This window comes from Natator depressus, chromosome 5 (assembly GCF_965152275.1).
Source record: "Natator depressus isolate rNatDep1 chromosome 5, rNatDep2.hap1, whole genome shotgun sequence".
Taxonomy (NCBI): domain Eukaryota; kingdom Metazoa; phylum Chordata; order Testudines; family Cheloniidae; genus Natator; species Natator depressus.
Window position 1 is genome coordinate 51,849,260 of NC_134238.1, and position 448,929 is coordinate 52,298,188.

General features: G+C 41.2%; 3 protein-coding genes across 6 annotated transcripts; 1 reads left to right on the top strand and 2 right to left on the bottom strand.

Moving 5' to 3' along the window:
* Window positions 1-91,495: 91,495 nt before the first annotated feature.
* On the bottom strand, window positions 91,496-118,035 carry TMEM167A (transmembrane protein 167A). The gene is made up of 4 exons (XM_074952812.1): window positions 117,925-118,035; window positions 103,138-103,247; window positions 98,831-98,865; window positions 91,496-92,564 (listed from the first exon to the last, which is right to left on the bottom strand). The coding sequence occupies exons 1-4, from the start codon at window positions 117,925-117,927 to the stop codon at window positions 92,494-92,496; spliced, it is 219 nt and encodes a 72-aa protein (XP_074808913.1). The 5' UTR covers window positions 117,928-118,035; the 3' UTR covers window positions 91,496-92,493.
* Window positions 118,036-118,052: 17 nt separating this feature from the next.
* XRCC4 (X-ray repair cross complementing 4) lies at window positions 118,053-402,471 on the top strand. 3 transcript variants are annotated; one of them, XM_074952809.1, is made up of 8 exons: window positions 118,053-118,206; window positions 155,829-155,978; window positions 166,191-166,378; window positions 265,570-265,736; window positions 272,717-272,869; window positions 273,640-273,746; window positions 312,971-313,115; window positions 401,584-402,471. In XM_074952809.1, the coding sequence occupies exons 2-8, from the start codon at window positions 155,840-155,842 to the stop codon at window positions 401,690-401,692; spliced, it is 1,008 nt and encodes a 335-aa protein (XP_074808910.1). In that variant the 5' UTR covers window positions 118,053-118,206; window positions 155,829-155,839; the 3' UTR covers window positions 401,693-402,471. The 3 variants fall into 3 exon arrangements, with proteins under 3 accessions (XP_074808910.1, XP_074808912.1, XP_074808911.1); XM_074952811.1 differs by lacking the exon at window positions 118,053-118,206 and adding an exon at window positions 118,475-118,493; XM_074952810.1 differs by lacking the exon at window positions 118,053-118,206 and adding an exon at window positions 121,370-121,476.
* Window positions 121,988-137,719, bottom strand: LOC141988160 (zinc finger and SCAN domain-containing protein 29-like). 2 transcript variants are annotated; one of them, XR_012639677.1, is made up of 4 exons: window positions 137,131-137,719; window positions 128,799-128,863; window positions 125,332-125,407; window positions 121,988-124,475 (listed from the first exon to the last, which is right to left on the bottom strand). XR_012639677.1 is itself a non-coding variant. In XM_074953993.1 (3 exons), exons 1-3 carry the CDS (start codon window positions 137,531-137,533, stop codon window positions 125,405-125,407), a joined length of 471 nt encoding a protein of 156 aa, XP_074810094.1. In that variant the 5' UTR covers window positions 137,534-137,719; the 3' UTR covers window positions 124,961-125,404. The 2 variants fall into 2 exon arrangements, 1 of the variants encoding a protein (XP_074810094.1); XM_074953993.1 differs by lacking the exon at window positions 121,988-124,475 and having other exon boundaries at window positions 124,961-125,407.
* Window positions 402,472-448,929: the final 46,458 nt, after the last annotated feature.

Here is a 448,929-nt window from a genome sequence, read left to right on the forward strand (position 1 = left end):
ACTTCAATAAGACCAGGACTCAATCTCTGCTATGTGTTGCTGGACACAGAACTAAGTTGATCCAAAGAGTTTTGTAAAAAAAAATTAAGTGAACTGAATTTCAGTTTTTTAAACATCTATTTTTTAATCTTGTCCCACCTTTACCGATGGGATACTAAGCAGTTCATTATATCAGGACTTCTCAGATGGTGGGGCATAATTCAAAACTGGATTGCAAGGGGGTAATTGCTATCACTGAAGTTAACAGAATTTTTGCAGTTGACTTTAAGTGGGATCGGGATTTGACCCCTGAAGTGTGTAGAACTACTTTTGCCACCTTGCTCAGGCCCTCAACTCAAGAAGAACATTTATGTTCATTTCTCAGAACCAGGGCTGGATTAAGGCTGGGGCTTTAGGGGCTGCAGCCCAGGGCCCTGGCTCAAGGGGGGCCCAACAAAAATAAATCACAGGCAGCGATCTCCAACTATGGGCTACTAAAAGTCCCGCGGAGCAGCCTGCCTGCCTGCCTGCCATAGCCCCACGTAGCTCCCAGACGTGGCAGGCTGCTAGCATGTCTCTGCGGCCCCTGGCGGATGGGGGGGGGAAAGTGGCTCCGCATGCTGCCCCCGCCCCCAGCACCGTCCCCGCAGCTCCCATTGGCTGGTTCCAGGTTCCAGAGGCCACAGAGATGTGCTAGCAGCCAGCCGCTTCCCGGAGCAGTGTGGCACTGTGGCAGGCAGGCAGGCAGCCTGCCTGAGCCCTGCTGTGCTGCTGGCCAGGAACCACCCATGGCAAGTGCCTCCCGGCTGGAGGCTGCACCTCGCACCCCCATCTCCACCCCAGCCCCTTGCACCGAATCAGAGTCCCACTCCTGCACCCAAACTCCCTGCCAGACCCTGCATCTCCTCCTGCACCCCAATCCCTTGTCCCAGCCCCCTCCTGCATCAAACGTCTGCCCAGGAAAAAGATTTGTATACAGGGACTGCACACAATCTAATAGCCCCAGGCCCACAGGAGAGTTAATCCAGCCCTGCTCCGTACTACTTTGTATCAGTGGTGATGGGTTTATCAGATACAATTGTATGGGACAGTCTCCATAGTGAAAAAACTCAGGAGCAGATGAGCTTCCAAATAATAAGTCAAACAAATCAACTCAGATGTTAGGTAACCCCTTCATTCCAGAGTTCAAGAATAGGTACAGTGAAACCTACAAAGACTACATCCTCTAGCAAATTCCTCATCCTAAGCAATCTTTGCAGTTCTGCTCTGAAAGCTTATAATATAAAAAATGGCAGTGTGACTTCCCCATTTATTATCCTTCTGTGATTTGCATATTAAGTGTGTTCAATTTGCATGTAAAAAGCAGGTTTTTTCTGTTTGTGAGCCCTACAAACACAATCTGGATTTCAGAGTCAAGCTGGATTTTTTCTTTCCCATTCACCATCACTCAACAATAGGTGAAGTCCTGCAGACAATTCAGGCCATTGATTCATCAATACAACTCCTATGTCTTTAAAATATGTCACTGAAACTGACTGGAGCTTGGGGCTGAAGCATAGCACAGTGAAAGACTCCCATTGACTTCAGTAAGGTTTGGAACAAGTCCTTGATGAACATGTAATCTGTTGATGGTGCAAAAAAGAAAAGTTGTGGAATCCCGCTCAGTTTCCCTTAGCTGTGTGGTCTCCTGCAGAACTAATAGCAGTTACAAATAGTAACAAATATGTTTTGGCACTAAAGTAATCAGATATGACTCTGAATACACACAGGGGGCAGATTTGTTGAATAAGATGTCATTTTCCCAGACTCACTTGTCAGAGTAGAACCATACCTTAAAGTATCCCTGTAAAAATTTGTTGGATCTTTAGTTAAAGCCATTGCCTCCATTAGCAAAAAGGGCTTTCATTGGTCCCATTATTTTAACATTTAAGACAGGCTTCACTATATTTTCAGTCTATTCTGTTTGTGAAATTTAAGGAGTCTTCTCAGAGGTTTGCTGGATATTATCATTTACCACACTCAGAAGGCATCACAATCCCCAGGCCTGAGAAATGAAGGGAAGCCAGTCAAGCATGCTATTGTCAGAAGGGTTTTTAGCCAGATTTGTTATAGAGTCTTAATGGAATGTGTTGAAGATTTTGAGCTTAACTTTCAGTTTCCTTCTTTCCATTTTTAGCCATGCTGGATTAGGAGATGTAGTTCACAACAGAGAGCCTTGTATCTTTGTTCAATGGATACTGCATATTTGCCGCTACTGTTCTTTCATTTCAGCATCTGCTACAGAGCATTTTGATCAAGGAGATTTGAGCCGTGTACTAAATTCCCACTTATACCAATGGTATTTCTATGCTCAGATGAAGGATAATGGGTGAAAGCTTGGCCCCAGTGAAGTCAATTGGTGTTTTGCCATTGATTTCAGTGAGCCAGGAGTTCATTCAACATATTTACTGGATATTTATAATAGACTTTGAGTTTTTCTACTTTTTCCTTAGTAACCATTATATTTCCTTACCTAAAAAAACCCCCAATCTAATCCCCCCAACAAGTAAATCTATTTAGAAGATAAAAGTGGCAGTGAGACTATTTGTGACCCTCTGTGAAAGTATTACTTTAATGTAATAAGTAATAATTGTTACATTATTTAATATTATATAAATTACATTATTTAATAAGTATGAAAGTCCTACAGTATTTAATAGACCATAACAACCTTTCTATAGTTTTTTTCCTAATCAACCCATAGAATTTAGGGAATTTTAACCATGCCCATCAAATTCTATAAGTGGGTCAAAAGTAGAAAAGTTAGTATTTTTATAAGACTCTATAGATGTTCAGAGTAATATTTATAGAACCATATTGGTTTAATCCCTATGAAGTTCGACATGATTTTTCATAAGATATGAAAAATCTTCTAGCAGCACTGAAGTTAATATGGCCTGTTTACTTTGTAGAATTGGTCAAGGGGCTCAAGTACTCTGCCAAAGTTATTTACTCTAATCAGTGTCAGAGATTCTCACCTGTGGCCAAAAGGTCAATACCCAAAATCCTACTAGCATCAATCTCAGCTTTTTTAGTCTGTAATAGATATGGTACTGGAAGGGGTGAGGGCATGAGGACCTTCACATCAGAATTCATGGGGGCTGGCTTCCTTCATGCCACTGTACCTTCCCTCTCTGAGGTGACACCAGGTAACCTAACTGGCCTCCCAGACCTTCCTTAACTCTAGCAGGCTAGTGTGGGGTGTATACCCCATCTCAGATAGCTTTTCCTGCTTCCCAAGGTGTAAACAGATTCTTAATACAATAATCCTCCTCCACTTCTCCACTGCTCTGGTGCATCCATTTGCACCTGCTGAGAGAAGAAATAAGGAGAAGCTAAAGCTGGGGAGCTATGACTTGTTCTCTTGCCTTGCACAGCTGCTTTAAAAACACTCTGCTATTCCCTCCTCTATGCTTTAGGACTAGTTTACAGGCCAGAGACCCAGCTGATGTACCTCAGTGTAGCTTCACTGGGTCCTGTGTTTCTAATGACAGCTTCCTGTTATATTTAAACACGAATGAAAATAGCTTCCTGTTATATTTAAATAAGAATGAAAAATACCGTGTTGCCCTTTTTTGACCTGATAAGGTAGCCAAAAATGTGAGGTATAGTAGGTTATTCCAGACAGGAGGAGAAATTAGTGATAGGTATTTCTTTGATGCAGTTTTGTTTATTTACAAAGAATGTACAAAGTCCTGCATCTCTGAATAAAGAAGGAATCAAATAGCAGCAAAAAGCTTCATTTGCTCACAGCACCCAAGAGCAGTCTTTTCAGCCTGCAGCCCTGACCCAAACACCTCTCCACAGGTTACATCCATGATCATACACCATGCTTTCAGCAGCCCCTGCAGGTTGTCTGTATGTCTCCCTGGTCCTCTGTGTTCTGCCTTGGTGGAGTCGTATAACCCTTTTATCTTAGGTGAGGGCTTGTGATGAACTTATCCTTACTGTTATGCTACTTGAAGTGTGAGTTCACACCCATCGGTCTCAGTGAGGTTTTAACTCAGTCCATTGTAAGGTTTCACCCAGCTCATAACAATATCTTTAAAGATTCAAGTGTCATGTCATAAACCTATAGGCAGGGTTAGGCAAATTCTTCATTTCCAGAGAAACAAAATCTTTCCAGGCCAAAGGATCTATAGTGTACTCAGGAGAAAAAAGGATGGCATCTCCACAGGGATTTTGCAATGGGTTCAAATGCATCTCATGTTTAAGTAGCTGAATCATAAAAATTTGAATCAAACCCAGGGACAGACAGTTCTGCCAATGGCGCTTTATCTGAAACCCACAGAAGAATACTCTACATTTAGACGTCAAAAGGTTAAAAGACTAGCGAATAGTTAGCATGATATGTGGGGCTAATAGCCCCGCCTATTCTTGAAGTTGCCTGACACTCATTGTAACAGTCTGTTTTAAGTCGCTTATTACTCTGCCAAATTTTAACCATTCAAGTGGAAATTGTCCATGCCAGGTGTCTGCCTCAGGCTGATTTTTTATTATTATTTTAATTTATGGGTGTGCGGGGGGAGGATTTCAGCTTATACACGTTTGCTTTTTCCAAGAAAAAGACTAGGGAAAAAGATAGGTGTGGTGGTGGGGGTTTGCCCACTTTAAATTCTGCCAGCCTTTTCTTTCAAATCCTCTAGTGTTCCATGCTTTGGAGCAGGGACTTGATATTTGGCAGGGGATGGGAAATTGGCCTTTGTGTCAGGAATGTGCCCTTTGCTGTCCCCATGCAAAGCTGCCCAAATTTGGCAAAGGTGTAAACCTTTGAAAAATCAACATTTGTACATGTTCAGCAGAGACTTGCTAGTGCATCACAGGTGAATTCCTTGGAGATTCTATCTACACTAAGCATGCTCCAGCCTGGTGTTGAGCAGGACTTTCCTTGCCACTGCAGTTGTGAGCTTCTGCAGGCTGGGTCAGGGCTGACAACTGGAAGTGAAAGCAGGAAGCCTGTCTCTCAATGACCTGTCCCACTGCTGGGCACAGGCAGCATGGAGCAGGAGGCTGCCTGGTTCAAACGCAGAGGGGACAAGAACTGGAGTCAGGAATTGAGGGGACAGGTGGAGTAGGTTTGCACAGAGCCTGGAGGTGAAGATTGGAACTAGAGGCTGGTGAGGTGGTGAAGGGAAGCTGGGACTGGGAGTTGAGGAGACTGGGAGTGGCTGTAAAAGGAAAGGAGAACTGGAATCCAGGATAGAGGCTGGGAGAGGGAGTGAGGGAGGCGACTGGGACTGGCTTGCAAGGAGACTGGGACTGGGAGTCAGGGAATGAGGAAGTGGGAGGCAGTGAGTGGGAGAGGGAGATTGAGGGAGAATGAGGAGCTGGGGGTAGAAGCTGGGACAGGCTGGGGAAGTAAACTGGAAACAAGTGAGGCATGGGAAGGGAGGAGAGACAGGTTGGCCAAGGAGAAGGAATGCAGGGGGAGAACTGGGATTGGCTGAGACCTTGACACAGAGATGGAAGAGCACTGAGAGTGGACATGAGAATAGTGAAGGAGACTGGGAGTCAGTGAGGATGGGGAATGGGGGGCAGGCAACTGGAATCAGGGGGAGGGAGATAGATCGGCTGAGCTGGGAGTTGGTGAACTGGGCCTCACTGGGCAAAGAGTTTGGGGACAAGTGGGGAAAGAGCCTGGGATGGGGAGACTGGAGAGGTAAAGTTAGGATTTGCTGGGGAAGGAACCTGGGACTGACTAGGTAAAGAGAATGGATCTGGACAAGGAGCCTGGGGTAGGGAACAGACAGAACAGAGAAAGAGACAGGCTGGAGGGATAGGACAGAGGGCGTCAAGTTTAGGGGTAATGGGCAGAAGGATCTGTGCCCACTAGAATACATTCCTTTCCAGAGTCTGGAATGGAATCCTAAATTTGCTGTTATCACCATTCTAGGTTGTCAGCAAATAGCTGTGAAACCCACTGGCAAAGTGTTCTATGGAGAACTGGATTCTATCCCTGCCTCTGCCACAGAGTTCCTATGTGATAACAGGTATGTCACTTACACCAAACTTTTCACAGGTGTGATTAATGGTGTGTTCCTGGTTTTCTGGGTGCCTACTTGAGAACCTGAGGTCAGATTTGTGGGAGTGCTGAGCTCCCAGAGCTGCAATTAAATCAATGGGAACTGTGCTCTGATGCTATATAATAGTAAGAACTTTGAAAAATCCTAAGGCTCCCAAACTGAGCACCAATAATTATTGGATACTTTTGACTTTAATATCTCTGTGCCTCAGCTCTCCCTCTGTAAAATGGAGATAATAACCTCTCATCTCACAGAGATGTTGTGAAAATACATTTATTATTTGTGAAGAACTCAGTGATGGGCACCATAGAAAAGCCCATGAGGAAATTAATAATTCTGTCTGCAGATCAGGATTTTAATAGTGTGGGGCCACACATTGAACAAGAAGAAGACAAAATATTGAATTGCTGCTTATTAAGGGAGCACCATCCATCCTGTCCATTGAATGAGATTCTGTGGGACAAAATAGTATGTGACCATATAATGAAAGACTATATCACAATGTATACACACAAGGTGAGGGGAAAATTAAGGTTCCACAGGCATCCTTTATTGTGGTATTTTCTACCTTTTGAATGTTTGACTTTGCAACCTCAATAATGTTCTTTTTGTGTTTAATATGCTTGCTGAACTTTGCTTAAAATGTCCCCCATGACAACCTTTGCATCAGAATGCCATAATGCCTTTTTTAACCATTTTTAAAAGGTATATTTTGGCAAGTTTGTGAGTACTAATATGGAAAGTAAAAGGGGAGGGAAGCAGCTTATTTTGATGAACTATAGCCAGGAGCTGACAGGGTGGCAACATTCAGTCATGGCCTGATCATGAATGAAGTCTGAGCCATTTAGACTAGCATTTAAAATAAATATTAGGAGAGGAAGAGGGCAAGGCAATAATGGTGGAACGGGTCTTGTATAAACAACCTCCTCTATAACTATTTGTATTATTATTACATTTCATCTGAACAATAGATATAGTCCAGGTTTTTCCTGCATAAGAAACCAGATGGGTTTAAGGCAAAACATAAATCATGCTTATTTACTTCCACGGTGACAGTTTATAGTTAAACAATGCAATTTTGTTTTCCTTTCAAAGATTTATTTTAGTGGACAACTGTTACTGATTCACAGAAGCCATTCAGAGAGACAGATACATAGTCTAACTTCAGTGTAACAAGTCTGATTCCGCTCTGATATCATGCACAACAGTAATAATTCCATGGAAGTCAATGGCGCCCCATCAGCGTATGTAAGAGAAGAATCAGGCCCAATAAAGATACAGTATTAGTAGACATTATCCAAGAAGTTGTTCCTGAACTGAAACCTACTTTATCGGTCAGTGTCCCATCAAGGTAGATATAATCAGCCTAATATTTCACAGTATATTTAAGTATTGCTGCAAGTACTCATCTTTCTGCAGTCACTTACTGTATAGGATCCAAATCCCCCGATTCTACCCATTAAGCAGCAACTAAGATTCTTTGATTTAAAGAGAAAAAGATGATGACATATAATTGTGCTATTACCACCAAAAACATTTTAAGGTGAGACCTGATCCCTTGTGACTAGAATAAGCCTGACAAGCCTGTCAAATGATGATGTATCTTGTATTCTCGTCTTCCCTATAAGCACCCAACATTGTCAACAGCCGCAGAGGGGGAAAAGAGCATGAAAAAGATTTTCAAAGAACAAGAGATTAGCAGCAAAGATAACACCCTTAGCCTGCAAAGTGAGGATATCAATTTGGTCCTTCAGCTGCTCTAGGGAATTATTTAGCCTTCACAGGCATGTACTTTGTCCTAGGGGACGTGCCTTTTTCCTTAGATATTGCAGTGAGGGGCTGGTGCATGGTAGAGGGCGTGCATCCTTTCTTTAAATCACAGGGAACCCATTAACACTGGTTTAGGGATTAAGAACTAGCAGTTTATCAAACTGGCTGACTACCTATTCTTTCAACATCCAGGATATAGCCAGCTTGTTACTGTTGCAGTTCAAACAATCAGTTTGAACATCAGTTCAAACAATGAACAAGAGGAGAAAAATGACTTCTCAGCTTCATCTCCATGGTAATAGGCTGACATTTTTGCTTGTGCTCACACAGACTTTTGTCAGTTCAAGCCAAAGCCACTTTTAACATATGATTTCATAGTTCAAAAGCTTTACCAAGTCTAATTCATTCAGCCAAAAAAGAATAATCCACATTATTAGCTGGAGTAAACTAGAAGGAGCTTCCTAGTTGATGGGTCAACTAATATTCTTTATCTGGTTTGCAACTCCAGTTCAGACACTGTGAACCCAAAATAAAATGAATGGTTTTGGTGTTTTAAAAAAGGAGCAAAGTTCTGAGAAATTAGTGTGCAGTGTTTCAAAAGGTTTGCTGATCAAACTCACACAGGAAACTGCAAACATTCATTGTGCAATCTGGATTCAGCTTCAATTAGGCAAGCACTGGGATGGCCCTACTGAAGTCATTTCCAGAATGAGATGTCTCCAGGGGACCATAAATTCCATACTTTCCTAGGAAAGATGCTTTTATTCTAGGGCAAGAATTCTGCTGAGCACCTCCCATGGAGCTATAGATTGACTTAAAAAGCATAATGACTGCATTTCAGATAAGACAGTGATGAACTATGTGTCTCCAAAGAATGAGAAGGAAACTTTCTTTCCTTCTGTTGACATCAGAAACAAATCCTTAGCCCACAGGACATTTGAAAGTGGGTTTTCTGTTTTCAAAGGAGACAATACTCCCTATGTAACAAAATGCCTCTGGCTAGCTTATTTTGAACTTCCCTTTTATTTTCAGAGGTTTTTGTTAGAGGCAAGTTAATTTTTTTATTACTCAAATTTTAAGATAGTTGTAATATTTCACACAGCACTTAAAACCTTTGTGTTGACCCTATATATCATTTAAATGTGCAGTGGTTTGTGTATCCTTCTTACACAATAAAATAGCCCTGTCCTGCTGGCTTAGTTCCTGTTGTCACACAAATAATAGTTTGTTTAAGTGCAAGACCTACAAGATTTCTGGTAGGAAAATGTTCCATCAGAATTATATTTTCCCGTTAGGGTTTAGACCAACTGTTTCAGGAAGAGAAATAGCCCAAATATTACTGGAATCTAAATAAATATATAGTGAAGAAAACAATTCTGGTTTTACATCTTCTTACAAAATATATCTATATTCTCTAGTACCCTGAATCGTATATAGTCATTTCCACCTGTACAAAGTAGCTGCAAAATGCAACCAGATCAGAATGGTGATGTTTTAAACCCAACTAGGGTTGCCAATTTTGGTTGGACATATTCCTGGAGGTTTCATTACATGACATAATCTTTAATTAAAGATTAATCTTTAATTCCTGGAGGTCCAGGGCAATCCTGGAGGATTGGCAACTCTACTCTGCACTCGATTTGCAATGGTTTAAATGGCTATATATGGTGCAGAACAATTAATTTAAAGTTGTACAAGCAAAGCAAAACCTTTCAAAGACAATGTAAAATTAGAATATTATTGGTTTATTCTGCTTTGTTGGTAAAACTTTAACTTCTGACAGTTCTCTCTCTCCCCTCCTCAGCCCTCATTCTCTGAGTTAAATTACTCATTCTGTGTAGTATTTTACTCCATTATAAATTATTATTATTATTCACCATTTATATTGTGAGAACACCTAGGACAGGTTCCCAGTGTGTTAAGCACTATAAAACATATAGTGATACATACACTAATGGTCCTTTTGAAATACATAGTACTACTCACAGAGTGAAGGACTACTCAGTGTGAGTAAGAATGGCAACATCTGTCCCTCTAAATAATGATACCAATGCATTTACTGAAAGTCATTATTAAGATTTGTGTTTGGATGCTGGTCTGTAGAGAAATATTTATTTGAAGTATGAGGGGGAAAGCTTTTTAATCTTTTTAATTTGCATGTCCTCTCCATTTATAAGTCAAACCAAACAATGAAGGCAGGAAAATATTCTTTTAATGCTTTATCTACTGTCATAGTATAATTAATGAAAGGACCTGAAATGCAATCAAAACTCTTGCAGAAGGATTCACGATGGAAAATTGACAAAGGGTTTTGTAACCTAAAAATACTTATAAAACAATGGAATAGGCATCAGATCTTATTGGTTAGTAATGCTATAACTCTAGGAGTATTTGGCCTTAATTTTCCCTTAATCACACAGGCTGATAAAAGTTATAACACTCCCTTGTATGCTAGCCCTACTAAACTTTTATTGCTTCCTGTTCTCATGCAGTGAATTGTTTGGAGTCAAGGCTGGGTCTTCTCCTGATATTAATCTAGTTTAGAGCTTTTTGATGGTTATTAGATGTCACAGCTAGAATTTTTATTCTTTCTTTATTAATCTGAAGAGATTTCCTTTGTCTCTTTTTAAGGTTTGACTGTGGAATTTGTAGTTGCTCCTGACAGTAATGAAGGTTTGGGCCATCCAAATCACATTCCCTAGACGTTTGTTTTTCCCTGGCCCCGTTTTTCTTCTATTCTATCTGGTTGCCTGATTAATCACATTGAACAATGTTAGGGAGTTGCCTGATATTTCTTCTGGGCTGAGACTGTAACATGCTGAGCACCCTCCATGGGAGAGGAGGGTGCTATCAACACTTCCCAAGAGGCTCTGAATACCTTTGCAAGTTCAGGACCTCTAGAATTGTGGCAGCTGTGGAAACTTAAGGTAATAATGTCTTTCCTCCTGAAAAGCTCATTCCATTTCATTTGACATCGTGTTTCAAAGAGTTGAAGGTAGGCACAAAAGAGGTACGACTTTGTTTCCCGGTCAACATGCCAAGCTGCAGTAAAAAGGTCTAAAATTGTGCTTGCTTTTTTGCAGAGGGTTAGACTGTGATTTTGAATGGACTAAGACACAGATCTTCAAAGGTGTTTAGGCTCCTAACTTCCACTGAAAGCCTAAACACCTTCAAGGATCTGGGCCTAAGTACCTGCACAAGGGCATGAGGGGTGAGGCTAAGAAGCTCACTAAAACCTATGGGAGCTATGAGACCTTCAGTCCAAGAGCGTAGAAAAAAATGGGCGCTGCACACCCACTTATACCCCTTTTGGCCAGGTGGGTAGGGAGTGGACAAGGGAGAGGTAAGAAATGGGTAGAACCTAGGGTTCACTCCCTTAACTGCTGGCCAGCACATCTGAACCAATGTGTGAAAGTCATTATTTGCGGCTGGTTCATTCCAGAGCAAGGAGTAAGTAGGGGAGGAATTATGACTCAGAGGGTTGTCTCCCACGGTTACTCCTAGAATGGTGAAACTTATGCACCACCCCTTGCTTGACATCATCGTCTAGACCATCTAATGCAGCAGTCAAACCCTCCAAAGATTTTTCTTCATTTTCTTCTGGAATTTTCCCTATTGCCCTAAATGTTGTGCCAGTTTTTGCTGTGCATTGAACAGCACACCCACAGCAGATCGTGCAAGTACATTAAAAAACAAAATATGTTCCATCTGTTTATGCAGTAATGTTAATGAGATCGACAGTACAGGTTTCTTACTTTAATCCTTCTAATTTATTCTGTTTGTTTTTATATTTCAAGTGGCAGTAGCTTTGGGACTCGATAATTTGTAGTAGTCTACAAAGATCAGCAAATTTACAACAAATTGTTTTGCTGTGGTTCACGCAATTCAAGAATGCGCAGAATTAAACCTCTCTTAAATCACAATGCATTAAAGACACCCAACTTTAAAAGCCATGGGGCCCGATTCTGTCCCCACATACATACATGGGCCTCTGATTTAAATCAATGGGAGTGAGATGTGCTTTTGAAGGCAGAATTTAGCCAATAACTTTATATTGTTGTGCCTCTCATGTTGTCAGGGTTTCTCTTGCTGTAATAATTAGCCTTAATGTCACTGCTTAGATCTAGATTACTCTTATTTAGGACCTGATTTTGCTACCCTTATTTACAAGGACTACTATCTTAACTCTATGGGTAGTCCCATTGATTACTACACATGGGATTGCTTATTGACTTTCATTATACTACTTATAGGTCCAATTCTGCCACATTTATCTACACAGATTATTTTTGTTTATTTTTTTTCATATACTCCTTCAATAGAAAGGAGCATCTATCCTTTGTTATAGAGGCTCCATGACACATTTTAAAATTACAGTAATAAACATAGACTCCCTACTTCAACCAATAATGAACATTATACTAAACCAGTATCCAGAAAACTACTTAAAAGTCTTTACAATCTCTCAGGTTAATACACTACTGTGCTACCACAGAAGTAAATGGGATTCCGCCTGTAGTGAGGTATAAACTCAGCTTCAGTAAGGGTGACACAATCTAGCCAATGATAAAGTTTACAGTAAAACAGCATTACTCTCTTAAAGAAGCCAAAGATAATGTACCGAAAATCAAAGGGTCCAATGGTGTAAAGCGTTACTAATATGAGGGACTTCAGCAAAACTACTTCTAGACAGTGGTGAGCGGGAGCCGGTTCACACCGGTTCGCTAGAACTGGTTGTTAAATTTAGAAGCCCTATTAGAACCTGTTGTCCCGCGAGGGACAACCGGTTCTAAAAGGGCTTCTCAATTTAACAACCGGCCAATTTAACAACCTCCCTGGGCCTGAGCGCGAAGCCGCCGCCTGCTTCTCAGCCCTCCCAGGCTTCCCACGCGAACAGCTGATTCGCGGGAAGCCGTGGGGGGAGGGTGGAGAAGCAGAGCAGGGCAGCGCGTTCAGGGGAGGAGGTGGAGTGGAGGTGAGGTGAGCTGGGCCTGGCGCAGAGCTGCCGGTGGGTGCTCTGTACCCAGCAAATTTTCCCCATGGGTGCTCCAGCCCCGGAGCACCCACGGAGTCAGCACCTAAGGCACCACTTTTGATGTGGTCAGTGGGGGGAGCGGCCGCTCCCCCAGCTCCCCCCCAGCTACACTCCCCTGCCCCTAGGAGCCAGAGGGACCTGCCGGATGCTTCCTGGGAGCTGCCCCAGGTGAGCACTGCCGGGACTCCCCACCTCGCCCCCAAGCAGGTCCCTCTGTCTCTTAGGGGCGGGGTGGGCACCCACTATGGTGGCCCATGAGACCCTCCTGCCCAGTTCTGGGGGCAGTCAGGGGATAGGGGAGGGTGTTGGATGGGGTAGGGGTCGGGGGGCATCAAGGAACGTGGGGGGTTGGATGGGGCAGGAGTCCCCGGGGGGCAGGGGTGGGCCACGACCCCCTCGTGGGGTAAGGAGGGAACCGGTTAAGATTTTGTCAGCTCATCACTGCTTATATAGGACTTGAGCCAAGATATTGTGGAGAACCCTCCTATTCCATTGAAATCCACAGTGTTTGAAGCTCAGGACCGAGTCCTGTTGTGTGAGTGAGGCTGACTTACATGCATGCCACTTTTCAGGATCATGCTCTTATTCATTTTACCAGAAGAAACATATTGCAGGAGCACATATTAATAAACCTCTAAGCTTGCTAACGTCATAATATTAATGGACATAATTGCACAATCACTGCAAAACATTTTTATTTAAAAAGTGGGCAGAGGAGAGAACATTTGCATTGTGTTATTTTGAACAATATTATATTGATTAGGAATAAATTGGCCCCTTTCCTGGACTAAAGGTTATTTATTTTTTTCAAGCCCAGAAAACTGTTTTTCCTTCCAGCACAATTAGCTGCAGGTGGTGGTGCTAACAGCGCTTCAGAAACGCCTCCACAGAGACTTACTGCAAACAGAGTAAGCAGGAAATCTGTGTGCTGAAGAGCCATGTTCCATACAAGTCTTTAAAATATATTAGTTTTAAATTTTATATATGAAAGTGGGACTTTGTAACAATTTTTTCTTCTTGGTTGCAAAAAAATCAACAAAACACTTCCCAGATTGCTTAGTTCTAAAAAGCACACTAATTCTACTATGCAGGGATTTTTGCTTAGTTTAGAATGTCTATTGGCAAATGTCAGATCTCATGCTGTCATCAATAGGCAGGCTGTTGAAAATTAAATGGATTAGCCAAAGTCAGTTGATTTTCACCAATGGGGGATTTGATGTGCTTTCCCATTCGATTGTTAGCAGTCAGTACGAGGAGGCAGAGCTAGAGGGAAAAAAGGAGAAATGTGCAACAAGAGACTATGATCAAAAAGTGGAGGGAGAGGAAATTGCTGGTGGTCTCTAGAATTTGCTTTGAATCATGCTTAGCCCTGGGGGCAATAGTTCAACTGTTATGCCCTGGTGCTGAAGAGCAAATCAGCAGAATAGCAGGGAGCCACTTATTACTTTCAGGAATGTTTCTCAGTTATGCATGGAGGGGTAAGGACAGAGTGAGGAGAGTACCAGGTGGAGATTTAGGGAGCAGCCTGTATCAAAGGAAGTGAGGAGCCACGTCCGTTCCACCCCCATGGGGAGCACTGAGAGTCAGAACACTTCTCATGTCCTGGGCGCAGAGGCTTCTCAGAGCTTCTATCTAGGGTGCATGCATCTGACTAGCTCCTGTGTGCATGTGTATGCGGGTGTGTTTGGGAGTGGGGGGAAAATGGGGAAAGAGAGCCAGAGCTATGGCCCTATATTTCTCTTGTGGCACAGGTGCTGCATGCCCCTAGCTGAGTAGGGACTTCAGTTTTGCCTGACCCTTACGTGGGTCACTCCAGGTGGGCAATGGCTTCTTTCACCCTCCACCTCTGAGGGCGGGCCAGGATCACCATCCCGTTTGCTCCTGATTCAGTTATCTCTATTCTGCCAAAGTTTCTCATGTTGCCACCAGTGTGGATTTAATTAAGAAGACTTGAACAATGGCTATTTGTCTATAGGGATGTTTTCATATAAAGTTGCTGTTTAAAACACAAAGTGAATGTCATTAAACTATGCTACGTTTTTATAAAAATATTGCTATATGTGCATGAAGGCAAGGTGTGGTCATAAGGGGGAGAACATTTAAAACATGAAAAGGATCTGTTTCTGTTAAAGCAGGAAATTAACAGTATGATAACGTGACAGTTTATTTGTGCAACTTACTATATTCCCCCTGAATAGTGAAAACATTTGTGTTTTCATAAATATTTTCATGGTCAAAGAGGATAGACACTTCCACACCTTTTGCCAAAATGACATATAAGATGAGATGATCCAACACCATTTCTCTGGAAGTATATGGAATCATGGCAATTAATGGAGTTGCATTGCTGTAACTGTCAGCAGTCAGCCCTCTGCCTTCAGCACACATGAAGAACTGCCACGCAGTGAAAACAGACCAAGATTCTGGGCCCTCTTAAGCTCACTTTGGCTGGATTAGTCCTTTTGAGGTTGGCATTATTATCATGATCTAAAAGAGACAAGGAAACTGAGGCAGATGGTTAAGGCCCACATTTTAATATTTTGAGCGGAAAGTTAGGCACTTTAATCCATGTATTGGAAATTAACGAAATTGCCTAATCTTCAAAGATGCTGAGGACCTCCAGCTTCCATGGGACTGAGTCAAAGCCATTTATTTACACGGCTGAATATGAATTCTGAATATGACTAACTAAAAAAACTCAAGTCTGAAAGTGTTGACCTAACTGATTTGCCAAATGTGGTGAAGCCAGGTTAGAATACAGGAGGTCTTGGCTTCTATGTTCCATTCAGTAGACCAGTGGTTCTCAACCAGGGGTATATGTAACTCTGGGAGTACGCAGAGCTCTTCCAGCAGGTACATCAACTCATCCAGATATTTGCCTAGTTTTACAACAGGCTACATAAAAAGCACTAGTTAAGTCAGTAAATACTAAAATTTCATACAGACAATGACTTGTTTATACTGCTCTATATACTATACAGTGAAATGTTAGTACAATATTTATATTTCAGTTGATTTATTTTATAATTATAGGGTAAAAATTGAGAAAGTCAGCAATTTTTCACTAATAGTGTGCTGTGACACTTTTGTATTTTTATGGCTGATTTTTTTAAGCAAGTAGTGTTTAAGTGAGGTGTAACTTGAGGGTATGCAAGACAAATCTGACTCCTGAAAGGGGTACCGTAGTCTGGAAAGGTTGACAGGCACTTAAGTAGAACACATTGCTTTTTCAAGGATTCAGTTTGAAAACCGTTACACGCATGAGCATTTCTTCATCACATGAGCAGTGCCACTAACTTCAGTGAGACTTCTTTTGCATGTGTAAGGACTACCTACTTGAGTGTAGCCATACAATTTGAGTTCACTACAAAATCAAGTTCAAGTCCAATTCAGCCATCACTGATCATTAGCATAAGTGGCAGGACCAGTAATGCAAAATAGATCAGTTTAAGTTTGAATATTATAGCTGAAGGTTTTTTGCAGTTCATGTGTCTTTTGCAGGAAGCATTTAATAAGACACATTTGTTTGGCTATAAATGGTAACTAATTTTATAAGTGTTTAAAAAGTGTTTTTAACAATGTGTTATTTTAAGACATTCGAGAGGTCATTCTGCGATTAAAGAGTTTGTTTTGCTTACAGACTTCCACTTCAGTTGAATATTTGATAAAGAGAAGTGTGTATATAATAAAAGATACTGCTTATTTGATTCATCTATTTCCCTTATAAAGCTACAATTAAATAATACTGGTAGATCTGCATATAACCTTTCTATGATGATAAAATAAAATGCATTTTTTTATACATGCATTTCACACCAATCTTATACAATGCTGTTGGAGAGGCCACTTTCCTAGCAAGGTAAAACTCATTCACTGACCATCTTTACAGGTCAGGGAATGATGAAAACATTAATGAGCCCATGCTTCCCTTTACTTCCATAAATGGAGGGAAACCCGAACCCATACATCTGGGCTAGGGGTGTGTGGAAGGAGATTGGGAATGCCAGCCATACATCCTCCTTCCTCTGTGTTTTAGACTGTAGAAACATATTCTTGTAGAACCAGATCTGTGGATGGAGGGGTGTGATGTTGTCTGTTTAAGATATAATTATGCAAACCACTGTTGCTAACACTGCTATATAATTGCAGCAAATCTTATACAAAATATAACTCATGGCCAGAAAGGGTTAAACAGCTTGCAAGCTGAATGACCCAAAGCCAACCTTTAAAGTCATGTTAGAAAGGTATGTGAATGGTAATTGGGCCATTTATGGTAGATAGGCTAGAACTTTGAAATGCAAACCTATGTTGTTAGAAGTTAGAAGTGATTACAGTTGCATATGTGTATTCATAAATGTTAGGCATGGAAACAGACAGTTCCAGTCTGTCACTGTAGCTAATAATTCAGAGATCAAAAGGAAATATTAACATTTAGATTAATCTGGGGAGCAATAATGTCATTGTCTATATATCCCTTTAAAGTTTATGATAAACTGCATAATGGATTAATTGCCCTATGTTAATTTGTGTAACTAATTACTGGTGGTGTTTAGGAAACAGAAGGTTACATCAAAGGCCTATTGTTTACCCAGGACTGTATGGTCAAGCAAAACTGTATAAGAGATCCTTGGTCCTGATCCTGTCATCTCAGATCTGCTTAAGCTTCATCAGGGGAAGTTTGAGTCACAAGATGAGATCCCAGATAAGCTGGTAGAGCCTGATTATTATATTGGACATTGGACTATAACTTATGGACTAAATTCGAAAAGAACTCTTTACAACTACAAAGCTCACCATCTCTGCTATAAATCTGAACCTTAAGAATTGAACTCATGTCTGTATGTATATTGATCTTTTAACCATACTCTCTCTTCCTTTTAAATAAATTTTAGTCTAGTCAATAAGAATTGGCTGTAAGCATGTATTTGGGTAAGATCTGGAATATTTCATTAACCTGGGAAGTAATGTGTCTGATCTTTTGGGATTGGTAGAACCTTTTCTTTTATACAATGAAATAAGATTTTCATTAATAGTCATCATTCTTGACTTGGGTATCTGGATGGAGGCCTGAGGCTGGGTTACTGTAAGGGACCTATGTTTTGGACTTCTGAGTAACTAGTAAGGTATAACACAAGCTGCTTAGTGCTGGCTTGGTAAATCTAAGAATTGAAATATCCACTGGCTTTGAGGATTGTCTGCCCTATTCTTTGCAGTTCACCCTAACTGAGAAACCTCAGCTGGCTCCCCCTGGGCCTCCGGTCACAAGGGGGAAGAGAGTAAGAGCAGGAAAGAGTAGGGAGAAAGCTGCGAGCTCTGTGTTGCAGGCTCTTCTTACCAAACCTACAGGGCAAAGTGGCACAAGTAGAGATGGCCAAAGAAAGGGGAGTGTGAGTCACACAAAGATTAGGGGGGAAAAGGAAGATTTTCCATTTCATGTGAGATATTTCACAGAATCATTCAAAATGTGTTGTTTTGGTGGAAAAAAATCCTACTTTTTCTTATTTTTAGAACCCTTTTTTCTTTTTTCCAATGGAAAAAGGTAAGGGAGAACTTTAAAAAATGAGAGAAAGCAGAGGGTAAAACACTTTCTCTCACCTTTAATTATTCCCATGGGAAAATAATGGGGGAGGGGAGTTAAAAGTGGTATTTTCTCTACCATTTCAAAAAAATTAAATAAACTTGATTTTTTTAAAAACAAAATGTCATCATGAAAAAATTAGAAATTGTTATCAAACCCCCATTTCTGACCAAAAAAAGAAAAGCAAAATTTCAACCAGCTGTAGGCACAAGTTACTGCTGAACTAATCTAACCAAAGTACCTGTAGCAATTTGCCTAGGCTGTGTGCATCCTGGGGGCATCAGTCAGGAAAGTACTAAGCAATAGAATTTCTTTGGAGCCATGCTAACAAGTGTCTGTATCTTCAGAGAGCCATTAGGGCCAAGGAGCAGTGCAGAGCACAGAGCCTCTTTGCAGACAGCACTTCCCTGTTAGTAGATTCCCCACACAGCAGCCCAGACCATGGGTTATGGGGAATCCATACATTTGGGGGACCCTTTTTGTCATGAAAGGGGACAAACTCCTTCCATAAACGAAGAATGCACGAGAAATGCCACAATTTGAAACCTACTGAGTTTCCACCTCCCTCTAGGGAACATGGGACCCAAACACTCTTTCATCCTAACATTCCCTTTGGCAATCCTTCCCTGACTAGGTGCTTTGGGATTCCATAATTGGGAGAGGTACAGACCAGTGATTCAAAATATCCTTTTCTTAGATGAGGATTTTATAAAAAACAATGATGAAAATAGTCCACATTTCTCTATTGGCAGCTAAAACATGTTATGGAATATTTCAAAAAGTAAAATTACTGAGAATATTTGAAATGTGATTCCAATTAATTTTTTATCTTTCTCATAACTATGCTTGGGTTACTTTTAGAGTTGCACTATATATTAATAATAATAATAATACAAATTTAAGATTTTTGAAAATATTAGAGATTAATGCAACCCATGAATTTACCAAAGTTTACATCCATTTGCCTTATCTGAAGCAAAAATGATGTTTAGGTGTGGATCAATTCAGATAAGTAACCTGCATGGTATAGGATGAATAGGGTACTATCCCTCTAAATAATTTGTGAGCCGTCTAGTGGTGCTCACCATGTTCTGTGTTCTAGCAGTTTCCAGAGCAGCAGTGCGTGTACGTAGCTATGACTTGTATAATGTGTGTAGCTAGTAAACATGGTTATTTGGACCCAACTGTACCCACATAGTGTTTTCATACTGTCATTGTTGTGTAAAGGTCAAAAGACACAACATGTACCAAACAAATCCACTGTTCATTTCCTCACTTGCCCACTTTACCTTTCAAGATGTGGCACAGGGGCGAAGGTCATATAAATAACAATTCCAGTCTCTCTGCTGGGCTTTGTGTCTGCTTTGTTTTAAAGATGGCATAACTCTTCGGCTTGGAATTGTCCTCCAGAGTGTATGCTGCACCTCTGAGAAGACTAAGATCATGCAAGTTCCCTGCTTCCCCATTAGATTAGTGGTTCTACACAGAAAGCACTATCTAGTACCTGCTCATGCTTCCCAGAGTGCACCATGGACTTCTGGGGGAGCATCACAAACAGAAACTTCAGAGTAGCACCAAATTTTAAATAAAAGAGGAAAGAGGCCTAGAAAGGCAGGTGGGCTGCACCATCACATCATCAAAGGTACAAAACACTCAGTGAGAGAGCGAGAGGAAAATTAGGAGTGACCAATCAGTGCAGTGCCTGCTTCATAAAGCAACTCGGTAACAACATTTGATGAGTGACTGAGCCAACCAGTGCCCTGCTGGAGATGGTGGAGCCAGGGCACTATTTGGGGTGAGAGAAGTTCAAATGTCCAGTGCCAAGTTTACAATGGAGCCAGTGGCTCCATGGAGCCGGGCCCATGATCAGAAGGGGCCCTGGCCTACTCCACTTGCACTACGCCCCAAGACCCCGCTCCTCCTCCCGCCCACCACTTGCTCCTCTCAGCCTGCCTGCCAGCTGACCGAGGCCTCCTCTATGCCCCCTGGCCCCACCCCTCTGCTTCTCTCTGCCCCCTGGCAGGACCCCAGTGCACCTCTGGCTCCAGGCCTGTGCGGCCCCGCCTGTCTCCCTGGAGCTGAGCCGCCTGGGACTGGTGCAGAAACCTGGCCAGTCTCAGCCTAGGGGGCGGACAGTGTGGAGGGTTGGCTGGGCCCCTCCAGGCAAATGCATCTTGAGGGAGCCTGGCTGGGGCAGGCCTTGGCCTGGCTGATCGCACCTTCCTGAAGAGATAGAGCAATTCCCGGCCCTGGGACCAGCCCTGGCTGCGCTGCCAGCTCAGCCCAGCAGTCACAGTCACCTCCCAGCAGGGCTGGTGAGTGCATCCGGGAGGCAGGACATGGGGGAGCGGGTCTCTGAGAAGTTTGGGGGAGGAGGGTGCTGGTCTGTGAAGGGGGAGAAGATGTGTGTGTTGGGGCAATAGAGAGTGGGGATTCTGTGGGGGGGAGTTATGACGTGGCTGTGGGCAGGGGAGTGCTGGGCAGGGGTGGTGTTGTGCAGGGCGCTGTGCATTTCTGGGGGAGGTCTGGGGGGTGCTCGGCATAGTGGGTCTGGGGTCTCTGGTCATAAGGAGTTAGGGGAGGTGTTGGGCAGGGGGGTTCTATGGCGTGGCATGGGCCCGCCCCACGAAGGGGAGGGATATGCTGGCATCACAGGGCCACTGTGCATCTGGCAACTGCCGGTTTGTAAATAAGGCCCTTGCACTGGGCTGGGCGAAGCAGGGCCGCCCCTGCCATGCCATGCCCCTGGCTGGTCCCTTGGGCTGGGGACTGACCTCCTCGCGCCATGCTCCATTGCCTCAATGGGGGCCCACAAATATGTTTGGCACCAGATTCACAAAAGGTTAATCCATCCCTGCAAATGTCTATGCAAACTTCGGGATGCTTAGCAGAAACAAAGCCTCCATAATGTTTGGGTTTTGCCAGTCATGAGAAATTAGATGCACACTTTCCCTGAAGCCAGATTGTGCCCATGGATTGCATGTAAGTTATTGTATTAACCTTTCACCTCCCAAAACCTGAGTTCAATTTCTCCTGAATCCGTTCACAAGTAAAAATGCATGTGGGGGAGTCTCTAATCCTTGCATATTGTCTTCAGAAGCCACCAAGTAGATTGCCACAACTGGCAGCCTACCTGCTAAAAGGGACACTGAACTAGAAGGGGAGAGCATGTTGAAATTTAGGATTCAGAGATATTAGCAGAGGTATGTTGGGAAACCTACAAAGGGCTTGCCTGTACTATGCCTGAATCTAGCTAGTTCCTTCCTTTTGGTAAGTACAGATGGGTTGATACTGTGAAATTAGGGTATTGATCCAGATTTCAACTCCCCCAGAAGTACAGAGGTGTTCAGATTTAGTGTTTTCATTTGGCCTATTACAAAGATAGGGGCCATTTGAAAAAAAATGCAGATCAGGATCGGGGTTTGGATTTCAAACTGGTCCCAAAGTTAAGGAACATTTGAGCCTGGGGTTTTGGCTGGATCCCATCTTCATTAATAAGCATGAACTTCACTGTCAAATATATATATGTGTATATATGTATATGAAAAGCTATAGTCAAATGAGAAACAGATTTATGTTTTCAGTTCACATAAAATCCAAAGGATATGAGTGCAAGCCAGAAAATACTATCATATCATGTGAGAAAAATGTGTATTTCCAATTGAAGATAACATTGAGAAAGTCACTACACAGTGCCAAGGCTCTAATAATGTTCCTTCCTGCAGCATACTATTGAGAGTTTGCAACATATTAACTCTTCCCACTCCATGCCTCCATTCCGTGGATCAATGAGCCATTTGCAAGAAACAAGAATCCTTTGGTTCCACACAGAGCTCTTCTTTATGTCTGGGGAAGGAAATCAGCGTGTCTGAGCTAAGTGCAAGTTGGGACAGACTGTTAAGCACAAGGAGTAACATGTTGTAGGTAGTCATTTGAAATGAAGTGGGCAGTTGAGGGCTAGATCTAACAATTTTATGCTTAACAGTCTGTCCCAACTTGTATTTAGCTCAGACACTCTAATTTCCTTCCCCAGACCTGAAGAAGAGATTTGTGTAGCTCAAAAGCTTGTACGTTCCACCAACAGAAGCTGATGCTATAAAGAAAAGGAGTACTTGTGGCACCTTAGAGACTAACCAGTTTATTTGAGCATAAGCTTTCGTGAGCTTCTCTAAGGTGCCACAAGTACTCCTTTTCTTTTTGCGAATACAGACTAACACAGCTGTTACTCTGAAACCTGATGCTATAAAAGATATTACCTCACCTACCTTAGCTCTCTCAATTTACAAGAGAGTAATTCAGTGAATAGATGCTTGGATTAAAAAAACAAAACAAAAGCCACAGTTGTGTACATGCAAAAACTGGAGAAGAAACAAAGGGCCAACCAGCACAATGTGGGAGAAAATCACTGCAGTTCTCACAGGACCTCTGAGCTATACTCTTTGCAGTACTTCTAATGACTGAACATCAATATAACAGCCTTCATTTTTAAAACTGGTCCCCACTACAATCCCTCTGTGCTGCTCTGGCCACTGCCAGTGTAAAGATGATGGAAATATGGCTTAAAGAGTAGCCAGGGATTCCCCCTAAAACCACATAGCCAGCTGCCTGGCACTTATTCTTCCCCCTTCCACCCCCAGAGCATAGGCATATTTTGGGCATAGGTCAGGGATAGGAGATGGGATTGCTGGAACAGTTGGGTCCAACGGAATGACGATTAGGGGGCCTTTGAAGCAACCCTAAAACTGCTTGAACTTGCTCCTGGGCTGAATGAGTCCCCAACTGCCCCAAGACTCAGGGGTGGGGGAAGATGGCAAAAAGTTACCTATCCCCCACCCTCTCAAGTGCACCAAGCTCATTTCAAGCACACTGGATATGATTCTAATTTTCTATCTTTTTGCCTTTTCTTGGGGTAGGGACCATAGTATTTAAGCAGCCTCTTCTTCACCAACCCCATTATTCTGTCTTAATCTGTTCAGTACACACACATTTTCCATTTTTCCTCTGTATTCATTTTCCAGTTTGCCTTCATGCTGTCAGCTGCAGAGTGCTATTCCACTTACTTCAGCTCTTCCCTGCCTCAGTAACCAACCACAATCCATATGTGCAATGTCTTTGAAAGCAAAAAAAAAAAAAATGTCTATAAATCCCTAATTTTCCATCTAGACCCCTATATATCTTTTCCCGTTTTCTGGCAGGGGCTGTAATTTTCAAATCATTAGTTTCAGAGGTGCAGTACATTCGCTTCTGTCCTTATTCAATATCCTATCAACCTATTCTTCACTGTCAAATAGTATCTTAAACTATGCACCGACCACCAGATTGTCCAGTCTGCCAACTTCACTTTGTGCCTTTGAATGAGGCTGGAGATTGCCCCTGAAGTATTACCCTTGTGTAAGAGGAATTTCCATTGGTGTACTGGTGGCAGAGGTGGCTCCACCCCTTTGTTCACTGGAATCCCTTTCTTTGTTTAAGGAGGGAGTGGGATGTTAGGGCGGAGTGTGACGCTACTATGTTTGATTCTCCACTGGCGCAAGATTCCTCAAGAATCCTCAAGTTAAACTTCGTCCCTTGCTGCTTTAACTTATGCCAGAGCCTGGTGGCTGAGAATCAGGGAGTTGTGACCAGTTCCCTCTCATTCTCCCCACTACACTGTGCTCAAGTGGAAAGTCAAACCCAAAGTGTAATGTAAGGGCCATGGTTCATCTCATCTGAACTAGGGCATCCTCTGCTTTTACTCTTCCCTTCTTCACAATCCTCTCATTCCTAATGTGACCACATAAGATTTTAAGAAAGTTGTTCCTGTTTTTCTCTTCCACTAATATGGTCACAATGGGCTAAATTCATCCCTCATAGACTCATAGACTTTAAGGTCAGAAGGGACCATCATGATCATCTAGTCTGACCTCCAGCTCATTGCAGGCCACAGAACCTCACCCACCCACTCCTGAAATAGATCCATAATCTCTTGCTGAGTTACTGAAGTCCTCAAATCATGAATTAAATACTTCATGTTACAGAGAATCTACCATTTACACTAGTTGAAACTCCATCTAAGTGAGCTGGGTGAGGCAGCTTTTGGTGACAAAAGAGTGGAGGTGTACACATTGCAATGCTACTTTTGGCGACAAAACTCTTCAGTTTCAGCAACAAAATAAAACCACCTCGATGAGAGGCATAAAGCTTTTTGTGGCAAACTTAAAGCGACAAAGCATCAGTGTAAACGCTGCCGTTCATTATATCGCCATAACTGGCCTCCCCCAATATCCCAAAATGCCTGCCATGAGTGTTCTGCTCACTGTTTTGAACTTGGCTGCCCTGCAGGCATGCACCCTTCCCTTTCAAAGCTCCGAGAAGCTCTGACAGCTGAGTTTGCTGCTCTGCTCCACCACAAAGAACCAATCCTTAAGGTGGAATGTTTCTCTCTTCCGCACTCTGAACACAGAGGCAAGCAGGGGTGGATGTGTGTGTATGAGAGAGAGAGAGAGAGAGAGAGATTGCTGTGCTGTGCAGAGCCAGGGAGGGAGGTGAGGGCTGATGTTGGGGGCATCCCCCGCCTCAGGACCGGTTGCTTTAGCCAGCTGTCTGAACTTAGGGACAGCATCCTGACACTGTCACTCTCCCTCACAACATACAATCTGTCTCTCCCCCTCCCACACTCCCTGTCATACACTCTTCCCCCCTTCACCCCTACAATTCAGTTGAAAAGTGGCTGTCAATCTTGTAGGATGCCCCTGGAACAATGGGATTGAGAAACCTGCATCATATGACACTATATCTGCAGCATGAGGCATTGCAAACCCTTTCCAAAGCACCCTGGGCCAGCTGCACAGTGGGATAGCTACCCACAGTGCACTGCTCTCTGTGTCGATTCAAGAGCTGCTAGTGCTCTACTGACACAAGGAACATAGTGTAGACATGCAACAGCGGTTTAATTAAAATGCTTTACTTAAAGAGGCATAACTTTTGGTGTCAAAACTCTGCAGTGTAGACATGGCATTTGAAATGAATAAGGCTAATCAGCTTATTTATTCACCATTTCACTTTCCTGTCTTTCCTACATGAGGCTAGTGCTTTTGAAACATCAAAATGTAAGTTGGCAGAATGGGTGGGGAGGAGACCCCACTTGCGCTGGCCTAGGGTCCCACAACCCACTAATCTGCCTCTGAACAGAGGGGGGGAGGGGAAAGCAAATACAGTACAGTACTATGTTAAACGTAAACTACTAAAAAAAAGGGGGAGGAGAAAGCAGCATTTTTCTTCTGCGTAGTAAAGTTTCAAAGTTGTATTAAGTCAGGGTTCAGTTGTAAACTTTTGAAAGAACAACCATAATTCTAAGGTGTTCATAACTCTGAGGTTCTACTATATAAGAGTGTAAATGTGCTTTGTGTTCAGAGACACAAAACATTTTTAGATTCATGCCTCTGAGCTGGTGGCCTGTCAACAGCACGCAGTGAGCACTCAGATGTGACAGCTCTCTTAATTCTGCCCTGCCTCTGCTTGTAAAGAATGGACATGTCACAGAGAAACTATGTTCAGGTCCTGGCGTAAGAGGACAAACTACATCTGTTTGCAAATATCCCCTATTGTCCAGCTTAAGGAATACATTGGTGCAGTGCCAGAAAGGGCTGTGCATCCCACCCCACCTGCAAGCAGTCAATATGTGTTACATTTTTCATTATATAAAGAGCAACCACTAACTTTCAGCCAGAATGACCTTTATCTTTTATATTATGAGAACAAAGAAGGAATAACAAAAGTAGAGGCCTCATGAGAGAGTATACTTTGTGTGCATCTTCTCTGTGACAGTCTGCACTGTACTGGATACAAAGTGCCTGCTTGTATGGGGAGACAGTAGGGTCTTTAAGAATTTAAGGGTACTGTGCACAGAAAACAAAGGCAATAATATGTAGTTAAATATGCTGACTTGGATAAAACACGAATCATCCCCAAATCTCTGGCCAAAGTCCAAACCAATTTTTTTCTGTGGTTCAAAAGTTTGGTTCACTTGTTTATTTAAATGATTTTTTATTTCCGCACACCTCTGCACTTCCTGATTCTGGATGAGATCAGAGGCAAAGTGTCACAAAAAAGCTGTTCTCAGAGTTTATTTAGCAAAACCAGAAGCTGAAAGACTGCTATTGTTATATTCCAGCCCAAATATGCAAATGAAAAAACTTTGGATATTTGGGTTAATTTTGGCTAAGCGACCAAACTTTGGGTGCTTATCCAAGCTGAATTACCATACCTGCTCTGGTTTTCCTATTTCTAGGGGTAATGTGATCAAACAGATTGGGAAAAAACAGATTTAAATGATCTCAGACAGAAAGAAGGGGGGAAATCCAAGGATCTTGTCTGGACTGATTTCTGGAGTAGGGCTAGAGGCAGAAAGGAAATACACACCAGTGATACAGTAAACACATCTGGACCTAATCAAACTATCAAGGTGGAGAGGGCAAAATATTTAAACAAGAGTCTTTCACCAAAGATTACATGTTTGGCTGCTTTTTCAAACAATATGCTTGTTCCAAAGATCCTGTTATATTTTCAATTAGTTTAAAAGCTTTTCCATAGATTACTCATTTTGGCCTGGATTGTGGCTGCCTCTCACATGAGTGTGTGAAGGCAGAAGCCTTCCCTTATCTCTTGTACAACGCAGGTGAGAACCCACAGTCCCTGTACTTGCAATTGCAGTCCCTGCCCTTGGGGGAACATGACTGCTCCAAACACACTCCCTAGGGGCGGAGGGGAATAGCACACCATAAGGGGCTGGAGAGGTGTGGTCAGAAAGTGGATTTGTGGCCTTGCCACCCCCTTTGCACCCAGCACATTGCAGGGAGCAGGCTGGAACGTTACAAAGGATAAAACAGCCTGTGCACTTGCTCTGTACAACAGGTCAGTTAGGAAAGGGTTAACAACACTTCAGAATTAGCCCTGTCTCACCTATAGATTTGAAAGTGCCTTGCAGAAGGGGCTAAATAGCAGCAGCAGCATTTTACAGGTGGAGAAACGGAGCTAAAGCCAGGCTAAGTGATTTGCCCAAGGTTAAAGCCTGTCTGTGTCCAAAAAGGGACTAGAGCCCACGCCTCATGACTCCTGTTTCTATGCCTGACCTACTGAAGTAACTTGCCTCCCTTTTTCTGTAAATTTAAATATTTCTGCGCTTAGTTTTACATCATCGGCATAGCACATTCACAGCCTAATGCCTAAATCTGTTCTGAGGCAAAACTTCCAATTAACAGGATGAGAAGGTTTCTCTACTTTGTACAAGAAGGTAGCTGAGAGGACGAATAGTTTAAACACTGGCCTGGGACCAGGACACTTGGGATCAGTTCTTTTCTTTGCGACAGACTGCTTGTTTGACCCTGGATGGGTCACTTCATCTCGCTGAGCGTCAGTTCCCCATCTATAAAATGGGGATAATAATAGTATGCTACCTCACAGAGCTGTTGCCAGGATTAATATGTTAATGATTGTGAGACACTCAGAGGCTATGGTGACAGGGGCTACACGAGTGCAGGAATGCGGGAGCTCATAGAGCAAGAAATATTATTCACTAGGTAGTGTTGACTGGAAAAGAAATGAGAGGAGCAGAGAGACCTGCAGCGGTAAAACCTAAAGCAACAACGTATAAGAGTGAGACACAGTGCATAGGCTAGGAAATAATTTGTGTGTCCACCTTCTTGATCTTGTTGATGCTGACACCCATGGTGATTGAGTGCAGGTCTGCAAGAAAATCTGCCCACTGGCATGGAGGCCAAGCACAAACATCAAAGATGAGACAGAAGTAAATAAACAGAGTTCAACCATAGGAGGATAGAACGGGGAAGGGCTACATGCAGCCCAGAGGGTTTTTGAAACCAAAACAAAGTTGTAAAGGAAGAGATGTAACAGGAATGAATGAATGTGATCCCCAAGGGCCATCCTTACCCCCAATAAACCAGCAAAACAAACCACTGCTGGCACATTTGGGCTTGTGTGGTATCAGCTACAACATGCAACAAAACACAGCATTATCTTCCCACGCATCACAGAGCATAGCAAAGAAGTTAGTGATACAAACATATGCAGGAATACACAGAAGACAGGAGATGATGGGTTCCCTAAGGAGGAAAGTACAATGGCAAGGAAAAAAACGTGCCATTGCTGCTGCTTTTATTGGCCTAGATTGTTTGGGGGTTCAGGAAACACACGTTCTATTCCCAGCTCTGCCACTGACTGGCTGCATGACCTCCGAAAAGACACTTCACTTATTTGTTTCCCCTTCTAATCTATTTAGACTGTAAATTCCTTAGCACAGGGACTGCCTCACACGTGTGTTTGTACAGTACCAACATAAGGCCCCAGAGGTCTAGAACCCAGGGCCTGTCTACTAGGCAGCTGATACCTCCAGGCTGCTACTCAGCAGCAACTGTAACCACCCTGTGCTCCAGTTCCCGTGTGAACACAGATCATGTGACATTCCGCCTCAAGGGCATGACAGACAGCAGCCCCATAGCTTCTGATTGGCTTCCCTGACCTATATAAACCCAAGGGGGCATTCCAGGAAGTGCTCAGGTAACAGTGTAGATTTTCTGTATCTGCTGTGATTGCTCTTGAATTCCTGGCTTGATTTGGATTTTGCCTCCTAACTAGGACCCTGAAACTTGACTTGGACTCTGACCATTGGCATTGACCCTTGCCTGGACCTGACTATGAACTTCTCTGCTAATCCCAGTCTCAGGTTTGCCCCTGCTCTGACCCTTGACACTGACTGCCCTTGTTGGGATCCTGACAGCCTAGCACCATGGGGTACCAATCAGAGCTGCTACTGAAATAAATAATGATAATCTCTTCAGGGGGGTACTTTGTCTTCTTTCCTTAGTCATCTCTTTTTAACCTGTTCCTCCATTGATCAGCATATTGTGCTTTCCTTTTTCTCTTTCTTTTAGGAGATTAGAAATGCTCTTCTTCCCCTCCAGTCCCTTGGACTTCCTTTAACTGTTTGTGACTGTGAGGGAAGGGAAGTATTCTTCTCTTTACAGATAACTGAGGTATACGGATCAGTGATACAGAACAGGCAATTGTCATATTTTTAGCAAAATGTTTAGAAATATTCTCAAAGCTGCACAATGAAATGGCAGGGCATTTACTGACATATTCTGCTTTTGCAGAATATTTGTGCAGTTCTTTGCTTAATATGTCTGTCGTCATCTTCTTCTTACCTGGACCCCAATGTATAATTTATACATCATCTAAACAGACACAGGACAGGACAGGAAACAGAGCGGTGAAATGATGTGCTATTCTAGTGCTTTGCCCATTGGATCACGCTGCCTCTGTAGCACCGAATCCGATAGCACCTCAGAGGGGGCACAAAGATTGGTGGTTGGAATGTTGACTGACAGCCCTGCTGACCTTGTTGAACACAAAAGCTTTTAGTATATTACATAAGGGAAACAGTACAAATGTGACTGTTTGTTCTGATTTAAACTGGACACTTTTAACAGGGAGGTTAATTAGGCATTGGAATGATTGACCAAGGATTGTGCTCTAGGAATTATTTTGGAGGGAGTTCTATCTAGGGCCTGTTACACAGGAGGTCAGACTAGGTGATCACAATGGTCCCTTCTGGCCATGGAATCTATGAGGAATAAACAGTCCACTTTATTAAGTGACACTTTTAATCACCTGGGATGTTGGTGGCTCAGTAAATGGAACTTTTTCCTCTTGACAAGTACTGAATCTAGAGTTAGTCTTTGGGCTTCATGAACACTCATCCATGCTATGGGTTCCCCATTTAGAGGACCCTTAAAATGTTTATGCTAATCCTCTTGGCTTTCATTTAAAACATACTCTCTAGTCTTTTGTTGAAAGAATAACTGTAAATGTAAACTCATCCTGTAAAATCTTCAGGGCAGGGATTGTCTGTTTTTATAGCACCGATCACAGTGGATTCAGGCTTCTAGGGGCTACTATAATGCAAATATTAAAAGTGTAAAACTTGTCATGATGGTTTTTCTTATAATTCATGGGTTATTAATCTCCTCCAGGCACCCAGGACTGGCTTTGAGGCCTCCAAAGCTTACTGTTACAGGCCACCCACATATAAGGGGGACCCTTCCCCAAAGATTTCACTACTGTATGGGGCCATCTCAGATGTTACTGAAGCATGAAGGGCACTGAATCTCAGGGAAGCATCCACCTTGCTCTCTTCCCACCTAGAAATGGGATCCTGTAGGGCAAAAGATGCTATAGACCTGATTGCTTGGATCAGGTGAGATGATTAATTTGTGCCATCATCTGTCTTTACCATTGCTGTTCTCAACTTCACCCCACTCTTGTTTGTGTGTTTTTTCCACTGTTGCATCTTGTTTTAATCCTACATTGTGAGCAGGGACTCTTCTTGTTTTATACACTTGTCCCACTAACTTCAGTGATCGCAGGATCCAAACCTAACCACTTGTCAGCAGTAAAAGAGGAAAGTGGAAGTAGAGAGAATCCTGATAAGTGTAAAATACAAGCTGTGTGATTATTTTTTAATAGTTCAGGCATCACTTAGAGAACAGGAAGAATATTTTACACCAACTACTTATTGAGAAGAATACACAGACTGTCTAAGCTGTTAGACAATAGGAGAATATGAAGGAAATGTTGATTTCACTACTACATAGAAGGCATTTCAGACTCTATATTTCTATCATATAAAGAACATAAGAACAGCCATACTGGGTCAGACCAAAGGTCCATCTAGCCCAGTATCCTGTTTTCCAACAGTGGCCAATGCTAAGTGCCCAGAGGGAATTAATGGAACAGGTAATTTTCAAGTGATCCATCCCCTGTCACCAATTTTAACTCCATTGTAGTTTACAGTTTTTAACTACATTGAAGTTTAAACTCCATTATGGCTCTGTTACGTTTAACTCAAATGTACTGAACCGCCACAGGCAGAATACAAATGGCTGTTAAACAGACCATTATAGTAGTAGCTAGTCTCCTGTAGGTTCACACTTCTGTGTATTGTTAGGCTGACCTAACAATGACAATCAATTATTCATTCCATTCTTCTGGGAAACAGAATAGAGGTAACTTATGGTCACTGTAACTTTAGCTGTGTAGGGCAAAAATAACTTGTTTGCATTGATCAGAAGGGAAACTTGGAACCTTCAGAGTGAAGCCTAGATCTTTTAAGAGGTAAGTGTGTTTTGTTAAGCATTCAATCATCATCTTTTCCCTGGTATCTTTGTAGTTGAAAGAGCTAATCAGCAGTTGAAGCTCCATCCTCAGCATTCAGATCTGAAAGCAGGCCAGCAGCAACTCCCTTTTAGGAGAAAGTCTGTGTGAGTAATGACATTCCACTAGGCTTTTGTGAAAGTCTTCCCTTTTCCCCAGAAGCTATGAAGTAACAAATATATATTAGCATTGTGTGTGTGTGTTAACATTGCATTACCATCCATAAGATACAGTTTATTCAGTAGGTTAACTTCAACTTCTTTGTAGAGAAGACGTTAAGAATACACTTAAGAGAGTTAAGTGCTACCTTGGAATTAGCTCAGTGCCGGTATATGGAGCTGTGATTGCACAAGAAGTCTTCCCTTTGTGTACCTGCCCCAGGGCTAGTCACAACCAAAGTCCTCATGATCCATAGAGCTGATTCTGCAGAGCTGAGAATGTGGGACTCCCATTCATTTCTATGGGAAATGAGGGCACTCGGCACCTGTGAGCACAGTGATCTGGCCCTGTGAGCACAAGGACAGATGGAGGCTAGAGCTGTCAGCAGTACATCTTTCCCAAAGGGTAGGAAGAAAAGAGGAGAGCGTCATGATCTTGCCCATCACCTCCCTGCATACTAGCACAAGTAGCCTTCTCTGGGCAGAGTATGTGCTTCACCATTTCAAAAAGTGTATCAGGAGTCATCCTGGTCCATGCTCCTACATATGTTGTGCCTGTGTCAGACACACAGTCTCTAGGAGCTGCCCTAATCCCACAAAGGGCTGTGGTTTACAGCCATAATTTAACCCTACTGCAAATCCCCTTTTGGCCACCATAAGAATCCTTGCAATGTTACAGATATGAAATCTGCCTCAATATTTGGTAATAACCACGATGAGGTGCCGAAACATAGAAGCTGAAATGTCTGCGTTATTGTTTTATAGTTGAGTAGTCTTGCAGGACAATGTAACTTCAAAACAACATCTGGTATTGGATTGGGAAATTAGGACCAGATATGGCTCTTCATCTGCCAGATTGGTTCACATGATTTGATTGCCAAAAATTCAATTCCATTTGTGCTTGTTTGAATAAATTACAGATTAATCTCTATAGAGAGAGATCTATTTGTTATAACAAATACTTTTCTTTGTCTGAGGTGTGCAACCCATCCCTCAGTGTATTCTGTGAGAGACTCCATTTCCTATTCTAAACATGGCCTAAATGCTTATGTGGATTTCACAGTTAATCTCTTTTGCAGATATGCTTGGCTTTATACAGCTAACATTTACAGGACTCTCATCCAGGCTTCTTGTTCCTTTGTGTATTAACAGCTAGGAATGGGAGAGGAGACACAGATTGCTTTATAAGATGGTTTTGCAAATACTGTTGGGTCATGGGTTTACTGTCTCTAAGTATAAATGTTTCCTATTAACATTTCCTAAAGGAAAGAGAGAACAAATATGGGTCAATCTTTGCTACATTGCAACTTTAAAGTGGATATTAGCATACTTCATTATATTGGTTATTCTGAATTAAAGTATGGAGACTAAGGCTTCCTTCAATAAATCCAGTGCTGCTCTGTCACAGAGCTTTTCACTAGCTAGGCAAGATCAGTTGTGCATTGGAGGAAACTGATGTTTGGTGTGCTCATATGTGCTGAAGCATATACCCACATTGCCCTAGAGAGTGAATTAGAGGCAGATAGCAATTAGTACACCTACTCCCTAGTTATACCTGGAGCATTAGCCATGCCCAATTTAGGATTCAGGCTAGCTGGAGAGGAGCTTGGTGGCTGAATGAAGTATGCCTCAGCTGTAAGGAGTGCAGTACTAATAAAGGAATTCAAGACAGTCCTGTTGGGATCCAAGAAGTGGGTGGGTAGGTGGAAGGAAGCCAGCCCACTGCTAAAGGGTGAGGAGCCCCGGTGGGCCAGCCTCTATTCCACCTTAGTCCCGAGGCCCGCCGGGGATATCAGTTGGCGGCTCCTTCACGGGGCCGTGAGCACGGGCGTGTTCTTGGTGCGGTTCACCCCAATCCCGGACACCTGCCCCTTTTGCGGCGTGAGAGAAACCCTGGCGCACGTCTACCTGGAGTGCGCCAGGCTGCAGCCCCTATTCTGGCTCCTCACGAATATTTTGTTATGATTTTGGTTGCACTTTTCCCCTCACCTCCTTATCTATGCACTCCCTGTCCGTGGCACCACTAAGTCGCGGGACCTCCTGGTCAACCTCCTCCTGGCCCTGGCTAAAGTGGCCATCTATAAAACCAGGGTGAGGAGGTTGGCCGATGGAGTCTCCTGCGACTGTGGGGCCTATTTCCAATCCTCTGTCCGTTCACGCCTCCGGGCAGAGTTCCTCTGGGCGGCGTCCACTGACTCCCTTGACGCCTTTGAGGCGCAGTGGGCGCTGTCCGGGGTTCTCTGCTCGCTGTCCCCGTCAGGTTCCCTTCATTTAACCCTTTGACCGCACTCCTGTCCCTGTTGTTCATTATTTGTCCCCCGTAATTAATTGGTTTTCCAGGTCCTGTGGACCCCCTCTTAGGCTGGGGGGGGATCCTTTAGCAGCCTGCCCACTTCCTGGATCCCAATAAGGCTAAAGGACCTCCCCCCACAGCCAAAGGGAAGGATCCACAGGTCCAGGATTCCTAATAATAATGCAGGACAACTAAGGAGATAATGTGAATGACTTCAGGACAGTGGAAGGGAGGCAGAAAACCCAGGAGGAGAATTGGCCTGGGGATCTCCCTCTGAGAAAGGAACGCTGATAAAAGGCCAGGAGAGACTAGGAAGCAGAGGAGCTCACTCCACACCTGCTGATGAGCCTTGATTAAAAGAGCAAGACCTCACTGAGGTAACCTGGGGGTGGGCCTCCAAAGGAAAAAGACAGCCAGGAACTGGATAGAAGCTTTGGGAGGTGTTGTTTGGTACAAGAGCTGGAAAGAACTCTGCAGAGCTTGAGAAGGGGTGAAATGTCGATGGAGGAGGGAGCCCAGAGTACAGCTGAGGAAAAGGGCCTAAAGGCAGGCTGAGGTAGGAACTGGTCCAAGGAGGCAGCAAGAAGCCTGATGAAGTAGACCTTAAATGTTTGCTACAGGGTCCCTGGTCTGGAAGCCAGAGTAGAGGGAGGGCCTGGGCTCCTCTGCTTGGGCCTAGAGGCTGAAGATTTGGTCTAAGGTCATTGGATGACTGTTTGTGGGATTCTCCTTTCATCTTGAAGGGTTGAGACTGAACATGACATGGCCAGAGGGTGAGTTACAAAAGAAGTAAACTGCTGAATGGCTGGAGCAGCTGCCAACAGGGATGCCTGAAGAGGAGAGCCGGCCTATGTGTAAGGGGACTGTTGCCCCCTTACTAACATTCAGTGGGAGTGTTTTAGTTGCTAGCTTCCAGTACTCAAAGGGGAAGGGTCAATGGGGAATCAGGACCCTGAGACTGACAGTCCCCAGGAACAATGGGGAGAGGCCAATGTTCCAGGTCAGCCTGAATGACAGGGCGGGCAGGCTAACCAGGGAGTCAGGAGACAGGGAGGTCCTGTCCTCCGTGTGAGCTGGAATTGCCTGGGGCAGACAGAGTGGGGCCGAGCTAAGGAGAAAGCAGGGACCTGAGCTGAGCTGTGGAGCAGAGCTGTGCCAGATCCAGAGGGAGCAGACCCTATCCTGGGAGCAGAGCTGCAGCCCCAAAGCCAGAGGCACAGCCCAGAGAGAGCAGACTTGCCCTGGGAGCGGAGCTGCAGCAACCAGAGCCAGAGGGGCCAGAAAAGCAGCCCACGAAGCAGGTCAGGGCTGGTAGTAGAGTCACAGAAGCAGTCTGCAGAGCAGACCTGTCCTGGGAGCAGAGCTGCAGCAACCAGAGGCAGAGGGGCCAGAGAAGCAGCCCAGGGAGCTGGAGGCAGAGCAGCAGCCGTGCTGAGGTAGAGTGGAGCTGGAGCTAAGACAGAGTGGCGCTGGAGCTGGGGCTGGAGCAGTCGGGAGCCGGGTGTTGTGAGCAGCTGGGGAGAGGGAGGCGGGACCCTGGGCAGTGGGCCCAACACAGGGAGTTGCCTCAGCCAGGAGGCTCTGCAGGCCAGACTCTAAGGGGGATTGGTAACCCCGACAGGGCGGGGGGCAACACTGGGAAGAAGGGCCCTGCCACCTAGAGCCTGTGGCCACCACCAGAGCGAGTGTCCAACCCACAGCATCCCTGCAGCACAGCCAGAGCCTGAGAAGGAGGTCTGGGACTTACAAGGAACAGACTGAACTGCCCTGACATTCCAGAGACACTGTTTGTGATGTTCCCTGCCACAGAGTGGGTTGATGTGTTTCCTTTAACCTTCCCCATTTCCCCTTATTCTTTTTAAAATTAATTGTTGATTAAATAACTTGCATTTGCTTCAAATTGTATGTAATAATCAGTGGGTCAGAGAAGTGCCCAGTGCAGAGAGAGTACGCTGGAGTGGGGACACCCTAGCCCCTGTCCTAGGTGACCGCAGCAGGGTTGGGGGTCGAGCCCCCCAGGAATCCTGGGCCCAGCCTTGTTGGGGTTATGAGGATTCTGCCAGACAGGAGAGTGGAAGGGGAGTCCTTAAGGGCAGGGAGGCCACTGGGTAAAGGAAGTGGGAGCTAGGACTCGGATCCTTTCTCTAGCCCACTTCATTGGGGTAGTGCAGAAGCCAGGAAAGTTCCCCACAATAGCGGGACTATTCCCCCGCTTACATACGTTATGCCAAACCATGAGGAGAGGCATGCTGGCTGGTGAGTCACCCTTCGGTATACTATTATCATTACTGAATTATTTAACACTTGTAGGCTGTCAAGTGTTATAGGTACATGGAGCTTGTTGTGTCAAGACCTTGCTATGAGACAAGGGTAAAGAGTCACTTTCTTCTAATCCTGAACAAGGAAATGTTGTTAGCATAAGGAGATCATCACAGTATTATTCCTGAAGCTGCTCGGTCTCTCTGCTTCACTGGTTTTTCCTTGAACCTTTCCAAGACCCTTTTCTGCCTGGATCCTTATTATAGAGTAAATAAAAGAAGCAGTACATACATCCTTCCATGCTAGCATGCTGTTCCATCTCTCTGTCATTCAGAATAGTATTGTACTGTGAAATGCAGCCAAACTACAGAGAAATCTTCCTGATATGCCTAGTGAGAGCCATACAAAACCTTTCTACAGCCATAATTTTAAAAAGACAAGAATATGGTGTGGTTATTATTCCATTTGCAGATGTTGTGCTAACAAACATCCTCTTACACATGCATGCTTATATCTTCAGCTCTAAAAGATACATTAGCTTTCAAACCCTAATGAGCACCTTGGGGTTGATGAGACACAAGCCCTGGAGAGAGTTGTTTCCAATTCAGTGACCATTTGGACCTGTAAGAAAAGGAGGGCCAAATTCTCTCCAGGTGTCAACTTGCAGACACGATAGCATACTTGTATTCTGCAGATTTGTATACAGTGAACAGATAACCACACTATAGTCCTCCACTAAATAAGTGGAGTGGCAGTCCCATCAATGCTTAATCTAGTCCAGTAAACATAAGCATAGTGTTTTGCATGAACAGTTCAGCTATCATGGTAGCAGAACCAGACCAATATTACAAACACATAGTTTGTTCTTTTTTAAAAAGACTTTGCTTCACCCATGATCCCACCCCTTTGGTTTGCGCTCTGATCTTTTGTGTCACTGAGACTTAGTAAGACAAATGTTCATGAATAACTGAGTTCACTTTCTGAGTGGAAAGTGAATTCTCAATCTGTACTTGAATATTGAAAGTTTGAGCACTGATCCAATCAGAACGAACAATACCATGTGAGTTGTGACTAAGCACAATTAAGCAGATTGTTTCTTATATGAAACACCCATGCTCAAAGAGCTATTTCTAATCAATCCATACATTAAAAAATGGGGGAGGGGGGAAAACTTCACTGAAGAATTTCAAACAATAAATTACCTCTGAAAACTGAGGCATTGACAAATATTATGCATTTGAGTATTGCCATTGACTTCAGCAGGGCTAGGATTTCACCCTTTCTGAAGTTACGATTTGCACTTCATCCAAGGTGAGAAGGTCCAATCATGCCTGAATGTCCAGAATATCTGCTGGCCAAAAAGGTAGAAAACAGGTAATCAATGGCTACTGTTGTGGGCCTGAAAAGGTAGGCTAAATATTGCTGGCCGGCCACCAAATCTGGCAAAATTCTGTCTTTACACAAATGTGTACTATGTCTTAGAGTAGAATTTGTTCTGTAGGCAGTGGGGCTAAGTGATCCATCAGAATTCATGAATGTACATTTAAAATTGGATGTGAAGGGCACTTTGTTATAAACCAGTTAAGTAGTTTGTTCATGGCACAATAAGTTGAATTGGTTCAGCCAACATGAATCAGGTCCTTAGTTCACCACAAAGATGTGGATACTGTGACAAAGTTCCTCCTCTACCTTGGTGGGTCTTACGCTTATTGGTGGATTTGCTCGCCTCGGAGATTCATGGCAGCCCTCAGTTTGGCTGTTTTCATGAACCCACAGTCCAGGTCAACTCCTCCTGTGTCTGATCAGGAGTTGGGAGGTTTGCAGGGAACCCGGGCCCACCCTCTACTCCGAGTTCCAGCCCAGGGCCCTGTGGAATGCAGCTGTCTAGAGTGCCTCCTGGAACAGCTGTGTGTCAGCTACAACTCCCTGGGCTACTTCCCCATGGCCCTCCCAACACCTTCTTTATCCTCACCATAGGATCTTCCTCCTGGTGTCTGATAATGCTTGTACTCCTCAGTTCTCCAGCAGTCCGCGTTCTCACTCTCAGCTCCTAGTGCCTCTTGCTCCCAGCTCCTCACACATGCCCCACAAACTGAAGTGAGGTCCTTTTTAAACTCAGGTGCCCTGATTAGTCAGCCTTAATAGATTCTAGTAACTTCTTGATTGGCTGCAGGTATTCTAATCAGCCTGTCTGTCTTAATTGTTTCAAGAAAGTTCCTGATTGTTCTGGAACCTTCCCTGTTACCTTACCCAGGGAAAAGGGACCTACTCAACCTGGGGCTAATATATCTGCCTTCTGTCACTCTCCTGTAGTCCGTTCACATATCCGGGCAGAATTCCTCTGGGCAGCGTCCACTGACTCCCTTGATGCCTTTAAGGTGCAGTGGGCGCTGTCTGGGGTTCTCTGTTCAGTGTCACCGTCCAGTTCCCTTCATTTGACCCTTTGACCGCACTCCTGTCCCTGTTATTTCATTAGTTGTCCCCTGTATTTATTTGGTGTCCAGGTTCTGTGGATCCCCCTCTTTGGCTGGGGGGAGTCCTTTAACAGTGGGCAGGCTTTGCCCGGCCACTTCCCGGATCCCAATAGGATTACTCTCCTATAGCCATCTGGCCTGTCCCTGTCACAATAGCTATAATGATTGTGTTATTGTGATCACTACATAGCACTGAATGCACAGCAGCATGTTTCAATGCCTGGAAGTAAAAGTGATTCATGTGAGTGTGTGTGAGAGAGAGAGATTATGAATTAAATATCTGTTCATTATTCAGATGTATCACTTGGGATTAACTACTATACTGTGTGAACCTAATTCAGTGCTCCTTCTGAAACAAAATTTCCCATGGACTTAAATTCACTTGAATTTCTTGTACAAGGAGTGCTAGATCAGACCCAATGTAACAGAGAAATCTACACACACAAATAACTATGGGCCAGATTCAGGCACATTAATACCTTATTCCATGAGCAGATCCACTGTGGAGTAAGGTACTACTCTGGAGTTTGGGCAAGATTGTGATAGCCTTTCTTATGAAATATCTACCTCTTTACATTTAAAAAGTGACTTACTGAATTAATAACAATTAATTATTAGAAAAGTATTACTGATGAAGTGTATTTAGAAGACGAAGCAAAGGTGATAAACTTGTTAACTCTCAGGGGTCAAATGCTTTTCAGACCATTCATGTCAGAGGGACAGCTCTGTAACTTAGAAAAAGATCTGGAGTTGCTTATGTAGCTGTGAGCTTTCCTTGAGCTTGTCTAATTTCTTCAAAGGAGGTTAGTGAATTGACCAACCTCTTGAAGACGATACCTCATCTGATAGCTATCAAACATGTACCACCAAGTTTCCAAGCAGGGGTAGCTGTTGTGTCTGGAAAACCGCACATTTATCCACACAAATTAGGTAGTTAAGATCACAAGAGCCTGACTTACACAAGCAAATGATCAAATATAGGCATTATAAAAAGCACAAGTGTATGTGCATTTTCACGCGAGTAATCTTGGTTTGTTCATTTTAACATATAGTCCTAACTGTGAAATGAAAAGGCTTTTTACTTGTCAGGACTTGAGATCAGGTATGTCTCTTTCAATGGTTGATGAACAACATCAAAAACAGTTCAGGAAACTGCAGTCATTGCACTGCTTCAGGTGCATACAATGTTGGGCAACAGACTGAGACTCATAAGACATTAGTTCTTTGGCCAGCTCTGCTTCTGATTCCCCTTGACAGAGTGAAGTTTGGCCATAACGCTCTGTTTCTACCTCAACAATTGTATTATACCTTGTGTGTGTGTTAAGAAAGGAAAAATTGATATTGATAACAATTGTGCTATTCACTAGGGGCATGTCTATACTGTCCTGCAGTTTGGACTAAGGGGGTATGAAGAGCAGTGCTTGCCTGTAACTCCCCCATGCGGATACTACAGACATGAACTTACAGGTCCCAAGCTCACACTAGTGTAGTCCTCTTTGACTACTATTCACGGTTATTCACACCCCCTTAGTCCAAACTGTGGGGCAGTGTAGACATGCCCTTAGGCGTTTGAAAGGTCCAGGGCCTCCGTAGACTAAGGATCAATCAAAAAAAAAATCACTCTCCTGTAGCCAGCTGGCCCAACCCTGTCACAATACATAGATGGGGATTTAGTCATGTTAACTCTGTAGGCCATGAAAATCCCCTGCATTCATTGGGATTTCAGCATCTAGCTCCTCTTTGACTTGGATTTTAAGATGACAAAGTTAGAACCACTCAACATTTTTCTTTATTATCCACCTTAAAACACTCATCAATTTAAAGTGTGTGTTCCATTTTCACATCGACAAGGAAAAAAAATTAACACAGCATGGAAGGACAGGTTTATCTCTGCAATATTCACATAATTGGTTCAGGTATCACTTTGCCTCAACTTTCTTCCTTCTATCTCAGCAATTATCACAAAAATTCATTACTTACATAGTAGCAAGAAAGACATTTCTAAGCCATTTGAGCCAAAGGTTGCAGTTCCTATTAAAGCGAATCTCACATTGGCTTTCATGGGTGATATTCTCACCCCCTGCTCTGGCCATTTTACAGATAGAGAGGCTGGAGCTGCATAGAGGGGAGCTGAAGCCCTGGAGAATTCCCCTGGCATAGACAATGATGAGGCAGATGACCACAAGATGATCTTTGCATGTTCCCTTGCAAGTGCTGGTATACTGTGTCAGGAGCAGGGCAGGGGCAGTGGAACTTCCCAAAAGTGTGTGGTGGGGGGGCAGGGGTTCCCACCTTTTCTGCCCAAGGCCCCGCTCCCTTCCAAGCTGGAAGCCGGAGGGGGCTGAGAGCTGCGGACCTTCCATTTGTCCAAAGTGGAGGAGCTGAGAGCAGCCCCCTGCCTGTGTCCCTGCCCCATGGGCCCCAGCTGCCTGTGTGCTCTTACCTTGACCTGGCTCTGGTGGAGGTGGGTGCAGCCTGGCTATGGTAAGAATCACATGGGGAGCTGTGGACCCTCCACCTGCACTGGATGGGGGGCCATGGGGCAGGGACATGGGCTGGGGGCTGCTACGGGCCCCCCACACTGGCCAAGTGGAGGGGCCACTGCACGGCTCCCTGGCCAGACTCAGCCTAACTTTGATAACTCCCCAGGTCATCTTTGTTCCCATTTTTAAAGACAGGTATCTTTTTCCCTTCTCCAATCCTCTGGGATCTCACCTGTCCTCCATGAGTTCTCAAAGATAACGGCTAACAGTTCTGAGATTGCTTCAGGTAATTTAAGTACTCAAGAATGAATTTCATCAGGCCCTGCTGCCTTGAGTACATTCAACTTATCTATATGTTCTTTAACATCTTTTCCTGTCTTGGCTTGTGATCCTTCCCCCTTTTTGTTAACATTGTGATGAATATCTGATCACAGTTAATCTTTTCAGTGACAACTGGAGCAAAGTAGGCATTAACCACCTCAGCCTTCTTGATGTGTTAGCTCTCCTACCCACTAAGTAGAGGACCTACACTTTACATTAAGAGCAAGAGACAAAGAATTTATAGAATCCTCTCATAGCCTTTTATGTCCCTTGCTAGGTGTAACTTATGTTGCACCTTTCCCTTTCTGATTTTTTGTCCCTACATGCTTTTGGTATCCTTTTATATTCCTCCTTAGCAATTTGTGCATGTTTCCACTAATTTAGGATTCCATTTTGATTTTTCAGGTCATTAAATAGCTCCTGATGGACTCCTTTTGGCCTCTTACTAGTCTTCCTATCTTTCCTTTGCATTGGGATAGTTTGTAATTATGCCTTTTTAATACTGTCTCTCAAACTGCCAACTCTCGTGAACTCCTTTATACCTTAGATATTTTTCTTCCCATGAGACCTTATCTACCAGTTCTGAGTCTTAATCTACTTTTTTTAGTACATCTTCCTTTTTCTGCTGCTCTTATTTTTTCCCTTCCTTAGAATCATGAAAACTATCACTTCATAATTGCTTTAATCCAGAATGCCTTCTGCCTTCAACAGGAAGGAAGTGGTAGCAAAGCTAGTCAGAATGAAGTCTAAAATGGCTGTTCCTCTGGCTACTCCCTTCACTTTTTGAAACAAAATGTTCCCCAATACATTTCAAGAACCTACTGGACACTTGTTTGTCATCTAACTTTTCCAACAGATATCTGCATAGCTAAAGTCCCCCATTATTTCCAGATCTTGTGGTTTTTTGCATATTTCAGTTTTCTTTTAGGACATGTAGGTCATATGTTGAATACTGAATAGCCATAGTCTTAAACTCTAATATCTTCTGTATTGAGGAAAAAGAAGAGATTGGTAGATGCATTGTTACACTTGTAGAAACCCTGCCAGATATACAACAGTAGATGCCTCTAGGGAATCTTCTAATGGAAGCCTGAACACACAAGGTCTTATTCTATTCAGACTTGTGTACACATTTAGATGAAAAGTTGTCATGATTTTGTTAATTTATGTAAACTTTTTATTCAGCCAGCTGGATTTCTTTTGCTGTACGTTTATAATGCTTGCTGAGACAGTGGGCAAGGGCCAATAATGAGGAAGGTGGGGGGGGGGGGGGAGGGGAGGCTGGCCCAAATGAGCTATCTAGATAACTTGATCCCCACCCAACTACAGAATCCAAAGCTGCTGCATGATAGCACAAACACAGTAACCCCAAAAATGTATTTATATTTGTGAATCACTTTGAAAACTGATGGTCACTGTGAATGTATTTCTAAGCATTCACTTCAGTTTAGATATGATGCCCACACTATTCATGAGTCTCTTACTGCATAAGTGATCCAATTAACTTGGAGCCCAGGCACAGTGGGGAGAATCTTTTGCAGGGTCTGGGGAGATGGAAGGGATGGTGCTATGGAGGCACCCAAAATCCATTTCCATATGGAGAAGGGAAGATCCATGTATGTAGAATCTTTTCACTCCTGTGTATAATGGGGTTGGATGTGATCCGGACCTTAGAACCTAGAGTAGTCCAAATTATGCCTTCCAGAATATCTTATTTCATGTTCAGAAGGCCCCAACACATGTTAAGCAAAGACTTAAGGATTATTTATTGTTCAGAAGTCCCTCAGTCTTCTCTAGTTTTGACTAACCTAAATACATGTATTACTGCAAATATTGCCACCCCACTATTCTAGCACAGAGCATTTGGGATTCCCATTATTAACCTTTTGCTTTGTGCCTATTCCTCCTACTTTCTGTGTCTGAGCCAGTTTGATACATGACCGTTTTCTTTTTTTAACCTCTCACCCATTATTACTTAGGTTTGTTAATAGCCTCCTGTGATGTCCTTTTGAAAGTCCATATTGTCAGCTTGTTCTTCTAGGCACTATTTTGTAGGCACACTTCTACTAGAGAGAGTAAAGGGGCACTCATCCTCCCCAGAAGACATTCTGATTTGCTCCTATCACATCACTTGCATTGTGTGTATTTGCTGCTTTTTTAAAAAATAGCATTATCAATTTGATAGCTAGCAAAAAGTCAGTCTTTGCTGTACTTGTTCTCAGTTGTCTCTAATGCATGTAAGCTTGTCTGTTCCACATTTATAGGGTTTTACAATTTTTGCTGTTGTATCAAGGGACTGTGTGCACTTCAGTAAACCTAGATATGAATTCATGTAGTAGAGGTATCCTAACATTCCCCAGTATAGGCTCCACACTTGACAATCCTGTCTAAGGTATTAAACCTTAGGTTTATTTTGTGCTTTAAGAATGTTTCCCCTCATACGATTGACCAGACTGCCACAGTAATGATGCAACTGGCTGAAACCCTTACTGCAGGCCAGATGTTAAAGTGTAAATCAGCCATTTGGAAAACATTCAGTAAAGAATATGGTGCTAAGTGTTTCCATCAATACCGTATGGTAAATTACTAACAATGCTTAATAGATGACTAACAAAGCTGTGTCTCTGCTGAGAAAATAGAGTACTTCCTCATGGTTCACACCATTAACATTTGGGGTTATATTGTGTTTAATACAGGCCTCCCAACTTGAATATACTGCACGCAGCCTGTTAAACTCTTAGCATTCATAGCCACCTGAAGAGAGAACACTCCCTACCCTGATGTCTAAGATTGACTCAGGATTAGTGAGTAAAGAATTTAAGCCCATATTAATATGAAACTGTTACCAGACTTCAATGCTACTGTCTGCATAACTGGCTGTGCTTTCAGATTCCCTCTTACAGGGAGGGGCCAGTTTTGTATTTAGATATTTATTCTTAAGAAGATTTTTCTTAGCACAGTAGGTAACATCAGACTATAGACATGTTTGAACTTAGGATTCATTTTTTGATGTAGCCCTTTGGAACACTCAGACAGATTTATAGATGCAGCATGTCTGCACAATACCAACAGTTGCTTATAGAAACACACATTGCAATTTTGGAAAGACTATTAAAAAACACCTTTTATTTGTAAAGCACAAGTGCCAAAAAGACAGAAATGGCACTTATGAATCCCACTTCAGTAGACTAAAATACCTGAAGTGTATGTGTGGTGTGTGTGTTGGTCCAGTGATAGCATTTTTGTCTCTTAACCATAAGCTTGTTTTTTGTTCAAACTTCATTTTGGGGCTTGAATTTATACTTAGAACTGGATGAATGAGGGAGATGGGATGTGTGTGGAGAAAGTGCTTACAAACACTTTCCATTCCCTAGGTCTAAGTTATAACTGTGCCATAGAAGTCCTCCCAGATATGTAGACTCATATCCTGTATACTTTGGTTTCCTGTGACCCCACACTTCCTGCTAGGACAGAAACAAAGGAGCTCAGGACATGGCAGTCACAGGCTGCAGCTACAGAAAGTAGTAGGAAGCATAGGCGCTGATTCCGCATAGGCTGGAGCACCCACGGAGAAAAATTGGTGGGTGCTCTGTATCCACTGGCAGCTCCCCACTCCAGCTCACCTCGCCTCCGCCTCCCCCGTGAGTGTGCCATGTGCCCGCTTTTTCCCTGGAGCTCCCAGCTCTTGCGCCACAAAATAGCTGTTTTGCGTAGCGGGCAGCGGAGGGAGAATGTGGCATGCTCAGAAGAGGCAGGGCCAGGGCAGGGATTTGGGGAGGGATCCAATATGGGCGGGGAGGGGGCGGAGTTGGGGCGGGGACTTTAGGGGGAAGGGGTTGGAATGGGGGCAGGGCCAGGGCGGGAAAAGAGTGGAGTTGGGGCGAGGCTGGGGGGGCACAAGCACCCACCAGTGCTGGGGAAAGTTGGCGCCTATGGTAGGAAGCTTTGTTACCTCACTCTGTATATAGTTCCTGTTCATAAGAAAGGGTTTGTCTTGTCATGGTGTGATCATCAACAAGATATTATCGAGTACCAGCACTGGGGCACAGCAGAGTGAAAGATCCTGTGGAAGAGGTAACATTGCAATAGTGGCTACAGAGTGCAGTTGCACAGGCTAACTCTCCCCGAGATTAAGAGGAAACTGCTGACTGTGTCTGGAAAATTTTCAAACAGCAAATTGAACTGTGTATGAAAGCCCTAGGGGCAAACAGACTGAAAGATGAGCAAAAGATTGTTCTGCTTTTCCCAGTGGAGGGTAGAAGAAACCCTAGATGTCTACAGTGAATGCTGTACAGCTGGGGGTGGGGGAGAGAAGAGAGGTGGGAAAACTTTGCAAAAATGAAAATGTTTGAGGATCTCTTTCAAAAGATGATTAAGAGCAGAATATAGAATGAAGGGGGAACAGAGGGGTCTGTCTGTCATACTTAAAACAAGTCAGTCTTCTGAATACAGAATATTAAGACCCTCTCTCATAATGACCAGGTTACTAAGGGAGATTAGTATATGCCAATTGACTGACAAAAAGCCTAGAGAGGCACAGAATACATGACTGAGCACTATAGCTAAACCAGAAAGGGAAAAATTCATAGAAATTATTCTGACCAGGGCCAGAAACCAGGGGTGCCATGTGGGGGGGGTATGAGGGGGCTCCTGCCCCCCCCCCCAGTTTCATACAGGTGGTGTGCTTCCAGGTGGAGCTCTTAACTGCAGCACAGCATTAGTGTGGAATGGGAGTTCTGCAGTGGAGAGGTGCTGCTCCCAGCATGTGCCCCTGGGGCAGGGAGTCAGTATTTTGTTTACAAACAGAGGCAGGGTGATTAAGATAAGAAAGGGCTGGTAATTTCATTATGGATCTGGAAGTCAGATGAGCCTGTAAAACAGGAATCCCTGGGGTGTGGGGGGCATTGAGAGAATTCAGGGGACTCAGAAGAAATACAGCCAAGCCCTCTGAGCCAAGGTTACAGTCTGAAAAGAACAGACTTTAAAACCCAGGAAAGGGATAGTAATGGGATAGTGAAGTTCCCACTCTACCTGTGGTACTTACGGTGATGGTGCCACACACTATTAACTTATTTATCCTTACAGCCTCTCTGGGGTAGAGTGGTGCTGTTATATCCATTGTACAGATGGGGCACTGAAACTCTGGCCCTTAATCTCTCTGTCTCAAAGGTATTTAGGCACCTAGTGGGATTTTTCAAAAGTTCCTAGAAGGTTAGGTGCTTTGTAAACCCCACTCAGTGGTGCAAGTAGAAATCATTTCTTGCTGGTACTGCACTCATGGGAGAGACACAAAGGGGGGGCACATGACCCTCCATGTGACTGGTCCCTGCCCTATCACCTCCGACACTCCCCCTTTGTATATAGAAACATCAACATGCTTAACTACTCACTTTCCTCCCAAATATTTAGTATTCAGTCTGTTTATATGGAATATAGGAGTTGGGTGAAGAGCCATTTCAGCATATGTATGACTTATTAAAAGATAAATTTTAAGTAGAACTGTATCCTAAATTGCTTTATGGCATTGTACCCAAACATTTCATTGCAATGGGGGATTCAACTTCCTTTATAGGAACAGACTCCTGAGACTCTTACCAGTCCACAAAAGTGGTCCATAGTCATGCAAATAGTCCCATTATCTTCAGTGGGATTGATCAAATGATTAAGGGTTTACAGGATTAGGTTCCAAGTTTATAAATTGTTCTGGATGAAACTGACAATGCCTGAGCTGTCAGATCAGAAGGAGCTTCATTTGAATAAAGGTGGGCAGATTGTGATAAGTCTTAGCTGCGTTACTAAAATGAGGAACATATTTTCAGCAAAGTTCTTGGCAGATTCCTGAGGAAGCTTGTTTAAGGCTGTCAGTGTCCGGCATTATAATCTTCACGTACAGTTCTCTCACCCACAAAGCTGGAAAATGAGGCATTTGTTTTATTTGCTTTGCTGCTCCAGTTAACAAAATGCATGTTAGACTAGTTTGGCTGCAAAGAAGAATTCTATGTACACTGGGGACAGACAACACCTGATTCCCATCAGGCTGCAGAACTGGGCTGACATCAGAATCCAAACATCCTCTGGTCAGTGCAAGCAGAGGCATTCCTCTAGTGATTTGGACTTGAAGTGATGCAGTATGGATGTCATGGATAATTCAGACCACTGGGTATAAACAGAATCAAAAACAGTGTTTAAACACCTTCTGTCCCCCAGCTCCCCTCTTGAGGACTCCTGACCAAAGTAACAGCACAATACATATGCTAACAAACCTAAACAAAGCCTTTGTTTTGTTAGCATATGTATTGCGCTGTTAAAGCCATATAAAGAATGAATGCCCTCCCTAGCCATGTTCTGTTCCTTTAAAGACCAGAGCGCAGCCCCACCCGACCCTCTCTGGAGGGGGAGCTAGCCCCAAGTTTTTCCGGTACCCCATACCTGCTAAAAATTTCTTGCCGGTACTGCACACTGGAGGGTACTGCCTACTTGCACTCCTGACACAGCTAGGCATCTAGTGGGATCTTTGGGTGCCTAAAAACCTTTAAAACTCTGTCCCTAGGGCACTGGCCTGAGATCATGGAGATCTGGTTTTGGTTTTGCTCCCATCTATCAGTCTTTTTCCCCCTGGGGGAAGTAGAATCTAGGGCTTTCATTGCCACCGGACCAGCGTCTCTCTGCTGTATGCTGCTTAGGGTTGGGGAGAACCAAGACCAGTTCTGAGACTCCAGCAAGTAGGCTGAGGGGATTGGGAAGGATGTCATGGCTAACAGCATGAAAAGCAGGACAGAGGTCAGGAAGAATAGAGAGAATGAGTGTCAGATGAGAGGAGCCATCAGATTGAGGGAAGTGATTATTCCCCTCTCTTTGGCACTGGTGAGGACACATCTGGAGTATTGCTTCCAGTTTTGGGCCCTTCCACTACAGAAAGGATGTGGACAAATTGGAGAGAATCCAGCGGAGGGCAACGAAAATGCTTGGGCATATGAGTTCTGAGGAGAGGCTGAGGGAACTGGGCTTATTAGTCTGAAGAAGAGAAGTGAGGGGGGATTTAATAGCAGCCTTCAACTACCTGAAGGGGGTTCCAAAGAGGATGGAGCTTGGCTGTTCTCAATGGTGGCAGATGACAGAACAAGGAGCAATGGTCTCAATTTGCAGTGGGGGAGGTCTAGGTTGGATATTAGGAAACACTATTTTACTAGGAAGGTAGTGAAGCACTGGAATGGGTTACCTAGGGAGGTGGTGGAATCTCCATCCTTAGAGGTTTTTAAGGCCTGGCTTCACAAAGCCCGCTCTGGGATGATTTAGTTGGGGTTGGTCCTGCTTTGAGCAGGGGGTTGGACTAGGTGATCTCCTGAGGTCTCTTCCACCCCTAATCTTCTATGATTATATGAGATCACTTAACCCCAAAAGGGGGCAGGTTCTGCCCCAGCTTGGGTTGTAGAGCAATAGCTGCTGTGCAATTTTACATTTTGACCGAGAACCATTTTTGTTTTGTTTTTTTGTTCTGAGTTCAAGAAAAGGAAGGAATGAGTAACCGATGTTTATGCTCAAATTCTTAAGTTTTCACCTGTATCCAGGCCTATTCCAGAACAAAACAAATTGCATCCAAAGAGTCCATAAAGTCAACAATTATTGTCATGATTTGTATTATTCACTGGGCACAACCTGTGTGCTCAGCACTATTCAGAAAATGTAGTTCCTGAGTCAATGTATATAAGATGTGTAGCCCTAGATAAGATGGCTCAGATATTTAAGTACGAAGTATATAGTTATTGAGCACATGCTAATATATGAGAGTGGAGGTGCTAATGGCAATAGAAGTTTTATTTTATCAAGGACTAGGAGATTTAACCCTTCAGCTTTTTTTCCAAGAGGAAGAGCTGCCCAGAGCCCCTGCGCCTTTCTTTTTTCTGCCTGCAGTGGCCCTGATAGACATCAGAAGTCTAAAGCTGAGGGAAAAAATTGAAAATATGGAATTTTCTTGGTGTTTGGTTTTAACTATTCCCTCTAAGATCTGAACCACAGTCACTGTAGTCTTATATTTAAGACCTTTCAGGAAAGTAAATAGGCGTTAAACAGAAATGAAACTTTTGCAGTGTTGACAACTCTCATGATGATGATTTTCCTTAAAGCCCCAGCTCCTGGAGTCAAGTGGATATGATGATTTCAGCCTTTATTCTTAAAGAAAAATGATGTTTCTAGCCCTTGTGGCTGTGGTGAAAGCTTCAAAATGTGAGACCAGTGCACCGTAAAGGCTCAAAGCAGAAGGCAAATAAATCATGAGATTATGTAAAAAAATTTGGTGAGCCTGATTCATGACTTTTGAAAAATTTGGGGTTGGCAATGCTATGAAAGTGATTTGAAAGTGTCAGTTTCACTCCTGTTTTAAGGTCAGTGTCTAGTCTAACACCCTTAGAAGCCCAGGCAGCTGCAGTATAACTCTTGAATATAACTGAAACAATTAGAAAGTAATCTAGATTTTTCTACATCACACTTTTTTTGTTTTGTTTTGTCAGTTCACCAAGCTTGGAATAGATCATTTAACTTTTGGAAACATCCTACTAGGGCAAGGGCCCGTGAGTTTAAAGTAAGAATATACATTCATTTTAAACTTAACCAGTGTCCCTTAACTTGTGTCAAGTCACTTATCTGTGCCAAAAAAAAAAAAAAAAGCATAAACCCCACACTACAGTTTTCAGGTGCCTAAGTAGCCCTGGGGATCATGGTTAAGTCCCCCCCCCTCCACTCTCCTCTTCACCTCCCTTCCCCCCAAAAAAATCTGAAATGGTGCCTCTGTCAGAAATATAGAACACAGGAAACACCATCAACCATGAGGCAACCAACATGAGTACACAATGTGCAGCATTCTGGTAATTAGAAGCTATAATAAACCTACCTTTTATGCTAAACTGAGCACAGAAAGTAGGAAGGTTCGTGTAGTAAGCACACAAGGACTCATCACCTGAAGAGCTATTTTAAGCACAATGATGGAGGAGGCTGAAAACTCATAATTGGCTAATTAAAATGTACACAGATGGCACTTGTGAAACACAGACAGTGGGCCACAGGTAAATATAGTAACAAACTGAAATGTAAGGAGCACTTAAAGGTTGACAGATCAAGTGTCAGAGGCTAAGTCTATGCTACACACTGGCAGTGGTGGCATGTTAGGATATTTGTAGCTACACATTGCAGTGAAGAGCAGCCGCTGTCCTCACTAGGGTGAGTAGCTACAAGTGTCAGTGAAAGGCTCTGGAAGGAAAGAAACAGCAGGTAAAAGCTTCAGCTGTTACCTGATGTTGAGCCCTTTCACTGGGGACGAGGCAAGGCTCCAGTGGGGGGCGGGAGGAGGCAGCTGGGAAAGCTGACTGTCCCGGCAGAGGGGAAAGTCTGTAGGAGGTGGTGGAATCTTCAACCACTCCCCCCTACTCTGGGGAAGGGCTTCAGTAAAGGGGAGCTGCCCAAGCCTTTCCTTGCTGCCTTTCATAGAATCATAGAATATCGGGTTGGAAGGGACCTCAGGAGGTCATCTAGTCCAACCCCCTGCTCAAAACAGGACCAATCCCCAACTAAATCATCCCAGCCAGGGCTTTGTCAAGCCTGACCTTAAAAACTTCTAACGAAGGAGATTCCACCACCTCCCTAGGTAACGCATTCCAGTGCTTCACCACCCTCCTGGTGAAAAAGTTTTTCCTAATATCCAACCTAAACCTCCCCCATGGCAACTTGAGACCATTACTCCTCGTTCTCTCATCTGCTACCACTGAGAACAGTCTAGATCCATCCTCTTTGGAACCCCCTTTCAGGTAGTTGAAAGCAGCTATCAAATCCCCTCTCATTCTTCTCTTCCGCAGACTAAACAATCCCAGTTCCCTCAGCTTCTCCTCATAAGTCATGTATTCCAGTCCCTTCCTCATTTTTGTTGCCCTCTGCTGGACGTTTTCCAATTTTCCACGTCCCTCGATCTGCTGGCAATGCCCCTACTTGTACATCCCTTATACATGGCCTTCTTGGCAACAAGGGCACGCTGTTGACTCATATCCAGCTTCTTGTCCACTGTAACCCCTAGGTCCTTTTCTGCAGAACTGCTTCCTAGCCATTCGGTCCCTAGTCTGTAGCGGTGCATGGGATTCTTCCGTCCTAAGTGCAGGACTCTGCACTTGTCCTTGTTGAACCTCATCAGATTTCTTGTGGCCCAATCCTCTAATTTGTCTAGGTCTCTCTGTATCCTATACCTACCCTCAAGCATATCTACCTCTCCCCCCAGCTTAGTGTGATCTGCAAACTTGCTGAGGGTGCAATCCACGCCATCCTCCAGATCATTAATGAAGATATTGAACAAAACCGGCCTGAGGACCGACCCTTGGGGCACTCCACTTGATACTGGCTGCCAATTAGACATGGAGCCATTGATCACTACCTGTTGAGCCTGGTTCCTCTGCTAGAACCTTTCCATTCCACAGGGAAAGACTCCAGCAGGGCAGGAGTGGGACACTGAACTGCTAAAAATAGCAGGGAAGGTGGGGAGGCATGGTTTGGATGAGTATAGAGCATGCAGGGTATGTGCTCATATTATACCTACACCCTTCAGATGGGTCTTTACTTGCCTAAGCCATGCCTCTACTACACTGCTATTTATACGTGTGCTAGGGGGCTATATGCGTATGTACTCTGCATCCAACCAGAAGATGCATGCAGTGCAGATGTAGCTATAATGCGCGGACAATTAAGAGTTGGGAAAGCGTGCACTGACGCTTAAGTACAAAGGGAGATTGATAAAACAAGAGTTTGTAGTAGTGCGCAGCGGAAAGCAACCAGCCTTGGGGCATCATATGAAAATGTAGTCACTGGAAATGGGTGCTTCCTAATAACAGGCAAGATACCGTTAACAGAAGATGCAGAACCTGTGGTGCATGAAAAGTTCCATAAGCCTTAAACAAGCTAGAAGAAGAGCTGCAAAACATGACCTCAAATGGTATTACCTGGAGAACAGAAGAGTCAATAGACTGGATTCATGCCTTAGTAGTTACTCGGGGGAGGGGAGAGAAGACTACAACCGTATAAGAAGCTGAACAAAAACGTAAGAACGCTTCCATTTGCCACAAGGAGTGAACTCTTGTCTGAGACAGCAAGAGCCAGATTCTTCAGCAAACTAGATGCAGCAGCTAGATTTTGACGGATCCTCTTGGGCACTCAGTGCAGATCTTGGAGCCCTATCTGCCAAATGCTATTAGTGCCTTTTGAATGTTTGGCTCCAGAAGTATTACACTGTACAATGAGCCAGATGCCAGACGGTCTAACAGGTGTGAAAGCGTACATTGATACAACTTGGGCAACACGTCCACTGAACATCAAGAATGACTGAGGAGAGTATTGGAAATTGCAAGAGCTAATAACCTTGAACTGAACAAGGCCAAATGTCAAATTACGAACAATGGAAATAACAGTTTTATTAGAGAGACTGGCCCCCAAAGGAATCTTGCACAATGACTCAAAGATTCAGGGAATACTGAATATATCAAGACCTGAAGATAAAGGGAATTAAAAGGCTGCTAGACAGGTACGGACATACTGTCATCATTCAACATGACTCCACTGCTCACCCAACTCACCTAGGTGAGCACAAGGACACTGAATGGGCCTGGATGCCAGAGCATGAAAGAGTTCAATGATTTAAAGCATTTTGCTACATTTGCTCCAGACTGCAATATTTTGACTCCCAGCCTTGAAGAAGAGCTGGAAGTAGCACTATTTGGGCATCATGAACTGAGTGGTTGCCAGTTGCATATACATCTAGGGCTATGATAGCCACAGAAAAGATGTATGCACAAATTGAAAAAGACACATGGATGTTCATGACTAATGTTTTTCTCTATGGCTGTAGCTTCAAAGCAGAAACTGATCACAAATTACTGCTCCTAAAAAGGGATTTGGAGAAGCACCAGCAAGGACAAAGTCTGTATTCTGAAGAATATAGAAGTATGATGTGACCCTAGGGATCCAACCCCTCAAGAGCATATGCTCAATCTGTCCATATACAATGTGATCTGGAACAAGCAGAAAACATACCTGTGAACATAATTAGGGCTGTCCCACAATTAAACAAATTAAGCGTGTGATCAAACAATAGAATACCATTTAAATATTTTGGATGTTTTCTATATTATCAAATATTGATTTCAATTACAACAAAGAATACAAAGTATACAGTGCTCACTTTATATTTTTGATTACAAGTATTTGCACTGTAAAAAAACAAATAGTATTTTTCAGTTCACCTCATACAAGTACTGTAGTGCAATCTTTGTTGTGAAAGTGCAACTTAAAAATGTAGATTGTTTTTGTTTGAGTGCAGTTATGTAACAATGAAAAACTTCAGAGCCTGCAAGTCCACTCAGACCTACTTCTTGTTCAGCCAATCACTCAAACAAGTTTGTTTACATTTGCAGAGTTAATGCTGCCCACTTATTGTTTATAATGTCACCTGAAAGTGAGAACAGACGTTCTCATGGCACCCTTGCAAAATATTTACATGCCAGATGCGCTAAAGATTCATATGTCCCTTCATGCTTCAACCACCATTCCAGGAGACATGAGTCCATCCTGATGACAATCCAAAGTAGTGTGGACTGACACATGTTCACTTTCATTATCTGAGTCAGATGCCACTAGCAGAAGGTTGAATTTCTTTTTTGGTGGTTCAGGTTCTGTAGTTTCTGTCGCTCTAAGACTTCTGAAATCATGCTCCTCACCTCGTCCCTCTCAGATTTTGGAAGGCACTTCAGATTCTAAAACCTTGAGTCGAGTGCTGTAGCTATCTTTAGAAATCTCCCATTGGTACCTTCTTTGCATTTTGTCAAATCTGCAGTGAAAGTGTTCTTAAAATGAACATGTGCTGGATTATCATCCGAGACTGCTAAACATGAAATATATGGTAGAATGTAGATAAAACAGCAGGGAACATACAGTTCTCCCCCAAGGAGTTCAGTCACAAATTTAATTAATGCTTGTTTTTATATTAAAATAAATAAAAGCATCAGCATGGAAGCATGTCCTCTGGAATGGTGGCCAAAGCATGAATGTTTAGCATATCCGGCACGTAAATACTTTTTCAATGCCGGCTAAAAAAGTGCCATGGGAACATCTGTTCTCACTTTCAGGTGACATTGTAAATAAGAAGAGGGCAGCATTATCTCCTATAAATGTAAACACACTTGTTTGTCTTAGCCATTGGCTGAACAAGAAGTAAGACTGAGTGGACTTGTAGGGTCTGAAGTTTTTCATTGTTACATAACTTCACTCAAACAAAACAATCTACATTTTTAAATTGCACTTTCACAACAAAGATTGCACTACAGTACTTGAATGAGGTGAATTGAAAAAATATCATTTTTTGAAGTGCAAATATTTGTAATAAAAATACACTTTCATTTCAATTACAACACAGAACACAATATATATGAAAATGTAGAAAAACATCCAAAATATTTAATTTCAATTGGTATTGTTTAACAGTGTGATTAAAACTGATAAATCGCAAGTAATGTTTTAGTTAATCACAAGTTAACTGCAATTAATTGACAGCCCTAATGATGATGTCTTCAATCATCCCATATGTCTGCAGATACAGTACATGACAAATAGCTAATGCTGGAATCAGTATTACAAGCTATAAGTAAAGGAAGAGGAAAATTAGCACTTTCCATCTTCATGCTCCCACTAGAAAAATGAGCTTTCAGTGATTTCAGGAGTGCTCTTGCAGGGAACACTGATCCTGGTGAGGAAGGAAAATCTTCGAACAAATCCACAAAAGGCATCTGGGAATGATCAAATCAAAAAAGAAGATCTAGAGAAGCAGTATTCTGGACACATGAATTTGACTTCAAAGAAATTGTGAGCAGGTGTAGACTCGGACGTACAAAGAACTGAGAACAATTGCAAACACTTTAGAGGACAGGATTCAAAAATGACCTTGATAAATTGGAGTGTCTGAAATCAACATTATGAAATTAAATAGACACGCGCACAGTACAATGCCAAAGAAGAAAACAGTCAACGCAAAACAGGGAATAACTGGCTAGGCAGTAGAAGGGGGAAGGAGAGTGTTGCGGCTCACAAATGTGGTGCAGTTGCAAAAAGGCTAATCATTCTGGGGTGTACTAAGAAGTGTTGTATGTAGGACATGAGAAGCAATGGTACCACTCTACTCTGGACTGGTGAGGCCTCAGTTGGAGTAGAGTCCAGTTTTGGGCATCACACTTTACGAAACATACGGAAAAATTGGAGAGATTCCAAAGCAACAAAAAGACTGGAAAACCTGACCTTTGAGGAAACTGAGATAATTGCATGTTTACATTTGAGGGGGAACCCAATAAGTTTTCAAATATGTTAACTGCTGTTATGCAGAGGATGGTGATCAATTGTTCTCTAATCACTGAAAGTGATCTGCAAAAGAGAAGATATTGGTGAAAACTTTCCAACTATAAGGATTAGTTAAATACTGGAATAGGCTTCCATGGGAGGTTGTGGAATCCTTCTCACTAGAGGTTTTTAAAACAGGTTGCACAAATTCCTGTTAGGACCAAATGTACTCACACCATCCCTGCCTCCATGCAGAGAGTGGACTAGATAACATCTCGAGGTCCCTTCAAGCCCTACATTAGTGTTCCATGATGATGATTCCCAGCAGAAAGAACCATTGATACTGCAAGAACTGACAATTCCATGTGATGAAGTGGGAAATTTATATGTTCAGTCTTGGATGACAAATTATCTGGTTTATGATGAACTATTTTACCAGTCTTCCAGAAGTATTTACACTTGAAGATACCATAGCAGTAACAGTTGTGAAGCACATTTAAATCTTCATGAACAGTAATAAGCAACCATGGACTGCAGTTCAAGAACAGGGAATTCCTGGACTCTGCTAAAATATGATTTTCATCATGAGCCATCTAGTCCCAGATATCCTCAAACAAATGGATTAGCTGAATGTAGTATGTATGGTGAATAAATGCCCTAAAAAAAACAAAGGAGGCAAGAGAAGATCCATATTTAGCACTACTCAGCTGTAAAACTACACTTTTGCAATGTGGAAAGTCACTTCTACGACAGAAGTATAAATACTCAATTACCTGATATGGGACAAAGGATAACTAAGGAGTCTGATAGTGAGGAAAGGCCTGGAGAAGTACAATCCAGGCAAAGGTACATTGAGAGCAAGATCTCTTCCACAGTTAAACATTACCAGTGAGAATTTGGCAAGATGGGCATTTGCCAGTCAGAGCTACGATGATCAGAAAGTCACATTGTTCATTTTCAGCAATCACAGATAAAGGCCAAAATCTTACAAAGGAATCATCTGTATCTGCTCAAGAGCCGCAAGAACTTGGCTGAGACAAGTAAAGTGAACAGACCTACAAGTTTAAAACAAGTCCCACACTGAACCATCTCTTGCAGACAAAACCTTGCCTAAGGAAGGTTTGCAGTTCAGCAGAGTGGGAAGATTACTCAAGTGCCCTATGACTGACTGAGACACTTTAGGTTGCTTTAACACAATCTTAAAGGATTAAGTCAGTTATTGTGTTTGTTATACTTTTAGTTTAACTATGTTTTTTAGTTCTTTCAGGAAACTTATGGATCAAAAAAAGGGCTGACAGACTAAAAAATAAGTTTCATCTCCCTCCTCCCCGCCCCCAAAGTGTAGGAATGCCACACTTCTTGTGCATTCTAGATGCAGTCTCATGTCCTGTGACACACTTCCTACCAGGGAGAAGAAAGGAAGACACCCAGGACAAGGCAGTCAAAGGCCACAGCTGCAGTGTAGCTTTGTTACCTCCGTTTATGTATGTAGTTTGTTGATAATTAAGGGTTTACCGTGACACCAGTCGGTTTTTCATAAAGATGTAACCATGAAAGCAAGTGTTCTTGTAATAGCATCATGCTGTTTACTCCTAACTAGCACTCAAATGTTTAAGATGGATACCCCAATCATAGAAATGTAGGGCTGGAAGGTCCTTGAGGTCACTTAGTCCAGCCCCCCCATATTGAGGTAGGGCCCAGTATATCTCGACCAACCCCTACATTTGTTTGCTTAATGCATTTTTAACCTCCAGTGACCCAGGGATTCCACAAGCTCCCTTGGAAGCCTATTCTGGAATTAAGTACACTTATAGTTAGGAAGGGTTTTTTTGTTTTTGTTTTCCACCTAATATGTAACCTAAATCTGAGTAGTGTTTTGTTTTTTGGTTTTTTTAAACACACAAAGCCAATTAGTTGATGTCCACTGAGGGTAGGACAAAAAACAATTGATCAGTGTCTCTAACAGCCCGTAACATGTTTGAAGATTTCAAGTCCCCCCATCTTCTCTTTTCAAGACTAAATATCCCCTTCCTCCCCTCCCCTGTTTTTAAAAGTCTTTCCTCATACGTCAGATTGCTCTCCTTGGGACACTCTCCAGTTTGTTCACATCTTTCTTAAAATGTGGTGCCCAGACCTGGATACAGTATTCCATCTGAGGCCCCATTGGTGTTGAGCAGAGTGGGACTACCACCTCCCATGTCCCCATACAACTTTCTTCTTAATACCCACTGCAATATTAGCCTTTTTTTGTTAACGCATAACATTTTTAGCTCAATCAATTTGCAAGCCACTCTAACACCCCCCCCCCCATATCCTTTCATGCAGTACTGCTGCTTAGCCAGTTACAACCTATTGTGTCTGCATTTGATCTATTTCCCCTTCCCTTCCCCTACCCCCCTTCATGGGTGTAGTGCTTTGCACTTGTCCCTATTGAATTTCATTTTGTTAAATTGAAGAAATGATCGAAAGTTAACAAGGATTTTTCTCAACCCCATTTCCCAGTCCTTAATACTGACTCGTCATAGACCCTGGAAGGTCCCATTTGATATATCCTCCCAGTTTGACAGTGAGCAGTTGGTAACTACACCTTGAATACAGTTTTTCCACCAGCTGCACACTTAATTTAATGTAGTATATATTACTCTAGTTTGCTTATGATCATGGCAGGTCACCATTCTAGTGTGCAATTCTACTTCTAGTCTGTAGGGGCTTTAAGAAAGCATCTTCTCAAATATCTTCTCAATCAGTGGCAGATGCTAACTGGGCTTTCTTGTGAACCATGCTGAAGATTTCTATCTTGCCATAACTTAGTATTCACTTCTGAGGAATTGTCACAGATTGAAGTGTCACTAGAGGAGGTTTTGGAATTAATTGAGAAACTTAACAGTAATGAGTCACCAGGACAAGATGGCATTCACTCAACAGTTCTGAAAGAACTCAAATGTGAAATTGCAGAACTATTAACTATGGTTTGTAACCTGTCCTTTAAATCAGCTACCGTACCCAATGACTGGAAGATAGCTAATGTAACACCAATATTTAAGAAGGGCTCTAGCGGTGATCCTGGCAATTACAGAGTCAGTACTGGGCAAATTAGTTGAAACAATAGTAAAGAATAAAATTGTCAGACACAAAGAAGAACATAAATTGTCTGCAAAAGTCAACATGGCTTCTGTAAAGGGAGATCATGTCTTACTAATCTATTAGATTTCTTTGAGGGGGTCAACAAACATGTGGACAAGGAGGATCCAGTGGACATAGTGTACTTAGATTTCCAGAAAGCCTTTGACAAGGTCCCTCACCAAAGGCTCTTACGTAAATTAAGTTGTCATGGGATAAGAGGGAAGATCCTTTCATGGATTGATAACTGGTTAAAAGACAGGGAACAAAGGGTAGGAATAAATGGTAAATTTTCAGAATGGAGAGAGGTAACTAGTGATTATCCCCAAGGGTCAGTCCTAGGACCAGTCCTATTCAACTTATTCATAAATGATCTGGAGAAAGGGGTAAACAGTGAGGTGGCAAAGTTTGCAGATGATACTAAACTGCTCAAGATAGTTAAGACCAAAGCAGAAGAACTTCAAAAAGATCTCACAAAACTAAGTAACTGGGCAACAAAATGGCAAATGAAATTTAATGTGTATAAATGTAAAGTAATGCATATGGGGAAAAATAACCACGACTATACATACAATATGATGGGGGGCTAATTTAGCTACAACTAATCAGGAGGAAGATCTTGGAGTCATCATGGATAGTTCTCTGAAGACGTCCACGCAGTGTGCAGCGGCAGTCAAAAAAAAAGCAAACGGTATGTTAGGAATCATTAAAAAAGGGATAGAGAATAAGATGGAGAATATCTGATTGCCCTTATATAAATCCATGGTATGCCCACATCTTGAATACTGCGTACAGATGTGGTCCCCTCATCTCAAGAAAGATATACTGGCATTAGAAAAGGTTCAGAAAAGGGCAACTCAAATGATTAGGGGTTTGGAACGGGTCCTCTGTGAGGAGAGATTAAAGAGGCTAGGACTTTTCATCTTGGAAAAGAGGAGACTAAGGGGGGATATGATAGAGATATATAAAATCATGAGTGGCGTGGAGAAAGTGAATAAGGAAAAGTTATTTACTTGTTCCCATAATGTAAGAACTAGGGGCCACCAAATGAAATTAATGGGCAGCAGGTTTAAAACAAATAAAAGGAAGTAGTTCTTCACTCAGTGCACAGTCAACCTGTGGAACTCCTTGCCTGAGGAGGTTATGAAGGCTAGGACTATAACAGGGTTCAAAAGAGAACTGGATAAATTCATGGAGGTTAAGTCTATTAATGGCTATTAGCCAGGATGGGTAAGGAATGGTGTCCCTAGCCTCTGTTTGTCAGAGGGTGGAAATGGATGGCAGGAGAGAGATCACTTGATCATTACCTGTTAGGTTCACTCCCTCTGGGGCACCTGGCATTGGCCACTGTCAGTAGACAAGATACTGGGCTGGATGGACCTTTGGTCTGACCCAGTATGGCTGTTCTTATATTCACGTCTTCCCTTACATACTATTTGGAATTGTATGCTGTATATAGATGTAGAAATATCATGCAGGGAATAATATTACAAATGGGGTCCAAGAGAAACTCCTTCAAGAAATGTTAGTAGTAGAACTGGAAGAATTTGGGCAAGTCCATCAGATGAGCAAGCTTCCCCCCACCCCTTAAAAAAAACCAAAACAACCCCACTCATTTCACAACAAGAACCACAAAAGCTTAAATCATTCTAAATATGAAATGTTTGCAGCAGTCAGGCTTACACTGCAAACATTTGATCTTTCATGCTCCATGTCTCAGATGATTTCAGTGTTTGCTCCTATCTTTGGTTCTCAGTCTCATCGCTATACACACGAGTACAACATCAGGCTTGTCTTGTACACACCAAACTAATAAATAAAAAACTTTTTTTTTTCCTTCAGGAAGGGCATTATGGTAAACGGATACCAGTCTTGCTTTCTTCTAAGTCAGGAGTGTCTCACTGGAGTTATGCTGTGCTATAATCCACATACATGAGCTCAGAATCTGACCTGAGTTTCCATGGTAAAAATAGGCATTTGGACCTCAGCTGATTTCTGTACTTAAAATTTACCACCACTGCATCATGCAATTCTTATTCAGAATGGCAGCTTTCAGTTGAGAAACAATTGATTTTAGCCAATTCAGTAGTTGGAATTTCCTACCAGTTCCATGTTTCAATTGGGGTAGGGATTTGGATTCATTCTTTAATGAAAGGTCTCTTGTGCAAACTACTAACTAGGTGGGCTAGTCCTCGGCATTGGTCCATCATGGAGCAATGCACTGATTTATGCCACCTTGAGGAACTGATATCACTAGCAGTTATTCTGCTCTTTCCCCATTCTGTTCCTTAGAAAAAACCTGTCTAGCTCTGAATTTTAATAGGGATCAAAGATCAGTCCCTAATTTCCCCTCATGTCCCTATTAGTTGACTTCAGATATTCGCATCTATGAAAATTTTTTTAATGGCGTCGCAGGTTCCTGTAATCTCCTTGTATTAATATACACTAATGGCCTATAAGGGAGAATCAGTGCCTTCAGCTGCTGTTTGAGCTAATGGAAATGAGGTCTACTTGGCACTTTGCAGGACTGGGTTCCAAAAAGCCACCGTGGTAGAGGTTTTCAAAACCTGCTCAAGGATTGAGACACACAGCTCCCACTGAAATGAATAGCAGTTGTGCGGCTGAATCCACTAGTCCAGTTTTGTAAATCTCAACTAGTACTTACAATATAACAATTTTGACAAGCATGTTTATGCTGTACAGCGGTCTACAAAGTCCTGACCAACTCCCGAAGTGGTGTTCAAGTATGCTCTGAGCCCACTGGAAAGACAACTTTGAGGGTGGGATCTTCCCCTTTCTAGTCCTGTCCAGAATTTGGGAGCAAGCAAGGAACTTCCCAGCATACTACAAGGTTGGTTTGTTTATTTTAAAAATTAATCTATGCTTATATTACTAATATTCCCAATTGCATGTTAACTGTATCTTGAAAAATCACTAGTGTCCTAGACTTCAGCACCAGATGTCATACTTTCTTTACACTCAATACTGGGGACCACTCTGCCAACACCTGCTGGCCATTATATAACCTTCCTTGTGTTTAATCACATAAAAAGAGACAGAGGATTAATTACAGTGGTCAAGCTGGTGGTGACTACACCAGTTCAGACGGCGAATGCTTTTCATTAAAATTCCTTTTAACATGTTCATAACTCTGAAATATTCACCACTGTGGTTGAGATTTCCTGTCCTTGGTCAGTCTCTTTGCAAGGGAGAGTTCTTTTTGGAATGTTTTTGAGCAAAATTCCTTCAACTATTTGAGTTATGAGAGAGTGGGAAATATTTGTTCTTTAATGTATCCTCGTCCCATATATTTAGCTGTTTTTGACAGAGCCCTGCTAAAGTTTGGAAGTTGAAACTCAAGCTTTGGACATTCTCTACTGATGACTGGATTGAAAGAAAATTGGTTTTAATTTGAGAACTTTATAAGCATTTACTACTTGTATATTATGCATTCACACTAAATTTTTAGTCACTAGAGCCTGGCTCCACAAAAAGTACTTAAGCATCTAAGTCCTCGTTTTAGGAGCCACCACTTTCCATGAAACTACTGCTTGGCTACCACCTAGCCCTGTAGCCACCTAAACTCACTTATTGTCTAAATTTCCACTGTAAAAGTTCCCCAAATGCCTAATTTTCTGCAGCTGGGCATGCACACTGCTTTCTTACTCGGGGTGTAGATACCCCGAGTATCTCCTGCCTAAGCCCCAATGCAATCCACCCGGGGAAGATGCATCTAGTAGGTGGCTCTGAGCATACCTACCAGATTGAGTCCCATTCAAAATCTAGGAGGATGTGGTGGTAGTGGCACTATCCACCTTCTAATTTCCATCCCAGGGGTTAGCGCACTCACTGGAATGTGAGACTGGGGGTCAGGTCACCCCACTCCCTGATGTGGGGGAGAGGCTTTGAAAGGGGTCTGCTACATTTCTCCTATCAGGCAGAGAGGGAAATTGAACCTGGGTCTTCTATGTTCCAGACAAGCACTCTAATGACTGGGCTAAAACTTCTTAAAATGAGCATGGCCTCATCCTCATGCCATTTTGTGTGGAGTGAGGCAGGCGCTTAACTCTTTCTAACTTGTAAAGACTTAGGTGCCTGAGCCACTGGACTGCAGGAGAGAGGCTCCTAGTTGTGCATCACAAGCCGAGATAGGTGCCTGCCTGCTGCCTGGATTTAGCTTTCTATCTTTGTGAGATGGGTGGGACTTAAGACACACTGCTTTCCTCAACATCTCCCATTTGGTAGCATAGACAGCTTCCTGCCTAGTGTGCTGGCTTTAGTGGATGGCATTCTAAGGCACCTACCTCTCCCCATTCATCTTACAGGGAGTCTAGGGACCTAACTCAGGCTTTGTAGATCCCATTATTGTTCCAGTGGCTTCCTAAGTGCCTAAAAGTGGGGTCTTGCAATTCTCAGCATCAGAGCACTTAAATTCTTCTGTGGATCCAGGCCCAAGTGCCTGATTCTCTTTTGCCATTAACGTCAAAGGGAGCAGGGTCCCGACCCAAATCAGAAGGTGAACAGGTAAAGAAAGATATAGTATCTGACTTTCTTTGCCCGCTGTGTAAGGGGGCAGTGTAAAGGGACCATAAAGTGGGAATAAATTCCATTCCCACTCACATTAAGACCCCTTAAAGCCCCCTCCTCACTGCTTTGGGAGTACATGTAAATATGAATCAGGCCCATGCTACAGAGAAATGAAACTTGGGCATGTTCTCTTTTCAGAACTCACCAGAAGGCAACAGTTGTGCTTAGCTCAGCTGCTGCAGCATAACTAGAGCTGATCATAAATTTTCCAGTGGAACAGTTTTCTGTTGGAAAATGCTGATTTGGTGGAATTGAAACATTCTGCAGGAATGTGTCAATTCTGTCAAGTTTCAACAGGCTGGTAAGGGGCTCCCTAGGGTGCCCTGTTGGCAGACAGGTGGGCAGGCTGCCTGGTTCCCTGTCTCGCCAGGCAGCTGGCTCCCTGCTCAGAATCTTTTTTTTTAAAAAATTCCATCCTATGGAAAATTTTGCATTTGACTTTTTGTTCCAGTTCAGGACAAAACCATTTTGGAAATGCACCATTTCCATGGGACAAATATTCCAGTTCCCTTACAGCTTTAATCAGCACCTGCATTCTGTCAGGCCATGGCCAGCCTCCTGATACCTTGTTAACTCAAATGATTTCTGCTCTGAGTAAGGCCTTAAAGTGTCTAATGCAGCTGAAATTGATCTAAAGCTGGAAATCTGCTTTAGATACCTAAGATTTATAAAAGGCCTTGGAAAAATTAAATTTGACCAAAAAAATCCTTAAACACAAAGAGGTGGGGAGGACAATGAGGGTCCTGAATGGTAAGTGGGGAACAGTCCAAGAGAGACTTAAGCATCCTTAAGATTTCTTAAACTGCACACTGATATGGTTGGGTTCAATACAGAACGGAGTGAAATTTTATATAGCCTCTGATCAGAAAGTCATCCTAAATTATCATCGCGTCTACCCTTAAAATATCTAAATCTATAAAAGGTATACATGTGCAGAGACTGAAATGCATATCTGTAACTCATAGGCATGTAGGTGCTTTTGCAAATCCCACTATTAGCCTACAGTTCTAGCAGATGCTTGGGCACTGTGTGATACCCACCATACCAGGGACTGAATGAACCAGGGACCTCCAGAGCTAAAAGCATGAGCTGTTGCAACATAAGCTAAAAACCCCAAACTCCTCTAGCTATGGCTGTAACACACGCTCACCAGTGGGTTACATCTGCACTAGGGAATTTTAGAAAAGAATTCTCACTGATGCTGCCATTGAATTATTGACTGAGGGTAGCAACAGGGAGAGCTCAATATACACAACTCTAGCTGCTTCTGGCACTTAAAAATGCTAGTAAAGCTGTTGAGCAGCAGATTTAATTGACATGGTGGTAGAAATGGCTTTGGCCACAAGAACCTCATCTACACTAAGGCTCCCATTGGTGCGAATACCAGCTCAGCTGAATCTGAGGTAGCACTGGTGGGGATGTTTCCCTAAAATTCCATATAGCATAGACAGGGCCTGGGAGGCTTTAATTATGGTGTTGCAAATGGTGCTGAAAGCAACTATTTCTCATCTATGCTTACTGACACCATTTGTCAGCTATGGGTAATTTTTCCTGGTGTATGGAGTACTCTGATTTTGGCTGGGTGCTTCCCTTGGCTTGAACTCTTTTCAACTTTAATTATTACATTCAAAACCAGAGACAGGGAGGTCCCGTTGTCAATTTTCTTTAGGACTCTAAGCTCAGAGGGTCCGATTCTGTTGTCAGGTGAATTGGAAGTAATTCAACAAGTTAGTGGAGTTAACAGCAGTGTAAAACTGGTGTGAAATCAAACTCAGGCTTAGTGACCTGAGGTGAAATTCTTACCCGGTTGAAGTTAATGGGAGTTTTGCTATTGTCTTCAGTGGGGCCATGACTTCACCTCTAATCCAGACAAGGCTTCAGTGCTTTTGCATATCCTCACTTCAGCTTTGAGAAGTCTTTGACTTATTCCTGACTTGCTCCCCTAGGCAGTTTCCACTAGTCCAAATTTACAGGTATGTTCCATGATCGATACTGGCTTCTATTTCTAGGGATATTGATTTTAACCTATAAAGCTCTAAATGGTTTAGGCCCTATGTACCTCAGGCATGTTGTATGTGGTATTTTTGTACCATTTTCCAGATCTCCAGGTGGGTGTATTTTAAAGTAAATCAAAAAAGAAATAAAATTAAATATAATTGTATGTGCTCTCAACTTGCAGTTAATGGTGCAACAATGATTAAGCATACATCAGTCTCTGACAAAATTAAAATATAAACATTTGACTAGACTTTATTCAAACTGTCAGCTTAATTATGATAGTATGGGATTTTAAACTAGTGCTTGGATCTGGTTCTCTCAGAGCACTGTTTCTACATTCACATGCAGACAAACTTTCTTACAGCTTACATGTAAATATTACTGCAGTACATATCTATATACATGTGTTTTCTGTGAGACAGTTGAAAAGACTGTCTTGATTTTTCTGAGGTTGTGTTGGTGATCTGACACTGTTAAACAGTATTTTCTGTTGTTTTGGTATTCTGCTGGAAGTGATGAAAGCTTAAAAAGACAAATAGAAACTTCCTGCAATTTTAGAGTGTTTTAAGCACAAAAATATAAAAGGGAGGCACAATATTCCAAAAAGCCTAGGAGACAAAATACAAAAATATTAAAAGCCCATTTGGGTTTTATATGAAAAGCCAGTATTACCAAAGCTATTACAAACAGCAAAGATGATTCAGAAGGAAAGTTGGTACCACGTGAATTTTGATTAAAAACAAACCTAGAACATAAAATTAATACTGCATACATCAAATTGGACTAAACTGGCTAATTGATCTCAAGATATGATTGTAAATGGGGAATCATCATTGACTGGGTGTGTTTCCAGTAGCACCCTGCAAGGATTGGTTTTTAGCCCTATTGTCGTTAACATTTTTATCAATGACTTGGAAGAAAACAATCATAACCAAAATTGGGTAAGAGGTGAATAATGAAGAGGACAGGTCACTGATTCCGTGTGATCTGGATCCCTTGGTAAATTGGGCTCAAGTAAACACTATGCATTTTAATACGGCTAAAAGTAAATGTATAAATTTAGGAACAATGAATGTAGGCCATACTTACAGAATGGGTGACTCCATCCCCAGAAAGCAGTGACTCTGAAAAAGATTTGGGTGGGGGTAGGGGTGGTGGACAATCAGCTCAAATGTGAGCTTGCAATGTGATGCTGTGGCCAAAAGAGCTAATGTGATCCTCTGGGGTACATAAATAGGGGAATATCGAGTAGGAATAGTGGTAATAGTACCTCTGTATTTGGCACTGGTGTGATTTATTGCTGGAATACCATATCCAGTTCTGGTGCCCGTAATTCAGGAAGAGTGTTGATAAATTGGTGGGGTTCAGAGAGAGCAATGAGAATGATTAAAGAATTAGAAAACATGCCTTATGGTAGTAGGCTCAAAGAGCTCAATCCATTTAGCTTAACCAAGATCAAGTTACAGGGTAACTTGATTATAGCCTATAAATATCTATATGGGGAACAGATATCGGGGGTAGCCATGTTAGTCTGTATCCACAAAAACAACGAGTCCAGTGGCACCTTAAAGACTAACAGATTTATTTGGGCATAAACTTTTGTGGGTAAAAAACCCACTTCTTCAGATGCATGGGAAATTAATTTATAATATTTAATAATAGTCTTCAGTCTAGCAGAGAAAGGTATAACATGCTCCAATGACTGGAAGTTGAAGCAATGGAGGCAAGGTAGCTTCCATTCCTGCTGCTGCAGGACAGGGAGAAAGCAAGCCAAGATACCTTCATGTAAACGTGGATGAACAGTAGCTCTGGCTTTCTGCCCCTAACAATGCACAAAGTGATACTGGCAACCAGCTTGCTACCCTGTAAAGAGTTAAGAAAGATGGAAAACTGCATTCCATGAAGCGGTTGGAGGAGAATGGGTACATACTTCTGGGATTGAGGCGGCAGCCCCATGAAACATCAACTAAACTAGGATGGGAATTAGGAATATTGGTTAGCGTTTGCTAGAAAGGCCCTTCACTCATATTTTTTTTCCTCCCCCTCGCTTCATGGTTTTTATCATGGGAGAATTAAATAGTTGGGTGTTCCTCTACACCCTTCCCTCTGAGATGGGAAGCAGGGAGATACAGTCTATAAACTCAGGAGAAACCTTACCTAATCCTTGGCATAGCTGGCTGATTGTTTGTCTTCAGAGGGTGTCTTACTTTCTCCTGCAAGCAGCCCCTGATCAGGGATGGGCAAATATTTATCTCACTTTTTGATTTTTTTTTTGATCATTTGTTTTACCAAGAAGCAAAGATATTTGTGCATCTTAGAAGCAAATTTATTGTTGCAATTTTTCCCATCCCTAAGCATAAACAAAAGTCTCATTCTTTAACAGGAAAGATTTTCCCCTTTCATCTCCCTTTTCATGCCTGCTTAGAAATAAACATGATGACATTTTCTACCAGGTGTAATGGTGAGGAGAAATATTGTCCCCTTATTAGCTGGTGGCGGTTTCTTATGTTTCAGCCTGTACAAACACAGAACTGGTTAACCTCTGAAGAATTAATTGCTGTTGAATTTAATGTATTCTGGCACTTCACTCATCTGAGTCATTAGGAATGTAAAGGACTGGAGGAAGGAACGGCTTTCATTTACTGTTCTTGTCGTTTGTAATTATGCCATTTATTTCCCTAATGGCCTCCCAGTTTTCATGGAATCCTTCTTGAAGGCTGTTCGTAGGAAACAAAGGAGTAAGACAAACAAAAGTACATCCTTGGAAACTGAGGCCAATGTCTTTGCTGCAAGCAATTAGCACTAGCACAACAGCATTGATTTAATTAGTGAGTTCTTTGATAGGAATCATGTATCTTCATACTGTCAGAAAATAAGGCCATTTATTTATGTGTCTCAATATGGATTTAGGTGCCTAAGTTTAAGCACCCATCTCTGAAAAATCTTGGTCTCATTGTCTTGCTCAAGGGAACATAGGTCTGAGTTTCCTCTCACAGGTTGGGCAATAGAAGCTCCCATTTTAAGATCCAGAACTCCCAAGTTAGATCCTTGCTGTTAATGACCCACCCAGGGGTACAGGATTACCAGGGGGACAGAGCTACACTGAGTGGGTCTGGATTACACAGTCCCCTTGGCTGGGTAAGCTCCTCCTGAGCTTCATCCATTCACCCAGCTCAAATTCCCATTCAGGCCACCACTTGTTGAACTCTGCTGCCAACACCCCACCCAGGAGCAGGGATCTAAAAGCACGAGCCTGTACTGTTGAGTGAAGAAATCCAGGTATGTTAACCAAGGTTGCAGTAGGCTTATCAACTATATGTGACCCAGCCACCCATGGAGGCAGGGCAGAGCACCAGACTGAATGGGGGTGTGTTCAAGCAAAACAATACCTTAAATATAACCTGTCTAAAAATCATGGGTCCTTTTTTATTTGAAGGCCTTTTATACGTTATTTGGAAGGAGTGACACCATAGCCCAGCAGTTCTGCTCTGTGCCACTAGGCTCCTGCATCCTGCTCTTGACATGAGAAGACTTGCAACATTTTGGCCAGGTCCTCATTGCTCTTACAGACAGGATCGTTATTTCCAGATGAGGCTGAAACGCTCTTTGGTGTGTGAGATAAAATAAGAGGAAAATGGTGGGCCAAATCTAATGATAATTTAGCAAGTTCAGTAAAAATGCCGTGGATACCTGGATATACAAGTTGTTGTCCCCTTCATAAGGGGTCAGCAGGTTTATAGTCAAACACCTGAGAACAAAGAAATGCCAGGAAAATGGAACTGAGGGTGAAGAGATGGGTTCCCCCACCCTCCGAAAAATAGAAATAATGGGGTGTTGGTCTCACAGAACAGTCTGGTCTGTGTAAATGATTTCACTAAATAGAACAGCTAAGAACCTCAGCAGGTTTAAATCTGCCCATCTCTAACTTCAGTGGAGGAATTTACAGCAGCAGAGGATCTGGCCAAACAGCTGTGACTCAAAGGAAAACTACTTGAGTCTTGTACAGACTGATGATATATGACCAGTAATAAAACTTCAAATATCAAAAGTTGCTGCTAACTCCATTCTCACAAGAAGAGAACATGCTTCAGATACTTGCCACAAGATAGTCAAAAAATCTTAAAATGCAAACAAATAAAACTCCAGAGGATTAGGGACTCCAATTCTAATTACATTTGCATACAAAATGTTCCTGCCAACATTCTTGGCTGATAAAATTGTTTGTTTTTTTTCCCCACCCCCGGTGCAAGTTCCATGCTATTAAGGATTCAATGCATACATAAGTTCCTGTGTTAAGGATTCAATGCATACATAAGTTCCTGTGTGGAGCTATGATCTGTCTCTTTCATACACAGGAGCACAGGGCAATAAACCTGCCATTAAAACCATTGTAAATCACAAGAACAGTTTAAGATTAGTTAGCACTTTTGGAGAAAAATAAAGTATTCGATTGGGTATTCTTTTTATTGCACTTCCTTATGTGTGTTCTGTGGTAACATAGGACACATTTGTGAAAGGCAATTTTTAAGGACATAAATTTTTGCAAGAGAATCATCACTTTTTAAGGCTACCGACAATGAAAGTGGTTTCCCCCCCCCAAGTGTGTTTCAGGGATTTTTGTGTGGAAAGAATCTCCTTACTGAGGCAGTAATTCTGTTGAATCAGTTCACTAGTGACCAGTGCAAGTCATGTGTAAGTTCAGTGAGCCAAAGATACTACATTCAGGGTCAAGTCCTCAAAAATGTATGCATAAAATTGCTCTCAAACTAAAGGCATAAATGATTGATTTTTAACTTGTTTTGATTCATATATTCCTAAAAAATTGGAAATTAAATCAGTGTTGCTTTCTCCCACAAAAATCAATCATTTAAACACTTATTTTGAGTGAAGAAACTATTACTTAATAGAGAATTTAATAACAACACTATTAGACATTCAAAACAAGACACAGTAATTGTCCCAGTTAGATATGCATCCAGCCTGCCCAGGAATTCCCCAATGCCTGGTGGTGGCAGAGTAGAGTAAGTGGAGGACATGAATCCATCTATGGTAACTTTACATCATCCAAGGATGTTTGCCTTTCTGTGGGGACTCCCCAGGTGTCTTGTTGGGGCTACTCTGTACTCTTTGACCTGCCAGAGTTTGGCCCACAGTGTGTAAAGCATTTTAACATGATGTAACCCACAGGTTGGTTGTTAAGTAAACATAATAGCAACACATGAGATCTATAGGCCGAGACCTAAAACAACAGCTTAAGCAGTTAGCATAAGTGCAAGGCCTTATAGCCTGAGTAGAAGTGGTTGTTTAGTAAGTCGTCATAAGTAAGCAAACTAACAATGACCTTAAGTCATAAGATGGCATCAGACTTTATTTTGTAATAATCACAAGTGCTGGAATTAAAGAAAACTGCAGACAGGTAACCACAAGAAGGCAGTTTGTGCCAGTGCAATGTGTTTTTTGGAGGGGAAGATTAGCAGATGTCTAGCTGCAGGTAACCATCGTAATGTGATTGATGTATATGCGAATAAGCTTAACCTAATTAATATACTAACGTATAGGATAACATTATGAGGATGAGAAAGTTAAGATATGGCATAGGAGGGTGGCGCTATTCATATATATGCTTAAGGAGCATCAAGACCTACAAAACATCTGGCCTTGGATAAAGCTGCTGGAGTTCTTAGTCTACCTCCAGCATGTCGACGAGGATCTGTCTCAACCTTTCAAGCTCTTCTAAAGGAGAGGGTAAGTGTACATGTGTAATGGTGCAGGACATATAAACAGGGTTGTATTAGCTCACTTTACTTGTGTGGGGTGTTAGGACTAATCATGGTCATAATAAAACTTTTGCAATTAAAAAAAAAAAATCTTCCCAGAGTGTGTGTGGTGTTGTCATGGCTTAACCTGATTAAGGGGCTCCCAAAGCAATAATCCTGATAAAACTGGGCCTGATCTTGAGACAAGAACCTACCAAACTGCAGCGTGCTAAATGGGGAACGTTAAATCAGTCATATAATCCATGTACCACCAATAGCTCAGGCAACGATGTAAGGTGCCACGGTAAGGTAACTTATTACTAACCGTTAAGGTTATTTCCCTTTTTAAGGTTGCAAGGCTAAATGTCACAGAGCAGAAACATAGTTACCTGGTTTGTCTTAAACATGGGATGTTTAACACTTGTCATTTGCATGACTACCTGACCCAGCACCTGATATAAGAGGTACATCTTTCTTAGTGCACTTCTCTACCATTTTCCAATTTACCACTAATGATTGGCTTAGTATATATTTCTTCTAATATATCCATTGAGCTTCTTATTTCTCACTTTCAGCTACTGTGCTGAATGGTCTTTAGTCCAATGACCAGTAACTTATGCAAAAGCTAATACTAAAAATTTCATCTGAAATGCCCATGGCTGTTGGTGGTTAGCATTTTAGTACTAGTTGTTTATAGCCCAAATCATACCCCTTTTGTGTAAAGGTTGTGATAGGCTGACTCATAGGCTCATTTCTAACACAAATGAGGCTGCAGTGCTGCTTACTGTTAATTGCTGGTTAGGTTATCAGGGCTGTGCAAGACAAAAGGAAGGCACAGCTGCTGGTCTGAAGAGCTGACCATCACAATAATATTTTGCGTTTCTACAGGACCGTCCATCCCAGGAGGTCAAAGCACTTTCCAAACACTAATGAATCAAACCTCAGAACAACCATGTGAAGTAGGGAGCATTATTATCCCACTTTTACACATGGGGAAGTTGAGGAAGAGAGAGATTAAAGGCCAGATTTTTAAAAGAATTTAGGGCCTCCGGATGCCCTAGACTCAACTCCAATTTTAAAAATCCCACTAGGGCCCAGCTCCTCCAAGTTATTTAGGTGCCTAACCTATATTGAAAACAGTGGGATTTAAATACAAAAATAGCTGTCTGTACCTATTTGCATCTTTACAAACCTAAAGACTTCTGAAAATCTGGCCTTGGGAGACTTGTGCAAGGTCACAGCAGAGCAGGAAAAGAACACTGATATTCTGATTTCTGTTCTGTAATTTAGCCACAAGATCAAAATTACCACTCCCAGGTATGAGAGGAATATAGCCAGTGATTAGAGCACTAGTTTGGGAATCAGACAAGTGTGTCTTTATTCTTTGCCACAATGTGTTGTGTGACTTGGGGCAAATCATTCAACGTCTCTGTGCCTCAGCTTCCCAGTCTGTAAAACTGGGATAATACCTATTAAATAGGCATATTTTGAGGTTTACTGAATGTTTCTAAAGTGCTTTAGGATCCTGATAGGAAAGTAAGATCCTACTCAAATATGATATTAAGAATAACCTAATAGAAACTCTGCACTCATTTGCACAATTCAAATCAAATGTTGCAATGCGATTTCCAGAATTGGACTTGCTGGGATAAAATGGAAACAGCACAACAAGTCTGTTGTTAAACTACAGTACTATAAATGCTGAATCTTAGTTAAGCAAATACTGATCAGACGCTACTTACCATTACTCGAGGTCTAGAAATGCAGGTTACCACAAACACTGGCAAACCAAACTTTAATTGATGTCATCTGGCTCAGAAGCTGTTCACACAGATATATATTGGCCATTATTTCACTTAAACCAGAGGCTTAGGCTTATTTTATTGCTCTTTTGACCAGGAGATCGACAGTTGATGTCTGTTGCTGATTTGGTGACATTAGTCGACTGTCGACCTCCCAGTCAAAAGGGCAACAGAATAAGCCTGCTTTCTCAGGGCCAACGTACTAGGCAGATCAGTTCTGGGGTAAAGATCTGCCAACTGAATGTTGAAGCCTCTCACAGTTCAAGTGTGAAGTACTGGAGAAAATGCTGAAGACTAACATTGATGTCCCCGGAGACCCATGTCACAGACGAAGAAAAAGCCCTTTGCTACAAAATCAATGGCTAAAACCTCACAGCCAGCAATTACCACCCAAAACGTGGGCTGGCAGTTTACATAAAGCAGGAGATCAACAAATGTGGTTCTAGCTCCTATAGCTCACAAAGAAACAACTACAATCTCTGCGCATCAGCAAGCTAACCGTCATTAAAGTATACAAACCATCTGGTGCACAACGGCCTCAACAAGCTCTGCAGAACACACAAGATCCTGCTGTATTTATGGGAGACCAGTATTCCCCACACACAATGGGGCTATGCAGATGAAGAACTGAAACGCTTGGTATCAGCAAATAATATGCACCTCCTTTTTGATGTGAAACAGCATTTCACTTTCCATTCTGCAAGATGGGGCAGAGGATACTGCCCTGGCCTGACGTTCATCTGTAAGGATGATGCAGGTATCTGTGTGCCTGTATCACAAATCATCCTTGATGACTTCCCAAACAGCCAGCACTAACCAGTACTGATCCATATTGGCATTCAAATCCTAGTTCTCTACTCAAAACCAGCGCCATGCTAAAACTTCAGAAAAGCCTTCAACAGTCTCCCAAATGCCCCCAACAGTAAAGATTTTTGACTATTTTATTGCCCTTTTAATCAGCGCCACAAAGAAGAATATCCCCTAGGGACACAGGTCATTGTACACTCCTTGCTGGACTGCAGAGAGCCAAGAGCTCCTCCATAGATATGATGAGTGTAGAAACCCAGAAACTGGAAAAGCCTTCCTGGCATCACTGCAGCAAGGTGGAAATGGTAGCTTGAATGCATATAAGGTCTAATCTTTACACCTCGAGCAGATGTGCCTGAAACCTGCAAAGACACCTGGGGGCTGCAAATCCCACACATGCCACTAGTCACAAACAGAAGCCAATGCTATCACAGCTAAACTTTTGTGGGCATCAAAACAGCCAGTGGACAAATTGCAGACAAGTCCAGCATCAACTTCAGCAGGTGATGTCCACATGCACTCCAGTGTCCCAATGGTCTGGACCTTTCACAAGTAAGGAGACTGATGTAACCATGAAATTGGGAAAAGCAACAGGAAAAGATGATATCTATCCTGAGTTCCTATATAACTTTGTCCACTGGCGCACAAACGGATGATGCAGATTTTCACCAGCATCCTTAAGACTGGTGAAATCCCCCATGTTTGGAGAGAAGCCAAGATCATTGTACTTCTGAGCACACCAGGGCCAAAGCCTTATGGTAGCCCGCTATTCAAGTGGGAGATAACTAGAAGGATGATCTGCAGGTTTTAGTGGGTCTTCACTAGACCTGCTAAATAGACACCTGCTGCATCGATTGCAGCAGTGTCAATCTCCTCGGTAGTCAATTTGGACCTTTCGAGCATATATTAAGTTTTCAATCACATGATCATGTATTGTATTTTCCACAGGATCCTGCCTCATTCAGTGCACAGAATGGACCAGCTTTGGGGTGAATCAGGATTATGTAGTAAAGGAGACTGTTGTTTGTAGGACCCTGACTCAGTTGTTGCGGAAGTTGGAAGGTGTGTAGTGAATGAGGAAGGGGATGCAGGAAGAGAAAGCATGGACTCATGGCTAAGGCTACATCCACACTATGAGCTAGGGGTGTGTTCCCCAGCTTATGTTCACATATGCATGCTACCGCATGTATAAACAGTGGTATAGCCATGGTAGCAAGCATAGAAGCACAGCTGAGCCAGGCCAAGTACAAACCTGCCTGAAAGCTCAGGAGGGCTTCTGCTGCCACTACACTGCTAGTGCGAATATACATAAACGAGCAGGTATGTATTTTCACAGGTGGTTCTCTAATTGTGTATTCCTCACTTTCTGAGTACCCAGCTTGAGCCCCTCAGGTCTGATTTGCAGAAGTGCTGAGCACTCTCAGCTACAGCTGAAGTCAAAGGGAACAGTGCTTTAAACATAAAAAGTTCTATATAATGCCAATTACTCTGAAAAAAAATCAGGTCCTAGGTGTTTTGAATTGGGCTCCCAAATTAGTGGACTCTCTTGACCTTAATCCTTCTGTAGCTCATTTCCCATCTGTACAATGAGATAATATCACTCCCTCCCCTCGCAGGGGAGTTGTGAAAATAAATTCATTAATGTTTCTGAAAAATTAAGATACTACAGTGATGAGTACGATAGAGAATCCCACAAGGAAATTAATAATTGTGCAATCAGGAAAGGGCTTGAAGAGTGTGCAGTGAATAAGGCTGAGGACAACACATTGAACAATATAGGTAAAACAAACATTGAATAGTTACTCATCAAGTCAGTATAATCCATCCTGTGCACTGAATAAGGCAGGAAACCTGTGGAAAAGTAAAAGTAATTAAATAATGCATACACAAAAGGGGGCCAAATTAAGATTGCACAGGCAACCTTAATTCTGGCATTTCCTAATGTTTGAGTGTTTGACTTTATACATTTAATGTTCTTTTAACTTAATTTTTGTATGTAATATATTCAGATACTGAATGACACGGAGAATCTCCAGTGAGAATTTCCCCTTGTTTTGGGCAGTTCCAAGGTAGCTAATTAAACTGGTTTGATAGCCTCTTTGCATGATGAAACCTCACAAATGGCCCATAATAAGGGCCAGGAGCTAGCCAACACAATTTGCTTCTCATTTTGCTTGCTTTCTGACCGTTCCTCACACTGTTTTTCATTGGGTGTTTCCTCTCTGTCCCATTTCTGCTCCTTTTTTCAAACTCTCTGAGAGGAATGAACACCATTATTAATGTTCAATAATCTTCAATTGATTGAGTGGATTCAAAATAAGTTAGTCAGTGCCCAGGTAAGTATGAACTTGTTTCTGCAGGGATAGTTACAAAAAAAAAAAAAAAAAAAAAAAGCTCAAGTTAGGGAAGTCTCTAGTCTAATCAAACAAATAACGAAGTCAATCATTTGTGAGACAAGGACCACAGTAGGCATGCATTATACCTTCAGATGTTACTAGTTGATGGGGTTAAAACTAGGCTTAAAAGGCTCTTTGTATTCCTGCTTCTCCATCTGGAGTCTGAACCTAGAGACTGATAAAGGGCAGGTGCTGCTGTTGGGCTTGTTAAGACAGGCTGCTAGCTCAGCAAAGAGTTGATGAATGATCCTCCAAGAATAGTGAATTACTTGGTAATGGAATCAGGGAGTACCATGTTTCTATTCCGAGTACATAGGTCACAGCACTGGAACACTAGGCTGTATGTTACATTGTACATTATTATGACAGGAAAAGATGAGGTCTGTTTGTATACACTCAATGCAGAGCCTAACCAAGGCATACTAAATCAATAGAATACACTTGTCTGAGGCAGCACTTTTGTGGTGTGTGACCTGCTTTCCTTCTCAAATATATGTTCCAAGCGTGAGGCGAGTAGACTGAATGAGGTCAAGGAATAGCCTGTTTGGCTAAGATTTCTGTGAACACATATTGAATCATTCTACCAAGTTGCAAGGTTTGCAAACCAGCCAGGTCATTACCCCACCATATGAAGGGGAATAAACATGGAAAAGCAAGATGTGGATCACAGTGGTCATTACATGCTGGGGTAGGAAGCACCTGCACAAGTGTGGCAGTCTTGGATCCAAACGAGTAAGAGACATAGAAAAGAGACTAGGGGAGGTAGGGGAAAAACCTAAGGGCCTAAACTTTCATTTAATCATCCTCAGGTAATGCTATACTTTCTCTCCATCCTCTGCTGGTGCGCATTCTCCCCTGCCAGGGTTGGGCAGATGGTCAGCTCAGGTATTGGCAGTGTGTAGTTCTATATTTAATTGAAAGACTGCTGCATGTGAGTAATAGTAACTATTCTGGCGCTTGAGGATAGAGATTAGCTGCCAGGTGGCTTGCTGGAAGCACAATGCATTTCTGGTTGATACCTTTCCATCTGGGCTTACGCTAACCTCCACTTCCATAATCAAAAAAGACTGAAGAGGTCCCCGAATTATGTTGTTAGGCTTGTGAGGAGAGTCTCAAGCACATTTGGTCTTAAGCAGCTTCTAGCCATAGAAACTTAGTACAACATTCAACACGGTGGGATCAAGTGATCTATAGGGGTGTGATTTCTAAAATACACTAATGTGATGCACATTAATTGGACCATGTAGACCCTGCTGGTGAGGACTAGAAGTTCCCTAGTGTGCTTTAATGTAGTACTGTTTCAAACAGCGCTACATTAGAACACGCCAGCAGGGTCTTTACAAACCAATTAATGCACAAACACAGAGTGCTTTAGAATTTGCACACCCCCCCCATACAGCACATTACTCCACCATATAGAAGTGCCTTAAAATTGACAAGCCATGAGAATGAAATGGGGGAGAAAAGCAGCATAGAAATGAAAACAACAATGAACATCACAGTCAGCTCTCCTAAGAGCATAAGAATGACCATACTGCGTCAGACTAATGGTGCATCTAGCCCAGTATCATGTCTTTCAACAGCAGCCAGTGCCTGCTGCTTCAGAAGAAATTACCAGAATAAGGTAATCTTAAATGATCCATCCCCTGTCATCCCGTCCCAGCTTCTGGCAGTCGAAGGTTTAGGGACATCTGGAACATGAGGTTGCATTCCTGCCCATCTTGGCTAAAAGCCATTAGTGGACCTATCCTCCAAAAATTTGTCTAATTCTTTTTTAATCCAGTTATAATTTTGGCCTCCACAACATCCTCTGGCAATGGATTCCACAGGTTGACTGTGCATTGTGTGAGAAGAACTTCCTTATATTTGTGTTAAACCTGCTGCCTATTAATGCCTCAATTTCTGTTGTATTTACTCTCAATTTAAAGTGTGATAGCACCCAAAGGCCCCACTCAGGTTCAGACTCCCACTGTGCTTGGGCATTAAGCAAACACACAGGAAGAGTTTACTACCTAATTTGAAACAAGATGCAACAAAGGAGTGTGACAAGGAGCAGAAAGGAAGAGTTACTGAATAAGATCACATGGGTACAGAGGTTAACTGGGATAGCTCCAAATAATTCAAAAGCTTTTCCCTGCTGTTTTGTGAATAAATCAAATCTGTCTGTCCCAGATAACCATTCAGTCATCCATTACTGGTTAGCTTATTTCCTGCAGGTGCCATTTCACGAGTGGTTTTTAACAATGAGTTTGAGGAAATAGAGAGAGATGTGCCTCATACATCAGTTCAGTCAGAGCATTTCATGCATGGGAAAAAGCACAGAGATGTTTACTGGGGGAAGTAGGCAAATTGACATTCAAGTCTGGTATCATTGGTGGAGATGACTGGTGAGAGCGGCTGAGTATATGAGGGCACAGTTGTGAAAAGCCTTGAAAGTAAGGAGAAGTATTTGAGGTAGGGAAAAGCAAGAAACTAGTAGCAGGATTTGAAGAGGGGAACAATGTGGTTAGAGCAACAGGTCAGGCTATTGATTTGCGACAGATGCATTTTGAATGGATTGTGGGGGTTAGAATGGCATGGCTGTTGGGAAGCTGGAGAGAAGGAGGCGGCTATGTTAATCAAGATATGAAATGATGGGTCCCAAGGGCGGACCGAAGGAAAAGATCAGATTTTGGAAGAAGTGGCCGGATTTGGAAGGGAATTATAGAAAAGAGGATTTCTTGGAAATTCTTGGAAAAGAGGATTTACCCACAGGCACAAAGGTAGCTGTGCCCAGAGACCTTGCGCTTGTGTTTCTTTCCTCTCTTTTTCGGGGGGGTGGGGGGGGGAGACAGGCTGTATTACTTCCATGATTCACCCTAGGACAAAAGAGCAAGGTCTTTTCCCGAATTCAGGTCTAATGAACAATAATAGATTTAGGAAAATTTTTGATGGATTGGTCTCAGCACTGAGAGATTCAAGTTCTGTGTGAGGAAGAGTTTCAGGGAAGAGGGCGAAGAACAGCAGGAGACATAAGGATAGTGTTCAGTGTTTGTGAACCCTTGCTTAGATTCCATTGCAAAGATTGTCTGCATTTTGTGCTTTGTAAACCTCCACGTACATCACTGGTGTTAGCCAATGCTGATACGAATAATAATAGTTCTAAGCGCCATCTCAGCTATTGATATTTTGTCTGTAATAAGTTATGCATAGTTCAATACCAAAAATGGTACATTACTATAAAAGGAGATCTCCTCCTGCTCCCAAAAGTCCTACTAGTCTGAGTAAACTGAAGGGACTTCCTGTAGAACTCAGATCAGTGCATTCCCTTGGTCTACTTTACTAATTAAAAGGGTGGTGGGGAGGAAAAGCAGCATGTGGTCTTAATAGGAAGTAAAACCATTAAGAGAATCTGCCTTGTTAATGCACATGTCTAGCCTGACTTATTCAGGGCAGTGATACATATTTAAAATATGCTGGTGGTACTACATATTTAGAAGAGCATCTTGCCACTGCCTTTAAATGACTATTTATGTCCTTATAACTCCACCGGGGATGATGCTTGTGGTGTCCAAACACATTTATGATTTTACTGGACATTTCTTCAGCCCTGTTGCACCACTGGAAGGCTATTTATGTGTTTGTATGTGGGAAAGTCCAGCTGTGAAGACTTTAGAACGAAAAGGAATATTTCTACATTTGGGCCTGATTTGTTTTTTAAAAAAATCTTGTATTTTTAGAAACAGAAGGGTTTGGGGGTTTTGTTTTTTGGTATTTTTTTTAAAAATGCAATCGGACATTTGGTCATTAAAATCATATTCACTAACTCTTTCTTCAAGTGTTCTTTTAGATGAGCATCGTATATACTAGTAATTGTATATGCTGAAGAGCAAATCTCGGCATTTCACGTGTTGTAGGGATATGGTAGATACTATGCTGATTTGGTAGCATTTTCCACTCACTTTGCAGTGGTGGAAATGACAACAAAAGGTACAGAATAATGACAAATCAAGCACACTGAGTTTCAGTTTTAAATTAGCTGCTAGATCAAGCTAGAAGCCAGTGAAGTTGTCCTGCTGGATCTGAATTAGGCCCCAAACTATGAGCTACCCAGATATGGGGGAATTGACTGAAGTCAGCATTTAGCTTCAAGGTACACATAGTGACTTATATCTGAGAGAAGCTTTGCAGAGCAACAACTTACTCAGCTGGATTTGAGAGAGAGGAAATTCCCTTTCCACTCACCTGGTAGAACTACTGAGCCTCTGGCCTCCAAAACTCCCCTTGCAAGTATCAAATTAGAGCTCGGCAAAAGTTTTTGGACAAATATTTTTTGGGTGAATAATGAAGATTCTGTGACACCAAAACATGTAATGAATTTGTGTCAGTTTTTCCAGGGTTTTTTTTTTTTAAAGGGAAAAAACTTTGTTTCTAACTGACTTTTCACTTAAATTTCCTTTAATTTTACATTAAGAAATGGTGTATACTGAACTGTTTAGAGGAGATTAAAGCAACGGCTTGCTTCTTGGAGATTACATTCTTATACTATATAAATATATGTAAGAACCTAGTATAAAACTCACTCAAATTATTTTCAAACAGCCAAACATTATAGGCTACATTTTCAGTTCTTTTGCCTAGGTGTTCCTGCCATGCCCATAATCAGTATCTAAATTTTTACAAAAGCACAAGAGAAAAAAGTGCTTTTTCCTCATTTGATAAAGCACACACATTACAAATAATACTTAAGTCAAACACACAAACAGAACTGTATGAAACCTACTGCGTGTAGGTCTGTGGCAGAGTGAAGTCCTGCCCTGTTGACACAGATTCCGAGACCTTGGGTTGTTAAACACCCCAGTGCAATTTATTTAAATTTGCTCTTCCCACCGCCTTAATGAGCTATATACCATAGTTATTCAAGCTTCAGTTTCTCCTCAGTTCTCTGCTGAGGAGAGGGAAACGATCTCTCTACCCAGAGATCCTTCTCGGCTTTCGCTCTTCTAACCTGCATCTGCCTTTGCACTGCCTTCCTGTGCTGCCGGATACCTCCTGTGTTAATCGGCCAATTTGCTTGTCATTTGTACCCCTGCCCATTCTAATCCACTAATTAGGCCATGTCAGGTCCATCCTGGGGGGAATTAATTGCTGCTTAAATGACCAGGGTGCTGGCTCATCTGTTGGTTCCCAGCACTTTGTCACAAAGTCCATGAATTAAACGACTGACCATGCTGAAGTAAAAATGTAGTTTTCTGCCTTAACTAGACAAAGGCCAGGAAAATCAGATCTAAGGCTGAAACGCCTACCTTCACTGGAAATGTTTTGACCAGATAATGCAAAGGACTCCTTAAGTATACAATGCTGCAGGCTTCTATCAGACTTTCCTGGCTTTTGTTGTTTTGTTGCAACCATAATGTTTTAAAATATTATTAGGAAGATCAGTTACTTTTCTATTTCCAAAAAGGTTAAAGCACAAAGAAAAAGAAGCAGCCCATTTTCATTACTATGTCTTTTCGTGCTTTTATTGTGTCGGATCCTGCAATTGCAAAGCTCTAATTCACTTCAGTGGAACACCATCTGGTTGCCAGGAATTGCATGCTGCTCAGTCTCTGAAGTGCACTCTAAAGTGTATTCATTGCTTTAAGATCCAGCCACCTTATTTTTATTGTTAATGGGAGCTGTGGGGGAAGGCAGTGATCATCACACTGAAAAAATAACCGTAAAAGTCCTTGCCAAATTTTAAACAGGATTTTAATTGCTAAGGAGATTAGGGAAAAATATTCATCAGAGTTTAGCCTATAGCACATATTAACAACTGAGTTTTGAAATGCTAGCAAGAAGATTTTGAATAGAAACTCCAACAGAAGCATAACTCCACTAGAGTTTCTAGGGGATTTGCTGTAATTTGTTTTACAAGGAGTACTGCAGGTTGCTTCTATGTAGTGGACACATGTCATGCCAGGACAACATCTTGAAGTGGCAGCAGATTACATCCTCATTGTCAATCTCCACAGAGGATTTCCCATTCTGTAGCTTCCTCCTTGAAGAGCCAACCTAATGGACCACTATCTATTGACAAATCTAGTCTTTTGGCCAGTGTTATTACTCACACCTGAATTACCTTCAGACTTCATTTCTGAAGATGAAACAATCCAATTTTCATAATATTGGAGACTGTATCTGACACAAATGTGCTGTACAATAGTAATTAGAATTAAATACAGTACTGTACCTCACAGAACTTCAGTCTCCCTGAATTTACGCAATTTGTGAACTATTTGGAAAAGTAAATGCTTTACAGCATTACCAATAGAATAGTCGTTTCCTCTACCATACTGTAATTTCACCTCTTGGCTACAATATAACTGCATTTGCTCACACTCGTTCTAGTTAATAATGTAGTAAGTGCATTCACAAAACTGTAACTTTGTTTCAAGGCCAGAAATCTTGGAATCATTCTTGGTCACAAACTTGACATTTTCCTCCTGCATCTCCCTTGTCTGCATATTTGCTTATCAGTCTCTCCAGAACATTGTCAGACTAAATTCTTATCTTGACCCTGTCTGATGAAATTCTTCTTCATGCCTTAGTCAAGCTGGGAAATGAGTATTGCAATTTCCTCTTTCACAACCTTCCTAAATCACTACTTTGAATTTAAAGTGTAGCTATGCACAAAAGTTAATATTCGTATGTTTTGGATTTGGGGAAGGATGCAAAGACTTTTGCTTATCCAAAAAATGACATGTCATCTGTCAGGATTTTACCTATGAGATGAAATCTTTGCATGATATCACAAGTGTATTGCACCACTAAGCACTGAACTATAGAAACAGCATCATCATGTATCTAGTCCAGCTTCCAAACTGTGACACACTCACCTGTGTGCATTATGTGGAGCAGGGTAGTGGGCTTGTAGAAGAATAAATCTGGGTTTCAGTCTCGTTTGTCACAGAATTCCTCTGACACGCTGGTTGAATTACTTAACCTCTCGGTACCTCAGTTTTGCTATGTGCAAAATGCCTAAAAACAACACATGAGATTTAAGGCAGAGCTGGTGAATGAATCCAGATCTGAGTCTGTCTGGTGTCAACCACAAGATCACGTTTCCTACCTCGTTCCCTCTGCTCATGTAACACTTGACCCCTCTTCTCCCCTGAGTGTAGGTTTGTCATAGGTGGTGAGGAGCCTTCTCCTTTGCAGCATAAAATGCTAATCTGGAAGAATTTACCTGTATTTCTCTGTCTGCTTGATTCTCCATTTCAAACTCAGCTTAAAAACATTTCTCTCTCTTCCTAGACAATACTTCTTTCAAAAAGAAAACCCACAGCGTCTGAGAAAAATTAACTCTGCGACTCCATTATTCATAGGTGCTTTTGACAATTTTACCCTAAGTGATTTATGTTACCAAGTCCCGTTGACTCTTCCCAATGAAAATGAATGGGATTTAGGAGACTAGGGCCAGATTCACAAAGGTTGCAAGGCCTAACCCCTAGTGCGCTGTTGCCTAGTGGAATTCCCAGCCCCAAGTTAGGTGCCAAGGCTCCCCAATCATTGTAGGGGGAAAGATAAGTGCCTAAGAAACGGATTCTCAGAAGCCAGCAAGCAGTGCAGGGACTCACCTAAGTTAGTCAGGAGTGAAATGCAGAGTTTAGGGCCCATATTTACAAAGGCACTTAGGTATCTAACTCCCATTGATCTGGGAGTCAGGTGCCAAACGGATAGGCACTTCCCTCTGCATGAGACTCTGAGCATGAACCCCCTCCTAAGCTAGATGAGTTCTTCCTTGCAAAAAAAAAAGCAGGTAGAGACCCACCCCAGAATACCGAATAGCCTGGTGGTTAGGATGCTTGCTTGGATGTGGGAGACCTGGCCTCAAGTCCCAAACTTGGGTCTCCCAAATCTTAAGTGAGTGTCTGAGGCACTGGGTACACTGGGACTAATGGATCTCTCCCTCAACCCCTACGGTCTTTTATGCAGGGCCTAACCCTACAGGCATGCTGACAATTTGGGCAGGTCTACACGAGGGTTGACATCGACTTAACTACATCTCTCAGGAGTGTGGATTTTTTCACAACCCTGAGAGGGGTAGCTAAGCCAATATAATTTATCAGTGTAGACCAGCCCAAATTGTCAGCAGAGTCTCAGTTTGGCTTCATATCCTTAGCCAAGCTCAGACCGTGGGCTGTTTTACCATGAAGAAATAAAGTTGCCTTATTGCAATACGTTGCTCTTTTTATCCCAATTTAAATATGTATTTCATCACAAATGGACTTATTATGGTTGATGTAATGCAAACAAAATTGCCTAGTGCCTAAAAACAGCTTTCATTCTGCTGCCTGAATGAAATTAATCTCATGACCAGGTGAACTTCTTCCACTACAGATGTGGTCCTATCTCCTTCATTGCCACCACCTTTTTTGTCAAATAGTGCTACTTTTCTACTCACCTTCACAGAACAATACTATGCCCAAGCTCAGTCATCTAGCTGTCACCCTGGCCTTCACCTGCTGCACACGCCTCTGTCCCCACACAGTATTTTATTGACTTTTTCAAAGAGATTAACAAGACATGACATGACCTCCCACCTCGCCTGTCCTTCTACGCCTACTTTTACCAATATTGATGATTCTTGTCTGCTCTCCTCCTATTAGCTCCCTCCATCTACTCTAGTGAGACCAACCATTCCCTTATCTCCACTCTCAGCCCCTCTTCTTTGTGATTTCTTCCCTTCACAATATAAGCATATGCTGACCTGACTCCCCCCTTTAAAAAAAACAAGTCCATACTTTACCCCACCTGCCTCCTAAGCTACCATATCATCTTCCTTTCTCCCTTCACATCTAAGCATACATCACCTACAGCCATTGATTTAAGTTCCTCTTCTCTAATCCACTCCGGATTCCCTCTGGCAGGCTTTCATCATCTCCATTCTTCTAAACTTCTCACACAGATGTGTGACCTATTAATGGCCAAAATTCAGAGCTTCTCTTTCATCCTCATCTTCCCTGACTTTCCTACTGTTTTTAACGGTCTGTCATACCCTCTTTGAAATCTTGTCCTCCCTTGGTATTATTAACTCCAGCCTCTTCTGGTTCTCCTGACTGTCAGGGCATTGCTTTTTGCATTTCCTTCTGTGGGTCCACATATTTCCATCCTCCACTGAGTGACTCTCAGATCCTGTCCTTGCCTTACTCCTTTGTTCTCTACATCCTTTCTGTAGGTGATCTTATTGGCTATCCTGGCTTCACTTACTATCTTCATGCTAATTCCACACACATCTGCCTTTCCAGTCCTGACCTGTCTCCCTCTATCCAAACCTACATATCTCATCTTGTTTCTCTGACAGTTCCTGGATGCCTTGTTGCCAGCTTAAGTTTAATATAGCTAAAACTGAACTCGTGACCTTTCCTCCCAAACCTCTCCACTCCCCCCACTCTTCTTCCCTCTTCCCCGCCGCCCCCCCTCCCCCTACATTTTGCATGTTTCGGAACCACTGAATGTTTTCAATGGGGGGGGGGGGGGAGTTTTCAGTGTATGTACTGAAAACACGTGAATGCATCTGACTCTACACCAGGGGTTGGCAACCTATGGCACTCGTGCAAAAGACGGCACGTGAGCCAATTTTTAATGGCACGGTACTGTCTGCCGGGGTCCCCGGCAGACAGCAGCGTGCCACTAAAAATCCTGCCTGGCCTGGCCTGCTCTTTCTCCGCCCCCCTTCCACCGCTCTCTCCTTGCAGGGCAGGCAAGCTTCCCCCTCCCCCTGCCTCTTCCCCCAGCCTGCTAGGTTCCTGCCCCTCCTTCTCTCCCTCCCTGTGGCCGATCAGCTGACGGCCCTTGCTACGGAGCGGGAGAGGGAAAAGCGGAGCCGCAGTGCGCTCTTTGCTCCGGGGACCCGGGGGAAAGGGGTGGAATCGTCATATCCCCTCCAGCCCCCTGCCGTGAGCTGCTCAGGGAAGGGGGCTGGGAGCACCCCCACGACCCCAGTCCACACTCCCAGCCCTCTGCCCTGACTCCTGCACCCCCCTCACACACACACAGCCCTCTGCCCTGACCCCTGCACCCTCCCAAACATCCTAGCCCCGTGCCCTGACTCCGGCACCCCCCCCCAACCCCAGCCCTGACTCCGGCACCCTCCACAAATACCCAGCCCCCCCCCCAGCCCTGACTCCTGCACCCTACTCACACGCCCCCTGCCCTGACTCCTGCACCCCCACACATACCCAGCCCCCCCCACCCCATGCCCTGACTCTTGTACCCCCCGCATCCCCACCCTGAGCACCAAACGGGAGCTCCTGCACACACACACACACATATTCCCACCTGCACCCCTCACACCAAATGGGAGCTGCCCAGGTAAGCGCTCCACACCCAAACCTCCTGCCCCAACCCTGAGCCCCCTCCCTCATTCTAGCTCCTGGCCAGACAACTGCACCCCAACCCCCAGCCTGCTCCTTCACCCCCAGCCCTGTACTCAGCACACTCCCACACTCATCTCAGTGCAGAGAGAGGAAGAGAATGGCTAGGAACCAGGGAGAAGGTAGGTACCCACTCTATGTGGACAGGGCCAGGACCCCAGACAGGCAGCGGGGCCGAGCGGGGCCGGCAGCCGGGACCCTGGCTGGCAGGAGCCGGCGGACGGACCCTCAGACCGGCAGCGGGCTGAGCCGCTCAGCCCACTGCTGGTCTGGGGTCCCGGCCGCCAGCCCCGCTCAGCCTGCTGCCGGTCTGGATTTCTGGCTGCCGGCCCCTTGCCAGCCGGGGTCCTGGCTGCAGGCCCCGCTCAGCCTGCTGCTGGCCTAGGTGAATGGAACCCTGGGCCGGCGGTGTAAGATCAGCATTTTAATTTAATTTTAAATGAGGCTTCTTAAACATTTTGAAAGCCTTGTTTGCATATAATAGTTTAGTTATATAATATATAGACTTTTAGCGAGAGACCTTCTAGAAAACATTAAAATGTATTACTGGCACGTGAAACCTTAAATTAAAGTGAATAAATGAAGACTCGGCACACCACTTCTGAAAGGTTGCTGACCCCTGCTCTACACAGAGACTCTCCAACATGGTTACTTTAAGGCCAATTACCTGATGAAACAATTCAAAGCAGCCTTCGTTTGGCAGAGACAATTAGAACAAATACCAAAATGCTTTTTATTGGTTTGCAATCTCTGAGTAATTTCTAATCTGGACCTTTTCAGTGGACATTGTTTTCCTTTTTAAAAGCACCACAGTTAAAACAACCACAGTGTTTCTATCAGCAATAAGTATAAAAAGCATAGCCTGGTGTATGTCAGGAACAGACTGTTTCTCAGTGTCTTTCAATAGCCATGTGGCAACAGTAATTGTTCACCTGATATGGTAATAGAAGAAAAATTGGCATGCATCTTTAACAAGTATTGTCATTTTTGAAAAAAAGTTTGTTGTGACGAGTTGGGATGGTCACCGAAGCAAAGAAGAGCCATTAGCACCAGGTGACCAGCACTATCTGCCTCACAGATCATTTTGGATATTGCTAAAATAAACATTGCAAAGAATTTGAAAGCTGCATTAGGCCTTTCATTTAAAAAATAAATAAATAAATAAACTCTAATTTTGTTTCTGGTGCTTAGTCCCCCACAAGTGCTTTGGAAATAGCGCTCTGTGCACTGTCCTACCCATCAAATATAAGCGTCGATTAACAGTAAGAGGTTAACAATCCCATTGCAAAACAGAATACTGAGAAGAAAGTAGCTTCTAAAAAAAGCTATTATTTCTCTTTGGAAATCTGTAGCAAAACTAGTTTCTTGACAGGAATCTCTGGTGCATCCTAACTTACACCATTCCTCTCCTTCAGTCTTCCAAAATGAGGAGAAAATGTTCACATCTGCATCCCATGGTTGGACAGAGAATCAGAGGAAAGGCTCAGAAATGTGAGCCTTTACCATCAAATAACGTTTTGGTCTAAAAGGACACAAGATAGTGTTGACTGGTAATGGGATAGTCTTTCACCCTTAAGAGGCAACCACTAATTCAATTTAGCTCAGTAATGAACAGTAGGTTATCATCTAAGAGCACTTTGGTGGCCTATGTGAAATTTATTTGGTGGTTTTAATCCTGTTCCCAGTAGACAAGTCCCCATTTTACCTATATTGACACAAATGCTCTCATGACAGTCTCAGAGAGCTCGACTGAAGATGACATGGACTTGAAAAAAACATTTTTACCGACAAGGCAGTTAGTCTAGTTTAAAGAAGGCAGGGCATACACTACAATTTTCAGTGCTTCATCTGACCTACTGCTAAAGAGCACGAATCTCTTCAGGGTTCATTAATCTAGGGCTTTACAGAAGTGCTAATGTCACTTGTAAACAATGTTTTTGTTATGGGTTGAGCAAAATCACCACCTTTCATTTAAGATAGTTGTAAGAAGCCAGAGCTGGTCAAATCCTGTGCACTGAATGAAACAGGGGTCTTATAGGAAAAAAAATGGTTATGTGATCATGTAATTAAAGACTGTAGCACAATACACATGCACAAGAGGTCCAAATAAATGTTTACAGGCAACCTTAAGGCAAGCATTTCCTAACTCCAGTACTCACCACACACTCCAGCCAGGAGTTCTCTCTTTCAATCAGTGGATCACAGTGTCTTTGCCCAATTAGTCCCTGTTCTGCCCCCAAAATGCAGCTCATCAGATCAGTTTTCCCCCACCTGCTCATCTCCTCCCTCAGTAGTTCCCAGTCCTCCCGTTCCCTAGCTCCCAGTTGTGGTCTACTTGACTAGCCAATCTCAAGTTGCTCCCTCTGCCACCTCCATGCCAAAACACACCACTGTAAAAGAACATTTTCTGCTACCCTTGTTCTCTGAGAGAACTGAACTGTTTTGGCTGAAACTTTCCCCAGAAAATGAGCCTGCTAGAGCAAATTTCAACCTCAATTGTTAAAGACTGGCAAAGTTAAAAGGAGCTGGAAACAAGGTCTCACAGTGGGAAGAAATGGTCAACCTTGAGAATAGGTGGCACTATTCACTGCACAGCACAACAAACTGTGCTATGTGGATACCCTACTGGTTCTTAATATGTACATTGTTAGCAACTGGCTAGCCATTAATTCTATTTCTCTCGTTTTGTTGCAGAAGCAGGACTGCTCAGCCAACAGGCAGCTAGCATAGAAGCAATGTCCCAACAACAACTGATTTCACAAAAAGAAAAGGAGTACTTGTGGCACCTTAGAGACTAACAAATTTATTTGAGCATAAGCTTTTGTGAGCTACAGCTCACTTCATTGGAAATGCATCCGATGAAGTGAGCTGTAGCTCACGAAAGCTTATGCTCAAATAAATGTTAGTCTCTAAGGTGCCACAAGTACTCCTGTTCTTTTTGCGAATACAGACTAACACAGCTGCTACTCTGGAAACTGATTTCAGTGGTGCTTCCTATAAAACACCGGGGGAACCAATGTCAAGAATTCGCAGATGCATCTGCAGTGTGGATACAGATGGATGTAGGCATAGTTAATATGCAGAAGTATTTTGTACAGCAAGAATGTTACTTTATGCCTACAAATCTAATTAATTTATCAAACATTTTAAAATGAAGCAATACTATGCATAGTCCAAGGAAGTTTTTATTTTTGAATTTGTTGGCCTGTAACAACTGTTTTGAAAAGGGAAAATAAAAAGATTTTTCCAGAGAGCTCTTTTAAAGTATTAGTTGTTATGTTTCTGGATACTTGAGCATGAAAAAACAAACACTGGATTGCTTCACCATATGGTTAAACCTGTGGCTTGGAATAGTAGGAACTAATATGTTTAAATCGGTAGTTCCATAGATGAGGTGGGGCTGTACATGAATATTAAAAAAAAAAAATGGAATTCTGTAAATACAACTAAACGTGAATCTCTTAACGTAAGGAGACATGCAGTAGTTGCTTTATCAAATAATTCTTTGTTTGGGATGCATAATTTACATGTGACAAAGGCAACAATATGGTTTTTCTTTGTTTCTAAAAATCTTCTGGAAAAGGAAACCTGTAACCACGTAACTTTGAAAGTGCTTTTTGGAGCCCAGATTTAAACATAGGACCAAATCTTGGGGACCAGAGACAAAACACACACAGCACAGGTCAGGGCATGTGTGCGCATGCATGTGAAATGGTCACAAAGTTCACCTCTGTAATCTTCTGATCTTAGCTTGCTGCATACCGAACCAACTGCTTGGCATAAGTTAGAGCAAATGGCAGCCAAAAATGTGACCCATTCTCAACTGCTCAGTCTTACTTATATTTGTATTTTGGAGCTAGAAAAATGTATCTTAGTATTCAGAACTGCATGATAGCATCAGCTTGGCTATACCTATGGCCTGCTTCTATAACAGTTAATGGGTGTCAAATAGTCACTTCTTCTCTGAGATGTAAAACAATTTGCATTCAATGTAACTTAGGCATCTGTAGGAACTGAAAGGTATTTTTCTAACAAGAATCAGTGACTTCTGTACATCTTCCAGTTTGTTTTATTGCCACCTTGCTCATTCTGATTACACAGCTTAGCTTTTCAAAATGTCAATAGTGACAGTGACAACTCTCAGATGCAGGCAAAAATGTCATGAAGTATAAATATGCCTTTCAGGCACGCTATCAAAATAAGTTACTAGATAGTTTTTTAAAGACTAAATCTTTCATAAATTTGGAATAAACCCAAAATGCAAGCATTAATATGCAGCAGTTAATTTAATTACAGTAGCTTTTCTTATCCCTTAGAAGGGGGTGGGCAAACCTTTTGGCCTAAGGGCCACATCGAGGTTACGAAAGTGTATGGAGGGCCGGGTAGGGAAGGCTGTGCCTCCCCAAACAGTCTGGTCCCATCCCCTATCCGTCCCCTCCCACTTCCCGCCCCCTCAGAACCTCCAACCCATCCAACCCCCCCTCTTCCCTGACTGCCCCGACCCCTATCCACACCCGACAGGCCCCCCGGGACTCCCACGCCTATCCAACCCCCGTTCCCCATCCCGACAGCAGCCGCAACGCCCTGCCGGAGCCAGCTGCACTACCTGCATGGCAGCATGGCTACGGCGGAGGGGGGCTAGCCTCCTCAGTCAGGAGCTCAAGGCCTGGTCAGGACGGTCCACGGGCTGTAGTTTGCCCACCTCTGCTTTAGAACACTGGCACTTACAAGGCTGCTGAAACAGTTAAATGAATGGCTAGATTACATAAAATCTTCAGTTTAGAAAGAGTTGATGTACTAAACAGCTCATTAACAAATACTCAACTGTACAGTCATTAGAATTCCTTTGTGGTACAGTATTGAAAATATTTGGAGAACTTTACTTTCTAAAAATGTACATGTACAGTTTATACACCTACTGGTTTGAGCTTTGTGTATTCTAATCAGGTAGTTAGATGCAAAGCTACATGATTTGCAATGATTATGACCTTTAACTGTAGAAAGTTTCTTTTTAAATTTGGTAAGACCTGCATCGATTATTACTGCATATTTGTATAGGAATTTTTAAAAAAAAGTATTAAAAATTGCAGATGTCATTTAAACCAGAGGTATTATGATTAGTGTACATAAATGTGTGGGCCATGAAATACGCAGGAATTCATTAAATGAATTAATAGTGAACTGAATGCATTTCTGTAACCATACTCTATGATCATGTGGATTTTTTATTCCTATCAGGTCTTCCTGTTCTAAGAATGTCTTTTTAAACACACAGAAAAAGACCTCTCAAACTGATGTATATTTATTAACTTTGTTTTCAACTGCATGGCTTAAAAATAACCACTTTGAAATCCAATATACAATGCATGTCAATGACTTTTGCAGAATTTAACACATCAGTATCAATACTACTAAATTAACGGTTCGTAATCAAAATACAGGTCTTCAATTGCAGAATTACATTTTGTTAAACTGTACACCATGGTCCACTAACAAAAATAAAAAATAAAAAAGGAAACGCTTGCCAAAAGTATGGCCCATCCAACACACGCAACAAAGAGATAGAGGGGTTAGAATATGCTTTTTATCTTTTTTGCTGCCCAAAGTCCGTTAAGCCACTAGCTTGATAGCAAGATATTCTTGACATTCTTCAGTTGCTACTGTGCGAACAGAATGCTGAAAGCCATCACTATACAGCACACAGCTACATATGGACTCTTCCGTTCACCTGGTGGAAAGAATTAAAGTGAATTACTGACCAGATGTCACCACAGAAGCAGGCAGACATTATATCTAACTGGTTCTGGCTTAATAGAATATATTGATATATAATGTATGGTACAATGAGTACAATCCTGTTTAAATTAGTAAAACAGAAAATTATATTCAATAGTTGAAAGAATTGTAAGGATGTGAATGTAGCTACTTTAGGATGTTGAAGGAAGGAGGAAGAGAGGGTGGAGAAGGGGAAAATTATAAGTAAAAGATAGAGGCAGATTTGCTGCTGCATCCAAAGTCCACTTGGCAAAACAGAGAGGAGGTCAGCAAGAAGCCAGTTATGGTTCCCCAAATCTCTGCCTAGCTCTGTCCCAGCACAGTTTAGCTTAAAGCAGCTCCCTATAGCTGTTGAGCTGCTCTATAGCCGTTGAAACAGATGTAGCTCATCAGTGCTTGGCCATGCTCCCTCCCATTACACCCTCTACATCAGCGTTGCTCAACCTGTGGGTCGGGACCCAAAAATTGGGTCGCCAGAACGTTTCAAAGGGCCATGTGGCAGCTCCTGGTCCCACAGGGCTGGCTGGGCTCACCTCCCTGGTCCAGGCACTGCAACCTCTGGTGTCCCAGCACCATTCAGGTTTGGCCCAGTCGTCATGTTGCCAGGAATCTGGGTAGGCCAAATTTGAGTGAGTGGCACTGCAACCCCATGAGCCAGGTCACAACTCCACTCACACACATTTGGTCCAGTCAGGGGGGCAGGGCCAAAACTGAGCAGCGCTGCAAGCCTGAAGGTTGCAAGGCCCATAGCAGAGAGCCAAGCCCCGCCAGCCCCACAGCACAAGAACTGCAGGAGCTGCCACTGTGGGGTGAATGCCAGGCAGGACTCAAACTGCCCGTCTTGCCCCATGGGGCAGGATCTGACTGAAATCACCCCTAGGGCATGCTGTAACCAGAGCAGGCCGAGTGCGTCAGGGCTCGGGGCAGTGACACCAGGCAGCGTAGGACAGTGGGATTCAGGAAGGGAGCACCACCTACACACCCTGACTCACCTCAGCAGGCCGCCCAATCTGTCTGGGTTGGGGGGCTGCAACCAAAAAAAAGTGAGTGGAGCGACCCCATGTGCTCCCCTCGCCCATGCATTGCCTCTGGTAGGGGACGCAAATATGCTTTCTTGCCCCAGGTGCCAAAATTCCTAGTTACTGCTCTGCCCCAGGGCCTCCACCCACAGACTCTTTCCTGGGTTGTTGTAAACCCAGTAAACCACACAGCACACAACAAAAACACTAACCCAGGAACCTATCCTTGCAACAAAGCCTGTTGCCAACTGTGTTCACATATCTATTCAGGGGACATCATCATTGGACCTAATCACATCAGCCGCACTATCAGAGGCTCGTTCACCTGCACATCTATCAATGTGATATGCCATCATGTGCCAGCAATGCCCCTCTGCCATGTACTTTGGCCAAACTGGACAGTCTCTACATAAAAGAATAAATGAACACAAATCAGACGCAAGAGTTATAACATTCAAAAACCAGTCGGAGAACACTTCAATCTCTTTGGTCACTCGATTACAGACCTAAAAGTGGCAATTCTTCAACAAAAAAAACTTCAGAAACAGACTCCAGTGAGAGACTGCTGAATTGGAATTAATTTGCAAACTGGATACAATTAACTTAGGCTTGAATAAAGACTGGGAGTCAATGTGTCTTTACACAAAGTAAAGCTATTTCCTCACGTTTAACCTCCCCCCCGCCCCCACCGTTCCTCATATGTTCTTGTCAAGTGCTAGAAATGGCCCACAGTGATTATCACTACAAAAGTCCCCCCTCCCCCCCGCTGGTAATAGCTCACCTTACCTGATCACTCTTGTTACAGTGTGTATGGTAACACCCATTGTTTCATGTTCTCTGTGTATATAAAATCTCCCCACTGTATTTTCCACTACATGCATCCGATGAAGTGAGCTGTAGCTCACGAAAGCTTATGCTCAAATAAATTTGTTAGTCTCTAAGATGCCACAAGTACTCCTTTTCTTTTTGCAGATACAGACTAACACGGCTGCTACTCTGAAACCTGTCATTTTGGTAGAAGTGTTTGTGCATGTCTTCTAACATTTTATTTGATAAGAATAGTACATAAACATCTCCAAAGCCATTTTCCTACACTGAGTATGTCATGACGTCATATAAGAGGGGAGGGGGTGAACAGCAGAAATGCCAAGATGCAACCTACCATGTCAGGAAACATAATCCAAGGGAAGGAAATCAATCCAAACCAAACCACTCAGTGAACGTGCTGAAGTGTTTTATTAACCTATTTTTCTCAGACAAAAGAAATATAAAATCTTGCATGAGACCAAAAAACCAATGTCTGAGCCCACACTGTACATACAGATAGATGCACATCTGTGTCATAACCATTCTTTATCTTTCATGTGCTCTGGGGAGTGGTCCCACATCTTTAGTATGAAGGCATGAAACTCCTGATGGGTGATTGTGTTGATGAAGTGATCCCTATGCACAACATCAGGAGTCCCTTGCAGTTGGAGGCATAGTGTATGATAGGCTCTGCAGCTTTGGCACAAGAAAATAAATTCCTGGGTAGAATCAGAGAACTTTTCTTGGCACTGAAGATGAAGCTGTGTGCATGGAGGATATTCAATGTCTGAGACATGGCCCTGTGTGCTGCTGACTGCAATGGAGCTCTGATCCGGATGTCATCCAGGAAAGGAAACAGGTGAGTTGTGTGAAACCTGAGTCTGGATGTTATCACCACCAAACTCTTTGTTAAAAAAACCTGGGGGCCGTGTGAGGCCAAACAGGAATGTCTGAAACTGATAATGTTTCCTGCCACAGGCAAGCCTCAGAAGTCTGTGATTGCAGTCTGATGGGGATATAGAGATATGTGTCTACTAGATATACTGAAATGAAGAAGTCCTCCTGAGACAGGTATGTCTCAGTAGAGGTCAAGGTCTCCATCCAAAATTTAATTTTCTTCATCTACTTATTGAGCCTTTTGAGGTTGAGAATACTTCCTGATATCCCTCATGCACTTCTGTACAATGAAGGCAATGGAGTAGAACCTGGAGAAACTTTCTTTTGAGGGAACACTGACTATCTCTCCCATATCTGGAAGATGAGATATTTTGTTCTGGATCAGACTGTGTTTTAGGGGTTGTTGGAAATGGGTGACTGGATGAAGAATGGATGGGGTGGTGACTCAGCCTGAAGGAATATCCCTGGCTCACTATTTCCCTGACCCACTTGTCTGTGGTCAATGAAAACTATTTCTCTAGGAAATGGAAAATCCTGCCTCGCTTCAGCATTAGGCAGAAGCCTATGTGACCTTTGTCATAAAGTGTATTAGGGTGCCAGGTCCCTCTGGACTTTCCCTTTGGATCTCGATTCTACTGTTTTTCCTTGGGGAATCTGTTGTCCCTTTTCTGGTACCTCTAGAGGAAGAGGAGCGAAAAGAGCGGCTCTCTCTGAAGCACTGTCTATATTCTATTCTGAGAGTCCTTAGTGGGGAAGGGGGACACCGTTTGGATTTTGCTGTATTGTCAGCCAACACCTTATCCAGCTTTTTGCCAAAAAGGAAGAAGCCTGTAAACCTGGCCAACCACCAAGCCTACTTAGAACACGTATCTACCTTCCAGGGACACAGCCATAGGTGATGCCTGGCTACTGAGGTGAAAGTTGTGGCTTGGGCTAGGAACCTCACTGCACCTATTGAGGCATCAGCTACAAATGCTGTTGCTAGGGAAACTTTCTTTAAAGTGGAGCAAAAGTCAGGATGATCTCTCTCATTAAGGGCTTTGAGATCTTCCAGCCAGGAAATAGATACTCCTGCAAAAACAGCTAACTGCCAGGGAGGCTCAGAGGGTGGAGGAGGCGGCTTCAGAGCCCTTTTTTGAGAGTGGACTCCATCTTTCAATCCGTGGGTTCCTTAGGATAGGATTCCTCTTCTGAGGGGATAACCATATCCCTAGTGAGGGATGCTACAATGGCATCAACCTTCAGTGTCTCAGCAATAGAGCCCTTTGGTTCTTGAATATTATAGAGTCTGAGGTCACTTTTGTTTTCCCCAAACTTGCTCTTATTAGGCTTATTCATCGAAGGAAGACTGAAGAGGTATTGCAGCCTCAAGGGAGGAATTTACTGAGGCTTATCCTCAGTGGTCTGTTCAGGTATCAGACTCAGAAATCTCACCTTCGTCAAAGGAGAAGGAGAATTTTAACCTTTTACATTTTTTTTTTTAAAGCTTTTTAGCGCACATTGGGAGCGCAGACGCTCTGCTGTTACTTTGGTGAGGCCTTTGACAGCTTGGCTTCCATAGAGCCCTGGTGACCTCTCGAGAGGTCTGTCTCAAAATCCTCCCACACTGGGTCCCATTCCCACAGCAAGGGGGGAATTTGTTGTTAGAACCCTCCTGATCTGCTTGGGAGGGAGGGAGACTGATTAGAAGCTCTGCTTCTTTGTCAAGGGCACTCAAGATCCACTTTAAAACTTAAAGGGAGGGAAGGAACTGGCGGCCCCACAAACCTAACTTCTTTGTACTGCACGGGACTCTTAGGAGTTACCCCCTGAATTGAGTCGTCCAGATCCTCCTTGCTTTTGGAGCCTCTCCCTGCTCTGTGCTGGGGTTCCTAGTCCATTTTTGTTTCGTTGGAGTTGTGGATGCCCTGGTGGGTAGGAGACTCCACCTGTCTGCTGACTTGGAGCCCCACAACCTAATGGAGGTAAGGATGAAGGCTGGGTCCAGGCTGAGCACAACTCGCCATCTGCTGAGCATGGGAAAGCTGCCTCATATATAGAGCAATGCTTGGATTTGACCTGGTGATTTCTTGGCTGTTCTGCCATGCCTATCAGGCAAAGAAGAGCCTGCAGGTAGATGTTGCAGTGGAGGCTCAGGAAGGGTTATACCCCAACAGGTTAACCAACCCAGGAACGTCAAGGTGGGAGAACACTGCTCCCCATTGCCCAAAAAACAGGGCAGAGACATTAAAATAGGAGTAAGGGTGGGAGCAAAAAGAAATCACCACTGTCTGCTGCTGTGGAGGCAGAGAAACTGCAGCAAGTAGGAGCAAACTGGGTGTGGCCCGACTGAACAACACCAAGACACTGTTCCACCTCCATGAGCTGCAGAGAGAGGAGAGCAATCCAGAGGTTCAGAATTGTGGAAGACACTGGGCTGCAGAAAAATATTTCAACCAAATATTTTAATGATTCAAGTTTTGATTGCAAGTGTTCCACTGTGTTGAATTAGAAAAGAAAATTGTTTGCAGTCTCCGACACTGAGTTCCCTGATGTCAGTATCACAACTGACCCTTCATTTAGGCAAGATAGACAACACCAGCACTTTGTTTATAGTGAGAAATACGTCTTACCATTTAAATAACTAGACAAAGAAAAATGGGAACAATTAGTTTTCATTTAAGCTTGAGTGGCAACTAGCAAGAACTACACAAATAAGTATATGTTGGCTATATGCATATTGTACAATCTAAACTTTAGCATTTCATTTTTCTTTTAAACACTTTATTCACAGAAGAAAAGTATACCTGATTGTTCTTTACTTAGCACACCCACACAGAACTGCCACTGAGCTGTACCATTTCCCCCAAAGACATTTGAAATATAAAGTTAACCACAACTGGCATCATGGAAGGCTAAATTAATTATGACTTCAATTAAAGTGGAAATTTCCCTCTAGGTCATAAAAACAGCTGACCAAGCTCTTTATACTTGCCATTTGGCACCAATGGCTTTTCAAGAATAGCTGAAAAGAGTAGAGAAGCTAACCAAGAAGGGGAATGAAAAAGGTTATTTATGATGAAATAGAACTTTACTACATGAAAAATTCCAGGTCCCTTTATTATGAGAAATTACTGCCCAAAGCCAGACATTTACAGTTAGAATTTCTAATGGGCAATAACTCTTAACAATATAGGTAATTTTTGCACACATTTATTATAAATCAAAAGAAATAATATGTAATATAAGGAATTAATAAGGCCTAGTCCAAAGGATTTTGTAAATTTAACAATTAATAAGCACTCAGTAACAAGTCCACTTAGCACTAGAGAAACCTGCAATTACAAAACCAGTCCTGCAAAATCCCACAGGATCTCATACCATCCTGCATTTTTAAGCTGATATATGAGTATATATTTTTCATGTTTACATACAGCTATAATCACTGTAATAATATTGTACATTATGGAAAGAGTTTGAGCTAGCTATCAGAGCCAAGGAGAAAAAACACACTTACCAATCCTGGCACACTTCCAGAATATGCCCAATAATCTGTATAGATATATAAAAAGTTGTTAAAGTTCTACATTTAATATGATAATTTAAAAATAATTTAAGTGACATTTGATGCATGATTTACTATTTAAGTTTTTTTCTCCATAAGGAAACAGTGCATTAGAGCACTAACTTTTCACCTCTGAAGACTTCAAATGTTTAATTTGATCAACTCATCCTTTGCTTGCCCTCCCAAAACACCAACACAAATGGCAGTCTCTGCCAACAAAGTGCCAGGGTAGAAGCGGTGCTCTGCCAACCTGTTAGGGGAAACTTACACGGTATTTGCTCACATAACCATCTCCTAATGGTTTTTTGATATCTAATTGTTTTCACTATTTATGTTCTTTACTCTGCATTCCTCTCAGGTTAGGCAATAAAAGTAGAGAAAGTATCTTTCTGAGGTTCCTATGTAACAATGCTACACATTTTGTGTTGCAAACACAAGAGAGGAAAGTTTACATTTAAACAAATCAGTTTTCGTTGGAAATTAATCAATCATGGAAGCATTATTATTGGTGGTGTTTTCCAAAAACTTTTCTGAAAATCTAGATATGGGGCCAAATTTTACCTTGACAGGGTTCCTTTAAGTTAAGCCTTTTACAGGCTTTTCCTTTACTTCTTTACTGAACTGTGATTTAACAATATGTCCAGAGGCATGTTCAGAAGAGTGGCAGAGTATAGGTGACACACAATTTAAAAGCTTTGGCACCGCAAGTAAGATATCACTTAAAACTGATGACTTGAGGGGAAGAATGTACTGTATTCAATTGAAATGACAGAGCTGTTTGTTATTAAAAAGTTTGCAGATGAAAACAAATTGCTTCATTTTCAGAGGCTTAAAACTCCTGACGTGGGTGATAAATGGAATTTTTTCCATCCCATCATCCCAAATGATATCAGAAAGACCGTTGTACAGGAAGGATATAGCACATTTGGGACTACTCAAAATACTTCAGAGTAAGAAAAGGTTTTAAAAAGTTTGTTTTGCGGCGGTAGCTAGATACAGTTCAATACTATTTTGGCAAAGAGAAAAGCCAGCAGCAAATACAAGGGGCTTCTTAAAGGCTATGGGGGTATATTATATCACTTTGCTGTATCATCTCCCATCCATCAAAGATGAGATTGTATTTAAAGTAACAGACACTCAACATATGCAAATTTTCTTTCTTAGTACAGAAATGTAGCTAATAAATATTACTGTTGATCATTTCTAAAGAGTAGTGAACAGGAAATAGTATTACTTTGCTGGTCCTAATTTGGAGCAGGCATAATGAGGTACATACTTTTCTGTGGTAAGATGAAATATCTCTAGAATTCATTTTATCCAGTATGTCTAGATGTTCCCAACTAAGCATGGAATATTCTAGCACTAAGGGACAGGGGTTTTACAGTATATTAGTTCTTTGTAAATATCTAACTTTCAGGAAACTAAGTGTTGGCCTGGAAGCAATGACATTTCATTTTCTAGTACAAAGTATTCAATATTTTATATAACAAAAATAAAATGGCACTTCCAACATCTATGTAAATATAACCCTACAGATCAAATGCTTAAGTCATCCACTGTGACAGCACCCTTTGAAAACATTCCTGGGGTATAAAGACAGTTCTATTGTACTTGAGAGAGATTTTCTTCAAGAGTAAACATAGTAGCTCCAGATTAAAGGAAGTATTACATGCCAAAAACAGCACTAGAATTTTAATCAGTAAAATAAATATTCTAACTTTTTACTGTGTTCACCTCATTGACTATTGTCTTATCCTCCACTAGCAGAAACTCAGATAAAAAATAAAATCTTTCAGTAAATCTTCCTGTCTTCCCTTCTTTATTAATGTCAAGAAAAATCCCTCATCTCAATGGTAGTGGTATGATTTTCTTGTGTAAGGACAGATAAATGGAAAAGGCTAGTGCATCTTCTTATATAGACATTCAAGTACAAGTTAAAAGAAAACCCCAGTGTGATAAGAAAAGGACAGCTTGTGGCACCTTAGAGACTAACAAATTTATTTGAGCATAAGCTTTCGTGAGCTATAGCTCACTTCATCAGATGCATTGCAGAGTAAATCAAATACAATTCTCTTAGTAAAGAATTAGTTAAAAAATGGTCTGTTCTGAAAAGTAAATGTAGAAACAGCAGGATAATATATAGTTATTGTTCTCAAAGGCTTCCAGATCAAATTGGCTGTATTTTCAAGCAAAAAGATGGTATTTTTAAACGACAGCCCTACAAACTCAATATGGGATCTAAATATCAAGCTCTACTCTTCCTGGCTCAAACATAATTGATGAATGGGGTTGCACGTGTGTAAACGAGGACAGAATTTAGCCCAGCAATTGGTACCTCATTTACCATTCTGTTGAGAAGCAACCAGAACAGAATCCAGCTCATTTTCCCACAACGGTTGGCCCAGCAATATTAACAGAAATAAGTAATAAATACTAATATAAATACTGATATGACTTTGAGTACACAGATGGAGAAAATTTGTTGAATAGGTTAGTGCCCTTTTCAAACTGTCATTTTCCAGAATAGAACCAGACTTTAAGACTCAAAGTGGACAATACCATGTTGGCAGTCAAAGGAGGACAAAAACAGCAAAATCCAATTGTATGTTTGGAGAGTAGGAAATTTCTAAAGTTATTCTAAGCAATGTTCCCTCTAATTTTTTCCATCCTTGTGCAGAGTGAATTTTGTTATGTGCACCAATATCGAGGTAATGTGCGGATATGTGCCACCAGAAGAAACAAAAAACCTAGACATAATATATATATTTTTTAAAAGTTACCATAGGGATAATTACTCCAGCCAGGACAGGTTAGGCATTTTTGAACTCACTACTCAAAGAATTAAATTTAAGCATAAGAGAGAAATAAAATGATGAAATGCATAGACCAGCCAAAAAACAAAAATAACAGCACTTTGCAAGAATAAAACTACAGAGAATATAGGTGCATTGCAGGAAGTACCAAGAAGTAACAACAACACAAGTTTGTGTTGGAAGGGGTGTGTGTGTGTGTGACACACAGACTGTGTGTGCGCGTGAGACAGTATGTGTGCGCGTGCATGCAAGACAGAGACTGTGTGTGTGAGAGAGAGAGGGGGAGGGGCAGTGTGCGTGTGTGTGGGGGCTGCTGGGGAAGTGCATGAAAGACCATGCACTGTCTCTTTAAGCACAGCCACACTCACCAGTCTGAAGGCTCATTCAGAGTGCAGCGGCTGCCAGCGGCTCTAACTCCCAAGCCCTGTCCCCCCACCCCTGCTCTGCAGAGATGGGGCACATGGGTGGGGGAGGGGGACACCCTGACATCAGCACCCCTCCCCCTCTGCACAGCAGCAGGAGGGTCCTGGGAGCAGCTGGCCAAGGGCTCCAAGGCAGAGGGCAGGAGCAGCGCAGCCGAACAGCAACGGGGGAAGGGCACCTGAACATAAGTCGCCGGATGTGCGCGGCTCTACTAATCAAGTGCGTGACTCTTGTACAGCCATGCAGGTGCGCAGCTTAGAGGCAACACTGGTTCTAAGGCAAGTTCCTTATCGTTGAAAAATATTAAAATAGCATGATGAGACCACTCACTTCTATGGAGATAATGAGGCTTTGTTCGATATTTCTAAAAATATTTTGAAAATTCATTTTAATCAGAATTCCTAGTTAAATGTTTAACTATCTGTGGTACTATTTTCCTTCATACTTGTACCCTCAAAGACTTAATTTAATAGAACTATAATAAAAGGTTCTCCCCCTTTCTTTCCATCCCCACCTTAAAAACCATACAGACATAATACATACACATCTGTGAGAATAAATGGAAGTAGAAAAATTGGTAGATGACCAAATAAGTTTTTTTCTATATCGAATTTCTGAGAGTTGAAGTTAATAAGCACCTGTTCAGGCAGAAAGCTAAAAATCTACAGAATAGTTCTACCGGCAAGATTTGCTGGGGTTTGTTTTATATAATAAAAATCTCGACTATAAAATTCCATGGTCACTTGCAAATGCCATTTCATCCTCTTCATTTTAGGAGATACCCGTTTATGTCAGCAGCATTTTTAATTTTAAGATGAGAAAAATCTTCTGTAAGGATGAGCAAACTACAACACTGTTGACTTACATTCTGAAGTATGTAAAGATTATTTAAATGCCTAGTACCAAAATTTCAATCTCTCTTAAACATCTTGTGTGAAAACACAAATGATATACGCAGTTCATTACAAAGTGAGCAGACAATCTGTAAAACTTTTTTAGAAGCAACTAGACTTAATAACATACCCAGTTTTATTTTTGTCCAGTAAGCTGGGAGCCAAGGATCTGATATAAGCACAGGTACATATAAGCAGCAAGATTACTGTCAGTAGGCTCTGAAAGTTGAAGATCGCAGACTAAAAAAGAAAGTTAAAAAAAACCCAATTACACTTTTGCATTACAAGCCATTTCAAAGTCTCGCACTACCTCTTCTAAACACACACAGACACACACACACAAAACAGAGAGCAAGGAGACAATACTCATTTAAAAAATGGGTGCTCTTCTAAACAAGTCTGGTTCACTGGGATTGTATCAGCCATATGCAATGTACAATGCCTAAGTGATGTCAAGATTTTTAGTTCCTAACTCAGCATTTATTCACACTCATTTGGTATGGTGTGGGGGACGGGTATACTTTACTTTTTTGCTCCAACACCTGTTTCCAAGCTGATTCAGAGAAACCCCTAAATTGCATCCTCAGATTTAAAGAATACAGATACTGTCCTCTCTCAGCCAAAAAGTAAATGAAACTGATTTGCATCAGTAGGTGATGAAAGAGGGGAAAAAGACTGACAATTAAAGCAGTGATAGCCCCAGAATAAAAGACACAAATTATGTGGAGGGGCATCAAAATAGGGATTTGCCACTAAGAAAAACAGAACCATTCAGCCATTAAAATTTTCATGTATTATTTTATCAAGATCAGCAGTCTACCTACAAAAGATCTTCTGCAGAATAGATACAATTAATTTACATTAATCCAATCATTTAAAAAAACCCATAAAATAAACTAAAAGCATTACTCAGTTGTGGTCTTTTAAAGCCATATCAGTGTTAATCAGTTACCATTTTCAAATTATATTTTTCTCTGAAACTCAAAAGGTGGCGTTCATATAAACAACACGTCTCAAGGAATTCATTGTATAGTAAATATTGCACAAATAAGGCACAGTATTTTAATTAAGATACTGGGATGTAAACATCTAACACTTGGTCGGGATTTTAATTAACTGCCTAAAGGCCATAAGAACCCGGAATGATTCTTGAGAATCTGTTCTTGTCTCTGGGAAATATTTATTTTAAAACCATTTACTATAGGTTAAAAAAACAAACAATGAAATATAAAATTACCAAGTTTATTAGTCTGACTTACATTGATAAGACACAGCAAATTCATCTTGTGCACTTAATTTATGTTGTCTGGACATTGTGTTATCTATTCACAAACCAGAGACTGTGATTACCATTGCTGGCATGAGATATATAGCACCCTTTATGAAACTGCAGATGCTATGCAGGGAAAACAAACCTTCAGTTATGACTTTCTATATTTCCATTAGCAAGCACATTATCTATACTGATGCTAATTTGCTGTAAGTGCCAAGCCACTATGTTTCAATTAATAAAACACTAGCAACCTCTGTGGTGCATTTTTCTTTGTAGTGGGCTCACAGGAAGTTACATTTTCTAAAAAGACGTTAGTCAGCCTCTTGCTTGCGATTCATAGTGTCAGATTCAAATTATTTAACTTCTTTTTACAATGTGCAAATGTTTCACCTATCTGAGACTGTAGTTTTATTGCTTCCTACTTAATATTGCTCAGCTGGTATTTGGCTTAACTCAATAGCATATGCTGTTTCACTGAAGATAATTGTGGGAAGTATATTAGACAACTGCTAATTGCCTTATTTTCTTTATGCTCTAAATTCTTATTTATTCTCAACTCCAGAAAGGACAAAACAAGTAAAGAATTAAGTTTTTCCTTCCTTCTGGGGTTTTAGGTCCCTGAAAGATTGCTGTCTGAATACCTGTTTTTCCTCCTGTTGGACCCAGCAGGCTTCATTATAAAAGACTAGTTAATACTGTATCTGTAGGTACTCAACAGTTATTGAGACTGCAACATGAAGGCACACAATCTTCTAGCAGAGAACTGGATGGGATTCATTAAGATCTCATCAGTGCTACTATTAAAAAGGCCATAGGGGTCACGAACTGCCATGGCACTTTCTTTCCACTGCCACAAGTACTCCTGGGGTAATTCTGTGCCAAAAAATGATAAATTCTGCGCACAATATTTTAAAATTCTGTAACATATGGCATATCTTAATTTTCAAAATAACAATATACTCACACCAGTTTCAATTATTTTGGTAATTTATTTCAAAATACCTGTCAGCAAGTATGTCTGTAACAGTACAGACAGCAGAAAAGATTCAGGAAATGTTTTTTGACAAAGAGATTCCTTACAAGGCATATTAATACACAACTTTGAGTAATAATTCATTTAAACAACAATACAGAAAAGTATTTCCTGCACCTCTCAGAAGCAGTGCAAAGGATTTAGGGAGTAAGGGGTAAAGGAGGAGTTGAGGGAGAGGGAAGTAATTGCTGGGTGGGAGCCTGGGAGTGAACCTGGTGGGTTGTTGGGTATGGGCTGGAGGAGTACGGAAGAGAGGTTTTTTTGGCAGTGGAAGGATGGTTAGGGAGTTGAGGAGTCTCCCCATGCAGACCCTGGCTGACCCCAGCCTCTCTCGTTCAGTCAGGCACATCTGTCCCTGTCCCCATGTGTCTTTGCACCCTCTCCTCCATCGCCATGTTTCCATGCACCCCCACACCCATTCAGCCCCTGGTTCAAACCTGTCCTCCACTAGCTCCTGTGCCCCCACCCCAGTCTGTCCCCCACCACTAGCCCTTCTGAACCACTGTCTATGTGACCCCCAGCAACAACATGTAGCCTGTTCTATCCATCCCTCCCCCACATATCCCGTGTCTCCTCACCTGGCCCTGCAGGCAGGGCGCTGTGAGGAAGGCAGCCTCTTTCCCTCCCTCTCCCTGGCTGGCTGCTCCAACCTTGAGTTGGCTGCCCTCTCTTCTGGCGCCACATCAGTCCCTGGTGGGCGAAAATTGTAATTGCAATGCCTCCCCAGCAGAATGTATTATTCTGCAGGGGGAGAAAAATCTGCAGGGGACATGAATTCTGTGCATGAGCAGAACTCCCCCAGGAGTATACAAAGACATACATGTTCTACCGCTGCTCAATTCTCACCTCTACCTGGCTAAGGGAGAAAGAGATCAGGAATCAAACCCTTCTGAACTAAGTGAAATGAAAAAAATGTTCATATTGTACAATAGTGACTTAGCTAGAGAGCAAGGCAGGGGAGTTTTATGGTTACAAATGAAATGATTCAAAAAGAAGTCAATAAACTTTTATGATAATTTGTTGAGGTTTTAGGTATCATAAGTAGATATGGATTTGACAGTATCTATAAAATCTGTACAAAAATAACAAGAGGAAAAACTGTACCACACCCAAAAAAACTGACAGGGCTGAAACATGATTTAGAAGTTCAGAATGAAAACTATGTGGAGAAACACATTTTAAAAATGTAGAGTAGAAGAAATCTTGTCCAACAATTAATTTTTTTATTAAATTCTGAAACTTGACATTTTTGCCATTTATCATTTCCCCCAATCGTGATAAACAGTTAGTCCTTGCTACAGACTGTATTATTATTAAGGCTACCACAAATGAACACTAAAGCTAATCCTGACCCTGCAAGAGTAGAAGGACCAGGATTCAGCAGAAAGCAAAAATCTGAAAGCCAAGGCACAGCGCTGTGAGAGGTTACCTGTGATTCTCCACAGAATAGCTTTTTAGGTCAAGCTAGGTGCATCCTCAGGTACGTACTAATCATTCACATGTTTAGGGGAGAGATTCCAGCAGCGTGGCTCAGTTGACGCTCTACAGTTTGGAAGGAGGAATTCCTTCCTTCAGCCCCTGTGAAATCCCTATGCATCAAACCCGGGTATTCAGATTTGGTTCATTGTCCACAATTTATCCTAGTTTACATTTATATTGCTCATAGCATTTTAATTGCCAATAATCAATGAAGAGGTGCAGTAGCTCATATTGAGGCCTCAGCTGTGGAACTTTTAAATTGTTCCCCATGTTAATAGCTTAAAGCACTAATATGATTAAATACTACAAAAATTCCATTTTAAAAAAGGCTTTGAGTTATAAATACATACATGGCTTAAAATGACAAATACGTACATTTTAAAAACATTACTGTACAATTTTAAAAAGTCATAACTCTTCTTAAAAACTGGAAATGAAAATTCATCCCTGGAGTTTCAGGTTTCAGCTCTGAAGGAATTTTTATGGCTAAGTCAAACTAATAGAAAAGGGAATTTTAAATACAAGTGCTGACATTGGTATAATTAAAAGCTACTATAACAAAACACATATTACTTGGGATTCCTTTTCCAAATAACTTAACTATATATTTTTAATATTGCATTTATTACATATATGTTGGGATTACTAAATCTAATTGGCTGAATTGGGGTCATGTGACCTAAAATACTGCCCTACCTTTAAAACTTCACATGCTAGTAACTGGCTTATATAGGGTCACATGAGCCTGTGTTCTATTATAAAGGAAACTCAGAAGGGAAGAACTGGTGCTGTAACATTACTCCTAGGCCTTGTCTACAATGCAGGATTGAAGGCACAGTCCTAACTGATGGCGAGCCATGGATACAGCTGCATTGGTAGACAAGGAATTTGGTCTGGTAGAGCCTATCCTGATTTTAAACAAGGAAAAGCTCAACCAGTGCACACTGTGGCTTTCCTTGTCTGTGCTTGGGTTTTGTACATCTGTGGCTGGTAAGCATTTACAGGAATCGAAGCAAATTCACAATACAGAGAGGGCCCCAGTATCTATACTCTCTTGTACTACGCTAAATTATTCTTCTCTCCTTGTGATTGTCTCTAAATATTTGTGGACTGTTATCACATCATCTAGGGCAATGAAGCTGTTAATGCTTTAGGTGAAATTTGCAAGAGCAAGGGTTTTTCCAGTGGCTGGCCCGCAGCTGTAGAATGCTTTCCTTGGAAATCAAAATGACCAAATATCTTAACCTTTTATGAGCGACATGCAAGACAGCTGTCTTTGAAGTAATTTTCCCAAAACGATAGCCAGAAAAATGGCCTAGCATTACTTCCCTGAACATATCAAGTAATACAATAATAGTTAAGAAATCCATAGCATACCGCAGCATACCACACAAGGAAAACATACAGAAAGAAAATCTTTCTAACTGATTGCCTGCTTTAGGCAAATCTGTTTGCACTCAGGTGCCACACTACTGAGTGAGACATTAGAGATACTCAGATGAATATATACAATAGTTAAGATAAAATACATTGTAATTTAAAGGTTTCAAATATATTCATATCAGAGTCCGTATGTAAACACCATGGCAGCCAGCCCTGAGGACACTGGGGCACATCAAAACCCCAAGACAGAACAAGGGATCCTGATGCACCAGCTGCCTCAGCTGAACTAGAAAAAGCTCCCATTGGCCGGGAATGGCAAATCTCTGCCAATGGGAGCTGCAGGCAGCCGTGCAAATGTAAACAAACTGTCCGGTGGCCTGCCAGTAGATTACCCTGATGGGCTGCAGGTTGCCCACCATTGCACTAAAGGAAGGTGTACATCAAGATAGATAAGATGGTGTTATCTGCTGGGAGCCCCATCTACTCTAATGTTCCAATTATTGTTACCTCTGGTGAAGCTGAACCAGTTGCCTCCCAGATACCAAAACCTCCTAATTCCCTGACTTTTACAATGTAGTTGTGCATTATCAATACAAAATACTGTGGCATATAAAAAACTGAAAAGATGGAGATATTAAATTCAGATTTTTGCACTAGCAAAATAAACAACACGGGGGGTACTCTGTGGATGGAATTACTCAATCATATTTAATGAAAATCTAATTTTTATAAATTTTTTGGAAGTTGATGGAAAATTTCCACATGAATGCTGCAGAATCAGAGGATCTTATTGCAGAATTTAGATTCAGACCAGCTTAACATGGTACACCTTAGGCCTCAACACTAACACAGATGTTCTTTTGCTGTAACTTGCTGTGAATGCTTCTCCATTGTAAGCAGCACCCTAATGGGTAGAGTAACAATATTATTTCAAGAAAACGTTCAATGTTCACTCTTTGGAAGTAGGGGTGAAATCTGGCCCTACTGAAGTCAATGGGAATTATGTATTGACTTTTACTCTATGAGTTAAGGGGTCAGTCTCACAGTTTCGTCCTCTGTCAATGATAGGCCACTGCAGTGCCATCAAGCAAATTTTCCCCAAAATTACTATGACTTGTCAAACTACCAACAATTTGCTTAAACAGACATAACTACAAAAATGGATTGTTGCACAGAAATTTTATAAGACCATTTTTGTAATAAAAAGACAGTTAAAGCTTACGCTTAAATGACAAAGGGTACAAAGGAAACCTTACGTGTGTGTGTGTTGGATCACATGATATGATACTGTTATTTTATCTTGAGAAAAGCTAAAAGGGAAGAATGATGGTGATTGTTTGAACAAAACTGATAAATCCCAGTTTCTGTTTGAGTGATTAGACCTTATATTGGATGTTTTTCCTGGCCCATATTAGATATCTAATCAAACAGCAGCAGCAGTTAAAATGTACCCACATGGTCCTAAAAAAATCCACAGTAAAATGTGTGTGACTCAGAAGTACAATTTACAGTCTCAATCATATAAAAAGGTGAAATCAACCCACATAAAATTTTAATAAACAGAACCTTTGTGAAGGGGCTAAAAAGGATCCACATTATTCAGAGCTCTCCATTGGGAAGAGTGACTCTTTGAAAGGGGGGGAAAAAAGCAGTTAGTTTTAAAACTAACAGTAAACTTCCCATGTTTTACCCCTAAAACTCTAACAGGAAATTAATATATATAGAAACTATTCCCATTATGAGAATAATAAAAAAAAACCCTATTAAAATCACTGCTGGAAATAATGAATAAATATGTGCACCGAATTCTACATTTCTCTAATCTACTCTGAAATACATGTTGGAGGAACTTTTTTCCTTTCCCATACAGCAGTTTTTTCACAAAGATTAATAATAAATTACATTATATATATATTGTGCGAAATGACCCAAATATCAATAATATGAGGGGAATTCAATTCAACTAATTTCAAATTGATTTTTTCTCCACCTGAGCTCCCCCAAAGTTACATCAGTAAGGTCTATTTTCACATAATAATGCCTTGTTAGAGGTCATGTTACAGCTATGCAACAATGTCTCCAGCGGGACTATGGATCCAGCACATATTATAGCATGATCTTATTTTGCTAATTGATTTAAAATATTTATATTCATTGGGTATATGATATGCCTTCTGAGAAGGAACGGAGACTGATTGGACAGTATGATTTTTTGGGGAGCAGAAATTAATAAATTTGAAAACTAGTCTAAAGTTAACAATGTTCTGAATGCCCTTGCTTTTGGTGTATTTTACTCCCAAAGATAATTTTCCAAATTTGTTTAAAAATATAATTAATCTTTAACCATTTCTTTTTGAACGCCGAATGGAAAGCATGCTACTTCAGAACAGGAAAATAAGAATGGAGAAGGGATTAATATATTTCAAGTAGGGAAGTATTCAGAGAAAAGTCCTTTTCTAAGAAATTAGGGTCAATGGGTTAACATACAAACTTTGTATTCTGGTTACTTGTGTAAATTTTATGTGGTCATTTAGGGCAGGTCTACACTACGGGGCTAACTCGACCTAAGTTACGCAACTCCAGCTACGTGAATAACGTAGCTGGAGTCAACATACCTTAAATCGACCTATTGCAATGTCTACACCACGCTGGGTCTCTCCCGTCAACTTAGCTTATGCTTCTCACTCCGGTGAAGTACCGTAGTCAACGGGAGAGCGATCGACAGTCGATTTAGCGGGTCTTTACTAGACCCCAGTGGATCGATCGCTGAAGCATTGATCCACAGTAAGTGGAGACAAGCCATTAGTAAACCATTGTCCACACTAACGAACTAAACTATGCTAACACCTGTGTTGAAAAGAGGTTCAAGTTTGAAAGAAGTTTTTGAACACTACGGCAGCTAGCACACTTTGCTGCCGCATTGTGAATAAGGATTTTCTTTTAAAGAGCACTGTGCATTGTTCCTCTAACAAAGCTTGTAAATGTTTCACATGAGCATAAAAGTGGCCAGGACTGCTGAGCACTGGCGGAGATGTAAATGGACGGATGATTGTAATAAATGCTTTAATTTTCAAAGAACCTAACAAAAACTGGAGGAATAATATTGTCTATCAATACAATAATAAATACACAGCATGGGAAACAACTGATATGCTTACAGGCCAACTAAGAGCAATCTCTCTTTTGCACATCCTGTTTTAAAGCATAACTGCATGATTTTAAATCAATAAGACAATCTATAAAACTTGCCTTTGGTTGTAAAATACTTCAGTTTGTACTAAAAATATAGATAACTCCATGAGATTCTTAAGGTCACAAATCTGAAATATTATGCTTCACTTCAATTCTTTACCATCATGTTTATTCACTCACACATCAATTCTGGATATACGGTAGACACAGTCTCATAGCTCTTCTTTTAGTGCCAAGAGCTAGCAGATGTACAATATGTATTACACTTGCAAACAAGTAAAAATTCAGTAAAGAAAGCCTAATACCTCACTACGTTTTGTTAAGCAGCGCTTTTATTTTTCCATGTCTACATTCATCAATCTAACACATTCTGTTGCCAGACATATTAGTAAAATTTAAAGATACCTTTGGTACTACTCTGCATGTATTATATAACAAATACAATTTATTCTAATTTTTCTATGATTTTTTTCCTCATAAAATGTGAACTATTCCCAGGACTTTTTTTTTTTATTTTTTTTTTTTGAGGCTCGAACCAAAGATGATGTTCTTAGTAATAACGGATTAATAGTACTTGTTGGAACCAGTCATTAGGCCAGGGGATGTTCAGTCATTGCCACATAACTCTTCCGAAGCACTTAAATCTTGATCTGCAACTCCTTTGCTGTGTCTGTCCTGGGAATCTCATAAAAAGAAACTGCTAATTGTTTTGCAATATGAGCAGACAGAAGTTCTCCTTGGGAAAAGAAAGAGATATTACTCCATGATGAGTAATCTTGTCTTTCCTTTTTCTTGCAGCTCAGTAGGGCAATCCAGGTTGTTGTTATTATTTCTTTGTATTACTGCTGTTTATCAAGGGAGATTCTTGGATCCAGGACTCCTCAACAACAGAGGATGGTACACTTTTTATATTTTGAGCTACATAGGTTTGCAAGTTATATCGCTTCAAGTTTCTTCTCTCTACTCAAAATGTGTTACAGAAACTTCATGGATATGTGGCAGAATTAAGTTGTCCTGGAGTACAATTGATGTGAAAATAGCTTTAAGATATTCTTACCCTAATAAAGCATCCAAAATGGTTTGAGTGAAAGGTTGACTTGTGTATAATGGTAGAAAGTACTACAAGTTTTCAGGATGACTCTGTATGAAATAGCTAAAATTCTTAAAAAGGTCGAGATTAAAATGGCATTTACTCCCAGGGAATTATAAATGAAAAAATTAAAAATTCTGCATACAGTATTTTAAAATTCTGCAAAATTCAGCATATTTTATTTGTCAAAATACGGCAATATAATCATGCTGGTTTCAATTATTTCGGTAATTTATTTAAACTACAATACAATGGATAGAGAATGGGAGTGGGGAGCATTGGAGGAAATCCCCCAAACCCGCCTCCCCGTCTAATGTAGCTAGTATTGACCCTTTACTTCTAGTTATTAGTCGGCAAATATATGTACATACACTCAGTGTTACCTCATATGCAACCAAAGAACAAGTGAGGGCTGGGGACTCAAACTCACAATTTATATTGGCTACTGACCATCTCCAGAAACGTCAGTAGCACACAGTTCATGGAGGACATTTATATAGGAAATTTTTTCAGTCCAAAAATTTAGACCAGTTCTAATCACTAAAGCACCATAAGCATTTATAATGCCACAATGTCCTTTACAATAAGGCTCTTTTACACCACTCTGGCAATGTAAAGGAGCCTTAAAATTTTTACAACTGTTTTATACCCCCGGGGGAATTCACTATAAGAACAATAGGAATAATTCACTAAGCAGGCAGGCTACTACATTCTGTTCTGCCTGAGGGAACAGAGTCTGCTCTGCACCTACCTCCTCAGAAACACCCCAAAACCCTGCCCTTCCAGGCTGAACGTGCGGCAATAGCAAGCAAGAGGGACAGAGTTTCTCTTTCTCTCTCACACACGACTGACCAGCCCCCCCCTACTCCGCCCGGAGGTGATTTATGTCTCTACTGGCTGCTCGGGGCACCCAAACTGACCTGTCTGCACTGCCAGGGAGGGGTGCATGATCGCTCTTGTGGCTTCCCTTTGCTTCCCTGTTAGAAGTCATTTGTCTGCGGGGAAGCAAAGAAATCTGCGGGGGCCATGAATTCTGGTCCCGCGCAGTGATGCAAAATTCCCCCAGGAGTAGACATTGCTTGGTTATACTCTATATTTACCCACATGCTGACAAAGTTGAAAATCACTGTATTAACACTAGATATTTGATAAACTTGGCTCTCAAAGAAAAGGACTATGGTGAAAATTTTGCTATCTTGACAAATTTACAGTTGAGAACCAGGAATAGATCAGAGATTTGCTCCATAACTCAATAGCAAAGTACTCAATTCTTCTGGCTGTCTGCATTCCCCTGGAAGACAGTCATCTACAAGATTACATAATGCAGACCCAAACACAATTATTATATTCTACAACTAATCAGAAATTGAATAATGGTATAATGTATAATTTCTATTAACATGATGCTAAACTTTTGTTAAGTGTAAAGAGAACTACATAGGAAAACTTCACTATGGCAATAAATTTGGATAATGTAAAGAGATCTTTCTTCCATTTCACCAACACACAGCCTAACTATTAAGCCAAAAGTAATTTTAGGTGTGCTTCACATTTTTAAAAGGAACAAATGATTTACATTCCCCAAGAATTATGTTAAGAAACTTTCTATTTTAATAAATTAAGGATGAATAATATTTACCTTACATTATGGCATCTAGTTCTTCTTAAATATTAAAGACATTTCCTTTAACATGTGAAACATGAAAATAAATAAAATGTTCTTGTCAGGATGAACCATATTGGCCCAAGAAGTTATGAAAAAAACTGGTAAACATCTGATCCAGTGATTGTGTAAAACAGATAGCTCCAAAGAATTGTGTCAGTATTTTCCAAAACTACGGCTACTTTTGAATTCATCACAAGTTGCATAAATATTAAATATACCCCAATTTCAGAAATACACACCACTTTTATGACCGCAGGCAAATAATGATGACTTTCACACTTGCCACTGATTAAAACCTTCTCACCACATCCCTGGAGGAAGGGGGAACGTCCCAGAATTAAAGACTACAATGTACACCAAGTGCCACAGACAAAGCCTTGCCTATTCTGTGTTAAGGCCCTTGATTTTTAAACCAGAGTTGTGCACAATTCTGTGGCAAACTGGACGTTTTGCAGCAGCTTAAATTTTAAAAATGTGAGATATTTACTGAACATATGAAAATGAGTAAGTTCAGTATTTCCATGAAAACAAGTATGGAATTCCTTGGACTTGATCCTGCCTACATCCCCGCCTGATTTGCACAGCACCATCAGCACAAAGCAGATTCAACATCTGGTTAGGGATTCCCCTAGCATAAAGGAACTCCTATGAAGCACAGCTGGGGACATGGCCAAACTGTGCTGTGCTTTGACAATTCTTGGAATAGCCCTGTGGAACCACTGTACATGTGTGAAATTTAGAGCAGCCCTGAGGATCCAACAAAACAGGCTGAGTGCCAGAATAGCCTCTAGCAGCCCTGGGGATCGGGGAGCATAAAGATGTATCAAAATACCTGCATTATCCTGATCCCAAGAGCAGCAACAATCACCCTGGCACAGCTGAGAAGCTGGAGCCTTGTGTTATTTATTCTAAAACTGCATTGATTCTACACTGCATCCAAACTTAGAGGTTTTCAGTTTACAACAGTTTTTTGTATCGACAATATATGGCTGCAATGTAGAAGTTGTCAGGTAGAAGCACTGGGAAGATTTGGTGGTTTGGATTTTTAGCACCTAAGAGGCAGGTGAGACATCTGGCAATGGAATAGGATGCCCCTCTTCTTTCATGCCCCTGTTGTGAACAGGGTAGAAATTTGAAATTTTTTGGTGGGTTTGAACCCCAAGATTCCCACATCAGCAACTCAAGTCAGCAGCCATCCTGCGGCCCCCCACATCTACATTTATCACTGCAGCCAGTAACGATGATCAAGCACATTATCTGACTGCTTCTGCTAAAAAGTTAATGTTGGCATTTAAAAGGCAATCATTAATAAGACTTCAAAGTCAACAGTAATACTGAGATGGATGGGAGCAGTTCACACTTCACAGAACTACTGTTTAAAGATATCTGCAGTTTCAGGAAGACCATAAAATCACTCAAAATCATATTTGCAATGTCTTCCTCCACCCCCAATCACAAAAGTTAGAAACTTAATTTTTGGCTTTTACTAACATCTTAGTTTCTGGGCTGTACAGTTTTGTGGCAAAATTTGACAGAATTGTAGAATGTAAGTGGTTCTGACCATTCTACTCTCCCCAGTTCACACTAAGGGTATGTCTATACTGCACATTCCTTACAGCAATGGGTAATGTATGTGCGCTTCTCACCCCTGTAGCATGGGCATAAATAGCAGCGTAGACCATGAGGCATGGCTTCGGCGAGTAAACACACACCTGAACCTTTAATGTATGTACGGTACATGGCTCTCTATACACACAAGCAGTTGGAAAAGGCTGCAGCTCTGGGGAAAAGCTCCAGCACCTCCCTGCTATCCCGCAGCAGTTAAAGACAGGAGGAAGATAATGCTCATCACGCTAACATGAAACTTGGCCCATTTCTTCTAGCTCAACAGGATGATCTTCACAGATGAGCAACAGGCAATAGCATAGTTCTTCACAGTCATACTACCAGAGGTAAGCACCACAGAAGGGCCAGCTTCCTATTTAATAGTCCTAGGATCTGCCATGATGGAGCCTGATTTCCCGTTAAGAGTCTAGGGCTCCCGGTGATTTGCAGTTCTTATCACCTGCCTGAACTGCCCCCAATCCCTTTCCTTTGTTGTGAAGCATGAGGAAATCACATAAAGTAAGCCCCCCCAGTTTCCTTTAGGCTCCTTGGAACACCTAGCCCAACTTTTTCAGAGCAGTATGTTTCATTGGTCAGAACACTGTTTTTCTAGGTAGTTGCTCTATGCAGAACATGCCCTTACTTGGATTTCTATTGCTTTTTCAGAAAAATTTATCTCATGGTAGACAGAGACCCCCAGATTGTTCTCCAATTTTGCACTTAAAGAGCCAAATTTAACTAATTAAATGACTCCTTGATCAATGTGGTTATCTTAGTTTATGTTTTAGGCAGGAATTTTCAGTTTTTTTCCTACTATGATCCTACATTCTCAAATCCTTCAAAGTGCCATTGGAAAAGTCATAGAGACACCAAAGTTCTATAGCTCTCCCAGGCTTCTGGTGAAAAGGGAAAACTTTACTTATGCTCATCCTCCATAGTGTCCGTGTATTTTCAGAGACCATGCAACACATCAGGCAGATAACTGCTTTGTCTGACACTTTACTCACTCTGCCTACAAGACACAGCTCATCAGAAAGATCTGCCAAGGAATGCTTACACAAGCAACTACTAGTGGCTCTTTATACTGGGGTCATGATCCACAGGCTGGAAACCCTCTTTAGGTCTTTTACCCCCCCTTTTTAAAGCAGGATACAGGTTCTGTTGAACCATAAAGCAGGGCTGCGGACAGAAAGCGATACCTTATCACGGTCGGGAACTACAGCCTGACAAAAACTCACGAAGATGAGACTAGTCAACTTGTACTTCAGTAACTCAGAAGGCATCATAAGCATGAAGATTTATTTTGATGAATTACTTTCTTACGTAACTCACATTAACATCAAACACTTAAAAGCAAGGAAAGAAGTAAATACATCATTAATCTTACACTGTTCAAACATCTTATCCTTATCCAGCACAGAAATGAATATTTTATCAAACTGTAACAACCTTAACTCTGACCCCAAAATAAATACTAATATTTATACCCATATTCTCAAAATGTAAACACAAAAAATCCTTCTGAATAAGAAGTAATTAATAACACTTATTGATTAGCCTCATGTGTAAGTCCAATGATATATAATCATTCTTTTCTAACTACCCTCATTATTTTCAAGAAACATCAGTCACTGGTGTGTTATCAAGAATCAAACTGCCAGCTGCCAAATAGGAAAAGTGGGTTAAGTATATTTAGCCCTTTAAAGAAATAAAGCAAAGGTACAAATGTCAAAGACGCCAGGCCATGGGTCAGAGTTGAGGCTCTTGGGTGAGAACCACAGAATCTGACATACATCACGTGCTAGTTAAGGGGGCCAGGGACAGATTTCGCCCGTCCTTCCCCTGCTCCTGTCTGGGTTGCTGAATGACGTCACCGGCACGCTCTTAGCTAATTTTTCAAACCAAGCGTTGGCGACCGAACCGGGACAGGCTCGCGGGATGCTCCGCGCGTCGAACAGGGAGGGGTGAGGAGCAGCCGCCCCCCGCCTACAGCGCGGCCGCCCCGGCCACGAGACTGAGCCTCCAGCTCGGCTGCTGAAGTGGGAGGGGGCCCCGGGCAGGCGCCACAAGCCAGCGCGTCACTCGCAAAGACCGGCCGGCCGCGAGCTCCTGCGGTCGGAGCCCCACATAGCCTGGGGAGAGGGACAGGAAAGGAGAGGGGCTCAGCCGCGCGCGGACAGCACCCTCCATGCTTACCATAGCTCCCCGCTTCCAGCCACATCACACTTCCGGGAGCGAGGGGGCGGAGCCGGAAGGGACGGTGCTTAGCTTTCTCCTGGTTGGTCAGGGAAGTGCCGGTACGTGACTGATAGACATCATTGAAGCCACTGCGCGCGCTGATTGGAGGTGGCCGCCAGAGGGGGTGGGGCTAGGAGGTCACGACTGTGTCGGCGCTCGGCAGCTGACGGTTTTGATTGGCTGCAGCAAGGCCCCTCCTCTTCGGGACTCGGGAACGCGGAAGCGGGCTGTGGCAGTGAGGTAGGGAAGTGAGGCGCGCACGGGGCGGCAGGGGCTGGGTACTGTCCGCAGGAGCGGGACGGGGAGGCCGGGCAGGCGGCCCCGGGCCCTGCTGTTGGGCTGGCCAACGAGTTGCGGGTCGCGTCCTGCTCGGGTCGTAGCGCTGGCGGCGCCCCCCCGGGGCAGCGGAGAAACTGCGAAGCAACCGACTCGCTGCGTCCGCGCTGCCGCCTTGGTCTGGCGGGGCGGGGGCATATAACTGAAGGAGGGGAAGGGCAGGGCCTCCCAGGGGCTATCAGAGCTGTGGGGTAATGGGCACCTTTTCCTCCACCAGCGACGGGGGGATTTCTGGGGGTGGGAGCGGAGTGCCGGGGCTTTACCTCTCTGACCCCGCCTGAGCAGGGTCTAGGGGTAGCAGCGTGGGGGTAATTCCAGAAGCAATGCTTGGGTTGTGGGGCAGTGGCTGGGACGCTGTGCCTCACTCTAGCAGGCGTGTGTGTGGTAGCATTTCAAGCCCTGGTAGGATGTTTTTTTCTTCCTTATCCTCTAGACTGGTCCATCTATGCATCGGCATAGATCAGGGGTGTGAAATACAGTAACTCCTCGCTTAACGTTGTTTCCAGCTTACATCCCTGCTCAATTACAGAACATGGTCCATTTAAAGTTGTGCAATGCTTCGCTATAACGTTGTGTGCTGCATGCTTTGTCCACAGCTGGCAGCCCCCCATCAGCTCCCCTACACACACCCCCCACAGCGCCTCCTGCCCGCCTGCAGACCCCACAGATCAGCGCCTTCCCCCGCCTCCTGCCCACAGCAATCAGCTGGCTTGCAATGTTCAGGAGGGAAGGGGGGAGGAGCAAGGACTCCATGCACAAACCAACTGATTGCTGCGGGGAGGTGGGAGGGGGGAGGAGCAAGGACATAGCCTGCAGAGTAAAGGGGGGGGGGGGCTTGGAGGGAAGGGGTGGAGTGGGTGGGCCGAGGGTTGAGCCCCCCCCCCCCCCATGCTTGCAGAGTAAGGGAAGCTGCTGCTGCGCAACCTGCTTCTCCTAGCCTACAACACATTTAGCTTTCTTGCCTGCCTTATTGTCTCCAGTGCCAGTGGGCTGTGCCTGTGTGGGGTGAGGCAGGGGCACCTCCCAACTATAGTACTGTACTGTATGGCAAAAAAAATTTCCCTGGAACCTAACCCCAACCATTTACATTCATTCTTATGGGGAAATTGGATGTGCTTAACATCGTTTCACTTAAAGTCGCATTTTTCAGGAACATAACTACAATGTTAAGTGAGCAGTTACTGTGTCCACATCCTTGAATGACATTGCTATGCTGACCTAGCCCCTGGGGTAGACGATGCTAGGTTGATAGAATTCTTTTGCCTCTCTGGGAGATGGATTAACTACAGCAATGGGAGAACCCCTCCTGTCAGCATAAGTAGTCTCTACACTGAAGCGCCACAGTTGGTAGCCCTGCTCCGTTCATTGGCTCAGATGTCTGCTTTTACGTTAACGGTATGAGTGCACTTGGTGTACATGCATCAGACTTGGCCTCCTTTTGCCCTCTTAGGATAAAAGCTGCTGGGATGAAGAATGAATCTCTCCTTTTTATTGTCACTGAGTACCTGTAAATGAAGAGTTTTTCTTGCTGTTCAATGCTGGGCAAATTGTTTCTAAAGTTAACAAGCAAAGATTCATATATACAGATGCAGGTCTTTACTGGCAAATGATATTCCATTTAATTTAACAGCTGTAAACTACCATTGTAATGGAATATTTGTCATCTTTTTATCCTCATCTGTAAGAATATATATCACCAGCTCCCATTCTCTAAATAAATTATCTGCTTTTTTTTTCATACATGAGAGACCTATCCTAGAACATCTTGTTGTTGTTTCACTTCAAACTGAACAAGCTATAGATACAAAATCCAAGAACTGTAATTGGGAATCATGCGATTAAAACCCCACCTGTCTCTTTGAAAAAATAGGGGCAGCTCTAATACATTTTTTTGAGCGTTTCTTATTTAAAGGATGCATCTGATTTTCCCTTGACTTGTTTTCTAATTCATAGTAGAACTGCTTGGTATCCTGTAGTAGACAAGGGAACCTGTAAAGATTAAATTTATCATGCTTTGTGCCATGACCATGATACGGTACTTAAAATATTTTCTAGTATTTGTGAACCCTTGCATGGTTACTTCTTGTTGTGTGAAGTGCGTAAAGTGAAATAATTTCTTTATAACCGTGACTCAGAAATGGAGAACTTCAGTGCTGAGGTAACGTCATCTTCTACTTGTTTTATTTAGGGTATGTCTACACTTCCCACATTACAGTGTGGCCGGAGCTCTCCTGGCGATAAAAAATAAATTCCCTGAACGAGGGGTGGTAGCTTTATTGCCGGGAGCACAGCTCCCGGCAATAAAGCGCTGTCTATACTGGCACTTTTCAGTGCTAAAACTTTTGTCGTTTGGGGGGTGTTTTTTCACACCCCTGAACGACTAAAGTTTAAGTGCTGAAGATGGCATTGTAGACACAGCCTTAGTGAATTCATCAACAGTGGGACTTATAGTTTTATTGTAAAATGTGATAAAGCAAGGAATTGTTTTAATGAAGCACAAAAAAGAAGGATATTTTAACAACTGGTTTGGTTTTGCAGGTATATTTAGAATGATCCTCATTGTTCACTGCTGGAAGCACATGGCACAGCAGAGTAGACTTAGAAAGAAAAAAAGAGGTAGATTCATCGATCAGTCTCCCCTGCTCAGGTCTTACTGCGGCTCCTGTGTGATTGCTCATTTCGTTATCTTCCTTTCTTTTATGGAAATGCTACCTTGGTGGGGGTTTTTAAGTTTATGTGCCAGACTTGAGGTCAACTTGGAAATGCGTGAATAAAGATAATAATTGTGTGTGTCAGGGCTACAACACGTTTTCTCACAACTAACTATTAAAAGGCACGCATTAATTAAAACCTCTTAATTTTTTAATTGCTCAGTGTGCTGTTTTAGGTTGTTGGCTCCCTGAAATCATTACATGCATTAGGAAGCCTGTTAGATTATGAAATCCATAGTAACTCTTTCATCTGGCACCTGATTTTGAAGAGGGTCTACATCTACCTCCAGGGTCTTTGTAGTGGACAGGATTTAATTTGCTGCCTCACCATGAAACTGATGTGGTATTTGTTTTGTAAGCAGGTAGCTTTGATCCTCTGAGGAATTTCAGTAAGACAAGACTATATGTGTGAATGTCAATTTTGGTGGAAGAGCTTCATCATGAATATTCTATTTACATTAAGGTAACTGGATGTTGCTGTCACCACTGATCTGTTTTCTGAAAGTTTATTAAAGAACTGAACATCATTTTCCCACTTTCAAGTTTGCTGGTGCTTAAATAACTTTAAAAGCACCAGTTCAAGAATGATAGTCTTGATTTGGGGCCTCTCTTTTTTAAGGTTCATACTTCAAGTGCTGGACTTCCTAGTGGCGTCAGTCTAAAGATGGTGGGAGTCCTTATGCAATACAGAATCTTGTGACAGTGTTCTTCTATCACTGGAAAAAAAGGAAGAATAATTCCACCCCACCTGGATATCAGTTGATTTCCTGTGAAATGTTGCTTTAGGAAGTCAGAACATGGCAATATAATAAAGGATACACTTATAAAAACTTACTTCTGTAATAAATCTAGACAGTCTTCTATTCAAACCAAACATTTATGGGCCAGTGAAACAAACGTATTCAGCAGCTTTTACATTTAAACAAATAAGTTGCCCTTACAGTGCAATCTTTCCCCCCCCCCCCCCCCCCCCCAAAGAACAACTTGGCTTTCAGTGGCAATTCACTATAACCAAAATTGCAATGCATTGAAATGATTTGGAACTTTTTTCAACATCACTAAACACAGAATTTCACTTTTAAGAGATAATCACTACTGCATATAGCTTGGAGTCTATAGGAAAAGTAGAATATTGTCTTCAGTTTAATTGGAAATTGCAGAGGAAATGTAGGTTGTAAATACCTAAACTGGAATTTGACTAGAATATTAGGCTTAACATCTCTGCTCTTGTAGATAAAGTGCCATGGGATCATTAATAACCCTGGATGCTGAGGATTTCAGTAATATCTCATTTGAAAACTGGCATCTCCAACAGCACAGTGCCCCTTAGGTTGGTGCTATGGTATAGGTTCAGTGCAGATTTGAAGAGTGCCACTTATGGACTACCAACACCACATCCTGCAGTAGTTTTCCTCAAAGTTTTCCCATCCAAATATTCACTGTGTCTAGCTTAGGGTGGAGACATCTGGTGAGATTGCAGTCTTTGATCCAAATGCAGGCATAAAAGATACCAGTTGCCCGTTTGTTTTTTTTTTTTTAAAAGAGTGAAATAAACCAGTTTTAATGAGTAGTGTTTGGTTTCTGTTTTGTAATAACAAAAATAAGCAACAGAAGCTCTTCTGTTAGTTGTACTGTCAAATACAGCTGAAAGTGAAGGGCTTGTTCTGTGTTCCATTTGAATTGTTTAAGCGATAGAGCATATCAATGAATTTGCTGAAAAGTGTCTATAGAATAAGGTTTTAGGTTGCCGTAAAATGCACACACAATCCTGAGTAATGCGTGTCAAGTTGTACATGATGTAGTTTTTTTTAGCTCCTGGCATTTTCTTCTTCTTTCATAAAGGTTAACAGGATCTTGAGAGGGAGAAGAGCTCTTCTAGATTAATAGTAACTAAAATGAGACTCTAGTGAAAAATACCATGGTGTTTTGACATGACGGATACATGTGCATGTGCTCTAGAAAACGATTGCATATACATAAGGGCAGAACAATCATTTTGCATACTGATAAAGCAGTGCATCCTGAGACATGGTGTGGAACTCTGCAAGTTTTACATGAGCAAGTCTAAAGCTGGGAATAAGGGTGTGATTTATTTAAATCGGTTCATATTTTTATACCACATCCATCGCTAGTTTTTATTGCCTTAAAATAAGTCCTGAAATGCATAAAAAACGTGTTCATGTAGCTTGCCGCAATTTCAAATTATAATTATAAATCGATGAATAGAGTATAGGGGACAAAATTGATTCTGAGCCAGAAAAAACATACTTCTGCTATAGGAATACACATGGGGGTTGTGTAAGGCTAGTAGTGTGACTACACACCTGATTAGAACTGTTTTCTTCAGACAGTGTCACTCAGATTTATGACCAGGAGTCGTGTGTAACATTGATTTCCCCCTTCCTCCCTTAAACTGCTTATTTCGTAGAATGACAAGGTGGATGAGGTAATATCTTTTGTTGGACTAACTTCTGTTGGTGAGAGAGACAAGCTTACACAGAGCTCTTCTTCAGGTCTGAGAGACGTAATCAGTGTGTTCCACATTGTATTTAGCTGTGATAGATTGTTTAGCGTAAATAGTTGACACATTTCAAGAGACCATTCAAGGTGAAGTGTCATATTTTGTAGAATGACAGATCACAAGGCCCATGCAAATCAACACCCAGCGTCAGTAGCATGGTATTCTATGAATGACATAAATAGCTGGTGTACCTGTCTCAGGTAGGGTTTTGATGAGAATGTTAAAGGCACAATGGAGATTGTGATGGCTGGATGTGCTAGTGACCGTCAGCGGCCAGCAGGTGGGACCACACGTGGCATCATTTCTTCATGAGAGTTTAATAGTGAGGTCGCAACAGTTAAGGACATCACAGATAGTGTCAGAAGAGGGCAGCTGTGCTGAGGTCTGTCATAAGGTTTACTGCAAAAACAGCTAGGTGTTTCCTACCTAGCTTGGTCAACAAATGGTTGAATTCAGGACAGCTCGAAGAACAAAAATTTGCAATGACATATGGCAAGTACATTGTACGTTGATATACCATAAGAGAGAGATGCAGACAATAGCTATGCATTATTATCACAGCAGTGCAGCAATATGTATTGCAGTTTTGACTCTTGGGCACAATACAATACCTCAGCATATATAGGGGCACAGAACTATATGTCAAAGAATGTTGCAATGACATGTTTAATGGCTGTATGAATGACGCTGTTTGGAACAGCAGATGCCATATTCCTTACAACATTAGGTAGGCCTTTTCCCAATAGAAAATGCTATTCAAATATGTCTGAGACTTTCTAGCACATGTGCACACAGGTAGTAGCCAGATATGCTATAGATCAGTTTGTGCAGTTTCCAAAGGGATATGATATATAGTATATACGCTTCTAGTGCACCCCTTGTAGTATTTCGGTACCAGGCATAAAGTCTCAAAGGGCTGGATTTCTCAGCTGTTTAGGTGCCTAAAAATGAAGATAGGTGCCCAGTGAGATTCTGAAAATGTCACAGGTACCTGTGCTATCTTTAGATGTCTAAATACCTTGAAAAATCTGGCCTGAAGGCATTATATTGCTTCAGACCTCATAATATGAACAAAGCACCTAGACTGTTGGACATTGTTTAACAGAGGATTGTACAAGAGTGATGACTTATCTATCCTCTGTTTGTCAGAGGGTGGAGATGGATTTCAGGAGAGAGATCACTAGATCATTACCTGTTAGGTTCAGTCCCTCTGGGGTACCTGGCATTGGCCACTGTCGGTACACAGGATACTGGGCTGGATGGACCTTTGGTCTGACCCAGTATGGCCTTTCTTATGTTCTCTTAAATGAACAACCTTGACCATTGCATTTCATTTTGTTCCATTGTATCCACTACTGTGCTATATCTGTGTATCCATGATGTGAGCCTCACTGGATCATACATCATTCTGTCCGGATGCCTTCTCATAGCACACATGTGTTTCTGTGCCATTTGGATGTGACTGACTTTTGATGGTTTTATTTGCATCTGTTCTGGGTGGCAGATTCTAAGTAAGACATTAACTAAAATGTACTCCTTAACCTATATTTTGTGGGTATTGAACCTCATAAGCCTAATCTGTCAAACTAGTAAAGAAATTTCAATTTAAATTACTTTCCTTGAGGGATTTTTCTGGAATGTGGGAAATAGATGCCAGATCTTGCTATTGGCCAATGAGAGTTTTGCATGAATAAGGGGAACAAGATTTAGCCAGATTCAGGGATGTCCTACTTCTGGAAAGGTAGGTAAAATCAGCTAAATTTATGCACAAATTCTATCTTGAGCTGGTATGAATACCTCTGTGGGTAATAAGGTTCAGTTGACTTCCTCAGCTGTACATCTGGCAAAGAATGGACCATGGTAGTTGTAGTTACTAGGAAAAAGATAGAAGAATAAAATAAAGCACATAAATAAGGACTAATCATGCCCTAGACTATGTCCCACTACACAACTAGGTTAGAAGGCTATTTCTAAAATAGACAATAATGGTATCACAAGCCATATATTTAAACAGCTTCAGCATGCTCTTTGAAGTCCAGTGCATACCATCCCAAAGAGCATCATTCTAAAAGAAAAAAAAATAGAGTAAAGCAATTTAGCAGAAAGGCACATTACTTTTTGAAAACTCTGAATATTTTGTTACATTATCTTTCAAATTGTTTTTGCCTTTTAGGAAAAAGGTTAAAATTATCTGAAAAGGTAGAAAATTTTGCACTAAAAAAGTTCTGTTCTTTACTCTGATACTGACTTTTGTGGCCTTGTGCAAGTTACTTAGCTTCTCCCCACTCCCTACCCCATCCCCCAACTCTGCAATTGAGACAATATGTAGTTTTGTAAAGTGTTTTTTTGGGTTCCTTGGAGGAAAGGCCCTGTGTGTGCAAAGATTATTCCTAGAATTAAATGTTAAAGCTATTACTATGATATAGGCCTTTTTTCCTTCTGTCGTAAGTGAGATACTACTGGATTATTTGTGACAGCAAATTGATGTGAGTTTAGGAGACATTCAAAAGAGAATTATTAAAAAGTTACTGTCGTTTGCTAATATAACGCAATAGGTTTTAAGGAATATTAACTCAATATGAGGAGACAACTTCTGACTTACACAATAAAGTATTTTCATCAAATGAATAAGCAGAGACCACCAAGGTTACTCCCTTCAGAGACATCCTAGTAACCTTACAAAAGATTGTTTGATAAGAGGTACTGAGGGATTGAAAGTTTTGGGAATTATATCATTGGAATAATACAAACAATCCTACATCTGCTACACAGACTTGTAGATGAGTTTTCAATCTAGCACTGTGTGAATGGGTGTCCTCAAACAGACCAGATGGATAGATCAGAGATGGGAGGGAGGGGGAAGTCTGATCTTTAGCTGTAATTGGTTCACTCACACAATGACAGTGGGAATGATAACTTTGCATAAGGACAAAAATTTAGCCAAATCATTTGTTTATATCAGAAGAAAAAAATTAATGCACGAGTAAAGTGAGGCTGTCTATCCTATCACAAGTTGCATTTGTTTTTACAAATAAGGCAAATAATTATGAAAGGGATTGTTTGTTTATATGTCTACAAAAGGATCTTACAGGCCACTGTTTTCAATATAGTAACTGGACAGGATAGAGGGAGCACAGGGGTTTCTAAATGCAGTCAGCTGTGTTCAGCTTATGGAGGAAGTTTTTCAGTGAATCTTTCCTCAGGTTTTTGTATCTGGACAAATTAAAACAGTTTAGAAAGTTGCTAGAAGCAAATTGTATTGTGTGGATTTATATTAAATTTCACCACATGAAAATTAATCTTGAAATAAAAGTAATATATGGAGTATTACTTAAAATGCCCATGGATGCAATGAGGACTGTCTGGGCTGAAGTATTAATTTCAATGAGAGACATGGATGCACATCAGAGAGCAAAATTTGTCACTTGCTTCTCCTTTCTCCCTCCCCCCGACTCCCAATATCATCAACAGTTTTTTCACTGGCGTACCACTAGGATAGATGGCAAAGAGAATTCTTAAGACAGGAGACTCAGTTTTGGTAGCCTCTTGAACACACCTTTAGAGAGAACAAGAGAGCTTGTTTTCCCTTATCCTTAGTCAAGAAAATACATTTCTTCACACACAGGTAAAAAAATATATATTTTAAATTTAGGAAATACCTTTCTTAGATCTTGTCTACACTAAGGATTTCATTATCACCAACCCCAAGTATTATAAAAGCATGACCCAGACCTCCAAAATCATTTGATTGAATCATTTGATTCAAATCATCATTGATTTTTGAGCCTTTATGTTACACTTGAGTCATATCTTCCAGCTTTTCTCTGCAAACATGATGGCTAGAAACTTACTTTTTTTGGGTAAATGCAAACTGAGCTGCTCGTATAATCCGAGGACTCAAGGAGCTGCTGCTTTAAATACCATGAGACTAGTGATAAAGTCTTGACAACTGGCAATACTGGATTTTTTCCTAGGACTTTTCCACCATGGCTTACAACATACATTATTTTAGTTGGAGTTTTATCATGATTTCGTCTGCTTGATGCAAACCAAATAAAAGTTGATTTTTAGCTTTACATGAACGTGCTTAACAATGCAGTGGGCGATGCATAACACTAGAGAGCTATATAGTATTAATAACATTTGAAACTTCATGGTAGGGTAGTAACTGCAAACTAAACAGGAATTGATTGCACAGATTGAAAAATTGTTTTTTCTGCGTATGGTATATTTAGTGCTTAAGTGAGGAGTACACTGAAAATTAAGGACCCAGTCTTGAAAACACTGAGGCCTTGTCTAGGCTATGATTTAAGGTGTGACGTTAGCACGTTAGTTAACTAACCCAATAATGTCACACCTTATCCTAGCCTAGATGAAGCATTACATGGTCTTTGCCATGAATGTTCCCATTGAAGAGAATGACTCTGCTTGCTCAAGAATGGGCCCTAATACTGTTAAAAAGTGAAGATTGCTGAGAATAAAGCAATATAGGTGGTAGCAATTAAGCAGAATTTTTTAAAGGGATTATAGCATCTATGTGGTAATAGAGTCCCTGGTTCAGGTTTAAAATTAGTTTAGTTTCAAACATTCCATGGTTGGTCGCTATTTTGAATTATTTTACTTTCTTGATAAAATGCTTAGAAGGCCTGACCAGGTTCAGAGCTCTGCTGCATAGACTTTGTACAGATATACAGATATGTTCCCTGCCCTACAGAGTTTACCGTCCAAGGCTCCAGTTCTGCAGATGTTTAACTGCACGCAGTATGAGAAGTTCCGTTGAAAACAATGGGGCTATTCACAGTGTCTAAAGTTAAGCATATGCATAAGGTTTGCAGGATCAGGGCCTAAAATAACCTCTTGTGTTTACGTCTCAAATTACATAAGATAATATGTTTTTTCCCTCCCATAGTGCATGGCTGTGAGGGGAGTAGGAGTAGGTGTGTAACTACTATTTTTTAATTAAAATGCATGTTTTCACGTTAATAAAATTTTTCCAAGAACCTTCCAACCTCTCTCTTTCCTTGGGTAACTGGCAAAGTGTTCAAGAGCCAAAATACTTAAATCCTATACCAGAGTATTAACCATCTTGTTGTTTCCTATCTGTTGGTTTAACTCAACTCACTATCTTAAATGGCACACACACTCTCTTGTCTTCTTTAGATATCTTTATGTTGCTCGTGAGCCTTTTCAGGATGTCCTTGTAACACATTGACTTACCGAACTGGACTCTTAAAGTAGTTAACATTCAAAGGATTAGTACTTACTTTTTTTGCTTTTATGGGATAGACTTTCTGGTCTTTGAATAACCCAAGTGTCTCAGACGTCACCTCTAAACAAGACAGATTAACAGTTGTGTTATTACAAATTCATTAATTTAAAATCAGAAACACAGCTGAAGAATATTGAATGATCACCAAAGCTAGGTTAGTTACTTACTGACTTGTAACCCAAATGTAAACATAAAATCAATATTATAGAAGTTTATCCCTCTTCATACTTAATAGTATCATTAGTTGGAGCAGTGGAAAAATAGGCTACGTTGTCTTTCTGTAGTTTTATCTTTTTTACAGAATCTAAGCTTTCCTTCACTTTTTAAAAATAAAATAATAATTACTTGTTGTGGAAAGAGTCTTTTTACATGAGATTTTTGCTAGGTTAATATAATACAATGTAATGGAAAAAGTCTCTCCATAAAAACTGTAACAGCAGGAAAAGTACGAAGTAGATCACCTATTCAGTTCAGTCAGGTGTTAAAGTCTAGCTAATTCTATTTAAAGTCTAGCTAGGACCATTTAAATGTACAGCAGTCTGAGAAAATAAACCTGAGTAGAAGAATTTTAAAAAACCAAACACATCCTTCACTGCTGTTAGATCATACCCCATTCCATCTTTATTCTCTGTCTCTTGTCTTGCTTTCTCACCCTCCCCCAGACTTTTCTTTCTTCCATACATTCTCAGGTATGTCTGTACAACAAAGGTGTGATTGTAAACAGAAAGGCATACCTACACTGCTTTAAATCTATCCAGCACGGGTAATGAGTAATGAAGAGGCAGCGGCAGAGGGTTCTGCTCAGCTAGTAATCCTAATACAAGCCTGCCAGAGACCCTTGGTATGAACTTGGATTGCTAGCCTGTGCTGAAGTCATTAGCTAGATTAAAGATAGCATGGGTATACCTACCCACACTACAATCACACTTTTGTTTTATTGTATAGATATACCCACAGTCCTTTGTCTCATCTCCCCCCAGACTAAGGACTTGGCTACATTAGTTTTTGCACTAGCGTAGCTACACCGTGCAAACTCTAGTGTAGATTCACTGCTTCACAGTATTTAAAAGAGAAAAAAAAAACAACCACCAAAAAACTTACACCAGTCTGTCTAGATGACAAACATTGTTTTAAAACCAGGGTCAGCTGCACCATCGCAAGTCAATTTTTAGTGTGTACACTAAGGGTTTGCACCGGTGTAGCTATGCCAGTGCGCAAAACCCAATGCAGACAAGGCCTTACACACGGGCTTCCTTTTTTCCACCCTGTGCCTTGGCACAATTGAGTGCTTATTTCTGATGAGAGGAGATAAGAAGTGTTGTAATTTACTAGTGCCTCTGGTGACTCAGCAGTGGTAGCCTTGCAAGTTCTGTTTAAGGGCTTGCCTACGTAGAACTGTTCAGGCCACACTACTTCTGAAAGAGAACATTTACACAGGGTGTATGCTTTTAATTACTTGTTTTAATTTCACAGCTTTAGTTAGTTTCTCTTAACTCTCCTAAGTGTTGCTGTGTAGACGAGCCCTAAGAATAGGTATAGCAGTTACATCTTAGAGAAATCTGTATGGTTGGTTGTGGTGCAGTTATTTTTAGAAACCAATCCTGTATTAATAAATGCAGTTGACTGCATCAGTCAATCATCTGACTGCATCTTATCTACTGTCTATGGTTTATAATCATGCAAGAAACAAAGTCATTTCATGGTGTCAAAACATTACTGTGCTCAGGCTGGGTCACTGTACATCGTGGTGATGTAGTTGAACTGCTTGTAGGCTCATAACTTTCAGGACAGCCCAGAATCTGACTCCAATTGTATCTGATTATACGCAGGGTAGGGGCAGCTTTTGAAGTCTTATCTGGAGGTGGGATTAGGGTTGCCAGGCATCCAGTTTTTGACTGGAACGCCTGGTTGAAAAGGGACCCAGGTTGCTCTGGTCAGCACCACTGACCAGGCTGTTACAAGTCTGGTCGGCGGTGCAGCAGGGCTAAGGCAGTCTCCCTGCCTGTCCTGGCTCTGCGTAGCTCCCAGAAGCGGCTGTCACATCCCTGAGGCCTCTAGGCGCAGTGGCGATCAGGGAAGCTTCGGCTCCACAGCTCCGATTGGCCAGGAACTGCGGACACAGAGCTGCCTGGCCGCCCTTGCGCCTAGGAGACAGACATGTCGGCCACTTCTGGGAGTTGTGCAGAGCCAGGGCAGGCAGGGAGCCTGCATTAGCCCCGCTGTGACGCCGACTGGGAACCCCCTGAGGTAAGTGCTGCATGACTGGAGCCCGCACCCCGAACCCACTCCTGCACCCCAACCTCTGGCCCCAGGTTGGAACCCCCTCCTGCACCCTAACTCCCTCCCAGACCCCACACCCCAACCCTCTGCCCCAGCCCTGAGCTCCCTCCCTCACCCAGACTCCCTCCTGGACCCTGCAACCCCTCCCACATCCCAGCCCCCAGCACTGAGCCCCTTCCTGCACCCCAAACCTCTCATTCCTCTGCCCCACCCCAGAGCCTGCCCCCCCAACCGGCCCTCACTCCCTCCCAACCCCTGCCCCAGCTCTGAGCCCGTTCCCACACTCCGAACCTCTCAGCTCCAGCCTGGAGCCCTCTCCTGCACTGATTAACCTCTCATCCCCTACCCCACTCCAGAGCCTGCACCCCCAGCTGGAGCTCTCACCCCCTCCTGCACCCCAACCCCGGCCCCAGCCCAGTGAAAGTTTAGGGGTCAGGGGGAGAGCGAGTGAGTGGGGGGGGCCTCAGAGAAGGGGTGGAGCCTCGGGCAGGGGGTGGGGCAAGGATGTTTGGTTTTGCGCATAGAAAGTTGACAGCCGTAGGTGGGATCACCAGAAGGCCTTGCTGGTAGGGAAAGGGCTAGGACATAGCACCAGGCCTGTTGAAACTGTTCCCTTTAGACCCACGTGCACTCAGCACTGCAGCGTGCTGACAGCTTTACCGACTCAGGCCTTGTCTACACCACGGTTTTGTCAGCAAAATAGCGGAGATGTACACACTGCAATGCTACTTTTGTCGGCAAAATAAAACCACCTTGACAAGAGGCATAAAGCTTTTTGTGGCAAAGTTAAAACAACAAAGTGTCAGTGTAGATGCTGCTGTTCATTATGTCGCTATAACAGGCCTTCCCCAGTATCCCACAATGCCTGCTGTGACTGCTCTGCTCGCTGTTTTGAACTTTGCTGCCCTGCAGGCACAGGCATGTTACACAGGCATGCACCCCTCCCCTTTCAGAGCTCTTGGAAGTTCTGACAACTGAGTATGTCACTCCACTCTGGCAGCAAAATGCAAATCATTAAGGTGGAATCCTGTTTTCTGGCACTCAGGCTGCTGCTGCGAGGCGGGGACTGCTGTGATGTGCAGAGACAGGAAGGGAAGCGGGGGCTGATGTTGGGGTTGGTGGCCCTCTCAGCACCAGATTAACTTTTTGTGAGCCCAGTGGCAATCATATTTGTGGGCCCACATTGGAGAAGTAGGGCATGTGATGGGGGGCGGTCCGCAGAGCAAGGAGCCGGTTGGAGGCAATGAGGCAGATCGCAGGCCCAGCACAAGGGCACTGTTTACAAACCCACAACTGCTAGATGCACACTGGCCCGCCCAGCCCTGCACTACCAGCATGCCTCTTCCACACTGCCCCCTGTCCAGTGCCCTGCCCTTATGCCCAGCACACGCTCACTGAAAGATTTCCCACAGATCCCCATGCCCAGTGCCCCCAGACCTGCTTAGCCCAGCACCCCTGCCCAGAGACCCCTCCCGCTGACCTCCCACCACAACTGCACAGCACCCTGCACACCATACCCCCTGCCCAGCTCCCCAACCCACAGATCCCTTACTGTCCAGCACCTCCTTCACAGTCTCACCATCACAGCTGTACAGCGCCCCATATTTCTGAGGGAATTCTGCATCAAATTCTGTGCATAGTATTTTAAAATTCTGCTTGTGAGGGTTTGATAGGCCTGCTTAACAGGGGAGCCCCAGCTGCTGCCAAGGGGATCCACATGCTGGCCCCCGCTTCCCCCGTGCCCCCGCTTTCCCCATCCCATGTCCCTTCCCCATCCCATGTCCCTTCCCCACCACTCCATCTCCTCCCCATCCCAACCTCTTCCTTCCCCACTGCCTCTTTCCCCCTGCCTCTGCTTCCCCCATCCCCCTTCCCCATGCCTCTTTCCCACCACTCCATCTCCTCCCCAGGCTTGGGGGGCAAGGGGGAAACCACCCCCCAGCACGAGCTGATGGAGCAGGCTGGGGCTGGGTCGCCTGGTGATTGCAGGGCGGTCCCGATCCCGCACTCATGGGGTGGCGGGAATTGGAGTGACCCGGCCCCAGCCTGCTTTGCTCTGCTCCCCCAGCTCCTAGCCTTGGGACTGGGGGGCAACGGGGAACTGCCCCCCAGCAGTCACTGGCTGTGCGGAGCGGGCTGAGCCGGGCCACTCCACTTTGTACCGCCTGGTGAGTGTAGGGAGTGCCCGACCCCTCCTGCAGTCGCCTGGGACATTGCTCAGGGGAAGGGGTGCAGTGGGGGTGGGGATGGGGCGGAGCCTGGGTGGGAAGAAGCAGGGTGGGGGAGGAGCAGGGGCGGGGGCAGCTTTTCTGGCTGGTTCAGCCGGCCGGGGGATCGAGCTGGCCTTCTGACTCTGGGCCTGGCGCCATGGTAAACCTGGTACTGGGCCCTCCCTCCCCCTGCCTCAGGACTGGTTGCTTCCGACTGCTGTGTGAACTTAAAGAGACAGCATGCCGACACACTCACTCTTCCCCAACACCAACACTTCCCTAACACACACTGTCTCTCACATACACACTGCCCACCCCCCACATTCCCTGTCACACACACTCCCCCACACACTTCAGTGGAAAAGCAGCTGGCAATCTAGTAGGATGCCCATGGAATGATGGGACTGAGAAACCTGCATCATGTGACACTACCTGCTGCATGAGGCATTGCAAACCCTTCCCAAAGCACCCTGCAGCCAGTTGCACAGTGGAGTAGCTGCTAGTGTGGATGCGCTCTGCTGACACAAGGAGCACAGTGACAGGTTTCAGAGTAGCAGCTGTGTTAATCTGTATCCACAAAAAGAACAGGAGTACTTGTGGCACCTTAGAGACGAACACATTTATTTGAGCATAAGCTTTTGTGAGCTACAGCCCACTTCATTGGATGCATAGGATGGAACATATAGTAAGAAGATACATACATACATACATACATACAGAGAAGGTGGAAGTTGCCATACAAACTGTAAGAGGCTAATTAATTAAGATGAGCTATTATCAGCAGGAGAAAAAAACTTTTGTAGTGATAATCAAGATGGCCCATTTAGACAGCTGACAAGAAGGTGTGAGGATACTTAACATGGGGAAATAGATTCAATATGAGTAATGACCCAGCCACTCCCAGTCTCTATTCAGACCCAAGTTAATGGTATCTAGTTTGCATATTAATTCAAGCTCAGCAGTTTCTCCTTGGAGTCTGTTTTTGAAGCTTTTCTGTTGCAAAATTGCCACCCTTAAGTCTTTTACTGAGTGGCCAGAGAGGTTGAAGTGTTCTCCTACCGGTTTTTGAATGTTATGATTCCTGATGTCAGATTTGTGTCCATTTATTCTTTTGCATAGAGACTGTCCGGTTTGGCCAATGTACATGGCGGAGGGGCATTGCTGGCACATGATGGCATGTATCACATTGGTAGATGTGCAGGTGCATAGTGTGGACATGCAACAGCGGTTTAATTAAAGCAGTGACTGTATGTCAGCATAACTTTTGTCGACAAAACTCCGTAGTGTAGACAAGGCCTGAGTCAGCTAGTGTCAGCAGGGGTTTACAAAAACTGGGACAAAAAGCTTTTTGGTAATGTTGAATGCACTGCAAACATTTAACTAATGTCCAGGAAGAACGATATCTGCACTCTACTCTTCAAGGCTCAGTAAATATCCTTTCAGCGTCCAGTAGTATAAGGTTAGTGATATATTGAATAGTTCAGTTTTAGGGCAAAAATCACAGAAAAGTTAATTGAACTTTTTGCAGCTTTTCATTTTTCTTTATTCAGTACATACATAGTAAAAGCACATATAAAAGAACTGTGCACTAATGACTGCAAGGCCCTTTTCTAAATAAGTAATTTGCTAACAGTTAGATACTATAAACAGACACTGATAAGACTTTGCTTGACAAAACATACTTTACAGTAATATCCAATTAATTTAGTGATAGAGATGCATGCCATTTGGTTTTAGAAAGACTCTAAAATGCAAGTTAAGGAGGTGCTACTCTAACATGATTTTACTTGTATAATATATGAGGTCTCTAAAATGTTATGGAAAAGTGGCAAAATTCCCTTTTTTAAAAGAAAAATGCAAACTAACAAAAATCCCTCCCGATTTTCTCCCCTTTTTCTGCTCAATTTTCTATGCTATTATCTCTTTACTGGTCACATAATATACGTGAAAACAGTGACCTTGTCATTAAACAAACACTTTCAGAACTAGATGCCAGTGCTCAATATAATTGCCTTGTTTAGAGATTGGAAAGGATAAATTATTATAACTCATAGCTGTTAGAATATTGAAGCAATCTTGTGCTATGCTTTCCTAATGAGTACCTAGCCACCCTCTCTGTTCAAGCAAAATAGCAGTTTTCCTTTGATATGCCCCTGCTGTGTCTTTCATACAATTGTTGGACTGCAACTTTCTTTTCACTGCAGTGTAATCCAACATACCTTAATGCTTGTAAAGAAAAACTAATATTGAAGAGCCAACTTCCTTAAATACTACCCCTTGCTTGGTATCCAGTCTCTGGGGGGATTAAAAATTTCTTCTTCTTTTTTTTTTTTAAAAGCTTTGAAAGTGTCAGAAAAATTAATCAGCAAAACAGTGAGCTGACATTTACTGAAAAACAGTGAGTTGCATGCAGAGCTTTAACAAAGATTGAAAATTTATACAAATGTCTTATTTTTCCTGAAGACCCTCTTCTCTCCCCTCTTCATCTCCTCCCCTTCCCCCCTTTCCAGTGCGCACAATAAATAGACATCAAGTTGACCAGATCTGAGGTACCAGCAGTATGGCACAGGAACAGAGAGTCCCCTTTGGCTGTTTTAATTGATACTGCAGGGGCCTGATCCAACACCCACTGAAGTGAATGATATTATGGTATAAGGCCCCATTCCTGCCTGCTCTGTGTGCCACAAGGGCAGGCCCCTATACGTACACAGAGCCCCACTGAAATCAGTGCCCATTGCAGAATTGGGGCATTAATGCTCTATTGGACCCAAATCTTGATGATTAATGTATTAGGTGACAAATCAGACAAACTTCTGCCAGCTATGAGATTTTTAATTTCTTTATCATACGTAAGTCTATCATGTTTGTTGCCATTTTGCAAAGCACATGAATATCACAGCTAAAGTAAAGTTCTATACAAATAATTTTTCCGTGTAGGCTGTATAAAGCAAAATTAGTGATTAAATCAGTACGTTAAAGTAGCAAATACTTTTTATTGGAAAAATCAGTGGCAATCTCTTCCAGTTCCTAAAGGTAAAATGGAAAGAAAACTATAACAAAGCTGAGGGAGAGTGAGTGTGTGTGTGTGTGTGTGTAAAATACAGGTATGCTTTTCAAAGCAGATGCCTTAGGAAACGATTTAGTAAGATAAAACAGTCTAAAATCCAGGCTTATTTTATTTATTATTAGGGCTGTCAATTAATCACAGTTAATTCAAGCGATTAACTCGATTACAAAAATTAATTGCAGTTTTAATCGTGCTATTAATAGAATACCATTTATTTAAATATTCTTGGATGTTTTCTAAATTTTCAAAGGTATTGATTTCACTTGCAACACAGAATACAAAGTACAGCAGATTACTTGTTATACTTTTTGCGGTTCAAGGACTTGCATTGAAGACTTCCCCCATTTTCTTCTAGATGACCCTATGTGTCGCGATATCAGTCTCCTGAGGGTAACAGAGGTGGCAGTGGAGCAGATGTTGCAAGCGTCTGGGTACAGACCTGGTCCTTGTCTGTGTGCTGCAATGATGCCAGCAGAGTTAATACTGGAGTGGCATGGGAAAGTGTCCTACTGTGGTAGAAGAGATAAGGCAGCCCTTTCCAGAAAGCTTCTGCAAAGGATTGTAGAGTACCTCCATGAAAGCTTCCTAGAGATCTCCATGGAGGATTCCAGGGCCATCCCTGTGGAACAGTCTTTTTGGGAGAGCACCCTCTGCATAGCTGGAGTGGCCACAGGGAAGCAGATACCCACTATATCTCCTTTTTTGTTAAGATCATACATAAAAAATAATAGCATGTAACCCCTAAAGTTTGATTGGAAATGTGTACTCACCAGAGGTGCCTTTCCAAGTATCACACTTGGTCGCTATCTGGTCCTTTGAAGGGATGGGCTCCAGGGTTAAAAGCAGTTCTTGGCTGTTGGGGAGAATGGATCCTCCTCTTGCCTGCCTTCCATTCTCCTTCTCCTCCTCCTTTTCCGTGTCAACAATGTTCTCCTTGTTGTTGCCCAAGGTGGCCCGGGATTCCTGGGAGGTATCCATGCTGCCTTTTGGGTTAGTGGTGGGGTTGCCACCGAGAATCGCATGCAGCTCCTCGTAAAAGTGACATATCTGTGGGGCAGAACCGGAACAACCGTTTGCCTCCCTTGTCTTCTGGTATTCTTGCCAAAGCTCCTTTATTTTCATGTGGCACTGCTCAATGTCCCTGGTGTAGCCCTTCTCCCTCATGCCACGCATGATGTTGGCATAGATGTCAGTGTTTCTTCCGCTGGATCAGAGCTCTGCCTGCACAGACTCTCTTCCCTACTCAGCAATAAGATTCACCACCTCCTGTGTACTCCATGCTGGCGCGTGTTTGTGGCCTTGAGTCTCCATGATCAGCTGTGCTGGTGAGCTCTCCACGCTGATCAAACAGGAAATGAAAATTCCAAAGTTCACGGAGCTTTAGCAGGGGAGGAGCTGTTTCCTGTGTACCTGGCTGCTGTGCAGTGGAGTTGAAAGTGCTCTTCAGAGCAGTCAGAGTGGAGCACTGTGGGACACCCTACTGGAGGCCAATTCATTCGAATTACACAGTGCAGTGTCTACACTATCCCATTGTCGACCCGTGGATGTCGAATCAAGTGCTATGCCTCTTGCAGAGGTGGAGTACAGAAGCCAACTTTACAGACAACTTAGATCGACAGAAGGGACTCAGTAGTGTAGACATATTATTAGATGGACTTAACATGGCTTCCGTTGACCTAAGTTTGTAGTGTAGATGAGGCCTTAGGGTATGTCTACACTGCATTGCTAACCTACATCTGTGGGCCCTGGGCTTGTCGATGCAGTGTTTCCAAGCTTGTGCTTGAGAGTCCACACTGCATTGTAAACTCAGTTTTACTGTTGCTGGCCTCAGGTCTTTCAGCTGTGCTAATATTTCCATACTGCACTGCAGACCTTCTGACTTGGGTCTGCTGCTTGGACCCGAATCAAAGCAGGACTCATGCTCTGGCCCATCCTCTACCAGGCTGCTAGGATCTGAATCCTTAGTGTTTTCTGACCTGAGTCAGACTGAGTTGTGTGTCGTTGGAAGGGGGCTTGGGCTCAAACCTGAGTCAGAGCTTGGACTTAGTGTGCAGCGTAGATGTACCCTTTGAGTTCTAAGGTCCATTGAAAGTCAGGCTCTTTAGGTGCTTTTGCACATGTTATTCTTTGAAAAAGCTGGCGTCTCCTTAATTTGATGTCTGGCAGATGAAGAATGCCATTTGCAGTCAGCCAGCACCGTGCTTGACAATGGTATTAGAACCTAATAGATTCCACCAGATTTGGTACTTTTTCTCCTCCCCTCTTTTTATCTATTCTCTTCTTCCCCTTGCCTTTTCCAACCTCTAAATCTCTCCTCCCTTTCTGTCATGCTCTCCTGCTACCTCTTAGGGCTTATCACACATACTTAGTCTTGGAAAGATTAGATTTTAATTGGTAAATGTTGGTAAACATTGATTTCCACACACACACACATTGATGAAAAAATATTTCCAATGATAATTGAAGTTTACAGATAGACAAAGTAAGAAAAATGCTGTTTAGAACTTACTAGTTTTTGTGTAAGGATATTTACTTTGTATATTTTGACATTTGATGTTGACAGTTTGTGTTTTAAAAGTTATAAAGCTTTAACTTTTTGAATCTCAACATCTGCTGTCATTCAATAATTGTCTGACCCCAGAACTTTGCACAACTGTAAAAATTTAAATTGACAAAAAAAAAAGCTTAACAATAAACATTATTATCCATCAAAATCATATATAAAAAAAGAATTCTACCAAGCCTACACACAAGCACTTGATCAGGTCTGACGATAACATTTCATCCAGTAGAAAGCTGTGTTTGGGAAGCCAAATAAACACAGAAAAAACATAGCATACTATTAATACATAATTAGTACTGTTTAATTTTCCAAAGTCTGTTCAATTTTTTAATCTTTATAACACCTCTTTGGGCATGGGGAAATGGAGGAGTGTTCCAGTGCCATGGAGGGATTGTCAGAAATGTGACTAGATCTCAGGAATTCATGGCTTCAGCCCTTGCCTTTCTCAGTCTATGCTATATGCAGTCTTAATAGATCTGTATGACAGAGCTTCCCCTTTACTTTTCCTGTTAATACAATACAGCACTGTTTCCTTTTTTTTTTTTCTCAATTCCTAAAAATCATCCTTTCAGATTTTGTCTTTTTAGGGGTATTATAGGGGAATAATCACTCTTTTTAAGCTTGTAAGGCAGCCAAATTGTTCTCTAATGAAGTAACTGCTTTTGTTTTCCATCTGCAAAGATTTCAGTTGTATGAACTGACTTAATTTTACTCTCTTTCCAGGTAGTCAGAATTTACTTAATGTATTCTATTTCTGGGACAAACTTCCAGAATTTGTGTTTTGAGTGATACCCACAAGTGTACCAGTGCAGCTAGGCTGCTGTAAGATTGCTCATGTAGCCTCTCTAATCCGATGGAAGAGAGCTCTCCCATTGACATAATAAAACCACCTCCGCGGGCATCGGTAGCTATGTCCGTGGGAGAAGCTCTCCTGCTGACATAGTGCTGTGAACACTACCACTTATGCCAGCAAAATTTATGTTGCTTAGCGCAGTGTTTTTTTTCACACCCTTGAGCAACATAAATTTTGCCGAGATAAGGTAGTGTGGACATGGCCTTAGATTTGTATATAAATTTGTCTGGGCTAATTTAGGATACAGCAGCTGGCAATTGGGCAATCCGTCTAAAAATACCTTGTATTCATATTCCCTGTTCCTCACTCAGTCACCAGGGAAGAGCCATGGCCATTTAGCTGCTACTTGGGACCAGCTGGCTGGGCTCTGATCTAAGTACTCCTTTTCTATGTACTTTCTGTTCCTGTAGTGCCTTCCTGGCAGATATGTCTTTTTCCTCTGGAGAATGCAATCTGGGAAGAGTGCTTTAAAGGGCTTCTCTTTCTGGGAGTGTGGGAAGAAGGGCTTGTCTACATGGGAGTAATACCCTTATAATTACACCAATATAACTATAGTGGTTTAATTTCACCATGTGGACCCTTTCCGGAATAAGAATGTCTTTTTTGGTTTAGCTTGAGCTGCTTCCAAAATGTCTAAAGTAAATTCAAAAAACCACCCTCATATCCTGGAAGAAGTGTCCACAAGGAGAGTTATCCAAGTCTGACTAGTTCTTTAAATTCACACCCTGTCTTATGCTTGTATAACTTCTTTGTTTAGACAAGCCCTAAGAGGGGAATTGGGCAGATTCAGCCAATTGTTTGGCTCCCACCTATCTATCCAGCAGTATATGAGTGGGATGGACCTGATGCTTCAAAGCGAAGAGAGAAGCAGCAGGATGACCTTGCCTCCAGGCTGCAGGGATGATCAAAGCCTGGGTGGTAAAGTTCCCATTGGCTGGAGTGCTGGACTGGCTGTGGTTTGCACTGCTTCCCCCTATTTTATCTTCCCCTGGTGACTGCAGCATTCTGTTTCTGAAGAGAGAAGGTTGCTTTAGTTTTTTGCAATATCTGCTGTGATACAAAATGTCTGTATGCTGTCTACCTCAAGGGTGGGAAACACTGATCCTTTCTTAATAATGAGGAATAGGGTTGCTTGATCTTTCCACAGTACTTCTGCTGGCTGCAGGGGGAGGGGGGAATTGGCGTGCTCCCCTTTCCCTAAAGCATCTAAAAAGCTTCACATTCCACAGCTGGGTTAACTTCTGCTATCTTTCCCTCAGATTATGTCTGAGGGCTTGTCTACACTTACAGGACTGCAGTGGTGCAGATATGCCACTGTAGCGTTTAGTGAAGACACTACATATGCTGACAGGAGAGATTCTCCTGTCAGCAAGGGTACTCCACTTTCCGCCTCCCAAGAGGTGATAATTATGTCGATGGGAGAAGCCCTCCCATGGACATAGCGCGATGGTCAGGGATTTTCCACACCCCTGGGCGACATAGTTATACCGACATAAGTTTGTTGTGCAGACCAGGGCTGAGAAGGAGCTCTTTTGAGGCAGAGGAGGGGCTCCCTAGTAGCCCCTCAAAAGCCCTGGAAATATTTGTTTTAAATAGGCCCATTTTAGGCTGTAACTGATGTTGACTCTCCCTTGTTTACAGAATGTGGGTCAGTGTTATAGAAACACTTGTACAAAGATTGTGGGATGAGTATTCCAGATTTTCAAGAAGTTTTCTATTTTGTAATTGACTTCATCTGACTCTTAAACCCATGATCAATCCCACACCTCCCCCCACGTGACTAGGACCATTGCACAACACAGGCATGCTCTCGCTACTCCTACCCTAAGGAGAGGAGGAACAACAAAGAACCGTGGAGGCAATACAATCTTTATCAGGGTTACTGAACCCTTATTTAGGGGAAATTGCTGTTTAGAAAATTAGAAATCTGGTATAGGAAATTTTGCATATCATGTTAGCTCATGAAGTCTGATATTTTGGTTTTGGCTTATGCCTCATATTTCAAGGGAAGGTAAAAAAACAAAATACTTTACCTGGACAGTTGTGCAAAACTGTGTGTGTGTTTATGATCCCTCAGTGACCCATCTGATAATCAGCTGGTACTATCTAAGGCCATTGGCGGATTAGCCACTGGGCCAATGGGCACATGCCCATGGGCCCCGGTCAGTTGGGGGGGGGCCCCTGGAAAAATGGGCACCCCTGTGTCCCAACCTGCTCCACCCAAGTAGAAAATTGGAAATGGGGTCAGGGCATGGAGGCTTGCCCCTGCCCCTTCCTCCCTCTCCCCACCTGGTACTCCTGGGGGAAGTGGGGTCGGGGTGCGGGGGCTTGCTGCACTCCTGCCGGGGAGTGGGGGAACCCCCCGCACCCTGACCCTGTTCCCTGTCAGGAGTACTGGGGGGAGGGGGAAAGAAGGGCTAGTCCCCGTGCCCTGACCCCATTTTCCTGGCAGCAGCGTGGGAAGGGGGGGACGAAGGGGTGGGGAGGAGCCTCCCACTTGCTTTGGCCCAGGGCCCCACAAATCCCTAATCTGCCTCTGTCTAAAGCTTCAATCCTGCAGTTGCATCCAGGTAGGCAGACTCTTGGGCTTGCACAGAACACCATTAAAGTAATTCTGTAGATACAGATTAACTTGCAGAATCAAAGCCTTAGATGGTAGCAATCAAATCTTCTGCTAGGTTAGTAAATCATTCAGCCAACATTTTATCTCGTTTGACTCTTACTCCTTTTATTTGCAAGGGTGTTTTAAATTATTGACTAATCAAGAAACCCTTTGCTCTTTTAATATGGAACCGTGTAAAAATGAGGGACTGTTCAGTTTTGACTAAGTTCAGTATAATTTGAAATCTATCAGTCTATCAATTCTTTTAGTCTAAAGAATAAGGAATCTTGGCATTTAAAATCTCTTCTTTGGTTGTGAAAAGTATGTTTCAATTCCACTTGAAGGTCTGTAATTGGAGCTGAAGAGAGTTTCAAACAGAACCAATATCCTGCCTGAAAGCATGGAGGGCTTGTTTTGTGAGAGATGATACTTCAAGAATGCTCTACTCTTATTGACACTTATAGGCCTAGCCACTTTACATGAAGTAAGAATTTCCTCTTGCTTTAGGCTAATAATATCTTAAACTGTTTGCTAATGACATGGGGAAGTTTTGTAAATCAATTGAGATATTGTAATTACAGATTTTTTGTTATGCCTTTGTTCTGTTTCTCCATTTAAAACCTTATATTCTATTCATCACCTCTAGTTTAACATGGAAAAAATAAGCTTTGATTAAAAGCAGTAGAAATACTTGTGCTGCAAAATCTTAAAAACCCTTCTTTCTGTCAGAAGACCAGCATGACACAAATAAATGATTATTGTAAGCAATCGACATGCTTTTCTTTCCTGGTTTAAATGGCCAAAGAGTGTATTTATAAATGTATGTTATATTCCCTTTATTGTGGCTTCTCTTCCTCTCGTGGTAAACCACTCAGTAGAGTTTCTCACCTCCCCCCATTTCAGATCCAGGCTCTCATTTTCTACCATGGTCAAATTGAACTGTGACACCAGGGATCAAACTGAATTCAATAGCAGTGTGCTCTGTGTGCTAATCTTTTATTCTGAAATCACTTCAGATAGTGGCCTATTTTTCTTAACAAGAAAGCACTTAAGTTAATTGCTCTATTAGAAATGTACAGTAGCTCTTTCTAATCTGTAGGTAGCTTTCCATGCATAGCTGCTGCAGTTCGAAACACCTGCAGCAAAAACAATTTAGGGGAGTGAGGGAAGCCCCAGCTCTGCATAAATTAAAATAAAAAGCTCAAAGTTCAAAATGTTATCCGTGACACTGTTGTAGATAGCTGGAACAGACTTAAGAGAGTTGGCTTCTGCTCCATGCCCTACTGTTATCCAAAACATCATACAAAATTCTTTGTAAACTAATTTAAAAGGTGTCTTGTTTATTTAGAAGCAACTGTGTACAGTGTTTGTTCAGAAAGTAGACCCCAATCCAATTGCAAACCAGCCAACAGCTGATTTTTTTCCTTAGAAAGAAACATTGCCTAATATAGCTCATAGAAGCCAAACACCAAAGACACAAAGTGCTAAAGATAAACAGCTCAATCCTCAACTGTTCTGGCCTCAATAAAACTACTGATGTACAAATTTGGGGTGGGACTCAACTGTCCCCACCTGCAGGCTTGTCTCAGCTCCTTGGCTATTACATGGTGAGGTGCTGAGATGTAGTGTGACCTTCTGTGCCCTTAGGAACAAAACGCTGGCTTTCTTATAGCCCTAATCAATCAGTTCTTCTGAAGCTTTTCTTTCTAGCAATCACGGGAGAAAAAAGAAGACGAACTGTTCTCATTTTACCGAGCTAGTGAATTCAGAGAGACTACAGGGGCAATGTTATTGAATCTTTAAAGGCATTCCAAGATACTCCGTTCTGGTGTAATTATCTTATAGATGTTTATTATACTGCATAGTAAAGGGCTGATTTCAGTAACTTAAACTGAAGTGGCACGGTAAAACGGTATATTTTCATGAAACGATTTCTCAGAAGTGTCAATGGATAGTACACTATCAAGCTGTGAAGGTACAAAAGTTCACTGTTCAGCTGACCAGTGTGCCAGGAATATTAAGCATTTGAAACAGTATTATTATCTCTCTGTACATATGAAGAACTGAAAGGTGAAACTGGTTTTGACAGTTCAGTTCTCACTACACTGCGTCTTAAAAATTTTTAAACCATTGTCCCCAAAGTGTTTATTTCGGTATTAAAATATAGGTGACACATATAATTAAGAATTTTAAATAATAAATGAATAGCTAAGGCTTTGTTCTTACAAACACTTAAGCATTTGCTTACATTTGCTCATGTAAATAGTTTCATGGAAGTCACAGAAAGAGATCCTCAGCTGCTGCAAATCACTCTGCCCCACTGAAGTCGGTGGATTTACGATTATTTGCACTGGCTGAGTGTCTTGCCCTCCATGTGTAGAAATTGTGGTGGTATGTGTGATCTCATAATTGCTACAGACTCTTATTATGAGGTACAATTAGCATCTAAGTTAGTTATAACCAGAAATGAGTACCTTAGAATGCCTTTAAGGACTACTCATGTATCTAAAGGGACTACTTATGTCAGAGGTGGACAAACTATGGGCCATGTCCGGCCCATGGGACCCTCCTGCCTGGCCCCTGAGCTCCTGGCCCGGGAGGCTAGCCCCCGGCTCCTCCCCTGCTGTTCCCCCTCCCCCGTAGCTTCATCTCACTGTGCTGCTGGCACAATGCTCTGGGCAGCGGGGCTGCGAGCTCCTGGGGCAGCGCAGCTGCAGAGCTTGGCCTGACCCGGTGCTCTGTGCTGCGCGGGTGTGGCTGCCTCCAGCCGGGCGGTTTGGCTGTAGTGCCTCCAGCCGGGCGGTTTGGCTGTAGTGCCGCCAGCCACCAGTGCTCCAGGCAGCGTGGTAAGGGGGCAGGGGGGTTTGGATAGAGGACAGGGGAGTTCGTGGGGTGGTGAGGGGGCGGGGGTGTGGATAGAGGTCGGGGCAGTCAGAGGGTGAGGAACAGGGGGGTTGAATGGGGGCAGAGGTCCCGGGGAGGGGGCAGTCAGGAATGAGAGGAGGGGTTGGATCGGGTGGCAGGGGACAGTCAGGGGCGGGGGGCCTGGGGGCAGTAGGGTGACCAGATGTCCCAATATTTGGGGCTTTCTCTTATATAGGCACCTATTACCCCCCACTCCCTGTCCCTATTTTTCACACTTGCTATCTGGTCACCCTAGGGGGCAGTCAGGGGCCAGGGAGTGGTGGATGGGGCAGGATTCCCAGGGGGGCCATCAGGGGGCAAGAAGGAGGAGGGGGTTGGATAGGGGTCAGGGGCTGGGCCACGCCTGGCTGTTTGGGGAGGCACAGCTTCCCCTAACTGGCCCTCCATACAATTTTGGAAACCCGATGTTGCCCTCAGGCCAAAAAGTTTGTCCGCCCCTGACTTATATGCATAAAGTTAAAGACACGCGTAAGTGTTTGCAGGTTTGGGGCCTATAATGATTTTCTATTGTACAATGAAAAAGTAGCAAACTACAAAATAGTTTCAGAGTAACAGCCGTGTTAGTCTGTATTTGCAAAAAGAAACGGAGTACTTGTGGCACCTTAGAGACTAACCAATTTATTTGAGCATAAGCTTATGCTCAAATAAATTGGTTAGTCTCTAAGGTGCCACAAGTACTCCTTTTCTTTTTACAAAATAGTTTAGTTACAGTGGAGGGTTATGGCAGGAGTAACATGATTTTTTTTAAAGATACTTAAAGAGAGCCTGAGTCTGGCAGTTAATGGCTGAATCTTGTAATGGTTATTAACTTATATTGTTGAGTTAGATATTTGAAAAACACTTAGAAGATGGAAAAACACTAACAGCAATAAATAGAATGTTGTGAAGGAGAAGCAGGAGGATACTAAAAAAACATTTTAAGCAGAATAAAAGGGGAAAACGTCCTGATCCTGAAGAGATCCAGTAGATCTCGATATAGTCTCCAGGCAAAAAGTGGGTATCCCATCACTTGGGATACTTAAACAGAACCTGTCAAATTGAAAATCACATTTCCATCTGAACATTTTGAACCTATCATTGTTACAAGTAACCCTTACGATGATTGGATTTGTAATATTTTTTTCCTGTTCGTTTGTATGCATTGGACAGCCATCTTTGTTTTGTTGGTCATCAGCATCCTGCTGTGAGGGGTGCTCATATGAATCTCTTGTCTTCTCTTGTCTCTAAAAGAAAGTGTTTAACAGTAACAGTAGCAACAAATCTGAAAGTGCAACTGAAGAGACAGCAGGCAGGCATGTTTATAGAGAGAAAGGAAAGGGGCAAGACGGGGTGGGGCTAAGCGTGTTTTGGGTTTGTTGCTCACAGACACTTAAACACAGCTGGGAAGTAGAAAAACTTTAATTTTAAAATGATTTTTTTTTAAATAAAGGGTGCTTTAAAAAAGAATGCCCCTCCACCCAAATTTTTTTTTTTAAAAATCAGTACCCAAGATCTCTTCATGACTGGCAAAGGGATCTGTTGGGAAAGGAGCTGTGATTTTTTTTTTCTTTTGCTGGCTGAACTGAAAAATTGAGGTTTAAAAAAATCATTTTGAATTAAAAAAAAAAACATTTTGTTTAACCAAGAACAAAATGTTGGGTTTCTTAATTTTGATGTTTTTAAACTTTTTCTTTAAAAAAAATTGAAGTAAAATTCGAAACAAAAACTCATTTTAAAATGAAACACTTCTGTTTGAAAATGTCTAGATGAAATGTTCTGATTGTTTTGAGATTTTGTTTTGTTTTCAACTGAACAATTCAGCGAATTGGACACATGGTTTGGTTGATCTGAATGTCTTCTGACTGAATGATTTTAGCAAGATTAGTGCTAACCAAAGAATTAAAAAACAAAACAAAAAACCATTCTCCTATATTTGCTCCACTTATGGCAATGGAAGGTAACAATAATGGAAAAATTAGTGCACTGTGGCCCCAAGCCTACATTTCCATGCAGGTGCGGGGGATTTGACTACATGGAGATGATTGCAGGATCAAGGTCTATGTCAGCACAAAACAAGGGAAATCAATCAAACGTAGGAAATATGGTTGCCCTTTTTGTACTTTTGGAGCAAGCACAATGACTTGCAGTTAAATTGAAATATTTACAGCCTTTTTATTTTAATCAGTTAAAATAAGAATATCCTTGGGAGAATCTTCCCTTCTCAGAGCCCCAGCCCTCAGCAACATACCCTGCTTTCACACACTAATACCCATTGGGTAGAAGCTCTAGCAAGGACTTGGTAGGTACCTCCTTCAGATTAGAGGATGTAACAGATGTGTGAAGTGAGACCTAGGCTTGCTATGTGGAAGGATGTTAGGTGATGAGGTAATACAGTAAGGAGATTAGAGAGATTGGGGTTGAGATATTTTGTCTAGGAAGGGGGATTTTAATTTGTTTTTACACCAAGTAAAAAGGGGCTTTGCACTGTTTTAGGGTTGTCAAGGAGACAGTTCTGTGGCCCCGTGAGTATCAAGCTGATTCATAAGATTCAGGCAGTTAGGTACACAGCTGCAGACTTTTGAAGCTTCCTCTCCTTGAATTATTGGTTCCAGTAAATTACAGCTTTATAGGTCAGCTGAGGTAGTATACAATTGTCTGTGTGCTTGGCTCAAAGGAAAGGAAAGAGCAAGAAAGACAGACAGAATATTCTGGCAAACCTAGTTTTTGTCTGTTTTTCTCTTTATGGTTAGGATCATTGTTAGTAACTGGGTGATTAGATGTTGATAGTCATTCAGTATGTGCCATATATTCATGTTCTTTATCTGTTAATGTACAAAAATCAATCTAATTAATTCTCACTTTACTAATGTGCAAACCTAATAATTCTAACTAAATCATTGCAGTCGTTTTCCCACTTTGCAGCAAATCTGTAATAGACCAAATTACCTGCATTTTGCTCATATTAAGACTTAATTATTGTTACAAAATCTACCACAGTGCATTAGCTAGAGTACAATACATTGTATTGTTACTGGTATTCTATATGTGTAAAAAGAAGGGTGGGGGGAAAATATACTCTGCAATTCATCCTTGATTTCTTTTTTTTAATCTGCTCATAGGTCCCACTCATGCAATCAGCTCTGGGTGGGCAGTCCCTTGCTCTGGTAGTGGGGCTTCGTTTGGGCACACTTCTGCCCATGAGGAGCTCAGTGCAAGACTGGTGCTTTTGCTCCTTTGCAAAGTTAAGCAATCTACAATGGTAATCTTAGCTACATAGCGTATGGACTACTCTTTGCTATAAAATAAAGAGCCACAACATTTACTTTGATTTTTAACTCTGTAGTGGTGAATATACTACATAGCTCAAGCTTATTGGCCTTTGTGTGAAGGAATCAATCTTCTCAGAAATAGTGGCAAGGGTTTAAAGAGAATGGAAATTGGCCTTGATTTATATAGAGTCAAGAAATCTATGTTTTATCTATTTATTATTAATTGTATTTCAATAGTGCCTAGAGGCCCCAGCCAAGATCAGGGCTAGTCAAAGGCTGGGAAAAAAGTAGTAGTATTGTCCTCACTTTATTACAGATGGAGGACTCAGGCAAAGACACATTCAGTGACTTGCTCAAAGTCACCCAATGTAATTTGTGGCAGAATCAGAAGTTGTATCTGGATCTCCTAAATCCCAGTGTGGTTAATGAACCACTACACTGTCCCTCTTCCCCAAACCACCACTCTTCCTAACTGAACACTCTTATGTTGTTTGGTTTTTGTTTTGTTTTTTTTGAGGTAATATTTTGGCAGAGGGCAGATAAACACTGTGGTAGCTTCCTCATTATTTTGCAAATGTATCTCATTTTTTACGGCAGTAACAGATTCTCTTGACTAGTCTATAGCACAAATACCAAAATCCCATCAATGACTAAAGTCTGCCCACTGTTTTTTTTTTTTTTTTTTTCACTTGTGATCTGTGTGGATCTGCATAGGAAATCTCGTGGCTAAAAATGTTCATGATTAATTGTAAACCTTATCAATTGTCTTTGAATGCAAATTATTGTAAAAACTAATATGCTACATTTAGTTGCTCACTGTATTAGCATGCTGGAATTTTCAAAATGAAGAACTGTGAAATAGCAATTGGAGTGCTGAATGGGTAACCGTTTTCAATTTAAATATAAAATATGTTTACCATAAGAAGGCCAGAGCAATGAATGGGTACCATCAGTGGAACTATACTGGGGATTTACTTATACTGAACCACACAGATAGAAATGCGTGAAATTCAGATCTTTTATCGGCAGGTGTAACCCGTATGGAAATCTCTAGACTACATTAAATAATGATGTAAATGGTAGTGTAATAATCTGGTGTAAGAACATAAAACCAGCCATACTAGGTCGGACCAAAGATCCATCTAGCCCAGTATCCTGTCTTCCGAGAGTGGCCACTGGCAGGTGCACCAGACAGAATAGGCAATTACCAAGTGATCCATCCCCTGTTGCCCACTCCAGGCTCTGGCAAACGAGTAATGTTAAGGAAGACTCAGTAGAGAGAGCATTTATAACTCCTGGGACATGCAACAGGGGGAAAGGCACACTGCCTCATTAGGGACTTGAACTCTGGAACCTCTGATTAAAAGTCTGATGCTCTACCAACTGAGCTGGCCAGGCAGTCTATAAGTGACATCTTGGTGTCATTTAAGTCAGTGGAAGTTTTGCCATTGACTTTAGTTAGGCCACAATTTCAGCATATGTATTTCTATTGGGCTTATCTCTGTGGCGCACTGAGAGAAAGGGGGATGTAGAAGGAAAAATAAACGATGTCTGAGCTGCTGGGGAAGGGCAGAGGGTCTTCAATGGTTTATATCAGAGGGCACATTTTCCGCCCACACTTGTCTTCTGCAGTCAGAACTAACCACGTTTTACTGATCTGACTCTACCCAGATTATGTAATTTTCTTAGTAACACCACATTGTTTCAAGGTTTTTTCTTGGTAATCAGTCATATTGAATAAAGTGCCCAAACAGTTATTCAACTAGATTTTTCCTGAGGGCCATAGGACTTAAGATCAGAGTTCAGGCTATCTTTTCGTATAAAAAGCCACAGGCATGTCTATACTAGAAGTGCTTCACCAGTATAGTAATGCTGGTATGCAATACTGGCAGACGCTCCTAGTGAGGACACAACTATAATGTCAAAGGTGTGCTTTGTACTGGTGTAGTACAACCATCCGTAACTTAATAAGCTGTACTGGTAAAAGCATAGAGACTTCTGCAGACACAGCTATGTTAACCAGGGGTTACTCCTCTTCATGCTGCTGACCAACATAGCTCTGACAGCAGAAATCTGTGGTATGGACCTGGCCCCAGTCCCTAGCTTTGCTTCCATTATAAGGGCATGTCTACACATACAGCGTGTCTGGTAAAGACACTCTATGCTGACGGGAGAGAGCTCTCCTGTTGGCATAATAAAACGACCTTTGTGAGCGGCAGAAGCTATATTGGCGGGAGAAACTCTCTTGCTGACATAGCACTGTCCACACTGGCCCTTATGTCAGTGTAATTTATGTCACCGGGGGGTGGTTTATTCACCTAAATTCTGCTGGCATAAGCTGTAGTGTAGACATAGCCTAGGAAACTCCAAATTGAAAGGAATGCGTGCAGTGTTGATGGTTTTCACTGACCCGCATGTTTGCTTATGCAGCAACAATCAAAAATGCAAACAACAAAAGGTATCTATTAATGCATATTTCGATATGTTGCACAACTACTCTCTCCAGGTATTAACAATCAGCCTTTTAATTATTCTTTCATCATCAGAGAAAAGAAACAGCTCCTAAATTCCAAAGTCCTCTCAAAGGTACAGTGCCCTTTTAAATCTCTCTTTTTATCAAAGGTTTCAGAGTAACAGCCGTATTAGTCTGTATTCGCAAAAAGAAAAGGAGTACTTGTGGCACCTTAGAGACTAACCAATTTATTTGAGCATGAGCTTTCGTGAGCTACAGCTCACTTCATCGGATGCATCCGATGAAGTGAGCTGTAGCTCACGAAAGCTCATGCTCAAATAAATTGGTTAGTCTCTAAGGTGCCACAAGTACTCCTTTTCTTTTTATCAAGAATGCTTCCTGCCACTGGGTAAGATTTGCAGGTTTCTGGCTCACTCTAGGACAACCAGAAAAAGAAAAGGAAAAATCTGTGGCAGGCAAAAGTTGGGGGAAGGGAGGAATCCCATTCGTTCATATACACCCCACACACTGACCAGTATTTCCTGTCGCATGCTTTTTATTGCCCCCTATCTGGGCAGATATTGGATCACAAATATTTAAAACAAGAATTTCCCCCATAAACCAGTAATTTCAAGTGACTTGCTACAGACCTCAATGGCCCTACCTTTTTGTTTTTTGCTGCTTGGTGTGTGGGGGTGGTACAGTGTATTATAGGTTTTTGTACACTTTCAGGAGTGAAGTATTGATCTTTTAAAATCTGGAATGGAATATAAAAGAATCTGGTTTAGACTGATGAATTCAGCCGTGATTTATACTATCAGTTTTAAGTAACCTCTCTGCCCTCAACATTCTTTCAGTGTGAATTGAGCCTTGAGCTTCTGTGTACCTTTCACAATACAGCCATTTATAGTAATACAAGTAGTGGTAGTTTACAGCTGAAGACTGTAATGACCTCGTCATTGTTTGTTGAAGATGAAGAGAATTTATGGCATCTAGTGTGTATAAATTGCTTATTCCTCTCAACCTAGTCACAGTGTTGACATTTCTAGGCTATTTAGTAAGATGACCATATTTTCCCAAAGGGAAAACATAACACTGCATGGTGCCGGCCCATGGGTCCCCCCTCCTCTGTGCGAGCCCCACCTCCCTCTGCCCGCCTGCACACGGGGCCAGGCCAAGGCTCACCTCTTCGCCCTGCACACGGCGGTCACGGCCCAAGCCACTCTCCCTAGTCCTCCCTCCCACGCAGGGCAGGTGTTGCCACTTCCCCTCCCCCAGCATGTTCCTCCGCACCCCAGTAGGGACTGCACCTCCCCCCCCCTTTTTTTTGCAAAACTGGGCATTTCTCCCATTTTTCTCTTGCTAACTGATCATCGGTTGGCAAGAGAATATGGGACAAATGCCCAGTTTTGCGCAAAAAAAAAAAGTCGGGATGACCTGGACAAAAAGCTTAAAAAAGGGACTGTCCCGGCCAAAACAGGACCTATGGTCATCCTATTTATAAGTTCTGGTTTTGGATTTCTTTTTTTATTCCTCTATTTGCAAAAGCAGAGAAATACCTCTTTAGCTTGCTAAAGACACATGTTTACATTTTAAACTGAAGAAAATAAACTTAGCTCATTCTATGAGATATTCAAAAAAGATATTCACTTACCGGATATTCAAAAGTGTTGTCAGAAATTATAAACAATTCTAGGCTTTCAACCAAAATTCAACAAAGAATTCGTATCAGGTGCTATACAAAACATTTTTACAGTGTATTGTCTTATTGCTGTGTAGAGAAAATATAAACAACTGAAAATAATATTTAATTGATTTAGCTAAGTATCTGTGTATGTATCATAGTTTGATTAGCTCTTGGAACTTATTTGGTATTCAAATTAATGAGTTAAGGACTCTGAAGATCAACTACTCAGTCTTAGCAGGTGTGGAAAGGTAGGTTATTGGCAAAGTACGTTATTGGCAAGGGGATTGTTTTCTAGGTATTAATACTTGTTTATGCGCCAGTAATGAATCTAAGATTCCTGTGTTTCGTTTTTCTATGAACACTTTACGCTTGTTAGGACAAGGGAATGGCATTTCTAGCTGCTTTAAGACACATACTTGAACAAAGGTCACATACAGTGCAGGCAACTGGAGTTAAAACTACCTCCTACTTCCTGTCAGGTTGTCCTTCTGCAGAGTCAGAGTAGTGATTAAATCTCAGTTCAAACTTAGGTCTGAACCTCTGATCAAAGACTATATCCCACATCTTTTGTGGGGTTTCTAATGTAGAATACAGTCCCCTGGAGGACTAAGCTGCAATCAACCACAATAACTTCTTGTAACACCTAAAACTGAAAGCTTGATAGAGCATTTTAGCACATACAGAGTCCCTGGTGCAGCCATTCCGCATCCCGTGCAGACTGCTCCCATTACCTGCAGGTATAATTTGTGTTGTGGAGGTAGGCTCTACATCAGGGGTTCTCAACCTTTTTACCATTGTGGGCTGCATCCAATGCTATCTGTATGGCCCTGAGGATGTCATATGGGCTGCAGCTGTGTGATGATTGGACCGCAGGTTGAGAACCGCTGTGCTACATAGTGCCACTGACTTGTTACATGGCTCCATGGCTTTTGCTATGTTAATGAATGTCTATATAATCACAAAATCAGTAAGGCCTGAGTCTGGTCCCTTTGGTAGGAAACTTTCATCAGTTTTATGAAAGTATGTGTAGCAAGCCTAAATGCTATACTTAATGTACCAAGCAACTGAGAAATAGTAAAGACCTGTATTTCAACAATATATAAATAAATGTAAAATTTAAAAGGTCTCAAGTAAAGTGCAGACTACTAGATTGTTCTTGTTTTGGGCTGTAAAACCCACCACAGTATCATAAAGTCAGTTTCCTGAAGCTGCAGCTTCAGCCTCCAGTTTCATTTTTAAATTCCCTTTGCTGTTGCTGGTATCCACGGTGACTTCAGTTTTGCAGTGGAGCTTGATAGCATTCTTTTAAATGGCAATATTCCATCCAACAGCACACTGGCTCTTCAGTGATCGTATTCCAGATGATGTACATTTGGGTGACAGTGAATGTTCAGTTATTATATGGCAGTGGGGAATTGCCTATATATCTTAACACTGCATTTCCAGACTTTTTGACACTTGATGTTTTTTTCTTTTTATGGTCGGAAGATTTAAATGTTTTTGGTTGTATGTTGGTTGCAGTAAATCTTAGGATCCTTTCAACTTTAATTATTTTAAACAAGTTTTCTCTGTGGAAATTTCATAGGTTTTAAATATGAGGGGCCCTGAAAGTTGGCACAAAAAACTTTATTGGCTAGCTGCATCCATGTTTAGAAAACTTTGGTTTTAAAGTATAAGTGACCAAGATTTCATGGCTACCTTTGGCAGATTTTTCTGGCATCTAATGTAGGGTTGCCAACTTTCTACTTGCACAAAATTGAACACCCGTGCTCCACCCCTTCTCCGAGGCCCCTCACCCTGCTCACTCCATTCCCCACTCCCGCTGTCGCTCGCTCTCCCCACTCTCACTCACTTGCTCATTTTCACCGGGCTGACGCAGGGCTGGGATGCAAGAGTGGGTTATGGCTCCACTTGGGGGCGTGGGCTCCTGGGTGGGCCAGAAATGAGGAGTTCAGAGTGTGGGAGGGGGATCAGGGCTGGGGCACAAGGTTGGGGCATAGGGTGGGGGATTGAGGGTTCCGGCTGGGGGTGGTGGCTCTGGGGTGGGACTGGGGATGAGGGGTTTGGGTTGCAGGAGGGTGCTGTGGGCTGGGACTGAGGGGTTCGAAGGGCGGGAGGGGGATCAGGGCTGGGGCTGGGGCAAGCGGTTAGGGCCCAGGAGAGGGTCAGGAGTGCAGGCTCCGGGTAGCGCTTACCTCAAGCAGCTCCCAGAAGTGGCGGCATGTCCTGCTCTTGCTCCTATGCAGAGGTATGGCCACGTGGCTCTGCGCGCTGCCCCGTCGGCAGGTGCCGCCCCCGCAACTCCCATGGATGTGGTTCCCGGCCAATGGGAGTTGCGGGGGCGGTGCTTGGGGCTGGAGCAGCTTGCGGAGCCCCCAGGCTGCCTCTACACATAGGAGCCTAAGGGGGGACATGCTGGCTGCTTCCTGGGAGTCGCGCAGCGCAAAAGCTAGCAGGGTGCCTGCCAGCCCTGCTGCATGGACCACCAACCAGACAGTCAATGACCCAGTCAGTGGTGCTGACCGGAGTCACCAGGATCCTTTTCGACCAGGTATTCCGGTTGAAAACTGGACACGTGGTCACCATAATCTGTTGGGCTGTGCAAATGCAAGTGGCTTGTTTTGGGGTATGTTAGGCTAGTGCCTGGTGATAATGGACCTGAGGGGCCAAAGGGGCATAAGGGAGAAGTCTGGATCCAAAGAAAAGAACCTTTCCTGGTGAAGTGCCAAACTGAACTTGGGGTTGGTCTAGAGTTTTGTGGTTTTATTTTACTGGGAACAACCTGGACCAAAGAGAAATGGACCTGAGTCCTATTCTTGGAGGCACTTTCTAATCTTGTCTCCTTTGCTTTGGTTTCTTCTCCTTTAGCCCACTGCCACCCTTTTTACTGCTCCCTGTATGCTGTCTTCCATGTCCAAGCCTTCCCTGGCAACACAGACGCGAATCCAAAGCAAACACTCATCTGGAACCTCGTGTGCCCTTAAACTTTAAAGGCCAATTCCTCACCCCTGCTAAATTTCCTTTGTGCTATTCTGGTGCTGTAAGGTGGTCTTTAAGCTGCCCTCAATGGGCAACTGGGAATTCATCTGTTGTGAGATGGAATAAACACAAGATTACTTTCTTTTGTTTCCAAAACAGGTCACTAAAGAATGGAGAAAAAAGTGAGCAGGATTTATCCAGTTTCTGAGCCAAGCACAATATATTTTCTACAAGTCACTTGGGAAAAAGACCTAGGCACTGGCTTTATTATAACACTTAGCGATGGTCAGTCAGCATGGACTGGGACAGGTAATATTGAAAACAAAAGATGAAAAGATGTTTTTTTTTTAATTATACACTCTTTTCCATTGGCTTTTGAGCAGTGTTTCTTGACTTTTTCTGTGACCCCATGTTACATTAGAAGAAAGCTTCCTGATTACCCCTCCATCTAGCCAGGAAGGAAAGATGGTCATGGGACTTGTTCAAATCTATCTTTGAAATCCATGTAAAGACTCAACTGTCAAAACAAATACTAATTAATTTAACATATGGCTATGCAATAGTTGTATATATTTTTCACAGTAATATAATTTCCTGTGATTTTACCCCAGGACTCTGCAACTTCTCAATCTCTTTGAACAAATGTGACAAGCTAATTTCATCTGTGAATTATAAAGTTCATGAACTACCTGTGTTAGTCCTTCCAGATGATCTATTAAAGCTATTAGTTATTAAATGTAGTTGAATGCAGTAGTCACAATATATGTATAAGAGGGGAAAGGCGTAGGAAATGAATAAAATGTACATTATTGCTTTTCCTGGAGTTGATCTGTGAGGAAAAAAATAGCTTTGTGTTTGTTCTGCCCAGAAACCCAAATGAGAGGTGTCCGTTCCTTAAGAAGGGCATGCTACTCTCATTTATGCACAATGAGAGAAGAAAATATTGGTGTTTTCCTGAAGAACTGCACATCATTTAACTGATCAAGAGCATTTCTGTTAGCAGTAAACATGTCTTGGAGAGAGGCAGTGGGGGATGGGCAGGTGAAGAGCTCATAAAGGTGGATAGTATATCCCGGTAAAAGTGTTTCCTAACCCTTTGTCCTGATTCATGAGAACTGATACCCATGCCATTTTTTTCTAACTGATATTACTGCATTTGCTGCTGTTATTTATGTATAACTAAACTGTCAAAAGTGACTACTGGTTTTGGGGGCCTCAGTGTTTGGCTGACCACCTTGAAACACTTTGGACTGTATTTTTAGAAGTGCTGAGCACTCTCAGCTCTTATTCACTAAAGTTGGATTTGTGGATGCTCAACTTGTCTGACAATCACATCTAAGGTATCTCAAGTTGGGCTCCCAAAAACCAATGCACCAAAACTCAGTGGAAATCTATGAAAAATTTGGCTATACAAATTATGTGGTTAATCCTTTTGGAAATCTTATTAAGCTATTTAACTCGGTGATGTACTGTGGCAGTGAGTTTTGGCCAGTGTTTGTGTGTGTTCCATTTAGACTTTCTTTCCTTTTGTTTATGTTGTTCTTATTTGGCCTTTTTAATTCCATTGGGTGTCCATTTGGCTCTTCCATCATGAACAAGTTAATGCTCCTACTTAATTAGTCTTCTCCTTTAATACTATTTTTCTGACTCTTTTCTTCTTTTCAAACTAAATTATAATACTCTAGACATATGAAACCAGGCTTATTTTAATGTTTATCTTCATTTAATTAAATCCTCTGTTGAAATATGAAATGTTTCAAATATATTTTGAACATAATTAGAAGTTGTTGCACAGGTTAAAAAGGCAATATTTGCCAACATTGTTACCTGGCTACGCATACTGATTACATGTGAAAACTTTCTCTTTTCTGCAAGGGTGGCCAAAATATATCAATGTATTTTTGCTTTGTTTTGTTGTTGTTAATTAGGTATTTGGTGATTGTTTCAATATTTTTGGCTGCAGGCTTTTGAAATTTGTTTTATGTTAAGGGAGACTACCAACTTAAAGTCATGCTTGTATTTATGTTCACCTACTGTTGTTCTAAGTAAAACCTAGCATCCCTACAATAGAAAGAGAATATAGAAGAACATTTCTATCCCTTTGTTTTCAATTTAACTTTTTTCATCTGACAGACCTGTCGTATAGGCACTTCACAAAGGATGGGATCATGGACATCACTATGTCAAAAGAAGAAAAAAACACAGTCCAGCATCAGCACCAGAAAAACACGGGGGGGGGGGGGGAGGGGGAGTGGTCTTTGACCTCCTCTCCTAAGGCCAATCCAATTCATATTGACTCCTATTAACTTTCTAGTCCCTTCACTGAGTCGAAAGGGAGCTGAATTGAACTCCTTGTGCTGTTGTGTCAATTGGATGGGATTAGGTGGAACTACCTCTGTTACAACAGCAGCCTAGTTTTACAATCTGTTTGCCCTGAGGCTAGCTTTTTGCAATTAGTTTTCCTGGTTTGTTGTAGGAAAAAAAGTGGACAACAAGAAGAAATCCAGAAAACTTTATCTTGTTCATATTACAAGATCCACTGATTACACTAGAAAGAAAAGGAGTACTTGTGGCACCTTAGAGACTAACCAATTTATTTAAGCATAAATAAATTGGTTAGTCTCTAAGGTGCCACAAGTACTCCTTTTCTTTTTGTGAATACAGACTAACACGGCTGCTACTCTGAAACCTGATTACACTAGCTGAGCTTATCATCCCTTTGCTCTAGAATGAGTTGTTTTGTGTAGCTATGAATGTGGCTGTGTTATCCTTATTCCAGAGCTAAGTTGTTTGCTGAAGAAACAAGCAACAACACGCTTTGTTTTGTTTTAAACCTCTCAAGATTTCAGTGTTCTTTTGCTTCAGCAGTTGAGCTTGAAACTTCCCTTAACTAAATAGCACAGTTAAGTGCATGTGCACGATCTTTCTCTTTAAGTGCACAGCTAACAGCGTAAGATTTTTCTACTACATGTACTTAGTCCTTCATTTTCAGAAATTCATAACTGTTTTAAGACCATTTTTCAAAGTGAGTGAAGCATATTCAAGCTTTTCACATCTCAACTTTGAAGTTTCAGATTTCAGCTGTTTTGGAGCTATTTGCTTGAGGGAGAAAGCAGTGGTTAGGTTTTGTTTTGTTAAACAGTGGGAAATCCCTTCAGTTTCTCATGTTGTGGGATATTGTGCATGGCAAACCAGGTCAGGAAATGAATAAGAGTTGCTGAAGGATTGGTCTTTTCTAGTTCTTATGGATCTAGTATGATGATGAAAAGTGGTGGAAGCCTCACTGTTTAAGAAATGTAAAACCATAGAAAAACTTGACAAAAGTCCTACAAAATGTACTGTATGACCCGATATTGTATTGACTTTTGAAGGCGGACAAAAGGATCTATAGCAGTGGTTTTCAAACTAGGGGGTGGGCCTCCCAACTGCGAACTGTGTGTATTTTTTGTTTTTTTTAAAAAGAGCTCTGGTTGTGAGTCCTGGGTGTCTGGGGCTTGTTCAGAAAAATGTACATACCCATTGTTGGGGGGATGGGATAAAGGGGACAGCCGGAGCCCCGCACCCTGGGGCTAACAGCCAGAAAGCCCTGCTGCCCAGACTCTACATCTCTCACCCTCCCCAATCCACCACTGGGAGGCAGGGCCGGATTAATCTTTTGTGGGCCCAGCGCCAAACATATTTTTGGGCCCCTATAGGGGCAATGGAGCATGGCGTCGGGGGGTCAGTCCCAGGAGTGAGGGGCCTGCCAGGGGCAATGGCATGGCAGAGGCGGTCCCGCTCTGCCCAGCCCAGTGCGAGGGCACTATTTACAAACTGGCAGTTGCCAGATGCACAGTGGTCTGCCCCATGCTGCGCCACACATCCTCCAACACCGGAACACTGCCCCCCCAATTCCCTATGGCCAGAGCCCCCCCAGACCTGCTGTGCCCAGCCCCTTCCCCCCCCAGACCCTGCCACAAATGCACAGTCCCTGCATACCACCACCACTGCCCAGCGCTTCCATGCCCACAGCCCCACGACAACTGCCCAGTACCCCACACAGAACCCCCACTCCCTAGTGCCCCACCACACATCTTTCCCGGCCCCTCACAGCCCTGCACCCTCCTGCCCAGGCCCTCCAGAGACCCACTCCCCCAAGGTCTGCCACCCGGCCGCACTCAGCAGCCCTGCTGGGAGGCAACTGTCTACCGTGCTGAGCTGGCAGCACAGCCAGGGCTGGTCCCAGGGTGGGGAATTGCTCCGGCCCCTCGGGAGTGGTGCGATCAGCCAGGCCAGCACCTGCACCGGCCGGGCTCTCTCAGGACCCAGTTGCCTGGAGGGGCCCGGCCAAGCGTCCCACACTGCACCCCCCAAAAAACTGACTGAGCTGGCCAGGGTTCTGCACCAGTCCCGGGTGGCTCAGCTCCAGGGAGACAGGTGGGGCCCCTCAGGTGGCAGGAAGCAGAGACTGCCCGGAGCCGGAGGTACACTGGGGTCTAACCAGGAGGCAGCGAGAAGCCAGAGGGTGAGGTCAGGACGTGAAGAGGAGCCTTCAGCTGACTGGAGGGCAGGCCGAGAGGAGGAAGTGGTGGGCGGCGGGGGGAAGCCAGCGGGTTGGCGAGATCGCGGCACAGAGCAGGACAGGGCCCCTTCTGAGCATGGGCTCGGCTCCATGGCACCACTGGCGCCATTGTAAATCCGGCACTGCTGGGAGGCAGCGGCGGGACTCCAGCTGTCAGCCCTGGGTTGACAGGAGCAGCAGCAGCGCAGCAGTAAGGGTGGCAATGGGACGTTAAATCTGCTATGAAAAGTGGTATTGACAAATATTTCACATTGCCACCCTTACTGCTGCGCTGCTGCTGATACGGTGCTGCCTTCAGAGCTGGATGCCCACTACCAGCCGCTGCTCTGCACTCTGCCTTCGGAGCTAGGCAGTGGTATATGTATTTGGGGGCAGGCGGGGAATAAGCAACTACAGACACAAAAAAGACGGGCGCAATCAAATAAGTTTGAAAACCACTGATCTATAGAGACTTTCCATTTATAACTTATGTTTCTCTGAAAAAACTTGGATTTCCTGTTGCTTTTACAGCTCTGACATACAAGTCTAGCATGTTTGACATACGTACTCGAACACCTACAAAAAGAAAATCACCTTGATCCCTTTATTATAGCCCACAAATAATGATTTTATATTCTTGGTGATGACTTATTCTTCAATAATACGGTAACTTGTTTCCTCAATCTTCAAATCATTATTTTAAATAGCCACTTTAAAGTTGAAAACAAAATTTCTTTACCTATTTTTTTTCTTGCCCCTCTCTGCTTATCCTGCTTGTCTCTTGTGGCATCACTCCCCCTGAACACTCTGCCAATGGTGACAAGCACTCGGCTCCTGTTTTTGATGTACCCAGAGACATGTCCAGACCTTCTTCCATACTGTCTCTTGTCCATCCTGAACAAACATGTGAGGCCACTACCCTCTCCTCCTTTAAATTCGTCATCAAGACCCACTTCCACTGCAATATCTATAAGAAAGCAGCTAGCTAATAATGGCTAGGTTGTGGGCTGTTGCGTACAATTTAAAACTAAAAAACAATTTTGGATTGTAAATTTTATCCCTTTCCCCATATCCTTTGCTTGCCATTTGTATTTAATTTTGAGCTTCGTGGGGTGAAGACTGTATTGCGATATATCCCTGATCCTACAAAAATTTACACATGTGCTTCCTGTAATGCATGAGTCGTTCCATTGACTTCAGTAGCACTACTCACATGTGCAAAGTTAGTCATTGTAGGATTGGGCCTTAGTTTGTATAATGCCTAGCATATTGTGACTGCTACCTTAATATAAAACAGGATTTTGAAAAAATGTAGAACAGTTGAAAAAGAGGGTTATAACAGAATTTCATATATAAACTAACTGTAGCAGTTGCTACTATGAACATTAGAAATGGTGTTTACATCGTACAAAACCTTTTTTGGGAAAAAAGTAACTGTTAAAATGTTTCCTAGTTCCTAGTGACCTTATAATTATGTTCTCAATGTGGTTAAAACATGCCTTTAAAAAATCTGGAAAAAACACTTGCAATTCATTATCCGGGATGCAAAGCCATTTGTATGTATTTTGGTTCCTTTAGGTCTCCAATGGAACATGGAGGTGGGTGGTTTGCAGGCAAGACAGGACAGTATTGGAGGCATATCCAGTGTACTGCGTGGATCCACTGGACTATCGCTATGGGTACTGGGTTGCACTGGCTATGCCCACCTGTGCAGTTGCACCAATTTCTTCCCCTGAATTGGGAGAAGGATTTTGCCCCCCTTCTTTCCCAGCATGTTTGTTTCTGTCTGTCTGTCTCTGTCTCTCAAATGTACTCTGGCACACAAAGGACTTTTTTATTCTAACTTTGTATATGGCACTATGATGTGTCTTTTTCTGTACATTAATGTCTCTATCAATAGGTTGTAAAACAAACAAAAAAATTGAATTTTGTTGCTGTTGCAAAAAACATAGACCAAGTAAAACAAAAAAAATTGTGTTGCCAGAAGGTCTTATATGCTGAGGTACAAGTACAGATCTTGTCACTTTTACAGCAGTGTATATTATTTTAATTTAGCTCAGCTAAGAGGTTCAGTGAAAAACTTAGTCAACTTCATCATGTCTTATTAGCTGTTAATTGTGCTTTAATAGGCAACAGAACACAATATCCATCACAGGAATTTTGATTAATCAAATTTATTTTATTGTGCCTTAAAATCTGCAGGGATATTGAGCTCTATCCTGTTTCATTCTGTTTTCTTTCCTTTTTGCTTTTTTCATATCTAGAAAATCTAAGCTTGTCTTCCTTTTTCAATTCACCAAATCTGAATTAAAAAGTTTAACTTTTTATTTTACTCCCAGTTCTTTGCCATACATGCTTCACAGCATTGCTTTGCATATTTATAGACATACCTATAGTACTCACCATTGTAGTATCTGATTGTGTTTCCTGTAGTGCTGCAATGCTTATAAAATACTATAGTCTGCCCTTGTCCTTGACTGTAAGTAAAGATGGTGTATATAATATCTGTATGGAATTCTTTAAAGATACCATCACTTAAGGATTCTCAGTTTTGAGTCTTGTTTCTCCAGTGTAAGAGAGAAGGGATCTCCTGTCATGCTAAGGTGAGTAGTGTGATACCAGAAGACCCACATGGAGCTTTTTAAATGCCTCCACAAGCATTGTTTGGCTACCTTCTTATTTGTTTTACTTGAGACGAATTCCATCCCTGTTTATTTGGTAGCTATTTTATTTTATGAACCAGTCAAAGATAGACCAATGTCTCTGTAGCCCCTTGCTGTCAGGTTCATGTAGGGTGTAACACATTTGAAACACTTATTGGAAGACCCATGGTACTAAAGGATATTTAATATGATCCAGGATAGCCTGATGAAGGGTATTTTTGACCAATTGTATACCTGTGAGCTCAAGCTTCATAAAGAACAGATAACTTTTCCTTGTGCAGGGGACTTCAGCCGGTAAAGAGAGTTAGCTTCACGTTACAGGTGCAACCACCAGAGGGGATAAGGATGATGTGTTCCCTTTCCCTCTTCCCCACTACTTTTATGTCCCATTCAGTGCAGCTGTAGCACTAATACATTCTCAGTCCTGGTTCCCCATCCTTCCACTATTTTTGTGTGTCCCTCAGATTGCACCACAGATTTCGGCTTTAATGGCTGACCTGCCTTATACCAGATTTTACGAGCATAAAATGGTGCTATAGACTTATATTAGATGTTTTCCTAAAATGGTGGGAAAACTCCACCTTATTGAGACTACCATGATATCAACTATTCCCCATGCCCACATGATCGTCCCAGTGAGGTTCCTTCTATAAGCTTAGTGTTGAAAGGTCCTTGCGTTATTACTTGGACCTTACTAAAAGTTTAAAATTCTGTAATTCCTCAATTACGTTTTGTTCAGGACATACTGAGCAAAACAGAACCTAGGCAGTCCCTCCTCTGCTGTCTCTGAACTTTGATGTGTTTTATCTTTCTTTTCCTGTGTCCAAGCAGAATATACAAATTTACTCTGTTTAAACAGATAGTAGCTTCTGTAGGTCATGGAGTTAACCCATTACAATTCCAAAAGAAAGAAACACATTACTGTTATTAGTCATCTTGGGTTTAATTATTTTTTCAAAGCTTTTGCAAATATTTTTGCACCTGATTTTCAGTCAGAAATTGGTCATTCCTTTGTTTGTGCAAATATTCACGAACAAATGCATATGCATGCAAAAATGATTGATTTGCACATCTGGCAAATAGGTCCCTATCTAGCTTTTTTGTATGCAAATCACCGATTAGTGCATTCATACCTGTGCAAATGCATTACTACTTTCTGTCTGAAAACCTGATCCATTGTGTGATTTGTTTCAGAGTAACAGCCGTGTTAGTCTGTATTCGCAAAAGGAAAAGGAGTACTTGTGGCACCTTAGAGACTAACCAATTTATTTGAGCATGAGCTACAGCTCACTTCACGAAAGCTCATGCTCAGATAAATTGGTTAGTCTCTAAGGTGCCACAAGTACTCCTTTTCTTATTGTGTGATTTAAAATTTTTAAAAATGTATAGTGTCTACATATTTTCCATATTCTGTCAAAGTGCATGAATAGGTATAGTTACCACCTTTACAAGGGAGTGTGTGTGTGTGTGTGTCTGCATTTAAAAAAACCACAGAGAAAATACTGAAACTAGCTGTGAAGGATGTGATCTCATGTTTATCAGTGCTGATTAAAAAAAAGATGATGTGCAAAACTGCTTAAAAATAATTGTGGGAGAAGATATGTCTACCTCTGTGTGTTGCAAATAATTGCCCATTCACCCCCCTGTTATACATTTGGATGACTGATGATTTGACGAGTAGTGCTTCCATTGCAATACCAGATTACCTACGCTGTCAATAATATAAATAAGAGAAGAATGAGGCAATTACAACATGGTTTCCTTGCTTGGAAAGCTCTTCTGTTTTCATCTGCATGATCAGGATATGTATGCAAGTGTATCTCTTGAGGTGAAACAGTCGTCAAGACGAGATTTGTAAAAAGAAGAAATACAGCTAACTAAAGTACTATGTGAGACATTTTTCAGTTGGGAGTTCACTTCGCTGTTAAGAGCTTATTTCAGTCTGACACAAGGGTATGGCTCTTCTCTTCCCCCTCACTGTCTCAAATGTTGGGTAGTCCTTCAGTCCCAAATAGAGAAAAATGACTGTCTATCATGTTCTGCAGAAGATTGGTGCTGTAACTGGAAAGTGAAACACTTGTGAACCCAATAAAGAGCATAGAGCATTGATAGCCTATAGAATAAGGCTAGATCTGACCCAGGTGGAATACTTTTTAAAAAAGGTGTAGTGCATTTTTTTCTCTTCCATTTGAATCCTTATACATTCTCATACAATAGAGTACAGTGAAATCTGTCTCAACAATAGATCTTGCACTCCAATAAAAATTAGACTATTAGAACTCAAATCAGGCTATTAATATGTGATTAGTCTGCAAAACATTTTTGAATAGAATTTTATAAAATCTGAATTATTTTCATATGAACTGCAAAGAGGCTTGGATCCCACTATTACTGATGCTGAAGGGAGATGCTAACAAGTGAGAAATGGAAAACTAAGAGAAAACAGATGCATATTTTATGAGGACAGAGATGATGTGAATCATTTAAGGAAAGCTTTATTGTTTCTAAACAGCCACATACATAGATTTTGTTGCAAGAAAAATTCTGAATACCCGTAATAACTTCATGACAATTGGAGCAGAGGTCTGTGCATATTCCTTCTCTGCTGGCAGCAGGACTCTGGGGAGAGCTTCCCATTGTGGAGAGTCAGTTACACTCACATAGCAATGAGATTTATAATAATTATTTGCAATATTTTTAAAAACCCAAAACATTTGTGCCTGAAACCTCACACGAGGCGCATCATGTTCAATGCCTCCATAATCCTTTCTGTCACATTTTAGCATGGAATGAAATTGGGGATGGTTAAAGCTCAAGGGTGTGAGAGAATTCACTGTGGGAAGTGCTGGAGTCCAATATAGAGTCAACTGCAGCCTGCAATGGATTTTGAAGACAGAAGAGGGGAATAACCAGAGGCTAGGGTGGTCTTTAAACTTGGAGAAGGTAATAAGTAACTTGTGAGGGTAGGAAATAAGTGTAGTGAAGGCCACTATCTCTTAGGAGTTTGGAAGAAACCCCCCATGGAAAATTGTGAGATACAAGACAACATACAAAGTTATTCAGAGCTCTCTTTTGTTGTTGAGAAGTTAATCTGTCATTACTCTGGCTAAGCAAAAGTGTTGGGATAAAGTGGTAATAAACCACATTCAGAGATGTGTTTTAGTTTTAGTTAAGTTTAGTTTAGTTTTAGTTAAAAATAGTAATTTAGATTTACCTTTTTAAATAGTTTTTAATAACCTTCCTTTAATATTAGTATATATTTCCAGAATTAAAGTGTATTTTTTTTTAGACTTCTCCAATTTCCTCCTCCCTCCCCAGTGGCTGAAGCTGAGATTTCTAAGGAGGCCGATGACATGGAAATGGAAAGAGAGAAGTATGTTAAAGAACTGAGGAAAGCGCTGTTGGGAGCAGGCCCAGCCAATATGTACAACTTTGATGTTTCTAAAGATGAAGAAAATGTGGAAAGCTGTGATTTCTCATATGAAAAAAATCTGAAAGATGTTTCCGTAAGTATTTCTGTAACACTACATGTTGTAAAAAGTTATATCTGGTGCAATACATTTGAAAAAGGGCCTTTTGCTGAGCACATCCCTCAGTTTAATAAATTTCTCTTTTTAAAAACATGGCCAGTACTTTTTATAAGTTGTAACAAAAACCTTGAGTTAAATAGATATTGTCAACTCCAGTATGGCCCAAAATATTAAGATTTTGTAAAAATAAGTTTTCACAAAACTTACGAACAACAGAATTGTTTCCAGGACCTTTTAAAATTCTTTTTGGAAAAGGACTGGGGCCTTGAGGCTGATATGGTCGCCTCTCCCTTCTTGGAAGTCCCATTGGCTGCAATTTGAGTCTTGAGTATGTAACAGCTGTAGGATCAAAACCCTATTTTGTTAATTTGATTACTGTTTCCTTTGTGTGTTCCTTTAATAACTTGTTCTAAAAGTTTAGTAATTATATGTTTTCCATAAGCACAGGATCGGTTCAGATTGCTGTTGCAGTTTGGTCTCGTACTGAAACAATACGTTTGCTTTATTTATTTTCACATAAGGAGAGGTTGAGGATTACATTCTTTTTTCTGTGGCACCCACCCCTGTGGTAGTATGTGTTTGGAACTTATTGCTGTGTCTTAATATTGTAATTACTGTGAAATGTATATTTATATATCTTCCCTCTAAAAAGATTGTGTATGTACATCTGCTATACGGTAGAACTTCAGAGTTATGAACACCGGAGTTAAGAACTGACCAGTCAACCACACACCTCATTTGAAACCAGAAGTACGCAATCAGGCAGCAGCAGAGGAGGGAAAAAAAAGCAAATACTGTACAGTACTGTGTTAAATGTAAACTACTAAAAAAATAAAAAGAAATCAGCATATTTCTTCTGCATAGTAAAGTTTCAAAGCTGTTTGAAGTCAATGTTCGGTTGTGAATTTTTGAAAGAACATCCATAACATTTTGTTCAGAGTTACTAATATTTCAGAGTTACGAACAACCTCCATTCCCAAGGTGTTCGTAATTCAAAGGTTCTACTGTATATATTGAAATCTTTCTCATCATTTCCACTTTTGCGGAGATCAGTTCTTTGGTGTGTAATAAAAGTATTTCATAGTTCTTTAGTTAAATGTATTCCTTCCAGCAAAAGAGAGTAGTTTTGGCATGGCTGTTTTTATTTTAAAATATAGGTTCAATTAAAGGAAGTGATGAGTTCCAGTAATTATAATGCTACATAGTATGCTTTGTGTAAATCCACTGCTTCTAAAACGCCCACTCCCCATTATGTAATCAATCATCACCATTTGAGAAAAATCCAGTAAATTACTGAGAACAATTATAGGATTACTTTTATTAATTCAATGCAGTTTTACGATTTGATGAGTAGCAAAATCATTACAGAAACATGCCTAAACATTAAGATGTTTTTCCTTTGGTGCTTGGCTGTCAAATTTGCTTTATTTTCCTAGAGAAGTGTGGTAACGATTGCTTTGTTACACAAACTTGGAAAAAGGAGTTGGTACTTGCATCTTTTTTTCGCTATAAATTATGGTGGGATTTTCTTGGCTTAACTCCCATTGACTTCTGGGGGAACCAGAATTAAGCCAATGCTGAGTGCTTTGAAAGCCCTATCCTAAAGCATTAAATAGGAGCAAGATTACTCGGAGATTTTTTCATTAAATTGAAAATGCTGAAAAGCAGTCTTCAGCTAAACCCATCAGCTTCAACATACAGGCCAGAAATGTTTATTTTTTCCTTTGTTTTTGGAAGATGTGACTACACGGAGAGTATTACTTTAGCACAAATTAAAAACAACCATGCTAGTCATCTCACTTGTATGTCTTATGTACGAATATGAGTTACTAGACAGAATACAGTTTTTAAGTGGTATAAAATGGGTACTTAGGTACACAGGTACCTAGTTTGCTCATGCAAATACAAGTTTTGGTCACGCCTACATGTCTAACATACCTTGCGTACACTGGGAAAATTAGTACCTATTCTATCTACATTGAAGGTGCAGCCTTTCGGCAAGTAGTGTAAATACTATTGTAGACTGACAGGTTTCAGAGTAGCAGCCGTGTTAGTTTGTATCCTCAAAAAGAAAAGGAGTACTTGTGGCACCTTAGAGACTAACAAATTTATTGGAGCATAAGCTTTCATGAGCTACGCATCCGATGAAGTGAGCTGTAGCTCACGGAAGCTTATGTTCTAATAAATTTGTTAGTCTCTAAGGTGCCCCAAGTACTCCTTTTCTTTTTACTATTGTAGACGGGGCTCAGGTGCTCTTACCATTGTTTCATGAAAACTTGCTCAGAACTTGGATATATATTTTTCTAACATCAGTATAGCCCAAATGAAATCAATTGTGGGCACAAACAGGAAGAGTGACAACTTGGTTAAAATAGCAGTTAATTAAGGCACTAATAATATTGTTACAGTGTTTGTTTTACTTTTCTGCTTTCATTCTTTCATGCTGTGTGTTGCTTGTGACCACAGAGAGATGACTTTCTTTGTTTATACAGTAAGCAATAGAGGCATGGATGGTGCTCATCAGAATGAGGTGTTTTTCCAAGAATGCTTTTTTAATTATCAACATTCACTTTTATTATTTAACCCTTCCGTCTCTGTCATTACTCGGAAAAATCCATGCTCTTAAATTTTTGTGTGTATTTCTGATTATTGAAGTGTCTCCATTGACTTTCTTCAGAAATAGAATGACATTTTTGAATTAACAGGAGACGATGATGATAGTACCCTGATTGCTTTCTAATTGTTATTTTGCTTTATTGACCTAAGGGCTTGCCCACCCAGGGAAATTGGCCAGCAGAACTATAGAGTTATAATTGTACTGCTATAGCTATGTCAGTAGAACTACCCCTGTGGACGCCCTTGTGTAGAATTTAAGTGACTTTTTGGCATATCTTATTCCCTATTTTTTTCTGTGTAATATTATTTATTTGTATTACTGTAGCACCTTGGATCACTAGTCATTGACCCCACTGTGCTAGGTGCTGTACAACTACAGAACAAAAGACTCTCCCTTCCCCAAAGAGGTTGCAATCTAAATCAACAAGCCCTTAAGCCCCAATTCTGTAAAAATTTATTCACTTGACTAGCATTATGTACATGAGAAGTCTCATCGCATGCAGAATTGGGTCCTTAATGAACTGTCTTAATTATCATAAATAATATAAGCCACTCATTTGGGTCTTGTTCACCCCCCCCCACACACACACCCGTAAGGGACAGGGAAAACACACTTTCAATGGCAAAAGAACTGAATGTTGACTTTTAAAATGATGCAGGTGTATTTTCTAAAACTGTTGAACATATTCTGACTGCTTTAACTGTGAATTAAATGTTAGTTTCAGTACCAACACCATTTGGTTTCTAGTTGTTGGGGGTGGTTTCTGTTTGTGAATATTCATAGATTTAAAGGAGTTTGAAAACCTTAAAATGCTATTATTTGTTTTCAAGAGTTTCTGTGGTGTTCTGTTTGAAAGTTTGTACATTTGGTGCCCAGTGCTGTGCCCAGTGACATCAGGGGGAGTTTTGTTGTTGACTTCTGTGAGAGTAGCATAATGCCACTAGAGCAGAAAGAATGCATTCTCAAGTACTATTGGAGTGGTGGTTCAGAGTAGTGATTTAATAAAAAACCAAACTTGAAAGCATGTGGATTCTATAGCCAAAAGCAAAATTCAGATTCCTAAGAGTGTGTTCTGAAGTATTTTAATGGCAATATTTACCTTTTTGAATCTTACTAAGGAAACCCTGGTTAATATAATTAACTCAAATGTATCATATGCCAAAGCATGACTGGTGTAGAATGGTCCAGAGAAGTACATGCAGAAATAATGGGATCAACTTAAGAAAAGGAAAATATAGGCTCATTATCAGTAAACATTTTCTAATAGTGAAATCTGTTTGATTGTGGAAGTGTGTGTTTTGCCAAGGGAAATGGTGGTAACTGCATTCCTTGAGTCATTTAAAACTTGACTGGACAAAGCAATTGAAAATACACTGTAGTAAACAATCCTGCACTGGTAGTGGGGTACATTGGCTGACCTAATACGTGTTTTCCATATCAAAAGTCTGATTCTCTGGTTGCGTAGGTAGAACATCTTTGATATAAAAGTCGTCCAGAGAGCAGTGCATTGATCATTCTAAACTTTTCTAGGGAAGTAATATCCACATCCTAAAACCCCACTTAGAAGTCTGGAAAGTGGTGGAAAGGATAAAATAGGTTTTACAAGTCACTGCATGAAAATAGGATTGCCCTTCCCTTTTAGATGCCCTAGGTTGTTTGTTCAGGGCTCATGTTGCCTTTTGGTGTCTAGATGGAATGTTTGACAGTGGTAAATCTGACAGATGAGTCTCCACGTCTACAAAAAAAAAAATCAATCAGAATTGTAAACATCCTCTGGCCAAGGGGAAGTTAAAAACAAGCTGTTTTAGATCAGCTTGGTTTGCATTTTCTAACTGATAGGGAAGAATAATCCCACCTGGTCCTTGATTTGTATATGGGAGTAAACTTTAAATACATTCATTTCTGGACAGAGGTTAATTTTTAAAGCAATTAATTTGTCAGAAGATCATTAGAAATGTTACACTTTTCAACCTGTATTTTATCTTTTATGCCAAATCACTAAGGGTTCAATGACACTATTTAGGTACAGCCCTCCCTTGAAGACTGTGAGGGAGCCAAATCAACCCAGAGGGAGTGCAGGAAAGCATTCTGCTCCCATACAGTAAACCCAGTGTGACATCCCTTTCTGCGGTATGGCTTAGTCCCCTACTGCAGGCAACGTGGAGGGATTGGGGGCAGTGGGTTTGCCTTGACCCTGCCTCTTCATTGTAAGGTAGAAGGTTTCCTTAGTAGGGGCTGTGCCACTTATATCCTAAATTTTTATATGCAGGTGGGAAAGCTTCCAGTTGTCCCAAATATTTCATTTCTCAGTCTTCGGAAACACTTCTAATATAGACACATTCGTGTTACAATTTCATAGTAGCATGATGATGATTGAAAGCAGTTTTCTAAATAAGGAATATAATTTATTTAGACAAAAGGAAAAACTTTAAAAAGGTCTGTCATACGGAACTATTTCTGTGTTCTTTGTTGTTAGTCTTTTGAAACAGTGATCAAAGAAGATGTGTTTGTCTCAAAATATTGGAAATATTTGTCTTAGCTGCATCTCAGCCTGATAATTGTGCCAGTTAATTTAAATTTATACAATTTATTTTCTTTATGACAGGTGGCTTTGCCACAGGGTATTGAACACACTGCCCTTAGGAGCTGTTTTTAGGGTGGTAAGGGCAAAGGAGACTGTTAAGAGTCACATTAAAATAACAATACGTTTGGTATACAGTGGGACTTGTGTGTCAAGCCAGCTGCAATGCAAAATGGGCCACACACACAGAGCTCAGTAAGGAGCCATTGAGACTTGGCCAGCTAAACTGCTGCCACCTAAACAAACATCATCACAGAGTCAGTGATTTAGCGCTTGATCTAAGTAGGTGACCACTTGCAAGTAAATCTTTCCAAGTACTTTAGCTAGTAACTCCACATATGATAAATAATGGAATTCCTGCAAGATTCTCTTTTTGAAACTGGCAATTAAATTGACTAAATAGCCTTTGATAAACAACATTGGAGGGCTAGCAAACTTTTTCACAATAATGTGGTAGGTATTATATTTGTTCCTTGCTTATTAGGAAAATTAGTAAATAGGCAAGATGTTAGCCTAAGAAGTTCCAGCACTAGGTACAAAACTCCATTACTAATTGGGCTGATGAAAGAAATGCTATTATTTGTCTCTTTAGTTTTCCATGGCAACATTTCTACAGTGGGTTCTAAAATATAGTGCAGGGAATCTGAGATCATTGTAATTTCATTATGGTTAAAGTACCTTGACATATGTGCATGAAATATAACTTATCATAATGTGTTGAGTGAATTAAGCAGAATTGGTATGGTTCTAAAAGTTTCCCAAATGTTGAAGTCTTGGTCCAAGGTTTGAATAGGTGCTTAGCTCTAATGGTTGAAGATACATTGTTTGGGTAACAAAGGTCATTCAGAGTTCAGATAGTTTCCCAGGCAATTTAACTAATTAATTAAAAATGGAAAGGGAAAAGAAGAAATCTTGCACAAAGACAAGAAGATAAACTGGTAAGTCAGTGTAAAGGTAATTTAGTTTATATTACTCTTAACTACATACTTCTGAGTATAAGAGAACGTATCTGAATTATTTTTTCCAAGACATCTGGTTTAGGAATATTTTACTACTGTACTGTGCCTGAGACAAACATAGATGTTGCTTGCCTGCTGAAAGACTTCTGTGTAATACAGGATTCTTCCCTCCCCCCTCCGCTCCCCAACACTTACTTTATGAAGTTTAAAGTAGTCCTGTATGATGTGAATATAAGTGTAAGTCATCTTTCCAGACCTGAATCATAAAAGCTTTATTTTGGTTTGGTTTTGAAGTTTTAAGAGCCCTTTTTGCTGTATTTGAAGGCACACAAAAAACACAAAACTTATTATTTCACAGAGGGTGACATTTTCTTTTTTTAACTGTTGTCATGTAATATATTTTTGCTTTCATGAAGGAGATTTTAAATACCAATAAAATACGTTTTTGAAAAAGGTGAGGCTGCACGGCAAAAGGGAAAAGCATTTTATAAAAGGTTGGCATTAATAAATTCTCCTCCACCCACTCCCTACTTGTCATGACTGCTGCACTAGAGTGGAAAAAAAAATTCTGAACACTGATTACACCTGATATGCTCAAACTGTACAATATCTTTAGTGATTGTAATTTCTGGATAAGTCTTTCCATGGATGTGAAATGGATCTATTATTAGAAAAGCATAGCACTTTTAAATATACATTAAGAACAGTAAAATATATAAAACTCTCAAATCAGCATCATCTCCTGCCTGTGGTCCTTTTCTCACTGGTAATATTAATTGCCTGTGAGATTATTATTATTATTTTTATTTTATTTATTATTGCATTTCAGATTTTCCCATTTTGGAATATGTGCTGTGCATTCCTTTTTATAGAAATCAAGGTTTACTTTTACTTGTACTGCTGAGTTAGAATCACTTTCCTTTGAAGAGGCAAAACTTTAAATCACTGTCTATTGACAAGTCTTGGTTTCCCTAGAAAAAGATTGGAGACAGTAGATGTTCTGCAAAAGAGATTACTGAGTGGGTTTTTTTTAATTCTACCACAAAAATCTATTCCCATATCCTTCATAAGGAAGCATAACAGTCTAAACCTGCAGAACAGCAAGTATCTTATCTACGTTTCTCTTCTGCAAGGATTTCACAGCTCTAGGTATTTGTCTTCCTACCTCAGCAGATGCAGGAACCCCCTAAAGCTCAAAATAATAATGTGCTGCAAACTTTTGCTTTCACTAAAGTAAAGTCTGTACTAGTTTTAAATTCTCAGTTGACATGTTTTCGCTCTCTAAAAGTTTGATGAATGATTTTTTTTTAGGTTAATGCAATTTGTGGCAGTTATGCTATACTTGTATACCTGAAGCTTTCCTGAGATATTGTAGTGTTTTGACATTTACAAAAAAAACTTGCCTATCACCATGCCATATAATTTTAAAAGTAATTATAAAATACATGACTTGCATACCCAATTACTGTTGTGCATGTTCTGTGTAACTTAGTAAAAATATTGTTTTATATTTTGAATAATTCTGTGGTACACCTTTGCTTAAGACAAATTCCTTTAGATTTCATTTTAAAGATCTTGCACACTTAACAGACAGACGTTTAGTGATAACAGCGTTGTTCAGTTCTGTGAATTTTTGGAGTATCAAGCTTCTATGGTGCTTAAATAACAATAAAGGAGATAATGTAAATTAATGCTTCTACCAGAACATTGCCATGTTGTACACATTTCTATTTCTTTTTCTCTATAGAAATGTTATTTAATATATTTCTGTTAATAATTAGATAGATGGTGTGTTTAAAAAGATAAACAGGGATAGAAATATGTGCAACGTGGCCAAGTTAATGTTGTCGTAAGACCCTTACTTCTGTACTTCTAAAATAATAGAAGTAAGGGAGTTAGGATTGTTTCATAGAAATAAATCTTGTATAACTTGAATGAGGCGAAGGGTGAAGATTGGGTGAGATGCCATAATGGCAGTAGGAGGGATGGACCATGATGGACTGGCCCTCCTCAATGGAAACTGGCTCTGGGGACATGGACCGTCACTTTGCTGGCGGGGAAGGAGCCAGAGTTGGTGGAAGAAGTGGGGTGGTACCAACTAGATATAGTTGGCCTCACCTCCACACATAGCACTGGCTCTGGGAACAAACTTATCAATTGAGGGTGGTTTATTTCCTATTCAGGAGTGGCCCCGCATGAGAGGCCCTGGGTGGGTGTGGGGATACTAACAAGTGCCTGGCTGGGGGCTGCACAGTTGGGAGTTTGTCACAGCAGATGAGTGTTGCCTCAATGAGACTTCGGGCTTCAGAGAGGTAAACCCCAACTGTTGTTTGTGCCTATGCACCTAATAGCAGTTCAGAGTACTTGGCCTTTCTAGAGACGGCGGGATCAGTGCTCAATAGAGTGCCACTTACCGACTCTGTAATTCTACTGGGGAACTCCAATGCTCACATGGGGAATGATGGAGTTACCTGGAGGGGAGTGATTAAGAGGAAAGGCCTCCTTGGTCTGGACCATAGAGGTGAATTGTTTTTGAACTTCTGTGTTAGTCATGGAGTATCCATAACAAATACCATGTTCGAACACAAGGTTACTCATAAATGTACTTGGTACCAGAGCATCTTGAGCTGAAGGTCGATGACTGACTTCATAGTTGTCTCGTCAGACCTAAGGCCATATGTTCTGGACATTCAAGTTAAAAGAGTTGCCGAGCTGGCAACCGATCACCACTTAGTGGTGAGTTGGATCCAATGCACAGGATGCCAGGCAGATAGATATGGGAAGCCCAAACAATCAGTGTGAGTCACCTGGAAACCCTGTGTGTAAAGACTTCAATTCCCACCTCTAGAAGAACTTTTCTTGTGTTCTGGATGAGATCTTGGACATGGAGTGTGAGTGGACTATGTTCAGGGCCTCAATTGTTGAGACAGCCACGAAAAGCTGTGGCTTGAAGGCGGTTGGTGCCTGTCATGGTGGCAACTCTAGAACCCGCTGAAAAATTAATGAAATAACTAAGAGCTGGAAAAACACAGAAAAATATACTTGTTTAATGTTCAGTCTGGAGCTCAAGGCCTGCTAGAGAGAATGTGTTTATAATTTATTACTTTTTTAAAAAACCAGGGGTTCAAAATAAATGTTTAGTAGAGCTATAGACTAGTCAATAAGAACAGTAAAGCTGTACAATATATCTCAAAATAAAATTAGGATTGTCTTTAATTATTTGTAAAATGTGTATTGAAACAGATGAGAAAACAAGGCGTTAAATACAGACTTTGAGCTGTCTTCATTAGTTGCTACACAAGGAATGAAACTGCTAGCTTTGTAGTTAACTGTCAATTGTTTAGTTTATTATTTGCATTGGACTAGTATTTAGAAGCCCCATCTGGGAATTAGTGCCACTCATACACCCCGCACACAATGGAAAAACAGTCTCTGTCTCAAATAGTTTACAATCACAAAGTCCCCTATCCTTCAAAAACTTATTCATGTGCCAATTCTGTATTGACTTCAAGCATTGAATTCAATAGGATCATTCATGTGTAAAGTAAAACAGGTGCATAAGTCTTTGTCGGATTGGCAGCTTTAGGTGGCCTGTATATACCAGAATACTTCACTCTGTCTGACATATACGCTGGCCTATATATACCAGAAAATTTTTACTCTGCCTGGCATATACACAGTAGCATATAATACTAAAAAATGTTACACGTGTATTTGTAGGTTCAATTCTACTTCCAATGATGCCACAGGCAAAATTCTGTGACTTCAGTGGGAACAGGCCCAAAGATTGTAGAAATTATTTTTATACAATATTGTGGAAATTAATAAATATTATGTGATCATTATAGGTGGCACAGGTAACAATGTCTGTAGTGAAGGTTGCCCAGTGATTCCCATTATAAGACCCAGTTTTCAGTTGATTATTACTTTCCCAAACTTTAACCATTCAGGCTAAACATTTCCATGCTGGCTCTCTGCTTCAGACTAATTTTATGTATTTATATTTTAATGTTTCTGTACAAATGTTTCATTCATTTCTGAGAATGAGATTAGGGTAAAATAAGTTGTTTTGCCAATATTAACAAATTGGTTGTATTACTATTCTTTAGAAGCTTTAGTGACTCCATGTGTTGGAGCAGAGGCTTGAAATTTGGCAGGGGGTAACAATGATGTTATTTTCTTATTCACATGAAAGAAATTCCCCAAATTTGGCCAAGTTATAAACCTTTGTGAAAATCTCAGTTCATACATGTTTGGTAGACTTGGTAGTCTTGCAGTTTAATTCTTTGAAGATTCCATCAGCACTGAGCATACACCAACTAGTCACAGCTCCTACATTTAGACTAGGCCAGACTGTGCAAGCAGTGTCTCCAGAGAGGGATTGAGCATATGCCATTCTGGGTCTGCTGGGTCTGCAATGTTAACGTTTTTAATATATTTTTTCATGTAATAGGATATAAAAGTTGTACCATATATATGCACAAAGTGTAGACTTAAGGGCATAGATGCAATATATATTTGAATATTTTATGACTTGAGAGGTTAACCATGCATCCTTAATTTTCTGTTACTATAGAAATAGATTGTGTCACCCTTACCAAATAGGATCAAAATCAATAAGCAGTCCCACTGAAATCACATGATCACATACTGTTTAACTACTGCACTGTAGTATAGTTTCAAAAACAGTTTCTACAATCTCTGTATGCAATTGTCTAGTTTTTAAAAAGAGTAAATTTGGGGATACAAGGAAAAAATAGCTTCACTATCTAAGATTTAGAAATTTGTTGGCTTGCAAAAAACTTGCAAACAGCAAGTATAAATATTAAAAGCTGGAAATATCAACAAAACTTCCTGATATTACACTCCTGGTCAGCAGCATAGAGCTCCTCTTCTTTGAATCATAGGAGCTCATCAGCTTTGGAAAGTACATCATTTGTGAATGTGTCCAAGTGGGGTTCAGGTCCCCTTTTGTGCATTTTAGTGGGCTGCAGGACGGAGTAGCTATTTTTCATTCTTTAGGAGCTCCATAGCTTGAAAATGCATGTGCTGTGTTCCTGGGCACAGCAGTGAGAAAGGGAGTTTCTGTGGAGCTAGGAACACACTTTAAATTTACTAAAGTTGAAATTTGAAGAAATGGATTTTTTTAAAGTCTAATCAGATTTAAGGGTCCTGATTTTTCCATTTACATGATGGCACAGGGAGTGAGGCAGTGGAAAAATAAGGTCCCTTAAATTTGATTAGATGCACCAGTTTTCATTTACTGGCCCTGCACCATATGCCTGCACGCTCTGTGGCAAGGACTGGTGCTTGAAATTTGGATTTCTTTAGCCACTCTTTATGCTACAGCATGACACATAGTAACAACTGCCTTGGTTCTTACGTCTTTGTCTTTTTAGATGGATGGTTACCATCAAATTGGGAATAAAATGCTACATGTGATTATTTTTTAAAGCCCCAACTCCTGGAGTCTTGTTATGTGAGAAACTCTGCTTTCATTTAAAAAAAAAAGATACATTTCTAGACTTAATGTTGCAGGGCAAAGTTTGAAAATGTGAATCCTAAAGGCTCAAAAAACATAAGACAAATTTTAAACAAGCCCTAAATATATGACTTTTAAAAAATCTTATCTTGTTTAAAATAGTCCTCTTAAAACATCCTGATTTATGATTTTTTTTCAACATTTGAGGATGGCAAAACTGTAGTTGAGGAAATGGTAGCATTTTACACCCTCTTTCTGTGCATTTATTGAATGGTTACACAAGTTGGAAGACAGTGGAAAATCACCTTAGTGCCCTATGCATGCATATTTGTTGCTACTCACTTATAGCTAGATTGAGAGGAGACTCTGAGCACCGACTATAGGGTAGTGTTTATCTGTGCCACCCCAGGAACAACATATACATAGAATTGTGATTTCTTTTAAATTGGATATGGATTAAGTTACAGCAATCTAAGGGCTTCGATGAATGGTTCAGACTGTGGGGTCTAAATAGCAGTGTGGACCAAAGTGATGCACTGTAACTCCCCCGTGTGGATGCTGCAAGCACAAACCAAAAGGTTCCTAGTTTGTGTTAGTCTTCTTCAAAGCAGACTACATTATGTTAATGCAAACCACACATTTTTTAATTCGTGCCCACAGTGTCCATGCAGGGGAGTTACAGCACAGCACTTTGGTATGCTCTCCTATTTCCCCCCTCCTCTGGTCTGAACTTTGGGGCAGTATAGACATAGCCTCTGATTGCTTTATCCCTGAATGAAAGCATCCACATGGGGGGGTGGGAGGGTTAATTTATGTTAATTAATGCCACACCATTAACTAATTTGCCTTAATTTTCCTGAGTGTCCTCCTGTAGACAAGCTCTGAATCATGGCCAGGAAAAAAGTTTGTGGAGTGTCTAGTTTAGCATTCACAGCCTTGTTAGTTGATTTAGTTGGTAGTCAATTAACTCAAGTTACAACAATACCAAAAACTCTAGTCTGGAAAATGTCTTAGTGTCTAACCCTGGAATAGTTTGTAGACTTTTACTGAAATCCCTCAACCTATATTTGGGGGGAAATCCATGAGATAATCTAGCCTTTTGAAAATATAAATATTATTCTATGGCTCAGAACTGAAAATATTTAAGCCAGATAAAAATAATACTAAACACATTTAAAATAGAAATAAAAATATCCCGTGGACCAGTCTGAATCATTGAGTAATCTTGCATTGTAAGAAAATATTTTCTGAATGTTTCCTTTTTTAATTACCCATAGACGTCTGATTCTTTTTAAAGCTTTTCCTGCTTAGCAATTAAAGAAATGAATTGTTTTCATATCACGCTTTCCCAGACCCACTTAAGTAGTTGAAACAGTGTTACCTTGGCACCTGTTTGAAGGATTTGACATCTAAACATAAAGGCATTCACTGTTGTGTTTATTCCACTGACTTCAGTGTAAAATTTGAGTAATGTTGTGAATTGGCTAACAAAACAATTGTGAAATTTTCACAATTTGCCCAGCCCTGACAATAACATGCCTTTTATATATGTTTAATGTAACACATATACCTGAATTGGTATCAGTAATGACACATCTCTGACCATTCAGGATTGATTGATATAAATATATTCTTGAGTTTGTCCTGTTCAGTTTCAGGTGACTTCAGCAATGGGAATATTATTCCACAGTTTAACAGTTTTCATTGTAGTTAAATTTTTTGTTTGGTTCAGTTTCATCCTCTACTTTTATTTACGCTCCTTAGACAACCCAAACAATTCCTTTCCATTCTTGGTGTTTATATTTGTCTTGCTAGAATCCATTCTTTGGTGTGTGGATCAAAAGTCGTCCAGGGAATGACACAAATTCAGATAGTGTTCCTTAGTGGTAGTTTTTTGCATCTGGAATTCTGATTTAGCTGACAGATGTGAAACATACACATTCAGTCAGACAGTTCCTTAGTGACTTAACAGCAGTGTGTGCTAGACAGTCCAAATGTATTCCAACTAAAGTTGTCCTTAATTTATGCAAAATTATTCCCACCAGATGCTTTTTTCTGAAGGTATTCTATGAATTGTTTTGATAATACCTAGCTCGATAAAATGTTCTAAAACAAATGCAAGATGTATGAGAAGCAGGAGATCCATGGATTTGACTGTAAGAGAATACCAAGTTAGGTGAATGCTTGGTGTGACTGCAATGAACTCCTTACATACATTGTCAGATTTTAGACCCTATTGGTGTCCTTAGCCCATATTGCAAACATGTTAGTACTGACAACACTAATTTGGTTTTCTTTTTCTAATAAATTCTTCTGTCTATTTTTCTCATAAAGCTCTTGGAAATTCCACTACACTATGAAATTAGGTCGAATTTATAAAAGTCGATTTTTTAGGAAGCGATTTTATACAATTGATTGTGTGTGTCCCCACTAAGTGCGTTAAGTTGGCGGAGTGCTTCCACAGTACCGAGGCTAGCGTAGACTTTCGGAGCATTGCACTGTGGGTAGCTATCCCACAGCTCCCGCAGTCTCCGCCACTCATTGGAATTCTGGGTTGAGCTCCCAATGCCCGATGGGGCAAAAACATTGTCTCGGGTGGTTTTGGGTACATGCCGTCAGTCGCCTCTCCCTCCGTGAGAGCAACGGCAGACAATCTTTTCAAACCTTTTTTCCGTGCAGATGCCATACCATGGCAAGCATGCAGCCCGCTCAGCTCAGCCGGCGCTGTTGTGTTCTGGGTGCTGCCGGCAGCAGACGGTGCAGGAGGGCTGCAAACCATCATCATTGAACGACCGCTTCTGTTGCCACTCTGCTCTCCTGCAGACGCCATACCACGGCAAGCATGGAGCCCGCTCAGATCACCACGGCAGTTATGAGTACAGTAAACACCTTGCGCATTATCCTGCAGTATATGCAGCACCAGAACCTGCAAAAGCAGGTGAGGAGGCGACAGCAATGTGGTGACAAGAGTGATGAGGACATGGACGCAGACTTTTCTCAAAGCACAGGCCCTGGCAATTTGGACACCATGGTGGTAATGGGGCAGGTTCATGCCGTTGAATGCCGATTCTGGGCCTGGGAAACAAGCACAGACTTGTGGCACGGCATAGTGTTGCAGGTTTTGAATGATTCCCGGTGGCTGCGAAACTTTTGCATGCGTAAGGGCACTTTCATGGAACTTTCCCCTGCCCTGAAGCGCAAGAATACGAAGATGAGAGCAGCCCTCACGGTTCACAAGCAAGTGGCAATAGCCCTCTGGAAGCTTGCAACGCCAGACAGCTACCGGTCAGTTGGGAATCAATTTGGAGAAGCCAACACAATCACTAAGCTGCTCCTATCAAGGGTAGTGATTCTGGGAAATGTGCAGGTCATAGGGAATCCCATTGCAGCAAAGCCATCCACTAACGGGGAATGATAGACGGAACACATATCCCTATCTTGGGACCGGAGCACCAAGGCAGCCAGTACATAAACCGTAAGGGGTACTTTTCAATGGTGCTGCAAGCACTGGTGGATCACAAGGGACGTTTCACCAACATCAACGTGGGATGGCCAGGAAAGGTACATGACGCTTGCATCTTCAGCAACTCTGGTCTGTCTGAACGGCTGCAGCAAGGGACTTACTTTCCAGACCAGAAAATAACCGTTGGGGATGTTGAAATGTCTATAGTTATCCTTTGGGACCCAGCCTACCCATTAATGCCATGGCTCATGAAGCCATACACAGGCACCCTGGACAATAGTCAGGAGCTGTTCAACTATAGGCTGAGCAAGTGCATAATGGTGATAGCATTTGCATTTGGATGTTTAAAAGTGCAGTGGTGCAGTTTACTGACTCAGTTAGACCTCAGTGAAACCAATATTCCTATTGTTATTACTGCTTGCTGTGTGCTGCACAATATCTGTGAGAGTAAGGGGGAGATGTTTATGGCAGGGTGGGAGGTTGAGGCAAATTGCCTGGCTGCTGATTACGCGCAGCCTGACACCAGGGTGGTTAGAAGAGCACAGCAGGGCACACTGCGCATCAGAGAAGCTTTGAAAACCAGTCTCATGACTGGCCAGGCTACGGTGTGAAAGTTCTGTTTTTTTTCTCCTTGATGAAACCCCCCAACCCTTGGTTCGCTGTACTTCCCTGTAAGCCAACCACCCTCCCCTCCTCTCCCGCCTTTGATCACCTCTTGCAGAGGCAATAAAGTCATTATTGTTTCAAATTCATGCATTCTTTATTAATTTGTCACACAAATAGGGGGATAACTGCCAAGGTAGCCCGGGAGGGGTGGGGGAGGAGGGAAGCACGTATGCTTTCTTTACAAGGTCGCATTTTGCCTCTTATATTGAGGGCCTGCCGGTTTGGTGTGAGAGATCACACACGCAGGGCCGGGCAACAGACTTCGCCTTGCAGGTAGCCATGGTAAGCCACAGTCTTTTGGCTTCTTTAACCTTCATAACATGTGGGAGTGGTTTCAAACAGCAGCACCCTCATTTACCATACCAAGCACCCATTGGGTTGGCCCTTTAAAATGGGTTGGCAATTTAAAAGGTGGGGCTGCGGTTTTCAGGCTAACATGCAGCACAAACCCAACTAAACCCCCCCTCACACCCAATTCTCTGGGATGATCACTTCACCCCTTTCCTCGCTGCGTGGCTAACAGCGGGGATGATTTCTTTTCAGTTACAGACACACAGGCCAGCAGGAACGGCCACCTCTGAATGTCCCCTTAATAAAATTCCCCTGTTTCAACCAGGTGACCATAAAGGATATCACTCTCCTGAGGATAACACAGAGAGATAAAGAACAGATGTTGCTTGAATGGCAACAAACACCGGGACCATACGCTACCATGCTTTCTTATGCAATGATTCCAGACTACGTGCTATTGGCCTGGCGTGGTAAAGTGTCCTACCATGGAGGAGGCAATAAGGCTGCCCTCCCCAGAAACCTTTTGCAAAGACTTTGGGAGTACCTCCAGGAGAGCTTCATGGAGATGTCCCTGGAGGATTTCCGCTCCATCCCCAGACACGTTACAGACTTTTCCAGTAGCTGTACTGGCTGCGAATGCATCCCAAGTCTTGAGAGCAAATTAATCATTAAACACGCTTGCTTTTAAACCATGTATTATATTTACAAAGGTACACTCACCAGAGGTGCCTTCTCCACCTTGAAGGTCCAGGAAGCCCGGGTTGGGAGGGTCTTGGCTTCTGGGTGATAAACCGTTCCTGGCTGTCAGGGAGAACGATTTCTCCACTTGCCTGCTGTGCGCTATCTACAACCTCCTCCTCCTCCTCCTCATCTTCCTTGTCCCCAAAATCCTCATCCTTGTGGTGTGAGACTCTCTTGCAGGAGTCCACATACAGGGGTGGGGTAGTTGTAGGGGCACCCCCTAGAATTGCATGCAGCTCATCATAGAAGTGGCATGTCTGGGGGTCTGACCTGGAGTGGCCGTTTGGCTCTTTGGTTTTTTGGTAGGCTTGCCTGAGCTTCTTAAGTTTCACGCAGCACTGCTGCGGGTCTCTGTTATAGCCTCTGTCCTTCATGCCCTTGGAGATTTTTTTCAAATAATTTGGCATTTCGTCTTTTGGAATGGAGTTCTGATAGCATGGATTCATCTCCCCATACAGCAATCAGATCCAGTACCTCCCATTTGGTCCATGCTGGAGCTTTTTTGCAATTCTGGGACTCCATGGTCACCTGTGCTGATGAGCTCTGCATGGTTACCTGTGCTGATCAGCTTGCCATGCTGGCCAAACAGAAAATGAAATTCAAAAGTTCGCAGGGCTTTTCCTGTCTACCTGGCCAGTGCATCTGAGTTGAGAGTGCTGTCCAGAGCGGTCACAATGGAGCAGTCTGGGATAGCTCCCAGAGGCCAATACCGTCAAATTGCGTCCACTCTACCCCCAAATTCAACCCAGCGATGTCGATTTTAGCGCTAATCCCCTCGTCGGGGAGGAGTACAGAAATTGAATTTAAGAGCCCTTTAAGTTGACAAAAATGGCTTCTTGTGTGGACGGGTGCAGGGTTAAATCCATCTAATGCTGTTAAATTCAAGCTAAACTTGTAGTGTAGACCAGGGCTAAGAATTGCAGGAGTGTATTAGATTGTGTGGGACTCATCAAAGATTAAAATAAAGACAGTCCACTGACTGAGTAAAAGTTTTGGTTGTGAAAAAAAGTCACAGCATATAGTGAGCTACCTTTACCATTAAAAAGACTGGACTTCTTTGTGCTTTTCCAGTCACTGGCCAGTATGCCTACTTAATAAATCGGATCTATTGACTGAAGGGAGAACAAGCTGCAAAATTCACTTTCGCTCAGTTTTTAAAAATATTTTTCCAAGTTTTTGAGATGAAAAGTTAAAACAGCATCCAGAAAATATAAAGCAGGCAACGTCTTGCCTTGTTGTAAGCTAATAATTTAAAATGCTTGATCAGAAATAGGCATCAGGATTCAGGCTCATTTCTCTCAAGCAGTGAAGATTTTTCTTGGAGAAGTTAAAGTGATGTCTTGAATAATTTGTCCTACCCTTTAAGTGAATTCTGTTGTTATACTCTGTTTGACCCTTAGTGCCAAACCGTTTTTTGTAGTTTAGAGGTAGGAGTGCGGATGGGCTAAACCTGGGGATGCCTACAGGCATATGGATGTAAATCTATCTCAGATTTCCCAGACAGTATTTATATAACACAAAGGTTTGTTTCTGGCATTTCGCCAGGACTGCATGTATTCATCAAATGTTGTTTAGCCATTGTAGCACATTTATGCCATCTGGAAATGCATGTATTTCCTTTCATGAGCAATGGGTTTGAATCAAGGCCGCTATTATGGAAAGGCTAGAAATATCAGTATACAAAATTGGTAGGATGCCAGACTTAGAATTATACATATATTTTCCTAACCCTAACAAACTGATTTCATAGGGTGCTGCTAGGTCTGTTTTAGATCCGGGCCTTGCTCATACTAACTTTAACTTCCTGTATATTTTGGTCAGAGCCTCAAACATTAAAGTCATAGACGCCGACTCCATGGGTGCTCCAGGTCTGGAGCACACATGGGGAAAAAAATAGTAGGTGCTCAGCATCCACCGGCAGCCCTGCGGATCAGCTCCAACTCCACCCCCTCCCCCACCCCCCAGTGCTTCCTGTTCACCAGCAGGCCCCACAGATCAGCTCCCAGCACCTCCCCCCGCCATGATCAGCTGTTCAGCGGCATGCAGGAGGCATTGGGGAGGAGGGAGAGGAGTGGGGGAGGGAGTGGAACGGGAAGGGAAGAGGCAGGGTGGGGGCTTAAGGGTGTCAAGGTTCCTCCTCCACTCTGAACGCTAGGGTACAGATGTAGGGACCTGCATGAAAACCTCCTAAGCTTATCTTTACCAGCTTAGGTCAAAACTTCCCCAAGGTACAAAATATTCCACCCTTTGTCCTTGGATTGGCCGCTACCACCACCAAACAAATACTGATTACTGGGGAAGAGCTGTTTGGAAACGTCTTTCCCCCCAAATACTTCCCAAAACCTTGCACCCCACTTCCTGGACAAGGTTTGGTAAAAAGCCTCACCAATTTGCCTAGGTGACTACAGACCCAGACCCTTGGATCTTAAGAACAATGAACAATCCTCCCAACACTTGCACCCCCCCTTTCCTGGGAAATGTTGGATAAAAAGCCTCACCAATTTGCATAGGTGACCAAACCCTTGGATCTGAGAACAATGAAAAAGCATTCAGTTTTCTTACAAGAAGACTTTTAATAGAAATAGGAGTAAATAGAAGTAAAGAAATCCCCTCTGTAAAATCAGGATGGTAGATACCTTACAGGGTAATTAGATTCAAAACATAGAGAATCCCTCTAGGCAAAACCTTAAGTTACAAAAAAGATACACAGACAGAAATAGTTATTCTATTCAGCACAATTCTTTTCTCAGCCATTTAAAGAAATCATAATCTAACACATACCTAGCTAGATTACTTACTAAAAGTTCTAAAACTCCATTCCTGGTCTATCCCCGACAAAAGCAGCATATAGACAGACAGAGACCCTTTGTTTCTCTCCCTCCTCCCAGCTTTTGAAAGTATCTTGTCTCCTCATTGGTCATTTTGGTCAGGTGCCAGCGAGGTTACCTTTACCTTCTTAACCCTTTACAGGTGAGAGGAGTTTTCCTCTGGCCAGGAGGGATTTTAAAGGGGTTTACCCTTCCCTTTATATTTATGACAGAAGGTGTGGAGTGCGGGCGGGGCTTGGTGTGAAGCAAGGGTCAAGCACCTCCTGGGAATTCACAAAGTCAGCATCTCTGATTAAAGGATCCACAGTCGTCACTGAGAACTTTTATTGGTTTTGGATGAGCTGGATAGTATATTTTGTCTTCCTGCGCTTTGCATTGCTCGCAATATAAAGTTTCATAATAGGAAAATGAGATCCAGTGTTTCAAAAGCAGCATCCGTAAAATTGATTCACAGTTGATGTGTACCCAAGATTGGTTTTATCAAAGAACAAGCTTTTATTCCTCTCCTTTTGTAATAGTTTCTTAATTGGATCACAGTGCATGACCTGATACATAGAACAGATATTCAAATAATATTGAAAGAATGCTAACTATTTCAAGTTACAGTATTAGCTCATCTATGAGGAAATAGGATTTGAGTCCCCTATTAGTAATCAGAAAATACTTGTGTCTGTACATGAAACTCAAGGAGCAGGAATACATAATTCGCTTAGAGATGTGAAACTATAATTCTGTGTCATGAATGAGGAGCGGTCTTGCCACCTACAATTTGCTATAAATACAAGATTCCAAAAAAAGGGGGAAAGGTTAGTGTAGTCACAATATTTAGTATGCCTAAATGAGTTAAACCAAACTGAGTAGGAAATGGTGTGCTGCTAACATTCAAATGCCAATAAGAATAATACATAGTGTGAAAAGTCATTGTATACACAAAATAAAAATGTTCTGCTCTAACAATAGCACTTGCATTGCCAAGTCAGTCATTTTGAAGCTCAGTTGTCTTATGGCAAGAGAAAACTATTTAATCTTTTTGAGCTCTTTGATATTACTCGACGCAGTACAAACTCATTGCCCAAGTATCCCCAGAGTTGGCTTGGGTATCTTCATTGGGCCTCTTTCCTCATTGGAAATGGTTGCTTTGGGAAATGTTTTTCTTCTCTTTGCCTTGTTTGATCTGAAGGCTGGTCAAAGGCTAGTTGTCCCAGCCTGGATGTTTCCAAATATATCCATAATCTCTCACAATGGTTTCTCAGAGATTTTGCCATTTCTTTGCTGGAAGAGAAGCTTGAAACTGACTCAATGGCAGGTCTTTTTGCCAGGTATCTATCCAGGGATCTAGCCACACACACCTTAATGCATTTCTCTTCCTTTCATGGATGGGCTTGAGGATTTCACAATCCTACCTTATTGTATTCATTGGATGTTCTTTTCTTGGCTGTCCCTCAAATTTAGAAGTTGACAAAACATATTAAGTTAACTGTTGCCTATGGTTCTCACAAAAGCCGTCTTTTTCATTAGCTATCGCAGAACTTGTCCAAAATGTGGATATTTTCAAACTCTTTATCAGTCTGGTGTTTCCAGATATTAATGTCAGTCCTGTGTTGTTTGAATGTAGCAAAACATGCACTTTTCAGAAAGTATACAGGTAGATGGCGGTTGGCCCCCTAGATGCATATAGGGGAGGAGAAGCTACAAGGAGGCCTTTCCACAAAGATCATACAAATACCATAATGTGGGATTGTGCACAGCTGTGTTAGCCTCCTCAAAAGCAGAGTCAGGGCAGCTTTAGTAGGTGGTATTTTTTGTCTGTTTGTTTTTTAAGTATTCTCAATGTTTTTTAAGTACTCCCTGCAGCATGTGCTCCAAATGTAGAATGGCCTCTCTGCGCTCCCCTTTGGCACAGTCTGTGGCTTTAATCCACAATCAAGTCCTTAATATGACCAAGTTCTTTCTAAGTTTGTTTCCCAGTCTCTGTGGTTTTCTCTGTGGTGGTCCCTAAACACTGACAAGAATTGTTCTGTGGGACAATTTTGTGTTTGGACCTTAAAGAATAACTTGTATTCTCTTTTTGCCATCAAATAATAATCCATAAAATGCAACAATCACTATTGCATCCATCATATTTCTTTTTTATAAGATAACAAAACAGTGATGTATATGAATAGAAGTGGTATTCGTACTGCTACTGAGCATTTGGTCAGAAAAGATGATGTTTTTAATTTAATAATAGTGAGCTACATTTTTTAAAAGTCTAGATTTCAGGTTGCACTCCTTAACATGTGATGTTTGCAATATGCAAACATTTTCCATTAAACTACAACTTTAATTTAATTAGGACTGCAAGTTTGGAAGGAAATTCATTTCCATGTGGTAAAGATTTTACTAATATTTGTAAAATGCTTAAATTCGTATGTATTTATCTGTAATTGAAGGGTAAAAGTTGTAACACATAAGTGGTCTGGCTGGCAGCAGATATTGTCACCTTTGTGTCTAACTGTTTTCAGGGCATGTGATAAGGAAGAAGGTTGGTAGAGAGGTAGTTAGCTTCAACACATGTCCCATTTCTTTATTTAGATGAGACAGAACAGTATAGAAAGCTTTGTACATGAAATCAATCCAAGAAGAATCAGATTTTATTTAAGATCTCTCTGATCTCAAGTAGAATTCATCATTAGCTTCATGAAATATACCTTGATCTCAAGAAGAAGAAGATATATTTTGCTTAGGTTTCAATTACCATCTGACAAAAGTATACTGAGTCTTGATCCTTCTGCTTGCAATTTTTAGTAAAATACATGGTGAACAGTTATATTCTTATTGACTTGCAGTACAAATCTTTATACAGGCAGCATTCATATAGCTAACACTTGGAATCAAGATTTTCCACTTAATTAACATCTATTATTTCAGGTCCATGATTTAGTTTTTAATTTGTAAGATATGGTATTCCAAATCTGATAACTTAGTGAATTATGTTTCTATTGTCTATGGAGTGTGGTGAGCAGTGGTGCTGGAATAATTTCTATAGTGGAGGTGCTGAAGGCGGAAACCATGTATTTGGGTTGGTATTACTACTTCAAGCTGCACACCCCTAGTTCCAGCAACTATGGTGATGACGAGTGTAAGGGAGAAAATGGGTCAAACTGTTTGCCTAACTCAGGTGAATAGTCCTGTTGATTCCAATGGGACTGGTTGTGTGAGTAAGGTGAGCAGGATTTGGCCCCATATGGGAGATAGAACAGAACAAAATCTTGCCTCTGCATAAAAGAGACATGCTTTTCTTTTACTGCTGCAATATCCTTCTTAAAAATCAAGGTAAATATTGGATGCATACTACTTATCTTAGAAAGGAGGCCCACCTTACTCTTTGAATTTATTCCCCTTCAAGGGTAGTCCAAGCAACTTTTGGATGGTGGCACAAAAGCTTTTCAAACTTGATGGTTAGTTCAAGGTTAAGCACACTTACTTCGTGTACCATCCTTCTGTAGGATGAGGCAAAATGTGTGTTTATCAATGGCACCGTGGAAACTATTTGAATTTTCATTTTGATATATGCTCTTGGGTCTATCAAATTGATTTCAGAGTTTGTATATTATCTGGACAACTATTTTCATTTGAGCTAATTGCTGTTTAGTGCTCACAATACATTCTTTTACGATATACGGAAGTAGAGTATTTTTACCTTTTTTAAGTGTTCCTTTTGTTATAGTTCAATGGTCCATACATTTTTGAGGCAGTGAAATACACATCCAAAAGAGCTCCAGCAGAAATGAAGTTTGCATTCTTAGAGCTATCTGTTTCCTTCATACATATATCAATTAGCATTTAAGGTTGATCATTTAAAAGAACATTTTATTTACTGTTTATTTTAAATTTAAACACTATCTCTTTTAATGGGAAAATTAATTTTACAAGTCTAGATCTAGAGAATTTTGGAGTACTCCTGTGGTACAGAAAAGGAAGTCTGGACCTCATAGCCACCAGCTGTCTTCTTACATCAGGAAAGGTTTCAGCTGAAACTTAAACTTATTACCTTCCTTTCTGCTGCACACTTTTTTTAAGGGAAGGTAATAGTGAAGAAATCCATTTAAAATGCAAATCTTGACAAGTTTATATTATAAAAGATGAGGGCAAGCTCTAGTTATAACCTGTTCCTTCATTAATCTTGTTATTATATTAAGCTACAGTAAATACATTCCATGATTGCATATTTCAGTCTTTATTAGGTTTTTACAACCATAGGTTGTATCCAACTTGGGACTCTCATGAGTGTCTTGGATATTCAGATTCTCTCCTATTGTGAAACTTTTCTCAACCTGTTGGTTCCTCTCTGTAATGTGCAAATGGCTTAATAGCAACTTGTTTAAAATATTAAGTAATCTGTGGTGAAGCAGCTAGTCAAACTAGTAGATAAGTCTTGTATATTCACTGTTATTCAGTGCAGAGAGAATGATGATAAGAATATTAGAAATGGCAGATTTGAAGGGTAGCATTCTTGGGCAAGTGGACATGGCACCTTTTGTCTTCTCTGAAGTTTTGCATACTCTGGGTTTGCTCAGTTCTTCAGGGCAGACAGAGGAAAGGGGCAGCTCAGACCCAGAAATTGTTTTGGTTTGAGCTCTTGCCATCCTTTCCCTTGTGTCTACATTGTTCTCAATCTGGTTATGTGCTTTGGGAGTGGATTGGGGTAAACATGTATTTCTTTTGGGGTTTGTATTGGAAGCACTACTGAGGGCTTGTTTACACACAGAAATTGCACAAGTTTTAATTGAAGTAGGATTAGAACCTAATTTAGTTAAACTGCTACAAAACTGGTTGTGGATGCCCTTATCAGTCTAAACCAAGCTTATACCATTTTAACTTGTATACCTAAACCGATGTAAACCAGGTTTAAGCCTCTGTAAAAGTATCTACATAAAGTTGCACCATCTTAACTAAATCTGTTTAAAATAACACAATCAGTTAAACCAGAGTGGCTTTGTGTATATCAGGCCTGTAATTCACAATACAGGTGTGTGGGGGATACTCTGGAGCCAGACCAATGTCTTTATTATATACATTTCTGGTTTGCTCCCCTTCCACATTCATAAAAATGTAGTGATGGCAGACTGTTGTTTTTCTTAGGCCAATATGATCAATGGGCTAAAAATCTGACCTCTTGAATATAAAAGATATTTATTTAGCATGTGAAAATAATAGGATTCTAACTGTGCTCAATTACTTTTTGGCCAAGAGACACCACTTATGTGAATTGGAAATCTCAATACTTCATAGTCTGAGTAAGCCAAGAATTTTCTCTTTCTGTGCAATGAAAGAGAGAGAGAGGGGAAAAAAAGGAGCGAGTATCTTGGAACTCTATCTCCCATTTCATGTGAAAGTGCTCCCTTTCAGATTGACGTTTTGGGGTTTTTTTTGTCAAAGCAAACGATACTATGCAATCTGTATGCGCCTTTGACCAACCCCAGTATCAACTCTCATCTCCTTTTTGGTCTTTTGGCTTCTTTCTTGTGTTTGCCTTCGGGTTGCCAACTTTATACTCACACAAAACTGAACACACTTACCCCGCCCCTGCTACACCCCTCTGCCGATGCCCCGCTTATTCTCTGAGGCCCTGGCCCTGCTCACTCCATCTCCCCACCCTCCCTCCCTCGCTCATTTTCACTGGGCTGGCTTGGGGATGGGGGTGTGGGCTCTGGTGTAGGGCCAGAAATGAAGAGTTTGGGGTGCAGGATGGGGCTCTGGGCTGGGGTAGGGTGTGGGGTGTGTGAGGGCTGTGACTGGGGGTGCAGACTCTGGGGTGGGGCTGGGGAGTTTGGGATGTAGGAGGGTGCTCCGGGCTGGGACTGAGGAGTTCAGAGGAAGGGAGTGGGATCAGGGTTGGGTTAGGAGTATGGGAGGATGAGGGCTGGGGTGCGGGCTCTGGGGTAGGGCTGGCGACGAGGGCTTTGGGGTGCAGGACAGTGCTCCAGGCTGGGACTGAGGGGTTTGGAGGGCGGGAGAGGGATCAGGGCTGGGGTAGGGGGTTGGGACATGGGGGGGAGGGAAGAGAGGGCTTTGTCTGGGGTTGCGGGCTCTCGGGTGGGGCTGGTGATGAGGGGTTTGGGGTGCAGGAGGGTGCTCTGGGCTGGGCAGGAGGGGGATCAGGGCTGGGGCAGAGTATTGAGGAATGTGGGAGGAGTGAGGGCTCCAGCTGGGGGTGCAGGCTCTGGGGTGGGGCTGGGGATGAGGGATTTGGGGTTCAGGCTCTGGGGATGATGGGTTTGGGGTACAGGTGGTGGTTTGGGCTGGGATTGAGGGGTTCAGAGGGCAGGAGGGGGATCGGGGCTGGGTCAGGAGGTTGGGACCCGGGATGGGGTCAGAAGTGCAGGCTCTGCTCAGCACTTACCTCAAGCAGCTCCCAGAAGCAGTGGCATGTCCCACTTCGGCTCCTACATGGAGATGCGGCCAGGCGGCTCTGTGCACTGACCTGACCACAGGTGCTGCCCCTGCAGCTCCCATTGGCTGCAGTTCCTGGTCAATGGGAACAGTGGGGGTGGCGCTTGGGGTGGGGACAGTGTGCAGAATCTCCTGGCTGCCCTTATCCCCGAGAGCCAAGCGGCACGGAGGCTAGCAGGGAGCCTGCCAGCCCTGCTGCATGGCGCCGCCAACCAGACAGTCAACGGCCTGGTCAGCAGTGCTGACCAGAGCTGCCAGGATCCCTTTTCGACCAGGTGTCCATAGTCACCCTAGTTTGCCTTTCACAGGCTGATGGCAACACAGCTGTCTGAGAGCTGACTTGTCTGTCTGTCCAAGCTCTTTGACCAAGATTGAGAGGGGATCTATGTTCCAGAAGGCTTTTTACCCCTCTGGACCTCTCCTTAGAAGTTATGAGGTTCTCTGTTTTCCAGGGGTGTCTACATACAACAGGGATCCTTACAAAAACCAAGATTTATGGAACACAAATAGAACTAAAAATACATATGGAATTAAAAGAAAAGAAACAAGTTGCTTAACATATCTAAATTTACGCTTTGCATAAACTAAACTAGATAAGACCTCTTCTGCTTAGGTACAGAGAATAAAAGAAAAATCAGTTGCTTGCATCTCATGAAAACATTTTTCTCCTCTGACTTGTGTCCAAATATCAAGTAAACTCTTCCTCTGTCCAGGACTCACTGTAAATCCTTTGGATTGGGCTAGTTTACATATTCAGACATATCCCTCCTGGCCTGGCATCTGTCTCTCAGGTGTTAAAATCCATTAACCCAAGAGGGTAAGGTTTCATTCACATTTATACACAAATCTTGGATCATTTTGGGGGGGAAGGTCACGTGTGTTATTTCGTAATCATCGGTGGGAATTTCCCCATCATGTTTCTGTCACCAGTGATATTTTTGTTTCTTTAGATTCAATATGGTGATTGATTTTGCTCTATACCATTGCTCCTTTTATAGGAGTTAGCTCATGTCCTCTGGCTGCATACACTCAGCCTGGGGCTTTGCTGGACACAGAGATAGTTAGATGTGACTCTTTAACATTTCTTTTGTTAATTTTGATAGACCCTAGATCCACTGTGAAGGCCCCCAAAAGCATAGATTAGGGCTTGCTTCCTCCCCACCACTCCCCAACAGAGTCAAATCACTACTTTTTCATTATACAGTTGTAGGACACTCTCTGTGAATGTGTGTGAGAGATTTTGTGTCATAATTCCTAATTTTTATGCATCTTCTATTCCAAGAGTTGCCTACTTAGGCCCTGTGCTGGTGTAGTTTTCCCCCTTCAGAGTAGTGGTGCCTAGTGGTCACCCCAACCCATTCTGGTGTGGCCCTTTGAGTTTTTGAAATGTCTGAGGTAGGTAGAGATAGCTATATACACACATACAAAGACCTAAAACATATTGATAGAGGGGAAGCGATCTTGTGAATAAGTAGTGCTTGGGAGGAAATCCCATCACTGTGTCTTTCAGGACCCAGGGCCAGGAGCCTTGTGGAGAGGGTGGGGCAAGGCTTCCTTCTCACCGAAGCAGTTTGAGATGAGCTGGGAGAAGAGGACCAGCATAAATGCTGCCTCCTCCCTCATAGCAGGGCAGACACCAGCAAGAGAAGATGGGCCTGCAGAACCCCCTGAACCTGAGACTAATTGCGGAAAAGGAGCTAGCTGAGGCAGAAGCTGGCTAGAGGCTTAGAGCTGATGATCATACAACCCAGCTCCAAAGAGGAGAGCTGAGGGACTCCTGTTCTGAGCAAGCACTGCCCCTGCTTTAGGAAGGGTGTTGGGTGGGGATGCGGGGTGTGTCTTCTGAACTGGGATGAGAGCGGCCCAGGACTTTTATATAGACTTAGAGTGGGGGGACTTGGAGCAACTAACAGAGTGAGTTAAACTTTGTAGAATGACTTAATAAATCAGATCCCACAAGGAGGCATGTGTTTTGGAGCAGCCTACGTCTCGATAGTCAATTGAAAGAACCCAAGAGGCGCTGAGTGCAGTGCACTTGAAGGGCTACAAGGGGTCACAAATGGGCATTCATAGAATCTATGAATATATGCTGGAGGGCAGTACCCCATGATAGGCCCATTTCAAAGACTAGAGTGCTTTCTCTAATAGCTGTCTAGAGACAGTTACATCTAAAGAAGCATGATTTTCACTTTTCAACTATTTTTTGTGCTCATGTAGTATGCCACTAAAAGTAGTTTAAAGAGACTCAAACATTATATCTCAAACATTAACCCACAACTTTTCTGGGAAGCCATCAAGATTTGTTTTATAGGGATGATCATGCCTACCTGTGGAATAAACTCAATCAGAGGCTTTTAGAGGTTATGTTTGTGACATTGTACACCATAATGCTTTATAGAAATATGCTTATGAGTGTAAATATGATGCAACTGGAATATGCTTCCTACAAAAGGTCTCTTGTAAAGTATCATTACAAAGCTTATGTTATTCTGCATGTATTCATCCTATTTGTATGCATGTATCATTTTTATATCTGAAGTTATGAGTGTTGGCTCTATGCTTGTATTTAAAATGTTTGCTGTAGAAAGCACCTCAGGCAGATGTAGTCAACATAGTGTGAAGGGGTGTCATAAATATAAAGGGAAGGGTAAACACCTTTAAAATCCCTCCTGGCCAGAGGAAAAACCCTTTCACCTGTAAAGGGTTAAGAAGCTAGGATAACCTCGCTGGCACTTGACCAAATGACCAATGAGGAGACAAGATATTTTCAAAGCTGGAGGGGGGAGAAACAAAGGCTCTGTCTGTCTGTGTGATGTTTTTGCCGGGAACAGAACAGGAATGGAGTCTTAGAACTTAGTAAGTAATCTAGCTAGATATGCGTGAGATTCTCTTTTGTTTAAATGGCTGAGAAAATAAGCGGTGCTGAATGGAATGGATATTCCTGTTTTTGTGTCTTTTTGTAACTTAAGGTTTTGCCTAGAGGGATTCTCTATGTTTTGAATCTGATTACCCTGTAAGGTATTTACCATCCTGATTTTACAGAGGTGATTCTATTACTTTTTTTCTTCAATTAAAATTCTTCTTTTAAGAACCTGATTGCTTAAGAACCATGTCAAGGTTCCTTCCCAGCTCTGAACTCTAGGGTACAGATGTGGGGACCTGCATGAAAACCCCCAAGCTTATTTTTACCAGCTTAGGTTAAAACTTCCCCAAGGTACAAACTATTTTCCTTTTTCCCTTGGACTTTATTGCTGCCACCACCAAGCGTCTAACAGATATATAACCGGGACAGAGCCCGCTTGGAAACGTCTTTCCCCCCAAAATCCTCCCCAAACCCTACACCCCCTTTACTGGGGAAGGCTTGATAAAAATCCTCACCAATTTGCGTAGGTGAACACAGACCCAAACCCTTGGATCTTAAGAACAATGAAAAAGCAATCAGGTTCTTAAAAGAAGAATTTCAATTGAAGAAAAAAAGTAATAGAATCACCTCTGTAAAATCAGGATGGTAAATACCTCACAGGGTAATCAGATTCAAAACATAGAGAATCCCTCTAGGCAAAACCTTAAGTTACAAAAAGACACAAAAACAGGAATATTCATTCCATTCAGCACAGCTTATTTTCTCAGCCATTTAAACAAACAGAATCGAACGCATATCTAGCTAGATTACTTACTAAGTTCTAAGACTCCATTCCTGTTCCGTTCCTGGCAAAAGCATCACACAGACAGAGAGAGCCTTTGTTTCTCCCCCCCTCCAGCTTTGAAAATATCTTGTCTCCTCATTGGTCATTTTGGTCAGGTGCCAGTGAGGTTATCCTAGCTTCTTAACCCTTTACAGGTGAAAGGGTTTTTCCTCTGGCCAGGAGGGATTTTAAAGGTGTTTACCCTTCCCTTTATATTTATGACAAGGGGTTATTCAAGTAATTGGGAGTATTTGGCAACAATGGACTTTAATAGACACCAATCCACATCTGAATTTTCCTGGGAAGTCCTGCAGAAAACTGAGTCATGAATGGACATGTGACTTGCCCATGTGACTCCACAACTCCATTTTGTAGTTGGATTCTACACAGGGGGAGGGAGGTTTCTACCCACAAGAGAGAAACTATATAAGCCCCTGGAAAAACCCCTCTATTTTGTCTTCAGCTGGCTCAAGAGATAGCTGGCTCAAGAGATAGCCTCTCCACCCCGAAAGATACCTGAAAGAAACTGGAACAAAGGACACTAACCAAAGGGGTGTTAGTGATTGCTGGACCCAGACTAGAAGGAGGCTAGTCTGTAAAAGAAGCTTACTGGAACATCTTTGAGGGTGAGATGTCATCTGTAATCACTTTCTTACTGTATTAGGCTTAGACTTGCATGTTTTATTTTATTTTGCTTGGTAATTCACTTTTCTGTCTGTTATTACTTGGAACCACTTAAATCCTACTTTTTGTATTTAATAAAATCGCTTTTTACTTATTAATTAACCCAGAGTATGTATTAATACCTGGGGGGGGGGCCAGGGGACAGCTGTGCATATCTCTCTATTAGTGTTATAGAGGACAAACAATTTATCAGTTTATCCTGTATAAGCTTTATACAGGGTAAAACGGATTTATTTGGGGTTTGAACCTCATTGGGAGTTAGGTACTCGAGTGTTGGAGACAGGAGCACTTCTTAAGCTGTTTTAAGTTAAGCCTTCAGCTTTGGGGGATGTGGTTCAGACCTGGGTCTGTGTTTGTAGCAGGCAAGCATGTCTGTCACAACCAGGCAAGGTACTGAAGTCCCAAGCTTCCAGGGAAAATGGGCTTAGAGGTAATCTCAGCTCATCAGTTGGCAGTCTCAAGGGGGTTTCCGTGATCCACCCCATCACAATGTTTATTGCTAGTGAGGCAAAAGCCAAGTTTCCAAAGATTTCTCACAAATAAAGTTGGCTTTAAAAGTCCACTTTCGAAGAAAGAATCTCATGAACATCATTTTACTGTTAATCATAACTTTTAAAAATTAATGTATCTAGAAAATGAGTCCTTACTTGGATACAGGGTCAAAAATTAATTTCAACAATGCAAAGGTCCTGATGGCACAAGTAATAAATGACACACACAAAGGTGTTCAGAATTTTCCCATAATTCTTAGGCAACCGCTGACAATACAGCAGTGTTCGTATTTTCTAAATTTATCAGATTGAATGAATCCTACGGAGTGTGGAGGGGGGGGTGAGGATGGAGATAGGGGGAAATTGGATTAGTCATACTGGTTGGAGAAAATTGCTGTTGCTTCTCTGCAGAATTCTGGTAAGGTCATAAGTCAGTATGAATATCAGAAATATTGTTTACAAGCTTTTGGTACAACAGGTTACATCTATGACTTTAGAAATGTATCCAGCCAGTCCTTTTTTAAGAGTTCTTTCTCAGCCAGTCATGAAATCTTGATGGTCTCTCCCTTCTCCAAAAATCCTGAGAGCTGTGCATAAACCACACTGTTTCCCTTTGAACCAGAAAGTAATCCAGCCCTTCCTCATTGATCAGGATGAAACTGATGTACCAAGGTGACATTCGTAGTTTGGTCTGAATGGAAGCAGAAAAATCTTTTGACTGACTTGAGTGGGACCATGAGGTTGTTGGTGGCTTAGTTAAATAACTTTTTAGAAGTGTATATAGGATTTTTTAGTCCTCCCCCCAAAAAGCCATTTTCACCAATGAGAGCTGTTAGAACTTTTCACCTTTTGATTAAAATTATGAAGCAATTTGCATTCCTCACTCTATTCTTGGCCTTGGCTGTATGCCAAACACCTGAGACTATTCCAGATCATATGTCTGTGCTGCAGGCTCTTTGTGTGTTGAGACATTTGGAGGTGCCCAACCCGACCCCACTGGCTACAGCCAAAGTCTTTAAACAGGCAAATTGGGGAGAGACCGAAAGACTGGTCCTCAGTGCCAGGAACAGATAAAGCATCTGAAGCAGCTGTAACACAGAGCCATGGGTAGAAACTGGCTCCTCCATGTGCCCTTGCTATGAGACTCCTGACTGGATGCTTTCCAATGTCTCCATGTCAGAGCCTACCACCATCGTCCATGGTATTATCCTCAACCTGGATGGTCTTATTTTCAGATCAAGTGGGTTTTGCCATGATGGATGCATCTGATGAAGTGAGCTGTAGCGCACGAAAGCTTATGCTCAAATAAATTTGTTAGTCTCTAAGGTGCCACAAGTACTCCTTTTCTATCTGAGGACATGTTCAGGGACAACACAGAGAGTATCTGGTGGTTATGGCCAATAAAATTGTCATGGAGGATATGCCATGAATTAGAATTTGTTTAACTTCAGTTTGGGGGAAGAAGTTATGGTATTTGAATATCCCACCCTAAGTATTATTTAGACCATCCCTGACAGGTATTTATCTAACCTGCTCTTAAAAATCTCCAGTGATGGAGATTCCACCACCTCCCAACTCAATTTATTCCAGTGCTTAACCACCCAGACAGGAAGTTTTTCCTAACGATCAACCTAAACTGCCCTTGTTGCAATTTAAGCTCATTGTTTCTTGTCCTATCCTATCCTCCTTAAGGAGAGCAAATTGTTCCTTCTCAAGTGGAGTACTTTGCATTTGTCCTTGAATTTCATCCTATTTACTTCAGACCATTTCTCCATTTTGTCCAGATCATTTTGAATTTTAATCCTATCCTCCAAAGCACTTGCAAACCCTCCCAGTTTGGTATTGTCTGCAAACTTTATAAGTGTACTCTCTATGCCATTATCTAAATCGTTCATGAAGATATTGAACAGAACTGGACCCAGAACTGATCCCAGTGGAACCTCACTTAACATGCCCTTCCAGCTTGACTGAACCACTGATGATTACTCTCTGGGAACGTTTTTCCAACCAGTTATGCACCCACTTTATAGTAGCTCCATCTAGGTTGTATTTCCCTAGTTTGATTATGAGAGGGTCATGTGAGACAGTATCAAAAGTCTCACTAAAGTCAAGATTTGCCACATCCACTGCTTCCCCACATCCACAATGCTTGTTACCTTGTCAAAGAAAGCTATTAGTTTGGTTTGACATCATCCTTGCTACTTCTCGGTCTGTTCATTCTTGGGAAGCTGAAAGAGCTTGGTGGGGGAGTGTATTTGAACTCCACAGTTTTCTGTCCTCTACATCCTAGTTCAGCATTCTGTTGATGTTCCTCCTAATTTTCTTCCTCTCCTGGTTGGTTATGCTTGCAAATTATTCATTGAGCAGGAATCCTAGTTGGTCAAGCAGATTAATGGGGAGGGCATACTTGCTCGTACCATCTAACCAAATCTCTCCATTCAGTGATATGCTGTTCAACCACAAAATGCCTCAAAATTTCCTTTGGAAATGGAACCCCACCCTCATGGAACTTCACCACTGGCTTGAAATGCTACATTTCTTTTCCATCTGGTACTTGTAAGAGATCTATATTTTCAAGGGGTTTGCCAGCCTGAAAAAACATTATAACCAAAACTGGTAACAGAGTCCTTGCTAGGACTTTAACTGCCCCTCTCCATCACCCCCATATCCCTGCTCAGCCAGGCCCAAATAAAGAAAAATTGTAATGACTGTTAAATTATTCTTATCTTACAACATTTGCAGCAAGCAACTTCTGAACAGATGATCCCACAAATGAGAGATCTAGACATTCCAAAAATTCTAAAACTTGCAGCAGTCTTATGTTCATGCACCACACAGCATCCCTTATTTCCCTTGCCCACTTGGACGCAGTGCTGGTTTGATAGGTGCACTTTCTGGTTACCTGTCCTAGGGCTACAAACCAGCAATGTAATGAGCCCACTCCAAGTGAAAATACTGACCTTTACCAGATGTTGTGCAGAGCATAGCAGGCTGTAATCATATGGATGGCACTGGCCACACTGACACCGAGATGATTTTGTAGGCAACACCATCTTGCCTTCAGCCAACTTATGCACATTCCACCACTGTCCTGTACCTGCTAAGCATCTCTGGAGGCAGAAGTCGGTAATATCACCATCTCTGATCATGCTCCAATTTCTCCTCACAGAGATACTGGTAATAGTGCTACAAGATCTACAAGATGGAAGTTAAAACACATCTACCTAAATTTCTTCATATGACTGAAACATCCATTGCCAGCTTCTTAAAGGAAAATACGGATACTATCTCCTCTACTACAACTTTATGAGAGGCTTTAAAGGCTACATTAAGGAGCGAATGCATAACATTCTCATCTGAAAAGAAAAAAGGAAAAAAATGCTTAATACTTTGGCAAAGAATGTTTGCTACGTTGGAAAAAAAAAATTACTCAGAATAATGAGCTTTTCCACGCATTACCTCAAAATAAAATAAAGTGAATATGTATCCACCCAGATCGATTCATGCTTAATAGAGTTAAACAGAGGCATTATGAATGGGGAAATAAAACAGGCAAAGTCCTAGAGTGGAAAATTAAAATGGCTTCATCCAATAAGTGTGTATCCTTTTTGCTGTGGGAAGTCTTTCCGTACTGGAACCTGGTACAATTAACAGACAATCCTTTTATTCCTCTCCTGGTGAATTCAGTTCCAATCTATTTAACCAGTTCAAGGAGTGACTAACCTAAATAAATTTTTGCTATCTCAAACTGGTTATGTGAAGGAAGATATCTCTCTACTAGAAGTTAAGCAGATAATTGTCTCGCTCAACTCGGGCAAAGCACCTGGGTGCAATGACTTTCCAGTAGTATTTTATAAGACATTTATCAATCAATTAGTACTTATACCGGCAGAAGTCTATAATGAAATGTTTACAAAAGAAAATAATGTAAATAATGTTTACAAAAGACATGAGGATGGTGGTAATTACCCAACTCTTAAAAAAAAAGACAAAGGCTGGTGTAGCAATTACTGCCCCGTTTCTCTGTTGAACACTATAAATTCTGACAAAGATTCACACTTAAACAACATTGCTCCATCAGTCATTCTTGCAGATCAGGTGAGTTTTATTCGCACAGATAGACAGTACTCAAAAGATATTCCACTTAATCCACCAGGCACAAACAACTGATGCTTTAGCTGCTATTTTATCGTGAGATGCTGAAAAAGTCTTCAATCCAATGGAATGGCCACACCTACAAGTGATCCTGAGAAAATTAGGATTTGGATCTAAATTTCTGACCTGGATTGATATTAATTACAAATTACCCCTTGCCTCTGTTCTGACAAATGATGTTATCTTCTCTGCTTTTCAGTTAAACAGACGAATGTGTCAGTGGTGCCCTCTGTCATTTGTAGAATCAAAGAATATCAGGGTTGGAAGGGACCTCAGGAATTCATCTAGTCCAACCCCTTGCTCAAAGCAGGACCAATCCCCAACTAAATCATTCCAGCCAGGGCTTTGTCAAGCCCTTAAAAACCTCTAAGGAAGGAGATTCCACCACTTCCCCTAACCTATTCCAGTGTTTCACCACCCTCCTGGTGAAATTCTTTTTCCTAATATCCAACCTAAACCTCCCCTACTGCAACTTGAGACCATTACGCCTGGTTCTATCATCTGGTACCACTGAGAAAAGTCTAGATCCATCCTCTTTGGAACCCCCTTTCAGGTAGTTGAAAGCAGCTATCAAATCCCCCCTCATTCTTCTCTTCCGCAGACTGAACAATTCCACTTCCCTCAGCCTCTTCTCAAAAGTCATGTGCTCCAGCCCCCCAATCATTTTTGTTGCCCTCTGCTGGACTCTTTCCAATTTTCCCACATCCTTCTTGTAGTGTGGGGCACAAAACTGGATACAGTACTCCAGATGAGGCCTCACCAATGTCCAATAGAGGGGAACAATCACGTCCCTCGATTTGCTGGCAATGCCCCTACGTATACATCCGACAATGCCGTTAGCCTTCTTGGCAACAAGGGCACACTGTTGACTCATATCCAGCTTCTCGTCCACTGTAACCCCTAGGTCTTTTTCTGCAGAACTGCTGCCTAGCCATTTGGTCCCTAGTCTGTAGCGGTGCATGGGATTCTTCCGTCCTAAGTGCAGGACTCTGCACTTGTCTTTGTTGAACCTCATCAGATTTCTTTTGGCCCAATCCTCGAATTTGTCTAGGGCCCTCTGTATCCTATCCGTACCCTCCACCATATCTACCACTCCTCCCAGTTTAGTGTCATCTGCAAACTTGCTGAGGGTGCAATCCGTGCCATCCTCCAGATCATTAATGAAGATATTGAACAAAACCGGCCCGAGGACCGACCCTTGGGGCACTCCGCTTGATAGCGGCAGCCAACTGGACATGGAGCCATTGATCACTACCTGTTGAGCCCGACGATCTTGGCAACTTCTACTATTTGACATAGCCATGGAACCTGTAGCAGCATATATTAGCCAGACACCCTCCATTGAAGGAATTACCGTGCAGGATAAGGAGTACAAGATTAGTGTATCCACGGATGATACTCTGCTCACTGTCAAAAATCCTTTGTCTACGATTCCACTGCCAATATTTGCAGTGAACTACTTCTGTGAGATATTGAGATTTTGGATAAACTGGAACAAGTCTCAGGTGACTGGATATTTCTTGTAGACCAAATCCATCTCAAATATAATCATTCTCCTTTCATGCAATGAGATTACCTCGGCATCAGAATATGCTCTGATTTATCAAAGATAATATCTGCAAACATGGATGTCCTACTCGGAGAAGGGACAAAAGACATGGAGAAATGGCATTCATTACCAATGACTTAACTGGGAAAGGTAGAAGCTATTAAAATGAATATAGGACTAAGATTAATGTGTATATTTAGCTTAATTCCACTTAAATTTCCTGCTTCAACTTTCACAAGAATAAATAGTTGTACAGTAACTCCTCACCTAAAGTCGTCCTGGTTAACGTTGTTACTTTGCTGATCAATTAGGGAACATGCTCGTTTAAAGTTGTGCAATGCTCCCTGAGAACGTCGTTTGGTAGCTGCTTGCTTTGTCCACTGCTTGCAGGAAGAGCATCCCGGTGCAGCTAGCTGGTGGGGGCTTGGAACCAGGGTGGACCAGTTCCCTGTGCGGCAGCTGCCCAGCAGGCTATCAATTGCCAGCAGTTCAGCTGCCCCTCCCCATGTGCTGCTCCTGCCCTCTGCCTTGGAGCTGCTCCTGGGAGCCTCCTGCTTGCTGTGAGGGGGCGGGGAAGAGGGGAGCTAATGTCAGGGTGTCCCCCTCCCCCATGCTCCTGCACCCCGCTTACCCCATCTTCCATAGAGCAGGGGGGTTACACGACAGGGCTCAGGACGGAGGGAGATTCCTAGCAGCCACTGCCTTCTCAGCTTGCTGATCTGCTTAACAAGGCAGTATACTTAGAGTGGGGTCAGTGTACGTAAAGGGGCAATGCGCATCTCTCTCTCTCACACACACGGTGTATGTCTCTGCTCTCTGTCTGCCATGCTCTCTCCCCTCCCTCCATCTGTGTTGCCTTGTAGCGTGTGAGGCTACATTAACAACAGTGAGTTAAACCTTGAGGGCTCAGTCAATTGCTAGTTCATCATTTAGCAGTAAGGCATTCCCTGGGAAATATCCCACCCTCTTCCACCCTCTGACTTCACCACCTCAACCAAGCTTCACAATCATCATTGCTGTGTACCAGTATTACATTGTTTGTTTAAAACTTAGTGTGTGTGTATGTATATACATACATATATATAATATATAGTATGTCTTTTTTCTGGTGAAAAAAATTTCCCTGGAACCTAACCCCCCCACCCCCCAATTTACATTAATTCTTATGGGGAAATTGGATTCGCTTAACATCGTTTCGCTTAGAGTCGCATTTTTCAGGAACATAACTACAACATTAAGCGAGGAGTTACTGTACAATTCTTATGGAATATGGGGGATAGGATTATCTGACTTGTATTTATATCACTTCAATTAAGATTTTTAATGAGAAATACAATTGTTCTCTCCCACTAACTCTTCCCAAACCTCAGGGTGGTTTGAGATTGAAGAAAAATTAGAGTGTTAATCCCTTTGGCGCTCTCTGTGCATTTCCATTTTTAAAACGGTTGCCTGCACCTTTAAGAAAAAACAATATTTACATCCTCTTGGAGTGTTCTTCAGAAACTCAAGTTAATTACCATGTCTAACCTCACCAACCAACCTCTTCCATGCTAATCAGGAATAATTCCCTATTTAAATTTACTAATAGCTTAAAACTTGTGTGGTTTACCAGGGGCTTATTAACTATAAAAGATACTATTGAATGGACAACTTTAGCTTCCTTCACATATCATCATGATAAATATCAGCTGCCAATTGAGCAAGGTCCTTTCTGCAATAAGCTTTGACTCAAAATTATAAAAGAGCTGAGGAATAACACTCCACTTGATGTGCACCTTAAAAAGTATGTTAGTCAAACATTTTGTGGTGACATACTAATGGCTGAATTCCTTGATTTAGCCTAATATACTATAAAAGAAAAACGGGAAAGGAGCTAACCATCTCTGTTTCCTCTGACAGGTAAGATCATGCTCAATATACGCAGAACATACGGTTCTCTGTTTTTGTGTTTCTTAACAAAATTTTAAATAGATATTATTGGACTCCTGAATTTCATAAAGTTGGACTCACCCCACATAGTAAATGGAGTGGCTCCACTGCAAACTCCACCGCAAACCTGCCTCATATAGTCTGTGAATGTCAACAGATATCCATGTTTCGGAAGGAAGCATGTGGTGCTCTTTATCAGGTGACCGGTTTAGGGGTTTCCCTCATGCCAAGCCTTTGTGTTTTGGGCATTCTAGAAGATCTGCCCTGTTTGAGCAAAGCCAGGAAACAGATTACTGCACCACTTATAATGGTCAAAAGAGTCATTTTGCAAAAATGGAAGTCTGCTATTTTCCCCACAGTCTTGGATTGTCTAACTGAGCTAACCAACACTGCCCACATGGAAAAACTGACAGTCTATAAAGACACAAGATCCAGTTATGGAGATACTTGGTCTTTCATGAGAGCATTACAAATTGGGATTGGATGGATTGGGCTTCTGATGCTTGTTAGGGAATTATTTATCTTATAATGGTCAGAAATATTTATCTATTAATATTGCATACCTTGTTTTTGTTAAATCCATACTTCTGCTGTGTTTTCTTTGTCATTGCATTTGAATATGTCTGTATGGATATGTTAAAACTTCTGAAAAAGAAAATTAAATAATTTTAAAACCTATCATAAGGTTGCCAGCATTGCACACATCCATTTTATGTAACAGCCATTCTTTCCTTTAATATCCACTTTGTGTTTTAAAATACTAACATGTTTAAATAGTTTTGAAAGATGTTTTATCTAATGTTGTAAATGAGACAAGGTCAGGCTTATACCCCTATACTTCAGCTTCCATTGTCTTCTCATGCTCTGGTCAAGATGAATGAACTCTTTGTACCTCCTATCAAATCAGGTTTTTAAGTTGATCTTGTATAATAAACATTCCTTTGTCAGTCACAATTCTAAAGAAGTGCTATTTTCAGTAGTGATTGTCATGGATCAAGGAGGTTTGCTTGAGAGAGAAGATCTGGTTTTCTTCAGCACTTGTATTTGGGGAATAGCTAGTTGCACATCAAGTGTTTAAAATTTCCATTCATTATCAATTTGACACCTACAGAAGACAGATCTTGACTTTCTCCTTCAATTCTTTCCTATTAACAAGGAAACTAATTTTAGAACATTTGCTAGAAAACAAATGCCTTTAAGTGTGTGCTTATTCTGACAAATAATTGAAAACAGTCTCACTTCATTCTACTTCATGCAAAGAAGTAACTGCTAGCAATGGCAGTAGTTATTGACTGAAATATTAAGGCATTTAGCACATCGTTGTACAATAGTGTTATTTACACCAGATCAGTTTGAAATTATGTAGCTAAGAGTAAAATCTCTTTTTTCACTGGAAATTGTTATGGAGTGGCACTAGGAGAGTATAAATCCCATTTCCAAGTCAAGGGATCTGTTTATAACAAAAAGAAAAGGAGTACTTGTGGCACGAAAGCTCATGCTCAAATAAATTGGTTAGTCTCTAAGGTGCCACAAGTCCTCCTTTTCTTTTTGCGAATACAGACTAACACGGCTGTTACTCTGAAACCTGTTTATAACAATAATTTTTAAAGTTGACTAGTAGGTTTAGCCACACAACTCTCTTTAATTTCAGTGGAGGTTGTGTGACTGAATCCCATAGTCTGCTTTGAAAATCTGAACCCTACTATTCGGTGTTTTTGTTGTTTTGACCTTTGTGTATATTTTTGCAGATGTTAGCTGACAAGGTTAAGTTTGGATGGTCAGCTGTGAACTGAGTGAATATCAGTGAACTGTGAGTTATAGAAGATTAAATGATAGCGTGGAGCAGCCTGGATCCCTTAGCTGTTTACTTGAAGACATTATAATGTTTGAGTTTTCTTAAAAAGTGTTAGATTTTTTTTTGTTGGTTTTTTTTGGATGCCATCAAATACAATTCCACCTCAACCTTTTTCTGATGAAGTTTCTGAATTCTGACATGCTATTGGAATTGAGCTACTTAATGTGAATCTAAGGCTCAAAACACTTTAAGTTGCTTATTGAAAACTGAAAAAGTCAGGAATTAAGACTGAACCTCTTTCCTGCATATGATAATAGAGAGCCTCACAATGGCTTCTGGGCCAACCAGTCTATGTTTCAGTATAGCTTTGCACTTGCACCATAAAGATTCTACACCTCTCCTTCGCAATGACTTAACCCAAATGGATTTCTATCTCCTGCTGAACTGGTCACATGAAATTAAGCAGTGCTGTGAAAGCTAGTTTTCAGCACATTCTGCAGACAGCCTCTCAAGTAGTAATAAAAAGAGGAGAGAAATTCATTCTGATATAAATCTGGAAGTCTGGGCAAGTATTCTGAATTTGAAGTGGAGTAACTGAGACTAGAAGACGGCCTGTCTTCCTATTCTTGCTAAAATCTCACCTTGTTACAACTAGGATTATGGATTTAATGATGAAATATATAATTCCATCATTAAAATGAAAGTGTGATTTCAAGGTGAATGACAGCAGAAACACCTTTTTATATTTTCCTCAAACCATGTATAATTCTCACCATCTTGCTTTTGTTGTCACCCTATGGTTTTTTATTCCCTTTGTTTTTTTGGAGTTCTTCCCCTATGCTTTTTATAGTAGACACTCCTTTGTTTAGATATCTCTAAAGTTACTACTTTAAATAAATACCTAAATAAATATAGAACAGATGCACATTGCACCTTAGAATTACGTGATTGCATTGTGACCAAAGAACTTTGATTGTACCCCTCATGATCAAGTTTTAGCAGCTCATGTGGGTACATCTGTGGCCTTTTGGCAGTATGCTTTTTCAGCATGTTTTGAAGCATGGGGGACTCTCAACTTTAGAGTTAATCTTGTGTCTTTATTCACGGCTCATTCTAGAAGTTTTGGAATTTCTCTTTTTGTGACTGTGAAAAAAAGTTACTAAAGTTCTAAATACTGTATAATCAAATAGGAGCAAAGAAATAAGATCAATATTGCATGTGTGGACTTTATCTTTAATTAGATTGTAATACTCTTCATTGAAATCCACTTTTCCCCCTCTTTTCCCCCCTTGAATGATCATAAGGATTGTAATTTTATGTAAAAATTAGTAGAAACTTTGTATGCACAAATTAGAATCCTAGATGATCCTTGTGTAATACTGCTGTCAGAAAAGTTGATTGCTTAAAGGCTCAGGTTTCAGAGTAGCAGCTGTGTTAGTCTGTATCCGCAAAAAGAAAAGGAGGACTTATTTGTTAGTCTATAAGGTGCCACAAGTCCTCCTTTTCTTTTTTCTTAAAGGCTCAGTAACTTAGGTGATAAGGGCCATATAAATACCTCAATAGGATAGACAGACAGATTTAGTCAGAAAGAAGGTAGAGAGGGGTGCTGTATTTCTTCTCTATACACAATTCTGAGATTTCAGATATTATTCACACACTTTCTGGGAAACAAGTAGTCTATCCTCGAACTAGATTTGGGAAAATCTGCAGAAACAAATAAGGTTCTAATATTTTTGTGAGGAAAAATTTAAATAGGTTTTTTTTATTATTATTAAAGTGGGGGCAGGGAGAAGGGGAAATGGTAATAAATATTAGAAGTTATAAAGGGTAGAAGATTGATAAAGACTTCAGGGGAAAATCCACAACTAGCAGTACTAAAGACAATATGGAGTTGTTTAAGTATATTAGGAACAAGAGAACTCCTAATAATAGTATAGGTCCATTATATGGAGATGATAAAATTGTTAGTAATGATGCAAAATAAAATATATCTCTGTTCTGTATTTGAAAAAGAATCAGTATGATGTACTCCGATCACATGAGGATGATAAGTACTTTAAAATTCTCCTTCGTTACTAAGGGACTGGAAACAGCAGCTTATAGGGATAAAGATTTTTAAATCAGCAGATTGAGATAACTGGTACATGAGGGTCCTATGATTTGGCTGGGGAAGTCTCTGGCCAGCTGATAATTTTTAATAAAACTTGGAATAGCAGAGAAATTCCAGAAGGCCAGGAGAATACTAATATTATGCCAATATTCAAAAAAGGCAAAGGGCTAACCCTTGCAATTGTAGGTTGGTTAGCCTAGCATAAGTCATGGGCATAATAATGGAAAAACTGTTATAGGATTTAATTTATAAAGAATTAGAGAATGGGAATATTATTGATGCCAGTCAACACAGTATGGAAAATAAATCTTGTCAAACAAACCTGATTTCATTCTTTGAATTAGATTGCGAGTTTGGCTGCTAAAGGTAGATACACTGTGCGGTATACTTGTACTTTTGCAAGGTGTTTGACTTAGTATCATGCCACATTCTCATTTTTAAAAAATCAACACTAAACAAAATAAATAAAGAACCTATTAAATGGTTTAAGGAGTGGCTAACTGACAGACTTCATAATATTATTTGTCCATGGGACACAATTAGGGCCCTACCAAATTCACAGTCTATTCTGGTCAATTTCATGTTTTCAGATGTTTACATCTAAAATGTCATTGTGTTGTAACTGTGGGGGTCCTGACCCATGGGTGGGGTGGGGTTACAAACCTGTTGTAGGAGGGTCGTAGGCAGTGATGAGCTGCCAAAATCTTAACAACCGGTTCCCTATAAAAAGTTGGGATTTAAGGGATGTGGCCCAGTATGCATTTTTTGTACCAACAGGGTTACCATACATCTGTATTTTCCTCATGGACGGCAATTTAAGAACCAAAAAGCCTGACCTGTCCGGGAAAATATGGCTGTATGTTAACTCTGCCTAAAGTTCTTTTTTAAAAAGGTGGGCCTGAACTAGAAATGAGCTCCGTTTCACATGTGTGGGTCCCCGCCACTCCCTGGAGGTGTGCTAGGGTGAACAGATGTCCCGATTTTATAGGGACAGTCCCGATTTTGGGGTCTTTTTCTTATATAGGCTCCTATTACCCCCCCACCCCCTGTCCTGATTTTTCACACTTGCTCTCTGGTCACCCTAGGGTGTGCACGTGTGAGTCCCAGCTGCTCCCTGCCCCCCTCATTGAAGCAGGTGTGTGGGGTTACTGCCCTGGGAACTGCAGGGCACGAATGGACGTGGAGCCAGCTGCAGACAGGGGCATGGGGCAGGGCTAGCTGGAGGCAGGGGGTGCAGAGCTGGCTGCGGACAGGGCAGCGGGTCCGGGGTTGGCTGGAGGCAAGGGGGTGTGGGGCTGGCTGGAGACAGGGCAGGGGTTGAGTGGAGGTAGGGGCTGGCTTCAGGCAGGGCAGGGGGGTGCAGGGCTGGCTGGAGACAGGGGCTGGCTGCGAGCAGGGCAGGGGGTGTGTGCGGCAGGGGTTGGCTGCGAGCAGAGGGTGCGGGGCTGGCTGGAGACGGGCTGGCTGCGGGCAGGGGGTTGGGGGGTGGCTGGAGACGGGCTGGCTGCGGGCAGGGTTGTGGGGGTGGCTGGAGGCAGGGTAGGGGGTGCGTGCGGCAGGGGCTGGCTGTGGACAGGGCAGGAGGTGCAGGGCTAGCTGCGGGCAGGGCGTGTGGGCGTGGCTGGAGGCAGGACAGGGGGTGCGGCAGGGGCTACTGCGGGGCTGGCTGTGGGCTGGGCAGAGGGTGCGTGTGGCAGGGGTTGGCTGGAGGCAGGGCAGGAGGTGCGTGCGGCAGGGGCTGGCTGCAGGCAGGGGGTGCGGGGCTGGCTGCGGGCAGGGCAGGGGGTGCGGGGCTGCGGGCATGGGGTGCAGGGGTAGCTGCGGGCAGGGCGTGTGGGCGTGGCTGGAGGCAGGACAGGGGGTGCGGCAGGGGCTACTGCGGGGCTGGCTGTGGGCTGGGCAGAGGGTGCGTGTGGCAGGGGTTGGCTGGAGGCAGGGCAGGAGGTGCGTGCGGCAGGGGCTGGCTGCAGGCAGGGGGTGCGGGGCTGGCTGCGGGCAGGGCAGGGGGTGCGGGGCTGCGGGCATGGGGTGCAGGGGTAGCTGCGGGCAGGGCAGGGGGTGTGGCAGGGGCTGGCTGTGGGTAGGGCAGGGGGTGCGTGCAGCAGGGGTTTGCTGGAGGCAGGGCAGGGGGTGCGTGCAGCAGGGGCTGGCTGCAGGCAGGGCAGGGGGTGCAGCAGGGGCTGGCTGCAGGCAGGGCAGGGGGTGCAGCAGGGGCTGGCTGCAGGTAGGGGGTGCAGCAGGGGCTGGTTGCGGGAAGGGCAGAGGGTGCGTGCGGCAGGGGTTGGCTGGAGGCAGGGCAGGGGGTGCGGCAGGGGCTGGCTGCGGGCAGGGCAGGGGGTGCGTGCGGCAGGGGGTGCGTGCGGCAGGGGCTGGCTGCGGGCAAGGCAGGGGGTGCGTGCGGCAGGGGCTGGCTGGAGGCAGCGGGTGCAGGAGTGGCTGGAGGCAGGGGCTGGTTGGAGATAGGGGCTGGTTGCGGGCAGGGTGGTGGGTACTCACGGGGAGAGCAGCTGGATGCAGCCCAGGCCCCGCAGAGCAGCCGGGGACCCACCAGGCAGCATCGGGAGCCCCAGGGCCAGGGGAGCAGCAGCCGCAACAGGGCTTGTGCCCAGGGCCAGGTGGCAGCCCACATGGCTCCCGCAGCGCAGCGCCCCCCGGTGGCCGGAGGAGGAATTACATTACTTCCCGGCCAAAGCCCATCAAAGCCTCAGCGCCCCCTGCAGTGAAGTGGGTTAACAACCAGTTCTAAAACTGCTTCAAAATTTAACAACCGGTTCGCGCAAACCTGTGTCAACCAGCTCCAGCGCACCACTGGTCGCAGGATTGCCACCCTAATTTCTGTACTTCCTTCAGATCAGGGCTCTGAAGGCAGAAGCCGTGGAGCTTCCTGCAGCTGCAGGAGGTTCCCAGATGTGGAGGTGAGTCTGTTCTCCCACCAAGAGTGGCCGTGCGGGGGAAGAACAAGTCCTGTCCCTCCCCAGCCTGGCTGGGACTAGCAGCTAGGGCCCCCGCTGGGGTGCTCCCAAAAGCATGGAGGAAATCAAACTCACCTCCACCTCCAGAAGCCTCCTCTGGCTGCAGGAAGCTCTGGGGCTGCTGCCCAGCCATGGAGTTTCCTGCAGCAGGGTGAGGTACCCAGAGGTGGGTCTGCTCTCCCCTGTGAGAGTGGCCATGCAGAGGAAGTCCTGTCCCTGCTCAGCCCAGCCAGGACAAGTAGCTAGGAGCATGTGGCTGGGGTGCTCCCAGCAGCATGCGGGAGATTGGATTTCAGGGTAGGGGGCTTATTTCACAGTCCGTGACACGTTTTTCCCCTCTCTATACAGGATTGGTGAGACAAATACTAGTATACTGTTCTGGTGACCACATTTTAAAAAATGTTGAAATTATTTGCAGCAGCGTAATCATACTTATATGCTTTTCATGCCTAAAATCCCAAAATGTTTGCAGATTGATTAAAGTAAACAAAACTATACACACAGATCACATAATGCACCTGTCAAGTATTGCCAGTACCTGGGTGAAATGTGTCAAATGTTTAACAGCACAAACGCTTCAACATTTTTTGGACAGAAAATGAAAACTCTTTTATTCTGGGGAAAATCAGACAGTAGATAGATAAAATGTAATTACGGAAATTGAACTTTGACCAGGGTACTGGGACTAACATCTCTACTCTTTTTTGTCAAGTGTTATGGAATCCTTAACTACAAGAGGTCAGGACCTCAGTCAAGTGGACAGGACCTCAGTTTTATGTCTCATCTGAGAGGCAGCACCTTCTGTACGGTCTCCCCTAGCACTGGTTTAGTACTGACTGAGCAAAGAACACTTGCCTGCAGCACCTTATGTTCCCTGGAGATCTTTCATCCAAGTACTGACTTAGTTCAACAACATTGCTGCTGTTTATATTGTGGTATCACCCATAAAGTCCAATAAAGACTCCATTGGGCTGGGCACTGTTGAAACACCTAGGAGGAAACCATCCCTAGTTTAAAGAAAAGGAGGACTTCTGGCATCTTAACAAATTTATTTGAGCATAAGCTTTTGTGAGCTAAAGTTTATGAGTTTAGTTTATAGTCTAATTTGAGACAAGATATGGCAAATTGGAATGAGGATAAGGTCGGTAACAGTTCTCTTGGTTGCAGTTATATGAACAACTTGAGGGTTCTGAATCATTCAAAGATGTTGAGTTTTGTTTCAGAATGAGCCATCGCTAGGTGGCTTATTCTTGTAGGTGGCATGGTAGAAGTGTCAATCTAAATGTGATGAGATGAACATACCCTACCCTATAACAGGGAGAGCATGAATTGGCTTCCAAGAGAACCCATTAGAGTGACTGCTCTGCACCAGAGAAGTTGCTTATCCTGCCAGCTAGAAAGGGAGCGATCCACAAATGTGATTACTTTGACATAGATGGGAATAGAAAAGGGGAAGTAGTGAGGAAGTTCTGAGACGGAAGGGGAAATCACCCTCTCGTCCTGGGCATAGCCACAAGAAATGCAGGCAGCTCCCTGAGCTGGTTCTGGTCTAGTAGCCTAAGGATCCTAGGGTCTGGCTGGTTTGTTCAGTATTGAAGTCATCTGTGCTTTGTCCTGGTTTTGGGAGGAGTATGCCATTCCCATACTCCTCCCAAAACCAGGCAACCAATCAAATATTGCAAGGTCCCATCCTCTCCCCCCACCCCGCCCCGTGGTTTGAATATAATGCCTCCACAAAGCATTCAGTCCATAATCACTTTATCAAATGGTCAAATTCAGCTCTCAAAAGTATATTTCAGGTAGTTTCTGAGCTTGGTCCCAACTTTTTTTTATTGTATTACTCTGGGAGGCTTGGATCTCTGAGACTAAATGATAGTTTTCTCCCCCAGTATTTTAAGTAATAATGAAAAATTGCCAGTTAGAGTATATCTAACTTTTCTGAAGCATCCTTCCTGGCTTCCCACAACTGGGCTCATCTAATGCTGGCCTCTTTCTTTATGTTGGAATGGGCAGACACATAGGGGTGCATTTTCAAAGGATTGTATGCTGTTTTATCTGTGCAATGTCCTGGATTTTATTAAGAGTTGAATGATTAATGATGGTTTGTATAATAATTTTACTATGTACTTTCAAGGTCTATGCACTTTACTGTGTGTGACATTGGTTCCGGGATACTCTATATGATGTTTTGCCGAGATGGAACCACAGTTTTTTCCCCCCTAATGGTCTAAACATGGTTTAATTTCTTTCTAGATGAACTTTACAAAACTCTTACTCTGACGTTTTAAAGTGTATGTGTATCAGTGACATGCTCTGTTGTATTAAGAAAGTAAGTCTGACTCTCTAAAGCTGTGAGAAAACGTAAAAATGGAATTTTAAGATAACTTAATTAAAATACTATTTAAGGGTTTAAAAGATCGTTAGTGGAAGAGAAATATTTTGTCTTGACAATTTTGACCTTTTGAAAGAGTTAGTTTATTTTATTAGGAAGAAATGAGTTTCAGTAACATAGTCAGCCGTTCTGGATACACTCAAACCAGCCACGTTGAGACTAATTTAAATGTAGCCTTAAAATCTTTGTCATGCTAGGTTTCAGATTCTGTAGGACCAGTGCACCAAATTCTTTTAGGATGGCAAACGTGAGGAGACCCAAATAATGCTGTGCTTGCACTGAGTCTGGGAGGACAAATGAAATGTCCAAAAAAAAAAATCTGTTCAAGATTTTAGCTTTTTAGAATCTATACTAACATATAGCATCACATACTGTATTGCATGAAGAGAGCAATATTGAAAGACTTTCAGACATTTACAAATCCCATTTGCAAAGCTCTGTTGCATCAGTCATTCTCAATCTACTTGTGTGATTGAACTTTCTGCATGGGAAATTACATTTAGGATTTACTTTTAAAACAGTCACAATATAAACGGCCATTATTTTGGCCATTATTTATTTGAACTTTGGCCATTCTTTTTAAATATGTAATATTATTTTTATTGCCCAATGGTGAGAATTTTATGTTAAAATTTAAAAGACAAAAGGACAAACTAATACACGATTAAGAAATTAGATTTCACTTCCATATAGTGCACATTTTGTGGACAGCTCTATTTTACAAAGAATGTCAATTTTCTAGGATCTTATTTTCTATATATTATACTAATTTAGTGAACAATTCTTCAAAGTCTTTGAAAGATGTGTATGAGACTTTTGTTCCTGAGAGGACTATTGTGCATTTTGTTGGCTAAGAGAGAGAAGTAGATTATAAGAGGGAACGAAGAGGTAAAGCAGGTCATACTTCTTGTTAACATATATACATTAATGAGCAAAGCTGACATATTAGGTCATGGACTTCTTTCCGCTCTAGGGAAAGGCAGGGAAATGCTGGGCTGAAGTGGGATGTACATCCCTGCATTAAACTGCAACAGCTGCAGTTTGACGTTTCTGTGCTGGGGATTGGCTAGAGTTCATTTTGGATCATTTTAGTTTTTTATGCATTCAACCTCTTGTGTTCAGTTTGGCTTGGAACAATTAGTAGATGTACAGTATAAAGCTGAGGGGAAAAGTGCCTTCTATTAATGTACTCAGCCGGTAATATTTAACAAACAGGCTGTGTATTGCTATGGAAACCAGACAGTAAACACCATTGAAAAAAGATCTTTCTAAAATCTATCATATGAGTAGTTAGCTCATTTAAGAGGATTATCTTCTGCAAAGTATAACGATTGTTTTACCACAGCCCTAAATATTTATAAAAATGGCCCTGTTCTCTGATATTTCCAGACTTTGTCTTTCAGTGGTATAATGGTACAATGCTTATTGGATTATAACATGAAAACTCAAATGATTGCCACCCTCACGATTTACTTACGCAATCACAGTTTTAGAATCCTGCCAGAAAAAAACTGATGGCTTTTCTTTTTACCACCAGACAGCTGTAAACTCAGTTTATAATGGACTTGTCTACCTTAAACATTCTGCAACTGCAATTGGTTGTTACTGCTGAAAAGAAGCTTGTGACTTAACTGGCGTGAAGGCTTCTGCTTAGTCCAAGACAGGGTGGTTCCTCTAGGTCACTCACTGACTGGACAATAACAATGGAAAAGCTTGCATCATTGCTGTCTTCACAACACTTTTGAATTATAAGGACTTCTTTTTGTACTTCTTTATTTCAGCCATCATAAGGCCACAAAACAAACTCTGATTCCATATTTTAATATGTATCATTGTTCCTTTTTCTTTTATGGATTCAGAGTATCATGTTAACTTAAGTTGCTAAAACAAAATTTTATAGTTTTCTCTTTATGTGTATTACCTATTCATGGTCCCTATTCCACTATTTTTTATTTTATGTTATTTTAGGAATAGGAAGTGTTCCTTCATTCTCCCATTCAAGGTGCTGCATTGACCAACCTGTTTTTCTGATTTAAAAGGGCAGATACAGCTTTCATGTCTGCCATTTCTGGAATGGCTTTAGAGGATAGCTCCAGGGCAACACAAACCTCCCAGTGCTCCCAGAGCAACACAAACCTCCCTGTTCATCCTGGCACTGAGGGACAAAAGTTGGACACAAACTCTGATCAGCTCTGTGGCAGTTACATCAGCTGTCATTGTTTATTTCTTCATAAGTGGTACAAGTGAATGAAAGAAGTCAGTCAGGTGGGGATTTTGGACATTTGTGTATTGGGTGGCAGCCTCAGCTGGCAGCCTCTGCCTCCTGTCCCCACTGCATTCCCTGGATCTCCTGCAGGCTCTGCACCATGGAAGCTGGTAGTTTGGATCTTCCTGATTATTTTTATGATTTTTTAAATATATTTGTGAATGTGGCCTACATTTCATTTGCTTTAACTTTTGTTCTTTCTAATTATGTCTTCTACAAACAGGCAATTATTTTTTGTTGTTGCTGAAAAGAGATGTCTTGTTAAAAGTTATTACATTGTCAAAAGAGGTTTCCTTAAAACTTGTGACCCAGGGAATCATGATTCCGTATAAAGTAAATTTTGTTTCTTTCTTGGCTCTCAGACTTAAAGAACAGAGAGAGAATACTATGCTCTGTCTCTAAGTATCCACACACCATACCATGTAAGCATTTCTCAAGAGGTAAAAGATCCAGTTTAAACCACAACTCTCTTCCATTCATAAATTGTATTGTGTATTTATATCATCAGTGGAAAAGCACCATATTAAATACAGTAGATTTTATATGGAGAAACAGCACCGTGAATATTGTAAAGAGCTTCATTGAGTATGCTTCAATGAGCTCTGTCTCCTTTCAGAATTAGGGTATATCTTCTCTGCAGAGTTAACTAAGTTATCTACACTGGAGTTACTTCTTTTGAGTTAGCCTACCTCGAGTGGGCGTGGCCACACCGCAAAATAATACTCAAGGTACTGTGTCCAAACTAGCATTGCACAAATTCATAGGTGAAGTAAAACTTTTGGGGGATATATCCTCTGGTTCTTTGCAGTAAGAAGAGCTACTCTATGAATTCTTTACCAATGAATTGTGGGAGAACTTGTCTGGTTTTTGTGGGCACACTGGGCAATTGTGGGAAGGCAATGGAGGATTAGTGGTACTTGAATGAAGCTAGCTTGTGTCTGCACTCAGAGTAGTCATGTTAGCAGCTTATGAGTTGTACGAACTGGAGCCTCAGTCTATACCAAAATGGACCAGCCAATTTGAGTTAAAAGCACCACCATACTTGATATTAGGATAACCTAAACTTGAGTTAGGGTCAGCACTGGAGTAATAACTCGAGTTAATTTTTCAATGAAGATAAGCCCTTCAAGAGCAAGGGGTTGGAAAGGTGAACCTTGCAAATCTACAATAATGACCACCTATTGGCTGGTAAAGAATCTGAATTTAAATGGATCAAGACAGTGCTTTGTCCTATCTTATTAGCAGGTGGGTGCTTCTGAGGAGTGGCTGTGGACACTTCTGATAGAGAAGCGGTGTTTTGCTACATCAGGCAAATGACACACTGGGAGTGGTAGAAAAACCTTAGCAAAAATATCAGCCACACCATGAAAGTTCCAGTAAAAACCAAGTGACTCACTGCTACTAGCTAATGCCCTGAGTCGCTACATTGGGTGGTACAAAATCTAATGATAGAGGCTATTGTTCATAAAAGAGTATTAATCAGGGGTGTACCAATTAAGCACAGGAATCAAATGTCTTGAATTGTAGTTTAGCTAGTGGTTTCCTGGTCATTAAAGAGTAAATGTAAAACTAAAACTTACAGTATGATAAATATTTACTACTAATAAATAATTTTCACTTGTTTATTCTTAGTATTTACTAATACTATTACAGATTTAATTGTTGGAAATTATGCTGCATTGAATTGTCGTAGTGCTTGCATTTTGCCTTAATGGGAAAATCTGTCATTCTTTTTGTTAAAAGCAGAAGCTGGCAGTTTAGAATATGAAGAAGTAGGTTTGGAATCAGCTGTGTGACTCCTGTATTTCATTAGCCAAACAGAATACATCTCTAATAATCTAATTTTTAATAATCAGGGTTTAAACTGGTAAAATGACCAAGCAGAAACAAATCCGAGGAACAGTCAGTAAAGTTTGACTAGTGGGAGAATGTGACACTGAGACTCCTTGGCAAAAGGTCTCCTGTTCTTTGCAAACAGCTCTCTCACCTCAGACCTGACAAACTCACCACACCAAACGCATGTCTTACAGGATAATTATCCATAAAGAGTAATATGTAAAGTATCTACAGAAACCTCGTAACTTGTTAGATTCATAATCATTGCAAGTAATATTTAAGGAATTGAAAATATGCTTTATGGACTTAGAATAAAAATTGGTCACCAATGCTAACATGTCTTGGTAGTGGCCCATTCAGGCAAGGAGGAGTTGTCTCTCCTCCCTATTTACCCGATGGGGTAATGCAAGGCTCAGTTGTCTAGCCTTGTTCCCTCTCAAGACTATTAATGGAAAACCATCAGAGACAGTGACCACGATCAAAACCACTTGGAGGTGAAAAAGGAGCTTTACAACACAGGAGTTCGCCCTACATGTAAAGAAAAAAAGGTTATGTTTTCAGTATAACACAGAAGAGGGAGAAGCATTTTGTATCCATTCACTGAGGAAACCCCGTAAAGAGGGATGCTTTCATGAATGTGTGGATCCTGGTTCTTGTGAAGCTAGCTAGCTCTGCAATGGATTGAACTCTGGGGAGAAATCTTTCTTATCAAATAAAGTAGGCTAACTGTTAATATGTGCTGGCCCAGGGTTCTGTTTTATGATTTTGTTTTATGTTGTAACCTGTTTACATTTCACTTCTAGTTAAATCTTTATTCTTTCTTAAGGTTTCAGAGTAACAGCCGTGTTAGTCTGTATTCGCAAAAAGAAAAGGAGTACTTGTGGCACCTTAGAGACTAGCCAATTTATTTGAGCATAAGCTTTCGTGAGCTACAGCTCACTTCATCGGATGCATCCGATGAAGTGAGCTGTAGCTCACGAAAGCTTATGCTCAAATAAATTGGTTATTCTTTCTTAAATAAACTTACCTTTGTTTTATGAAAGTGCTCCCAAGTGCTGTGTGGTTTACATGAGTGGTGGTTTAAGGTAAATCTGGACACTGCACCCTTGGGATGGGGGGAGGGCAGAGGATCTGGAATCCTCATGAGTAGCCAGTGTCAGGGGCTGGCTGTGAGAAGGGAACAATTCAAGAGGGACTGGGTTGCACCTCCTGTTAACCTGCAAGCTGAAGACAGGGCTGGCATAGCCCAGAGGAGAGTATGTGAGTGGTGAAAAGGCTAGTGGTGCTAGGAAGCTGATACTCAGCCAGGCACAGGCAAGACTCCCTCGTGCTGGAGGCAGGGAGTAACAAGGTGACTCATGTTCCTGGTGCCCCAAGAAATGTCACAGAGTCTTTATAATCTTGAATCAGAAGAAGGTAAATAAGCAAATAGAGTAACAAACAAAAATAGTTCCCCAGTGTGGAAATCAAACCAACCCTTGAGTCTGGGGCAGTGAGCTCTGACTTCCACCAGGTATTCTCCCACTATTGTCAACCCCAGAAATTCAAAAATCATGACTCCCCAAAATCATGAGTGGCTTAAAAATGATGACATTTTAAAAAATACTAGTTGGGATCATTTTATTTCTTTTCTAATTTTTGAGCCACTTGGGTCATATGTTCAAGCTTTTCTCTGCAAAGATGTGGACTAGAAACTTTCATTTTTTTAATAGAAGCTGAGATTCTCACATAATCTCTTGTTTCCAGGACTAAGGTCTTTAAATAAAACATCAAATATTGTGATAGTTGGCAAGATTTTTCTCCTACTGTCCTTTCAGCTGCTGGCCCTACACTTTAGAGGAAAGGAAAGGTGATTCAATACCTGGACCCTTGGGGGCCAGATAGTGTCTCTGCAGTCTCTCACACAGGGTTTTTGACTGTGTTGTTAAAAACAAAATGCTGTAAAATACAGTGCTAAACATTTCAGATCTAGGTTCCAGCAAGGATAAAATTACAGAAGTTGTGGATGGAGCATGGTGTTAATAAGTCGTTGGCTTGTCTACAAAGGGGTTTTAAATCAGATCAAACTGAGTAAATTCAGTTTGAAAATGCTTGTATATAATCATAGGACTGGAGGGGACTTCGAGAGGTCATCTAGTCCAGTCCCCTGCATTCATAGCATGACTAAGTATTATATAGACCAGTGCTACTCAAAGTGGTGGTCTGCGGACCGTGCCGGTCCACGAGCCATCGGCTGCCAGTCTGCGCGTACATTGGAAAAAAAATTTCCAGTCCCCCACATCACATAGCTTGAGAAGCACTGATCTAGACCATCCCTGACAGGTGTTTGTCTAGCCTGCTCTTAAAAATCTCCAACAAAGGTGATTCCACAACCTCCCTAAGCAATTTATTCCAGTGATTAACCACCCTGACAGGAAGTTTTTCCTATGTCCAAACTAAACCGCCCTTGCTGCAATTTAAGTCCATTGTTTCTTGACCTATACTCAGATGTTAAGGAGAACAATTTTTCTTCCTCCTTCTTGTAATAACCTTTTATGTACTTGAAAACTTTTATGTCCCCTCTGTCTTCTCTTCTCCAGACTAAACAAACCCAGTTTTTTTCAATCTTTCCTCATAGGTTACGTTTTCTAGACCTTTAATAACTTTGTTGCTGTTCTCTGGACTTTCTTTCATTTCTTCAATTTCATCTTTCCTGAAATGTGGTGCCCAGAACTGGACACAATACTCCAGTTGAGGCCTAATCAACACGGAGTAGAGCAGAAGAATGACTTACTTACAACATTCCTGCTAATACATCCCAGAATGATGTCTGGTTTTTTTGCAGTAGTGTAATACTGTTGACTCATATTCAGTGTGTGGTCACTATGACCCCCAGATCCCTTTCCACAGTACTCCTTCCGAGGCTGTCATTTCCCATTTTGTATGTGTGCAACTGATTGTTCCTTCCTAAGTGGAGTACTTTGCATTTGTCCTTATTGAATTTCATCCTATTTACTTTAGATCATTTCTCCAGTTTGTTCAGATCATTTTGAATTTTAATCCTATCCTCCAAAACACTTGCAACCCCTCCCAGTTTGGTATCGTCCGCAAACTTTATAAGTGTACTCTCTATGCCATATAGCAGAAATTAAGACAGAATTTCCTCAATTTTTGTTTCCTTGTTTGTTTCGCACATTAATCCATGCACCTATCACCCCCCCGCCCCCCTTTTCTTATATCTTGCAAACCCCTTCCACTACTGCAGCACTTCTGGGAGGGACTGTCCTGGTGAATAACTTCACAACTTATCTTGCTGATCTGCCCTTTGCCTTTTTTGATAGGACCAATCTCTGCCTCCTAGTCACCCCTCTTCCCTCCTCCCACCAGTGTAACTTCATCAAGAGTCAGGACAGCCTAAAGGGCATATAGAGGAGATTACTCTCCAGATCCTGATGCCACCCTTATTTGTTCCAATACCACAGAAGTGCCTCAAACACATAAACAAAACTGTACACCAAAACCTGAACATAATTCCAGCACCCCCTCCCCCCAAAAAACAGCATATACCGCAGACAGAAATCTGAGTGCACCCAGTAGTGTCCTCACACGCAGACCATTTACCATCTCAGAGATTCCCAAAGAATGAAAAGAGTTGCAGACAGGTAGTCACACATACATATGAAAAAAATGCTATCATGGCCTGAGTGAAATATGGACAGTCTGTGACTTTCCCCCCAATACTGCCGTAACCACAGCACTTACAACTGCCAGACCATCAAGCACAGGGCCTCTATCTACTGCTGGGAGGCTAGCCAGCTTGACTTGGGGCAAGATGTTTTCCCAACTTGCCAGAGGAAATCCACACTGACTGAGAGGTGGAGGCTATACCTGAGGACCCAGAAGGAGAAAGAAATGCAGCTCTCCCAAGCTCGTGGCAGTGGCCAAAGAAAATGTTGCAATGGCAAGGGACAGCATGGATGTGACCAATGACAGCATCACCAGGACCAAAGAGAACATGGAAAAAGGGAGATGTAGAGGCAACTCATGGATGCTCTCCTGAGTCACAATACCCTCCTCCAAAACGTGCTTCTGCTTGGCCTGCAGTCTTGTAATCTGGGACCTAGCTGTGTCCTTCAGTCTCTGCACAATAGTTGGTACTGGGAGCAGCAGCAGCTCCTGCTACTGTACCCCTGCACTAGTGTTCCCTGCAGCCATTCCCCTCTCAGAGCCAACCTCTGGGCACTGAGAACACTGGCACCTGGGAGCTCATCTCTTTTGAGCCCTGCAATGCCCCTGACAATTTTGAGCCACGGCGCTTCACCTCAGAACCCATGTGGACAGGAAAAGCTAGAGAGAAATTATATATGTGGCTGTAACTTTAAGCACTCCCGCACCTCCAACGCCCAGATTGTTCTATTTGCAATGTTCTTACTGTTGTTTTTATTGTTCTTTATAATAAAAACTGTTTACAAAGCGTCAATTTTGAGTTATTGCATTTACCGCAAGTACCTTTAAATAAAGCTGAAGTAATTCATAGGGTTTCACAAAAGTCCGTGGGGAACATTCCACTTCCACTATTCATACACAGTACCCAAGTGTGCTCAGTGTTTCTGTGCCAGCACTCCCCTCCATGGACTAACGTGTTCAGGCATGAGACTCAAAATATGAACAACATGCATCCCTGACAGCAATCCTCCTGGTGTTAGTGTCTTCTATGAGGTGCCTAGCAGACTGCTTGAACCACTGAGCTAATCTCTGCACCTTGGCCTCCCATCTATCAGTAAGGCTCTCTCTCCTGTTCTCACAAATACTGTGTAGAACATTACAGCCATTACAACTGCATGTTATGTTTTTCCCCCCGCTGCTCCAACCTTTTCCATAAATAGTGCCATCTGCCTGTCAAGCACCCAAAAGCACACTCCACTACCATTCTGCAACTTCTAAGACAATATTTATAATGTTCCTTCCTTCTGTCCAAGCGATCTGTGTATGACTCCATTAGCCAGGCATTAGTGGATAAGCCAGGTCTCCCAGAATAACCAGACCAACCTCCACATCGTTAACGTCCACTGTGGTCTGGGGGGCAAACAGTCCTTTTTCCATTAATCTAAATAGAACTTCGTTCCAAAAGATTGTAGCATCATGCACCCTTCCACACCATCCTGCATTTACATCTGTAAACCTCTCATGGTCATCAACCACTTCTTGAACCACCCTGGAGAATTACCCCATTGTGTTTATAAATGCTGCACCCTGCAGGGGATGCAAATGATAGGCACATGGGGTTCCCAAACTTTATTGGGGTAATTCATGGAACCTATGTGCCCAAAGCTACCACGAATCTCCTGAGCCTTTCCCAGCTTTATGACCCTGTTAAACAACACCTTATCAATGTCATAGGAGACCTACATGAGAATGGCCCCAAGAGTTGATTTCCCCAAGCTGAACTGGTGGGCTACAGACTGGTAATGTTCTGAGGTGACCAGCTTCCAGATGGCAATGAAGACCTGTTTCCTCATGGGTGTGGTACACTGTTGCTGAAGGTCCAGGGTCAGTTCTGCACAGAAGGTACTCCCGCCACCGCTGGTCATCCCAGGTCTGCAGAATGATCCTCTCCCACCAATCCACACATGTTTTCCAGGCCCAGAAATGGCACTAAATGCCATGTAGGTGTTCCAGGACCCAGTCTTCTTGTTCAAACAGCTTGGCATCTTCCTGTTTTTCGTCTTTGACCTGCTGCCACTGCCGCAAAGTGTTTTGCGACTGTTTTGCCACTGCCGCAAAGTGATGATGCACCTGCATCATCTGCTCAGTAGTGCAATGGGGGAAATCCAATCCCAAATGTGTCTGGTTTTGACTGCTCTAATACCACTCAAGCAGACTGTGCCTATTTGCCCTTGCCACCATAGTGGCATGGTGCATTTCTGGGTCCATGTTGGCAGACAGCAACTCGAAGATGGCCTGAGCCATCCAGAAAAAGAAAGAGAGACCAGAAACGTGGGATTTTTTAAAAACTTCAACCGACTTGGCTTCCCACAATTCACAGCAAAAACAATACCAGGATGCACGCTGCTCAGCAACCAAGCAAAGGACCATAGGAGACTCCCTGCAAATGCTACACCTTCACTTCACAGCAAAGCACTGCCATGTGTTCATGCAATGCAAATTGAAAATCGAACAGGTGTTCCATATGCATGCTGTTGGTGTTAACTGCATACTGTGAGTTACTTGATGCTCTGGATTAGCTGTCTCTCCCCCCACCGCCTTGTAGACACATCCTAAGATATTTAGAAATAAATACTGTGTATTCTCTTCGTTCATGTGCACAGATTCTACTAACATTGTTAATGGTGTGTATTTCTACATTTCATCAAGGTATCTCAAAACAGTGTACACACATTAACTAAGAAGAGTTGAAGATATGTATTAAATGGGGAAATATAATACATAATAAATAAGATAAATAAGATTAGCTGTTTTCTGAGAACACTTTATTATAACAATTACATAAAAAAGACATACATAAAAATTAGACAGAAAAATTAATAAAAGTATACCTATTGTTGCAAATTGCCGGCACTACTGTGATGGGTCTCGCACTTTCTCTTCTTGGGTGGGGGTTCAGGGCACCATTTCTTGCCCCTGAACTGGGGTATTAACTGCCCCACTAGCGTCCTAGAGGAGGGGAGTGGAGAGGGAGGGATCCGGGCCCATCCTCTACTCCGGGTCCGAGCCCAGGGGCCCTAGGGATAGCGGTAAACCACTAGAACTAGCGGTTCCTTCTCCTGGGCTACTTCCCTCTCCTGCCCTTCAACTTGTGGGGCTTCCTGCCTTCCCTCTGCACAAACCAGGTGTCCCTTTACCTAGGGTCTTGGTCTTCTTAGCCCACTGCAGCACTTCTCCAAACTCTCCTCTGCTTCCCTCCAAACTGCTCTCTGCTCCAACACCAATCCACTCTGTTTCAACTCCTCCAAACTGCTGTCTGCTCAAACACCAATCCACTCTGCTTCAACTCCTCCTCCTGTCTGATTGAAGCAGGGGTTTTTTATCGTGTGACTGGCTTCAGGTGCCTTAATTGGCTTCAGGTGCTTTAATTAATTTATAGCAAACTTTCTTCCCTCCACAGGGAATAAGGCTCCCTTCTAACACTCTCCTGCTGCCCTCTGGCCATGCTGTATCACATATCCCACCCCCCCTTGCTCAACACCATGGGGTTGGGCTACTTGGGATGAGAGGCAGTGCTGTCGTGATAGGCCATCAGCATTGCCGTGTTGGCTTCCGGCCCTATGCTGTACCCGGAAATAGAAGGACTGCAGGGATAGGAACCACCTAGTCACTCTTGCGTTCTTCTCCTTGTTTCTGTGCATCCAGTGGAATGGGGTGTGGTCTGTCACAAGAGTAAACCGTTGCCCCAGTAGGTAGTAGCGGAGAGTCTCCATAGCCCATTTTACTGCCAGACATTCCTTTTCAACGACGGCGTACTTTTGTTCCCTGGGGAGGAGTTTCCAGCTGAGGTCAAGATTGGGTGTTCCTCCTCCCCTACCATCTGCGAAAGGACGGCTCCTAGCCCTACCTCCGAGGCATCTGTTTGTAGGATGAATTCCTTCTCGCAGTCTGGGGCTATGAGTACTGGATGGTAGCAAAGGGCTGTCCTTAAATCTGCAAATGCTCCTTCTGCCGCATCAGTCCACTTCACTATCTCAGGGCCCTGAGCCGTTATCAGATCCGTCAATGGCTCTGCTCTTGTGGTGAAATGAGGGATGAGCTCCGATAGTATCCTACTATCCCTAGAAATGCTCTGACCTGCTTTTTGCAGACTGGTCGAGGCCAACCTTGTATTGCCTCCACTTTATTCCATTGGGGTTTCACCAAACCTCTCCCTACTACATACCCGAGGTATCTGGCCTCAGCTAGTCCTATCACGCACTTGAGAGGGTTGGCAGTGAGGCTGGACTTCCGCAGGGCATCTAGCACCAGTTCTACTTTTCCTAGATGCGTTTCCTAGTCAGGGCTATGGATGACTATGTCGTCTAGATAGGCGGCGGCATACTTGGCATGGGGTCGCAGCAATTTGTCCATAAGTCGTTGGAATGTTGCAGGGGACCCATGGAGTCTGAAAGGGAGCACAGCGTATTGGAACAGGCCATCGGATGTAGAGAAGGCAGTCTTTTTCTTGGCATTCTCGGCCAGGGGAATTTGCCAATATCCTTTGGTCAGGTCCAGGGTGGTTAGGTATCGGGCCTTGCCTAACTGATCAACTAGCTCGCCAATGCGTGGTATCGGATAGGCATCGAATTGAGATACTTCATTCAACTTCCGGAAGTCATTGCAAAACCTCAGGGTGCCATCAGGCTTGGAGACTAGGACGATAGGGCTGGACCACTGGCTGTGGGATTCTTCAATAACTCCGAGTTCCAGCATCTTCTTCACTTCTGTCCTAATTTCTTCCCTTTTAGCTTCCGGTATCTGGTACGGTCTTATCGTCACCTTTACTCCGGGCCTGGTGACAATATGATGTTGGACCAGTGTCGTATGGCCCGGCTGTGTACAGAACATGTCCTGGTTCCATTGGATCATATCAATGACCTCTGTTCGTTGTTCTGGAGTTAACTCAGGAGATATCGTCACCTGCCCCTGTGGGCCGTCTGTCTGGGGTGGAGCTCCCCGAATGACCAGGCACATCTCTTGGTCACGCCAGGGCTTCAGTAAGTTGATGTGGTAGATTTGCTCTGCTCGGCAGTCTGGTTGTCTGACCTTATAGTCCACCTCCGCAATGGCTTCCACTATCTCATATGATCCATGCCAGCTGGCTAGGTGTTTGGTTTCTGCTGTCGGCACTAGCACCATCACCCGTTCCCCCGTCTGAAATCTCCGTACTTTTGCCCAACGGTTGTAATATGTCTGCTGGGCCTCTTGTGTTTTTCCAAGTGTTCTTGTACTATAGGAGTTACTCGAGTTATTTGATCTCTCATCTGTGTCACGTGCTCAATGACATTCTTTCCTGGGTTGGGTTGTTCTTCCCAATCTTTCTTGGCAATATCTAATATTCTGCGTGGGTGGTATAGTAGTTCAAAGGGAGAGAAACCAGTAATAATAGTAATATTCTGCGTATAGTAGTTCAAAGGGAGAGAAACCAGTGGACGCCTGGGGAACTTCCTGTATAGCAAACATTAGATATGGTAGAAGGGTATCCCAGTCTTTTCCATCCTGAGCTACCACCTTCCGGATCATACTTTTAAGGGTATGGTTAAACCGGTCGACCAGTCCATCTGTTTGTGGATGGTAGATTGAAGTCCGTATGGCCTGGATGTGGAGTAGGGTACATAAGTCTTTCATTAATTTTGACATGAAAGGGGTTCCTTGGTCTGTCAGGATCTCCTTAGGGATGCCCACTCTGGCAAAAACCTGGAGTAGTTCTTTTGCTATTGCCTTGGCTGTGGGGTTTCTTAAAGGAATGGCTTCTGGATACCGCGTGGTGTAGTCACGTAGTTTTGGTGGCCCCATGCCGATCTTTCCAGTGGGCCCACTGTGTCCATGGCTATCCTCTTGAAAGGGACTTCAATAATAGGCAAAGGTACTAATGGGGTCCGCAACTGAGGTCAGGGGCTATGCAACTGGCATTCAGGGCAGGAGGCACAATAGCACTGAACCTCTGCTCGTATTCCTGGCCAATAAAACCTTCTTAGGACTCTATCCAGTGTCTTGTGTACTCCTAGATGTCCCCCAAATAGATGACTGTGAGCTAACTCTGGTACTGCCCTTGTGTGTTTCCGCGGGACTAAGAGTTGCTCTACTTCTTTCCCTCGTATTTGCGCTATCCTTTACAACAGATCGCGTTTGAGTACATAATATGGCCTGGGGTCTTTAGTCTTTCTTTCCACGGGTAAGCCATTTACTTCCACTACCTCCTCCCTTACATTCGCATATAGGTCATTGGCTTGGTCCTGCCCGAAATTCTCACGTGCAGTACCAATCTGATCTAATTCCAGGGGGCCTGTTTCTACTCTGCCCCCTGGGTTGCCCCTACTTGGGCTAGGAACCGCCTCCGAGTCCTCACTGGCCTGAATTATCTCCTGGCGTCCTGAACAGGTTCGCCTACCAACAAGGGCGGTTTTCTGGTTCTCTGCTAAAATCCTGGTCCCCAATCTTTTATCTGCCCTCCTTTCCCGCCTAGACTTTCGGGGTTTTCTGGGGGATGAGAATAACTCTGGGGCAAATTCGGCAAACATTGGGGTGAGGCTATCTGTAGGTGCCTCCGTCTCAACCCGGGGTTGCTACCCTCCCCTGGCTCTACTTGGGGGAGTAAGCTCTCAAACCTGGGGAAGTCCCTACCAATTAAGACAGGGTAGGGGAGCCTGGGGACCACCCCTGCAGTCACCCTGGTAGTATTCCCCTGGATCTCAATCCATACCGGGATTGTGGGGTAGAAATTTATGGTGCCATGAACGCACGTTACCCCTGTGTTTTTGGCCCGGATTAGTTGGTCTTGCCCCACCAACTTCCCCGAGACCAGAGTGACAGCAGTCCCAGAATCTATTAATGCCATGGTTTCAATACCATTCATTTTTACTGATCTTGTATACCCATGCGAGGTCTTTGCGACCCCTACCAGGCCGATTAGGCCACATTGCTCCCCATGATCCCCCAGATTACATTGCATAGGCTCTTCCCTGTTGGGGCATTGGGCTGCTATATGCCCCAATTCCCCACACTAGTAACACCGCCCCCTTATTCCAGTTGCCACCCTCTACCTGGGGCTATTTGGCCGGCCCCCCCCCCCGAGTCCTCTCTTCCCAAACCCCCAGTTTGCTTCTTGGCCTCAGGCCATTCCTCAGTGTCTTTCCTCCCAGTTATGATTCTCCTGGAGTTCTTGACAGGCCGGGGCCTTGGGTTTGGGACTGGCTTCCTGGTTTGGCGTGTCTCGCCCCCTGGGGTCTGGAACAGTTCGCGGGCTGCCAGCTGTTTTTCCACGAGGGAGACAAACTCATCATAGGTGAAGGGGTCATTCTAGCCAACCCAAGCCTGGAGGCCTGGTGGTAGCCCCCTCATATACCGGTCCAGTACCAGGAGCTCCATCATCTTCTCAGAGCTGAGGGCCTCAGGGTGCAGCCATTTCTCTCAGGTGGATCAGGTCAAACAATTGCGATTGGGGTGTCTAGTCCTCTGTATACTGCCACTCATGGAACCTCTGGGCTCGCAACGCCGTCGTTACTCTGGCTCCGGCCAGGATCTCTGCCTTCAGCTGGGGGTAATCTGCCACAGTTTCCATGGCCATATCGTAGTAGACCTTCTGGGCCTCCCCACACAGGAACGGGGCGAGGATACCAGACCACTGATCTTGGGGCCAGGCCTCCCGCAGGGCTGCTCTTTCAAAAGCCAGGAGGTATGCCTCCACATCATCCTCCCATGTCATTTTCTGTAGGCAGTGGCTGGCCCGTATGGTCCAGGTCCCTTTGCAGTTGCGGTTCAGCTCCATAAGGGCCTTCATCTGGTTCACCAGCTCTTGTAGCAGGGTTCGGTCCTGGGCAGCCTGACTCATCAACAGACGATTAGTCTCTTGCTGCATCTGAGTTGCCTCCTGTTGGGCGGTTGTTTGGACCCGGGTAGCCTCCTGCTGGGCTGCGGTGACTTGTATTAGGGCCATCTTAGGGATGGGTGGGTTTCAGCTAACCCTGTTTTAAGTCCCCAGTGTGTAGATCCCACTAACACCACCTGTGGCAAATTGCCGGCACTACTATGATGGGTCTCACGCTTTCTTTTCTTGGGTGGGGGTTCAGGGCACCGTTTCTTGCCCCTGAACTGGAGTATTCACTGCCCCATTAGTGTCCTAGAGGACGGGAGTGGAGAGGGAGGGACCCGGGCCCGCCCTCTATTCCGGTTCCCAGCCCAGGGTCCTAGGGATAGCGGTAAACCACTAGAACTAGCAGTTCCTTCCCCTGGGCTACTTCCCTCTCCTGCCCTTCAGCTTGTGGGTCTTCCTGCCCTCCCTCTGCACAAACCAGGTGTCCCTTTACCCAGGGTCTTGGTCTTCTTAGCCCACCACAGCACTTCTCCAAGCTCTCCTCTGCTTCCCTCCAAACTGCTCTCTGCTCCAACACCAATCCAATCTGTTTCAACTCTTCCAAACTGCTGTCTGCTCAAACACCAATCCACTCTGCTTCAACTCCTCCTCCTGTCTGATTGAAGCAGGGGGGTTTTTATCATGTGATTGGCTTCAGGTGCTTTAATTAATTTATAGCAAACTTTCTTCCCTCCACAGGGAATAAGGCTCCCTTCTAACACTCTCCTGCTGCCCTCTGGCCATGCTGTATCACACTATCCTGAGGAAATTCACTGCTTTGATTTTAAAGGTCCAGCTAGAAACCACTTAAAAACGAATCCTTGTATTCTTATTGTTTGTTCTTATTTCCTCTTAGTGGGGAACTATAATAAAAACAAAACAAATAAATACCCTTCCAACTAAACTGGGATATGGGGTATACATAAATGTTGACACATTAGATGAAAATTAAAAAAAAAAATCAGGCCCTATGTACTTGATGATACAAGTTCTTATGTTATCTGAAAATCTGAGTAAAGTTGTAGAAATATTGTTCCTGTGTTTATGCTATGTACATGGTAACCATGACCATCCAATCCAAAACATTCACTGTAGCTGGGGGAACATAAATCTTTCTGTTCTAACCTTTTGCTATATGCAGTTAAAACAAACAGTTCTATTTCCTGTAAGTCCTCATGAAATAGTCATTATGAATCAAACCTTGGGAGTTTCACTGTCAGGCATGAACGTTTCTGAACAATGTATATTTTGGTACATATTGAACATTTTGTATAAGCTCCCATAAATAAATCAAGGAAATGTCTGTCCCTTGAGTACCACCTTTATTAAATTTGGAACAGCTGTTGTCATTGAACTTGCACCCAAAAATATAATGGATCCCTTGACATCAGAAACTCTTCTATGGCTGGGGTATTATTGTAAGGTGTTGTAAACATACAAACTTTCTGAAACAAGAATGACTCTGAGAACCATAAATTGGTTGAAGTTATCGTAGGTGGAATTCTATACAGTGTGTTCTGTAGAAGTGATTGATATTGTACAAAACTTGAATGAGTCTTTTGTGGGAGGGGTTTTGTGTTTGCTTAACAGCCAGGTACTCTGTAAGTGACACAAGTTATTTACATGATTATAACAAAATACCACATAGAGTATCACTATGTAGTGACCTTTTTGAAACAGTGGTGACAAAGTGATTTAGAAAAATCCATCGGAAAAAGTCACAGAAATGTTGGGCTGGAAGGGAGACCAGCCAGTCCATCTTCCCACATTGAGTCAAGACCATCTCTGGCAGGTGTTTGTCTACCCTGTTTTTAAAAACCACTGATGGCAGGGATTCCACAGCCTACCTAGGTAACCTGTTCCAGTGCTTAACTATCCTTATAATTATAAAGCTTTTCTTAATATCTAACCTGAATTTCTCTTGTTGCAAACTAAGCCAATTACTTCTAGCCTATGCTCTGTGGCCATGGAGAACAACTGTCCTCTTTACTGTCCTCTTTATAATAACTTTTTACATATTTAAAAACAGTGATCATGTATCTCCTCATGTCCCTGACTCCCTTCCCCCCACACACACTTACTGCATTATCTCCTGCCAGACTATGATTGCATCTGATCTCACAAGCTGGACAGTGAAGAGGGTCTGCATTTGAACAGACTTCTCAGGAACTCTTGGTGTTCGTGATGAAATATGTGGCACTCTTTTCTCTGAGTCAATACTGAAGCAGGACCTTAGCATGGTATTATGGGTGGAGGTGCTCTTCTTGTATGAAACTTAAAAAAAAAATAGAAGCCTGACAGCTTGCGATGATTAAAAGTTTCATGTCACTTTTAAAAGAGTAGGGGTTTTAGTCAAAACATCAAGCCCAAATTCCCTTTTTTGGTAATTCACTTCTTCATACCAACCCAGCAACCTAAATATTTTATCCTGCACTTTGGGTGGTTAACTATTGTGGGTGTTGCTGTTAAACATTTTCTGTATTCGACCATAGAGAAGGCTGCATTTCATTGATAGGCCAAAGGATTCCTACATTGCATGTACTATAGTTCTAAATAAAAGGGGTCATAGTCCATATTTTCAAAAATGGCCTCTGATTTTTTGGGTGGCCTAATATAAGACAACTAGGGTTTGATTTGTGGAAGTGCTGAGCACCCACAAATCTAGATAAAGTAAATGGGAGCTGCAGGAGCTCAATACCTCAGAAAATTAGGCTATAAATGGATTGACGTGGCTGCTTACTAAATTAGTTTAAAAGCAAATGTGTGTAAAAACACAATGAAATTATAGTGGATGTTACAACAACAAAGTTAGTTGCGGGGGAGGGAGGAGAGAGAGAGGGAAAGGTCAAAGAACATCTAAGGTTGTCAAAAAAAATGTAAATTAGATTGTATCATAATGCATAAATATAAGGGGAGAGTAGAAGGCTATCTATGCAGCCTTAATTTTGGTTCATCATGACTTTTGAGTACTTAACTCTATACCTCTACGTTTTCTCAACATAGATTATGTTCTATGTCCATCTTTATATTTATTTTCTCTTTAATGTTGAAGAAAATATTTGTGGGTATATTTTTTCCCAAAATTTGACCATCTCATTGTAATCTTCAGGCTTTAGGGAACTCATTTAAGGGAAACCAAATAGTTTTTTATCTGCAAATATATTTTATCAGCTGGGACATGAAACTAATGCAATTGAAGAGATGCTAATTAAATACAAGAATAAAAACCCATAGTAAATTTCTGTGCTGTGTTCAGAACTTGTGGAATCTGGAATCTTTCTCTTTGATAATACATTATGGGCCTGATCCAAAGCCCACAGAAGTCAGTGGGAGTTTTTCATGTTGTAGTCAATCAAATAAGAAAACAGAGATTCGACGGTGAGAATTAGGTAATAACTTGTTATCCTGATTCCCAGTTTTGTGTAAGGATTATAGATTACAATGACTGCAAAATAGGAAATTCATACAAAGGACGTTAGTATTTCTGTTAGTGAATTTTGCCTATAGATTGTAGTCTCAACCCATTACTTGAAGTCATCTAATGCTAGTATTTTCCTTACCTATTATGTGTTTTTCTATACCCCAACTGTAAATAGCCTATTAATTTTAAAGGTGTTGGAATTGCTATGATAGCAATGTTTTCTTTGCCCAAATAAGTCTCCCCTCCAAAATTCCCTCTTCAAAGCCCTAACCCATCTTCCTATCATTTTATAAAGTAATAAACTGTTTTCCTCACCCAGCAAGTTCATCTCTTTAACTTATAAAGATTCACTTAACTTGGTGCTGCCGGGTGCTCCACATGGGTAGATGCCTGCACCTGTATGGAAAGCTACTGAAGTCATTTGGGCTCCACAAAGGCACAGGGGCCCACCCATGTGGGAATTCTTGCAGAATCACACAAATATTGGGCACAGGTTTATAGCGAAACTGTATTGTGTGCTGTTTACTTTCTCTCTGGTTCAAGGATCACAGATTTACTGTACTGGAGCCCTGATTTAGGTATGGCGTGTTATTACCAAGGCTTCACCCAGTCTCCATGCTATCTCCTCCTACCACCTGTACAAGGATGGGATGTAGCAGCTATCTGGAGCCTACATTCCCTCCACAATGCAATCCAGGATGGAAGTAGCCAGAACTGTCTTCTGAGGGGTAGTTTTCTGCCTCATTATATTCTTGCACTGCCTTGCTAACCAGGCCACAATTTGGCCTCTAATGTTTCAGAAAATGATTGCTTTTCAGATATTTGGATTACTACATTTAATTATTTCACTCATTTCTTGCTCTTCTTAAACTTTATTTGAATAGCTAAATCTGCTGCTTCTAATCCTGCAAAGAGAAAAATCAGACAAAATTTGTTGCTCCTTGGATTTTATTTCTTAGTCATTGCTTTTTTGTTTTTTGTTTTGAAAGAACCAATGGAAGATAAAACAGACTTTAAAATGAGTCCTTTTTAATTGGTGTACAAAGAAAGAATAGTTATAGTGAGAGAGATGTGATCTCATTGTTATAAACTACCCTTTGCTCTTTGGTCAAGACTTTTTAAGTCATAATAAGCAAACAATTTTTCGGACTTCTTGCACAACAAGCTCAGCCCAGTGGGGTTTGAGATACAGTATTTGTTTACATAGTAACTAGGATTTCTTCCAGATTTAAAATGAAATGTCCAGTTTTCCAGGGAAGAGCTATTTTTCCTCTGGAGAGTTTTGACAAAAGTGTCATGTTCTCTATGATGAGAGCTGTCTCATAATATACGGGCGAGTGATTTATGTCCCTAAAAACTATTTTGTAACTGCACAATTTTAGGTGGCTGTTCTATGGCTTCAGAGAATACTACTGTAGAGCATTCTACTGTGTGATGTACTTTCAGAACGTCATAAGTAACTTCCCTATGCTAAAGGCTTTATCTAGAAGAAAACAGCCTTTTTGGCAGCTCCCCAAAGATACTCTTTAATCTGCACAGGCTGTGCAACTGCGGATGCTGCACCCAATTCAGAGTGGATTATCACCTCTCCCTTGGAATCAGCTGCATAATGCTCATTCAGACAGTGCACAGACATCCTTGACTGTTGCCTTTTTCGGGGACTAAGTCCATCCTCACGTTTAGAAGAATGACATTATAAATGCAAAGAGTTTTGCCTCCTTGAGTCTGAATGCAGGAGACAAAGTATTTCTCAGCTACTTGACAGTGAATCAGACACAGAAGTTCTCCTGAGTTAATGGCAGCATCATGGTTGTTACCTAGCAGCTCTGTGTTCTTGGGGAACCAGGGCGCAGTACCTAGCCTGTCTGACTCATGAAAGACCCCCCTTCCGGCCTCTGCTTGAACCAATCTGCATCAGAAGAAAGATTTACAAAAAGCAATGAAAAGGCAGTGGGAGACACACCTAAACCCTTGGGATAAGGATGACAGAATTAAGGAAACTCCCCTAGCCTCATTTGCATCGAAGATGGGACAAGGAGGCATCTCCATTAGCAAACAGAATGGAGAACAGAGATTCCAAGGCAAGAACTGCACGGAACTCTGGGACCAGAAAAGCAGGGAAGCACTGCATGATGGGGGATCTCTACTCCAGATGTTAATGAACCCACACCTGCACACACCCAGCTCAGTAGGTATCAGACCAATTCTAGTAATTAATCCTTTATTTGTATCCAGAATAGTGAACCTTCCTAATTGCATTGCGAGTTCCCTCCAAGGAACACCGCCCAAAGCCAGAAATGATCAGTTCCCATGTCTAGATTGAACAAAACAACTTTCGTATTCTCCCTTGTTTACACATAAACAAACCTAGTGTTCTCCCTTGAACCATTGTTGTTTCTCTACAAAAACCCCTACCTATGCTCAAGTAAGTGTTCTGATGCCTGGATCCAAAATCCATATCGGTTCCATTGGGACTTCATCTTCTCCTGACTGATGGTGCTGGGGGCTCTGCCTGACTCCAGCACTCTGGACCCTCAGCTTCCACCACCACCTGGGATCCCCGATTAATTTAAGCTTCGTGGAGTGATGAGAACCCAGCTCTCTCTCTCTCTCTCTCTCTCTCTCTCAGTATACTTCTGATCCTGACTTGTGTGAGCAGTTACAGTTTTGTAAACCTGCCTTTTATAATCCAATTTAAGTTAAATTTAATATTATAACTGTTTTGTTTGTTTGGTTCCCCTATGGTTATTATTTGGCAATAAATAACTTTCACGATTAAGCTGGTTGCTTCTCTCCCTCTCTCTCTCTTCCCTCCCCTACCCCCATGGGTGTTTTTTTGGTTTCCTCATTAGGTCTGCAGCAACGCTTCTCGTACCTAAGCTAAAAGATCCCTGCAGGGCCCCAAAGTCATGTGGGGTTTGCTCTTCAATTGGGTTACACTTGTTCTAGTAGTAACGCGAACGTGGGGATAGAGACATGCTGAGTCCAGGGACATATGCGGGTGGCAGCTTCGAAGTGCTGCTCGACCCAGTCTGCTCAGGCATGCTCTATTCCGGTGCAGTGCCCATGGCATAAGAGGGTGACAGCTTGGAAGTGCTGCTCGACCCAGCCTACTGAGTCCAGGGACATATAATGGGTCAGCTTGGGAGTGCTGATTAACCCGATCCTCTCAGATGTGCTCTGTTAGAGTGTGTGTGTGTTCGTCTGCTTCTGGGGCTGGAAGAACCCAGTCCTGGGGAACCTAGGTCCTGCAGGATAGTTCCATTGGGAGGGAACTTGCAGCAGGGAGAAGTAGAGCTCCATATGAGAACACAAGTGACACAAGCAGTACATTGATAGGAGTACAGACCCCTCCCCCCAAAAAGAGTAACCCTAATAAATAAACATACCCCAAAGTAACGGGCAAAGCTGGTAACATGATGAGTTTCTAGAGAAACAGGTGCTGTAAGATATATTGCCTAGGCATTTCTTAAAGTTAAGATAACTGGCATCTTCAACTAGATAGTAACTTATTCCAGAGGTCAAAATACAGTATCCAGGTCTAGCAATGATGCCTTCATACTGAGGAATTGGGAGCGTTAGAATGCTTGAGATACAGAGCTGGACAGATTATAAAGCAGTTTTGAGTGGTAGGGAAGCGACATCTACCTGCTACAAAAAAGTAATGAGTAAAATTAGAGTAGAGGAATGTTTGTTAAAAATACATCTGTTTAAAAAGGCTAAGACTGTGGTTGTAACTGCCAGAAAATCTATGTTTTAATAGAATCACCCTGATCACACTGGAATTCATTGCCGATCAGAGCATAACTATGCAATTCTGGGTCTTTTGACAAGGAAGGAATTGCAAGCACTTTGGAGAACAGGATTAGAATTCAAAATGACCTTGACAAATTGGAAACTTTGTCTGAAATCAACAAGATAAAGTTTAGTAATGAAAAGTGCAAAGTGCTACATGTAGGAAGCAAAAATCAAATGCACACCTACAAAATGGTGAATAACTGGCTGGACAATACAACTGCAGAAAAGGATGTGGGAGTTAGAGTGGATTACAAATTGAATATGTGTCAACCATGTGATGCAGTTGTGATGTAGGGTATAGGGTCTAAAAGGATTGTCATATATAAGACCCGGGAGGTAATTGTCCCATTCTTCTTGGCATTGGAGAAGCCTCAGCTTATGTGCTGTGTCGAGGTTTGGGCACCATACTTTAAGAAACATGAGATCAAATTAGAGATTGAACAGGCTTCAAAGGGAGGTTGTGAAATCTCTGTCATTGGCGGTTTCTAAGAACAGGTTAGATAGACACTTGTCAGAGAATGGTCTAGGTTTACTTGGTCCTGCCTCAAAATGGGGCTGGGGGGAAAGGCTGAACTAGATGATATCTTGAGGTCCCTTCCATCCATACATTTCTATGATTCTCTGGTAATTCCAGATTTGAAGGGCTTTGGTGCAGGGGACCTCCACTGATACTTAGAGGGGGCAAAGTATCCTCCCTCATGTAATGGAGCACCACTGAATATCTTCCTGAACTGCTTCACAGCTGTTGTACCTACTAATTTGTTGAGTTTGGGGCAGTATATCCATTTAGTTTCCGGCCTACTAGTCAAATCTGCACCCTGGTCCACCTTCAAGAGACCTCATCATGCTGCTGTGGAACGTTACTTAATGGCTCATAGACCATGTTAAGATTCCCTGCTACCTCCGTCATGTTCAGAATTATGGCAGCTGCATTGCATTTAGAGGCTTTGTAATGAGGCCCTCGCTTGCCCTCGCAACAGATCAGCCAGAGACCCCTTCTGAGTGCAGTCACCAGTGCTTTTTATTTTCAGTGTCAGCTCCCACCACCTTCTATTTACAGTGTGCTCCAAACCAGCAACCTTGGAGAGCCAGCAGGGATACACAGCCTTTGGCTCCTCCCTTTCCTTCCTCTTCCATTCCCCCTCCCCCCCCCCCGCCCCACACACACACTTTCTTCCTGCCAGCCTTATATAGTCCCCTGGCTAATAAATTCCGCAGCCTTATATAGTCCCCTGGCTAATACTACTTAATTGGAGCTGGACTAACTGGGGCCTGGGCTAGGACCTCCTGGCCAGGACCCTGTTACAGGCTTCCACACTCGTGAAGATGAGTGATGAAGGAGACTGCACCATTCTGTGTGGTATCAATCCTGATTAGATAATAAGCAGTTCAAATATAGTGCAGAGGCTCCTTAACTTTTGTAGTTCAGTTTTATTTGACCAGTTAAAAATGTATATTATTACTCTTATAAACCATATACATAGTATTCTTATTGTTGATCCACAATTGTAAATTTCATTATCAAGATTAATGAAAAAACTAATAGCCATTTCCAAACAGAACAGGGGGATGTAGAACATAATATACTCAGATATTTAAAACCATAGATACTTGTTCTTCCTTAGCTGCTTCATTACTGACTGCGGAAACCCTTCCTGATTAGCCAGCTGTATTTGCTGCCGGGGTAGAGTCATTTTTTTATGGCATAATTTGTATGTTCTGATTGTATGAGCTCACATATATTAGCTGCAATATATGGTGCTGGCAATGGTATAAAAACATAGAGGTAGAAAGACAGAATCTTTCAATCAAATTAAAAAAAAAGTCCCATTCAATGACATCATGTAATGGCAGGCAGCTAAAAAGTGCAAGTTTTTAAAGTGCTTATATACCAATGCTAGAAGTCTAAATAATAAGATGGGTGAACTAGAGTGCCTCATATTAAATGAGGCTATTGATATAATAGGCATCACAGAAAGTTGGTGGAATGAGGATAATCAGTGGGACACAGTAATACCAGGATACAAAATATATTGGAAGGACGGAACAGGTTGTGCTGGTGGGGGAGTGGCACTATATGTGAAAGAAAGTGTAGAATCAAATGAAGTAAAAATCTTAAATGAACCAAACTGTACCATAGAAACTCTATGGATAGTAATTCCATGCTCTAGTAATAAGAAAATAGCAGTAGGGATATAGTATTATACTATAGTATAGTATAGTATAGTATAGGGATACAGACCACTTGACCAGGATGGTGACAGTGACTGTGAAATGCTCAGGGAGATTAGAGAGGCTATTAAAATAAAAAATTCAATAATAATGGGAGGGATTTCAACTATCCCCATATTGACTGGGTACATGTCACCTCAGGAAGGGATGCAGAGATAAAGTTTCTTGACACCTTAAAAGACTACTTCTTGGAGCAGCTAGTCCTGGAACCCACAAGAAAAGAGACCATTCTTGATTTAGTCCTAAGTGGAGCAAATGATCAGGTCCAAGAGGTGAATAAAGCTGGACCGCTTGGTAATAGTGACCATAATACAATTCAATTTGATATCCCTGTGGCAGGGAAAACACCACAGTAGCCCAATACTGTAGCATTTAATTTCAGAAAGGGGAACTATGCAAAAATGAGGATTTACAAAAATTTACTTAAACAGAAATTAAAAGGTACAGCACCAAAAGTAACATCCCTGCAAGCTGCATGGAAACTTTTCAAAGACCCCATAATAGAGGCTCAACTTAAATATATACCCCAAATTAAAAAACATAGTAAGAGAACCAAAAAAGAGCCATCATGGCTAAACAACAAAGTAAAAGAAGCAGTGAGAGGCAAAAAGGCATCCTTTAAAAAGTAGAAGTTAAATCCTAATGAGGAAAATAGAAAGGAGCATAAACTCTGGCAAATGAAGTATAAAAATATAATTAGGAAGGCGAAAAAAGAATGTGAAGAACAGCTAGCCAAAGACTCAAAGAATAATAGCAATTTTTTTTTAAGTACATCAGAAGCAGGAAGCCTGCTAAACAACCAGTGGGGCCATTGGACAATCGAGGTGCTAAAGGAGCACTCAAGGATGATAAGGCCATTGCGGAGAAACTAAATGAATTCTTTGCATTGGTCTTCATGGCTGAGGATGTGAGGGAGATTCCCAAACCTGAGCCATTCTTTTTAGGTGACAAATCTGAGGAACTGTCCCTGGTTGAGGTGTCATTAGAAGATGTTTTGGAACAAATTGATAAACTAAACAGTAATAAGTCACCAGGACCAGATGGAATTCACCCAAGAGTTCTGAAGGAACTCAAATGTGAAATTGCAGGACTACTAACTACCATCTGTAACCTATCATTTAAATCAGCTTCTGTACCAAATGACTGGAGAATAGCTAATGTGACACCAATTTTTAAAAAGGGCTCCAGAGGAGACCCTGGCAATTACAGGCCGGTAAGCCTGACTTCAGTACTGGGCAAACTGGTTGAAACTATAGTAAAGAATAAAATTGTCAGACACATAGATGAACATAATTTGTTAGGGAATATTCAACATGGTTTTTCTAAAGGGAAATTATGTCTCACCAATCTACTAGAATTCTTTGCGGGGGTTGACAAGCATGTGGACGAGGGGGATCCAGTGGATATAGTGTATTTAGATTTTCAGAAAGCCTTTGACAAGTTCCCTCACCAAAGGTTCTTAAGCAAAGTAAGCAGTCATGGGATAATAGGGAAGGTTCTTGCATGGATTGGTAACTGGTTAAAAGATAGGAAACAAAGGGTAGGAATAAGTGGTCAGTTTTCAGAATGGAGAGAGGTGAAGAGTGATGTCCCCCAGTGGTCTGTACTGGGCCCACTCCTATTTAACATATTCACAAATGATCTGGAAAAAAGGATAAACAAAAATGAGTTGGCAAAATTTGAAGATGATACAAAACTACTCAAGATAGTTAAGTCCCAGGCAGACTGCGAAGAGCTACAAAAGGATCTCTCAAAACTGGGTGACTGGGCAACAAAATAGGATGAAATTCAATGTTGATAAATGCAAAGTAATGCACATTGGAAAACATAATCCCAACTACACATATAAAATGATGGGGTCTAAATTAGCTGTTACCACTCAAGAAAGAGATCTTGGAGTCATTGTGGATATTCTCTGAAAACATCTACTCAATGTGCAGCGGCAGTCAAAAAAGCGAACAGAATGTAGGGAATCATTAAGAAAGGCATAGATAATAAGACAGAAAATATCATATTGCCGCTGTATAAATCCATGGTATACCTACATCTTGAATACTGTGTGAAGATGTGGTCTTGTCATCTCAAAAAAGATATATTGGACTTGGAAAAGGATCAGAAAAGGGCAACAAAAATTATTAGGGATATGGAACGACTGCCGTATGAGGAGAGATTAAGACTGGGCCTTTTCAGCTTGGAAAAGAGACAGCTAAGCGGGGATATGATAGAGGTCTGTAAAATCATGAGTAATGTGGAAAAAGTAAATAAGGAAGTGTTATTTACTCTTTCTCATAACACAAGAAGTAGGGGCCACCAAATGAAATTAATAGGCAGCAGGTTTAAAACAAACAAAAGGAAGTATTTTTTCACACAACACATAGTCAACCTGTGGAACTCATTGCCAGAGGATGTTGTGAAGGCCAAGACTATAACAGGGTTCAAAAAAGAACTAGATAAATTCATGGAGGATAGGTTCATCAATGGCTGTTAGCCAGGATGGGCAGGGATGGTGTCCCTCGCCTCTGTTTGCCAGAAGTTGGGAAGGGGCAACAGGGGATGGATCACTTGATGATTACCTGTTCTGTTCATTCCCTCTGGGACACCTGTCATTGGCCACTGCTGGAAGACAGGATACTGGGTTAGATCGGCCTTTGGTCTGATCCAGTATGGCCATTCTTATGTTCTATGTGAGTTCATCGTGACCTTTAGATTTTGGGATTAACTTTTTTGCGGGGGGGATTTTGTTTTGAAGATAATTACAACTGTAGTTCATGGTCATGTTGATACAAGTCATTTGAATCTCTGTGGTCAAGAAAAGCAGATGTATACCAAGGGCTAGGTGGCACAGTGGGCCAGTTCACTAACCTTATCTTTCTGTAAAGCTGGGGTCAAGATGCCTCACTGGCAATTGGAATTTAGAAAGAATCAGTTAATTAACTTTGGACGTTTAAGGTGAATATTCATGACAACATAGAAATCAGAGGTGTGAAAATTTATTAGATCAACAGATCCTCTCCGCATCTAGTAGAGAATTATTGCTTACAATATGTATATGCAAGTAATTTTCCAGCCTATTTTTAAATCTCAAGCAATGACGTTTATGCTGCTTTTTTTGGAAGATTGGTCCACCGTCTATTGGACCTCCAGCATGAGGAAGTTTTTCCTTCTATTCAGCTTAAATTTTCCTTTTTAAGAATTTTCATTCTATTATTCTTAGTTAATTACCTTAGCCCCACCCTAAACAATTCTTCTCTCTCTTTGATTTCTAGTCTCTTCAAGTGCTTGTATATTCATTTATTTCAACATAAATAATAACAATTCATATGCAAATCTCTAGGCACCTTGACACACATTCTGTATTACAACAAGGCATTATACAAGGCAGTTATCATGTCTGCTCATGTTCTTTGAAGTGCCTTGGAATGAACAGAACAGGTAATTGTCAAGTGATCCATCCCCTTTTGCCCATTCCCAGCTTCCAGAAAATAGAGGCTAGGGACACCATCCCTGCCCATCCTGGATAATAGCCGTTGATGGATCTATCCATCCAGAATTCCATCTAGAATGTATCTAGTTCTTTTTTTAACCCTACCACACTGAACACTGCAAAATAATATTCCCTAATTGGCAAATAGAGAGCAACATTGACATTCCCTGTCTGGGGTGTTTTCTTGTAAGTTTCTTACTATCTTATGCTGTGTTTTGAAGCACATACATGGGATTTGGGATCATGAATGGAGAATATTTCTGGTGTGAACTTCAGATTGCAAATAAATTATATGGGTTCATTTTGGTTTCTCTTGTGAATTTTTGCTCTCTTGGGTTGGGCAGCTGTTGAGAGCCATGTAAATCTGCTGTGTTACTATGGTTCATCCCTAACTATTCTTTGGTCTGGTCTACACTACAGACCTATGTTGGTTTAATCCAAGCCCCTGAGTGGTGTAGTTATACCGACTTTAACTTCCCGTGTAGACAGCGCAGTGTTGATGGGAGGGCTTCTCCTGTCTACATAGCTACCGCCTCTCAGGGAGGTAGATTAACTACACCGACGGGAGAGCTCTCTTCTGTCATTGTAGGAGCATATTCATTTAAGCACTACAGCAGCACAGCATCATCGGTGCAGCTATGCTGATGCATCATTTTAAGTGTAGACCTGCCTTTTGTGTGGGCTGATTTAGTCACCTACCACTCACTGCTCAGCTATTCAGACTATTTCACTTTGGTATTCACTCTAGTACTTGAAGTCCCCACTGCCCTACCACATATGCCTAAACTAAGTAATAAATAATACTATTTTACATATATTTAAACCAGTTATCCAAGAGTTTTTGTTATGAGCTGATATCAGTCAAAAATTGAAAGACGATAGATCTCATGCTTTGCTGAGATTCAAAGGTTTTACATCTTTTATTCTGTCTAATGTAACTGTAGATGCTCTCATTATCATGTAAAGGTATAATCTTTTCTTTCCTTCTGCTAAATTGTTGCTTTAAAGATATTTTGTGGCACTAAGGTCCATGGGTGGCTAATGCACTGTGTAAAACAGTATTACCTTTTATCAGTTTTAAATATGTTGTTTTTCAGTTTCATGGAATGTCCCCTTTTTTTTGTATTATAAGAGGCAAAAAAGGAGCTGTACCTTTATTTTCCCTTTACCATTCATTATTTTGTATACCTCCGTTATATCCCTTTTACATGTCTTGTATCTAAACTGTAGTCTCAAATTTTACAAACTCCTGTCCTATGGACGTCTTTTGGTGCCTCTTAATAATTTTGCTGCACTTTCCTGAACCTCTTCTACTTCTGCTAATTCTCTTGAGATAGGGTGACCAGGACTGAACCCAGTATTCCAGGTGAGAGCATATTATTGATTTATGATGTTATGCTGAAAGTGATATAATTAACTTTTAGAGTTACAGAAAAATAGGTTGTTATAGTAACCTTGGAACCATAGTAAGATGGGTTGGAACTTTATTAAGCCAGTCAGATTGCACTCTCATTCACAACTAATACATATTTTTCTAATGGTTTCTGTCTTGCAAACGCTCATGAAAATTGATCAGCCTCAACACAAAACCTATTTGCCTTCTCTTTGCTCTGATGATAATGGGGAAAAAATGTACTCATTAAAAATAAAAATTACATTTTCTAGGCATGTGAGTGAGTAGAATTTTTGCAAAGCAAGTCTAGACACAGTTTTTAGTGAATTGAAACTCTGTAGTTTCAGCAAACAGGCCAGTAATGTACATTAAAACACACTCTCTTTAAATAATCAATCATACTTTTATAGAATTCTAATTATGAGGGAAAAAATTCCCATCCCTCCTGATTGTCTTGCTGAGGACTTCCAAACCCATGATTCATTAAATAGTCTTATAGCAACTTCTGAAAATAATTTTATTATGTGGAAAAAAGTAAATGTTTTGTTTGTGTTGCTAGCAACCCGGTCTTAGTCTAAAATACTGTATCTGTTAACCACGTTTCTTTTGCAGATGGGATCATATGAAAATCAGGGAAAGTGTTTTCAATTAAATAAACCCAACCCACTTTTGAATCCCTTAGCAGAAACTTACTTTCCAGTGAGATGTATATTGTTACTTATTTTTTTCAGAACTTTTCTGATTAAATCAATTCACTTTTGCTAATTAAAGTTTATATAATTATGTTCAATATGATCTTTCTTTTTAAAATTTTATATTAAGATGTAAACAAACTCTTTTGTATTTGAATGTGAATTTTCAGAAACCCATGAATATAATCAAAAGGGGGAAAAATTGTCAATGAAACCAGAAGATACATAATAGACATCTGTCAAATATTAAATGTATTCTTTGTGCTATTTTCATTTAAAGGAAAAAGATATTGGTTAGAGCTGTGCATGGTTTCTGTGCAGAGTACCAACCCACCAACATCAATGAGTTTGTCTTACGGGAGTTTGCACTCCCTGAGTTTAAATATTGAGTTTGGGATCTTTGCAAACTGCAGCCAAAGGTGCAAATTTTAATAAGGAAAATGGTGAGTTTCACCCTGTAATGCACCTGGGATCGCCATACAAGATAACATTGACCCACAAAATTCCTCAGACTCCCCCTTCTTGGAACTCCAGTCCTACAAGCTTAACTTTAGATGTCTCTTTGATCGTAGTTGGGATTCTGTCTTGAGAGCGTTTCATAAGTCTCCTCCCTTGTCCTGCATGATTGCGTGGGGGCACCTCACCTCTCATTCACAATAGTAACACGCATGTTTCTAGTAATGTACATGCATTTGCTTGAATGGAAAATTAATATTTGTAAATAATGCAATCTATAAAAGCTGGACACAGGAAAGAGACCCAGCACCATGTAAGCAGTCAGCTGTCCTGGGATCACAAGCAAGTGCTCTACAGACCATAGCTGGAGAGACTGACGGGGGGGGAGGGGTGGGAGGGAAATAATGAATTAATTGATTGGAGAAATTTTATTTTATTCAAAATTCATTTTGTTTTCCTGTTAAAGGAGAGTCTAGAATGTTATGAAAACTGCATGTCCTGGTACCATTTTTATATATAGTATGTACTTGGGATGCAAAGAGACTGTATGTGCTGTCCAGCCTCAACAAAATGATATTTAATTAGGTGACATTTGAAAATGGAAAGTTTCCTAAATGTTGCATTATGGTGTGTGGTATCTCATTTACTGTATAGTGCATGTAATCATTCAAAAGGCAGAGGTCCAAGTAACACAGTTAGCACTGGTAGAGAATGATCTCAAAGTATAATAATAAAAATAGTTTAAGAGTTCCAAACTTTCTAAAATAAAGTTCACAGTTGGACACCTTCTTTAAAATGTTTTTTACATGAATTGCTTACATTTGAAAACGTTAATAGTTCTTAAGTATTTGAACTGAATTCTTCTTAGGCAAAGATTTTCAAATGTAGCATCCTAAACATAGGCTAATAACTCCATATTTAGGCACTTGCCTGATTTTCAAAATGCACCCCACATCTCCCAATGAATTGGTTCTTATTTTTGAAACCTTAGTCTTAGTCTCTAGTACCCGAATTCAGCAAACTACCTACAGACCTGAAAGTGCTAAGCAGATTTGATATATTGTGTGAAATACATTCAAGAACATGTCAGCTAGTGTTTTCCGTTCTATCGGATAAATTTCTGCTTCTTCCCCCATAGCTAGCACTGTGTTGATTTGGCATGGGAATTTGTTATGGTTTAGGTCCATTTATGGGATTCACACCTTGATGCCACAGGGGTTCCATGTATTTAGGGAGAACACAATAACTGCTGATGTTCATAGTGCAGTTCAGGGAGGTGAATTTAGTTCAAAGGCAGGTTTCTAATTTACCAAAGTGGGCTAACATAATTTATGTTTATATATAAAATGTACATCTTGTGAAGTTTTATTATTGGTAAGTTATTTAGATCTTAAAGAGATCTCAGCAAGATGCTGTTGAGATGCTAAAAGGATGTTGTAAACAAAGAAGAAAACACAGTCAAAACAGCCTATGGTTGTTCTAAATGTATCCTGTGTTATTACTCATACTGGAAAATTGTTTGTAGTGCTTAGTTTGGGAACACTTTTATATTTTGCCTCAGTCTAGGCATTATCTCATGCTTATTCACGTGGGTGTACACTTACTTTCCAAGCTAGAAAATCTAAAGCACAATCATTGAGACTTTAACCCTCAGAGTACTGCATGTTCAAGGGGAGGCAGTCTTAAATTACTGCATATTCTTGGTATGTTAGTTCCAAGGGTGTATTCAAGAAGCACTTTATAGTTTCCATTACTTCCCAAACGTAAAGGTCAACACTTGAAGGGAAGTAGCTCCCAAGACAAGTTCTCTTCATATCTGACATTTATTACTCTAGACATTTCAGTTATGTTTTATTAAGGTTAAAAAAAACCTCTTAGTCTGGGTTTCACTTGTATGAATATGATCAATTGAGAGGTAGTTTTAAAATGCTCCCATTATGTAGCAGCTAGCCCATAATATGGTGGGTTTTTTTTAAAGCTGAAAATATTAATCATTCATACTTTGCTAACTTGTAACTTGTACTGACAGTAATATCACCATCACTCTGGTAGGCCTTGCTTTTATATTGGGGATCTAGGCTAAAAGCACATTTATCTGGATCTGTAACAATTCATAACATTGCTGAAACTTTCTAGAGGTCAGCAAAAGGGTTTCATACTTTTTTTGGTGTTAAATGAAAGCATTCAAACTATATTGCAGGTTAGTATTATTGACCACCAATATATCTTTATTTTTCCAGCCAAAGATTTTTCTAAAATCAGTTAAAGTCTAAAATAAATTGTAGGGGGTTCAAAATCTAAACCCAAATCCAAATTCCTTCATAACTAATTCTGATAGAGCAAACCAAAACCCAAGATCTGAACACTTTTCTATTTTGGGAGTACAAAATCCAGACCTGAAGGTTATGGCTGAAGCCCATATGTTGTATTTACAGTGAGTTAACTACTATAGAAAGGTCAGTAGAAAAAAAAGTGTAGTGGATTTTAAAGTTAATCCAATTACTTAATTAATCAAGAGGCCTTTTAAAACATGCAGAAATGAGGGGGTTTATGAAATGAGGTCTAAACATACCTGATTGTTCATAGAGCTGTTGAGCCAATGAGAAAAAACCACTCTGGGGCTGAGCCACTTCAGCAGCCTTTGAAAAGTTATTCCAGAGGTACTTCAGCCATTTTGGTGGTACTTCAAAAATGGTAGCAGTTTCATGAAAGAACAAACAGGAAAAGTATAAAGGGTATAAAAATATTGGGTATATGAATAAAATATAAACCAGGCAAAATGGGAATTTTGGGATTGTAACTTCCTCTGAAATACTGGTGACTATGTAAACCATTCACACTTTTTATTCTCATGGTCATGAACTTATGATTTATGTCGGTACAATTTCCTGTTTATGGAATCATGACCCCATATTTCGAAGTTCCCTGTTTATTCTATATTTATCATTCAGTTAATAACAACAAACATAACTGAACTTTCATCAAAAAATCTTACTTTTATTAGAAGCACAATTAGGAGATGAGTGACACTAGTATTGCCTGTCATCTTTAATGAAACCAGTAATGATATAGTGCATCTCTATGACACTAATGCTAGGAACCAAAACTCTATTTTTAATGTATACCAGAAGGGTAGAAAAATAAATGATGTGGAGATAAAATTTTCAGAAGTGCCTAAATCCCATTTTCAAAAGTTGCTTAGTTTATTGAAGAGCAAGTCATGGGACTAAGTGACTTTTGAAAATAGGCTTAAGCTGTTAACTCACTTATGTGGCTTTTGAAAATTTTACCCTAAGTTCTTTCTTTTTAAAAAAGTATTAACAACGGTGTTAACCTTTCAGCTTTGCTTTTGGCTGTTTTGCTGTAACTACTCCACTGATGTTTCTTTCTACCTACCTACCAGCCATAGTGCCTAGGAGCCCTAGTAATGGACCAAGGCTCTATTGTGCTAGGAGCTGAACAAAAAGACAGTCCCTGCCCGAAACAATGTACAATCTAAGTATACCTCTACCCCGATATAACTGACCTTGGGAGCCAAAAAATCTGACCGCGTTATAGGTGAAACTGCATTATATCAAACTTGCTTTGATCCACCGGAGTGTGCAGCCCTGCCCCTCCACCCCCGAAGCGCTGCTTTACCGCGTTATATCCAAATTCGTGTTATATCGGGTCGCGTTATATTGGGGTAGAGATGTATAAGAAAATAGACAGCAGATGGATTTAGCTAAATGGAAGAAACAGTGTGACAAGGAAACAGTGTGACAACACTGGTCAGCATGTTAAGCAGTGCTCTCAACTCTCCAGCCTAACCACTGTCAAATTGTTATTGGTTTATTTAGCAGAATGTTACATATAATGTTCATTGGAAAATAACTGCAAATTTCAACAAATGTTTAATGTTAATGTTACAAATACAGAATCTTGCTTTTGCCAGAACATTATGGTGCATGATGATTTTAACTGGAAAATATTCAAATGGGTGATGAGGATGATACAAATGGTTTGAGAAGAAGTGGGAATATATTTTGTAGTTTAGCAGTACAAAAAGCAAACACTGACTTGCCATAATTATTTCATAGCTGTGCTCAGTGCATTTCAAATTAGAAATAGATCTAGTTTCAAAAGTAAAGCCATAAGTTGGGCTTCAGTCTTTTTCTGCAGTACAAGGATGCCAAATTAGAGAAATATTTCAAGATTATGATATAATCATGTAATCTCTCACAGGAAACTGGTTTATTTTACTGTAGATGGAAAAAAATGTGTTTGTTAGTATGATTCTAGCAAAATGATTATAGACCACATTAAGATTGTGAATCATAGCCTGGCTAGAGCTTGTCCAAATGATCATACAGTAGTCAAAATGTAGTCACTTCAGCAGCATTGGGATTAAACTACAAATAATTCATTGGCAGACCATCATTTTAGCTGACGCACAGAACTAGTTTTATTACCTTGTTTGGTTGCTAAATTTTGTTATATATATCAACGACATATTTCAGGTAATATTGTAATTATTATATCCTATTTGTATTCCAAATACAGCTAGACAATGCAATTCAGAACAGGGGCCCCATTATGCTAAGAGCTGAAGTGGTCCCTGCTCCAAAGATTTACAATCTAAGGAGACAAGACAGATAAAAGATGGGAGAAAGTGAAGTAACAGGCAGAGCGAGCAGTGATGATTTGCAAATGTCACTTTAGTTGCATGATTTTTCCCTATGGATTTCTGTTTATTTTACTTTATTTATTATGTAATATAAATTTTATAGTAAGGCAAGGGTGGTTAGAGGAGGAAGGTAAAAGGGGATTCCCTAAAAGGAAAGACAAAGGAAGGTAAAGGGGACACTAAGAGGAAGGAGGGAAATGGGATAGGAGAGGAAAGCAGAGAGAAGAAGAGGGGCTTGGAGGGCAGACGAGAAGTGACTGTAAAACAAGAGACATGAGGACATTGCAGCAAACAGCCAATCATCCTAGGGGAAAGTATGTCTAGAATTGAAACTGAAGATGTGTTCTGATCCACATCAGCATCCTCAATGGAGGTGAAGCTGCTTCTCGAGCTGCATCTGCTCCTTGAGACAAGTTGGCTAGCTCTTTGCTGGGAGTTTCTCCCTTCCCTGAGTCCACATTGTTAGGGGGGGGTATGGGACCACATGATTCCAGGAGAGAGGTCTCCCCGGTGCACAGCTCTGGTCATTAGAGTGTAATAGAGTAACGTCTAAATAAGTAATGTGCTTAGTGTGTGGTATAGGTAAAGTTAATGAATTTAAATGAATTTAGTCTGTTAGTATCTAACAATTACGGTCATGTGATAGCATTTTTGTGGTCTGTGTGAGGTGAGTTGCGTTCTCAGTCCAGTGCCTAGTGAAACTAATTGGCATCCATTTCAGTAATGTCAGCAGGGGCTAAGGAATAGAGGTGATACCTCTAGAACAATGGCTAGGCACAATGATGAGGAAGTCTATTTTTTTGTTGCATGTATCATACTTCTCCTGTGGGAAGATAGCGTGCTTCAGCCTTCAGGGATGTCACTCCAGACCCTTTCACAAGCACTTCAAAAATAAGACCGCGTCCTGCAAATTATACTGTGTGGGCAGACCCCAGTGCCCACATGGGAGCCTCTTTGAAATCAACAGGACTCCATGCAGGCACAGAGTCTTCCTGTGAAGAGCAGGTGACAGATTTATGACAAAGTCCACATGTTTTGCTGCTCCCAGTATTGAGTAATATTACGTTTTTAAAAAATTTCAAATACCCACCAAAAGGTAAGCTTTCCTACGGTAAGTCATGCGTGGTAGTAGGTGCTCGCTATCATACAGTGGTCACACTTAAATAGTTCATTTCAGTTTTCGAAATATCAATTCCAGCACTATTCCCTCCTCTTAAAATAGGGAATACTGCTGGCACCAGTTTGACCTCTAAAACAGAAATTCACCTTTTAAGGGCATCCACTCTATCTGCACAAATTTTACAACTATAGGTGGGTATCAACTAGAAACTTAAAGACAATCATCGAAGTAATGTTGGTGGGTTTTTTTCCTTTTACAAAGGAAGTGATATCTGATGCTCCACCTCTGGGATGAGAATAAAGCTCATGGTATCACAAACAGTTTCCCAGGCTTAATAGAAGAGCAGTGTTTGAAGAGTATAATAATGTCATACAGTATAATGAAACCAGATGTAACTTCACCAATTAAATTGATGTGCAGCAAATGTGAGTGCAATTTATGCTGAAAGCTTCTTTAATTTCTAGCAAAACTGAAATGGGGTAGTAATTTGTGTCAGCAGAATGGTCAAACTTCTGCAGGGTAAATGTGCAATATGTTTTTGTCAATTGGGAAAGTGTTCTGTGTCAAACAGGAAGATAATACAATGCTTCTCCATACAAATGTTCTTTCAAAAAAAAAAAAAGAAGGAAGGCGTAAATCGTCTCAAAAATGTGATTTAATTACTCTCAATCATATTTTTTATATTGACTGATGTAAACAGCTTAGTTTTCTGGCTATTACTGGTTCTTTGCCCCACCTACAGATGTCATGGTTACTGTTGAATGATTTCCCTGGAGATAGTGATGGCACGGCTTTAAAAAATCAAGACCACTAGCTGATGGATTTAGGAAATAAAATGGTATAATGCTTTCCAGATCCAAATTTGTAAGAACAATACTTTCTTTATATAAGGAGCTAAGTGTCATCATCATTCATTTGTAGGTTCATGTTCTTTAACCCAGGAGATGCCTTTTTATTAACATTTTCTGCTTTTAAATCTCTTTAATCCCTTTGAATCTTGATTGTGAAAATCTTTACTTGATTAAAGTCTAATTTTTCTACATTACAGAGCGACTGTCTTTATATTTGCACCATATCCAACATAGGGTACATTGCTGGAATTTAATAAACAATAATGATAATAAGCAAGATGTGGAGTTATAGTATTATTTTCTGTCTGGAGTATCTGGAGCAAGCTTAATGTATTCTGAGAGCGGTTTTGTCAAAGAAGTCTGATACAGTCCCCTCGGTATACTCAGTCCTGAAAAAATAAGCCTCTTGTCTTTTAACAGCTACAGAAAATATTCCTATGGGATTTGAATAAATAAAGTCTGTTTAAAAAACACCTCTGTCTATGGAAATTATTTCAATACTCCTTACATTTCTGGAATAGGAATGATTTCTGATCAATTTACAAATGGTTAATTTTAACCATTTAGGCTGGTCACATTACATACCTTTACTTTTTATTTAATAGTGCTCCCTCTCTACTCTGCACTTAAAGCGTTAAAATATGGATGTGGTTGTGTCCATAAAAAAAAAGAAAACACATTGTAATGTATAATATGAGTGGAAGAATGCTTCAGGTTCTGATGCGCATAAATAAATGTTCTTTTTGGAATGATTGTCCACACAGATTTCACTCTTGGTATGTGTGTGCTCCTTGTACACAAGCTCAGATTCTCTTCTGAATAGCAGTATCTGTTGAGGCCATGCCTGTACCTGGGAATCCATCACAATCTCCATAGCTGAGGGTAGAAAGTGTGGGGCAGCTTCAATTAACTCTCAGTGCTTTACCACCCATGGCTGCGAGACAGAACCCTGTGGTATCTGCATCTCTTCAATCCACAAGAGATTTCTTAGCTATTGTTGTTCTAACTCCTTGTTAATAGTTAGTTAGCACACCTCTTGGTGTTAAAAGAGATAAATTTAGATAGAAGCTGCCTATGAAAACAGCAGGACATTGATAGTGTGTCTGCCAGCCTGCGCGCGCGCGCGCGCGCACACACACCCACACTCCAGTCACCAGGGGCTAGGAACACTCCCTCCCCCCCCCACACACACACACACATAAAAACTTAAAATGGCTGAAGGCAAATATCCAGTATTCAAGATCCACTCTGACTGGAGCCCTTTACCATAGACTGTGCTTTTCCATCTTCTGATCACCAAAATACTTGGTTTAGAAGAATGTGTTAAATCTATTTCAACCAAAGGGGAACATTTCTCTTTTAAGATCTAAGTTGTCTGATAAATTTCCCTCCACTTTAAGGAAATAAAAATGCTAACTGGCTTTAGGACATAATGTTGCTGATATAAATTGTACTGTAAAAAAGGTGAAAGGTGAGTTGCAAAGGGAAAAAGTTGGTAGCCTTTGTTTTTCCTTTCTAATGTATAATGCTGGCTACCACATTTTTTTCAAAATAGGCATTTTCCATGTTGTTTTATAAATGATAACTAGTGGGTCTTTTTTTACTGGAGGACTTGTATTTTCACAAACTTCGAATGACTTGGATAGGGATGTCACAGCTCAAACCTGAATGGCAGCTCTTTCCACCCTGAGTCTGTCATAGGCTGCCTAACTTAATTGGCACCAGTTTTTAGCCACCACATATGACCTGGTTTCTCTGTAAGCTTCTGTTATGGAATTATTTTTTGGGCCAGTTATAGCTAAGATCATTGACCAGGATAAGTAGCTGAAGGATTGACAGACACATGAGATGGGTTTAAATGGCAAACCACAATTTTAATTAATTATACCTTGGAAGGGATCACTACATTGTCCACCCTAGCTCTCACATACCAGGAGTGCAAAGCCCAAGCTTAGTTCAGATAGGCAAGGGGAGCACGCAGCAGTCCCCTACCTGGCCCCATCCTGCTTTACCCAGACAATGGCCAAGCAGAGAATCGAAGAATCAAAGGTTTGGGTGAAGGAACATCCTCCTTCCTGCCATGCAAGTGTTTGGATTTCTCTTATTCCCCAGCTGTCCAGTGAAAGTCCTCCCTTCTAAAGGCAATAAGAGGGAAAGCTTGTTGTGTACTGACAAATTTTCAATACTTTATCCCAGTAAAAATTTCTAGGTATAGATGTTCATGTAATGTAAACATTACAAATGAGTTTGAAAATAAATTTGGGTATGGTGTTAAATCAGACAGCTCCAAATGGAAGTTATTTTGTGTCTGTTAGTGAATACAGAATACTGGAATTCCTATGTATGTGGATTCTTTCTTAGTTTAATTGCATATATTTGCTGCTTTCTAAAGTATTTCTTCTCTTGGCCGGGCAGTTTCCTGACCAAGATTCCTTTTTCAGCTTTTTTTGGACAATTGCTATATTTATGTAAGATTTCAGACTACTGATAACTGCCTAAATGTACTTCACCCCCTTGGAGGGTGCCCAAAGACCAAAATGCATTGGAATTGGCACTACTGCATAGCACGGTAATGCATCCGATGAAGTGAGCTGTAGCTCACAAAAGCTTATGCTCAAATAAATTGGTTAGTCTCTAAGGTGCCACAAGTCCTCCTTTTCTTTTTACAAGAAAAGGAGTGTGATAAAATAAATCACTCATTTCCAGATGCAAGAAAGAAAAGGGGAAACAAGCAAGATGAACTTAAGGTAATTCTACATCATAGAGAAATACAGTTTAGCTCATGTAATTTAAACTCGATGGAATCCTTCACACATCTAGAATGTTAATATTGATGGGTATAATCCTTATAGGAGAGGAAGAGACAGAGGTGGAGAAATGTATGTGAGAATGATTTCAAAAGCAGGCAGACAGACAGGGGAGCTGGAACAAATTTTTATAGTGGGGGTGCTGAGAGCCATTGAACCAAACCATAAACCCTGCATATAATGGAAACCTATTCAAGCCAGGGGGTGTGGCATCAATCCCCACACTCCAAGTCCCAGCACCTATGGAGCCAGATGCAGTTTCAAAATGGAGACGGCATCAACAACAATGTGGGGCAAGTTTTAAGATTACAACATACAAAAGAGAAACCGCAGTATGCAGCTGCTGTAGACCATCAGTACTGAAAGAGAGCAAGAACTGAGTTTCTGAACCAAGTATCAAAGATCCTCCTCATATGATATTGTGCTCATGGGAGATTTTAACTCCCTAAACAGATTTTCTGCAACAAATACTGCTAAAAAGGATTGTCAAGTAGATGCTTAAGTAATGTGGAGAAAATCATAGCCAAAAATTCAGACCCAACGAAAGGATCCTACATTTACTTCTTAATAATGGGATATAATGTATAATAAAATCTTGGCACCAGTGATCATGAGCTAATAACTATATTAATGAGTGAGACAAGCTTTTGAGCTCCACAAAGCTGTTCTTCAGACCTGAAGAAGAGCTCTGTGGAGCTCAAAAACATCTCTTCCACCAACAGAAGTTGATTCAGTAAAAGATATTCCCTTGTTGCAGCTGTATTGGTACCACAATATATAACACTGCAAACAAGTACATTAATATAATTCCTCATCAAGAACAATAATCTCTCTAATTTTCTTGTCCATTTGTCTGTTCAGTTGTCAGTGTTTCTGAATGCTTGTCTCTACAGCATCTGAGTTCTATACAAATATTGAAAATCATAGTGGGCCAAATTCTCTGCTGGTTTAACTCCACTGGCTTCAATAGAGTAATATCAGAAGAGAATCTGGCTCAGTGAGAGCTTGTGTGTGTGTTCTGTTTACTCTAATTGTAAGCAGGTCTTTTATCTTCCTGATCTGTCCTATTCTTGGTTTCATCATCTTTATTACTTTTGCATGTGCTATCAAGTGTTCTTCTGTTCTGGTTGTGGGAGGGATGCTCTGAAAAGGTCATGTTTCTTACAGTGTGCCCTGAAGATGACAAGGGTAGGGTTTCTCCGTTGGAGGGCTTTTCCCCATTCTTAGGCTTTCTGTTGAGAAGGTTCTGCCTCTTGTTTCTGCCTCTTGAGTATGTGTCTAGGTTCTTGTAAATATATTCTGCCTGGTGGTGATACTGTGAAGAAGGGCAGTCTTCAAGGCAGTGGTGAGCTGGAGCCGGTTCGCACCGATTCGCGTGAACCGGTTGTTAAATTTTGAAGCAGTTTTAGAACTGGTTGTTAACCTGCTTCCCTGCAGGGGGCGCTGAGGCTTTGATGGGCTCCGGCCGGGAAGTGATGTAATTCCTCCTCCGGCCGCCGGGGGCTCTGCGCTGCGGGAGCCATGTGGGCTGCCGCCTGGCCCTGGACACAAGCCCTGTTGCTGCTGCTCCTGCTCCCCTGGCCCTGGGGCTCCCGATGCTGCCTGGTGGGTCCCCGGCTGCTCTGCGGGGCCTGGGCTGCGTCCTGCTGCTCTTCCCGTGAGTACCCACCACACTGCCTGCAGCCAGCCCCCATCTCTAGCCACCCCCTGCCCTGCCTCCAGCCATCCCCGCATCCCCTGCCTCCAGCCAGCCCCTGCTGCACCGCCTGCCTGCAGCCATCCCGTCTCCAGCCACCCCCGCACCCCCTGCCCTGCGTGCAACCAGGCCCTGCCGCACGCACCCCCTGCCCTGTTTCCAGCCAGCCCTGCACCCCCTGCCTGCAGCCAGCCCCTGCCGCACCCCCTGCTCTGTATCCAGCCAACCCCTGCCGCACGCACCCCCTGCCCTGCCCGCACCCAGCCCCTGTCTCCAGCCCCTGTCCTGCCCGCACCAGCCCCTGCCGCACCCCTGCCCTGCCCATAGCCAGCCCCTGTCTCCAGCCAGCCCCGCACCCCGTAGCCTCCAGCCAACCCTGCAACCTCCTGTCTCCAGCCAGCTCCGCACCCCCTGCCTCCAGCTAGCCCTGCCCCACGCCCCTGTCTGCAGCTGACCCCACGTCCAGTGGTGCCCTGCAGTTCCCAGGGCAGTAACCCTGCACACCTGCTTCAATGATGGGGGCAGGGAGCAGCTGGGACCCACACATGTGCACACCCTAGGGTGACCAGAGAGCAAGTGTGAAAAATCAGGACAGGGGTGGGGGGGTAATAGGAGCCTATATAAGAAAAAGACCCCAAAATCGGGACTGTCCCTATAAAATCAGGATATCTGGTCACCCTAGCACACCCCCAGGGAGTGGCGGGGACCCACACATGTGAAACAGAGCTCATTTCTAGTTCAGGCCCATCTTTTTAAAAAAAAACTTTAGGCAGAGTTAACATACATCCGTATTTTCCCAGGCAGGTCAGGCTTTTTGGTTCTTAAATCGCTGTCCGGGAGGAATTTTTAAAATTTAAAAATTCCTCCCAGGAAAATACGGACGTATGGTAACCCTGTTGGTACAAAAAATACATACTGGGGCACATCCCTTAAATCCCAACTTTTTATAGGGAACCGGTTGTTAAGATTTTGGTGGCTCATCACTGCTTTGAGGTAATGTGGGCCAATCCCATTGAATGCTTTATACATCAGTACTGGAGCCTTGAGTTGGATGCAGCAGTGCATGCGGAACCGGTGCAGGCTCTTGAGTACTGGTGTGATATGTGCTCTTCGAATCCTTCTGTTCAGGAGATGGGCTACTGCATTTGTTGGATCATATTAAAGAAGTTCTGTATTAAAATCACAAATGAATTTGTTTCCCCATAGTTTAAATTCCAGGGTATTACTAATTAAGAGGTCTCTTGGCTTTTGGTACTGTTTCTCTCCCTCTATGTGTGAAACTTGCAAGCTGCTAATTGTGTTAGTACATTCTAAGACATAGTCTGTTCTCAAAGCAATTCTTTGTAACAACAACTACTCACACAGAGAGAGACTCAAAGCAATACTCTGTAACAACAGAAACAGCACCCAGACACTCCCCGCCCTTTTGTTGTATTCATCTTGCTATGTTAACAATTGTATTAAAATAGAGATAGAGGATGTATGTGGATGGATGCTTGGTGTGGATAATAACTGAATGATCAGGGAGGTGCCAGCTTAAGAATCCAGTGTCCATCGGCTGAAGAAGGCGTCAAGTGGAAATAACCAGAGGACCCCCAGAGGGCAGACTGGAATCCACCCAACAGCCTCAAGAATGGGAGAACCAAAGAACAAGATAACATCTGGCAGCATGGAGCTGTCAGGAATGTGCCATCTGCTGATTGATTCAGCAACAGCATGATGAAGCAATTCCCATAGACTGGCATAGGAAGAAATTCCTATAAAAATGGACTCTAGAAAGTGAGAACTTTGGGGTCTGATTCTGCAAACCAACTTCCAGGAGCATCAGACGAGCATCTGACAAGGCCCTGCTCCCTTCTCATGTCCAGGCTACCTGGCCAGTGGCTTGGCATGAGCAACTCTAAGGCTAGTAACTTATGATAACAACCTTGCAGAACCTGTGTGTGTGTGTGTATGAATGAATGTGTGAATAAATATGAAATTGAATGGAATGTTATAGCTATAACTAACTGCTTACTATGATTCTTTCTGTATTCACAATAAATGTGGCATTTTGCCTTTTCCCCTTTAATAAGATCCTGATGGTTTTTATTTTATTGGTATAACACATTGTGTACCAGTTGTAGCTTCTTCAATAAATTTCTAGTCCAGGCCAGATAGAGAGAGGTGTAGTAGTTTATAGCGATCTAAGTCTTATTACCTTAGGGTTCAAGCACTGAAGCAGAGGTGCCTAATGGTGGGAACCATAGCAATGGGAGTGGACAAACCCAAACTGTTCTTCCTCCCCTTGATAGGAGCTGGTTGAGCCTAGAAACGATGAATGCATGGATTACTGTAGCAACCTCATCTGTTCAAGGTAATTTCTAACAATGGCAAATTTTCATCCTGATATACCAATTAGTATCTCTTTAAAGTTCACATAAGATTTAATCCCAGGACAGTTAGAGAATCATAGGATTCTGCAATTTTTGTTGTTGGTGCAATTTTGCAAATTTTTCATCCAAAGATGCATTGCATCATACTTAACTGACGTGTGAGATATTGCCTCAAATGAATGTAGTCCCTTGAACATCCAGTAATTTAGAAAGAATTTACTTAAAAGAAAGTTGGATGAAATATTTGTAAACTATCTAGCTTACTTGAAAGGATAGCCTGTATCCATACCACACCCTTACAGTTAGCTAATAGCAGAACTTCTGTCATCAGTAAATCAGAAGAGAGATTTGGGCGGGTGCGGGGAAGTATGAGAGAAATGACAATGTCACTTTTAAGTTTCTAATAGACTTGAAGATATTGGTCTGGGGCTGAGCATAATTTCATGAGAAGCTGAGGTGGCATGTTCCTAAAGAGTTCTCACTCTCTGTCACTCTGTCTCTGAAATAAAAACCAGCACCACCACCAAAGACAGAGGGTGATGACAGAAATGATGGATCAGCAACAGGCAATTCATTGTCTGTTGGGACCTCCAGCAGTTCTGGTCAGTCCCTGTTTGAGTGAAGTGCTTAATGGTTCAATGCTGAGTCCTTTTTTATTTAATATTTTCATGAATGATCTGAAAGAGGAAGTAGAAAGTGAATTAATTACATCTGCAGATGATACAAAGCTAGAGTTGCAACCAGCTGGAATGATAGCAAGAAAATACAAATTGATCTAGAGAGGCCATTTAGGGATCTGGGGCAAAAATTGGGGATTGGTCCTGCTTTGAGAAGGGGCTTGGACTAGATGACCTCTTGAGGTCCCTTCCAACCCTGATATTCTGTGATTCTATGACTTCAATAATATGCAGAAATTAACAAGTGAGATTCAATGTGGAAAAATGAAACCTATACTCTTAAGGGGAAAATTGATCCAAGCCATACTGCATTAATACAGGGTTAAAGTTGAGCTTTCAATCACACACTAGTCAGAAAGTTCAGGACATGATTTATAGTGAGATCTTACCCCAGCTTCCATATTTGTATGCACATTTTTGCCCTTTAATCACTTCGGTGGATCTTCCAAGAACTCTCTTCAGCTTTGCTGTCTTTCTGGCAATGAAGAGCAAAGGTCTGAACTACTTACTCCACTGTGGTCTCACCATAGTTATTCTCAGAGAGACTAATTCCTCCTTTTCTTTGTATAAAGATGCTTCTGCATATTTTCCACATATTTGCTTTCCCATTTTTTAATCATTAGCTAGTTTTGCAAGGTCCCAACTTCCATATTTAAATCAGATTTGAAAAAATATCAGTCCATAATCTCATCCAATTTACAGCTATCAATGATTTTGTCCCCGCCTCTCTTAGTAATAGAACTAGTTTCTTTCTGTTTCTTTTTGCTTTGGATTCAGCAACATTTTAAAATAAATGTAAGGAAGCAGCAGGGCTTGGGGCATTGGGCTGGGAATGAGGATGCCTGGAGTGAAATCCTGGCTCCACTGAAATCAATGGCAAAACCTCCAACTCTCCTGTGTTCTAATCCGAGTTTTGCAGCTTTGGCAAGTGCTTTAATCACTTTGTGCCTTTGTTTCCCTTTCCCTTTTTCTGTATTGTCTATTTAGATTGTAAACTCTCCAGGACAGGCCCTATGTCTTACTGTGTGTTTGTCCATATCTAGCTTGTTGAGGCCTCAATCTCGCTTAAGGGCTTTGTGTGCTACCAATAATTAAGAATAGTAATAATTGAAATAGTTTTAAGATATATCATATACCAATATTTTACATAGGTGGTGAAAAAATATATATGAATGTAAAGGATCAATGTCAGCTTAAAAATCATTTGTTTTTAATTTGGCCTCTGTATTACAGTAACGTGAGGTTCTGATTCTGTGCACACTTAAGCTCCTGTGTTGCAGCTGATTGCTGGAGTGCTGCATGTTTAACTTTACTCACACAAATGTCTTATTGGTCCCATTGGGACCACTCATGTGAATAAAGTGATGTGTGTAAATATTTGCAGGATTTGGGCCTTAAATGTTCAACATTGCCAGAAATTTGAGAATTGAAATTACTTTTCACTTTATATTCACATTTGATTGTACTTTTCTCACTGTCAATAATGAAAACAAACTAGTTGATTTCACTTTTATGGATTGTGTCTAGCTGTTTAGTTTCTGGTTCTGATGCACCAGCAGAGTGTTGAAATGTCTGCATTGCAAAAATGGGGACGGTTCTGTGGCACTATCCCTCAGTTTATCCCAGAGATGAGTTCCAGAACTGTTATAGATGCAAAGGCCCCTCTGTGGACAGCCTTGGCTTCTGTGGATCACTTGAGATCTGCAAGGTTTGAGTTTTCTCCTCTTATCCTTCTCCTGCATGGGAGAGGGCAGTTCAGCCCCTAAATGGATAGACTGTAAACTCCTTCAGGCGGGGACTAGCTCCTACTATGTATTTGTGGAATGCCCACTACAATGGGGCTTCTGAAAGATACAGCAGTATAAATATGTAATGAGTATTCTAGTCTATAACTGCAGTTTTATTTTCAAGTTCTTTGAACTTCCGTCTTCGTGGCTTTTTTTTACGTCTATGTACTTTCAGCTGTTTGCTCTCCAGTTTGGGATTCAGTGACTGTACAATAAATATGACCTCAGAGTACAACTGGCTTGAGATTTTATTCTCTCTCTCTCTCTATTCTCTTGTGAATAGTCAGTAGTTTGCGTCCAAACAAATGGCTAGAAATGAGGGATGAACATTTTAACTAATCTAGCAGTTTTATCACTCTTTATGAATTACTTATCAGTCTCAGCACTTGCCTCCTTACAAGAGAGAAATGAAACCAGTTTGTATCTTAATCAGATAATAGTGTTACTATTGATAGTGCATGTTAACATTTTCTATGTTTGTTAAATTGACAGTATGATGGCTCATTGAACCAAATAGTTTTATATTCAGGAAACACAATAAGAGCTCTCTTCAGCATATTTGGTATATGTGTCTGTAAGAAGAAGGTTTACTTGCCTTAATCTAACCAAAGGCATATATATAGTCACTGTCGTGACATTTTTATCTTACTGGGGCCATATGTACTCTAGAAAAACTTGATAGTGTTTTCTTAACTGCTGCATCTCTATTGATGGTAGGAGTAGGGGAAGCTGTAATGTAGACCGGATGAATGTTCTTACCACCCTGCTACCTAACACTTAGCTGAAGAAAAAGGATATAGATTATATGATATAATTTTTTATTTATTATGCTTTACTCTGTCTTAAGCTTGTTTTATGTAAGAAGATACACAATACCCATTGCTTTTACCATGATGACCAGTTCCTATTAAAATGATACAGCTAAATCCTGCCCTTTACTGCACTGGTTTACAGCAGGGAAAGGGATGTAGAGAGTTTCTTTCACTTTCCGCACCCTCATTCAAAGAACACGGCAGAATCTCCCATAGCATTAAAAAAAACCACTTAAAAAGAGATAGCCAGCTAGTGCTCTAGCTAATGCACTTCATCTCCAAGGAGCTGCAATATGCAGCTCAGGAGATATGTCTAGCACCCTGTCCTAGCTGATTAGCTCATTAGGTTGAATGCTGCTCCTCTACTGTTTTCTGCAGTGTGACCTCCCCTGTCTGCCCTGAGGAACCCTTCCATAGCAGGTAGAATACCTGAAGGAAAGGAGGTACCTGGCTGAATCTCATCTCTCCCTCACTGCACTAGTCAGGGTGGGATTACATAGTTCATGAAAAATATGGGTGAGAGTGATGCTACATCAGTGTAATCACATCGTATTTGCTATCTTGAAATCTTACAAATAAAATATTTCATTATTGGTCTGCTTTGTAGAAATAAATTTCATTTCCTGTTAGTCTTGTAATCAGAATTCATTACATAACACGTAACAACAGAAAGAAAACTGTAAGATGCACCACATTTCATTGTTCTGAATAAACATTTTAATTTAATTTATCTGAATTCATTATATTCCAAGTAATTTACATGGCAAAATCTTTTAAACTTTCTAGATCTTTTCTCTCTAATCAAAGTTAAGAGGGCAGAAAGGTTGCATTTCATTTATCTGTGCTACTATATTTTTACATCTTTGTCTAGTATCAGTGTGGCATGAAGTCTTTATCCATTTGGCCTGGTGTGACTTGCAAGTGATGAAAAACAGTTTCCTTTACACAAGTCTATCTTTGTTAATGCTGTCGGGCAAGTCGGATATCCAGGGAATACAATGTCACTTGGCGGGTTACTGATAATGTAATCTAACTTCTAAAAATAAATAAAACTCATCTTGTCATCTGTTCTATTTAACCTTAAATAGCAGTTTTGTACAACATAAAGGAAACTTGTGTATTGTGAAGTGTACATTTACATTTAGAACAGGTTCACATGCTCAGTGCTAGACTAAACCTTCATTTTCAACACATTTCCTGATGATCTTCTACTTACTAAAGACAGTGATTTTATGATAGTTTCATTGCTTGTTTGCAGTAAGTTGCACAACTGCAATGATTAATTAAGTAAAAATTAAATCTAGACTGAAGAATTAATATAATGCTGTTGTCAGTTTTCCCCTTTGACTGTTTTTATATTAGCTGCCAGCCTCTCCTGATTAAGGTGGAGTAGAGTAGAGAGAAAACAGAGGAAAAGTGAAAATGGGATAGACAGGATGACCTACCCCTCTTAAAGTCTTGTATTCTTTGTGCAGCAAGATATGCTGTGCAGACTAAACCCTTCCTTGGCATGTAAAATTGCCGGTGTTTTCTGAAGACCTGTTGTTTTTATTTTTACTTACGCTATAAAAGAGGACTGTTAATTAATAATGTCACAAAATACCAAAACAGTCTTGTGAATCTTTTAAGGATTCCAAGAAACTAGGCAGAGTCTACACTCTTTGCAGATATCCTTGGCTGACTTTACTATCCCTTTGGGCCATGCCTATACAAAGGTAAGTCCTATGGATGCTCCCAGTAGTGGGCACCTCTCACCTCCTAAGATGGCTCACATTTCCTCATACCAGCTACCTCAAAGTGACGTTGAGGTGACTCAATCACAGTCTATAAATATCTACATCAGGAACAAATATTTAATAATGGGCTCTTCGATCTAGCAGAGAAAGGTATAACATGATCCAATGGCTGGAAGTTGAAGCTAGACAAATTCAGACTGAAAATAAGGTGTACATTTTTTAAAAGAGATGGTCATTAACCACTGGAATAACTTACCCAGAGTCATGGTGGATTCTTCCTTACTGACAGTTTTTAAATCAAGGTTGGATGTTTTCCTGAAGGACCTGCTGTAGGAATTATTTTGGGGAAGTTCGTCTTGCACTCTCAGAAGAGGTCCCATAAGACTAGGAGAGCACTAATAAGAAAAAGCTGATTTCTTTCAAAAACTCCCATACAAAAGGATTAGCCTTCATCTATGATACTTCTTGAGACATCATTAGATTCTCTGCTTGATCTCTCTGGTGCAACACCCTTGCATGGAAAAATATGTGGCTGTGCGCTCCAGATGCAGACCCAACTTCTGGGTGAAACTTTTTGGTGAGTTTCTAGAAAAAGCTCAGAAGGACTTGTCAGATCTGATTGAAGTTTTGTCCAGCCAAACTTCATCTAGTTCAGGTCATTTCACCACAGTTGCAACTGCTAGCCATACCAGAATCACTTGCATCCTATAGAGGTCAGGATTGTCCACAGGACAATGAGTCCAAATATAAAATAAAATAGTTTACTTTAAAATAAAAAAACTAATAATTTGTTCTATATTGGAACATTGACATTAGTAAGAATTGTTCTACATTTTCAACCATTCCTTTCTACAACACCATTTCTACATTTTCGATAGCATCTTCAACAGCAAAGAAACTTCACTGCTGCCAAAATGCCCTATCTTGTAAATCTTTACTTATGTGAGTCATCCCATTTGAAGTAATTGGGACTGTCTGCATGATTAAAGGACTACTTGCATGATTAAGGGTTTGTTGGAGAGGGTCCCTGGAGGGAAAGCTCCTGGGATGGGCTTCTTCCCTTCTTATAGATCTTTAAAGCACCAAAGAAACCTGTGGTGCTATATTAAACCCAGAGATCTTTATTATGAATTTACATAATGCTCATTGGACTTCTTCATATTTCTGTTGTCCTATGGCTGTTCTGTTTCCTGCAATAGGTGGCAAATAGCTTTCTAGATACTTCATCAGTTAGTATAATAAGAATAATGTTATAAATGCCTTACAGAATTCTTTTCCTATAGCTCTGCACTACATTAAAACTGCCTTTTGCTCAGCACCTGAGATATCTTGTTGCATCTTCCTGCAGTTAATTTTTTCTCTTTGTTAGGGAGCAGATTGTTAGTGTAGCATATACTCGGCTCTCTTGGTACTGATTTATCAGTGTGTAGATACTGTGGTAATGGATACCCTATATGCACCTAAGACTGTATACAAATGTAGATAAATTAGACATATAAGCAAATGGTTCTTTATCCCACTTGCCACATACTTACTCAAGAGGCTTACTTTTGTTGCCATTCTGTTGTAATTTTAACAGGGATTGTAATCATACAATACGCTGATGCCTGTTAAGAGCATGTCTGGAGTTGATTGAAGCTGGGTTTTTTGACCTTTTTAGATCCAGCAAAGTAACTCAGTTTTTCCTTGTGTCCCAGTTTAGACTTGGATCACTGAAGCTACAAAAAGTCTTAAGTCCAACTGAAGTCATCAAAGAGCTGATTTGCCACTGCCTCGACTGTGTAGCAGAACTACATGCCGAAAAGGAGCATCTGCAAAAGGAAAATGAAAGGCTTCTAAGTGATTGGAATGACGTGCAAGGACTGTAGGTTGAAAAATGCATCAATAAGATATTCTTTATATACTATGTGTTTGCAAAAAGAAAAGGAGTACTTGTGGCACCTTAGAGACTAACCAATTTATTTGAGCATGATGAAGTGAGCTGTAGCTCACGAAAGCTCATGCTCAAATAAATTGGTTAGTCTCTAAGGTGCCACAAGTACTCCTTTTCTTTTTGTGAATACAGACTAACACGGCTGTTACTGTGAAATATGTGTTTGCAGTTTACCTATGCAACAAAGTGTAGGTTATACTGATGGGCACTATATATTTAAGATATTTTCAAAATGAAATGCACCTATTGATAGTGTTTTGGGCCGTAACAGCTTATAGGTTACACATCTGTAGAGGCTTCTTCTTATTTCAAGGTGGCAGGCAACACCTGAGTTGCTAACATATAATGCTGATTGTAGCTTTATGTAGCCAGAAATATCTTCACTCTCCCTTTCCCCCTCCTGCAGAATGCAGTGTGCGTTTTCTTCTGCATAGGTCCCTTAATGATAAGCGTTATTTTGCTTGTCTTGATTTCTATTTCAGTTGTGATTTACATTTTAAACTAGATTATTCCTGGGGCCATGGGGGGCAAGAGGGGAAGAGAATGTAATTTGACAGTAATTAAAGCCAGCTATATTGTCAAAGTATCAGAAGGGTCGTGAATGTCTTGCAAGGGAGCGGGGAGGAAGACACAAATTTAAAAAAAAATTGCACAAGATCACATTATTTTAAGCAAGATATTTGTATTTGTCAATAGAGTGCCAAATTTAGAAATATTCATGGAAGAAATTAACTCAATGGTGTGCTGGGTAGGGCGACAAAGACCATATCTTTTTTTAAAAAAGAAGAATAAAAAATGGTCACAGAGTTTGTCCTGAAAGTTTTGTCATGACAAATATACAGCCTCACTAGTAGTGTTTGACTACTTAATAGTTTAACAGTGTAGTAAACAATAACTTTTTATAATTAATGTTTTGCACTGCATTAAATGCCATTTTGTTTTGTGTAGTGCTGTGGCACTTGTAATTGATAATTCCACAACAAACAGTGATTATTACATCTTAACTTTAAACTATTTCATAGAATCATAGAATCATAGAATAACAGAGTTGGAAGGGACCTCTGGAGGCCATCTAGTCCAACCCCCTGCCCAGAACAGGACCAATCCCAACTAAATCATCCCAGCCAGGGCTTTGTCAAGTCTGACCTTAAAATAAATAAATAAAATATTTAAATACCTAGTCACAATTATATAGCATACAAAATGTGCTGAGCATCTCCAGTGAGGAGCTGGGTGTCCTCGAATCCCATCTAGTCAACTGCCTTCTACTTGCCAACAGCTAAGTGCAGGATTCAACTGTAAAGCAGTTTTTCTGTTTTAGAGGTACGATATAGATAGTGTCATTGCAAGGCTTCTTATATTAAAATTAATCAATAAACCTATCTAGTTTACAGTTGAATATGCTGAAAGCAGTTGAGAAATTATAGTTTACAAGTTTGAACTGTTGCACTAATTTTTTTAAAAAATTAAATAAATAAAATACTGCCACCCCGAGTCATTGGCAATATCCAAATATAGAGACGAATGCCATGGAAACCATTGCCATTAGTTAGGCGCTGGACTGAACTGAGTTCTTGCCACCTAACTGCTTTTAGCTACATAATAACTTTGGAATCTAGTTAACATTTGTTTAAATATGAATTTGTTCAGTTTCCTTGTGTTTTAACATACATAGAAAATTCAGTAAGGATTATCTTGAATATCCTTTGTGCATGAGTATACAAACACACACACTGGGTAGGTGAGTTAAAATATCAAACTAGAATAATGTTTTTGTTTTATATAGATTATTACATTGGTAAATATAGAGCAATACTAAGCATCTTTAATAGAAAAGTTTCCTAAATCCCGGAAAATAAAGATAAGTTTCTGTTTTGTATGTAGTGTGTCTTCTATACTAACCAGGTAAAATTAATATAGATGAGTTATAGTCAAGTAAACTGTCAATTTATATTATGGTCAAATGTAGTGACAGAAAATCGGAACCATAAATTAGGTCACCAGTATTACTTGTCTTCAAATGGCAACCATTACTAACACCAGTTGTTTTCAGTAGGTTGTGGTTGTGTTTTGACTGCTATCATCCCAACTTGACATATTAAAAGTATCATGCTTCTATTAACTCCAAGATCGCTTTGATTATGGAACTTGAAAAGCATGTGCAAATAAGACTAATAAAAATGTCTATGGCCATTAGCTTTTTTCACTTGTGATTTCACTTTTTTATTAAATTTAAAAGCTTTGTTTGAGATGAGTAGCTTATGTACATGGGACTGTGGAGATGTGACTTCTGTGAAACAAATCCCATATAGGCACCAGTGGGTGACAAATTGCAATGAAAGGTTGCGTTTGTAGCTGGTGAACGACTGAAATTTAATCCTTTGCTTAGTTCTCACAGGTGTAAGGGTCTGTACAAGTAGAACTTTTGCAGGATTGGGCCCTTTGGCTCTTGCCATATTAAGGGGGAAAGTGATTTCCAGAGTCAAGCGTCCTTCATTGAAATTGCATTGCATGCAATCCGCCTTTGGTTAAATCAGGAGACTGCTACTAGTAAATTGAATAAATCAGATGATCTCAAGGCTATGGTACCAAACAACATTAGTTTTTGTTGACTAGTGTTGTTTTGATTTACCCTTTATTTGGTTACTATTCCCATTGCGGGAAGGGAGTCTTCTTTTTCCTCACTGAAGGATTTGATACACTTAATGTCATATTTTACACTTGTATTCGCAAAAAGAAAAGGAGTACTTGTGGCTCCTTAGAGACTAACCAATTTATTTGAACATAAGCTTTCGTGAGCTACAGCTCACTTCATCGGATGCATACTGTGGAAAGTGTAGAAGATCTTTTTATACACACAAAGCATGAAAAAATACCTCCCCCCACCCCACTCTCCTGCTGGTAATAGCTTATCTAAAGTGATCACTCTCCTTACAATGTGTATGATAATCAAGGTGGGCCATTTCCAGCACAAATCCAGGGTTTAATGGATGTAGAAGCCCTCTACACCAACATTCCACACAAAGATGGACTACAAGCCATCAAGAACACTATCCCCGATAATGTCACGACTAAGCTGGTGGCTGAACTTTGTGACTTTGTCCTTACCCATAACTATTTTACATTTGGGGACAATATATACCTTCAAATCAGCGGCACTGCTATGGGTACCCGCATGGTCCCACAGTATGCCAACATTTTTATGGCTGACTTAGAACAACGCTTCCTCAGCTCTCGTCCCCTAACGCCCCTACTCTACTTGTGCTATATTGATGACATCTTCATCATCTGGACCCAGGGAAAAGAAGCCCTTGAGGAATTCCACCATGATTTCAACAATTTCCATCCCACCATCAACCTCATCCTGGTCCAGTCCACACAAGAGATCCACTTCCTGGACACTACAGTGCTAATAAACGATGGTCACATAAACACCACCCTATACTGGAAACCTACTGACCCCTATTCCTACCTACATGCCTCCAGCTTTCACCCTGACCACACCACATGATCCATTGTCTACAGCCAAGCTCTGCGATACAACTGCATTTGCTCCAACCCCCCAGACAGAGACAAACACCTACAAGATCTCTATCAAGCATTCTTACAACTACAATACCAACCTGCAGAAGTGAAGAAACAGATTGATAGAGCCAGAAGAGTTCCCAGAAGTCACCTAGTACAGGACAGGCCTAACAAAGAAAATAACAGAACGCCACTAGCCGTAACCTTCAGCCCCCAACTAAAACCCCTCCAACGCATTATTAAGGATCTACAACCTATCCTGAAGGATGACCCAATACTCTCACAAATCTTGGGAGACAGGCCAGTCCTTGCCTACAGACAGCCCCCCAACCTGAAGCGAATACTCACCAGCAACCACATACCACACAACAGAACCACTAACCCAGGAACCTATCCTTGCAACAAAGCCCGTTGCCAACTGTGCCCACATATCTATTCAGGGGACACCATCACAGGGCCTAATAACATCAGCCACACTATCAGAGGCTCGTTCACCTGCACATCCACCAGTGTGATATATGCCATCATGTGCCAGCAATGCCCCTCTGCCATGTACATTGGTCAAACTGGACAGTCTCTACGTAAAAGAATAAATGGACACAAATCAGATGTCAAGAATTATAACATTCATAAACCAGTCGGAGAACACTTCAATCTCTCTGGTCACGCGATTACAGACATGAAAGTTGCGATATTAGAACAAAAAAACTTCAAAACCAGACTCCAGCGAGAGACTGTTGAATTGGAATTCATTTGCAAATTGGATACAATTAACTTAGGCTTGAATAGAGACTGGGAGTGGCTAAGTCATTATGCAAGGTAACCTATTTCCCCTTGTTTTTTCCTAACCCCCCCCCCCCCCCCAGATGTTCTTGTTAAACCCTGGATTTGTGCTGGAAATGGCCCACCTTGATTATCATACACATTGTAAGAAGAGTGATCACTTTAGATAAGCTATTACCAGCAGGACAGTGGGGTGGGGGGAGGTATTTTTTCATGCTTTGTGTGTATAAAAAGATCTTCTACACTTTCCACAGTATGCATCCAACGAAGTGAGCTGTAGCTCACAAAAGCTTATGCTCAAATAAATTGGTTAGTCTCTAAGGTGCCACAAGTACTCCTTTTCTTTTTGCGAATACAGACTAACACGGCTATTACTCTGAAACCTACACTTGTATATGCAGTTCATATACGTAAATGGAGATAATGGTTAATTTCAACCCTGTTGAAGTCAATGATATTACACCAAGGATTAATTTGGCTTGGCATTTTAAACCATCTTGCTTTTATGCTGAATCTTTATTTAATCAGGTAGTGGGTTTTGGCACTCTCCCTCCACCCCAAAACTGGATAAAGATGTCACTGCTAGGGCTTGTGACTCTTTGTACTGTGCTTTAACATTTTGGTGTATATTGTTCCATTAAACGGTTAAAATTCCCATTTATAGATGGAAAGTCTCCTGGTAGTTGATTAGTACATATGATGTTTCTTTTAAGAATTATTGAACCGATCTATATGGTAATGATGTTCAGCATGATTTGCATTTAAATTAGATGAATTATTTATCAACTATCAAACATATCCCAAAAGCATATCACAGCAGACTAAGTTAATACTTCATAAGATTCCTTTCTTTTGTCTTTTTCATTTTATAGGCATTTCATATAAAAATGACAAAATAACCAATATTTGTTTTAAATACACATTGAAAAAATATAATGCTATTACAGTGTTGACACTTCCGTTTTTATAACTTACCGGTAGTTTTTCAATAGCTATTGAATAAAAACCCACAAATTTTTGAAAAATGCTTTTGAATGTTCTAACTGTGAAAAATGGCATGTCTTCCAGAATCAGCCTCTTCATCACAACTCTCTTATATATCAGTCCAATGGAAGATAGAATCATAGAAATGTAGGTCTGGGAGGGATCTCAAGAGGCCATCTAGTCCAGCCCCCCCTCCCCCCAAAAGCAGGATTAAGGACACCTGGACCATCTCTGACATCGTTCTGATATTGTCCATACATTTGTGGTATTTAATCATCATTTGCTTTATTACTTTACCTACCATGTCTATGTTCTGAAGTCTGCAATGAGCAGTAAGATCATTACTAGCTTGTATATTTATTTATATATTACACACACAAATCTACTTTAAAAACACTTAAGTTGCAAAGTCAAGAACTAAAAACCTAGGAAATACCAGCATTAAAGTTGCCTGTTAGATTACCATGTTTTTCACAGGACCTCTACTTCATTCAATGCACAGGACTTTTTTATTCATATTGTGGCCCCATTCCTTATTTACTGGACACTATATATTTATTTATACACTATTTATTTTGTTGATTTTAGATTCTTGATTGAAATTTAAGGTCAATCCATTTTTTATTTAAAAGCCAAAACAAACTAACCCCCTTATATTTAGATATCATATAAAAACTTGAGGTTGACCCTATTCCAAGATGTCATTCAGCAGAACTCTTAAGATTTTTACATATAGAATTAGGTATCCCTCTAAAAAGTAGTTTACATTAGATACAGAAAAAAAGTCATTTACTCTCCAAAATTAGGGCTGTGAGTGTCTTAAAAATCTCAGCTGTCTTGCTGTACAACTCAAATAAAACAAACAGCACAACATAGGGTTTGTTAGCATTGTAGTTGTTTGTATGCCAGTAGGAAATTGAAATTGCCACAAATCCTGCTTCAGTGGTTCTGCTGAATCAGTTTCAATATCCTGCTGCACCAGAGGAACAAAGACTTCATAGGACCAAAGGGACAATAAGTGGGCAAATGTTCATGTAACATACACACCTGCTTCTGGAATCCTGACAAAAATTAAGTGGTTTTGCATGAGTTGCCAGGATCATCAGCTGGAATTTTAAGATAGTTTCAACACATTTGGAGGGCTTGTTTTTTTCCTGTATATAAATATACATTAAAAATGCAAATCAGAATGAATAGGCTTAAATTTTGGGCCCATGGAATTTGACCATAACTCTCTATTTATAATCTCAGTGTATCCTTCTAAATTATACACGCTATGCTGAATTCACCATTCAATCTAAATAACTCTGATATCTAACATGTAGCTGTCTGTATAGTATACACATAAGCTAACCTCTAAGAAACAGGGGTTAGGGAGAAACTTTCCCTGTGGGCAGATTATTATATAACTGCCTCCTGTAGGGCTTTTTTCATGTTCCTCTGAAGCAGCTTCTATTGACCTTTTTTGGGGACAAAACGCTGAACTTGATGGACAGTTGGTGTGATCCATAATGGCAATTCCTATGTACCTCTCTTCCTAATTATATTTTAGGAGGGCTGGTATTACTATAGAACATTGTTAGTAAAATGTGAAGATATTAACTATTGTTATATTTTAGGCTGGAAAAATGTGTGGAAGCTAAAGAAGAACTGGAGGCAGATCTTTACAAAAGATTTATTCTTGTGCTCAATGAAAAGAAAGCAAAGATAAGAAATTTACAAAAGTTGTTAAAAGAAGCTCAGGAACCTGCAGAGGATACAACACATGCAAGGTATTTGTTAATTTGCTCAAGTTATTTGTTGTGCCTGGCACATACATAGGTTTCATTTGTATTTACTGAGTTTTAATAGATGGTAGTGTAATCATTGTTTCAATGTAATAACAATTAATAAATCATCATATGTTATGAGGTGCTTTGTTAAATACAGACTCAAAAGGAAGAGTAAATTAGCCACTACCTGAGGTGTCACTGAATGTCTCTTATCTAAGCACTGACCAGGGCTAAGTTTCTGAGTGGTATGGCTTCAATGAAAGGTGTTTAATTAAAATTGAATACAGAGATTTACTTAACTGTAAATGTTTCCTGAAATATTTCAAATTATTTCTTGGGCAGGGGGTAGGAGGTGGAAATGGATAGTGTTTTGTGTCAGAGTACAATTGATCCCTATACCCACTCCAACCTGCCTTCACTAGTTGCTCAAGTGCCTCTTAAAAACTCTCTTCTTCCAAAATGCCTTTCCTCCTTAAAGAAGTGTTAATAGTGAGGTGATTGGAAATATTTACTTAAGAAGCAAATAACATTTACTTAGAAAAAAAAAATCCAAACCAAAAAAAAATCATGGAACTGCTAAGAGACACACGTTAAATCAATGACATTGTTTTAATCCGGTCTGACCCCACTTCCTTTTAGGACATTATCTATCTAGTTTGTTTATCTAAGTTGTGAAGTCTTCAGGATAGGGACCTAGTATTGACCTCTGTCTGTAAAGTGCTGTAGAAATAGCAGCTAACAGATGGAAAATTACCTTTCTGTTGTTCTAGGGATAGCATGGCTACTGTCCAAACTGCTGTTGAAAGAGAGAGAGATTATGATGGCAGCACAGATGAGGAATGTGAAAATTTAACACAGCCTTCTACATTAGCATCAGGTAAGACAGAATATGTTGTTCTCATTGGCGATATTGCGAGCAGGCCAATTATGTTACATGAATAAACTATAATGACGACAAAACACTACCTGACAAATTGCTTTGTGACAAGCCAATTTACAAGCATTTAAAAAAAAGCCCTCTATTGAAGCAGAGTATAATGCTGACATTTCAAATTAAAGGAAGTATTAAAAAGCATGTAGCGTAAATGAAGGAAATGTCGTTGTTTATGAAATGACAAATTACATACTTTGCATAACTATAGCCATTTTACAGTATCTGAACCTTTTTTACAGTATGTGAACTGTCAACAATTACATTTTAAGTTCCAGGAATCATTATGTACATGTAAAGATTGCTGGGATTTAAAATGTAATTGCTGACAGTTCATAGTCTGTAGTAAAAAAAAAAAAAAAAAAAAAGGTTTTACCTGCAATCAAGAGAGTTTTTTGCTCTATTTTTGTAGTGCACAAATGGAGCAAAACTATTTTTATAACATCCAGCAGAATTCATTGAAATTTACTGGGTTGCTCTTAACCTCAGGTAGTTGAGTGTGAAAATTAAGTTGATTAATCCTCCTAAGACTGGAGAAGTGGGAGTACATCGTATAGTGATTGCCCATTTCACAATACACTCTATAAAACTTCACATCATACGAATTTTCAGCTTGGTGTGTCAAATGCTGTGTGTGCAAATCTCTGTAGAGGGAATGCTGTCAGGGCATAAAAACTGCCTTACACTGACAGCTACCAGATACTTAAGGATTTCCCTTCAGGATTATTGATTTTGTATGGTTTCTCTCACCTGAGCCATTTATCTCTACTATAGGGTAAGATAATCAAAGATAGATAAAAGCAGATAACTGACATACTTGTTGTCTTCAGTGGGAGCTGAGGTTCTCAGCACCATAGAGTAATTAGTCTCCAACTCTGTAGTGCGAGTGTATGGGTTTTTTGAAGACCTTCTAACACAATTTACATAGGTAATAGATTTAGAAAGTAGCCAGCCTTGTAGCATGCATTTAAGTGAAGAAAGAATGTGAAGTGCAGACACCATCCAAAGAAATAATTTTCTGTTGACCAACTGTAGTGGTAAAGTATCTGTTTAGTTGATAATTCTTTGCTTTCAATCTGTATTTCATCAGTGGCACAAACAATGTCTTGAGAAATACTTCATTTAGTAAAATGGCACGGAGAAGGGATAACTTCAATTATCAACTTTTTGCTAGATCCAGTAAAAATTAAGCTGCTAGATAGCATTTTTATGACAGACATCTGTGTAGCATTTCCTTTAACTGCCTAGCATGAGAGACTGAACTTGATGCCTGAATTTGTAGGGAGAAAAGCACGTGCATAATCTTTTAGCTATGAAAAATGTTTACTCCACTTGCCTGTGAGAGTCAGATATGTTCAGAATTGCTTTCTGTGACTATCAGAGAAAATAACATGAACATGATGTTCAGGTAACAGACAAACTGTTCCAAAGTAATGTGTTTAAAAAGTCAAGTTTTTTATAGTAATGTTAACTCTGTGGCACTAAACATGTAGTGAAGTTGGGGCCAGATAATACTTCCTGGTTCTGGGCACAACAGGTTTCCTCCATAAAATAGTCTTCCCTTCCCACAAGGAAGAAGTGTACATATGCCTCAGCAGTACTGCTCTCCTTTCCCAGTGCCCTACTCAGGCCTGTTCACCTTTCCAAGGATCGATGCTGGGGGATGGGTGGGGACTGAATGAACCTTGGGGAGGAGGTGAGTGGTTCAGGGATGAGGTTTGGGGAGAGAAGGGGAAGATGCACACAGTCCACAGTCCTTAGGCCTAAAAGATGATTCCGTCCCAGACTGTATTAGCTTCTCCTTGTAGCACTCACTCCTTGGAGCAAACAACACCTACAATTTTTTTTTAATAACATTGCTTTTATGTTTCCTGTGTCGTTGGGGAGGAATGTTGTTGTTGCAACACTGTCAAGGCTCCTAAGCTGTTACAGCTGCTTAGTGCTTCTGTCCTTGGAGCTCTTGTGTTATCAGCACTAGCAGAGAGCACAGACTGCTAATTCAGCAGACCTCGATGTTACTCCGAGGGAAAGACCACAGGCACGGTTCAGTGACAAAGGGACTCAGCCAGGTTTATTGCCCTCAAGGCACAGTCCTAGCGACTAGCACAACTTGTACAAGTACATTCACCCATGAGTGCCCCATGGCAAGGAGCGGCACAGTCAGCAGTGGTAGTTTCTGCTGTCCATTCGGCCACACAAAGGGTTAAGGCAAGGTACACTGTCATTTACAGACTGAGACAAACAACTGGGATAAACAAGTTATGTAGCACCTTACATATTTCATGGCATTTGTTTGTTACTTTCTCTTGTACCTTGTCCTGATATCTTGGACAAAACATCCCTATTCATTATTCTGTCAAACCATCTTATCTTGTACCAGATGGGGGTGTATCTGTACTAGCCTTCTGAAATATATTTATGTAAATATCTAGTGCCTAGTACTTCGTAGGAACACCTGTATTTTAGCAATGCTAGAGGCAACTTTGCTAAGTTCATGTATCGGATTGTGAACTTGTAAGCATTTGCTTTAATATATGGCCTGACTTTGGCTCACAGCCTGTGGTTTAGGCACCAGGTTTTGCACCAGGCCTAGTGCTCCAGGCTCTCTGTCTCTCTACTATGTCCTGTTCAATTATTTATTTATTTACATTTTCCTCCCATTTAGATCTGCAATTTAACATTGCATGGATAACAGTAGAATCACAGAATAAAACAAGCTCTTGTATTTTCCACAAAATATAAGATGTATTGATTGTGCACAAATTCAAGTGAGGTTTTTGTCAGGGTCCCTTCCATGCAACAGTTTGATAACCTGTAGAAATCTAGGTCTTTCCATTGTTTGCAATAAAAATATTGGACAGTGCAAGCCTGTATGATCTATAGAATATTTTATAACTGCAGTGCCTAATTCATGGCTCCTGGCCAGCGTCAACAGAAATATCCAAATGTTTTTCCTCAAATTTGCACACCATTACGTTAACACTTTGTGTTTAAAAAAGTGACAGTTACAGTTGGATTAGAAGGAATATTAATATAAGACAAACAAAGAAACATCAGATATATTTGAGAAGTATAGCTTCATAAAATATTCTATGTTACTTGCTAATCAAGACCTGCAAAAATATATCCACCCATTTGTCCCTGGTGAGTGGGAAATGTACCTGGGGAGTTGGTGAATGTAGCAGACAGAAAATGAGAAGAAGATCATCAGTTTCATAAGGGTTCAATAGCTTTTGAGAAGCAGTTGTATTACACAGACCAGTGTCTTGCAAATTTCACTGTGATGCTACTCCAAAATGCTCCACCTATGAAGAAGAAAAAGACTTAAGTCTCCCCTTCCATTGCAAAGCACTTCCAAAGCAGTGGAAGAATGAATTTCTGTTTTACTTGCTGTTTCTGAAGTGCATAGAATTCCAACTGCTCCCAAGAGAAATTTACAATATTGTGGTCACTTTCACTGCTATTGCTCACAAAGCTATTAGGTACCAGTGAATGCAATGGGAATCTGGCACCTTACTAACCCAGTGCTAAGGCTGCTGGTGAGCTGAGACCACTGCCTATGATGCTGACCAATATTGTCTCATTGTTCCCTGGTATTCCCCCATCAGTCTGTCAATCCATCTCTTGTCTGATACTTAGATTGTAAGCTCTTTGGGATAGGGACCACCTTTTGGTTCTGTTTGTACAGCACCTAGCACAATGGGGTCCATGACTAGGGTTCCTAAGTGCACGGTAATGAAAATAGTAAATAATAATAATATGTAAGTACATGGATGGTGCAAGCTCAGCCAAGGTAAACTAGAAGAGATGTTGGTTGGAAAAAGGAAACACTTTAAGCTGTTGGCTATATTTCAGACTCTGTCCTCTAAAGGACTTATGACTAAGGCTACATTTTAGTCATGGATATTTTTAGTAAAAGTCATGGACAGGTCACGGGCAGTAAACAAAAATTCACTATATACCCCTGACTAAAACTTGGGGGAGGGGGCTGGGTGGTGGCGTGTGGCCTGGGACCCCCGCTGGTGCTGGTGGGGGAGGTTGGCGGGGCCAGCAGGCTCCCTACCTGGCTCCACACCTTCCCCCTCCCAGCAGCAGCAGAGTTTGGGTTACCGGGCAATGGAAGCTGCGAAGCTGGCACGCTGAGCAGAAGCAGCATGCAGAGCTGCCCGGCCACACCTCCGCCTAGGAGCTGAGTGAGGGGGATGTCGCCGCTTCCAGGGAGCCCCCTGGGTAAGCGCTTCCCAGAGTCTGCCTCACCCTGTTCCGTACCCCAATCCCCTGTCCCCCCACACCCAAACTCTGCTGCTGCTGGGCGGTGGGGCACGGCCCCAGCAGTGGCTGGTGCAGGGCCTGCCTGAGCTGCCCTCCGGCCAGGCGCACCAGCTGCTGCAGAAGTCATGGAGGTCAAGTAAAGTCACAGAATCTGTGACTTCCGTGAGCTCCATGACAAACTCACAACCTTACTTATGATCAACAAGGTGATATAGTCTTTTTGCACTCATTAGTGTTCCTAGTAGATAGCAACAGTCGTAAAAAAAAAAAAAAAAAAAGCTTTTTTCCCCATCTTTGGCTTGCCAAGAGACTATGCTTGTTCTGTGATTAGGACCAAGTGTATTGATCCACAGTGATCAACTTCAGGTTGTACTATTATCATACACTCTACCAGAGACTAACTGTGTAGGCCCACAAGGAAGCTGCAGCCCCTTCCAGTGGGCTCTCAACCTTTCCAAACTACTGTACCCCTTTCAGGAGTCTGATTTGTCTTGTGTACCCCCAAGTTTCACCTCACTTAAAAACTACTTGCTTATAAAATCAGTCATAAAGTGTCACAGCATGCTGTACTGAAAAATTGGTGACTTTCTCATTCTTACTATACAATTATAAAATAAATCAATTGGAATATAAATATTGTACTTACATTTCAGTATATAGTATTTAGAGAAGTATAAACAAGTCCTTTTCTTTATGAAATTTTAGAGTGTACTCACTTCCCTCGTGCTTTTCATGTAGCCTGTTGTAAAACTAGGTAAATATCTAGATGAGTTGATGTACCCCTGGAACAGGTCTGCGTACCCCAAGGGGTGCCGTAGTCCACCTTCTAGACATGGACAATTCAGAGCACAACATAACATTGTTCCACGCTCTCCACTTGCCAAGTACTCCTTTGAAGTGATGCTCCTTTGAACGGAAAGGGGAGGTTCAGATCTGTGATGGTGCTATCCTATTTAGCTGGCTGTGGAGGAAACGAAACAATAGTGCACTGATTTATAGTGTAAACACAATCTCCATCACTAGACGGGCTAAATATTTTTTTTGGTCTGGATTGCGAACCCCTTACTCACATTGGGGAACCGCTACTCCCATAAGCAGTCCCACTGAATTCAGAGAAACTACTTATGGGAGTAACTGCTCCACATTCTGAGCAGGGTTTACAATCATGTTTAAATGGAAGCTTCTATTCTGCAGCAAACAGCCAGCTCTATGGAAAGAACCTGTATCCACTGAATCCTCATATTTTCCACACCTGTACATTTCTATAGAATTTGCTTATGAGCACACATTGGGAGGTGGTTGTAAGAAACTTAGTCTAATGCCCAAAATAAATAATAGCGAGCTTCTTGCCATTTTGCAGTGTTGTGAAGTGCAAATGTTTTCAGCCCTCTCACTCAGGTTCCCATTTGGGGGATTACATGTTGTGCCTTTTTGAGGCTATGGCCCTTTACATTTAATTAGTTCTCTTGTGTAGTCCAAGCCACCAGTGGCTTGATGCTGCTGGCTATTAAGCTTTGATCCAAGTTATTAAAAAAATGTCTATTATAACAGCACCCAACTGTGCTGCTGCGGTTAAAATGCAGTCTGTCAGGGCTTCTCTCTTAAAGCCCGTTTTAAGGAGTTTAGAACTTGGGCACTTTAATTCATTTCAAGCTGAAATGACTTCCCATCCCCGCCCCCCCACCCCCCAAAAGATGTAATTGCAATTGTTTTGTCCTTTCTTTTCTTTTCTTTGTTTTAAATGAAACAAATCAGATTTTTGCTTTTATGATTTTAGATGCATTTCCCTTAAATTGTAGTGAAAATCTACTTTCTTCTGTAACCTGACATTTTGCAGGCTTTGGGTTTGCATTTGTAAAACTGCTTCCCATCTGCATAGTTCACCAGGTCTTTGATTCAAAATGCAGACACAGTGCTGCTTTCACAAACTTGTTATTTTCTTTTCACAATCCTATTGTTCCAAATGTTGCATTAGGGAAGGGGTTAATATAGAATAGCTATAGTAACATTTGAAAACAGCCTACTCTGCATACACCTGTCACTTCTATTGCACATTCCTTATTATATTGATATTAACATTGTGGTATAATTGAAAGTCCTAATCTCTGAATGAGCTATTGCAGTCTGTTGAATAAATCTACTAGAACATCAATAATTTGCAGAGATGACTGAAAGAACCATTGTGGATTACTGAATTTTATGAGTAAGCAAATAACCAAAATAGCGAATCACAACATGCATTTTATTTGACAACTGTAGTTTAGTTGTGACTACATTGGTTCGTATTAGCAAATGTTCTGTAGTTTTTTTTTTTAAAGCTTAGTACGTTGTTGTGATGACCCAGCATTTCACTACAGCACTGCCCTGTTACATTTCAGAAAATTGGGGAGAGGCCATTGATTTTTGTATGCAAATTATGGGATCAGGTGTATTAATAAAGCACTAGTTGCCGAGATTCTATTTCAGTATCTATTTTTATATTCACTTACATTTGTATTTGGAAAAAACCATGAACTCACTGGATTCTAACGCCCAACCCTGATGTACTTCCATGAATATGTTTAATTTTGCCTATTTTAAGATGATAATAAAATAAAAGAGCAGTTCAAATAAAGAAGCAATATAACTTTTTTTTTAGGAGGGTGAAGGAAGATTATGTCAGTAGCTTTCCTTTTCCTTTATCATATCACATACACAAACAGTCCTAATGGCTCTTCTAGGCACTAGTTGACTCTATTTGAGAGTGACCTGGAAGAATAAAGCCAGAAAGACCTAGCTGTAAGTCATACTTCACAAACAATTTTGAACTGAAAATGTACTGACCCACTGTGTGTCTCCTGAGTGCTAGTGCTGGTCCAAGTGGGTTGTTTTATAGTAGACCTGGGTCTGAATCAAAACCTTGGATCTGAAAAACCTTAAACTCTTGAACAGGTTTCATGTTCCAAGGAAGGAGGGAGCAGCACTAGTTTTTGACAGAATTAGCACTTGCAGAAGTATCCTTTCATCAATGGGAAGAATCAGTTCTTGAGTTAGAGAGTTGTTGAGAAGAGCTGATCGCAAGGTTCTATAATCCTGAGCAACTGGATAAAGCCTTTATTTTCAGCTGTTGAAGAAGGCTGCATATGAGATGCAATCAACAAAGCCAGACTAGATTTCACAGACTAGAAATCTGGGACCTTTTGAAGAGCTGCACACTCAACTATAGTTTGGTGGAAGAACATAATGCCTGCAACTGATTGCAAATTTAAAAACAATTATTTTTAACATTAATCCTTGATATGGTGTCTTTTTAGATTTCAGAGTTAATGCTTTGCATGCACTCTGTCATGACTCTTGTGGTATAGTCTGTTTCAGATAGAGAACTGTGGAAATGAGTGTTTTCCACTTGTTTTTATCCCGATTTATCTCACAAAGTAAAGGACTTCCAGGCCAGACCTTGGGTTCTCTGAGTCATTCTTCCAAACAAGATCTTCTGATCCTTGATACCAGTTTACCTGCTCATCCAACAAACATCTTTGTGCTTCCTTACATACCATATTTTATGCATAGAACACTCTCCTTGAACTGATCTATAAGGTCATGTTCAATCAAGCCCTTTTGTCAATTTTGGAAGGATTGTACATTGGGGCTAATAGATCAGAAAAGAATCAGATAAGGTGGCTTGAGAGTATAGTATGGGGTTAGAAGTCAGGAGGTCCTGAGTTCTAGTAATCTCTTACTATGTATTTATACTGGCCTTGGACAAGTCACTCCATCTTTCCATGTGTTTCCCAATGTGTAAAAAGGTATAATACTTATCCACCTACCTGACAGGGATGTTGTGAGGTTTTATTAGTTAATATTCATACAGTGCTTTGGATGTGGGAAACACCATATAAATGCCAAGCATTACTACTGAGTCAAGTAAATTAAGAGTGTTTGGGAGATTTTTTTCTAATGAATTTTGATCAGTGCTTAAAATAGGGAAGAGGAATAGGTATCTTACTTCTGGCCAGTTGAAAGAAGCTGAGGGGGGAAATGGAGTATACGCCTAATTTTTAGTTCAAATTTTGAATTTAGTGACTATTTTAATGAATATCCAAACTGTACTACCCTATAAAGTTTATGCCTCTTTGTGCATAGTCTGATTGCAAGTTATGCAAAAATGAAAAGGAAAGAAAAGTGTTTTGCTATCTTTTTCTACCTTATTGCAATAATTGCAAAGCAAAACTGTAAAGTTTTGAACTACAAAGGATTAATAGGAATTTTTGAATTTGTCAGTTTATTCTGCGATCTTCCCCAGTGTAGTGCATGAGTAGGAAACCTGAAAGAAGGTGATTTATTCAGACCGCTCCAAAATATCTGTTTAACTCTTTCTAACTCAAGTACTATAGTACAATTTTTATAGTTCATTTGCTGTAGAAGCCCTTTAAAAATAAAAATAATAGAAACATGACGATAAAGAAAAATGTTGGTATTGTGATGCACTATAGGTGATATATATAAAACTTCATTCAAATGTATATGAACTCAAAAGCCCCATAATACATACAATAATAATAATAATAAAGAAAATTGTTGTATACTAAGGGCTTGATCCAAAGCCCACAGAAGTCAATGGAAATGTTCCCTTATCTTCACTTGGGTTTGGCTTACACCCAAAATCCATTAATGTGCTTCAACTTTTTACTGTTTAGCTCATTTTACTGTTTTTGAATTTAAATTCTCATCCATGATGATAGGTTCTCTCATAAAATTAGTTCCCTCTTTGTCCCAAGGATTATTAGTTCTTATCCTCAAAGAAGCAGCATGTACATCAGTATGAAAGATGTTGACAGTGAAGTACTGAAGTAGATAAATTAAATTTTTTAAAAGGAAGCTTTAATTAACGTCAGTCCTCAGTGATGAAAAAAATCCACAGGAATGGTTTGGCATGATGCCAAGCTGCACTGGTAACTGCCATTACCAGACAATTTCTATCTTTGAAAAACAGGTACAGTGAGCTTCATGCTGGAAAGCCTGGAAGCTCTCTTTCAGCTTCATGATGAAAAGCTCTCCACAGGGCACTTTCCCTAGATCTGCATAACATGACATGCACACACTCGAGGTTGGGTATCAAAGCTTTGTAAAACATAGTGAAGATGGAAAAAGGGGTTCTAAAATAAAACAGTCCAGCAGCAATAAATAACAACAAAAATTGTTGCTCTGTAAAAGTCATTCTAAATTCATCTTCTATTATACAAACTCCTAGCTATTTCCTAGTTGTTTCTAAAGGTAAATAAGACATATTTAAGGTGTGCATTTCTGACTAATATACAGAAGTGCTCCAAGGAGAAACTGTTTCTTCAAAAACCTTTGTACCAGGCAATCACATGTTATATTTCCGTATAACAAATCTTTTGAAAAACATCTACTGATGTGTAACTTTACAAGAAGGAAGCACTTTTCAAAATTGGAGTTGGCAGCAGTGGCTTTATTAGTATTCGCGCGTTGCCTTACCGTATAAATTAAAAGGAAGAAAAGAGACAAAGCCAAACCAAGAGCATCATAAACTCCACATTCTGCTTTTTAAAATCAAAAAGAGAAATAGAATCAAAGGTACGTGATATTGAGGAAAGAAAAGCATCCCTTTGTTGCAAAAACCTATTTATACATGGTTACTTATCTGTTCTGTTTATTTCATTCAAGTATCACATATTCAGTGTGACAAGTCCAAAGCCTCTATTAATAGCTAAGAGTTAATTCATGAGATTCCAAGCTTCACAAATTACATGTGGAAAGGCAGTTTGGATTTATCACAAAACATTCTCTGGTATTTGATAATATATATTCTAGAAATTGGATATCTTTCACTAAGGATGAATTAAGTCTCCACTTGGCAGGTATATGGTCAGACAGAATGATAATATAGGTCTGTACATCCTGAGCATTGCTAAGTACTGCTTTAGAAATTGAGAACCTAGCTGTGCTTGAAGAATGATGGGTATAAGGCAAAGTATGATTACAGACATCTTTCTGCACTTTCCCTACTCAATTCAAAATTATAAATTAATAAATGTTTTTTTCTTTTTTTGCAGCTAGGAGTTATTAGATTGATTTAGCTCACCTGGGATTAACCAAGATGCTAAAACCCTCGGACTTAATTCTGTATTCCTCAGACACTCAAAACTCTCAATGACACATCTCTGGGACTAAGAAAAGCAGTACTTGTGGCACCTTAGAGACTAACAAATTTATTTGAGCATAAGCTTTCGTGAGCTTCATCGGATGCAGCTGTAGCTCACGAAAGCTTATGCTCAAATAAATTCAAATAAATAAATTTTTGCGAATACAGACTAACATGGCTGCTACTCTGATCTCTGGGACTATGATTTAAAAAAAAAATTAGATACATAGAGTTGGGCACCTAAGTGAGCTGCTGGATACCCAAAACTTTTGAAAATCTCGTCAGTTATTGAGGTGCCTATATAAGGAGTGACTTTAGGTACCTGTTTTGTTTTGTTTTTAATTTGGCCAGGGAGTTTTGGGTTTCAAGGAATGCAGGACAAGCCCTTTAGAGAGAGAGAGTGTCTATCAACTGCACTCAAGATTACATGGGGCATAATATAAATAAAATGGGAGAAATTGGCATATACGTTTACATATGTTAGTACTTCGGAGTGTAATATGTATATTTCTCAACTATCGTGTCTCCAAGGTAAGAATATTTTCTAATAACAGTAAAATAAATATTTCCCAATGAAAGAATAGCTCCCTTTAACAGTTATATAGTTGTCAGATTAGTCTAAACAACCTACGTAACCCATTTCAACCTTAAATTATTCTAGCAGAAGAGTATATTGCAGTACTGGGGCTACTTATTCCTCAAAATTTTGTATCTTTATGTATTCAGTTCCTTTTGTATATCAAGAAAAAAGCTTAACTAATTAAGGTTTTTAAGCATAAAAACTAAACCAAGCAATGCCAAGATGTAAAATATGAATAAATAAAAATTGAGTTATTCCCTATTAAAAACAGTTGAATTCCCAATACACCTCTTCAAATATTAACTTCTTCAATTATATATAAAACCTTCAGTTATTTTACATAGTTTTTATAAAATGTGTATCATTAACCAAGCACTTCACTTGTAACTTTATCACTCCCATTTATATCAATGTATAAAAGTATTGCTATGTGGCTCTTAATTTTAAAAAAGAACTTCCTAATTCTGATGGTAAGAAATACCTTTGAAGCTTTTATTTTTCTCTTTAAGAATTGTATAATGAAAACCCCAAGTCATTTCCCAGAAGGTGTTTTGAAAGAAATGTGTCACTGCCAACACAAAGGGGAAGACCTGGAACACCTCCGTGTGACCTGAGATGCTAGTTTCTTGCATCACCGATCAGCATAAGTGACAGCCAAACAAAATGTTAATGAAGCAACTATTCGCCATTTAAAGGAGCGCACGTAAAATTATATCAGCGAATCTAATTTGCACTATTATCAGGGATTGAAAAGGGAGGTACCCTTCAGGCAGCCTGTAACACAGAGCTCCACTAATGAGAGTCTAATTTATCTCATTCACATCCTACTTTTCTATAGCCGAGGAAAACTATTTTATTGCACCATCAAATACAAATAGTCTGTTAGTTTTATTAACGAAAGTACTTTTCCACAAGCAGAAAGGAAAGAAACAACAATTTTAACTGTGAGATTACTATTATCTTAGTTCTTTAGCCTAGAAATATTGGTAAAACAATACTATCTGGCATGTGGTTTTAGTCTATTTGAAACAGAAGAATTGGGAGTATAATGGGAACTAGAAGCTTTTTTTGACAATCATTTTACTTGCCAGTGTGTTCAAAAAAGTTAAAGCATACTATTTTAATGTCAGATGTTTATAGTAATTACCTGACTCTGCTTTCATTGGCATAACATAGTAACAATGTATAACAGGTTTCAGAGTAGCAGCCGTGTTAGTCTGTATTCGCAAAAAGAACAGGAGGACTTGTGGCACCTTAGAGACTATCCAATTTATTTGAGCATAAGCTTTCGTGAGCTACAGCTCACTTCATCGGAGTTCACTTCTTTGGATGCATCCGATGAAGTGAGCTGTAGCTCACGAAAGCTTAAACTCAAATAAATTGGTTAGTCTCTAAGGTGCCACAAGTCCTCCGTTTCTTTTAATGTATAACAGTTTATTTTATGTTTTTGCACAGTGCTAAACAGAGCTCAGCAGTTTATGGCATTTGGCAAAATCACCTGCTTATCTGTGCACTATAAAGTGTGGTTTATGCTGCTTGTTGTGCATCAACCGGCATCATAACACTTATTTAAACGTTGCTGTTTGGTCCAAATTAGTATTAAAAGCACTCTATTCATTACTTGCTCCTTGGCTAGAATCTGCCACTTATTCATCGATTACATTAAGTATGATTAATTGTAGGCTGCCTGTTCCTTCATTTTACAACAGCAAATCTGAGTCACAATTCCCAGTGCTAACTAATTTTATAATGTGTAATAAGGTGTGCTTACCAAAACTCCCAACAAACCAACACTGCTTTATTTGTATGGTAGTTCAGCAGAAATGACCTACTTTATAGAAGATTAAAAATGCTGTCCCCACCCCCAGTGAAGCTATTTACTAAATCCTTCTGATTTCTATTTGTGGTCTTATGTAGCAAAAAGCTCCTTAAACCTATATGATGCCACCTTCAAGCTCTGCCATCCACAGTTGCCTTGACTAGAATATACTGATTAATATAAATTAGCCCTCCCCTCAACAAAAAAAATCATTAAATGTTTAGTTATAATCATATTTTACAGCACCCAACAATACTGTGAAAGTTAAGAACCTGGCAGCATTATTGGGGCCAGATGCTCAGCTGGTATAATTTGGACAATGATGCGATACTGACTTATACCAGCTGAGGATTTGGTCCTCAACACCTACAGAAGTCCACAAGATAGATAGTGGAACTTAAAAGCAAAATGTCAGCTATTCAGGAGCCAAGGTGGCAGTTGGCTTATTCTGAAACAATTGTGGTATACAACGGTTGTGATAAAAAGAGATATCATAGGCATGCCAATAAATGGAAGAAAGGGACTGCAATACAGCCTGATACTGGTAAGCTGAGTTAAGAAAAATAATAAAACAATGTCATGGTAAGAAAAAGTGTTTACATCCCTTCATTAGGACCAGGAGGAACACAGAGACAATAGCACAGAAGAGGAAGAAATGACTTCACACAGTCTTACTACAGGCCTAATCCAACCACCATAGAAATCTATTGACTTCAAGTGACTGGATTAGGCTTTATGGTAGGCCAAGTATTCATTACAGATTCTCAGTAAGAATGACTACTATTGCAGGGTGCTTCTGGCCCTTTAAGAGGGAAGAAGCTAGTCTACCTGTGACTGGTCATCTGGCACCCCCCATTAGGCTTAAAAGGGGGCACGTGGGCTAGAGGGAAACAGAAAGAACATCAGAGAGTTACCTTGGGTGGGGGTGGTGGAGACTGCAGAACGCCCTACAGGGCTTCCCTGGAAAGATGGAGGAATTGCCAGGAAGCCAGAAGAGGGAAATACCTACTGACCTTCTTGTGCCAGAGAGCCATGGCCAATGCTGGAGAGGGCTGAAGGCTCTGAAGAGCAGTAGAGGGAGATGCCTGCTGGTTCTCTGAGCCTGATAGCTGAAACCAGAGGGCCAGAGATAGCTCAAGGCTGGGATGAGGCATGGTGAGAAATGTTGAAGCTGAAGAAAGCCTAAACCTGGTGAGAGACGCATGGACTGTACATTGATGGACGGTTGGGGACTTAATTTTGTGTGGTTTATACACACAGGGTTTTCTTTTGTAATAAAGTAATGCCACAAGAGCTACTTATAGTCAAAGACTGTGTAGACTATTTCTGGGAACCATTGGAGGGGAAATTGAGGCAGGCACACTGATCTTGAAATGGCCTGTCACAGAAGGGCACTCCAGGTGCGGGATCACCTTATGACACCTTTGTTATTGGCAGTACAACCACTTTGGATGAATGGGATGCATAAGTTGCAGTATCACTTATGTCAGATGCATCGTTTGATAGACAAGGCCCTGTACCCTCTGTTGTACACTGAATTTGCATTCTGTGGCAAGACATGTTGGTTTCTGTGGTACTCTGGTGAAAACTATGAACTGTAAAGTTGTGGGTAGATTTAAAAATCAGTGGGTTTTTAACTGAAATATACAAATGCATATGCAATCAGTATAGTGTTCTTTGTGTTGATTTTGATGTTATGCTGTTCGCTTTTTTTTTAAATGTACCACAGATCTATGCATTGACTAAAGATAAATGCACTGTGGAAGTTGTCAGGGAAAAGTGGCATCCGTCTGTAACCCTTCAGCCAGATTCAATATGTCTATGGTCCTTCTTGACAAATAATTAAACCAGCTCAAGCCCCTATCCTGAAACCTCTGAAAACTGAAGGCAACCTCCCTGGGTGCCCTTAACAGGCATGACTTTCCCAGTTGCAAGCACTCTGAGATTTGCATACAAAGAAGAAAATCATTATTAGTGGACAGGGAACTCAATCATAAGCTTGAGAAAACACAACAACAAAATATACATGCATGCGAAAAATAAAATATCCCCCACTCCTTCCAGTAACTTTGACAGTAGTCCTTCTGACTCCCTTTCCAACCACCAGTGAGAATGGCAACAGATAATAATCCTTTGGCCACACCACTCACCATCCCCCAAACCCCACTCATAGTTTGGATCAGTGAGTAGTATTAGTTCAAGTGTGTCTTTGCAGGTCGGTCTCCAGTCCCACGGGAGCTGCTTGTCTGGTCCCGCCACCACCTAACTAAGGAATTTATCTTTATTAAGGTGCTGAGTAGGCAGGGCCTCACTGAAATCCACTCAGCTCTGTTGTTGTCCTCTGTGACAGTTCTTGCAACAAAGTCCTCTGTCCACATTATCTCTTGCAATGAAGTTCCCATGGGAGAGGAGTCAAGAGCACTTAGGACCCTTGAATAGAGTCCTGGCTGCTTGGAAATGAGCTCTTTGCCATAAAACAAGAGCTCTTTCCCCTCTCCAATCTCCCCTTCCATTACCCTGCAAAATCTGAGTTCATGTATAGTTATGACTCATCAAGTGTCACTATGGGAATTGTGGGTAGATAGCCTATGCAAATTAATCTCTCTTTGGCAGTACTTTTCCCTTTTCACCAATAGGGGAGTAGAAAAGCTCTTTCCTCTGTTGCTCCTGCCCTTAAGGTTTACATGTGCGAGGAACAGTTAAGACTTTTGGCATCCAAAGAAGTATGGGAAGTGGTTCCAGGGACCCAGGATGTGGTGAAGACCTTTAGCAATAATGAAGGGAATACATTTGCCTCTTCTTTGTGGGTTGAGGTGGAGGTGATTTGAAAGTGGAGACACTGGAGACCTTGAACTTAGTTGCCTACCTCTGAAATCCAAATGCTAAGCATGAAAGACATCACCAGACTGCTAATCATTAAGCTGGACATTCAGTCCAACTGTTGCAAGGCAACGACATATTTGCGTCATCAGACCAAAAGGTGAATACAAATTTGTGCCATCAGTCAAGACAGGATTCTGTCATCTGTGACGCATGACAAAGGTTGGAGCATTATCACTGAGAATTCTCAAGTACAATAAGAGTTTTTCAAGCATTCCTTAGAGTATGTAGACCATAAGATTGATGTCATTGGTCTTCATAAAGTGTCAGTAAGGTCAAGGCTATAGGTGGAGGCTTTGTGTGAGTGAATTATGCTCCTTTGTTGGGTTACTGAACGTCTATGGGTGCTTCATTCCTCAACTGGTGGCATACTTAATCTTTTTGATCTTCTATGTCAAAGAAAACCATGAACCTAATCACATGAGTGTAACAAAGTTGTTTAAAATAGCTAAAGACTGTCTGCTCAGCTTTGAGGTGTCAATACATATTGATCAAGATTCATCAGTACAATTGGTGGATAATTCACACATCCTTTTGTGGAAAAGCAGCAGTCATCTCTCCCATTATATCTTCAGGAAAGAAAAAGCCAATTACCTTTATTTGAAGGATGCCAAGCAAAATAATGTTTTGAACTATAACAGGGTTCAAAAAAGAACTAGATAAATTCCTGGAGGATAAACTCCATCAATGGCTATTAGCCAAGATGGTCAGGGATTCAACACCATGCTCTGATTGTCTCTAGCCTCTGTTGCCAGAAGCAGGCAGTGGACGACGGGACGGATTACTCAAGGTTTGCCTGTTCTGTTCATTCCCTCTGAAGCACCTGGCATTGGCCAGCGTCGAAAGATAGGATATTGGGCTAGATGGACCATTGGTTTGATCCACTATGGCTGTTCTTATGTTCTCTCCTACTACAGACTATTGAGAAGGTGTGTAAAGGGGACATAAGTTCCCAGAAGTCTAGTGGGAGGAGGTTTGCTGCCTCCCCCATCCAAGCCCAAAGATCCAGGTGGGTGGAAGCTGTGCAAAGGAGGGTGGAGAGGAGTGAGTGGGACAGAGAAGAAGAGGGTCTGGCAGAATGGACCTCTTCTATGTTCAATCCTCCACTAACACAGGTCCTTGAAGGACATTACTGCGGTGAGTTCAAGTTAGGACTGCCCCTCTGCAGCAGTACCTTCCAACGCAGTTGGGTAACCTTGAATCAGTGGGTTCCCTGTGCACTTCTCCCACTGCTTTCACCATGCATGACCACTCACTCTTTACTCCATGGGGTTGTAGCTCTGCTGGCATGGACTGTCAAAGCAATAAGAGTATAAAGTCCCTCCTCCCCAGACGTTTAAAGCTTAATATAGGCAAATATGCATGAGATACGGAGGGGAACAGAACCGTTGTTGGTGAGATCACTGCCAGAGCTTTGTGAAAGAAGTGGATTATGAACAAGGATTTGAAAGAAGGAGAATAACTTTACATTTCCTTGTTTTGTTTTGTTTTGTTTAAATTAAGTGGAATAAATAACACCGAATGTGGATAGCACTTTAATGAGATTGGAAACTATTTCCCCTGTTCCCTCCCCTCTCCCCCATATTGATTTCTCCTGCTAAAATGTGAAGTTATAGAAAAAAAATAAATCTAGCTTGTAACAGTAGCCACTGGAGTCAATGGATACTGACCCATGCCTTATGACAGGGCATAGCCTTTTGTAGCCCCTGACCCATGTAATGTAACCAGGGCCAGGAAATATAAAAAACAGCCTCTTACCAGCACTCTTGTGTGACAAAGTTGAATTGCATATGCTTGTCCTAACTACTTAAGCTGATTTCATACCACTATTGTTATGATTAAAACAGCATTCATTTGTAAATCATGCCTGCTTTAAATATTAACCCAACACATTTTAACTCCTAATCTGAGGGAAAGCATCATGCTAGATTACTTGCTTTAGGTGGTGATTTATATCAAGAGAATCTAAACATGGTTCCTGTTATAGAGGAGTTTGTTTTATTATCTTTTGATATCCTTGGGTAACAAGATCAACAGTTTTGTTATTAGTGAAAATAGTTTAGGAGAAAATAACAGGTGTTTTAGTAGTAAAGAGCCAGTAAGAGAGTAAATCATTGGGATATGCAGTAGTTTTTGTATGACTGAAAGAAGAGATTCTAAAATGAATCTTTTCATGTGCAACCATGTAGGCTAGCAGAAAAACAGATACCAGCTACAAGAACTGGAAGGCCTTAGTAGCAGTAGGGAATGTCCTCTTAAGACTGATCTTTAACCTTTGGTCAAACAACTCAGTTTGACATTTTTCAAGCTTGAAAAAGATGTATTGCCTGAAATGGAATAACTGTGAAAACGTATGGTTACTGGCAATCTAGAAACCACCATAATCTTCCTTACTGCTCATTGACAAGATTCAGGGATGGACAGAATTTATTACTGAAAGATTAACCAATTAAGAGAGAATGTTTGAGATAGTATTCAGAGAAAATCTTTCCTCCTCTCTGTTACTTCATAGGCTGCAGGAAAAAAGAAATCAGCTACTAACACACTAGTATAAATGTTAGAAAGTCCTTAATGTTTATGTGGGCGGGGAAGGATGATTTTGCATAATCTACACAGTAATCATATTATTCAGTTACTTGTTTAGGAAATATGGAAACAGGAAATATCTCTGTTCATCTATTGAACAAAATTAGCTTTTATAGAATCATAGAAATGTAGAGCTGGAAGGAACCTCAAATGTTCATCTAGTCCAGCCCCCTACACAGAGGTTAGAACTAAATATACCTAGATCATCCCTGATAGCTGTTTGTCTAACCTGTTCTTAAAAATCTCTCATGACATTTTCATGTAGTACATTTAATAGTGGGGGTATTTTGAAACAATGGGCCAGATCTTTAGCTGGTGTAAATCAGCATAGCTCCATTAATTTCATTGGAGCTACACTGACTTATGGCAGCTTAATATTTGGCCCAATGTGTTTACTACTACCTGTGCCATGAAGGCATTTTCAAACAGCAATGTTTCACACTCAGCCTTGGACACTAGAGTGTTTTTTTATTGAGTGAGACAGAGTGCATTTATTGGAGAGTATATGCTTGGTGTGACATTCAGAGCTATCCCCTACCTGATTTTGATACCCTTATTCATGTTAAATAGTACCTTATTCCATGTGTGGTCCAATTAAAGTTAATGGGACCAACTCATGAAATAAGGTATTACTCAGCGTGATAGGATTGTTAGAATATGGTCCAGTGAAAGGGGTCAGGCATGGGGTCTTGAACATTTCTTTTAGAAAGTCATCAAAGATGGACAGAAAGAATATAGATTTAACATGTTATCTGCAGGACAAAAGTTCTAATGTTACAGGACCTTGGTTGTGCTTTTTGGTGCTGGGTATAAACTGGAATATTGAGTAGTACTTCATCCCACAACTTTCTGCCCAAGAAGAAAAAAAATGACTCACTGAGCCTTGCTTATACAGGTTTCTCCTTTCTTGGAAAAAGGCTAAAGTCAAATGGTACAATATATTTTCTGAGCACGTACAATTTACACAGGATCGTGTTCTGGCTTTAAATCAACACCCAATGAAGTCAGTGGTTTCTAAGTGCATGTACTGTGATCAAAACCAGAATATGGCTCAATAAGTTTTGGCATTCTATTCCAATCTGACTTTTAATGAACCTTTATCACATATCTATGTGTAGCCTGTATCATATGCATTTTCCTTTTTGGTCTTCAGTAAATGTCATTTTGTAAATTTTTCCAATATTATAAAATAATGGATGCTTACTGTCTTTGTTCTCTGGCAAATCATGTCACAGAATAAGCCTATTATATCCTTTCACTAGGAATATTAAGTTTCTATAATACGCTTTCACTAAAGTTAATATCTGCTTTATATTGTGGAAACTCATCCCTTCCTTCTCATTGTAGACAAGTGCCCAGGGAAAGTCCTTCCCCCCCTCCCTTCCCCTCAGTATAGAGGAGTCTGTTGAATTAAATTGTTTCTGCTGGTTCTAATCCTCTGATTTATTCTTACTTTTAAGCAATTTATAAGGAGTTTATTCCTCTTTCCTTAAAAATGTAGCAGCAGTTATTGGAGTCATTAGTTAAAAAGAAGCACTTAATCTTAAATCTTAACCTCCCGCTTAATCCTGATAACACTACTCAGTTATTATATGACTAACTTGGGGTCAGGATGTAGTCCTTTTGTAGTTAACTTTCATCATTGGTCTTGAAAGGTTGACAGATTTTAAACTCATCAGTGACAATAGGTTTCATAGGTAATTCCATGACATAGACGAAGTGTTCCTAATCTGATCTTTTCACTGATTTTGGTATCTGCACTGTTATCTTAAATATCTTATTGTCCCAGGCCCTGATTTTTCATCTTGATCCACGAATGTTGACCTCTGTACATATGTAAATTTCCATAAAGGTCAGTGTATATACCTTGAAGATCAATGGGACTCTGCATCTGCACAAGGGGTCTGTGCTTGTCATCTTGATGAAGGGTCAGGGGTGGATTAGAGTACACGCCTCAGGCTTCAACCTTATATTAAGTTTCTATTTATGAAGGGTTAATACATGATTAGTAAATATTATAAGATGTGACAAAGTTCCTCCTCTACCTTGGTGGGTCTTGGGCTTATTGGCGGATTTGCTCGCCTTGGAGCTTCACGGCAGCCCTCAGCTTGGCCGTTTTTGTGAACCTACAGTCCAGGTCAGCTCCTCCTGTGTCTGACCAGGAGTTGGGAGGTTTGGGGGGAACCCGGGCCCGCCCTCTACTCCGGGTTCCAGCCTAGGGCCCTGTGGAATGCAGTTGTCTAGAGTGCCTTCTGGAACAGCCCTGTGGAATGCAGTTGTCTAGAGTGCCTCCTTACCCAGGGAAAAGGGACCTTCTTAGCCTGGGGCTAATATATCTGCCTTCTATTACTCTCCTGTAGCCATCTGGCCCGACCCTGTCACAAAGGATACATAATCTGTAGTATAGATAGTTATAAGCACATCATTAGAAGGTATGATAGATGTTTATAAACCCGACTTATAACCATCCTGTTACCTGTTGAACCTGAATTGTCCATGACAACTGATTATTAAAGTTTCAGTTAGTCACGTAACACTTTATAAACTGTTACCTTACTGGATAGGTACAGTATACTTACAGTGCTCAATAAGTATATTTAATAATGACAGTGCTCCCTTGTTCTTCCAACATTTAGAACAATAATTTCAAGTTTCTTTCTTTATATACCTACATTATCAGGGGAAAAAGCTTTTAGACTGAACAAAGTTACCTGTAATTTTTTTTCCATAGGAAAATTCTCTTGTAATTTTGATTGAAATTATGCCAGCACATCTCCCATAAAAACATTAGTGTTAATGTCATATGTCTGATCAAGACACGTGCACCTTCTATGTACATCACTGTTGAATCCGTTATTAAGACTTAATGTCAGCAATATATTCCCAGATATGCCATAATGACATCTTAAATGCTGTCGTTAAATTCACAGTATAAAAAGCCTTTTGGAAGTCGCTGCACATCAGAAAAAAGTAGGTAGCTGATAGAAATTTTTATAAAGTAGTCTAAGTATACACTTGGTTTAGCAGTGGTGTTATGTTAATTTTGATGGAATAAGTGGGCTCAGAGAGTCAAAGTGACCCTATTGCTGTGCAACACTAAACCATGAAACATGGTTCAGGGTTATGAGTTTCAAGATTGCTTGCTTTGTGCCAGAGCAAGCACATTAGGAAATTCATACCAAAGTTTGGAAATGTATTGATTAGGACACACAAGAGAAAAAGAATTTTAAGCGATTAAAATGTCAAGCGATTAAAAAAATTAATCATGATTAATCGCACAATTAATCATGTTGTTAAACAATAATAGTATACCATTTATTTAAATATTTTGGATGTTTTCTACATTTTCAAATGTATTGATTTCAATTACAACACAAAATACAAAGTGTGCAGTGCTTACTTTATATTTATTTTTTATTAAAAATATTTGCACTGTAAAAAACAAAAGAAATCGTATTTTTCAATTGACCTAATACAAGTACTGTAGTTCAATCTCTTTATCATGAAAGTTGAATGTACAAATGTAGAATTATGTACAAAAAATAACTGCATTCAAAAATAAAACATTGTAAAGCCTATAAGTCCAATCAGTCCTACTTCAGCCAGTCACTCAGACAAACAAGCTTGGTTACAATTTGCAGGCAATAGTGCTGCCCACTTCTTGTTTACAATATTACCTGAATGTGAGAACAGGCATTTGCATGGCACTGTTCTAGCGGGCATCCCAAGATATTTACATGCCGGATCTGCTAAAGATTCATATGTCCTTTCATGCTTCAACCACCATTCCAGAGGACGTGCGTCCATGCTGATGACGGGTTCTGCTCAATAATGATCCAAAGCAGAGCGGACCGATGCACATTCATTTTCATCATCTGAGTCAGATGGCACCAGCAGAAGGTTGATTTTCTTTTTTTGGTGGTTTGGGTTCTGTAGTTTCCACATCGAAGTGTTGCTCTTTTAAAACTTCTTAAAGCATGCTCCACACCTCAGATTTTGGATGGCACTTCAGATTCTTAAACCTTAGGTCGAATGCTGTAGCTATTTTAAGAAATCTCACATTGGTACCTTCTTTGCATTTTGTCAAATCTGCTGTGAAAGTGTTCTTAAAATGAACATGTGCTGGATCATCATCCGAGACTGCTATAACATGAAATATATGGCAGAATGTGGGTAAAACAGAAGAGGAGACATACAATGCTCCCCCAAGGAGTTCAGTCACAAATTTAATTAATACATTATTTTTTAACGAGCACCATCATCATGGAAGCACGTCCTCTGGAATGGTGGCCGAAGCAAGAAGGGGCATACAAATGTTTAGCATGTTTGGCATGTAAATACCCTGCAATGCCAGATACAAAAGTGCCACGCGAATGCCTGGTCTCACTTTCAGGTGACATTCTAAATAAGAAGCGGGCAGCAATATCTCCCATAAATGTAAACAAACTTGTTTGTCTTAACAATTGGCTGAACAAGAAGTAGGACTGAGTGGACTTGTAGACTCTAAAGTTTTACATTGTTTTATTTTTGAATGCAGTTCTGTGACAAAAAAATCTACATTTGTAAGTTGGACTTTCACGATAAAGAGATTGCACTACAGTACTTGTATGAGGTGAATTGAAAACTATTATTTATTTTATCATTTTTAAAGTGCAAATATTTGAAATAAAAAATATAAAGTAAGCACTGTACACTTTGTATTCTGTGTTGTAATAGAAATCAATATATTTGAAAATGTAGAAAAACATCCAAAATATTTAATACATTTCAGTTGGTATTCTATTGTTTAACAGTGCAATTAATCGTGATTAATTTTGTAACCATGATTAATTTTTTTGAGTTAATCATATGAGTTAACTGTGATTAATCGACAGCCCTAATTTTGAAATTGAGTAGTTATGCAACACAAACATAATCAACATTTTTTTTATCAAAGAGGATATCAGTTAGAGTCAAACTATCCTTTGTAATGGGAAACAAAGGACCAGTTTGGTGGTTGAATTTTGAACGGACCTTGTGAGTTTGGTGGTTACTTTTCCTGTTTTCAACAAAACAGATAGACACAAGGGGAGAAGAGAGAGGTTTGTAAAAGTCGGTGAAATACAGCTTCTTGTGTATGTGTTCAGGATACAAAGTGGTCAGTCACGGATAGATGCTCTGGGCTGGCAAGTTGGTGATGACAACTGTTGCTCTGGAGCCTGGCTGATTTACCCAGTCTGAGACCCCATTTGACAGGCATGGGCAGGTTCCTCTCTTTCAACAGTCCTTCTAAGGCTGAGCAGAGCTGGGTGGGCCTTATCTCATTATGCTAGTGCTGTGTGATGCAGCTGGTCTCAGGATTAGGCCAAAAGCTTGGAGGGGGGGTGAAGGTGGAGAAGGAAGATAATGAGAGATGGAAAGGAACACACAAGGCAAGAGAGGACAGAGCTGCATCTTGCATGTATAACCTTGGGGTCTTTGCTAGTCTACTGGTGGTGGCCAATAATCTCCACTGTGCACTGAGTTCTGGGTGTCATAATGATGCTAGAGACTCTGTCTTTCATTGTTGAGCCTCAGGACCAAAGCAGACGCCTGTCAGCTTTTTCCCAAGGGAATCCTCCAGGAGTTTGTTAGGCCATTTTGACCCCCCAATGTGCTCCCTTTAAGGACCCAAAAGGGGGGATGATGGCAGAATAGGTTATTCCCTCATTATTTTGTTCATCAGTTAGGTCTAATTTCTGACACCGATATTGGTCCATTGATTTCTGATTTTACTTTCATCTTGTTTTTAAATCACAATCTTAGCACTGTGGGTGCTATCAGTAGCCTCTGTTTTCTTTGCACTACTCCAGTCTTTCTGTTTCTTTTCATATGCTTTCCATCAACATTGATTGCCATAGGTTATTGTAATGTTTTATACACTTTCACCCACTTTCCACCAAATGAGCTCACAACTGGAGTAGACCTAGTAAATCCTAATTATTATAACAGTGCCTACAATAAGAACACCTAGCTCTTGACATGGCTAGTGGCGTCTCTCCCAGTTACTTTAACATGCTTTGGCTCAGACTCTCCTAGTGCTTTGGATCCTTAAATCCCAAGGTACTTCACAAAGATAAGTATTGTTAGCTCCATTTTACAATTGAGGAAAGTGAGGCACAAAAAGGGGAAGTGATTGTCTCAGGGTCACACAGTAGGTCATCGGTACAGCCAAGAATAAAACCCATGTCTCCTGACTTCTAGTCCAGTGCAGTGTCCATTGGACCCTACTGTCTGTGTTGGAAGGCACCAGAAAGACACTTACTCAAAATTCAAAAAAGCCCAGAAGATTATATATTGAAAACTTGGTATTTATAATGTAATTCAAAAATTGTGAGGGTAGCTTAGTACAGAGTACACAATATTGTTATAAGTACAGCTCAGTACTTTATCCATTTTAAAATGCCAGGATCATGACTCCATATGCTTGTCAAAGTTACTTTCAGCCTCTGCCGTGAAGTCAGTTAAAACTGTCAGACAAAATTTATATTTTTGCCAGATCTGGACCAAGTGAAACATCTGCTTGTTCTCATCACCATATGTGGTGTTTCTGGACAGGTTTCTATGCCTTTTATTAACCTAAATGTATTCAATTTTATTGATTTCACTAGAATTTAAAAAAAAAATCCTTGATATATCCAGGCTCCAGATGTCCGAAAGTGCAGTGGTCTTACTTTACATCCACTCCATGAGGGAGCCAGAATGAAGCAAGGTCATGCAGGTGGACTTTTCAGTGCTCTGAACACCGAGGAGTCAAGCTCTGTGGTGGCTAATTTCATGGGTGTTCAGAGAGGAGTTCTGGGGGTGGGCAAGCAAGAGCATAGCCAGTGGATTTGTGAACAACATGGATCCATATGCTGGAAACTCTGTGAGTCTGATGCTGATCTCATATTGGTTTCACATGAGTGCAAGTCCACTGACGTCAATAGGCCATGGCGGCTATTATAGCCAATAGATCATAATGGTAAAAGCAGCTACAGACTAGCTGCAAGGGTGCCCAGCACCATGGCTCCAACTTCAAGAGGAGGGTGGGAGGAAAGAATTCCTGAACTGACTCTTGTTTACTCAGGCTTTGTGTCTTACCCACAATCTTGGGGCCAATGAGAAATATAGTATATTGAAAAAAATTCAATAGCAGTTTTCCAGGGCTGTCCTAAATTAATAGGCAGTTACAGAGGTTTCCAGGAACCAACATACAAAATGATAAGACTACTAAAGTATAAGGGCGTTCAAATACTTATTCCAGTAAAGGAATCAAAAGGCTTTACTGTTTACAAATCCTTTTTGTTTTTGTTAGTATTCATTGTCAGGGTTATCATGATTTTGAGCAAAGAAGCTGACACACGAGTAGTTACCCACCTCAGGCTTCCAGTTTTCTAAATGCATTCTTCTGGGATAGAGTTAATACTCCAACTCTAGGTTAACAATACTCTAGGATAATAATTTCTCCTAGGAACCATTAGCCTTTCCTTTATTATTAATCCAGAAGTCCAGTTTCAAAGCATGATTTCACATCTTAACATGAATAGCAGTGGTGATGACTATCTTGCATAGAGGGTCAACACACTAACCTATTAGTGGTCTTCAATCTGTAAATAATGAATACAATTACCAGTGTGCAAGATCTTCTTTAAGACTGTTTTTCAGAAGTCAGACTCCACACAGCTGGAGGTTAGACATAATGAGAAATACTACCTGACATTTAGAATAACCCTTGAAGTGATCTTTGGAAATCCAACACTCACAGTGTCAGGGGCAGGGTCTCCAGGGTGGGCTGGGAAAGGTAAACTACCATTACCAGAAGAGTTCAAGGCATAAAAATTGGAAGGTGGCAATAGTAAGCATGAGTTCTAAGCACTAATATTTGCCTGTTTTTATATTACCTGTAGAAACTTCAGCTACGTTTCCTTAACATGAAATTGAATGATTGCACCTAAGAAAATTTCCAAAAACTTTTATTTTTTTGGCTTCATTTCCTTTATTCCCATGATTGTTTGTTTCTCATTTTAGGACAGCTCTAATTTTCTTTTGATTATTTTTCATACATATTAATCCCTTTAGTTTCTTCTGAGGAAACTACTAATAAATCCTCTTATCTCCAGCCTGGTAGGTATGGAGGATCCAAATAAGACAGCAACAGGTTCCAGAAAATGATGCAACAAATAGTCACACTCAGAGCAATGAGCTTATCTGAGCCTCTTTCAGATCAGGACCTCATAATACATAGTCATTGCTGAACTTGGATGTGCTGGTGTGCTGGATGACAGCACAATGAAGTGAACTAACTCCACCAGCCTAGCATTATTGTGAATTATTGAAATTATTCATAAATCAGAGATGGAAAAGGTTGCAGGTAATAAATCTGACTTTCAATAGAACATTGAAAGCCCAGAGCATGTTGCTGCTGAACAGTCTGACTGTTCATTGAACTGCTTTTGGCTAGTCAAGAAACAAAACAAGAATGTTTGAGCCACCAATATTACCAACCGTTCTGTCAAGCAGCTATAAATAATAAACCAGGGAAAGCAGCTTTAATGGTTTATAGGTTTCAAATAACAAAAATTACCGTTTTTTAGCTTTCACCGGCTTCATAATGGAGCCTCTACCTGTGACCCATGTCATGAAGGATTTTGAACACACTATAAAGCTTCCATTGTTGTATTGTAAAGCAGGTATTAACTTCTAGGGACTTTGTGACATTTCTTCATGCGCCGTACAACAAGGATTTTTAAGATTCCTTTTTAGATATTTATAAATCACAATTTATGGAAATGTTAAAAATAGGTGTACTTTGTTGGAATTATGGCATTAGTAAAATAAAAAATCACAGCCATTATTCTTATGGATTACTGAAAGAGAATATTTCACCCAATGAAGCATGCATTGTTGACACTGAAAATATCACATTATCAGTGCATTATTTTTAAAGAGTAAAAGAGTAACAGTACATGGATTTCAAGTCATGGGTACCAGGATTCAAGTGCTGAGCTCCTTTGGCAGTTTGTATTTATAGATAATATATAAGCAGGGTTCAGGGACCTTTTGCTACTATTTGTGAAGGGATGTTTATTTTCTTTCTGAAGCCCCTCTGATATATGAAAAGACTTCTTTCCCATTCACCCAACCACAGTATTCATTTGGGTACCAAACAGTTTATCTGGCAAGAGTACCAGACAATTTGAAGAACACAAAGGAGGCGGATGGGCACCGGAATGATCACTATATAAATAAATGCTGAGGAAAAATTATTTTAACACATTTTAACCAAATTTCTGTCTTACCCTGAGGTTATCTCCCTCCCCTCCAGTTGAAGGCAGTTGATGGGCTGTTTTAATTATAATAAAAAGATTTTTACATCTCTATAAAGAATTGTTTAAAAAAGGTGATCTCAGAAAAAGACTAGGCATTGCCTATGCAAACTTGAGAGGCTAGTACTTATGTCTCAGCACACATTACCAATGATGCCATGGTAACACAGTCCACTACTGTGTAAATGTAAACTTCCTTACTGAACTGGATACAATTTATACAGTTTTGTACAGATGAATCTAAACTTTTTGCTACAGCTTTTTTAACATGTGTCTTAGTAAGCTCTTTCCATGGAGATATTACTTATAAAAATAAATGTTAATAATTAACTGTCACAGAATTTATAATACAGCAGTCTCAAGCCTCTTTTAGACACCAGGGTATTACAATACTGTACGTACGTGTTTATACAAAGAATGAAATATGTCAGAGAATGTGGCAAGAGGAAGGAACTGTGATACTTACTATTTTCCTAAAATTAAAATAGAGACTTCTTTCTTCTACTTTTACTGGAGAATATTCATGAGCCATAAATATGTGTTTTATTTTAGACCATTGAATGATTTTATGGATTTATCAGTCATGAAAAGTGCTAGACTGATGGCATTTCTGGCTGAAGTGCTTATATCTATCTGCAGAACAGCTATAGCGTGGAGAATGGCAGACTTCCTAAATTGCCTTGCTAATACCCCCTAGTCCTAATTTAAAGCGACTGCCTAGAACAGTGAGAGAGAGATGAATTTCCATACCCATTCCTTTAATAGCCTCCACACTGAGATTGTCAACAAAGGTACCAATTATTGTCAACTATAATGGTCCATTAGGAACTAGACTGAGACTACAAACCAATGTCTGTCATATTGCTACCTAAGTTATATACTATAATCGAGCATTAACGTAAGGAGGAGTTCAGCTCCTTTTCCTCTGCAAAAACCACAGGGAGAACCACCTCTCTTCTCCCTGGCTTGGGGAGCAGCTCTCACCCCTAGCTTCCACTCCTTGGATGATGGCAGTGAGAGTTTTCTGTCCCTTTCTATCTACTTTAACCACTGCCTATAGTGCATTGATGACAGAACAAAGATAGGCCAGCATTCATTGTACCTCCTGAACAACAGCTCCCCAAACTGAAAAAAATAAATATTATCCAAGGGACTTATTTTAAATTAAGTAGCGTCTCTCATTGTAGAAAGACAGCGGAGCATTGAAGAAAGAGCAGTCAACTAACTTTACAGAGTAAGAGACATTGTTTAGATTAAACAGTAACAAGTTCAGCTGGAAGCTTCTGATCAGTCAACAGCCAGACTCGGAGAGAAATTTAGCAGACTGAAGTGTGTGCATCTGATGATAGTCTGAATAGTATCCATAATATCATTAATACATTTGTACTACTTTGGATTATCCAAAAGAAGGAAGGAGCAAGTGAGCTTCAGTAGCTTACAATAGCTACCAAATCTGAATAGGTTTTGTAACACTCTCTCTAAACATTTGTGGTACCCCTAAAATGGGTGATTCAGAGAGCCAAGCTGACCTTTTCTTGACAGTAAAGTGTTTGTGTCCTATATAAATCTCTATTTCTGCCACAGTGTTTCCCCACAGAAATATCCAGGAGAAAGAGAGCACCTGCCTTTTGTAGACAGACAAGAATTTGTTCTATCTTACAGCTCCTCATCGGGAGCAAAAAACAGGCATTGGATAACAAACTTTTATTTGGTTATTGTCTTAATGAGTTTAATTGTTCCACAGAATTAACTGTTCTTGTCAATTAGCTTTAGAATTATCATATCTTTTTGATTGTTTTGCATATTGACCATTTGTCTTATATGATTATGATAGAGTTATTTACATATGTTTTCCTTCCCAGTGTTTTTATTTATTAGGGTATTTGACTAGACTAGAATGGAACTAAAATATTAGTAAATAGCAATTAGTAATCCCCTGAATTTAATTATTGTTAGATTGTGGTATTTTTACAAGAGAAATATCTGACTCCCTCTCTATATATGAAAAACACATTATGAAAGCGTGCTAAATGACACGCCTGTTGATGACTGTTTAGAGCCATGTGACCTGGCAAACTATACAGCTGTAGACCCAGGGGTGAACACTGATCCTCTGTGACTTGAGAAAGTATGAAAGGCCATCCAGACCTTGTGAAATGGACATGCTGCTGGACCTGATTGTATTCCACCCAAGCTGCTCAAAGGTACCTTGGAACTAGTGAGTATTGGCCCACATCAATTGGTGTGGGCATATGGCAGAGTACCAGATGAATGGAAATATGGCATCATAACATCCCTGTACAAGGGAACATGATCTCATAACAAGTGTGGGAACTATAGGCTGATCTCATTGCTATTGGTCCCTGGAAATATTATTGCTCACATTCTGCTTTGCAGGATGCAGCCAGTCCTTAACTGACATCGTCATCCACAGCAATCAGGGTTTCACTGCTGGATGGTCAACAATGGGCCCTGTCATTACCCTCTGGCTTCTGGCTGAGCTGCACTGAGAATTTAACTGTCCACTTCACATAGCATATATGGACATCAAAGCAACTTTTGATTCAGTTGACAGGTCAGCACTTTGGCTCTGACTGAAGGGAGCTGGTGTTCCAGATGTACTGCTAAATGTGGTGCATTATCCTCACACTAGTGTGCATATTGATTCATGGCTTTCGCCACATTTCTACAGAATCTCAGGTGTGCAACAGGAATGCATTCTCACCCCATTACTATTCTGTCAAGCTAGCGACTAGATGTTATGACTTTCCGCTCACACATCGGAAGCAAGGATGGTCAAGAAGTTTACTGAGCAAGACTATACTGATGCTGCTGCCTTGCTTGTGGAGAAGCCAGAGAATTTCAGCCCTGCCACTCAAGGTTTCCAAGGTACTACCCACACTATAGGGTTGAATGGTCCAGAATCTTGGAGCTGGGCCACCGGACGCCGGGTGCAGGCAGGTGGAAAATGTTGACAAGTAGGCTGCAAACAGAGCTCAGTTTCAGCAAACCAGCTGTCCAATGACCTCCACCATCATGAAGTCTGAGTCTTGGTTGTGGGTACAAGTACGTCTCTGCGCTGAAACAATCCTGTCAAATCTGTGTACTGCCCGTATTTCCATATGGGTCAGAAATCTGGACTATCCTGTCGAGGCATTCCCTATGCCCTGTCAGTACCAAATCCTGAGCATAAAGAGGTTTAACTTTGTGCGAAATGCCATAGTCTCGCATAGATCTGGTCTTCCGCCAGTCGCTCACTACATTCAAAAGTGGCATTGCATGCTTTTCAGCCATGTCACCAGGATGGACAAAAAAACACCCCAGCACACTGTGCTTTTAAATTGTCCATCAATATGAGAAGGGGAGAATGCCTTCTTCCTACCTGGCATCACTGCCAAGGCCATCCGAGATTTGTGAATTCACAGAATTAAGCCAGATCTGGGAACTTCACTTTATGATGCCTGGTATGATGCCAACAACTGTAGTCACTCTGCTTGTGAAATGGTCCTCAGTGGACTATGCATGTTTGATGATGATATATGTATATTAGTAAATATACATATACACACACAATCAACATACTTTTTCTAATCCACAACAGTACTGTTTTTTATCAACAATAAGCAGTAGGGACCATATGCTGTGCTCATTTACACAATGCCCTTCCCACAGAAGTCAGTGGTCTTTAAATCAAAACAAAATTTGGCCTTAGATCATTTGTAAATTCTTGTTAAAATATATATTCTAAAACATATTCTACAAGGGACAGTTTGTTTAAATATAAAAGAAGCACATGTGGCAGCTTTACCAGATGTTTTGGAGATGAATGCATTAACTGAAATCATCAAAGTGATTATCTTTGATTACTCCTTAAGGCTTCATGTTTTAACAAGCACTAAGGGAAATAAAGAGTTATGTCTCCATGATCATTTTTCTCTGCTGGTCAGATCTCACAAAAAGTTACTCCTTTTTGCTTGCACAGCAACTTCTACAAATACAGGTACTGAGAGTTCTCATCCTACACATTTGAAGTGTGGTTATTGTAGGAAAATAGAATATTTAAATTTGGAACATTCTTACTCAAAAGATCTGCTCACTGTGTATATTCCGAGTAATATTTACTTACTTTTGTGACCAAGCTAAGTTTTTACTACTTATTACTCCCGTTAACACCACAGAGCCAGTGCAGCATGGGAGAGAGGGAGCTGGATTCTGCTATGGCTCACGCAACATCAATGGAGTTGTTAACTAATTTCCAAATGTAGAATTTTCATTATAGATGACGATGTGCAAAGAATTACTTCTGATATTCAGATGCAAAGCTGAGTTAAAGGGCTGGAAGTTTTAAAAAAATCATATTTTTTTCTTTGTAAATTAAACAAATGTAATTGAAAAGTCAGTGAGAGAGAATAAACGTTTTAAAGTGTAACTACACACAGATTACATTGTGGCATTCCATTTTTATTGTATTTCAATGTATGTATAAACATGTATTTTATAAATGGTGTGTGTGTGTGTGTAACGGGGTTAGGAACCAGGGGGTATTGTAAAATGGGATCTTATTCTAAGTTTTCTTGGTGAGACGAGAAGCAACCCATCTGTCACTGCCCCTGGTGTTACTCAGAGGAACAGGCTAGGAGGTGTGGTTCCCTGTCTGTGGGCAGGAGTTGGACACTAGTATCTCTAGAGGACTTGCTTCCCCTTATCTACCTACTGAGGCTATACCAGCAGAGGCCCTGTCAGTTCCAGAGTACTGACTCCTCTTCAGCCCTTCCCCTTTCTCCTGGAATGGGGAGAGGGCTAATAAAAAAAAACCCATGAAGTTTTAGTAAGGAATCAAGAGTCCCTTCATATATATTTATATAATATAATGTGATTTTTGTACTGCTGGTAAATTTACCCCTTATTCATTTTAGTAAATATACTTTTGTAGCAAGAAAGATGTTGGTATTCTGCCTTCTCAAAAGGGCTAATGACTCCACAGAGGCTATAGCAGTGTGTAAATAACAAGGTGGATAAAAATCAATGATTTTTTTTATCAGATTTTTTTTATTTAAATCTGATTTTTTTGATAAAATGCTTTTTGAGGAAAAAGCCTATCTAAAGATAGTTTTAATTAAGATACATTACAGCTCAAAGATATCTCATCATGGAATAGGGATTATAAATTCGAATTCTATAATATGAGACAATATATTTGTGTAATGTTTAAGAAACATTTTGTAAATGAGTTCCAATAGTTCATGGATTAGGGACCCAATTTTATGGGGTTCCAGGGGCTTCTGTATAGATTATTTAGGTTAATCTTTCTATCTACCCAGTGGGGCTCAGTCTAGAAGATAGCATCAGAGATGCTTAGTTTTGCAGTTTTCAAACGGTGGATTTGTGTCTCCAGAGATAACATGCTTGTTAACAGCAAAAATAAATAAATAAATAATATATAGAGGTGAGAAATAACAGACCTCAACCCTATTGTCCCTCTGAAAATTTGTGTACACAAAGTCAATCCCTTACTTCTCTCTAAAAGTGCAAAGTTTCAAAAAGGTCAGTGAATAGAAGATTATTGGGGCGGAATAGATCTGGACAAGGAGAAGAAATCTGGAGATAATGTGAGATGGGAGGGACAGGCAGTAGAAACAAAAGTGAAACCGTTAGAGCAGCATATTCCAGAAGTCTTGATGTCTTTCTGAGTGTAGCCTTCATTGATTTGAGATCTACCGTACCATTCTCTCACAAGCAGGGGAAACCTATAATGGCAGCAGGCCATAAAAGAGATCCAGTTTGGGAATAAGAACCATTCAAGAAATATATGTTTGCTGATGGTGTTTTAAAGAAAGTCACCAGTGAACTGGTGGAAGTCACTTAAACGCTTGGATTCAGAGACTGTTGAAGTGATAATCTCACTTTTAATAGCAGTAGCTTCTTCTGCTGGTTTAGAAAGAATATTTTCTTCCTTTGGACTAATTCATTCCAAATTGAGAAATCGTTTGGGACCCGAAAAAGCAGGAAAGTTTATTTTTCTTTTCCAGATTATGAACAAACAGGAAAATGAGGTGAAGACAACTCAGTTAACTGCAGAAGCCAATATTTTAAGTTTCTCATGTTGACCTGGCTGACATAGTCAATTTAATTTTTGTTTTTGTTTTTTAATATTTCATTTAACTATTTTAGTTAAAAACAATTTTAACAAAAACAAACCTGACTTTAAAAAACTTGAATGTTTAACTAAATTCAAAAATTTATATGCTTGTTTTGTTAAAATATATATTTGCTGTTGAAGAAAAAAATCCAGAATACGTAACGTTGTTTTAGTTAAATAAAACCATTTAAAAGTCTGTCTGGTGATGTTCTCCTCCTAATACAGCATGGCAAGAGAATCCTCCAAATATTAATGATTGACCTGTTGAATTGGAGATAGTTCATCTCCCAGTGACTTCATAAATATCTGCTTCAATTACCTTTGGTAAATGAAATAACCCAACAATAATTCATTTTATGATATAGATGTAGAACTAATCTGAAAAGTTTTCAAAATAAATCACTTACAAAATGTATAGTGTGTACCTTCTAAAAATGAAACCTACAACTATCTCTGAGTTGTGAAGAATATGTATTAAGGTTATAACAACCAATAAGAATGCACTTTTATGTAGACATCCATGATTAAATAGAGTCTTCCTGACTAGTGATTTAAAACAAATCCACCCTGGTAAATAATGGTTTCAAGGCCCAATTCTGATTTCAGAAACATGTGTGAATACTGCCATTCACTTCATATTTTATCATCATTGTCAGGCTAAGTTTACTTGAAAGAAGGGAAAATAGCCATCTTTCCCTTTTGGTATTCTGTTACAGTTTTCTAATTTACATTTCTCTCCACAAACACACAGTTTCAAAACCTTCTTGTACCAGTACAGGACAGAGGAATTATGAAAGAAAATGAGAGCACTTGATACTGTCACTTACATACCAACACTTAGATTACAATACATTACAACTTTATTTTGTATACTGCCTTTCATGCAAACTGATTTCAGAAACACTACAGAGAAAAATAATGCAAGGCAGTACATAGGACCATTTATGGCTATTTATCACACTGCCAGAGGAACAAATTAAGAGGTTTGAATATACTTGTAAGTAGGGGAGAAGTTCATGCACACCACTTACAGCCCCCAAAATAAACTTTGCACAGGGAACTAGCATAGCTGTTAAGGAAATAGAATCTTTCTCTTGTCTGAAAGTTGGGACATCTGTGCAGCCTAGCGATGGCTCCTATGTGGCATAATAAATATATGTTTATTAATTTAAACATGATACAGGTTTTCAATTTTTTTCCATCCTGAGGTTACTGACCATCTTGTACTTCATTGCAGTATCAAATGTATCCATTCCAGCTGGATGACCTTTTTATAGAGCCCCCTAATCAGCTGACACCCATCCCATCTTGGATTTTATGACCATTGCATCCATGTACTGTAGTTCATAGAACTACTGACTAGGCCTTAGCCTTTCCCTGGCCCACCCACCATGCCCCACTCCACTGTGGAATTTGGATCCATGACATAGAGAAGCTTGCCAAATCCCTACTATGTAGCCTTTCTGCTTCCTAGCCCATGCACACCTCAGAACTGCAATGGTTTCCTTGAATTTGGTCTCTCCCAAGTCAGGGAGGGTTCCGCAGGATTTCACCTTAAGTTCTGTTCTACAGTGTCCTTTTTTTGACTGTGGACTGCCATGCTTGTATACAAAAACAACACAGTGATAGCTCTCTTACAACGGGATAAAATTAGGAATGCAAGAGTTTATATTTGATAAGATCTTTAATCTTATTTACACATAAATTACCTTATCGCTTGAACTAGGTTTTATGTTCCTGATCTCTAATCAGTTGTGTCACTTGCAGCAATTGACATGTCAGCTGCATCTTGTATATCAGGAACACTTTTTTTTCTAAGCTTATACAAGCTGTTTTTCAGGATGAACTGGGCAATTTTCTTCATAAATATTAATCCTTCCTGTGCTCAAAATTGTGCCTGTTAGCAAAATGCTAGCAATGCTCATCCACTTTTGTAATAAAAACTTTTTAAGACTGAGAAGTAACATTCAGAGAGAACCCAAAGAACCCATTAATTACAATACACTGAATACTCGAGGGAAATGCTGAGTTTGACAAATCTCCAGAAAGCGGGTTTTAGATTCAAGACCAAGTCCAATTGTGCCACATACACTTTTCTCAAGGACTAAACAGATATGTATCTGCTTGTGCTTTGCTTGGCCCTTAGCCAAAAATCACGATTTCATACGCCTGAATGTAATTCATTTCTGAGCAGCTGTAGTACGCATTATGAAGACTTTGGTGTGGTAGTTGATTCTTTGAGCTTCAAAACATACTACAGCTTTTCAGTTAATGTTTCTAACATGAAGGTGTTCATTTTTGGCTTAAAAACATACTTTAGTGTAATATCCGATATAAGCCAGCCTATTTTTGCTTATCATAAGATCATTTTCTGTGCCATCTGAATTGGAAACATTTTTCCTTATGTCATGAAACTGAATCTTCTCAGAAGAGGAATTTCTGTTCATTGTGTGATGTTCAGATTAATTGATTAGGTGAATATTTCCTCTTCTTGGCTTCAACATGTCATTCAAACCAAATTTTCTTTTAATGAGATAATTTTAAACGTCTGTGCCAATTGCATTCAATTACAAGTACTATGGTCTACTGTCAATCTGAAATTAAAGGCAGATGTAATATGGGTGCATTTTCTGTTCACCTTACTCACATAAGCTTTAGCAAGACTTCTGTGCAAGGTTAAGCAGGATTTGCCTGTAAATGTTCATCCATGTTTAGCATACGCCCAGGTTCACCGTTCACTGTTATATGTTACGCAGATGTAAACACAGAGGTGCACTCTTTATACAACATCAAAAGTGTACAAAATTAATTACAGAATGGATATACAAAGCTATGGCCCCTAGCCTGAGCAATATTGGGTATGAATAAAAGAGTGAGAGTCAATAATGTGGAGGAGGAATAGCAGCAGCAGAGAATATAAGACTTAAAGTAATAAGCTTACCCTGATTCCAGTTTGTTGTTATATGTGCAAGTCTTGCTGGTGTGCTGTTTTATTGTTGTTTATACACATTGGTAAGCAAAGGAGATAATTTTTAACAGCTGAGGTTGGGAGGGACTAGATGGGATTAATATGGGTGTTGGATGTACTGTTCTGAACACACTATCAGTAAATAGTAATAATGCTACTGTTGCTTTATTGCCATGTTACTATTAGGGTTAATTTCTAGGGCCTTGTCATGACTAAGATTTAAGATGCGAGGTTGTGATGCTAGCTAACAGGTTTTCAAAGTCTAGTATAAAGGAGGCACATTGCCTTTTAATATGTGGGCTAAACTACTCAAGTTAAAGCATGAGGAGTGGCGCAGCATTGGTTTTAGCTCAAAACAGTTTAACGTGTTAAAGACAGTGTGTCTTGTCTATACTAGACTTTGAAAACGTGTTAGCGCATTAGCTTCATACCTACACAAGGCCTGTGAGTCTCTTTTAATTAAATAAAATGTAGATTGTTTTCAGCTTTTAGTTCCTGAATCAGAAAAAACACTTCAGCATGCTTTTAATTTTAAGCATGTGAGTAGTCCCCTTTGGCTTCAATAAGACTACTCATGTACTTGAATGTAATTATGTGCTTAAGTGCTATGCTGAATCAGGATCATAGTTTTGAGAGAAGTAATGAAAAAAATTGTGCAAGATTAGTAAAGGGAGTAAAAACCATTCTCCGGTTTCCTTTGTTTGTATGTTGTTTTTGTGAAGAAAGGATCACACCATGAAGAAGTAAGAAAAATTGTGTAATTTCATGTAAAAATCTTCATTCTCAAGCATGCCTTTCATCCACACAGAAATGAACTCTTCTGAAGATGAATGGGGGGAATAACAGCCAGGGAAAGTTACCTTAGCACCACTGCTCTCAGTCACCAACTTGTAATTTGTTGCATTTCCCTTGAAAACCATGCTAGTCTGGATAGTGCTATCTTAAAAATTAAAGATGATGAAAGCTTTTACAATTAAAAATATGCCTGTTAAATAAAAGTGTGCTGCTGACTGTTGAAGACTTGCAGAAAAAATGTGGGCACATTGGATGTGTATATATAGAGGTGAGTCTTCGCATGCATACTTTAAATAATCGGATAGCTGTTGGAGCTGCGGGCGGGATCATCTTTTGTATTTGACCTAAAATGAATGAACGACAAATAAGTCAAGTCAAAACAAAATAAAATATTTTTTTTTACTTGTTCCAAAAAACTTTAATCAAAAATGTTGAAATGAGCTCTGTGTGATGCTGTGGCCAGCCCTCAGAGATATAAACAGGAGAAGTGAACAGGAATAGGGAGATGATTTTACTCTGTTTAGAGCATTGGTGAGACTGATAATTGAATACTGCATCTGGTTCTGGTTTCCACATTCTAAGAGGATGTTAAAAATGGGAAAGGGCTCAGAAAAGGGCAGAGACAAAAATTATTGGAATGCTGTATTATTGGACTGCGGTCCCAGAAGTGGCGGGACGGTCCCGGAAGTGACGAATTGGTCACTTCCACCCCAGGCCCCACACCTCCCTAGGGACGGCCCTGGCGTTGGGGCCCGGAATTGATGTCGGCGGGCCTGGCTTTAGCTTTAGCTTGAGTCAAACCCAATTTATTGGCCTCAGTAACTAGGTGACATTCTATCGCCTGTGTTGGGGATCAGATTACACAATGTAATGGTCCTTTTGGCCTTAAACTCTATGAATCCTTTAGGAATTTAAGGGGTTTTCTCATATAAATTCTGGGCCAAGTCTGATGTTCAGGTTTATGCTGCATCTCCACAATGATGCATGGGCCAAGAATTGACCCCATGTGTGTATTTCTGCTGTTGAGGTTGTAAGACCTATTTCTCTAAGGACACTATTATGCATGATTCTCAGTCTGGGTCTTAGCTCCTTACTGCAGTATTAGCAGAACTCCCTTAATTCTTACGGTTTTTGACCCTTGAAGGCAGAGGTAGCATGATGGCATGTAACCCAGGCTGAATATCAGCCATTGCATATCAAACTCTGTTGAGCAGAAATGCTGCTCTCTGAAAGTTCCAGTCAGTTCCTTCTTGACCATGGTCAGCAAAGGAGCTCCTCTCAAAGGTTGAGCCTAGTAGCTAATTAACCTTTAGAACCCCCTTGTGAGCTAGATGTCTATTGTTATCCCATTTTACAGATGGGGATGCTGAGACACAGAGAAGTTAAATATCTTGCCTAAAGCCACACAGCAAGTAAGTGGCAGAATTAGAATGCATAAGTCCTGACTCCGAGTCCTTTGCTATCATCTTTGTAGGTAACTCTGACGTCTGTATATCTGTCTGTCTAGGTTATTACATGGCTCCCATTAACATGGTATCTAAGCACATGCTACCAGCAAAGAGATATTCACAGAAAAGATGTAGAACTGGGAAATTATTTTATAACGTTGTCTTTTTGGGCATCTTGTCAAGCTTTGGTCTTTTTGCTTTCACTTCGGCAGCTCCACCAAGGAGGGATTCCCTTCTCAATAGTCCAGATGTCATTGATATTGCACCAAGTAGAAAACGGAGACAAAGGATACAAAAACCTGCTGGAGTGGAACCTAAGGTGGCTACATATGAGACCCAGCTACTGGCAAAGGAAAAGTAAGGGAGTTTTGAAAGTTCATTCAAGTAATGATATAACATTGTGTGTGTCTGTCTGTCTGTCTCTCTCTGAGTGATAGAGGTTCCCTTTTTTAATTGCATTCATTGCAAGCACTGTAAGATCGCAAATGCCTAATTTCTATCATCTTGTACTTTGTGCAGTCATTTACACCTGTGCAAAATGCATGTAAAATTGCTGGCATTCTGATTTGGTAGCCTTTTATACCCATTTTGCCCAGGTCGTAAATGACTACACAAGGAGCAAGGTAGTGAAGAATCAGCCCCAAGGACTTACTAAGTTTGATGAATCTTCAGAGTCAAACTTGCAGGAAGCCATTGAAAGAAAGGCATTCACTTGGTCAAGCAAACAAAATAAGCCTAAAATTTAATCTATGAATTACCATATTTCCATGAAAGTAAAAAAGAGTGCGTTAGCGATAAGGATTAAATTAAGGTGAGGGACACAGACTAATTGACACCACAGGAAAGAGTAGCATTAGTACTGTATTTATAGTGTCACATGTTTAAGAGGGATAGATGCACTAGATCAGATCAGAACCAGCAGTAACAAAAACTTTTTTTTTTCAAATGATCCAAAACTTTTCTAACATTTTTTTTAAAAAACCATTGTTTATTCTCATGTGTCTTCACTTCCTGGTTTCTTTCTATTTCCCATCTCTTATTCCTAGACTCCTAGCTGGAAAATGTCTTTGGGAGGCATGTGGGCATCCCCTAACACCTTTTTTTACCAGTGCAACTGGCAGATTTCTGCAGGAGTCATCACGGAGGCTTCTTCTCACTTTCAGCTCTCTCTCCTTGATGGTAACATCATATGACAAATAGGCATAACAGCAGGGCTCAGAACTCTTCTGAACTGGTAGAAAGAAATTGAGATAACTAGTGGTGATTCTAAAACAAAGGAAAATTAAAATTAATAGAATTTTTAATAGGCCAAGCATGGTTTGCAACTCATACTGATCTTTCTTTGACAAAGTGATGATCACTGCAAAAATAATTCATGCTTTAAGATAATATTTCAAATTTTGTAATATAAACAGTTAGCAAAGTTTTTATGTTTCCTTAAATATTGATACTGACTTGTGGAAATATTTTCACATGATCCAAGGGGGGTGAAATTATATATGGGACTTATGTAAGGGCTTTTGAAAGTGTTTGGAGTTGTTTGCTTCAAAAACTGGTCTTCTTTTGAGATCTGTGCTAAATTAGTTTTGAAAATATTAATTTTCTCCTTTCATGTGTGTTATTTAATAAATAATAAACTGTCTAAACAGATATGGAAACAAATATATTACAAAGACATTTCCTGTTATTAAAGAGGATTTGCTATTTTAAATCACTCAGCAAATATCCTATCTTGATGTAGAGAGCTATGACTTGATGCCAACAAGCTTGTTTAAATTTAGAATCCTATTTTATTAGGGAAAAAATACTATTTTCAGCAGCCATATTCACCAAAGCCAAAGTCTGCTGTTCTGTTCTTCTGAAGTTCTGAGCACATAGGTTGATAATTTTGGTGGCCAGTTGTATGTAGTTGTGGTAGCCACAGTCAGTGTGACATTGTAACAGGCTGGCTGTGTTTGCCTGAAACACCCTTCCCTGTTGGCAAGTGTTGATTCTACTGGGAAAAGTTGAAGTGGACTCCCTAAGGTAGGTGATTGGATATAAAGAATGGGGGAAGAGTAGTGCTCTGGGGAAGAGAGTATCTAGGGTTTGGGCTGAGCAGTCCTGAAGAGAAAAGCCAAGCCTGGGGAGAAGGTTTGATATGATTGTTATGTTATTTATTCTTAATTTTTTAGCTAATAAATACAAATATCAGACAGGAAAAGATTTTGGACGTTACATACTGTGCGTACTGTGTTTGTAGAGCAAGTTATGATAGACATCTGGTCTTTGATTTCACCTGTGTGAGTAGTTTTCTTGGCTATCACCTGACAAGAAATGTTCCAATTCATTCCTTACCAACATCTGCCTGTCAATCCTTTATTATCTTTTACAATCCCAGTTGAATGTAGCTCAGCAATACAGGACACAAAGAAAAGGAGTACTTGTGGCACCTTAGAGACTAACCAATTTATTTGAGCATAAGCTTTCGTGAGCTACAGCTCACTTCATCGGATGCATACTGTGGAAAGTGTAGAAGATCTTTCCACAGTATGCATCTGATGAAGTGAGCTGTAGCTCACGAAAGCTTATGCTCAAATAAATTGGTTAGTCGCTAAGGTGCCACAAGTACTCCTTTTCTTTTTGCGAATACAGACTAACACGGCTGTTACTCTGAAACAGGACACATAGTACCTGCACATCTATAGTACAACTGTTTTGCAGTAGAGATTGCAGGATTTTTTGATATGTGGCATGTCTGCCAGTAGTGTGATAGGTATACCTGATGATGACATTTCCAAATGCTTATTTTTGAACCCAAAGTGAGTATCACAAATCCACATGATCTCCCTTGTTGCTAGATTATGTATTTGAATCCCTAACCTAACTGAAAATGAGTTGTTGTTTTCAATCATGTAGCCCAGTTACTGTGTTTCTATATTACTTTTATATCTGATGAGGTACAAGAACAAAACTGTAATAATATAATTTCCATTCTGTTGAGAAGCTTTTCCTTGCTGTCACTGCTGATGAGTTCTGGTTTTTTTGAACTTCATTTTGAGTCTTCATAAGGTTGCTGACTGAATGGTCAGTCAGCTTGCTTAGGTAATAATTTTATTTCTCTTCTGTGTGCCAAATGTAGATGTGAAAACCTAGATTTGATATAATTATCCAGCTTCCCAATATAACTGATTATATTTGATCCATTATCTATTATTGTTAAACTTCTTCACCATTTGTAATTTATACTCACTACAGGCTTGACCCTGCATGGTGCTAAGCACTTTTTGAGGCTTCATTTTGAGCTGATGATACTTGGCATCTTGTAGGAATAGAACCCAAACTGGCAACAAATCTTTATTTCAGACTCTGTCATGGGAATGTTTTATTTCTGTAATAAAACCCTTTTTAAAAATAACTGCTCAGAATTCCAAATTCCATCACCTTTTGGAGACGCACCATCATAAACATGGAAGATGTTCAGGTTTTGGGAGGATAACATAACATTAGGAGAGCAAATGTTTGGCATAGAGACTGTGATGTCATCCTCAAATGAGTGACATACTCCCAACTTCACAGAGCTAAAAGATTTTGGCACGCTGTTATATGGGTAAATGTTTTAATTTGTTTTCCCATCCATCCCAATCCCTTAATATCCCCAGTACACTAAAGTTTATTTAGTGCTCTTTTCCATTTACAAGTTTTGATGATCACATCAATGCATGTTTCATGTTCCTCAGACGATTAATGAATAGATACATGCCACACCAAGTGCTTTGTATTGCCTCTTAATTTTTATAATATAGGACAGTTGGTGCAGGAAAGATCCCAAATCAAAATAAAAAACACATGTTGAGTGACTAAGTGAAAAGATAAAAGGCTATTTGTGACTCCATGTTTATCATTAATCAAAGAGCAGTTTTTTTCATTCCAGCTCCTTTGCTCAATTCATTATTTTTCTTCCTTTATGTACATAAGAAGCAAACAAAAACAGCCAAAAAAGAGTTGATCTTATTCTTCTTTATTCATATCAAAAAACTTTTGATTACAGTGACTTCAGAATGCATGTCATGAAATAATATTTCAATATTGGTTTAAATGGATGCAGAAATTTAAAAATGTTTTCTACAATAAAATAACCCAAATCTCAAAAAATTTTAGAACTATAGCATAGTATTTTTCATCACAGTCTTTATGATCATATAGTGAGACTTTATCCTAATTCTTATTATCAAGAAATGTTTGGTTACTTGATTGCACGATAATAAGTATATAAGGAAATTTCTAAAAAAAAAAAAAAATTTAAAGTTTGGTAAGAATGTTTGATCTTAATGTGAACCCCTAAGAAAATTTGGAAATTTTATTAAATATAGACCAGTTTCTCCAGCAGTGTAACTCTGTTCACCAACCAGTTTACACCACCAGAGGAACTGGCCCTACAGCCAGTCAATTGTTTAATTTTATATTATCTTAAATTAAGTTAAAGGTGGGAGAGCCTTTCATGAGCACAAATGTGTGGACATGCAAAATGTTTCACCATCTGTGTTAGGGTTCTGGCTTTTGAGACTGGTCATATAGTAACAATCCAGACTTCTGGAATGAAAACATGCCTTTAAACCTGAGCAAGGAGACTGAAAAGAAGGGGCTGGACAGGAAGAAAAGGTGTCAGCGATATGGAAATTAGTACAAAACGAATATCACCTTTAAAGCATCTGTCTACCATATGTTAATGTACAGTATAGCCAGTCAATAAAATGACACTGTTAAGGAAAACTGAAAAAGTAATATGGACATTCTTAAACTACAAGAAAATACTGTTGGATATGGAAATGGAATTTGCAACAGCTGAGATGAAATTTATGGCACAAAAAAATTTCACTTAAATATCCAATATAATGATGTGCTGAGATAGTTCTTTAAAAAGAAAGAAATATATGGATGGTCAGCTAAGTATTAGATTTTTAGGTTTGCTAGATTCTGTAACTCAGTGATTCTCAACCTTTCCAGACTATTGTACCCCTTTCAGGAGTCTGATTTGTCTTGTGTTCCCCAAGTGTCATCTCACTTAAAAACTACTTGCTTACAAAATCAGACCTATAAATATAAAAGTGTCACAGCACACTATTACTGAATAATTGCCTCCTTTGTCATTTTTACCATATAATTATAAAATAAATCGATTGGAATATAAATATTGTACTTACATTTCAGTGTGATACTTGAGCCTGTTTTTCACTTGTGAGCCTTGTCGTTGTGGGAGGCAGTGAAGCTACAGCAACCATTAAGTTTTTCTCCACGTTGAGGCCATGTCTACACTAGTGAGCTTACAATGACACAGCTGTACCGATGCAACTGTGCTGCTGTAAGATCTCTCATGTAGTCGCTCTATGCTAACAGGAGAGAATTCTCCCAATGACATAATTAAACCATCCTCAAAGAGTGGCGATAGCTATGTCAGCGGGAGAAGCTCTCCCACCAACATAGTGCTGTCCACACTGTCACTTCTGTCCGTGTAACTTATGTTGATCGGGGGGATGATTTTTTTTCACACCCCATAGCAACATAAGTTATTCTGACAAAAGTGGTAGTGTAGACACAGCCTAAGTCTATTCCTACTCTCAGGGCTAGTGTTAGGGGGTGGCAAGCAGGGCAATTGCCCAGGGCCCCACACCCCAGGGGGCCCCGTGAAGCTAAGTTGCTCAGGCTTTGGATTGGATGTTAGATCTTGAAAGGTGTGTTAGGGGGTGGCGTATTTGATCATTGTAGCAGTTAAGATTTGTCTACAGGTTTTGCATCTGTTGTTCTGGCAGGGTCTGGTGCCATTTTGAGTTGTTGTGTCCTGGTCTGTGGGGAGCTTGCTTCTGATGATGGGCATGGTGAGGTTGGGGAATTGTTTGAAGGCCAGAAGAGGAGGTTCAGGAATGATTTCTTTCAGTGTGTGTACCCCATGAGTTTGGGTTGTAATTGTTTGCTGATACCTCGTATGGCTTCCAGAGTTAGGTGGTAGGTGACAACTAGGAGTGTGCTATCAGAGGGTTTTTTTTTCTGTATTGAAGCAGGTTCTCTCAGGATATTCGGGTGGCCCGTTCCATGTTGCGATCTACTTCTCTGATGGAGTGCCCTTATTTGGTGAAGGAGGTTTTAAATGTGTTAAGGTATATATCCTGGACATTCTCCTCAGAGCATATTTTGTGGTATCCGAGGACCTGGCTGTAGATAACAGATTTCTTGGTGTGTTTGGGGTGGTTACTGTGAAGGTAAGTGTGGTGATCTGTCAGGTTCTTGTACATAGTTGTCTATAGGGTTGCATTGTTGAAGCTGATTGTGGTATCCAGGAAGTTGATGCTCGTGCGAGAGTGTTCTAGAGAGTGATGGATGGATGATGAATATTGATGTTCTGGTGGAAGTCTGTCAGGGAGTTTAGGTCCTCTATCCAGAGGATGAAAACATCATTGATGTCTCTTAGGTATATCATTGCTTTTGTGGTGTTTTTGTCCTGTAGTTCTTCCTCATTGTGGCCCATGAAGAGGTGGGCATATTGGAAAGCCATTCTGGTATCTATGGCAGTTCCCATGGTTTGCACAAAGTGTTTGTTGTTGAATGTAAAATTGGTACGGGTGAGGATGAAATGGATGAGTTTGGTGATGTGTCTGCAATGGATATCTGAGTGATGTCCATTGTCTTGTAGATATTTGAGGCAGGCAGCGATGCCGTCGTGAGGGATGTTGATGTATAGGGAGGTGACATCCATGGTGGCAAGCATGGGGTTGTGAGGGAGGTTGTTAATGTTTCAGAATTTCTGGAGGAATTCTGCTGTGCCCTGGAGGAAGCTGGCCCTTTGTGTGGTGAGTGGTTTGAGGATGGTTTCTATGAGTCCTGATATTCCTCCAGTAAGTGCTGCTGTTAATTATCATAGATTTCCACCACAACTTCAAGAACCGCCAGCCATCCATCAAAATCTCTCTAGAACAGTTCTGTGCCGGAATCAACAAACAATGGAACCCTAGCGACAACTATATACAAGAAACCACTGATCACCACACTTGTCTTCCCAACGTATACACCTAACTCAGGCTTTGTTAATCACAGTGTATTCCCATTATTTTCTAGACATCTTAAAGTGAGGTCTTCCAACAATCAGTGTCACAATGCCTAAGTCCCTTTCTGAATATAACCCACAGAGACTAATTTACTCTGTGTCACACAATGAGTCAGAGTCAGGAAAAAGAATCCTGTTTCTTGACAAAATGTTAACTGTGTTTTTGAAAGCATCACAAATGGGAGTATGATATTTTGTACAATCTGTACTGCAACAATCTGATCCAAAAGCAAAATTTCAAAGAATTTCTGGACAAAAAACCACAAACATGGAGCCCATTTCTGACTCATTGGGAGTACTTGCCTGATTAAAGTTGCTCCTGCAAGTAATTGTTTGCGAGATCAGGCATATAGTTTGTTGCATGGTAACTAAAAATGGGCCTTACCCCTTCACACCATCTTTTCTTTTGGTACCTTTCAAAAGAGTTTTAAACCTTAGATAGGCAGGTATCATTTTGAGTTCTACATTTCTGTTAAAAAAAGTTGCTTAGTTTTATATTAAAATGTTGTGAGTAGCTAGACAGCCTTCTTTTGATAATCCGTTGCTCCTTTAAAACACTGAGAGCCTGTGGTGTGTCAGGAATCCTCTTGGGACTGTCTCTGCATTTATTTAATTTATAGCTTGTGGTTCACATTTTTAAAGTTCTAACACAAGGTTTATTTAAAATGTGGTTTGCCACCACCAGTGATTCAGGTAGCAAGAGCATAGGTTTATCTTGGAATTCAGCTTTCTCAGAGGGGCATGCAGACGTCAGTATTACTGTCTCACACATGAAGTAATACTTTCCAATAAAAGTGTAACCACGTGAAATTATATTCCAGTTGAAATGATACCATAACCTATCATGACCCAATGACAGTATAAAGTTTATACCACAGTCACCCTTTTTTAAAAAAAAATTGATCTTATTTTCTTTTGAAAGTACATGTTAACATGTTAGTTTTCTATACTTTAAATGTATTTATTTAATGTAATTGGAAAGAGAACTTGTACAGTCCTGCATAGTGTGACAAAGTGCTACAGTTACTGGTACCTCACAAAGGGTTCGCCGTAACGTGTGTAAAATAGAATGATAAAATGATTCCTACCAAATTAAACACATACAATGGAGTTTTTAGAAAGCTGTCAAAAATACTCATGTAGGTTTGAACATCAGCAGGTTAGGAAATCACTAGAGGTGGACAAGTAGATTCATATAACATAAGAACCAGCCCAAATGTTTGTACAAATTTGAAGTGAGCCCTGAACCTTCTGGATTTCACCCATTTCTGTTAATCACTTAATAAAATGATTCCTGCTAATTTTAAGGAAAGCTGAAATGAAAAAAATACCAACTATCCAAAGACTTTTGCCAGAAACAATACATTTCTAATTGCAGAGTGTGAACGCTGTTTTGAAAGCCAAATTCTAAACATGCAAACATTCAAAGTTATATCCTAACCCTTTCGTGACCCAATGGGAGTCTGGTTAAATGGCATGCTGTCAAGGTTCCTTCCCCACTCTGAACTCTAGGGTACAGATGTGGGGACCTGCATGAAAAACCCCCTAAGCTTATTTTTACCAGCTTAGGTTAAAACTTCCCCAAGGTACAAACTATTTTACCTTTTGCCCCTGGACTTTATTGCTGCCACCACCAAGCGTCTAACAAATATATAACGGGGAAAGAGCCCACTTGGAAACGTCTTCCCCCCCCCCCCCAAATCCTCCCAAACCCTACACCCCCTTTCCTGGGGAAGACTGGATAAAAATCTTCACCAATTTGCATAGATGAACACAGACCCAAACTTTGGGTTCTTGGATCTTAAGAACAATGAAAAAGCAATCAGGTTCTTAAAAGAAGAATTTTAATTGAAGAAAAAGTAAAAGAATCACCTCTGTAAAATCAGGATGGTAAATACCTTACAGGGTAATCAGATTCAAAACATAGAGAATCCCTCTAGGCAAAACCTTAAGTTGCAAAAAGACACGAAACCAGGAATTCCATTCAGCATAACTTATTTTATCGGCCATTTAAACAAAACAGAATCTAATGCATATCTACCTAGATTGCTTATTAACCCTTTACAGGAGTTCTGACCTGCTCTGGTCCCAGCAAAGGCAACACACAGACCGAGAGAACCTCTGTTTCTCCCCCCCTCCAGCTTTGAAAGTATCTTGTCTCCTCATTGGTCATTTTGGTCAGGTGCCAGCGAGGCTGTCCTAGCTTCTTAACCCTTTACAGGTAAAAAGGTTTTTCCTCTGGCCAGGAGGGATTTAAAGGTGTTTACCCTTCCCTTTATATTTATGACACATGCATCTTCCAAACCTCACCCGTGTATGTCTTTCTAGTTTAATGCAAGGTTATGAAAAATGGCAGGTGTACTCATCCACCTGTTATCTGACTTGTAGGTGAACTAAGAAGAAGCATGGTCAAAAGAAAAATTAGCTATCATGCTTTAGCTGTCTGGTGCCATCCCAACCCCCATAGCTGCACAAAATCTAAAATGGTCCTGCACACAGCTGCAATAAATCGGGCAGACATAGCTAACTCTGATAACTCTGAGGACTTGGCAAGTTGTGGCACCCTGGCTTTCCACTCAGCAGTAGTCTCTCACCTTGTCATTGACAGAGTGCCTCATCGCCTTATCCGAAGGTAGATAATTAGAGGGGATTGTCACCATGGGATCCATGGGTGGAGGTGAGCTACATGGCCAGGATCTTCTGCACAGAAGGCGTAAGGGTGTTAGACAATTCTGCAGCACCATTTCTTCTCTGTTTCCCCCATTCTCTGGGGTCCACAAGCAAGGGAAGTTGTAGGGCTGGGGACAAAGCTCAGGGGAGAATGTGCATCACGTCCCTCACCTCTGAGACCGCATTAATTCCTGAGCAAAGCCTCTCTGTGCTGTTTTTTTGCTGCACATCAGGCCTAATTCTGTGGCCCTCCGGATGATTTTAATGGGGCTATTTGCCTGGTAACTCACTACTCAATATGAGTAAGATTGGCAAAATTGTGCTCATTTTTTGATGGAATGTTCTATAGCATAGTGCATCACAAGTACAATTATAATAGATCTGGTAAGCTATATGCCCAAAAAGTTACTGTATAGTGGATTTCACTGGGGTTGGTAGCTGTAGTATAGTAGTAATAGGTAGCCTTAAAAAGTTAAAACAGTATTTCCTCCTGTCTGCTGCTTTGGCAAATTAGTCTCATTTCCTTGCCTTTGTAACAGGACTTGTATATTAATATGCAATTTATATTTGTATTCCAGCTGTTCAATGACCAGTGGGCTTGTGTGGTTTAAATCATAGCAATATGGGTTGATTTCATCTGGACGCTGTGATCCCTGTAGGTTTATTTTTATGCGGCAGGCAAAGGGACTGCCCTTCAGAGTAAATTAAAGTAAGAAAGAAGAAAGACCTTCTGCAGTTGAACTAATCTGTGCTCCTGGATGGAGAACAAACTGCAATATTTTCAGTATTTTGGGGGGAAGGGTGGGTAGAAGGAATTCTCATTAAAAAACAACAAAGAAAGACATATTAATAACCTTTCCTGTACATCCTAACGCTTGTATACAGCAGGAAATATGTGCTATTTTTATAAAGGTTTCTATAAAATTCTCTTTACAACGGCCGTTAATTAAACCTACATTTTCTAAAACAGCTACTCAAGCAGAATGCTTTTCACATTGCTCCTAATAGGATGAAACAGGCAATGTAGCTGCCTATGATTTTCATTATGTGCTTTGGCAGGAGATTAGAGTAGGTTGACAGAAAGCCTATACTACCATGCTCCAGTGGCTGAGCCATGATACTGACATAGACAGCATACAGGAATTTGATACTAAAGCTTTGATATATTAATGAGATGGAGCTGCTTCAAATAGCTTTAAAAAATCTGTTTTGATTGATCAGTCTAGGTGCAAAATTTAATCCAGTGACACCATGCTTTAGTGAAGTCCCGTAATTTTATTGTCATTCTAACCTAAAAATTATCAACTTTATATAGATTTCAGTGAGTGTTCTGGATCAAATGTCTTATAGGATGTAAAATGTTACATGAAAAAAATACTTTGAACTGTAAAAAAATTTTTAATGGTTCGCTTGCAGATAGTTGATAATGCTCCTGTTAGGCTCCTTCTTCTCGTCAGCTCCTATGATGCTGTGCTGGAGCCATTGCGCGAAAATATTTACCTTTTCAGTCATATTGCACTACTGATATATTATTTTTTTCTGTCATTTTAAATAACCATCAAAAAGACCCATACAAAAAATGTTCTAAGTTCCCTAACAATTAACTAGATTCACGATGGAAAATGATGCACTATGTTCTTGAGGAATGAGGCTTTAATCACTCCATCTGGGAAATGTCTAGCTTTTACTGGCACCCAGTGTATCAAATCTAATATATTTCACATGGAAAAAATTCTGGCTAGTAACAGAAAATATCAGTCATCTAAAGATGTGATATCTAGACATACAGCACATTACAAGAGGGTTAGTCATTTAAATGCTTGAGATAAAGGAGACTCAGTTACTGGTCACTTGTATTTCAGTAAAAACATCGAGGAGTCCTTGTGGCACCTTAGAGACTAACAAATTTATTTGGGCATAAACTTTCGTGGGCTAAAACCAACTTCATCAGATGCTTGGAGTGGAAAATACAGTAGAGGGGTATAAAGACACAGCATATGAAATGATGGGAGTTGCCTTGCTGAGCGGAGGTAGGTGCAGCGTCCCGGCCCCAACCCGCTCTGCTCCACCAGCTCGTGCTGGGAGGCGGTTTCCGCCCTGCTCCCAAAGCCTGCTTCTGCCCCCCGCGGAGGCTGGGGGAGCTGCATAGGGCACCAAAATGGCTCGGGAGAGCCCTGTTGCCCTGTACCATATGTTGTCATTTACATTTGTGCAAAGTGGGGGTAAAATGCTGCCATTCTGAATTACTAGCATTTCATACCCTCTTTATACTTTTGTAAAGTGACTGTTCACAGCACAAGACAACAGAATCGGGATTGTGCAATGTATCTTTAGATATAGATTCTTTCATGGCTTCCAGCACTGTTTTGTGAGTCCCTACACGTAATGTATAATACAGAGTAGATTCAGTTATAGCATTACTATGGATTTCATTACTATTTATATGAAAGCTTTCCATGTCATGTTTGCTAAATATGACATGATGGCTCTCAGATGTTCAGTGTATTACATTTCAGTGTCATTTTTTTCAAAGAGTAACCTTTGATCAAATTGTAGATAACTTTAAAGGAATGACGTGTATCTAAGACAACAGTGCTTCACTTTCCCTTGTAAATTCCCCCCTCTCCCTCATGGCAGTTCTTCACTGAACTACTTATGAGTATCAAAATAAAATCTGGTAGGAGTCCAACAGCTTGTAGACATACATGTGTAAGGCGGTTGAAGAACTGATTAAACTAATGTCATTATTTCTTATATTTTTCCTTAAACACCAATGGTGTGCTTAAAACCATATGGGATACAAATATTAAGGCAGTTCCTGTTCCAGAGAGCTTACAGTCTAGAACACAAACATACCATGACCAGGTCCTCCAGGAGATCAGAGGAAGACCTGACTGTAGATTTTTTTTATTATTTTTTTTTAAATCCTTGGTTCTTTTTCTTTTTTTCCTTGTGTGTGAGCCTCACAAAATAAGTGGTTCCTTTGAAGGGATTTGAAGGGGAAGTGAAGAGGGGCTTTCAGTCCAGGGAAGTCATTCTGCATAGAAAAGGCAGCATGGAAAAGGAACAGAGATGGCATCTAGCCAGGTAGATAGCAGATGGTGGCAAGGTTGGTATGAGGCACTAAACTGTGTTTTTTGCCTTTCTATTACTCTTATAGATGGAGCCAGAACACAATAAATCAAATATTTCTAAGTCTCTTATAGTTTCATTGTCATCAATAATACTCAGAAAATCTCCAGATCTGGTTAATATGGATAAATATTCATAAACTTTTCTAGCGTGACTAGTCCATACAATATGAACAAATGTACTTTCATGGTCCTTTGGGAAGACTCATCTGTTTCTGTCAACTGGGGTCAAGATTCAGGCTGATAGTATTCAGTTTCTTCCCTGCTATGTTCTACTGTCAGTAGGATTGAATGTAGACCATTTTTTGCAAACTTTCTAAAGAAAAATGTAAAATATGCCAGAAACATGGAGAAATTACACTATTATGTTCATGCTCATAACTTAGTGCAATGATGTTAATAACTTTAACCTCCCTTCCTTGAGGGCAAACAATGGTTTATTAAAACCTGCAACAGAACAGATTTAAACATACATAGGTCTTGTTTACATGGAATATTGCTAGAGAATTCTCTTGATTATTTAACAACAAATAAATCCTTCTTTATTTAGTTCAACAATCAAACACATTCACAAAAATATTCATGCCTACATCACATCATTCAGGCACACACATACAATCAGTAAATAGGAAAGCAAAAATAAATAAAATATAATTGGAATGAAGTACAAGTATTAGTTGCTTAGAAGTTTTTACAAACTCAGGTGGATCTGGAGTCCTAAGTGAAATGAAAATGCTAAAACCTTTAAAGACAAACTTAAAGCAAAACATATATTTTTTCAATCTAAGTTTTCAAAGGGAAGGAAAGAAAATAAGTCATAGCTATGACATAAAAAGAAAAGCGGTGTGGAGCCTAAAGAGGCTCTTATTCAAAGTAAATGCACAGGTTCAGATGACACTGCCTACTGGAAAAACTCAAACCCAATGAGAGTTTTGCCATTGACTTCATTGGGGCCAGGATTTCACCCAATACCTTTAGAGCCATAATAATAATAAACTTACTAAAAGCACAAAAACATACATGTGAACATCACTACTCTTGTTTCCTAAGACTGATTCAATTCTGCCAGAGTAGAAATGGGTGATTCCTCTAATTGAATGTGAGTTGTTTTACTTTAAAAAAAAAATACAATTGTTTAAGAGCATAAATATATTTCCTCCATACTTTCTACACCATTTATACAGATGTGAAAAGGAGAGTTCTGCATTAGGATAAAGGAACTTTTGTTTATATAAAACAATTGACATTCTCAAGCTTGTGTTTCTCCGGAAATTTCCTGGGAAAATAATGTCTTACAGGATTGTTGAAAAAACCAAGCTGTCTGAAGAAAGAACTAAAGCAATTTGTGATTTTTTAAAAAAATAACTGATCCAAAGACAGGGCTTTGGAGTATTTACCGAGACAAAGATACATGTTTACAAAGGAAGATATTAAATATGTTTTATTACAATCACTAGGTTAAAAAAATATGCTTTCATAAAAGGAAGAAAAGTGCTCGCGAATCCCCATCCATCTCAAAGGTATTCTGAGGATGTCCCCCCAAAACTCTTGTGAGGATCATTTGGTTCTTAAATTACACCCTAAAGCATTTTCAAAATCATCTTTTTTTCCCCTTCATGTCAGAACCCAGGGCCAAATACCAAGATTCTCCCCTGAAATGTTTAGGCTTCACAGCTTATCAACTTAATGGCAGTATTTCCTACACTAGAAGGAATCTCTGAGGGGTTTGAAGTGCTGATTGAGGCACATGGGTACATCAGGGGCAGTCTGTTAAAATTTGTAGACGATAAAATATAACCCTGAATTTTGCTTGTTTTCATCTGGACTTAGGACTGAAGGCAAACCTTTTCTCATGGCTGTGAGTTAGGGCTTAGTCTGTCTGAGTCTAATCCAGTTTCCTAACTTCTTTATTTAAACCCAATATTAGTCAGAAGAAAAATTTTGTATTATGTAATATTTAATTTTAAAACATTCCGATGGTTCTTATAATTGTTAAAACCATATTCAATTTATCCAGAAAACTGAGTCTTAGGTAGGACTCCCATATTGGCAATGCCGCAATTGCTGTCCCATCTTTGATACGGTGGCACCAACCAGGAGGATCAGCCATACCAAATGTAATTAGGTTCTCAATTTTTAAATATATTGTTGCATTGAGTCATGCTGACAAGTGCTACTTACCTTGTGGACTTTCCAGTTGTGGGGCTGAGCAAAATGAATGTAGTTTGACTTTTGAATTCATGTCAGATTGAATAGGTTGACATAATTATCTACGTAAAAGTGCACCTGTTTATAAATTGATTCACCATCATCTGACATCTTCAGATCTTATTCTTCCACTGTATAATCTTACAAAAGCACACTGTATGCTTTACAGAGTCTTTATTGTGTGCAAGAGAAAAACGTGACTCAATAGATTATTGAATATGCAGAAAGCAGGGGGGAGAAGAGGAAGTCAGGTATCAGTGCCTAGTGCATTTGATAACATACTATTTTGCTATATTAAGAAATGTGTTTAAACACAGAAATGAGGGATGCAAGAAGAAAGGGCAAAGTTTACTAACAAATGCTCTGAAATAAAAGAAGCAACATCAGAAAATCCACGTCTACAGATTTTTCTTGGCCTACCTCATAACTATGCTATTAGTGGTTTGGGTTAGCTTTTCGACTTAAACACTGCATCTCTGAGCTAGAACTGACATATTACCAATGTAGTATGTTGAATCACCATGACAACCTGACATTGCATTTTGATGAATCACTTCAGAAAGAAAAGGTATAAATGTTCAAGATGAGTAGCAAAAAAATGACGACACTATCCTTTAATTACAATCTAAAGCCTGATTTTCTTCTCACTTACACTGCTGTAAGTGGAATTACACCTGAATAACACTGATGTGAAATCACAATCAAGGCCTTTATTTTAAGTTCTAACATCTGATATTAAAATTCTTTCTTCACTATCCTTCTCATAAGCCTTCAGGCATAGTTGAAAATTGATATCCTATTTAGAAGAGAAAATAAAAGTCGTCTTGCAAAGCCCACCCTTTGTACACCACACTAAATTCATTTTAGTAAGTCAGAGAGGGAATCTGCACAGAGAGACAGGAAATGACGGGGGAACTTTAAGACATAACTGGCAAGTTAAAGTTGTATTATAAAAGTCTGATTGAGACTTCTGTCCAGATTTTCATCCCCCTTGGTTGAGGGGGTGGGCCCTTAGTTTTGGGCAGGCCAATGCCTGCCTGTCCGAGTACCTGCAATAGATACCCAGATTTTCATCATCTTCCTAAATTTAGCTAAATGTATGTTGTTGCAGTTTTAACCTAAAGCAGCATTCTCTAGTGGACAGAAGACTTAACTGGTTACAGAAGACTTAACTGTATCTGAAACTTAGATGGGAGTTCCCACATAATGTGGCTACAGAATTGGTCGTACTTGTTAAACAAGTTCTCATTTTCTGGAGAGGTGAATTCCATGTTGTAGTGAAAGCATGTTATTAATTAAAGCAAGAGAGATCTCTAATATCAGGCAACTGAAAATGAAGAGAAAGAGATCCCACAAAATATATTGGAAAGAAGACACCTGTTATATCTTATAAATACGAAGATACTTTCCTAGGTAGCTTATGAATTACAGGTTGTAAACCTATCCAGTCAGTGCAGTGCTTAATACATCACGTATTCCCTGTATTTCATTTAATATACAATATGTGTGATGTGTAGCTGCCTGGTCCTAGAGAGTACATGGGGGGACTGGGTGCATAAGAACGCTTTCTCTGTCTTTGGACTTCCTTCCTCCTCCCCCTTTTTTCCCCAGTTCCCCCGCAGAAGCAGAAGACAGATATAACTGTAGTCCCTGTACTGAACCAGTCTGTTAGTCATACCAAAATGGAATGGTCCGCCACCACACATAGACCAATAAGCAGAGCTGCTGTGGAGGGGAGTGCATGCCGCTCCATCATAAGCGGTTGTGCAATGAGCACACTGCTACTGTGTACTGATAAGCTCCAGGAGCCATTGTGCATCCAAGAGACACAATGCCTCCTGGAGCTCTCACTGGGACAATGCAGTATCACTGTAGCCAACAGTGTTTATTTCCCTATAGTACGCTTTGGCCCTCCCACCTGAGTTGTTTCATGTTTTGATTAATGCAGCCTTGCACCTAGTCCAGAATAAACTTTGTTCTGTACACCTCAAAAATGATTTATTAATTCTGTGAATCCCTGGAAATAATTGGGTAGGAACTGGCCACGACAAAATTATTATGGCTTTTGACAAGGAGATCTGAAGTTTTATCCTTAAATAATGTCTGAATTGAATTCTTAAAACCACAGTAAAATACTATGCAAAATGGAAAATAAAGCAGGTGATTGAAAACAATTCTAACAAATGTTTTCCATCTTGAGTATAGTTTAATGTATTTCTAAACCTGAGGAGATAAAACCTCATGACAGGAATATTTGTGCATTTTCTCTTCAGCATATAATCAATGATACGTCCATTAATTCAGAGTACATACACTGTAATAGACAGTCTTTGGTGAGGGGATTTTATAAGGGTTTCATATCTTTTCATCCTCATACTCCAGCCTGCTAGGTACTCCCACTGCTATTTCCTGAAGCAAGTGTATGAATTTAAAATTCAAATTGCTGACAGACATGGATCGCTGTTGAAACAAGGCATCTAAATGTTCTCAAACACCCTGATGGGTTATACATTTTCAGTGGGTTAGAGCAATGAAAACTATCATGTGTTTTTTATTTACATTACCATTCCCATCAATAGAGGCTTCTTTCACATAAATCTCCAAAGGCCAGTTTGACAATTGCTACATTGTTTTAGGTATTTTATATACCTGCCTCTGAAAACTAAAGGACAATGTATAAATATTGTATGCATGACATCTGGTCCCTGGAGCTATTAATCATCACAGAAGGTTGGCTGTTTGCAACCTATAGTTCTTTCTTTGCATTCGGAAAATAATGAAAGCAGAATTGGTTCTCTTACACATCCTATAGATTCCAGATGAGTCTGATGGTTCTGTATATTTTACTAAAATATCAAATGGAAAACCATTTGAGATTTCAAATGATGGATTTTTGGTTCCTAGGCTGCAAAATTATTGTGTAAGTGATGTGCTCACATCAATGAGTACAGATGAAACAGTGAGTAGGATTTAAAAGTATTCTGGGGTGTGTTTTATATCACTCCCCATTCTCATCTAGAGGTGAAAAATTACATACGAATGCCAACCTAAATTACATACAAATGCCAGCCTAAAAGAAGGAAAAAATGGATAGGGAGACAGAGAACCTGGATGGTTAAAAAAGATGGGCCAATAAATGAGGGCTCAAATTGCCTCAGGGACAAAAATCCATAGCAAATAGATAGTTGCTGTAATTTAATGGAAAGACACAGCTCTCGATCATATTTGAAATAAATATTTTACTCTCATGTGTAGAACTAGTGTGTTGACTTCCAGAGTCATATAGATAGTGAAAATTGTTCAAATGTGGGCACTTATCTTGCACTTGCAAATGTGTTTGCACATACATCACACTACATGCACAACTTCTGTTATCAGTGCAGTTCCCAGAATGCTTTGCTCAGGGCTTGTTTCGTTTTTAAAAAAATCATACTGCCTCAGTATACTTTGTCTTCCTGTAAACAGATTAGTTCAGGAACATATTTCTGCTTTCATCTCTTCTGGTAGATACTATTTTCCCTGATTCCCATGCAATTAAATAGGAGTTGAATTCCATTTTCTTCATAGATGCTGCATTTTTTGTTTTTTCATGTAAGGTGAAGTCCAAGTAAGGAAAAACTGGAAAATGGCTTAACGCATTTTTAATAAAATAAATTATGAAAATTTCTTTAGTTTAATTAGCAGAAGATATCTAAAATGTCAGTGTTTATCAAAAGCTCTAGAATAGATACCAATTTTAAATATTGGCACTTGTTTTATTAAAAATAGAGTGTACACAAAAATATAAATATTGGGGACCTAATTCTCTGTTTTATCAGGATGCAACCCTGTTAACTTCAGTGGCTTCGACAGGCACTAACTTAACCATACTGGACCAGAGTAAATGAGTGGAATTTGATCCATGTGGTTAAACCGTCACCAGATTCTGATCTTACACTTCTTAGGAATTGATTTCAGTGGGAGATTTTTGAGCTAAGGAAAGTAGGATTGGGTCCAGAAAGCTCACAGTTCTCAAAGAATATTTATGCTTTTTGAAAAAGAAATCTCTAAACTAAAGCCTCCTCTTCCTATTTAGGCAGAGTTTCATCAGAATTTTCTGACTTTAAGTAACCTGAAAAAATTTTCATTGGAAATAATAAAGGCATTTTTGTTCTCTAATACAAAAGAACAAGAGGAAATATATTTAATAATCTCAGGCTCTGCTGTCATATGCCCCATTAGGGCTTTCATGAAGATGTATTTCATAAAAGAAGCAGGTTTAACCCAATCAGAATAACTGTGGTGGCAATCTAATTTGATGTTCAATACCTATAAAGTCCCTTCAAATAGAATGATAGCAAGAGGAAAACAAAAAGCCTTGAAATACCCCTGGCTCACTGAGAGATTGCCAGAGTCTAGCCACAATATAAAATGAAAACATTAGCTCTTTTGTGTAATTTCTCAGCAAAACTTCACAGAATCCCTGGAGCATACTATTCTTACAAGCCTCAGGTTCTATAGGAAACATTTACCATTTTGAAAAAATGAAGCTTCTAGCCAAGAAGTTCTTATGCTATTAAAACATGGGCCAAATTCTCTGCTGGTGTAAATTGGCACAAAGTATTATTAAAAAAATAAACAGCCAGCTGGCTTTATTCAGGAACAGTGTATAAGACATGATTCTGTGAGCTGGTTCACTGGTGAAGACTCAGATACCCATGTGAAGTTCCCTTGACTTCAGTGGCTTGATGGGACTCTGTGCAGTGATGAGGGTCACAACCACTGCTTTAATTTACAAGATCAGCACCTTAGACACTACTATGATAGGTGCTTCAGGGGGGAGAGGGGGCTGAGGAGAAATAAATACTTTGTGCTGCTATGAAAAAATACTGAGCTCAAAAATTCCCTCTCTTTGGCTTTATGCTCCTGAAGAGCCTGAGACTGCTCCCATTGAAATCAATAGGAGCCTTCCCATTGTCATTAATACGAGTTCGAGCAGGACCTCAATGAATTCAATAGGTTAGCACTGAGGCCATTCACCTGCTTAACTGACCAGAGGTAATGTGCTGCAAAATTGCCCAGTTAATAGGAGGAGGAACTTATCACAGCTTTTTGAATGAAATAGTGTGCCAGAGGCAATGCCTAGATACCACATGTGAGCCTAGGCAGAAGCAGAGAAATAGTACATTAGGTACATAGAAATTACATCTGTATTTTAACAAGTATTTCATCCTGGTTAGAGCTGATCGAACGTTTTAACTGTAGCAGTTGAGGGCCATCAGTGAACCTCTGTGAAAATGTATATATGTAATTATTCACAACTATAAAGCTTTAAAAATGGCTGCCCAAGGTTGGGCTTCGATGGGGGGAAATTTTAAAGGCACAAATGGCTATTGGGGACCTAACTCCCATCGATTTAGGTTGGCTATTAGGAAAAACTTTTTCACTAGGAGGGTGGTGAAGCACTGGAATGGGTTACCTAGGGAGATGGTGGAATCTCCTTCCTTTAGAGTTTCTTAAGATCAGGCTTGACAAAGCCCTGGCTTGGATGATTTCGTTGGGGATTGGTCCTGCTTTGAGCAGGGGGTTGGACTAGATGACCTCCTGAGGTCCCTTCCAACCCTGATATTCTATGCTTCTATGACTGACTTACATTCATTTGTGCCTTTGAAAACCTCCTCCCCTATATCCATATTTAGGCACCTAAATAAGAGAATTGATTTTCAAGAATTGAGCACCACTGAAGTCAGCTGGAGTTGGTGGGTGCTCAGATTTTTTTCGATGACTAAATATGGATTTAGGTGCCTACCTCTGGAAGTAAGCTGTAGCTCATGAAAGCTCATGCTCAAATAAATTGGTTAGTCTCTAAGGTGCCACAAGTACTCCTTTTCTTTTTGCGAATACAGACTAACACGGCTGTTACTCTGATACCTCTGGATATGCATTTCTGAAAATCTTGACCAGCATTTATAGATATGTTCCATATTTTCTCTTTGGTTTTGCAAAGTTTTTCAGCCACCTGAGTGTAGGCAGCTATTTAGCTCTTTTATTCCAGGCTCTACTCAGTGGTCCAACCCCTTTGAAAATGTTTCCCTCTTTTATTGAATCAGGGGTTCAATAACTTTGCTTAACTTTTTCATTGGTGGGAGATGGAGATAATTTGTAAGTGTTGATATAGAAGGAAGGTGCCAATTAAAGAATTCCTTGACTTTAGCAAAGTTTTTGATACAGTCTCCCACAGTATTCTTGCCAGCAAGTTAAAGAAGTATGGGCTGGATGAATGGATTACAGGATGAACAGAAAGCTGGCTAGATAATCGGGCTCAACGGGTAATGCTCCATGTCTGGTTGGCAGCCGCTATCAAGCGTAGAGCCCCAAAGGTCGGTCTTGGGGCCGGTTTTGTTCAATATCTTCATTAATGATCTGGAGGATCGCGTGGATTGCACCCTCAGCAAGCTTGCAGATGACACTAAACTGGGAGGAGTGGTAGATATGGTGGAGGGTAGGGATAGGATACAGAGGGACCTAGACAAATTGGAGGATTGGGCCAAAAGAAATCTGATGAGGTTCAACAAGGACAAGTGCAGAGTCTTGCACTTAGGACGGAAGAATCCCATGCACCGCTACAGACTGGGGACTGAGTGGCTAGGCAGCAGTTCTGCAGAAAAGGACCTAGGGGTTACAGTGGACGAGAAGCTGGATATGAGTCAACAGTGTGCCCTTGTTGCCAAGAAGGCTAACAGCATTTTGGGCTGTATAAGTAGGAGCATTGCCAGCAGATCGAGGGATGTGATCATTCCCCTCTATTCAGCATTGGTGAGGCCTCATCTGGAGTACTGTGTCCAGTTTTGTGCCCCACACTACAAGAAGGTTGTGGGAAAATTGGAAAGAGTCCAGCAGAGGGCAACAAAAGTGATTAGGGGACTGGAGCACATGACTTATGAGGAGAGGCTGAGGGAACTGGGATTATTTAGTCTGCAGAAAAGAATGAGGGCGGATTTGATAGCTGCTGGCAACTACCTGAAAGGGGGTTCCAAAGAGGGTGGATCTAGATGTTCTCAGTGACAGCAGATGACAGAACAAGGAGTAATAGTCTCAAATTACAGTGGGGGAGGTTTAGGTTGGATATTAGGAAAAACTTTTTCACTAGGAAGGTGGTGAAGCACTGGAATGGGTTACCTAGGGAGGTGGTGGAATCTCCTTCCTTAAAGGATTTTAAGGTCAGGCTTGACAAAGCCCTGGCTGGGATGATTTAGTTGGGGACTAGTCCTGCTTTGAGCAGCGGGTTGGACTCCCTTCCAACCCTGATATTCTATGATTCTATGAAAGCTAATGAATTTGAGACTTCTATTTGAGTAAATTAATTCTGAGCTAAGTGAGACAAATTCAACCCTTTTGTAATTTGTTTTATTTCAGTACAGGATTAAATTGGTCCAGTTTTCTATTTAGTGCATATATTAACTGAAAAATAAGCAAATAAGTATATTAATTTTTTCCCTGAAATATTTTAAGCACAGAAACAGACAAAAAACATCACAGGAGCTGTTGCACTTAATTTTTGGCAATATTTTGTGACAGTACAATGCTGCTTTTATGGTTGATACTTTATTTGGCATTCTACTAAATAGATGATCTGAATTATTTAATATTTCCATTGCCCGACCCTCCGTGCTTGTAGCTTTAGCCAGGAGTAGTTAAAGCTGCAGGATAGTATTTGTATGACTACTTAACATGACACTTTATATAACAAAGTTGGAGAAATTATCTTAAAAGTACCTAAATCATTATGAAGGGTTCTGCATGGAACTGCACTTATCTGAACCCTAGGAATCTGTGAATTGTGTGCATGGTTTTCAAGCTACTTTCGGGGGCGGGGGGGCAGGAGGTCTCCTCAGAGGAGCTAACTGTGATAGTTAAAATTACCAGTTTATTAAACACACAAACAAAACTAACCAAAAGAAAGTAAATAGGATAATTAGGTAGCCTTTGTCAGGACAGGTTTGAAACACAAAGAGGAAGAGCCTGGCTCGAGGAGTTGCTTCCCCTTACAGCTACAGCCAGAAGGCCTCTCTCCCTCACTGGTAGCTAGGTCAGGCTTTTATAGCACTTGATTACTCCCCTTTCATCTCACCAGCCATCCCTTGGGAGAGATCAGGGGTTGAGCTGTAAACTAACAGAAGCTGGTGAACCTGCAGTGGAACTGTTCTGCAAAACCTGCCCAGTGAGTTGTCCATCTTTCCCTGTTTAGGGTTCAGCACTTAAGCTTGTGCTTAACTTTAAGCGCTTTGGGCAAGATTTGTAGAGGTATTTAGGTGCCTAAAGATGCAGATAGGTGCCTAGTGGGATTTTTAAATGTGCCTATGTGTCTAACTCCTGTTGAAATCAATAAATTAGGCCTAGTCATGTTTGAAAATCCCATTAGGCACCTCCCTGGATCTTTAGGCACCTAAATACCTCTACATCTCTGGCCCTTTGAAGTCAATGGGACTATTCATGTACTTAAAATTAAGTACATGATTACGTACTTTGCTGGATCAGGGCCACAGTGTTCAGCACCTTGTAGGATTGAGCTCTGAATTAGTATGTAGGCTCTCAGCCTTCAACCCCACAGTCAGAGGAGTGTGTCAACTTTTCTCTTCTCCTCCGCATACTTCTCCTAGCTTGTTGAGGCTATGTTTTAACTGAGAGAGAGCAACATTAGAAAAGCTAGTCAATCACAAAGTCATATGCTCCTCATCTCCAGAGGCTATAAATTAACCACCTCTTTAGTTGATGATCTTAGTATATTTACATGCTGGACAACATTCATATGTCCTTATATTTCTAGGTAACTCTTCCCTTATTTTTCCTAAAAGGTATCAATCCATTTTTTTAAATCCTTACTCAACAAGGGGTTCCTTGAAATTATATTGTATGCCCCCAAGAAAATCTAAACCAAACTCAGATCTCCATGAGTGTGAATACTGTACATCCTTTGGCTCAGATCCACATTTTCCCAAAGTTCAGGGTTGTTCAAATTCATGGCTTTTGATAAGTACATATCTAATAATAGATATAATGCAAAAATGGTGGATTACAAACTGATGAGGGTTAAAAATCAGAATATTTTTAGAATGACTAAGAAGCCTGCACTTTGTAGCAGCAGATGTTGTCACTGTAACCACAGTTGGTAATCTGCTTCCAGGTAAAACGCTGTGCTGAGTTCCCAAAAATCAGATAATGCAGTAGATAAGCAAGGTTAAGTTAGGTCAATAGAGTTCTTCACAGAACTATTAATTGATTATTTCCTCAAATGTTTCTTTAAGAAACTAAATAGGAGATGAGGCTCCCATGTTAACATTTGAGGAATTTCACAAAGGACCCTTTGTTTTAAAAAGATATATATATATGTGTGTGTGTGTGTATATATATATATATATATATATATATATATATATATATATATGTTGGTAGATCATTTTAACTCTCAAAAGAAAATCAGTCATAAATATGTACAGTACAAATGCTATTATTAGTTCTTAAACCTAATTAGGCACAACAGAATTCACTAATCCATCCTCATGTAAATCCATTGTTTGCTCTTTCTCCTGATCTTAATGCTTCTTAGAATACACCAATTAAATACTGTCATCATCATCATCATATGCAAATGTTTGCTCCTCGAACAGCAATCTCAAGGCTTGTCTACACTTTAAACAGCGCTACATTAACATGAACTCGGTACTTTTTAGTTCATGCTAACAGGTCTGCACGGGGCAGTCACAATGCAACATGTTAGTGGGCACTGCAGTTAGCACCCCCGTGTCCGGACTGCAGGCATGTAGACCTGTTAGTGTCAGTCCCTAAAGATGCAAAAAAATCCCCAAGGTATACTATTTAGGTCTGCATTTCCCAAGCAATATCAGGAAAAAATATTTTTTTCTCTTGATAAAAACATCACTCTGTTGCTTCCAAATGCCACTCATGTATGTGGTCCTTATTATAAAAGAAATAAAAGTAAATATAAAGGCTTGTCCAGGCTAGGAAATACTCTTGTTGTTTTTTTCAGTGCAGGTCAGCTGTGTTCTTTGCTGGCACCCATTGTTAGAAACAGGTACATTTTTCAAGTTAAACAAGGCTTATGAATACAGCATAGAACAGATTTAGATGAAGAATCTGCATGTTAGTAGTGGAGCTCTCTATTTGTACGGCACTTTGAACATCTTTCCTATCTGCAAAGGGGTGTGTGTGTAAAACCTTTTCTCAAGAAAACATCATCTTCAAGTGATGTTCTTGTGCCAGAAACATTAAAGAACCTTTGAGCCTAATCATGCACCTTGTTCTTCATTCAAAGGCAATCCTTCACATGGGTCTCACACCTCCCTTTGTGGAATGGGGACTCAGACAGCTTCTAGCAGGATTCACTGCCCTCCTCCAATCCATCAAGACTGTGGAGGACAGTCTGTGCACCTGGAGAGCCACGTGAAGGAAGGCCAGGACTGGGCAGGCAAAAGGAGGAGGTAGATGTGCATCGTTTTCCATCTCCTCCACCTCTTGTACCCATTAGTGAGGAGAACAGACATTTAATTCACCCTAGGCCACTGTCATGCCCTTTTTGTAGTTGGAAACCCACTTGAAGTGTTCCTGGTCAGCTGCTGGCTGCAGGAGGAGCACTGGCAGTAAAGTTGTAGTCAAGCCATTCTGCCAAGGAACGGGGATTGTACTACTGAGGCATAGACTTGGCACAGAAACACATGGCCTCTACGCTAAAGGCCCTCGCCTCCCATTGATCACCCAGGAGGCAATAGAGAGCCTTTTGCTTTTAGAATTACTATATTGATCTCTTGTCTCTAAAGGTAAAAATAATTATAAATTGGACGTCAGATTTCGAAGTACAGTGAAGTTGCCCCATCAAGACAAATTTCATTCTTGCATGAGGGGCTAGTCAATCAATAGTACCAACAAAACCTCAGTGAGCTGCGTGGGGTGCTTTGGAATCCTGTTCCTGTTTACTAACCATGTGAGCTGTCTTCTATTCTCCTTGTTTCTATAGTAACAAGCTATAAAATCAATCAAGTGAAAGCCCATAAGTTCTTGTTGGTCATAACTGAAACAAAAGCCACAGCTTTTAACACAGCCAACACAATGTTTCTTTGATTGTACAGCTGAAACTCTGGGTAAATAAAGGAAGAAGATCATAATTTGCTCTTACTTTGGGAGCAATTAATAGTCCTTTGATAACACACAATTTCCTTTCTTCCGGCATTTGTGTTACCCTTCCTTTCCTTTTTGCTATTTAGACACACTGGCGTGGGCTGTAGAGATCTTCACACATTTTTGTTTGTTTGTTTCTTTTTTTCAGGTGAATAGTTTGTATCTATCAGTGAGACAAAGGATAGCAGTTCTTGAGTTTTTCTCAACCCCTTTTCCTTTCCATTCTAGCTATTACTATTGATCTAAGCATCCTGTGCACTAGATGGAAAATTATGTCATTTCACCTCGTACAACCACAAATGTTATTTTGCTTTAGTCAAAGTTTCTAAGTGTCAGAAAAGCTTGGATGGTTATATTCTCCAAAGTCTTAACTGGATTTTGAAAAGTAACAGCTGGATTTACTTCTATAAGTTAAAACACTTTGGCAAATCTGTGGTTTCGTTTCTAGGTGTTTGCACAGTGGACTGTTTTTAATTTAGTAGCGTGATGTAAAATTTGGGAACTCTTCAGTTTAATTACTAATGATAAAATTAATAAGAGTAATGAAAGCAATAATTATAACAGTAGTACAAAACTAAATTTAATTTATAAAGGTTTTAATATGTAGCTTTATATTTATTTATAGTCTTATCTTATTGACAAACTTAGATGGTTCTTTCTAGGTTCTGTTACCTTAAATAATGTTTATGGTAGTTTCCCTCCACATTTACATGGTATCAAATAGAAGCTAGAATGCTGCATGTTGAAAGCTGTATCACTGACAAAAAATGTTAATTTCATACAGCCTCACAACTTAAGATTGTTTGCTTGGTTTATGCTTATCATAGGAATTTGGACTCAAAGTATTGTCTTTTTATGGTAACACCATAGAACTAAAATGTTAATATTTATTTATTTTCCTGATATTGTTCTGGAAAGAGATCTTTGTAAGTCAGTAACTGAATTTTGGGTACATGCTGTATTTAGAAAAGCATCAATTATGTATGTTGAGTGTGGATTTTGGTAAAGGGTATAACTGAGGTGCAGCAGAAAAATAGATATCTGTTGCCAGGAACAACATAAACCCTCACTTTATTAGTAATCATATTTCTTGCCAAAATCTGAACATTAGTCACGCAGGACAAGCCCTATGAGTAGTAGTGCTCTATTTGGTATGAGTTTTCAATTTCTCTAGTCTTATTTTTTACAGTCTCCATTTGTGACAGCCTAAGAGATTTAAAAGCAAACCTTTAAGTAAAAAAACACAAACAGTGTTCATTTATTAAAAGTATGATTTTATGGCCATTCTTGTAATTCCGTTGGGCTTTATTCTATTGAGATCTGCTCATGGATGGAGGCACATTGCAATTCATTCTGCCCTCTCCACCTTCCTGGAACATTGCAACTGATTCATCAAAACTGGAAACATTACTTGCCACACAAGCAATTTTATTGTCAGAATTATTAGAGGTCTACGATGGAGGAGCAGTGATTTATACCCAACACCTGGCATGCTTCTCTAGAGATTAGCATAAGGATCCAGCTCTTAATTCCTAGTTAATAATATAATGCTCACCACAGGGTGAAGTTCTAGACACAGGATATTCTGGTACACCATGACCCAGACTGAAAAGTAATCGCACCTTTGGATCAGAAAGGCCATGACTAGATTTCTCTAGGTATGCTTCGTGTCAACTATTCTGAGGTATCAGCCATTACAGCCAATGTATCTATAAAAAGCTGCCAATTATATGCCTTCTCCTGTGGCTTCAGTGCAATCTCTTGCTCTCTTTATCCCTCTAGTACATCTGGATAATTACAGGTTTCAGAGTAACAGCCGTGTTAGTCGGTATTCGCAAAAAGAAAAGGAGTACTTGTGGCACCTTAGAGACTAACCAATTTATTTGAGCATAAGCTTTCGTGAGCTACAGCTCACTTCATCGGATGCAGTGAGCTGTAGCTCATGAAAGCTTATGCTCAAATAAATTGGTTAGTCTCTAAGGTGCCACAAGTACTCCTTTTCTTTTATCTGGATAATTGTTTTCCATATCTAAAGCCATCTGGTGATTAAGACTAGAGCACTGCAGGGACTGGATCACACACCTTGTCTGAAGAGAACAATAAGACTGTGTGGCCTTCAGCTCTCCATATTCTGTCATGAAATCTCTGAGTCATGGTGTGGCTCACCCCCAAAAGAGGAAACCCAGACCTACAGGAGACTGGTCAGTCCTGCCTCACTAGAGCTTCCTTTATTTCCCTTTATTAGTAATCAAACATAAAAAGGGAGCCCCCAGATTAGGACAGTTTTACTCACATGAAACCAATAGTCCTAAACAAATCTGTCTCATCCCTCAGTTCCACAATACCATTTTTAGTCATTTTCAGTATATCGTCACACCTTAAAAGTGAATTACTCTATTTGATACTGTTCAGCAAAGGCAAAGTTTAAAACAAAAATACAGTTACTTGTGTCAGTTCAGCTGGTTGAGAATATCATGATACAAAGTTTGCAGATGACACTAAACTGGGAGGAGAGGTAGGTACGCTGGAGGGTAGGGATAGGATACAGAGGGCCCTAGACAAATTAGAGGATTGGGCCAAAAGAAATCTGATGAGGTTCAACAAGGACAAGTGCAGAGTCCTGCACTTAGGACAGAAGAATCCCATGCACCGCTACAGACTAGGGACCGAATGGCTCGGCAGCAGTTCTGCAGAAAAGGACCTAGGGGTTACAGTGGACGAGAAGCTGGATATGAGTCAACAGTGTGCCCTTGTTACCAAGAAGGCCAATGGCATTTTGGGATGTATATGTAGGGGCATTGCCAGCAGATCGAGGGACGTGATCGTTCCCCTCTATTCGACATGGGTGAGGCCTCATCTGGAGTACTGTGTCCAGTTTTGTGCCCCACACGACAAGAAGGATGTGGAAAAATTGGAAAGAGTCCAGCGGAGGGCAACAAAAATGATTAGGGGACTGGAGCACATGACTTATGAGGAGAGGCTGAGGGAACTGGGATTGTTTAGTCTGCGGAAGAGAAGAATGAGGGGGGATTTGATAGCTGCTTTCAACTATCTGAAAGGTGGTTCCAAAGAGGATGGATCTAGACTGTTCTCAGTGGTGGCTGATGACAGAACAAGGAGTAATGGTCTCAAGTTGCCATGGGGGAGGTTTAGGTTGGATATTAGGAAAAACTTTTTCACTAGGAGGGTGGTGAAACACTGGAATGCGTTGCCTAGGGAGGTGGTGGAATCTCCTTCCTTAGATATTTTTAAGGTCAGGCTTGACAAAGCCCTGGCTGGGATGATTTAGTTGGGGATTGGTCCTGCTTTGAGCAGAGGGTTGGACTAGATGACCTCCTGAGGTCCCTTCCAACCCTGATATTCTATTCTATTCTATTCTATTCTATTCTAAAGATAGTACTATGAGAAAAGACATCTCTTAACAGACATGCACTGACAAGCAGTATGTTTACTCTAAAGTGTTGTCATTCTCCATGGTATTATCAGTGAGCCTAGATAAGCTTCCCCTGAGGGTGTAAGTTACTGTTGTCTTAAATCATATCTGGGTTCTCCCTGTGAGCCATGTTCCAAATGCAGATTTAGGCCCACCTAGGGAAAAACTTGCCACCTTATTCCACAGCAGCATGAGGGGGAAAGCTGCAGTCAAATCCAGGAGTGGGTTTTTTTTTGTTTTCTTTCAGTGCCAAGGAATAAGACTGAGAAGTCAGAGCAGATGAAGTCTTTGAGTCTGGAGATTAAATTTATATCAGCTAAAACCTTACCGTAAATTAAATTGCACAAGATACAAAATTAATGCAGTAATAAAAGAGTATTTGGTCAGAGTTTTGACATTTTATTTGCTATTTTTAATCACTTTTTCCAATAACACTTGGACCCCTGCTAGCAGGATTGATGGGGAGGAAATGGATAGGAACAGATGAATGAAAAGAGATGAAATGCACATATGAAAGTATCACTAAGGCTTTAGTGGTGTAAATCTTCAGAACATGGCAAGGTATTAACTTAAGTGGCAATCCTTCATTTGTTAGGAGATACACTTTACTAATATTCATTGCATACACCAGGGGTATGTGTAAAATCTAAAGTATTACTAGCCTGTGACGTGCATCTACATTTACAATAAAGGTAATCATCAAACTTCTTCTAAAAATTTAACACAGTAGAAGAGATTTTAGCAAAAATAAAGAGTTCTAGTGAAGACAGGAAGCAGAGACTGGGCTAAAACTATGCACAAGGACATGATTGAAACCTTTCCAACAATGTTCCCATTGCTTATGGCTATTGTTAAACTGCCTAAGACCTAATTCACTGCTGCCCTGTGCATTGTGTAGTCATTCACACCAGTACAAATTGGGGTAAAACACTGCCAGATCAGAATGCATCTCTTTGCATTCACTTATCATTGGTATAAATGACTACAGAAGATGCAGGACAATAATTTGATGCATAGTCTCCTGATGATTTCTGCTGAAAGACACATTTACTTTGTCCAGGGATTAGGGGACAGTTGTCATCCGAGATGATGAGAGAGGATCCATCTGGACAGAGGTTGAGATCCTCTGTTTCTCCATAGAACAGGAACAACACAGGCAACAGTACTACAATCTTACCCACTCTGCCCCATTGTTGTACAGACCTATTCGATCCTGAGATTTTGTCTGCTGAGGTTGCCAAGCAGTGTGCCAGACAGTGCTATTATGATGGTGAATTTTGTTTTGCCCAACTGGTCTCGGGTTGGGACAATCAGTTCATTTCATATAGGCCACCAAACAATCAAAAGCTAATAAGTTTCATTCTCTAACCCGCTGGGATGGACTGAGACAGTAATTGCAGATCTGATTGTATGTGTAAAAACTGCTTAGTCTTAGTCCAGTACTCTTTATTACTTGCTTGAGAAGACACAAAAAATATATGTTTTGCTTCAGTTTTTTAAAGGTTTTCTATTCAGCTCCCTTCTTCATGCTAAGAAGTGGGTTTTTTATGGCCTGACTCTCCAAAACATGCACCTGTATAATAATATGTACCTGAACAGTCCCATTGAGCTAAATAAGTATGTGTGGGATCAGGGCCTATATAGCCTATTCTGATCTGTAGTTTTTGTCATGGTTTTGGATTGTGGTTGGAGAATCTGGAGAGGTTCTTTCCCCTAGCAGGATTAATTGGCTTTTAATTTGCTAATTATTTATGTGGAAATAGTTCTGCGTTATCCTAAAAAAATCTTTGAGTAATAAATCATTAAGAATAGAATAGTTAGTATTAATGAGAGTAACTTATGTTCATATATCAGATGAAAAATAACGTGATACAAGGTGCTCTGAAAGAAGGCATGTAAGTGACATTATGCAGTAGTCAGGCATTTGTGTAGCATTTCACTTCCTGTCATTTTATCAGTGCCATTTTGATAACACAAAACATCTTTTGCTGAAACAGTGGAAACAGAAGACCTCTGACTTTGTTTAGGAGTACCTGTGGCACCTTAGAGACTAACAAATTTATTTGACCATAAGCTTTCGTGAGCTACAGCTCACTTCATCGGATGCATTCGTGAGCTGTAGCTCACGAAAGCTTATGCTCAAATAAATGTTAGTCTCTAAGGTGCCACCAGTACTCCTTTTCTTTTTGAGAATACAGACTAACACGGCTGCTACTCTGAAACCTGACTTTGTTTAGTACGTACACACTGATTTGGTATGATCCTTAGCTGGTGTTAATCACTGTAGTGACAGTGAACTCAACAGAAATGCAGCAATTTACGTAACTGAGGATCTGGTCCATTAAGTTGTTTGTTTTTCCTGAAGATAGTTTGAAATAATTTAACAATAGAAGAGATGAACACCATTGGAGACTGACTGGGGGAATTAGATAAGAAGAACTGGCAAGACTGGTATTTTTCATACTTTCACAATGTTTTTATGTTTGTTTTATTTATTTATTTTAATAGAAGTCCACCAGTGTTCATGGTAATTTTCAAGCAGATAAAAAGACAAAATATCTTCATAATGCTACATATTTGATCAATTAACTTTATGCTGCCGGCTTCATTAATAGAGAAAACATAGCTCTTTGTTCTCTCCCTCTTTCTCCTGGACTTCTTTATTTCTTTGATCATTGCCCTACAGATTATTATTAATATTACGTCTTCACTCTGTGAATCCCTTGAAAAGTCTGAGTCGATAGCTGTGATTTCACCTGGCCTCTTAGGATCCTGCCTTTTTCTCAACAAAGCTTGTTCATACATACACACTAGATTTCAGGGCACTGTGTGGAATTTGTGGATAATTCCATCTTTAATTTAAAGGGGGAAATGTATCTCTGGATCCAAGTGGGGGGTAGAGTGGGTTGTGGAAGCCTTAAAGGCCAGTGTTGAATCGTGAATACTAATTTAAATGTCCATGGTTTGTCATAAAAGAATCTGAGTATAATGGGTCAGAGAGGCATTCTACATTATAAGGAATGAAAGTAGAAATAGAATGCTCCAAATAGTCTATAAGGTGTATTGCCTTAAGAGATGATGAGGCTGATTCTGCACAGCTGTTTGTGAGTCTTTTTCTCAGCCTGCCAAGGCCAAATATTGGATGCAATGTGTGACAAAGACTCAAAATGATGGGCACAAAAATGTTATTCATGCAAAAATCCTTCATGCTGTGCAAGTTGTTTTTTTATTGTAAGTAACTCTGTATAACCTCCATTCTATGAGTTTGCATTGCTGATGTAAATAATTTTCAATAATAAAAGTGCAGGGTCACTAAATTTGTGTTTAACTCAGGTGACTTTGCATCTAAAATGAGTGACTTACAAAATGAAGGACATTTGACAGGTACATTTGTGAGATATTTGCTAAAAAATGAAATTCTGCTGTAAGAAGATACCTTTAGGATGCTGAGACCATTCATTTAAGAAGTCTTTTTTTTCTGATGTTATAAATAAAACATTATGGTACATTTGTTTTTGATTCACAACAAAAAAAATTCCTGGTAATATTTAAAATAACAAATAGAGAGTGTGTAAAATAAAGTATTTTCAGAAAAACTTCCTTTTAGCAGAAAGGTCCTTTTTCATAGTTGTCTAACGGGTAATTGTTTCCTTGCCTTTATATTTCCTTATAGTTTTTCCTATGCGATTTGTTTTCTTACAAATTAATAAGGAAAGAGAAACATTGTTCACTTACTTATCCTCCATGGAGTATAGTGAGTCATAACAGTTACACTTGTATGTGATGCAGTGTGAGTATTTAGTTAAGTTACTTGTTTGATGTGGGTATAACACATGTTTGGATACTGCGTAGGCAGTTCCTGTTATATTCTGCATGGTACAATACTCACTGGTTCATCAAATGGAAGAAAAGGCATTTTGTACAGGAGACTCTCAGCTGTCTTTTGGCACCCACAATTCACACTGCTGTGATGACTACTGATGCAGCGGTATTCCTCCCCCACCAACTCTAATAAATTCATGTGGTCACATGTTCTTTTTGTCTTTTCTCCTTTTTAAAATAAGTGTGTTTCCATTTGGTTATTAATTTTCAAAGTAGTGCACAGGGCACTGATTTTAATGGGAGACAAATAGCTAATCTAATCCTCTGAATTGCAGTAAAAAGTCAGGGCCACATTTTTATAAATCCTTAGTATACCTAATCAGTGTCCCATTTTTTGAAAAACTCAGCTCCCATTTAGGCACCAAAATAAGTGGCCAGATTCTCAGAAGAGCTCAGCAGTTTGGCTGCTAAGCAGTTTTGAAAATCTGGCCACTTCATTCTAACTGGGAGCTGACTGTTTGGTTGGTTGGTTTTTGTTTGTTTTGTTTTTTGTTTTGTTTTGTTTGAAAATCTAAGAACTAGAAAATCTAGCACAGAGCTCTTTTGAAAATTTGGCCTCTCGGGATTTTAGCTTTCAGTTAATTTCATAGGAAACACTCTCTATAAGTTTCAGAGTAACAGCCGTGTTAGTCTGTATTCGCAAAAAGAAAGGGAGTACTTGTGGCACCTTAGAGACTAACCAATTTATTTGAGCATGAAGTGAGCTGTAGCTCACGAAAGCTTATGCTCAGATAAATTGGTTAGTCTCTAAGCTGCCACAAGTACTCTCTATAAGGTTTCCTTAGTGCAACTGTGCAAGAATATCTTTCATTGTTCAATTCTGGTAAATATGGGACCGTCTAAAATGTAAGGATAAAATAATAGAAAAATTTTATCCTAAATCTAAGTCCAAAATCTACATTTACAAGTGTTTGAATATAATAATAGACTAATGTAAATATAACTCTGACACTTTCTAAGGACTTTAGATTTAGTTTATAATAGTGTGCGTACTTTTTCCAGTGAAAGACTCCATAGAATTAATTTATAAATTGTGAACTACCTCTGTCATATGAGCCTTTATTGTATTCATTGTACAGTACCCTATAAGAAGCATGTCCATCTAGTTCCGACTGAACTGGTCTGCTGGGATGCATTTATCTTTAACAATCCTGTCAGATTTCAATGGGATTACTCATTGTAATAAGCAATACACCTGGGGAGTAAGTATTTGCAAGACTGGGACTTAAATTAAGATGAGAACAGACAGGAAGAGTTTACAACATGGGAAGGAGAAGGATGAGGGAGAAAACAATGCACTTTTAAAAATGTATTTTTACTGGTTTAACTCAAAATTTGTACCAAAAAAAGGCAGCTACATTTAAAAAAGAATAAAAACCGGTGTAAAGAGGCAAGAAAATTTTTCTTTGCCTTCTGTGTAAAAAGAGCATTCTTTACCTATATTTAACATTACCTGTAATAAATGATACAATAGTATAAAGAATTTAAATCACCTATTTTATTTTTACCTATCTTTAGCATAAATTGCTAAAGACTGATTTCGTAACTGTTCCTATAATTCTTGAAATGGGAAGCCTGACAATTATTACATTGATTTTAATATTACTTCCACAATAATTATCATTTATAAATAAGACCAAAAATGTCTTTCCACTTCCAGCATAGATGATACCAGACAGCATACATATTTCTAATATATGAGAAATAAATCTGTGCACTCATGTATTTATATACATTCATTATAAACACTGCTGTTTTAAATTTGAGACTGAACATAGAGCATAATTAAGGCTACAATTTAGTCACGGAGGTTGCAGAAGTCATGGAATTTGTGACTTCCAGCAACCTCCATGACTTCAGCCTTCCATGGTCGGGAGCTTCAGGGTCCCCTGCTGCCCAGAGGGGCAGGGAGCTGTGGGGTACCCCCACCGCCTCTGGAAGCCCCCGGAGCTTCACCTGCCGTGGACGGCAGGATACCCCACAGCTCCTGGCTGCCGTGGGCGGTGGGGCTCCTGGCTGCTGCGGGTGGGGGAACCCTCGAGCTCCCAGCAGCCGTGGGTGGTGGGGGAACCCCTGAGCTCCCGGCCCCTATGGGCGTGGGGGCACCCCACAGCTCCCAGCCACTGTAGCCTCAGGGTAACCCCTAAGCTCCCAGGTGCCGCAGGCCCCTGAAGCTGCGGACACAGGCGGTATCCCACAGCTCCCATCTGACAGCAGAGGTGGGGGTACCCCACAGCTCCCTGCCCCCATGGGCAGCAGGAGCACCTTGTAGCTCCCAGCTGCTGCAGGAAGCTCCTAACCCGTGCGCAGTTGCCCCAATTCAGGTGATGTGGGGCCCCACAGAGCCCCATTTTGTCACGGATATTTGTAGTAAAAGTCAGGGACAGGTCATGGCTTCCGTGAATTTTTCTTTTTTTCCCATGACCTGTCCGTGACTTTTACTAAAAATATCCGTGACAAAATCTTAGCCTTAAACATAATCGAATGAATGGGAATTTATATGGCCACCTCATGACAATTTTCTCATTTGATAAAACCTTTGCATGATAACCAGAAAGATTGTTTATTACTCCAACTGCCTGACCACCATAAAAATGCAAGCAAACAAAGTCAACCCCACCCTGTGCAGAGCTAAAGGCAGAAGAAGAACTAGACTATATGAAGTCTATTAGGGATATCGCCAGGCCAAGCTAGTTAATCGGGAAGGTGCTCAGATGTTACAGTGATGGGTACCAATTCAAAACACTTAAACAGATACTAGATTTCCCTCTGTGACTGAGAATGTTGGGAGTGAACTGAATGACACAGCCCAAGTTTAGACTTGAAATTAGACGAAGGTTTCTAACCATCAGAGGAGTGAAGTTTTGGAACAGCCTTCCAAGGGAAGCAGTGGGGGCAAAAGATCTATCTGGCTTTAAGATTAAACTCGATAAGTTTATGGAGGAGATGGTATGATGGGTTAACGTGGTTTTGGTAATTAAATATTCATGGTAAATAGGTCCAACGGCCTGTGATGGGATATTAGATGGGGTGGGATCTGAGTTACCCAGGAAAGAATTTTCTGTAGTATCTGGCTGGTGAATCTTGCCCATATGCTCAGGGTTTATTTGGGGTCAGGAAGGAATTTTCCTCCAGGGCAGATTGGAAGAGGCCCTGGAGGTTTTTCACCTTCCTCTGTAGCATGGGGCACAGGTCACTTGCTGGAGGATTCTTTGCTCCTTGAAGTCTTTAAACCACGATTTGAGGACTTCAATAGCTCAGACATAGGTGAGAGGTTTTTCGCAGGAGTGGGTGGGTGAAATTCTGTGGCCTGCGTTGTGCAGGAGGTCAGACTAGATGATCACCATGGTCCCTTCTGACCTTAGTATCTATGAATCTATTGACAACAGTGATGAATTTAGGGGTTAATACTATAGAGGGGAAAATGGAAAAATGTACGATCAGGGATGCTCGAACTAGGGGTGCCGGTGGTGCAGCAGCAGCCCCCTGGCTTGAACTAGTAATAACAAACAAATACATGGTTTCCACTTTTAGCACCCCCTCTGTAAAAATTGGTCAAGCACCCCTGTGTAAGATGCCATTGCCTAATAGAATACAATTTTGATACCAGTGAAGGAATATAAAAACAATTTGAACTGCCCCTTTGAAAAAGTATTAGCATTGTGTAATCAAAGTATAAAAAATCAGCTGCCAGAGTCCTTTCACTGTCAGTGTAAATCACCAAAAATGTTTATAGCAGTGCTGGAAAGAGTTTTCATTGATGTGGCATGTACAGCTGAGCTAGTGTAATTTAGTGTCCATGGCAAATTAAATGTATGTAATGAATGAAGACCCTGCCACAACATAGCTGGTACTAATCAATCTCTCTTTGTTCAATAATATTCCCTTTTTTCACAATAATATATATTAGCACAGATGTGGGTAAGCATGAAAGACTCAGTTCCTTATTAGGAGGATTTGTGGCACCTTAGAGACTAAAAAATTTATTTGTTAGTTTCTAAGGTGCCACAAGTCCTCCTTTTCTTTTTGCAGATACAGACTAACACGGCTGCTACTCTGAAACCTGTCAGTTCCTTATTGTCTTCTAATTAACTGCAAGGTTATGAAAAAGGCTGTAAATTTTTTTTACACTCATCTTTTGAGTCTATAGTGCTTAATTATAATTAGGACTGTCAATTAATCGCAGTTAACTCATGCGATTAACTAAAAAAAATTAATTGTGATTTAAAAAAATCGCAATTAATTGCACTTACAACAATAGAATACCAATTGAAATTTATTAAATATTTTTGGATGTTTTTCTACATTTTCAATATTGATTTCAATTACAACACAGAATACAAAGTGCACAGTGCTCACTTTATATTATTATTTTTATTACAAATATATGCATTGTAAAAATGATAAACAAAAGAAATAGTATTTTTCAATTCACATCATACAAGTACTGAAGTGCAATCTCTTTATCGGGAAAGTGTAACTTACAAATGCAGATTTATTTTGGTTACATAACTGAACTCAAAAACAAAACAGTGTAAAACTTTAGAGCCTACAAGTCCACTCAGTCCTACTTCTTATTCTGCCAATCACTAAGAAAAAAAAATTTGTTTACATTGTTGGGAGATACTACTGCCTGCTTCTTATTTACATCACCTGAAAGGGAGAACAGGCATTCACATAGCACTTCTGTAGCCAGTGTTCCAAGGTATTTAAATGCCAGATATGCTAAACATTCGTATTCCCCTTCATGCTTCGGCCACCATTCTAGAGGACATGCTTCCATGCTGATGACGCTCGTTAAAAAAATAATGCATCAATTAAATTTGTGACGGTACTCCTTGGGGGGAGAATTGTATGTCTTCTGCTCTGTTTTACCCGCATTCTGCATATATTTCATGTTATAGCAGTCTCAGATGATGACCCAGCACATGTTCGTTTTAAGAACACTTTCACTGCTGATTTGACAAAACGCAAAGAAAGTACAGATGTAAGATTTCTAAAAATAGCTACAGCACTCAACCCCAGGTTTAAGAATCTGAAGTGCCATCCAAAATCTGAGCGGGACGAGGTGTGGAGCATGCTTTTAGAAGTCATAAAAGAGCAACACTCTGATGCAGAAACTACAGAACCTGAACCACCAAAAAAGAAAATCAACCTTCTGCTGGTGGCATCTGACTCAGATTATGAAAATAAACATGCATCAGTCTGCACTGCTTTGGATGGTTTACAAGCAGAACTCATCATCAGCATGGAAGCTTGTCCTCTGGAATGGTGGTTGAAGCATGAAGGGACATATGAATCTTTAGTGCATCTGGCACATAAATATCTTGCAACGCCAGCTACAACAGTGCCATGTGAACGCCCTGTTCTCACATTCAGGTGATATGGTAAACAAGAAGCAGGCAGCATTATCTCCTGCAAATTGTAACCAACTTTTTTTGTCTGAGTGATTGGCTGACCAAGAAGTAGGACTGAGTGGCCTTGTAGGCTCTAAAGTATTACATAGTTTTATTTCTGAATGCAGTTTTTTTTACATAATTCTACATTTGTAAGTTCAGCTTTCATGATAAAGAGATTGCACTCTTGCAATGAGGTGAATTGAAAAATATGATTTTTTGTTTTTTACAGTGCAAACATTTGTAATCAGAAATAAAGTGGGCACTGTACACTTTGTATTCTGGGTTGTAATTGAAACTAGTATATTTGAAAATGTAGTAAACATCCAAAAATAATTAAAATAAATGGTACTCTATTGTTGTTTAACAGCTCAATTAATCACAATTGATTTTTTTAATCACTTGACAGCCCTAATTTTAATCCAGGTACAGCCAATGGAAAAAGTGAAGGAGGGTGGTTTTATTTCTGAAGTTTGTTGGGAAGGATCTGTTGCAAATATTGTCTATATTGTTGATTTATTTATTTTATTTTATTTTTGTAGTTAGGCTGCTTCACAGCTACACACATGTGCAGACATGTTATTGAACTGGAAGTTACAAGTTGTTTGACACAATTATTTAAAGCTATATTATTTTACCCAATTTGAAATCACCCTCAAGACTGAAAAACAGAACAGAATTTTCACCTGGGTTTATTGCATGAATCGATATGATGTAGTTTTAGTGAGGACTGGAAAATATTTGTTCAACAAATGAGATGATAAAATAACAGTTGGAAACTTTCCTTCACTTTATCAAGCCTGATTAGTCTCTATTGCCATCTGACTGTGGAGTTAAGTGTTGAAGCATCTTCTGAATTATGGCAGTTAAGTCACACATTGGAATACATTTTCAGCATGGGATACAGGTTGCTAAGGCACAACTTCTCTTATAGTTCATTGCAGTTGTGTGCTGAATTTCCCATTTTGAAAACTTGCACAACTCTGTTATTGTCACTATTGTTCTCAGAGTGGGACTACGCCTCAAAATGGCACCATGATTGAACGCTATAGAGTTGAGTTAGCTGATATGATGCTGAACCTGACTTTGCAGTCAGTGTAGCCCTGAACAAATGGTGTTCTGCATCAAGTCAGCTAATCATCATTAAACCTAGTTTCCTTCAAGCTCCCGTATGCACATTTATTAAAGTCTGTTACAATGGGGGAAGAATGTGAATGGAAGTTGATGTCTGATTAACTGATCTGAAAGAAAAGTAGGGGGCTACTCTCAGCCAATCATGTGGCTGTTAGGCTTACACATTTGTAAAAGAGGTGAATACAAGTCATAACATAAATGAACTATGAGAGTGTGACTGGCAGATGTCTCTCTAGTTTCTGTGTCTCCACATTAAGGTAAACATCTCTGCATTCTGTGTTTTGTCGAGAAAAAGAGCTGATGGCCTTTCTCTTACCCCAGAATACTGTGTTTTGCTGCTGTCACTGAAAGTGGCATCCAGTGCCATCACCGTGACAATGCACTTTTACATGTTCACATCTCAGGCGGGAGCACCTAAATCACTTGTGTTCCTAAGTCCTCAAGGACTTTCTGCAAATCCTATCCTAAGTTCCTAGTTTTCACTAGTTTTGTTTTGTCTGCAAGCACACAGAAAATAACAGGATCTCTTTCCTCATCATTGCTTGCTGACCCTGAGAAGAGACTCTCATTCTGACAGGCTGAGGAATGTATGCAGAGTCTGTGTTGATGCTAACACATCTGGCATGTACTCTCTGGTGATATAACACATGTATATTAAGCAAAAATGGAGTAAGGGTTTTTTTTTCTTTCTTTATTCACTCTCATACCTCTGGCAATATCTTTGCTCCCTATAATCTGATTATTTGCCACTGGCTCGTTGCCACATTGGGGAGCTGTGGTTTTTGGGGAGGGCCTGGGTACTGGCTTGTATTTTAGCTTATCAGTGGAGCATGGAGTTGGGCTGCACTGTCCTCAGTGCTCGTGATTTGGTACCTACAACTGAAAACGAAGATTCCATAGTACTGGGCAGCAAAGACTGGGTGGCTCTTTTTCATTTCCCTTTAATGACATCTGTGACATGACAGTCTTTTAAAACCTCGGATGGACTTAAATCCAAGCAAAAGAAAAGTGGCATCATTGTGTAAGTGCTGGATTGAAAGTGTCTTTTATAACAAAGAAGGTTTTGTGGATAGGTCTTGGGAACAAAGCATCTGTAGAAGCACTTTATAACAGAAAAGGCCTCGGTATGGAATGATGGGAGCACAGCATCAGTATACTGTATATCCCTAACAGAGATGAATTCAGTAGATGAGAATTTAACAAAGGCCATACTGGGCCAGACCAATGGTCCGTTTAGCCCAGTATCCTGTCTTCCAACAGAGGCCATGTCAGGTGGTTCAGACAGAATAGGACAATTTTGAGTGATCCATCCCCTGTTGTCCAGCTTCTGGCAGTCAGAGGTTTAGGGACATCCGGAGCATGGAGTTGTGTGCCTGACCAGCTTGGCTAATAGCCATTGATGGCCTTGTCCTCCATGAACTTAACTGATTCTTTTTTGATCCCTGGCAACGAATTGCACAGGTTGACTGTGCGTTGTGTGAAGAAGTACTTCCTTATGTTTGTTTTAAACCCCGCTGCCTATTAATTTCACTGGGTGACCCTTGGTTCTTGTGTCATTTCAAGAGGTAAATAACACTTCCCTATTCACGTTCTTCACACCATTTGTGATTTTACAGATCTGTATCATATCTCCCCCAGTATCTCCTTTCTAAACTGAACAGTCACAGGTTTTTTTAATCTCTCCTCATATGGAAGCTGTTCCATATCCCTAATCATGTTTGTTGACTTTCTTTGTACATTTTCCAGCTCTAATATATCATTTTTAGATAGGGCAGCCAGAACTTCATGCAGTATTTAAGGTGTGATCACACCATGGATTTATATAGTGTGCTGTGATATTTCCTGTTTTATCTGTCTCTTTCCTAATGGTTCTCAACATTCCATTAGCTTTTTTACTGCTGGTTCTGTTTTGTTTAGGTGGAGCCCATCCTTCCTCCTTTCCCAAAAGGTTCCCAGTTTCTAAAAAACCTCAGTCCTCCTCTGAACACCATCATCTCATCCATGCGTTGAGACCCTGTATTTTTGTCTGTCTAACTAACCCTTCCCATGGAACTGGAAGCATTTCAGAGATTGCTATCTTGGAGTCCTGGACTTCAGTCTCTTACCTAGCAGCCTACATTTGGCCATAAACAGTGTAATCACAGTATCACTGGAAGTGTCTTAACAATAAAGAAACTCTTTAGGTGATGGACTCAGTTCCAGTCCAGGGCTCTCCTATGAACCTACATTAATAAAATATTGTAATGGTTCTCTCCATGGACAGGTCCCATATGAATTAAAGCATATAAAATACTGCTCTTCGCTTATTGATGGGTCTCTCTAACATAGACTAATGTGTAAATAAATTCTATTCTTTTTTAATCAGTTGAGCCATTCAATACATGGATTCTGATAATTAAAGTGCTTTGCTGATAATCTCTCTTATTTCCTACACACTGGGTGAACAGAGTACTGTGCATATAAATAGTAATACAATTCACTTTGTTTTTCTGAATCTCAGGTTACTGTATGGATATCACTGAGTCTGAATCGCTAGAGAGGAGGGATGGTAGATGCTTCTTAGAGTGCATATCTAACAGGCAGCTGTCTTCTGACAGCTTCAGGGAAAACACTCTCTTACGATTCCTCATGTCTTCCTCTCCGTTATACACTCACCTTGTTTCTTGTCCCATAAGTATTTCCCTCCACACGTTCTTCTATCACTGCCCCTGAGGTGAATCACACAATGCTTGCTGCTCCCTCATCATCCTGATGCTCCACTGAAAACAGACCAGTAGACCACTGTGGACTAGGAATTGGGCAGAGTCTTTATTGGACCTGAAATCCTGCAAGTCATGCTTGCAAAATTTCAATGGAAAATGAAAGAAATCTCATAAGAAAAATAGTTCTTGTGATATTTCTGCACATACTGAACTGGCAAATGTGCAAGAGGGGGTTGGGTCTGCATTCCAGAGGCAATACCCAGAGCCATGTTTCAAGGTGCGTGGGGGCAGATCTTTATTTCCAGTATAGTCACACCTCTCTCTTCTAAATAAAGCATTTGAAAGTATCTTGATATGCTAAAGATGCTATAGTCTGATTCTGCATACTTTCAACACATGAAACTTCCATTGATTTCAAACCCACATTCCATGTTAAGCCATAAAAGGTCTAACGTTTCTTAAAATTAAATGTATCAATTTAATTTCTGATATATCCCCAATCTGGGAGCTAGATCCTCAATTAGTAAAATAATTTAATGGGTGATGAAGTGATTTTCTTCTCCAATTTCATTATTCAATTCTAATGGAGTCTCGGGGGAAGTGGGGAAACCCTGTTATTCATTGCTAAATAATAATAATCTAAATGATAATGGCCAGAAAAAGTTAAAGTGCAGGGTGATTTAAAAAATAGCCTGTCATTTGGCTTTCGTCTTTGTGACAAAGTTCCTCCTCTACCTTGGTGGGTCTTGCGCTTATTGGCGGATTGGCGGATTTGCTTGCCTTGGAGCTTCACGGCAGCCCTCAGCTTGGCCATTTTTCTGAACCCACAATAGGTCGACTCCTCCTGTGTCTGACCAGGAGTGGGGAGGTTTGGGGGGAACCCAGGCCCACCCTCTACTCCGGGTTCCAACCCAGGGCCCTGTGGAATGCAGCTGTCTTGAGTGCCTCCTGGAACAGCTGTGCGACAGCTACAACTCCATGGCCTCCTCCCAACACCTTCTTTATTCTCATCATAGGACCTTCCTCCTGGTGTCTGATAATGCTTGTACTCCTCAGTCCTCCAACAGTCCGCGTTCTCACTCTCAGCTCCTAGTGCCTCTTGCTCCCAGCTCCTCACACGTGCACCACAAACTGAAGTGAGCTGCTTTTTAAACCCAGGTGCCCTGATTAGCCTGCCTTAATTGATTCTAGCAGCTTCTTGATTAGCTGCAGGTGTTCTAATCAGCCTGTCTGTCTTAATTGTCTCCAGAAGGTTCCTGATTGTTCTGGAACCTTCCCTGTTACCTTACCCAGGGAAAAGGGACCTACTTAACCTGGGGCTAATATATCTGCCTTCTATTACTCTCCTGTAGCCATCTGGCCCGACCCTGTCACATCTTATAATTACTTTATTATCTATTCTCCATAAAAAAAATATTGCAAATACCTTGATAAAGTAAATACTTCAGTGCCATAAATATTGTTTTTTAATGACACCCACTGTCTCAAAGAAAGTGGGCCAGTGAAATGTAAAATCATAGCTGTCATACATATTTTTTGCTTCGTAAACCAGGCCAAGTAAATTTTCATTGAAAATTAAATGTAACATTCTTTGTGAAGATAGAAGAATGCAGTTTTTTTTACTATGCATTTAACGACAATGATATGGACAATTAAACCTCATGTTTCGGGGCATAAGCGGATCTCCTGAGGGAGTTAGGAATGAATTTTGCCACAGAAACACAATATTAAATAATTGGTTACATGCCTTATGCAGGCTTTTTCTATTTCTCTGAAGCTTCCAGGTACTGCCCATTGTCAGAGATCATAGTATAAAACCCCAAGGGCTATTTCATCCTAATAGATATTAAAGTGAAACAATACAATATTTTCTCACGGACTGGGTATGATTTCCTCTCACTCTGAATTTACATTGGGTTAACTTCATTGACTTGAGGCCCACAGTGTCTAAAATACAAAATATTTTACCATGTTTATTCTTTTTGTTTGCCATTTAAAATGTTTATTTGGGATAGTTTTTTTTCAAAACATAGCAGTATAAAGTTTCAGTTTCTTTTTATAGATGCACTGGGGAAGACAGTGATATAAATCATAATAGTTTCCCACAAAAATAATATTAAAATAAACTGCAAAACACAGTTGATTTAATACATGTATAAGTCATATTGACATTCGCGTGGTCTAGAGCATTCTGATGGCATGAATTACTGCACATTGGGGGAAAAAAATGAATGAAGGAAAAGCTAAAAAAAACCCCACATCTGAGTATAGAGATATTTCAAAACAATATCATCTAATTTATTGAAACTGACGAGGAATTCTTGGTTTCATTACAGCAGCTATGATTGGCAGAAAAATTACCACTCATTCTTTACAGTAAATTGTCACTCTTCATTCGTGGATTGCTAGCTAAACGTAGTTTCCTTCAAAGGAAGGAAATCTGTATGCTCTGCTTTGAAGCTTCTTTAAAGGTTGGCTATCAGAAAATGTTTTTAAATCAAATGTATAAACTTGCTGGTGGGTTGGTGTTTATATCGTACAGTATGAATGGAAATTCTTCCTGCAATTTAAACCCAAATCTAACAAAACACTGACGTGCATGTCTCAGTCTTACGCTTAACTGAAGCATTTTTTTTTCAATAGGACTGTTCGTGTGCTTAAAGTTAAGCATATGCTTAAGGGCTGCGTTGGAGCAGGCCCTAAGTCTTTAACATGAAGCAGGAAATGGGCAACAGAGTTGTCCATCAGATAGTACAGTACTTTCTAGATCATATCGTCCATATCAAGAGATGGCTACTTGATGAAGAGCCTCAGAATTACTCATTTAAGAGGTGCTGGCAACTTGGTCCCCCAATATTGCTTTATTGGTTTTTTGGCAGCCAAGTGGATCATGGATCAAAATTGTAGGTCTTAATCCAAAACTCCCAAAGAAACTCTGTAACTTCAGTGGGTGAAACTGGCTGAAACTCAATGAGAGACGCTGTGTGAGCACAGGGTAAAATATGAAGGCCCAGATGGGCAGTGTGAGATGATTACAGGTGTAAGCACAAGCGTGTGCATGTTGTGAATGTCCAAGTAGTTGGAGGCCTGGGTGTGCTAGCAAATAACCCCACTAAGACGATGGGATGTGCATCTTGACTAGTGTGTGTGGCTTAAGGAAAGAGGGGCGTAGTTTACAGTGAACTGTAAGCTGCCATCCACAGCAAGTGCAAGATGAAAATTAGTAGACATGAGCACATAGTTCCTGTAGAGAGATACAGTAAAAATACCATAATGGAGTGTATTTAGCCACCACAATAACTGGCACGCTACACTGTGGTAGCAGAATTTCTCTTGCACTAGCCTTACCTCACATTGGTATCCAGTTACATGCAGCTGCGTTGGCTTTTGGGCATGTTGCCAGGTGTTGGCCCTTTGTGTGTATATTACTGAGTTACTGTAAAATATATGATAAACCTGGCCAATAATCATGAATAGATCTGCTCACAAAATGAAAGTCTTTGGGATACATAGGAGTTCTGAGATACGGTGATCATTATGTACACTTGAATTGTTAATTTGAGGTACGCTATTTCAATCTCTGAGCTGTTACTTTTATAAAATTTCATTTTTAAAAAAGTCATTCCCCAATATGTTTTTAGCACAGCGTAACTTGCCCTAGCATCATAGTTTAGTTTTCATCCAAGTCAGTCTGTCACTGCGCAGGTTAGAAAGCTGTGCATTGTAGGATCTTACTATTGAGCTGATTACCTCACAAAGCCTATATAAAGCTGCCCTGTGGCATCCAGCTCCTACTGAACTCAGTAAGAGTGTTTCAAATGGTGCTGGATCATGCTGGTTGACAATAACGCAGCTGAACCTTTTACTGTACTGAAATGCAATGTGAAACTTTTCTTCATGAAGTGATATTAACAAAACAGTCTCACCTACCAAATTCAATTCATAACACTAAATTGATATTGGGGTACTTTCCTAGTGTGGAAATTGGATAGAGTGTTCTAAGTTCAATTGTCCCCTAAGAAACTTAATTGGAAAACTATTCTAGAAAATTAAGAATATTCTGTGTGTAAATAAATGGTTACACCCCGACTCCCCCTTCAAGTATTTTAGGTCCTGATTTAGCAAAGCACTTAAACTCTTGGACTTCCATGGGACTACTCTTATTTTTAGCATTAAGGAGTTGCTAAAGTGCTTTGCTGAATCAGGGCCTTGGTAGATTTGGGGAAAAAAATAGTGGTAGAAAATGTCTTAGTTTTCCCCCAATCCATATGCTATAAACAGCATTGTTGTTATGGAAGCTATGATGACTTGCAGAAAAGTGGAAGTAATAGGAAAAGAAAGAATAAATGGCAAGCTGAAGGGTTTTACTCAAGGTTGCTTAGATCATAAATATGATTAGTGACTTTACTTTCTATATTTGTTAAAACAACATTGAAGACAAACATAGTTGTTTTGAAACTGTCAGAATGTTCCTGTCTTATGTTTTGTGCCTTATCCTTGAGATAAAGATGCTTATAAATGCAATTATCTATTGAAAATAGTTGACCTCATGTTCATATATCTTAAGTTATTTTGCAGATTGCTTTAGTTCTCATAGAGTGCAATGTAGGTTGTATAATGATTTGTTAACTTTTCACATTTTGGCTCTTGTCTGGCTGTAAAACCACAGTCCCGTTAATTACAAAGAATTTGTGTCTGTTTTCCTTACTTTGCCTTCTGGGGGGAAAAAAATAAATGTTAGGGAGGGGAGTTGGGGATTTTTTATTTATTTTTTCTTTCATATAAAATGTTAGTGAGCTGTGGCACTTTCCAAAGTATTTCAGCATGTTCTGTGATAATTTAAACATCATTTGTTATGGTGACACCTGCTATCATTGCAATAGTTAAGGGTATGTTAGTACCTAGAACCCACTTTCCGAAAATGTATAACTTGGATGTAAAAATTTCATTCTGTGCTGAAATTTGGCATACAAAATTTTTGACTAGGAGCAAATTGTTCTTTAAAATGGTGGTGGGGAGAAATTGGCCATTTATAAGGACTTGCAGTGCAATAAAAACAAAGTGATTTTTACTGTTGTGTATGCCTGCTTGTGCTTCTGGTAAACTCAACATATCAGCAGGGTTAAGTGGAAAAGCGGGTTCCTCCACTAGCCTCTCACAACTGTAATCTGAGTTCAAATCCTTGTTTACATCCCAAGGGAAAATGAATCTGATGTTATCAGATTCCCTATGATCATTCATCTACATCACAAAACTCCACCACACAACTTTATAATATTCAGCCTGGTCATTTTCAAGTGAGGAGCTAGCTCTGATATTGCCATTTGGAGTGGATGGGACTGCTGTATGTGTGTGGGAAGTATGAATTTATTGGTAGATGTGTGTGAGAAGCTGGCGTAGGTATACCCACTATGTATCTGTCTCAGGCCTTGTCTACACTCTGACCAGTGCTGTTAGTCCTTCACATTCATGAGTAGCAAATTCACACAAGTAAGAAAGAAAGTCAGATATGTCCTGGCGTTACCTTACTGACATAGCTAGGATATTTGGCCTGCTATCTCCAATTGGCAGCAATTATCTCCTAAGGAGTGCACTAATATATCTAAAATAAAAACTAACTGGCTCTCTTTTTTTTTTTTAAATTGGTGTTGGGGTGAGTAAATAGCTAATCTCGGTCCTGTTTAAAAACAAATCAACAGGACTGCTCACATGAGTAAGAGCTGGAAACAAACAAGAGTTAGCAACACAGGCAGAGAAGATTCCACAGATCTTTTGATGGGGTACAGGTGCTCCCACTACCCTGTCTATCTTGAAGGGCATGGGGGTTCCCCAGATTGTTAGATGTAGACTTGTAGATTCTCTTTTATCTTCCCTTAATCCCGCTTTGGGCTGCTGCTCTCTGAAGCAGTACCAGTCTCTTGCCTTCAGGAAGGTATTGCTTCTGCTACATCTTCACTTTGCCATCTCCGAACGATGTTTAAATGATCTGAGCAGGGCTTCTTTGGAAGTTAAAGATGAATTCAGTTGCCTCTCTCACCCCGAGCATTATAGTCTGGGAGGGGGGGTTGTTTTGGTTTTTTGTTTTGCTTTCTTTTTAAATATCAAGATGGGTCAGTTACCCTGACTTTCAACTTTTTTTTTTTTAAGTTATGTCAAAGAAAAAAACTGCACTTTAATTTTACTTTAGGATCCTGAAGTCTGTGGATGAATTTCAGCAGTTCTGACTATGAGAGGGAAGAGTTAAAAATTGATGCTTTTCCTTTTTCACAGCAGAACATTTGAGGAGAAATTTTCAAAAATATTTAGGAGCACAAGTTTCAGTGACTTTCACTGGGACTTGTGCTTCTAAGTCACTTAGGTGCTTCTGAAAATTTCCTCATTGGGATTTAATATCAACATTTCATAGGGCCTCTGAGATTATATTCTTAAAAAGTGTCTGCAATTACTTGCTCTTACACATATAAATGGACACCTCTGCCTGTGCTCACAAATGCAGGTTTTGTGCCTTCAAATACCCCACATGCAATCTATGATGCCCTTTGAAAAGTTGACCTTTCAGAGCATGATTTTTAAAACCCATCTCTTTCTTTTTTTGTGCCTGCAATTTGTGGCCTCGGCAGAATGCCTGCCATTATGTATGGGTGTAAGTATGTCTTTCAGATTCTAACTATTTGATATGTGGGTGTCATTTTAGGGGCACTTAAAGAAATTCAAGTTGAGGCTCCTTTCTCAATCAAGCCCCACATATTTAAAAAAAAAAGTGGTACTTTACCCTATTCAAATATCTTTTTATTGTCGAACTATTAACATATACTGTAAACGCATTGTCAGAAAATAATTGCAGAATTAGTCAAAAGCAGTAAACTGCACATCCTAGATGTGCTGTTACTTCATGATAACATACAGTAAATTTACAGCACAGTATGTTGCTCCGTGGTACTATGGTGCTAGACAATGTATACCTTTTCTGCATACACATTAGGTCCCTTAGCAAGTACTGACAAATGAGACAATTCTCCTTTTGGCAGATTCCAGCTGCTTTTACTACTACAGTAAAGATGATGCAATCTACAGAAGCCAAACAGTGGCTATCTGTTTGCAGGGGCTTCCAAACTTTTGGAATAACTTGTCATTAGCTGATCACTGGCATTTGTCCATAAGGACATCAGCAGCTAGCTTTTGACAGCTTGCTCTTGTGTCCTATGTAGCGTCTTCTTTTTAAATGAACAAAGCGTCATTTGCAAGCATTTCTGGTTAGGAACAAAGCATTTATTCTTTTGCAGACTTAAGACAATGCTGCCTCTACTTCTGTCTTTTTCTCGCAATACGCAATGCTCAGCGAACTTTCTCTTTTCTATATGTCACCTGGGTATTTTGGCATCTAGTGATGTGACTGCCTTTGGAATCTCTTTAGTCTTTCCTCCTTCACAAAGGAATATCCCACTTTTGTATTAATTCCAAAGACAGCACAATAAAGAGATCTACTGGAGCAGCTAATTATTACATCTTTATCATCCTTAGCAATCTGAGGTGATGGCACATTGAAAACATATGGGTATTTCTTTGGGTATCTATGTTCTGCCTATAAACAAATGCTGAAGTCATTCTTTGACAAAATGCCTGAGTTTAATGCCATGTTCGACTCTACATTAACACACAACAGTTGTTTCAATAAAGGGAGGTGGTTTTCCTTCAGTGACCTAGTTTTTCTCAACTATTAAAGCAATTTATATTCACAATAGTTAGAAAAGCTGTAGATACAGGTACAGGATATGCGTAGTGGAATGCATTGCCTTGTCCTCACCCTGGGAGATGAGAAGGCAAGGCTTGTGGAGATTAAAGATTAATTGTTTGTTTTTTCTAAGAAGAGGAAAGGAAGAGAGTAGTGAGAGAAATAAATCACTGAACTGGTCAAACGAATGAGGAAAATTTGCCAGGGCAAAACACAGATGATCAGAACTGTAAGGCTGTTGGGAGAGAGAGACAGAATGAGAGAGAAGCAAAGAGCTGGATTGGAGATAAAAGAAAGCACTGGATCCTTCTTATCCTTTTGCTCTCCCCAGTCCTCTCCCCTTACTGCTCCCTTGGTCTCCTCCCGCTCTTATTTTTCTTCTTTCATTCTTACCTCCCACCTCCCTTCCTGTTCACCCAGGGGCTGATCCAGCAAGGTGGTCAGCACTCACAGTTTCCATTACAGTCAATGTGAATTAAGGGATTTCAGAAACTCATAGGATCAAGCCACAAGTTTACTCTCCTCCTTCCAGATCTGTGCATAAAACACACTTCTATTAGGGTGCCTTTTTTATCTTACCCCAAACTGTTACCTTTTGACATGTCTCTCCAAGGCACCAGTCCAGCAATATGATGTAAGCCGGCTGACCCCTGCAAAGCTCCACCGAAGTCAGTGGGGTTCAAGGGGCTGCCCACAAACATATAGTTGCATGACTGGGGCTTTAGACTGTGAGTCCTCTGGGGCTGAGAATATGTCTTAACACTATGTCGTGTAAATAGACAGTGCTATATAAACGATATTAATAATCAGAATATAACAACACTTTCTCTTCACAGCAATTCAGTAACTAGCAGCAGCAGTGGCTTTGGTTGCTATTTATATAGAGTCTAGACATTTTATATGACTTTCGAGCCCTGTTTTGCATTTTTATAAGGTATGCAAACACACCTTTTTTTGATCCTATGGCAACATGACATATGCATTGGCTGTGTGGTGTTCTACCTAAATAATGTCCAAAATAAGCAGTCTGCTGGCTGAGTTCACCTGAAGGTGTGTTGCAATACAGTTTTGAAAACATAATGTAGACATATTGACCACTAAACATAGAAGGGAAGAATGGAAATTTATAAATTGCAATGTACACATTATTCAGTATCTAGACACAATGAGAGCCATTCTACATATTACACCATACTGCACAAGAGATAGTTACATGGATTTTCAAGAAACAGATATGAGACCTGCTTTCGCAAGATCTAGAAGAACAATAAATATTACCATTTGTTCTCTGGCCCAGCTTGAGATGGACACTGTACTATAGAAAAGAGGCAATGTACAAGAATATTCTGTACTGTGATACTGCTCTGAAATGTTGCAAAGAAGAATAGAGCACTAAAACATGAATGGAGAGCTAGATTTTCTTTGCATTGTCCACCCTAGCTTGGTTTGTTGAAGGAAATATAGGTGGAAAGAGATGGCCCATATGCCTGATTTTGAAGAAAGGCTTGCAGAAAAATTGCAAAAATGAAAACCAAAATTATTTGTTTAAAACTGGCAAAGTCTGCAAGATTTAGCCTGAATGCCTATTATGCAAATTATGAGCTTGATCATGCAAGGAGTTGAATACTCTGGGCCCTGATCCAGCAAAACACATGCTTAACTTTAAGCATCTGAATAATCCCATTGATTTCAGTGATTACTTTGTGTGCTTAAAATTAAGGACACTTAAGCACCTTAACGGATAAGGTCAAAGAGACTGAGCCCTATAAACCTGACTTATTCTGGTTTTAATTTACTATTTATTTGGGCCAGTTTCTCTCCTTTGTCTATTTCTCCAGCTCTTTCAGACATGCACGTTAGGTACTAATACATGAAGGCCTGATCCTGTTAGGTAGTGAGCATCATCAACTCCCTTTAATGAGAGCTGGACCTTACAGAATAGAGTGTTGAAGTGAAGTTTCCTTATGTACCTTTCAGATTAAAGGTAAAAAGGTAGTGGTGTACTTTGAGTGTCTTTGTGGAATAAACCACTTAGAACGATATTCATTTAAATCGACACCAATGAAGTGGTTGGGATTGAGAGTAAGGATTTTTGGAAGGTGAGACTTTGCCATGTCATTTATTGGAGTAGTTATTCATGCCATGCGCACTTACAAGATGTCATGTCACTAAATATTGAATAATGCCCTTTACCAGTCATTGGTAGTTAGACAGTTATTAGACTGTTGGCACACACATACTCCCACACTTGTGTAATGAAAGTGTCTTAAATTTCTCTGTGTTCTTTCTGAATTACTCACACAACTGCGCAGTCGCCTAAACTTTCTCTTCCTGCTAAATAAACATGTAGTAGATGATGGAATCATTTGCATTTTTATTTTGTTTGCATAACACATGCAATGTATACTCCAGTCCTTGTGTACAGATACTCTGCAAAGAAACATTTCCTATCAATTTGTCCAGTTCAAAATGTTTTTAGGGAATCAAGTGTCCATGGTCAAGGACTGTACACGTTAAACTCATGTGATAAGGGTAATGGAACATGCTTCATGTTACAAATAAGAATTCTTAATATTTATATAGTATTTTCTATCTTGAAAGTATTGTAGAAACATTAATTAAGTTTCAGAGTAGCAGCCGTGTTAGTCTGTATTCGCAAAAAGAAAAGGAGTACTTGTGGCACTCCTTTTTACTAATTAAGTTAAAGTGTATTGGGGGAGAGGGGAAATAATCTGAGATGCAGATATTCCATGAGTAATGCCAAAAGAGACTTAGGGGCAGCAGCTCACAGCAAATTAAAAATGAGTTTGGAATGTGATATGATAGCAATAAAAACTAATTCACGTTCAGGCTGAATAAGCAGAGGCCTTGTGTCACATGGAATCTGGGAACCTTATTAGCAGAAGGATTTTGATGAGTTCACTGAAGAGCAGCAAAAATGATTAACAGGGTGGAGTGACTGATTTACAAGGAATGATTAAAAGAGTTAAACATGTGGAGCCCAGCTAAATGACAACAAAAGAGAAACCTGATAATAGTCTAGAAATATTTGAACAGCGTAAACACCAAGGAGGGAGAGGACTTAGCATAATAAAAGAGGATATAGCTAAGGAGTGATGGGATGATATTAGGAAAAGGAAATTTGGGCTAAATATTCAGGAAACTGTTTGACAGTGGATTTGTTGGCTTGTAGAATAATGTTTCAAGAGAAGTGAGGAAGCCCCATCCTTTGCTTCATCCAAAATTGCACTGAACAAACACTAGTAGTAACAGAGCCGGATTTCTAATTAGGCACAGTAGGGGCACCTTACCTTCTAAAACTGTGCAACATGAAGGTCAGCTGTAGGCGAGGCAGGGGAGGGTAGAATGCTGAAGATGCTGTGCCTAGGGGAGCATAAGGGGTAAATTGGCCCTGAGTAGTAATAGGGAACAATCCTGCACTATCAGAATATGGATTAGATGGCTTAATATATCTATTTCATTTGTACGGGGTAGGCATCTTCAAAAAGCCTTTGCAAGGTATTACAACCACAGGTGAATAAGTTCTTCTAAACCCATTTTACAAATGGGAAAACTGAGGTAGACAGAGACGTTAAGTAACCTGCCCAACAAGAAAGGCAGTGTGAGAGCTGGAATTAGAATGCAGGAGTAAAGTCCTGGCTCCATTCAAGTCAGTGGGAAAATTCCTATTAACTTCAGCGGAGTCAGGATTTAACCCCATGAGTTCCTGACTCCCTGTCTTGTTCTTAAGCCATGCTTTGCTCTCTTAGGGTTTGTCTACACTGCAATGTAAGACCAGGGTTTGAACTCAGGCTCAAGCCTTACCTCCCTTCTGTCTATACACAAATTGTGCTAACCCAGGGACCAGGATCCCATGGGATCCAGGATTTAAGCTGTATATCTTTGCAGTATAGACACAGCTCCACCGGACTCATGCTGTGGGAGTCCTCCAAAAGTATCCCACAATACCATGGGCTGACTTTCTTTGTCCTCTTCACAGTCAAGTTTGATGTACAGGAAAATTTCCCACCCTGCATCACAAACAAAGGACTAGAGTTGCCACATTTTTGGAGAGTGTAGGAAGTCTGGGATATGAGTGGTTGAACTCAGCCCTGAATAATGCAGTGTAGACACTGGAGCTCTAGGTTGAAACCCAGAGTTCAGCAATTCCTAACATGGGGTTACAAATGAGTGCAGATGCTCAAGCCATCGGTTAACAAACCCAGGGGCTGCTAATTCGAGTTCTGCTAACCCTGGACTTACATTGCAATGTAGACATACCCTGAGGGTCTATTTATACAAGCAGAAAAGGTATGTTTTTCAGTGGACTTAGCTCAGCTGAGTTAATCATTTCAATTGAAGCACCTTTTCCCAACCAATTAATGCCCCTTAATAATCTCACCTAGGCTACAACTCAACCAGCTGAAATAATCTTAGGGTATGTCTACACAGCAATAAACCCCCGCGGCTGGCCCAGGTCAGCTGACTTGGGCTTGGGAGCTTGGAATGTAGAGCTGTAAAATTGCTGCATGGATGCTCTGGGCAGAGGGTGTCAGAGACCTAGCTCCAGCCTGACCCCATATGTTTACACAGACATTTTTAGCCCCGCAGCCCGAGGCCTGTGAGCCCAAGTGAGCTGACCTGGGCTAGCCATGGCTGTGCCACAGATCTTTTATTCCAGTGTAGTTGTACCATTAATGGTGTTAAATTGTGTCTACATGGGCTTTGAAAAGTGGATGGGGGATTCAAGCGAGATGAGCTGACTTTGAAAAACACACTTTTTTCTACATTTAGTAAGGTACTTACTGCATCTTGGGAATAAACCAATGAGACATAGGCTCCTAAATGCCTGTCTCTTTTGAAAATGGGATTAAGGTTCTAAGTACATTTTGAAAATGTTACCCTGTGGCAAGTTCACTAAATGTCTCTCATGCATTACAAAATAGGAATGGGTGAACCAGATGGAATTTTGGGTTTGCAAACTTCTCATATTTTCCGGGGTTCAAAAGACTTAAAGTTCATAAACATATTGGAGCAACTCAGCAGCCTGTGGAAGAAGTGGAGGATGTCTGAGTGTCCCCTTTTTTCCCCACACCAGCGAGTGAAGGGGAAAGAGCGTTGCTGGGGTCCCCCTAAGATAGCAGATGTGATCGAGAGCATTCTCAAGTGTGCCTTTTTAGAAGCAGCAACAGAGAGAAGTGCTACTAGGGTTTCTGCATAGAGTCAGAGCTGCAAAGCATGGCTCTTAAGGCATGTATATTATATAAGATCTGTAAGGGACATCTGGCTGAATATGGGAAAAGCTCTAATGTCTAATAAAATGTGCATTTTATCAAATTCAGACACTTAGCCATGCATGCTTTATAAGAGTCATACTTTAGGCTCTTATGGACTGCACATGCAGCCCCTTATCGTATAGGGGGCTTATACTTATAGGAGACCTCTGTGGCATTCTTGTCTATCAGTTTTCTATAGTGCCCATCACCAGCAATGCAGGCAAATTAGCTCTATTCAGCAAAGCTGATGGTACACTTGAAGATTCTTCTCATTGCTCTTTCCTGATTCTAGGAAGCTCTGCTTGTAGTATATGGATCTAATATTCAATATTAAAAGAAAACCTTTTTTGAAAAGGGGACTCTCATAGCAAATTCTAAAAGTGGTCAGACTTTGGGTTAGTCAAATCTCTCCTATTCTCTCAGATTCTTTGGTGGGCTGGTGGGGAACACTTCTTGTCCCTATTGGTTTGGGGGCACTCTACCTGTCCTTCCTGCCAGCTGCTATATGTTGGGGGAAAGGCAATTAGTCTCTTTAATCCCCCCCCAACCCTGTTGTCAGTTGGGGGCAGCACTCAGTCGCTCTCCTCGCCTCTCTTATTGGGAGGGTTATCTGGGCCAGATTAAGGCACATGCCTAGAGCCCCAGCTCCTGGAGCCATGTAATTACTTTAGAAATTCAGCTTTCACTTAAAAAACAAAGTGAAAGTTTCTAGCCCTCATGGTTGTGAAGGAAAGCTTGAAACTGTGATCCATGTCTGAGTCCACAGACAGCCTGAAATAATAGCCTAGAAAGAGAGAACGCTCTTAATGGGGTGTGATCTCCAAGCCCCACTGCTCTGGGGGACCCCACCAACTCTACTCCAGAAGAACACTCTGTATGCCAGGAGGAGAGTGGAGCTACTTTGGCCTGCCCATCTGAGCAAATACACCCTGGCTGTAAGGGGTAAATGCTGGGGGACCCCTTCTTCTTCTGCCCATCCAAAAAGGGAGGGAGGTGGACCCTCTGTCACCACCATTCTGAGTGTGAGGTGGGGAGGTGGCTGTGTGGCCAGAGCCACAGGTCGCATGTATGTCATGGTATGCATAGGACCCCAGCTTGCCTTAATCTGTCCCGGAGAGTTAACCTCATTGGAATGTGAACCCAATAGGCTTTCATTTCTAGTCTTAATTTTGAACCTCAGCGTTTGTGTGAAAGCTAGGAAAGTAACTCAGCAAAATGGAGAGCTCAGCAAATTCATGTATTTAAATCTTGGCTAAGCCACGAGTGTTGCAAGTTTGTACTTCATCTACTTCCAGGAATATGTACAATGCACAGTCAGATTTTCAATCAACAAGACATTGAGTGGAAAATATGAAAATGGAGTGGCTGAAAGTTATAAACAGTCCTTAAGTTGACTTATTAAATTCACATTTCGCTCTACAGGTTAAATTAAATCCTATCTCTCCCTGTTTTGATGCGGGGGGTTTATTTAGAAATGTTATTAATTTTTAAATACCAATGGCCAAATACACAAGAAATTAAATGGTAGGATTTACATATCTGTAAATTATTTGCATTGCTTTTATAATGCCTAACAGATTCTATAGTGCTTTTCATTCGTTTAAGTCTAAAATCCCTTGCAAAAGTCTTTTAATACCCAAAACCCAAGATTGATTTCCAAAGTGTTTTAGCTTAAGGCTCCAGGGTCAAAAGTTATATTTACAAAACTTTTTAAATACTCTGAGAAAATGCTTTGTCTCGTTACTTGGCTAATTTCCTTGAAAACATTGATTTGCAAAGTGGGGGCTTGTTTAAATGACTCCAGACCATGGAAGTATTGTGTTAATGTGGAAGATTTTAGGAGGAATAAACTGTGTTCCAGTAAAAATACAGCAATTGAATTTTCAGCATACAATCCTCCTTTGATCCTTTGGATTTTTTGGGATTTGATTCGCAGCACAGAAAGTTGGGGTGTAATTGATATTACATCGTACAACCATATAATTCATGTTGTTTGCAAAACCACAGCAGAGGCTGCCTCTTGGCTAAGGTGAAAGGACTGATTAGGCAATAGGAACTTTGGATCACTGAACTGCTTCTTCATGCTGGACTTTCACAAGCTTTGGCAGACCACTAAGTAGGAGAAACTTGAAATCCTGGCTCAGCTGTTTGTGCATTAACAATAAAGGAACTGTAGCAAAGGGAAAAGAAAGTAACAGAAGTGGAAAGGGAAAGATAGAGTAAAGAGAAGTAGGAAGAGAGGAGTATGGATCAAAAGCTGAAAGGGAAGGAAGGAATGAAGGTTGTGTAATTTGTAGATATCTACATAAGATTATTTCCTGTTATCTTCTGATAAATTAATATTGGTGAAGCCTGACAGCATGTGATGGTGATTGGATGTGTGGAGAGCATGATTGTAAGAATGGCTCAGATTCTCAGTTCCAGGGACAGTGAAGATGGAGAATACATTTTTAAGGGAGCGGCCCGCATGGTGCTAGTCGAGATGTATATAATCTCCAGGGAACTCATCAGGATAGAAAGGAGGAAAATCACAAGTTGTGTGTCAGGAGGCAAAAACTCAAATATAAGGATTATATGCAAGTCAGATTTCCTATGGGAAAATCATTTCCTATGCTATGAGATGCATATATACAATATGTAGAAGCAAAATATCTACCTCAAGTATATATTATGCAAGATTAAGACTAACACAAAGTAGGCATGCAGAGGAGTCCAAAATGTGTTTTTTGTTAAGCAATGAAGTGTTAATTCTTTCAATCAAAGGTCTTGCTTTTCTCCCAATGACATCAGTACAGGGAGAGGCTGTTTAGTAGTCTAAGGAAATAGGCATGCCTTCAGTCTGCTCTTTTACTATGGGATACTTGACACAACCATGTTAAACTCATATTATATAGAGCTGGTAAACCAAGAAATGGTTTATAGTTCAGGTTGGATCAGATCATATGGCGGTAAAGCTAAGCCTAGGAATACTTATAGTTAACTCTGCAGTGAATGTCAATCTTCCAAAATCAGTTTTGTCATTTGAAATTATTTTCTGTATAGTGTATGTCTCCAATATTTAGCTTGAGATACTGTACTTTTGCTATTGTATTGTATTGCTATTTAAATCCGGAGATAATACTTGAGTGAATTTGTATGATAAAAATGTACAGTAGTATTTTAACATTTACATTGTTTTGATACTGTTAGTTTCTTCAAAAGTGCTATTTAACTGTTCAATCATGACTGTATGAACCAAAGTCCTTGTTTAAATATTAGCCTTGGAGAGAAAGAGAGGAAGACATTTGATCCTTCAACCCTACTAGGTTCTTTTAATAGTCTAACATGTTCATTTATGCACCTTCTCCAAAAGATGTTTTCAGCAGTCTTTAACATAGTGGGATTAATGTATTGAAACGATTAGCTCTGAATTTGAAAATGCTTCAAAAAAAAGTTTACATTCTCCACCTGTCAATTAGTAGTTTATTGTTAACTCTCCAGAGTATATCAAATGTATATGCCCAGAAGTACTGTAATGGGTTGAACAGTATGACAGAAATTGAAATAGCAGAAAAACAAGGCTATCTGCATAACTACAGATAGAATAGCTAATCTCTGCCTTGCTCTCATAAGAATCTACATCAAAATTGTAGTTTGGTATTTGCTACCGACATTGTATGTGGAAAACATGAAAATATAAATGTCCATCTTCCACGTCACACACTCCCTGTTGCACAGAGGTATCATCATCTATCATCAGATATCATCTGACACAATGTGCTTGATTTTGCAAACGGAAGGAAGTTTTCAAGAACACAGGTACAAATGAGAGCATATTTTGCATGTACTATTATTGCAGTTGCATGATCAACTGCTGTAATTGTGTATTCAGATTAGGAGCCTAGTTGCATCTGCGTTTGTGTGTAGACTTCAAAATTCAAGCCCACTAAGATATATGTATTAGGTCGTGGAACACAAGACGTTGGGTATTCATTAATATGACATGTGCAATATGCATGTTAAATAGTTTCAGATAGTATTACATCTCGTAAGCATTTTAAAATGTACTTTCCCTTTTTTAAAAAACAGACTTTATAGTTTAAATTCTGAGTGATCCCGAAGTATTTTTCAGACAATATGTGCAGTATACGGAGCCATCACTGAAATGCAGACAACTCTAAGAAGGAATTCAGCAGCCATTTGTGACAGAAACATTTCACAACAGGTTTCAGGAAGGTGAATAGATAATATTATTCATATTATACCTGTAACAAATAGGAAAAATGGTGTATGTAGTGTGACAAAGTTCCTGCTATACCTTGGTGGGTCTTGCGCTTATTGGCGGATTTGCTCGCCTTGGAACTTCACTGCAGCCCTCAGCTTGGCCGTTTTTCTGAACCCACAGTCCAGGTCGACTCCTCCTATGTCTGACCAGGAGTGGGGAGGTTTGGGGGGAACCCGGGCCCGCCCTCTACTCCGGGTTCCAGCCCAGGGCCCTGTGGAATGCAGCTGTCTAGAGTGCCTCCTGGAACAGCTGTGCGACAGCTACAACTCCCTGGGCTACTTCCCCATGGCCTCCTCCCAGCACCTTCTTTATCCTCACCATAGGACCTTCCTCCTGGTGTCTGATAATGCTTGTACTCCTCAGTCCTCCAACAGTCTGCGTTCTCACTCTCAGCTCCTAGTGCCTCTTGCTCTCAGCTCCTCACACGCACACCACAAACTGAAGTGAGCTCCTTTTTAAAACCCAGGTGCCCTGATTAGCCTGCCTTAATTGATTCTAGCATTTTCTTGATTGGCTGCAGGTGTTCTAATCAGCCTGTCTTAATTGTCTCCAGAAGGTTCCTGATTGTTCTGGAATCTTCCGTTACCTTAGTCAGAGAAAAGGGACCTACTTAGCCTGGGGCTAACATGTCTGCCTTCTATTACTCTCCTATAGCCATCTGGCCCGACCCTGTCACAGTAGATGAGTGTAATTAGGTCGTTGGATTATGGACCCAAAGTCCTACTGCCCCAACTTGAAATCCTCATGCAATGGATATTTTATATGGATCTCTGTTTTGGCTGAAAAATTTGTAAAAACTGTGGCTAGGCAACTCCCTACTGGCTACACAGCTAAGTAACCTCATGCAAGTTAATTATTCCAGGAACAGTTGGCAATAACTTATCCTTGTGAAATTTGCTCAATAGCTTCCAATTTTGGATAGTATGTGATTGTCATTGTTGCATCCGATGAAGTGAGCTGTAGCTCACGAAAGCTTATGCCCAAATAAATTTGTTAGTCTCTAAGGTGCCACAAGTCCTCGTTTTCTTCAGGCTTTAGAGTATACCTTTCATACTGCACAGCTCTCTCTATAGTTCTCACTAAAGTAATGCACAGGAGACATGCTTGGTGGGTCCATGCATCACAAATATACCTTGACTAGACTACCAGTGCAGGTGGTGTATATCTTATCTGTATATATATGGTGGTGGCTACTATAGCCCAGGGACTGCAAGGGCAACCACCGAATGACTGTACAATTACTTAGCAACCTAGCAGAAAGATATGTTGGAAGATTCCATTTTCATATCACCTGTTTAAGGTTACTTTAAAAGTATGCCACAAGTATACCTTGACTAGACTACCGGTGCAGGTGGTGTATATCTACTATATAGATATAGATATAGACCGGTGCAGGTGGTGACTGCTGTAACCCAGGGACTGCAAGAGCAACCACAGAATGACTGTACAGTTACTTAGCAATCTGGCAGCAAGATATGTTGGAAGATTCAATTTTCATATCACCTGTTTAAGGTTACTTTATTCTGACTTTGCATGGTGTGGGACAGAATTTGGCCTAGCATAACACCTGTCACTACAGTGTATACTAGTTGTCATTTTCATTTTTGTTAACATTATATTCTTATATACACCTTTATCGGTGTTTTACCCACGAGAACCCTGAACACAACATTCCTCAGTTTTTTCAACAGATACCTCTGGGAATTTTGTGTCTTAGTATTTTTTGTTTCATTCATTTTAGGATTTTCAAGGAGACATTCTTTATCAACAAAGACCCCCCCCCCCAAAAAAAAAAACCACAGCTTATTAACTCAGCAAATCCTTCTGTGGCTATGGTGAATCCAGAAGAAAACAAAAAAAATGATGATAGGTTTAGAAAAGCTGACCTATGAGAAAAGATTTAAAAACCTGGGCATGTTTAATCCTGTGAAAAGAAGACTTAACAAATATGTTAAGGGCTGTTATAAAGAGGATGGTGATCAATGGTTCTCCATATCCACTGAAGATAGGGCAAGAAGTAATTTGCCTAATCTGCAGCAAGGAAGATTTAGTTTGTGTATTACGGAAAACTTTCTAACTATAACAGTAATTAAGTACTGGAATAGGCTTCCAGGGGAAGTTGTGGAGTCTCTGTCATTGGAAGTTTTTAAAAACAGGTTAGATGAACATTGTCAGGGATGGTCTAGGTATAAATGTTCCTACCTCAGAATAGGAGGCTGGACTAGATGACCTCTTGAAGTACCTTCCAGCCCTACATTTCTATGATAAGGGGAGTTCACACTTGGAAGAGGTTGGTGTCAACACATCACCCCCGGAGGTTCTGCTAGTGTATGGCATATGGCTATGGTTGCTGACACCAAAGGCTGTCTATTCTGCATCTGGCCTGGCCCTGGCCTTTCCTGGCTTGGATCCACCCTGGATCTATGCCAGCCATCTCCTAGTCTAGTCAGACTTACCACTTTTTGGCAGTGCAAGTGCATAGATTCTGACATTTATATTGCTGGAAGTCAGGGGTGGAAGCAAAAAACAAAATACATAATGAGGCATGGTGGTTAAGGAGGTGTTATTGGCATTCAGTTGAGATAAGCCACATAACTCACTTGTGGCTCAGACACATGTGCAATGTGGCTGTCCCAAACACATGCCAATAACATCTTTATATTACACAAGAGCATCACATCTGTCCATGTCTCTTCAGTGTCTACCTTCAATCTGCCAATGTCATCTTCTCCATAAATGTAATTTTGTCTATGTCTTCTTTGCCTCAGGTGGACCTCTGGAGACCCATATGCTTCTTTCCCTCTCCTGGTTTTCCAGGCACTCCAATTTCTACTCTTTATAATTATAGGTTATAACTGGTTGATTTAGTGAAGTGGGTGCTGGCACAATGCTCTTGGGGAGGTTTACTTTAGTGATCCTTAAGACCAGATTCTGACACCTTGGTCAGTCCCCTAGCTGGCAGACCATGAATATCCTTGGGGCTGTGGGACAAAGGCTGAGGCAGTAGCCTGTCCTCCATCCCTGTACTTTCAAGTACTAGATTGAAATCCTGCCCTACAGCTCTTTTTTCCCTATTAGCACAACCATGCAACACAGGGCCAGATTAGTCTTTACATTGTTCTTTAGACAATAAAGTGAGGCAAAGAGAAGTCAAATTTCAGACTTGGAGAGATCAGTAAACTCACACTAGTGAAGCAGGACAGTATCTCCCAGGGAGTTTGAGCCACCTGGGTTCTTGATTTAAAGAAAGTTGCTTTGGCTTCATTATTCCTTTTATTGATTTTAATTCACACCCTTAGTCTTATATTGATCTCAGTTGTTCACCAGGGACATTTTCACTGCAGTTTTAATCTTTTTAACCAAATAATTAAACACACACACAGAGACATCATAACAGCAACAAGACACATAAACCACCAAATTAAACATTTTCTCTAGAGAGTGATTCCAAGGAGCAGTCACTTGCAACTTGCTTCCTTGTACAATAGGCCAAGTTCTACCACTCTTCCTTAGGCTTATCTCTGGTTGCTGACACTTAGGGTACATCTGCACTGGATTAAAAGACCCCCAGCCTGGCTGCGAATGGCCTGAATCAGCTGACTTGGGCTTGCAGGGCTAAAAATTGCTGGGTAGACATTCAGGCTCAGGCTGGAGCCTTGGCTCTGGGACCCTCCCACCTCATGGAGTCCTAGAGCTCCGACCTGAGCCTGAACCTCTACACAGCAGGTTTAAGCGCCGCAGCCTGAGCCCCACGAACCCGAGTCAGTGGATGTTTAATTGCTTTGTAGACATACCCTTCATAAACACACGGATCCGCATTAGAGCTGGATGAACTCATGAAGATAAAATAGGAATTCCCCTTCTCCTTCTGAGCCTCTACTCATTTTTAGATCAAAGCTCCACTTTCAAAGGCTGGAAATCTCACCGGAACATCTATTCTTGCTAGATTTTCAGCCCATTTTTGGGGACCGGGAGAGTCTGATAAACACCCAATCCAGACTCTAAGTCTTTTCAGGTTGCTCATACCTAATAATCATAATATTGGACTATTGGCCTGTATTTCCTGCAAGAAGCAAGATAATATTCTATTGGCCATATTCAGTCTAGACGTACAGGCATTTCTACCCACCTTCATTTCAGAACATACAGTAACTTTACTGATCAAACAAAACAGTTTTACTCTATGTATCTTGCATGCTCCCAACTCACCCATTTCCTTCCACCTTCTACTACATTTTCTTCCTAATGGGAGGAAGAGGGGTTAGTAATACAGCTGCTTCCAAAACAACATTGTGTGCATCTATAATAATGAACATCTGTGTTGCAAAGAGTCCATCAGTAACATCCTCTATTGTAGTTTTAGGGATCAAATTCTTATGCGTCCAGATGAGACTGCACCCCTCAGCTGTGTTTTTTTCTTTAGTGCATTCAGCCACTGCAGTCTGTCTGGCAACTTCATTTCAATTAATTCCCTTAAGCGTCTTGTCTCTTAGGCTGCAGATCAGCACATTGCTCTTTTTGTCACCGTTTTGGCTAACAGTGGAAGTTTAAAAAAAAAAAAAAGAAATATTGCCAGCTTCACCAGCCAAAGCCATTAATGCAAGTTTTATGAAAGTCCTATTTGTGCTTGATATACTGTGCAAATTTATGTATAATTTGTACACGTCTTCTTTGCCCCAGTAAAACAGATGTGACATAAACAGTTTAGAAGGCACATTAACACTCTTTTAATACTTGAGCTAGCATTTCCTTCTGCCATTACCGTATGTATACCATCTCTATATCTATCTAGGTACTTCTATAGCCCCATCGTTACAATATCTGCGTGCCGCCTAAACCCTAATGTGTTTAACTTCACAACAACCCTGTGAAGTCTTATCATCCCTATTTTACTGATGTGGAATTGAGGCATGGAGAAATTAGAGTGACTTGCCTAAAGAAGTCTGTGGCAGAGCTGGGGAAAGAACCCCAGTTCACTGCCTTAACCACAAGACCGCCCTCCACTCTCTAAAGAGCAAATATAGCCTGTTGCAAGAGTTCACAAATTGTTTACCTGGAAAAATATTAGGAATGTGTTAAATGTATTATAGCTGTCTTGAATGTAATTTAGTAGCTTTAGGGAAGAGCAAGGAGTATGTCACTGGCCAGCCTTCGATGGACCACGTGCAAGTGATCTGTAGACCATAGTTTGGGAGTAAATAGCCCATTGTGTATCAAGTCTGATATCCATATAATCTGAAATTTCTTGAACATTCAGGAGTTTGAAAAGTAATTTGCTGTAATAGTTCCAATCTGTTTGTTGCTATCTTCTTCGAAGATCATGCAGGTTCCCCTTTCCTGTGGCAATTCAACATGTGGAGGAGCGGGAAGAGAGTCAGTGGTATTGGGACATTGAGCCTTTAACCTCTGTACCACCCATTCAAATCCAGCCCCACTCATTAGTGCCTGAAAGTCATCGTTATCTGATAGCTAGTTGTTGGCACATGTGAAATAAGTAAATTATATCATTTTAGATCCTGCTAGATAGGTATCTACATCTCAGAAAACACTGTGCTAATTAGCACCTTTGTGGGCAGCCTCAGTTGAGAGACTGTAGACTGAACTGGTACCGGAAAGGGACGGTCCCTTTAAGCATTATGGGGCTGATCCAATGCATGCTGAAATCAATGGAAAGATACTAGCTGACTTCAGTGGGCTTTGGATCAGGTGCTTTGTCAGGTGACCAGTGTCACGAGTGCTGCCCATGTTGTACCTGGTCTGTTGATAAATAAAGGAATTAGGCTGGGTCTTCCACCCTAATAATTTGGCACTTTTCATGACCATGTACTTCGCTGAACTTTAAAAATAAATGCATTAATTAAATAAATAAAACAAAATTTGGCTTGGTGTAATCTGTACAAATAATAATCATCATTAAAAATATTTACGAATTCTGCTTTATTTTTAAATTTCTTTTCAATGTTGCCATTAAATAGTAAATCATAAATACACGTTTGTTCATATTTTATTTAATCTCAATGTCGTATCAGCACATAACTATGAATTTCTGGCTTTGGTAATTGTTGGGGTGCTCGCTGGTCATTTGGCTCATGTTCCAAAGGATCTTGAGAAGTCCTGTGTGCTTTACAGTACTGCTCAGTTCTAAAGTGGCAACTCAGCTGTAGGCTCTCCTTTAGCCAGAATCTATTCCGCTAATAAATGACGGTATTCAAGTGACTGAAGCCAGTGACTCATTATTTTTTATTATTTCATTGTTTCCCCCAAAATGGAGCATTTCTCCAGCTTAGAAAAACAAAAAACAATTGGTATAATTTAAAAAAAAAATGGGCTCACCAGACCTGAGGAGTTAATTTTCATGCTCTCACTCTTTTGGATCAGTGTAATAAACCGAGCTCACATATTTTCCACCAAAGATATTCACAATGTGGGTTTTTTCCTGAAGGAGTGCTGTGACACGGAGTATAATTTTATTTGTGCGTTATATGGTGTTTCTGGACTGCACAATTCAATTTCTCCTGGTCTCATTGAGAAGCATTCTCTCCAGAAAATGGCTTGAACTCGATTTCCTCAGAGTGTGGAAAAAAATGCAAACTCAAAAGAATTACATTAAGCTTGACGCGTGACAGTTCCAAGCCACTCCTTAATTGCTTTCAGCAGTTCCAAACAGATTTCAGAAGAGTTTTATTGCTGTTGCCTGCATATCTTATTACAATTACCAATATATAGTATTACAGAATTTGTTTTCTTACAGTGTGTGGCTAGCTCTAGATTGTAAATTAGTATTAAAGCTCATGTTGCTTATTAAGTAGTCTCAATATTTCCCAGTTTAGGGCTTCGCACTAAATTTTGACCTTGTGTCTCAATTTTGCAGTTTGCAGTTTTGCATATTGATACCCAATTATGTGATGACTGTTTCCTAAGAACACATCTCATTTCTAATCCTGGCATGGAGGGGGGGGGTCAGAGTTCATATACCCTCCCCAGAGCATGGGGCCAATGGCTTACCTGAACCCCACCGGCCTGCCTCCAGCCCAGGTGATGCCTTCTTCCCTTTTCAGCAAGCCCTGGGGGAGAGGAGATCCTTAAAAGAGCCAGGTTTCAGAGTAGCAGCCGTGTTAGTCTGTATTCGCAAAAAGAACAGGAGTACTTGTGGCACCTTAGAGACTAACCAATTTATTGGAGCATAAGCTTTCATGAGCTACAGCTCACTTCATCGGATGCAGTGAGCTGTAGCTCACGAAAGCTTATGCTCAAATAAATTGGTTAGTCTCTAAGGTGCCACAAGTACTCCTTTTTTTTTAAAAGAGCCACTCGCCTTTTCCCTACCAGTCCAGGCAAAGACTATGGCCTTTGAAGATGTAGAGGTTACATTCTCCCCCTTCAGTACATATCAGTATATTCTGTTACTTTTCATAGTGAGTGGCATTGTATATTCATATACGGATAATTATAATTTCTAACACAGCAAAGCACAAGCAAGTACACTCAAAGTGAACACCAAAAGATCACCCTTAAATTTCACCAGATAGGGTGAGTTAAATACAATGACCTGGGTTTAACTCTGAATTTCCTTGCTTCTGGTTTGTATCACAGTCTTAATAGTGCATAAAAAAGGGTGGTTTGATTTATTTATTTTTATTTTAACAGTTATTTAAAAAGATAAAAATCTCCCTGATATGTACAACAGTTGACTTTTGAGAAGTTTCACAGCACTCTCTTGTCAATCTATCTGCAGACATTTGGAAAAAGCAAAGTGTGTTCTGTAAATAAATACAGATTAAAAATACACTCCACCCATTGGTGCTGGAACAACTTTTATAGTGGGGTGGCTGAAAGCCATTGAACAAAACTGTAAACCCTGGATATGATACAAACCCCTTCAAACCAGGGGAGTGCAGCAGCACTCCCAGCACCCCTAGTTCCAGTACTTCTGACTCCACTGACACCCTCCTGAGCTTTGAGAGAGTCTCATGTAAGTATATTCTGTACTTAGGAGCCAAAGCCTAGTGAAGTCAATGGGAAGTCTCCCACTGACTTCAAGGCACTTTGAATGAGGCCCAAATGCAGCAGGCAGGAAATATGTAAGAAGAAATTACTTGTGTATTTAAACATTGTTTAAGCCTCAAATACTTAATAGTAATAAAACTTTTTTTTTGAAAAGTCCGTCAGGACTGAAGCTGCAACATGCTGGGAATCTCACTGAAGGAGCTATTGAGCACCATCAGCTGCCTTGAAATGAATAGGAGATGGGACCTCTCAGCACCTTGGTGGGCTGAGGCTCAGAATCTCAAAAGGTATTTAGGGGTCAAACTGACATGGATTTCAATGGGAGTTAGGCCCCTGGATACCTCTTAGGATCTGGGACTGAATCCTCAATGCTGATGTGCCCAAGCCACCACTGAAAGCTAATTCTGGGTGGGATTCTTTTTCAGAAGTGCGTAAGCATTGACTTAACCTTGCTCCTAAACAAGTTGATTCATTGATAGTAGAGAGAGGTCAACTGTGAACCTTTTTATAAATCCCACTCTCTGTATTTTTCCCAAATGCCAACAGTGATTACGCTGTATAAAAAGCTGAGTGCCAAATTTAATTTTTCAAATAGCCATTTTTATTTATAGTAGTACTTTAAAAAAATGCTTCTTAAACCATAAGTCTATTAGATACCTACATTAATTTATATCTGAACTGATCTTTCTGAATTTTTTCTGCATCAAAGTTCATCCCAGGGTCAAGACCTCGTGTGTCATGGTTTAGCTTGGAACATTTCTTTTTTTCAATAAAGATACAGATTTCTGCAAAAACAGGATTCATAATATAAACATTGACACAATCTTAACTAATGAAAGACAGCAGATGGGGACTACCTCTGACATGGAGGACTGTGAACATACAATTGTTACTTATTTATCCTTCAGAGAAAGAAAGTGAAGCCATCAAATGAGGGGCTTGTACTTGAAAAATTTCAGTTCCTCTCTTCCTGTTTCCCAGTACTGCAGGGTTGATGAAACCAGATGGGTTTCAAATAAGTGGCCTTGATACTAATAACCTAAGACTGATGTGTAATTACGTTTTCAATGATTCATCTGTATAACACCCTGGGTTATTTTACATAGGCAGCATCTGGTTCACATGTGCACTGTGATTATTCTACTTTGATTGACATCTGTAGTCTCCTAATAAAGTCCCAGTTGCACAGATGTGTGGTGCTGCCTTCTTCCTTAACGTGCTTGTACAGACAAAACGTCCTTAGAACACCATGCTGAAGCTTGCAAAAAGGAAAGTCAGTCCATGTTTGGCAGTAAGTAATCCTGCACTGCACTTACTGATCACCAAGGAGTTAAAGACTCCAAAAGATCGATACTTCTTTTGCTGTTAGTGGTTTGAACTGTCATTTTAATATCAAATTAGTACAGGTGAACTTCAGTGAAGCTATCCAGATTTACACTGATGTTTCATAATTGAGATCAGAGTCTGATTCAACACATAGACCCAAGAAGATTTTGTAAGGAAAACAACCTTAATTTTGTGTTGGTTTGATTCCGTATTGGCCTGAGAAGTGATCTCCTTTCACTACCTATTTCCCACTAGGTCACCAATTTGAATCTGGATGAGGTCATGGTGACCAAAATCACTGAAGTTTGTTTGGTGTCCTGTGTAAAATAAGTGTGACAGATATCTGAATCTTGGAACACAAGAGAGACATCAAACACTGAATGGGCATGGAAACCAAACTGCCCGCTCATCTGTACTGTGACTTCTCCAAATCAGGATTGATGCACATTGGCACTGCAGTTTGAAGAAGCTTCAGCTACTGCCATCTGTGGCATCCATTCTCTCTGCAGTCTAGCTCTGAGGCACATCAATCCAGCGCTATTTATGAACACTAAATTCACAGAAAAAATCAATAATAGGAACATTCATAATTAAAAAATAAAGTTGATTGCAGTCATCCAGCATGCAACACATATCAACTCGTGTCTTGTAAAATCAATTACTCTGTGTAAATATATTGTCTGCAGTATGCCCAAAATTTCAATCCAGGATGCTTTAAGCCAGTGTTTCCCAAACTTGGGACGCCGCTTGTTCAGAGAAAGCCCCTGGCAGGCCCGGACGGTTTGTTTAACTGCCGCGTCCACAGGTTTGGCCAATCGCAGCTCCCACTGGCCGCAGTTCGCTGTGCCCAGCCAATGGGGGCTGTGGGAAGTGGCGGCCAGTATGTCCCTCGGCCCGCACCACTTCCCGCAACCGCCATTGGCTGTGCACAGCGAACCGTGGCCAGTGGGAGCTGCAATCAGCCGAACCTGCGGACGTGGCAGGTAAACAAACCGGCCGGGCCCGCCAGGGGCTTTCCCTGCACAAGTGGTGTCCCAGGTTTGGGAAACACTACTTTAAGCAATGACATAAAAGGATTTTCAGAGATATTTTTAGGGCTCTTAAACTTTAATTTCCTTGTAGCCTTTAAAGATAATCTAACACAATATATACTTTCATTGGCTATTGCTTCTGTATAATTACAGAACGAATTTATTTACAAATGGATTAGAAAATGTGCATTAGCAAGGTTTATGGCTCACCTTTTGGAAGCTGAAGTTGTCCCTCTTCTAAGAGTTGACTCTGTGTAAAAACATCAGAATCTCGGAGGGCCAGCATGGAGTCTGAGGTGGTTTTGGCCAGCTCCCATGCTGTAGTTCCCTCCATTTGATCTTTTGAGACAGATCCTTAGCTGGCATAACTGCACTGTAATCAATTGGGCTATGTTGATTTACACCACTTGAGCATCTAACGTTCTAGCTGTATAACTAAAGGTTTTGGGGAAATACCTGTATTGAAAAGAAGTGTGTGTGTGTGTGTGTGAGAGAGAGAAAGAGAGAGAGCTAATGAATCTTAGTCTGAATTTGGACCAACTACAAAGAAGTAATAGAGAAGCTAGTTAGGAGAAATCTGTTATATATTATGTGAAATTCATGAAAGAAGTACAATGGTCCTGGTTAGTTGAGGTTTTGTTGTTTATGGAGATGGTACAATCCTTTCTAAAATTCCTAGGGTCCAGCACTCTTTGCAGCATCCTTCCAAACAATGATGACCCAGCTCTTTGGTCTTTTGTTAAACTTTTCTGTTAAATGGTCATTGGTGATTTTGAGCTGTCTTCCCTGCTGCAAGCACAGGGAACAAGACTGGCCTGAGGGCCAATTAGAGTTTTGGAGTGAGAGAAGTGGATCATTTTGAAGAGAATGGAGGTCTTTTTTGAGTGGTCCTTTTGACCTGTGGAATAGTATGTCTTTCAAATAATTGTTGTACAGCACTGGGAACTCCAGAGAGTTGCTTTTCCACATGCAAATAAATGAAAATCCTTTGTGTGCCCCTTCCTCCATCTAATGGGCATTTTAGTATGTCTTCTTTTTAAAGGGAAAGACGTTGGAACATCTTGCAAAGTGTCAAAAATGCAAAGAACAAGAAGGTTCTAAGAAGAATGCCTTATGGCAATTAACAGGTTAAATACACTCAGCTAGATTCTCAACCCCACTTCCATCCCCTTTGCACCACCTGAGCAGCATGAAGGGGACGTGATCCATTGGCAGCTGATGTAAAAGGTGGAAGAGATTTCTGAACTGATGCAGAGCTGGTAGAAATTGCTCCTATCCTTCCCTCTTCCTACCCCTGGCTTAGGTGGCATGTCAAGAAAAGTGGCACTGTGATGAAGATGGGAAGATGGAAAAGCCACCCTCTTATTATAGCAGCTATAGCAGCTATTTACTCCATTCTCCTATCCACCACCCACTGGCTGCTTTGTATCTATTTTACATTTTTTCCATGGATGTAATTTATTTTTCGGGGGGGGGGGGAAATGCGGGGTGTTGACCCTCCTCTCCCTCCCAGTGCTCCATTTTATCACATTTCACTTCTGAAATTTACATAAGGATTTCAGTCTCCCTAGGAATGATCATACATATTTCAGGATTAATCAAAGGTCTGATTTCCCCACTATTGAAAAAATTATATCTGTAGCTGAAGATAGGGCAGGAAGAGCATGGGTGAGTTTGAGTGGGGAGAGATGAAGTACAATTCTGTTGGATGCCAAAAGAATTCTAGGTGGAATTCAGACCCAGTAAAAATATATAACTACTGTATGTTATATCAGTTCTGCTCCCAGGTTAAATAGCTTCCAGGTTTATTAAGAATGCACTGCTGCTTTCTGCATCCAGGTGAATGGTGTTGGTGAAAAATGTGTTTATAAATCACATTGACAGGGTGAAAGTAACTTAAAGGACTTATCCGTACTGAGGCCCCCGAGTCCTGAGCAGGGGGTGGGGCCTCGACCAGAAGAGGCGGGGCCTTTAGAACCCCAGGGCCCTTAAATCGAGATTTAAAGGGCCCGGGGCTCCGGCTGCAGTAAAGGCGGCTGGGAGCCCCAGGCCCTTTAAATCACCGTCAAAGCTACCAGCTGTGGAGGCAGCTGGGAGCCCCAGGGCTCTGGAGCCATTTAAAGGGCCCTGGGCTCCGGCTGCCACTACCGCAGTGGAGCTCTGGGCCCTTTAAATCACCGCCTGAGCCCTGCTACCAGAGCCCTGGGGTAGCAGCGGCGGCAGAGGGCTCCAGCGGTCATTTAAAGGGCCAGGCGCTCCCGTCCGCCGCTACCCGCAGCAGAGCCCCGGGCCATTTCAATTGCTGCTGGAGCCCCGCTGCCGGAGCCATCGGTGATTTAAAGGGCTCGGGGCTCCACTGCGGTAGCAGTGGCTGGAGCCCCAGACCCATTAAATCGCCGCCTGAGACTGCTGGGTTTGATGGGCCATTGGTCTGACTACTATCGCCATTCTTATATTCTTAATTCAAACCTTATGAGCAGGTTTATTTAACCTAGGAACAGGTTTCGGACAGATGCCAGTTGTGTATGTATAAAGTGGCTTTTTTTTCTTTTGATTCTGTTTTTTAAAGGAGCTTGTGGGTTTACATCCTTCTGACAGCAGGTTTATTTTGAGCCACCCATTACTTTGTAATAGATATAGGGATACCCTGTTCTGTCAGTACTAGGTGACCTTACATCAAAGAAACACTGGTCCTCTGCTCTTAAAAGGCAATTTATTTTTATTTTTTAAATTATTATTTATAAAGTATTCAGTCATAGCCTATCAGGATTGGAAGGGACCTCAGGAGGTCATCTAGTCCAACCCCCTGTTCAAAGCAGGACCAATCCCCAATTTTTGCCCCAGATCCCTAAATGGCCCCCTCAAGGATTGAACTCACAACCCTGGGTTTAGCAGGCCAATGCTCAAACCACTGAGCTATCCCTCCCCCAGTACTGTAGGTTAAGTACTGTAGAGGAAAGTGTGAAGACATGATTTCTATCCAAAGAGTTAGAGTCTAAGGCTTCGATCCAAGAAGGCATTTAAGCACATGTGTAACTTTAAGCATGTGCTTAGCTCCCATGGAAGTCAATGGGATTTAAACATGCGCGTAAATGCTTTCCTGAGTTAGGAATTCGATAGCACAAACTAAAATAGAAAAGGTTGAGGCATGGAAGACGAAATGCAGTTTCAAGGCTAGATTTCAAAACTAGTCCTATTACTGGATTTCCTGCAGCTTTGGGAGCTTTATTTCTCTGATTGTACTGGGCATGATTTCACTGCGGTAGCTGCCATCTGTGTATTCTGTGTTTTCAAGACCCAATGAAAACCAGAATGTATTTTAAAACTTTTCCTGTGGGGTGGGTTAGTGCTCATGACCCCCGGTTGTGTTGACATTGGGCAGCGCACAACATGGGCCTGATAGTGAGTGGTCACTGAGAAGGTGTATGGGAGCGGATAGGCATGCAGTGAACCTTCCCTTCACCACACACAGCTGGGCATGGACTGTTCCCGACTCTCGCTGTGCTCTGGGGAGTGCAGGGACTCCTGTTTCCCCCCCAGATCAGGACACCAAAATCAGGGGTGGGCAAGAGGCTTGGTCATGGCCCTATCCTGTGGAGTAGGGCTGGCACAATGAGGGCAGCAACTATTTCATCCACCACGATGGAACAGACTGGCCACCCTCAGTGTGCATGGAGGCGGACTCAGTCACAGTCCTGGGGCACTTCTCCTGGGGCACTGAAGCTCTATTTTGTCTCTTCAGAGGCCTGTGCCTTAAATGTCATGGCCTAGCCCCATGTGAATAATGACATTTCAGCAGCAAAACGGTAATTAATTTCAGTCTGAAGTTATCTGTGCCAGTAAGGAGCTGAACTGTGATAATGAGGCATTAAATACCTACAGTAAAGGATACTTCAGTACCAAATCCAGGTACTGATCTATTCAGTAGCAGGGGTTAGCTAGCTTCCCACTGCCGTACAATTCAATAGCACACCACACTGACCTTTCTGGGGACAGCTGAGCTTGCTCTGCAAGGGTTATGGAGTGTATCTGTGCATGTTCTGGATTGGCTTGGGAGGGACTGGAGGTCTCCTATAAATGTGGTCCCTGTCCACTACTGAACAGCAGTGCCTGTGTATCCTGCCCCCTCTGGAAGCATGAAGGCTGCTGCTGCAGTAACCACCATCAGGGTGCTAAAATTTGCCCTGTTTCCTCTATCCTCCTCAAACTGGCCTCGGTTCTTTACCTTTGAGATCCTGCATGTGCTTCCTGGTTCTCAGCTAAAAGCTTCATCTTTGGGCCATGTGGACCTTTTAAGTATCTCCACAGCTGATTGTGAATTGGCCAGACAGAAATCTACCAACCAGTATTGTGTCTGTTCATAAGTTCCCTGGCATCACCTCTCAGTGCCCAGTGAGGCAGGGTCATACACTCTGCCCTTGAGCAAGGCAAATATTTGGGCAGTGCATAGAAGCTACACAGTTGCTCAAGGGGGTTGTGTCTGCCCCATCTCAGGATTTCCAGGTGCTATGTCTGGCCAGGCTGAACAGCTCCTTCTCTACGTCACGGAGGAATCTTTGGCCAGAATTTGGCCTTTACTGTTAGTATATAAATGTAAATGTGATGAAACAAACTACAGAACCAATCATATAAAATGACTTTTAAAATTTAAACTGATGCATTTATAATTCACTGGTTTTATAAAAGCTTTTAATTCCTAAGAAAACTACAATTTTCCTGCAGCGTATACTTTTGTGGTTATGACTTAGGAATTGGATTCTTAATTTTTTCCTCTGAAGACAGTGGCTACAAATATATTTCTCAAACTAGGTGTGTGGTCTAGTTTATTTAAGTAAAAAGGATTTTAAGTAGAAATGAGCCACAGAAATGTATGCTACTTGTCTCAAACAAACATGATTTCAGCTTTTTATTTGTTACATTTATTGCTTAGTTTTTAAAGCAAGCATTTATTAGTAAGGAATCATAAGTGTGTTTGATCAGATAAAAGATCCATCACTATGTTTATTTTACCCCCTGGATATTTATTAATTTGTAGTTTATACTGAGGACCAGTGAAGTCATTGGGAATCTTGCCATCAAGCAAGATCCGGTCTTTTTAAAAAGCATTGACATTGTTGTTCTTTTAGGTGAAGTGTTGTCTAAACAGCAATTAATAAATCTTGTGTATAGAGTTCGTAGGGTTCTTAACACATTTATAATGTTTTCAGATTAAATTATGAAATAGCTTCTTATTAATGTTGTATGAACCCATCTTGACAAGAATTAAGAGGTATATGAATGTCATATTAGTGTAATGGATGTGCCAGTTAGCTGTTGCAGCAACCAGTAAATCTGTTTTCATCATTTTGAAGTGATTCCCAACTCATCCTGCCCCCTTTACAAGGATAGTTATAGAAAGTTCATTCTACGTGCATAATTTAAATGTAGCTCCTGCACTGATAGTTTACCATTTCATGGAACAAAGAGTGGCTCGTGCAAGGGCTTGCCTTAGGTTTTATTTGTTGGGAAACTTCCAGATTTATCATATTCTCCATAGTGGTTATGATGAATGCAGGTACAGTCTGGCTTGCAGCCAAAGGTTGAGGCTGATTAAGAGATATTGATTCCCTGTCTGAACATTAGATTTGTGGTTTCTGCCTTGAATATATTGTTCATTAACCATGTAATTCAACAAGTTCATAATAATGTGTTCTGCTGACCTTAGCTGGGACTACATGGAATATTTCTCAGTGCACTAAGTATGGGGTGACGTGCAGATGCACTCCCCCCAGGAAGTGCTCCTGGAGGGAGATGGATAATTCTTTGAGGTGGGAGTATTTTGCTGTAGCCATTTCTTGAGCAAAGCATACTCCTCTCCACTTTCCCATGCCATCGCAGCTCTGCTGGGTGGTGTGCTGGCGGTGTGGAGAACTCTCACCCGTGTAGTTGTATTGGAATTGGACACAATCTGAACCCTGGTGCTCAGTGAGCCCACAATATTTGGATTTTCCATTGGAAAAAAAACTGGTTATAGTGGACACACATACCTGCAGTTTACATTAAATTTGCCAGTGATTTGTCTCTACTAAGAGTTACTGTCACCTTGATGAAAAAAGAAAACCCGATGAAGTGAACTGTCGCTCACGAAAGCTTATGCTCAAATAAAGTTGTTAGTCTCTAAGGTGCCACAAGTCCTCCTTTTCTTTTTGCGAATACAGACTAACACGGCTGCTACTCTGAAACCTGTCACCTTGATGTTACAAAAAGAAAAGGAGTACATGTGGCACCTCAGAGACTAACAAATTTATTTGAGCATAAGCTTTCGTGAGCTATAGCTCACTTCATCGGATGCATTCAGTGGAAAATACAGTGGGGAGATTTATATACATAGAGAACATGAAACAATGGGTGTTACCATACACACTGTAACGAGAGTGATCACTTAAGGTGAGCTATTACCAGCAGGGAGTGGGGGGGAGGGGGAACCTTTTGTAGTGATAATCAAGGTGGGCCATTTCCAGCAGTTGACAAGATGTTACAGTGATGGATGTGTTACAAATGCTAAGGTAGCTAGATATAGGGGCTATTCTCTGCTCACACCAGTATATCTCAGTGGAGTTATTCCTGATTTACACTGGTGTGAATGAAAGGAAAGCTAAGTCAAGCATTTAAAATGTCATTTTAAAGTTGCATTGAATTAGAGATAATCCATGTTTAAATGAAACATATTGGTATGTTTTCTATACCCCAAATACACTTTTTTGCTTCTTTTTCATAGTAAAAATTAAGCAGAAATCAATTATTTGGCTTTCAACATCTTATTTAAAACTTAAATGTCATATGACTTAACTAACACATTAATCATTCTACAGTTTCCAGAAAGGGGCTTTTTTCCAACTTGTTCGTTCATCCTTTCCCTGAGCCGATGAAATTACATCCAAGACTACTGAACTCCGTAGAATTAATGTTCAGGTTCTTTACTGACACATGTTGCGAGGACAGCTCATCAGCGGTAATTTCTGGGGCTGCTGGTTTCAACGAGTAAGCTTCTCAGGACTGCAGGAGAGGGTTTCTCACTTTATAAGGTCAATTGGAAATTTATGGCTTAGTTTACACTCTCCTTCCAGGACCAAATGCCAGAACAGACAAAATCTGGAAAATGACTGCTTGGAAGTGTGCTGAAATCATTAGTGCTGCCAAAACCTAAACCGGGTTCTCGAGAGGTTTTTCTTTAAAAAAAAAAATAAAAAATTGTAATGACTGACTTATACCTTATAATCCTTGGAACCTATACCAGGGAGAACAGCTGATCATATTTAAGTCACATGTGAACTCCACTTTATCTACTTCACACTTTTAAATTCAGCTATGGGAAAAAAAAATGTCCTATGAATAGCACTGTAGATGCATGTATTTATGTAAGATGTTTTCACCTCCCTTCATTGTCTTTCTTTCCTTGTCACTTTTGCATTTCTCTCTGTTTGGTGAATAGCCCCAGGCAATCAATACGATGCTTCTGTTTTCTTTAACTAAGAACTTACACTAAGGGTATGTCTACACTACGGAATAAGGTCGAATTTATAGAAGTCGGTTTTTTAGAAATCGGTTTTATATATTCGAGTGTGTTGTCCCCACAGAAGTGCATTAAGTGCATTAACTCGGCGGAGTGCTTCCACAGTACCGAGGCTAGAGTCGACTTCCGGAGCGTTGCACTGTGGGTAGCTATCCCACAGTTCCCGCAGTCTCCGCTGCCCATTGGAATTCTGGGTTGAGATCCCAATGCCTGATGGGGCTGAAACATTGTCGCGGGTGGTTCTGGGTACATATCGTCAGTCCCCTCTTCCCTCCCTCCCTCCCTCCGTGAAAGCAAGGGCAGACAATCGTTTCGCGCCTTTTTTCCTGAGTTACCTGTGCGGACGCCATACCACCGCAAGCATGGAGCCCGCTCAGGTAACCGTCACCGTATGTCTCCTGGGTGCTGGCAGACGCGGTACAGCATTGCTACACAGTAGCAGCAACCCATTGCCTTCTGGCAGCAGACGGTACAGTACGACTGGTAGCCGTCCTCGTCATGTCCGAGGTGCTCCTGGTCGCCTGTGTGAGGTCGATCAGGAGCGCCTGGGCAGACATGGGCGCAGGGACTAAATTTTTAGTGACCTGACCAGGTCATTCTCTTAAGTCCGGCAGTCAGTCCTATTGAACCGTCTTATGGTGAGCAGGCAGGCAATATGGATTGCTAGCAGTCCTATTGTACCGTCTTCTGCCGAGCAGCCATGAGATGTGGATGGCATGCAGTCCTTCTGCACCGTCTGCTGCCAGCCAAAGATGTAAAAGATAGATGGAGCGGATCAAAACAAGAAATAGACCAGATTTGTTTTGTACTCATTTGCCTCCTCCCCTGTCTATCAGAGGCCAGGCTAACCTCCTTGTTCCAATAAGAACAATAACTTAGGTGCACCATTTCTTTATGGGAACCCTCCGTGAAGTCCTGCCTGAAATACTCCTTGATGTAAAGCCACCCCCTTTCTTGATTTTAGCTCCCTGAAGCCAACCCTGTAAGCCGTGTTGTCAGTCGCCGCTCCCTGCGTCAGAGCAACGGCAAACAATCGTGCATCTGAGTTGAGAGTGCTGTCCAGAGCAGTCACAATGGAGCACTCTGATTGGGCTAAAACATTGTCGCGGGTGGTTCTGGGTACATATTGTCAGGCCCCCGTTCCCTCCCTCCCTCCCTCCGTGAAAGCAAGGGCAGACAATCGTTTCGCGCCTTTTTTCCTGAGTTACCTGTGCGGACGCCATACCACCGCAAGCATGGAGCCCGCTCAGGTAACCGTCACCGTATGTCTCCTGGGTGCTGGCAGACGCGGTACGGCATTGCTACACAGTAGCAGCAACCCGTTGCCTTCTGGCAGCAGACGGTGCAGTATGACTGATAGCCGTCCTCGTCATGTCTGAGGTGCTCCTGGCCACGTCGGCTGGGAGCGCCTGGGCAGACATGGGCGCAGGGATTAAATTTTTGGTGACTTGACCAGGTCATTCTCTTTAGTCCTGCAGTCAGTCCTATTGAACCGTCTAATGGTGAGCAGGCAGGCAATACGGATTGCTAGCAGTCATACTGTACCATCTTCTGCCGGGCAGGCAAGAGATGACGATGGCTAGCAATCGTATTGTACCATCTTCTGCCAGGCAGGCAAGAGATGAGGACGGCTAGCAGTCGTACTGTACCATCTTCTGCTGAGCAGCCATGAGATGTGGATGGCATGCAGTCCTTCTGCACCGTCTGCTGCCAGCCAAAGATGTAAAAGATAGATGGAGTGGATCAAAACAAGAAATAGACCAGATTTGTTTTGGACTCATTCCTCTAGGTCACACTGCAGTCACTCACAGAGAAGGTGCAGCGAAGTAAATCTAGCCATGTATCAATCAGAGGCCAGGCTAACCTCCTTGTTCCAATAAGAACAATAACTTAGGTGCACCATTTCTTATTGGAACCCTCCGTGAAGTCCTGCATGAAATACTCCTTGATGTAAAGCCACCCCCTTTGTTGATTTTAGCTCCCTGAAGCCAACCCTGTAAGCCGTGTCGTAAGCCTCCGTCAGAGCAACGGCAGACAATCGTTCCGCGCCTTTTTTCTGTGCGGACGCCATACCAAGGCAAGCATGGAGGCCGCTCAGCTCACTTTGGCAATTAGGAGCACATTAAACACCACACGCATTATCCAGCAGTATATGCAGCACCAGAACCTGGCAAAGCGATACCGGGCGAGGAGGCGACGTCAGCGCGGTCACGTGAGTGATCAGGACATGGACACAGATTTCTCTGAAAGCATGGGCCCTGCCAATGCATGCATCATGGTGCTAATGGGGCAGGTTCATGCTGTGGAACGCCGATTCTGGGCTCGGGAAACAAGCACAGACTGGTGGGACCGCATAGTGTTGCAGGTCTGGGACGATTCCCAGTGGCTGCGAAACTTTCACATGCGTAAGGCCACTTTCATGGAACTTTGTGACTTGCTTTCCCCTGCCCTGAAGCGCATGAATACCAAGATGAGAGCAGCCCTCACAGTTGAGAAGCGAGTGGCAATAGCCCTGTGGAAGCTTGCAACGCCAGACAGCTACCGGTCAGTTGGGAATCAATTTGGAGTGGGCAAATCTACTGTTGGAGCTGCTGTGATGCAAGTAGCCCACGCAATCAAAGATCTGCTGATATCAAGGATAGTGACCCTGGGAAATGTGCAGGTCATAGTGGATGGCTTTGCTGCAATGGGATTCCCTAACTGTGGTGGGGCCATAGACGGAACCCATATCCCTATCTTGGCACCGGAGCACCAAGCTGGCAAGTACATAAACCGCAAGGGGTACTTTTCAATAGTGCTGCAAGCTCTGGTAGATCACAAGGGACGTTTCACCAACATCAACGTGGGATGGCCGGGAAAGGTACATGACGCTCGCATCTTCAGGAACTCTGGTCTGTTTCAAAAGCTGCAAGAAGGGACTTTATTCCCAGACCAGAAAATAACTGTTGGTGATGTTGAAATGCCTATATGTATCCTTGGGGACCCAGCCTACCCCTTAATGCCATGGCTCATGAAGCCGTACACAGGCAGCCTGGACAGTAGTCAGGAGCTGTTCAACTACAGGCTGAGCAAGTGCAGAATGGTGGTAGAATGTGCATTTGGACGTTTAAAGGCGCGCTGGCGCAGTTTACTGACTCGCTTAGACCTCAGCGAAACCAATATTCCCACTGTTATTACTGCTTGCTGTGTGCTCCACAATATCTGTGAGAGTAAGGGGGAGACGTTTATGGCGGGGTGGGAGGTTGAGGCAAATCGCCTGACTGCTGGTTACGCGCAGCCAGACACCAGGGCGGTTAGAAGAGCACAGGAGGGCGCGGTACGCATCAGAGAGGCTTTGAAAACCAGTTTCATGACTGGCCAGGCTACGGTGTGAAAGTTCTGTTTGTTTCTCCTTGATGAAACCCCCTGCCCCTTGGTTCACTGTACTTCCCTGTAAGCTAACCACCCTCTCCTCCTCCCTTCGATCACCGCTTGCAGAGGCAATAAAGTCATTGTTGCTTCACATTCATGCATTCTTTATTCATTCATCACACAAATAGGGGGATGACTACCAAGGTAGCCCAGGAGGGGTGGTGGAGGAGGGAAGGAAAATGCCACACAGCACTTTAAAAGTTTACAACTTTAAAATTTATTGAATGCCAGCCTTCTTTTTTTTGGGCAATCCTCTGTGGCGGAGTGGCTGGTTGGCCGGTGGCCCCCCCACCGCGTTCTTGGACGTCTGGGTGTGGAGGCTATGGAACTTGGGGAGGAGGGCGGTTGGTTACACAGGGGCTGTAGTGGCAGTCTGTGCTCCAGCTGCCTTTGCTGCAGCTCAACCAAACACTGGAGCATACTGGTTTGATCCTCCAGCAGCCTCAGCATTGAATCCTGCCTCCTCTCATCACGCTGCCGCCTCCTTTCAGCTTCAGCCCTCTCTTCAGTCCACCACTTACTCTCTTCAGCCCGCCACCTCTCCTCCCGGTCATTTTGTGCTTTCCTGCACTCTGACATTATTTGCCTCCACGCATTCGTCTGTGCTCTGTCAGTGTGGGAGGACAGCATGAGCTCGGAGAACATTTCATCTCGAGTGCGTTTTTTTTTCTTTCTAATCTTCACTAGCCTCTGGGAAGGAGAAGATCCTGTGATCATTGAAACACATGCAGCTGGTGGAGGAAAAAAAAGGGACAGCGGTATTTAAAAAGACACATTTTATAAAACACTGGCTACACTCTTTCAGGGTAAACCTTGCTGTTAACATTACATACATAGCACATGTGCTTTTGTTACAAGGTCACATTTTGCCTCCCCCCACCACGTAGCTAGCCCCTCACTCCTCCCCGTGGCTAACAGCGGGGAACATTTCTGTTCAGCCGCAGGCAAACAGCCCAGCAGGAATGGGCTCCTCTGAGTGTCCCCTGAAGAAAAGCACCCTATTTCAACCAGGTGACCATGGATTATATCTCACTCTCCTGAGGATAACACAGAGAGATAAAGAACGGATGTTGTTTGAACGCCAGCAAACATACACTGCAATGCTTTGTTGTACAATGATTCCCGAGTACGTGTTACTGGCCTGGAGTGGTAAAGTGTCCTACCATGAAGGACGCAATAAGTCTGCCCTCCCCAGAAACCTTTTGCAAAGGCTTTGGGAGTATATCCAGGAGAGCTGCGAATGCCAGGGCAAATTAATCCTTTCACATGCTTGCTTTTAAACCGTGTATAGTATTTTAAAAGGTACACTCACCGGAGGTCCCTTCTCCGCCTGCTGGGTCCAGGAGGCAGCCTTGGGTGGGTTCAGGGGGTACTGGCTCCAGGTCCAGGGTGAGAAACAGTTCCTGGCTGTCGGGAAAACCGGTTTCTCCGCTTGCTTGCTGTGAGCTATCTACAACCTCATCATCATCATCATCTTCTTCGTCCCCAAAACCTGCTTCCGTATTGCCTCCATCTCCATTGAAGGAGTCAAACAACACGGCTGGGGTAGTGGTGGCTGAACCCCCTAAAATGGCATGCAGCTCATCATAGAAGCGGCATGTTTGGGGCTCTGACCCGGAGCGGCCGTTCACCTCTCTGGTTTTCTGGTAGGCTTGCCTCAGCTCCTTCAGTTTCACGCGGCACTGCTTCGGGTCCCTGTTATGGCCTCTGTCCTTCATGCCCTGGGAGATTTTGACAAAGGTTTTGGCATTTCGAAAACTGGAACGGAGTTCTGATAGCACGGATTCCTCTCCCCATACAGCGATCAGATCCCGTACCTCCCGTTCGGTCCATGCTGGAGCTCTTTTGCGATTCTGGGACTCCATCATGGTCACCTCTGCTGATGAGCTCTGCATAGTCACCTGCAGCTTGCCACGCTGGCCAAACAGGAAATGAGATTCAAAAGTTCGCGGTTCTTTTCCTGTCTACCTGGCCAGTGCATCTGAGTTGAGAGTGCTGTCCAGAGAGGTCAAAATGGAGCACTCTGGGATAGCTCCCGGAGGCCAATACCGTCGAATTGTGTCCACAGTACCCCAAATTCAACCTGGCAAGGCCGATTTAAGCGCTAATCCACTTGTCAGGGGTGGAGTAAGGAAATCGATTTTAAGAGCCCTTTAAGTCGAAATAAAGGGCTTCATCGTGTGGACGGGTGCAGGTTTACATCGATTTAATGCTGCTAAATTCGACCTAAAGTCCTAGTGTAGACCAGGGCTAAGGGGAGATTCTGTCATTGTAGGCTGAGGATCTCAGACATAGCCACAAGGGCTGGGCAGCTTTCCCCTATGCCTTTACTCTAAACTCCTTTCCTAATGCTCCTTCCTTAGTAATGACAGTTTTTGCCAGAGGGGACCATCTATGAGGCCACCATTAATACCAATAAGAAAAGGAGTACTTGTGGCACCTTAGAGACTAACCAATTTATTTGAGCATAAGCTTTCGTGAGCTACAGCTCACTCACGAAAGCTTATGCTCAAATAAATTGGTTAGTCTCTAAGGTGCCACAAGTACTCCTTTTCTTTTTGCGAATACAGACTAACACGGCTGTTACTCTGAAACCTGTCATTAATACCAATAAGACACGAACCTGTTGATCAATCAAAGAATCAGTTTGCCTCTTGGCACTAAATGTTGCCTCTGTAACACAAATTTTGCTCCTGTCTTTTATTCTGTTAGATGCAATGTGGCTATATTTTTACTGTTTGAGATTTCATACCTTTGTCTAAACTTGAATATTAAAATGAATACTAATTTTCTGTTTGTGGGCTACTACTGCCACCTACTTTTTATGATGACTCCAAAGAAACTATATATTAAATCAGATTTTCCTCTAATATTATTAATTTCTTATGCCTTAATAGGCCATTCTTTGTCAATCAATAAAAAATAAAATGTTATGCAAAACTGTCATGAATCATTACACACACTCAAAGAAAAGGCATCCCCAAACCTTTGAAATTGAAGATTTCAGCCCCAGTCTGAGATGCAACCCCACATCTTGAGGACTGGGGAAGACATCTCCTCTCTTAGCAAAATGTCACCTTCTGACATTAAGTAGTTAAGACAATAACCTAAGGAAAAGCTGAGAACATCAGGATTCAAGGACACTAGTACATCTCCAAAATTGATTTAATTTTTTCGGAAAAAGTTTTAAAATATTAATTTACTGCAATATTTATTGCTTCAAATCCCATGTTAGTAGCCAGAACAAAACCATCAATAGAAGTGTCAACATACCCTGGTGGTGGAAAAAACCAACATGGCTAAGTACAAGTACTTTGCATGTTCCCAGCATATGCAAATGATATGTTAAGATTGGCAGTTGTGCCAATTTGGCTGCCTTTGACCTGATTTTATTCCAGTGCAAGTAAAAATATTTAATCCTTTGCCACTGGAAAGCTCTTTTTAGTAACGGGGCAGTCACACAAAAAATGTTTTTCTATTTAAGGCCCCTTCAGAGATCTGACAAAATGAAATTGTCTGCATGCTCCATCAGGAATTGTGTTGCAGGGATCTCCTGTGGGGGTCTGTGTGAACAAAGAAATAGTTAAGTCACTTAAAATAAATGGCATGTATTGAATCTCATTGCATAGAAGGAAATACTTTTATCACCAGGTTATACAATGCCATTGTACTACCCTGCTAGTGTGTCAAGTATTGTAGTGCATCTGTATCTTCTCTTTCTTGGGGCTCATCCTCAGCTGTGGAAAGAAATATCCAGTAATTCAACTAGTTTCTTCCAAATTGTGGGTTCAAACCTCAGCTGGTGTAAATCAGCAGAGCTCCAGTGACGTTAAGAGAGCTCTGCTGATTTACACCTTCAGCAGATCTGGCCTCCTGTTTGAATTTAATGTCAGGAAATATGAAATTATCTCATTGAGGTAGCAGTTTTCCAGCTGCGTTAATGGAGTTTAAGTTTCCCAAAAGGCAAGTCTTCAATAAGTGATCCAACAGGCACGCACTCTCTTTGAAACTTGGGAAAATTAAGGCCCAGGTCCTGCAATCGTCACCACACAGGAGAACTCCTGTGCCTAGTGCAGGACCCAATGACTTCAGTGGGACTCCATGTAAACATCAGGGTCCCCAGTTGCCTAAGGTTGTAAATATAGTCCCTAATCCCTGCATAAATCCAGGACTATACTGAAATTTGATTTAGTTGCTCTTGGCAATGTTGTCATAGTCGTATTGGTCCTAGGATATTAAGAGAGTCAAGCTGGGTGAGGTTATATCTTTCATTGGACCAACTTCTGTTCATGAGAGAGACAAGCCTTCGAGATACAGAGCTCTTCTTAGGGTGTGGTAAATGTCCTCAGAATCTCAAAGCTAAATACAATATGGAACGGATTGTTTAGCATCAGTAGTTACATAATATTTCAAGTGACCGTTCAAGGTGAAGTGGCTAGTTAACACCTACGCAGGAAGAAAAAAGGCAGTAGGGGAGTAGATAGTCAGTGAGTTATAAATTGTTGTAATAAGCCATAAATCCAGTGTCTCTAAGTCTTTATTTTTTGTGTCTAGCAAAGTTATGAATTTATGCTCCCAGGCTCATCTTTTGAAGGTGTTGTGCAGTTTTCCTTTGAGGACGAGGACTGACCAATCAGATATAGAGTGATCACTTTGTGAAAAATGTTCACTCACAGGTGATATGGTGTTTTTGCCTTTTATTAATTTTCTATGTGAGCTCATTCGAGAGTGTAATGATTGTCTCATTTCACCCACATAGTTGTTATTGGGTCATTCAGTGCACTGGATGAATTGCTCTTTGTCAGAATCTCTCCATGGCTTGATTTCAGAAGAAACCAGTCCATGTTATTGCTCAGATTTTTGCATTACACACCTTAGATTGTGTTATTGGGCAGACTTTCCTTCACTATAATATCCATTTTTGTCAGATTGGGGCAGGACCAGTCCTTATTTTGTGCCCAGCACAGAGCATACTGCAGGCACTTAACAAATAATCTCAATGTATAAATGAATCACATAGTTTTAAAGCCAAAATTCAGTTTTCCATATGAGACTTCCTTGTAAGAAATGTATTTCCTCTGTATGGCTAATGCTTTCAGTTTACAAACTTAGCTTCACAGACCCACTCTTATCATTTCAGCAGTTTAACTGTTACAAAAACACAGAGGCATCAGTAGCACCAGTAAGTTTAAAATTAATCAGTAGCCAGGTTCTTCATCTCATGATCTATTTTGTTTAATCTAATTTATGTCACTTTTCTTTGTTGTAGAGTGTAAAGATTTCTGGAAGGGATTTATAAGTCTGATTTTATGTTTAATGCCTAAAACAATTAGCTTTACATATGGAGCATAAAATTACTGCTGAAATTAACACTGAAGGCCTATTTTCAAGCTTGTAGTCTTTACATTAATTTGTAAAGTAGATATGGGTAGTTGATAGCTAGGGATTCAAACTCAACAGGTGTGCAGTCCTGTACTGGAGTTAGCGGTATAATCGTTTAAACCAACGCACTGATGAAAAGACAGTGCATTTTCAAGAGGCAAACTTGGATATCACAGTGTACATAAAGAAGAATAAAACACTAATTGGATGACTGCTAATGAACAACTGGTATCTGAATAAATCTGCCTGCTTGATCCTGCTTGCCAGAGATTATGGGCTAAAAGCCAGATTCTGGTGCCCTTCCTCTACAATTTGTTCCACTGACTTCTGTTGAAACACAGCTCTGCCTGTCCTTCACCACATATGACCAGACTACTACCATCAAGATAACCAAATGATTGGATGAGGTCAGCTCATGGATGAAGAATAGCTGGTTGAAGCTAAATCTGAGTAAGACAGATGTGATGCTGGTGGGTAAAGGAAAATATTTTGAAGAGCTTACAGCCATGGATTTCTCTCCTTTGGTTGAAGATTACACACCCACAATTGGTCAAATCAGTCTGTAATTTAGGAGTGCTCTTGGATTCCTTGCTGACATTAAGCTCTCACATAGCAGCATTTAATGCTTTATGCCATCTTCAGTTGGCTAGAAGACTTCATCCCATTCTGGCAGATGATGATCTGGCCTCAGTTATACACACATTTGTCACCTCCTGTCTTGACTACAGCAATAAAGTATAGCTGGGCATGAAGCCACCAGCACTTAGGAAACTCCAAGTACAGCACTCTGCAGCATGTCTCCTCAGCAACATTCGCTACCATGAGCACATCAAACCTGTCCTCCCTCGCTATGCTGATTTCCCATGGAATATCAAGTTCAATTCAAGATTTTGGTCCTTATCACCTGGGCCCAGTTTATCTAAGGGTTTTCCTGAAATTCTGGGATGAAGACTGTGTCAGTAATTCTGCTCCTTAGGCACAATGGAACTTTCTACCATAAGGGTAAAACTCATCTGTGCGGAAGACAGAACTTTCCCAGGGAGCTGGTCTGAGGCTGAGAATAAACTCCCACAGCAACTAAGTACCTTCACAAACCTCACCACCTTCCATTGCAAATGCAAAGTGCAATTCTTTGAGCTTGTCTTCTCTAACATAAAGGCATAATACTGTATACATTTAAAAACAAACAAACAAACAAAAACACTGCCAAAACAAAATATTACATTGCACACACAATTGTCCCCTTGGGAGAGGTGGAGAGAGAATGAACCATAGATGTTACTTACATCACTTAATGCACTAATCAGAGGTCATGAGATACTATGATGATGAGGGCAGTATAAGAAGCTATGTAGAATAGAATAATGTAAGAGTATGAGAATCTGATCCTAAATTTTCTGCTAGAGCTCTATGTACCTTCCACCTGTGCATGAGCAAAATGTCCATGCACCCATGGCTCACAAGTCTAACCACCCGTATACTAACATAAAACTTCAAACATGGAATGCACACAAGTAGAGGTCAGGGACTAAAAGTTATGCCTAAGTGCCAACATTTTGGACAACAGCCACAATTCAAACATTAGGGAATGAGAAGGGAGCAATTAATTCTGCATCGTTCTGTGTGATAGCAGGAATGGCTATCGATAGACCTATCATGGAACTGACATAAATGCTGCACAGCTGCCTCTATATTTCTTTCCTTTCTTGACTCTATCAAATTCTTCATGTTGGCTCTGCAGATGGAGTTGTAATTTTCAGTGTCCTTAGTGTCATGACAAATTAAACAGAAAAGCAATTAGAGATTAAATAATTATAAGATTATATTTCTTCGGCTTGTTTTGCCAATGACATCTCAGCAAGTTACTAGTATGTCTTACAAAGGACACATTCAAAGGATATATTCATCCTATGCTGAGTCTTAACAAAAAGTCTTAGAATAGACTATTAAAGGATTAACTTCCCTTCATGTGTTCGTATCTTTTTTAATTATGTAGCTAAATTTCTTTCAAATAAATTTATTTTCTTTACGTTTCCAGACTTGATCCTGCCCCATCAAAGGCATCAGGCAAGCACCCGTCAGATGTGTCATCACTGGAAACTCAGAAAAACACTGCTGAGCCAGAGGACCTCTTTGATGACATCTAACTAGGCTTTTTATTCTGTTTTTGCTGAGAAATTATCAGAACAAAATTCCTGTTCAACTCTAGCTGTTAAACCATTAAGTTTAATTACACATTGAGTTGAAGCCCTTATTCAGAGAGGGTTATTTATAAATGGGGATGGCAAATTATTCTAGCCTATCTGTATAATCACATCAGTTGTCAAAATCTTTCACTACGGACATTCCAGCTCTTGGACCTGATCCTTAGATTGATTTGTGTGACTCTGGTGAGGTCTTAAAATCAGAGGCCCTATACTACCATCTCCAGTGTAGGCAGTGTGTCTGGGGAAAGAGGGCATGGCCGAGAGATCTCTACACCCCAGCAATCCTTGGCTGCTCTACATTACAGTGGGGATCTGCTGGTGGCTTAAAGCCAACTTATACTTGCCCTCCCCACCTCACCATCACCCCCTTTCCCGAGCTGCACAAAGCACAGCTCAGGGACTGGACTGTTCTCTGCATTATTGAGGTGTTTATTCTAAAAGAATTAGTTTAGAAATTGTACTTTGTGATGGAAAACACCTGTATAAGTTTAATTTATGGCTGCTCCTTAAAGCTCTCAAAGGCCACCTTTCTAGCATGAACATAACTTCAGTATGCACTCTGAGATGTATTTTTGGCTTTGCGAGTGAAATGGTTGTAAGTTGATATTGTCTATTTTTTCTAACATATTGAATATTGTCAAAGTAATTATTTTTCTGTACTGAGACACTGACACAGCCTTTTAATATGGTCATTTATGTAATGCTTTACTGATTTTTCTCAAGGTGATTTCTAAAAAGAATAAATGCATTTAGAAAAAGACACCTTTCCTGGATTTTTTTGTTTGTTTGCTTGCTTTTATTTTTCAGGTTGGGAGCCATAAATGTAAAGGGGTTAGTTGGCAAAGTTAAATGGCCGACCTTTTCCTGTCCTAGAAAGCCAAGTTCATTTGCGTTACTGATCCTGCATGCTTCCATGGCAATGGGCCAACACAAGTGTGTAAAGTTAAGTATGGGCTTCAGTTTTTGCAGGAGCTGGGCCTTGCAAAGGCAGGGCCTGCTCCAACTCCCATTTAAGTTAACAGCGACCAGATCATTTGTCCCAGGAAGGTTCTGTTCCAGCAAAGTATTTAAGGTTGTGCATAGTCTCACTGAAATCAACAGGACTACTCACACGATTAAAATTAAGAACTTATTCAGTGCTTTGCTGGACTGAGGCCTGTGCACTGCTTCAAATTTCAGTGGGAACTGTTGGGTGCTCAGCACTTTTGAAAAACTGGCTACTCATGCCCTGATCCTGCAAATATTTGTGCATGTGCTTAACTATAAGCACATGAGTAATTGATCATGTGCTTAAAGTTAATCACCTGTGTAAGTGTTTGCAGCACTGGAGCCTAAATGAGGGTTTAAGAGTCTAACTTAAGGCACCCATTTTTGAAGAACTTTGCCACAACACTTGAAACTCACAATGGGCTTTAGAACAATGTTATAAATCACAAAGTAAAAACATAAATAGCTAGCATATTTTGCTTGCTACAAAAGTTTTATGTCTGAGAAATGACAGGGCCACAAAAGGCTCATTCATACATCCATTCATAGACATTGCCTGATTTAAAATCTTTCACTGCTGATCTGACTGATTGCTGCAGCAAATGTTTGTATATAGACTCAACTTTAACATTAAAATGTTCCATGACTTAACCTGAAATATAAACGCTTGAATTAATTGTGCCTGAAGCAAAAAAAAAAAAAAAATTAGCTAACCTAAGCTGAATGTCATTCAAAATTCCACTCTCAAGAAGCTGTTAGTTTCTACCAATAAAATGTTATATAAATAGCAACTATTGCCGCCAATTGACAAATGTAATAAATCCCTAGAGAATGTTTACTTTTTTGAAGGTGTGAAGAATCAAGCTGAGAGTTGGGCAGAAAAACGTGACATTGAACATGTCTTGTGCTATATGAACACTGATCATTTTTCAGTATGGGTACCTGCATCTCTATGCTGGTTTCTGGGACTCTAGGTCTATTTACCTTTGCTGCCCTGCCCCCAGTCATAGAATCATAGAAGATTATGTTTGGAAGAGACCTCAGGAGGTCACGTAGTCCAACCCAGGGCTCAAAGCAGGACCAACACCAAATAATCATCCCAGCCAGGGCTTTGTCAAGCCAGGCCTTAAAAACCTCTAAGGATGGAGATTCCACCACCTCCCTAGGTAACCCATTACCGTGCTTCTCCACTCTCTTAATGAAATAGTGTTTCCTAACATCCAACCTAGACCTCCCCCACTGCAACTTGAGACTATTGCTCCTTGTTCTGTCATCTGCCACCACTGAAAACAGCCAAGCTCCATCTTCTTTGGAACCCCCCTTCGGTTAGCTGAAGGTTGCTATCAAATCCCCTCTCACTCTTCTCTTCTGCAGACTAAATAAGCCCAGTTCCTCAGCCTCTCCTCATAAGTCATGTGCCCTAGCCCCCTGATCATTTTCATTGCCCTCCGCTGGACTCTTCAATTTGTCCACATCCTTTCTGTAGTGAGGGCCCCAAAACAGGATGCAATACTCCAGATGTGGCCTCATCAGTGCCAAATAGAGGGGAATAATCACTTCCCTCGATCTGCTGGCAATGCTCCTACTAATGCAGCCTAATATGCCATTAGCCTTCTTGGCAACGAGGGCACACTGTTGACTCATATCCAGCTTCTCATCCATTATAATCACCAGGTCCTTTTCTGCAGAACTGCTGCTTAGCCAGTCGGTCCCCAGCCTGTAGCAGTGCATGGGATTCTTCCGTCCTAAGTGCAGGACTCTGCACTTGTCCTTGTTGAACCTCATCAGATTTCTTTTGGCCAAATCCTCCAATTTGTCTAGGTCACTCTGGACCCTATCCCTACCCTCCAGGGCAGCTACCTCTCGCCCCAGCTTAGTTTCATTCACGAACTTGCTGAGGGTGCAATCCATCCCATCATCCAGATCATGAATGAAGATGTTGAACAAAACCGGCCCCAGGACCGACCCTTGGGGCACTCTGCTTGATACCAGCTACCAACTAGAAATTGAGTCGTTGATCAGTACCCATTGAGACTGACGATCTACCCAGCTTTCTATCCACCTTATAATCCATTCATCCAATCCATACTTTTTTAACTTGCTGGCAAGAATATTGTGGGAGACTGTATCAAAAAGCTTTGCTAAAATCAAAGTACATCACGTCCACTGCTTTCCCCATATCCGCAGAGCCAGTTATCTCATCACTGAAGGCAATTGGGTTGGTCAGGCATGACTTGCCCTTGGCGAATCCATGTTGACTGTTCCTGATCACCTTCCTCTCCTTCAAGAGCTTCAAAATGGATTCCTTGAGGACCTGCTCCATGATTTTTCTGGGGACTGAGGTGAGGCTGACCTGTCTGTAGTTTCCCAGATTCTTCTTCTTCCCTTTTTTAAAGCTGGGCACTATATTTGCCTTTTTCCAATTGTCCAGGATCTCCCCCGATCGCCATGAGTTTTAAAATTTAATGGCCAATGGCTCTGCAATCACATCAGCCAACTGTCTCAGCACCCTTGGATGCATTAGATCTGGACCCATGGACTTGTGCATGTCCAGCTTTTCTAAATAATCCTTAACCTGTTCTTTACTAAGGGCTGCTCACCTCCTCCCCATACTGTGCTGCTCAGTGCAGCAGTCTGGGAGCTGACCTTGTCTGTGAAGACCAAGGCAAAAAAAACATTGAGTACTTCAGCTTTCTGCACATCATCTGTCACTAGGTTGCCTTCTCATTCAGTAAGGGTCCCACAATTTCCCTGACCACCTTCTTGTTGGTAACATACCTATAGAAATCCTTCTTGTTACCCGTCACATCCCTTGCTAGCTGCAACTCCAGTTGTGCTTTGGCCTTCCTGATTACACCCCTGCATGCTCGAGCAATATTTTTATACTCCTGCCTAGTCATCTGTCCAAGTTTCCACTTCTTGTAAGCTTCTTTTTTGTGTTTAAGCTCACTGAAGATTTCTTTGTTAAGCCCAGTTGGTCGCCTTCCATATTTATTATTGTTTCTGCACATTGGGCTGGTTTGTTCCTGTGCCCTCAGTAAGGCTTCTTTGAAATACAGCCAGCTCTCCTGGAGTCCTGTCTCCCTCATATTAGCCTCCCAGGGGATCCTGCCCATCAGTTCCCTAAGGGAGTCTAAGTCTGCTTTTCTGAAGTCCAGAATCTGTATTCTGCTGCTCTCCTTTCTTCCTTTTGTCGGGAGCCTGAACTCAACCATCTCATGGTCACTGCTGCCCAGGTTGCCACCCACTTTTACTTCCCCTACCAATTTTTCCCTGTTTGTGAGCAGCACATCAAGAGAGCATGGCCCCTCATTGGTTCCTCCAGCACTTGCACCAGGAAGTTGTCCCCAACACTCTCCAAAAACTTCCTGGATTGTCTGTGCACTGCTGTATTGCTCTCGCAGCAGATATGAGGGTGATTGAAGTCCCCCATGAGAACCAGGGCCTGTGATCCGGAAACTTCTGTTAGTTGTCTGAAGAAAGCCTCATCTACCTCATCCTCCTTGTCTGGTGGTCTATAGCAGATGCTCACCATGACATTACCCGTGTTGTTCGCCTCTAAACTTAACCCAGAGACTCTCAACAGGCTTTTCTCTAGTTTCATACTGGAGCTCTAAGCAATCATACCGCTCTCTTACATAGAGTGCAACTTCTCCACCTTTTCTCCCCTACTTGTCCTTCCTGAACAGTTTATACCCATCCTGACAGTGCTCCACTCATGTGAGTTACCGCACCCGGTCCACTCTTTATGTATCTGTCTCCACAGGGGGCCCATGTGAAGATGCATGAAAGAAGCTCTCTCCTTTGTGGAGCTTAAGAGATGTGAAGAAGGTGGTGATTTTCCTGGCCAGCTTCCACTGGTAAGGTTTCTATGGAACTTAAAGTTGGAAATTCTACCAAATGTAATGCCAGAATTTAAAGCTGTCTTCCACTGCCAGAACCTCTGGATGAGGGCAATGGAGATACTGCCACGCAGGGACAAATCAATCTCTCTCCATGGATGCACCTGTGAAAAAGGCTAATGCAATCTTAGGATGTATCAGGTGAGGTATTTCCAGGAGAGACAGTGAAGTGTTAGTACTGTTATAGAAAGAACTGGTGAACCTTCATCTGTAATACTGTGTACAATTCTGGTGTCCCATGTTTAAGAAAGATGAATTCAAACTGGAGCAGATGCAGAGAAGGGCTACTAGGATGATCTGAGGAAAATCTATCTTATATGAGGAGACTCAAAGAGCTTCACTTGTTTAGCCTAACTAAAAGATGGTTGATGGGAGATGTGATTGCTCTCTATAAATACCAGGGAGAGGAGTTATTTAAGTTAAACACCAATGTTGACTCAAGAATGAATGGGTATAAACTGACCATCAACAAATTTAGGCTTGAAATTACACAAAGGTTTCTAACCATCCAAGGAGTAAAGTTCTGGAACAGCCTCCAAGGGGATCAGTAGGGGCAAAAAACCTAACTGGTTTAAAGACTGAGCTGAATAAGTTTGTGGAGGGGATGGCTGTGACATTTCCCAGGGTACAATCTGGACTGATGGACAGCTGTGGCCCCTCAGTTCTCAAACCTCGGGCGCCTTTTACTTACAGATGATATTCAGACAGAAATTTGGTGTGGCCAGGAACCTTAAGCTGCTTCTTTGTCAAAATGTAGATCTTTTGCCCCCTACCTCTGTTCTGCCGAAGTGTGGTCACTTAATCAGGTGGTGGTCCATTTGATTCTGTTGACACCTCGCTGAGGCACTAACCTTTTGTCTCTGGGCAGCTTGTTTGTGACTGCCCTCCAGAATATGTTGGAACATATCCTGGGTAATATCATACAGTGGAATCTTATAACTTTTACAATGTTGCCACACATGTTTTACAGGACAGTAATGATCAGCAAATAAGGAGTTTTTGAAGGATACCTTACACAGTAGACTTGGTACAAATTGTAATATAGTTTTGTAAAAGGGGTAAAAATAGGGGTAAAAACAGACTGTCACAATGGTATGCTGAGACTGCCTACAATGGCATTTAGCTGATCTGCGACTGCCAGTAGCAAAATGGCTGGTTATGGGACACTAGATGGTGAGGGCTCTGAGTTACTACAGAAAATTCTTTCCCAGGTTTCCCTCTGTTTGGATCTTGCCAAAATACTCAAGGTCTAACTGATCACCATATTTGGGGTCAGGAAGGAATTTTCCCCTAGGTCAGATTGGCAGAGACCTTGGGGTGGTTTTCACCTTCCACTGCAGCATAGGGCATGGGCCACTTGCAGGTTTAAACTAGAGTAAAAAATGGATTCTCTGTAGCTTTAAGCCTTTAAATCATAATTTGAGCACTTCAGTAACTCAGCCAGAGATTAGGGTCTATTACACGAGTAGGTGGGTGAGATTCTGTGGCTTGCAATGTGCAGGACGTCAAACTAGATGATCATGATTGTCCCTTCTGGCCTTAAAGGCTGTGAGGTCCAATTTATCCTGAAAACTCTTCCACCACTATAGCTACAGCAGTAAGTCTAATACGTCCAGTGTCTTATAGTCCACACTGAGCAAATGCTGTTCCAATCTAATCAGTGGTGGTTGGGAGAAGGGATCTCTGTAATAGCTGTCGATAAGATATGGAAAAAATCTAAGTCTTCTTGTGGTACCATAAAGTGCTGCACTCCATGACAGGATGAAATTCTGCAAACAGATCTTCACAACATCCCTTGATTCCTATACTGGGCTTTCTCACTGTGTGCATGGAATCTCATTGTCATCACTGCTTCAATTTATATCCAGTTTCTCTTCACAATGATAAGAGCCTAGCAACAAATAGAGAGAGAGATGTATAAATTTTTAAATGAAAGTTTAAATTCTGCAGTAGCATGGGATTACACAAAAACACAGCACCAAGAAAATCTAATTAAAAAAACAGAAAAACAGAAAATTTTCAAGAAGGCAACCAAAGTGAAGAAACTCAGATTAAAGCTCAAACACCATCCTTCATTCCCCAATTAAGTGTTTGGTTGAAACGGTACTTTATAAATGTACATTAAGGCAGGCTAAAATGTGTAACTCTTTTACAGTGGGGAAAACATGCTCTCTTTCATTAAATTTTTGGACTTCTGCAGTGTTTTATGCTTTAAAAATAACTACTTATTCAGATTATATGTTTTTATGCATAACCATTCATCATTTGAAGTCTGGGTTTGTCCAACAAATCTTTAAGGTTTGAAAGATTTACAGCATTTTTTAAAGAGAGAGAGAAGTGTAATAAACTAAATAGTTACTGTTTTCTTGAATGATTGCTGCATAAAATATGCCTTTGAGAAAGAAAGGTTACCTTGATTTTGAGATAATGTTTTGGCCTTTCCCATTATTGTACTCAAAAGCCATCACTCTTTCTAATATATACAAACCAATGTATACACTAGATGCTCAACATATTATTTCTTCTTGCTTTGTACCTTGTAACATGTAAACTACTGAGTATATACATGACTCTCTTGAAATGCTAAATGCAATCCAGTTGACTGAGACAGTTGTGCATTACTGCCTTCCTAGCAGACTATTAGTCAATAGGGATGGGTGAGGGGAAGTACCTGTGATCTAAAATTCAAAAGCCTTGACACAGGGTAATTCTGATGTTGCTGCAAAATTTTAGCAAAACAGCCTTTTAAAAGGCTTGGCCAGCCATACTGTAGGGGGGAAAAAATGAGGAAAAGAAATGAAATGAAAATGGAAGGAAAACAAAAGTGGATACAAATACACGCGCACACTCAGGGGCCCCAACAATTGTGAGTGTTTTTCTGAGCAAAACGGACTTTAAAAAAGGAGAGCCAGGAAATGACTGCCCACATTAAAAAAAACACTACATAAACTAGGACCATCTTTTCAGTTGGAATCCTTCCTCCACTTCCTGTCACCTTTTATATCCCTCCCATTCAGCCTTTTTGTTCTCAACTCTGTTGTTCTGCACCACAAGCCAATAACTATATTTCTGCTTTCGGTCTCTTGTCCTCCCTTCCCACTGCCTATGCTTCTACCAAACCTTTCTCCTAAATATCCCTTTGGCATCTTTCCAACCTTCATCAGACTTTTTTCCATGCAATGCTTGCCAACATCTGGACCTCACTCCCTCTTCCTTATTTCCCAAATGATCACCCTCCCATTCAAGGCCAACACCCGAAAACTCATTTATTTGAGGGGAACTTCCCCCCTCCCCGAAAAAACTGGAAATAATGCAGGAATCCTAAAAGATTGCCTACTTTCCATGAGTCCTAGGCATAGCAGATGGGGCTTGTTTACCCAAGGTATACAATGTTACCTATAGAAAGAGAATGCATGAATATTCCCCGAGCATGTTGTGTTTGTAACCATAAATTGCAGTTTATCAGTTTTCCAGATTCTATCATGACTCCCATGTACTGAGCAAGTCATAGCTGCCTGCACAGCATGGATGTGGTGATATTTTGGGTGAGTAGTTTACTAATGCCCTGAAAAAAAAGAAAATGAACAATAACATGTTATTTCCTTTCTGTGACAGGAAAAGATAGATATATTTCCATTTTTTACTGTTATTCCTGTTCTATTTTTGCTGTGTAATTGCATTTCATATTATAAATATTTTCTGTGTTGCTTTCAACAAAAATATACATTAGAAGAAACTTATATTTAAGATCATTCAATTAACTTGATCACAGAATAAAATTCATACACATCTTCCAAAAGGCTTTAAAATAATTGGGAGTTTCGAATGTGAAATTCAATTTGTCTCCCACTACTGGTGGTTTTTGATCACACTTCCTGCTTGTTTAACCTAATAGAGCCATGGCTCAATGCTTCAAAGCCCTTCCTCATGAGATTAGTCCCACTGACTACAATGGAACTACTTGAATGAGTAAGGTTTACTTATGTCCCAGTGCTGCAAAGATCTATTTATGTGTTTAACTTTGTGCATTATGAGCAGTCCCAAGTGAATGGGATTATTCACAGTATGTAAAGTTAAGCGCATGAGTAAATCTCTGTAGGATCAAGCCTTGTATAGATGAGGGTCAGAGCCCCAGGACCCTTGCCAAAGAGTCCTCTGGGGGCAGTTAGGGAATAAATTGAGGAATAAATGGATTATTTTAACATTTAATAGTAAAAGTCCCACTGCCTCTAAAGTTTTATCATGCAGGCACCTGTGTCATCATCTAGTAGTATTACAAAGGGCCAAAATCTACCTTTGCGTATCCATGCAAACCTCCTGTCTACTTCACTGGGAACTGTATATGAGTATCCAACAGAAGAATTTGGTCCACAGATTGCAGGTCAACTCCAGCAGTGTTTGCAGGTCCTGAGTATTTTTACTTAGTTTTATTTTTATGTAATAGCTATTTCTACAGTGCTCCTTAGCATACTATTAAGCATGAAAAGTAAGCACTATGGAAAGTGCCGCCGGGTAAAAAGTGGAAGTAAAGCGATCATTTTTATTCTAGTTAATTAAAGAACAGCTGAAAATCCTGTTTTCCATTTTCAGCACATGGTTCCGATTACGTCTGCTGAAAAGTGAACCCTGGATTTGATCAAAGCATTCACCCTCATTTTCTCCTGCAGCCCTTAGATTCCATTTTGCCTTCGGAGCCAGTACAATGTCCTCTTTCATTTAACAAGGTGATTGAAGTGTAGCTTTAAAGATCAATTTTATTTTCACCAAGAGCAGGAGTTCCAAGCTGAAAAGGGGAAGATAGGTGCACACAGTTGTGTTTGTGTCAGCTGATGCAGCATTTCAGGACAATGGAAGAAGATGAGGGATTACACACCAGTTTCCCAGAGACAGTTGTGCTTTCAGGCTTTGTACTCACTGAGATATGAACATCAATTTGCTCAATATGTGAAAGATATATGAGGCAATTTATATTTCCGATACTGTATTAGGCATATAGTCAGTATGGATGACCTATCCCAGAAAGTAACTGAAATCTCTATCCAAATAAATTAATTTCAGCACAACTCCCATTGCTTGTAACAGAGAGAAACCACAGCTTTTACTAAGATTTTCTCCGAATTTTTGGATATTGTTAGCCTTTTAAAGGAGCAAGGGAAAACCAGTGTCATATGCATCACAGAAATTGGAGATGGAAAAGACCTGCATTATTAGATCATCTTGTACATCTTCTTGCCAATGCTGTGCAGAGAATTGGCTTGAGCAGAACATGAGAACCAGCCAGATTGTACCGGTAAGGCATGGAGCTGTGGGAGGCCATGTGCCACAAGAAGAAGAATGCCTCCGGGAGCTCCTGGGGAGTGCAGCTGCTATGCCACGTCTGAGGAGAATGCAGTGTGCACTCCCCCTGGCCAGCTCTGCTCTGCCTCCTCCAGGCCTCTTTGGAGAGGCTAGTGGCCTCAGGTTGTAGACCTATGTAGTCATTGCACTGGGGAGATCACAAAAGCTGCAATTTGGTCAGTCACTGAGCAGAGGGGTGCAAAGGAGGAAAAGGCTCTTTGTGCCCAATCCCAGTATAATCACACAAGATCTGCCACCACCTAACCCAAGAAACTAACAAGATTCTGTTCTCCATTCAAGAATACTCAATCCATATTGTACTCGGGGAAAATATCAGTTTCCCATTGATAAATAAAGTGAATTTCCTGCTCTCAATTCTGCAGGTTTTCATGAATAGTACAGATACCCAACACAGTCACCCTAATTAATTAAGGCTGCCCTGGACACCTTTAACATGTTTTGTTAACAAAGATATGAGGACCTTTTGCTCATAACTCCACAGGCAACAAGTAAAGGGAAAACAAACAGCTTGTGATAATTGAATGGGACATACGTACCTAATTCTATGCATCAAATAGAAAAACATTGATTTCATTGTACAGGCAAAGCCACTTAAGTGGGATGCAGTTAATCAGGACAGACACTTTAATGGGACAGCATTGGGAGAATGGATTCCATTTCTCTGGCTTAAAATGTATTTGTGATTTGTTGTTTTAATAGAATGCTTGTTAACAACAAAGGCCTATATGCGGGATGACTGATAGACTGTTTTCCTGCATTAAACATGGACAGAGAGGTGCTAATTGTGTTTATTATGCAATAGAAATGTAATGAACAGCACATGTTCTTAAATGACATGAACTACAACAGACAAGACATATAATGAACTTTCTCTGGCCATGATGAAGGATCTTCAGGCACTATAGAAACATACTTCTGTTTGTCTTCAGACACTGCTCAATTCTGTCTCTCTAAGAGCCAGACTGGTAAATCCAAACATAAAGCAGGAAGATTTTATCAAAACGGCTAATGAACGTGAATCAGACACAGAAGTCCAGGTGCATAGATAGTGAATCAGCAGAAAGCTTCAGGTCTGAGTTCCATACGTCCTCACAATGGCCCAGAGGAGTCCTAGGCCAAAATTTTCCAAAGTGACTAGTGGTTTTGAGTACCTCTCTTTTTAGACTGCCATTTTGAGACACACTAAAAGGGCCTGATTTTCAGAGAGTGGGTGCAACACAGCATTTCTTGCTCCCTAACCATGGAGGGAAGAGGTCACTTTTCTCCCTTTCTTCTATTGTTACTGGAAGGTGTTTTGGCAATCGTGGGAGTGCACTGATCGGAGTTCTGCTAACTCAGCCTCTTCAAGGTGTCAGTCATGGCATTCTGCAGCATACCGTATGATCTGTTTTGTACATGAATGTCCCCGCATGAGCTGCACCAGGCACACCAATTGTAGCATCTGGGGGGTTCAGCAGCACACGGCCCTGTGAAATCTAATATGGGTCAGTCCTGCTCACCTGTCTGGTGCATCTAATCCTCATTGTAACCAACTAAACTACATGCAGGAGTAAGGCTAACAGGATTGGGCCCCTTGGTAATGAGATTTCCTTGTGGGAGGGAAGTGTTCTGAACAGAGAACATTCTGTATCTGTATTAGTTGCTGTAAGTTTATATTGGAAAATCAAACCCTTACAATATATTAGATATAGTCTGCGGGGAACTGTTACCAGACATGCTGAAGTAAAGTTCACTCCACCCTCTTTTCTACTGTTTATACGGAAGCCAAGCACAAGTGTTATATTAGGTGTTACTATAGCAAGTGTACTCATGTGACTAATTCTCAAACCTGGGTATCTAAAGGTAGGAGCCTAAATCAGCACTCAGGAGCCTAATACAAGTATTTAGGGGCCTAATTTTAGGCACCCATGTTTCAAAATTGAAGTCAAAATTGGCATATCTACAGCACCTTTCATATGGGGATTTCAAAGCCCCTTATAAACATTTGTTAAATTAATCTTCACGACACCCCTGAGAGGTAAGTGTTGCACAGGGTAACCTGAGGCAATTAAGTGTCTTGTCCAAGATCAGCCACAGAATAGAAGAGAGCCCAGGACTCTGAATAACCAGTCCCTGGCTCTAATTACAAGGTCATTTTCCATCTCATTTACACACCAGGAAGCTAAGATACAGTGAATTAATATCAGAGACAGGGGACATGGACTATATGACAATGTTAACATCCTTTCCTGATTACACGCTAGAGAGGCACAGAATTATATATGCTGTTGTTTACAATATGCACCATACACTCAGAGGGAAGAAAAACACCCTAATATACAATATGTGTTAGGGCATCTATAACTCAATGAATGTATCCAAAGACGTTGTTTGGCTTCATTTCTATCACTGAATGCAGAATGTCTGTAGGCAAGGAACACCCGAAAACACAGCCCTCAGCTATATCATAGCCTGTCCATAAAGTCTGCTAATCAAACAGTTCCGCATCTAAGTGTGAGATGGGGAAAACGCCTGCATACTCCTGGCTTCTTGAATCTGTGTATTTCAGTTTTATGACACAGCATTTCCCGCAACGCAGCCAGGAAAGAAACAAATGGGAAATGAAATCAGCTGTCTCCAAGTTGTACAAATAAATATCTAGAAAAATAAGACTGGATTCTCAAGAACAATTGAGATATTTATGAAACATATATGAAAAACATATATGAAAAACTAATCTGGGCTGCTTTAGGGCAATCAGCCTTGTGCTGCAAAGGTGTGAAGGAAGCAAAATATTCTCTTCCCTCCCTTTCTGCTTTTTCAGCAGGCTCTCTCTCCTTCTTAGCTGGACTTTGGGAAGATGTGGCAATGCTCCTACGAACAAATCATATGAGTATTTTGTTTAGTCTCACTGGGCTTGGAGCAGCAATCAGGCAAGAAGAGAGCAGCCCAACACGATTACAATTTATGGTAACTCCCAGTAATAAGCTGCAGTAAGCCCACTCTAAGCTGTTGTTTTTTTAAAGGGTGACTTTGCTTTTAGTTTAATGCACAGAGTAGCAGGCTGTAGCATATTTTCAAGTTTTGCTTTAATAACTGCAGCACATGGAACTGATATAGGGACTCCCACGTTGGCTTTGCTATCAGAGAGCCGCTCCCCGACTAAAACACCAAATCCCCCCGACTATACTTGAACTCTGAGAAGTAGGGGGTCAGAATCCAACACAGATCTAGAGTCTTATTTGTCATTTATCCAGATAGTATAAAAACCTACATAAATCCTCATGCTGCCGTGTATATGCCAACTACTACTAACTGGTTATTTCATAATTATCTATTATGGGCTTTCACGGGTGAGCTGGTCCTTTAAGGGAGCCCTAGGTTCATGGTTGCTTGTGACTAATTCATCTCCCAGCCCATGAGTTGTAATGGGAGCATGTGACAGGCACCAGGCCTGCTGGGAAATATAAGGGCAGCCTGAGGTCAATCAGAGGAAAGATTCAAAATTGACAGGCGGGCCTAATGTGTCTTAAAGGACCAGCTCAATCTGTAACATGGGAGTTATGTACCTTCCTCTGATTAGTGCATCTAATATTGATTGTTTTCAGTCACAGTATAGATGGACTACGGGCCTGCATTCCCAGTTACAAAGTAGATAGGCTTTCTTTAGCACAGCTGCATCTGGACTGAAGAGGAACTGACCCATGGGGTATGTGTGTCAGGGGAGAGTATAATGAATGTGAAGTTCAACTTTTAAAGGGAATATTCCATCTTCTGAATCCCATGGGCTTGCCTTCTGCAAAGCCTATTTGTTTAGCCTGGGGAGAGACTTGGGTCTCATTGTGTTAATGGAGTCCAGAAACGATGCTGCTAACACCAAAGCATTCATGACAGCCGCTGGAAACTCCAAAACAAATGGATGTTGTCAGGTGTTCTACTTTCAGCACACAGTGTAAACAGTTAAATGAAGTGGAAGTAAAACAAGAAGAACAAAGCTACATTTTTACAGTGGGTTTCACAATAAAGTTTTCCCTCTCTAATTTACAAACACATTTTGGATGCCAAAAAGACATGCCAACTTGAAGTCAGTGAGGCCCATCTGAGGTCTCTCCCTCCATCAGCTGTCTGATGTTATGAGTTTGATTCCCTGCTCAGGGGGAAAAGACTTGAGCAATTGGCTGTTCATATCTCATTTAGGCTCACTGGAGGCTTTCTGTTCTTTTATTACATGTGATTTAATCATAACACATACCCCTTCTCCCACAAAGAACTAGTTGCCAAATAGAAATTATTCCACACCCAGTTCTTTACCAATTACAACTAGAGTGGAAAATTGCTATTCAACCATTAAATAAAACCACTTTGAAGGCCTCCAAACTTACTAATATAAAATGCTTCAATAAATATTAGTGCCAAAAGTGCATTTTTAATTTTTTGGGGGGCTATATTTCTTTGTCTGCTCATGTTTATAATTAATTGGCTTGTATTGTAGCCCATAATTATTTTATTGCCTTATACTAGGAGAGACAATGGGTAGAATACTGACCGTATTGAAGTCAACCACAAAATTCCCATTGGCTTCAATGGGGCTGGGATTTCACCCAGGCATTTTAAAAAGTTCTTAAGAGCACATAGATTTGAAATTGGGAGTCTCCACTGCTAAGCAGATGGACAACAAGCTCCAGGTGCAGTGTGCTGGAGCAGCTGGGAGGTGATTATGAAGGATGTGGTGAATATTCTGGCTATGATGCATTTATCCCAAGCTTGGTATAAACATATTTTACAGCAATTTCTCCCATGATATTCACACATGTGAAGCTTTTTGCCTAAGAAACCAGGAAAAGATGAACAATGTGCACAGTTACTGCGCTCCTGAAGTCAAGGCACTCAGTGAAGCACATAACTGAGAGTTTAATTGATCATGTCTGCCTTGCATGAGGATCCATACAGCACTAACTCCCATAGCCCTGTTCCAGCATGCACTGGGTTCAGAGTAAAACCCCAGGAAGGATTCTCTGGAAGCAGTCTCTGGTTATTTCAAAGTTCAGGGCAGAAATGTTGAGGCCCAATCCAGCATCTACTGAAGTTAATGGTGTCAGATCAACAGAGGCAACATAACTGGGACAGAACAAGAGTGATGTTTGAAGGGGGTTGTAACACAACACGAGTGTGCTGCTCAGTAAGTAGTGAGTGCATTTTATCAATGGATTGTTTCCAAAGGCCGTGCTTGTGTGTTATCTTCTGAGTGCCCAGGAGAAGGAGGGTTGGAAGAGTAAACAGGAGATCTCCACTGACAAATAGGTGTGGCAGTATTGCTGTTCAAGTTCCATCCTCTGAATCACTTTCTACTTAACCACTGTTAAGAGGACACTGTGCTTCTGGAGGTGCTGTGTTTCAGGTGAATTGCAAATCTTTGGTCCTGACTACTTGTGGCCATTTAGAACCAAAGCTGACAGCCTCTGTGTGATAAATTGTTCTTACAATTGTATGCCTTCATATGTGCACAGTTATTGCAAATGTAGATATTACACTTGTGCATGCAAAGTACTAGTTAAGTGCCTACCTAGCCAGTTTTGCGGACAGTTGTGCTAGTTGCATGTGCAAACACTGGGTAACAAGTTAGGCAAAAACTCAAGCCAGTTTCTTTTAAAAGTAGGCCCTATAGATTTTATACTTGTTCACAAGATCGGGGGGGGGGATTAACCCTAGTGTTCTGGCCAAATTCTAACTTGCAAGATTATGTTCTGCCTACATGAATTCCTCCCTGTAGCTTCACTAGCAAATGGCTTTCATCTTAACTTCCTGTTTCGTGTGTGTGGTGTTATACACTGTTAAACAGTTGTCATGTTCTACCCCAGAACTAGCTGCATTTCACTGATGGCCAGAGTGAATTGTTATTTAACCTTATTAGTAAAGTGTTTTATGATGTAATGTCTGTGATCCTAGGCTACCATTATTATGATTTTATTTTATGACAAATGTATAATAGTCATTGGCTCAGGGAACATCCCCAGAAGCTGCTTGTTCCCTCCCCTCATCTCTTTCTCAACTTTTTTTGCTCAGTTTGTTAGCAGGATTGCTCCAGTACATGAATATAGTTAGCTGTGTCCATTAGCATACCAAACCTGGCAATTTGGGGGGGGGGGGGGGGGGCAAAAGGGCTAGTTTTCTGTCTGCATCTCACACTAGCATACTAAAATATGAGCACATTGTGAAATGAAAATTAAATATGGCTTGAGCTTATCCAGTGTAAAACTAGCTTAGTCATGCCCAGATGGTAGCTGTCTACATCTGCTGATTACAGACTGAAAGTCCTCAGCTTGAGATACTTTGAAGACTTTGTAAGGATTTGTGAGGTCTTGAGATATAAACTCTATTCCTTAAAGTGCAGGAGCAAGGTCAAAACTTGAAAATGTTACCTTACTAAAGACTTCATTTCAGTCAGTGAATAAAAAAGTGGGTTACAGCTTCAGGATGTGGCAAAAAGTGTTTTGTCTTCCAAAAACCTGTTAGTTTCATGTACATGTACAGTGTGACAGGTTTCAGAGTAGCAGCCGTGTTAGTCTGTATGCGTAAAAAGAAAAGGAGTACTTGTGGCACCTCAGAGATGAACCAATTTAAGGTGCCACAAGTCCTCCTTTTCATATTGTAGTGTGTGCATCATAACTGTGATATTCTTTTGAGGACAAATGCCAAAACTATCCAGAGAGCTGACTTTAAATCAAATACCTTTTTGTCAAACAAATCTTTCTTTGATACATGTAAGGAGAATTGTTCTCCCACAGTGAGCTTAAATGTGTTTTAAGGAACTTTCTTTATCTGAGGAACAAGCGTAGTTGCTGTTTTTCTGGTGCCAGAAGCTGACACTTACAATGCAGCTTCCAGGGTGCTCTAAGGTTAAAGCTATTCTGGAATATGTCTTTATGGCAGCAGTTCTACCTAGACTAGCAACCACAGATTGTATCTTCATATACACAGATATGCGGAGAGCACATGGGCAGATAAAAGGAGGAGGAATACAGCCCTTCAGAAGTGAGCGGTTAAAGCTGGTTGCATCATAGATGCATTGCTAGTTCTGCTTTTGTTTACTTATAAAATATATAAGCATATCGCTATAGACATGAAATGTGTTTCAGTGGAGGGTTATGTGAGTTTTAGGGCAGGATCTGAACTTGTTGTGTGTGCTGCTTTTGGAGCACAAAATCAGGGAGCAAAAAAGGGGTAAGAGACAGCACGGACTTTGTCCCTGGCTAACTGCACCTCTGCTCTCCCTGGAGGCCAAACTGCATCAGACCTTTTTCTCACACTGGATAGTACCTTACTCCATGAGTAGTCTCACTGAGCTCAGTGGGCCTTTGTGAACAAGGTTTTACTCAATGTCAATAGCAGCATCATAGCTGGGCCCCATGTGTTCCCTGGTTCTACTTAAAAGGAGACTTCCCCCCCGCCCCGCCCCGCTCCGCTCCCCCCACACTCTTTTAGCATTATAAAGCCAATATCTTCAGAAGAACAAGCTGCCATCCGTTATTCCTAATGGATCTTAAACAAAATTGCCTGATGAGTTCTGATTCCAGAATCTTTTTGCAAAAAGAAAAGGAGTACTTGTGGCACCTTAAAGACTAACTGATCATTGCGGAGGATGTATTTTATGAAGCAAATACAGCTTCAGTGTTCACATACCAAGTTGGCCATGCAGCCTAAAAGTTGGAGAAACATTTTTGGACTAATAAATGGATCAAATTTGAGCAATTACCATCAAGATAATATTTATAACCCCTTTTCTGGATATCTCCATATTCTAAGAAAGCACCGTTAGACAATTGCATACACATTTAAAACATGAGATCAAATTTTACAGTGTGTACACATTTTAAAAGCGCAAACTCCAAATGGCACATTAAGTGGAATAGCGACAATTCATTTGGTTTCTATTGTGTAGCTGTCATGTTGGAGATTTATACGCATACTAGGAAGCTCTTTAATTGGGTACACTTGGGACTATAGGATCTTGCCCCTACTGAGGCAAAATTTTCCCCTTTAGTGTGCCAGGTTCAGAGGTGAATTACAGTTTCTAGATGCTCTCGGGCCTACCTTAGACTTAGATACACAAAGGCCTGGTCTACGCTTAAAATTTAGATTGATATAACTACAGGGCTCAGGAGGTGTAGTTAAGTCAACCTAACCCCCACAGTAGATGTGGCGAGGTCAACAGAAGCATTCTTCTGTTGTTGCTTGGGGAGATAGTTGCTACAGTGATGAAAGACGTTCCTGCATTGCCGTAGTGTGCATCTACGCTACAGGGTTAGAACCATAGTAACCCCGTAGTGTAGACAAATCCTTCGACTGACTTACGTGAGGATCTGACTTTCAATCCTGTCTCCTTCTGAGTAATATCAGCTTAGGCTCCCCTCTGATTTGGTCCATTGTAGGAGGGAGTTTTGCCTGAGTAGGCGCAGTGGGACTATGCACATTTCACTGGGACTATTCACTGGAACAAAGCTCTATGCTTTGTGAGCAAAGGTTGAAGAACTGGGCCGTAAGATCCACTTAGACTCACACCTACTTACTAGCACATAATTCACCTCTCCGTTACACATTGCCTCTGAATTCGGTCAATGGAATCTAACTGGTTGTAAGAGTAATCTGTGGCGATGTAACTAACATGCTGAAGGACCAGCATAGAGGAGTGTAGCAAGAAAAGCAAGGAGCAGGAGGGTGCAAGAAAGGGTAAATTAAATTGTTCCCACCCTTACACATTTTAGGCAGGTCTAAGGTAGTGCATCTGGGTGAAAGGAGGTTTACCCATGCCATCTACCAGAGCCTCCGAATTTGGCGCAAGAAGTTTTCCCATTGAAGTCAATGGGAGTTTTACTTACTCATGTAGAATTGGGTCTCTTTAAGTACCAATATAAACTGAGCATAACCCTTGCTTGCCTATGAACACACAAAAGCACAGAGAGAGGACAGTGTAAGATACAACGGTTTCTAAACAAGCACAAGACAGTTTACTTTACTGACAGATAAAGATAAACAGGAGGAGGCAGCTGTAAAAAGAATGGCCGTTAGCCATTGACCTGACAATGTGTAGTTTTCCACAAATGAAATGCAAACCAGACAAATAAAATATTTAGATGCTGCAACACAACTTCCTTGAGGATTCTGCGAATTATTTTAGAGGAAAATAGGCTTAAGATATGTGAAATAAAAAATGCCATGTTTTTCTGTGCTAAGATTACATATATTATGGACGTAATATACAGACATATTTTCTTTGTCAAATTAGACTAGACTAGAAGATGTCTTGACCATTTATGCTTGCACAAAAAGATTGAATAGGCATTCTAATCCCACTTTCCTGTATTAAAATGAAAGCTATGCAAAATTATGGAACTTGTCAACTCCTGTGATATGTCAAATACCTTTAACAAGCTGAGAAGGGCATTATTATTTTATTATGTATATGATGTCAACAGATCATGGTACCATCTTAATCAAAGTAACAGTCTCTCCCTCTTTCACAAAGACTAGAAGGCCAGAAACAAATTTGATAAGAACAATAGAAAAGTGATGGGCAGAAGGTAAAGCACTGACAAATGGCAGCAATCCAGATAAAATGGAGATCAGATCCTAACCACACTCTACTTTTGGTTTATGAAACCCAAACCTGACCAGCAAATTATCACACATCCAACATGGACCTATAATCTGGGGTTCTGGTTGAGATCCAAAACAGAAGAGGCCTATTTTCCTGGGTTTAGTTCAGACAGCTGAAATCTCACAAAAACATTTTATACATGTGAGATTTCAGCCTGAAATGGTGAAAATGTTCAAATGATCTTAAAAGACTGCTTCCCTTTAAGGCAAAAATCTTGAAAGAATTTGGTGCTGTTGAATCTAGATCCAAACCTGAACCCTAGCCCTGATATTTACCTTGTACCCAAAACCTAAATCTAATTTTAATCCAAAAATATAGTTCTGATCTTGATTTATTACTAATAAAACATATTTTTGCTTCTATATAGTATCACTCATACGACTGAAGTTGAAGGAAGACTTTGAGAAATTTCGAACTGAAAAGCTCCTAAAGAGCTGAATCATAGAATCATAGAATATCAGGGTTGGAAGGGACCCCAGAAGGTCATCTAGTCCAACCCCCTGCTCGAAGCAGGACCAATTCCCAGTTAAATCATCCCAGCCAGGGCTTTGTCAAGCCTGACCTTAAAAACCTCTAAGGAAGGAGATTCTACCACCTCCCTAGGTAACGCATTCCAGTGTTTCACCACCCTCTTAGTGAAAAAGTTTTTCCTAATATCCAATCTAAACCTCCCCCATTGCAACTTGAGACCATTACTCCTCGTTCTGTCATCTGCTACCATTGAGAACAGTCTAGAGCCATTCTCTTTGGAACCCCCTTTCAGGTAGTTGAAAGCAGCTATCAAATCCCCCCTCATTCTTCTCTTCTGCAGACTAAACAATCCCAGCTCCCTCAGCCTCTCCTCATAAGTCATGTGCTCTAGACCCCTAATCATTTTTGTTGCCCTTCGCTGGACTCTCTCCAATTTATCCACATCCTTCTTGTAGTGTGGGGCCCAAAACTGGACACAGTACTCCAGATGAGGCCTCACCAGTGTCGAATAGAGGGGAACGATCACGTCCCTCGATCTGCTCGCTATGCCCCTACTTATACATCCCAAAATGCCATTGGCCTTCTTGGCAACAAGGGCACACTGTTGACTCATATCCAGCTTCTCGTCCACTGTCACCCCTAGGTCCTTTTCCGCAGAACTGCTGCCTAGCCATTCGGTCCCTAGTCTGTAGCGGTGCATTGGATTCTTCCATCCTAAGTGCAGGACCCTGCACTTATCCTTATTGAACCTCATCAGATTTCTTTTGGCCCAATCCTCCAATTTGTCTAGGTCCTTCTGTATCCTATCCCTCCCCTCCAGCGTATCTACCACTCCTCCCAGTTTAGTATCATCTGCAAATTTGCTGAGAGTGCAATCCACACCATCCTCCAGATCATTTATGAAGATATTGAACAAAACCGGCCCCAGGACCGACCCCTGGGGCACTCCACTTGACACCGGCTGCCAACTAGACATGGAGCCATTTATCACTACCCGTTGAGCCCGACAATCTAGCCAGCTTTCTACCCACCTTATAGTGCATTCATCTAGCCCATACTTCCTTAACTTGCTGACAAGAATACTGTGGGAGATCGTAAAAGTCTCAAAAAACGCAAACGGGACTGGCGTTGTACAGGTCATCATTATTGGCTTTGAAGAACAGGGATGGAAAATCAGTAACTGATCGAACAGAGATGGAGGCAATTTGCAGGGATTTCTATACCCAGCTGTTTGCATCCCATATAGACGTTCCAATGCCATCACTTCAGCAAACTGATGAACACATACTCCCGGTTCTCATCAGTGGAGTCTGTCATGCAGTCCATCAAATGAAAGCGGGGAAGGCTCCAGGCAAGGGCAGTCTGACAGCAGAAATGTTTAAGGTGGGAGGTCAGAACTTTGGAAAGCTCTTGCCCAAAGGTTCAACCGCTACCTGGAAATCCAGATGATACTGTCCAGTTGGAAAGAGTCCAATACCATCTTGCTGCATAAGCAAGGCGATTGGGTGATAGTTCTTTAGATTTTCTCAATCTGCCCGCTTTTGCATATCTGTAAGTTGTTCACTAAAATAATAACAAATCGACTGTTGTGAAACCTGGATGAACAGCAAACTAGAGAGCAGGCCAGCTTTCGAAGGAATTACAGCACAATAGACCACATCTTCACTCTGAACCAACTACTAGAGTGTTCAAGGGAATACAAGTTCCCTTTGTGCATTGCCTTCATGGACTACGAGAAGGCATTCAACAGTGTAGAGACTAGCGCCATTCTTGAAGCTCTTTCAGAACAGGGCATCAGCGCGAAATATATCACATTACTAAAGGAAGCGAACTCTGGCTGCAGCACAGACATATCACTGTTCGATACTCCCCTCCGAATCCCCATCGAGAAAGGTATGAAACAAAGAGATACCGTTTCACCAAAACTATTCACAGCCTGTCTTGAATTGGTTTTTCAATGAGCAGACTTGAAAGGCGGGATTAATATCAACGGTGAGTGGCTAAACCATCTCAGGTTTGCAGATGATATAGTGCTGATAGCCAAAAATACAACCCAGCTTGAGAGAATGCTTAAAGAACTGAAGGCGAAAAGTAGTCAAGTCAGATTAAAAATGAACTAGTCAAAAATGAAATACATGAGATCAGATGTTCTGCCAAGAACCCAAATAACTCGTGGAGGAGAGCAGATCCAAGAGGTTGATAAATACGTTTATTTGGGCCAGGAAGTCAACATGCGTCACGATCAGAAAGGCGAACTGTCGCGCAGAAAAAAAGCTGGATGGTGAGCACTCAAGGACATCAAGGACATCCTCCAAGGAAAGATCAGCAAAAGAACTTGTGCAAATCTTTTTAACTGGACTGTGCTTCCAGCGATGTTATATGGCAGCGAAACATGGTTGCTGACAAAGATTGAAGAACATCAACCGTCTGTCACACAGAGGGCGATGGAACGAACATTTCTGGGCATTTCGCTCCATGATCACATCCCCAATGAAATAATTAAGCAGCCGTCTGGAGTGTGAGACGTTGTTGTCAAAAGCAGGCTCAGCAAAATGAGGTGGACGGGACATGTGGCCTGACTCAGTGACAACAGATGGACTATGTCCGAGTGGTATCCGTGAGAACAGAAACGGCCATGCGGTCGGCCTCCAAAGAGATGGGATGACTTCCTAACAAGGAGATATGGACAAGCATGGCGAAGGATGGCCAGAGCGAGAGAAGATTGGAAGACGTGTTGTCATCGGCTCAGTCTCAACTGATGAAGGACCGACAGTCTATGCGTCTATGCATAGTATCACTCCCAGATTTCAACCACATGAACGCTCAGACCCAGGATACAAACAGACCTACTAAAAAACAAATAACACTTAACAAGTAAGTAGGAAACATAAATACATTCTGTATTTCTCCAGATCCCTACAGAAAAGCTTCACCTTCACCAAACTACCACATCAGCCGTGATCACAAACCCCCGTAAAGCCCTAGTGAAAATTCAAGGGAGGAAAATACTGCATCAAGCTCTGAAACAATAAAGGATTTCCCATCAAAAAGTGAGGAAGATGAATGGAAAAAATTGAGCAAGAAGGAAAGTGGCTGCAAAAACAGCCTCACAATGTGTGCCATGGAATTTGAAATAATAATAAAAGATGGACACACTTGGTTAGGTTTTCAAACAGACCAATGACTAGAATTACAGGCAAAGATTTGTGTGCACAGATTAATACAACTGTATGTGCCAATAAGCTACCTGCTAGTGCGAATAGCCACACTGGGTATATCTACACTGCAAAGTAAAACCCGGGGCAGCGAGTCTCAAAGCCTGGGTCAACTGACTCAGGCTCATGCTACGGGCTAAAAATAGCCATGTAGGCATTCCCGCTTGGGCTGGAGTCTGGGTTGTGAAACCTGGCAAGGGTGGCAGGTCTCAGAGCCCGGGCTCCAGTCAAAGTGTGAACATCTACACTGCTGTTTTTAGCCCCGTAGCGCAAACCTGAGTCAGCTGATCAGGACTCCGAGAATTTCTGTTGCAGGTGTTTTTTGCCAGTGTAGATGTACCCTTAGATTTCCACCTGATTTACACTTCAAATATTTAACATGCATCAGAGTTCCCAGTCTGGGAAAGGGAAAAAGTGCCAGATGAGTGGACCAATGGGTTTATAGAGAAGATACCAAAGAAAGGAACTCTCAGTGATTGTAATAACTGGCATGGTATCACACTTTTTTGTGTGCCAAGCACAGTATTGTGCAAGATCATAGTCCAGCGTATATCAGAGGCAGTTGATAATGTTCTCAAAAAAAGAGGAAGCTGGTTTTCGGAAAGGGCATGGATACACAAACCAGATTGTCAATCTACGAAACATAATAGAACAATGCTTAGAATGGCAATGGCAACTCTACATAAATTTCATAGACTTTGAGAAGACTTTTGATAACATTCACAGGACCAGCTTATGGCGCATTCTGAGGGCATATGGAATCCCTCTCTGTATAATCAACATCATCAAAAACTTCTTGTAGTGGGGTGGTTACCCGCTCCTGCCCTGTGGGGCTTAAAAACCAGCCCCGGGAGAGAGCCAGGGCTGAGGGCAAGAAAAGCTAGGCTGATTGGGGAAATGGCCAGAGCTGGGCCATGCCCCAATCAGGCTACAGCTGGGCCTATAAAGGGGCTGCTAAGCTGAAGCTTAGCCAGAGTGTCTCTCTGCATTCAGAGAGGGAAGGGCCTGGCTGCAGGGACCTGAGGGAATACCTAGACTGGAGCAGGGCTGAGGGGGAAAGGCCTTGGGAGCAGGGGAGCTCTGGCCTGGAAACCCCCAGGCTGCAAGGCCTAGATTAGGGCCTATTATGTACTGGGGTTACAAGGGGGCAGCCCACCGGTAGACAGAGGCAGCAGGTCCAAACCCCTTCGCCTGTGATGTGTGGCTGATACACTGCAGTCTGCCCTGGGGAGTGGGGCTAAGCGATGACTGGCAGTAGCCAAGACTGAGGCAAGGTGGGGGTAGTGGGTGGGGGTTCCCCGGGGAGGGGAGACCCTCAGAGATTGTTGGGGTACTGCCAGGGGGCAGCACCCCAGTGGGAGGAGGCACTGGGTCCTAGGAGGGACTGGGACTGGCGGTAAGGAGGATCACCAGACAGCAGAGGGTGCTCCAGAGGCTGACGAGCTAATTCCCAAGGACAATCAGCAGGAGGCGCCGCTGGGTGAGTCCGGCTCTATTACACTTCTATTTCAACTTTACATGCTGTGTTGATCACAGTGCGCTCAGTTTTGAAGTCAAAACAGGAGTACGTCAGAGGTGTGTTGTGTGCAATCCTCTTCAACATTGCCATCAACTGGGTAATGCAGCATACAACAGAAGACATGCCAAGAAGCAGAGTTAGGCCATTGCAGTGTGCTTTTGAAAATCCCACCCTAAACCTTTTCCTATCCACTTGTTCTATTAACTTTGGCTATGTTTGCATAGTTACCATGATAATAAAGTAATTGGAATTGAAAACAGCAGGGATGGTAACAGAACACAACTCAACAAGAGGAAAGATAGCATGAGGTCAACTTAGGAAGTTTATCTTTTGTTAAAATTGTAACTGAAAATAAAAACAAGCAGGTCTGTGTAATGTATTAGGCCATATTGTGACCATCCAGTCCAGACTCCTGTATAACACAGGCCATAGGACTTCCTGAATTTACTCCTGTTTGAACTAGAGCATATAGATAAACATCCCACCTTGATTTAAAAATTCCCAGTGATGGATATCTACCACAACCTTTCCTAAGTTGTTCCAATGGTTAATTACTCTCACTCTTGAAATTATATGATATCTGCTGGGAGAGCAATACAGCGGTGCACAGACAATCCAGGAAGTTTTTGGAAAACCAGGGGACAATTTCCTGGTGCAAGTGCTGGAGGAACCAACTAGGGGCAGAGCTCTTCTTGACCTGCTGCTCACAAACCAGGAAGAATTAGTAGGGGAAGCAAAAGTGGATGGGAACCTGGGAGGCAGTGACCATGAGATGGTCGAGTTCAGGATCCTGACACAAGGAAGAAAGGAAAGCAGCAGAATACGGACCCTGGACTTCAGAAAAGCAGACTTTGACTCCCTCAGGGAACTGATGGGCAAGATCCCCTGGGAGAATAACATGAGGGGGAAAGGAGTCCAGGAGAGCTGACTGTATTTTAAAGAATCCTTATTGAGGTTACAGGGACAAACCATCCCGATGTGTAGAAAGAATAGTAAATATGGCAGGCGACCAGCTTGGCTTAACAGTGAAATCCTTGCTGATCTTAAATACAAAAGAGAAGCTTACAAGAAGTGGAAGATTGGACAAATGACCAGGGAGGAGTATAAAAATATTGCTTGGGCATGCAGGAGTGAAATCAGAAAGGCCAAATCACACCTGGAGTTGCAGCTAGCAAGAGATGTTAAGAGTAACAAGAAGGGTTTCTTCAGGTATGTTAGCAACAAGAAGAAAGTCAAGGAAAGTGTGGGCCCCTTACTGAATGAGGGAGGCAACCTAGTGACAGAGGATGTGGGAAAAGCTAATGTACTCAATGCTTTTTTTGCCTCTGTCTTCACCGAACAAGGTCAGCTCCCAGACTACTGCACTGGGCAGCACAGCATGGGGAGGAGGTGACCAGCCCTCTGTGGAGAAAGAAGTGGTTCGGGACTATTTAGAAAAGCTGGACGTGCACAAGTCCATGGGGCCGGATGCGCTGCATCCGAGAGTGCTAAAGGAGTTGGCAGATGTGATTGCAGAGCCATTGGCCACTATCTTTGAAAACTCATGGCTATCGGGGGAAGTCCCGGACGACTGGAAAAAGGCTAATGTAGTGCCCATCTTTAAAAAAGGGAAGAAGGAGGATCCTGGGAACTACAGGCCAGTCAGCCTCACCTCAGTCCCTGGAAAAATCATGGAGCAGGTCCTCAAGGAATCAATTCTGAAGCACTTAGAGGAGAGGAAAGTGATCAGGAACAGTCAGCATGGATTCACCAAGGGCAAGTCATGCCTGACTGACCTAATTGCCTTCTGTGACAAGATAACTGGTTCTGTGGATGAAGGGAAAGCGGTGGACGTGTTGTTCCTTGACTTTAGCAAAGCTTTTGACACTGTCTCCCACAGTATTCTTGCCAGCAAGTTAAAGAAGTATGGGCTGGATGAATGGACTATAAGGTGGATAGAAAGCTGGCTAGGTTGTCGGACTCAACGGGTAGTGATCAATGGCTCCATGTCTAGTTGGCAGCCGGTATCAAGTGGAGTGCCCCAAGGGTCGGTCCTGGGGCTGGTTTCGTTCAATATCTTCATTAATGATCTGGAGGATGGTGTGGATTGCACCCTCAGCAAGTTTGGAGATGACACTAAAGTGGGAGGAGAAGTAGATATGCTGGAGGGTAGGGATAGGATACAGAGGGACCTAGACAAATTGGAGGATTGGGCCAAAAGAAATCTGATGAGGTTCAACAAGGACAAGTGCAGAGTCCTGCACTTAGGACGGAAGAATCCAATGTACCGCTACAGACTAGGGACCGAATGGCTAGGAAGCAGTTCTGCAGAAAAGGACCTAGGGGTTACAGTGGACAAGAAGCTGGATATGAGTCAACAGTGTGCCCTTGTTGCCAAGAAGGCCAATGGCATTTTGGGATGTATAAGTAGGGGCATTGCCAGCAGATCGAGGGACGTGATCGTTCCCCTCTATTCGACACTGGTGAGGCCTCATCTGGAGTACTGTGTCCAGTTTTGGGCCCCACACTACAAGAAGGATGTGGAAAAATTGGAAAGAGTCCAGTGGAAGGCAACAAAAATGATTAGGGGACTGGAACACATGAGTTATGAGGAGAGGCTGAGGGAACTGGGGATGTTTAGTCTGCGGAAGAGAAGAATGAGGGGGGATTTGATAGCTGCTTTCAACTACCTGAAAGGGGGTTCCAAAGAGGATGGCTCTAGACTGTTCTCAGTGGTAGCAGATGACCGAACAAGGAGTAATGGTCTCAAGTTGCAGTGGGGGAGATTTAGGTTGGATATTAGGAAAAACTTTTTCACTAGGAGGGTGGTGAAACACTGGAATGCGTTACCTAGGGAGGTGGTGGAATCTCCTTCCTTAGAAGTTTTTAAGGTCAGGCTTGACATGGCTGGGATGATTTAATTGAGGATCGGTCCTGCTTTGAGCAGGGGGTTGGACTAGATGACCTCCTGAGGTCCCTTCCAACCCTGATATTCTATGATTCTATGATATGCCTTATTTCTACTCTGAATTTGCCTAGTTCCTACCTCCAGCCATCAAATCTTATTATTTACTCCATTGCCTAATTCAGTCTGGACTTCCAAATGCTGGCTTAGTTTATTACAATCTCTATCATGATGAGAGATGCTGAGCTTTTCTCTGAGGGAAGCAGTGGCAAGTGTGAGCTTTCCATATTGTTTCCTGGTTCTGCCTGTGAAGCCATCTGCATACACAAGGGAAGGGTGGGGGCGGGGGCGGGGAGAGAGCAGGATTTGCCTCACAGGTGAGCTAATTCTTAAAACAGTTGCTCTAATTTTTACCTCTTTCCCCATTAGTATTAACAAGATATTTCATGCGGTCCTTTAGTTGGCTGTTATAGTTTGAAACACTATAAAAACATTGTAAAATATGACTGGAAAGTGTTAAAAATAACAATGTTCATACATTTAACATGAGGTGAAATGACTGTGACCAGGATACACAATAAGGATGAGCAATCACAACAGTTACAGTACAAGGCTGGTCGGAGTTAATATCATTTATAACTAGAGAACATCTGCCAATACAGCCCATAAGCAGGCCTGTTGGACAGGGCCATTCACTTGCACATCAGCTGGACCTTTTCAGAAATTGTGAACAGAGCTATAAAGCTGCGGCTGGCTCTTAACCAAACCTTTTCTACCAAACGGAGAAAGAATCCAAGTATTATGCCATCATGGTCATGCTATTTTTAATTCTGCCCTATTATCTAGAGACATTGTTATTATCTTGTTACAGTTTTTTATCATGCGGAACGTACAAGCAAAGCTGGCTGACAAATGCTACCGTTCCCTTACAAAATCTGAAAAAATGGATTCCAGAAACACTGGCCAACAATTACATTCTCAGATTTTTTTTCAGTGGAAGAGAGACAAATGAGAGTTGAGAAACGCAGCCTTATAAAACTATCCTTTGGACACTGGCGGTTTATTGAAATGATATAATATTAATGTTTGTTGAGGTGATCACATGGGATCGTTAATTAGCAGCTGTACATATATTCATGTGAGAAAATAAAAGAAACTAAAAACTTTCCAATGGAAGTAGCTAGTTCATAATTTATAAGTGAAATGACTCCACAATTTCATCATAGCTTGGGCTCAAAAATCACAGCTGAATAGCAACTGGCTATTGTAGATAGATCACTGTTTCCAACGAACACATACAGATAAAGTTTACAGTTGCTAGGCTTATGTTTTTCCCTAAATAGGCTAGGAAAGAGACTTTTTTTTCTTTCTAAAATATCAGTTTCTAGATATGTTTCTCTGACACTTTTCGCTTTCCAGAAAGAAAGAAAGAAATTGGTTTAACAACAGAAGGTACTGCCACATGAAGGGTTCTGCCCTTAGCAATTCAAGCAGGGAAAAATATATGTGTAAAAAAAAAAATACAGCAAAATTATTCTTGCAAACCGTATTTACTAAATTCTTCGATATTTTTTCTTATTGCTTTGACATTCTACATTAGCATTGCTACCATGGTGCGATAAAACATAAAGTAAAGGAAAGAAGCATATACAGAAATTTCAACCACTGCAAGGATTGGTGAAAACAAAACTAAAGATATGTAACGTAAGGGTTGGGAAAAGTACCCTCTGTTCTTTAAGAACCAAATTCTGCCAGTTATGCTTACTAATATCTTACTCCATGGATAGTCCCACTGAAATCAATGAGACCATTTATTGAATAAAGTGCTACATAACATGAATAAGTGAGGCAAAAGCTGGCCTTCTGTATTTAAATGAAATTCAAATTCAGTGATGTATATATTTCCTGACTAAATTAATCCTTGATGTAACTGCAGTGACTTTAAGTGAGTTTAACCCAGGGAACAATTTGCTCCCATAGGAGCGATCTGATTTTATCTTATTCCAGTGGAGTGCAAGATGCAGTGTCTCAGGGTTTATCTTCCTGGGGATGTTAGTGTGCAGTAAGCTTTGTGAATTTAAAGTGCATCAGCTACTCGCCCTAACTCCTCATGTGCACTAAGCGTGCCGTTGGGTGGTTTAGCTTAACTCACTTCCAAAGGGCAGTAAGCTATTGTACACAAAGGCACTCTAAGGCCATGTCCACACTTACCGAGGATCAACGCTGCTGCGATCAATGCAGCAGGATTGATTTAGTGGGTGTAGTGAAGACCCACTAAATTGATGGTAGAGCGTTCTCCGGTTGACTCCAGTACTCCACCAGAACAAGAAGAGGAAGGTAAGTCAACAAGAGAGCGTCTCCTATTGACGCACAGCCCACTGTAGACACCGCAATAAGTCAACCTAAGCTATATCAACTGCAGCTACATTATTCACACAGCTGAAGTAGCGTAACTTAGGTCCACTTACCCTGGTGGTGTAGACAAGGCCTGAGTGTGTCATAACAGTATCCACACGGGGAGTAAGTGCAGAGTAGCTAGTGCACACTAGTGTGGGATTCTTCCCCATGTAGACAAGCCTGCAGTTCCATTCAGACTCCTGTGGTACTGAGTCCTTTATGCCTAATTCTGAAAATCAGGTTCTAACTGGACACAGTAAAAGATAATCCATTTTTCCTACATCAGGACAAACCAATCTCCAGGAAGTTACTGGGTAGACATGTTTAATACACAAACTTGTATGTGGTTGAAACTCTGGGAAGGACACTTATTTTGGTTTAAGAATGGCTTATTTCATTTTATTTTAAACCTCTTCCTAATCTATTTTAAACTAAAGCCTTGTCTACATGGGAAAGTTGCGCCAGTATAATCTAATGTGAGTTTAAGCCAATATTGCTAAACCAATGCAAACCCTTGTTGTCACACTTTTTTAGCATAAGAATGGCCTTTTTCAATTTAGCTTAAATTGATTAGAAACAAGCTTGTTAAACTGAAATAAGCCATCTTTAAACTAAAATAAGAGTACCCAAATAGATTTACACCAGTCTAACTATATCTGTTTAAGAACCAATTTTAAATTAACCCAGTGCAACTTTCCCATGGAATTAAGGCCTAGACCAAAATAAGGCCAGTTTAAACTGAAATACACAGCCTTTTGCACTGATTTAAGTCATTTAAAATCACACATTATGTTAAACTGGTGCAACTTGGCATATAGACAAACTCATATTTGGCTGCAGCAATAATCCACTATTTTAAGATGCACCATGGTGTAAATCATCAATTTGTGCCAGCTAGTCTTTGACCACAATAAATAAATAAATAATAATGTGAGAGGTGTTGGACTGGCAGCCAGAGAACTCATGCTCTCTGTTAACCCAAGCATAAGTAAGGCTCAACTGGAGACCATGCTACCCTGACCCACCACTGTGCTTCTTTGCTGACCTGTAGGGTTTACTTGTGGGCGCCTCCAAATTCAGTCTCCGGTTTCATTCAGTCCTTGGCCTCTTTTGCTGAGAGTCCTTGGTTATTTTTAACATGCCTGTCACCATGATATCTGAGTGCAGTTCCCAAGAAGGGTTGATTTAGTGCCAGTTGCACTGAAGGTTTTTGTGATGCGACTAAGAATGGGGCTGAAATCAGCAGTTCACTTTGCATGGGTGGGTGGACAGCCCTGGCTCTAGTTACAGTTGACGTGAGCTGCATTTGACCTGCTATCAAAAGGTGAAAGTCTCCATATTCCATAAACCATCTAGCACACACATTCACATACAAAAATATAAAACTGGGGATTCAGTCTTCTTGGGATTTAGCAGGCATCTCTGCCTTGCTTTCCAAAGATACATTCGATCATCACTCAGCACTTTCAGATTAAAGACTTATTTTTTTGTTATGGTAGTCTTCTCTTTAAACTGGAGCTCATCAGGAAAGTTATAAGCAATTTTAAGGTTTCAGAGTAGCAGCCGTGTTAGTCTGTATTCGCAAAAAGAAAAGGAGTACTTGTGGCACCTTAGAGACTAACCAATTTATTTGAGCATGAGCTTTCGTGAGCTACAGCTGCATCCGATGAAGTGAGCTGTAGCTCACGAAAGCTTATGCTCAAATAAATTGATTAGTCTCTAAGCAATTTTAAATTATTACTGAGACATGAATAACAGATTACTATCCAAGTGAAAAGAACAAGGAGTACTTGTGGCACCTTAGAGACTAATAAATTTAATAAATAAATTTATAAATTTGTTAGTCTCTAAGGTGCCACAAGTACTCCTCGTTCTTTTTGCTGATACAGATGAACACGGCTACCACTCTGAAACCTGTCCTAGTGAAACTGTATATCACAGGGCTATCTCCCAAGACATTAGCATTTGTCTTCTCCAGCCCTAAATCTCAAAAGGATATTTTTCTTGATCCTTGTTTGAAAAATCATAACAGAATTATAAATTAAGATCATAATGCTATTTAAAATCAGCTCTTATATTGCTGAGAGATTAAAAAAAACCAACTCTGAGCCTTTGCCTTCTTTACACTGGGGTTAATTAGTTTGGTTAGATATATTTTAAATCTTGGTTACTTTTGTTAGTGTCATTGCTCTTTATATTTTATACTAAGCTATTACTTGGCTAGCAAGCTGGCCTTATATAGATTGCCTTACAAATTTAGGCACATGGAGTATTTGTATGGGAGTGGGGTTAGAAAGTAATGTTATGGCAAGCTTTTTGTTGTTGTTGTTTTGAATCACACTGCACACCACACTGGAAATGGCAGTGGTTTAGGTGTCTAAGTCATTTTTTGTGAGGGTGAGTTAGGTGCCTTCCTCACTCCAAACATGATGGCGTGTGGTGGTGGATGAATCATTGAGGTCATTGAAGTAGAGGGACTTCTACCTCCCAGCTGGGTGCTCTAACCAAAAGCCTACAACAGAGTCATTCTTGTACTTGCTTGCCCTGGCCTACTAAATCTGTAAGTCTCTATCCACAGTGGAACAGCTTCAACAGGTGAGACCAAGCGAGCCCCACATCAGAATGTCTCATAGCTCACTGGTTAGATCACTCTCCTGAGAGGTGTGGGAGACCCCTGTTCAAATCACTTCTCACCATCAAGGGAGGGAAGGCGAGGGGTCTCCTACATGCCAAGTGAGTGCTCTAACCACTGGGCTAAAAGTTGTAAGATGGGCACTCTCATCACCTCTCCCTTCCCTTCCCTCCCCTACCCATTTGCCTCTGAGTGCGCCTGCCTATCTTGCCTGCAGCGCCCAAACATCTATCTCACCCCAGTTTGTGGATCTCTGTGGAGCTTAGGCAGGAGATAGGTGTCTAGATGCCTAGGGGGAGGCAGTAGTGTGTATGCCCAGAGGCGGAAACTTAGGCACCTAGGGAACTTTTACTGAAAAATCTTAGGTGCCGAGTGAGTTTAGGTGCCTACGGGGTTTGATGGCAGCTGAGCAGGAGCTTTGTGGTTCACAGTGGAGCTTAAAACTGGGACCTAGATACCTAACTCTGAACGACCTTTGGGGATCTGAGCCCAGGAGTTCTGTGAGTGGATGGACCTGATGCTTATGTGGTGGGCCTGATGCTTATTTGCACTAAGGCTTCTCTATACCATGCTGGCAATATAAAGGGACCTTAGTGCAAATGAGAATCAGTCCTGGTTGATTTAAACCCATGTCTTCTGAATTCCTGCCTTACCGTTACCAGACCCAATTCTTAGACAAGGGCAATGGTTGAGCATCATTTCAATCCATTTAGGGATCTTAGTCATGCATCTTCCATTATAGCTATTTGTAAATGTGTCTCAATGCGCTAGACCTCAATGCTTGGAAACCTCACCCTAAAGTATATATTTCCACACCTGACTTCAGTGATGACTGCATTTTAAAATGACTGCCCCTGCACTTAAGTTACAGACCCCCCACCACACAAAAACACTTTGCATTTGCTTATATTTACCAGGAGTACTGGTAAACTATTTTGTTGTTCTTTCTTTCTTTTTTTTTTTTTTTTTTTTTTAGTTTAAAACACATTTTGGCTGCTGTCCTAGTGACCAGCTCACACAAGAAACAATCTTCCATGCAATTTCCGACCAGATTACAAACACATCGTTTGAAGACATCTCTCACCTTTTCTGATAGGCAGCTGTACACACAGTGATTCCTTGGGTAGATAGGATGAAAACCCAGGTGGTCTCCAGTTTCCCACGGGAGTTCTCCACCCTTAAATGAAAGGAGCAGCTAGTTTCCTTAAATCAATGCTGGCTTATCTCGCCATTCATCAAAGTTTCTCTATGTTAACACAGGGCTCAGCTTTCCACTTTCAAATTGAGAGTTGAGAGCTAAACTCTGCCAACAAATACTAATGTATTTTTTTCTATAATAATACACAGAGTAATGAGACCTGGAGACTGCTATTCACTTCCCCAGTAGGTAACAGCATGTGTGCATGTTAGTGCACCCCCGTTATTACTTCTGCCATATTAAAATAATTAATATATTGTGTGAGGTGCAACTGCAGTCTTTTAGGGAGATATAAGTACCCGCCTTTAAAAGGTTTTTCTACAAAATGACATTTTTCTATTTGAATGCATTCAATTTTATAGTTAAACAGACTCCTACACCTGGCCTGCTTCTCAAATGTGGGTCTTCAATAATCAGGGCATCAAAATCTCATGTGTGGCATTTTAAATCTGCTCTTAGGTGCTTTAAGCCCATTGCAGTCGATGGAAGTTTTGCCTAAGGCTCTAAATGGACACTTAAGCGTATACTCATATGTGACATTTTGATACCCCGATAAGACACCGTTAGAAAATTGGACTCATGATGTTTCTGAAATATGCATGCATTTCATATATACATAATAAAAGTACACAGATAATATGTATATAGATAGAGATATAGACTCAGACAAAAATATACAAGAAGTTAGCATTAAGGAACTGGCTGAAATCCTTGGGAATCAGGAAATTCAGAGCTAAGGGTGCCACAGCTCCCTGAAGTCTGCTGAATAGAGCTGGGTGAGAATTCTTCAACATTACTTTTTTTGTCAGAAAGTTCATATTGGTTTTGATTAGACCTTCATTGGGAAGGTTCTTGGGATGGAGTCGAGCACGCCACACTAGAATAGTCAACAGCCCAATGGTTTGGACATTTGCCTAAGGGGGAGACCCATGTTCAAAAGTTTGTGCTCTGCCTGATTTGGCACAGGAACTTGAATCTCAATCCCCTTCAATCTCCCCTGTAGGAGCTTGTTCTACTTTGTATAAATAATAGTCGTTGGGCCGAGAGAGATTGACTGTCTATCCTGATGGTCAGGGGCACACCTGGGATGTGGGAGACCTACATTCTAGTTCCTGCTGTGCCTGATTCATTAGGCTACTGGGTATTCTGAGGTCTTGTCCTCTTTCCCCCGCCCCTCATGAAAACGTCTCAGGTTTTTGTTCCAATGCAGGATGAAAACAAAATTTAAAACCTAATTTATTTTTTCACATTTCCCCATGGACTTCTTTTCTCTCAACCCTCCTACTTTTTAAAATGAGAACTTGCCAGGCTCGACTGCTTTGTTTGTCATGGAATCAGCTCCAGTCCCATCTCAAAGGAAGTGTCGAGGAAAAAACTTGCCACAGGGCAATGAATGTAAAATTCTCCTGTCTCTGGTTTCCCCAAATGACTCCCTCCTCTGTTTTGTTTCACACTTGTTCTTGCTGAGTTTTTTCCTTCTTCTCACACCATTCTAATTTTATTTATTGTGGTGTCCAGGGATCACAGCCCAATAACACCAAGCAATTAAAGAAGGTATTGGTAATGCAGCCACCAGCACTTGCAGTTCAATCACTCCTGACTCTGACAAGTTTTCCCCAAGGTGCCAGTGCATTACAAGGATTATGATTCCAGAAATAGAACTTGTGAGGCAGAAAGTCAAAACACACAACCAGTTATTCTTTAGCACTTGGACTTTGAAGGCGGATCCTGTGGAAAAAAGATATTGCCATGGAGTAAGATCCTGTTCTCCAGGAGTGCCCTGGGATATTGTAAGCACTGATGTGTGGGAACTCAAACAGAAATGAAGAATCCGGCTTTTCTGGGGGTTTTACAACACAACAAAAAAAGTGTTTGTAGAAGGAAAGGAGAGGGCCAGGAAAGAAGACAGATACTCCATGTTTTCAAGAAAGACGTGTACATAAAATAGTAGGTAAACTTTGCAAGAAGAGGCAAACCCTATGAAAAGATTTCTCCAGTCATGGTGACAAGTACAATGACAGTTTGTAGTCTCTGCTGTTAGGGGACAAATTCTGTCCTTAAATATTTCACTGAAACTCTTTTTTGAGCCATTTGTATTTATGCTAGTGCACTGTAGGCCAAATTTGACCTGGAATTCACAAATGTGCCCATCCTGGTGTTTTTCAACTTTGCATACCTAAAATGTGTGTGTGTGTGTGTGTGGCAGGGGAGGAAATGCCTTCACCTTTCATCCAGCCACCATTTCGTCTTGTTCTCTGCACCATTGTTCATCTTGCACAGCTGGACTGCATACAAGAAAAGCATCCTAGTGCATGCTGACAGCAAGTAATTGGTGTTTGTGACTATGGAATTGATCATGATGCACAGAGAGGTGTGTGGCAGGCATTCTGCATTATGCTGAAAGCTGCAGAATAAGGCTGGGGGAGGGGGAGAAGTATTTTAGTAAATCAAAACTAAGTAATCCAAGAGACTAGTGAAGAGTCACAGGCAGAAGTTCTGAATGGATCAAAGTGGAAAATAACTGCTTGTAAACAGGAGAGAAGAAAATCAGTAAGGACGTATATTAGTTAACGGTTTCAGAAACAGAATCTCCTTAGAGTCTCAGTCTTTCAAGTTCCCCCCACCCCTCAAAAAACACATATTACAAGACAAATCTGATATTTTTTGTTCAATTTTTAATGAATGTTGAGATGAAAACGTTTGAGAAAAACTAATTTATTCAAACCCTTGTTGTTTGAATCTATAAGTGGCTGATATATCAGCCCCGAATTCAAAATGGGATTTCTCTGTGGCAAGTTATGAATATGAGTATTTATTTATTTAACAGAGTGGTAGGCACTTAACACACACGGCCCCTGCCCTGAGGAGTGCATGATATTAGGCCCTGCTCCTGCAAAGAGTAATCCCATTAAACTCAATGGGAACTCATTTGGGACTATTCATATGCATAAAATTACTGATATTGTATAAGTCTTTGCAGGATGATGCCACAGAAGAAAGCAATAAACAAAGGGGGTTGGATGAAGGGAAAATAGGGGGATGGCACATGAACGTACAAATAATATGGGCCAGTGGTTACCTATGCTGGTTATATATATTTCTAGCTGCAGCATGTGCTCTATAATATCAGTGCATTCACACACACACTAAAAAAAAAATCCTTCTAAATCTTTCCCTATCATTGTTCCATTTGTATCTAACATGCTTGCACTAAACCACTGAATATCATCTAAACTCAGTACTGAGAATTCTTTGCCACTGCCTGTCAAAATTTGGAGGTGGGTCCTATCCTCTGAATTAAGGAAAAGACAAATCATGCTTATTCTTTTCTCTTCCCCTTCCCTACCCTTGCAGCTTTCTCATTGTGTGTGTGTGAAAGTCAGGTCAGATTCACTGCCTTGAGCCTGAGTATTGAGGAAACGTGAACCTCAAGTGAACCTCTTGACTGCTTTATATTTTCAGTGAGAGCTAGATGAAACTCTGAGTGTTGCCTAGTTTCATCCTGAAATCAAGCACAACTCAGCAGTCTGAGCTAAGTTTGAAACTGGGCTTTGTGAAAACCTGAACCTCAAAATGAATGCCATGTAACGCATGGTAAAATATTTTAAATCACTTTGGTAGCCTCTTACCATGAAACCGTACGGATCTTCTAGGCTGAAATCCTTGAGTCTTCACTGGGGCTAAACTCCCAATGGGCTGATGGCAGGAAAGGGCTGATGGCAGGACCTAATCTGAGCATGCTATTATCTTTCCATCCTTTCTTCTTTCCTTGCTATTGTGTTTTGGTGGATTCTGGCTTTAGAACACCCAATAAGCAATGCTCAAGATTTTGAGTGCTTCCTAAAACTCAGAGTGAAATTTGTCTGCATATCACACAGCAACTTTTTTCTAAATGAAATAGTCAAACCTCATTATAATGTAGGAGGCAGGCTAGTTTCAACTAAGTAACTATGCAGAGGCCAAGAATTCATAATTTGATCTTAAGATCTGAAAAACTAAGCCAAAGCTAAGCGAGGAGACTAAGATAAGGAATGCGTGTGAACCTTTTGTAGTAAAGTTTGGTGTGGCATCTTGTTAACCTACCTAAATAAGAAGCCAGTAACTATTAACACCACACAATTACAGTGTAATTACTGTATAATATGTAAGAGAGAAATCCAAGCACCACCTAGTGGAAAAGAATCCTGTCATTGCTCTAATTGTATGAGCTTGATGTATCTGAAGTACAATTTCTTTTGCCCGAGGTCTCTGCTATCTGATAATATGCAAATGCAGTTTTCTAGCACAGCCCACATTACTAGCCTAATATATTACTTGTTTATTGAATGCCAGTGGTGGTCATGGAACAAACAGAGAGGCAAACTGCTGTCCCAATGAACTCCCAGTCTTCTAAATCAGACTATACAGTTCAGATGCAGATGTTGGATATAGTTAGTTATGGTGTTTAAGTTTCATTTCATTCTGTTAATATTATTCACTATGAATAACTATAGAAATCTTAATAAAAGAAGGGGGTTAAGGAGGGATCTGACTAAAGAGAGGAAAGTTATTTGCTGTATAAGGAATTTCAAACATAAGTGGTGGCAAAGGACAAAGTGTGATGACTCTGCAGTTTAGAACTCAAATTCTGACAGAAATGGGGGCAGGGAACCACACCAGCAACAGCTCAGCAACAAACCCTCTTTTTAGAAATCCCTAACACCCCTCAAATACTAGTATGATTGTGGGGAGGGATGGTAAGGAAACAAAACACTTTTATTGTTCTTTGAAGGTTACATTTCTGACATGACTTTGCCCTCAGCAGCTCAGCTTTACTGCCCCCAAATCATTGTACCTCCACATCCATTATGCATTGTTCAGGCTCTTCCTAACTTCTGCTAGCCCCTTGCACTTCTGCCTTGCTGCTGCGGGAGTCCTGTCCCTCAGCTCCCCTCTTGTACCTCTGGCTGGCTGCTCCCCTGTTCCCCTGTGCCTTCTCCCAGCTGAATTCTGTACCTCCAGCCCCCTAGTAGTAGCCATGGGTACCAACTCCATGGGTGCGCCACAGAAAAAAAATAGAGTGGGTGCTCAGCACCCACCAGCCGCTGCTGATCAGCTGCATCAAACAGCTGTTTGGCGGCTTGGGGAAGGCGGAGACCAGCGGGTGGGCAGGGGTCTCAGGGAGAGGGTGGAGCGGGGTGGGAAGAGATGGAGCAAGGGCAGGGCCTCAGGAGAGGGGTGGAATGGGGGTGGGAAGAGGCAGAGCGAGGGCGGGACCGTGGGGGCAGGGCTGTGGAGAGGGGATTGAGCACCCCAGGGGAAAACTAAAAGTCAGCATCTATGGTAGTAGCTCTGCTTTACTGATCCCTCATTCACTGGGATAAACAGTATTGTGTGTGTGTATGGGCATACTTCCCCCCTCCCCCACGCCCTTTGAGCAGCCAACAGCAACACATTCTCCATATGCGGTAGGGGAAGAGCCTCTCTCCCCCAGACTGAGCTGGGATTGTAGCACTTGTTATTGCCCGTTCTTCCCTTCTGCTGAGACCTGACAAGCCTCCCTTCTCTGTGTACGTGTGTGGGGAGTCTTGTTTACGCTCCTGGTCTACTCATAGCTTAGGAGGGCTCCAAAGGAGTGCTATCAGGGGCATGGGTGGGTCAGCAGCACCTCAGAGAAGAGTTGTTCCCAGAAACTGGAACTGATCAGCTGCTATTTCTGCCCCATGTCACTGTTGCCAACCCCAAATGCTCAAAAATCATGAGCCCAGCCCACCCCCAAATCATAAGATGGGCTTAAAATGAGATTTTAAAATATTAATAAATGTGCATTTTCCTCCTTTGCTTTCTGGTGTTTGTGCCTTTCAGGTGCACTTCACATTTTTAGGATAGTCTCTACAACAATGATGGCTAGAAAGTCTTTGCTTCTTTGTTTTAAATGAAAGCTGAGGTTCTCATGCAGTACTGTGATTCTGGTTGCAAGGGCTTTAAACCCACCAGAAATCACAAGACCTGCAGTAAAATCGGGATAGTTGGCACCACTCCTCTCATCGGGTCGGGGGATCTGGCGTGAGAGCAGCAAGAGGAGTGAGTGTTTAGCTGGGAAGTCTATAATGCTCCCAGTCTTCCTGCGGTCATTGGAGCAGCAGTCACAGTTTCTGGTAGAAGCCAGGAGTTGCCTATTTGTCTGCTCTCCTCCAAAGGGAGATCTGTCCACCAGGGAAGGAGGCAAGGAAACTCTCCCTGCTATTGTGAGCTTTGGCTCCCCTCTGGATGGGCAAGGCAGATAAATAATCCATAGATTCTTGTGTGTAAAATCTTTTTTCTTAACATGCGTAAAAATCCACTAAGATGCACCTAATGTTTCAAAATGTCTCTGCAGCCAAGCCTGCCAAACCCCTCTGTTTATGAATATTTACTCTATATCAGATCCTCCATCCTGGTCTAGTCTAAAGACAGACATGCACACTTTTGGTTGGTTAGTTATGGTCCTGCTTGGAGACATGAACTCCTTTCAGGTATATTTCTTCTCTTGCTCCATTGTTTTCCCCTTGCTGTGTCCTGCCGCCACAAACTACAGTGTTACATCACATTGAGAACTCCAATGACAGCTACCCAAATTGCTCCTCTCATAGTATGATCTGCTCTCTCTATTGCCAGACAGAATTCCTGGAAATAGCTGGGGTGCACTGGGGAGACTTCCATAGTTGCCAAGAGATCGGATAAATGCTGAGTGGATTCTGATTCCCTCTTCTATAGCTTTTGGGGCTTTTCTGTCCCATTTTACTGATATCTGTCCCCATATATGCCTCACAGAAGAGGTGAACATAAGGACACGGGGCCTGATCCAAAGCTCACTGAAGTCAATGGGAATCTTTCCATTGACTTCGATGGGCTTTGGGTCTGGCCCATAGTGCACATTTGTTGTCATTTTGTCAGACAGTCAGAGACTGATAGAGGCTCAGGAAAAAGAGTACTGAGAAAGTCTCTTTTAGTCCATTTCAAGAGCTGGCCGTATCAGTGTGGAACCAGACCTGGACAGTTTATTCCTTCCTCAATGATAGTACCTTCATATCGTAAAAAAGAAAAGTTATGAAAGGCTATTTCATGTGGTAACAGCAAGTGAACAAAACCACAATTGAGCATTATGATGCAGACGCTGACTTATCAAAACAAAAATGTGTGTCCAGGATGGAGTTTATCAGAGGAAGTCTGAGACAGTAAGGATTAACACAGCACTTGACTGTGGCTGAGACCGCTTGATACTGACAAGTTTCTCTCCCTCCCTCGGTTTGGTGCTGTGTTCTGTTCTCATTCAAATCAGAGCAAAGAAGGAACTGAGTAGTGACCTATTGAACCTCTCTAAAGGTTCCCCCTATAAACTACAACGCCACTATTCTTTAAAAACTCAGATCTGGCCGAGCATGCTGCCTTATAAACCTAATTCAGGGCCAGAAGCTGATAACCTTGCTCACACTGAGTGGGACCTTACTCCATGAATCCCACAGATTCCAAAGGGACTACTCGCAGAGTAAATATTATTCAGCATGAGAAAAAGTATCATCTGGTCTTTAGCTTCGGAGCAGAAGACTTAGCACAGAACACAGTACCAAGAAACAAACCAAAAAAAAAACAAAAAAAAAAAACCCCCAAACAAACCCCAGCATGCAGTTGAGGAAGTTATCACTTTGAAGGGGTTTGAGCCATAGACAATTGCTGTGTAAAGCCTGAGTGTCCCAGACTTCCTCCTGATAAACTCAGTCCTGGAAACTTACTATCTGTGTAAGATAATTTGGTGTCTGCATCATTAAATTTAATGCAGCAATAAAAGTGAACCATCAGTTATGGTTTGTTGTTTTACCAGATGAAACATGCCATTCATAACTTAATTCTCTCTGTGCCAACAAATAAAATACAAAGTAAAAATAGACAGGTAAAGAATAATTTTGCCATGCACGAAACATGAACAATAACATAAGCCATCTGTTTTTTCATCTTAGACGGCTGTAATAAGCACTACTATTATTAAGCCTGAATATTTCCCAGGGTGTCTTATTTGGCTGTAAAAACTGTGTTCTGAGCCAAAGCTTAGAATACAGTATTAACAAGGAGGGCTTTTTAAAATACAAAATTGGAAAACAAAATTAAACCATACAGTGAGTATACTTAAAAAGTTCTACTGTCTTGAAAGTTTTTGCTGTTTTCAGTTACACCGATTCTGGAGACCTGATTTACCTTCACTGGAATGAATTGGGAGTAATTCCATCAAGGTCAATACTATACTACTATACCAGTACTATAACTGGAAGGAGAATCTGGCTTATTTCCCTCTGTACCAGGGAATGACCGCCCCACAGCTGGCACTGCAAAGGAGTTTGCAGAAAGTACAATGGCAGGAGAGGGCTGCCGTCTGAATTGTGGGCCATAGAGCCAGGAGGCCAAGTTGAATAGCCGCGCAGGGAACCCTGATTTGCTTGAACTGACCTTTGTAATTCCTGATGCTCTATCTGAATTGAATTTTGGTTCCTAAAGGGTGACTACAAGATTATAGAATCTAAGGTCCAGACTGTGACAGGTTCTTGTGTGACTGCTGGAGCATGCTATGAGTATACACAGGGATTGCTCCCTCGGTGTGCCCTTGGGGGGTATCTGGCAACCCACAGGTGGTGGGAAGTATGCAAGCTCATGGTCCTGCAGGCTCCTGCTCTGCTCTGGACTGGACTGTTGAGTGGGTCTGCTGCATTGCAGGGGGGAGCAGGCTGCACCACCTTGCCCCTGTGCACCAACAGGCCAGCATGCTCCACGCCCCATCCTCACTCACTACACAGCAAGGCCTCACTTGCTATCCAGCCTGCACACTGAATGAGGCAGGGTCCTGTGAAGAAAACAATATATGATCATGTAATTAAAGATTACATCGTAATGCATGAGTAATATGCAAGATGGGCATATACCTAAGGATGTAAATACTATTATTTAGTAGTGGCAGAGCCAGGTTCTATTCCTGACTCCACCACTGGCCTGCTGAGTGGCCTTGGGGACGTCAATTCACCTTTCCATGCCTTGGTTTCCCGATCTGTAAAATGGGGATAATGATACTGACCATCTTTGTAAAGTGCTTTGAGATCTAATGATGAAAGGTGCTATACAAGAGCTAGGTATATTTTATTCTATTATTTAAACTATAGGATGTAAGAATATGAGGTGTGGAATATCAGTTTTGGTGCGTTTACATTTGGAATTTGTGTCTGTGTGAAAAATTTCTAAACTCCCCTGAGCACTATAAACTCCACTGTGAAAGTCTAAGTCATTTCCATGTTGCCAGGGACACCGGACTAATTGTGTAACTAGAAAGTGGTGCATACAACAAATTTCAGAGTAACAGCCGTATTAGTCTGTATTCACAAAAAGAAAAGGAGTACTTGTGGCACCTTAGAGACTAACCAATTTATTTGAGCATAAGCTTTCGTGAGCTACAGCTCACTTCATCAGATGCATACTGTGGAAAGTATAGAAGATCTTTTTATACACACAAAGCATGAAAAAATGGGTGTTTACCACTACAAAAGGTTTTCTCTCCCCCCACCCCACTCTCCTGCTGGTAATAGTTTATCTAAAGTGATCACTGTCCTTACAATGTGTATGATAATCAAGTTGGGCCATTTCCAGCACAAATCCAGGTTTTCTCCTCCCCCCCCCCCCCCACACAAACCCACTCCCCTGTTGGTAATAGCTTATCTAAAGTGACAGGTTTCAGAGTAACAGCCGTGTTAGTCTGTATTCGCAAAAAGAAAAGGAGTACTTGTGGCACCTTAGAGACTAACCAATTTATTTGAGCATGAGCTTTCATGAGCTAAAGTGAGCTGTAGCTCACGAAAGCTCATGCTCAAATAAATTGGTTAGTCTCTAAGGTGCCACAAGTACTCCTTTTCTTTTTATCTAAAGTGATTACTCTCCTTACAATGTGTATGATAATCAAGGTGGGCCATTTCCAGCACAAATCCAGGGTTTAACAAGAACGTCTGGGGGGGGGGGGGGGGGGTTAGGAAAAAACAAGGGGAAATACAACAAAGTGATTATCAGTTGCTAATTGTTTTTCTTTCAGTTCTTCCAAATTTACAGCAGCAGCTACTTCTCACTGAGGCAGGGGTGGGCAAACTTTTTGGCCCAAGGGCCACATCGGGGAATAGAAATTGTATTGCATGGTGGGCCAGGAATGCTCACAAAGTTGGGGTTGGCGTGCGGGAGGTGGTGCGGGCTCTGGAGTGGGACTGGGGATGAGGAGTTTGGGGTATAGGAGGGTGCTCTGGCCTGGGACGGAGGGGTTTGGAGGGCGGGAGGGGGATCAGGGCTGGGGCAGGGGGTTGGGGCATGGGGAGAGGCTCGGGGGTGCAGGCTCCAAGCAACGCTTACCTCAAGTGGCTCCAGGAAGCAGTGGCATGTCCCTGCTCCAGCTCCTAAGTGGAGGCATGGCCAGGTGGGTCTCAATGCTGCCCCATCCACAGGCACCACCCCTGCAGCTCCCATTGGAGCGTGTAGGAACCAGACCAGGGCCGTGGTGCGGCCCCCCGACACAGCACCCTGACCAGAGCAGGGCCGAGCTGTGTGGTCCGGCCCCCGACTGGTCCGGGCCATAGTTTGTCCACCCCTGCACTAAGATATAGCCAGGTGCCAAGCCTGAAGCATGACACTTCACCCATATTTGAGTTAAACATTAAAAATGCATGCCCATCTGCTCAAGTAATTCAAGGATTGCCAAAAATATTACCTAGAAACTTTCCAGGAAAATATCCATTCAGGTTGTGGCTAAGCATGCAGAGTTTCAGTTTATGGGCCAAATTCTGTTAGCTTTACTCAAGGGAGTAGTCCTGATTTTGCTGTGCCTGCTTGTGAGTAGGGTAAGCAAGACTTTTGCTCCAGAAGCCAAACCTTTAATGGGCAAGATACAATTAAATTTATTTTATTCATTTAATTGTGAGTGCTTTCTGAGTTGCATAGACATGTACAATGCATTTATCAGGACATACATATTTTTTAAAAGGACATAACTGTAAAAATTACACTTCTTTCTGGAATATTTTTTACCTATTAATGTTACAAGCAACATGTAAGACTACTAAACCTAAAAGAGATTTGAGAACATAGTATTTTCTCTTTTTCCAGTTTGTTTACTTTGGTCATGGGATCCAAAGCCTATCTCAATCTACAGAAAGATGCCCGTTGACTTCAATATACTTTGCATCCTGCATTGTGCATTTGACCTTGTTTTCTATATAGTCATTTTTACTGTCCCCTTTCCCTGATTTGTATAAAAAGATCTTCTGTACTTTCCACAGTATGCATCCGATGAAGTGAGCTGTAGCTCACGAAAGCTTATGCTCAAATAAATTGGTTAGTCTCTAAGGTGCCACAAGTACTCCTTTTCTTTTTGCGAATACAGACTAACACGGCTGTTACTCTGAAACCTGATTTGTGTGTCTTTCATGCCCAACAACATAGAAAAAATGCATTTTTAAAATAGGAAAATGTGGTTGTAAAACCATAGAAATTGGCAGGGACAATATCTAGTATAGTAAACTACTTTTAATATTTTCCTTTCATTCATTATATTTCACATTAATAGTGTCCTATTTAAACACGGTGATATTTTCTCTGCACATGCTCAGTTTGGTATTTTCACATGATCACAACTTTGTTCAATCAAAGCTAATTTCAAAATAAACACTGCTCACAAAGGGTCATTTATAGATGGCTTCCTGTTCAAATGACTACCATTTTTAACCAGTGGTATAAAAATTGTGGTTAAAGTATTTTTAGAATGAGAAAAAAATATTTTTCACCATCCCATAACTGCAAAATTCTGAACAGAATTTTTCTCAAACTCTTCTTTTGTGTCACTTTTGGGCTGAGAAAAAGTATAGACCTTTTCCTGAACATTTGTCACAAAAATCGTGTGAACGTCTGAAAATAGTGATTTTTAATGGGAAACATTTAGCAGCCTAACTTGTAGCTTTCACCATCACCAGTTATAATCTTCCTAAAGTATTTACAGCAAGAAGGACAAACAAAATCACTGATATTCAGAATGAATCAGAAGTTAAGATCTAAAACATCCACATTCTAATTTATATAGAATGTTTAATGAGAGTTTCCTAGTGAGGGAAACGTCACCTTCTTCAGCTGACTTTTGATTGAGTTGCAGAAAACTAAGCCCCAAAGAAAAAAAAAACTTCGCTAAATAAAAGCAGGATTAAAATACCAAAAGATTGTAGAGGAGGTTTGTTTTTCTATTCAGACTAACTCCTCACCTTTCCCATTACTGCTCACCAGTCTCAGAAACCCTGAGGGTCTCTAGAGTAAATCAGTTTCCTTCTTCTGTTTTCTTTTCGTCTTGGACTTACGAAATTGTGGATCACTTCCTCCCCCACCCCCTAAGTTTCACCGAATGATTGAAGTATACTGTGCAAACAAGAAACAGGAGTAAGCTATGGTACTTATATTACTCTTCTGAGCCCCTTTGTCCCAGTTTAAATTTAAAGGGACACATCAGCTCCAAACTCTCATTTCGGGTTTAAAATGTGCTATCTACTGTAGTTGTAAATAATACCTACAATTACTGGAACTGAAAGTTGAGACATTTGATAGATATAAACTTTCTTTGTGCATTCAATAGCGTTCGCTGGATAGTCAATTTCACTATTTCCCTATAGCCACTTTCTCCCTTGTCGAAAAGACAGCGGCAGGTGCAAAGAGGCAGAAGCCCTCTTTATAATATTTAATTGATTTTTTTAAAAATCAGGGTATATTATTTACAGAATGCTCTGTCACAGTCAAGATATTTTATTACTAGCAATTAAGGATAATACACGTCGATGGTGTTAATTTAAAGCACACCAAACCCTCTTGTGGGAGAGTTCTGCTTTTAAAAGCCGCCATTCCGATCTTCTATACTAGATTCTGAAGCTCTCTCTGTTATCAATATTCACTATATAATTGTGAGTCCT

Coding starts and splice junctions, on each gene's coding strand:
- XRCC4 (XM_074952809.1), top strand. CDS start 155,840: ATGGAGAAAAAAGTGAGCAGGATTTATCCAGTTTCTGAGCCAAGCACA. Junction 265,737..272,716: donor TGGAATGACGTGCAAGGACT/GTAGGTTGAAAA, acceptor GTTATATTTTAG/GCTGGAAAAATGTGTGGAAG. Junction 273,747..312,970: donor GCCTTCTACATTAGCATCAG/GTAAGACAGAAT, acceptor TCACTTCGGCAG/CTCCACCAAGGAGGGATTCC.
- LOC141988160 (XM_074953993.1), bottom strand. CDS start 137,533: ATGCGTGGCATGAGGGAGAAGGGCTACACCAGGGACATTGAGCAGTGC. Junction 128,864..137,130: donor TACTTGGAAAGGCACCTCTG/GTGAGTACACAT, acceptor TGTCTTGTTTAG/AGGTGACGTCTGAGACACTT.
- TMEM167A (XM_074952812.1), bottom strand. Junction 98,866..103,137: donor CTGGACAAAAATAAAACTGG/GTATGTTATTAA, acceptor ATATCTATACAG/ATTATTGGGCATATTCTGGA. Junction 92,565..98,830: donor CTGGAAGTGTGCCAGGATTG/GTAAGTGTGTTT, acceptor TCTTTCCACCAG/GTGAACGGAAGAGTCCATAT.